The sequence below is a fragment of the Malaclemys terrapin genome, chromosome 16 (assembly GCF_027887155.1).
Source record: "Malaclemys terrapin pileata isolate rMalTer1 chromosome 16, rMalTer1.hap1, whole genome shotgun sequence".
Lineage (NCBI taxonomy): Eukaryota > Metazoa > Chordata > Testudines > Emydidae > Malaclemys > Malaclemys terrapin.
In genome coordinates this window covers 22068880-22573881 of record NC_071520.1, presented here as the reverse complement: position 1 = coordinate 22573881, position 505002 = coordinate 22068880, and the positions used below count along the sequence as shown (strand labels likewise).

The 505002-nt window shown below is 43.6% G+C and overlaps 1 protein-coding gene and 1 long non-coding RNA gene across 3 annotated transcripts; one reads left to right on the top strand and one right to left on the bottom strand.

Annotated features, from left to right (window-relative positions):
• Positions 1 to 30469: 30469 nt before the first annotated feature.
• On the bottom strand, positions 30470 to 447183 carry TMEM132D (transmembrane protein 132D). 2 transcript variants are annotated; one of them, XM_054005982.1, is made up of 9 exons: positions 446313 to 447183; positions 339768 to 340656; positions 272962 to 273108; positions 175281 to 175464; positions 92793 to 92936; positions 40748 to 40953; positions 39731 to 40004; positions 36522 to 36713; positions 30470 to 33313 (listed from the first exon to the last, which is right to left on the bottom strand). In XM_054005982.1, the coding sequence occupies exons 1-9, from the start codon at positions 446380 to 446382 to the stop codon at positions 32129 to 32131; spliced, it is 3291 nt and encodes a 1096-aa protein (XP_053861957.1). In that variant the 5' UTR covers positions 446383 to 447183; the 3' UTR covers positions 30470 to 32128. The 2 variants fall into 2 exon arrangements, with proteins under 2 accessions (XP_053861957.1, XP_053861958.1); XM_054005983.1 differs by lacking the exon at positions 339768 to 340656 and having other exon boundaries at positions 446313 to 446389.
• Positions 144800 to 154771, top strand: LOC128824465 (uncharacterized). Its single transcript, XR_008442477.1, has 3 exons — positions 144800 to 144884; positions 148425 to 148482; positions 154658 to 154771. It is a non-coding gene; the product is annotated as an uncharacterized LOC128824465 (long non-coding RNA).
• Positions 447184 to 505002: the final 57819 nt, after the last annotated feature.

Genomic DNA, 505002 nt, shown 5'->3' with positions numbered 1-505002 from the left:
TCCCCCCCCGCAGAGCGCTGCACCGCCGAACCTCCCAGCCCCCCGCAGAGCACCGCACCCCCCAACCCCCCGTGGAGCGCCGCCAACCCCCCCCATACCCCTAAGGAGCGCTGAATATCCCCCCCACGGAGCGCCGCCAACCCCCCTCCCCCCGCAGAGTGCCAAACAGCCCCCCCCGTGGAGCGCTGCGCCGCCGAACCCCCACACTGAACCCCCCAGCCCTCTGCCGAACTCCCCCGCCGAGCGCCGCCGAACCCCCCCAGTCAATCATTAATTGATTAAAAATGGTTAAAATGATAGGTCTCAACATTTAATTGAAAACTGGAAATTATCATTGAGCAGCTATGGGGGTCCACAAGGATCGGTTTTTGGCCCGATGCTAACATTTTTAATCCATGACTTGGAAACAAACATATAATAATTACTGATAAAGTTTGCAGATGACACAAAGATTGGGTGAGTGGTAGATAATTAAGAGGACAGATCGCTGATAGAAAACAGTATGGATTGCTTGGTAAACTGAGCACAGGCAAACAATATGCATTTCAGTCTGGCTAAGTATAAGGCCATACAAAGAATACAAAGGAGCAAAGAATGTAGGCCATCCTAAAAGGATGGCCAACTCTATTCTGGGAAGCAGTGCCATTGAAAAAGACATGGGCATCATGGTAGATAATTAGCTGAACATGAGTTCCCGGTGTGGCCAAAGGGCTACTGCAATCCTTGGATGTATGAATGGGAATTCTTGAGTAAGAGTAGAAAGTAATAGTAATGCTACCTCTGTATTTGGCACTGGTGCGACTGCTGCTGGAATACTGAGTCCCCAGTTGAAGAAGGATGTTGATAAATTGGAGAGGGTTCAGAGAAGAGCCATGAGAATGAGTCAAGGACTGAAAAAAACATTCCTTATAGTGAAAGACTTACGCTAAATAGACTCAGCTCCTTATCAGAGAGAAAGCTTAGGGGGTGACTTGGTAGTCTATAAGTCCCTACATGTGGAACAGAAATTTCATGAGCACTCTCTTCAGTCTGCCAGGAAAAAGGTATAACAAGATCCACTGGCTGTAGGTTGGAATTAGAGCAATTCAGACAGGAAATAAGGTGCAAATTGTTAATAGTAAGAATAATTCCTCATTGTAACAACTTTGGACCACTCCATTGTGGTGGATTCGCCATTAGTGGCAGTTTTTAAAATCAGACTGGATGGTTTATTAGAGAGATGTAGTTTAACCAGTGCTATTGGACTTGAAGCAGGAACTAATACAGGGAAGTCCTATGGCCTGGAGGAATTCAGACTAGATGATCACAATGGGCCCATGAAATCAATTATATAAATCTCTCTCTGGGGGCAGTTTGCCACCACGTAGATGCTGAGAAATATGTCAGCATGAGTTCTGAGTTTAATGGCCACCAGCCACCACATATTGATTAACAGATTTTAAACCTGCAAATGAATCTTGACCTATCAGTTACTCCTGGCCACTTTTATTTCAGACTGTAGGCCCAACATTGCTGTGGGCTGTGCCATTGCCAGTCATTGGCGACGTAGCTCTGCAGGCCACAGTCTCTCTTTTAGCCAGTCCCCCACTTCTTCCACAGGAAGTTAACTCCTGAAGGAAGAATTTAAGAGGAAACTCTTCCAGGGAACCACAAGGAGGTATATGCTCAGGTGGTATAAATGGACATCCTTCCACTGACTTCCAGTCTCCCAGAACCAGCTCTCACAGGACTTCCCTGTCTGTATTTCCTTGATCCTCCACCTGCACTACTGTGACCTATTATACACTGTTTTCCGCTCCTTCCTACAACACACGTCTTTTGACAAATACGCAGAAGCATGGTCATTAAAACAAAAATGCGGGCTGGAGTTCAGCTCCACCGCTAAGTACTGAGCTAATGGTGTGATGATTAGAAAACTTGTTTTAAATGCAACACAGTTAATTGCCAAATATCAAGCAACTTTATGCCTTGACAAATTGTACCTGAATATGCCATTTGCAGTATTTCCAGCAAAAAATGTGTTCAAGTAAGAAATTCTGTTACACCCACAAAACGTAATTAACATGCAATTTTTCATGCAGTATTTAATCTATACATATGAAAAATGCATCCGGGAACAGAGCAATACACTCATTTACATGTGATAACCGTGCAGAAAGAATGAAAACAAACAACCCTGCTGAAACATATGTATTAAAAACTAACCCAAGTTGTACTGACAACAGCACTTTGGCCTATTTTATACAATCATCCAGTGACACTGTTCAGTGATCACTGGCATTCAATTTAGATGCCATTCATCACCTAACTTTTCTTGGGAGCAATAAAACCATGTCTAGCTAAGATTAGGAAGCTAAGGGCTACAGTATTTACAAGGGGCTATTTTTCAGTCACAATAAATGTGTATTTATACACCCGACTCCATATATGTTTTGCACTTTATCCAGCCTTTTATCCAAGGATTACAAATACTCATTAAGCCTCATAATCCCCCTGTGAGGTAAATATTAGACCCATTTGACAGATGGATAAACTAGGGCACAATGGACTTTTCATGCGACCTTAATTAATTTTAAAAAAGCCAAACAAATTTTACATGCAACATTAATCACTTTTGACCCGAGGCCTTCTTTCCTTCTACTCCCATCCTTATGACAGACTCTTGGCTTCCTCTTTCCAAAGCCATTTCCTTTACCCTGTGAAGTCCTGCAACTGAGGCCAGCCTCAATTTAATAACAGCTATGGCTCCAAAATGATTTGCTCCAATTCCTGTCGCAGGAAAACTCACACTGAGTATTATCCCTGTGGCTGGTACTGTATTTCAGGACCTCAATATGTACAGTTAATTAATCCAATTAGGTACACCCCAGGAGGCACTATGACTCAGACAATTCTTTCCCTGCTCCCTTGCTCCCAGGGGTTAGTAATTTACTTTTGGCCTATACCAGTAATCAATTACTGCTCTCCCCTCCCCTCCAACATTGGCTCAGATACTTTGGCCAGCAAATGGAGGACGTAGATCTAATCCTCTACCTAGTCTCAACTCCACTTCTGGGGAGGGAGCAAGCAGGTGAGTAGCCCCACTTACCCCTGGGTGTAAAGTCCCAATAGCCTGCATAAGATCTTACTCAGAATTTGAATTGTGCGGCCTCGGCGCCATCTAATAGTTCTAGCAGCTTCAGCACCAGAATACGAAATGGTTCTTAAAACAGCAATATCGCCCTGATAGAATTGGGGAAATTCTTTACATACAGCTCCTTAAGGGTTTAAAGAGAGCAAAAGTCGATCTTTCCTGTTCAGACATGGCTCATTACAGTAATGTGCAAGGAGTTAAAAGCCAAACAAAATAAAATGGTCTCTCCCACGGAACCAGAGTATTAAAAGGGCTGTGAGGAACCGCAGCACTTTCTGTAAGTGTTTTAATACACGAGGGCTCTTTGGGGAGACAGGCTTCAACTATAATTGATGTCTCATGGCACTTAGAGAGTTAACATTTTACATTTGGCCTTCCAAAGTGGCAAAAGTTAACAATTCTGCTGAGCAGTTGTCAGTTTATCAGAGATGCCAAATGTCTGTAAGACTCGTACATGTTAAATCTGACATTTTGCAGTAGGCTGGATGGCTCAGTGGATTAATCACAGCCCTTTGGGATGCCACTTTCAATCCAAAATTGACCAGAGTGATTTAAAATCTTAATGGATGGCTCAGAGCTACCAAATTAGCCAAAGGTAGTTACTTTCTGATCTCAAGGAGACAAGCTCTTTTCTCTTGCTATTAAGCTAGTTCAAACATCAGAGCTTGAAAAAAAAAATCAGAGGAAGATGTTAAACTCTATTTTAAGACTTAAAAGCTCTTGGTGCTTCTTCTTCAAATGTAATTTGCCATCAGCTTAACCTGAAGATCAAGTGAACTAAAAAATGTTGCAATTAGACCCTTTCTGCTAATTGAATGTGAAAATTTGATCAATCTTTGCCCTCTTTTCCATGGCTTAATCTTACCTGATGCTATCTTTTCTGTTGTGTAGTGGGGCTTGTAGCTTGTTCTCTGTCCCTTTCTCGCTCTCTTTTTAATCTTTTGGTCAAGAGCAGTTCTTCAGGAAAATAAAGAAACATTTTTGTCAGAGGCTTGTCCTAAGGGATGGGTGCTTCCAGGTGGAAATCAATCATTTAATGGCTCAGTGGGATCTGAGCATTTTTTTCATTAAGTTGTCCAGAGTAATTTCATCACCCGGAATTTATTCCACTTCCGTCTTCTGCTCTGTCTGGTTGGTCCGAGTCTAGTTGCTTTAATATCGAAAGTTTAGACTCTAACCACGAGTGGCTTTCTGCTGCCCATTGCAGGAGACCGCTTGCTGTATCGGTCTGAGGATGTAGCCCAAGTATTCATAGTTACCGGAGGCACATGTGGTTCTTCCCAGAATTGTCCAGAGTTAAGGCCCCAAGGCTGAAGACATGTAACTTCACATTAAAATGGGATGCTAACGTATGTAAAGTTATGCAGGGGCTTAAACGTTTGCAGAACCGGGGCCTAAAATTTTAAGGATGTTAATGTAAGAGATAACAATCCATTAAAGTTATCACGGCTTTTACTCCTTTTGAGTGGCACCTTCTAGCCCACAGTCATTTAAGTCAACGAGACCCGGGAGTCAGGTAAGGTTCAGTGTAAGGGCTTCACATTCTGGCCCACAATTTGTAACGGGGCTTAAAACAAGCTTGCGTTGGCTGAGCATCGGCTGTCGTTTAACTCTTTAAGGACTGTATGGAAGATCAGCTAGGAAAAATGTCCCTTGTGCCACATGCTAAGAAACCTGTGGGCAAGTTTAAGAACAGTTTTCTGATCTATCTGAATGTTACCAATAGGTGACCTACATATTCAGCATGCTCCAATACCATGTCAACCCTCTCGCTGACATCCTGAGGACCTGGGATAGCCCCTTTCCAAGCAGGGTTACGAACCTGACACAAGTCAGCTTGGTGATTACATTTACTGTTTTATGCTGATTATAATGGTTAGTGGTTTAGTCTTGGAAGGTGCTAAAAGGTAGCCAGGGCGTAATATTAGTCCCTTGTTACCGCCTGCATCCTCCCGCTTTGCTGTTACAACATGTGTGTCCTGCAACAGTCATTTGTCCGAATGAAACACCAGGAAGTATTTAGGATTGCACTGCAGGAAGGCTCCCAGCCATAGCTGCCAAGGTAAAGCCTTCGGCACTGCAAGATTTCTTGCCTTTTTACTTATTCTTTGCTCAAGCCTTTTCAAAACAGAACCACTACTGCCACTACGGCAGTGTGACAAGGGGAAAGCTGTGGGCGGTAGAGTCAGATAAAAAGAAGTTGCAGCCAGGGCTGCCCAGAGGGGGTGGGGCAATTTGCCCCAGGCCCCGGACCCCGCAGGGGCCCCTATGAAAATATAGTATTCTATAGTATTGCAACTTTTTTTTACGGAAGGGGCCCCTGAAATTGCTTTGCCCCGGGCCCCCTGAATCCTCTGGGCAGCCCTGGTTGCAGCCTGTAAAGAGTTAACAGGTCCCTGTCTGGTCATACGGCCGTTCAGCAGAGTATAAAATGAAGGGAAGCTGGGTCACTAACAGGAGAGGTCTGTCTTCTCCACTCCTACCTGCCTGAATCAGGGAAAGCCTCGGGGAATTATTGCCCCGTGTTTTTCAGTCGATTTGCTTTTGTTTTGTGGATAATAAAACAAGCCCGGAGGAAATGGCCTTAAGAGGACTGATGCTTGGAGCTTTACTTCCCTTCCCCAGCTGGTGAAACTACCTGTCCGTTTACAAGCAGGTTTTACAGTGGTACTGCTTGTTTGTCTGGCTATCCAACCCTCCAGAGACTGCTGTTTCTGTGGCTCTGGGAGGGCCGTAGCAACAAAGAACGTGGCCCCCTCCGAACGGTGGCCCCCTCCGAACATATGTCCGGGCGGGGCCCCTTACAATGCAGAAACTGGAATGCGGTTTTTATTTTGCCACTTTTAGGGACCCCCTTCCTTGCGGGGCCCCCTCCGGTTGGAGGGTACGGAGGGTGCTCGCTACGCCTCTGGGCTCTGGAATTCTCCCAGGATCCCGCAGTGGATGACTAATAGCAAAATAGCCACTAAATCCTCTTCAGCAGCCACAGCGGCTATGGAGGCCAGCCCAAGTGAAGAGCCCCGCAGTAAAGCATCTGAAGTAAGCATCTGTGTGGCCTCTGATGAGCAGAAGGCCTCTGTGATGGATCAGGGGACAGATGAAACTCAGCCACAGAGGGAGGTGCAGCTACTCGAGAGGCAGACTGAAGAGACAGGGCCTGATTCTCCTCTCACATTGGTGTCACTCCATTGACTTCACCCGAGTTACTCCAGATTTACACCAGCGTAACTCTGATCAGAATGTAGCCCACAGAGAAAAATAACCAAAGACAAAATCTCTGGGTTATGCTGACCGGTCTGAAAGTACTGAGTGGGGATGCTACAGTGAATTTCTTTATCAAACGGTCACTTAATCTTCTGCAGCTAGATTTTGGTCACTGTGTTCTGGTAGCCAGAGTACCAAAGTAAATACATCGCTGTCCTCCAAGATTACTCAGCCCCATTATTCAAAGGGCCACTCTTGAGCTTCTGCAGCTTAAAAAACAAGCTGAAGGAAAATGTCGTGCTCAGGAAAGATGCTGGCTTGGCACCCCTGGAGAGTATACACCAGCTTTACCCCACATTATCACGCTAACTTGCCTCAGCCCTGTCTGAGGTTCGCCTCTCCATTGGAGAAGGTAATTGGCACTCCAGAGACACTCAGGCTGGAGCTCTCTGTTCTCACCAGCAGCAAAGTTGCCAGTTAGTGCTAACTAAGGTGGTAGAGTTTTCTGTGCGATATGGATGCCTGTCCGATAGGAACTGGACTGAGACTACCATCTCCTTGCCTACAGGCCACTGGGGAGCTTGACAGATGGTAGGGATTTGACCCTATCGGCATTTTAACAGGTCTACGGAAGCGACAATCTAAATGCAGCAAGCCACGCTCCACCCCATCATGTGCACTGCCAACATTTTTAAAGCTAATCCCCATTTTAACTAGAAAAGCTGCCCATTGGCCTCTTGGAGACAACATATTATGAATAGCAGCTGCTAAGTCTAATGGGAAATGCATTCCCATTTCCTGTTTGAAAATCGCAACCCCAAGCACCGAAGAGTTAACTGAAATGGCAAGATGCATTCATTAAAACCCATGCAATTCTAAGTCTACGTGAGGCACAGCTACCCTCTGCAGAGTGGACAGGGGGGTGGTTCCAGAAAGGCCACTAGGTTGTTACGCTAGAACAAACTGACTCTTGAGGAGCACAGCCAAAGTGGCAAATTGCCATGGACAAACTTCTGAGGCAGGAGTTGTGAGAAAGAGAGAGGGATGAAGGGGCAGACACCCTCCAGCGGAGGTGGGCAGGAATGGATTCCTAGCACATTCAGTACGTTGGGTGATGAATACGCTTAATATTAATGGTGCTGGATGTATCACAAATCTCTGGGAGGAAGAAATCCTCCTGCCTATCATGGCACAAAGTTTAGACCAGGACTTAGAAAGTTGAAGCTTGGAATCAGCCTGGGGATGAACACTCCATGAAGCTGTAGGTTTAGAGCAGTGTTTCTCAAACTGGGGTTGCCACTTGTGTAGGGAAAGCCCCTGGCGGGCCGGGCCAGTTTGTTTACCTGCCCCGTCTGCAGGTCCGGCTGATCGTGGCTCCCACTGGCTGCGGTTCGCCACTCCAGGCCAATGGGGGCTGCTGGAAGCGGCGCGGGCCGAGGGACATAATGGCCGCCACTTCCAGCAGATCCCATTGGCCTGGAGCGACGAACCACGGCTGGGTAAACAAACCGGCCCGGCCCGCCGGGGGCTTTCCCCGCACAAGCGGCGACCCCAGTTTGAGAAACACTGGTTTAGAGTCAGGAACTGATTGCCTAGAGCCCCAGGTGAACATCACTACTTTATTGCCTGGAGGTAGGGATGGGAGGGGTTACACAATACACAGTACCAGAAACCTTTCAGACAAGCAACTGGTTGAGAAGCCACAAGAAATGACTGCCGCTGAAGTAAGAAACCTCTCTCTATTATGTTATGAACCACATGGGAAAGCAGAGTTTTCCCTTTGCATTTTTGTGTGTGCGTACACCCGTCACAATGAAGTATCTAGGTGCAAGGTTTCAAAGGAAAGCTCTGTGATTTTTACTGCTGCCTTGAGGTGATGGCAGAAATATTAATTTAATCAGGCTACCTATGTTAAAAATGACAAAGCAGTATTTAACCAGCCCAGAAATCTGCTCCGAGCCTCTATTAATATTGACCGTGCAACTGTATAATCCACGGGTGCAACCATTTTAATGGCAACTCCAAGGTGAAACAGGCTGCGATGCCGTGCATCAAGGTGCTGTTGGAAAATTACTGCTGCAGCCAAAGACACAGAGTACAGCAGGAAATGTCCACAGCTATTTGTAGGGAAGGTGGAGTCTGTATTTTTTCTGTGGGTTTTTGCTTCTTTGATTTTTCCATTTTTAAAAATACACTAAAAAAGAAAAAAAAAATGGAAAAACCCCAGTGCTTTTTGATAGAATCTGCAAAAAGAACAGGAGTACTTGTGGCATCTTAGAGACTAACACATTTATTAATAAATTTATTGAAATTTATTTATAATTGTGTTAGTCTCTAAGGTGCCACAAGTACTCCTGTTCTTTTTGCGGATACAGACTAACACGGCTGCTACTCTGAAACCTTTGATAGAAATCTGTCATTTTTTCTAGGGATTTTGTTTGTCCAGTTAAGTTAATAAAATATTAAACAGGAAACAGAGAGGGTTCCCTTTAGTTGAAGAGAAATGTGGAAATCTGCTGTTGCCTGCATCTCTGAGCCTCCAGCCTCGACATGTGTCACCACTGTGACAGATTGGCTGGTTCCTGCTTTGGTATTTCATATTTATTTTTTATCCAGAGAGATATTCTAGATATGGGCCCCGATACTGCAAAGACTTATGCGTGGTGCTTAACTTTGTGCATTGTGAGCAGTGGCACAAGGGCACTCGCAGGGTGTAAGGTTGAGTGGGTGTGGAAGTCTTTGCAGGATCAGGGCCATGATTATGTTTTTGCACTGGCTCGAGTGACTAGAAACCATTTCCTGTTCCACTGTAGCCTTCACAACAGTGGGTACTGCATTTGGGGACTTACATCCATACCCATTTATGTTAGACGCTCTCAGGCACCACAGAAGTGATGTAAGATTTATTTAGGAAAGAAGAAAATAAAGACGTAGCGGTGAAACAGCTATTGGACTCTCTCTCATAAGCTGTTAAGTAACACGGGCACTGTTTTCTCTGTAGCATCTTCTGAATGTTGCCTGCAAATGCCTCACTCTCCCTGTTCCTATCTATTTTTAGCACAACTAAAAGTCCCCCAACGGAACATAATTATCTCAGCCAGAGATGTCAGGATTGCTCAGAGCTGAAGTAGGTGTCTCCCTGCTCAAAATATTAAAATCGCTATGTGTGTTAAAAGCAGGGCTGGCTCCAGGCACCAGCTTACCAAGCGGGTGCTTGGGGTGGCCACTTCGGAGAGGGGCGGCACGACCAGCTGTTCGGCAGCAATTTGGCGGACGGTCCCTCACTCCTGCTCGGAGCGAAGGACCTCCCGCCGAATTGTCGCCGCAGATCACGATCGCTGCTTTTGTTTTTTGTTTTTTGTTTTTTTTATTAGGCTGCTTGTGGCGGCCAAAACCCTGGAGCCGGCCCTGGTTAAAAGCAAAGTTACCGCACAGAGTTTTTATACAGAAATTTGAGAATTCTGTTGAACTAGTGGGAGAGATTTCTGCACTGTCTCTATTGTGGAACAGAATAAGTCACATGAACCCACTAGACTTTAACTTTCAATCCTTAGGACTGAGCAAAATAAATCAGTTTTAAATAAAGCCCCGTTGCTTCACCCCTTGGAGGGGACGCGGCTAAAAGTGCCTATTAGCGCTAATGCAATAACATTAAAAAACAAGCAGTTCACCCTAGGACACAGAATCAGCCTACAATCATCCCCACTGGTTTGGAGCTACCATTAGGAAGCCCACACGTAGGCACTCACCCTCTTTGATGTTATTCATGAAAGTCCAAGGATTCTCATGCAAAGCTTATTTGAAATTGCATTAGCAGGAGGCATTAGAGCTCCAGGCCATTGATTCTGACATCACTTAAAAAGGGCAGGTAACAGCTGGGCCACCCCGGGAGGAGTGAAAAAGACAAGTCGGTCCATGACCCTGACCCCAAACATGTTGCTGTGGCATTCTGTTAAGTCATCTGTCTCCCAGAGTTTGGATTGCACACACTGCAGGGGAATGTTTACCTTAAAAAGAAATTCCCTTTGCATAGCGTGTTTCCTGGCAGTTGTAAAATTCATCATGATTAGGTTTATATCCAAGCGTATGTAGATATTAAAACCAAATCTGTATTTACAGCCTAAATTATCTGATAGGCTCCCACTTAAAAAGCCACTAACTTTTCAAAGGTGACAATTCTTACAGTAATGCCTCAGTTTTGGAAGGAAGGCATGGCCCAGTGGAGACCCTGGGGGCGAGGAATTCCAGGCTCACTAGTTTACGGCAAGTTGCTTTGGCCAAAAAGTTTCAAAGGTGCCCAATTTGAGCGAGCTAGGGCTCAATTTTCAGATGTGCAGCACCTCTGACCGCCCACCGACTCTAACAAGACTTGTGGATAGAAATGTAGGACCCCGATAGATCATCTAGTCCAGTCCTCTGCACTGAGGCAAGACTAAGTATTATGCTCAACCTCTCTCAAAACCAGACCCTATGTTTTGTAAAGGGACCGCTCAGCGCAACAAAAATAATACTTTACTCACAGGACAGAAGGGTGTGGGAGCCTGCTGCTTTATTCAACTGCATCACAACAAACAGAGTGGGGGCAAGGTGGAAACTCCCCTTAACAAAACAGGAAGTAAGAAAGGAGAGGATTATGGCTCCTCCTCTAATAGTCTGGGTAAACCAATTAACACCATGACGACCCCTTTACTACATCATGAGTCTCAAGTTGGTCATCCAAAATTAGTGACCACCTTGTGGGTCTTAATTTCTCCACCTCTTCCATAAGGGTAAAGATACACACTTCTCTACAAGGACCTTTGGAGATGAGAAGAGCTAGAGTGATACGTACCACTATTGTATTAGTATTTACTTCTAATAACATCAACCACCAGGGTACCCACTGAAATAAATCAAAGGGTCAGTTTCTGTTCCTGGATTCACATATGCAACCCCATGGATTTTGGCTGGGTTGCAAGGTCTAACGGAGGATAAAATTAGGTCCAGTACAATGGCTGCAGGTACCCATTATTCTGTGAAACTCGTTAATTCTCTAAAGCAGCTAAGTGTTCATTGTATTTCAAGAGGCGCATTAGTATGAGGAAAAAAAACACCATGTTGCGCTGGATAATATGCCCCGTTATTTTGCTAACACAATAGAGGAACCCATAGTTCTCTTGGCACTGATGCTAAATGAATGGTAAGTTCACGTTATCTGAAAGAAAAAGTAAAAATAAGTGCTAACAATGAGAATAAATCAGACCACAAGATTATTTGCAAGTCTCTGGTAAAAATGTTTTAATCAACTAACTCAGCTGTAACCACAGGGAACTGCTTCAGAGGTTAAGATTGCAGTTCAGTATTCTAGTGAGAAAACATACGGAATTATTCAAAACATGCAATTTCATTCCTATTTCTTGGCTCAGATCAAAAGCTGAAGATGACGGGCACGGTTTTTGTCTTCCTTCCCCACGTGTGCTATTTCCAACAAAATAAAAGTTAATAGAATAGTCACAGTCAGACAAACAAGCTACTTAGCAAGGAAATACATTGCTAGGTAAGCCTATGGCCAGACTGTGATGTCCAGAATAACCCATTTAAAGGGAGGATGGCACTCAGGAGAGCTGGGTTCAATTCCTCACTTGGCCACATACTTCCTCCGTGAGCTTGGACAAGTCAGTGAATCTCTCTGTGTCTATTTCATGGTGGCGTTGTGAGGATAAATTAATCAACAAGTGTGAGGTGCTCAGATGCTATGTTTAAAAGCCACAGAAAAGCCCATAAAATAAATGCTCCAGATTTCCACAGGTGACAATGAGATCAGAATCTCTCTTAAATCTGTAAGGACCTAATCCAGTTCCCTCTGAAGTAAAAGGGAGGCTTTCCATTTATTTTGATGGGTGCTGGATTGGACCTTAAAGTGGGGAGATGAGTAATTTGAGTAACTCAGCTCTGGTTAGGCCCCAGCTGGAGTACTGTGTCCAGTTCTGGGCACGTTAGCAAAGATGGGGACAAATTTGAGAGAGCAACAAAAATGATAAAAGGTTTAGAAAACCTGACCTGTAAGGAAATGTTAAAAAAGATGGACATGTTTAATCTAGAGAAGAGAAGACTAAGTGGGACCTGATAAGCATCTTCAAATATGTTAAGGGCTGTTATACAGAGGATGGTGATCAATTGTTCCCCATGTCCATTGAAGGTAGGACAAGAAGTAATTGGCTTAATCTGCAGCAAGGGAGATTTAGGTTAGAGATTAGGAAAAACTTCCTAACTATAACGGAACTGAAGTTCTTAAATAGGCTTCCAAGGGAAGTTGTGAAATCCCCATCATTGTGGGATTTTCAGAACAGGTTGGACAAACACCTGTCAGGGATGGTCTAGCCGTATTTGATCCTGTCACAGCACAGCGGGCTGGACTTGACAACGTCAAGGTCTCTTGCAACCCGGTATTCTATGTACATTTTGAGCCAGAGTCTGATCTCCCTCACACCAGTGTAAATCAGGAGTAATTGACTGACGGCAAAGGAGTTACACCAGTTTAACAGCCGTGAGAGATCGGAATCAGGCCCTCAGCCTGCCTCGGACACAGAAGAGTTCTCATTCACCCTTGTCAAGTGAAGATTTCCTGTTACTTTTTGCATGTTATTGAAGAGTTCCTGATCTCGGTAATAGATTCACAGAGTCAAGGCCAGATGGGACCACTGTGATAACTATTCCTATATAGAGAGAACTTCTGTGGAGCCCTGATCAGTTTGTGACTTCAGGTAGGGAAACATTGTTGTCTATAACTGTAACAAATCAGGCTGTGCTGAACATCATGTGGGCCATCTACTTTCTGGTAAGACAAACAATTGCCTCCCCATGTGAAGATTATGGTAGAGAGAAATACAGCTGTTTTTATATCAGAGCCACCAGATTGGTTCTCTCTTCTCCCGCCCCGCCTCAACATGTATTAAAGCAACCAACCCAAATCTAAGCAGGTACTTAGCAGGTCAAATTACCACCTGGACTTGAGTATGTCTTTGGAGACTGGGAATCCAAGCAGCACTCCCCTTCCTAGACCATCTCCATGGGTCAACTTTATTCCTGAACGTACAAACCCTTATACAGGTAGCAAGCTTCACCCCTGTGCAGAGGGTGAGCACAAGTCCTAAGTCTCACTTGATGACTTGTGCTGCTCCGTTACATAGGAGTGAATGTCATCCGTGCCTTTACTCATGCAAGTAATCTCATTGAGTTTAATGAGAGTCCAAGTTAGCCGCATGAGTAATGGTTGCCAATGAGGCCTGGCTGCGATAATTCCCTGTTGTATCCCTCTGCTGCCACTTTAGTATATTAAACCAGCATTGCAGCCAGGCCGGACCATCACTCACTTTCATCCGACAGCTTGAGAAGCTTCAGAATCATGCTCAAGAAACATCAAAGGCAAATGAGACGGTGACACAGAGCAGTGGAAAGCAACAGGTGAAAATCATTGCTTCATCGTATGTCGCCTTGGCACCAGACGCAAAAGCAGCCGTGAGTGTATCAGACTGCTCCAAACACACAGCAAGAGAGAATGGAATGTCACAGTTAGGGGGACAAAATACCATCCCTGCAAAAATGATCAAAGTTATGATGGCTTCGTTTGTGGCTGGAATTCCAGCAGCACCTGCAGATCCTAACCAGATCAGGGCCCTGTTGTGCTAGGTGCCGTACAAACACACACAGCAAGAGACAACCTCCGCCCCCAAAGAATTCACAAGCTAAACAGCCAAGACAAAGGGTGGGGAAGCAGAGAAACAGAAATGACTTGCTATGGGTCATACAGCAGATAGGGAGAAGGGAACCCAGGTCTCCTGAATCCCAGTTCAGTGCCCTCTCCACATTGCCTGTCAGCAGGCTGGAATGCAAAATAACGGGGCAAAATGTTGACCAACTGAGCCCTAGGCACCTTGTCAGAAGGTTGTTCCCCCTTATTGTGTGCCGTATATATCTGATTAACAGGTTCTGAAACCCAGGCTCTTCCAGTGATTAGCGCGACAGATAGTTTAGATTGATGAGCCGCGGCAATTTTGGATGGCTTCGGAGGGGATGAAAACAAACATTTCGGGGATAATCATCAGTCCCAGAATAGTTTCCTTTGTCATTTCTCCTGGAAGCTCGGTCCACTCCGAGCTCTCCCTCAGCCCAGAAACAGAGCAGCCAGTGACAGCTAAAACACCACAGTGCCATCTAGCTCAGTGAAAGCGCACAGGGCCGGCTTAAAGAAAACCCCAACCATCTCGCTGCCTGACAAATAAAACTCCCTGCCTGGTCGAGAAGGGGGATAATTAACAACGTGCTTTCCAAGCGAGGTTGCCACTAATGACCACTTTCCAGAAAGTTGACCCAGCCTCTCGCCGAAACGCAATCAATGAATCAACGCACGGGGCTCTGAAATCAACCGTGCTCTGCGCTGAGGGGCAAACGGAGCCTAAACAGGCAAATAATCGCACTGCCCTTTCAATACACATAAAATTTATGGTCACTGCAATATTTCAGCAGACGCGCTTTTTGAAGGAGGAACGGTCCGCAGAGCAATTAGAATGAAAAAGAGTTCGGGCTGCCTTTCGCTCGGCAGCTCACTTCTCTGTCACCGAGGAAAATTTATGCTGCTGCAGAAAGCCTGCATTAAAGGGCTGGAAGGAGGGAGATTGCCCTCCAGCTCTCTGGATCTTGCAATGGTCAGAAGTTTCTCTAAGGTGCCAACAAATTATGTATTAAAATGACAAGCCGTTATGAACACAATTAGGAATAATAATGAATACCAATAATAATAAAAGCCTTCTCTTTCCCCCTACCACTGCAGCTGTTTCTTTCCTCTCTCCTGCACAGTGGTAGCTGTAGATCGTGTTTTCCACAGGGGAACTCCCCACAGCATTTTGCTTTAAGCCACTAGTCTTGGCTTGCACTATGGTTTCTTTACCCCTCCAGCTTAAGAATAGGCCTCTCGCTCCAGTTCCAGTGATTAAACTGATTTAAGGAATTAAGCATCTGAATAGCCTGGTCTCCCGCTCTGCCTGGCTTCCTTCCCTGTTTCGGAGGAGGCAGAGATTCCACTTTCCCTTCTAAGTGGGTTCTACAACTAGTTACCGCTAGTTTTGTATTAACACCAGACAAGTATCCCCCAGTCACACAAATATCGTGGTTTGGCTCCTTTTGGGGACAGAGGCAGGTGAGACAACTAGAGTTAGGCCCAAGCCTCAGTTTGGATCATATTAGGGGGAGACAAGATAATTTAGGCCTCAATCCCGCAAACATTTACACATAACGTTAGCCATGTGTCTAGCTTCATCACTCCACACTTATTTAAAATAAAGAATGTGGTTAAGTTTTGCAGGATCAGGGCCTAATCTGTATTGAATGTCCTTGCTAAGACTACCAACAAACGGGAGCTACCATCAAATGCAATGGTGATTTAATTTTTTTTTTTAATTCAGACAATTGCTCACTAAGGACTAAGTCTACCAGCTCAGTTCTCCTGATCCACAACTACCAACCTAGAATGGCTTTGAACTGGTGACCTAATGGGGAAAGGCTCATTAACCCATCACCAGTCTCCTAAACCATCCAAGCTCTTTCGTCTATCACAGCCGCCATTGCTCTATTAATGGAATCAAGGCAAACATGACACCAACATTTTCTGTAGCAAACATTGTCATTTTTTGCACAGCTTTGTTTCAGGAAAGTTTAGGGGTGGGTTTTTTTGCACCAAAAACAGCACCTAGGGGGACAGTACCCTCTTTCAGCTCAGGTACGTTTTAACATAGCTGACTGCTCCATCCCAGACGGAATAGTTCTGCTCACAGTTAATCACAGCTACAATTCTGGCTATTGTGTTCTATGATGCCATCCCCGGAAACATGAGAGTTTTGCAGCGTCCAGGATCAGCACACGGTCCCGCAAACTGACCACATTATAAACTTCAGTCAAGCAGAAACACAGCAAGCAAGCACAACAACAAACGAATGATACCTGCACCACAGCGCCCTCTAGTGAGGAAGCAGTTATACTGGTATAAATGTGCTAGATAAGTTTATTCCCATATGGGAAGGGGAATAGGCTATACTGGGATAAGGCAGTTTATACTGATACAACCGTGTCCACACTAGGGGTTGCACTGCTATAATGGCACCAGTAAAAGATTACACCACTATCCAATAGAGTGATATCAGTACAAGAACTGTATTAGGACCAGTCCTTGTTTGAGCAAGATGTTGCTTGGTGGGATTGGCTTTAATGACACTTTATATTAAGAACCCTCCCCAATATCACACCCAAGAAGTGCAGTCCCTTGGATGCTTTGCTGGCACGTCTTCACGGTGCACTGCCCTCGATCTTGGCTTGGAATTCCACATCTATAAAGGGCCAGCAGAAGATGTCATGTCTTTCACCTATCAGAAATAAGTGTTGTGATAGATGGAAGTCCATTACTTTCAATAATGTTTCGGGCTGTGGGGATTGCTATGTGTTCAACTCTGTTGCAGACTGGGAGAAGAACACAGGTAATCTTGTAATGCTGCTTAAAACTCATCCCAACTGTGAGCTTTCAGGCTCTCTTACATGGCACCATTTTAAAAGAGGCTCAGAATGTTATTAGGGAAGAAAGAGGAAGAACAGCAGTGAAAAGCAAGCACAGGGAAAAGAAAGGTGTTTTCACTTTCCTGGCTCCATTTAAAAACAAAAATTGATTCGAAAGTCAGCCCTGCCCATTGGAAAATATAACTGCAGAATAAGAGGGCCAGCTCTTCCCTTCAGAGCGATTTGCAGAGCTCACCTGGGGCAAAAGCACCTGGACATTCCCAGAGTGGTAAGAAATTCAATAGCACCAAGAAACCAGTGGTCTCCAAATAAACAAAGGAGACTGCATTACTTTAGCCTTTCCCCAGCTCACGCGCACTTGGAACATTAGTCTCATGCATCATCTGTTTTTTTCCCTCTTACCTCTATAATAATATTTAAAGGGGAGCCAGAATGCATCTTTCTGTACTGCTGGTAAAAATAGGAGTTGATTTGACCTGTTCTCTCCTGCATACCCACACACTGTATGTATACCCATAAGTTGTTTCCTTGTCAAAGACTTAATTGCCTGAGATATTTAGTATGCACAGCTATTGCTTACAAATGAGATGTTTCATGCTGCTCGCACTCTTTTAGAGGGGGAAAAAATATCCATGATTGATAAATCAAGGTGAACAATTCTCTACCCCCATCCCTTTTACAGGAAAGCAGCCTATTTCTCCCTCCCTCCCCCCCATCATTGTTATATTATCTGTGTGAGCCAGGCATTGGCAAGGAGAGAAAAAAAATTGACAGGACATTCTGAAAGAATTTAATGAAGTGGCTCCAAATATTGTATCAAAATAAATGAAGTGAATAATGCAAGAGCTCATTCCAGGTCCCTTCTACAACAATAACTATTGTGCAAGCAGCACATTCGAGGCGATGGAGATGAATGGATGAATACGAAGGTGCCACTCCGGCACATTACAGAGCGGGGAACAATGGCAGCCTGAATTGCTATATTTAATTTCAGTAATTCTTGGAGTCCGGCAGCACTGGAAGAAAACAGAAGGAGGTAAAGAGGGAGGGAGGGGAATGACTCTCGGCCTTTCTGATCTCAATGGACTATTTGCCTTCCGATGACATGAGGTACGAGAGGAAAAGGGCCCGTTTTGTGTCTGCACGTTTTAACTCTGCTGTGAACCTGCTATGCATTTTGAACAGTTCATTGAAGGCTGTCAGCGGGGAGAACTGGGCTCCAGCCAACAGGAAGAAACTCACTTGATAAAGTCATCACTTCCATTTACGAGTTATCTGCCTTCCACTGAAGAATACAAAGTGAAATGTAACAGAGATGGCCTCCCACCGGAGCGTGGGGATCTGGGTATTGGGCACTTACCAGGGCCGGCTCAGGGTTTTTTGCTGCCCCAAGCGGTGAAGAAAAAAAAAAAAAAAAGCCGCGATCGGCGGCACTTCGGCGGCAGCTCAACCGCGCTGCTTCATTCCTTGGCGGCAATTCAATGGCGGGTCTTTCGCTCTGAGACGGACTGAGGGACCCGCTGCCGAATTGCCGCTGAAGACCCGGACGTGCCGCCCCTTCCCATTGGCTGCCCCAAGCACCTGCTTGGCTCGCTGGTGCCTGGAGCCGACCCTGGCCCTTACAAAGCTTAGATTGAGAACTTGGGAGCCAGTTCAGCCCTAGTAGTAGGTAGAATTGGCTAATCTCTCTGCTGACTAGGCCTATTCAGGTGGATCCCCCAGGCCTGTCCAGAGCTTCTTGCAGCATTGGGTGCTTAGGCCTCAACCAGGGCTCTGCATGGGCCTAAGGGGCCATGCTAGGCCCTGATTCCGCTTGTGCATAGTCTTATTGATATCACTGGGGCGGGATCTGCCCAGATTGAGGCCTTGGGTTAGACATGGAGCTGGGTTAAATTTTCCAAATGTTGACATAAAACGAGTTAGCGGCTTTTCCACTGGTGCCGTTTGGATGGGATCATTTCACTGGAGATAACCTCTGCGCCACTAGGACCTGACATTTCTCTTTTGCTACTCGTTTGGAAAACACCCAAGGGACATTGGCAGGGTGTATTTACTTGGGCTGTTTGTACACAAAGGACTCTCCACAGCGGCCTCCCAGCTCTGGGAACTGAGTCTGCTGACTAACCGCTGCAGAACCAGCAGGGCCGGCACTGGAGCACAAACCTTTGGTTTCAGCTTGTTTCAGTTTCCTACAGGCATGTCATGAAGGTCGGCGCTTGTGTTGTGGGCACTGGCAAGCTGCGTGCCAGCCATGCCTACTCCCATTTCATGGATGAGTGCAGGAACTGGGACATTCCCTCCATTGCCACGGTCCCATAGGAGCGGGTCTCTGTTTGCTTTTGGGAACCGCTGATCATTGCCCCGATGTATTCTTGCTGACCACACCCCTCGGGGGAGTGGAATCTGTGTCATTTAATTCTCCCCCGTGCCCCAAGCTTTGCAGATGTCTACCCTGGAGCATATTGCTGCTTCCCAGTATCAACCAGCCTGGCGGCTAAAAAATCCACCCACTGGGGCGCCCTTCTAAGCTCTCCCTTATACTCGGAGGGTGGCAAGAGAGGGAAGGAGGCCACTGAAAGGGAGCGCAGAAATCTAAGGCAAAGGCGACTCATTCTCCCTTCTGTCCACTTCTCTTTGCGCACTTTCCCTTTCCCCTCCTCTCCTCCTTTTACCCCCTGTCCCTACCATTCTCTCCTGAGCCACTGATGAGTACTTAAAGGAGAAGGTGCCTATGTGAACACATGCACAGTCACCAGTATTTGCACCCCTTTATGCCAACCGAGGCTCTGGCTCAGACACACCATGTTGATTTTTAGAGAGGGAGCTGAACCTAAATCCCATGACAAACACCCCTGAAACTTTGGAAGTTGGCTTTGAAACCTGGACCTAACTCCAAATATTGGGCCCCTCCTCTCATGAACCAACTCTGAGGCAAATGCTCCCAGATCTCCAAGCAGTTTGAAATCAGGAGCAGAATTTGACAAGCCCATCTCTAACAGTAACCAGCTGTGACCGCACAGAGAGTTCTGAGTCCTGGTGTGGAATCAGCTGCAGAAACTGGTGCATTCTGACGGTTACTTTTGCTTGTAAACTTTCCTTCTTCCCCCCTGCTCTAATTTTCTCCCCCAGAGTATCCTCATCACATGCCTCAGAGCCTGAGGTTTATAGCCAGAAAACAAAAGCAAACTCTCACTACACTCTGCATCAGTGTCACCCCATGGACTGGCCAGCAGGGCCTTCTCCTCTTCCTTGGAGGCAGACCCCCTCCCGTAGTCAGCCCCAGTCAATCAAGTGTTTCCTAACCCAACTGCATTTTGCTGCTAGCTTTACTCACAAATTCCTTCTCTGCACAGATCAGGCTAAGAACCTTAATATTCCTGCAAATTCAGAAAGGGGATTTCCAACAAGCATTAGGAAAATTAAACTTCTCAAGAGCTGTCTCAATCTGACAAGCTATTTCTAGCTCTTCAAAGTACAATAAGTGAAAATATTAAAAGGGGAGGTGGGGGCGATTATAATAAGCGGAATGATGAATAAGAGTAGAAACCAGGGCATCTTATGTCTCTATATTGTTGTTAAGGCTCCCCGCCTGCACAGGACGCAACATTGTAATCTCCCACCCTTCACCCCCATCCAAAGCAGTAGGATGGTACCAATATAGTGCGGCATCCCCCTCTGAGATCTCTGTGTTGCTACAGCATTAAACATGCCTGAGTGCTAACCCTCCCTGGTAACAGACTGGGAGGCTGTGATTAGAACAGTAACTTTTCACAAAGGACATTTAATCTATAGATATAAATCACTGGGGAAAGTCCATTGTTCTGTTCAGAAGTGAACTCAATAGAACCAAGCAGAAACACGTAACCAGCTAAACAGCACAGAACCCTCCGAAGCCAAGAAACAAGACAGAGATTCAACTGAAATGTGGACTGGTCTGGCCCGTACCTGAGACTGCAAGGCTAATAACAAGGTGATTTTTTCAGGTCTGGCATTTGTATTCTGGCCAGGACAAGGAACAGAGACTCTGCAGTACACAGGCCCAACTCTCCCTTTCATTACCTCAACAGGGACACCTACAAAATAACCCTGTGCCACGTGCAGCACCAAACCCAATGTTTGTTTTCATATCCACGTGAGGCAGGGCAGGCAGACAAAAAACCTGCACCCACAGCCCATCTTGTTGCATTTGTCTCTCCAGCCTCCTGAACCCTTCTTTTCTTTCTCCCCTATGGTTTTAAAAGTCTTACCTGCAGCAGAACAGAATCGCTTCCTGCCTCCAGACTCTTCATCACTGAATTCAAAATGGAGGACAGGCTATTTATAAAGTGGGTGACTGATGTAGGCGGGGCTATGGAATGGGGGGGTGGAGCTAAACTTCATATATAAGGCTATGGCTCAGAGGGAGATTAGTCTGGGGGTTAGCTTTAGAAGAGGAAAGATTTAGACTGTGGTTAGCACTGGTTGCTGAAAGCCCCTTTATCTTTTGGTAATGTGCAGCTCTGGAGATTTGAAATTCCACCTGTTTCCAGCCCTGTGATTAGTACTGAGTAATTACTGATCTGCTTAGCTAGCACGCTTGTTCCTTCACTCTGCCTTTGCCCTCCTAACAGGTTCTCCTTTCCCTCATTCTCTTTTATGAATCTTATCATTCAATCTCCTAGGTTACTCTCTTGAGTAAGCTCCCTTTCATGTAGCTACTCAGTGATTGCCAACTTGCACTGCATGGTCTTATAGAAGAGTATGACACTGACTCCATACAGTACCAGGGGAAAGCAAACATTTAGAGCAGCCAATTAAAATCCCATTAATCACAGAGGGACTGCGTTACCTCACCGCCATGCTGTGATAAATCTATCCGAATGTGGACTTGCAGCCTAGAGAAAATGCCTCTTCAGCTGTATGAACTGGTCTTGCAAATGACATTTTATTGAGTGCTGCTCTAAAGCCATATTCCAGATTGTGTAGACAGCAAGGTACGGTGCTAAATCTAATCAATGCTTGGGATCTTTCAATAACACAAAATATTTTGAGTCAAGTCATGGCAGCTTAATATTATTTGTTTAAGGAAAGGACACAAAAGGGGCTGGTTTGACCTTGGGAGCCCGACCGACAGAACAGAAGGAATGCCAAACGCTAAGAGGAAAGCTATTGATTAGGTCTGAGTGGGATGAATGATGAAAGAAAGCTGTAAGATGGTATAAATGGCAGAGAAGAATAGAGTGATTTTGGATTTCTGGCATGAAGATAAAAGGACAGTGGGTGCCCACAGTCAGCTAGACAGAGGGAATCCATAGAGAAATGCAGGCATGGTAAAAGAGACTTTCTCCCCTTCTTGGCCTTTAATTTCCATGATGCAAACTGCCAAAGCTATGTAATCCCTCCCCTGCTCCCTGCACTACATCCGCTACCATTAAATATGCTCAGCATATTTAGGAAAATGGGTAACACAGTGACCTTTGAAAAGCACAGGACTTCTCTCTCTCTCTCTCTCTCTCTCTCTCTTTTTTGGGTCAGAGAAATCAGTCAGGGCTTGATTCTCCTCAGACTTACCCCGGTGCCAATCTGGATTAACCCCACTGAAATCAACCAGGGACCAAGGGTGGAGGTGAAGAGAGTCATACCCTTCGATTACAAATCGCTCCCCACCCTCATCCCAAACTACCTGTTTTAGGAGCAGAAGCTTCTATTACTTGTATTTCAGTAGAACCTACACGCTTCAGCTGAGATCAGGGCCCTATTGTACTAGATGCTGAACAAACTCATAGCAAGAGACAGTCTCTGCTCTGGAAAGCAGACAACCTAAATAGAGAAGGTAGTAGGGGAAAGAGAGACGCAGAAGTGATGTTCCCACATCACCCAGCAGCTCAGTGGCAGAACTAGGAATAGAGAGGTCTCCCGAGTCTCAGGCCAGTGCTGTATCCACCGACACTGTTTCTCTTCTAACCCTCTGGAGTACAGGTAATAGAGAGGACTTCTGTTCCTTACTGGTATTATAAGGCTCCCTCCCTTCCTGCCCCTGCCTGCCCCACACATAAAAACAGGGCGATAATACTAAATATCTGTCAATTCTGGGCTGGCTTCTCAGATGGAATCTATATATCAGTACATCCAGCCCTGGCCAGGCGTCAGTTCAGATGGTCTTTAGAATTTGCTATAGCTCCCAATGGAAAGCTCTCCTCTGCACTTTGATTGCAGGCCATCTACAGCAGTGCTACATGGAAACTACCATACTGTAGCACCCTTAGGACTGGCCTGTGCAGGGATAAATGTGCAAAGTAGGTTTGAGCTTTGACGTACTTAGCACAGAATCAGTGTGGAAAGAAGGCAAAGGGGGGTTAAAACACCTTTAGGATCTCCTGGGCCTATGGCTGGCTGGTGGTGAGAATGGCAAATTTGATCAGTTTTTATATCATTGATGCAGTCGCTGACGGTAGAAAGCTCTTGTTTAATTAAAAATTCTGAATGAAAATAAGGAAAGAGGAGCCCCCGACTTCAACCGAAAGCTATATTATTCAGACATTGCTATGGATAGTTGAAGCACTATTGTGTGCTAGGAAAGCTTTGGGTGCAGAATAACTAATATTCGCACTTTGTCGTTCTGCAGGTAACAAGATAATTCGCTTATTTCAATCAAAGCAAGAGACGCAGTCTGGGTTGCTTCAAAGGAAGCACTGAGTGAGGGTGTCTTTGCTTCCACCAACAGAGTGAGCAAAAGAAAGGCGGAGGGGAAAGCAGATGAGTTCTGCTAGGTGGTGGAATGAAAGATGTCTCCATGCTGGAGCATATCCCCTCCGGGCTCAGAGAGCAGTTTTAAGAGGCCTGTCGTATGTAATCTAGCAGCCGTCTTTAAAATGCAAAGGGAATTTCTTAGTGAGAGCTGGCAGTACACACACACAGAGCTGCAGCATTGCTTCCCCAACCATTAATATTATATACATGGACTACTTAATTTGCTCTTTCACACAGAGTGGTATGCAGGCAACCTGCATAACGAAGGACTTGTTGACAAAGTTCCCAGCTCAGATATGGGAAAAAACGGTAAAAAGGGCCCAGTATCCAGGACGTTCCCTTTCACTCTTGGCAGACTCAGTCCATTTAATTCCATATTTATGTGCACTGAAAATTCTTTCTATTTCTATCCTGTACAGGTTCGTATAGTGCCCTCATTACCCCCAGAGCTGAGTACTTTTTGAACTTCCACACTTGATATCTTTCAGCCAAATGATAAAGCATTCCTCACCAAACTCCTATGCAGAGGCATTGTTTAGTATTATCCTCATTTTACATATGGGGAAACTGAGGCACATAGAGGCTAAGGCACTAATTCAGCAATATACTTAAGAGCATGCCCAACCTTAAGTAGGTGAGCAGTTCTATTAAAATTGGGGTCAGTATAATTTGCCAAAGGTCCAAACAGTGACTCGGTGATTGAGTTGGAAACAGAACACAAGTCCTGACTCCCGGTTTCCTCCTTTAGCTGTGCTTGTGTTTTTGTCTCAAAGAATCCTAGAGTATTTTACACTTACCTTGGAGTAGAATTCACTAATGTGCAGAACACGGCAGGTATTTAAAAGATATGGCCACAGTGCACATTCTACACAAAAGGAAAAAGAATTCTCTTTCCCACTGACGGGAATTTAGGAGAGAATGTAATTACCCAGGATGACATTATATTCTCGTAATAGGCACCAAAATTTAATTTCACTGTAATCCTGAGGGTGTGAATTGGGCACAATACAGAGCATAACTGATTTTATAAGGTATGCATTGTATACGAGAGGCAAATTCAATCCCTAAATCTGATTGTTACCGAGTGCTTATATCTAGACTTGGAAGGATTTAATTTTTATCGGTCAATGTCGGTAAACAGCAATTTCACCATACACACACAAACCAATGAAAAAATATTTCTACTGATGATCATAGAAATTTACAGATAGGCAAAGTAAGAAAAATGCTGCTTGAGAACTTATTAGAGTATTTACCTTGTTTATTATGACGTGATATTGACAATTTGTGATTTTGAAGTTATAAAGATTTAACTTTTTGAATCTCAACATCAACAGTCATTAACTAATTATCGTCATTAAGTAATTGTCTGACCCCCTCCCCCACAATTTCTTGCAATTGTGAAAATGTAAATGGATAAAAATATAAAAAAGCTTAAAACCCATTAAGTACAACTGTGAAAATGTAAATCAATAAAAATGCGTAAGACTAAACATCTATATTATCCGTCGAAATTATAAAAAAATAAAAAATTGAATTCACCGTGTGTCTATATCGGTATATGTGTAAATAGTTGACAGATGAGGTGCCAGTAGGTGGCGCTCAAGAATATGTGGCATAGTTCCTGGATTCAGTAGAACCAATAAAACTTTTTGCACGTGGCTTTACATCAGCCAGAGGTAGGGTGACCAGACAGCAAATGTGAAAAATCGGGATAGGGGGTGGAGAGTAATAGGAGCCTATATAAAAAAAAGACCCCAAAATCGGGACTGTCCCTATAAAATCAGGGCATCTGGTCACTCCAGCCAGAGGCATTTTTCAGGGACAGTGTGTTTGGAGGCAATACCCTTCTGTTTCACATGCAATTTTTGAGTGACACTATTGGCCTTTCAGAGATTCAGAGATTCCAAGGCCAGAAGGGACCATTGTGACCATCTAGTCTGACCTCCTGTATCACACAGGCCAGAGAACTTCCCCAACCGAATTCCTTTTAAAAATCCTTTAAAACAATCTAATCTTGATTTAAAAATGGCCAGTGACAGAAAATCCACCATGACCCTGGGTAAATTGTTCCAGTGGTTAATTACCCTCACGGATAGAAATCTACGCCTTATTTCCTCCCTAGCATCACTGGGCTTTGCCAGATCAATACATGACTAATTCAAACCACCAGCCCTTCCTGAGACACATGCAAAGACTCACTTTGGTGTATTAGGAGGCATAATCATTCCATCAACACTTACGAAAGGGCTGGTTCGCCACAAGGAACTCCTGCAGACCAGAGGGTCTGGAGAAGTTGAACATACACAGTGCTGAACTGAAGTGCCGCCAGCCTCCTCATTCACCACAGAATTTAACTGACATCTCATCCACGACCTACACGAGGAGTGAAAGTCGTTCCTGGAGTTACTTAGTGCAGGACTGCAGATGGAGTTAATTCTTTTTTTTTTTTAAAAGTCTGCTACCCACAGAGAACTCTGAACCAAGCCCTTTAGTGTCATCTTCTCAGACCTTCAAGTTCACTGAGGCACTAAGGCAGCTTATTCTTACCAACTAAGGGCTGGTCTACACTGGGGGGGATCGATCCAAGATACGCAACTTCAGCTATGCGAATAGCGTAGCTGAAGTCAAAGGATCTTGGATCGAATTACCTGGGGTCCACACGGTGCGGGATCGACGGCCGCGGCTCCCCCGTCGACTGCGCTACCGCCGCTCGCTCTGGTGGAGTTCCGGAGTCGACGGTGAGCGCGTTCGGGGATCGATATATCGCGTCTTAACGAGACGCGATATATCGATCCCAGATAAATCGATTGCTACCCACTGATACGGCGGGTAGTGAAGACGTACCCTTAGTATGTGGAAGCTGCTGAAGAAGAAACCTTAGCAAGGAAGGAGAGAGGCAGAAAAGCAGCAGCTTACCTGATTTATAGCACAATTGAACTGTTAATCTTCCCTGTGCTAATGCAGAAAGCCTCAAAAGCCACGCCAAACCAAGCAGTTTCAGACGCGTTTCCTTTAGTTTCAAAAACATAAAATTTAAAATCACCAAATGCTGTAATAAAGGGGAAAACCCCTTACAGGCTAGATTGATAGAAAACCCCTTACAGACTTACTTACATTAATGAGCAATGAATCATTGGCATCTCTAGGGCTACTTATATGATCAAGCGCTTGCTAGCAGGAATAAGGCTGGTGCCATCTAGCCCTTGTTGAACCTCATCAGGTTTCTTTTGACCCAATCCCCCAATTTGTCTAGATCACTCTGTATCCTATTCCTACCCTCCAGTGTATCTACCTCTCCCCTCAGCTTAGTGTCATCCGCGAACTTGCAGAGGATGTAATCCATCTCAGCATCTAGCTCATTAATGAAGATGTTGAACAAAACTGGCCCCAGAACCGACCCCCTATGGAGGGGAACAGGACCAGTCCTGTTCATTTCCAAGCAGTATTCTCCTGGACTGACTGAAAGATTATTCTTCATGCTGGAAACTATCTCCCCTCCCCATCTTCTCAGCTCTCTGACTTCTGTACCCATAATGCCACATGAGGGCCTAACACCATCACCATGTGACAATTGGAGAACTGAAGCACAAAGGACTTACCCTGCTACAGCTGGGAACTGAATCTGCATCTTCTGAGTGCTGTGCATAGCTCAGTGGTTTGAGCATTAGCCTGCTAAACCCAGGGTTGTGAGCTCAATCCTTGAGGGGGCCACTTAAGGATGGGGGTCAAAATCAGTACTTGGTCCTGCTAGTGAAGGCAGGGGGCTGGACTCAATGACCTTTCAGGGTCCCTTCCAGCTCTATGAGATAGGTATATCTCCATATATATATATTTAAAAAAACCCTTCCTCTTCCAACAACTACAAGATAGGATAACACTGGTTCTTCTCCTATTGGAGCAAAACTTCAACGATTTTCTTTTAGCCATTGAGCAAAGGAGACAGGAGCACAAGGAAATATTATGGTTGTGAGCATCTAATATTTAGTTTAAATTAGCATGTACAACTGAAGTGAAGCATTTGGTTTCCTGGCAAGTTGCTAGCGAGGCCTTTGACTTCCTGGGCAATCAGCTTTTAATGAAACACTGGTAAATGCTGTTGTGGGCATTGGCCACCAGGAGTGCTGCTCTGCTGAGCCACTTTTCTCTTCCCCTGAGAAACAGTAGAGCTCACCTGGTGATGTAGCTTGAGTGCCACTGTCTTGGGTATCCAGTCACGAGATCCTGAACAAGCAAATGTTCCTGAACTTCACCCACATTGCAAGGAGGATGCAGCACCATAGCCGCCCGGCACGTCAGCTCCAAACACTTGTCAGGGAAGGGAGCTAGTCATTCCTCTCCTGAGCTATTTCAAAAGAGACGTTCTCTGGATAAGCTCCATTTGAGCGGATGCTCCTGCCAAGGTGGCGTGTTGTTGCCACTGTGGTTAAGAGCGCTGCTGGGAGGATGTGAGGAGATGACTGTGCGGAATGAGGAGCCAAATAGCATAATTAATTAACAGTTATGGTAATCAGGAAAGCAAAAATGATAAATAATCCCCCCCCCTTCACTCCACCAGGCTGCTGCTGCAGCTTTGTTTGGAAATGCAAGATGTGAAGCCAAGTGAGCTTACAGCAAAGCGCTCCCGCGTTCAGCCTGCGAATAGGAGCGAGAGGAACAAAGTGTGCGAGAATTCAGCTGCAACCAACAACTTTGTGGCTGAGGCAAAACGTCCCCAGCAGTGTGTATTCAGCACTCACCTACTGCAAGGAGGCAGCTATGGGTCCTCAGCTACTTTATTATTATTATTCTTTGGAGCCCGTCATGGACCAGAACTCCATTGTGCTAGACGCTGTACAAACACACAACAAAAAGATGGCCCTGGTCTGTACTTAAAAATGAAATACTGTAACACTGACAAATCCTGGTCATCGGCGGGCGGGATTGAACCTGGGACCTCAATGCATGAGCGTCTACTGCATGAGCTAAAAGCCACATGGCCCTCAGCTAAGGCTGGAGCAGACTCATTAATCTCTAAGTCAGGGATTCTCAAACTGGGGGTTGGGACCCCTCAGGGGGTCCCGAGGTTATTACATGGGGGGGTCGCAAGCTGTCAGCCTCCACCCAAATTTGCCTCCAGCATTTAGAATGGTGTTAAATATGTAAAGAAGTGTTTTTAATTTAAAAGGGGAGGAGGGGCAGGTCGCACACAGAGGCTTGCTATGTGAAATGGGTCACCAATATAAACGTTTGGGCTGGTCCACACTCAACCCCACTTCGAACTAAGATACGCAACTTCAGCTACGTGAATAACGAAGTATCTTAGTTTGAACTTACCGCGGGTCCACACGCGGCAGGCAGGCTCCCCCGTCGACTCCGCGTACTCCTCTCGCGGAGCAGGAGTACCGGCGTCGACGGCGAGCACTTCAGGGATCGATTTATCGCGTCTAGACAAGACGCGATAAATCGATCCCAGAAGATCGATTGCTTACCGCCGGACCCAGAGGTAAGTATAGACGTACCTTTAGTGTAGATGGAGCCTACACATGTAAGGAAATCTCACCAACTGCTCCAAACTCGACTTCGCTGATGACTACAAGTTGCTCTGCTCTGTGTCACAGAAGCTGGTTATCCAGTTTGGATAGCCACCGTTCTCTCTCAAGTGTCAATGCTTAAGACAGTGATTTGCTTTTGACAGTGACTGATTCAGGACATGGTTCCACAGGAATGCAGTGTGTTCAGTGTTCGGCAACAGGGTAATTCATCTCACCTGAGAACTACATTTCTTGCAAGAGGGTCCTCTGGTCCGATACTAATGGGATGGCTTTCACTCCCCTCCGCATGCAGTCAGATCAATTGCTCGGCTGCTGGAGTTTTGGCTGCAATACGGCCCCACAAAGCAGCACATCCCAAACCCTCCAGCTCACCCTGTCTTTGCTATAGCCAGGGAACTTGTAACTACATGCAAGTAAGTGAACATTGATCCAGCCTGCCTCAAGGGCTTCCAGGTGGGACGTTCCAGCACAGGGAGCTTTGTATAATTTATTTGTAAGACATATTACCCTTTGCTCAAGTCTTTCCAGATCTGGGTCTAATGGACTTATTGTAGTGCTACGGTTGGCCCACGAGGACCACCTGTACTTGACTCGTTTTGCCTTGATCCTCTGAGCCCATGTTGCTCATGAGTGGGGAAGCTTCTGTAGAGCTTCAGAAAAGTGTGTATTGAGCACGTGGCAAATCTTAGGGTACTGCTTTGTCTCCATCTCTAACGGAGCGAAAACTGAACCCTCAGATGTGTCCACTTGTGTGCTTCAAAAATACAGGTCTTGATTTATTATGCCATTACACAGCAAGAGGCCTCATTAACCTGACCTGTATAGAGACACTCCCCATGACATTCTAGGCCTACACTATGTCCGATAATATTATTCTCCACATTTTCCCGGTATGTTTGCTTCATCTCTAGATATGCCAGGTTACTCTTCTAAAGTTGTCCTCAAAGGAGTGTTTATAAATAGAAACAAGGGCCAATATCTGTAGCTCTCTTTCTGGCCGTCCCAAAATGAACACGACCCACATTTCATGCAGTAGGCTTTCCAGACAGAACTATACATGAGTGTTATTTGCAAAGAGTTTCAAATCTTGAAAGGGTGACTTGGTGCAAAATGCACTTAATCCTAATGAGTCGGCGTTGTTGTTTTATCTTCCCCCCACACAAAGCGCCACATTACCAGATGGAAAAGTTTGTAATTGGATTGTGCTGAGATCCTTAAATCTGCATGTTCCTTTAATCCAAGAACAGTTGTATACATTGTTGACACTCTCTTTTACGGTAAATGAGTGCAAGGAGATAGAGGAGCTCAGAGTAGAAAAAAGATGAAGCCCACCGAAATGCAAATTTTATTCGCAGTTGGTATGTTTATAAATATATATTACATTCTTACAATCTACAATACATTCTAAATACAGTTGGATTCAATCAAGGCTTTTGTGGGTAGGGTGGGGTATTAAATTGGACAACCTAGGTTTGGTGGCTGTGAGAGACTTTGTAGTCAACTAAAGGCATGGGCTCAGTCTGCAAAACAAATGGAGATGGGGGGGGGGGGCAAATCAAACCATAGTTTCTTGGCACTTTGCCACTGGTGATTAATTCTGGACCAGACAGATGACTCCAGTTTTAGGGCAGGAGGGCATTTCAGATTCAAAGGGCAATTACTGGAATTCTACTATATATACATATAAGAGGAATGAGAAAAGACAATCATCACTGCTGGGTGAAACAAATATTATTTACCAAGCTTAGCATTTCAGCTATTAGGGTGTATAGTGCTCCTCCATGGCCTTCTTGCTGCCATATAAATACGCGCAGCAGTCGGTCTGAAGAAGTATGATCAAAACGGAAACGAACAACCTAGCCTCAAAAGGGGAAGGAGAACAAAGAGCCAGACACTGTTGGTTTCCGAATTCAGCACAACTTATACCTACCCAAGAGAGAGTGGCCAACTTTGGTAAATTACAACAGGTAAAGCAAGTACCAAATTAGTTCCAATGGCTCCGTGCTTGGCAGAACTGCACTGTGGATAAATAAATGTGGATCTCAGGGAAGGGGAAAGCCACCAAACTTCCAAAGCAGATCAATGCTAATAAGTGCCCCCAGGATATCAAATGAGAGTGCTCCAGGAAAATGCTTGGGGAATACAAATTTAAATAGGAAAACCAGATAGAGTGGACTTCTTTAAAAGACCTTGGATCTCTCAAACCTTTCCAAAGCAAACTTGGCTTTATATGAGCAGTATGTTGATTATAGATTATACCTTCTCCTATTTTACAAATTAAGAAATACTGAAAATTGGCCAGCAAAGTTTATTATCTCAGCATCTACTGAAAAAGAGAGCTTTCCGTTATAATTGTACGTGTATCCATTCTCAGTGCTTGGGAGATGATCATGCGGGTCTGTAAACAACTCAGTCACTCCCCCTCCACCAACCCCCTAGATTCTTTGGAAACTCATAACTCTGCAACTGAGGTTGCTGTGCTGCTCACACTGCAGTTGTCTGTCAGCTTTAAATTAACGTTCTCAGCTGGATGTCCTCTGCTTGTGTCTTGAATGACAAGCTTCCTTTCGTTGATCCGTTTATTCCGAGCCCGATTTTCGCTTTTAACCACAGCCTGTGATATTGAACATTAGAACTGGGTGAGCTGTGTAATATCCAAACTGTGTTGGAGTTTGTTATTTTTATTGATTTCCCAGGAAAGCGCAGAGAATGAGATCTTATTATTTTGCTAAGGTTTATTTTTCCATGTTGCCATGCATCAGAAACCGCACACACATTTTGTTCCAGTCTCCAAGCCCATTAGAAGACTTGAACTGTATGAGCTGTCCAGTATCTCTGCTTTCTTAGCTGGTTTTGGGTTGCTTCTGGGGCTCCACTGAGGTATTATCCACCACTTGACTCTCATTTGCCAACACATTTTTTGCCCCAAGACCCAAAATTAAAGGCAGAAAGGTGAGTGAAAACCAAAAAGGTCCATAGCATCTTATTACACACTCTCATGTAATCTCTCCATATAGTTTCTTAGCTCTTTGCACTCCCCAAGGTCCATATCCTGGCACACCCATTTAATATCGTCCTCACTACTCATCAGGATGGAATTGACGGTCGGGCACCCATCATCAGAGGAGATGGTGGTAAAGGTGGTGAATTTGACTCGTTTCCGCTTGGAGGTAGGAGAGGCGGTCGGTTCACTTTTCTGTTCTTTCCCTTCAATGAATGTGGAGTCTGATGACCTGAAGACTTGGCCATTAACGTTTTTTTGGGCATTTGTGTTGAGGAGATATTTGCTCTCCTCAAAGTCCACCCCTCTGTCAATGGCAGTGATGCACTCATCTTGTTGGGATGAGAAGTTAATGTGATTCTCCAGAAGCTCTGTCCTGTTGCTCAACCCAACCCAGTCATGAGAGTGGCTCATGCCTTCCTGCTCTTCAAAAGGGACCTGCTTGTGCCTGTACTTCAAAGCAAAGGTGACACAGTTGATAAGAAAGACGAGGATTGCCAGGCAAAAGACTCCCAACAAAGCATACATTCCTATCTCCAGATCACTGAGTCCTCTGGGTGACTGCACAAGGTCATTCTCTTCCAAGTCCCCATTGCTTCTTGGCAAGTCCACCTGTGCAGGGAAACTGGTGAAGTCTATTGGAATGTTCTGCAGATGGCTGTCGTCATCCAGAAGGCTTTCTCTGTCCTCTTTTTTACTTAAAATAGACCTGTCCGTGGTAGTTCCTTTACCTTCCATTCGGCCCACTGAGGAGCTACTGTAATATTGCCCATCTGGCCTCGCTCTGTCCTGCAAGGTGGTTTTCTGACGCCTGTCGCTTGCATGGTTTTCCAGGTGAACACCGGCCCCGCTTTGCTTGCTCTCACTGATATTAGGGTTGGCGTCGCTCTGTCCAAACTTGACTTTAATGCTCCCACTCCCAACAGCCAAGATGCTCTTCCTTTTGGATTTCTGGCATGGTTCACTGATCACCATCTCCACCTTCACCAGTGTCCCCTGGCCTTCAGTCTCAGCAGCGATCACGGGCCACTTGAATTTAGGGTCATGGTGAACGGAGACCACCTTTTCATCTAGAGAGGTAGCGATCAAGGAGAAGTCTTTGATGTCGTAAATATCCAGGGGCATGACAGCTCCATCGCTGAACTGGACCCAGCAGCTGATGGTTGCTTCCTGTAATATATAAAACACACACACACACACACACACAGAATAATCAGCAAGGGAAACATACTGTCTCCCCACCAATCCCCTCCTCCCCCCAAACCATTTATAAGCAGGACAGAAATACGGCTGAGCAAGAAAATTAATTCCTCACTGAGACGCATAAAAAATACTAGTTTTAAACACCCATTGGTAATAAGCTTTGTTTTCCCAGGAGATGCTAAAAGGGAGCTGTGTTCTCTGAGATCCATGGAGTCTACTTCAGCATGATAATAAATTGCACGTCAAAAGGCATTACCGGCTACTGACTTCATTTACTGCAGTTATATATTTAAATGAAAAAATATTTATTACATTATTTCTAAACTGCTTAAGATACAAAATCTCCTCTTATTATACGTAACATATGTTAAAAGCACCTAACCTAGCAAATAAAGCAACAGTGACTCTGGCTCTTCGAGCTTCGTTTTTGCCTTTTAGCATAAAAATGTTTTTGCACAAGCTGGGTCAGTGGGGGTTGTTGTCGTTTAAGCAAAACGCTCAAGATAAATGTCATGCTTGCTGACAATGTAAAGCAAGACAATACTCTCCTTCGTTTAGATTAGAATTATGATGTCCTGATCTCACATCCTCTAAAGTCAACAGACACATTGTTATTGAATTCAACAGGGGCAGGGTTGAGCCCGAATTCTGCGTCTTATACACACAACAGATTTTCACACGCGTTTAATGATTTTGGGACCCTCCATTTTTGGTTGCCAACTTGAGGGGGTCTCATCTTCAGAGGGCAGGTGCTCAGCACATTCTGAAAATCAGGCCCTTTAAGGTGTCTCAAGTTGGCAACCAAAAGTAGAGACACTCAAAATTGTTAGTAGCTTCTAAAAAGCTTGGCCATGCATACACCCACTCCAGCTATTCAGTTGGTGTAAATCAGTATAGCTCCATTGGAGTCTATTTCCACTATCTACATCTAACTATTTTATATGTATTTAAAGAGTAGATCACAGACCTGAAGAATAAAACAACCAACCAAAAAAACAGGCTGTTTTTACATCCTAACTCAATGCACATGCGGAGAGTAAACCTTTTTCTTTGTTTTTTAACATCCTGTTTACCAGTGGTTCTCCCGTACAGGTCACAGGAGATAGCCTATACTGTAATAGGATTCTCTGCTGTTTTAACTAAGGGTCTGATTCTGAAATCCTTACTCAGGAAAAACTCCCAGCATCCTCAATGGGAGCTTTGCCTGTGTCCTTATTTCAGGACCAGGCCCTAAGACTTTGCTGGCTCTGTCATAAATCCTGGCTTTGTGTTTATTAATCTTCAGATGTTTCTTGAAGGCCACACGGAATTTATGGCATCAACTCTCATCCTCCCTCTGTGCTGCTTAAACCAGCATAATCATTTCATAATTTCACATTGCTCTCCTTATTGGGAACGTGCTTTGAAATATAATGTGCTAAGCAAGGGGAGTAATTGGGCACCGATCAAAACTCGTACAGCCCTGCCAGGGTGAACATTTTCCTTTCTGGTTTGTTACATTTTCACCAGCATTTTGAGTGTGCCACTGCACCCAGAAGAGGGATTCAAAAAGACTTGATTTCTTGGAACTGAAATGTCAGAGCAGTGTAGCATGCTGGGGCTAAATGCCATCAAACCCAGCTTCTGAGCTGATTTCAAGGTAGAGTGTTTAGCTCCACATGTCAGCAATGGATTAGCTCATTGGCTCTGTTTCTAGCTGCATGGCATCATCTTCTGAGCTCTTGGAAGTCTATGGGAACCTGATTTTTATTGCGCTAAAAAGACAGCAGCCCTCTGTTACTTCTCATCCACCAGCTCAAGGATAAGGCCCTGTGATGAATTAGAGTCTCTCACCAGTTGGCCAGAATTCAAATGTATTTACCCTTATCATTTGCCTTTAAAGCACAAAATGTGTTTAAACATAAAGGGCCCAATTCGTCCTGTGTCACTCCATGGTCTTCCCTTGTGTAAACCCATTGATGACGTTGATATAAAAAATAAGTAATTTCAAATGCAGACAACAGTGTAAGAAAGAACAAAGATCAGTCAGTCACTGATGGCAAATTTGTTAAACGATTCAATGTTTTCAGACTCAATGAGCTGTCTGAATGTGGACAGCGCAGGACTGCTGAGTGCCAGTGCATGTGTGCACCATGTGATTCAAGCACTCAGGTCCCCAGCAAAGCGGTTTCAAAGTGAGGGTGGGAGAGAGAGCAGCGCACTGGCTGAGCATCACACGGGATCGGAGTTTGAGTCCGGCATTCCTGGGACCCGCAAGAGTTCACAGCACAGACAGGAGGAAGTGTCTGGTGTTGCTCATAGGGGAAGGCTCAAGCAAATGCCGGAACAAAGCTGATGGCCCCTGGTGGGAGCATTACCCGACTGTCCTCAGAAACAGGGGCTTTTGAAGGGATGGGAATGAGCAGAAGGGAAGTGAGAGACCTTGTGGCCCCTGACAAAGGAGACAAGGGGTGACTGAAAAATCAGCCCTTGCTTAAGAAACCTCCATAACATGGGTCAGTAAGAACGGGAGGTTCTCAGGGGCATTTTGAAATACTCGTAGCAAGTAACTAAAGATGGAGGTGGCTGGCATTATAGCAAGTCCAGCCCCATCTGTTAGCGGTTTACAGCACAAGAGACCCTGCTCTGTTCTCATTTGCACCAGTGTCAACCTGGAATAATTCCACCACCACCAGCAGTTACTCCAGTATGAATGAGAGAAACTGGATCACAATAGTTTACTGTGGGGAAATACAGCGCTCTTTCCTTTTTTAATCTCCAGACTGGTGCATACATAGATGTCCGCCCCGGCCGGAGCTTGAGGGGCGGTGTGTTCATTTGGATGGAATAAATGGGGCCAGAGACCCCAACAGCGGGATGGGCGGGTTATGCTGTTTATTTATGGCAAGTGACTGGGTCGTCTGTGGGGCTTTGCGTTATTTATGGGCTGTGAACCAAAGAGACGGAGAGGGTTTGTTTGTTGGCACTTGGATTTTTGTTTTACAGGCATATTGCCTTTTTTTTATGGGAACGTTGTTTTTCTATTAAGGCGCCTGGTGACCTTCAGATGTAGGTGCCTATAAATTACAATGTTTTGCTAGAATATTATTAATAAAAGGCCACCTGATCCCATCAGCTTAGCTGGTGGGAAATACTGAGGAGATTGGGGCTCAGAAGTGGCACTGGGTCCTTGTACCTGCTTTGGTGACTGAAGAAGTTCCTGTGCTACTGCTGTAGCAAAGATGGCTTTATTACTTCCTGGGCTGAGCTGCAGGGAGAGCGACAATCCTGTTACCAGCTGGACTCCGAGGTCTGTTATGGTCACCTTCTCGTCCAGAACTGTCACGGTCTTCTCAGCCAAGATGGCGTCCGAAAGAGGGGACAGGATCTGAAAAGAGAAATCGCTATTAGCGCTGGATGTTCTTGGATAGCACCCAGCACAACGGCACCCCAATGGGCCCTCCGGTGCTATTGTAATGCAAAGAAATAATCAATTGTACTATTCATTAGTGCACAGATTTAATATTAGGGCTATCTTTATACATTAATAATAAATGATAGGTTAATCAATTGTCATAAACTGATATAGAGTCCAACAAGTAAATAGGCTGCTTACGAACACATACAACACCTTTTACTAATGCACTTATAACTGCTATTCACATCTGTAACATGCTTAGAACATCTATTAATCATTTATTAATAGAGTTGGGAGATATTTTTTCAGCAAGTAGTACATTCGCTTAAAAATGCACATTTTGAGTCACCGAAATTATTTGTGAATTCAGGTCAAACTCAGGGAACAGTTTCGGCTAGAAAAAAAAAAATTTCCCCCGGAAATGACAAAATGTTTTGTTTTGACATTTTCAAAACGAACCATTTGGAATTTCATTCCCAAATGACATTTGCAATGTTTCGTTCAACTAAACACATTCTGGGGGTTCAGTTTCTGTGATAAAACCAGTTTCAGTTACAAAGTAATCGATTTGTTTCCAGGTTTTTCAGTTCAGACACCACACTGAAAAATCAGTTGTTCACTCAGCTCTCTTTATTAACCCTTTCTAAGTTCATTATAAATGTAACTGTAATAGTATGTGCAATTAAATTGGTAATAATTAAAAAAGTATGGGTGGGTGGGGGGGTAGAGGTAGGAAAACCTTTTACTAAGATTCTAAATATCACCAGACAATTTGTAAACAATTAGTAGAATGAGTTTCATTCCAAATTCTTGCCCTGCGGAACTAAAGGATAAGAGCACACTGCAGAAAACGGTTGTGACAATGGGACAGAAACATAGAAAGGAGGTTTGTTCTGACTAAAGGGATCTGAATACACTGAGCAGGAGAAGTTGCCAGACTGAGACACCACTAACCACAGACTTGTATTTAGAACGGGGCTTAGTTTAATGATGCTTGTGCGGTGGGCTACACTTTGCCAAACAGGTTCTTTAAACATACCGAGCTATCAGTTTCTTTCCCTTTGAATTCCCTTTTCAGAGTCACTCGAGATATTTATGTGCCCTTGTAGTGAGAACGGCAAGTCCCAGAGTCTCGGAGGCCTATAAAAAAGACCTTTTTATTGAGGCTCCCAAGCGAAGCAGCCCCAGAAGCCCATTTCCCCAGGACCGACAATCAGTGCGGTCAACACTTGAGATGCAGCTATCTAAGGGTCTGTCCTGAAATTCTGGGGTCATGAACATACCTGAAGATGAGGCAATTATCTTCCTTTTAGCCCCAATGCCTGCTGATAGGTTGTCTAGTTAGGAGTACGTATGGGAGATTTATCCTTTCAGTTCTGGGACCTCGCTTCCCAATCCAGTGAATAGGTTACCAGAACAGGTGTTAGCAGAACTAGCTTCTGTTTTTTGGCTTTGCCACTGACTCTCTGTGTGACCTTGGGTAAGTCATTTAACCTCTCTATGGCTCAGTCTCGCCATCTGTAAAATGTAGTTAATGGTCCAAATTCTCAGCTAGCGTTAATTGGCATAGGTCCACTGAAGTCAATGGAGCCACGCCAATTTACACCAACAGAGAATTTGGCCCAATGACACTTATTCTCATCCTTTCTAAAGCACCTAGAGACGCTTGGCTAGAAAGCACTATCTGAGCACTGATTGCTATTATTGCTTTGTGGGTGTCCCTGTCCCTGTAATGTTTATATTCTGTAACACGACTTGAATATCAATAATTTCAATCCCAGGCTTTCATATTTCATATTTCCATCCTAATTCTTCAACCTGCCCTAGTTAATATCAGCTTTAGTGCCTTGCTTTGTCAATTTAGGCCCTGACAATATTAAGTTATTTCACCAGCTGCCTCCCTTGTGATATCTGCAGTTGTGGATCTGGTATCAAAAAAGTATTAGTCAAATATAGGCAGAAATGGGTTCTGATGTTACATGGAATGGGATAAAATTACTGAAGCCTGAAACTCACATGCTTCAGGACATAGGTTGATCAATAGCTGGGAAGAGAAAGTAACCTGTCCCATCTCCCCACCCAGTAGAGTATTGCACCAGTGAGTGTATTAGGTAGGTTTTTACACTTTCCGCTGAAACATATGGTCTTTGCTTCTGTTGCAGAACGGACACTGTGCTAGATGCATGATCAGTGGTCAATGGCTACATTCCTGTGTGTTCAAATGCTAGTTTTTATGTGTGACTGTATGGCTGGTGAAAGCCCTTGAGACCGAAATCCTCTCATTAGCCGCAGAATAGACACAGCTTGGACACTGTCCATGCAACCTTCCCTACTCATGTGCCTCAACCCTGACTCAAAGGTTCACCATCTCAGGGGGAGAGGGTCATTCAGCCTTCAATCCCATTCAGTCCATGGCTTCTCCACTAAGACTGCCAACAAGGAGGCATATTTGTGCCAGTCATGGTGTTTTTGATGATGTGGGCACAGTGCCCACTGCCCAGTGGACGACTCAGACCACCACTCAGTTTTGACATAGGCTGCCAAATAGGCATCGGATGGCAGAAGCTTTCAGATACTAGCAGCCCAGGCCAGATTCAAAGCCAGGACCCAGCGTAACAGTGAAAAAACTTTGTAGACTCTTCCCGATACCCCAATTCCTGTCTTCCTATCTAAGAGAGTCCCTGGAAGCCCCAACCCCTGTGGGGGGAGGAGGGAAGGGAGGTGTGGTGGTATATCCAGTTATAAAGATAAGAACAACTTGTAAAATTCAGATCTGGATCCAGGTTTAGATTTCATCCTCTGTCCCGCCCCACGTCTGAGGGTGTTGGATCTGGGAGAGATTGGTTTGACTCCATTTCTATGCTCCTATTCCTAATGAAGGGACTCCCCTGATGATGCTTGCCAAGTGCTGTTCTCAGGAGGGCAGGGTAAAGCCTTGTACACCAAGGCGAAGGAGGAGGGGGAGCCCAGCAGCCAGTTTTCCCTACCTGAATTGTCGTCATTCCAAGTTCTTGTCCAATCAAAACCTGTCCGCCTTGCAGCTTAGCGATTCTGGGCTCCTCCACCTGCATGAAGTCACTCACCAGCTCTGTGATATCCACCTGCCAGTCAGAGCCTAGCAAATAGCTCAGCTGGCCACCTGGGTCAGAGGGCTCGGCTACAAACTGTGTGAGGACTCGCACCATGGTGTGCTGGTACTGCAGGGTGCAGCCTCTGCCCTTCCGCTCGTCCTCTTCTTCGTCGTCGCTGTCTCGGGCTGGTCTGGGGAAACAGCAGCATAAAAAGAAAATCAAGCAACCCAAGGAAGGAAGGCGAGGCTGTGTGCCCGGCTGCAACAGCTTGTTAAGCACTGATAGGAGCATCCAAACAGGGAGCTGGGGAGCTCCTCAGCTCTTTCCTCTCTCTTGCCCGGCCCACCCAGGCTATGTCCAATCCTCCAGCTTCTTCCTCTAGGACATTTCTGACAGAAGTCATAGTCCCTATGGCCTCCCTGCCAGGGAATCGAACCCCAGTCTCCCATGTGACAGGTAGGGATACTTACCACTATACTAACAAGGATGTACCTATTGTAATATACATATGGACTATATAAGTGATGCAAACACAATTAGTAATTATTATGCTTAATAAATAGTTATTAATCATAAATTAAGCAATGGCATCCCATTTACCAGGCCTCAGACCAGACAGATCTGGTCTTTGCTGATGTCTTGTAGTATTGCATAAGTGAAAACACCGACCCTGCCTCACCCGGCCAACAAGCTATTTCCATTTAAGCCACTAGTGCTATGAAAGGAAATTGATTTTCAGCGCAGATCCATGCAATCTGTGGTTCCTGTTGCCCTAATAAGTACAATGCGACAGCTGATTGAATAAACGTCTGGTGACCTTCAGGTTTACACCGGAATTGCATTAAGGCCAAATGAGTGTGTGCAGATCCGCTGGCCATGTCAGCTCCTTGGCATGTGAACAACCCAGATTGAACATTCGCTAATGAAACCTACCTCTTATTAGAGATGATAGGGACCCTCCACCCCTTGATCTGGTTTAGCTCTGTGTCAGAAATCTCTATCTGCAGTGGGAGGCGAGGAACCCAGACTGTCATTTCCAGTGGGGCAGTCAGATGCTGGTAAGTAAAATTAACGATGACATTCACTTTGCCTTTCATTTCCTTCCCGTTGACAAAGACGTAGTCACATCTGTCAGAAACCTGTAAAAGGGAAAGGAGGAAAAAATTAATGAGTCTCTGTACAAAATTATAAAGCTCACCCCGTGCTGAGTGAGTGGGAGGGAGGGAGAGATAAGATTCGGTTTGAACTAGTTCCAAACTCTGAGGACAACTAGCAACAACAAGAAAGGTGCCTGGTTTGCCATTAGCAGACTGCATAATTTAGGAATACTTGCGAGCAAACAGGCTTTTCCTGCTATAAATATTTCCAATGGGAGCTATCATAAAAGAACAGCTCCATTCAGTTCTCAGCCCCCCCATTAGGACCTCTGGCTCTGGTTCTGAACTTGTTCTGGCTCTGATGGAAGTCCACTGAGTCATGGTCCCAGCCCCCCAGTAAGTCAGACAGATGGTATTAAGTTCCCTCTCCTCCTGTTTGGTGTGATTCTAAGGAAATGTGATGTAAACATGAGGAAAATCAGATGGGTAGGTGCCTGCACAGGATATTCAATAGGAGGCATATTTCCCTGATCAATTCTGAAATGATGTCCTGGAGTGGTGGTGGTGGTTGCTGTATTGCAGGAAGTAGCATTAAAGATTCCCTCTGAATCAGTACTGGACCAACACCGACACATGGCATTAGGGGTGCTGTGCTTCTGGAGGTGCCACCTTTCAGAAAAGACACAAAGCTGAGGTCCTCACCATGTTTGTGAGAGCATTCTGTGCATTTCTGTGGAATGGTGTGAACAGCTTCTGGACATTCTATGCTTCCTCTGTGGCTTCCCTCCTCCTGTCCTGGTCTTCTTCTCACTATCTCTGCTACTTCTTAAACACCCCCAGCTCCTTTGGTCCCGTCACCCTTCCCTCTTCTTGCACCGCATTTCTCCCTTCTTCTATTGCTTCCCAGCCTTCCATAGTTTAGATGAACTCTGGGCTCTGTTCAAGTGATGCTAACCTACTGTTGTTTTCCCTAGTGTCCTGCATCATACAGAATCCAAGTGACTTGTAGGTTATTCTAGGATGGTCCAACCCTGCTATCTTGGACTTCAGTGGGAGTTTTGCATGAGTAAGGACTACAGGACCTAGTCCCTAATGAGGGACAGTAGAGAAATGGAGCAGGACGCTCACAATCCAAACAAACCCAACATTCTGGGGATGGTGGAGCTGTCATTATAAGAAGGCTATGTTTGGAGGCCTTGAAACATTTTTTCCCCAGTTTCATAGGGATAAGAATACATTTTGAGGACAGTACCACAGAATAAAACAAGCATATGCAAAGCAAACAGAAAATGGTATTTTGTTGTTCAACTGAGACAGAGGGAGTTTTCTAATCCATCCATATCTGGAGGCATGTATTCATTGTGTCAATAGGGCTCCATTTATCATTGTGAGGTCTTAAATCTCTCTTGATACAAAAAGCACTCAAATCGGATTGAAAAAAGTTTTACTGAAACAAGTCCAGACAGGTTTATTATAATTTACTGCACGGGCGGTTCCTTGAAAGACTACACATGCTGAGGATTATTTGATATTAGCATTTCCCCTCAACCTCTCCCTAATAAAGAGCACTTGATTTTTGCATTTTAAAAAGCTGAATGAAATAGTGCCTTCATTAATGTACAGCATGAAAGGTAGGAGGAGGTGTGTGTGTAGGGTTACCATATTTTGTGCCTCCAAAAGGAGGACACTCCACGGGGCCCTGGCCCCGCCCCCAGCCCCGCCCCCTCCCCCTCCCCCTCCCCAACTCCGCCCCCTCCCCAAAGTCTCCGCCCCCTCCCCTGCTTCCCGCGAACATTTGATTCGCGGGAAGCCTGGGCAGGTAAGGGGGGGTGTGGGGGGAGGAGGTGCGGCCCAGGCTGGCCCCCCCGGTGGCTCCAGCCTGGGTCGGCTCGGGCCCTGGGGTGCCGGCCCTGGCCCCCGGCCGACCACCCCCGGCCCGCCCAGCACTGCCGGCCGGCCCCCGGCGGCCCAGCACACCCCCCGGCTCCCGGCCCCGGCGGCCCAGCGCACCCCCCGGATCCCGGCCCCGCGGCCCAGCGCACCCCCCCGGCGGCCCGGCTCCCGGCCCGACCCCCCGGCCCAACGCACCCCCCCGGCTCCCGGCCCCACGGCCCAACGCACCCTCCCCCCGGCGGCCCGGCTCCCGGCCCGACCCCCCGGCTCCCGGCCCCGCGGCCCAACGCACCCCCCCTGGCGGCCCGGCTCCCGGCCCCGCGGACCCCCGTGGCCCAGCGCACCCCCCCGGCGGCCCGGCTCCCGGCCCGACCCCCCAGCTCCCGGCCCCACGGCCCAACGCACCCCCCCCCCGGCGGCCCGGCTCCCGGCCCCGCGGCCCAACGCACCCCCCCCGGCGGCCCGGCCCCGCGGCCCAACGCACCCCCCCCCGGCGGCCCGGCCCCGCGGCCCGACCCCCCAGCTCCCGGCCCCGCGGCCCAACGCACCCCCCCGGCGGCCCGACCCCGCTGCCCAGCGCACCCCCCCGGCGGCCCGGCTCCCGGCCCGACCCCCCGGCTCCCGGCCCCGCGGCCCAGCGCACCCCCTCGGCGGCCCGACCCCTCGGCCCCGGCCCGGCTCCCGGCCCGGCCCGGCACCGCGCGCCCGGCCCCGCGACCCCGGCCCAGCCCTCCCTCCCGATTTTCCCGGACATGCCCGGCTTTTGGGGGATTTCCCCCCGGACGGGGATTTGAGCCCCCAAAAGCCGGACATGTCCGGGAAAATCCGGACGTATGGTAACCCTATGTGTGTGTGTGTTGTATGATAAAAGTTATTAGTTTCATCAAGAGATGGGGGAGAACCAGACTTCATTCTGAACCACTTTTGAACTCTGGCAGTTCAAATGAAATGGAACTCCTGTCTAAACCACCCCTGGTCTGGTAAACCCAAACCTGAAGCCCAATGTCCTCATACTTGACACTTGTGGCAAAGACAGAATTGGGCAATGACTCTCTCTTCAATTTCTGTTCCCTCCTTCCCACCAGCAAGCCAGTTCAGTAACCGACTGGATCCTCTATTTGTACCATTTCTTCCTCTGGAAGAAGAAATGTTTGCTCAACCATCTGCAGAAGATGCCTTTACTTCTTCAAACATGACCCAGAATTCCTTGGCTGCAGCGGTGTGCCGAAAGAGGTGTGGTAGGTAATAGTATGAAGGATTCTCGGAGGCCAAAGCCTTGCTGCAGCCAACAGCAGAAACAGAAACCTCCTGTCCCTTTGGAGAATGAACCAGATGGGTAGAAACTCTAACTGGAGAACAAGAGTGTGGGAGGTTTCAGAGTAGCAGCCGTGTTAGTCTGTATCCGCAAAAAGAACAGGAGTACTTGTGGCATCTTAGAGACTAACAAATTTATTTGAGCATAAGCTTTCATGGGCTACAGCCCACTTCATCGGATGCATAGAATGGAACATATAGCAAGGAGATATATATACATACAGAGAACATGAAAAGGTGGGGGTTGTCCTACCCACTCTAAGAGGCTAATTAATTAAGATGAGCTATAATCAGCAGGAGAAAAAAACCTATTGAAGTGATAATCAAGATAGCCCGTTTCAGACACGTTGACAACAAGGTGTGAGGATACTTAACATGGGGAAATAGATTCAATGTGTGTAATGGCTCAGCCATTCCCAGCCTCTGTTCAAAGAGTGTGGGACTGGCTAGCTGATCAGTGTCCAAGGCAGTCACTGTGCTCTTGCAAAAATAATACCCTAGGCAACCACCTACTTAGCTTATCTCTTGGGCTGCCCTGACTTGCCATATGGATTGATATCGAAAGATTCTACGTTAGCGAAACTAGGATCTACCAAGAAAGAGATGGTCATGTGTGTCTACAGCTGATCTCAGCAGAAGACATATCGTCCGTCCGAAAGCTCAGGGTGGGAGCATAAACCAAGCCTGCCTCAATACTGTGAGTCTGACAAGGGTCGGACACAATGTCCTTTCCAAGCCATTTCTGACAACACTTTATTCATAATAACCTGTAGCCCTGGCTATCAATACTGCTGAGAGTTACTAAATCTCACTCAAGCGCTTTGGCAGCTATTGCAGGACTCTAGGTGAGCCGACAAGACCTGTTCATTACAGCTAGTTAAAATATATGAGTAAATGTACATGTCAAATAATTTATTAACTACCACTTTACAGTGCTGATGATCTGAAGGAATGATCTATTAAAACCCTGAACTCTTTTCACAATCCATTACCAGCCAGACCTTCTTTTCCATTATGTGGATATATTTAATATTTCTGACTCCTGAATGCATAATCTTGCACTTATCTGAATTTAATGCCGTTTTCTACTTTTCTGTTTAAATGCTGAGTGACTTTAAATGTTATTTAAATATCACTAGCTTTTGTGGCACAATTTACATCCTTGGTATTTTGTTTTTCAATACAAAGGGCTTAATAGCAAAACCATTTCCACATTTTTTTGTCCCCGCCCTTTAGCTGCATGGATGGATTCTTGTGTGTGTAGGGTAGATTCCATCCCCAGGGCACTGGAAGAGAGCAGTCCTTCCACTTGGATCTGTACAAGGGGCACAGTGCTGCCCTACAGGTATTGTGCTCACATGAATTGCATCATTCTTCCCCAGGAGCACCGCCAGCTTTTTTGCCGCCCTAGGCGGCGGAAGGTCCCGCCCCCAAAATGCCGCCCCCAACAGAGGCGGCGGAAGGTCATGCCCCCGAAATCCCTCCCCCGACAGAGGCGGCAGAAGGTCCCGCCCCCGAAATACTGCTGACAACCGGGGCGGCTGAAGATCCGGCCGCTGCGGTCGCCGCCCCCCCAATTTTTTCACCTAATGGGTTGCGCCAGCCCTGTTCTTCCCACCTGTATTCTCCAATGTCCTGTCTGCCAGACAGGAGGGCACAGGACCCTCAGGCAGCGACTGGTACTCCTGCTCCATCTCTCACCTCACGTTACCTTGCATCTGCAGGAGAGGATCTTCCATTCCCCACTAGCACTGCGCGTTCCTCCTAATCCTTCTGTGTGTTTTAAGTGATGCTCTGACACTGAAAATCTCTGGTGTGCTAATGAGCTTCAGCTGCTACTTGCTGGTTCGCTCTTTTCCTTGGGAGGCCCGCGAGGAGAAAAATTAGACAAAGCCTCAAAGCTCTTGTTTACACCTGAGTCATTGCAGATCAAAGTTCAAGCCGAGGTGGCTCCGAGGAAAATAATCAGCCAGGGAGCTGAATGCCTCAGATACTTAGCTTGCCTCTGCACACTGAAGCCCGGATACCGACTGCAATGAATGGCCTGTAAATGGGGAGTTTCCTTTCTCAAACTTGAGGCCAATGTATTAGCTTACAACTCCAGTGCCTCACTTACAATTAGCTATACTAAGCAATCACGCAGCCTTAACTAGTTAACTCCATGCCTTGGGGAGGTAATTAATCAAGTATCTTCGTTTCCCAGAGGGGGAAGCTGAGGCAGAGAGGCTAAGTCTCCCGCAAGGACAGAGCTGGGACTAGACCCTCAAGCGGCTCCTGGGTATAAGTAACTTCTGACGCTGATCTGAGCGTGACAGCCGGGGTGAGGTTCTGTGCTGGACTTCTAGGAGCTGCACCTTAGAACTTGCAGCCCAGGAGGCCTAAGTTACAGCAGCCTCCCTGAGTTGTCCTGTGTGTGGCAGCATTGCCCAGAATCTCGGTCGCCTCAGCATGCCTCTCCCACCCCCAGCTCTGCCCCTGCCATGCCCCAGCACTGAGGAGCTTGAGGAGGTCCCTGGGAGCAGCCTTACAGTGCCTGCACCAGGGGAATCCTCCGCAGCAGGATATAGGGCTTTGAGGGCATTTTTATGCCTCTCTGGCCCTTTTATGCGACATAAAGGAACCGAAGTGGGGGTGAGAATCTCTCCCTTTTAATGGAGTTATTCCTGATTTACACAGGGTGAGAGGAGAATCAGGCTGCCAGATTTTAAATTCATTAATGGTCATGCAATGGAGAGAGAAAATAAAGCTGGCAGGAAAACAGACTTCAATTCTGGCTTCCCCAGGGTTATCATAAACAGGGAGCAAACCAAAATCCCAATACTACTGCAAGAATGATTAAAGAGATGCCTTGATCTTGTCTGTTAAGATTATAATGTATAAAAACAAACAGATGCAGGCGGGCAGGGAGAGATTGAGCGGTTCGGTTACCCAATCTCTCCCGTTTACTGCTCTGTAAATGAAGAGAGCAATAATTATTTGATCATTCAATTCCCAGCCAGTCCTTTGGATGAATAAACACAATGGTTCAGTTGCAGTTTGTTCACAATGCCAACAGAGCAGCACCAAGACATGGTACAACATATACTTCATTTTCATAAATCAGGCCAGGGCATTCAGAAACAGGTCATCATTAAAAAAGGCAGATTATCTTTGCCTTGTTTTACTTCAGACATGTCCAAACCATTCATCTTAAAGCAGAAAGAGAAAATTCAGCAGAAGAGAGAAAAAGGATATAGGTTTTCCAAAAACCAGGCAGTTTCTCTGTCAGTCTGTTTCCTTCTTGCAAATAGCTGGTTTGATGGGTCTCAGTTGAGCACCCTCAGGTAGCAAGTGTAAAAAATCGGGACAGGGGGTGTTCTTCACCCTTCACCATCTGAGACAGAAATAGGGAAGCTCCAAGTTTATTAAGCTCGTGAGTGCAGTGAATGAGGTGTGTGTGTGTATGTGTGTGTGTGTGTGAGAGAGTGTGTGTGTGTGTAAGCAAACTTCTCCCTGTAGGAGTGCTGTGGGGGATCAGCCCAGAATAAGTTTATTTACCTCAGACAATTTCCAGAGAACTAGTAAGCACATTTTAAAAGGTAGATGCCTCATAAATATCTCTATATTAAATAAGAATCTGTCTATGACATGTGAAATACAAAAGCCCCTTTTCATCAGTCAAGAAGGGTAGGACTGGAACCCTGTACATGTAGGTGTGCACAAATTCACCCTGAAATCAATCTCATGTTTTCCACACAGACCTGATGATTTATTTCCCTTCAGTCTAGCTTCTGATGTTTGATCTCTCAGGGCTGGCGATGCTCTGTCCCCCTAGAAATTAAACAAGCCGGGAGGGGACGGTGGAGGTGGATTCCCTTTTCTTTTGCTGCTAATGTGCTGTTGTCATAGCCCTCTCTGGGCTCTGGCCACTGCTAATGCCAGGACATAATAATGCCATTAAATCATTACAGTGCTGCTCTCTCGCTAGAGCTTTTTGGACCATCGTATCACAATAGGTTTCCAGACAAATGTGCTGAGCTGTCCTCCATTTAATTTACAGAGGATACAGTTAGCTCCCATAAGACCCTCCAGATAATCTCTCAACATGGGGAAGCTTTTATCTCCCGAGGGGACAGTCTCTTAAATGGCATTTGTAACAGTGAACTTGGAAGTACAGAGAAGTGCCTGGGGTTTGGTCTGGCTCCTGCAACTCCCCTCTTTCTCTTATGCTGGTGAACAGCTAGAAAAGCTTCCCCTGAGCCACATACATCTAATCTCAGTCAACCACAGCAGCAGAGGTTAGAGGCTGCTTGTCACCAGCACAATACAGGGCGATAACAGTGGAATTATGAAGTAGGTATGTGGCCATGTCATGAATGCACTAAACAAAAGATTTAAGGCAAATTGGGTGTGGTGTGGGGATCAATCATCCTACAAAATTTGTAGGGTGAGATTTTCAAATTGGCCTAACTCTAAACTCTGACGTTAATGGCAGAACTTACATCGACTTCAGTGGGAATAGAAGCATGGAGTGCTTTCAAAAATCCCACCAATTAACTACTCATTCTTCTTGAGACAAATGCCAATCTCCCAGACAGAGCTGTGCATAATGTAGCCCAAGACTATGCACCCAACTCACTTGGTGTCATTGCAAACTTGAAAGCGTTGCTGCTCTAGCAAACTGAGGAGTTTTTCCCTGGAAAGCAAATATGGACTTGAAAGGGTGGATTCTTTGCTGTGCCGAGACACCTTACTTTTCTCTGTTAAAGTGTCTGATTGTGTTGTTTAAAAAGAAACCAACTTGTCGCTCCAAAGCAGCACATGGACATTCCAAGCTCTTCAGTTTTGATTGCAAGCGAAATAGTTACAAAGCTTCCTTATTATTTTTTCATAAGATAGAACACAGAAATGGGAATTTATTTCTTCCTCTTGTGGATGCTATTGGATTCTGGAGAGTTCACCCTCTTATCTGAGCAAGCGAACACAAAGCCTTTGGCATCCCTGTTCAGCAGAAGTCATCAACAGAAGCCAGACACTCCTGCAACCAGGCAGCGATTCTCCACGCGCTTCTCACTCTAATTTCTTACATCTGATTCTGTGCTGATTTGCATCTGTGTCATCGTGTAACGCTGTGCAAAGGGCCCGTGAAGGAGGTGTGAAACGCTACTACCACTGTAAGAGAGGAATTCTGACTTGGTAGCATTCTACACCCACTGTCTACAGGTATAAAGGCCTCTGCGAAGTTCTGGGCAGTGAAGAATCGTGATAGTTGGCCCCACTGCCTGTCCTAACAACACCGCTCTGCTTTTCTCATACTTATTAGAAACTGTCTGGGGTAAATGTTACCTTGGAGGGCTAATTCACCAGCTAGTCAGACCTGCCTTTGTTAGTTTACTGGGCTGAATGGATTCCTCAGGTCTGGAAAGAAGGCAGGAAGAATAGTGCATTTTGTATTACGCAATGGAAGTGTACCACATTTCTTTCTTAGCCCACAGCAACACCAGAGATGGAAGCACTTCCCCACCTCGTTAGCATCATTGAGCCCACATGTGATATTGATTACAAATCCTTACAGGAAACCGTTTTTCCCCCCCCGCAGTAATTCTGTTGGCTCTTTTACAAAGAGGCACCTAATAAGTCTATGAAAATGAGACGCACATAGGTCAATTATGAATACTCTGGATTAGGGCATCTTGAGGGACAGACGATTAGGAAAGCTAGTCTTCACTGTTCCCAATTGACAGCTTATATTTCAGGAATGCACCATGCGCTGGGCTTCTAATCTTAATGCATGGCAATGTAGGGCAGTAATCCTTCCCCGTGCAAGCACCGCTCTCCTTATATTGTACATTTCAAATACATAACTGCCACCTTGGCAGGCTTACCAGATATTTGCTGATTTAGGATGGCGCATATTGCTTAGCCCACAAGCATAAGCAGTAGTAGTTAGCAAGATAAATTATATTAATGAGTCCTGCTGGAATCAGTGCTGTCACTTAGAAGAATAGGAGAGTTTTCCAGCCTTTCTATAATGAGGAAAAAGCGATTGACCAGGAAAATAACAAATGGAACTCATCTGAGCTTTGAAAGACTCCAGGAGGCACCTAAGCTTTGTGTCAAGGTGCAAAAGGAGGAAACCATTATCATCCCTATTCTGTAAGACATTGGCAAGTGCCGCGGGGAATGTGGCATCACCTTTAACCACAGATACTTAGCAGACAGCGGAAGAATGAGATACACGATTGTGAAGTCTGGGAACTGACCTCAGCCTGAAACTACACAAGACAGGGACAAGTGACTGACAGTAGCAGGGTGGCAAGACAGGAGGTAAAGTTGACCCAAGACCACTGTGTAGCTAGAAAATACACCCTTCCTGGTTTTGAATCCAATCAGAACCAAAACCATAGGAGATCAGAATCTAATAGTAAAAATCTATTGGTGGTAGCACATTGCCTGACCACACCAAAGGATGCTGGAATCAGGAATAATTACTGAACCTCTGCTCCTTGAGTACAGCATTTCCCTGTGTAGTAGAGAAGAGAACTTTTTTATTTTAGAGGGAAAGGGGTAGGAAACAGAAGTTGCATCAATTTTAGACCAGATTCTATTACCCTCACTCACCCTTGAGTAGAGCTTTCTCCCATAAGTAGACCCATTGACTCCTGTGCTATTTGCAGAGGGAGGTGCTACTCAACATACAGTGTCTCGGTCTCCTCAACTATCAGTACCTGTGTGTCAGTGGCACTAACATCCTAAGCTGTGCTGTTCCACAGCTGGAGCAAAAAATACACAGCCTGGCTTGAAGCTCAGCTATTTAACTCCAGCCAAATCCTAAATCTGATGTTGCCTTGAAGTCTGTCAAAATGTATTTACTCTGGGGGGTGGGGAGGGAATGTGAACGTCTACACTTTGTGCAGGCTGCTTTGCCTCATCTCAAGCAATTGATCACGTCATAAGTGTCAGCAAAAAATGCAAGAGCCTTTCTGTGTTTTCTTTCCCTGAAGTAGTGCTCTGAAATAAGAAGGAAACAAAATGGGCTCATGTCAGATTGGCATTTCTGACCTAGTCAACCTTTGCTACCATGTGGCAGTCAATCAAGGGAAACCAGTTTCCATTCCAGGGGAACCAGCTGCTCAGCATGAAAGCTGATATTGAAATGAAAAGAATAGGCTCCTTCTGGTTACATGGAAAGCAGAGGAGACAGCAAATATATGTAAATTACGAGGACCGTTAGATTATAGGCTATTGATGTCCAGCCATTGGTAGGTGCACCAGAATGGAGTAAGAAATACGTACATTCATTGATAATTGTACTCTGGGTTTTTGTATCACCTTCCATCAAAGGATCTCACAACAAGAGCTAGATGCAAATTTTCCATCAAAACTGTTTTTTGATGGAAAGTAGTATTTTTTGAAAAATAATTTTTTTGTGAAAGGCATCTGCTTTCCAGGAAAAGGTTTGATATATATATATATTTTTTTGGTCAAAAAGAATGAACGCCTCACACTGAAAATATTTAGATTTGGAAATGCTGATCCAGTACCACATGGGCGTTGTAGTTCAGATGCCTCACGTCCCTGTTCTCTGTTATGAATGGAACTCCCCACATGAACTATATCTCCCATGTTGCACCACACTCAGGGACTCTTATGATGCACCTGTCCATTAGGGGAGACTGAGGTGGATCAGAGGACATGGAGGCCAGAGATTCTAGCCTATACAGGAGGATGGAAACTCGAGGCACCTCAACTACAACTCGCATGAGTCACTGCAGCAGCATTTCCAAATGTAAATATTTTGGTTTTCAAATGTCAAAACTTGTTTTGGTCTGGTTCTACTCACAATGCTTTGCAAGCATTCCTTGTGACTCTACCCCATGTAGGAGGGCATGATCATTATTCCTCTTTTACAGGTGGGAAGCTGGGGCAAAGTGAAGTGACACAACTTGCCCAAGGTCCTGTGAATCCTCTGTGGCAGAACAAAACCAAAAGGTGCTCAACCCCTTGCAGGAGCATTTCTGCATCCTACAGAAGGATGATGTGACGTGAGTTCTGACAGGCAAGGATCCACTGGTGATGGTGCATATCAATACTAATGACACTGTGCTGTGGGATATCGCACAGATTATAGATGACTTCAGAGAACTCAGAACATGTGATGTCCCACGTCTTGAATCCAGGCCTGGGAGTGCCCATCCATCTGCTGCATAGTGACTTCCACCCAATGTTTGCTGAAACCCACTGGGCTGATAAAGATAGTAGGAGTACAGCCCTGGCTGACTGAAGGACTGCCCAGGTTTCACTGATTGGTCCAACTATGGTATGTAAACCAGAGGGAGGCACAGGAAGTTGTCTGACCAACAAGATGATTTTCTGTTGTGGCTGCACTGGACCCTGCCTGTGCCTGCTTCTTGCACCCAACCGTGCTCCTAATTTCTGCTCTGCTCCTGGCTTCTACCTCATCCCTGCTTTCACTCCTGTTCCCACTGTGCTCTTGCTCCATGCTTGATCCTTGCCTGACCTCCAGTTCCTGCCCTTATCTCGCTTCCACATCAGTTATCAGTCCTGCCTCTGACTCTGGCTTGACCCTTGTCTCTGGCATTTGGTATCTGCCCTCGGCTCCGACCCTCAGCTTTGATTCCTGAGTCTGACTCTGGTTTGACTCCTGGCTCTGGTAATTGGCATTTGATTCTGGTGCTGACCCTTGGCTTTGTTCCCTAACCTGGATGCCTCCTCTCACACTAGACCTGATTCTTGCTCTGCCTACATCCTGGTCCATAACAGAACGGTACTGAAGGAGAAGAATGCTTAAGTGATCTTCTTGGAGTTCCTTCCTGTCCCACAAGCAAAGGAAGACAGAAGATACTGGAAGTGAACCACTGGATAGGTAAGTGGTGTAAAGCAAAAAGTTTTGATTTTGTGGAACACTGGTCTACCTTCTATTGGGAGAGGGGGCTATAAAATTTGGATGGCCTTCATCTCAGTAGATGGGGAGCCAATCTTCTCAAGTACAGGCTGGCTAGAGCGGGCGTGTTTCTAATGGGGTCCAACAGGGATTGGTTCTTGGCCCTGTGCTCTTTAACGGATGTCAATGATTTGGAGGAAAACGTAAAATCATCACTGATAAAGTTTGCAGATGGCACGAAGATTGGGCGATTGATAAATAATGAAGAGGACAGATCATGAATGCAGAGTGATCTGGATTGCTTGGTAACCTGGGCACAAGTAAACAATATTGTTATAATATGGCCAAATGTAAAGTGATACATCTAGGAACAAAGAATGTGGAACTCTATCCTGGGAAGCAGAGACTCTGAAAAGAACTTCGGGGTCATGGTGGATAATCAGCTGATCATGAGCTCCCATTTCAACACTGTGGCCGAAAAGGCTAATGTGATCTTTGGATGTATAAACATGGGAATCTTGAGTAGCAATTGGAGTAAAATATTACCTCCGTATTTTACGCTGCTACTGAAATACCGTGTCCAGTTCTGGTCTCAACAATTCAAGAAGGATGTTGAGAGAAGGTTCAGAGATGAGCTGGGAGAATGATTAAAGAATTGGACAACATGCCTTATACTGGTAGACTCAAGAAGCTCAGTCTATTTAGCCTAACAAAGAGAAGGGGTGACTTGATCACTTTTATAAGTACCTACATGGGGAACAAAAACTTGATAATGCAGGGCTTTGGAACTGTGCTCCGGCTCCGCTCCAGCTCCAGGTAAAAACCTGCAGCTCCACTGCTCCGGAGCTGCTTCGCAATCCAGCTCCGGGCTCCGCTCCAAAGCCCTGTGATAATGGACTCTTCAGTCTAACAGACAAGGGTATAATAAGATCCAATAGCTAAAAGCTGAAGCTAGAAAAATTCAGACTGGAAATAAGGAGCTAATTTTTAGCCGTGAGTATAATTAATCATTGGAACAACTTACTAAGGTTTGTGGTAGATTCTCCATTACTGGCAATTTTTATAACAACATTGGATGTTTTTCTAAAAGATATGCTCTAATTCAAACAAGAATCCTTCCAGGGAAGTTCTATAGCCTGTGTTATATAGGAGGTGAGACTAGATGATCACAGTGATACCTTCTAGCCCACTCTATGTATCTATTAAATGTTTTCTCCAATTTGAAAAGGTTCTGCACAGTAGCTCCCTATTATGTGACCCCATCACATCGTGCAGCGGTGCAAGTAGGCCGATACGCTCCGGTACGCCGTACCAGCAAGCTATTTATAGCTGGTACAGCATATGGGAAGGACACAGCAGCAGCAGGGCCGCCCGGGGGTGGGGGGGCAAGTGGAGCAATTTGCCCCAGGTCCCAGGTCCCGGGCCCCGTGAGCCCTGGCCCGGTGGCAGTCTGGGTCTTCGGCGGCATTTCGGCAGCGGCGGGGGGCCCTTCATTGCTGCCAAAGATGCGGAGCGACTGAAGGGCCCCCCGCCGCTGAAATGCCGCCGAAGACCCGGACCGCCGCCAGGTGAGTACAAGCACCGCAGCTCCCCTGCTTTGCCCCAGGCCCCCTGAATCCTCTGAGTGGCCCTGAGCAGCACTGCCTCCAGAGGAGAGCTGTGTCTCCGTCTGTGTACCACAGCAGCAGCCCCGCTGGAGGAGAGAGCTGAGGGGCGGGGATGGGAGTTCTGCTCCTTTCCCCGCTGGGAGGGGCATCAGCAGCAGGGAAAGGAGCAGAACACCGGCAGCTCCTCCGGCGGCTGTACTGCCCCCACCCAGCCTCGCCCCCCCTGTCCTCCGGCAGGGCTGCTGCTATAGTACACAGAGGGAGGACGGAGACGCGGCTCTGTGGAAGGGCAGGGGGCGGGGCTAGGGGCTCTGCTCCTTTCCCCGCTGTGGTTCCCGGGAGTGCCCTGCCCCGAAGTCTTCAGCACAGCAGGAGGAGGATAGAGCCGCCCCCCAGGTAACATGGGATGGATGTGGGGAGGGGATGGGCAGAGCACGGGGTGGCGGCGGGATGGTGAAGAGTCACATGGAGGGTCATGTGGGGAGGTCATGTGCCCCCTCCCCTTAGTTGGTTCTCTCCCCTTCTTCCCCACCCCCCGTACCGGTAAGAAATGGACTTTACTTGCACCACTGATATTGTGTTCCAATCCCAGCTAACAGCACCACTGCTTTAGAAAAAGTTCAACCACCCTAAGGATTTGAGCGGAGATAAAAGATGGCTCTCTGGTAGCTTTCCTAATGTGCTAATGCACCTTGAGCGCATTTTAGGGAATATTGATTAGGAAAACACTGCTTCCAATTAATTCCTAAGGAAATCTTATTTTGTTCCGCAGCTTTGTGGCAAACATTAATACGTTATCCCCAGCAAAATATACCTGAGTGAAATATGAAGTAACACATATTAAAAGGACTTACAATTCTGGGCAAACATCCAGTTCTCGCCGCATGCTGCCTCCCCTGTGAATGTTATGGATCAGCCACAATGTCTGAAGTCTATAGGTCTAAACTAACTGAAAGCCCCCTGGTTAAAAATCTCTCCTGGGGAATCACCTCCTTATTTTTAACCTAGATCAAGAATATTTCATTTCTGCAGATTTTTTCCCTTCAATTTTATTTGTTGCATGCATTTTTACTACTGACATGACCCAAAATTCACCCCTATGTAGAGGGTTAGCAAAGGCTTATGCATCTTCAGGGACTTAAGTTATACATAATGTGTGTACTGGCCCACTGCACACAAGTGAATTTTGCCAAAGGAGATGATCCTAAGTTAGACAGGATGGGACATACGGGCACGCAGGAGTGCACACTCCCCTCATGGATAGTTTAGTACTTGTTTATGAGCTACCTGCAGCCTCTAAAAAGAGCTTCCTTCACGTCGCCTGAAGCTAAACAATTGTCTCTCACAATAGACAGTAACCAGCTGTGGTACAGTTCTGATGTTCAGTGGTCCCCACCTCTCGGTACTGCAGCTATAGCGTTGTGGAGGAAGTTCTAATCTGTGAAGGATTTTGAAACTTGGCTTCATTCCAAATCAAAGTGAAAATGAAAAATTTCAGAATTCTGCCTAACGGAGAATTTTGAAAGAAAAAATTGCTTTAAGTCAATCAAAATGTTCTCTTTTGACAAAGTCATTTGGTTTCAATTTTGTCTTTTTTACAAATTCTGTGTTATTAAAAGTATAATACCACCCAGAATAAAAAATTGAAATGAAGCATTGTTTAAAAATGAAAAATCAAAATGTTCTGTTCCAAAAATGTAGGAACCAGATGTTCTGACATATTCAGAACAAAATGTTCCACACTGTTGTTACTCTCCTCCCCACCACCTTACCCCAGTTTTCTTCTGAAACAAAACTGCAGTGAAATCAACCTGATTTTGTGATGCTATTTGATTTGGGACAGAACTGCATATTCTGATATAATAGGGTTCTATTGAAGTTTCTCTGACCAATTCCAGCTTGAACCGAAGTAACAAGTCACAACAATCCACCACAGTGAAACTCTGTTTAACTACAGTCCAGCAATACATATCACTATAGGTCACATTCTAAACTCGGTTACATTTATGAAAATCAGGGGTATTGCCACTGAAGGCCATAAAGCTGCTCTCACTTGCAGGGAAGGAGCATGAGCCTGAACCTGTGGCTAAGGCACTAAATGATTACGCAGAAAACCTGGGTTCAATTTCCAGCTCTGCCTCAGACTTCCTAGATGACCTGGGGCAAGTCACCTAATCTCAGGGTGACCAGATGTCCCGTTTTTAAAGGGACAGTCCCGTTTTTGGGGACTTTTTCTTATATGGGCACCTATTACCTCCCACTCCCTGTCCAGTTTTTTCACAGTTGCTATCTGGTCACCCTACCTAATCTCTCTGTATTGCGTTTGTCAAATAATATTCCCTTCATCCACATGGAATGCTGTGAAGATTGTTTTATAAATAATGAGGGGGTGATAGGGACTTGATAGATCAATTACCTCAGATTTAATTGTTATCAGAATACAGTTCTCCATCTTTTCAGTCTGCAGCAGGGAACAGGAGACATAACCAGACTGAAGGCCTGACGTGGTCCTATCTGAAGACGAATAGGATGAAACTCTATTCCTGACATTCAGGAAACAGCAAAGAGAAATCAAATGGCTTCATTCATTCTGACTGCTGTCCACCCTACCCACAACCACCACTCCTGATTTGCTGCTGGCTACCTTGCTGTTCCTGCATTCCAGCTGGAAAGGAAAGGGTGCAACTTCCTGTCCACCCGAGGCTCTTGTTATGAAATGAGCCAGATGATACGGGTTTGTACCAGCACAACATGGCCAAAACAATGAGCTCATTTTGGAATCCACTTCTCCGAACCAGCAAGCCACTGAAACGTAGGCGCTATGACATATAAGTGCCAAGAAAAGTCAACCACAGTCTTACGCGTAATCAGAACTGCCATCTTGTCCCCTAGTATTTAAGACTGCAGAAGTCACAATAATTTGTAATGTGTAAATCCTGATTGTCTTTATGATAATTATGCTCCATACCCTTTTCAGATTCCGCTTTGAAAACCACAAGCACTCTCTGGGCTATGATTTGGTAATCTGGGGTTGGCATAGGGGGGGAACAACATCATTTCCTTCAATACCGATAGTTTTTAATCCTGAAATGAGTGTTATTTTCCCCCCATGTGAAGATTAAGAGGAGGAATAATGTACAGTGAGAGGAAGTGCTTTTGATTTTTGGATCTTGAAAAGAGGGAAACAGAGGTGGCCTCTTTGTCTCCAGATAATAAATGCTTTCGCTTCCAAGTGAAATAGAACTGGTGAAAAATGCAATGGCTTAGACTGACTAAACACAAACAGGGAAAACTGTGGCCAGACATACAGACTAACCCCCGCTGTAATGGGGAGATTCAAGCCTTCTTTAGTTTCCTAATACAGGCTCCATTGTCTAACAAAAGTTGTGTTGGGGAGTGGAAGGACTCACCCTGCCTTGTGTAACCTGTGTTAAGGCCGACCATATTGCATAAGAAACATGGGGGTATGCAGGGGCTGGGAGCAACTGGATGGAGTCTGGCTGGCCAGATATGGATGTGGGGACATGCACCCATAAAGGGGTGTTGCAAATTACTTCTACAGCATCCCAGTGTATCTGGAGAGGCTCAGGAGGCATTATAACTCTCTGAAGCACTAGGCTACTAAGCACATCAGTGCGCTTCCCCTTACTATGGGCCATGTGCTAAAAGCACCGCCTAGCTCAGAAGCAATAACTGGTTTCAGGTCTTGCCCAGGATCATATGCGTGGATCACGCTGAGCCAAAGTATTTGAAGACTAGTAACATGACCGCAGTTACAATGGTTTTGTGTATAATCATAATAAAACAGGTGCCACACACAGGATATTTCAGACTTCCCTGGTCTTAGGCAGATTAGTGCACATTTAAAATTTCATGCTGACCCATCCTATTCCATGAGCACTCCATTAGGTGATTTGGTTGATGGCCATAAAAACATTTTCGCTCTATTCATGTAATTCACGAATGATCTAAAAAGATTTTTACCATACTATTTGCTCGTTTTATCGTACTTTGTACTGTACTGCACGGCCACACTTTTCTGGGGGTCACAGTGATCATACATTGCACGTGAGCCAACAATGTGGTGCAGTTTAAAAAAAAAGGCAAATATGATTCTGGGGTATATTAACAGGTGTGTTGTCTGTAAGACACGGGAGGTGACTGTCCCACTCTTCTCTACACTGGTGAGGCCTCAGCTGGAGTACAGTGTCCAGTTCTGGGCACCACACTTCAAGAAAGATGTGGACAAACTGGAAAGAATCCAGAGGACAGCAACAAAAACGATGAAAAGTTTAGAAAACCTGACCTGTGGGGAAAGGTTTAAAAAAACCCCTGGGCATGTTCAGACCGGGAAAGCAGACTCAGAAGGGAACCGGATAGCCTTTAAATATGTTAAGGGCTGTTGTAAAGACGAAATGATGAATTGTTCTCCAGGCCCACTGAAGGGAGGATAAGAAGAATTGGCTTGATTTTCAGCAAGGGAGATTTAGATTCAATATTAGGAAGAAGTTTCTAACTACAAGGATAGTTACACTCTGGATTAGGCTTCCAAGGTTGTGGAATCCCAATTATTGGAGGTTTTTGAGAACTGGGTGGACAAACACCTGCTAGGGATGGTCTAGGGTTACTTGGTTCCTTCCTTAGCACAGGGGGCTGGACTAGATGACCTCTCAAGGCCCCTGTATTTCTATTATTCTATATGAGGTAGCAAATCTGTATTAGGCTGGATTTACTGGGCATGTGATTTATGCCCTACTAGAGTTACTTTCCCATAGCTGTACAAAGTACAGTGTGTGTTATTCTCACTTGCCTGTAGAACGATAAAAACAAAGCTAGAAGATCAATACCAAAAGAAATCATATGTTCACTGAGGTTTGCTCATCCCATAAAAAGCAAAAACTCTTTGTAAGGAAAAATTCCCTTTTCCTGCTCATGAAATTTTTCATCTGTAGCTCCAATAGGGAGAGTGGAGCTCAGGCGAGATCCCATTCTCATTAACACTCTACAGCAGGCCTTGCTGGGCTTAGGGGAGACATGGCTGGGAGTGGTCTGGAGAAGACCAATCTGTTTGTCTCAGTGGAGTGTCTGAAGGAAACGATTCAGTGCCATGGCTGTCCGTCAATACTCAGAGACCAGTATTCATAAAGAGCCAACTCTTGCCCTTCCTCTGCAGGTGGGGAAACTCCTCTGATTGCACAACCGGTGCAGTTCCACTGTGGAAGGGTGGTGGTGGCAGAATGTGCAAGGGGTCACGCACGGAGGTGCATTTTCTCCCTGTGTGGCACCAGGCTACTGGTGGCTCGGAGTAGGTCTGAGGGTGCATAGGCGCTGACTCCATGGGTGCTCTGGGGCTGAAGCACCCACAGGAAAAAAAACGGTGGGTGCTGAGCACCCACCAGCAGCCCCCTTACCGGAACCTCCCCTTCCCGCCAGCGCCTCCTGTGGGCCCCACAGATCAGCGCCTCCCCCACAGCTGTTTTGTGGTGTCAGGAGGCACTGGGGGGGGAAGGGGAGGAGCGAGGGTGCAGCATGCTCAGGGGAGGGGGTAGAACTGGGAAAGGAAGGGGCAGGGTGGGGGTGGGAAGAAGCAGGGCGGGGGTGGGACCTTGGGGGAAGGGATGGAGTGGGGGTGGGGCTTGGGCAGAGTCGAGGGGGAGCAGATTAGAAACTCGGCGCCTATCTGAGGGTGAGACCACAGCTCTTCTGCTCCTGGAAAAGAAAGGAAGCCACAAGGGCACTCTAGCCATTGCATTACAACCGTCTCTGGGTAACAGCTTAGCAGCTGCTTCTGCAGCCTTTGGGGAAAATTCCTCTTCCCCTGAACTGTTGTATTAATTTCAATGGAATAAATGGGTTAACATGACCCTGGAACTGTCCACCATTAAACAGTTTTAAACAAAGTTTGGGGTTTAGCACACAGAGACCTCAGCGTGCTTAGTACCATGGCAAACACCATGACCAGCCCTGTGGAACCTTTACTTAAAGATACAGAAAAAGAAGGAAAAATGGTCAAGCCTTTGAAATGCGAAGTGTTAAGTAAGGCTTTCATTTTAACAACATCCTTTGTTCTCGTTCCCTTTAGCTGTAGAATGTCTTTAGAGAGACCCTTCCACCGCACTCCCGCCTTGTCTAATAGTCTCTTAGATAGTAATATAACTGCCCTTTGGGGTAAAAGAGAAGAAGTTAACTGAGATGGGCTGGAGCTGCTGCTGTTGCTAAATTCTGATCCCCTTTCCTAGAAGGCAAAACAAAACGAAGTCACACAGGAAGAGAGAGAAAAGAACAGCAAAGATAGAAAAAGCAACTTTTGTCTCTGGTGCTGACTTTCCCTTGCAATCTCACTGCTGGTAAAGCACACAGTCTTATTAGCCGCTCCAAGATCTGGCAAACTTGTACCAGCACTGGGTTGTTTAGGGCATTGTTTTTGCTTGCCTTTCTGATCACAGGCTTACAGTAGTATTGCAAAATACACAGTCTTCGCTAGCTAAGCCAGACTTGTATTAGACAGAAGGAAAAGGGAGAGGGATAGGAAAAAGGTGAAATAAGGCAGGGGGAGAAAAAGGACAGGTCGACGGGGGGGGGGGGGGGGGGGGGGGAAACAAAGTTTAATATCCCAGGTGGCATTTGGGATTCAATCAGAGCTGGTGGAGTTGATGTCATCTGGGTCCCTGTCTTTGGTCCAGTCTGGTCAGCACATCTCTCAGGACTAGGACAACAAAGACCCAGCAGTGTTATGGTAGATCTTGGAGTCCTAGGAGATGGTGGGGGTAGCAGCTTTTGAAGCTTGCTCTTTCCCCTTCTTTTAATCAGCACTTGTTGTTCTCGAGCTTTCTTTTCCCTCCTATTCTGCCCCTAAAATCTTTTCTTTTAAGGACCAGAAAAGGGAGCAATGGGTGACCGGTTAGACCTAATTTCCACACCAGTATTAGTCCATCAATTTCCAGTCCCAGCTTCTCTTGTTTACCAGACATGCTCTTAACACGGTCCTTGAGTTATATCAACAGGCCTTTTCGTTTGGACCAGTTCAGTCTTTCCACCTCCATTTTGCACTTTTTCCCATCAACATTCGTTGTTACGTGTTATTGTGACATTTTGTGAACTTTCACTCACTCCTTACAGTTAAACTCACAATTGGGGTAAATGTGTGGGCCCAAATATTGCTACAGCCCTGACATGCATCGGTCCAGTGCCTAGGCTGACCCTTGAGCTGGGCTCAGGATTGGTCCCGAGTGAACAAATCTACGGATTTCATCTCCTTTCTCGTGCTAAGTGTAGCAAGGATTCATGCCTCAGTGTGTTCATCTTCTCTGCCTTTGTGGGATCCCACCCTCATGCTTCTCTGTGGGCCAGCAAGTGGCTGTTCCCTGGCTATGTTGGCTTCTACACTGTGCAGGTCACTCTCCCTTGACATCCGCATCAGTCCAGATGAGAACTTTTCCTCCTGATGGTGTTTCATTATTATATTACCGTCACACCGAAAGGCCCCAGTAGCGATTGGGAACCCACTGTGCCAGATGCTGTACAAACACTTAGGAGAGACAACCCCTTCCCTGAAGAGTTTACAATATATAAACATGACAGACAAAGGGAAACTGAGTCAGTGAGAGATTAAGTGACTTGCCTAAGGCTCTGCAGGGTATTTGTGATAGATATAAACCCGGACCTCCTGAGTCCTAGTCTCGCGCTTTGGTCATAAGACCATCCTTCCTCTTGTTACAGCTTGCCCATCTTTGATTAGACAGACATACCGAACCTCTGGTAACTACTCTATTCCTACGTCCCAGAATTTGTTACCCTCTTGGCACTCCCAGAGCAAGTACCACAGTTTGGCACTTGGCATGCTTAGCATTGCTACCTTTATTTACTTCTGAGCTTCTGAGCTTTAACTCTCATGGTAACTTAATTTGTTGGGTGATATCTACAGTGAATCCTGCCCCTGTTAACCACAGCAATAGTGGTACACATCATCTGGTTCCTTACAGTCTTTGTGTAGTACAGTATTTCCAATGGATTTCCCATGCCGGCATTGAGGTCACATATATTACAATTATGTTAACAAGCCTGTCTTTCTAAAGAACAGACTATTTTTCTTCTCATTTCCCTGAGACACGTTTTCCCATCTAGCCTTAGCAGGCTATGTTGATGGATTGTACCAGCCACAAACAATAATTCTGTTCCTTGAGCAAATTCAAATCAGCATTCTAATAGTTGTGGATAGCTCAGAATAATGCATAACGTTTAGAAAAATCGTCTAGGGATATGTTGAAGACACCTGACCATATATATGCTCACTATACCCAGCTCTGTCCTTGGGGGAAGAGCTGGAGGAAGGCTCCATCTATCCATTCTCTAAACAATTTCAACACTGTATTCATTTGACTGAGGAACAAAGCAAGGGCCCCACCAGCAATGGTCCATCTAGTGCTGTATCCCAGTTCTGACACTTGGCTGTGTTGGATGCTTCTGAAGAAGACCCAGAAGTGAACTCTCCTTAATGAAGCCAACACACTACTTGGGCCATATTTTGAGGGCTTACATGGGACATAACTGGGTGCATGTGTAATTCACTAGTTAGTGTGTATTATAGGTCCTCCTTGGTGCCTGATCCACAGAGAACAGGAGTCTTTTGTTGCCTTTGCTCTTTAACTCAAACTGTAGCAGCTTATGCTCCTAGTTCAGGAAGTCCATGGTTCACTCCCCATAGTCTGTCAGCTAAAATGACAGCTGTCACAGACCTTGTGCAAGCCCTTTAAACAACCCCACAGAGGAAAGTTTCTTCCTGACTCCCTTGCTGGCCAGTTTATGCCCTGAAGCATTAGCACTGATAACTTTTCTACCTGTTCTCTATCTAGAATAACTGGAAATGCTATTCTAAGGCTTATTTGTTTGTTTCACTTACTGCTAAAGATCAACCTTTGAATTGTGATTCATGTCTGTCTGGAACTAATTTCATTATTACCATGTTAAAAGACAACCCCAGTGAAATCCTCTTTTAAAAAGGCCTTCAGCACTGAATGCAATCAAATGCAAAACTTAATTAAAAATCCCAAACAATCAAATGAGACGAAAGAACACATGCCCATTATTGCTGCATTAAGCAGGGCTGCTGCGACACTTGCTGTTGATGTGGTCCAGCTAAAAGTAGAGGAAAAACAGTCAGGCCAACATAAAAATCTATTTCCCTTTTCAGCTTGAAAGGAAAGAGAAATGTAAATCCTCACTGATGTTTCTGGATTTCCAAACTGTTAGAAAAAGACACCCAGCTGATGCATCACACAGCTCCTTGAAATCATTCATCTCTCATCTCAGTCACTGCATCATGCACTGGAAGCACTGCCATTTTTTTTTTTTTGGACAAGATGCTCATTTTTCCAGCTTCCAAGAAATCTCTAGACAGGGAGTGTCAGCTCTAATTATCCCATCGGTGCTGCAGTGACAGGGGGCTGCTGAGGACTCAGCAGTGACACTTCTACATCTGGAGAGGGAATATGAAGCTCTGCTGATGGACTTATTGAAAGCAGCGTGACAGGGAGGATTGTGCAGCGGTTAGGGCGTTAGCCTGGGCCTGGGGAAGATCCTCTGGAGACTTCCTGTGTCACCTTGGGCAAGTCTCTTAAGTCTCTCTAGCACCTCAAAGGGGTTTTGTCAGGCCAAATCCCTTAAAGATTGTGAGGTGCTCAGATACAATGGAAATGGAGGTAGGTTGACCAGATGAGAGACATGAAATATTGGGACATGGGGAGGGGCGGGGGATCACCAGCAGAGCAAAAAAAAAAACCCCGAGAGCCGGCGGCGGAGGAAAAAAAAAAAAAAAGCCCCCACCGGCAGCTCCCCACCCGCCACCGCACCAGCTCACCTCTGCCTTGTCCTGCTTCTCCCCCCTCCCAGCGCTTGTGCCACCATACAGCTGATGCGCACAAGCCTGGGAGGGAGGGGGGAGGAGGAGGAATACAGCAGCTTGGGGAAGAGGCGGGGCCAGGATGGTGATTTGGGGAGGGATCCAATGGGGCAGGGAGGGGGCGGAGTCAGGGTGGGGCCGGGGTTGAGTTGGGGGTGGGGGGGAGCATGAGCCTCCTCCGCCTGTGCGAGTGCAAAATATCGGGACAATTCGCGTCCCGACCAAACATCGATCGGGATGCGGGACAAACAAGTAAATATTGGGACAGTCCTGCTAAAATCGGGACATCTGGTCACCCTAAATGGAGGCCAGACAAATGCCAGCTTGCTCACCACACACGTACACTAGAGACAGGGCTGCCTAGAGAAACCAGTCTGAGCAAGTGGTGACGTTGTGAACAGAGAAGATGCAATGTTTCTGTCCAAGGATCTGATCTGAAGTCCAGTCCCTTCATTAACGGCGGTTGGCTTTGAACAGACCCTAAAGTCCCAGCACAGCAGCACTCCTGCTGTCTATGCGGAAGTCTCCTGCTCTTTTAACTTGCTTTCCAAGAATATACACGTTTTAACTAGGGACACCACTGAAAAACTATCTGACCTAAGCCAAGTATAAAGCCAGACCTCCAAGGAATAAATGGTACTTACAGGAGAAGAGGGACGGGGGAGACGTGAGCAAAAAGAAGCTGCAGGGAGATGAGAAGGACAAGATGAAAGGACAGGAGAGAGTCTGAAATCCCCTGTGCTCTCAGACTCCACTGCCCCATGAGCTGAGACCAACAGTCTACTCCTGAACATAGGTCATCCCTCACCTGGTGCTTAATAGAACAGTGGCCAAATATTGCTGAAATAATCTATGTAACCTATCCATTCTTCTGAGCAACTGTGTGGTCCAAAAGGCACATGGGGCACTGACCATGTGATGAAACGATTATTCAAGTCTCCAGCATGGATAGCATCTAGCCAGTCCTGCTAAATCAGACTTTTAGGAAGTCACAGCAACAAGGACAGGATGATTTCTGCCTGGGTAATAAAATGTTTTCAAAGGTAATCTTCCAGATTAATTCCACTCCCTGGTACGGTGTTGGCACAGGGGAAAAGGAGTTCTGCTGTGTCTGCCGGAAGCATGGATTCAATTATATCACTTAGAGGGTAGAAAAAGGAGACAATCTGTTGTGAAAATATATAATAAGGGACTCAGGCATCCCAATGTAGGGACGATGGGCTAACATCTTCCAGAGACTGGATGCTGCAAGAGAAATTCACAAAGAAGTTCTCAAAGAGACCTAGGAAGTAAGGTCAAAAATCACCTTGCAGAGGAGTGTGTAACCTAATGTGTAAACACAGTCGCTAGCACACAAACTACCCAGGAAAGCTCAGAATCAGCAGATCTGGACAGGCTAAGGTGCTAGCCAGCACATGTTTTCCAACTCACAGTCACTGTTAAAGTAACTTCGAGACTTGCAAGGGGCTTAGCAGCAAGGTGTTAAAAACAAAAGCTTGGGAATTCAGCCCTATGCGACAGCAGCAGTGGTTAGAGTTGGGAGCTACTTTCCAGGAGTACATTATTGAAAGCAATAACACTTCACAGTGGTAGCAATCGAACGGAAATCTAACTGATGACCCTGATTCTCTGCACTTAGCTAGCGCTGGAATGGTAGGCTGCACTCTTAATTAGAGCAGGTAATGGGGCTGTTTGGGGACAATTGTACGTAACTGTATCACCTTTCTTCAGAAGAAAAAAAATGGGGCCTGAATGCGAGTCCCTCTCCCCCACCCTCAGTTTCTCACCTGGGTAGTTCCACTGAAGTCAGTTCCTCTATTTGCATGAAGAAGAGCTGATCACTGTGAGGAAGGGGTTCACCGTCTGGCCCCCAGACAGTAATCTGGCTATTTTCGGTGAACCCACCAAAAGATCTGCCTGCTCCTTGCTGCACACAGATGTGCTCAGCCTACTAATTTCTGACAATTGCCAGAAGGGGGTGCCCATCCGCACTCTTGTCTGTGTTCTATGCACCCTATCCACAGCCCCTTAAGAAAGGCAGTGAGTAGGATGCTGACCCCTTGGCCCCTGGGGATAATTTTTTTTTTAAATCAGGAGGGAGACAAACTGCTCAAAACTCAGCAGTGACAGCGCGTACATGTGCTGCCTGTGTTTGCGGGGGGAGGGTGGGACTGTAGAAAGGGACTAACCCCTGGGATTCCCAGGCACCCTGCTCTGACAAATAAAAGCGCTGCCTCTTCCAGGCAGAAGTGAAAACATCAATAAAGCTCTAACATGCCTCCTGCCATCAGCACATGCGGCCGCTGCTGCTGCTAGTTCTCATGCCTCGTTATACACTGCAAACCAAGCACCTTGCTGTAGCGCCGAGCTCCATCATCTCTCTGCAGAGAGCGAGATTCCAAAGCCAGGATGTCCTAATTCATGACCCAGGGTCATTATTTTGACAAATTAGTTAGATCTCACTCATTCTACAGGGATGACTGAATTAATCAGCCTGCATCTGTCTCTCCCTCACCACCCAAAAAAGGCCTGTAAAATGATCAGCATATTTCATTGAACCACCTTTTAAAAATTTATGACAGTTTGAGCTCAGTCACTTTTAGGCATCAGATTCAGGTACCTGACACCTGACCTACACTTTTTTCTGGTACCAGCCAAGGTACGGTACCCCAAAGAAGTTTGGTAGTCTCGCTGGGTAACAAGGGAACCGAATACCTCATCATGTTTGCATTACAGATGTAAGAATTACCAACTGAGTAAATGGGTCTCCTGGTGAAGTGGAAAATATATTTTGGAGACTGACTGTAAAACCTGTCCCCACACTCTTCCATATTCATAACAAAGCCAAGTCTCTATTGCTCCATTGGTCTTCTAGATAGGAACTTAAGAGACACTCTGAAACTTACAACGCTCACCTGCCCACATAATGCCCTGCAATGAACCTGCGTCTTTGGAGCATCATTACGTATGCCGTTAGAGTGCAATTAAATATGCAGTTAGCAAACAAGGCAAATGCTATTTCCTACTTATTCCTACTCACTTCTTTCCCTGGCAGATGTGACAAAATGCTAAATATATTACATTCACCTACATTAATAGGAATGGTGCTGATAACTCAAGTAGCTTCTACGAACTATTCAGACGTGTCAGACAAGCCTGTGCCTGCAAACTGATTACGTTTCACTAAATCATGAAAATACATTATTAGAACATCCTTTAAAAAATGGGTTTAAACGTATCCTACCTTTTTTGCACAGTCAACTAAGGGTCTGATCCAGTGCCCATTAAAATCAATGGAAGGATTCCCATCAGCTTCGATTGGGCTCTAAATCATTGTACTGCATCACTATTTGATCAGTAGTTCAGCTTAGTCTGATAATAATAATAATAATAATAATGATGATGATACTAAATATTTTACACTAAGTAGTTCCTTTCATCTGATGATGTCAAAGTACTTTGCAAATAAAGAAATCATACAACAAAACTAGTCACTTATACTGTGACCCTCACTGTGATATTTCAGTGCCTATGAACTGTTCCCATCCCTGTCATATTTCAGTTGTTATGAACTGAACCTTGCACCACCCTTTATAATACAGGCATTAGCACCTTAATTTTACAGATGAAGTAATGGAGGAACAGAGAATTGAAGGACTTTATCCAAAATCACAGAGTGAGTCAGTGCCAGAGTTGGGAATAGAATCCTGTTCTCGTTACACCAAGACCTGTGCCCAATTCGCTGGACCATGAAGAGATGGAGTATTGTTATCTCTTTTTTAAGAACAGGCAAACCAAGGCAGAACTAAGGTCACAGCCAGGACAGAACCCAGGAGCTGCTACTTAATCCCTTGTTCTAACAGCGAGACAAGCTTGTTTTTCACAGCCCAGTGACGAAGGAACATTTAAACCATATTGTCTAGTGCATAGTGCACTGGACTGGGATTCAGAAGATCTACTTTTTAGTCCCAGCTCAGCCACTGCCCAGCTGTGTGACCTTGGGCAAGTCACTTCCCTGCTTTATGCCTCTGTGCCCCCCCATAGCCATTGTCTCTTTAGAGTGTAAGAGGGCAGAGGATTGTCTCCTATTATTAGGGATCCCTGCACCCATTCAACTCCCTATTATGTGTTCATACAGCACCTGAAATACTGTAATGCAGATACCACCAATAAACGGTGCCGGCAACAAAGAATAATGGAATCATCAAGTGCCCACACTTGTTACAGCACAGAAAGAAATTACAGCACTGACTTCAGTATTCGGTCTCGGATAGCCATGGGGGCGGGGGGGGGGGGGTGGCATTAGCAAAGCAGAAACAGCTCTTCAAACATACTCAGGGTTAGTTTAAGGTTAGAAAAATACATCAGCTTTTCGTTACCATAAACCTGGGACACTACAGGCTAAACGGTGCTCTTGCTTTACAACCTGTCAGCCCCACTGCAGCTAATGGGGTTACGTGGAGAGAGTCAGTCATGGCACCATTTGGCCTTGAAGTTAAAAGCATTTGGTTTTGCGGCTAATCTGAGTCTACAGTTCCTCTGCGCTTCTTTTCACTGTATGGAAATGACACAGGGAACACACTTGAATGGGGAAACTTCATGCATAGGCTTCAGCAGGAGCAGGGGTATGGTGGCGGATAATTTCAAAGTGTTCTGTCAGATTTTAGCTGTGCATTGCCCAGTGACTCTAATGGGAGTCATGCAGCTCCGATCTGCTGAATGCTTTCACAGTGTTCCCATCGTGACAGACGCTAAACACATTAATTGATTGATTGATTGATTGATTGCTAAGCAAGAGATAGATCCTGCACACAACTGCATGAAAATCCTGAAGCATCAACATGGCTGGAAATGCTAGGGCAGGGGCGGGCAAACTTTTTGGCCTGAGGGCCGCATCGGGTTTTGGAAATTGTATGGAGGCCCTGTTAGTGGAGGCTGTGCCTCCCCAGACAGCAAGGCGTGGCCCGGCCCCTGCCCCCTATCCCCCACCCCGCTTCTTGCCCCCTGACAGCCTCCCCCCCAGGACTCCTGCCCCATCCAACCCCCACCCCGTTCCCTGATGGGCCCCCAGGATCCCTGCCCCATCCATCCCCCCTGCTCCCTGTCCCCTAACCGACCCTGGAACCCCCACCCCTGACTGCCCCCCGCCACCGCATCCAACTCCCGCTCCTTCCTGACTGCCCCCTGGGATCCCTGCACCCATTCAACTCCCTGTTCCCTGCCCTCTGACCACCGCAACCCCTATCCACATCCCCGACCAGCACCCCGAACTCCCCTGCCCTCTATTCAACCCCTCCTGCTCCCTGACTGTGCTGCCTGGAGCACTGGTGGCTGGCGGCGCTACAGCCACATCACCTGGCCGGAGCCAGCCACGCCACCGTGCAGCTGCAGAGCACTGGGTCAGGCCTGGCTCTGCAGCTGCGCTGCCTGGCCATCCAGAGCATTGCGCCGGCGGCGCGGTGTGCTGAGGATGCGGGGAAGGGGGAACAGCAGGGGAGGGGCCGGGGGCTAGCCTCCCGGGCCAAGAGCTCAGGGGTCGGGCAGGAGGGTCCCGCGGGCCGCCGTAGTTTGCCCACCTTGTGCTAGAGGGAACTGGGCGGAAAAGGGCTTTATTCTGCAGTGCATTAGCCAGTCAGACTGGTGTTTCATAGAATCATAGAATTTGAGTGTAGGGGAGTCCTAGCTACGTTCATAGAATCAAATTCCTGAGTACACACGCCCACGCAGGAGCAAATAATGACTGTACAGAGCCAGCAGCATATAACAGGATGGCAAACCACGTCAAACTACATTTCACGCTATTGCCACCTTTAAGCAATGATCTTTGCTCAGCTGTTGACCAATCATAGCCTTGAAAATCCCCTCAATAACTACAGAAGCAAAGGGAAGGAGTGTTGTTCACTGGGTAGACCAAGGTAGGGTGAGCCAGGATTTCTGTGTGCTCATCGAGTCTACTCTCTGCAAGGCATCGATTAATTCTTCCCGTGCTGCATTTTACCCATGATATCATACTGCTACCGCTATGGAGATGTGCTGTGAGGCTTAAGTAATATTTGTAAAGCTCTTTGAGATCCTTGCATGACAAAAACAATATAAGTGCACTACAGCATTGCTCCTGAAACATTGATGGAGGTTTTCAGCTGAATCTGGGCTGCTAAATTGGCTAATGTGCTAATTAGCCAACACACTCCCCTAGTTTTGCACATCACGGCTGGGATTTCCAAAGCCACCAGTGGGACTCAGATGCCCACTTCCAAAACAATGGGGATTCGGCATGTGAATTGCCTAGACAACTTTGAGAATCCCATCCTATAAATCCAGATTTTCATGGGGAACTCTGATTCACTTATTGTGCCAGTGTAAATCAGGAGCCAAATGGCATAAAAGTCTGAGAGGGGAGAGGTCCTTTAGCCCACCCTGGTTTAGATGACACTCCAAGACAGCATGGAAGAAGAGTTTCTCTATTCAAAGAAGCAGATGCACCTGGTCAGGACACAATCCGCACACATCACTGGGTGGTGCAAATTGGTGGAATTTTACAGGATTTATTATTGTTAATATGCCTTGGAGCCCAGACATAGATTCTAAGTCTGGAAAGGACCACTATGATCATCTAGTATGAGCTGCGTAGCATAAGCCCCGGCACTTCCCTGAAATAATTCATGGACCAAGAGCCCATTGTGCCAGACTCTGTCCAAACACAGAACCAAAAGTCTAAATCCAGGCCATTTTTATACCATACATGTTGAATATACTGCTTGATACTGAATCATTCTGAAGTATGCTACTCTAATTCAGCCTCCGCCAGAAAGGAGAGCTCAGACTGAAAGACATGAATATGGAGAGCCTTCCAGTATCCTGCTACCAAGTGACACACTGAACCGTGGGGCTTGACTCTCTTTTCACTGCCGCTGGTTTTACACCAGTGTCATTCCAGATGGAGTTACTGCTGATTTACACAGCCATGAGACAGATCAGCGTCAGGCCCTATGAATCAACCAGGGAGATGTTACTTGTTTTGCCAAGAGTCATGTTTCCAGAAAGGTTGGCACATTTCCAGCTAATCAGCAATGCTTCACGCCTCTATAAATCCTGGAGGTACAGCTTTCAGGAGTCGGGGGAGCAGAGCTGGCAAGAATACTGATATTCAGGATGCTGGTGCTCATTGGCTCTGGTCACTGTCAGAGTTTTGAGGTGCTTACATATTATTGAATCACTTGGGTCCAGGTCTGTTTCACCCAGTCTTTTGCTTTCCAAAAAAATGCACTCTTGCTAATGGCAAAAATGGGGGTGATGGGTTACTGGGAAGTAGAGCTGGGTTGTTTTTCCCCCCAGAAAAATAGTTTACTGGCTGAAAAATGCAGTTTTGGGTTGACCAACAGTATTAGCAAATTTGACATAAATCTGGTGAATAGTTTCAGACCAAAAATTTGGAGGGTGCTGGATTCCCCCGGGGACTTAGGTACCCTTCATAAAGAAATGGGTGGTCCTGCCTTTATAACCACCAGCTCAGTTGTTAGGGCTCTTGGCGGGAAAGCAGAAGACAGTTTTAAATCGCCACACAGGATCTAGGACTTGAACTCTGGTCTCCGTCCCTAACTCAGTGCTTTAGCCATCAGGCTATCTGCCATTCGGGGGGAGCCGAGTGTCTTTCTATCTCTTCAGTTGAAGCTGTTCCACTTTGTATGAAACCCTTGAATAGTGATTCGAGCAGAGAGACTGACTCTCTAGCTTGGTGGTTAGAGCACAAACCAGGGATATGGGAGCCCCACGTTTACATTCTTGTTGTTCTAGTGATTATTTACACAAAGTGGAACAGTTTTAAGAGGAGAAATTGAGGTTGGTTCATAAGGGGGCAGATCTGGGTTCAAGAATCTGCCCTAAAGAGGGATTTGAACCTAGGTCTCCCATACCCCAAGCAAGTGCTCTAACCTTGGGCTACTGTGCATAAGGGGCAGTTGTACCACCAACACCTCCTCATCTACTAGTTTTGGGACTCCAGCTCTTCATTTCCCTTTCTCTTATTTACAAAAGGTGATCATGCCCAGGAACAAAACAAAATGTTTCATTTTGTGTCAAACACAACATTTCATCCGACCCAAAATGAAATTTTTGTTAACTTTTTTTTATTAGCCAAAAGTCCTGAAAAATTTCAGTTTTAATTGAATCAGACAATTTCCCCCCCAGTTTCCTGGTGTTATTTGTTGAGCTTTACTGTGAAGGGAGTGAAGTCAAGGACTCTGATTAGGGGTAGGGTTCAAGGATGCTATGTAAAGGTGCAGAGCTATTTTGCTGACTCTCTCTGGCAGCGAGATCAGGAAGGTTTTATTACCACAACTCAGGAGTACGGAAGGTATAGAGCAAAGGAGAGCTAATGGGAGGGACACAAGCTCATACAAGAAGAAACCTTCGGATTAGCCAGCTCAGGAGTGTGCTCAGGCGCAACACCTATTCAGAGGAGCCTGCAAGGACCTATGTCAGTGCAGCCCATCACATGCCTGTGACTTTTCACAGATATTTTCTTCTATGGAGGCCATGCGGCCAACAGCAGCAACACACACTATAGTATTATATGGTGCCAAACATGCCCAGCTTAATCAGTCTTTCGCACATTCTTTATGCTTATCCGCGAGTCCACCCGCGGCAGCTTGGAAGCTGTGTCATGTGCTCTTGGTTTTCAGGCAAGGTGAACATTGGACAGCTCTATTTGCATACAAAGTTCCTTGGAAAAAATGTACATACTAATGTCAAGCTCTTGGCGGCGGGAGCTGGCGGTAGCCCAGTGTGGTTTCAGCTTTCACACCCAACAGTAGGCTAAGTAGACAGCTCATGACAAAAGCTGCCTACTCGTACAATTATACCAAATACAGGCAGGTACGACAAATCCATCCCTCATAAACTTACCCCCAGTATTTAAAACAGACCAGAGCCTAACCCGATTCAGTATCCTCATGCTCATCAGTGACAAATTTGGGCACCACCATAGATAGGCAACAGGGAGCAAATACGTTAGGCCTGGTTTCAACTCCAAAACACAACACACATTTGCTGTGTCCCTGTGGTCACGGCCCTTAACTTCTTTGCACCTCAGTTTCCCCATCGGTAAAACGGGGCTACACGTGCATGCCGACATTTGAGATTTATTGATGAAAAAGTGCCATGCATGTGCAAAGGATTGTCATTGAGTCCATTTTACAGATAGGAACAATAAGATGCAGAACAGGTAAATACTTGCTTGGGCAACGTTTAGTGTAATGGGTTAAGCATAGTCCTACAACCCGGTACCCATTCTGCTCTCTGCTAATTATTTGCTGTGTGATCTTGGGCAAGTTGCTTCACCTCTCTGTTTCCCCATCAGTACAATGGCAGGTACCTACCTCAGGAAGGTACCACCAGGGCAATTAGGAATGTTCATAGGATTCTTTGAAGAAAGAGATGGGAGATTCTCAGGAGATACAGCACAAGTATTTGCTATAGAATCAAAAGTTGAGTGTAGAGGGTGTGCTGCCCTGATCAGCAACCCTGGGCTAACTTCCGGCTTTCCGTACCTAAGCCACATAAGTGTGTGCGCGCGCATGTATGTTTGTGTGTGTGGGAGGTGCAGCAACCCAGAGGAGGTTCCCTGATCCATTCTGCTTGTGAAAGGCAGAACCAAGCTGAATGGATGGAAGGGACATGGAAGCTGTATTTCCAACTGCATTTCTTATGACGGCTCCAGAATCTCTCAGTGTCCCCCAACACACACATTCATGTGCGACCAGGCTTGCTCGGGGGGCTGCTTCCAGTCTGGTTGGCCTCAACCCCTTGGGGCCAAGAAGCAACAACAAGAGTTACCGGGGACCCTGCCTAATGCTCAGCGGAGCCCTGGGTCTGGATCCTTGTGCCTCTTCCCACAGGACACACACACACACACACACGGCAGATTTTAGCTCCAGGTTCACAATTACAGCAGAGAGGCCAGGGCTGGAATAGACACGAAGAGTGAAGCCATCCCTTTGCAGAGATAAATGCTCCCTCTACATAAGCAGTGAGCTATGGTGGTGGGCAAGCACGGGGGGAAGCCGCTGCCCGTGCCCCACCTGTTCTGTGTTGAGAGGACATTAGCCCCCGGAGCTGCCACCCCAGCCCATTCCACCATGATTAAATGCACTGCAGCTCTGGTAACAAGCTGCTGTGGTCACATCATTAGCTGGGTTCTTCGGATTACGTTTTTAATGGGATAATTTACCACTCCTACATCCATTTGGAATCTCCAGACAAAGGCTTATGTGCAGAGAATGTTTTCCAGCTGGTGAACGTGACTTTTTCTCCCTCAGGCATTTTCCTGATAGACTGTATGTGTAAGTTTGAAAGCAGGATGTTCCTGAATGGTATGTTATTTCTCATGCAATTTTAAACAGGGTTTATCTAGTTTGAGTAGATTTGGCTTTTTCGGTCGAAAGTTGCGTGGCCCGAGGGATTCTTCACCAGACGAGCGGATGATCTTTTTAACACCTTCAGTTTCTGACTTTCATATCTTGCATTAAAGCAATCTCCTGTTCATGATTTATATTTATGCCAATGCCCAATTCTATTATAACCCTTCCTTCTGCTTTCTCAATTTCCTCTATTATTCTTTTTTGGCTCAAAAATATCATTTCAGTAGCTAAGTCATAGGCTGTCACTTCATATTTATGAACAGCAACATAAATGTGCATTATTACTTTGTTTTTATGAAAGTTCATAATGACTAATGCATTGATTGAATCTCCAGAAAGAAGCTTTATGTTTGACTTTGTGATCCTCCCCTCAAAAAAATATCTTTATATAATTACAAAATTTACATATTGAATAGGTCATGATATTTCTTCATCTCCTCCCCCACCCTCCAGAGGACTTCAAAAACTCTTATGGGGTTAGGTGAGAATGTACTAGAAACTTCTTGGCACTTTCTGAATATTTCAGGCTACATTTTTTCTAAAAGGGGGAAAAATACTTCCAACGAACGGAGGGTTTGTTTTAACTGGAAGGAAAGCCCCAGGCTAGATAGATTACCAGAACAGGCAACTAGGTGGTAAGAGGTAGCACTAGTGTCCCATTCCCTGGAAATATTGGGTTTAATTCTGCTACCTTTTTCACCCATGTCACTCAGTTATTTTCATCAGGGTTTTGTCTTGACTTACAATTATAATGATGTGGGCAGAATCGGCTCAGCAGTGTGTTTATGAGTTTCTTTCCTGTCTTCTTATTTTCCTGTGCTGAGGAAGCAGAAGCCCATCCATTTATACTGGGTTTATAGTGGACTCAATTCTGATCCCACTGCTCTGGTCCCTTTTCATTACTCTCATGGTGCAAAGTGTACAGAAGACAGCTAGGTTATCCCACCATAGGGCCCCGCTGACATAGACCTGGCACAGCTTTCAATGCCATCCTTTGATGAAAGGGGCATGCTGGGGACATTCCCAAGAGGAGAGGTCGAGGCCAGAATGTTCTGTGCTCCAGCAATGCCTGGTGGATGGATGGTTCTTTGGGGCCATAGCCAACTAAATATAATTTAAAGCGGCCCTGGAGCTGCTGTAAACTGCCAGCAGCCAAACTGGCCTCCAACTAGTCCAGGATTGAGAAGCCACAAATGTCTTCCTCATTCCATGCTATGTTCCGCAAATACTGCAGAGACTGAGACCACTGAATCTAAAAGGCTTTGAGAGCTGAAAATTTCATGCTATCCCTGTAATAAGCTGTGAAGTCAGCAGGGCATCTTGACCACAGCATGACTGGTTGGAGAATGAGAATTGTTCTGTTTTCGTGGCAGTGGACACCCCAGATCCTGCTCAGTGTAGATTTCATCTTGACCATGATGCTGAAGTAACCTCTTCCATTGGGATTTTCCAAAGACTATAAAGAAGTTGGGGACACAACCCCCACTGAATTTTAATGGGATTTGGGAGTCTAATGACAGTGGGACTTTGGAAATCCTAACCCAGGCTCACTAATAAACCTCATGTTGTTTTTCTAATTCACCCCTGGACCCTTTTTATTAAATACAATGAAAAGTAAATCCCAAGTCAAACTCAGTCCATCTCTGGGCTGCCATCATCTCGCCATTGCATTCAATTTGTCCTCCTCATTTTATTTTGCTTGTGGATTTTGCCAATATACTTCCCATGACCCACACGCTAAACCAGGGGTGCTGGAACAATTTGCATAGTGGGGTGCTGAGAGCCATTGAACCAAACTGGAAACCCTGTATATGATGGAAACCACTTCAAGCCAGGGTGTGTGGCAGCACCCCTAGTTCCAGCACCTATGCGCTGAACCCTCATTATAACAAATCTAGGGAACTCCACTGCAAATCAAGGAGCAGTTTAGGGCCCCCCCATCATCATCATCCAGGTGTTTAACACTAACATCTGGCAGAGGTTGTTTATTAAACTTAATTATTTAAACCTTGAGAAGTTTCTGAGTAGTAAAGCACCACTGATCTTTTGCAAGACAGATGACTTATCCATTACTCAACAATGACAGAAGCTGGAAAGAGACCAGTATCCTTCTGCTTTGGATAAAACACGCCTGCAGCGTAACAACAGAATGCTTCCTATGCTGTGGAGCAAAGGAAATCCTCTTCTGGCTAAAGTGCCTCAAGTAACATCTTCATTCATGGCTCCTAATAAAGTCTGAATTGTTCCTTTTCCATGATTTTTTGGACACATTTTATGACAGTTAGTTTCCAAACCCTCTGGTTGTTTTATTGCCTTCACAGCAAAAAAAAATTAAATAAAACAAACAAACAAAAACCCTATTGGTAATTAGCTTTGCTGGCGGACAACAGATCCAAGCACTAAATAGTGCAGGTGTGAGGAATCGAATACTCTATTACAGCCTCACCACAGTGTGAGTCCCCAAAGAGGCGCATATCAGTGACTGGAGCCCAGTCAAATTTAGTTAAAAGAAAAGGAAAACAGAGATGCGATTAGACACAAATGCCATTTAGCCTCGCAGCAAAAGAGGCAATTTGGAAAGTTTCTCGTCAAGTGTCTACAGAAATTAGCATAAGGACATGCAAATATGTTGCCAGATAGAACCGCTCCTTCTCCCTTCCCCAGCAGATAAAGTTGCTGTGCAAAATGATCACGACAAAACCCACCTCGCCCTTGGGAAAACTTGACTGCTTTCGGGCTTTGTTACAAGCTTGAAACTCAGCTCAGCCTCATCAAAATGTTCACAAAACTTTCAAAGAAGCCCAGGCCGATTTATGGCTTTGATGCTAAATCAGGTGAAACTTGGTGGCCCTGGCTGTGTTTTGCTTTGAACTTTTGGGTTGGCATGCTACTAAACCATCCAGTGTTGGTGCAGTTCTTCTCTCTAAGGGTACGTCTACACTACCCGCCAGATCGGTGGGTAGTGATTGATCTATCGGGGATCGATTTATCACTTGTAGTGTGGACACGATAAATCGATCCCCGATCGCTCTCCCATCGACTGCTGAACTCCAGCTCAGCGAGAGGCAGAAGCAAAGTCGACGGGGGAGCCGCGGCCGTCGATCCCGCACTGCGAGGACGCGAAGTAAGTAATTCTAAGTCGATCTAAGATACGTCAACTTCAGCTACGCTATTCTCGTAGCTGAAGTTGCGTATCTTAGATTGATCTCCCTCCCCTCCCAGTGTAGACCAGGCCTAAGGGCTGTGCTCTCGCGCTGTATCTATCCTGTTGTAACAGCAGAAACTTCATTGCCTTTAGTGGGTTTACTCCAGATTTATCCTGCTGTAAATGAGATCAGAATCTGGCTCGATGGTCAAATGTTGTATACAGCTACAACTCTCAGCGGGGAGGACCCTTCCTTCCAATGACTAGAGTAAACTGTATGCGGCTATCTGAGGCTAGAGTTCTCTATTTTAGTGGCACTCAAGTACAATTAATATAATGTTTACAGACAGCTTGGCACACATACTTTGTGCCTTTAGATACCTAGTGACCAGGGCAAATTATAAGTTCTCCTACTACCAGAGGTTTGTGCCTCTCTCTCATTGGCTTGTGGTAGTATAAAATATAGTCACTGCATTACATCTTGCACCAAGGTTGAGTTTTTGTGTATCAGCTTCAGCTCTGTCAGTGTCCTTTCATAATCAAAGAGATCTGAAATCACACACATTACGGTGCTTTTTAGATACACATAAAAGCCCAAACTAGTTGATGAAGGCATCTAAATCCATAACTCTAAATAAAGACCCCAAATTTACTTTAATCAAAAGGCTTTTTTGAGTGCCATACTAAATAGCTGCTTACAAAGAAATTATCTTATTTTTTAACATTAGATTAAAGGGATCATACATGTTGGGATGGGGAAGGCAGCCTTTTATAATACCCACCAGCTCCAAATATATCACTGAATGGTGACCAGAGCTGAGCAGCCAAAGGACATAGTTAGCATCCTGTAACCAATTTAACAAGGTGAGCCTGCAGCCGAGAGGCTGAAACAAGGGAATCCCTTCACCTATGCTATGGGCAATTAGTGTGGAAATTAAAGAATAGAACTAATGCCTGCAATGAGAAACACCTAACTATATACCGCACAGGCAACTTCTTAGCAATTTTATAAAAGGAGAGAGGGAAAATCCTCTCACACAAATACAACAGAGGAACAAGGATGTTGTTATAGATAATCATAATTATTATTTGTAACCATTTGGATTTACATAGCACCTTTTATCCAAGGATCTCAAAGCACTTTGCAAACATTTGTTAATTAAAGCTCTCCACACCCTTTGAGGTAAAGAAGCAATGCCAAACCCAGTTTACAAATGAACTAAGCTGAGACAGAGAGGGTAAATGACTTGCCAAATGTCTCATAGTGAGTCAGTGCAGAGCAGAGAAAACAACCCAGGAGTCCTGAATCCCAGTCTCCTGTTCTAAAATATTTCTCACCTGCTAGCTATAACAAAACAAGCCAACAACAGACGTCCTCAATATAGTGGTTGTGGGGAACCTTGGAAGAAGAACTCTTACCAAATACCGCCCTTGAATGGAAGCCTGAAAATGCAAGAGGAAGACCGCGAATAACATGGAAACTAATAGTTCTGAACGACATCAAGCACCTCAACATGAAATGGGAAGATCTGGAGAGAAGGGCAGTTGACAGGCTAGGATGGCAAATGTGGGTAGCCCAATGTGCAGCAAAGCCCGGGATGGACTAAGATCTAAGGTAAGGGGGACTTTGAGAAGAGCACATTCTGCATTTGATTATTTCATTGCAAAAGGGAGAATCCACTTTTCACAGGGATACATTTTCTCTACCCAAACTGGCCCTTATTTTACATGCCTAAATGGTAACTGTGCTCTTTTGGAAAAGTAGCCCTAGGATAATAGCTACTTATGCTATACATAAAGATAATGTGGTTAAGAGGCAGGTGTCTGTATACAATACGTACGCAGGAATTCTATATTCACTTCATCTCAGTAGCAAAATACTGGCTCACCAACTGGTTTTGCCAGTGTAATAACATCCCTGCAGTAAAACGTCTTACTATCTGGTACCGTTTAAAAGCTGCCCTAGGAGGCCAATACAAGAAGGGTGAAAGGGGAAGCATGTTGAAACTAGAAGCGTGGAGAGGGCAGGATCAAAAAGACACAGAGAGAAAGATTTTAGAAAAATCAGGCACAGAAGAAGGCAGCGGCTGCCAGTCGGGTAGCAGGACAGCATTACAGAAGAACAGCGGGAGGTGAAGCTGAACAAGGATGACGGATGGGGGGGTGGGGGGGGGGAGGAAGCCAATGTGGCCTGTGCTAGGCAGGAAAGCACTAACTGAATGTTGGCAATGATACCATTATTAGGCTATTGAAGAGAAAAGTCCATTTTAAGCAGATGCCCACACCCACATAATCTCTCTGGAACACCTACACACTTGTGCAGGGCCTGACAGAAACAGAGACACGTGTCCCTGTGCACTCATCATGCACTTTATGAGAACTTTCTTCTGCGGGATTTCCACTTGAATTTAGTATCACCGCATCCGTGCTCGAATTCCAAAATGCCCATCTGTGGAAATGATCTAAGCAGTCATTCTGCCTCCAGAGCAGAGATCCCTTGCTCAGCTTTGTCTAAGGAGTTAATAGTGGTTAAGGTATTCAATGCTGGGCATCTCCGTGCCCATATGTTACAAGCTCTCCATGTGCTGATATTCTCCCTGCTTCGTACCGGTCTCCATGCACTTGTTTTCCCACCAACCCTGGAAAATAATCCTTGGCTTGGTAATTAGTGAGCATGATTAGCTGCCCATTAGGGAATCGAGAAAGGATTTGAATGCATGAGTTTCAGAGATCTGAACAGTGTCTCTTGCCAGAGGAAGCTCCTTTAGCCAGGTGTCTGACATACAAACAATGACCTATCTGTTAAGTCTGAGGCAAACAGGGTCAGGACCTTACCTGAACGATTTAAAAAGTAATTAAAAGTGTCCAGAAAGGGCAAGGAGGGTACCAAGGCTTCAGTCAGCAGATCTAAGTGAACATTTTCACACACAATCTTTGCCCTTGGCAGATGTGAAGGAAAGAGCTCTAAAATGTCTAAATCTGTACTCATCCACTAGTGTTTTGTGAAAGGGAGCATCAGGTTGTGCTGTGATTAAGGTCAATTTAGCGGGGCTGCTTCAAAAGAATAGTGAGCTCCAGCCTAATTTGTTTCTGAGATAGTCAAATATAACACATAGTAATAATACTTTGCACTTCAGTGGAGCCTTTCATCTGAGCATCTTTACACAGCTGGGTACGCATTGCCATTGGAGCTGGGTGGAACTTTTCTCACAGAACATTCTTCTATCAGATAATGAGATGAGTCAAAAATGAAATGGTCAGACGGGTCACGGAACCCTGCTTGGCAGGCAGGTTTCAAACCTCCTCGGTAGCCTGCCTGAAGGACTGTCCCCGGGTCAGGGACTCCAGGTTTTCCAGGGTCCATGGCGCCAGAGCAGCCTGCCATACATATCACTCAGGCTTTCAGGCTCCCTGACATGGAGTTGGGAGTCTGGCACATTTGGAAGCCCCAGTTCTACCCAGGGTTCTCAGGGTTTAGACCCCTGGCTCTGCAGCAGGGAGTCTGGAAGTCCTGGGAGCTCTCAATTCTTCCACGCTTCTTGTTGCAGAGCTGGGAGACAGGAAGCCCTGGAAGCCCCGATTCCCACACTCCCAGCTCAGCTGTGACTCCAAGGCTTCTAGGCTCTCTGCTCCGCATCAGCCCTAGAAGCCCTGGGAGCCACAACTGAGCAGGTGGCCTTGAAGCTTGGGCTTGGACTCCCATGTGGAATTTCATTTAGAAATTTTCAAAAAGAAACATTTTCATTATTGCAAAATGACATTTTGGGGGAATTTCCACTTTTTGCTCTGAAATGGAACTAATGTTTTTCAAAATTTCAGCATTTCCCTGAGAATGGACATTCCAACTTTTGACCTGCTCTAACTGTTATCCACATCTTACTAGAGCACGGGCAACTGAAATGGTTGAAGCACAGTTGGGATTAGAACTCAGGTGTCCTAAGGTTCAGGGCCATGGTTTAACTATTGGACTATGCTGCCTCCCCTTCATCAATTAAGGAGAAGAGAGGGTGGATTGTGGGCTAGAGTTGTGCACAGTTCTTGAGGCTTGGGTTCAATTAGGTCCTTCCTATGCACCCCACCCCATTTCCTTGGCTCCCTTTCCTTCAGTATATCCCTATATCTCCAACCAGCCCTTAGCTTCTCCCATTGTCTCTGTGGGCTTCAACACTCTCCCACAAGCCCTGTATCTAATTTTCAGGTTGACAGATGTGGTTTCAGGACCTAGACTCTCCAGAAGCTTCTCTGCTAAGTTACAGGCAATGGGCCAAACCCTCAGCTGCTATTAATTGGCACAGAACCACTGGAGTCAGTGGAGCTATGCAGATTTACACAACCTGAAGATCTGGTCATGTATGTTTATATTGCAACAATATCAGAGCTTCTGTAGCGAACACAACACCTGGACAGTCCTATAGATGATAAACAAAAGATACAAAGCTTGGTAGATACATCGCACCCACTATGTCCAGAAAAAAATCCTAAACTGGGTTGAGAAGACAGTAATTTATCTGCCATATTGTAACATTTTACTGCATGGTAATAAAACAGCATTAAGAGTCTTGAATCCTCATTGGCAGGATGACTTGGAGCCTGCACTGAGCACTATAAATACGACCTCTTTAAAAAGAAGGTGATAGACGCTGTTTTTACAAATCACAGTAACCGGAGAACGTGATGACTTTTAAGAGCGGGGGAGAGTGTTTTAAGAGCACGGCGTACGGCTCTCATCTTACGATTCTTTAATGCAAGTTCCTACTTTGGAGAGCTGTCCTGTTGGATTCCCTGTGCCTGATTCACCTTCACTTATAGCAGCACAACTCCATTAACTTCAGTGTGTCTACTTCTGATCTACCCCCGTGTAAGAAAGAAGAAAATTAGGCTCCATTTGTGTTTCTGCTCATCCCGCCCACCCATTTTTTCGCTCTGTCATTTTCTCTGAGAGGGCAATCAACCTTTGGATTTATCTTTTCCAGGAAGTACTGGAAGAATCCTCCATCATTACTGGGATGCAGTACATTCTGGGTGAAAGAGCCAGACACCCAACACTCATTTGGAAGTCAAGGCACTTTTGAAAATCCCATCCCGTATGGACATCTATGTTTTCTCATAGACCATATGATATTTAAACATGGTGATCTACCTGTCAATCTAATCTGCCTGCCTGGGCACTTATATGACCCTCAAAATCTGAGCATCTTCATTTGTGGGATCTATAGATTGACTAGCTCCGTGCCATATTACTGGGGGATTTTATGTTGTTTTACTTTCTTCTGGAGGGATTGGAAATCAGACAATCATATTCCATGTGGTGGATTTCCAGCAATGATAGGGGAGATGGTAAGAGGTGATCCTTGGTACTTTCCAAATGTATAATGTCATTATGTTAATGACCTCATGCTACCATGGAAATGCCTGGTCAAAAGTAAATACAACTTACTTCCCTTGAAGGAATTGGGGATGGGTTGATCTATTAGAGCTCCTTTCCCCAATTCACACACTTTGCCTCCTCAGTCTTCTAACTCTAGAAAGGCATCCAGTTTCTACCTTACTAACTGACACTGGGACTGAACCGCCTTTTCCAAAATCTCAGAATGCAGCCACTCTCTTCAAAGGAAGAAATTCCCAATTAAGTAACAGTAAAGAGACAATGCCTGGCTGACTGCAAACTAGGTCATTTCCTGCTTCTTACAACCACAAATGACCATGACCTGCCTTTCTGCATCTCACCATAAACAATTTGGATCACCTACTAATGAGACGTGAAACTGGGTTTATTGTCTCTTGTGCTCTTTTTATTTGCTCCCTGCCCCGTTAGTCAGTCTGGAAGGAATTCCTTACCGAGACCCTAGTGAGAGATGTTCATTTGGATACCCTGAAGGAGCTTGTCTTACTCTTTATCAGGCTCATTCTTTACTATTATTAAATAGAAATATCAATGGACAGAGGAGGTTATTTCCCCCAATGCATTGGACATACAGTCTCTGCCAAGTAGGCACAAAGGGCCAAATTCACTGATGCCCTATGTGGAGGCAACTCCCTCAACATCACTGGAAGTCTCATGCCAGCAATGAATTTGACCTATGTACTATCATAGCTACAGCTCCACTTTCATCCTATATTCCATGTTTTTCATGATTCTAAAAAAAACATAGCCATGATTATTGCCACATAGAGACTTCTGTGTGTGGGTGATTGCAAAAGGTCAACCAACTCTACTGAGAGCCAAGGTAAACCGTGACCCTTCTTGCAATGAGCACTGATGACTTTCAGTGAGTGTTTCAGTTCATTCCAAGGGAGCCACGGGGTGGGGTGATAAGGCAAATTCTGCTTTCAGTACATATTTTTGCCTTTCCTGATTAGGGATCTATTTTTGCTCCCTCTAAAAATGGCATCAAGTCGGACCACACTAGTTATTCTTGTGACTTTTATTTTTATCATATTTTCATGAGCTTTGCTCTTTCCCCTCTGATCACTATAGCTAACTATAAAACAGAATTTCTATCCCACTTCTATTTTCATCCTGAGTTGGGATAAAAAGATGAACATTCAAAACTTTTCATGGAAGTTTAGAAACATTTTCATTAAGGAATATTGAAACTGGGTTGAGATCATAGTTATTTATTTCAATTCTTTTGATCAAAATAAATGTTTAGACACCCCTGAATTGAAACTTTTCATTTCCATTTGCTGATCCGCACTGTAAAGTTTTGTTTCAAGATGAGCTGATGTTAATAAGATTGCATCATGGAAGCTCAGCCACAGTGAGACACCACAGTGCATCATGGGAGATGTAGTCCAGTCAAGGACCAGAGCCTAAAGGGGAGAACGGAGGCATGAGGAACCCAGAACTGAGACTTCATGAACACTCAGATGGACACCGAGATTAATATCCAGCTGACCCAAAAGGAAATGTTTCATTTTGATTTTCCCAACAGAAAATTCTGCTGAGGCCAATCTTTCCCACAGAAAATTTTTATTTAATGAAACCCCATTTTCTAACACAAAAATTTTTCATTTGAAGTATTCTGAAAACCTCTACTGATCACTCATACTTTTTTTTTTAATTGCAGTATCACCAACTCCAACCATTCAAAAACCATGAGGCAGGCCCCCAAAATCACGAGATTGTCTTAAAAATCATGAGATTTAAATGAAAAATAATGCTTTTATTCAGCTTCTGATTTTTTGCAACTTTAGGATACTCTTACTTCATGTTTTCAAGTTTTTATCTGCCACCATGAGGGCTAAAAAATTACTTTTGAAACAGGAAAGCTTGGAATTCTCACCCAATCACATGTCTCTAAGAACTGGAGATTTAACACCAACTATAATGACACAATAAAATCGTGAGCATTGGCAACACTCCAACTGTCAAGGTCAAACTGCAGCCCCACTCACAATCATGGGCCTGATTATCTTCTCCCATTGGTTTTAAACTAGTGTCACTTCACGGATTTTCACAGAGGTGAATTTTCTCCTCTATTACCTAGATGTAAGAAAGAGGAGAAGCAGTTGCTAAACGTTTAATGTTTTAAAACACTGCCTGAGTTAGGCTTTTTAAAAGGCTTGGATACTTTAGTTCTGGTGGGAGCAGCATGTAATGTGTGGCACTTCACTAGAGAGAGGTAATTTTTGCCACTAACAAGACCACACTGTGTTTTAGTGCAGGATTTATTACTCTGCAATAAGACTTTACAAAATGTCAGAGGCATTACTGTCCTTTCAGCACCACTCTGAGTGGCTGGAACAAAATCACCTTATATTCCTTACCCCAGAAGCAGGCTGATTATTCATATCTGAACAGTTTGGGCCTTGTTTCTGCAGAGGTGATTTGATAATAAAGTAAGCAATGCTCTTGGGATGAAATTCACTACTCCACTATCCACCCACAGGCTGAGAGATCAGAATTTGGGCAGAATAGATGCCGGCACTGGGAAATCCACCCCTTAGCCATGGACCTGCAGGGTGACCCTTTGCTTGTGCAACTGGCAGGAAGCCTACCTCATCATAGCACAGTGAGCTGCAGATAGACCCTGTGCTGCCTCTTCATCTGGACCAAACTCTCATAGGTCTTACCAGGTACAGAAGGCCTCGTGCACCTGAGCTCATTTCACCTGTAATTCCTTCTGTTGTTATGAGTGTGGCTCCAACATGCACTAGGGTTTTAGAGCTACTTTCCTTTTCATATCTTTATCTGGTTTCAATAAGCAAACAATTTTTCTCCTTCTTGTAGCAACCTTTTATGTACTTGAAATCTGTTATCATGCCCCCTCTCAGTCTTCTTTTCTCCGGCCTAAACAAACCCAATTTTTTCAGTCTTTCCTCACAGGTCATGTTTTCTAGACCTTGAATCATTTTTGTTGCTCTTCTGTGGACTTTCTCCAATTTGTCCACCTCTTTCCTGAAATGTGGTGCCCAGAACTAGACACAATAAATTAGCAAACAGTTGAGGCCTAATCAGCACGGAGTAGAGTGAAAGAATTACTCCTCATGTCTTGATTATGTAAGCAGGGCCTGAATGAATGTTACCCTGGGAGGGGGAGAGACTTTGGGTGTGTTTATGTAAATACAGTTTGCTCCTGCTCTGGTTAGATATTCAGGAGATAGAGTGGTGTCAAAGTAATCAGTTTTGGCTGCCACACTCAGACTCTGTGTTTGCAAGTGGGGAAGAATTGCCTCTCAGAGGCGCCAAAGGGTGGTGTATAATTTTCCCAGGTTACTGGGTGGGGGCTCAAGCCGGTTCTGTGTTGTATTGATGGAAAGGAACCTCTACATATTGAACCCGGCCCTGGTTGCTTCTGGCTCTGCCTGGCAGAAGGGTTACAATTATAACACTCCTGCTAATACCTCCCAGAATAATGTTTGCTTTTTTTGAAATAGTGTTACACTGTTCCCTCCCATTTAGCTTGTGATCCACTATGACCACCAGATCCTCTTCCGCTGTACTCCTTCCTAGGCAGTCATTTCCCATTTTGTATGTGTGCAACCGATTGTACTTCCTAAGTAGAGTACTTTGCCTTTGTCTTTATTGAATTTCATCCTATTTACTTTAGACCAAAATACTTGCTTCTCTTTTGAGGCATGTTCCAGATTTATCGTTTTTACAGAAGATGGAAAATGTAAAGCATTGTACGAGCGCTAAATGAATGGTGAAACGGTGAAAACCTAATCCCAGGGGAATGGTGAAAACCTAATCCCAGGCTCCTCACTTTTTTAAATCGCACCCAGTCCAAATTGAAGTGAATTAAATGCTGGTGGAATTTGCTAGATTGATAGTTCTGGATTGGGAAGCCCCCACGATAGCCCTGGATCAGTTACAGAACAGACAATGGCAGTGCAACCTTGCCCACCCCACCCCTGTGTCTCAGCCTCAGGGGCCATCGCTAGTGGTCTCTATTCCCATTCAGTTCCTGGTCTCTTGCTAAGAGTGGAAGTTGCAAGGATGATTTCTGGGATACAGACACTTGCTCAAGGATAATTATTTCGTTATTTATATAGCCCCAAAGATTTGCTTGGGTGTTTTAAAGATAAATACAAGGATGAGGACCCTGCCGTGAATAGGAAGAACTGAACTGAACCAACCACTTACTTATTTCGAAGTCTGTCTCATAAGCAACAATTTTCAGTCACTGGGCTACATTCTAGGTCATTGTGAGCCACTACCAGTCCCCTGAGTTATTCCACCCCACAGCTCCCCGGTGCTTTGCATTAATGACCCATTAAAACCTGCCACCTTGGATAGACGCTGTGGGTATGTGTCTCTGTGGATATGTCTACACTGCAATAAACCACTAGTGGCTCGCCTGTGTCAGCTGACTCAGGGTCACGGGGTTATAAAAATGCAGCGTAGACATTTGAGCCTGGGCTCAGGGACCTTCCCCGCTTGCGGGGTCCCAGAGCCCATGCTCCATCCCAAGCTTCAATGTCTACAGTACACTGCAATTTCATAGGCTGCAGCTCAAGTGCTGTGAACCTGAGTCAGTTGACACAGGCCAGCCAGGGGTGTTTTATTGCAGTGTAGCTATACCTTGTGTTTCCCTGGGCCTCTACGGAAAAACTGGACTCTTCTAAGATTTCAGCTGTGATGCTGCTACTAGTGCAGCACTCTAATCTCAATGGGTCCCGTTGCACTTTCCAGACAACGCAAATGTGTCCACTAACTTACTAGGATTCAGATGAAATTAAAGATGAAAAGGACCTAGGTCTTGTCTACCCCTCTGCCAATGTAGGATTGTATGCTGGGATGCTGCATTTATTTCTTTTTCTAAACACTGGGAACTACTGTAGTGTGGTTGGCAAATGTTAACTATTTAATAAGGATCACTGTGTATTCTACATTTCCCTGTCCAGTCTAAGTTTTAAATGGCACAGGAGATATGGTGGCTTCACACTCACCCACCTATTCTTAGCCATGTTGCCTTTTTATTAACACTTTAAAGTGCAAACACATTCTTTATAAATATCACCATACACAGGAAGAGGGGCCAGATCTTCAGCTGATCTAAACTGATGTAACATCACTGATTTCATTTACATAAGCTAAGGATTTGGTCCATGATCTCCAGAATGGCTCAGCAATACGTCAACAAATTTGTAATTTTTCTTTCTGAACCTACATTAAACAAATCCATTTCTTAAATCAATAGCAGATTTACCAGACTCAGAAGGATCCTGCAGAAGCAGGAAAAAAAGAGCATTAAGAGAGACAGAAAGGCGTGTGCAATCAGAAGCCACCAGCATGATGGCTGGGTTTGCAAGTGTTAAGATAAATGGAAACCCTGTGTAGACTTTAAAAAGGAAACATATAACATGCTGGACTTTCAAATTGCTTGGCCTCATCTTCTGTACAAGGCATTATTGTGAAGATGAAGTGGCCTAAGACAAGTAGAATAGGCGTAAATGTTACAATTAGAGGTAAGCGATGTTTTTCAGCCAAAACCTTTTTCACTGAAAGGTACAGACTTGGCCAGCTGAAACATTTTCTGACGTTGCGCTGAATTTGACAAAATGTTTCAGTTGAAAAAACCCTGACTATTTAAAAAAAATTTTTTTTGAATGAAAACATTTAGATTTCTCCATTCAAAATGACTTTTTACTGTTAAATTTACTGCAATTTAATTAAAATAATTTTTAAAAAGTAAAAAACTTCAAAATTGAAATGAAATGTTTCATTACAGGGTGAATGAAATGTTTTGACGTAATCAAAATACAAAATTTTGTTTGACCTGAAACAAAAGATGTTCAGTTTTTCGGTGCTGTGAAATTTTTTTGTTTGGGTCGATATGACACAATATTTCCCCCGGATTTTTCGGAACTCCCAGCAAACTGAAAAATCAGTTATTTGTACAACTCTAGTTACAATCCCCTGACAGAAAAGTTGAAATATAGCTAACAAAAGTCACTTTTCACCATCTACAGCTCTATGCATTTCAAGCTTTTCAGTTACCTGTTACTTCCCTCCTTAACTTGGAGGTAAACTTGAAGCTCTCAGCAGGTTGCTCCTCTGACAGTAACATTGGATTACCTGCACTGGTCTTAAGGGCGCACGTCAAGGAATATTAAGCAAAGCCTTCAGTTGCTGGTGTGCACCACTGGAACAAAATGGAGCTTTCAGTCTCACTTCAATGCTACAAGATGTCCACTAGGAAAGACAGATCAGCTAATGGGGCCCAGAGACGATAGATTTGGAGCTAAACATTTCCTGCTGGTGTTTGCATCCTAATTAAAATGGGAAAATGCGTAGCTGGGAGAGCACAATGTTCTTGTCAACCTTCGACTGAGGAAAATTTCACACAGGGCCAGATCCTCAATTTGTGTAAATTGGCACAGCTCCACTGAAGTCAATGGAACGAGGCTGATTTATACCAGCTCAGGGAGAGGCCTATAGTGATTAAGGCCCATTGGCTGATTAAGGGTTAGGTTTAAAAATATTTAAAAAACAACAACTTTGGATTCACAAAAGAATTTGCTTTTAGCTGGCCTGGTTTAACTCTAATTTTTGGCTGTCTGTCTCATTTTCTCCTCTAGAGAAGCCTATCTTTAAGGACAGCCAGCTGAGAGTGTCTGAGGTGATAATGGCAAACTCCAGACAAACCCATGTTGTTGTCATTCTCTTATTAGGTTTCTTGTACCCACCTCACACCATTGTCTCTCTCCAGCACTATCTATCGTTGTCTTCCCTTGTTCATTAACATATACCAACCAAATGGGATATGCCGGGTTTCTTAAAAACTTTTAGTATTCATAGTTGTATTACTCCACACTGAATAAACCAAATGGCCATTTCACTCCTGCAGAAAGCTGATGGTGAAATCTACAACCTTTTATAGCACATCACTATGTATTACAGAATATGCATAATGAGGCTTGTGCACCCATGAAAGAAAAATATATGGCCCAATCTGACTATCTCCTGTGAAGTGCTTAATCCCCATTGAAGCCAGAAGAGTAACTGTTCTAGAGATGGGCTTGTAGTCAACAGGAGTTGAGGGTACTCGGCACCTTTCATGATCAAGGCCTCTATGACTGAGATGTCCACTACATAGATTTACAGATTTGAAGACTATTAGGATCATCTAATTTTATCTTCAAAAGCCAGATCTGAACCTTTCGTCTTGAGGCAATCATAAGAACATAAGAACGGCCATACTTGGTCAGACCAAAGGTCCATGTAGCTCGGTATCCTGTCTTCCAACAGTGGCCAATTGCTAGATGCCCCAGAGGGAATGAACAGAACAGGTCATCATCAAGTGATCCATGTCCTGTCACCCATTCCCAGCCTCTGGTAAACAGAGGCTAGGGACACCATCGCTGGCCATCCTGGCTAATACCCATGGATGGATCTATCCTCCATGAATTTATCTAGTTCTTTTTTTAAAAATCATTTCTAGCACTAACAATGTGCTGGCAGGTTAAGTGAGTGAAAATTTAAAAAGAAAAGGAATGGAGAATGAATTCACGCTGCTTTTATTCTGAAGTAGAGCACCTGTGAGTGCTGAGCGCTGGGAACTGAAATCAGGAAAAGTTGAACTCCAGGGGTCACATGGTGCCCTCAGCTCAGAGGTGAAAATTTGACTGGGACACGCATGCCACCTGGCTTGAAGGGATGTAGAAAGTGCTGAGTTTATTAGCTGCATTTTTTTCTTACACATTTGGGGCCTGATCCTGAAAACCATGTGACACACATGCCCAAAGGTTTGCAGGACCAGTCCCCTGAGGCAGAAAGTCCTGGAAGTCAGGTTACCATACTTAGAGATCACTGGCAAAAGAAACCGGATCATGCTTCAGCATATTTCTCTCATGAAGACATCCTATACATTGGGTAATTTCTCATGTGTAGGTGTTTGTGTTTTATTTGTCACAATTTTTTCTTCTTTTTCTTTCTTCTTCCAAATCACACCTATGAGTGGGAGGCACATCACTTGCAAAACAATTTTCCTCCCATCACATGGAGGTTCATTTTCATTTTACGGTCCTCAGCAGAATAAGGCTCATAGCACTTGCTATCTCTTGGCGCATTTCTCAAGGCTTTTTCCATTTTAATACATCTGTTTACTTTCCCTTCAAGCAGAGGAGCTGGAATGACCAAGAAATCAAATGAACTTCAGCTGGAGGCAAGGGGCCAGAGAAAATGTGAACGGTAATATGAGTTACACAGCACAAGCAACTCTGAGCCTGAGCCTACGCTGGTGTAACTTTCTCATTGGGTACAGCTCCACTTCCAGTCCCTTGGTGGGTATGTCTACACTGCAGCTGGGAGTGAGCTGCACAACCCAGGGAGACGGACTTGCACTGGTGGGCTTGTGTTAATGCACTAAACGTAGCTATCTGGACGCCGCAGGGGAAGCTTGAACTGAGCTGAGCGTGGACCCAGGGAATAAAGTGGACTTGAGCTGGGTGAATAGCCCAAGCCTCTGCCAGCGCAAGCCTAATTACAAGAGGTCCATCGTCTGGGCTGGGAGACAGCTCCCAGCTGCAGTGTGGACACACCCACTGCGGGATTGGAAGAGAGGGATGAAACCAGAGAAAACAGCTAATAAGAGGATAGGGGGTGTAAGTTACACTTACGAATACACAAACTTTCTTTCACTGTCTTCTGGCCGTTCAGTGACCAATTTTGCTGTCAGTTACCCCAGTGTAGCCCCATTGATTGATTCAACTCCATTGAACTGAGAGCAGAATTTAGCCCTTGCACTTTTACCATGCTGGAATGCCATTAACCCCAGCCGAGCTACTCCAGATTTACACCACGGGGAGAGAACGGCAAGTTACGCAAATACAAAGTCCTTAGGTAAGAGTCTCCCCTGCATCAGACTTTGTGCTAACTTTACCCTGAAGCCAGCATAGCCAGCCAGGACAGAGTCATCCCAGCATAGATGAATCATCTGTGGGTGTAGAGCTAAGATAGACTTACAGGTGCAGGGGTGTGGTCAGGACCCTGCTGTGCCCTATCAATCACTGGCCTCCTATCTGTTTTTTTATTTCTGACAAACACACCCTAAGATGCCGGGTGGAGTTTTGGGGTTTTCAGTGTGTTTTAATAGGTCTAGTGCACCAGTCTATACATTACAATGTTGATGATAATTCTTTGTCTTTTAATGGAAAGATAGTCAGGAAAGGATTAAACTAGCCACACAGAACAGACCCTGGCAGGTCAGAGAACACTATGGCAGCGTTTCTTGCAGGGATGTGGCCTTCCCTTAATTAAATGATAGATTCTCACCTTAATTACGTCTTCGTCAGACGATCTGCACTCCACGGATTCTAGAAGATCAGTCACGGTCCCATCCTCCTCCACTGAGACTACTTTGACAGGGACAGCCACAGTTTTCCCAGTGAGAATTGCTGTGTTCAGGATCTCAGCTTCCTAAAAGATGAAACAACAAAGCCTTGGTTCAGATGCTTCCTCCTCGCCCACCTTTCTGTCACCAAACACCAGCTCTCCTCTTCTTCGCCTAGCCTTTCAAAAATGAAACTTGTGTTAATTTTCAATTGACCTCCCAAGAATTGCTGGCACAGAGGATGGGACAAGTGTACAGTAAGTTGCACCAAGTGGAAGGTAACACATAGGGCTGGTCTACACTACGGGGGGGGGGTAGATCGATCTAAGTTACGCAACTTCAGCTATGTGAATAATGTAGCTGAAGTTGATGTACTTAGATCTACTTGCTGCGGTGTGTCGATGGGAGACGCTCTCCCGTTGATTCCCCTTGCACTTCTTGTTGAGGTGGAGTACTGGAGTCAACGCTACAGTGATCGGCGTTCGATTTATCAAGTCTATACTAGATACGATAAATCGACTCCTGCTGGATTGACCGCTGCCCATCAATCTGGCGGATAGTGTAGACAAGCCTTTAGGAGTGAAATCCTTACCCCATTCAAGACAATGGGATTGACTTCCGTGGGGCCAGGATGTCTATTTACATGTGTCTGATCTCCCCTTATAGAACTCAATAGCAATGCTCAGAACACTGTAGCAATGCAGCACTGTATGATATTAGTCAGGTGTGGTGTTTTAACGAGACCTGTTTTTAAGGGTCTAGCCAGCCTGATGGGGGTAGAAAGCACAAAATTATTCTCTTGGGGATGGCTGAGGAGCAGGCTCGGGTACCCTGATCTTTAAAATAGTCTGAGCCAGCAATATATGGAGGAGGTGATGTGTCTGGTCTGACTTGGATGAGTGCTAGATCCCATCACTCAGAATGCCCTCTTCTTTAACCCAGTGTTCATTATTAATAATTACTGATATTTATTATTTCTATTATAGTAGCACCAGGTCCGACCTGAGACTGGGGACCCATTGTGCTAGTGTTGTTCACAGAATGAGAGACAATTCCTGAGAACGGACAGTTTAAACAGATACAAGAAACGGAGCGGCAGTGACTTTCCTCAGATCACACACCTGGCCAGTGGCAGAGCCAGGAATAGCTTCCAGGTCCAGTGCTCTATCCACTAAACGCAGCTGCCGCTCATACAGCTGCAAATGTATGGCAGAAACTCTGTGCTTCAAGAGTTTCCCTGATTCTGTACAGCGAAGTTCTGGGGCCAAACTCTCTTCTATCGGCAGAGCTGTTAGGGTATTCCCCCTTCCCTGATTGCCACTCAATGAATATCAGTCAGGTATTAGAGGATGACATCCAGAGGAGATTCCACACAGTAGGAGGATGCATGTGCCCAGTATTTAGCAGTGGGTACTTTAGGAGACCTCATCATGCTGATCTCAGTTAACGGCCCTGCTAGTCACCTGAAAGTACCCATGTTTTAAGCCTTGACCTTTAACCATTGGAGCCCTGCTCCAGACTGTATTCTGTAGCCATTGATGTTTTACGAAAACATCAGCGAAAACAGTGCTCACATAGTTAGAGGAAGGATGGTGCAGTGGTAAAGGCTTTAGTCTAGAACCTAGGAAATCCAGGATCAATTTCCTGCTTTGCCAAAGACTTCCTCTCTGTGCCGCAGTTTTCCATCTGTGAAATAGGGACAATAGTACTTCCGAACCTCATCGGGGTGTTGTGAGGATAAATACACTAAGGACTGTGTGGTGCTCCGATACTGTGGTAATTGGGGCCGTATAAACACAGGCAATGAGCCTCAGTCTCCACTGCTCTCTACTTCGTATAGTTGGTTATGCCACTGCAGAGTGAGTTTAAAATGCAACCACTCAGATCTGGTGTAAGTGACCACAAAGAGAGCAGGGCATTGGAGAATCAGAACCAGTGTGTCTTGTTCTTAGAGCTTGGGATGGTGAGGCTGATAACTACCCTGACTCTGCCACTGATTTGCCATATGACCTTGGGCGAGTTGCTTCATCTGTTTGTGTCTCAATCTCCCCTCTGTATAATGGGGATAATACATATATCAAAGAGTAAAGCTGTCTGAAAAGTGCTTTGAGCTCTTTACTGAGATGAGCTCTATAAGTGAATAGTATTACTATTATATCACTATTGCCACATTTATTTCAAAAGGAATATTACCCGCTAGCTGCATTACTTATACATTTTAAGGATTGTGGTTCAGATTCTATGACTACATTTTGACTCAGAAACACAGTACGAAATTGGGCTCTCGGTTACCCTGGTGTAACTTCATTGTCTTCTCTGCAGTTATCCTTGATTTACACTAAGGGAAACAGAGAGAACAATTTGGCTCCTGCATTCTTCCATTCCTAATTACAAGGCTCTGCTCATTCCTGGAAAGGTTTTAAGCTTTTCAAAACCAGACCTCTGCATCAAGGAATATCCCATAGAACAAGAGCTCCTTGATTTCAACTGGTTCTTATGAACTAAAGGCTTCCAAAGCCCCCCCAAGTACTAACTTCTCATTATCTAAATAGCTCACGCCATGGGTTCTGAGCCTGACCTGATTTCACTTGTGGAAGGAAACAAAGTAAGATTGAAACCACGTAGTCAGAAGACAACGACTCCCCCTGCTGTCTCTCGGGGTAGAGAGAGGGGAAGCATCGATCTCTCTCATCTAAAGGCTGGGGATAAAAAAAAGGGGCTCTTCACACTATTTAAAGGAACAGACACTTTATTTGGGATCAAAGCAGTATCTAAAGAAGGAAAAAAACTCCTCGTCTTTTGATAGCTGCCTTGCCAGAGACTGCCCCTGCAAACCTCATGATCTTTAAGGGGAGCGGGAAATAGAATTTTACAAAAGGAATGGTAAAGAAGAAAGGTCCCTTTATCCCCCAACCAGTCCCCAAACCCTTCAGATAGTCTGAAATTACAAGTCACACAAAGGTAAATGACTCTAAGGACAGCCAGCCTGCAGCATGAGGCCCATTAGTCTTGGGCATGTGGTTGCTCTCAGAACAGAACATATTTTTCTGGCAACCAGGATCTTCAGGAGGTTTGAACTAAATTTTCAGATGATTTAATTTTTTTCTTTAATCTGAGGCATCACAGAGAGTCTCCTGCACACCGTATAGACAGGGAGGCTTCTCCTAACAAGTAGCCCCACCGAAGCCAATGGAACAGCTACTAGGCACAGATAGGAGTTGTAGAACCAAGACCGTAGGCCCTGTTTCTGCAGTCCCTTGTGCATGTGCTTCATTTCAACAGGACTACTCATGGTAATAAAGCTACGTTGGCAGGATCCAGGCCTTAGTATTAAGCTGGATCTGATATGTGAGTGGCCTGATCTCTCTCGTCTGTACCGTATAGTGCAGGCCCTTGCTGGAACTCCATATAGGGGAGGAGAGTTTATAATGAGCTTTTGCAAACAATCTGACTAATGAGATAAAATGAAAAGTTGCCCCCAGTGTGACAGGGTCAGGCCAGATGGCTACAGGAGAGTGATAGAAGGTGGCCAAACTGAGGGCTGCCATGAATCCCTGAGGCGAGCAAATCCACTAGTAAGCACACGACCCACCAAGGCAGAGGAGGAACTTTGTCACATTAGTTAACAGCTAGTGGAGGGCGAACCTCAAAATGTTCATGAGTTTGCTCTGAGAAGCAGCTAGCAGTTCTAAAGCTTATCGGAACCATATCTGACTCTCTTTGGTCTGCAAAGAATAGTTTGGAATATGATGAACACAGACAGCATCATAATATTTCTGGTACTTCTTACACTCAAGTGAGCTAGAAAAACATGGGAGCACCCTTGTGTTATGGATTTCACCAGATAGGTACTGGCAAAGGAATGTAAAAATGAAAAACAGCATAAAAAAAGTTAATCTAATGCACTGGTAGTTTAGATTTGGACTGAGTTTGGGGTAGAGTTTCAAGTATTAGTGTTACCATTTAATAACCAATTAATAACCCAGAGACATTGGCAGAGCATGAACTGCTGGCTGGGGGAGGCTAACCCCGCCCCTTCCACCCAAGCTCCCGCCCCTTCCACGCCTCTCCCCCCCCAAACCAAAGCCCAGAGCCCCCCACCGTGGCCACCAGTCCATCCCCGGGCTAGCGCCCCCAACCCTGGAACACTGGGCTGGCAGCGTGGCCCCAACCTGCCCCCCGCAGCCCCAGAGCGCCAGCCACAGCACCCCCCAGCCCCCGAGTACTAGGAGGGCAGGCAGCACAGCCCCAGTCCCAGAGCGCCCCCAGCCCCACAGGACCTCCCCAAACAGCCACGGCACAGGGGAAGAGCAGGAGAGGGGGCCATGGGAGGGGCCATGCCTGGCTGTTTGGGTAGACCCTCCCCCAGCCTGTGATACCCGCCGCCCATGCCCAGAGACAACCAGCTGGATCTGTCCCATGGTGCTAGGTGTTGTACAAATGCGGGCGGACCTGGTCCCTACTCCAACTGCATCCTTACAGTTTAAAGGCTACAATCCAGCAGACACGGATGCATGTGCTTAATTTCATACACGTGAATAGTCTCATTGCCATCAGTGAAACTACTCAAAGGCATAAAAATAAGTGTTTGTGGGATAAGAACCGAAACAAAGTTGGTTCTTGCTTTGTTTAGAGACTGTCTTTACCCCAAACTCAGGATCCAATCACTCAGATTTCAAGGGATTCAAAATCTGGATCCTGATCCAAACTCTAGATCCAGCTCAAAATTGGCCTGCTTGTCCATTCCTAAAAACATAGGCTGCATGATGCCAAATGCCTATCAGCTTGACACAATATATTACAACATTGCCACTTTTTAAAGGACCACAAAAGTCTTCTCGGAAACTTTGCAAACTTTTTAAAGAAAGATTTCCTAGAGCTTATAGAAACCCCTAACGTTCTAAAATAAGATCATGATTTCCCATCAGCAAGCATCAAAGCACTTGGTGTATGCCAAGTAGACAAATCCATTTGATACTTCCAGAGAGGCGCAAAGTGAAGCGAGCAATATTCAGAATCTGTTTGCAGCAGCCAAAACTTATTATGTCTACACAGTTTTCAGCAACTCTACCTGTATTCACTTGGAGAATTTCTTCTTTAGATATCTGATCTGCATTTCTCATTTGAATGTAGAAGTGTAAAATGAATTTACAACAATTTAAAGAGCAGGGGCCATGAAAAATGTTTCTTCAGCCATTTGTTTAATGGCTAGAAAAGGCTTAATGTTTCCATGGTGAAAATAAATAAAAAACTTATTTCATTCCAAGGAAACAAACATGATACTTATTTAGCCTAAACAGAGTTTTATAATTCAAATTCCCAACATGTAAGCAATAAATCTAAAACAGTTACAAATTTAAAAGTGATATTTTCTGCTGCTAAAATGATACTGGAATCTTTTGAAGAAATATTATATTCTTTGTCCATAGCCATCATGGATTATAGGAGACTTGATGCCAGAGGAATACAACTAGGAATACTTACGGGCTTTGAAAGGCTTTAGCCTAATATTCTGTCCAGTAAAAATTGATTCCCGGAGCAGCTGTAAAAAGCCGCTGATCTTTTATTTTGGTGCACATCTCTATAATTCAGGAACACCAAAACCCAATAATAATCAAATAAAATGATGATAGACTACGAACGGATTTCTCTCCCCATAATGGGAGTGGGCATATCTAGTAAGATTCATATCAAACAACTGAGGTTATAAACTCCTCCAGAAGAAACACATTGAGAAGCTTCACACAGCAACTATCTTTTTAACCAGAAAGGCAAATGTGAATGCCTATTAGTTGCCCATCTTTAACTGGTAGTGCCCCTGCAACTTAATTTCCCTTAGGATGCCGTTTGCCCTATAATTCCTACACTGAAAGAAAGGAATAATGTCTTTGTAAATCTTGTGATTCTTCCCCCTCCTCCCAATAGCTCTTCCTCTACCCCACGGTTATATCTGAATGGTCGTCTTCATATGACTACCTGAATAAACAAGCAGACGACTGACTCATGCTTAATGTCTGAAGTTCTGCATTGGATTTATAATAGGGCCACTTTGTTTCATATTAAAGTACAAAGTGGTGATCGTCGCTGTTCCCTTCGCACTTCAACGGGATTAAAGAATTTATTTTAGTAGCCTTTCCCCCTTGCCCTTACAAGCCACACAATACCATAAGCAACCGTGAACAAGGCACCAGTTTGTTTTTCAAAGACCTACAGGCATGTTTCCTCAAAATAACTTGAGCTGATTTGCAGCACATAGCCTTTAGCTCTGAGGACGAGCAGCAAAATACAAGGAAGCTTGAAATATGAGCTCTGGAAATGGTGTTTTAAATATATAGATTCCGATTTCTGATTTCAATGGAGTTACTCTGGATTTACATCTGAGCACAGAAACTGGCTCTTGATTTTCAGAGGCGGAGGACGGAATCAGAATTCTAAATGACATACGGATTTTTTAAAGAGCTTTCAGTTATTTCACAAGAGAAATTAGTATGTGGGATGCATATGAATAAACATATTAATGTTCAATACATCTGCTGTGGTTCATTTCTTTATACAAACAAAGGAAAGAAACATTAACTGGTCATTGAAATACTATAACCCATTGCCAGAGTGCCAGATCTCAATACACACATTTGTTTAAACTAAAGGAAACTATGCAGACTTGACACCTGTTTTGTGACACACATATGTTCCTTACTGTTTTCAGGAGGTATCTCAGTCTTTGGGTTTAATGTCAACAGACTGTAAAAGGGAAGAGAATAACAGTTATCAAAACCTCTTAAGGTCAAGTACATGCCACCAAATGAGAATGAATAGCTCGTCTTAAAACTGTCTTACTTGGCACTCACTAGTACCCTCCGTTTTCCTCATAGATTTTCCATGTATCAGTCTCCAGAGCATTAATCTGGGTGTCACCCAGAATCCCATTGCTGTTTATTTAAATGAGGTCTAGCTTCTCCTTCTCTTCTGCTGGAAGCCATCTTAGCTGTATCACAGAATCCATGCCTCAGTCATGCATAACTAATTTAAAATCTTATTTAGCATCAAGTCTCAGAATTAAGAAGCTAAGTGACAGCTGTTTAATTAACTCCTTAAGCTGATTAGACAGCATTACAGAAATCCCCCCAAGGAAGAGTTTATAACTGTCAAGAGAACCGAAGGCCATGTTAATGCTTCTGTTTAAATTTAGTAAGCTTCTAAACCAATAAACTATAAATGCTTGACATCCTCAAGGATGTGGTCAAATTCAGTTTTTTTCCTTATGTTAACCACTACAAGGATGGGCAACAAAAACAACAACATATCAGAGATTTGCCAAGCAAGAAAGCTAAAGGGGGGAAATATAAAGCAAACAGCAGTGTCCCTATGAAACGGTTCATGTTTATTAATTCCTAACACCTGATATTTGATTATATCGGATTAGTCCGCGGTCCTGGAGTGAAGCTGAGACCATATCTAAAGCGTAGAGTCATCTCGCAGCTCCTTGTTGTGAGGACAAAGATGTAATTCATTGGTTTATAGCTTGACGACATCTTTGAACTGTATGATTAAGGCAGATGAAGTGGGAGTTTTAAAGCCAGGGACAGAGGCTAGTTGCATGACAGAGCGGCACAGATGGGACATTCCCAAGCAACTTGCTTGGCTGAAACACACTATCCCCAACTGCAAGCTTTCAAAAATCATGAGTCAGGATCCCCCAGAATCATGAGCTTGACTTAAAAATCATGAGTCAAAAAACCATCCTTCTCCCCCCACCCACTCAAAAAAACCCCATCACAGTTTGGGTTCTTTTTATTTGCTTTCTGGTTCCTGAGTCTGCAGGGTGCACACAGATCGTATTTTCCAGCTTTCCTCAGCAACCATCAGAACTAGAGACTGGCTTAAAAAAACCACATTGTGCAAACTTCACAATCACACTTCTGTTTGACACACGTGCACATATCAGTGTAAACAGTGACAATGAAGTTTACTGAATCTGAACTACACCTCTACCTCGATATAACGCTGTCCTCGGGAGCCAAAAAATCTTACCGCATTATAGGTGAAACCGCGTTATATCGAACTTGCTTTGATCCACCGAGTGCGCCACCCCCCCGCCCCGGAGCACTGCTTTACCGCGTTATATTCGAATTCGTGTTATATCGGGTCGCGTTATATCAGGGTAGAGGTGTATATTAAATGGAGGGAGGGGATTGTCCCTCTTTTATTCAGTTTCCTTACTTTGTTCATTTGTCAGCATGTGATGTATAATCAGTTTCACTGTTTCCCGTGTATGGACAAGATGGGTTTCTGTTCCGAAAAGCTTCCTTATTCTACAGAGCCCTCAGCACCAGCTTAAGTTTAAGCATGTGATCAACGTGAAGCCCACTCTTAAGTGCTTTCCTGAATAAGGATGAATTTAAGCACGTGCTTAACTGCCTTCCTGAACTGGGGCCTTAGTCATCTCGCTCTGCTGACGGTGTGGGACTTTCACACAGTAATAAGGGATAGAAACATATTTTTAAATAGGAAAATGTGATTGTGAAAGCACAAAAATTCATGAAAGGAGTAAGGGAACAGAAGCAATAACTGAAACAACTTAATCACCTCTCTCTCTCTCTCTCTCTCTCTCTCAAAAAAAGAGACTATATTTCTAGATGCTGGGGTCCTTTTAAAAATAAACAAAAAAAAATCCCATTCTCTACCAGGACAGGCAGTTCGCTTCTTTCCCCATCCTCTGTACCTGTGAAAATACTCCCCAAAACAGTCAGGAGAAAGTAACAATAACATGACATCACTCCACAGTGCCTTCTATCCAGGGAGTCCAAAGCACTTTATAAATTAACTAAGCCTCACAACACTGCTGGTAGATTGCCCTCCAATGTCCTGGATCATGGGGAGTGCTGGTAGCTAGATTATTGCCACATGACTGAGGTGTTGTCACTTGTGATCTCCAAGGTCTGTCAGAAAATTACAATATGAGAAACCTGCTCTGGGTGGCAAGATGACTTTGCCATCTGGGATGCCTCTCCTGCGTATGTGGCATGCATCTTGCTTGAAATTTCTTGGGAGCATGTTAGGGTGAGGTCTCAATTACTTTTTAGAAATGAAGCAACAATTGGAGATCCAAGCTAGTGCAAAGCAGAGAGGTGGCTGCAGATCCCTTAAATATTGTACAGGCATGGTAGTTTCTCCAGTAGGCTATCTGTTTTATCTCACTGATCTAGCCTATTCTGGATCCAGCTTCTCCTTTCTCCACAATCCAAACAGCAGTGAAATATTCTGATGTAAGAACTAACCCTTAACGTTAAGAAGGACAACACACACTCTCTCTCTCGCCCCAAAATGTCATTTGAAAATAATTTGCATAATTAAAAATTTCTTTTAAAAAACTCAATTTTTAAATAAAAGATGTTTTAATATATTCCTTAAAATCTAATCTTGAATGAAATTCTTAAACATAATATAGCTCAAAACTTAATAAGCTCTTATTTAATAATACATATGTGGATGCAACATTATTACCCACCAGAGCCAATGTAAAATGTACATGAAGTAATTAAATTATATTCCCATTTTATTAAAGATCCCATATACTTGTAATAGGCTTAAAAATCCACTTAATTTAAACAGTGTCTCAGTAAGGAGCAATGACATACATTGGATACGTGTTTGCCAGAGGCTGGGAATGGGCGACAGGGGTTGGATCACTTGATGATTACCTGTTCTGCTGATTCCCTCTGCGGCACCTGACACTGGTCACTGTCAGAAGACAGGATACTGGGCTAGATGGACCTTTGGTCTGACCCAGTATGGCCGTTCTTATGTAAGATACCATGAGTATCCATATTAGGATGCTGTAAATAGGCGCATAGTGAGTGATGACATCCATAATCTCAGTCATCTATCTACTATCTTCCTACTTAATCATCTGTGGGTTTTCTATAGGGCCCATCTCCACAGTGTCTATGACATAGAGGTGTCAAATAATGTATAGTGTCTCACTGTTTCCTTGTACTCTCCCGTCTATCTGTCTGTATCCATTTGTTATCCTTTGTCTTATATTTCGATTGTAACCTCTTTTGGTCACAGAGTGTCTCTCTGTTCTGTGTTTGTACAACACCTAATATAATGGGGTCCTCACTGATGATTAGAGCTCCTAGGCTATGGTAATAATAATTAGCTTATTAATTTTAAAAACCTGATTCTTCCCATGAAACAACTCCAGTCTTGGTATTTCAACCCATAAAACCTCCCATGTGGTAAGCTATTAAGGAACTAAAATGAAACCACAAAACTCAATCTCAAAAATCCAGAGAGAGCAAAATATTTCACTTTGAAGCTCAATTAAACTTTTATGGGTCAAAAAAGTTTCACATGAAACCCAGCTGGTTTCATTTCCAAAAATAGCTGAGTTTTGCTATAAAAAGTTCACACAGCTCACACATTACCCTGCTACCACGGTGGCTCAACAGCGACATAAGGTCAAAATCACTCTTGGTGTAGGCACTGGCATCTCCACCAACGCCAGGATCTGTGCCCACTCACCCCAACAGGGAATTTGGCTCACATCGCGAGAGGCAACAACTTGCCCATGAAGGCCAAAATCGAGATGAAACATTAAAAAAGTGCTTCCAAAAGTTCTTGGACTGCATTTGCACAAAGCTGAATATTGTAGATTTTATTGTACTTTTTGAATTAATAGAGAACATAAATTAGTGTAACAAATGAAACAGATGTCGAATTTCTAGAGGGGATTCATTAATACCATAATTTTTGTCAATAACAATATATACTCAAATTTGTTTTTTTTTAAATGTTGGGTCAAATGCTGTGTAACTTCTTGGGAAGAAATGTAAAGCTAATAACTGACAATTGCACCTACGGGTAGCCAGTCAAACCACCTGATTCTGTCCAAACATGACATGTCCCAGAGCTGAGAACATCAGCACTTCTGGGCCTGTTTATAAGGGAGATTCTCCAGGGTACTACTGTAGGGAATGAGTGGGCAGCTTTGGTGAAGACAATCAGTGAAACTCAGGCAGTTGGATACTTAAAAGTACAGCTGTCAAATTTTCCACTTAAAAACAGATAGCAGTCAACGACTGGATTTTGCTCAAGGGAAGAAGTCAACACATGAATGCCACCAAAACAGCTGCCCCTCCTACCTCTTATGGCACCCTTGGTATGCAGAGAACATTCCTGACATGAAATTATTTTTAACCTCTGTGAGGAAGCTGACCTCTGGAAAGCACCATGAACGACTTATTCTTTCAAGGATAAGATACAGGAACTTTCATCTCTGAATACTGGATACAATTTACCACAGTCAAATTACAGTTTAATCAAAAGGACAAACAAATATCTAAGATCCTATGAGGAACAAATCTTTGGAAATATCTCAGATCAACAAATAGACTGATAGTTTTATGTGTGGCCAACATGGAGTTTGAAGAGGTAAAGCTGGATTTTAAAAAGGGGCAGAGCCTTTAATATTATGACCAATAATACCTTTGGGGAAATAAGAACCAGGCTAAGAGTCATTTCATACTTCAAGGCATAAGCTGTTAACGACAAGGGCCAGGAAGGAATGAAATGCACCTCATCCTGATGCAGTAGGCAAGTGCTAAGTACCTATTTTGGTGAAGCAAAGGTGTGTTTCAATATGGCACATGCTATATTCAAGTGTTTCTATGCATGATCAATGAATATCATAGCATAACACCCAGGAGTTCTGGCAGCTCATTGTGTAGCTCAGAAATGAAAAGGCCAATTAAGGCTCAATGCACAGAATATCCAGCTGTATTTTTATATGATTCATTCCATTTCGTTAAAGTGTGGCTCTAATCTGTTAAAACTGGATTGTGGCTTCCATGTTCATTGTGACTCACAGACTCCAGATCAAATTTGCTCTGCTTACAGGTGGAAATAACATTTTTCTAACTGGTTTCAGAGTAGCAGCCGTGTTAGTCTGTATCCTCAAAAAAGAACAGGAGTACTTGTGGCACCTTAGAGACTAACAAATTTTTCTAACTGTTGGCCCTGCAAACTCACCCAAGTGTCTTAAATTCTAGCAGTTTTTTTCTGGCTTGTGCATCATCATCAGTAACACAAATTCTGCCTAAATTACACCTGCATTGCCGCAGTATCTTCAAAGGGATTGCACAGGTGCAGTTCATGGCAGAATACAGTCCTGTAATTCTCAGGGATGCACAAGCCAGAATAGAATTTACCTCTCTCTCTCACAGCAGAAAATGGCTCAGCACATTGTATCCTTTCCCCCGAACCTTTGCCTGTCTTTTCTGTGTAGCTTGTAAATTCTTTGGAGCATGGGCTATCTCTTACTCTATACTTGTACAGTGCCTAGCACAGAATTCAGTTGGGATCTCTAGGCATGACTTCAATACAAATAAAAGTACTTGGAGTAAAACGTATTATTCTTTTCCTTAGGTTAAGAGATACAGGTCTGAAATACACACAGGGAGCAAAACCTGTAAGTAAGCACGAGACTATTTTGATACAGTTATTTTGCAGAATGGAACTAAACTATTTCAAGCTTCTACTCTTTGTTGAAGAATCCTTGCAGCAGGTACCATGCAAATTGTACCTGGAATCTGATGGAGAGTGCTGAGCTCAATAATGCAGGGCCAGTTTGGAACATTGGCAGTAAGCTACAGAGTGGTATAATATCTGCTTCAGAGCCAGGTGATTGTGCAGTCAAATTCTCAAGATTTCTGTTGGGGGTTTTAAAAAGTTAGTTTAAAAAAAATTTTTACATTTCTCCCACATTTAAAATGGCCCATATCCCCTTCATGTTTTGACTTTTAACTTCTTGAAATTGGACTCATGGCAAGTCATAGGCTGGTGATCCAGTGGTTGTCAGCGATAAGAAAGAGAGGATGACACCAGAAAACTGTCGTGTAGCTTGGCTGCTTATCAAAGTCAGACAACTATGCAAGCTCTGAAGTCTCTGGTTTGTCAGACTCTGATTCTTCTGAGAAATCACTAATTAATTTACAGGCTCCAAACTCTAATTCCATGAAGCTCTGTATGCATATTTGATGTTGGTCTCTAGACAGAGTACTTTAGCTGATAATCAAGAGTGCTCACTCTTAAAAAAAAAAACTTGGTTAGGTTTTCCTCTTTGCTTTTTCCTAAGCAAAGCTTTTATACATCGCTACGGGGGGAGAAATGCATGTCTGATTGTCAAAGGAAGCCGACCTTTCAGAAGAGCAAAGCTAAGAGATCTGGCCTAAGGTACACAAATATACTACTGTATCTGATGCTGCTGAATTGCTGAGACTGGTAGGGACACGTCATGCAAAATTAGCTAAGCCCAATCAAAATTTCACACATGGAGCCAGGATATCAGCTCCTGGATTGATGTGCTAGCATGCAGGTTCTTTTGATTCTTGGGCCCATAGTTAAGAAATCTAATGTAAAGGTTGGTGCCCTAGGGGTCTGGTACTCTTATGAGGAAGAAGATGGGATAGTGTTTAGGGATTTCCAGCAACAAAATGAAAGCTTTAGGATATCACTTCAAGGGAAAGATCTCATCCAGTCCCTGGAAATGCAATTTAGCAGAGTAAATATTTGCAGCTATACACTGCAGAGTCTAGCAGAGCCAGAAAGTCTGGGATCAAACTGAATGGCACAGATTTGCTTTGATGGAGGGAGAATTTAAAACTGCCCAAATCACTGACTCTGCCTAACATGTCCTCTTTTTTTCCTTTTCCCTTTGCTTGGCTGCTGAACTTAGTGGGCTCCACCCTGAATCTTGCTTTAGCGCGTCTGTGTCTCTCTTGCATAGCTAGCTCCTGCGCCAACCCCATTGCAGTCACTGGTGTCGGGGGCATACCAGGATGCACAGTAGCACCATGTTGAACTTCAGCCATTCCCACCTGGCAGACAGCTCCTTGGGGGCCTAGCCCTGGGAATCAGGAAGCTGCAAAGTGCTCTGAGCACAGCTGAGAACTGAGGCTGCAGTTCGAGTGATAAGGCTGCCCTGCTAAATTGTGCTAATGTCTATAGCCCATTATCCACTCTTCCCTCCCCATCCCCAATCCTACTCCTCTGCCTTTGCTTTGACCGGTAGTGGTCAGTAATATAGACAAAGAACTCATTAAAGCAAACCCGGTCGGACCGTGCAGACTTTATATCTTAAGCACCCATTGCCATGGTACAAACATTGACAAGAGCATTTCCTCAAATCCTGCACATCACTGGGAAACTGGGCTCCAGCACAAAGTGTCCCCAAATTCAGGACAAGTGGAATTCGGCTAGGTATGTAAACAGGCAGTGCCCAAGGAAATTCAAGTCTTTATTCTATGAGTGTTCAGGGCCGGTGCTACCATTAAGGCAAATGAGGCGGTTGCCTAGGGTGCCAAGATTTGGGGGCACCAAAAAGCGGTGCCCCCAATTTTTTTTTTTTAGTGTTCCTGGGCTGGGCTGCCGGCGGCGCGCTGACACGTGCAGCTCAGACTCCCTCTCCCAGCACAGCGGCCACTCCACTTCTCCCGCCTCCCAGGCTTGCGGCACCAATCAGCTGTTTGGCGCCACAAGCCTGGGAGGGGAGGAGAATTAGAGCGGGGGCGGCGTGCTCAGGAAGGAGGCGGAGCAGAGGTGAGCTGGGGTGGGGAGCTGCCACACAGCTTCCCTGGGGGGGGAAAGCTGCCGCGGGAGGGGAGGGGGGGCGCCTCAGGGCAGAAGGGGGGGGAAGTTGCTGCGGGGGGGGGCGTCTCAGGGTGGAGTGGGAGGCAGGGAGCTGACGCAGGACTGGGGGGGGGCACGCAAGGTGGAAGTTTCGCCTAGGACGTGAAACTTCCTTGCACCGGCCCTGTGAGTGTTTAGCTCTTTCCTGTTTTTATCAGCAAATGGATTCACACCTAAAAAACAACTTCCGTACAGTCTTTCGGAGTGTGATGAAGTGTCTGCTGCGCTCTGCCTGGGTTTTTTATGAGGGATTTCATTTGTGATTTAAAACATTGCATGTCCCTCCCTGCAGTGAGCCATTCAATTACTTTCAGATACCAAACCAGGGCCAGCTGTTTGCCTTGGTGACTCATGTTTCCTTTGTCTGTTACTTGTTTGCACTGAGCCACTTGAAGGCTGACTTAAATGGGCAGAGAGGCATTGGTTAACCACTTCAGTGCTACCTCATTTCCAGGGGCATCTGCGTAGAACACACCTCCTCTGCCTCTGGGTATGCCAGGCACTAACATTAATAAACATGTTGGACTGTTTTGTGCCTTTCATTTGACATTCTCCATAAGTAAAGCACAAGCTTCTTGTCTTTGCCCATAAGAACCTTGATGAATTGGTCCCACCCTACCTAGCTGCTTTCCAGTTCATCAACACTTCCTCCCCTCCACCAACTTTCCCAACGTTTAATACCTACCAGTCAGCTTTCCCCACCAACCTATCCCCGTTTTCTCCCACACTACCCTGCCTGGCTAGCTACCATCTTATCTGCCCTCAAAACCCTCTTTAAAGTTCATGATGCCTACAGGATGCTGCTGATTGAGAATAGTTAGGCAGTTGGTCTGCCACGACTCAAGGTCATTGTGCTAAAACAAACTTGTTTTACTTCCCCACCTCCTCATTTGTCTGTTTCATTCTACTGTATTCTGTTTTAACCTAGACTGTAAACTCTTTGGGGCAGAAGATGTCTTTTGGATAAGCGTGTGTGCAGTGAGGCACCAAAGGGCTCTAATTCTTGACTGAAGTCATTAGGCACAACTGTACTACAAATACATATATTTGCCCCTTCTTCTGATACTACTGTCGTCCCTCTGCTGAGCAGCAGCAGATGTTCAGGGCCTTGCAGGATAGCTTCCCAGTGGAAGAGAAATCAGTGATGTGGAGACTGGGTGCATTATAGGTGTACCTGTCCTGGAACAAAGGTAGTCACAAACAGCATGCAAGCAATCCTCTCTTCCAGGACACTCAGCCTAGCACCAATCCCTGTGTCACAGTTACAGGGTGAGCTGTGCCTTTGATCCCTTTTTGTCCCTCAGGAGTCCACCACTCAGATGACAGACCTGGCTTCCTTCACCACTCTCAAGGGCGGATCCATGTGGTTGAACTACTCTTGGACTGGATCTGTGGGTGGCAGCCCTCTGTTTCCCAACTGTGTTAACGTGACAGGATCACCTGTGTTGGGCACCTCTATCTCCTTTCCCTCTGAGAGCTTGGGACAGCAGCCGTTTATGGTGCCTCAGACACCACTTCTTCAAATCAAATAATTATTTATTCATCCACAGGTATGTAGCATGCAGAGCACAGGGTAAAAACAAAAAAGACCTTCATGCATACTTCCCCTTACCTAAACCTGAATTTTTTCTTTCAAGATTTGGTAAATTCCATTCAGAGCAGTTACCTCCATCTCTGGGCTGGGAGAAGCAGACAGTAGGATGCTCTCTGTCTCTCCCTGTCAGAGACTCATTTTCAGTCACTTGCTGACAACTCCCTTCCTTTTCTAGACCCAGGGTCCTTTGTTGGTTTTAGTATCTCCTTTGATTCTACGCTCAGGCCTGGGAAGGGTAAACCCTGCTAGCCTGGATGGATCCAGGCAGGGGCATCCCCCACTAATAGCTCCCCTCCCTTGTTCCCTTAGGGAGCCTTATCTCTATCATTATTTGTTTCCTGTTTGTTTCCCCTCCCCATCCGCCTCCTTTGGTTTAACTCTGCACAATCAGGCAGGATATCAAACAGGTACACTGAGATGCATGTGATATTTATTAAAAATATATATACATAACTCCCTCATTCACCACAACCTGGACCTGAGAAGGCAAGCAGCAAACTTTCCTGCATCTCCTGCATAGCTCCCCTTTTCCCAAAAAACTATGCCTAATCTAAAACTACCACCACCACAGCATGTCTCCCCAAGGTCAAGTCTTGCTTGCATACTAAGAAAATGAGCTATTCATAACAGAATCACCTGGTGATGCCAACCACAACAACAGTAATAGTGATGACCCATTTTCAAATATGACTTGATCCTCATAACACCTTGGAGAGGCTGGTGTTATCCTCTGCACTTCCCAGAAGGGAAATTTGAGGCCCACAGAGGTTAAGTGACTTGCCCAAGTGCAAACAGCGAGCCAGTGGCCAAGCTGGGAAGAAAACCCAAGAGTCCTGATTGTCCGTTCCATATTCTTGTATCAAAACTCTCTGATGTCAACAAAACTTCCATAGCCAACACAAGCAGCACAGTGGAAAGACCAGAAGCAAATGATTTAATAACACTGAAGCACAAGCACATTTAGAGGCATGAAATCTGTCTCAGCATGGTCACAAATGTAGGCTCCTAGGCCAGTGCCAGGGGACAATGATTAAACTAGTTCTACATATTTCAAATGGGGAAGCAATTGAGTCATTTTGCTGGAAACAAGAGAACTCCTGCTCTCCATGCTGCCATCAGTGTCCTTAGCATGCTGATGTGCCATGAGGCTGCTCATTTCAAGTGCTCCCGTAAGAACTAACCTTCAAGCCCTAATACCAAATTCTGAATTAGGACTTTCTTCCTACTGCCAAGCAGCCAGATCTAAATCCCAACCAGCACGGGATCCTACAATGGAAACTGGCCTCAAAGACAAAGTTCATTCATGACCAGATTCATAGCAGGGCAGCAGGGAAGCCTGCAGCGAACTGGCTCTGCTGGGCTTGTAATTAGCACTTCACTCAATTAACTTTTTACAGAGATACAAAAATAAATGAGAGTGACAAAGAGCAAAAATGTAATAGTCCAGTAGGATTAGGCTTGCTAGAATTTGATTTTTTTTAAAATATCATTTTGATGGATCGTATCAATGTTTATTTTTAAGCATTTTAAAATAAGTTCATTAATTACATTTTCACAGTTGGGCAAAATTATGTATTTTAAGCTTTTTCTATGATCAATTATAAATTTTCACAGTTGTGGGGAATTATGGGGGGTCAGACAATAATCATTTAATGACAGTAGAGGTTGCGATTAAAAAAGTCAAAGCTTTATGTTTGTGTTTTAATGATTATGTCAAAATATACAAAGTAAATATCCGTAAATCAAACTCTACTAAGTTCTCAAGCAGCATTTTATTTACTTTGCCTCTCTGATGGAAATATTTTATCATTGGTTCTTGTGTGTACAGTGAAATCAATGTTTACCGACATTCACTGATAAAAATCTAATCACACCAAGCCTAAGTATAATATATTGAGCCAAGCCTGTTCTTGGACACATATGCATGAATTCAGTGAAGGCCACCACACATCCGAGGGCAGAATTTTTTTTGCCCAATATGTTTCCTCTCTAGATACAAAAAGATCAGTGACAGTGACACTTTAAGGCACACCTCATTGTGAAGTTCCAGTGAAACGACTATGGGTTACTTTGGCAGTTAGGAGTCTAAGTCTAATTGGAAATCAATTGAACTTAGGCTCCTAAGGTCCAGATTTTTAAAGGTATTTAGGTGCTCAATTCCCACTGAAATCAATGGGAATTAGCTGCTTAAATAACTTTAAAAATCTGGTCCTATGTCACTTGATTTCAATGGGACTCGGACACCTAACATGCTTAGCAGCTTTTGAAAATCCCATTAGTCACCTATTTACATCTTAAGGTGCCTAAGTACCTTTGAAAATCTGGCCCTAAGTCACATGAAAATGGGACAGATTCCTAAGTGACTTAGATACTTTTGAAAATATTACCTATAATCACATCGCTAGACAATGGGGGCCTGCTCCAACTCCCATTGACTTCAGTGAGACTCCAATCAGACCCTAGATGTTGCTGCATGTTAAACATGCCTTCCCTGTGCTGTTTCTTATAATTAGACACAGCCTAAAGAGATAAGTAGAATAGAAATGAATCCAGTTGGAATGCTAGAGTATTGAAGAGAGACTACAAGATGATATTAAAATAGAAAGGTGGCAACCCAAAGTAGGCCTTCAGGCAAGGGGATGAACTAACAGTGACGCTATGGATGACTGCACTACTTTTGGAAGCAAGAGCCAAAGGTTGTCTGTGTCGTGCGCACAATAGTTCAGGACAGGGTAGGTATATGTTTATCTCCAGAAGCTTGAGTGCTTATCCAAGCCCACTAAAGTCAACGAGTGTCTCTCCATTGCTTTCAGGGGGCTTTGGCTCATGCCCTACGTTTCACCTCTGCAATGTGCTGCTTTATTTGTGACATTTTGTTCTCACAGAAGCCTTTGCTTAGAAAAAGTAAATAGTTCTTTATGTTTTTTTCTCTCCTGTAGAGATAGAAAGGATGCAAAAGATTGATGAATGTACGATGTTTTACCTGCTGTGAAACAAAGTCAAGAATCATCGAAAACCACTGCATTGAACTGGTATGGGCCTTTACTGGACAGAGTCAGAACTGTTTCAGTGTGTGTGTGTCATAGGTCCTGTATTACTAAACATCCAGCAGAGGCTCTTTTTTAGTTTCCTGTGCTAGGAAGAGTTCTAGTCCATCTACGGCCCTGAAATTTCCTAGTGCTCAAGGTGCAATGTAGAGTGACACCTGGGAATTCAGATATGAACAGGGATTTGTTACAATATTAAAAGAAGAGGGGAGAACTATGGAAATGGGGATATTGCATTCAGGGTCAAATCAGCCCAATTCCATGAAAACCGTTTTGTGCATGAGTTAAGCTCTAGTTGGTATAATATTAAAGATGTAATTACACGTTTCTCAAGAGATGGACGGTTAGACCAGAATCCAATTTAGGTAATTGCATCCTGCATAGCTAAAATTCCAATGCAATTTCAATTGGGTATTGGGTTCTCCTGCATTCCTCTCCTAAACAGTTGTGTAGGAGAAATGGGTGCTTTCTCCAGTAAAGAAGTTGCCACATTGTGCACTGAAGTCTCAGTGGTCGGTGAAGTGTTTTCTCTAGAGGGAAACAGTGTACAGTATTTAAGATCCATTGGGATGAAAGGCATTGTGTAATCATACATTACTACAATGAATTGGGCAGTGTGTATGTGTACCATTGCCCTCTTCTGGATAGAGTCAGAACTGGTCCACGTTGTGTTATAATCCTTAAGGGAGAATCTCCTTTAGTTCAAGCATTTGTGCTTTTGGAGCAGGTTATGGGTACATCGTCACTGTTGTCATGAAGTTCCTCGTGGTCATACTGAGCAACTAGGCTACAATTTTGAATTTCTTAGAAGGCCAAGGATTTTATAGAATATTATCGTCATTAGAATGGACATACTTTTCTGTTAGTCTTTGGGATAGGAGTTGATTAACAGCACTCCTAGCTGCTCCTAGATCATGGACTCAAATTAAAATTATTTACTATGACAGGTTTTCCAAAGAGAAGACTATGGATCTCCTTAGAGCCATATCCTCAACTGATGTAAATGAGGCTAGCTTCACTTCAATTCCACAGCTGGTGTACACCAGCTGAGGACTTGCCTGTCACATTTGTTTTCTAAGCGCTCTATTGTGCCCTTTAATGTACAGTCTATAGTAAGGAGCAGTGTGGGATTTTACATGCAGATGTAGAGTTTATGGGGACTTAGGAGGGTGGAGGGGGAAGATGGGGAACCCAATGGCCTCTGCTTTGAGCATTTAGCCTCAGAAGATTTGTGGCAAATTGCTTTTTCTTCGCCAATCTGCACTGATATGGATTTACATGAGTAGTTAAAAAATAATACCAGTTGGGAAATAAATTCCTTCACAGCACCACAGAAAAGCAATAAACTAAAGAAGCAGTTAGACAGACAAGAATGATCAGAAATGTTTTACAATGAAAAAAAATATTAACAATGAAGAAGAAGAGCTGTTGGACGTTTGTAAATCTAGCTGTGGCAGACTGAAAACAGAGAATCCAAAAAGCCATTAGAAAAAAGACATGAAGGATCTTGTAATAATATCCCGGGGAACATGCATACTACAGATTCAATGCCTTTAAGACTATATTGTATGTTCTGCAACAATTGTTTAATGTCTAATCCTTCTGGAATGATTGCACAGAACTTATGTTAATGTCAACTCAATGTGCTCAAGAAAATAAATCTGAGCTTCACATCAAATTACTTACTTTGTAGCCGGAACATTTGACATATTTCCATAATCTGACGTATAGGGAGAATTGCATACAAGGTTTTACCTGAGGACAGTGCAAGATTATTAGCTTCCTTCTCCTTCTTTGCTAAAGTGAGGTCTTTACTGTATTTCTGGCTGGTCTTCTCCAAACCCACAAAAAGCAGAGCCAAGGAATGACAGAAGCCGTGTATATCAAGGTGATTGATTTATTTGTCTAGGTTCCATTAGGCAGTTCCTCTAGGGTTTTATTAATTGCTATCAATAATAACCAACTGGGATTTGGGTTGAGTACTATATTACTCACTTTCTGCTATTACCAGCGTGCTATGGAATGATACTGCTCTGGAGTATTAACTGTACAGGAGAGAGGAATCTCTTTTATACAGTTGTTACTAAACGTTTAGTACTTCTCAGCCTCTTGGACACTTATGGACACATCCTGGCTGACCCTGTGGAAGGGTCTGATCTAACACCCACTGAATTCAGCAGAAAGGCTACTCATGGCTTTACATCAGATTACAAGAGCACTAGGAAGGGGACACAGGAGGCAGACATCTGTCCCCGGGGAGGCGTGTCAGGGCATGGTGTGGAGAGATCCATTTCCCCTAGCAGGGCAGTGCTGCAGGGAGCACTGACTAGATTTAGAAGAACATACGAGTCATATAGGATATGTCTACACAGCAAAAAAGTGAGTCTCACTGCCCAGGTCAACTGACTCAGGCTTGCAGGGCTGGTGCTATGGGGCTTAAAAGAGCAGTGTAGACATTCCTACTCAGGCTGGAAACTGAGCTCTGAAACCCTCCCCCCTCACCCTATTGCTTCTACTTTCATTTATACTCCCTCAGACAGCAGGCAACTTGATAAATGGTTGCGGTGGGGATGTGTGACAAGCTTATTTATAGGCTCAAAAAACCAAACAAACCCCCCAACATATTCAGTTACAACTTGGAGGCCCTGCAGCCAATGGCTGTGTAAAACTATCATCCTTCCTCAATAAAGCAACTGCTCTGCTCAGTGAGGGCTTGATCTCAAAGCCCACTGAAGTCGATGGAAAGGCTCTGACTGACTTTCAGTGCATTTGGATCAGGCTCTAAAGGACTAGGATGTTATCACGTACTGGTGATTACATTGTAATCACTCCCCCCACATCCCTTTATTCACAACTTTCTTTATCCTGAATTATATTTTGTGCCTTTGAAAAAACCTTCCTCAACCTCAGTCCACCAGTTGCAAAATGGGAATAGTACTATTTCCTTTGTCTCTCTTGCCTCTTTAGTTCGTAAGCTCTTGGAAGCAAGGGGTATCTTTTATTGCGTGCTTATACTGTGCCTAATACAACAGAGCCCTAGCCCCACCTTGAGGCTAACAATACTACCAATAATTAGCCATCAATCACAGGAATCCAGGAAATCTGACATGAACACGTCTTAATATATCATGAAGCATCAGGCACACACTCCTTGATTGTTAAGCTTGACAATCCCTATTTAATATTTAGGAGGCATCTTCCTCTTCTGACGGTGCTTCATTCACACACATATTATTTTAGTGTGGGTTGTGATAACTGATACAACTTTTAACTGATCTTGCTAGAAACGATTACCTTTTTACTCTAATCATGTCTTAAAATGGAGATCATGTTTAAAACTCTCCTTCATAGATTTGGTCACCTTTTGTCTGATTTTCTGGGAAATCCTTTTATAGGCTGATATACCTCAAACAATTATATTGGTTAATGGAATGGATTCTGGCATTAGTGAAAAAATATAAAACCTCAATATGAAATATTAAATTATTCTTGATTAATTCTTTTATGGTCTTGGGCTTACAACTGATCTAATACCTCACAGATAATTACTTCTATTATTATTCTGTCTTTTGATTTTTAATTAACTGTTCAAAGTTTCTCATTCCAACTTAATGTTACCTTTCTACAAACAGTCAACTCTCTACTTTGACATTCAGTTAACATTTCACTAATGTTTAGATCTCAATACCTGACTTGCAAACCTTCCAAAACTGTGTGATCATATAGAGGATAGCACGCACTTACTCTAATAATTATCTAATTTTTAAAATTCTTTGCTTCAACATCCTTAGCAGTGGCATTTGCTGAGTAACCCCCATACTCTGACTGAACTGTTCCCTACCTATCCTAACTCTTCCTATTCTTCTGATACCCCGTTGCTGGTCATGTCCGTAATCAGACACCCCATTTTCAATGACCTCAGTGGGATCACTTACATGCTTAAAATTAAGCACATAGATGTTCGAAGGACGGGGATTTCAGCTTGTAAGCTCCTTGGGACAAGGATCAAGTCTTTCATCTCTTTTCTAGAAGTATCTAGAATGACCTAGGACACTTCGGGGTGCTGTTGAGATAATGAATTGTACTAATAATGAGCAGTAGGTGTATAATGTGTATACTGACTCATCTTCTTTTCCTTCTAGAAATGCATGTTTAAATTTAACATGTCAATATCTATGAAAAATAGTAAATAAAATTATTTAGCAATAGAGAGAGAGAGAGCATAGTCTAATGTTTTGGTAGCCGTCTAGTCGTTAGAGCAAGGGACTACAAGACGGTATGACATCTGTGCTAGTCTTTGTTGTGCTATTGACTTGTAGTGTGATCTTGGGCAAATCACGTAGGCCAAAATTTTCAAACCTAAATCCATATTTATGCATCTTAACACAGACTTGATGAGTACCCACACATTCCATTACAGTTCAAGGCAAGTGAGGTGAACTGACTGGAAGTTTTAGGGACTCCGCACTTTAGAATATCAGGACCCTCACAGTTAGGAACCTGAATATGGATTTAGGTGTCAATCTTTAAACACGAATGTTTGAATATGTTAGCTTTGCTTTCACCTCCTTGTGCCTGAGCGTACCTATCTGCAGAGTGAGATGATAATAATAATACTTACAAACCTCCCTGAGGTGATGTGAGGCTTAAAAGTATTGTGTGAAAAGCACGGTGAGAATTTTGGCTGAAAGGTGCTATGTATTGCAAAGTGCAATCATTGTTTCATAAGATATTAAATTGTGACAAAGAGCGGGAGTTTTACATTTTATAAGCTCCTCCACATGCACACATTTAAGTCTCCTGTACATTATTCATGATCATCCTCATGTAATGGCAGCTGAGTGGGGCTGGGTGCCACCGTCATTCACGAAGCAGTCAAAGGCCATTGCTGTAGAGTGACACCAACACCTTCCTGAATCTTGGAGCCAACCACGCTTCCTCTACTGTGCTCCCAGTTCCTTCAGACTCAGAAGCAAGGAATGGAACTGAGTCTTGAACTCTGATCCACCACATGGGACTGTACAACCAGGGGTAGCGTCACATGAGACACCTGTATCAGTTTCCTCCAGTCCATTGTAGACTATGATCTTGGATTGATACCAGCTCCACAGAGCAGTTTTTCTGAGACACTCTGATATCTCTCTCAGCCAGAAGCTAAGTGCAGTTCTGCTTTCCTGCAGAATCTACCACTGTTCTCTTTAGGGGTTTCAATTCTTACCATGAATAATCATTTGCTTCAACTCCCAATGTGTCAGCACCGATCTATTACTGAAAGGCAACCTAGGCTTTATGAAAATTGTTGATCAAGCGAATTGCAACCAAATAATGTGGCTTTTCAGTGCTTAAAATTAATACATTTTCATAAAGGTGGGTTTTAATGGGGTGTTGTATTCGGCACTCTGAAAACCAGTTTTATCTGTTTGTGAATGTTGGCTGTAAGAAACAAAGCCACCCCGTGGGTATTGCAGTCTGGCTCATTATACCAGGCTCTGCTTGGTCTGGAAGGTTTTTCAAAAGCTTTTAAAATAGCTTGCTATCGTCCAGCAATGGAAGTCATTGATGGCGAGATGTGAAGGAACTGGGAGTCTGCTGATGCTACACATTTAGATTTTGTTAAAGCTGAATTTTTTAAAATTGATACACACTGTTAAGGTTCTCCAGGATATTTCTGAGATATGAGACACGTAACATATCTCAAGCTGGTAAGTGTCAGGATAGCTTAAGGTGGGGCAGGACAACTACTATAGGACATGTAAGGGGAGGAAGGATGGTCTAGTGCATTGGACTATATCTCAGGAAAACTGGATTCAATTCCTGGCTCAGCTACAGATGCCCTTGAACAAGTCACTTAAGGCCAGATTTTAAAGATATTTAGGCATTGCAACACCTAAGACTCATTTTCAAATGTGCCTATGTTTGAAAACGAGCCAGAGGCTCCTACGTCACTTAAGTGTTGCAATGCTGAATGGTATCATGACTAAATGCCTTTAAAAATCTGGCTCTTAATCTACCCAGAGTCTCATTCCACCACCTGCGAAATGGGGATAATACTTCCCTGCCTCACCAGGGTATTTGTGAGGATCCGTTAATAACTGTGAGCTGTTGAGATTCTACAATGATGAAGGCTATATAAATACTACAATAGATCAGTGTGAAAACTAGAAATGGATGGGGCAGGTGGTGTTCAGCTCCAGGCAAAGCTAAAATCATCTGTTGGCTCTTCAGCAATGTACACAGATGAGTAAAGCCATGGGAGTAATTCAGAAAGGCTGTATAGCTTAAGGCTACTCTTCCACCAGAGCCGAGGTAGTTCTAGTAAGTTTCACAAGAGATTCGATGGTTTCAGATCAGAGACAGCTAGCCCCTTTGGTCAGCTTTTTATCAAAGGTCAGAAGGTTTTTTGCTTTCGGCAACTTGGGGATGTTCCAGGTGTCTAGAGCTTTACTTCTGTCCTAACTGGGCCCTCAGATTCTTCCCTGTATGTGTGAATAGCAGAAGCAAACAGCAAAACAGCTTGACCTGTGTAACACTGTATTTTTACATTCCTTGCTTCAAAATACAATAAAACACAGCCTATGAAAAAACTGAGTTGCACTCAATAAAAGTATGGAAACAATCTTTGGCATTTGCATTTAATAAGCATATTCTAAGACAAAATTATTTATACTCAGATTTGTGCACAAATCAACCAATGATCGTGTCAGCTCCTTGTTCTTTGGAACAGTTGATTAGATGCTCTGGGTGCCCAGCTTACCATCGAACACTTTTTTCCTCGCTGTTCTCACTCCTCAGCAGTACAGCAATTTTCAGACCACTTCCAGCCAATGACGAAAACAAAACAAACAGGCCACTTCATCAACAGCATCAGAAATTGCAATCAAAGGAGCAACACTTTAAATATGATTTACTCTGTATGCGCATGATCAGTTGGTTCTCTCTGTGCCCTCAGGCACTTTTCCAAGTGTGGGTGGTTGTGTAAACACCACACAAGTGAATGGACACATTTCTGGTTTGTAATGACTGATAGCATGACAGGCAATGGATCTAAAGAAAAAGCAACGATGCTGTCAAAGATACCCTCCCCAGACCAAAGTGAAAGCAGCAGTCAATGTCAGGAGTTGATTTACGATGAGCTGATGTAATCTCCTTTAATTAAGTCAGCAGGTCAAAGTATTTACAGTCTTGCAGTGCTGGCAACATACTGACAGGACCTCATATCAGATCCGAGTGACAGTCCAGCTAAAGTAGTCAACGTGCTCTCAGAGCCACTCAGAGGGAAGGTATGTTTGTATTGGAAATGAACTTCCCTGGAACTTTGTTGATGGTGAATTCTGATATAGTGAAACTCTGATTGTAGTGAAGTAGAATGGAGCTCCCAAAGCTTTTCAATACACTGCACCGTGCCAAAACAACAATTCCAGTGGTAGCTGAGCCACGCCAGAGGTCAGGTGTCACAATTCACTTGTGACTCTTGGGCCAGAATCATGGGAGGATTGTTTCATGAGGAGCTTGGCGACTCACAGGACAGGGGTGGATTAAACCTTCATGATTCATAATTAAGACAGAAAGCCATGATTCTGAAATCTATGCTGGGAAAGGAAGGAAGATAAGCCTAAAAGGTGTGTGACAAAGTCATGTCATACTTCAAGGCAAGAAGCAGCCACTACCATAAAAACAAACAGGGTGTAAGAATGTGTTATGTGACTAGCCTGCAAAACAATAATAGTATGCCCATCTGTAGCACCTTCCCCCACGGATCTCAAGCAATCCACAAACATTGAGTCCCACCCCGCCCGTGTGTTTTCATTTTACAGATGAGGAAAATGAGGCACAAAGACATTCAGTGATTTGCCCAAGATTATACAGGAAGAAATTGACAGCGGGAGGAAGCGCACCCAGGAGTCCTGATTTCCAGTCCCATATTGTTACCGCTAGACCAGGAGGTCCCAACATGGAGGACCATGAACAGGTGTCCAGGGTGACCACCCGCTCTTCCCATATTGTTAAATGGAAGAGGGGTCTTAGCTAGATGAAAGGGGGATTTCAGTATGGAACAGGTGGAGAACCATTGGCCTAGACAACTCTCTGTTTTTCTACCTTTGATTTTCAGGACAGAATAGAAATATCAGGAGTTAATCCTTCATCTTTACTGCAGTCATAGGTGGGACTATCCTTGATTTCTTTTCCAGCAGGTCTCAGTTTCATGGCTGTCAATGTGCTGCAGGAAGGTAAGGTCACCTGCTCCTCACTTTTGCTTTCTGTAATGATTTAGCATGTGTGATTGTGTTGGGAAGGTAAGTGTTGTCAAACACATCATTACTGTTAGTCATTATTAACCCAATGCAAGAGGTGCGGTGCAAAATCTCAAATTCTGATTCTTTTCTCGTTACCGCAGTTACACCTGACTAGACGGAGACCTCTGAACTCTACCTTCAAGATCTGAGTTAACGATAACTGACAAAAGACTAAAATAATCTCAAAAGATGAAATGACAATATAATGAAGAGGGCAAGGGTAAACATTCTCACTGTAAATACTTAAGAGCTTGATACCACATGACATTGCTCTATGAATCCCTCACCTTGGTCCTGCCTATTCAAACTCCAGTGGTTTTCAGTTCTTGATCACAGTGATATAATAAGCTATAATTGCATACTCATAAGTTCTGCATTTGATCACCTGGAGCACAACTATTACTGACAATATGAACAGTGCATTCCAAATAGCTTTATTCTGATTTTATTTTTTGGTCAAGTGAATAGTTCTGATATGCATCTCAAGTCAAGACACTTCCCCCCCGCTGCCCAATATCACAGAACAAGCAGAGAACCTACATCATTCCATTAAGCAAAAAAAGCCGCAAAATGCTGAGTGCCGGTACTTACATCCCCCAAATTTTGCCATGTGTCAAAATATTAGAGTGACTTTTAATACACCGCAGATAATTGGAATTGTGGCTCAACACACACAGTTCTGTTAAGCACTTGAAAAGTGGTGAGAGGGATTCATTGACGTGACTCACCGCTCAGGTGTTCCACTGACAGGATAAACCATTGCTGCTCTATCTGACAAGAGCTTTAAAGGTATGGTCATTAAAGTTAAAAAGAATAAGACATACAAAAACAATGCCATAAAGAACAGCCTGAACTAGTACTTTTACCCCAAAGCAGCAGTTTTAAAATAACATTTGAACAAGAGAAAGAAGGGAAGAAGAAGCTACTTCATGTTTTGCTGGTCTTGTTTGATACTGTCAGGAAAAAAACCACAGACATACTGTCTGTCATCAAAATAGTGGAGGATGTTTGATGTTACGTTTAGCTCTCTAGGTTTCTAGCACAGCTGTTGCTCTGCCAGTTAGCTTGTAAAGCAGTGAAAGCCCTTCTTACGCGATCTCCCATCTAGGGGAGTCTTATTCTAAAGATAAGATGCCCAATATGGACTTTCTGAGCTGATAATGTGGAACTTTCAGAACTACAGCTATCACACAGGAAAGGATGGCTTTCACTGTTCAGAAAATGTATTTGGCTCATAATGGTCTGAAAAAAATATATTCCACTGGCAACTGAGGGCCTGATTCTACTGTTTATCCCAGTTCTAGACTATTTGTAACTCACATTCACAGCATATGGCTGTCTGCCCCTAGTGCCTAGACTGTGTATAGATGTTTGTAGTCTTCTACAGCCTCTGACCGAACTGGGTTCTATATTCACAGGTAACCTGAGCAGAGGCATCATTATATTCTGTTCACTTTAGTGGAATTATTTCTGATTTACACCAGGTAGATCAGAATCTACCCCAGTTAGTAGGTTTTGGAGACAACTTCAGATGTGCATTGTGAAATCTTGCCCCTTAACTGATAGGGTGGCATGCTGAATCTTTAACAAAGATGTCATTCTCCAAAATGTTCATTACACCTTGGAGTTAAATACACGCTAACTAAAAGCAAGAAGAACCCGGCATTTGAATCAGGCTGAGTATCTTCCCCATCTCCATTGCTCAGCTTTCACTTTCTTGTCTCATGACATAACCATTAATGCTCCAGTCATCATAGAGTTTTTAATGGTAGACAACAGCTGAATTTCTAATGTTAAAAACAAAAAAACCGACCACCAACCCCAAGCATTACCTTTCAAAGGTGCTGTAGTATGGAAAAGATTTCCAGTGTCTGAAACAAATTCTCAAAAGGAGACTGTTTAGAAGATGCATAGTATGAGTCTGTATTAAGGTTATTATTATTATTTTAATTTACAAGGGCTGAACAAAAACAAGGCATGTACCAAAAAGGTGCATTTTCCTCCCCGTTCTTTTTCTTCTGCATTTTGCCCTCCCCTCTCTACATCCCCCTTTTCCCAGATCTCCCTTTCTCTCAACCAAACTACACCCAGGGCACTGGTGCTCTCCCAAACTAAATTCATTTTCACGTTAAAAACCAAACCGGGATCTGGCTCTGGTCTCTCTTGTGCTGGTTTGACAGCAGTGTGGCTCCACTGATCTCAGTGGGATCACTCCTGATTTCTACCAGGGGGAAGTGAGCTCAGAGTCAGACCCAGAAGTTCAGTATTCTGTACAGGCTCACATTCCATTACAGAGCAGTCCTTTTACTACAGTCCTTACAGGGCAAACACGGACACAATGCATCACTAAAGCCGACTCGTTCAATCTAAACCTGGTATGTTAATTTTTTTTAGATAGCTTTCAAGGACATTTACTATAAATCTGTAAAAAGAGAGCTACTTACAGGCTTGGGATTTACAGAATGTGCTGCCTATTTGTATTCTGTCTTTTGTCAATAGCATTAAGATTTGCAGTTTGCACTGAATTATCCACTGACCTAAATCCTTGCAAGCTATCAAAATCTGTTTCCTAGATAAAGTCATGCTGGAGTTTGATACATTTATCAGTGCCAGGCACACAGCAATGCTTACAAGCATGGCTATTTTTCAAGTCTTCTCCAGAGCCAGACAAAAGGGAGGTACAAATGAATTACAACCCATTGACACCAATGGTTTTAAATAATTATCAACCGCTTATTGTCTGGAAACACAATGGCACAATTCCTGCCTCCCAATTTCCCCCAAACTCCCAAATATAATGACACACTATTTATTTACGTAATGTAAAGCACCTGAGTATTCCACTGACAGGTCCAAAATGATTTATTGTCCTTACATTATGCTAAATGCTCTGGATAGATCATACCTCATTATACAAAATAGAATCCATTACCATTCCGCTGAATGAGACTTGATGGGAGAGAGGCAGGGGGCTTGCTAATTGTCACAATAGCTTCATGATGACATATTCCCTCAGCAGCTGGACTGACATATCTGACAAAGGGATACTCTCCCTTCCTTCTGTCCTCTCTTAAGGCAGGGCTCTCCTCCTGTTGAAGCTACTGGGAGTTTAATGGGAGCCAGAAAAGGCAGAATTTCCATTTATATAGTGCCTTTCTAGCCCAACGTGCTCTGCAAACTATAGTCCTGATCCTGCAGCCCTTTCTCAGGCAAAACTCCTATCAAGCCAGTGAGCGTCCTGCCTGTAAGGACCATGGCATTAGGGCGAAACAAACAGATCAGATAGGCACCTGCATTCAGGAATCATGTCCTCACCATTTTCCAACTGCAAATGAGCAACAACTTCCAGGCCATCCCAATGGACTAACCTCTGGTTCAGGCTGCTCACCTATACTGACTTCAGTGCAGGGGTGTATGCGCGATTGCCACCATCTCAGCCAACGCACTGGGGACCGCCAGAGCTAAACTGCTTGAGCTAGTACAACTTGAGCTAAAACGCCAGGCTTCCTAGTGTGCCTGTAACAGACTCATATCCTCTGCGGATCAGGCACAGAGGGGGACCAGCAGCACAACTCACCAGTGGGTTACACATGGGTGTCACTGAGGGCAAAATTTGGCCCACTACGTGAGACTGAGCAGGGGAAGACGAAGTTATTCAGCCAGGATCGTAGCTTATTGAATACAACAGTGTGTGCCTCCCCCCAGTCCTGCATACAATCAACTCTTTCTGATAGCGACATCGAAACTCTGCCTAAGGCCTAGAGTAATGCCTCCTCCTGGTCTCCAAACCTTCTTCTATACTCTGCCTGAAATTCAGTGCTGTGACTGCATCAGTGGAGCAACAGAGTCAGATGAAGATTTCTGGCTGGGGATTAGGCACTGAGGGTAATTCTCTTCTTTCCGCCGGGAACCGTGGAAGGCAGTATCAGGGTATTCTGAACCACCAACAGCTCCAGCTTGCACGGCAAAGGGGGAATCAAAATGAAAAAGGAACCTCCCTGCTGGGATACGAAGTGGCTCCTCGTCTACGTTCCTGCTTCTGGGCGGATACAATCTGTATTGTGAAAGGCTCCGGCCATCTGAGACACTGGCAATGTCCATCTGGTAGCAGCGCAGGCACTGCTGAGCAGACAGAGCATTGTTAAAGCCTTCAGCAGACACAGCCTATTAAAGAAAAACCCTTAACTCTCCATTCAGGCTTCCCAAGAGAAATCAGACTGAAGGTTGCTGGGTATCCTGGGATTTCTGGGTAGGACCTAATGTTTCTAGGGAGGTCAAGGGGCAAATCTTCAAGTCATAAAAATATCCATCTCTCAGCTGCCTCGGGGAAGGGTTGTCACTTGGGCAGAGGGAGCAGAGAGCGGGAAGGAAGAGATTTCACTGCACAAAATCCCATTGTGAGTATGTCAGAGTTTTAAAGCGCTTGCGAGAGAATCCGGTTGGCATTTGGAAGCATTCTAGAGTGCAAAGCTTGCCTTAAGCTAGGCTTAGGTTGCACAAGTGCTTTCCTTCAAATTCATTATTATTATTATGAAACACACACTATAATCATAATAAATGACTATGGCATTAAAGCAGAGGGTATGGCCTCATCTTGAGTGCTGTTTTCTCTAATTCTCTGATTACGGGATATGGAGGGCTTTGCCAGCTTGGAAAGCATGTTAGAATGGATGGAATTCACAAGTACCTCCATGACCCCTTTTACTCCTAACCCAAAACAATTACTTTACAACCCAGTTGCTAAAATAAGGTTAAGATTAGGACTTAAATGCTGAGGCATAAGGAAGGCAAAGTTGGGATGCCATTCCATGGAGTAGCGGTTAGAACCGGGCATGAGTGGTAAGTATTAGGATGCCTGGATTCCATTCTTGGCTCTGTGCTCTTCAAACAGTTTCCAAAGATTTCTTTTTCTTCCTGCAAGTACCAGAGATAACTAAATACAGCCTGCTTGCCTAAGATCTTCATTTTCTTTTTGAATAAAGACTAAGACTAAGCTTGATAAGTTTATGGAGGGGATGGTATGATGGGATAGCCTAATTTTGGCAATTAATTGATGGTTGACTATTAGCGGTAAATATGCCCAATGGCCTGTGATGGAATGTTAGATGGGGTGGGATCTGAGTTACTACAGAGAATTCTTTCCTGGGTGTCTATCTCGTGAGTCTTGCCCACACTCAGGGTTTAGCTGATCAGCATATTTGGGGTTGGGAAGGAATTTTCCTCCAGGGCAGATTGGCAGAGGCCTTGGGGGGGGTTTCACCTTCCTCTGCAGCGTTGGGGACAGGTCACTTGCTGGAGGATTCTCTGCACCTTGAAGTCTTTAAATCACAATTTGAGGACTTCAATAACTCAGACATAGGTTAGGGGGTTGATACAGGAGTGGGTGGGTGAGATTCTGTGGCCTGCGTTGTGCAGGAGGTCAGACTAGACTATCATAATGGTCCCATCTGACCTTAAAGTCTATGATTCTATGAATCTTGGAGGTTGTCTAAAACAAATATCAGCCACTGCCCCATAAAAAAATGCCTGTAAATACAATTACAAAACAGTCCAACAAACCACGATGTTCCATAAAGCCAAACTAAAGTAAATGGCTTAGGAAAATTCAGAAGCTGATCTTTGTAATGAAATATGGACCAGATCCCAGCTAGTGTACACTGGAGCAGCTCCACCAGGCTGTCCTGATTTATATTAGTTGAGGCTCTGGCCCCATTTGACTGCAGAACAGACAATTATTATATAATATACAGAGACACAAAATCTTGCTTGGACTAGAAAATGAGTCCTTCAGCACCAGAAACTTAGATCTCTGCTGCTCAAGCTAAAAGACAGCTCCTTCACCTGTTGGTAGTAGTAGGCTCCTTATCTTAGGCGAGGCATTACAGGGACACATCTTTCACTTAGACACACACATAAAAGCTGGCACATTACCCCTACATGATGCCATGCAAAGCTTATAATTTTAGTCAAGCGTCTGCCTGGCCTTGGGCTAAATGTCAGGTGGGATTTTTCCCCACACACACTTAGTTGGATAGAGTTGGATAGGGAGATGTCAATTACAGCTGCCCTCTGTGAACAGATCTGGCTAATGTTAGTGTGTTCCATGTGTCCAGATGTCACATTAATTGTGTACTTTACTGAGGGCCAGATTCCACCATTCTTACACACGTTAAAATCATTGGAGCTCTTTGACGGGTTCCATACCAAAGGGAAGCAAAACAGTATAAATAATCTAAACAAACAATATGAAAGACAGACAGAAATAGATGGGTACAAGAAGAGAAAGCTGCAGAAGTAGGATTGTAAATACATAGTTCCTTTATTACTCTAAGGCTGTTACAGTCCCCGGATGCAGTCAAATTATTTTTGTTACCCTGCAGTGTGCACATCACTCTTTCATAAGAGGCTGTTTCAATGAATGATGTCTCCCGATTACTGAAAAGGATTTTAGTTTTCAGTAGTTATGGCTTAGTCAAGAGGTTGGCAAAGAAGCACTTGAGACCCTGGTCCAACATCTCACTCAAAACTGGTCGATCAGATTTAAATCGTGTTGTTCTTTAAATATATTGTAACATATATCTAGATATACTAATTTCCACAGTGCACCGATGACCTCTGAGTGACGCAATTCCTGAAAGAGGCCAATATATTAAACACTAAGGTTTATTAAATGAAAATGCTGACAGACCTTTATATCTACACTGAGATGTGCTGATCTAATGAGAGCAAGAGTGGTCAGGTGGGCAGAGTGTTCCTGCTAAGATCAGGTCTTGAGCAGCAAATGTGTCTTTTGAAATTGTTTTTACACAACCTCTGCAGGGCCAGGCTGTGAACTACAGAGCAAAAAAGTCTGTTCATGTTTACATTATCAGCCAAACCTTTTGTGCCTAGGATTTTTAAATACATAATGAGCAGATTTGTTTCTTTTATGACCAAGTGTGTTTGTGCAGGGAGCGAGGTACGGGCAACAGTCTTGGTGGTTTTGTGTGAATTGTACGCCATCCTCAACGATTACTTGCCTGCCCTGCTTTTCTTCTCAGATTTTGTCCCTTTAAGCCCCGGTTCAGCAAAGCATGTGCTTAGCTTCGAGCACATGAATTGTCCCATTGAAGTCAATGTGCTTGAAGTTAAGCCAGCGTTTAGTGCTTTACTGAATCAGTGCCTGAGTCTCTGTTCTGTGCCACATTTCTAATGGATGTTGTACCTTTTTGCCAAAGCTGAACTCACAAGTGGCACTACAGGGCTCTCTCATCCAAATAACATCCAGTCTGTTATCTATTCTTCTACTATTCCCAGGCACTTACAGTTAGGTGCAGATGCAAATTTTGGAGGCCACAGCTGAAAACTTGGCAGTGAGAGAAAGAGGTGCACAAGATGGTACTGCACTTTGTAGTCTTACGGGGTACTACTTTCATACAATGAAACTGCTCTGGGGTGTTTTCTCTGCTGCATTATGCACAACTTCAGAACACGATTTGACATCCAGTTTTACACTTGAACTTATTTATAGTGTCTATTGCAAGGCAGGGGTTCCACTCTCTGTTGATCTTCAAGTTCCCCATGATTACCCAGGGCCTCCTCATGGATCCAAAACAGACTCTTGTTTTCTAATACACATTTTCCCTTGGCAGATTGCACAAGTACTATACTTGGTACTGTTTTCTTTTCGAGCAACGACTGAATCTCTCTCTTCCCCATCCCCTCCCCACACTTGCTTTAGAACCTAATCCATTAAGTCAACAGAAAGACCCTCACTGATTTCAATGGGCTTTGGACCAGACCCTTGGTTCAGGAAATACAATGCAGGGTTCTTCATTCCCCAAGCTGAGTACTGAATGCATCCACTCTGCAACATGAATGGGATACAGTGAATTCAAATCCAAACCCTGAGACAGAGCCATATATTTCCAAAGTATTGCATGGGGTGTAGAAATGTGATTCCCATTAAAGAGACTGGGGACACATCTGGCTAAAATCCTCCCTTGATGCCATCTGTTGCAGCTGCACCATTGAAATAGTTAGCCTGAACTGTAACAGGTGCTATGTTGTTTGAAAGAGCTAATCCACTTAGAAGTACTTGAAGATACACATCCAAACAACCCAATGAAACTATCAGCTAAACAAAAGCTGTTGCTGGCTGCAGTAGGCATGCCCTTCCTGGCAGGGCCAGCTCCAGGGTTTTGGCCGCCCTAAGCAGCCAAAAAAAAAAAAAAAGCCGCGATCACAATTGCGATCGCGATCTGCGGCGGCAATTCGGCGGAAGGTCCTTCGCTCCGAGCAGGAGTGAGGGATTGTCCGCCGAATTGCCGCCGAATAGCTGGACCTGCCGCCCCTCTCTGGAGTCGCCGCCCCAAGCACCTGCTTGCCAAGCTGGTGCCTGGAGCCGGCCCTGCTTCCTGGCCTTTTCACTTTCTTTCGACTACACATCATTGTCACGCTGATTAACTTTTGAGGACCCCATCCATAGCTCACTGCTAAATAAAGGAGAGCTAGAGCAGATCCTCTTTTGATTACAGCAAGCAATCAACTGGTCCAGGGATGACCTCTTGGCGTGAATTAAAGTTAACTTGTCCTGGGACTTTCACGGCTTGTTTGCTGGGCTGAACATTCAAAGCAAAATGAAAACATTGAAAACGTTGGGAAGTCAAGCTTTGCAGGCACAAGGAAATGTATGCGTTGTTGTAGTTTTACTTTTGTTTCGCTGGTGCCAGCCCCGGAGGAATCTGAAGGAGAAAGGGCTTTGCTTAAGAACCTCATCTGAAGAGAGGTTTTAACAGGAGCTGGCCAACATTTTGCAACAAATAGTCTACTCGACAAAAAAATGCAGTGTCAGTCGACGCAAAGCTATTTAGGAATTTGATACGAATAGTGTCAGCCAACGGAAGAAGAATGATGCCCACGCTATAACTTTTAACCCAGTGGTGAGGTCACTTACCTGGGATGCAGGAAATCCTGATTCAAATCCCCAATCTGGAGCAGGGCCTTGAATCCAGGTCTCCTCCTCGCCACCAGGTGATGGGTCATTCCAGAGAGGGGCTCTCTCCTGTTGAAACTATACCACTTTGTATAAATAATTAAATATTAATTGGCACAGGGACCAGATCCCAGGTGAGTGCCCTCACCACTGGCCTAAAAGTGAAAGCAAGCACCCCCTCACCCTCTTCCTGATGTTTTGTGAATCTACCTCTTTAAAAATGCCTGGAAATAAAATATTTTGGGTCTAATGAAACATGTGGTTTGATACAAAACAGACCTTTTTGAGTAGCCATTTTTTTGAATGTTCAGATTCAGTTCAGGTCAAACACATTTTTTTCCCAACTTTTCAGAACCGCGAATGAACTGAAAAAAAATCACTGATTCGCCCAGCTCTAGTTTTAACTTATCTCTGGACATTGAACTAGGTTTGGCCATGATTTATGCCAGTTTTGCCAGGAGCATAGGCAGCAAAAAGCATGTCAGGGGCTGGGAACAACCTCTCCTCCACCAGCAAGCCCACAGCACCCTCAAAATACATGGGGGCACTGCCTGAAGAGGATGGCGTGGCCAGCACAGCCAGGGTTTGTGATAATTTTGGGCCCAGTCTCCCCTGTTGACTTTTCTTTAGAGTCCCTGGTGGGAACTAAAGCTGCTTTCCCCTAATAAAACTGCTGAAAGGTGGTGGCTCTGGAAGCATCACCTGACCTCTTGTGATTGTGAAGTCCTCTCTGAGCACAGCAGACATCGCTGACCCGGGGAGGTGCCACTCTTTGTATCACGTAGAGTGAACGAGGCCCTTTAAGTTAGTCTGAATGAAGTCTTCCTCCACCCATGCTTGATATTCTCCACTCTACCTCTGTCTCACCTTTGCACGGGCTCACAGGCAGGCAGCAGGCTTTGCTGGTCCTAGGAAGCACTCTCAATGGAGCTGCACTACAGTGTCTTCTCATCACTATGTTAATTCTAATGTCAGCTTTCCAGGTGCTACAGATTTAGTTTATCTTTGAAGAAAGGAAAATTTTACACCCCCACCCCCACCCCCACTTATTTCCATGCACACGTTCCAGTGGCAATTTGTTATATTTGTAATTTACTTTCCACGGCACCAACAAAATAAATATTGCAGTAGCAAGTAGCCTTTCCTGGAACAGAGAGAGATTTAGGAGGGCTCTGTTGTGTTACTTCCTGTTTTGTCCTTGGGAATAGAGTGAATGCATTCTTCGTGGCAGATTGATTCATGTTGGAGGGAGGTCCACCGTTTGGCCATAATTCTGCATTAAGGGGAAATGGGTTCAGGAATTAGCCCGGGATGCTGCTGAATCATTGTCAACGAAAGCAGCAATCAGAATGGTTGCTGGCAAGAATTTGCAATAGCAATTCGACAGGTACATATTTCTTGTTTATACCAAAGGAGCTTCCGTAGCAGGAAACTATTCCTCAGTGATGGACTTGAATAATATACAGGCTCCCACCCAGGAAAAAGAGGAATTGTTTAGGGGTCTGCAAAAGGCTATAACTAGATGCATTAGGATGACAGTGAGCCATGGAAAATTTAGATTGAACACCAGGAAACAGTTAACATTGATGGTCTCTTGGACTGAAGAATCCCAGTGGAAGTGGTGAATTCCCAAGCACCTCAGTCATGTAAGGATGGCCAGGACACTGAAGACTATACTGAATGGAACAAGCTGCCTTAAGGCTCTGATCCAGCATGTGATTAAGGTATTTTGGTTTTGGCTGGATCAGGGCTCGATGGCCTGATTCAAGCCCCACTGTAGTCAATGGGAGCCTTTCCAGCGATTTCAGTGGCTTTGGATTGGGTCCTAAATGAATTTTTCCATTTCTGTTTCAGATTCTTCTGTGACCGCACAGCAAAAACGAAGGATACATTATCAATATTTTTCAGGTGCCTAAAGTTAGATAAAATTGCACAACTATAAACTCTGAAGTTAGCACTTAATGGGAGAAAAGTCAGTCAAAAAACAAATGTTGTATTTCTAAACCCTGGCAAGCCTGTGAATAGCAGCTGCTTGGTACAGCTTTTTCACACCCTGTCCTTTGCATAAATTGCACAGATGTAAATATGGTCTAATTTATCAAGCACACCCATCCCCAAACTGCATGACTTCATAAAGGACATGTTAGAGAGATGTTCAGTCATCAGCTAATTTCATCATATTTGAAGTTAACTACGTTAATGTATCTTGAATTAATTTTCTTAGTGTTAAAGTGCAAACTGGGCTAATAAAAGTGACACATTGGCTTTTTCCAGAGAATGATGTTCAGCTTATGAGGAATGGCAGCATAAATGAAAATTAGCCTCAAGACAATGTTAATTATGTTTTATCCATTAGTAGGAGGGTAATTGAACCACTCATTTTCACAGCAAAGAAAACCCTGCTGGCTTCATAAAGGGAAACTATTGTATTTAATGTGCTAATTAAAGTCTAACAATGTAACAATATGGAAGAGAAAGAAAAGCAAAATGGAGGCAATATATTATATATCTATACAATACAACGATGACCATTTTAGCCATCTTTAAGCATTATCATCCTCTTGCTGGGTTAGGAGGGACTTCAGAGGACATGCGACAACAAAAAATTAAGATGATGAGTCACTTCTGTGCTGGGCCACAGAATCTACAAGCCAGGAACTGGTCTGTTGAGTCCCAGGGCAGGTATATAAGCCTCACAGGAGGAACAGCAGCTCAATTTGCTCAACATCACTTATGGGCTTGAAACTCTCTCCTGCCTGATGGTGGCGACAGACTCCCCAAGCCTTAACCTGTTCTAGCCCTGCTCTCACTCCAGCCCTGTTCCTAGGTCTGCTCCAGCCCTGCTCTTCCCCCCATCCTGTCCCTAGTCCTGCTTCAACCCCGCTCTGGACTCCTGATTCTGGCTCTGACCACTGGCTCCGCCCACTAAGCCCGACTGGCACGGCTCCAACTACCCCATCATGGTTTCTGACAGTAAATAATGTTCCTTGAAGTAATTAAGATCTTCTGACATGAATACGCTATATCCTCAAAAACACATTCATGCTAGGACTAAATAAGGCTAGTTGTAATTTTAGCTTTGATTTAAAATAAATATAATTAGCAATATTGTAATTTTTATCAAAGCTATCCACATCAAGGGCTCTATGCCAAGTATTTAAACATTTTCACTCATTTTCATCAGGTCTTTTATATGGTTGAAAGGCTGCTTATTGCTTGTTCTTCAGCCACAATGACACAAAAAACACCCAGTAGCATGTGGGTAAAGTCTGGCTTATCCCTTGGGCCTGGTCTACACTGGGGGGGGGGGGGGGGGTCGACCTAAGATATGCAATTTCAGCTACGAGAATAGCGTAGCTGAAGTCGACGTATCTTAGTTCGACTTAGAATTACTTACTTTGCGTCCTCACGGCGCGGGGTCGATTGCCGCGGCTCCCCTGTCGACTTTGCTTCCGCCTCTCACCGAGCTGGAGTTCAGCAGTCGATGGGAGAGCGATCGGGGATCGATTTATCGCATCTACACTACACGCGATAAATCGATCTCCGATAGATCAATTGCTACCCGCTGATCCGGCGGGTAGTGTAGACATACCCTTGAATGTGGATTTCAAAAATGAGCACAGAAAGCCAAATTTATCCATGATGGAACTCCATTAAAGCCACTGGGAATTTGGCTCAAAGAATCTGTATTTTTTACTATACAAATCTTAGTTATACTTTATATTAAGGTTTAATTTATAAATGGTTTATAAAGAGTTAATACATAAACAATGGATGTTTTAAGCATGTTATTAACTTGAGTAGTATTTGTTACAGATTGCTTTAATGATAGTTATAAGTCATTATTATAAGCCACCTATTGCCTCGTTGTTTATAATAATTGATTAACTCTTTATTAAAACATCTATTAATCATTTATAACTCCTTGTAAGCTATCTATAAATATTACCTGTAAAGTATGACCCAAATCTTAAACCTCTAGAAAGGGCTTGAAATAGTTATTCTATACATGTAAATGCCCGGATTTTAGACTTTGACATAGTGAGACCGTTCATGGCCTGAAGCAAAGACTATGTGTACTGCAGGGCAAAGCTGGGAATGGCCTCTTTCCAATGGTATAAAGCTCCAGTTTCTAGCCTTGATGGGTCACAGGATAAAAGGTTGAACTTTTTGCTGGTCCAGGACTATTGGCTGTCCATCCTGGACCTCAGCTCAGTGCAATATTGGAGGAGGGGAAATATTTTTGTAGTGGATTGATCTAAGAATAAAGGAAAGTCAGAAGCTGCTCAGAGGTTTGGAATGTCAGAGTAAGTTTCATGCAAGACTGACTAGGGGAGAATGGGCAGATAAGGTTTTCCAGGGACCACGATAAAAGCAATTTACCACATGTATATCACCACAGCCATACACACACACACACACACACCCCCTATGATATCTGGAAAGAGTGTTCTGAAGCTTAATTCATTATTATATTTATGAAACGGGTTAAAATCTTCAGATGAAATACATTAGGGAAGTGCAAAGTATTATCATTACAATAAGGCATACACTCATGATCTTCATATACAGAAATGAGGAGGAAAAAAAACTTTTTTTTTTTTGCCTGTGAGGAACTGCTGTGTAGAAATCCACTAAACAAAGGTCCATGACATTAGTGTCAGGAAGTGGATTGTTCAAATAAAAATGTAACTGTGAAATACAATTCTGCAATCTATTCTGTCAGCATTCGGGGACCTTGCACTAACCACACTTCATGGCCTGCGCTGGATTCTCCGTTGGTGTAAAAGTAGAGATGGCTGCTAGGTATTGATGGAAAACATGTGTTTGCCTGGAACAATTGTTCAAGAACCATCATGTCCATCTTTACATAATTAATTTCCCCTGTAATGTTGCTAAAGTCAACGATTTCTCTGTAAGCACAGCCAGCCCCTGACTGGTAAAATCTGCTTCAGCACAAATGCCAAGAGGCATTTCCATGAGCAATGCATGCCAGGCAGCCAGCTCCACCAATTCAGAAAAAGGTGCTTTCCTGGGGCAAGATCCAGCTCCCACTGAAATCAATAGGCATCTGTCCATCGAAGTCAACAGGAATTGGATCAGGCCCTGGAACCGGCCATAAGCATAACATGTGGTCACAGTACCAGTCAACTAAGGGAAAGTAGGAGTATTCTGCCTCTAGCTAGCTCCTAGCTCAGCTTTGTGATGCAAGTTTAGAAGATCATGAAGCCAAAAATAGAGAGAGAAAAACAAACAAAAAGATTGCAAAAATAAATAAATAAATAAAATTCAGCCTCTCAGAATTCTCTGAATTTTTAAAAAGATTCTTTTATTATGAAAATGAAATGACTTAAATTTTCCCTCATTACTGTTTTCCCAGGGGGGGAAAAAAAGCTTTTTATTTCTATGTGGCTGAAGCTGTCATTTGCATTTAAATGAAGATATCTGAAGAACAGGAGTTAGAAAGTTACTTTTTCCCCCTCCTTGTGCGCAATGAGATTTCATTTCATTTTGTTATTCTCCTCTAAGACAAACCTGGCTCCACTTTCTGCTTCATTAAATAGTCAATCACAAGCCGCTTTCCAAAAATGCTCAGAGAGAAGCTAGACTCTGATTATTTTCAGTCAAGGTTTTGAATGGACTAACAATATATTTTTAGTATCCCCTAAAAAAAAACTGCTCTAGTGCCTGTCTCTCTGCTATATAACATGGAATGTTTCAGTTGACTTCTCAAATGACACTTTTAAACAATCTATATTCTTAAAACTCCATAGTTTGGGTTATTTCCCCCCCATCAGAAATGGATTTATTTAAGCTGAATAGTTTACAAGCAGCACTAACATGCACACATCTGAAAGTAAAAATATTTATTCCAGTGTTAGCTGTGCTAAGGAACCAAGATACAGAGCTTGATCTTGCAGCACTGAAATCTATGGGAGTGGTGCCCTTGATTTAAACGGGACTAGGAGCAGGCCTTGGGGTGAAATATACCACCCGACCGAGGACCACCATGAGCTGAATGCACCAAATCCTTTTTAAGCTCTGTTTGATGGACTTAAGTGTGGCTTTGTTTTGTTCAGGCCTTTTGCTGGCCTTCTGCACAGGGGTGACTTTCACGTTAGTGACTAACAGGTAAGCGTTCAAGAAGGCAAAGGGATCTAGGACTGCCTTTTGAAATCTTAAATCTTACACTGGCACTTAGTTTTAAAATGTGACTATTCTGCTGGGGAAAAGCACCCACCGAGGAAGAAATCTGAAACTAGGAAACCAGTCAAAAGTAGATAGAAGGGCATGTGTGCTGGTAATTAGGAAATTCATGAGCAAAGCAAGGAATGACAGTTTGCAGTAACAGCACTGTCGGCTAAGAACTTACATCTTGCAAGCTAAGCAGGACTAGGCCTAGTCATGATTAGATGGGCGATATTTCATTTCTCTTTCCTTTAGGTGCACCAAAAAGGGGAAGATAGGTGAGCAAAAAGGTGCTCTAAGGTCACCAATTATAAATGGTGTGTCTTATATAATAGGTTAGAGTTTATTAAGAGCGCGGATGGCATAAAACAACAACAAGATTTGGTTTTCAATACGCAAAGGGGCAAGAAAATACAATGGCCTATATTGTCAATGAGGAAAAAAAAAAGGCCTCATATAAAAGCAAGGGCAGCTCCAGGCACCATTGCAGCAAGCGCATGCCTGGGGCGGCAAGCTGCAGGGGGCGACATGCCGGTCGCCGTGAGGGCGGCAGTCAGGCAGCCTTCGGCAGCGCGCCTGCGGGAGGTCCGCCGGTCCCGCAGCTTCAGCAGCAAGTACGCCGAAGGTGCAGGACCAGCAGATCACCTGCAGGCATGCCGCCGAAGGCCGCCTGACTGCCGTGCTTGGGGCAGCAAAAAACATAGAGCCGCCCCTGTATAAAAGCAGCCACCATTGTCCCCACATAGGAAAAGAAGAACAGGATCTCTCCTTTACCTGGCCACCTTACAAAGCAAAGAGTTTGTTTGAAATTGGCAGTAAAACAGGCAGCAGTTGCTGATTGAAACATTCATCAAACATCTAACAAGACTGCATGTGTTTCTGGACGGGGTCACCACCAGACTGCACTGGTGGGAGTCAGTAGTTTTAAAAAAAAAAATTGATCTTTAGTTTACCAGCTATCTCTGACTGATTTGTTTCACTGAAATATCAGTAAAAAGCAACAGAGGGTCCTATCAGGACCCTCTGTTGCTTTTTACAGATTCAGACTAACACGGCTACCACTCTGATACTTGACACCATGAAATATCAGGTGATTTTTCATTAGCTGTGTGGAGCATAATACTCAAATGCAGAGACCAAGGGAGACAGGAGGTTGGTGCTCAAATTATATCTAGAATAATGTAGTTTAAAAAAAAAAGACATTTGCTTTCATTTAGAGTATGCTTCTATTAAGAGCTAGATTGCCTGCAACACATACCTATGGAATGAATCACTGGAGATTCATGTGAATTTTAATTTTCCATAGACACAACTGTTAGTGTTGCTATATTTTTAATGCAGTTGTATCCGTTATCTGTTAAATACAGAGTGAACAAAATAAAAAAGGTGATTCTCTCCTCTCTTTTGTTTTATTATGCTGTACTTTATTTAAATGATATTCAAGAGAGAGACTTTTAGACTAAGTAGTAAAACAATCTAACTCAGAGACATAACCTTCTTGTGGAGCAATATAAAAACATTTGCATTAACTGCACCAATGTTGCTGTAAAGGGAACAGAACAGAAGAAATAAAGTTAGGAGGGAAGCAACAGGAATTATGGAAAAGAAAGGAAACACTAAGGATCAAATTCTACCCTCAAATGTATGCATGCAGCTCCCATCAAAGTCAATGGGAATTGTGTGTGCATATTCAAGGGCAGAATTTGGTTGAAAGGGATGAATTTTCAAAGGTTGCTGCATTTGCTGGCTCAAAACCCAGCATTTTCACTTGTCAGTTTGCATTTGTATTTGCAAAATGGGTAATGCAAGTCTGACATGGGCACTTCAGTGTGCAATTACCTGTTGTGAAAGCACAACTGTAGGATTTTGTTGGTGCAGTCTTGCTTCATCCTCAGAAAAGATGGCCTATTTAAGATGGAGGGAAAAAAAGAGAACTCCATTGATATATTGAAGAAATGGATCCCGCATGCTCTGAATCTCCCTATGACACCTCCTATGGCTCTGGTCAAGAAATGCATCCCACATGCTTTCCCAACTCCCCCTCCTCCCTGAAATGGAGGCACAAGAAGAAGCATTTAAGTGGCAGGAATGGGGACATTAGCTATTTTCATGGTTATAGTTCCTGTCCTTTTGGAATCTCTATCATATGTGTATGTGTGCGTGCACATGCGCATACAGACCCGCACAAACACACGTGTGTATATGGTGAAGATTCAAGAGGGCAGGAACCATGTATAGGTGTGTGTCTGAGCCCATGCACATATGGCAAGAAGTCAAATGGCAAAATGACTTGGACTGGCTGGACTAAAGGCCAGTTTGGTATGCTGGCCAAGTTCTTAACGGCCAAACAATCCCTCAATCTCACATCTCCCCTTGGTCAGCAATGTATTACTCTTGAGCCATCAGCCTAATGACATTATGCATGTACTTTTTTTCTCTCTCCTTTTTTAAGTAAGCTCAAGGCCTCACATGGAGAAACAGTTTCCTCAAGACAATTCTGGGTTAGGATTTTTTTTAGCCCCCACTTTTTTCTTTTTGCAGATGCTTTCGGAAAACACGAAATAGTCGTGCTCCTCTGGCTTGCATTTCTGTCCCAAAAATAATTAAAAACAACCTACCCAAGCATTTTGGGAGATAAATTCATGTTTTCAGATGAGGTACCAATGGCACAAAACAGAATAAACAGATACTTTCAAGAGATTAAAAAACCCCAACCTTGTGGTCCTTTTAAATCAAGTTTTTCTACTGCTAACACATGTGGGATCCGCTAATTATACAACTGAAATATTTTTCCATACTGAAAGCACATTTTATCCATTTCCTAAATTGGAAAGATAAAGACACCGGAAAAGCTTGTGGTCATTATAGCTCATCCAGATGTCCTTAAGAGCATTTTTCATCAGATTCAGTGATGCTTGTTGAAGATAAGTTAACCACGGTTATAAAAATCAAGCTATCCAATCCTCTCAAAGTGCTAAAGGAAATACCACTTGTGGATAGATAAAATCCTGAACATATTTATATCTTCCACAGTAAATGCTAAATGCCATAATTTCTAAATGCTCCTCCCTTACCTTGAAAATCTGAATCCCACAAAAATCAACTGGGTTTAAAATAAAATTAATTTGACAGAGTAGAATGCCTGTTAAGTAGACTCCTGCATAGCAAGAACTATAAAGGAGGTTCACAAAACAATTACTGGGGGTTTTAAAATGTAATTGTGAGCCAAGGTTCCCTTATATCAGAGAGAGTTGAATAAGAGAAAGAGGCTAATACAGATGGGGGGAATGCACAGCCTTTATAACATCTCCTATTTTGCTAAGGTCAGAGTACTCACACAGATCCCATTAACCTCTAAGACAAAGCAATATGCCAAACACTTATTCTAGAAAAGAAGAAAATTCACAGTTTTAAAAATTAAGAGTGTGCTACTTGGAGGGCTTGGTAGCCTGTGAGAGACATTGGTGGCTCATTGTCTAGTTCCCCAAAAACAGATTTCTGAAAATCACCACCATGAAAACTGTCACCTTTTGGGCCCAGTGCTGGTCTCCCTGAAGTCAACAGCAAAACCCTCATTGACTTCAACAGGAGGTAGAGTCAAGCTCCTATATTTGCAGTCTCTCTACAGTGGTTGAGGCCTGAGCCATGGATGGACTGCTCTCTTACACCTTGATCTGGTCAGCAATGTATTGGTGATCTTGATCTTCAAGATAGATTTGAGGCATTCCGGTGTGGTAGCATGAGAGAAACTGATATCATGCTGCCTGTGCAGTACCTGTTCTGCAGCTAAGTGAGAATTTCTGTTTCCAGGTCCCTTGTCCATGCATGCATCCATCCAGGTAGAGTCCATCTGGGTAGCAACCACTGAATCCTTGGACTTCTTGGAGCAGCAGGCGTTGACCGGGGTTCTCTGCTCAGGGTCCCCTTCTGGTTCCCTTGGTTTGATCCTAGGACCTGCACCCCATCCCTGATTTTCTTTATACTTTGTCCCCTGTACTCCGGTAAGTCCTGGATCCTGTAGCCCCTCCCTCATCAGAGGAGGTGGGTCTTCTGTTGCTTTGGCGGACTCAGCCCTCCAGTGCCATGATTTAAATAGAACACCATCTTTCATCAGCACTAAATCCATTTGAAACATTTTCAGAACCAAAACTCATTTAAAAATGTGAAAATGGGCTGTGCTATTTCACATATCTGGAAGAGACCGGAGTTCATTCTTTCTAAGCAAAATTCTGTTTTTAAGGCAAATGAAGAACAGCAACATAATTTCTTGTTGCTTCGCAAGCCCTCCCCACCTAACTTTGGACAAGCTTTGATCAGCACATAATGTGAATTAGCAGAAGGACAATAATTACTTGTATTCAAACTGACTCATACCAATCCATTATCCAGCTATTCATCCTGATGATGTACAAATAGACAGAGAATGATAACAGCATTAAAAGGCTTCCCCCACCATCACATTCCAAGGTGCAACCTAGTCCAGTGAGTGTCATCACCTGCCTGGCAACCCTGGATGCCTCACAATGCTTTGTTGTTGCAGCTCACAACCTGGGCCACTCACAAGCAGCATGCAGCAGACATCTTGAGTGTCTGTGTATAACCACAGCCCTGGTCCAACAGCTCTGACCCCAGCAGCCTGTCAGCAAAACACCAGCCTTGGTTACTATTTGCAGGGTGACCCCAACACACTTCAAGTTGTGAATTTCCCCAAAAATGTGTGTTCTGCACCATCCAGTCCTCTCCCGGGTAGTCCAGATTGTAAAGGTCTGTTGCCCCTGTAAAGGGTCAATATCCGACAGATTGCTACTTTAACTGGAGTTACCAAATAAGTAACCAAATCAGTTTAAACACAACACTGGATTAGTTTAGATTAAAAATAAATCAAGCTTATTTAACTACAGCTAATTAGGCTGCGAACAGAGGAGCGTTAGGCTGAAGGTAGGTAATTAGAGAGACGCTCACTTGTGAGTGACAGGCAGGGTTCCCCTGTCAGCCACTACGGGAGTGGCACTGTGAGACAGAAGACTACCTGAGACTGCTTGATACACTCCCCCCTGGAAGGGGAAACCACAATAGTGACCTGGCTGGAGGGCTGAGTCATGAAGAGGACGCTGTGGTTCCTGGAGTTAGAGAAGGGCTGCAGAAGAGAAACTGCCGGGGTGTAACTGATGGAAGCAGTATTGGCCTGACTGAGCTAATCCTCAGAACCCCAAGGTGGTGGTGCTGTCCGGTAATGAGTAGAACAACCCCATCACATCCAGATCAGGATGTCTCTCCAAAGTCAAAGGGCTGGTTCCTGTATCTTCTTAGGTGTGTGTGTGTGTGTGAGAGAGAGAGAGAGACAGAGATAGTTTGGGGTTTTCTGCCCCTTTTATAGTCCAATTAAGCTTTGAAGAGAATTGGCACAAAAAAAAGATTATTCAAACAGTAAAGGTGGCGACAGACACTGGTGGTGAAGGAAGCTCCATGTTCTCTCTTCTCACCTGTGTTTGCTGAAACACAAATATGCTTTGTCTCCTGCCATCTCTTCTCCCTGCTGTCTCATGGACCCTATATACTACTTATATGTAAATTGAGGCAAACACACACTTCTTCATTCAGGATACTTCTGCCTGGGCAGGGCTGTGTGCTTTTGAATGTGTGTTAAAAACAGCACACAGGGGGATTTCTTGACTCTACATATAATGTTGCTACATACATTTCACCATGATATTATTGACCAGAGAGTTACTATTTTTCAAACGATGCATATTTTGTATAAAGTTCATTACAATAGCATGTGCTTTGTCACACCCACCCGACTCAAAACAGACTCTCTAGTACAAAAGGAACTCAAAACAAAGCACCACAAAATTCAGCCTAAGTCTTCTCCACAGGCTTGGTTGCTCCCAGAGTTCCTCTTGAGGGCTGTTCAGTCCACACCCTAGTCCTCTTAGGCCATTCTGTGTGGAGAGCCAGTCCTGCCTCTTTTATATCTGGCTGAGGTAACAGGTCACTTGCAACAGTGAGTCAACAAAACACACTTAACATTTTCTGTCAGGATCATCACCAGCTCACAGGGATGGATTTTCAGGCAAACACAGCTAACTTGTTACAATTCATTTTTCCAATTTATATAACGTACAGGCTGCAATTTAAAAAGAAACACTCACCTGCATTTATGGAAAGGTCACCCAAGGGCATGATCAGATCTTTCCACAGATATAAAATAAAGAACTAGGGCATCATTTGCATTGTATAAACACTGGAGAAACAACATTGGCTTCCATGGAGTTACTCCTGATTTACACCAATGTAACTTGATTAACCAAGGTGAATCAAGACTGGAGTCTGTCTCGAGGATGGAGAGACTGGCAAAAGGCAGGGGCTTAGATCTCATCTGGACACCTTTATTAATAAACATGTTTGTTTTAATTTCGTTCCAGTGCATTCCACAATGCAAGGCTTTTCTGTAATGCTATGTGAACAGCTTAGAGTAGCCCAGCTGCAAATAATTTGTGTGGCCACAAAGAATTCTACCCACACTGTAGTAGGACATCCATGGGTTTCTTCTTACAGAAACAATTATTTCTGCATAGCACTATTTAACAGCATAAGCAAGCTCAGAGAAAATCCACTCCTTCATTTATTTTCCATTGTCCTCCCTTGAGCATCAACCAAATGGCAGTAAGTGCACGTAAGGAAATAATAGAAGAGGAATAAAATGAAGTGACCGAACAAATGATGTTCTGTGGCCACAATGGGATATATCTTGCATTAAATAAAGCCAATAAGAGCCCCTCAACAACCAGTTATTTTCTTTCACAATCCTAGAGGATGTAGTGACATGTTTGACTACTTAGATTAGATGCAACTGGACCATTATGTGTTTTTCCACAACCAATCTTTCCAAGATCAACATGTAGAGTTGTATGTTAATTGTTCACAATGAAATATGAAACTAGGCCCCAAATCAAAACTGCCAATCCAAATAACCCCATACTTTAGGGCAATTTCACTCTGGATCTGAGCTTTTGCGGGTTTTGCCCAGCTCTACCCAAAAACCACCTGACGCTTGTCTGGTTTCGTTTTTTTTATAAACTCAAACCTCAGCCTTTGTCCCTCAAAATCTGTGCAGATCTTACAAGTGGGCTCAGGCCCGGACTGGCATAAACCTGGGTCCTTTAATGAACTAGTCTAAACATCGTGTGAAATTTGCATCTCATGTGCTTCAGAGGTGAACATGGGAAACTGGGCAATTTCAGCTTTGGGCTTGGGGTGCTTCCCAGTCTGAAATTCTGTGCGGAGGTCAGCTCAGGGCCACAAAACCTAGGCAGAGTGCAAAAAGGGAAATGCCCATATGATCCCTAGAAAGTTATTAATTGTATTACAGCAGCACCTAAGAGTGCCAGTCAGGAACGGGACCCCATTCTGCACAGCACTGTACAGTGTCCTTTCCCTGAAGAGCTTCCAACTGCAGCTAGCTGGGAAGAGCTTCCATTCACCCCCAGAAGTTTTTGAAGACAATTCATCTTCAGCTAAATGGTGACTTTTCATTGTAAAATTGAAAACATTCACCTGAAAAATGAAAATTTTGATTTGGAGATGCCATCTTGGTAATTGGCCTGTGCCTCATATCCCCATTCTTCTCTATAGGCCAGGCAACCTGGCTGGACTGTCTTTCCCATAATGCACCATGATCTCCACTCTTTCTGTCCTGCCACAGTGTATCACAGCGGTCCCATGGACACCGTGCATTCAGCCCCAAACTGGAAACTCTTCAATTTTGGGTTGTTCCGTTTTCTACGAAAGTTTCCTGTTTTCCACAGAAAGCAGATTTTTGGTGGAAAGTTTCAGTTGCTCAAAAACCCAATTTTGCATACAAAAAAAAAAAAACCCAGTTCTGACAGAAGATTTTTGACCAGACCTACAACCTCAACAGGAAAGAAACAAAGGGCAATAGAGGAAACGGAGATGCAGAGAGGTGAAAGGACTTGCTCAAGTATTCACAGTAGATGAAGCAGCAGAGCCGGAATTTAATCCTAGGTCTCCTGACTCCCAGTCCAGCACCTTATTCACTAGACCAGACCCTGCCAGCCCTCTGTTACCCAGGGAAAGTGCAGGATGGGCTTACTCCCAACACATGGGCCCTCATTCCTGTGGGACACAGAAGCTACTGTTATATGGCCTTTCCCTTCCCCATTAATGGTCTTGTCACACTCACCTGAGTCAGGGGCCTGGAGATGGTGCTCATGGGACATGACTCTCGGAAGAGGGGGTGCAACAACAAAAAAGTTTGGAAAGCTCTGCACTAGACCATGGTAGGAGCAGAACTTGATCATTTCTGAGAGCTTTTGAAAATCTCACCACCTATCATCAAATTTTGCACGGCTCTGCCAACATCCATAGGAAAAATAGTTAAAGAGCCAAGAGATGCTCATAGAGTGTGAAGGAGTATGTCTACTGCATCAGATGGCATCTCTTGCATCAAGGAGTCTGTACTATAATACAATTAAAATACTACCATGACCCAAAGTAAGCACCAATAGAAACTGCTGAGATGTATGAAAGGTCAAGAAGGTAATGTCTCTTGTACACCCATTCAGTACCAAAAGCACTGGCTTACTCCATTACATTTAGGTGACCAGACAGCAAATGTGAAAAATCGGGACAGGGGGTGGGAGGTAATAGGAGCCTATATAAGAAAAAGACCCCAAAATCAGGACTGTTTCTATAAAATCAGGACATCTGGTCACCCTAATTACATTCCTCTAAACACATTTGATTATGGGATACAAGTGAAAAACTTTTCTGTGAATATGTTCCACTAAACACCACTTAACTAATCCTCTAAAACAATGTTTTACCTCTTATTGTTGCTTTGGGTATTCGTTTCCTTATTAGTAACAGTGCAAGATTAATATATAACTGCAAGTAACCTATGAAACATTCACACATATATTGCCACCACCCAGAGCGACATGATAATGCACTTTGGCAGGTCTCACATGCCACCCAATAGAGGGCAGTAAGAAGACAGAGATAAGGTTAGAGTGATTATTTTGTTCAGAGATTTATCACACATATTTCTTGAACTTGTTATTCAATTCTCCCCCCTTTTTTTCAGCATTTATTAAGCTGCTTCTGTTGGAGGTTTCCAGATCACTCCACAAAGTTCATTGGATTAAACTCCACAACAATCTTGTGAGGCAGGAATGGAAAACTATGATTCCCACTTCAGAGTGAGGATTCCGAATGACAGCAAGGTAAGTTTACTTTAGAAATACCTATACGTAGATGGAATTACCTAAGCTCATGGAGCAAGCCAGCATCCAAGTGGGGACTTGCACCTTCTTCTTTTGACTCCTGACCTTATGCCAGAACCATTGTGGCCCAATGTCTCCATGTCAATACCCCTCCTCCCCCTTCTAAAAAATCTGGCTGATTGATCTGCCTGAAGGTATGATGACCATCTGTTTCCAAGTAACTTCCCAAAATTGAAATGTTCCATTCTTATACCATTCATGGCATGTGATTTTTAACTGAAATTTCACATGTAATACATTATTTCTCCAATGTGCTTGGCATTGTTGTGACTACATATAAATATAATATTTAGTGTCTTTATGGGGAAGTTTGTCCTTTGTCTCAGAATGCTCTTAAGAGATTGCCTTTACAAAAAGATAGATATCATAGTATTAAACTAAGTACCTATTGACATGCCTCATGAGTGCATGCTATAGGGAAGATGTCCTGAACATCATGGTGCAGTAAGTTGTTGACCTCTGTTTAGAAGATTCACATTTACTATTCACTGTCAAAAATCAGTAGCAAGAAGTTTTATAGATTGAGCAATTAAGATCTACTCAATGAAGTCCCCATTGGAAAACTAACCATAAACTATTACAAATTCACTGAATTGTAATGGGCACGCAGCAAACTGGATAATCTAGAATGTAACAAGAAATACTTTAGATTCTAAATTAGTATAAAAAGAAAACCAGCAACTACATCACCAACTGCTGTATGTAGCAGATGAGACATATAAGCATATTCCCAGACAGGACTGTATCAAAACCATCTAATGAACAAAGGGATTTCCTTGGCCAGTCAGACATTGCAGATGCTATAACTAGGGCTGGTTTATGAAAAAATTAAGGTGGTTGTTATTAATTACTTGTATTACCATATTACCTAGGAGCTCTGGCCAAGGACCAAGACCCTATTGTGTTAGGATCTGTACAAACACCGAACAAAAAGATCCCAGAGGTTGCCAAATTTGTTTGTTCTGCAATGCAATGGAAGAGACCTTTTGAAATTTTTGATGAAAAAAACAGGAGACAAACCCACACTGTGGAAATCAAGAGTCCAGTAGCTAGAGCACATATGTGGGATGTGAGAGACCCCAGTTAAAGTCTATGCTCTGAAGCAGAGCTGGGTGGCTATTCGGGGGTGTGATCTACCTCTTGAGGCAAAAAATCAGTTTGTATGAATCAGCATTTTCTGATGAAAAATGTTTAATCAAAAAATTCCCAACTGGCTCTAGTTATAACCAGCTGTTTTACATGGACACACTGAAATATTTAAAGTCATGGTATACAAAGGGGATTTGCTGGAACTATGAAAGCAGGGGAAAACATTTCTCTGTAGCCACAGGCAGAAATTACTAAGGGATTTTTAAGCTCTCCTGGTATATATGTGCCGACAGAGGGCATGGGTCTCTGGACTGTGTTTTGCCCCAAAGGTATTTACTACAGTGATGAAATCAGGTCACCCTGCAGGTAAGAGTGCTGACATTTTAGGTCGCAGCCTGTTTGCTGCAGTAGGAATGCAAGCTCCATGTAGCAACTTCAGTGCTCCTGATAAGTGGTAAATACAGAAAAATCCATTTTCAATCCTCCTTTAGGTCTAGAGTTTCTGGAGTTCACAACAGATGCTATGAGCCAAATTCTGCATTGATATCCCCATACAATTCCATTAAGGGTTAGAAGAGGACAAGCCAGTGCAGAAATCTATCTATGGCTTTAACCCTGGATACCTTCTGGTCTAATAGAGCTGGGCAGAATTTTTTTACCAACACTTTTTTCCCAGCAAAAAATGCAGATTTGGGTCAACTGAAACATTTTGTGAATTCGTGTCAATTTCAGCAAATTGTTTGGATTAAAGATAATCTGAAAAAGTTGGAATGTTTCATTCTGACACCATATAACAGAGTATAGCGACCTTGGTCTCAATTTACTTCCCTGGATTCAGGAAATTTTATACAGGATTTTTTCTGCACTTTCTTAACTAAATCCATGAGTATTTATTCTCCTGATTTGTTAATCTCAATGTTTGTTCTCTAGAGCAGGTGGTGAATTTTCCAACAAAACATTTTTTTCATTGGCAAATGCTGATTTTTTTAAACCAAAACTGTTTGCAGGAAAGGGCAGATTTTGACGGATCTCCCACTCTTGAGAAAGTTTTGAAACCATCAAGACATCCTGTACTGACTTTTTTGAAAGGATTTGTTTTTCAGCGAGAAGTTTTTTAAAAGGTTAAAACTGAAACAAAATGTTTTGAAATTATTGAAGTGAAATGTTACAATTGACCTGATATAACTTTTTGTGTGTCAGATTATTATAGTTTGCAAAAAATGTCAAGATTTCAACTTTTTGTCCCAATTTGATATAGGAATTTTTTTCAAAATCTCAAATTCTCACAGGATGGGAAAACCATTTCCTGCCCAACTCTAGTGTTCTCTTTTGGTTTTGTACATGACAGAGACAGTTGTTCAGATGTGTGTATCTCTGCATGTCTTTACATTGGGAATGTAAAGTTGTTGTTGGGAATGTTAATAGGTTTCTTTTCCACCCAGATGTCCTAGCTTTTTGTTGGTACCTGGTGTCAAATCAGTGAAGATTTCTCTATAAGGAATTCCAGTAACATTTGGTGTTATAGTGGCTCACAAACTGAATATGAGTCAACAATGTGATGAAGTTGCAAAATAGGCTAACATCAGTCTGGGGTGGATAAACAGGAGTGTCATATATAAGACACAGGAGATAATTGTCCCGTTCCACTTGGCAATATTGAAGCACCATTGAGGCTGGAGAACTGTGTCCAGTTCTGGGCATCCCACTTTAAGAATGATAAAGACGAATTGGAGAGAGTCCAGAGGAGAGCAATAAAATCATGATAGGTTTAGAAAACCTGATCTATGAGGAAAGGTTAAGAAAACTGGGCATCGTTGGTCTCAAGAAAAGACAATTGAGGGGGGAACCAGATAATAGTATTCAAATATGCTAAAGGTGATCAATTGTTCTCCAAGCGCATTGAAAGTAGAACAAGAAGTAATTGGCTGAATCTGCAAGAGAGATTTAGGTTATATAGGAAAAACTTTCTAACTATAAAGATAGTTAAGCAGTGAAACAGGCTTCTAAGGAAGGTTGGACAAATATCTGGAAGGGATGGTCTAGGGTATACTTGGTCCTGCCTCAGCTCAGGGTTCTGGACTAGATGACCTCCCAAGTTCCCTTTCAGCCTTACATGTCTATGATTCTATGAAAATTTAGCCCCACCCACCTGTCATTGTTCTAAGGGCAAGGTGAAACTTGTATGTAAAAAACATAGTGCCTTTATTGCACTTAAACAAAGAATTGCCTGTTTTTAAATCAAAGGCTATCTACTGTACAGATCTCACCCCACAAAATTTGAGATTTTACATATGGAATTACAATTAACAGGATTCCTTTTACAAGCATTTGACTTTTACAAAGCTCCACTATTTTTCCATATATTGTCCTTTTACAATATTTTTACTGCAGGTTTGGAGCATGTGACAGACCCACAATCTATTTTCAAGAAGACCGATTTGCATGCAAGGTACAGAGAGGTTTAAATACTTTCTTCCACACTGTTTGGGGCTGACAGGTTTAGGAAAAATAAGTTTAAAATTGCAGAAAAAAGCCACTTTGAACTATAGCTACTGCATTTCCAGAGTAGTAATTCTGCAGAATTCTACTCCAGGGTAGTGATTCTGTTATTTTATGATAGAGCTACTAGTAAGTGGTATGAAAAGGAATCAGAATCTTCCCTTCCCCACCCCCCCAACACATTTACATTTCATATATGCCTACAATTTAGTCTCTTTAAATGTCAACTTTTAAAATCCAACTATTTCCTATTTCTGATGTTTTTTCCTATCCTCCTCTTGTTAGAAATGACATCAGTGAATATTAAACAGTAAGGCCTTGTCTACACTACGAGAGTAGTTCGATTTTACTTAAATCGAATTTTTGGAATCGATATTGCAAAGTCGAACGTGTGTGTCCACACTAAGGACAGTAATTCGACTTTGTGAGTCCACACTAACGGGGAAAGCGTCGACATTGGAAGTGGTGCACTGTGGTCAGCTATCCCACAGTTCCCGGAGTCCCCGCTGCCCATTGGAATTCTGGGTGGAGCCGCAAATGCCTTCTGGGTAAAAAAAATGTGTCCAGGGTGCTTTTGGGTAACTGTCGTTATCCCTCCATCACTCCCGCCCTCCCTCCCTGAAAGCGCCGGCGGGAAATCAGTTCGCGCACTTTTCTAGTCAGTGACAGCGCGGACGCCACAGCACTGCGAGCATGGAGCCTGCTGCAACCATCACTGCAGTTGTGGCCGCTCTCAACGCCTCGCAACTTATCATACACCTTTCCCTGAGGCAGATGCAGAAAAGTCAGGCGAGGAGGCTACGTCAACACGGTGATGGCTTGAAGTCTGAGAGTAGCACAGACCTCTCAGAAAGCAGGGGACCCAGCGCCGAGAACATCACGGTGGCAATGGGTCATGTTGATGCCGTGGAAAGGAGATTCTGGGCACGGGAAACAAGCACTGAGTGGTGGAACCGCATAGTGCTGCAGGTCTGGGATGAATCCCAGTGGCTGCGAAACTTTCGCATGCGGAAGGGAACTTTCCTGGAACTTTGTGAGTTGCTGTCCCCTGCCCTGAAGCGCAATGACACCCGGATGCGAGCAGCCCTGACTGTCCAGAAGCGAGTGGCCATAGCCCTGTGGAAGCTTGCAACGCCAGACAGCTACCGGTCAGTCGCGAACCAGTTTGGGGTGGGCAAATCTACCGTGGGGGTTGTTGTGATGCAAGTAGCCAAGGCAATCGTTGATGTACTGCTGCCAAAGGTAGTGACCCTGGGAAACGTGGAGGCGATCATAGATGGCTTCGCAGCGATGGGATTCCCAAACTGCGGTGGGGCCATAGATGGAACTCACATCCCTATCCTGGCACCGGAACACCAGGCCAGCCAGTACATTAACAGAAAGGGCTACTTTTCCATGGTGCTGCAAGTACTGGTGGACCACAGGGGACGTTTTACCAACATCTACGTGGGATGGCCGGGCAAGGTTCATGACGCTCGTGTTTTCAGGAACTCTGGTCTGTTTAGACGGCTGCAGCAAGGTATTTACTTCCCGGACCACAAAATAACTCTTGGGGATGTGGAGATGCCTATAGTCATCCTCGGGGACCCAGCCTACCCGCTAATGCCCTGGCTCATGAAGCCCTATACTGGCGCCCTGGACACTGAAAAAGAACTCTTCAACTACCGGCTGAGCAAGTGCAGAATGGTGGTGGAGTGTGCTTTTGGACGTCTCAAGGTTGAGATGGAGAAGCTTACTGACTCGCTGTGATCTCAGCGAAACCAATATCCCCATTGTTATTGCAGCTTGCTGTGTGCTCCACAATCTCTGTGAGAGCAAGGGGGAGACCTTTATGGCGGGGTCGGAGGTTGAGGAAAATAGCCTGGCTGCTGATTACTCACAGCCAGACATCCGGGCGATTAGAAGAGACCAGCGGGAAGCGCTGTGCATCCGGAAGGCTTTGAAAGCAAAGTTCCTGAGTGAGCAGGGTAACCTGTGACTTTAAAGTTTGTGTATTGAGAAGCTAAACCTGCCCCCGTTTCTTTACCCAGTTAATGTTGACTATCCTATCCAGTTACATACCCCCTTCACCCCACTTCCAACACACGTTTCAAAATAAAAATAGTTCTACTTTGTTAAAGCACACCGTTTTCTTTAATACTGTATTCGCGGGAATTTTTTAAAACTGGGACGCAGACTGTGGTGCGGAGCGGGTGTACTGTAGTGGCGCGAATGCAGCTTCTAAACTCAAGGATTGACAGGCTCCGCTGCGGTGGGATGGTTGTTTCAACGGAGCCTGTCACCCCTCCTGATAGGGACTGTGTGTATGGGGGGGTCTATGTGACTTTGTGGCAGGGGGAGGACGGTTACAGATCCCCTGCTGTGTGGCTCTGTGATCCTGCCTAAGGACCGCCGCTTAAGATCTGTAACTGCCCTCCCCTGCCACAAAGTCACAGAGCAACCCACCCCCCACCACATAACATGAAAACAACCTCCCAGACTAACCAGGGTAACTAGTCACTGCATCACTGCACTATGTATGTGCCCTGCTGCTGTGCCTGCCCCCGACTATATACCCTGCCAAAGGTGACTGTCCTGTCGAATTACCAACCCCCTATCCCCCCCTCCTCCAAAAGAACATGATGGAAACAGTAGTTAACAGAAACGTATTTTTTATTATCAACCAAACATGGAACTGGGAAAGTGAAACTTGGACGGGGGCTTGTGTCAGGCGGGAAGGAAAGAACTTGTCAAATTTTGGGGAATGAGAGCCTTCTGCTGCTCGAGCTCTCTGCAGGGGTGGAGTGAGAGTTAGCAGGGACTCTGCCGCCTCTCCTTCTGTGCACTTTGGGTGAGGGGAGTATGGGACTTGGTGGTGGGGGAGGGCGGTTAGAGATGGACTGCAGCGGGGCTCTGTCCTCCTGCCTCCGTTCCTGCAGAACATCCACAAGGCGCCGGAGCGTGTCCGTTTGCTCCCTCATTAGTCCAAGCAGGGTTTGAGTCGCCTGCTGGTCTTCCTGACGCCACCTCTCCTCCCGATCCATGTTGGCTTGGTGCATTCGGGTCAAGTTCTCCCGCCACTGGGTCTGCTGTGCTGCCTGGGCTCTGGAGCAGGCTATAAGCTCCGAGAACATGTCCTCCCGTGTCCTCTTCTTCTTATGCCTAATCCGCGCTAGCCTCTGGGAGTGTGATGACAGGCTAGGTTGTGAGACAGTCGCAGATGGGGCTGTGGGAATGGGAAAAAGGGAGTGAATTCCTCAGAAAGATAAATGTAGTTGTGAACAAAGAACATAGTCTTTCTCTGTGAACAAGACCATGCACAGCACCTATCACATGCGCACTCAGCACAAGGTCGAATTCTCGGCCTTCGCATTCAGTGCCTGGGGTCTTCTACAGCACATTTGAGAAGCCTCTCAGGAGAACGGAATTTCTGTTGCAGGCAGACATGGTAAGCCGTAGACTTGTGGCAGCTTAAAACTTTAATATTAGCAATGGCCTCATTTCACATTGAAATCAATGTCGGTCCCTGCTGCCAGCAATTCGGCAAGCAGGAAGTCTGCTCCTGTCCCACACCCTCGCGGCTGTCCCCGGGAACGATCCCTTTCGGCTGCCCCTCTCCCGCCTCCACCGCGTGGCTGCAAACCAGCGGTTACAGTTCTGTAAAGGAACGGCAAAGCAGTCCCAACACTAACATTCCCCTACCTCATTCAAAGCAGGTCATCATGAGCGACATCACCCTCATGAGGATCTCTGACAGCGAGAAAGAGCGAATGCTCCGGGAAAGCCTGCAAAGACCAGGGCCGTATGCCGCCATGCTGTGCAGAGCAATGATTCCAGAGTACTTGCTTGTCTCGTGGCGTGGCAACGTGTCCTACTACGGAGGACCCAATAAGGCCGCTCTCCCCAAGAACCTAATGCAGCGGATTTCCAATTACCTCCAGGAGAGCTTCCTCGAGATGTCACAGGAGGATTTCTGCTCCATCCCCGGACATATAGACCGCATTTTACTGTAGCTGCTGTAGCAGTGACTAACCAGTAGAGCGGCTTGGGCAGGACAATCATGCAAAACCGGACATTGCTAGATTTTTTTTCAATAGTTGCACTGCCCATGACTGAACCGTTAAGCTAATCAAACTAATCATGAGAAACCCATTTTTTAAATTGTTAATATTCCTGTTCTGTTACAAATAAATGTTTAGATTTTTACAACACTTACTGGCTGATCCTTCCCCAGATTCTGTGTCCGGGGTAACGGCTGGGGAGGGTTGGTAGGGGATCTCTGTAAGGGTGATGAAGAGATCCTGGCTGTCGGGGAAATCAGCGTTGTGAGCGCTGTCGACTGCCTCGTCCTCCTCATCTCCTTCCTCATCTTCCCCGTCCGCTAACATGTCCGAGGATCCAGCCGTGGACACTATCCCATCCTCAGAGTCCACGGTCACTGGTGGGGTAGTGGTGGCGGCCGCACCGAGGATGGAATGCAGTGCCTCGTAGAAACGGGATGTCTGGGGATGGGATCCGGAGCGTCCGTTTGCCTCTTTGGTCTTCTGGTAGCCTTGTCTCAGCTCCTTGATTTTCACGCGGCACTGCGTTACATCCCGGCTGTATCCTCTCTCTGCCATGTCTTTAGAGATCTTCTCGTAGATCTTTGCATTCCGTCTTTTGGATCGCAGCTCGGAAAGCACGGACTCATCGCCCCACACAGTGATGAGATCCAAGACTTCCCGATCAGTCCATGCTGGGGCCCTCTTTCTATTCTGAGATTGCACGGCCATCACTGCTGGAGAGCTCTGCATCGTTGCCAGTGCTGCTGAGCTCGCCACGATGTCCAGACAGGAAATGAGATTCAAACTGGCCAGACAGGAAAAGGAATTCAAATTCAAATTTTCCCGGGGCTTTTCCTGTGTGGCAGTTCAGAGCATCCGAGCTCGTACTGCTGTCCAGAGCGTCAACAGAGTGGTGCACTGTGGGATAGCTCCCGGAGCTATTAGCGTCGATTTCCATCCACACCTAGCCTAATTCGACATGGCCATGTCGAATTTAGCGCTACTCCCCTCGTCGGGGAGGAGTACAGAAGTCGAATTAAAGAGACCTCTATGTCGAACTAAATACCTTCGCGGTGTGGACGGGTGCAGGGTTAATTCGATGTAACGGCGCTAACTTCGACATAAACGCCTAGTGTAGACCAGGCCTAAGATGGGTGCACTGAAATCTTGAGATTTCCACTCTTACATTTCCCTCCTTGGCTCCTTCAAGGTCTCAAACCCTCTGAAAGAAATGACTCCTTACAAGCCCCCTTGTCTTGCTTTTGCTAAACACAAGCACTAGTTAGGGATACTTTGGTTCCATTTGATTTACTCTCAGGCAAACCTTCTGTCCTTGTTCCAAGGTGATGGGACCAGTCTGCTATGGTTTGTTTGCTCACACCGTTCCCACCTATCTACTTACTACTCACCTTAACATACCCCACTGCACAGTCCATCAGTCTCTTCTTCATCTCTTAGGACTAGATTGTCTCTCTATCCGTGACATGAGCTGCACTGGGATTCAGATACACCTCTGGATCACAATCACTTCCTCTGCTTCCGTCCTGCCTATCTGAGCAGCCAATTACTAACCTCTTGCCTCTCCTTGTACATACATGCAGTAAGACACAGTCCCCATCTGCAGACACCGGGGGGCAGATTCTCTGGTTTGCAAAGTTCACCACAGCGCCGAGTGAAACTAAAACGGCAGAATTTACCCCTGGAGAATCCCCTCTGGATAAAAGCAATCTCTGCCAGGGTTCTGCTGGCAAAGGCAGCTGAACCCCCTCCGGTGCCAGAATCTCATGTCCTGGTATGGTGGGCGGGAAGGGAGGCGGCATGGCCATGGCAGAACAAGGTACACTACATCCAATTCTCCACTGGCACAAGATCTCTGAGGAACCTTATGTCAAAGGCATAAGAGAGTTGCACAGGGACAGCTTAATAACTTAAATCAAGGCCTTGCTTCTGAGTATCAGGGTTCTATCACTTGCTCCCTGACTGTTCCTGAGTGGAGTTCAGATGCAGGGGACAAATGAACCCAGGGAGATAAAAGTGAGTTGCCCAAAGTCACAAAGAAACCTGTGGGTAAACAGGAAATTAAACTCATCTTCTGAATTCTAGGCCAATGCTCCATCCACCACATCAATCTGCCTCATCCTCTGTTTTGCTTCCTGCATCTGATGCTATCTGACAATGAAGAAGAAGCTCTTTTAATGCGAATGGCTGCCAATTAAAAGAAGGTTGGAAAAGTCAGAGAATAATTCACCTAATTGACTACTTTTATTACTGCTTGTAATCTAGATGAAATCAAATTAATTCTACATGAAGAATGACTATTCTTTAGTGAAGTGTAATTCCAGATCTCTGGGGCTTCATTTTACCAGTTGTCAAATTATCCAATTACACATTTGTAAAAATCCATTTTGGGGAGATTTTCATGGCTTGTAAATAAATAATTTCCAAAGCTTTAATCCTTGACAAAATTCAAGCAGTACCTCGAAATCACAAAAACGAAAAAACAATTCATGTTAGAAAGTTGAAGAAATGGATGCTGGCTTGTTTTAAGCAGCACCACAAAATCTGTGGAGCTACTTCAGAGGGAGGATGACTTGGGTTTTGTTTCGTGGGAAGGGCTGTCTCTCCCCCGTTCAATATTTTGGAGAGTTTGCTTCTTTCTTTTTTATTGCTATATTTTATTCAAACCACTAATCTGCAGGGAATCAATTAAGGAAGCATTCCTTTCATTTATGCCAAAAGGCATAAACTACTGTCAGGAGCACAGTTGCCAATGTTCATGTGGTAAATACGCACCCTGACTTTCACAATAAACCCAAACTCAAGCTAAACGAATTTTAAAACAAGGCCTAAACAAGCCAATCCCTAAGAACCCCAACACTCTGTGTGATTAGATCCCCCTGGCGTGCAGTCTGGGACTGGGGTGGGCCCACTGTGCACACCTGACTCTCTCTCCCCTTGCCCCTGCTTGCCCCCGCTTGCTGGAAGCCGATAAAAAAAAAAAAAAAGGAGCAACAAGCTACAAGCCAAACAAGCAACAAGCCACAATCCAAAAACTAGCCAACAAGCAACTCACAAGCCAATTAAGCCAAAAACAAGCCCAATTTCTGTGTTTTTTCCCGCAGGTTTGGTATGTCTGGTCAGAAGAGCTCCAACAACCAACAAGGGGGATGGGGAGGACAATTACAATTCAAGGGCCAGTGGCCTCTCTCAACATAAAACTGATGGGTCCTGGATGTGGTTCAACAAGAGTATGTTGTACCACAACAAATAAAGTGGAAAACTAGCAGGATAAAACCTGTTTGGAGACTTTTATTATCTAACATCTGCAGGTCTTCTCAGGTGGGCCACCTCACAATCCAACAATGCAGAGTTCCAGAAAAATAAGAAAACTTTCTAGTAGGCAGTGTAGCCTAGTGGCTAGGACACTGGACTGGGACTCAGGTTCCTAAGTTCAATTCGTGGCTCTAGCCTGCTGGGTGACCTTGGGCAAGTCACATGCCTCCCTTTGCCTCAGTTTCCCCATTTGTAAAATTGGGATAATAATACCACACACCTTTGTAAAGTGCTTTGAGATCTCGGTATGAAAATTACAATAGATGAGCTAAACATTATTATCCAAAAAGTCCCTTATGAGTTAGCCTATGGAACTGTTTAAAACTGAGGAACTTTTTCTCTGTGTGTATGTGTAACCCACTGGTTAGTGGGTGTTACAGGTCCCCTCCTCTGTCCCCTCCTCTGTGCCCAAGAAGATATGAGGCTGCTACTGGGAGACTTTAGCTCAAGGTATAGCTGCTAAACCTTTTAGCTCCCGGATTCCCTGGTTCAATCCCTGGTGTATCAGTCAAGATGTCAGCTCTCATTTGTATTCTTATCTTAGGCCTTGATGCCACAAAGGCTTATGTTCATGCTTAACTTTCTGCACTGCAACCTACTCATAGTGTGTAAAGTTAAACCCATGTGAGACTGGGGGCATTAGAAATTATTATTTATATTTCAACAGTACCCCGAGGCCCCAGTCAGGATCAGCCCCTCATTATGCTATGTGCTGCACAGAAATATAGGGGGGGAAACAGTCCCTGTCCCAAAGATCTTCTGATTTTATTTGAGACAAGAGACAAGAAGTGGGTGAAACAAACAGAAAATGTGGCTATGTAGATGAGTTATGCATAAAATTAAATGGTTCTAAGTCATTAGGTTCCTCTGAAAAGCCCTAACTTTTTTTTTTTTTAATTATAAGCAACAGTAAATAAAGAAACAGACCAGTTACTAGTAGCTCCATTCTCAGTTGGTAATTTCTCATGGGCACCATGGTAGAAGTGGATCTTAAGGAGGGAATCTGAAGGAAGAGAGGGTAGGGGCCTTATGGATTCATTTGGAGAGGAGGAGGGCCTTCCACGCATACAGGAAGAAATGGACAAAAGTAGTGGTCAAGCCAAGAGAAATGGAAAATCTGACCCAGGAGCTGGATTTGGGAGGTTCCAGATGCAGAAGAACTCAGAACGATAATACAGGAGCATCTGAATGCTAAGTTTAGCTTACTGAATACGAGCAATGGCATTTATTTGAATCACAGCTTGTAAAGGGGATATTTTCCTCAATTGCATATCAGTGTCTGCTTTTTTAGATCCATCAGTTCCACGACAAACTCAACTGCCCTTTTCATGCTTACCTGCTCATCCAAAAAATCTGCCTCACAATGATGCCGATGAATATAGCTTTCAGGAACAAAAGGCAAATTGTTCTTTGCTACACATATTTGCAGACTTTGATTTTTTTTTTTTTTTTTTTTTTGCCAATCGCAGAATCACTTTAAAATAAATTGTTTCTCATTATGAAGCAATTTGGTATTTAACTCCCAACAACTGATTATAATAAATTCATTAGTTCAGTGTCTTCATTGGTAAGTTATTCAACTGGGTACCCAGCGTATTTCCACAGAGGTCTCTTGTACTTTTCAATTAGTTATTTGGTATGAAATGATCTGCTGTGTAAATTGCTCAAGTGCTGTTAAGAAAGATACACTCATGAGCAACAGAAAAATGTTATAATTAGTATGCATGTAAAGGGATGCTATCAAGTCAATTTAAATATGAAATTCAGGCTTCACAAAACTTTGATTTTACCAAACCTAAGTTTGAAAAAATTAGATAACTTCCCGTCATTTAATTTTTTAATTCCAATGAAAATCAGGTCGTGTTCGTAATTAAGCATTTCATTGTAATTTTTGCAACCCTAATATGGCAGTGTTGAGCCACACACTTACATAAGAGCAGGAAGTGAAACTGATGCGAAACAAAAGTGACACTGATTGTAGTAACCTATTTTCTATACACCCAATCTGCCTGCAGTTCAATAACACTAAGCAAACAGCAAACCTGGGGAAAAGTGAATTGATTTTTAAAAATTCTTTCAATATTGATCACCATGACTTGTTAATAATTGTTTTTAATCCCCGGCATCAAATATAAAGATAAGGTCCAAGATTTTTAACAGTGACTAGTGATTTTGGGGGCCCATCTTGAGAGACCTTAAAAGGGCCTGATTTTCAGGAAGTGCTGAGTCCCTGCCCTCTGAAAATCAGGCCTTTTGCACTGCCTCAAGTTGGGCACCTAACAGTACTAGTTGTTTGTGAAAATCTTGGCCGTGGGAGCCAGATTTACCTCTGTCATAAACATACAGCTAAGGGTAGCATAAAATCCCTCCTTTACTTGTAAGGGGTTAAGAACCTCAAATAACCTGGTTGGCACCTGACCAAAAGGACCAATAAGGGAAGAAGATACTTTCAAAATCTGCGGAGGGAGGTTTTGTTTGTGCTCTCTTTGTTGTTCTCTCTCAGACAGAGAGGGACCAGGGCAGGAAAAACCATCTCCTAAAACCCTACCTGAAATAAGCGTCCAAGATTACAAAAATTGTAAGTAATAGCAAGGAAATGCATTAGCTTATCTTTTGTTTTAGCTTGTGAATTTTCCCTATGCTAAGAGGAAGGTTTATTCCTGTTTTTTGTAACTTTGAAGTTTTACCTAGAGGGGAATCCTCTGTGTTTTAAATCTTATTATTCTGTAAAATTACCTTCCGTCCTGATTTTACAGAGGTGCTGCTTTTTGTTTTTTCTTTATAATAAAGTTCTGCTTTTAAGAACCTGATTGGTTTTAAGTGTCCTAAAAACCCAAGGGTCTGGTCTGTGCTCACCTTGTTTACCTATTTGGTTGGTATATTATTCTCAAGCCTCCCCTGGAAAGGGAGTGACAGGGCTTGGGAGGATATTTTGGGGAAACAGGAACTCCAAGTGGTCCTTTTCCTGAATCTTTGTCTAACTCACTTGGTGGTGGCAGCAGTACCGTCCAAGGACAAGGAAGGATTTGTGCCTTGGGGAAGTTTTTAACCTAAACTGGTAGAAATAAGCGTAGGGAGTCTTTCATGCAGGTCCCCACATCTGTACTCCAGAGCTCAGAGTGGGGAGGGAACCCTGACAATCTCTGTATTACTTAAGTTTTATAGCTGTGTTACTCTACTAAAACCAATGGATTTACAGCTGTGTGAGACTGGAGTAACACAGGGGTGATCTGCCCATGATTTTAAAGTTAAGTATCTGCTAAATAAGGAGTGAGTTTAGGGTACTACTTGCTCCAGCCTCAGAATCCCAGCCACCATAATACTTCCCTGGCCTTAAGCAGTCTGCACCTTGAAAGCAACACAGCAAGCCTGGCAGGGCTAAGGAATTGGGTTGAAACAAAAGCAATCTGAGTGCTTCTAATCAGACAGAACGTATGTAACTCTCGCTTATGAAAGAACAGCCGCTGTTATGCAAAGCCATTTTTCTTCGGCTTTAATTTATAAGAAAAATAAACCCGTGTTTGCTCCTGCTTTTCAAGGAAGACCCAATTTTCAATGCTCCACATCAAATTGCTGTGCTGTCAGCAGCTTTGCCAGCAGCCAGTCCAAGCGCCCATTACTCAATTCCCTATTCAGGCAAAAACTGGGTGCCTGTTGCCATATATCATTACTGGTGATTACAGTATTAGTCAGCTGGCAACTGAAGCTCCCAAATACAAAAACGAGATTTCCAAGCTCCTATGTTAAAGCCTGCAAATAACAACAACAACAAAATCTTTTTCTGTTGTGCTACAGTAATCAGAAGGAGAAAATGGAATTCTATTAAACTGGAATTGTGCTTTCTAAATGGCTTTCGTTGCTTGGGAATTTGTGTTGCTAATTGTTTGCCCTTGTTTTGTGGTTTAACAAGTAATTAATGTGGTTGTCTCTTCATTGCTTATTCAACAGGTCAGCTAAGTGGCTAATTGCAGAAGTACAATAGCTATTAATTTTTCTAGTGGTAAATGCACCATGGTCCCTACCCCAAAAGGAAAAAAAAATCTAAAGAATATTTTTGTTTGCTGTGGCAAAAAGCAATCACCTTTTGTTGCCTTATGCTAAATGCATGCGTTACATTTTCAATTCGGTATTTCTATGCAAAACAAAGCGCTGCACTAGCTACCCACACCTTTGTCTATTTGTTGGCATTTTTAGAATAGAAGCCCTTCAGGGCAAGGGCAGCGTCTAGCACGTGAATAATAATAACAGACAGGCAATGATTCCAAAACAAGTTTAAAAGGCAATTTTACTCTGAAAAGCAACTGTGAAAAATTGTCACTTTCTTACTTTACTAGAACTACTCCCTGTGTGCAGTGATATAGGAACTACCATACTGGTAGGGTGACCAGACAGCAAATGTCAAAAATCAGAACGTGGGTGGGGGGGTAATAGGAGCTTATATAAGAAAAAGACCCAAAAATCAGGACTGTCCCTATAAAATCGGGACATCTGGTCACCCTACATACTGGACTGAACCAACCAGCCATTTGGTCCAGTATCCTGTCCCCAGTAGGCGCCAGTACCAGATGCTTCAGAGGAAGGTACAAGTAATGGATAATTATGTAATAATTTGCATATGGTAAACATTTCTCTTAGCCCCAGATAGTTAGAGGTTCCATTATTCTCTGAAACATAAAGGTTTATATATCCCATCTTACTTGGTATCTGTTTACATTACTGACTCAAATATTTACTTACAATATTTTGCTCCTTTTAGCTCTGCAGATTCATTACATCTGTGAGAGTGAGAGCAGTATGCTGATCTGACTCATGCATCATACATAGACATGGACAGTGGGTGGAACCCGCCCTCCCCCCAATCCCACCCCTTTCACCCAGGGCCTCGCTAGGGTTGCCAACCCTCTAGGATTGGCCTGGAGTCTCCAGGAATTAAAGATTAATCTTTAATTAAAGATTAAGTCATGGGAGGAAACCTCCAGGAATATGTTCAATCAAACTGGCAACTCTAGGCCTCGCCCCCCCTCCCCCACATGCCGGAGCCCCAAGCTGCCTCCCTGCACTCAGAGGAGCCCCAGGCCGGCCTGAGCTGCCAAGAGCCCTGGGCTAGCCCCAACTGCTGAATTGGAAATGCACCACGTCTCCCCTCCCAAGACCCCTGGCTGATGAACCCGGGAAGCTGAGTAGTAGACGTCACCTCCTCCGCCACCCCGGAACCTGCATGGCACATAATAATAAGCAAAAACTTCCTCCGTTGGAAGTCCAGCCCACTCCCAGCTCTCACAAACCGCAAAAACCCCCAACCCGGCATCCAGCATCAGCAGTGGCTTAGCCTCCCTTGGCCTATTATACCCGCTGCCTATGTGCACAGAACTGTAAACAAAAGCCCAGATCCACAAAGGGACTTGGGTGTTGCAATGCAAAGCATCACAGTGCCTAAATTTTAGATGCCTAGAAAAATCAACAGAACAACACACAATCCACAAAACCTGAGTTAGACTTGTAGGCTCCTCTACAATGAATAGGGAAAGAGAACCATCTTTAGAATGCAATCCATACAACCTAAGCTGAGACCTGCCTTAATCCGCTGATGGGAGGTGCTGACAAGAGGGTGTGTCCTAAGCCCCTTGCTCAGAGATAGGTGCCTATATCTGCTAGCACTCAACAAGCCAAGGGAAGGTGGATTCTCCACTGCTTAACTCGTGTGTTAAACTGTGACACTCCACACAACACGAGGAAGAGGCTCTCTCTTATAATCTTTAGCCGAGTGACGCACTCACTCAGGATGCGGGAGACATCCTGTGAAAGTCCCCCCTCTGCTTGATGAGGGAAAGGGATTTAAACAGGGATCTGCCATTTCTCACGAGAGCGCTCTAACCACTGGGCTATGAGATATTCAGAGGTCAGGCTCCTTCCATCCTGCCTAGTGAAGTTGTTTAATATATAATAAATAATTGAACAGTTAAATATTAAGTGGGCCAGAGAGGAGCTCCTGTTTTCCTCCTAGTTTGTGGATCACTCTGGGGCTTAGGTAGGACATAGGCACCTGGACACCTAGAGAGAACAGTGCTCAAAAGGCAGAAAGATGGGCACCTAGGGAGCTTTTACTCCAAAAAAGTAAGCACCAAGTGAGTTTAGGCACCTACAGGACTAGGCAGCTAAACCTGAGTTTTTTGGATTGTAGTGGGACTTAGAGTATGGATAAGGAGCCCAAGGACCTTTGCTGTTCTTGGCCTAAGTTCTGAATTATCCTTATTGTTGATGTCTGAACCAGAAAAAAAAAAATCCAACTTGACTTCAAGATCCCAGGGGAGACTGCAGGGCTGGCATTTAGTAGAAAAATATATATCACTGTCAGATAGGCAGATTTCATCTGTAAGTCAATGATAGCCTTTTTTTAAAAAGTCACTTTTCAGACTAGGCTCAAATTTTAATGAAGCCTTTAGAAATCTGCAGAGTATAGTATATTCCAGACCCTTCAAGAAGCTATCAGTTAGGGACTAGAAAGTTCTCCACTACTGTAGGAAATCATTTCCAGGCAGTTTTTCTTAAAGGTGATCATCAAATGGATTTAAAAAAAGTAAAAGTTCAACAACTTTCAGAGACTAGACGGCTCAGGTGGCCTGTATGGCCTTCTCCTTTTAGGCTGCCAGCTCAAATCTAGGCCATTAGTGATCAATAGTTATTACCACTTGTACTCAACAATTCGCTAGTCTATGTCAAATGTACCAATGGAATTTCACATTCCAGCTCCAGAGCAGACAACAACTCACCTCACCAAAGCCATCCTGATCGTGTGGTTAAGACATGTGATTGGGACTCAGGAGATCTGCATTCAGTTCCGTTCTCGAGAGTACGACCATGGATACGTCATTAGGGTCTGAGCCAAAGCCTATCAAAATCAGTGGGAGTCTTTCCATCGATTTTAGAGGGCATTGGATCAGACCCTGGATCTCTCTCTATCTCATTTTCCCATCTGCAACATAGGATGATGATGATGATACTTCCTCTTTCTCCCCCTTTGTCGATCTTGTCTATTTAGACTGCTCGTCAGGGCAGGGATCATCTCGTATGTGATGGTGCAGCCCAGCATAATGGGGCCCTGACCTTAGCTGGGGCTTCCCGTTGTTAATACAACACAAAGAATAACAACAGCAATCTGACCCCGTTTTGACAGTGGGCAGCTTGTGTTGGTCACGGAGGCTGAACTGCCCTCTCAGCCCTGGATGATAAGGCCAAGGAGGTGAAATAGGAAGGTAGGGAAGCTTACGGTGTCAGTGCCTATCCTGTATGTGTTATCTATATAGTGTATAAATAAAGGACTCTGGGCTCCTGGGCTCTCAAAACAGGCACCTATGCTCAGGGCCACCCAAAGGATTCAGGGGGCCTGGGGCAAAGCAATATTGGAGGCCCCTTCCATAAAAAAAAGTTGCAATACTATAGAATGCTATATTCTCGTGGGGGGCCCTGCGGGGCCCAGGGCCTGGGGCAAATTGCCCCACTTGCCCCCTCCCCCCCCCCCCCCCCCCCGGGCAGCCCTGCCTACGCTGATACTTTGGGTAAGTCAATTAATCTGTCTAGGCAAAACCCTGGCACAATTACAGTTGATGACAAAGCTCCTGTTGACTTCAGTGGGGTCAGAATTTCGCCCTCTATGTCTCAATTCCCCATCTGTAAAATGCAGATGATGTATACTCCTTTTGTCTGTACAGACTACATTCTTCAGAGCAGGGACTGCCTCTTATCACGTATTTGTACAGCACCTGGCATAATGGGGCCCCGATCTCAGGCGGGACAGGTAGACACCACTGGGATACAAATAAAATAATAAATAAATAATAATAAATGGAATGTTCCAAATAAGCATGTTTAAGAGGCCATTAGCACATTATTAGTTTGAAGCAGCCCTGGAGTGTATTAGCCACAGTGTGGACTGCTGGCATCTGTAATTATACGGAATTACTTTAGCGTTGAGACTCCTATAGAAGAGATACTTTCTCTGTGATAAGCACATTTTGATTAAGTTTGGTTTTGCTCTATCAATCCAGATTCGTATATTAATGGAATGTAGAAATGGGTTTTTTTCTACTGACGTTTGCTATAAGTCAAAACAACAGGACATCGGGATGAAGTCGAAAGATTAAGTATCTCACGGTACAATATCAGACTTACATTTGTTCTTTTGGCTCCAAGAGATTTAACAGCTTAAATGTCACTGCCTGCCAGACAAAATGGATATGATGACAAAAGAACATGACCATCTCCGGAAATGATAAATAGGTAGCCCAGGTTTATATTTTTATGTTGCTAAATAAGTGTCAGGTGAAACTTCTGTGGCGAGGCAGCCACTTGCAAAATCAAAGGAGACTCCAGAACAGTTTAAAGAACAAAAAACTTATTTTAAAAAATAAAGCTTACGACATGCTCCAACTGACAGAAACTCTGTGCTCAGCAGCTACAGAGAACCTTCACTTTCCCCAGGTTTTTTTATATAGCTGCCCTTCTAAAGAAATACTATAGTAGTGGTTTAAATTACTACAAAAATCAATGGAATTACACCAGCCCTAAAAGTTTAAAAACTGGTCTGCTTGAGGCTGTTACATGGAAAATAGCAGTGGTTTTACAGTGGTGTTTCATATCACCAGGTGACTGATTTTGCCATTTAAAATCTTTACCTTCTAAAATTTTGAGTTGGTGCAACTACCCTTTGGTCCTATGCCAGCGAGCTTGATTAAGGTTCTGATTCAGGAAAGACCTTAAGCACATGTTAAATTCAACCCCATTCAGGAAAGCATTTAATCATGTGTTTAAATGTTTTCCTGAATAAGGGTGCTTGCCTGAGTTGGAGCCCAGATATGTAAAATCGGATTCCTCTACTTCTTTATGTTTTGTTTGCTACAAATTAGCAAACTGGACTCCGAAAAGTGCCTCTCTTTTTAGACTGTCATAAATCAAGAGTCTCCATGTCTGATTTACTTCAAATTCAGTAGGCAACATTCTACTTCTGCTCCAGACCTACCTGCCAGTTTTGAGGCTGGTATTTCATTGTTTCTGGATTTTAAAAGAGGGGTCAAAATCAGATGAATAATGGACATTCAGCAGCTGCTGCTACTTCATACCTCACCATACAAACACTCTAAATATGGCTAGTTTGGAGAAAAGAACATGAGGGTTGTAACTGGAGATATTGCCCCTGCCAGGCAGACTGCAATAGTTGTTTCATTGTTAATTAAGTTTCCTCCCCACCTCAGTTTCAAGTCGTTAGTAATGAGGTTAATTTTAAGTTCACACTAACTGAACTTTAATCAAATTTAGGAGCTGCCCTGGTGCATTCAGTGAAAGGGAAAGAAAGCGTATCAAAGGACATGTAGGCATTTAACAACAAGGAGCTGAGATTGATAAAGCTCAAATGAACAAAAAGTTCTGCTAGTCTCTAGAAAAGATGAAAGCTGTTCATTTGGCTCTAGTGCCAGGTAGGCTGCTTTGTTTGCCAATGAGTTTAATTATTGAGATGGCTCTGGGCAGGAACAAAACTAAATGATCAACTCTGAAATGTTAATAGCATGATCAATATGAGGTAAACCAGGGCTACATGGCCACTGTTCTACCTAGGTTGAACCAATCTGAGATTCTTGCCGTAGAAAGTAGGGGCATTTGCACTGCTCCCTAGCTAAGCAGATCGTACAAGGAGCTCTGTTACATGCGGCTCTGACATGAGGGATAGTGAATCTTCAAGGAAGTGATGACATTTGATATCCAAGACAGTCTATGGAACTGTTTCCCCTTCCTTTGCCAGCATTCTATGCCCAATGGAAGAGTCATCATTTAGGCAGGGCTGGTGACACTGCCTACTAAGGTTACCCGACACGAGACTCCGTTTTCAGCTGCTTATAACTTTGTGACTAACCATTTGGGCTGAAATTTTCCACGCCGGTTATACGCCTCAGATCGATTTTTTTTTTTAATTTCAGCCAAAATGATTCAGCTATTTCTGAGAATAAGACTAGAGGGAAAAGATTTTTTTTTTAACATGGGCAAAACAACGTGTGGCCTTTTTTTTGAAAAGCTCTATCTTCTCCGTGGCTTGGAGCAGGAACATGAAATTTGGCAAGGGAGAGGCCTTTATGTCAGGGATGAGCTGTTTGCCATTCCCATGACAATCCACCTACATCTGGCCAAGTTATAAACCTTGTAGAAAAGTTTACAGTTCACACATGCTCAGTAGAGACGTACTCGATTTTAGCAGCTAAAGTCTCCAAAGATTCCAACCTCACTTGATCTGTCAGGAATTTTTAGCTGGAACAGAGCTTAGTGAAATGTTTAATGAAAACAGTTCAGGTTCAATGAGTTTTTGTTGATTCGCAGATAGCATTCCATTTCGCTGACTCGCGGGCTGGTTCCCTGCCCGCTCACCTGGTGGGGACCGCTGTGGCAGCCTTGCAGATTGGGGGTCCTGGCTTTCCATGCTCTCTATGGCAGAGCTGGGAACCTGAGAGCCTGGCTCTAGCTCATGGGCTTTTCTGCAGTATTTGAGTGCTTCACAAACATTAAAGAATTTATCTTCACAACACCCCGGTGAGATGAGGGGGTATTAGCCTTGTTTTACAGATGGGGATCGGAGGTACAGAGAGACTACTGTCACTAATCTTGGGTGCCCAATTTGAGATGCCTAGGATCTGACTTATCAGAATAGTTAACATTATACAGCAATTTATATATGTTCAAAGCACAGCTCCCCTGCCTTCTTTTACAGACGTGAGAGGTCAGCACTTGCAAATCAGAAACCAGGTCTCACGTCAGATTCCCAGACAGGGTCTGTTGTAACATGAGATGAGAATCATGGTATTATAGAATTCTCCAGCAAAGATATAGTTCTCTATTCACTGTCACTGAAAAAAAGCTCATAGCGCTCTGTTTCACGCAGCACAGCCTGAACCCCCAGATACATATCAACGTGACAGGCTGCAGAACCACTAGAAACCCTGATCCCCAGAATTAGAGTCCCCCTCTAACCTCACCTGGATCTTGCCGGATTATAAACACATCAGCACGACCAGCCAGTACAATGTAAACACTCCGTACCTAATCTCCACTATGTCTCTAAAACATCAGCTTCTGGGAGTGGTTGATGGCCTGAGACTCCTGTAGCTTTTGTTGTACCACCACCAGGGATGGCTCTGGTTCTTTCTGACGCCCACTCGGACCAGAGCATTAGTCTTTCTGCAACATCCTATGAACTAATTAGTAATTGTTTGTTGTCTGACAATCTCCAGGTGAAGGCACTTGTCACAGATTTACAAGGTCTCTGCTATGCCCCAGCATTTAAATAGTCCCCTGGGTGTAACCCCTTTATTGTGCTAGACCCCAAGGATCCACACTTTTATGCTCAATGTATAGCAGTACAAAGCAAGTAGGGAAACTGAGGCATACATATGGCTCATAAAAATATTACCATGGTTCCCACGTTCACCACAGCACTGGGTTCTAATTTAGTTGAATCCCAGGACCATTTAGTCCAAGGACACACCTTTAAACCATAATACCATGGGCATCAGGGCAGCTACATTTGTCTTATTGATCCAACTGGACTCCATAATTGACTGTGCTGATGTATAGGTCTATAGGATTTGTGCAGCACAGTGGCAGGTCTAACAAGCTACCTGGCCAGGAAAAGCCCCCCAAAGCAGAACTAACTGGAAAAGACCCGCTAAACGATCAAGACATTTGTGAAGGGAAACTAACCAACATGCTGACATTTTTGTGCAATGTGAGTAGAGTGAAACAGAGGGTACATCTGTACTGCAGTCAGAGGCGGGACTGCAGCACTTGTACACATACCCAACTAGCTTTGATCTAAATAGCTTGGATAACAAGAGCGGTGAAGCTTTGGCAGCACGGGCTAGCCCCACTCGAGTACATGCACAGGATCCCAGGTGGGCTTGTACAGCGGGTGCTGCCCCATGCTGCTGCGGCTTCACTCTTACTGTTATTCAAGCGAGCCACCTTGAGTAGTGTTTGGTTAGCACCAATCAACTGGCTATTCTAGTTAGGACAGGGGTTCTCAGCCTTGAGACAATGACCCACAGGGAGATCACAAAAAGGGATCAGAGGGGCATCACTTCCCTGCCCTCCCCAGATTGCTAAATATGAGTGAGGTGCTAGCTAGATGCACTGAGAAGGGGTCCCAGTATTGAGAAGGTTTGGGGAATACACTGAGGCAGTCAGGTGATTTGGGTATTTCAATCCCAGTTCAATTCCAAAACGGATTTGTTTTACTTGTTATGATTAATCAATCATTTTGACTCATTCATTTACCAGCACGTTAATCTTGCCCTCTGCCTATGTCCAATAGAGATGAACTTGCATGTATACAGAGGGCTTCAGCGGTATTTGCATCTCTCACTCTACTCCGAATCACTGAGGTTCAACAAAAGGCAAATGTCATAATTACAAAATAGCTGGTGGGATGTTTTAAAAAAGAAATGGAACAGTAAATATTGTGTAGTTGATTATTTAACAAAACAGATGGAATAGGGTAAAAAAAAAAAAACCCCAAATAAAAACGGTGAGGCTGATTCTTTATGGTGACAATAAAAGATAATGCTGTATCTGGAAAATCCAGGAGTCGAGTCCCTCCGGCTGTCATGGTACATCATCAGCCCGCAGCTCAGCAAACCTCTGGGTGAGGTGTTATTCTACCGAGGAAGATTCGGATGATGATTTCAGGTAACAAATGAATGGCACTAACACCACTTTAACTTCACATTTCCAAGGATTTTAAAGGAATTGACAAGGTCCATGATTATACGGATGGATCATTACCAGCATATTTGAAGAGACTGAACGGGTGTGCAGAGATGAAGCTCGAGCTTATTAACTGTATCTAAGGAACTGGACTTGAACTGCTGAGGAGTTGTTTTGGGGTTCTGTTTTTTTTTTTTTTTTTAAACCACAGATTCGGATGCTGTGTGGAAACCCAGTGGCCTCTCCATCTGTTATCGTGGAATAAAATACTTCTGTAGGGCCAGTAAAAAGGGGACACATCCCGAACACTACTCTCCCTCATTCCCTCACCCACACAACATCCCCTGACAACAGAACCACAAGCAGAGAGGGAAAGGATTTATGGGGGGAGGCCACGTAGGGAGTTCACAACCAGCAGACGTAGTGCATTGTAGCTCGGCAGGTGCTCTCTGAACGGAATTATGCCATGGTATTTGTCAGTGGGTGGGCCAGGGGTGGAAGTTTGACAACTAAAAAGATCCTCTCATCCCTCCCCATTGGAGGGAGGGGTACAGTGGGGACGTGGAGCTACTGTAGCATTAGGATGGGGCTGCAAAGTAGTTCTACCACCACTCTACAATCTGAGAGGTGAGGGAGTGGCAGAGAAAGATCCCCTCTTTACATTAAGTGATACATTAAGTGATGAGTTGCATTTACACTGCTATAAAATAATATTGGGTATGGATAACTACTCACTGGGCCACAGTGATTACTGACGAGTTGCCCTGCGGAACTGAGAGCAGAATCTGGCCCAAACTTCTTTAACTGATGTGTGGCCATAATAATCCATCTAAGGGAAGGAATATTCACCTCATTCTCCGGGCTCTGTGGGATGTCCCCTTTCATGTAAATGAGACATTGCATTTCTGTGAGGTCTGTAAGATGCACTGCAAGGCAACTGTGGAGACAGGCCATGTACTGTTTGTAACCTGTAGCACCCAGGATAAGCATCTCTGCCTACGTTTCATCAGCTTAATGGGATGAGCAGTGCATCCCCAGTGCCAGAACAGGTGGTCACCATAATCTGACTACCTATCCAGATGTCGTAAGTGACTTATCTGGGCGTAACAGGGCTTTATTATTAGTAAATGTGACTTGCAAGCACGTGTTTATGAGTTATGGACTAAGGCTGTCTGGTCTCCAGCACATCAGTGTTTGTTGTCAACATTGATTTTGGGGATCACTGGATCATCAGCACCTGAAAGGTGCTTTAGTTAGCTCTTATCTTTGGATTTGAGTCATCCTCAGATAAAAGAGAAAGCAGAACCCGCGGCCAGTCAGAGGAGGCCAACAAAGCTACTCGGTTTCATAAGCCAAATGCAATGGTTTTGGGGACAGGATTACTCAGGGGATTGGTGGTGCAGTTTTTCACCTGTGGGTCACTGGTTCAAATCCATCCCAGATCAATAGTGACCGAAAATCTGGAGGCTGTTTGGTAGCCTCCCTTAAAGCGCCATCTCCAAAGCCCCTTGAAAGAAATGGAAAGACTCTCATTAACTTGAATGGACTTTGGATCAGTCCCAAAATGTCTCACTGCAGTCCCTAATAAACGTGCCTCCACATTGCAATTGGCACTAATTGGCCCCTGGGTTGGCAGTCTCAGCAGAGATTGACTGAATGGTCAGGGACAATGCACTACGCTCCCAGCTCTTAGAGAGGCTCCCTGCAGATTGTGATGATAGAAGAACATTGGTGGGACAGCATGGGGAAATGGCACTGCCGTCTCCTATGCCACACCTGTCTGGCTAGAGGATTTCAGTCTGCACGGCACCTTTCAGCAGCACTAACGTCCCATTTTAAAAAGCCGATTAAAAGGGCATTGTTCCCCACACATTCCAACTTCCAAATGAGGGTGCAAATTAACATTCCAATGCAAGGTAAGGCTCGGGCAACGCACGCTGAATAAAACAAGTCTTCGGCCGTGCTACTTCTTATCCCACTAGCAAGAGCATGCTTGGCTCTCACGCATAACTTACCTAAATGGATTTTGTCACACTTTAAAATTAGAAAGGGCTTAGTTAGTAAAGTGTCAGAAGGGGCTGTTTTTTATGGTACCCACACATCCATAATATGCATGGCACAGCTTCTCTCATCAGTATCCTAGAGCCCTGTTATGCTTGTTGTGGAATAGTCCTGCCGGAGTTCCAAAAGTTAAAATGCTGGCTTCTTGTAGAAAACTGCACCCAGTATTGGGGAAAGGTAAGGTTGTTGTAGCAACGGTCCTAATCATTTTAATGGAGATAGGAAATTTCCAATAAATTTTAATGTTGATACGACCCAGGATAGAATCTATAGTCAGATGCATTAATCAGAAAGTAATTATCTTTTCCCTTAGAGATTTCTAACTTAAAAAATACAGTTCAGCAAATTGACTGTTACGGAATCACAAATCCATGACAGTAATCAAAAAAGAAATTGCAGAATAGAAAAGGGTTGTAGGGTATTAAGTGATAGTCTATTTAAAAAAAAGTATAAAATTTTAAGATGTAAAAGTGTTCTTTTGAAGATTAGCTTCTAATCACCAGGTTCAATTGCACTGCATTTTGGTATTTACAAACATGAAATTACATGCTCCATAAATAATGAAAGCCCAACAATGCTAACCTGAGCTAGTCCCAACTCACAGAAATATATGAGCAGTTTAACAGTTTTGCTTTCATTGCTGTTCTCCCTGAACAGCAGACTTTGGCTAATATGGTTTTTATTAAAAAAAAAAATTGTTATTTCCGTCCCTGCGCCCCTCCCTCCCCCCAAAAAACCCCCAACCTGGCTCTGACAAGGTCACAGGGAAATCTGAAGTGCCAGACTACAAAGAGTTACACATATTGAAAGGTTTACACCTGAACCACCATTAACTAAGTGCAGAGTGAGGTACTACAGAGGTTTGCAGATTTGTGATACCCTTGGGATTCTTCACGAACACTGCAGATAATACAAAGAAGGTTAACTCTATCCTCAGTTTTGTCAGTAACCATGAGACCGCTGCCATATATCTATGCTTCCTCTCAAGAGGGGTAGCCATGTTAGTCTGGATCTGTAAAAAGCGACAAAGAGTCCTGTGGCACTTTATAGACTAACAGACTATCAGGACTGGCTCTAGCTTTTTTGCGCCCCAAGCAAAAAAAATGGCAGCCGCAGGGAGTGCATGGAGGGAGGTCAAGGTGGCTTGCAGGGGAATGAAGGGCGGCGCCCGCACATTCTCTCCACCTATGGGCAGCCAGGCGCTGCAGCCCGCTCGCAGCCGGGTGAGAGGGGCTCCCCCCTCCAGCCTTGGGGTGCCTCTCCTGCTGGCTCAGCTGGGTTCAGAGCAGCGCGGGAGGCAGAGCCCGGTGCAGGCGGCAGGGAGTGGCACGTCCCGGGGAGCCCAGTGAGCGCCGGGGATCGCTAGTTCCTGCGTCCCCAGGCCAGGGTCCGTGCCCCTGCATGGCTGGGGTGGGACTGGTGGAGCACGGGGAGCTAGATGGGGGCTCCGGAGCTGCGGACCGGGTTCCCAAAGAAAAACAAAAAAAACAAAAAAAAACACGGCAGGGCAGCTGGAATATGCTGCCCCAAGATTGGCTGGAATGCCGCCTCTTACAATGTGCCACCCCAGGCATATGCTTTCTCGTCTGGTGCCTAGAGCCGGCCCTGCAGACTATACCTGCCTTGGAAATTTCCACTACATGCATCTGACGAAGTGAGTATTCACCCACGAAAGCTCATGCTTTTTGTCACTTTATGCTTCCTCTGTCACCCTTTACCCCAAACACCTGTTGCCTTGCAAAATGTCATTTGCTGCTAACTTTGTAGACTTCATAATGAAGTGAATATGCAATTCTAGACTTATTGACAACACATTGTCCCGTTTATCTGTCGAGTGACGACAGAGTACTGGTTGTTTTGCACCAACTACAAGGAACATGGTTGTTTCTTTTTTTAAAGATTTGGTTGACCAAAAAAATAGGATCAACTCTACCCAGCTATGTTTTGGGTTATGGATATACATAGGCAGAAATAGTGTTTTCCTCTGCTGGCACTGCTAGGAAGGCAACACATTCTTTCATCCAGACATGGTGCATACCCACCCCCCAATAATACAGATTATATAAAATAGATCAGATCTAGGGTTTCAGCTCTGAATACCTCCGAACTTTGTGGAAGTTCAGATCTGGATCCAACTTCCCTCAAGCCTGCCTCAGTTATCAACAAACTGGCAGAGCTCACCTGCTACTTGACAGTGAGAACTAGCATATGAAAACATTCCTGCAAAGCAATGCGTTTATAAAAAACATGGCTAGAATGTGATAGGTGACCACAATCCCAGATGGAAGCAGCTGTTTCAACTATGATATCTACTGCAGCACTGGAAACTAGAGCCGTTTAAAAAAAAATGTGTGTGAGAGAGAGAAGTGAAATACTATTTGGTGAAATAAAACATCAGAATGACATCTGAGTTGTTCTAAAGTTGGTAAATTACAATAATAGCCTATATCAGCTATGTGTAGTTCTGACATGCACAACACCACCCTCAACCTTCACTAATGGCATCATAATTAACTGGCTGTCACTAGGCAACAATCCAAGTTCGTTTTATTTTTAAACACTTCATGATTGATTTTTATTTTTCTTTCAGTGCTAAATAATAACACGTGTCAATATTTTCTAATTGATGATCTAGGAGCAGACACTGGGCAATCAAATCTTAGATGATTATACTTCATCCCTGACAGTAAGGTAATTTAAGGGGGGAGGAACCACACACTATACTGTTTCCAGTGTGACTCTGGAGCATCCAAGTGTCTTCTTAGATGAGATCAAGGTCAAAGAACTACACGTTTTTTGAAGCATCTTCTCTGTATAGTGATTATGGAGTTATCCTTGTGAGCAGGGTGATGGAAAATAGATATTTGGTTTTACATAGTGTTTTTCATTCTCCAAGTACTTCACAGTTCTTTGGAAAGTGACACATTGTGACTGGTTGCCCCTCACATACATCAGAGCCACCGTTCGAAAGCAATACAAGCTTCCAGTTCAGGAAGAGGCTTAAGCATGGGCTTAGATTTAAATGGTGACAATGGGAGTATACGTGTGCTTAAAGGTAGGCAGGTCCATAAGTACCTTGCTGAATTTGGTGCCCAAGGACACCCTTGTGTGCTCTGATAGTTAGAATACTGGGGATGCCATGACCATCCACTCAATCCCTGCTCTCCTTGAGGTTAACAGCAAAACTCTATTCAAAGGGAGCAGGATTAGACCCTCTGCAGGCAACTGTGGAAGCCTTTATGCACACACTCAGCAATAAATGAGACAGCTTTGGAGTCAGAAGCAGTTTTACTGAGATACTCGTGTAGAACATCTAGGTACACACTCATGTAGACACAGGATAGACTTTACTTGGTTATATTTTTAATAAGTTAATGAAGCAGCTTGACTTTCAGCCTTGAGAGAGAGTGAAATAACCTTTCACACAGTATCCCAGATGCGGTGACCGTTCTGCACATTCTTCTCATTTTATTTATGAAGCCTGGCCCATCTTGAGGAAATGTGAGCTTGAGACGTGTGAATGGGTAAAGAATTACATTAGTATTTTGTAACTCAAAGGACAAAGGGTCATAGGTTATGACCTGGAAGACAACAGGTCCCAACAGTCAAGAGTCTTAGCTGTTCACCTAAACACAAGGGTTTGAGATCATCTGAGTAGAATAATCCCTTCCTGCTAGTCTCTAATTTTACTTATCTGGGAAGGAGACAAACTCGTGACTAAGAAAACATACCTTAAAAGGAGAACACCTACTTGTGTGATGGTACACAAGCCATTGCCTGGTTTCCCAAATGGCAGCTCCTGACTGACTATGAAGCATCCAAGACCAGCAAGCTAAAGAGCAGATACTTTTTCTAAGGAACTTTATTCTTTTTGTCTCCTTAACAGGACATTTGAACACCTATGCAGGGATGTGTACCAGGAAAGACCTATCCCAGTCTTTTGGGGGGGAGGGGGTGTCCATTAATAGTAATAGCAAGTGCGTATATATGCAGAGTATAAGGTACCATTAGGAATGGATTAACCTATGTTTAAAGCAAATCTTATCATAGATCTCTAAGAATCACTTGGGATACATAAAAAAATTGCATCTTAGCCTATTCTTTCCACAAGGGAAAGTTAAAGCTGCTAAATAAACCCCATAGAGATTGCAAGTTTAATAAGTAATTTAATCATTTGTGTTATGTTAGCTTTGTGATTTGATTACTGGTGCATTCATGCAATAACTTGACCAATTGTTGGTCTTAAGTTGAACGTTTCGTAGTTATCCAATTTGAAATTGTATTACTGTTAACAGTTTGATTTGACTAACTCAATTTGTATTGTAATATCAATATTAATTATATTCTTAATACTTTAGGGAAATAAAATAAATTATCTCACTTTGTAGTTGTTAGTGCTCTTGAATGAAAATTGTAATTGGTTTTCTCTGATCAGCTAGCAACAAGGTAAGGACATTGGACTCAAGTCCTAAGAAAAACCTCATCATTGGAGTGGAGCTCTTCCCTACCCTTTTGCACAGAATGTACGTACCTTTGCTGCCATTGTTGTAAACAACATTCAGACCTCGCAAAGTAATGGGTAGTTCCTTACCATGGCCAAAGGCAGGACTCCCACAAGATCCTTCTGGCTTATGTAGATCTTGGAGACTCCCAGATCAGATGTCGTATCCCCAGGATATTCAACCTGCCACGTGATAAGCTGGGTCCCAGGTTGATCACTTAGGTCTTCAATTTCAAAATCAATCTGCATGATCTCTGAGGAAGGACTGCTGGCCCTGGAAAAAAAGAGAGAGATGCCTTAATTCAGGTGAGTGACAAATCAGCAATATAATTGCATCTATACTAATAAATCATTGGATTATTGCTCTTCCTAAGAGAGGACTTATGGGACATAGGAATTAGAAATAAATTAATTATTTGCATGTATTATCCCGGGATCTTAGTGCACTTTACATACATTCTCTAGGCCTCGCACCTGCAAAATTGGTAGCTAAGTACTATCTGTGCTTTACAGATAGGGAAATGGAGACAGAGAGAGGTTAAGCGTTGAGGTTAAAGTCATAGAGTGGGTTAGTGGCAGATCCAGGAATGCCTGACTCCAAAACTCTGTGTTCCAACCATCAGATTATATTTCCCCTTTGTTAAAAGCAACATGCAAAAGGAATAACCTAGAGGCAGTTGCCCACTGAGATGTGAGACTATTGTAGCTCCTTCCTTCGAAGCAGCTTGTGTCCTTTAAAAAGGGGAGAATGGAGGAATCTGGAGGCTATTTCTGGCTCTGCCCCGTCTCACTGTGACACCCTGGGCAAACACCTTAAACTCTCTGATATTCAGTTTCCTCCATCTGTAAAATGGGGACAATAGTGCTTACAGCTTTACTTCCTCAGGGTATTACAAGGCTGGCTTGATGTTGACAAAGCATTCTGGGATATTTGGGTAAAAGGCAGTAGAGAACTACAATGTTTTATCGGTGATATCCCTGGATCACCTGCATTAGAGTGTCTGATATATCACAATTACAGGGCTGTTTATTTGTATAATGTATCTTTTGTACACCGTGTTACAAAATCCATTAGAGAGCAAATGAATCACAACCAAAAGGGTAAATGGAGGCTGTACAGGAGAGATTTAAAGCGGGGAACTGATCAGGGGCTCAGAGGATTAGATCCTGTAAACCTTGTGATAAAATCAGCTACTGCATAGGAAACAGTGCGGTAAAGATTCTATGGACCACTTGCTTTTATAAAGAAGCCCAAAAACCTCAGGATGTACAGTGAAGTTCCCTAGCACTGCAACATTTTGAGGGATATTGAAGCTGACAGTGATTTTACTCCTCAGCCACTGAAGGCCATTTAGTGGTCTTTAATGCAGGTATGTAGGGGTGAATGTTGAAGGTTGAATCTACTTCTATGCAGGGATGAGACCCGAAGGCTTGAGCGGAAGGAAGGAATGTCACTGTTACAGACACAGTTACACAGCCGCTCGAGCAACCCTGTCTCAGAGGGCACAACTGGAAGAGAGAGAAAACAGCAAGCGGCTGATGGGAAAACTTTTAAACCTTGCAATCTTCCCTGGTTGCTGTAGGAAGAGAGTTAAAACTAGTCATCTCTTTGATCAGAACCAGTTGTGACAAGAGCCCCAATTCAGGACTGCTCCCAAAATGCCCAGGGTTTTTATCATTTCAGCTCTGTTCAATTCCTTGTCTAAAGCCACTGCTTGGAGATTTTAATCTGCAGACCGCTGAAAGTCTGGACTCTAATGGATGTATTGAGTCATTGCTGTCACACAGAGAATTTAAAAAAGGAGCCTTTGCATCAGTTCCACACTTGCAGAATTAATGTCGCTGAATGATTTTACATTTTATTCAATTCCTCATCACTTTATGTCAAACCCAGGAGAGTGCAATTTGCAAACTAATACTGAATGCAACAATATTCTACCCTGACCTTAGTGGGACCAGAAAACTGCTTTATGCAGCTGCAGCAATTGAAACTCAGTTAGCCTTACAGTATAAACAGGAACAGACCATGCATTACCCATAAATGCACGATACTGATCTCCCTTTGTACAATACATGCCAACTCTACTTCTGTTAAAGAAACAAATTTAATCATTGTACGGGCGCATCCTGGTTCCGAGCTCTCTTTCTGGTTGCCTTTTTTTAATCTTTTACTGCACCGGTGGCCACTGCGCTGTAGAATTGGTGCTGTCACAGGCAGTGTCTCCTGTCAGTCATGGACATAATGTGCTACTGGGGAGGTTGGCATTGCAGAGGAGAAGGCATGTGTAGGCTAGTGGCAGTTGCAAGGAGAGGATTTAACAAAAAGAAAGAATCAATGAAAACTTTTCAAGACATGGAGGGGACTAGAAGGCAAGAGGGAGAAGTGAAAGGCAGAGGAAGCGAGGGAAAGATGAAGGAGAAGAGAAGGGAATTGGATGATAGGATAACAGAAAAATGGGAGAGGCTAGAGAAGAACAGAGGAGTTTCCATTCTCCTCCCCACCCCTCCACACACACCTTTTTGACTCCTTTAAAAAAATTTTCTCTTCACACTCTGTACTCTTACTTCCCTCTTCCTGCCTCTATGCCATCCTTCTCCTCCTTAACTCCGGGTATGTCTACACTATGAAATTAGTTTGATTTTATAGAAGTCGATCTTTAGAAATCTATTTTATACAGTCGATTGTGTATGTCCCCACTAAACGCATTAAGTTGGCAGAGTGCGCCCTCAGTACCGTGGCTAGCATTGACTCACGGAACAGTGCACTGTGGGCAGCTATCCCACAGTCTCCGCTGCCCATTGGAATTCTGGGTTAAGCTCCCAATGCCTGATGGGGCAAAAACATTGTCGCGGGTGGTTTTGGGTACATGTCGTCAGTCTCCCTTCCTCTGTGAAAGCAACTGCAGACAATAATTTCGTGCCTTTTTACTGGGTTACCTGTGTAGACGCCATAGCACGGCAAGCATGGAGCCCGCTCAGTTCACCGCTGCTGTTGTGAGCATTGTAAACACCTCACGCATTATACTGTAGTATGTGCAGAACCTGGCTAAGAGACGGCAGCACGAGGACGATTGTGAGGAGGACATGGACACAGACGCTCCTGAAAGCACGGGATGTGGCAATTGGGACATCATGGAGGCAGTGGGGCTGGTTGATACAGTGGAACACCGATTCTGGGCTGGCAAACAAGCACAGATTGGTGGACCGCATAGTGTTGCAGGTATGGGATGATTCCCAGTGGCTGCGAAACTTTCGCATGCGTAAGGCCACTTTCCTGGAACTCTGTGAGTTGCTTTCCCCCACCCTGAAGCGCAGGAATACCAAGATGAGAGCTGTCCTGACAGTTGAGAAGCGAGTGGCGATAGCCCTGTGGAAGTTCCTGACTGCTACTGGTTAGTCGGGAATCAATTTGGAGTGGGCAAATCTACTGTGGGGACTGGTGTGATTCAAGTAATCAATGCAATCACTGACCTTCTGCTATCAAGGGTAGTGACCCTGGGAAATGTGGAGGTCATAGAAGATGGCTTTGCTGCAATGGGGTTCCCTAACTGTGGTGGGGCGATAGACGGAACGCATATCCCTATCGTGGCACCGGACCACCTTGCCAACCAGTACATGAGCCACAAGGGGCACTTCTCAATGGTGCTGCAAGCACTGGTGGATCACAAGGGACGTTTCACCAATATCAACGTGGGATGGCCGGCCCGGGAAAGGTGCATGACGCTCGCATCTTTAGGAATTTCGGGCTGTTTGAACAGCTGCAAGAAGGGACTTACTTCCCAGACCAGAAAAGTACTGTGGGGGATATTGAAATGCCAATAGTTATCCTTGGAAACCCAGCCTACCCTTTGCTCCCATGGCTCATGAAGCCATTCACAGGCAGCCTGGACAGTAGTAAGGAGCAGTTCAACTACAGGCTAAGCAAGTGCAGAATGGTGATAGAATGTGCCTTTGGACGTTTAAAAGCTCACTGGCGCTGTTTGCTGACTAGGTTAGACCTCAGCGCAACCAATATTCCCATTGTTATTGCTGCTTGCTGTGTGCTCCATAATATCTGTGAGAGTAAGGGGGAGACGTTTATGGCAGGGTGAGAGGTTGAGGCAAATTGCCTGGCGGCCAATTTTGAGCAGCCAGACACCAGGGTGATTAGAAGAGCACAGCTAGGCGCGCTGCACATCAGAGAGGCTTTGAAAACCAGTTTCATGACTGGCCAGGCTACCATGTGAGAGTTGTGTGTGTTTCTCCTTGATGCAAACCCGCCCCCTTTGTTGATTTTAATTCCCTGTAAGCCAACCACCCTCCCCTCTTGGGTCACAGCTGGCAAAGAAAATAAAGTCACTATTGTTTTGAAACCAGGCATTCTTTCTTTATTAATTAAAAAAAAAGTGAGATAACTGACAAGGTAGCCCGGGTGGGGTGGGGTGTGGGAGAAGGGAAGGACAAGGCCACATTGCTTATTGTAGCCACACTACAAATCAAAACTGTTTGAATGACAGCCTTCTGTTGCTTGGGCCATCCTCTGGAGTGGAGTGGCAGGGTGCCTGGAGCCTCCTGCCCCCGCGTTCTTGGTAGTCTGGGTGAGGAGGATATGGAATTTGTGTGTCCCTGTTGTAGCCTCTGTCCATCATGCCCTGTGCGATTTTGGAATATATATTAGCATTTCTTCTTTTTGATCCGAGTTCTGCCTGCACAGATTCTTCTCCCCATATAGCAATCAGATCCAGTGTTTCCCTTTCGGTCTGCGCTGGAGCTCGTTTGCGGTTCTGGGGGGACTGCATGGTCACCTGTGCTGCTGAGCTCGCCACACTGACCGAACAGGAAATGAAATTCAAAATTTCCCAGAGCTTTTCCTGTGTACCTGGCTAGTGCATCGGAGTTGAAAGTGCTGTCCAGAGCGGTCACATTGGAGCACTCTGGGATAGCTCCCAGAGGCCAATAACATCAAATTGCATTTGCACTACCCCAAATTCGACCCAGCAAGGTCGATTTTAGCGCTACTCCCCTCGGCGGGGAGGAGTACAGAAGTCAATTTTAAAAGCCCTTTATGTCAATGGAACTGGGTTGGTTGTGTAGATGCATTCATTATAAAATCGACATAATGCGGCTAAATTCGACCTAACCCCGTAGTGTAGACCAGGGCTCAGACACTTATCGAGCAGGGTCCTTAACCGTCTGCCTAGCTTTAGTCCCACTGACATCAATGGGATCAAGTGCTAACAGTTAGGCTTGTGCTTTTGTACTTCGTTAAATCGGGCCTCAATTTTTACCCATCAGGCAAAACTCTCCCTGCAGTCACTGGGAGTTAAACCTGAACAAAGACTAGGTAAAAAAGATCAATAAGGAAATTAAGGTGTTGCACATTTTGTGGACTGGCAAAGATTTCCTCTTTTAGACTGTAAGATTTTTGAGGTAAGGGGTCATTTATAATATTCATTTTCAGCACCTACCCCAATGGAATCCAACTGAGTTGAGGCCTTTAGGTGCTACCACAATACGAATATTAAATAAAAAACAACAACAAGAGGAAAGGCCCCTTCATTAGGAAGCATCTTCTCTGCACGTTTTCCCTTAAATGCTACTGCAGGCCAAAGTAAAATGAAATGATTTTCATACCCTCTGTGATATTCTCAACTGTCAAAGAACAAGGACGACAACATAGCAATGCCTGTGGAAATGGGACACACTGTTAGCCCTACAGCTGGCCAAAAATGTTTTTTTCTCCCCACTGAATATTCATATTTCCACTGAAAAATTGGAATACTTAAATATTTTGTCCCCAAACCAAAATATATCTATTAGGAACGCTGCCACAGTATCTCATGGGAGCTGTAGTTTGGGATTCTTCATATTCCTAGTTTCTTCTGTAGGCTGGGCTCCTTGGTTGGACTATATCACCATGGTCTCCCCTTGAGAGTTTTAATCTTTCATGAAAAACTACAATTTAATAAAAAAAAAATAATTTTCCATTGAAAAACAGTTTCAACCTCACCTAGTTAGCAAGAGAGGGCTCTTTTCCTTACACGTTTATGACAGATCAAGAAGTTTTTTAGCAATCAATAAGGATCTCAACATTGATACAAAAAATGTACAGAAAAATGTAAAGGGTTCTATGACCCATGCTCAGATCAAGCCTAAACCCACCAAGACAGGAACTTTTGCTTAATTAGTTAACTTGAAATTTTAACTTTACTCTTCACCGCTATGAATATCTTTGCACATATAATTCTGATGAAGCATCTTCCAGTAGTAAAACGGCCAAACTGAAAAATAATTAGCAGTTGTAAATCCTCTATAGAGAAATAAGCCAAACATTCTACCCTGTGAATAAGAACAGGGGGGGGGAAGGTCACATCTGCCTTAGAGCTAACAGAAGTTCCCAGCGGCTTTGTGAAGAGGGTGGGGTGTCTCTCTGGTTAGTGCAAGACAAAAAGGCAACATATTAATTCCAATCAGAAAAAGCAGCCAACTGTCCAAGCGTCAGTGTGAGTTTATCTGAATTGCTAATGTGTTTTTCTTTCATTTCCTACAAACCAGTGAAATACCACTCAGGACTTCTGAAAGCACAGTTTAAAATGTAAGTGGTGAAACCTGCACAAACAAATGGGATCATCATAAAAAGTGTTTTGGTCACACTGAAAATACTCATGACTTGTTTAGTCAAGGTATAGTTGGATTTTAATATAGGATTGGAGCTTGTTTGGTATCTATAATATTTTGATCTTTCATGCATTCTTGGAGTCTTAAAATTCTAGTTGTCCTGCATGGAATTTCCTGCACTATGAAGAATTCCATTGAATATCATTGTGCCTGTCTACACAAAAATTTTAAGTCATGTTAGAGCAGGGGTGGGCAAACTGAGGGCCGCATCGGTTTCCAAAATTGTATGGCGGGCCGGTTAGGGGAGGTTGTGCCTCTCCAAACAGTCAGGCATGGCCTGGCCCCCGCCCCCATCCGACCCCTCCTGCTTCTCACCCCCGGATGGCCCCCTTGGACTCCTGTCCCATCCAACCCCCCCTGTTCCCTGTCCCCTGACAGCTCCTGGAACCCCCGTCCCTGACTGCCCCCCGCCACCCAATCCAACCCCAGCTCTCATTCCTGACTGCCTCCCAGTACCCCTGCCCCATCCAACCACCTCTTCTCCCTGACCACCCCAGGAACTCCTACCCCTGACTGTCCCCCATCGCCCCATCCAACGCCCCCCCCTCCTTCCTGACTGCCCCCTGGGAACTCCTGCCCCAATTCAACCCTCTGTTCCCTGCCCTCTGACCGCCCCCACCCCTATTCCCACCCCCTGACCACCACCCCGGACTCCCCTGCCCTCTAGCCAACTCCCCCGCTCCCTCCCCCCCTTACCGCGCTGCCTGGCGCTACAGCCGTGCCACCCGGAGCCAGCCACACCACCACGCAGCACAGAGCACTGGGTCAGGCCAGGATCTGCAGCTGCGCTGCCCCAGGAGCTCGCCACCCCGCCGCCCAGAGCATTGCGCCGGCGGCAGAGCAAGCTGAGGCTGCAGGGAAGGGGGAACAGCAGGGGAGGGGCCAGGGGCGAGCCTCCCGGGCCAGGAGCTCAGGGGCCGGGCCGGATGTGGCCTGCAGGCCGTAGTTTGCCCACCTCTGTGTTAGAGCATCATGTTTGTTAACACAACTCCTTATGGTTGCGTTCTAATAGACCTTAATTTTCCAATGAAGAAAAGTCTATTGAGTAGCCAGCCACTGGCACTTTAACCGCTCCACTGTCTAACCCTCCTCAGAACAGGCCTAGACAATATGATGGTGAAATCGCCATCGCACATGCGCTATATGTCTCCAGTAGTGCTGTGGCACCATTGCCACCATGTGTGCAGCTACTCTAGTGGTAGCAACAGTGGGAAATTTTAGGATTAAAAATCCTGGTATGGAAAAGGCCAGAGTGTTCACTCTGGCAGGTCAAGCTGTGTTGAAAACTGAGCTGAAGCAATGCTTGAAGCTAATGTGGACGGTCCCTTTCTGTGTGGTTCTGATCTGAATGTGTAGCTGGCACTGTGGGGCTCCCACATTCATTGTCTCTTGGTGACTCCATAGCAGGCCCGTTAGATTTGCAAGAAAGGGCAACTTTTGTGACTGTCACTATGGAGAAGTCACTCTTGGATAGGAAAGGACAAGGTGTACTCTTATAGGTTCCTATCCTGGCCCAAATAAATTACCGTATATTACAGAGTAGTTAAGGGGCAAATGAGCTGGGAGATAAAGAGGCTTTATCTGGAGCTAAGCTAATTCTACTGATGAGAGACACAAGCCGGACAAGAATCCAACTCCCTCACCCATAGTCGTGTTAGCTCTATTATTATCATTTGTATTATAGTAGTGCCAAGAAGTCACAACTGAGATAAGGGGAGGGGAGGGGGTGAAGGAAGCATCCTTATCCCCATTTTACACGTGAAAAATTGAGCAAAGAAAGTGATTTTGCCCAAGGTTACAAAGGGTGTCTGCAGCAGAGCCAGGAAGTGATCCCAGATCTCCTGAGTGCCAGTCGCGTGCTTTAACCACAAGCCAAAATGACTTCCCTGCTTGGCATTGCTAGCAGGAGTAAAAAGGTCTTGCTGCCACTAAAGTTAACAGGCACGACCGAACACTGGGTGGAGATCTGGTGTGTAACAAGGTGCCAACATTATTACCGTGACTTTTCTTGCCATAGCTCATTTCCCAGCCCAATGTGGATAGGGTCAAGTACTTGAATGCCTGAGGGGAGAATCTTTCCCTTCTGTCTGTGAGTCTCTCCACACTTGCTTCCCTTTGGTTTAGCAGTCTGTCTCCTCCCCTGAAGTCCTCTTCCAGCATAGGGTCACACCTATGCTCCTACAGAGCAGCATATTCCTAGCAGGGCCAGGACTGTGGGATCTTTGGTATTTTCAAAGTGCTACTGGGAATGTGCTACTGAACAGGCTCCTTTGCTGTTGGGTACACTCCGGGTGGGGTGGGCTAGAGAAGGCAGGAAGAAAAGAAGGAGAAAGTAACAAAGGGAAAGAGAGACAGACAAACTGTATGGCATGACGAGAGGGACACATATGGCAGAGGAAGGAAGGGAGACCAGAAATGAACCTTAAGGAGCAGAGAATTGTAGCTAAGAAGGAGAAGGATGGTGATATAGAGACACAAGGGAGAGAGGTGTGTGTGTGTGTATGTTTGTAACAAAGAAGCCCCACAAAATCCAGGGAAGTGGAAGAAACAGGGTTGCAGAGAAAGGGGAGCTACTGTTAATTTAGACAGTAGCCAGAAAAAGAAAAAGACTGAAATATTCCTCTGACTAGTAGAACCCCACTATTCCACCTCTCTTCAAAAGAGTTTGGGGAGGAGATCCCAGTAATAACCTTACTTTTTACATTGAGCAGACGATGATCTCACTGTCCTGACAAATACCCACAACTCTGGTTTCAGAAGGTGGCATTTCCTTTACATATATTTCCTCTCAGAACCTTTTCATAAGATGCAAACTGTTGTGTCCGGGCCAGGCATTTGCATTCTCTCCATGGAAGCAAGAGAGATAGAGATCACATCTCTTCTGCATAAAGAGGTATTTGCAATGCAAGAAACTCCTTCTGCTTGGTGCGTTTGATGGAGCCCTAGATGTTAATGTGTGTAGGAAACGCAAGTCAAAAAGTGTGGGGTCAGCTGCCAAGGAGACTATAACACTTGGGCAATTTAGATGCATGTATTTGGGGGAATAAAAAGCATATAAGGAGGGACGGAAGCCATGTTTAGTGATGGATAAGTTATCTGTATCTTTCTAAGGTGCCTATCACCACAGTACGGAGGCAGGAGGACCGCCAACTTTTTTGCCGCCCTAGGTGGCGGAAGGTCCCGCCCCCGAAATGCCGCCCCTGACAGAGGCGGCGGAAGGTCCCGCCCCCGAAATACCGATGATGACCGGGGCGGCCGAAGATCCAGCCGCTGTGGTCGCCGCCCCCCAAATGTTAGCGCCCTAAGCGACCGCCTAATGGGTTGTGCCGGCCCTGTACAGAGGCATCAAACATATATTTAAGATATATTATTTTAGCTGTTCTCCAAACTCCTTTGGATTCAGCCAACCAGGATTTTAAAGTCTTTGTGAGGGATGATGCTGGGTGTCAATTTCACATCCACGATTAATCTGAAACGCGACATCTCTGAATTATCCTGTGTAGGTCTTTCCTAAAGCAAGATGCACACAGTCATGTCTGTTTCAAGGAAGATGAGATCTCAGCGGTACAGCACAGAAAGCCAATGGGGGGAAAACTTTTCATTAATGATACAAAAGCTTCAAATGATTGATCTCTCTGGGGCTGGTGACTTCATTGGGGCTATGCTGCCATCCTCAAGGGTTCAAAAATGATGTTAGCCCCCCCCCCAAAATGAGGAGATTGGCAATCCTGTGATTTACAAAAATTAAAAAAAATGTGGGGCTCTTTTTATTTGCTTTCTGAGCCTTTTGAGAGCACTCACTTTACACAGTCAAGCTTTTCTTTGCAACCATAAGGGACAGACACTGTCTGGTTAAATGAAAGCTGTGATTCTCATGTAATCTCTTGATTTCAGCAGCTGGGGTATTGCAAGATATTGCAAGACTGTGATGAAGTCTCAAGAATTAGCAGCTCTGATGTTGACTTCAACCAACCAACCTTCTACATTTCTAATCAGGTGGGGTAATGTGGTCTGAACTCAGCCATGGCCTTGAACCCCCAGAGAGTACGCAGCGTACATAAATGCAATGGACCAGGAGACAGGGCTAAAGGTTTTTTTTCCACTACAGTTGACCCTATAACGTGCTTGGTCTCATAAACAACCAGCAGTGCAGCTAACCCCCAGGCTCCTTTGATAAGGTTGGAATATTAAAATGTAACCAATCAAAACTATTATCAGCTGTCTCAAGGTAGCCCCAAAGGTCTCAACCCAGATTGTGATCCCAGAGTCAGCTTCTGCTCCCAAAAGGGAACAATCCAAATAGACAGCAGAAAGGAAAGACTATTATTCCCATTATACATGGTTAATTGAGGTCCAGAGAGATTAAGACTTTCCCAAGGTGTCACAGGAAGTCCAGAAACCAGCATCCCCTGAATCCCAGTCCAGTTCATCAAGCAAAAGACCATCATTCACCACTGATATACACGGATCAGGTGAGACATACAGTAATAAATTAAAACTTAATTTTAACCAGTGTAATTTTAGCATTAAATATGCAGCAATGGGTGGGCTGAAAGGTCATTTTTCTTTAGGAGTCAGCCTATGACATGAGACAACCAGCAAGAAAAATTGCAAAAGAATGAGCCTGCTAATCATGAAATGGTGGTGCTTAAAAAAATTAGACCTATCTCAATAAGGCATGATGTCAGCAGAGCTGGTCGAATAATATTTGCTGAATAATTTTTTGATTAACTCTGTGCTATTTTTAAATGAATTATTCAACAGATAATTTTCCAGCTGTAGATGTCACTTTGCCCAACTAACGCAAACCAGTCATTTGATTTTTTTTCTTCAAAAGTGAGCAAAAATGTGCAACATCTTGAATTTAACATTAAATATAAAGCACAAACTCCCCATCGAGTTGGCATTTCAGTTTAGAGAGCCCTGTCAATGCTCCGAACTTCTCTCGACATAATAAATCCAGTAGTTATTTGCCACATTATGCAAAGGAAATGATACATCAACACAGAATTCATTGCAACCAATCTAATAATAATCCAATACATTATTCAGCATGACACTCAGTAAACGTCCAGCACTTTTGAAGTAGCCCAATCAAGAAGCAATGGCGGGAAAAACTGCAGGGGTAAGAAGGTGTTTTTACTGGGAACTGAAAGTCCAATAAAACACTGCAGGTGTGCTTTCTCAGGCTGTCTCTCTTCCGCCTTCCCCGCCCCCCTTCACTTTTATTGTTTTAAATCATTAAATATGTCGTCTAATATACAATACGGCAGAACAGAGAGAATCAGAGCGAGGCAATCCATATATACAGCCATACAGGATTTGTGACTGGGTTGTCAGGATGGAACCCCCTTGTCCCTTCTGGGCACAACTCATCCAGCTGTGGGTCTCTGCTGGTGTGTTTTGTCCCAATGAGGTCCAGCATAGTGGTGATTTGGGCTTCTTGCCTAAACACCCTTCAGTCCTACCCCTTTCAGGCTGTTTAAGGGTCAAAGGTAATCAGGAACAAAAATAAACACAATTCAAAACCAGAGTCCTCCCACAAACCCTCAATGGGGCCCTACCCTTCTACTTAGTCTGTGCTTCTGCTGATTTCCTTCCCGGGATCTGGTCGCCCCTCCCAGGAGGGTTGGTCTGGCTGGCTGGCGAGTTCTGTCTCAGTGCTGCAGCCAGACTCTCTCCCGCCAAGAGAAGCAGAGCGCCATCTTCCCTCCTGCTCCGCCCTCAACTGGGAGAGGCCCTCTCCTGTCATCTGCTCTCTCCAGGCCTGATGTTGCAGATGCAGTGGGGCGGGGCCAACTGGGCCCACAAACTTTCCCTAACTTTTGTTGCCAGTGAGGACCCTGTCAGCTTCCTTAACCTCCCTGCTGCCATTGTTGGGACACTCTGCCTCATCATATGGTCTGTGTTATTTATCTCAGAGCAGCCTCTGAAGGGCCCAACTGAGACTGGGGCTCCATTGTGCTAGGCCCTGTACGTACATAGAGGATATGTCTACACTGCAGTTGGAAGTATGTTTCCCAGCTCGGGTAGACCGACATGCTAGCTTGACTAAAGATAGCTGAGTCATCAAAGATAGCACAGCTTGAGCTAGCCGCCTGATAACAAGCATGCCTGGACCCCCGAGTACGTACGTGGGTGGCTAGCATGAACCACTAGCCTGTGCTATCTCTGGCTACACTGCTGTTTTTAGTGTGCTAGCCCAAGCAGAGCTAGTGCGTCTGTCTGCCTGAGCTGGGAAGCATGCTTCCAGCTGCAGTGTAGATGTATACCTAGTAAGAGCCCAACCTTGCCCTAATGAGCTTATAATTTAAGCAGATAAAACAGACAAAAAAGAGGAGAAAGTAGGTACACTCTTCATTTTACATATGGAGAATTGAAATAGAGAGAGATAAAGGCACCAGTGAAATGAACACATAAGTACATGCTTAAGCGCTTTGCTTACTCAAATCCTAAGTGACTTGCCGAAGTCCCACAGGAAGTCTATGGCAGGGCACGGAATTGAACCCAGATCTCCTGAGTCCCAATGCCTCAATCACAATATTGTCCTTCCTCGTTATCAAATTTCCTAAATAAAGTCATAGCTGCTTCTTTGGTATGACAATTTCTTAAAAACAGAGGTGACATTACACTAAGGCCTGGTCTACACTAGGCGTTTATGTCGAAGTTAGCGCCGTTACATCGAATTAACCCTGCACCCGTCCACACCGCGAAGGTATTTAGTTCGACATAGAGGTCTCTTTAATTCGACTTCTGTACTCCTCCCCGACGAGGGGAGTAGCGCTAAATTCGACATGGCCATGTCGAATTAGGCTAGGTGTGGATGGAAATCGACGCTAATAGTTCCGGGAGCTATCCCACAGTGCACCACTCTGTTGACGCTCTGGACAGCAGTACGAGCTCGGATGCTCTGAACAGCCACACAGGAAAAGCCCCGGGAAAATTTGAATTTGAATTCCTTTTCCTGTCTGGCCAGTTTGAATCTCATTTCCTGTCTGGACATTGTGGCGAGCTCAGCAGCACTGGCAATGATGCAGAGCTCTCCAGCAGTGATGGCCGTGCAATCTCAGAATAGAAAGAGGGCCCCAGCATGGACTGATCGGGAAGTCTTGGATCTCATCGCTGTGTGGGGCGATGAGTCCGTGCTTTCCGAGCTGCGCTCCAAGAAACGGAATGCAAAGATCTACGAGAAGATCTCTAAAGACATGTCAGAGAGAGGATACAGCCGGGATGCAACGCAGTGCCGCGTGAAAATCAAGGAGTTGAGACAAGGCTACCAGAAGACCAAAGAGGCAAACGGACGCTCCGGATCCCATCCCCAGACATCCCGTTTCTACGAGGCACTGCATTCCATCCTAGGTGCGGCCGCCACCACTACGCCACCAGTGACTCTGAGGATGGGATATTGTCCACGGCCGGATCCTTGGACATGTTAGCGGACGGGGAAGATGAGGAAGGAGAAGAGGAGGACGAGGCAGTCGACAGCGCTCACAACGCTGATTTCCCCGACAGCCAGGATCTCTTCATCACCCTTACAGAGATCCCCTACCAACCGTCCCCAGCCGTTACCCCAGACACAGAATCTGGGGAAGGATCAGCCAGTAAGTGTTGTAAACATCTAAACATTTATTTTTAACAGAACAGGAATATTAACAATTAAAAAAATGGGTTTCTCATGATTAGTTTGCCCTAGGCGCTTAACGGTTCAGTCATGGGCAGTGCAACTATTGAAAAAAAATCTAGCAATGTCCAGTTTTGCATGATTGTCCTGCCCAAGCCGCTCTACTGTTTAGTCACTGCTACAGCAGCTAGAGTAAAATGCGGTCTATATGTCCGGGGATGGAGCAGAAATCCTCCTGTGACATCTCGAGGAAGCTCTCCTGGAGGTAATTGGAAATCCGTTGCATTAGGTTCCTGGGGAGAGTGGCCTTATTGGGTCCTCCGTAGTACGACACGTTGCCGCGCCACAAGACAAGCAAGTACTCGGGAATCATTGCTCTGCACAGCAGGGCGGCATACGGCCCTGGTCTTTGGAGGCTTTCCCGGAGCATTCTCTCTTTCTCGCTGTCAGAGATCCTCATGAGGGTGATGTCGCTCATGGTGACCTGCTTTGAATGAGGTAGGGGAATGTTAGTGTTGGGACTGCTTTACCGTTCCTTTACAGAACTGTAACCGCTGGTTTGCAGCCACGCGGTGGAGGCAGGAGAGGGGCAGCCGAAAGGGATCGTTCCCGGGGACAGCCGCGAGGGTGTGGGACAGGAGCAGAGTTCCTGCTTGCCGGATTGCTGGCAGCAGGGACCGACATTGATTTCAATGTGAAATGAGGCCATTGCTAATATTAAAGTTTTAAGCTGCCACAAGTCTACGGCTTACCATGTCTGCCTGCAACAGAAATTCCGTTGTGCTGCCCCGCTTCTCAAATGTGCTGTGCAAGACCCCAGGCACTGAATGCGAAGGCCGAGAATTCGACCTTGTGCTGAGTGCGCATGTGATAGGTGCTGTGCATGGTCTTGTTCACAGAGAAAGACTATGTTCTTTGTTCACAACTACATTTATCTTTCTGAGGAATTCACTCCCTTTTTCCCATTCCCACAGCCCCATCTGCGACTGTCTCACAACCTAGCCTGGCATCACACTCCCAGAGGCTAGCGAGGATTAGGCATAGGAAGAAGAGGACACGGGAGGACATGTTCTCAGAGCTTATGGCCTGCTCCCGAGCCCAGGCAGGACAGCAGACCCAGTGGCGGGAGAACTTGTCCCAAATGCACCAAGCAAACATGGATCGGGAGGAGAGGTGGCGGCAGGAAGACCAGCAGGCGACTCAAACCCTGCTTGGACTACTGAGGGAGCAAACAGACACGCTCCGGCGCCTTGTGGATGTTCTGCAGGAGGACAGAGCCCCACTGCAGTCCATCTCTAACCGCCCTCCCCCGCCACCAAGTCCCATACCCCCCTCACCCAAAGTGCACAGAAGGAGAGGCGGCAGAGTCCATGCAAACTCTCACTCCACCCCTGCAGAGAGCTCTAGTAGCAGAAGGCTCTCATTCCCCAAAATTTGACAAGTTCTTTCCTTCCCGCCTGACACAAGCCCCCGTCCAAGTTTCACCTCCCAGTTCCATGTGTAGTTGATAATAAAAAATACGTTTCTGTTAACTAATGTTTCCATCATGTTCTTTTGGAGGAGGGGGGGAAAGGGGGATGGTAATTGGACAGGACAGTCACCTTTGGCAGGGTACATAGGCGGGGGCAGGTACAGCAGCAGGGCACATACACAGTGCAGTGACTAGTTGCCCTGGTCAGTCTGGGAGGTGGTTTTCATGTTCTGTAGTGGGGGGTGGGTTGCTCTGTGACTTTGTGGCGGGGGAGGGCAGTTACAGATCTTAAGCGGTGGTCCTTATGCAGGATCACAGAGCCACGCAGCAGGAGATCTGTAACCGTCCTCCCCCTGCCACAAAGTCACATAGCCCCCCCATACACACAGTCCCGATCAGGAGGGGTGACAGGCTCCGTTGAAAGAACCAGCCCACCACAGCGGAGCCTGTCAATCCTTGAGTTTAGAAGCTTTCTTTGCGTCACTACACTACACCCGCTCCGCACCACAATCTGCGTCCCAGTTTTAAAAAGGAAACGTGTGTTGGAAGGGGGGGAGAAGGGGGTATGTAACTGGAGAGGATAGTCAACATTAACTGGGTAAAGAAACGGGGGCAGGTTCGGCTTCTCTGTACACAAACTTTATAGTCACAGGTTACCCTGCTCACTCAGGAACCTATCTTTCAAAGCCTCCTGGATGCACAGCGCGTCCCGCTGGTCTCTTCTAATCGCCCGGCTGTCTGGCTGTGCGTAATCAGAAGCCAGGCTATTTGCCTCAACCTCCCACCCCGCCATAAAGGTCTCCCCCTTGCTCTCACAGAGATTGTGGAGCACACAGCAAGCTGCTATAACAATGGGGATATTGGTTTCGCTGAGATCACAGCGAGTCAGCAAGCTTCTCCATCTCCCCTTGAGACGGCCAAAAGCACACTCCACCACCATTCTGCACTTGGTCAGCCGGTAGTTGAAGAGTTCCTTTTCACTGTCCAGGGCGCCAGTATAGGGCTTCATGAGCCAGGGCATTAGCGGGTAGGCTGGGTCCCCGAGGATGACTATAGGCATCTCCACATCCCCAACAGTTATTTTGTGGTCCGGGAAGAAAATACCTTGCTGCAGCCATCTAAACAGACCAGAGTTCCTGAAAACACGAGCGTCATGAACCTTGCCCGGCCATCCGACGTAGATGTTGGTAAAACGTCCCCTGTGGTCCACCAGTGCTTGCAGCACCATGGAAAAGTAGCCCTTTCTGTTAATGTACTGGCTGGCCTGGTGGTCCGGTGCCAGGATAGGGATGTGAGTTCCATCTATGGCCCCACCGCAGTTTGGGAATCCCATCGCTGCGAAGCCATCTATGATCGCCTCCACGTTTCCCAGGGTCACTACCTTTGGCAGCAGTACATCAACGATTGCCTTGGCTACTTGCATCACAACAACCCCCACGGTAGATTTGCCCACCCCAAACTGGTTCGCGACTGACCGGTAGCTGTCTGGCGTTGCAAGCTTCCAGAGGGCTATGGCCACTCGCTTCTGGACAGTCAGGGCTGCTCGCATCCGGGTGTCATTGCACTTCAGGGCAGGGGACAGCAACTCACAAAGTTCCAGGAAAGTTCCCTTCCGCATGCGAAAGTTTCGCAGCCACTGGGATTCATCCCAGACCTGCAGCACTATGCGGTCCCACCACTCAGTGCTTGTTTCCCGTGCCCAGAATCGCCGTTCCACGGCATCAACATGACCCATTGCCACCGTGATGTCCTCAGCGCTGGGTCCCCTGCTTTCTGAGAGGTCTGTGCTACTCTCAGACTTCAGGCCATCACCGCGGTGACGTAGCCTCCTCGCCTGACTTATCTGCATCTGCCTCAGGGAAAGGTGTATGATAAGCTGCGAGGTGTTGAGAGCGGCCACAACTGCAGCGATGGTCGCAGTGTGCTCCATGCTCGCAGTGCTGTGGCGTCCGCGCTGTCACTGACTAGAAAAGTGCGCGAACTGATTTCCCGCCGGCGCTTTCAGGGAGGGAGGGCGGGAGTGATGGACGGATGACGACAGTTACCCAAAAGCACCCTGGACACATTTTTTTTACCCAGAAGGCATTTGCGGCTACACCCAGAATTCCAATGGGCAGCGGGGACTCCGGGAACTGTGGGATAGCTGCCCACAGTGCACAGCTTCCAATGTCGACGCTTTCCCCGTTAGTGTGGACTCACAAAGTCGAATTACTGTCCTTAGTGTGGACACACACGTTCGACTTTGCAATATCGATTCCAAAAATTCGATGCAAGTAAAATCGAACTACTCTCGTAGTGTAGACAAGGCCTTAGGCTCAAGGGGCTTGGTTCACTGCTGGGTTCATCTAAATGAAAGCCATTGCACGGAAAAGGGCTGAATTGTGCCGGCATAACACTGGATTCACACAGTGTGGAAAGAGGCCCAAGGTTTCTGCATGCAAGCAGAAAATGCAGGGCCCAACCTGCAAACATTTACTACTGAGAGCAATCCCAGCATACTGCAGGATAATTCACAGCAGTTAGTCTGTGCTCGACAGTAAATGCCTGCACAGTCAGGCACATAACTAACGAATCACAAACGTTGGCCCTGGATCCTGAAAATACTTTTGCACATCAATACCTGGAGTAGTCCTGTGAGTAAATTTACCCATGTGCATAGATATTTGTGGATTGGGCCACCAAATTCAAATTGTCTTATTAATTAGCCATTTACCTCCAAGACAGCTAACCATAGGGTGGGACTCATCTGGACTACGCAGGAAAAGTCTTATTGACTTCAATAGGAATTTTGCTTGAGTAAGGACTGCTGGACCGTGATGCTAAGACCATGACCGCTCAGTGAGCTCCACTTGGCAGGTCTGACGGGGTGCTATTGAAGTCTATGGGCTGCATGTGGTTGCAGGTGTCACCCCACAAAGAGCACATAGTATGCTTGGGACCCAACTTCTTAGTGCATTGATCCATTACTCTTTCCAGACCAGCTAGTTCTGTTATCTTTATGCAGAAGCACGAGATATCCAACCAGTCATTGACTTCCAGTGCTTCAGACGTGGTTCTTTGCAGAAGGAAATGCCCGCACTGTATATATTAGCCTTTGTATTGGCTTTTATAGCACCCCCCCATATCCAACAGTGTCTGATGTTGGGATATTTTAGGGTTAAGTATAACAATAAGCTGCTAACGTGCTGACATGGTATTAGGGGACAAAGGCATATGTAGGCAATAATCTAATACATACGCTGCAAATTCTTCAGTATTTCTTTGTCTAAAATATAAGTTGCCAGATTCTTCCCTTCTCTGTTGCTCATAAAGATTGATAAGGATGCGGCTGCAGAAGTTGCAGGAGAAATGCCCTTTGTGTAAAAGAAGGTAAAAGGAATGTTATCTGCCCCTCCCTCCCTTTCCCAGCTACATAAACCAGCCCTGCCTTAGGGCCCCTTCCCCTCTCTCCCCTGAGAACTGTTCACGGCCCCTTCCTCCCTCCCCTGAGATCTGCTGATGAGGAAGATTTATGGCAACGAAGTGTTGCAAAGGAATGTATCTTCAAGGTAAAAGTATGTGTAATGCTATGAGTAATTGATAGAGGTGGGTTTACTACAGGGGTGAAAGTAACTTACAGGACTTAGCGGCACTGCCGGAGTCCTGAGGGGGCGTGGCCTCATCCATAAGAGGCGTGACCTCAACCAGAAGAGGCGGGGCCTCTCAAGATTTAAAGGCCCTGGGGCTCCGGCTGTGGCTGGGAGCCCCAGGGCCTTTAAATCAACCTGGGGCTCCCAGCTGCAGAGATGGCTGGGAGCCCCCAGGGCTCAGGGGCAAATTAAAGGGCCCTTTAAATCCCCCCCGCAGCTCTGGCAGTCGGCTCCCTGAAGCGGCAGGAGCTCTGGGCCCTTTAAATCCTGGCCCCAGCCCGGCTGCCGGAGCTGTGGGCGGGATTTAAAGGGCTCTGGGCTCCCCACTGCAGCGGGAGCTCCGAGCCTTTTAAACCCGGGCCCCAGTCTGGGCGCTGAGCTGCGGGGGGGAATGGGGGGGATTTAAAGGGCTCTGGGCTCCCCGCAGTGGCAGGGGGCTCCGAGTCCTTTAAATCCCCGTCACGGAAGCCAGGGCGGTCCGGTACGCCCTACCGGCTTACTTTCACCTGTGGTTTACTAACAAAATGGGTGTTTTTATTCCTTAATAAGGGTTTTGGGGGTGTTGTGACGATGTAGGTGTGTATATACTAACTTAGACAAAAAGAATGTGCTGTAACTAATTCAGTGCTTACTGGACAATTGGGTCCAGGAGAACAAGTATCGCAATAAAGAAGCCTGTATTCATATCTGCCTCTGGATCAACCTGCTCTTTCTTCTAACATCTAACATAGTGTTTTTCACAAGGCACTGATAGCGTGATTACCGTCTAAAGCACAGAACATCCCGCTTCCCCACTCTCCGCACATTCTTACCCTTTAAGATGAGGTACTCTCGGTCAACCTCTTGAAACACACACACACACAGATGAATTATCTAGGGTTATCACTGATCATTTTTACTCTTCCATTTACAATAAAAGTAAGGGGAATTAAAAAAAAGTGACTTTGAATAAGGCGTCACCAATTTGAAAAGGCTGAGAAACAGTGGTCTAAGGCATATCAGTCTTTAGGCTGAGTCTCTGTGTGGTGTAAGGTTTTTCCAGGCTATGTTACTATTTCTGCATTCTCATAACACATGCAACATTGTGTTACTTGATGCTCCATAACTCCAACATCACTCACTCGCTTTGATGCCTACCTTGGCCGTTTTACTTTGGAATCCAATATAACGAATTACAGTCTTAAATCCAGAATGGAAGATCCAATATGTTAACACATAGCCTATTCCACACCTCCAAGGTGAGATCCATAACACATTCCTTTTTATACCTTGCTTATTAGCGTCCAGACTGGCTCCTGAGCAAATGAAATTATATATGGGAGCAGAGCTACATTTCACAAGACTCAAGGCCATGATATATTTCAGAATTAGGAGCTCTTCTGCAGTCTGCCAGAGTGTAGCCAATAAATGAGAGATTACTGTCCTCTGTGGAAGAACCTCCTCTGCTGTGAATTATTCAACAAATATTTCTGTGAAGTGAAGAAAATTGCAAAAATATAACATTATTTTAATCTAACCTCCCCCCCCAACACACACACCACAATTTTTCCCTTATCCAAACATACAGCATTTTTCTGCTGACTCTAAAAATGAAAAAGAGAAGCTCTCTGTTTTCAGGAAGCTGTGTGCATTGGTGGGATGAAATATTTATCGACAAGACCCTTCCCATATCTGATTTCCTGTCCATTTGTAAAGCAATAACTTCAAACAGAAATTTAAGAGACCATCCTCTAAACTGAGTTTTTCCTCCTTTTTGAGAAGCACTATTGAAAAATGGATCCAAGTGGTTTGAAACTTCGGCTACTGCTTTCCAAAGGAGGGTGATCTTTGGGATCCTTTCTGTGCTCTTTTGGAAATACTCGGATAGCCTGGTAATGGATCCAGTTGCACAATCTGCATGTAAGGAGGGACTCAGTCTCCCAGGTGGGAAACAGATCACCTGCCTCTGTTCTCCACTTCCTCCGGATTTTAAATGGGGGTGGGGGGCATTCTCCACAAGTTGCATGGAGGGTGTGGGTGGAGCAGGGAAGGAGATGATAGGCGAGTGTGCATCACTTCCCACCTGCCCTGAGAAGCTAAGGGCAAAACTGTAATAAAACCTCAGTCATTCCCTTTATAGTCAGGCACCTTCTTTACAGGGGTCCCTGTGGCACTTACTGGCTGCAGCTCCAAAGGAAAGAAAGGCAGAGACCCAGAGCCAGCATGGAGTCACGGGGGCTTTATGTGGATACCCCAGCCTCTCATTGTTTTTGAGAGGTGGCAAACTCCGCCGCCAACAGAGCAAATGGGGAGAACTACCCCAGGAGAACTCTATGAAAGGTTCCTTCCCATTAAGTGTCCCCAGGACAGGCTCAGAATGCATTAGCACACACTGAGGAGTGCCATATGCACTGACACCCACGCACACAACACATGCAGACACAAGCATGGAGACTTCTCCAGTCCCATTTACGAGAAGGAGAATTCCAGACTTGACTGCAACTAAGTAACTGTGGGTTAGCTAGATGTCCATGAGCCTTCCACTCTACTGTGCTGCAGGGGGAGTGATTTTGCAAACCACTATGCCCAAGGTTAATGGAAAGAAATCATTAAGGTGTGTGATGAGAGCTGGAGCTTTGTAAATTCTCTGTGGCCATCCTCGCCAAAAATAGATTCTTAAGTTGAAAATAAAGGATCTGAGGGAGTGCTAAGAAAGGTATGTGACAGGGACTGCGATGCTGAATAGCTTTTACTTAAAGCTGGAAATTAAATGATAGGGCTCTCACCATGATTTGCCAGCCTATTTTCAAGACTGTCTGGCCTGCAGCAAAACCAATAGCAGCCGATCGCCAGTTCTAAATGGAAAACTGCCACCTCTATTTTCCATTCATTCAGTTGCAGAATTCCATTTGCTAACTACAAAGGATTGGTGAGCTTTAGCACAACCGAGTAGTTTAAAATGTAGCCATCTATTTCAATGTCATTAACATCCACTGCGTTTTCACTAGGAAAGGAGACCTTAGTGGAAAAAAAGCACACATCACTAACAGCAGAGGGGATTAAAGACTCAGTTGAGAAATAAATGTTTGAAATCAAGGAAATTCTACAATGATTTGGGAAATTATATATTCAGATCTGGTGTAAATTGGCAGCGTTCCATTGACTTTAATGGAGCTGTGGTAATTTATACCAGCTGAGGCTCTCACCCTTATGTACAGATACATCTGTATACACACCCACACGCACAAATACACATGTATTTGTGGGTATTGCATCTATAATCAATAATACATCTTATATTCAGATATGACACACACATATCAGAGAAAGTATACCTCACACAAAAATTAGGGAAGTGGTAAATAATGAAGAGGACAGGTCACTAATCCAGAGTGATCTAGATCACTTGTAAACTGGGCGGAAGCCAACAATACGTATTTTAATTCGGCTCAATGTAAATGTATAAATCTGGGAACAACGAACATAGGCCATACTTATAGGATGGGGCACTCTCCTTGGAAGCAGTGACTTTGAAAAAGATTTGGGGGTAGTCAAGGTTCCCTCCCCACTCTGAACTTTAGGGTACAGATGTGGGGACCCACATGAAAGACCCCCTAAGCTTATTTCTACCAGCTTAGGTTAAATTTTAATACTCTGCCACCACCAAGTCCTTTAACAAGAAACAGGGAAAGGACCACTTGGAATTCCTCTTCCCCCAAAATATCCCCCCAAGTCCCTACACCCCTTTCCCTGAGAAGGCTTGGTAATCCCCTCACCAGTTAGTCCTGGTGAACACAGATCCAAACCCTTGGATCTTAAAACAATGAAAAATCAATCAGGTTCTTCAAAGAAGAATTTTATTAAAAGAAAAGGTAAAATTTATCTCTGTAAAATCAGGATGGAAAATAACTTTACAGGGTAATCAGATTCAAAGAGCCCAGAGGAACCCCCTCTAGCCTTAGGTTCAAAGTTACAGCAAACAGAGGTAAACCCTCTAGCAAAGGAAACATTTACAAGTTGAGAAAACAAAGATAAAACTAACACGCCTTGCCTGGCTGTTTACTTACAAGTTTGAAATATGAGAGACTTGTGCAGAAAGATTTGGGGAACATGGATTGATGTTCAGTCCCTCTTAGTCCCAAGAGCGAACACACCCAAAAACAAAGAGCACACAAACAAAAGCCTCCCCCCTCCCCAAGATTTGAAAGTATCTTGTCCCCTTATTGGTCCTTTGGGTCAGGTGTCAGCCAGATTACCTGAGCTTCTTAACCTTTTAATAGGTAAAAGGATTTTGGTGCCTCTGGCCAGGAGGGATTTTAGAGTATTGTATACAGGAGGGTTGTTACCCTTCCCTTTCTAGTTATGACAGGGGTCGTGGTGGATCATCAGCTGAACATGAGCTCCCAGTGTGACGCTGTGGCCAAAAGAGCTATTACGATCCTGGGATGCATAAACAGGGGAACCTCGAGTAGAAGTAGAGAGGTTATCGTACCTCTGTATTTGCCACTGGTGAGACCTTTGCTGGAATCCTGTGTCCGGTTTGGGAGCTCACAATCCAAGAAGAATTTTGATAAATTGGAGAGGGTTCAGGAAGAGCCACGAGAACGATGAAAGGATTAGAACACATTCCTTATGTTGCTAAGCTAAATAGGCTTGAGCATCTTGAGTCTAACGAAGAGACGGTTAAGGAGTGACTTGATTATAGTCTAAGTACCTACATGGGGAACACATATTTAATAATGGGCTCTTCCATCTAGCACAGTGTTTCCCAAACTGGGGTTCGTGAACCGCTGGGCATTCGCGAAATGTTACGGGGGTTCTCGGGAAAAAAATCCCTAATGGCAGACAGAGCTGACCCTAGGGACCCGGGGCAGCACGGGGCCAGCAGCCCAGAGCCCCTGGACTTCCAAGAGCTAAGCAGTTCAAAGCAAACATCTCTATCACGCTGAGGAGATTTAACCTTCAAGACTCCTTCTAAGAAATGGAAAGGGAGGTGGGTATTTTTTGCTGTTTTTAAAAGTAAATACTCAGCTAGTATTGTTTTTTAAATTATTATGAAGAACAAGTTTAAGCTTTGTTGTAACGTGCGCTGTTTGCCTGGACTGCTCAAGACCTGAATGCTTGTGTAGGAGGAACTCTGAGTTGGCTTCTTAAATACCTTCACACTGTTTCACATCTGATACTACTTGATGAAGCATAGGAGCCTTGTCTTATAACAGGTTTATTCAAAGTGATACAAGCTACAAAAGTGAGATCTTGGAAGAGTGTTGCCGTTTTCATAATGTAATAAAAATACTTTAATGATAACTAATTAATAAATAGTGTGTAATAAGCATGTCATAAAAACAAATTTTATATTTCCAAGATCACTGCTTTCATAATTTATACTCAGGTAAAGGAGAAAATCCCTGGAAATATTCATTTTTAGGAGGGGGTTCATGAGACTTGACATTTTAGTGAAAGGGGTTCACAGGTTGTTAAAGTTTGGGAACCACTGATCTAGCAGAGAAAGGTATTACACGATCCAGTGTCTGGAAGTTGAAGCGAGACAAATTCAGTCTAGAAATAAGGTGTCATTTTTTTAATGGCAAGAATAATTAATCAATGGAACCATTTACCAAGGGTTGTGGTGGATTCTTCATCACTGACCATTTTAAAATTCAGATGAGATATTTTTCTAAAAGATCTGCCCTAGGAATTATTTTGGGGAAGTTCTATGGCCTGGGCTATACAGGAGGTCTGACTAAATGGCCATCATGGTCTCTTCTGGCCTTAGAATCTATGAAAGAAAGAGAGAGAAAATGGAGCTTTATGGAAAGCTAACCTTGAGGACTAAAGGTCTCTATTTATCCACAGATCAGATACTCCTGGACCCAGAGTACAGTATGCTTTGTCTTACTCCCTCCTCAACATTTCTCAACCCTGATCTGAAGTGATCAATAGCAGGCATGAGAGGATGGTTCAGCCTCTTGCCCATTCAGTGCTGGTGTAACTCCTGAAACTGCCAAAAAAGGATGCCAGTTGGTCCCCATTGTGTGATGGGGTTTTCAAGCTATCCCTGGAACTGTACTGAGACCTTTCAACTCATTTCACAGAACAAACCAAACACGAATGCTCGTTTTTATTAAGATGGCTTAAAGTGCTAGTAGAATGCCATTTTGGGGACAGGTTTCAGAGTAGCAGCCGTGTTAGTCTGTATCCGCAGAAGTGGGCTGTAGTCCACGAAAGCTTATGCTCTAATAAATTTGTTAGTCTCTAAGGTGCCACAAGTACTCCTGTTCTTCATTTTGGGGACAGTTTTGAATGCTCCATTAGCAGGAAGGTCATAGAATCAGAGAGTTTCAGGCCACATCATCTTGTCTGACCTGCGCATTGCAGGCCACTAAACCCCACCCAGTTATCCCTGCACTGAGTCCTATAACCTGAATTACACTAATGTATTCCATCCCTCAAGAAACTAAATTGTTGTGTGCCACAGGCAGAGATTAGGAGGGACTGAGGTAAACCAATGCCTGAGGCCCCTGGAGTGGCAGGGAATGATTTGGTAAAATATATCCAGATGAACCTAGCAAGCAACCTGCACCCCCGTGCTGCTGAGGAAGATCTTATTCTTAATGAAAGTTATAGTATAAAATAATAGACTACTTTTTTAGAAGAATTAATTATTTTTGGGAAATAGTTGTTTTTCAGGCCCCACCTGCTGATCCAGGGCAGTTCATTTTCACGTCCGAACTAACAACTCCTGTCCTGACCGAGTGGCTGTGATGATGCCAGACATCATTTCCATCCTACTGTGCAACACCTAGGCTGTGGTGCAACAGTGTGGCCTTGTTAATTTCTCAAGCAAAACTCCCAACCAATAGCAGCGCTGCTTGAGGAAGGGATGAGTGGAGAGCAATGAACACAGCCTGTAATCAGCAATCAACCAGCAATATTCAGCTCATTACTTTGCAGATCCAGTGATGAGCACTGTATTTCCAAAGTAACTTGAACAACTCTTCAATATCAGGTACGGAGAATTTTTTTTTTTTTTTAATACCAAGAAATGTTGTCGACAATAGAGACAGAAATGGTGACACAACAAACAAGGAGAGAAATTTGGGTGTGGCTAACAGCTGGAGAAATTGTACAAAAGCTAATAAAGGTTAACACAATTTTTAAAGAGAATCAGAAAACACCAAGTTAACCAGTGGACTTTGATCCCAACATTCACAATGTCCACTGTTGTTCTCTCCCTTCCCCTGCTCCAGCCATTCTATAGGTTCTGAGGACTCTAGCAGACCTTTCTTTCCTCAGTAAACACTTTGGGATATGCTGACTGCCAGGATGAAATCTTATAGACAGGATGAGGATACAGGTCTGCAGTACAGTCCTGGGCCCTGTCACATCAAATCACAGAGTCTACAGTACTTTCTGTGTTGAAAATTGTGTGGGTTCCAGGGCACCTAATACTCATGTTTGCATTTGTGTCTGTTATTCCACTAAATCAACCAGTGTTATTCTTTCTGGATCTCAACTGCTGTCAGGTTTGTCAGCACTTTGCTTTTCTCCACATGGGGCTAGATCTTCAGCTGCCCCTGAGCCCTGCTTAGACAGCTAGGAAAGAGAGAGTTGACAAAGGTGGCTGTACACCATCTTTGCATTCCTCTAATCCCAGGGCCTACTGGGAGTCAGTTCAGCATAATTTAGAGCAGCCCCAAGGCAAAGTATGCCCACTTCCTCCTGCAACATACCCTCTATACTTGGTTCAGTTTCCATATTCTTGCAATCTTTGGTTACTCTACTGGGAATACCAACAAAGAAATCAATTAGTGATAGTGGTTTCTGTGCCATGAGAAAGCATTCATTAGGATCTGTACTAAGGCCAGCAAACTAATTTCAGAGCAGTCTGTCAAACAGTCTCCAGCTAAAGGCAACATGAAGGATAGAGTAGGATGATTTATGCACGTGCACCAAGCAAGTTCAGCCACCAGATGGGGGACTCTCTTAGCTGGTGAGGTCCACTTTAATGTCTGGCCACCAGCTGTCAGGCAAGCTGAACAGTCTCATCACAGTCTTGCTCATGCAGATGTTCCGGAGGCTGGCACCTCACATCATCTGCTGTTAGTGCCCCCTGAGCAATTCCAGGTGATGGCGTACATTTCCCACTCTGGATCTTCACATGCCAAGAAGAGGAAGCTATTTCAAAGCCCAAAATCTGGAACCACTGACGCATAAAGATACTAAACACTACCATCTGCTCTGTGGGCCTACAGTCCAGCAGTAGGATCCCGTTAGGATGACATGAGTGTAGAACCCCAGCTCATCCTGCATTATTATGTTGAAAGAGTACTGGAAGCACACAGGGGATTCAAGGCAGGTACGAAAGCAAGGATTTGCTCCAGTAAATGGGTTTGCTCAATGAGACCTGCATACTTATTAGTTAAGAAAAGCTTGTTTCCAACTAATACAGTGGAGAGATAGCCAAGGACCAGTTTCTCCATGTGACAGGTAATTCACTCTTCTAGCTGAGTTGAGCTGACCTCAGCATGAGAATGAGGAGGGAGTGGCAAACTTGTACCTCTTGGTTTCAGGCACTGCTGGGGACCAGCACAGTCCCAACTTAAGAGAGAGTAGCCCTCAGGGCTGGAGCACAAAACACCGAGACTTTGTGCAGAATAGCCTGAGCACAACATGCTCCAGCCACACTCACCCCATGCCACTGCCACAGGGACATTCTGCTACTGAAAGGAAAGTTACGTTGAGTTTTAAAACCTGATTAGATTCAGCAAAGCTGCATCAGATATAGCAGACCCACACTGCCAGTGTGTGATGGGGCAGATAACGCTCACCCTGCCAGTGTGGGTCCTAGCTAGGGCCTGTGGACACCCTCTCCCTGTTACACCCGCAGTCATTGTCAAGAATGGAGAGGGGCCTTAAAAGGAAGATGCCCAGCTCAGTCAGAGGCTGATCAGGAAGGAGAGCACAGCTCTGCTTCTTCTTCACCAAGGGATACTTGGTTCCAGCCAAGAGCGCGAGACACTTGCCACCTGAGTGAGCCTCCCAGTGGATGGGACGACTGGACCCAGCAAAACTAACAAAAAAGGACGGGTCACACAAAGACAAGCCCTGAGTAGAAGGGTGGGGTCCTGCTGACGAATTCTTGGATGACCCTAGATTTGAATTAACACAATTTTTCTTTTATTTTGGACTCTTAATACTCCCGAAGGGGTAGGACACAAGTGCACCATAGCAGGAGGGTTAAGGCATCACGGCTCTGGATCTGTGAGGGGTGGTGTCTAACCATCAGGGACCAAGAGCTGGGCAAATTGCGTCCTGCCAGGCCACTTTGGCAACCCCGCTACCAATGTGGTGGAGAATGTGGGCATTGACCTAGTTAGGTCAAGACTTAAGAAAAACTCCATAAGAAAATGCTTCCTCAGCTGCACCAACACAGAGCAATTATTGAAATGGATGGTGGAACAGAATGCTCAACACCAGCGGCGGCATCTCCTACAGCAGATGGTCCCCAGCAGCAACAGCTGATCTGAGATTTAGTTGTTCAGCAGCAACAATAACAGTTGTGCAGCAGGTCATGACCATATTGCAGCCTCTCACAACAACTGGGCCTTCCAGCATGAATCCAGCAGGGGCCCGGGTAGTGGTCAGATTAACAAAGATGGGATCTGAAGACAGTCCAGAGGCCTTTCTTGAGACTTGGAAGGCAGCAGCACAGTGATTGTCCCCATACCTGCCCAAGATGGCACAAGCTGTCTATCATGGGAGTATGCACAAGTCAAAATGTCCGTTTTAAACTCTTTAGATATCTCTGAGGAAGTGCTCTGCCAGAGATTTTGGGAGGAGTGATATCCTCCGGGCATCTGGCCCTACAGAAACTGCTAGACTGGTGTTGGTGGTTGGCTCAGACCCAAGAGAAAAACATTGAAGCAGTGGAAATGATTCTGCCTGAACAATTTACTCAGATACTCCCTGCCAGGGGAAGGAACTTGGTCTTATGCTACCAGCCTCAGGCAACGGCAAAGCCATCAAACTAATGGAGATCTATACTGTGACTAGGACAGCTGAAGTGACATCCAGAGAGGGACCCATGGGACCAAGGTAAACAGAAACTGGCCTGAGGGCAGGGGGCGACATTCTGAAGAACCCTGCCAGGATTGTCCCTCACTAGGATTTAAGAGGCCCATGAAGCCGTACGGGTCATGTACAACTCAGATCAAGGAACTGAACTTCCACAAGCTGACAATGTTATGCTGTATCTCCTCACCCTTTGTGAGGAGCTAGAAATCTTAGGCACCTTGAGAAAATTTCCTACATGGACAGAGTGCCCAACAACCAACCTACAGTAAGAGGGCCCATCTCCAAGAGTTCAAACCCAGATATTGGGTATTCTTGTTGCTCCCTAGTTCGGACTCAAAACTGTTGGCTCACTGCCAGGACCCCTAAAATTCATTTTCCAGGCATGATTATGAAATCAGGCAGTTGGACAAAAAGACCACAAAAATGTATCATGTTAATCTCCTAAAGCCCAGGATGGTCTATTTATAGCCCCCTACACTCCAGAATTAGAGTAGGGCCTCAAATAGCCAGCATCTCAGGCCCTGGGACAGTCTGTATTAGAGACATTCTCACACTGCAACAGAAGGTCCAAGCTCAACAGCTGATAGCCACCTTCTCAGTGGTATTTTCTTCCCAGCCTGGGAGAACTCACCTCACCTCCCACCACATCTAAACTGAGCCTGGACACCGTGTCAGGGAGACCGAGAAGCTGCCATGGCTTCACCGTTATTGTTATTTAAGTTAGCTAGATCTAAGCTCGCTTGGTTATGTCTATACATGCTGAAGTCAGACCTGTGATTGCAGTGAAGATATACCCTATATTCTAGGAAGATGCTTTCATGGAGACAACCACCAAACCTATGTAATCAGAGTGCTTACCAGTGGCACAAACTGTTGCTTCTACTTATGAGAGTCTCAGTACTTAAAAATCTTTATAATTGACAATGGGAAGCTGTACATCCAGCCCTTTAAAAGGAAATATTGATCCCATTGAGCTGGAGGCAGGGGAAAGGGGACCCTAATTATTATCACCAGGAAAGCAGTAATGCCAGAAATCATTATTGGTTTCAATGGGTTCATAAATCATTCTCATAACAGTGAGGCGCGGTAAGTGACAATCAATTTTCACTCCAAGGCATCAGAAAATTTGCCACCCTTATTGAAATTTGTGAACCAGATTTCCTTTCGTGAATAGCATAGCTTGAAAGGAAGCTGACAATGAGACTTGAGGTGAAGAAGTCATGCTTCAGAACACAAGCAGGTTTTCATGGCAGCTCCCATACATATTGGAGCGCTGGAAATTATTGACTCTCCTTTGTTTAGCGCTCTTAACTGCTATTGTGTTGTAGTCTCAGAGTCCAATCTTGTGACAGGGTCTTAATTGAATCTACAGTGTCTTTCTTTCCCAGGCTAACATCAAACCACTGACAGTAAGTACAGTACTGCAATGTTAAACCCTCAAGGGTGCACCAACGGGCACCAAACAAAGACTAGCGCAAAGTAAACTTAAAAATCTCTCTCGGGGCTGGATTTCCATGAGGTTTGAGCCACGTCACAATATTTAAGACATCAAAACTAGCTGCTTCTTGGGACATGAATGGAAAAATCAAAGGGCAGCTGCTGTGTCTGGGAACATTTATTATGGAAAGCAAGGGGATAACGATGGCAAAATTACTACTACAGTATGTGAATGTAAGTTGAGTATTTGGGACAGATTCTCCTCTTCCTTAACCCATGCTGCGTGAACTATAGTGCATTCAGTTCCGGATCCTGCAATATCAGAATGAAGTATAGATACTGGGGGTGGGGGGTGGGGTGGGGAGGGATTTGGATAACAGTGACAAGAACTAAGTAGTGGAGGGATTGTCTTATAAAGAAAGAGTGGAAGAATTAACAGCTTGATTTCAGAGGTCGCTAAGTAGCCAATACTTCCACTGAAATCAATGGGAACAGCAAGCAGGTATTCAACAGCTCTGGGGAAAAAAATCAAGCCATAGATATCTTGGTTTGAATATCAGGTGAAGGGCGCAGGGAGTGATATAATTATCCCCAAGATTTTAAACTTCAAGGAGGGAAGAGAATTGCTGAAGGTGGTAGAAGAGAGTATAATTAAGAGCAGTGGGATGGAATTAAGGAAATGTGAATTTTGGCTGAGTACAAAGCAGATAGACAGGTAGTGGGAGAGCTTCCCAAGGGTAATGGTAGAAGCCATCATCGGAATGGTATAAAATCAGACTGTATAGAGCACCAGACAGGAGACTCCATGCAGTGGCAATAAGGTGGGCCTAACAGGTCTTTTCCATTTTAACTTTTAGGATTCTGTGGCTCTCATGCGCTTCGTTGAGGCCTCAGTTCAGAAATCCATCCCTATTCAGCAAAGGACGTAAGCACCATCGGACCCAAACACATTCTATAAGTTGAGCACATCCTTAAATGCTTTGCTCGATTATCAGCATGCCTAGGAGCTCCATGGGGGCAATCACACTTCCCTACTTCACAGGGGTGCTGTGAGAATAAATACATCGAAGACCTGGTGAGCTTTGAAATCTACTTGATGAAAGGTGCTATACAACAGGTAGGCATTATTTAATGGAATGAATACATCTAGGAGAAAAGTTACAATGGGAGAGATAGTTCTTCCTCTCTCTCTCTAAACTACAGGAAAAACAACCTCGATAGGGAGTATAGGACCAAACAAACAGGATCCTACATTCACAATGCTGTGAATTATTCTAATTCTACCACAAGCCATATAGGATAGTGACAACCCAATGTTCAGAACATTATTGTGCACAAACAAGGCTTCCTGCTCATGGCTGAACCTCCTAGCACAGTATTGAGGCTGATTACTTGGATTGGCCTCATTTGTCTTGCTACCCTGAGAGTAGAGGCTGATCTGGACTCTTCTCCAGCTCATACAGCTTCCCATGAGTTCATCTGAAATTCAGGAAGGACCAATAAATAAATAAAAACATTAAAATAAAATAAATAAAAATGCAGCCATGACTTCCTCCATAGAAACATGCAGCAAGGATTGGTTTGAAAATAGAAATGTACTGCATTCTCACAACATGGCAAAAGGACAGGAATAGCAGCAACCAAAAAAAAAAAAAAGGTCTCTACATCTTATCTCCACATTTAATAATTTAGAACTCTTATTGTTTGTTCAGAAGACTAGCAGTATCTTCTTCTGCATATTTTATGGATGTGTAAAACGAAGAGCCACAAACCAGCGTCCAAATTGCTGGCGGATGCTTTACTAACCCTCCTGAGTAAAACATCCATGATTATGAAACGACCAAAGGACTGACACCAAGTTCTTGCATAATTGGCTAAATGAGGATAAACATACTGTATGGAGAGAAAATGAACTGGGGGGGTGGGGGGAATCATAAATCATGTCCACTGGAGAAGTATACCTAGGGACTTGGGATTATATAATGGAAACTCTCTTCCTATACTAGCTAGGTCTGACAATGACAACATCTGCACCATAGTTTTTCTATCTACCACATAATAAAAATGTAGAGGGCCAGATTCTCAGCTGGTATAAAGCAGCATACCTCCATGAATGCTATGTTGCTCTAAATCACCTCAGGTTCTAGTTTAAGACGCCAAGCCAGAATCATTATCAGTGCTGAGCCTTAATAGTATTTATTAGGATCTTTGCCCAAACAGTTGGGTGTTTGGATATAATAGGGCCAGGGGCAGAACCAGCTGAAACAGTGTGGTCAACATAAGGCATTGGACTGTGTAGCAAAGAGGTGTGGCCGCTCTTGGAGATCGACAGCGAGGGCCAACCAGACACACGTTGGTGGGGGGAACCAGGGAGGCCACGCTCACCACGCTGGAAGCAGAGGGGCAGGACAGGAACGGGAAGTGTAAAAGGCAGGCCCTGTAGCTCAGTTGGCCTGGAGCTGCAAGAGAAGACAGATGCGTCCCGCTTGCTGCTGGAGCCCGAAGAGGACCCTGGCTGTACCGAGGTCGGGCGAGTGCTTCCCAGGCCACCAGCTCACAGAGACACCAACGAGCTGCCAGGGCTGCCACCTGAGGACTGGCCAGAGCTCCCAGAGCCGCTGGCCGACCGAGACACTGACAAGCTATTTGGGCTGCCACTGGCCACCTACCCGGGGGAGACAGAGGACAACTACAATGTAGAGGTACCAAACCCTGGGGATGTAGAAAGTAGCCCAGGGAAACTAGACAACAGTCTGATTGAGTGCTGGACCGATACAGGAGGCCCGTGTCGATCTACCATCTGCCAAACTAGGACACTAGACTGAGTTTGGTGTTCACCCCGGCCCGAGCCCTAGACTGTGTTTGGTGCTCACCCCTGCCTGAAGGCCTGGCTCCTAGACTCTTACCTGCTGTACCCTACCTGAGGGCTGGAGCTCTGTACTGCTTGGGGCCCCACCCTGCCTAAGGGCCTGGGCCCCTAAACTGTTCACTGCTCTACCCTGCTTGAAGGTTTGAGCCCTAGAGACAGCTAATTTCCGCCTTGTACAGATTGCCGTTCCAGGTGCATGACAGCAAAGAGGCATGGACGCCCTCAGAGACTGACAGCGAGAGAGACAACCTACATGCACGCCTACATGCTTACATATGTGAAGTCATAAGAACTGGGTTCATTTCCTGGCTCTACCAGTAGGTGCGGGGAGTGACCTTGGGCAAGCCACTTCACCTTCCTGTGTCTTAGTTTCCCCGTATGATCAATGGAGATCATGATGGTTAACTCCTTTGTAAAGGGTTTTGAGATCTGTGGATGAAAAGTGCCGTGTAAGAGGCAGGAGGGAAGAACCTTGGTCCAAACTGCTCCCAGTTCTGGATCCATGAGACAAAACCTTGGTCACTGAGTTTGCAAAACCAAAACCCATCCTCTAGTATTAGTGGAATGGAATGGTTTAAAATGCTTCCAGCTGAGACTGAAGTTGGCATTGCCCTTCATCCTCAAGAAAGCTACATTCCCAATATGGTGGGTAAAGGAAAAACTGTAAGTGGAGGTCCCAAATATGAGTTCCTCAAAGACTGACCATTTCCATTCTAGTTAGGGGTTTCCACTCATTTCTACCAAACATCCTGATTTCCCACATGTCCCCTGCAACATGGCTGTCTTGAGGATCTTTAGCATGGAGACCTTAGCCCTCAGTCAGCCTGGGCAACTGATGGAACATTTCTAATCTTCTAATCAGAGACAGGGCAGAACCCATTCAGATTTGCGGGCTGGTTAGATCCAGCTTCTAATTCTGAGCAAGGTAGTAGACTTCCACTGTTCACTTGCGAGGAAGAAAAAAGGAAAGCAGCATTCAGTGATTCCATTTTTCTAGGTGAATGGAGATGTATGTTGTATATATAAAGAATGAAAGTTCAGCAGCCTAAAATTTTGTAACTTGATAAGGTTAGTACACATCAGCAATGCCAGTCCCTCCTGAGACACTGCAACAGGGAGAAATTCTCAGCTGGGCTCCACATTCCTACACAATCCAAAGCACCCAGTCCAGCCATGCTGTAAGCGGTGCTAGCTTTATAAAGATATAGATCATTCTGATCTGGCTGAAGCAAACCCAGCACGGAGCCTGTGCCAAACTGACGTTGTTTTCTTCTTTCAGTTAGAATACATCACACAGGGGAAGCACATCATAATATACAGTGACACACGTAGAGGAGACAGAGCAGGAGAAAGTTTTCAAAGTATTTCAGCTCTTCTTTAGGAAACATAAATACAGGACACTGAATTCAGTCACAACTCAGACTGGAATGTTCGACAATACAATCCACTCTCTGCAACTGAAATATTTATGCAGGCATAATTATCATATAAGATTAATATTTAAATGAAGGGCAATTTGTTTTCATTCTTCTTTCTTTTTTTAAGAAACAGAGCTGTAAACGGAATGAAGTTCTCAAAGTGGATCTTTACCATTTATTAACAGCCTGGAATGATGGGCTATTGAGCAAACTGGGCATTTTCCAGAGCAATTGCTGGTGGGGGAGGGGAAATCCTAGCCCCTGAGCTCTGGATTTTGCAGCCATTACTGTCAATTATACACCCCACTGTGGGAGCAAAAGGAATCTCTATCCATGCCAGCTGCAGCTTCATCCCCCTGAATTTTGCATTGGCGATTGCTGCTACAAATGCTGAAGGAGAGAAAAACCCATATCAAGTTGAGTCATAATGAAGTGATTGAAATTCTAGCCTAATGTTTGGGGACATTTTGAGTAACAGTAATAACAATAATAGTCAGAACAATATTTAGCTCATCTGTAGCATCTTGCACCTTAAAGTGCTTTATAAAGGGACACAATTATCATTCCCCCATTTTGCACATAGCGAAACTCGAGCGAGGTGCAAGGACTTGTCCAAGGGCACGCAGCAGATTAGCAGCAGAGCGGGGAATAGAAATTGGGGTGAAATGCTGGCCCATTGAAGTCAATAGGAGTTTTGCCATTGGCTTCAGTGGGGTTAAGATTTCATCCCTGCCCATTGTCCTATCCACTGGGCCACTCCCAGCCAACTCTAGGTGCATTGTTGCTGTAATGAAAGAGGGGATTTGGTGCCCCTTCAATCAATCCCAGTTCTAAATGCACTGTTGTCCTCTGCACCGTTTTCAGCAGTCATTTGCAGAGAGCACAATGCCCAGCAAAGAGCATCTCTCTCTGTCTTTCCTTCTTCTCTGTATTTCTTTCCTTCCTCTCTTAATAGCACAGTTGCCTAACTATGTGTTTGCACTCACAGACCTGTGCCAGGCTGCACAAGCAAATGCAGGCCTCTGAGCATGCCCACTATGTTCTTGGCAAAGAAGGGGCCAGATGGAAATCAGTGGAGTGATGCCAACATAACACCGGAATAACGGTGGTGAATCATGCCCAAGGCCTATATTTCCTTTCCCCTTTCTCCTCTCTGTTTTTCTCTCTTCTTTCTCACTTCCTTTTCTGTTGGAAGCCTTCATAAAGCTACACAGCAAGCTTCTGTCAAATTAGGGCTCTGGATAATAAGCACCACGTGGCTGAAGCGGAGCTTCCAAATGCTGCAGGGCTCAAACTATGTTCCCGAGGTGTTCCTAAGCTCCACAGGAACAGAGCGGCAAAGGAGCTCCCGGCCCCACCTGCCGAGTTTAGTAGTTCCATGGTGAGATATAGCCCTGCACTGGTTGTTCTCCATTTGACTGAAGTTCCCCGGTAGTCTCAGTTACCCAGAGCGGTAGAGGAACGAAGCTCGTGTGAGGCATAGGAGCATCACAAGCGTGACTCTTCCATCGGAACCGCCCCAACTGTCTGTCGGTTAATGGGAGTTTGGAAATGTCAGATTTGTACTGAACTGGGATTTGTACTGTTGGTAGCACTAATTGTTCTGCTGCCATTCTGGGTAGCCCTAGGTTATATACAGTTTCATGCTAATTGGTGTTTTTCATAAAGCCCCAGCTCTTGGAGACATGTGATAGGTGAGAATCGTAGCTTTTTTTTTTTTTTTAAAGTAAGATTCTTGCCCTCAGGCTTGCAGACAAAAGCTTGAAAGTGGTGAATGTACCCTAAAGACTCTCAAACCTGAAGGCAAATTTTGTTCAAAGACAACAAAGCACGTTATAAACATTAATTACCTTGTCAGTAAAGTAGTATTATCCCTAGATGGAGGAACTGATGTACACCGAGGGTAACTATTCTATTTCTGTTCTATATAGGTTCTTATTCTGTCCTCATCTCTACAGTATCTGTGTGCCTTCCAGTAGTGCATTAAGTCATAGGACTGATATCTCTCATCATTGTTCATTCTCTCTCATCCACTTCCCCGGGGGAGCATTGTGTGTGCACAGTCTGTTTTGGTAGGGTTTGTTTTTGAATGCACATGCTGGTCTGTGTTTATATTTGAGAAGGCAGGTTGAAGAACTTATGCCTTCCACTTGGAGTGGAAATAGGTGAGGTTTGTGATCGTCATTTGTTCCTGGAGGAGTTCATTCCATGTTCTGGGACTGGATCCCAGGAAAGCTCTGTCTCCTGCACAGACGAGCTTTGCCCACATGGTAGAAAGTTCCATTGTGCTGGACGAGTGAAGCGATCAACCACAGTCTTCTTCATCCCAGAGCATTAGGTGATCTCTACATACCATGGGTCCAGACCATTGAATATCTTGAAGATAAGGACTGAGACCTTGAACTTGACTCAACATTCTATGGTAATCCAGTGTAGAGAGTGGAGGACAAGTCTGATATGCTCATGGTCGCTGACTTTGCCAAAGGTTTTGAATAAAATCATGTGAAACTGCACATTCCATTCAGTTTCCATGTAAAACTGTATGTTGGCTGGAGTTTGCTCAGAAAACTTGCAAACCTTTCGGCAAACATGGGCTGGATGCCCAAATCATGCAAGATGCAGATCCCTTTCCACTCCCAGTGGAGTTAATGGGAGTTACGGGTCCTCAGCACCTCAGAGAAATGAGCATTTGTTATGAGCTGGACTTTTAAGTGAATACTGCTCTAAATTATCTGATACACTAACACTAAAGACTTCAGGGTGACTGTTGCACAAAGTGGCTTAGAAGATCAGCCCCCCAGTTACTGCTACTTTATGTCTCTACTCTGCCATACAAGGTGTAAATGATCAAGTAATTGATAACAGCTCATCAAGAGAACAATATCTTTTTCCTAAATGAGGGATGGAAAGCTTTATTCATACAGCTGACTGTTCTATCTGCCATGGCCAGCAACGAGCAAAGCAGCACATAAGGAATGGAACTGACCTGCTGCAGTTCCACCACTGTTTGGAGAATTCAGTTCCTATTTGCAGAGCGCTCTCAATGAGGCATACAGGACAGCAGATGAGGAGACCAATTTCCTTTCCTCACTGTTTAAAATTTCAAGAGCTGTGCTTGGGAACCACCAGAGTTACAGTGCACAGCATTAAAAAGACATTGAGAGTAAACGGAGAGGAAAGCCCTTTTGTAACTTGAGTAACTGTATTCCATTAGATTCCCCTAGCAAAGGCATGCATACAAATAACTAAGAAAAACAACAAAACAAATGTAATGTCTGGCTTCCAAAATTGGCTTGGGATTGAGGATTTTTTATGTTTTGACTCAGGCAGATCTGATGTGACTGAAGCTTTCAACATATTCATAAATGATCTGGAAAAAGGGGTAAACAGAGAGGTGGCAAAATTTCCAGATGATACAAAACTACTCAAGATAATTAAGTCCAAAGCTGACTATGAAGAGTTGCAAAGGGTTCTCACAAAACTGTGTGACTGGGCAACAAAATGGCAGATGAAATTCAATGTTGACAAATGCAAAGTAATGCATATTGGAAAACATAATCCCTACTATACATACAAAATGACAGGGTCTAAATTAGCTGTGACCACTCAAGAAAGAGATCTTGGAGTCATTGTGGATAGTTCTCTGAAAACATCTACTCAGTGTGAAGTGGCAGTCAAAGAAACTAACAGAATGTTAGGAACCATTAGGAAAGGGATAGATAATAAGACAGTAAATATCAAAATGTCACTATATAAATCCATGGTATGCCCACACCTTGAATACCGCATGTAGTTCTAGTTGTACCGTCTCAAAAAAGACATATTAGAAATGAAAAAGGTACAGAGATGGATAACAAAAATGAGGAGAGATTAAAAAGACTGGGACTGTTTATCCTGGAAAAGAGACGACTAACGAGGGATATGATAGAGGTGTATAAAATTATGAATGGTGTGGAGAAAGTGAATAAGAAACTGTTATTTACCCCTTCCCATAACACAAGTACCAGGGGTCACCTGATGAATTAATAGGCAGTAGGTTTAAAACAAACAAGAGGAAATACTTCACACAACACAGTCAACCTGTGGAACTCATTGCCAGGGGATGTCGTGAAGCAAAAACTATAACTGGATTCAAAAAAGAATTAGACATGTTCATGGTCAATCAATTGCTATTAGCCAAGATAGACAGGGATGTAACCCTGTGCTCTGGGTGCCCCTCGGCCTCTGACTGCAGATGGTGGATCTGGATGATAGTGATTGGATCATTTGACAATTGGCCCTGTTTGGTTCGTTCTCTCTGAAGCACCTGGCATTGGCCACTGTTGGAAGACAGGATATTGAGCTATCTGAACCATCGGTCTGACCCAGTATGGCCATTCCTATATTCATATGTTTCCTTTTTGTAGCCTCCCATTGAAATCTGTGTGTTTTCAGGACATCACATTTCTTCTGTGATTGTTCACCACTGGTTGTATGAAGCTCCATTAATTTAGGATCCATTAACCAATGTAAGGAACAGAATGGAGAAGCTTACAATAGGTTGTCCGTTATCTGCACATTCGATCTGTTGGAAAGATGAAGCTAAGCGATACAGGTCAATTTTTAAAAAAAGTGTTCCCCAAAAGGAAACATTCAAGATTTAGCAAAGCTTGAGGAGCTACATGATACAGTGACTTACTTTACTCTTGGGAATAAATTCAAATCGAGCCTTAGGACACAAGTGGAGATGCATGTGGAGATCTCATCCTACCATCAACCACCATTAGAGAGGGCATGTTTAGTGATCAGTCCAAAAGGGACCCCAAGCTGGAGCAGCAGGAATGTAGAGGTGCATGATGGAGTCGGGATCTAGAACATCTCCAGGTCCCTCACTTTCAAGAGTGTTAAGTACACTCAAATTTTTAAGAAAATGACTTGAGAAGATCATAAATGTATGCTCTTTTGGGCAGTTTGGCAAACTGTTGCGAAACCACCACACAGTCTTCTTTGTATTTGCCCCATCGGTACTCCCACAGAATAATGACTGAGGTTTCCCTTCTCTTCTCTTTAAATGCAGATCCCACAGGTTTTCCATGAAGTTCTCTTCACACACCCGTGATCGCTTCATGAAACTTCAAACACTGTAGCTTTGGGGGTGGGATGCACAGAAAGGGGAACAAAACTCAAATGGGGTTTTGTAGGTTCATCTGTATATTGGACAAAACTGTGAGATTAAGGACATCTCCTTTCTACATCTGAGGAAACAGAGGTACAGACAGTTTAATTGTTTTTTCCCCCCAACGACACATACAGAGTGTGTGTCACAGCCATGAACAGTACCCAGTTCTCCTGAGTCCATGTCCATGTCCCATTCTTTGGCCATAAAATGATCCTTCCTCCCTTATTCAGCATTTAGCCTGTGCTCAGAATTTACAATTATGCCAGTGCCTAAAGCTAAAGATAAGAGTTTAAGGCTAGGCCCTAAACTGGTGGAAATTAGCATAGCTCAGTTGAAGTCAATGGAGTGATGCCAATTTACACCACGGGAAATAAATGAATCAGTTAAATAACCCATGTTTCTATATTCTGGCTCAGAATATACAAAAAAAGAGCAAAGAGGTCTGCAGGGCAGAAGAAAGATGCAGAATTTTGCCCCTAATGGGTTTGATCAAACAGGAGTCCAGATCAAGCAGGAAAGTGTTCTGCTGATGTTGTGGCCAACATTAAGAGTGTGTAAAAAGGAACAGGGAGGCTGTATGTCTCTGCAAGGAGCTTGTATGCACTCCCAAGCATTAGGAGTCCCAAGTTTTCTGACCCAGATGTAGGACATCAGGAGGTTGGAGTGACTGGAGAAGAATGCTGCTGGGGCTATAGATGAAATACTTGGAGAAGTTCTGAACAAGGGATCTCTAAAAAGCTGGCTCTTATTCTACTTTCAGTACAAACAGTGCAGCAGCTCAGTGAAGGAACTTAGCACTTGTATCATCAGAACCAGTGGTAGACTAGTGAAAACATTATTCATATTAGATATGTGCACATCTGCATAGGGGTGAAAGCACAAGACAGAGATTGCATGAGCAGAGGAGAGCATGAGGAACTCTTATGATCAAACACCACTTACCAATTTTACAACTTTTTACACTATTTATTTTAAAGATTAATTTGGAGAAACTTGAGTCTAGCACCATGAGAGGTGCAGGAAGCATTAGCTAAGTGTTGCACTGTCACCACTTAGCTGAATACCAAATATTCTTTGGGAAAAACTGAAGAGAATGTAGTATTGCCAACACCATGCTTTCAAAACCATGAGTCGGGCCCTCAAAAAATCAAGAGATTAAATATATATTTTATAGGTACTTTTTATTTGCCATCTGGTTTCTGAGTCTTTAGGATGCTCGTGTCACATTTTCAAGTATTTCCGCTACAACCATGATTGCTGGAAACTTACCTTTAAAAAAAATAGAAAGAAAACTCAAATCTTCTCAAAGGTACATGATTCCACAAGCTGGAGCACCCAGTACAACCTGACTCATGATGAAATCACAAGACTTGGCAACACGCCTGTTTTATACCAGCCAATTCTCAGCCTGTAGGTCACCCACTGGGTCCTGTCACCAACCCCTCCAGTGGAGTGAGAACAAATTGGTGGAGTGGGTCTCCTTCAGATATAAGACATAGGTACCTCCATGGAGAACTCTCTACTTGTGTGTCAGTGCCTCCTTCTCCCTTTTATAGCATGTGAGGAAGTAAACTACAGTCCCAAAGCCTGCAAATAGCCCTGGTGCCCCTGGATTGTCCTGGAACAGCAGAAGCCAAGGAAGTCAAGAGCAACATCTCTCAGAACTGTGGTGTGGAGTGTAGAGGGGAAAGAGCCCTTTTAAAAGAGGGATAAAATTATATATAGTGGTTCTGTGATAGTCTCTAGTATCTAGGAGGAGCTGAACTGGATTAAGCAATCATGTTTCATTTTGGTACTAGGCTAGATTGCAACTCAAATTCTACAAGGGAAATACTTCATCTGCCAAATTACTCCATCTGCCAAAGTGTTTTTGTCTTTAACTTCTGTAGTATTGTACCTCAGGATAGGATTCAACCAAGCCTTTGCACTATGCGCTTCAGCCTTTCGCTGCACTCAAAGGCACACACACATTATATCTAGTGAATCTGATTAAATATCTAATCTGCTACAGATTACAAGGCTTCTAATTTTAACTGATTAGGGATTTGGAGGAGTTGTACTGGTAGAGGTTTGAGAAGTAGCCCTATTTCTTGACAGTGCAGGCACATGCTTTTAGCCAGTACTTGAAAGACTAGGCAACCTGTTGGCTCAAGCTAGAGATCTGGATGCTAGAGGAAATATGGACATACCGGAGCAGTACTATTGGAGCTGTACTTGGATAGTCTGCATGGGAAAGCGCAGATTGGGTGTGCTGACACCAGTTGTCCTCTTCGGCTCAGACCACCTAGAGGTTTGATTTCCTGGAGACCAATCCAGAAAAGATCCCACCACAACCACAGCCCCACTCTAGAACTGAAGGTCAGTCACCAGAATTTACTGAAGGGCCATCACAGTAAAGAGCAAAAGGACTGTGGAGTCCAAGGGAGGGACCAAAATGGGGAAGGCTGCTCACCAGTAATTGAGGAGGGAAACCCCCAGATGATATCATCTGAGGACAGTCTGGCAGACTGAGGCCTATAGAAAAAAAGTCCTGTCCCTTTATAGAATGTGTCTACCTTGCATGTGATAAGGAGATATGTGAAATATTGTTGCGGTCACAAGAGACAGCCCCTTCCTTTCCTCCTTGCGATAGGTTTTACTATGCCAGTCGAATTAGAGAGGGGTGTGGCAGAAAATCCAATGTTGCTATCGCTCATGAATTTATTATAAGACATGTGATACTTGATGTTTTCTTAAAAGACCTAGCTCCTGGAATCATAAGATGACATAAGAATCTGAATGTTTTTTTTAAAATGAAGTTTCTAGCCACCAGAGTTGCAGAGGAAAGCCTGAAAAGGTGGTCTCTAAAAGCTAAAAATCCAGAAGGCAAATGAAGAGACATCACATTTGTTACTTTAAAAAAACAAACAAACCACAAAACACGATTTTTATGCTAATTTCATGATTTTGGGCAGCCTGACTCATAATATTTGAACACTTGGGATTGGCAATTCCACAGGTGGAGGGAACTCGGGGTCTGTTGAAATATTGGCATAGGAGGGCTTGGCGAAGACTAGCTACTGCAGGCAGCAGAACTCATCCATATTCCTATGTGGCCTGGAGACATAGTCCAGGACTGTTATGTCACTGTGAGATAAAGAGACTGAGGGGGTGACTGAGCAGGAGTATCCAACTCTTCACCAGGTCATTTATGCTCCTGCCCTCTCACCTATACAGGGATATATACACATTCCTTCTCACACACCATGTGAGCATGGTCCCTTCAAACCAGGTTTTAGTCCCACTTTTGTAAAATAAAGTTAAACTTCATGAACCCAGACTAACCTGAGCTGTAAAGTTCTAGCTCACAGCAGCTCTCAGTGTGTGCACACACACGGCACTACCGCAGCGTGGGTGGCTGTCAGTCACATGGAGCCTCCTAGACAGCTGTTGCCACTGATGAATATAAGTCTTTTCAAGGGCAGCAGCAGTTCCCTGACGTTACGACATTGTCCCCCCTGCACACACACACCCCGACTCCTGACATAACCTTTAACCTAGTGCTACTTCACATTGTCCCATGAATGTGCTCCAGCCCCAAGTTGGAAAAAAGGTACTGAAGAAATGTCAGCCTCTGTGACTAGCCAGTCTTTGGCCTCTCTTCTGAGACTGCCAAGAAGCATAAAGTTGACACCTTTCCTCTAGGGCCTAGTCAGTGCGTATGGAACCCACGCGCCTTCTGGGTATGGTGGTGTGTCCCATCTAGTGGCACCGTGACCCCTTAGAGAGAGAGAGAGAAAAGGAGTCTGCTCTACAGCCTTAGCAGGGTTGGTGCAAGGAAGTTTCGCCTAAGGCGCGAAACTTCCAGATTGTGCCCCCCCAGCCCTGCGGCAGCTCTCCGCCCCCCTTTCACCCTGAGGTGCCCCACCCCACGGCAGCTCCTGCCCTGCCCTGAGGTGCCCACCCAGCGACAGCTCCCCCCCCCGGCCTGGGGAGTCGTGCAGCAGCTCCCCCTCCCCACCCTGAGGCACCCCCCCCCCCGTGGCAGCTCCCCACCCCCTGGCCCGGGGATCCGTGCGGCAGCTCTGACGCAGGGATTCCCCTGGGCTGCCAGCGGCGTGCTGACCCAGGGGAACCCCTGGGCTGCCTGCCGGCGGCTCACACTACCTCTCCCTCCCAGCGCAGCGGCCGCTGTAAAATAAATAAATAAATAGAAATTGGGGGCACTGCTTTTTGGCACCCCCAAATCTTGGTGCCCTAGGCAACCGTCTACTTGGCCTAAATGGTAGCACCGGCCCTGAGCCTTAGCTAACAGCCAGCTGGCTTTTAGCTCATGTGGTAGAGACTCGTGCACTAAGCTCTGAAAGTCCCCGATTCTATCCTGCCTGCTGATGACTGGGGTCTGTTGGCATTACACTTACATAGAACTACTTTCCCTTATAGATTTCAAAGCACATTGGAATATGGATGAATATCCCCATTTTAAGTGGCAACAGAGACAAAGAATTACCATGGTGCCTCCTCCAAACTCTTCCCTTTTGCAACCTGTGTTCCTCCCTTCAAGCTCCATGCAGTGACTACCTCCTTGGCACAAGGCGTGTTTAGAAAGCACCTAGCCCATTGTCATTCTTTGTTTGCTGGGGCAACAGCAATCACTGGAACTGGATTTAAAATAGTGACCTTAAGGTGACTGTCTCCAAATGCCTTTACCACTCTCCTAAGGCATCTGGTCCCATATCCAGTTTAAATTGTTTATTTAAACACATATTCAAACTTCACTTTATGATAATGCTACCAGTCCATCCATGAAAAATGCTGTTGATGTTTTAAACTCCATTATTAATTGTCCTTATTTTGCTTTTCTATTTTTCTCTTGTAAATTATACATTTTTCACTGGATTTGCAAAGGAAAAATAAAAGAAAAAAACCTTCACATTTACCTGAAATTTAAACCACACTCAGGTATAAGAGAAACTATTTTGTTTCAGTCTTACGGCTGGAATTTTGTGCTTCTACCTTCTCAAGGGCCACTTCAAAACTCTTTGGAAAGGGCGGTTTAATCCCTTTCAGAGCTCCTGGCATGAGCAGATGAAGGAGTTAAAATTGAGTGCCTTTGAAACACTGAGCTTGTGGGTTCACAGCAGGGAGTCTCCTGCAGGCCTTGAGGTCCCATGCCTGCTACATGTTGATCTGTGTTCAGCCTTGTACTTAGTTTTCTGCTGTTCCTTGGGAAAAAAAGGGGATGGGGCGGGAGACTTGGAATTTACAGGAAATATATATACTGCACTTTGCTTGGAGGATGTGTCAAGGGAGAAAAATAAATGCCTTTTGACAATTGCTAGTCATTTTGTGCCCACAGCAAAACACCATGAGAGCTATGTTTTCCTTCCCTGAATGCACAGAGCACATGGTGGATGAATCACTCCAGCAAATTATCCTTTCAGTAATTTGTGGCAGCAAATTGCCACTGACATCACAAAAACAAAGTGTAACCTTCTGATTTTATTAACATATAGTGGAATGTTGCTTAGACACACTCTGCTAAACGGCATATTTTAAGCTGTACAACCTACCTGGTGTCCTCGCCTTTCAGCAAAGATTGAAGAGCAAACACACAACTGAAGTCTGATATTATTATTCCCTTATTGTTACAAGATACGCTACTCTTAATTTACTAATATACCATGGAGCATCATAAACCATATGAATTAAACTGCACAGAGTATATCTTGAGACATTAGCCTTGCTTATTTTACCTGGGTTTGCTCTGTTACTCTGTAATTTGCAAAATGCATGCATTTGCAATGGTTCCGTTTTTTTAGTGGGAGTGAGGATCTCCTGTTTAAAAAAATCCACAGGTAGACACTCACTTGTGCTTTATGAATGTGACCAAATTATGTTCCATGGAGTTCTACAATATGATCTATGGCATAGAGCTTATGTCCCATGAAGACTACAATCTTCTGGTTGAATCAAGATGAAGCATTGCATGCTGGGGCCTGTCATCTACATAGGCCACACCTCCATATTAAATATTAGGGAAATTGGAATTTGATCCATACGATATAAAAGCATTAAGGTTAGCTGCAATATCATGCCCTCTAGTCAACAGGTCCTGCCATTGGTAAAGCCCATATTTACATGTCTGTTCTTAAAAGCTGGTCATTCTGAATACAGCAGTTAGATATGGGGTTTTGTTTGATTTATGTTCAGCATATTTTCAGTGGGATTGAAATCAAAGTAAAAACGCCTGGTCTCTAAAGGTGACCAGATTTTCAAAATAAATGACAGCCTGCCGTGCTATATCTACGCCTTTAAAAGGTGTCTGTTAGTCTGAGCAAGGGTGAAGAATGAGCTGAATATGAGGGAAAAAATGTAACGACAATGAGCAAAGTAGCCTCTCTCAAGGAAAGGGAAATATCTGCCTACCCCAAGGCATGCTCTAGGGCTGTGTATTTTTCTAGCAGACTCTTCAAAGTTGGAAACTGGGCCCACATTGAGAAATTAACAGCAATGTCTCTCATCTGGGGTTTTCCAAGGTGGCTTCCACCTCCCTTCCATTCTACGAGACATTGCCCTTTATAAAGAGACTGTCGCTAACTGGCCTGCTTTTATGTGGAATTAACAACTTCAGGACAAATATTTTTTTTCTGTCCTGTTTCTTTAACCCAGGGACCATTTCACACAAAGGGACAAGAGCAGTGTGGCTTAAATCTTGAGTGACAATTAAGCAGCATTAGAGCATCCGTGTGTGCAGAAGGAATGTGGATTCCTTTAGAAATGATCCTATTATGTTTTGAAACCACCTTATGGGAAAGGATTACTCCCCCCTCAAGGGTGAAGCACTAGATCAATCCCCCTGCTGCCTCTTTTGAAATAAAATAACTCCACATGTGGCACGTTTCATGCAGTGGAACTATTTCCCCCCACCCTGCCAGGAAAGCAACGTGAGGATCCTAAATATATTTCAAAGGCAGCCTAGGGGAGACATTCTACCCAAGAGCCTATACACATTCCTGGCATCAAGATCTTGACTAATAACAAAAGGACACCCCCCCTTCCAATCTCCCCCTAAATAAAACCCACAGTACATTCCTTTAAGAGACTCAAGTGGACAGAGAAAACCCTGGGGAAAAAAGCAGAACCAATGGGATATGAAAATAATTAAAGCACAACATTTTCCCTTTTAAATATCCGACTTGAACCCCCTTTACACAGACGGGCTTTTAAAGACTTTATGTGTAACAATGACATGGTTAGGAGAGCAGCTCATTCTGTACCATCAGTTCCTGCTGTCAAGATAGCACCAACCAGAGTCATTAAACAGCAAATTAGTAAGGGACGCAGCCCTGTAAATTACATTCTCATCTTCCATCCGATACAGAGCTCTACTTTAATATCTAAGTAGGATAATTGCAACCCAAGGTGCTTTTCTTGTGCTGAGATACAAAACCAACTAGCGGCTGGCTGCCAGGCTTAGCGTTAGAAGGGTTTTATTTTTAAATATTTCCATTGGGCAGGTGCTTCATGTTCCTTCCCAGAATCAAAAATAAAGGACCAGCTGAGCTACATTTAAAACTTTGGATAGTATAATAATGTAAATTAGGAGAGTGACTTTTTAATGACATTTTTATACAGGCAAAAGCTCAAGTGTGGACAAAGTTATACTGGCAGAAAAGTGCTTTTGCCAGACTATTTATTTCACTTGGGGAACTGGTAAAAGCTCTCCCAGCGAAATCACTCTTTTGCTGGTGTAGGTTGCATCTACAGCAGGAGGATTTGCCAATATAGCAACACCAGCAAACCTTTTCTAGTGTAGACTTGGCCTAAGCGGGTAACATGAAATACAGCGCCTAAGGTCAAGGACGGATTAAGGAGGAAAAGAAAAAGTGAGGGCAAATGGATACGAAGGGGCATTTGTTGAGACTTCTTCAACTGCCAGGACAAAACAAGAATTGTCAAGAGCCTGAAGGTCTACACTGATTTTGTTGTTGTTGGGAATGCCAGTGAGCAGATCTGGCTTCTAGTCCAGTCTCTGGCGCGGACTTGCATTTCACTTTGGACAAATTATTTACACCCAAATTCTGCTGTCAGTTACTATTCAGCAAAGCCCAAATTCAGCAAAGCTTTTTAAGCACCTGCTTACTTTAAGCATGTGAGTAATCCCATCCCTGTTCAGCAAAGTACTTAAACACATGCTTAACTTAATCCATGTGTTTAAGACCACCCCTGTTCAGCAAAATACTTAAGCATGTGCTCCATGGTAAGTAAATGCTTAAACTGTGATGTGTTTTAAAGATAAACATGATCTTAAGAGCTTTGTGGAACTGGGACCTAAATCCAGAGTAAGTCTACTGAACTCAATGAAGAAGATTAAGTGAATTTGACCCTTAATCTTTCTGCATTTCAGTCTCTCCTATCTGCAAAATGAGACAATGTTTGATATATGCCTCTCAATGAATTAAGGACACAACACCTTTAATATTTGTAAAAAAATGTTGAGCGATCATCCTCGGATCGAAGGTGCTAAGTAGCACAAACATTTATCATCATTGGTAGTCTTACAAGTCCTATCCTGTATTACAATGATATTCTGTTGCGTTTGAATTAATAGTCTTTACCACAGTCTGCCCGCATGTCAGACTGAGATTAATTCAGCAGAGTTCAATTGAAACTGTAGAAGAGAAGAGAGAGAAACAAAGCCCTAGAGAACCTTCTCCATAGCATTAGAAGACAGAACAGACAGGCTCCAGAGCACATCCACTTCCAAAAAACGCTGAAGGACATCAAGTTACAATCACCACATCATCATTTCTGAAAGCGCCTATTGACTGATCTACCCAGAGGGCAGCACACTATTTGTGGAAGCACCTGGGTTTTCAAAATTAGCCATTTCACATATCACATAACCAGCAAACCTTAAATGAGTACAGTTATGGCTACACTCCTACAGCAACACTACACGAGGGGGAACTAGGCCTCCTCTGTTTTCAGCTGTGGTAGAAAAGCAAAGGTCATGGAAGATTGTGCTACACAGAGGTGCTTACAAGGCATTGACTTCAGTGATTTGCATCAGGCCCATAGACCTTTCAGCACTGATAGTCATTGCACACCACATGAATATCATCAGTACAGCGACTGCATTACAGAAGTGTTCCGTCTGCTGTTGTATTTGTGTTATTTTTGAAAACTGTCTGCTTAGTAGTCTGCAAAATACAGGCACTATATTTTGATTGCCTATCACTGGCAAATGATAATTGGTCAAATTCATCCCTGGTGTAACTCTGCTGAAGCTAACACAGTGACGCCAACGGTCAACATGGCGGCCTGGTATCTTACATTTAAATAGAAACTTTTCATCCCTGAAGACTCAGCAAGATTCACCTGTAAGCCATTGATAAATATGGATTCCCAAAGAGCTAATTTCACAGGGTTACTTTTCAGAGCAGAACTCGACTTTAACGTGAGGGACCACAGTGTAGGGTTAAAGCCAGGAAACAGTGAATCAAGAATTGTGGGTTCTATTCCCAGCTGAGCTGCTGAACTTCTTTGTGATCTCAGCCAATGAATATAATAATGCAAGTCTAATGCAACCTTGACAACATAGTGTATTACACAATACACAAAGGCATGATGATCCAGTGGTCCTGCGTTGATGATGGCTGGTCAAATGGGTAGCAGGTGATTCTGTGATTCAGAAGCCCTGAGTTCAGGGCAGGGGGGAAATAGCTCAGTGGTTTGCCCATTGGCCTTCTCACCCAGGGTTGTGAGTTCAATCCTTGAGGGGAGCACTTAGGGATCTGGGGCAAAAATCAGTACTTGGTCCTGCTAGTGAAGACAGGGGGCTAGAATCGATGACCTTTCAGGGTCCCTTCCAGTTCTATGAGATAGGTATACTTCCATATATTAGTTCCCAGCTCTTCTGTGATGTTGGGCAAGACACCGAATCTCTCTGTGCCTCTGTTCCCCATCTGTAAAATGTGGATAATAGCCCTGCCTCACGAGGGTTTTATGAGGATAAAGGTTATGTGGTGGTCAGGTAGTATGGGAATGGGCACCTCAGACAGAAAGGCACTCTCAACTGGGGGGAAACTCACAGCTTGACAGAGGGGTGGAGTGCACTAAAAAAATCCAGAGGTGCAGATGATTGATTTATGTATTTACTCACTTCTTCTGGGCATTGTAGAAAAGGTCAGGTATAAAGAAGAGCTCAAAGGAGAGGCTGTGATAGGGAGGGAGTTTAATGTGATGTAGAAAAAAAATACACAGAGAGGACATGGGGAGAAGAAACCAAGTGGCACAAGTCACCTAACTGCTGTGTGCATTAAGATAGAGAAGGGTCCAGTCCAGAGTCCTGGTTCACTTCTTGCTGTCAGGCGGTGTGGTGTCTAGTAAGCTAGGGCGCTAGACTATGAATCAAGAAGACCTGGGTTCTATTCCTAGCCCTGCCACCGAACTATTGTGTGATCTTGCCCACGTCTCTTTACCTCTTTGCGCTAATGTTTCCACTCCCACCCTTTGCTTTGTAATCTCTTTGAGACGGGAACAACAACTTACTAAGTTTGTACAGTGCCCAGCACAGTGAGGCCCTCACCAGCAACCTCTAGGTGCTACTGTAACATAAATAATAACGATCATATTCACGTGGGGAAATTAGGCTCTGAAGTTTGCAACTTACAGCCATGTTTGGAATATTTTTGTATGTCTTTGTTAGCCATTCCCTTGCATGTTACTTACTGTTGGTGCTGTGGTGATCTGCCCTTCTTTACTTGCTGTCAGCTTTCAATCTTCTTTAGGATTAATAAAGATATACAGATGAGCTTCTTATCTTTTATAGGAATTATGTTTATAATAAACAACAATGTTTTGATCTAGACTGACTGTACAAGAAAAGCCAAACAAGAAACACTGAGGGAATAATGAGAAGGGTGAGGGCTAAGGGCAGATGGCTGGCCAAACATGTTTTAATTTGTAGTTTGAATTTGAGAGCTTATGTTCATTATGAGCGACATTTTTTAGATTTCAGATGTTGATGCCTGAGGGTCTGAGCAGCTGGAGGGGAAGTTCATAAGAGGCCTTGGGGCAGACTTACAAAGGTATTTTAGACCTAAAATTGCAGATAGGTGCCTAGTTGGGATTTACAGAAGTACCTAAGCACGTTAGGCCCTTAACTCCTATTGATTTGTGCTTACAACATGAATTAACTGTGGGACAACTACTGCCAGTTGTTGACTTTTTCACGGTGACTATTGGGTACCCATGGCATTTGGTAGCAAAGCAGAAAGGTAACTGTCCATTCTACAGGTAGCTCTGGTGCAAGTGACTGGAAACTTGTACTCGTAACTGGGCACAGCCTTACTAGAAAGATCGAGAGAATGGACTCTCTGCTTCAGAGAAGAGCTACACGTGTGATCGAGAGGCTAGAGGGGTGGTTTAGGAGGAAGGAGTCAGGGTTTGCTCTGGCAAAGCACTTAACTTACCATATGTAAATGGTGTGCAAAGTAAACAAAGACTATGTAAATAGTCCCACTACTCGTGTTTAAAGTAAAGTGGATGCTTAAGTGCTTTCTTAGATCGGGGCCCCTGCACTCAGCCCCTTGCAGGATTGGGCCCTCAAAGAACTAAATACATAACTCGTGGCTAAAAGGTGACACGGTGGAGACATAAGGGAGGAAACATTGTACGTTTCTCTAGTAATTTGAAGGTTGTACACTCTAAGGCTGAAAAGGAATTATTTAGGGTAGGGCATGGGATATGGCTAGGAGTAAATGGCAGAACTAAGAAAAAGGAAACATTAGGCTGAATATCACACACAACTTTCTTACAATGAAAGCTATTAGCTTGCAGAACAATCTTTCAAGGAAGTTATAGAAATGCCAAGTAGTAATTTCCATATTAGACTGGATAATGTACTAGAAAAATGAATTGTAAGGGGGGGAAAAATCTATACTGGTAAGGAAATGGACTGAGGGACCTGACATTCCTGACTGATGGCCAGTAGTTACTTAAAGGTTACGCTGTTTCTCCATACAGTCGCTGCATTCCCAAAAGAGCATCATTCTTCAAAAGTTCCAAGGCATTAACTCGTGCAGGTGAAAGAAACATTCCTATAACAATCCCCTCTCCCTCTAGATTCTTTGACTCGTTAGACAATGATGAACGTGTTTGTGTGAAGCCAAAAAGTATAAATTCACAAACGAGCCTGCAAAAATAACCAACAACTGTGAAATGCGTAAACCAGTGACGAATTTGTGAAACTGAGCAAAATGAGGTGAACATTTTACACAGCAGAAAAGAATCGCAAAGTGCTGCAAAGTCTTCAGAATCACTGCAAAATACATTTATAGTCAAGAAATAAATCACTCAAAAGTTTGCTGTCCCTGGTTTATAGAGTTACATATGTCAGAACTGCAAAGAGTTTACAACCTCTACTAAAACGCTAACTAAAATTAAGCAGTTGAAGAACAAGAACATTCCCGTTTTCCATGGAAAATGTGCTGTGGCCACTAATATTTGTAATATTTCATGAAACGCAGCAAAGATAGGTATCGTAGAATTTCAGCAGCACAGCACACACCATAGCCCTGTTCTCAATTAGACGCCTGTTCATCCTTCATTGTGCATGCTCAGCTCCCATTGGCACTCATTGGAGTTCCACGCGCACCGGGGGACAGGGATGGCCCTTCATTACTAAAGGAGGGACATTTTCCTGAAACACCTTGACCTTTGCTGGCCCTAAGTCTCAGTGTTTTATAGTACAACACTTTGGATTACATCATTAACCCTTGCAGTTGCTTTCACGCAGAACCCCTGGACCTCTGTTCTCACCCTCAATCCTATCTCCAGGGCCGTGGAGGGGTATTACAGGCTGGGTGCTCACCCTCCCCTCTGCAGTGCTCACCCTTGCGTCAATACTGGCATCGCTCTGCATACTCTCTGGCAGCCTGGTGTAGAGCGGCAGGTGTGTGCCTGCCTCAGTTTCCCCTTATGAGTTATCAATAAGCTTGAAAGGTGTGACCCAGAACACCCAGGTATTCACCCTCCATACATTACTGTGAAAATCTTTGTTCAAAATACATTTTATGAGGTATCATTTAAAAACTAATAACTCGCTGGTCAACAATAGCATGATCTATGTAGCACCACTGTATGCAAAGTAATGAATTGCGCCTGTATGATACTAGCTAACTAGGATAAATTAGCCAGTCTTCCGGCTGCTCTAACCTTAGGGTAGTACACACCTGATCTGCAAATGAGGGAGTGGTTACCATATCCCTGACAGTCCTGCACCAAGCTGGGCCTTGTTTTCCAACTCAAGTACATAACAGGCCTGAGCTACTGAAGTCAGTGGCAAGATTCCTGTTGACTTCAATGGGGCTTTGGATCAAGCCCCTTTTGAGCACTGCCAACATAATAGCTGGTAGAAGGTGGGAGGGCAGAACCTTATGATACCCTTATGGGAATGGAAGCTCTCACACACATGTCCACTGGTGGTGTCCTTTGTGTCACTGCAGCGTCAGCCCTGAATTCCTGCCCTCTGCAGGCCTCCCACGTAGAGCTGGTCAAAGAACTGATTTTTTGGTTCACTGGCAAGTTCTGAACAATCAGAAAAAAATCATTTTGGGTCAGTATTTTTTTAAATTTGTAGGTGAATTGAAAAAAATGTGTTTCAGGTCAAACAAAATGTTTTGCTCAAGCCAAAATGAAATGTTTCACTGAGGGCATGTTTACAAAAGCAAAGGAAATGAAGATTCACAAAGACAGAGGAGAAGGTAGTGGAGGTGCCCGCCTTCTGACCATTGGCCCAGTGGTTAGGACACTCACGTGGGAGACTTCTCTCCCATCCCAGGTGAATGTCCTAACCCTCAGGCCGTTGGCTATTCTAGGGTAGGGCTCTCTCAATCTCTCCCGTTAAAGCTCTTCCACTTTGTAGTGGAGCAGAGATTTGAATCTAGGTCTTCCACATCCCAGCTGAGTGCCCTAACCACTGGCCTAACAGTTAATGGGGCAGGATGAGGCCTGGGCATCAGTACCAGCACCATTCTTGGGATGGGCATCTAATACCTTCTGTGAATATAGCCACAATAACTGAAACAAACTCTGTGGACATTTCCAAAGGAGAGTGTTTCGGTATTTCCCTTTTGTTTTGTTTTGACTGAAACAATTTGCTGAAACCAACATAAATTTTTGTCCAACTCTGCTGCCATGCACCCTATGGTTCAACTTTGCAGCTCTCAGTAAAGTTTGTTCCCTGTTTATCATCACAGCCACACACTCACTCACTCCCCAAATCCCCAAATGTTAAGTCAGGGAAATGTGAAAAACCAAACACAGGCAAGTAATGGAACCCATGGCTCTGTGACCAAAGTCCTTCGGTGACCATTAGACGGGATGCTGGAAAGCACAGAGCAGCCTGCTGGATTTTCTGTTTTGAAACTACTGAGTGAATGGGGATCTGTACCAAAGCTCCATGCTGAAACAGCACAAAGTTGACAATATTCAGCATCCATCTACAGCAGCTTCTCCTCCAAGGCTTTGAAATGTATTGGAAGGGAGCCAAAGATTTCCTACTCTGAATGCAAAGCGCTCATCAGCCGATATAAAAAAGCTGTTTCCTTGAAATCCCTGACTAAAGCTGGGCTCCGTACTCAGCTTGAAAGGGTGGGAAAAGCCCAGCAGAGACATACATGTGCGGAGTACTCGATCTGTATTAAATCTCTTCAAGTACAATAGCCACAGATGCAGCATGCGTTTGAATGAGAGACACTGGGGGACCAAAGTTATGCGGTGACAATAATAGATTGTAAACCACAAAGCGCAGTATGTCAATGCACGCAGGGGAACTTCTGGGGCGCAGCAGCAGGGTCCATGTGGACAGTTAGCACACATCATGCTGAAGCGCTGTAGATTTAATACCCAGCTTCCCATGCAGAAAGTATGCATGTACATATGCCCTAAGCTGTGCTGGGCCTTAGGTCCCATCTGTAAAAATGAGGGTAATAGCACTTGCCTACCCCAGAGGTATTGAAGGTTATGAGCTCTCAGATACTGTAGCGTGGGGGCCATGTAAACACCCAAGGTAGATTCTTCATACAATTTAGAGCTGGGGCCTGGGAATCAGGACTCCAGAATTCACATGCTGTCTGTTAATGACATGCTAAGTCACTTTGGCTATGTCCACACTGCAATTAAACATCTGCAGCTGGCCCCATATCACCTGACCTGCAGGGCTATACCATTGTGGTGTAGACATGTGGGCTTGGGCTAGAGCCCCAATTTCGCTCCTACAATTTTATAGCCCTGCGGCTTGAATCCCACGAGCCAAAGTCAGTTGACACAGGGCCAGCCGCAGCTGTTTAATGGCAGGGTAGACATACCCTTTGCTGCCTCACTATACCCCTGGGAAGTAGGGAAGTATTAGTAAACTCGTTTTATAGATCACTAAACAGAGAGAGAGAAGCTTTTTTGCTCCATGTTTACCAAGAACTGAAATATTAGAATAAACGGTGCTATATAGGTGGGAAAAATACTATTATACCAAATCTGTATGTTTGTTGGTGATCGGTTTGTAATGTTTTCAGTACCGAATGGCAGACTTCCTTTAAGAAACCTGTATTAACTATTGTTTCAAAAACAAGGGTGGCATTGGGGGGAGGGGGGTTTACACTGACAAATCAGGGTACCATACTGAAACATCATGATAATTAGTCATACATACTGTACATTTATATATCGCCGCAACAGTATTTGAACCCAGTACTCTGGGCTTCAACTTCCCAGCTCCCTGAAATGGTAAATAAAAAAAGGCAGCTTCTCTCAGGGAGTGAGCGGGCAGGACATCGAGCACTCTTTTGTTTCTTGTACTGCACCCGTCTAGTGAAGCGTGCATTTTAATTTGGTCTGACACTTGGATATATTTTTAAATCTGATTTTTGCATCCCTTATGCACAACTCAGTTAATTTCCAAGCTGGGAGATGTGCTGCAGGGTGCTAATTCTAAGGAACAGAGTCAGTTTCTCTATATACTCCACACATATGCAAAAAATTATTTGGCAGAAGTTTGGTATAACCTTTATACCCGAGTTGTTCATAAGGGATGTCCAAAGGAAATTCGAGATCAATAGCAGAGTAGAATAAGAAAGCAATGGCCCGGTGGATGGAGAGGGGACTTCAAATGCAAGATTTGCCAGTTCTTTAACCTTTACCAATGTCAATATTTGCCAAAAAGTATATATTTTAATGGCAAGATTTTCAAGGTTACTTCTCTGACCACTGCATACTCATTCAAGCTATATAAATTTTGTGCATTTGGACACTTGTTATGACGTGATCTAGAAATGACTACAGGAAATATGAAAGCAGGAAATATCCTAGTCCGAAGGAAGAGACTGCTGAACATTTGGTCTTAATCTTTCTGTGACTTGATTTACTCATGATAAGCAATATTTACCACCACGTTCTTTTAAAGGGGATGCTACAAGGCATAATTTATCCACCCTAGTAAAGCACTTGAGAAAACCTGGATGGAAAGTACTACAGAAGAGCAAAGATTAATATTATCCTGGGAGGAACAATCCCATCTTGGCTACAATATTGTCAAACTGTCTGTACTATCTCGATTATTACTTCAGAAGTTGTTTTTTTTTTCCTCTTACTTAATTGGCCTCTCAGAGTTGGTAAGACAACTCCCACCTGTTTATGCTCTCTGTATGTGTGTGTATATATCTCCTCAATATTTATTCCACTCTATATGCATCCGAAGAAGTGGGCTGTAGTCCATGAAAGCTTATGCTCTAATAAATTTGTTAGTCTCTAAGGTGCCACAAGTACTCCTGTTCTTTTTGCGGATACAGACTATCACGGCTGCTACTCTGAATATTATAGGAGATGATCTAAGTGGTCTTTTCCACCTCCAATTTACCTGGAAACTAGGGACAAAGGCATTTTTCTGCTCTAGATTCCCGTATCAGTGTTGTTCTTCCATTCATGTGTGAAAGCTACCATGTTGGCAGACATCAGGGATTGAACCAAAGGCCTTTAAAAGGAAAGCCTAAGGCCTGGTCCCCACTAACCCCCCACTTCAGACTAAGGTACACAAATTCAGCTACGTTAATAACGTAGCTGAATTCGAAGTACCTTAGTCTGAACTTACCACGGGTCCGGACGCGGCAGGCAGGCTCCCCCGTCGATGCCGCGTACTCCTCTCGCTGAGCTGGAGTACCGGCGTCGACGGTGAGCACTTCCGGGATCCATCCGAGATCGATTTATCGCGTCTAGACAAGACGCGATAAATCGATCCCAGAACATCGATTGCCTGCCGCCGGACCCGGAGGTAAGTGTAGACATACCCTAAGTCTCTACAGCTCGGTAGGTGAGGACTGTAATAGACTCACATTCTCTGTGGATCAGGCCCAGATGGGCATATGTGAGACATACTAACCAGTGGATGACACATGGAACTCCCATACCATGCATCAACCCCAGGGAAATCCACATACAGAAATAGATCAGAATATCTAAGTCAAGATACAAGAAGAATTTTGTCTTTGGATTGTTATTTGGGGAACATTTTACAGTCTGCCTTCACATCTGTCCTCTCCCAATAAAACATTCTGCTCAACTTGGCCTTTACACTCTTCCCATTTCTGGGCACTCAACTCGAGTCAATGATAGGCAATGAAAATATTACCGGAATTAGCGTTTCATATGTTACAGTGGTGGCAAAAGCTGAGTGTTAGCAATTAAATGTAGGACATTAAAAAGTGCTGTCAACAGTTTCTTTCTTTCCCCCTCTATCTCTAAAGATTTCATTTCTTCACCATCCCCACTCCTGTTGCTTTAAGGAGGAAAAATGCTGTGGAAGTGATTTCAGTATTCGAAGTGTCAATAGGGTCTGCCAAGCTTTAATCAACTCGCCTGTCTGTTAGGCTAGACGGGCATAAACTTTATGAAATAAACACCTAAGTTATTGAGCTTACTGTTAAAATACTGCAAATACCCCCAGTGTGTCGAATGCAGCATTATTTAACTATCAGTTTGAATCTAAAATATGCTAATCCACAGAGATGGAAAACTACTGTTGTCAGGCATTTCAGCGTGCGGCTGTGACCTTCATGAATGTGAACTCTTCTGCCTGCTCACTTTTTAAACAATCCTGGAAAAGATTTTTGGGGGGAGGGAGCTTGACATTCATACTCAGAAAGTTTCTATGTTCACTAATCCAAAACCAGTTGTGGGTAACCTACCAAGCTCTAACCTCTGAGAAATCTATCAGATCACAACTTGAAACCAATGGATCCCCTGTTACCATGATTGCAAAGCTCTTATTACCTCAGAGAGAGGCTGGACTACTGTGGCAGCGTAAAATGATAAATCTACATCCAGCTGAGAACACTGGAACCTGGTAAGAAATAGGGAAGGAATTCACTTCTCTTTGGTTGCCCTGCACAACCACCTCTGGAGCAGCTGTAGAAGAGAAGATTAATGTGCATGGAAATGAGGGAAATAGATTTTAGCTTGTGCATGGTCAAGATTTTGAAACAGGACTAGTGATTTTGGGTGGCCAATTCCAGATACCTTAAAGGGACCTGATTCTCACTAGGCAAAGTGCTCAGAACTTTTTGAATATCAGACCCTTTAAATCACTAGATCCAGGATCAGTAAGCAAGAATCAGGGTGGGGTCAGGAGGCAAGAGTTAGAATCAGGTCAGGTGTCAGAGACTGGAGATCAGACAGCAAGGTGTGGTCTGGAATCACAGATGGCCAGAAGTCTGCATGGTTGCCCAAACACCGCTGTGGGACTCCCTCCAGGGTAAAAAAGTGCACATGGGCCAATCAGCGAGCCACAGGGTGCTATCACTTTGGACACTTTGGGGGTACTCCTTTTGGCACTTAATCTTCACAGTACTGCTTGGATGAGGCTATACATGCCTGCTGTTATTGATGTAGGACTGTCAGTTATCCCAGGCTCTGTAAACCTGAGTTCTAGTCCCACAGATCCTTACAGAAAGATGTAATTGCATTGAAAAACATACCAGGTTAGTCTGACAGGATCTATTTTCTATAAACTCATGTTGTTTGTTATAATTATATTACTCTCCTTTAATTCTGTATTAATCAAGTCCTGTATCAACCACTCCCTTATCTTCCCTGGGATCAATGTCAGACTGACAGGCCTATAATTACCCGGATCATCCTGTTTAATCTTTTTAAATATTGGTACATTAACATTCTTCCAGTCTTTTAGAACTTCCCCAGTGTTCCAAGACTTATTGAAAATCAACATTCATAGTCCAATGAGCTCCTCAACCAGCTCTTTTAAAACTCTTGAATGCAAGTTATCTGAACCTGCCAATTTTAAAATGTCTGACTTTAGTAGCTGCTGTATAACTTCCTCCTGAGATACTAGTAGAATAGAAAGAGTATTATCATAATCATATGATATGACTATATCATACCCCAAATATAGAACTAAAATACTTATTGAACAGTTCTGAATTTATTGAACATAGCTTTTATGTATTAATATTGATAATTCTACCATTTAATATAGTAGTGGACTAGTACCATTATTAGGATTCTATTTATTCCTAATATATTTTAAAAACTGCTTATTGTCCTTAATTCTGCTGTCCATTGATTTCTCCTTGTGTCCCTTTGCTTCCTTTATCAATTTTCTACAATCCTTTTCTTCTGATGTATATTCATTGTTATCAACTTCCCCTTTCTTCCATTTGTTATATTGTATTTTTTTTATAACAGCCTTCACTTCCCCTCTAAACCACATCAGTTTTTTAACCAATATGGCCTTTTCCCTCAATTGTGAAATTGCAGCTTTTTGGGCATCTAGTGAAGTATTCTAAAACAATTCTCAATTATCACCAGGGATCCTAGAAATCCATTTGCTATGGAAAAACATGGAAAAGCACAGAATTTAAGTTTTTACAGAGAATTTTTGGTTTTTACATTTTTGAAAAATAAAAACATATTAATGATTCATTATTAATAGTTAATAGTTAACATATTAACTAAATTTTACTGAAAGTACCCAGTGTCACTTATTCAATGTGTGCAACCTCCCCCTCTTGTGGTTGATTTTTGAATGTACTTTAAATTTACAGTGGAACACTATTTATTGTATCTAATTGGGACCGGGGCAGATTGAATAATCAAAAATTGGGATAATTAGGAGAATTGGCAAAGAGCTTTCCATCCCTTATTTTAAGATGGGACTGGGGGGAAGCTTGGGAGGTCAGTTGCCCAGAGATGACAGCCTGAGCCCTAGACACCCGGGGCTGCCAGAGCCCCAGCCATTGTCAGCCCTGGGCAGCTGGTGGTTTGGTTAATGCAAAGAGCCGGATAAATGAGGTTCTACTGTATAACAATCAAATATTGTGTTCAACTGATACCTTTGTATATTGTGGCTAGGGAAGTTAAAGTTCAGCTTTCATTTAATTGCAGAAAAATGCAGATTTTTGTTTTTTCATAGGAGATTTTTTTTTTTTAATAACGGAAAACTAGTATCCCTGATCATTGTTCAGCTAGGAGAAAGAATTTAATCGAAAAATGTGATCTGGCTCATAACTGTTTTCAGTTTTGTGAAATTGGCCCTTTTGAAGCACCAAGTATACATAATACTGATGTGGACTTTATTCCGTGTGAGCCTCATAAGTGTGATCAAATAATGATTATTTGTACCTATGTTACCTTCTTAAAGAGGCCCTGAAGTCTACCCTATGGAATTTATAACTGACAGTCAACCTTGACTAAATTAATGCAAATGTGAACTGGCAAACACTGCATCTGAATTTGAACAGGAAAACTATAGCTCTCATACAAGCGGCGACGATGATGGGAATAGCAAGAGTACTATGGGAAAAAGAAGGTGCACTGGCAGATCTGAGTGGGGAACCTAGGAGTGCAATTGCAAAAGTTGTAGTAGGTTCAGATTTAGAGATCTGTATTGGGGGCTCGGGGCTCGATTCAGCAAAGCATTTAAGAACATACTAAAATCCATCCCTCTAACAGATTAATTTTAAGAAAGTAGCATTGTTTAACTTCTAGCAAGTGTTTCAATCCATTGAAGTCTATAGCATTTAAGTATTTGCTTGAATACTTTTTGCTGGGCCTGGAATATAATGGATGCTGCAGGTCAACAACTTGCAGGGCATCTAGCTGCAGTACAGTTGCCTCTAACTGATAATCAGTTGCTCTCCTTCATGAGAAGCCATATTGACATATAAACTTACATTAAAAAAAAATAGGACATTTTCACACAACAGATTGAGCATTCCAAAGTTGCAGAATGTTGTAAACTCTGCAAGTTCTCCATAATTATGAACCATATAAAACCCAGATAAGTGTGCAGTCCAATGTCTAAAACTTCCTTTAAAACAAAATCAGGTCTGTATTTTTGGCTAACTGCACCAGTTTGTGATACTCTGTGAAGCATATTCTCTCCTATTTCGTTAGAGCCTACTGTAGCTTTATCTGTTGCCTACAAAAAGAATATTAGTTACACTCACTAATTTCTTTCCTCCTCTCAGAGTGTAGCAAGAGTAACCAAGTGGAGGTTAAGTATATACATATTAATGAAATGCAAATAAATAAATAAAAGGTTTCAGTGCTTACCTGAAGTAATATTGTTTTCTATCCAAATCCTCATAAAATGTTACAAAATTAGAAAGCAGTTGGTGGGACTTTAAACTTATGTAAAACAAAACAAGGGGGATGGGGGAAAGACAGAAGCTGTGAATGACCCCAAAAATGGCAGAGGAGCAAAATAAATGATGCAGTTTGAGACCAGGCTCTTTGAAGTCAATTTAAAAGGATGAAATGCCATCTCTCAGCCTGGAGAATTCTTACTAGCTACTCATTTCCTGCAAGCAGGAATCATGATGAATGACTCCTCCACACCATCCATTTGGCCCAGTTTTACAGCACAGCTCAGAAAATTTATTGGATTTTGCCTGTAAAAGAGACAGCATATAATAACCCTTGTCTAGGAAGGATAAATAACATGCTGAGTATGGAGAGAAAAGCATCTATCTGTTAATTGTGAGGCACGCTGAAAAGCTGACATGGGTATGATGGATTGGTGACAAAAATACTTCAAACTTGCTTCCAGCATGATCCATTCAGCAGGGGTGTCCATTTCCAAACAGGAAGTCTCCCCTGTCATTTTTCATATTTACAGCACAGTTCTGGTTAGCACTCTTAGCCATGCTTTTACTGTGTAATGATCTTTACTACAGTTGATGTTCCCTGTCCTCTTCAACAGGCCCAGGACGTAGCAGCTAGATCTTCTCAGGCAATCCAAGTCTGCTGTGCAGTCGTTGCCCTGGTTCTGCCATATGCATCGACATGTTCAGTTTTGTTTATACCTGGTGTAACTCCACGGGTGATAATGATACTTCTCATTTATATAGGACTTTTCATCAATAGATCAAAAACCACTTTATATAGATGGGTACCAGAGGAGAGCATATAATGGTGTTTGTATAAAAGAATCAAGACTAATCCAGTGTCCTGGCTGACATTCCTCCTCAGGGAAACAGATTCCAATATATCCAAAACCTTGTACCAAGTCTTGCCAAGTTCATATGGTCTGTCATATGTGCTTACACAGTCGCTGCATTCTTCGCTCATTACATCAGTATCCAATTCATTGTTTGGGACTCCCTTTGAGATGTAGTGGGCATGAAAGTCTCAGTCTTTTTTCGTTGTTCCTCATGTTTTATAGATGCATAGAATTTAAGGTCAGAAGAAATCATTAGATCATCTAGTCTAACCTCCTCCTTAGTACAGGCACTGAACTGTACTTCACTCCCAACAGGCTTTGAGATCTTCTGCTTCAGTTCAACCCTTTTTTTAAAACATATTAAGACCATAGAAGATCTGATCAGCACAGAACCGCCTACGGCCATTTTTCAGCATTAGCTCTCTTGTTATTATTATTATTTGTATTAAATTATAATAATTCATAGAGGTAGGATCCAGCCGACATCAGAGCCTCACTGTTCTATGCATTATGCATATACACAGTAGAAGGCAATCCCTTCTCCAGAGAGTTTACACGTTAAACATAAAAAGACAGAAAAAGGGTGGAAGAAAGTAATTATTAGTGGAGAAAAACCGAGGCACTAAGAGCCTAAATGACTTGCCCAGGTCACACAGGAAATCAGTGCATGAGCGAAGAATGAAACCCAGGTCTTCTAAGCACTAGTCCAGTGTTTTAACCACAAGACCATTCCTCCTCTGTCATCACAATCCTGCCCCCAACCCCAGGGATATAAAGACATATTCTGAGCATCCCAAATACTACTCATAGTGTTATTCAGTGTATTGCTTTAGAAATTCTCTTACAGCTGAGCTCTGATTTTCCATTTGTTTTTATGGTTAAGCATGTGGGGATGTTCAAAGCAACAGATCCTATAAATTATACTATATAAATTCTAATGACCTTAATTGAATTCCATGGTTTGGGATTTTATCCAGCTCCTTCAGCACAACTGCCCACAGATGAGAGCCCAACACTTACTTCTTCATTGGATTCCCTAGCCTTGCCTGTCACTGACAAAGGGCACTAGGAAGGCAAAGCCATTGGAAATAACGTAATGCCCTTACTGACTTACAGACGTTACTGGTGTGGTCTACAGATAGAGAGTAACTGTAATGGTAGAAAAACCGAGGGGGCCTGCTTTATGGGAGACCATGTACAGCCTCGCATCTCTTGATTACAACAGCACCAACGTAACCATGGAAAAAATGAATAGACCCAGGCCTCATGAGCAGAACCAAGATTCCTTACAGGCCAGGAAGAGAAATCAATCGCAGTTCTCACAGCTTGTCCTCTCAATCTGGAAAAAGACGATTCTGGAGTTCCCCCATGGCAACGTAATATAGTACTTGGCTCTAAATACTAGCATTTTACAATAATACTGTGGCAATAATACAAACTGCATAGCAGAAATGAGTGTGGGGTCTAGTATTTTCATTTAGAATGTGATCATTTATTTGTATTTTATGTTTTATATTGGATTTCTTAATGCTTCAGGGGGCCATGATTTCTGGGACTTGGATGATGCAAAATCTAATATTTCAGAGGTATTTCAACTCCAGGATGGAAGAAATACTGTTTAAAAGTTTTATTTCAGCCCAACAATAAATCCCTGAGGCAACCCTCCAACTCCTCTTCTTCCCCCAGCAAGAAAAACAAGCACTAACATGGAAATACTTGGTCAGGTCCTCACTGAACCCCAAAGCACAACCCTGTCCCTTTACATGACAGCTTTCCTACACCAGAGAGGCAGCTTAGTCCCTTCCATTTCACTATCCGGTAGCCAAAAGGCTGAGAAACTGCCACTGGTCTCTCCCAAAAAAGAGAGAGAACCTGAGGGTGAACTTCTGACTGCCCAAGTGACAGGTACATCACAACAGATCAACATGTTCTTCGTATTATGTTACAAACTGATGTTTTAGGGCAAGCTATGGTATTTTATGGTAGCTGAGTCTGAACCCAAAACCCCATGCTGGCTCGAGAACAGGAGAAAGGGAGGGGAATACCCCAGATTAGGTCCATTAGAGAGCCTCCTATGCATACAGCAACATGACAAGTTGAGTGCCTGCAGATACAGCACATCTACCATAAGACCTCGCAAAAGCTCCTGTAATTTTGGGCAGGCAGAAAATGAGCACCGTGCTCACAGAAAGATGTAACAGTGCTTCAGATACATTCATTAAATATTGCTTTTCCAGGGAGATTTTAAAATCGCATCGGGAGAGACAGAACTTCAAAATGAAACAACTGCAACCAAATTGGTACTCACAACTTTCCAAACATACAAGATACGTCATCCAGTAGGCTTTAGCGAAGAGCAGTGGGAATTTTTATAGGTTTTAAATTAGCCCCTGGAGCCTGCTCATGTTGTCCTTTACATTTAATTAAAAGCACACTCTGACTTACAGTAAATAAATGAATGTTCAAACTATACATAGAAAGGCATTTTCCAAAGGGCTCTGTGCATTGGTCTAATTCTCCTGTCATTGAAGTCAATAGTAAAATTCCCATTGATTTCAGTGGGAGCAGAACTGGAAAATTTGGAAAATCCGAGTCACAGTGATGACTACAGCTGGGAAGCAACTGAATTTTTCATTTCATGGAAAATTCACTTTTTTGTTAACATTCTGAAATAGAATGAAAACAACAACAAAAAATCTAAATTTACCACAAAACAAAATTCCATGTTTTTTTTGCCTTGGTTGATCAAAATGTTTTGTTTCAATTTTGACTTGTTAATAATGTTATGATTATATAATAGAAACATTTTTATAATTGAAATGAAAAAGTAGAAATGGAATGTTTTGCCCCCACTGGAATACTGTTTCTCAATTTTTCTTTCGGCATTAAATCTTGTCAAAATTGACATGTTCTGCTTTTGATGAATCAAAATTTCCAGCCAGTTCTAGTGATGACTTTTCACACAAAGCTCACACATCTCAAATTAAAATGCACACGAGATGCTATAATAATTATGCATTCAACATTCTTTGGGCATCATATAACTAAATAATAGTTACTTTGCCACTTCCCCAAGTCATTTTGGTTTATGTATCAATATGTGCAGCATTGATATTCAGAAGCGCCGCCAGCTTTTCTGCCGCCCTAGGCGGCGGAAGGTCCCGCCCCCGAAATGCTGCCCCCCACAGAGGCAGCAGAAGATCCCGCCGCCGAAATACCGCTGCAGTCGCCGCTCCCCAAACTGTAGCGCCCTAGGCGACCGCCTCGGTCGCCTAATGGGTTGCGCCGGCCCATGATATTGGGCTACTCCAAAGCCTAATGAACTCAATGAGATTCTTTCAGTCAGATTTGAATAAGGCCCATAGTGAATTCATTTCAGTTGAAAATAATGAAATAAGTTTAGGATATGTGATTAAATTCATACACCAAGCTGAGAACATAAATGTGTTGGTTGTTTCGTGCTGGGTACCTTTTTCTGTTTTCATATCAGGTTAATCAGAAAAATGAAAGATACAACTTTACTGATCCGGAGAACATGTATGTAGCAAAATTGAGCAGCTGTTACTAAGTCTACAGTGCTAATTAAAAAAAAATTCCAGTATCAAGACTCTCAAACTACTGTGGGATGTAAGCTTGACCAAAGATAAACCCAATTAATTGAACAATAGCACTAATTATTCATCTTTGTGAAATGGAAAATGCCTGCATGCACAATAATCTTTAGCAATTAAATGTCTCAATTCCTACTAACTGCTAACTGAAATGAAATAATTCCTTTGGTCCCGTTGCTGTTCTTAAATTAATTACAAAACTATCTACAATTAAAGGGAGGCTAAAGCAGGAAAGAATTAGCAGACACAATGCAAACACTCCACTGAACGACAAAGAGACACAAAAAGGTACGTGCACTTTTTCAGCTGTTGCAAACTAGAGGACGACATGCTAAAGTCGTGCATGCAGAATCTGGCCCCCAACTTTGCAGCAGGAATAGTCCTGATGCCAGTGCAAGGGCAGAGAAATGCAGGATGGGATCTGTGACATAAAAAAGCACTTGCTATTAAATTATTCCGGACAAATGAAGAGTCTCAGGGAATCCTCTATCAGTCTGACTCTAGGGAGTAAAAATAACAGGCTAGTCAAGCCAGTCCATTAGTGAGCCTCCCACACAGAACATGACAGAAAAACGCTGCGTTGGCTGCTCAGATGCATTAACAGCTATCAAAACTTCCTGTATTTTTGGCACAGACAGCAAATGAGCACGGAACCTCTGGTATAAAAGTATAATTGTGTCCCTCTCTCTTGCATTGCAAAGATGTTATTTTTAATAAAACAGAATTCAACCTGCAAAGTTTTGAGGGCCTATTTCTTCATCTGTGTGCCCAGAATTCAGATTGGTATTAATGTGTTTCATACATCAACCATCCTGGGCAGCAACAAAATGAACTCATTTGCTAATTAATAATTTCCACCTCAGGCCCTTTTTGGTTGAGCAATGAGAGAAGATGAAGGTTTCAAGGCAGATGAGAGTATTAAACTGAAAAGGTTTCAGAGTGGTAGCCATGTTAGTCTGTATCAGCAAAAAGAACAAGGAGTACTTGTGGCACCTTAGAGTCTAACAAATGTATTTGGGCATAAGCTTTCATGGGCTAAAACCCACTTCATCGGATGCAGGGAGGCTCAGGCAGGTCCTGGTGTCTCTAGGACTGCAGCTGGAGCTCTGGGATCCTCTCACTCTCCAGGGTCCTAGAGACACCAGGACCTGCCTGAGCCCAGAAGTCTACACAGCAATGAAACTACCCTGTAGCCTGAGCCCGAGTTAGTTCACATGGGCCAGCCACAGATGTCTAGCTGCTGTATAGATATACCCTAGGAGGCCCTCCGCAGGAGGTAGAAAACATAGTCACCCTTGGATTGCACTTAAATATTTGTCAGCTGTGGAAGGCCTATTAACCCCTGCAAATCACAGGCTAGACACTTCTCTCAAAGTGTCATTGTGCTTCCAAACTCTGACCCTAAAACATGACTTGTGTGTACATCAGTCTTCGGAATATGATTATTTGAGACAGAAAAATCATAGTAGTGATTTCCAATCCCAACTCCCACATTAGCATGCATTATTGCTAATAAGATGCAAAAGATGTTGATAAAAATGTCACCAATATATCATTCCTGTATTTATCTGGGAACAATTAGCTCCTTCCTCTGTCCTGTCCCTTTCAGACTGAACCAACATTTCCCCAGTAAAACTTCAGCCACTAGATTTCTCTGTTTTCCAAATGGCTGAATAACACACTTGAATCAAATTACATTATAACAATAAGTACAGGATTTCACCACCCCATTTGTGGCTATCCTGGTGGTGCAGCCTTTTTCACTCACCTAGCACTTTCATCCGAGAATTTCAAAATGTGTTACAAGCACTAATTAAATTAAGCCTCACAACACCCTTTTCAGCTACGTGTTATTGTTATCACCATTTTACAGATGGGTAAACTGAGGCCTAGAGAGATTATCTGACTTGCCCAAGATCACACACCAAGTCCAGAGCAGAGCCAAGCATTGATCCCAGTCTCTTGCTTCTAACCACCAGACAATACTTCCTTTACTATAATCTACTGCACTGCTTATACACATCTGTTCTGACCAGGCGTTTTCTCTCTAAATACAGGCGTAGCAGCATTAGAGACTTGGCTGGGCCATGTCAAGTACATACCCACTAGTGTCAGGTCACCTCCTGCTGACCTGTGTTAACTTCAAGGCCTTAAGAATATAATTTTTTAGTATAGATACATATCTCCTTAAATGGTCATGACGACCAGTGGGCTACTGGCTCTCGGTAGAAACCTCACATGCCATCCTTTCGTGAGCTATTATGCATGTATCTGACCCAGGGATCCCTGAAAAACCCTATGCACCGGCTTGTGCACTCTGCCAGCTGGTATCAAGAGCTCCCTGGGTCACACATGGGATCTATTTCAGCCATGACGATATTTGGTCAATTGTGCTATAAATAAAGCTATGCCAATCATATATGGCAACTGCACAAATATAGTGAAAATATTTTTAGCTTAACCAACCCCCCCCCTTTTTTTTTTTGAGGAGGAAGAAATAATTGTGTTCAGCCAACTCTCTGAGGGCAAGCATAAACATGGCTGTGGGTTTTGTTTTCCTTTAAAACGATCTGTCTTCAGTGACTGATGCAATGGACACAGGATATGACACTGATTGCCACCCAAGAGCATCTCAATGGATTCAGCATCCTTCAGGGACTGAGCGCTTGAAATATGTGGAATACACCATGGACCACAGCTCTTCTGTTACCATCTCATACTTTTGTCATTCCCTGTCCCCATCAATAAAAGAAGACACAGAACAGTGGAAACTGTAACAAACCAAATTTCAGATATTTAGTTAAATGAACTAAAAAAAGCCTTTGGAATAAAACCCAGTTTCTTTGCTTGTGAAAAACCCAGAGATCAAAGGATTTCCCCTTTCTCCCACCCTCTTTAATGTATTAATTGGGGTTGTATTCTCTCAAGCACTTACTGAAATGTAGAGAGGAAAAAATATTGACTATACGATTTTGAAGAGGGATGGGGTTTTTGTGTACTGTATGCGAATCAACCTGGAATCTATGGAGAAGAAGTGATGGGGCCGATCAATCTTTATTCTGAGACATTCAACATTTGCATCTTCAGATCTCTTTATAGACAGCTCATGAAATGATGATATTGATCACAATGCTCAAATTTGTAGTTTTGACAATAAATGCAATTTGTTTCGAGAGGGGGAATAGCTATATAAGATGGATTCATTTGGGTTATTAACTTTCTAAAATAACTTTTCTAGGCAATCATGTGAAAGGCGAGACAGAACTTTTGTACTTTTGAAGATCTGACTTTTTAATTATTATTTTTTTGAACAGAGGGACCAAGGCATTTTTTCACACTGAAAAGTTTACAGTTTGTTGTACAGAAACAAAGGAAGGCCTGCCAGGTGTGCTTCCATGCCGAGGAGAATGGTTATGCTCCCTCTCAAATGACCAGTATTAGGCCATGACATAGCATAAGTAGAACAGGGAGATTCTCAGTGCTTTCAGTTCATAGTGGGTCACAAACATATTTTTTCCAGTGTCGGTTCACATGGATTCATATCATATCAAGTTTCCAGTTTGAACAAAGGACTTCAAAGAGATACACCCCTAGGGAAGCCACACCTCTGAGAAGAGAGGGGAAGCAGTGAAGTCTGCTGGATAGAGTACTAAGTGGAGGAGTGGGGAGATTCATTCAAAGCAATGGGATTTCTGCCTTTGACTTCAGTGGGGCCAGGATTTTCACCCAACTCTGCCACTGACCTGCTGTGTGTTCTTGGGAAATCACTTCCCCTCCCTGTGCCTCTGGTCCCCTTCCCAACCTTAGTCAGTTGTGAGTTTAAATTGCAAGCTCTCAGAGACAGATATCAATACTCACTATGTGTGTAGACAGTGCTCAGCACAACAGGCCACAACCCTTCCCAGGACTCTGGGTAATAAAAGGTAACAGCAACAAACATTAATGGAATCACCAGGTGTACATGCCATATTGAGTAGCTATGTGAATTTATTATTATTTACTATCATCCTCTGTCACCCCTTCCCTTCTTTGTCTATGACCATCCCTTGCTGTGCTCTCTAAGGGATGGGATAGAGTTCTTTACTTGTTTTTATTATCATTATTGTTATTTGTTTATTTGAATTACAGTAAGGCCCACGGGCCCTAAGCGGGATCAGGGCTCCTTTGTGCTAGGAGCTGTACACCTATGATAATAAGGTGACAAGGTGCCTAGAACACTTTGGGGGCACTTAAATAACCAATAAAATAATACTAATAATAACAACATTGAGCTGAAATCAAAGAGTTTTGCATGGCCCTAAGCCAGAACCATGCAAATCCTAGAGTAATATATGGCTTCTACCCAAAACCCAGCTCTGTCTGGACCAATCAGCTCTGGATCACTAACCTTCAGGTGGGCCTGTACCAGATTTCAGGCTGAGAATGTTTCACCCACTTTCAGTTACATTATAGCAAAAAAATGTACTCAGCTCTAAAACAAGACTTGCCTGTATTTCACAGGGGGATGGTAGCCTGTCAACACCATAGCAACACTATGTCCATGTTATTCCTTGAAGCCATGTCAGGTGGAAGGTAACCTTTAAAAAGCTTCTTGTAGAGAGACAGTACAATGTAGATTGAGGTGCACTGGCAGAGGTGGTAAGGGGCTTTTGCACAACACCCGCCCACTCTACTGTCGCTCTACCCACATATTCTTAAGATCTTAATTCTGGGACCAGTAAATGCAGATGGAGCCAAATCTTGACGCCTTCACTCATTCAAAACCTTTCAAAGGTGAGTCTCAATGTTTGAGGATGTGATTCTGCAAGAACAAAAAACTGCCCCTGTAATTCACTGTGGGGGCAAATACTGCCAGTCACCAAAGGCACAAAACTGCCCCACAAAGAGTAGGCGGAGTTAATGTTCAGTTCCGAATCAGCCCCTAATTTCAAACTATGTGATTTTTAGGGGCATTATTTGATTTTTTTCTGCAGTGATTCAAATTATTAGATAATCTGTTATAAATTCTCCTGGACTTGCCTGACATAAGTAACTGGATATGTGGGTTTGCTCCGGGGAAACAGTCTCCAAATTGCAAAGTACAGTTAAAACACTAAAACACCGGTAAAGTAAACATTGCTTATGCTAGCAATAATGAGTATTGTGTAATAGCTAAAAAACCCCACTTCTGGTATAAACCCAGAAAATTGTGTGTGTGTGTGTGGGGGGGGAGGTTCGCCTAGATTTTGTTTCACATCTAAATTTCCTGTAGTAATACATATTTTTTATATATTTTGTACCAGTTTTTATAATGTAATTAAAATAAAAGCAAAATTAAAATTACAAAAGGATGCTCTAAAAGCAAAACAAACTTATAATGTAAAATTACACCCTGGTAAACTATGCCAAAAAAAGTAAGCTGCATTCCTAGTTCATACTTTAAGCTTAGCATTAACAGAGATCCAAATAATTGCAACTACTGTAGTCTTCAATATATGTTGCTAAATAGTAATCTTCAAAAAATCACAGAACCCCAAAATATAATACCAATAAAACAATTGTTAATATACATATAACAAAAGCAGAGGAATGTAGGCCTGGCTTGACCTAAATAATTGGACATAGGTAAAGCCTCATTTTAAGGAGACAAGATTAGGAAGGTAAATGGATCAGCAAGCTGAAAACAATGTCTGTTAAATTTCCTACTGTCTTGTCCATGTGCTGTCATATTATATAGACCATACTCCTCATTTATGCCTTTGTATCTTATCACTTATTTCCTTTGCCTATGCCTGTATCTTAAAGGTAAGGGCACAATTCTGGTCCATTTGGAGTCAGAAGTGTATCTTCCACTAACTAAAATGGTGGCAGGATTGAGCCCTCTATGATAATCATAGTCTTTGGTGACCCGAGTTTGGTAACATGTACTGAGTATACTTTGATGCACATGGATAATAGATATAGGATTTCTAAGATGTCTTCTTTATTAGGACTGTATACATATTATTGCACATATATGCAGCGTGTTATTTAGGGACAACTTCCTACTCTGTTTCCTGTTTGTTTTACAGAATAAACGACAAGAAGATTCAAAGAGTGGACCAATCCTTTGGGGACACTAAGTGCTTAGTGTGAAGTATTGAGCATCTTACCTCCCAGTGAAGATAATGGGAACTAAGGGCACTTATGTTTAACACCATGCAGACGTGCTCACTGACTCACAAATCAGCCTTTTACATTGCTACTTTCTTTTACCTCTACAGAGAAGAAACACACCGATCCTTCCATACACACACACAATGTTAAACATTGCTTGAACACTGCTGGTGGAAAGCCTAATGCTTTAAATCTCTACCATTTTTAGCTTTTTCTTATCGATATTACTTGATAGACCTGCCCTGCACTCCCCTTCTCCAATAACATTCTCCTTTAAAGTAATTGCAGTTATTAACAGAACACTCAGCCCTGGACTTAGCTTTACTGCCTTAGTTTGGTGACAATTAAGGAAGAGAAATATTTAACAGAATAAATTAAAACCTATCGTGCTAGATTGTTTGAAGTGGCCTTTAATCTTCTGGACTGTTAAAAAAGTGCAGCTGGTTATTTCATTTGGAGATCAGTGGAGATCAGACCAAAGCAATTCCCCTCCCTTCTTTTTCTTCTCCTTTTGTGAGAGAATTTTGACAGCCTGGAGAAATATTGTCTATCTTGGTTCCAGCCACTGCCCCAAAGGTGTAATGCAGTAGATGAGTTCAAAGCAGCTTGTTTCACTGCTAATTTCAGAGGGCAAGTACTGCTTCTTGTTCCCCTCACTTAACAGACAAATTGACCTTCTCATTCTAGACCAGAAGATTTCTGAAAAACTCACACACTAAAAAAAGCTGCTTTTCCATTGGCATAACATTCAGGTGTTCACTCTCCAAAACCTCAGGATCTAAACTTGCCCCAGAACTTTCTACAAAAATGTATTAAAATCTATCCCATGGCCAGATGTTCAAGTAATGATCATTAAGATTTTTTCCCCTAGGAAGATGGTTGCTCAAATTGCCGCTCGCCCTGGTGGAGTTCCGGAGTCGACGGGAGCGCATTCGGGGATCGATGTATCGTGTCTAGATGAAACGCGATATATCAATCCCCGATAGATTGATCACTACCCGCCAATCCGGTGGTAGTCTGGACGTACCCTGTATCTCCTTTCACTAGAAGATTAGTGCCTCATCATCATAGCTTGTCTATGAGGTTCATACCTTACACTGAGGATCAGCGGCACTTCTCTCCTGCACTATTAGCAGTGTGGGATTTCTTTACTCTTCCTTTCTGGCTTAACCTTGTCACCTAAACTACTTGGCAAGTTAACTTTTTGGCAGTGCTCTTGCAAAACTTTCTCTTGGCCTGTCATCTTTTCTTTGTCCTGAAAAGAGTAGAGGTCAGAGACACAAGTAGGGTGACCAGACAGCAAGTGTGAAAAATCGGGACGGGGGTTGGGGCTAATAGAAGCCTATATAAGAAAAAAGACCCAAAAATCGGGACTATCCCTATAAAATCAGGACATCTGGTCATCCTAGACACAAGTCCCTTTTGTGAGCTCATCTGTACAAAGAAGGTAACCAGTGAGGACAGACTCAAATTTATATGGCCCAGCTCTGCCATTGTCTATTGGACGACCTTGGGTACCACTCCGTGCATCAGTTTCCCCATGTGTAAAATGGGGATAATGACACTGACCTCCTTTCCAAAGGGTTATGACTCTGAGATCTACCGATGAAAAGCGCTATAGAAGGTCCCGGCAAAGATTGAAAGTGAGGAAGACGACAATAGCCTTTAGGTCTGTCATTGGCTTTCCCAGCTTTTGGTACACACACAACACTGAATTTCCTACCTGTCCAAGGTAAAGACTTACCCAAAGGCTAAACAGGCCAATCAAACCCCTCATCTAAATAGACATGCTGTCCTGTGCAACTAACGGTTTTGGGAAATCCCCTAATCTAGCACAGGATCTGCACAGGCTGCAGGGACGATTCCTAAGCAGAAGGAAAAGGCTTGTTTTCTGTTTCTCAAACAAGTGAAGGTTCAAGCTTTGACTAACCACCACATTCACCCACACTCTGGAAGCTATTTTAACCCTTGCTGCTAGGATATTAGGGCCTAGTTACTATGCTGACTGGATCTGTATAAGCACAATTACATCCAAAGCTATATTGAAAGAATACTAAGGTTGTGAGGTCAAAAGTTAAGGAATGCCAGAATTAGGGTTGCCTATGAAATCTTAATTCAGCCACCTTGTTTGCATGCACTGTGATGCAGTCTTTATTTAAATGATCACATACTATTTTTTCCATGGGATCACAGCCCTAACTAACCCCTTGCATCTCTTTCCTCCATCTACCCCCGTATCTTGTCTTATCCCCTCGGCATTTGAGTCAGGTGGTTTTCTGCTCCACGCTGCTATGGAGCCAGAAGACTCGCTCTGCTCTCAGAGTACCCCGGTACCACCATGGCCCCCAGCAACCAAAAGGAGCAATTGCAGGGAATGTCTTGCTAGGACCTCGCCACTCTGGGCTGTTGTGAGGGTGGTGCAGAAACAGTCCAGGCAGCACATAGGAGCTGCGAGGGGATGGAGCATGCTCAGTGAACATGGAATTTTCAGAGAATTTAGCTGCCAAACTCTAACAAGTTTTGATTGGACATGTCTGAACTGAGATTTTTCAAAGGCTCATAACTGGGCCAAATTTGGGTGGACTTTAACAGGAACAGCAAAAGGCCCATCCCTGACCACAAACAATTATTCATGGCAGACGCCGTATCTGTATTCTGCACTTATGTTCTGAAAATCCACACCGGCGGTACACAACGTCTACAATGGGTGCCTGGTCGTTGAAGGGGACATGGGCCTAGCCGCACTGTGACACACTTAATTCACCTCCCCAGGTGGAGACAATGAACACTGTCATCTGACAGGCAGGCCACGTGGCTAAATCAGATTTTTTGGCACAGAAAGCTGGGGAAAGCAGGTAAGACTCCAGGTAGAAAGTCCTGGTTGTTGCTGCCCGACAGAGAGCAGGGAGAGACTCCAAGAGCAAGAGGGCTGCCTGTGCTGTTCTATACAGAAAGACTCTCCCTAATTTCCAGGCAGAAGGCCTAGGGGTGCAAGCCTGTAGGGAGCCGAAGTGCTAGATAAAAGCCTCAGCAGGGTCAGGACTCAGAACCCTGCTCTGAGGGTTGTGAGCCATCTCGGAAGGCTGGATGTTCTTTTGTTTCCTCGTGAACTCTGTTAATAAATCCCGACCCCAAGAAGGGATGTCACTCAAGACATGAAAGCCTAAGTTGAAATTATTGGGAACACTAAAGCAGTGGCTAGCCGGAAGCCAGATTGGGTAGACAGCACTGCTACACTTAGTTTCTGTACCTAAATAAACACCTGAATTATCACTAGTGGTTCATTAGTACATCTGTTTGTTTGGTTATAGATCGAGATTACGGTTGTGGTTGATGCAAGAAACAGAAGAACCATTAATTTTCATAAACAAGGTTAATCCTTTAAAATTCAGAGTAGGAGATATTTTTTACTATAGTGCTATGTAAATAGAATGAGGAAGCCAAACGCAGAGGCCCAAGGCAAAAAGCAAAATATGGCTTTTACAATAACCATTTTAAATGCCCACAACTTCAAAGGGCTAATTCCCTGGGCTGCATTTTTAAAACTGTGCATTTATCCCAATGTGCGAGAGATAGCTAAAATCCTGATCATTTGCTGCTTAGTGCCTGTGCAAACAAGACCTATTTTCATGTGGACAATGAGAACAAAATCTTGGGTTTGGATAAATAGTAATTTTTCATCAGGATGTTGTAATTCTTTCAGAGATTCCGAAAAACCTGAAATCAATGTTGATTTTATATGTTAATTAAATGTATGAAATAAGAGCAGAACACACACATACCTCTTTCATATAAAGTTGCACAGCATCCTTAATTCTGCCATTTCCTAATTTTTGAGTGTTTGACTGTGTGACCTTAATAATCTTTTAATGTAGTATAACGTGTGTATAGGTGGATAGGTATGTGGACATACATAGGTAGATGCCCCTACACACACACACACACACACACACACACACACACACACACAGAGTGTATAACATCTGTAATAAATTTCAATATATTATTTTCTGATCTTTTATGTGCCTTTCACCTGCCTGCATTCACCTCACACAAAGGGCTCTGCGTGTGGCTGTAAGAAGCAAATTAATTGCTTTCAGCAATTAACAGGAAGATGCATCTCAGAGGAAACATGTCATAATCAGTCAGTTTCCAGGTACAATATTTGCCACCTAAAGCATTCTTAATTGGATTGAAAATTACACGGGTTAATTATTTTCCTTCCTAATTTTTAGCAGCTTCAAAACTAAATGTAAGAGTCAGATAATCTGGAAATGAAGAAGTTCTCACTCCACACTTGACATTCTTTTGTTCACAGGATAGCAAATGTGTTTTGCATTTATGCATTAAATACAATCCTGTTTGCAAAGCTACTGACCACTCAGAGGCTTATGTACTACGTGGAAGATGCAGTACACTACTAGTCACAGTTATATACAGTGATCAGAATATTTTCAGGGAGTGATTATAGGCAATGAGAGTTGCAAGTGCTCTGTGCCTCTAAAACTAGGCCATTTTAAATAAGATATCTAATTATGAGTTTAGGTGGCTAACTTTAGGAATACAAGTTTGAAAACATTGGTTTATGGACTAGATTGTCAAAAATTAGTGCTCCAATTGTGTTTGCAAAATATTCTAACAAATCACCTGCTACAGACAACAGACATGGTCATCAGGGATCGAATAAAGACTCCGAAACACAGGACTCTACCTCTCATATGTACTGATGGTCAGAAAAATTCCAACAAAACATTTTTTCATTAGAATGTGCAGATTTGTCAAAATCTAACCATGTCGTGGAGATGATTCAATTTTGACGAAGTTCTAATGGAACCCAGGCACAGTTCCAATGGAATCCTGTGTGCCAGGCAGGTTTGAAACCTGCCTGGTTTCCTGCCAGCTTGCGCATTCAGGTCATCAGTAGCCTGCTTGCCAGACTGCTACAGAGTCAGGGATTCCAGGGCCCATGGCAGCCCACCAGGCTGACTGAACTAGAGCAGGAATTCCATTCCCTATATGCAGAATTTCGAAACTTCTTGTTTTCATTCCAAATGGGAACAAAATCCAAATCCTCTGAATCACTATTAGCGATCGTTGTTTGCCCTCAGGACCAGCAACTACGTGCTTAAAGCCTGATCCTGTGAAGTCAATGAGATGTTTTCCATGGTCTTCAGTGGGCTTCGGTTCAAATCGTATTGGCCTCATTCGGGGAGGCATTTTGAAATCATTGAGAGGTACAAATTCCGAGTGTCTCTCGGGATCCACCCTATACCTGCTACACTGGAACGCTCATGTGCAAAGATATAAGTAAATGCGCAGAACCTGCCTCCTAAACACAGTCAAAATGTGCAAATGCAGCTATCAGTAGGTGCTCAGCCAAGTACCCATGTGTATATACAAATGTATGTTCCTTGTGCAATTACTTGTTTCTAGAGGTGTTCCTATAGATAGATATATCGATACATCTCTACCCCAATATAATGCGACCCGATATAACACGAATTCGGATATAATGCGGGAAAGTAGTGCTCCGGGGGGCAGGAACGCGGGGAGGGACTGCACACTCCGGTGGATCAAAGCAAGTTTGATATTACGCGGTTTCACCTATAACACAGTAAGATTTTTTGGCTCCCGAGGACAGCGTTATATTGGGGTAGAGTTGTATATAGATATAACTATAGATATATAGATATTGGAGCATAGGCCCTCATCCTTCAAGCACTTATGCATGTGGTTAATTTTGATTTCTATGCACTACTCATTTTAGTAAAGGACATGTGTAAGTGTCTGCAGCTTTGGGTCCTTATGACAATCTGTCCTTCTCCGTTGCTCTCTTGACTCAGAGCGGGTCAAAATATGGATGCGGGGTTGTGGAAAAACGTGACTTTTCATAAATTAAATTAAAACTCCAAACCCAAATGTTTTTGGCCCAAATCTGAAAATGTTACAGTGGGTTTGTTGGTTTTTTAATGAAAAGTCAAAAATTTCTGCAGAAAGCAGATATGTCTTGCAACCTCCCCGCCCCCCCCGACACACACACTTAGTTAAAAACCCAATTTTCCATTGAAAAACAGTTGCAATGAAAAATTTCCAACCAGCCCTATTCAGGAAGAGTTGCTACCTTTATTCAGGTTGAATCTTTTTCGGTTTCTTTTTTACTCTCTTCTTTATCTTTTTTTCCTTCAATGTATTCTATTGTCAGCTTTTTCCTCATGAGAGTTGGGTATGTCTACACTGCAAGTGAAGGTGTGATTGAGTACAGATATACATACCCATGCTAGCTTTAATTAGGCTAGGATGAGTAACAATCATAGCACAGACATTGTGGCACAGGTTTCAGTACGTGATAGCTACCCAAGTACAAGCGCACCCAGAACCCTAGTTATGCACCTGGGTTTCTAGACTGTATTGCCACTACTATTGTTAGCCATGCCTACCCTTACTTACAGTCACACCTTCGCTAGCAGTATAAATATACCCTTCTAGGTCATTATCTCCTCTTGTCTGAGGGTAAACTGTACCTCTGAGCTCCACCACCCAAGCTACTGTCTACAACTCAGACTTTTATTTTGCATGAGTGAATTGTGTGCATCTGTCATATTACGATCTTGTGGGTCATGGGTTGTCATTTATTACACAGTGCCTTTTAATCCAGTCATCGGTTGCAATCCCCACTTGCAAAAAACCAAACCAAACCCAATCAAACCAGTCATTGTGAAAACAATGTGACATTTCTGGGGAAAAAAAAAAAGTTAAATATGGGGGCTGAGCAGCAATCTAAAAGGGTCGAGCAGCAAGCGAAATGCTGGCGACGAGAGAGACGAGACGTGTATTTAAACTACGAACACGTTAATAGGACAAGTTGCAAATCGAGAACAAGAGCCCTGATTGAGAGAGACAACGGCTGCTGGGAGGAAACAGCAATACTATGGTACAGCGACCTGTAGAATTAAATAAGGATCATGACAGGCAACACAAAAGGGCTTCTCAGGATTGATGTGAAATTCACAGTCTCACCGATGGCTCATGCAGTCCTGCAGCAGGCAGCAGATGTCCAAATGTCAGTGGAACGTGAAGAGCACTGTAAGAACGGTTGTGATGGGGAGCAGCCTAGAAGAGTGGGATATTTGTTTGCATTGCCTTAGAGACCTCAGTTCTAATGGCTGGCGCAGGATTGTTGGGGGCAGGTCTTGAGGACTGACCCAATCCCAAAATGATATTAAAATACCCACTAAAAATCAGTAAAAGCAGCAAAGAGTCCTGTGGCACCTTATAGACTAACAGACTAACATCTGTTAGTCTATAAGCAGGACCCTTTGCTGCTTTTACAGATCCAGACTAACACGGCTCCCCCTCTGATACTTAAAAATCAGTAGAAACTAGCTCTTGTCGTCAGCAGACAATGTGCTTTACAAAGGAAGTCTGTATCATTGCCCTCTGTTTACAGATGGGGAAACCAAGGCACAGAGCTGATGTGGCCCTCAGTCACTCACCACACCAATGGCAGAGCCAGGAACAGAACCCAGGTCCTGCCAGTGCTCCATCTATTGGGGCACATTGTCCTCCTTATTATGAGAGCTGTCATTGGTTAGTCCTGTTCTGGGTTCGCTTCGGGTGTCACAAGATTCCCTATAAAAAGCGGCAGCAGCCACAGTCCGCTCCTTGCTGCTCTGTCTCTTCCCACCACACTCACCATTCTTCCCATGCACAGACTAGGCCTTCTTCACCGTAGTTGCTGTGTCACAAATCATTGGGCCATATCCTGAGCTGGTGTAAACGGTCAAAACGCCATTGAAGTCAACAGGAAAAAATGCTTTTAGCTGATATATAGTAATATTTTTCTTTAGATTTATTATTCATGAGTACTTGGGCATAGTGACTGCTGGAGTGACACACACCATATGTTGTATTATCAAACATAGGTTAGACAGTAGGATATCGCTAAGGATAGTTAAGTACTGGAATAGGTTATCAAGGGAGGTTGTGGGATCCCTGTCACTGGAGGTTTTTAAGAACAGGTTAGAAAACACCTGTCAGGCCTGGTCTAGGTCCTGCCTCAGTGAAGGGGGGCTGAACTAGATGACCTCTTGAGGTCCCTTCCAGCTCTGCATTTCTATGGCTCTACATGTGAAAATACAAGATGAGTGGGGAAATCAGGTAAGATGAGGGGGTAGGGTTGACTTAAGACCTTGTCTACACTACCGCTTAAGTAGACATAAGTTACATCCCTCGGGGGAGTAAAAAACCCACTCCCCTGAGTGACATAACTTACATAGACCTAATGCGCTGTCTACACCGCGTTATGTCAGTGGGAGATGTTCTCCCGTTGACATAGCTTCCGCCTCTCTTCGAGGTGGATTAATAAGGTCGATGGGAGAGTGCTCTCCTGTCAACTTAACGCACCATCACCAGACCCGCTAAATCGATACCCCTGCATCAATTGCAGCAGCACCGATTTAGCCCAGTAGTGAAGACAAGCCCTAAGATACTGGGTAGCACCAGGCTATGGAACATTTTGAACCCCAGTCTTGAGGATGAAAAAAAAGAATGGTCCAGTGGTTACAGTATAAGGCTAGGACATGGAAAACCTGGCTTCAGTTCTCTACTCTACAACAGATTTCCTGTGTGACCTTGCACTTCTTCTCTTTGTGCCTCCTTTTCTCATCTGTAAAATGGGCATAATAGCACTGCCCTACCTCCCAGGGGAGCTCAGAGGGTAAGTTTGTTAGAGACTATACGGTGTAAGATAGACTGACCGTTTGGAATTGGTCTTAGAGATGGTTTAGCAAGCCAGTGACGGAGACAGAGGATGGACGTGATATAGCCTCGTTTCCTATAGCATGAGACTCATCTGGCTTCCCGAGAGCAAGGATTTCATGAAGCCCCCCAGTGGTTAGGGAATTATAATAGTTAATATAGTAAGTGTCTAAGGTGCCATTCAATAATAATGAGGGTGTCAAGCGGAAGTAAGTACAAAGTCTTACAACATCCCTGAGACAAAGTCAGCCAGTTTTACAAGTAAGAAAGGGTGCAGGCAGTGATATTAAGTTTTGTTCATGGTACATTTCAATATTATGTTTATTGAATCAGTGCTTGCGAGAGGTGCCAGGGAAATAGCACTGAGACTGAGAACAGCTTCAACACAGGTAGCAGCTGTGCAAGCATCCCCCGTTCCCTCCCAACCACCACTTAGTTCATGCACCCCAGCCATGGCACAGAGGGAACACCTCTAGCGGGAGGGAAAGTGTCAATAGGATACCTAAGTCCTCATTCAGTCCTTGGCCTTTCTGACATTGCCAACATGGGTACAGAATTGCAGTGGTGTGTTTTTGTCATGTAGGCATCTACCCACGAGAAACTGAATCCCAGCAACAAATCCCCATTAGATGTTAAATTTCAGTCACTATCAGCCTGAACTGGGCTGGAATCAAAGACCTAGAAGTCTATCACCTGAGCCATAAGCTCCCAGTGGCCAGGGGCTTTAAAGTCCATCTCAGAAAATACACCTATCATGCAAGATGATATTTCACTTCTTATATGGAGAAGCACGAGGCCCTATGGAGCATCGAGTAGCAATGAAATACAATCCTAATAATGATTCCAGTAGCTTACCATAGAATCAAACAGTAAGCTGGTCTCCTGGGCGCCCTCACTTTACAAAGTATGTAGGTTGTTTGGTTTCTGTTCCCCCTCCTCCTTCTTAATGCTCCTCCCCACATCCTCTGTGAAAATGTAATTTTGTATAAATTATTGTGTAGCACCTTTTCTCTGCATTCCCATGCTCAATTTTTGGCAGAGCATCATACATAAAGAACAAAATTCATAAAACTGCACAATGAGGCTGGAATTCAATATAAAAGATCCAGACCTTAAGAAAAGGTGCAAATTGAAAGCAGGCTCCATAGAACACAGGAAAACTCATATTTCAAATGACACCTAAAGCTGGAATGCATTCTCAGAAGGCTATGGGGCGGCGGGGAGGGGAGCAAGAACTGCTTGTTTTTATAGAAAACCGGAAAGAGGGGTGGAGTGTGTGTTTATCACACACTCCAGCTACGCAACCCCCACATACTCACTGGGGTCACAGGGACAGTTCTGCCTGGTAGCTGCACACCCAAATCGAGTCTTAAGATTTCTCTTCTTTTGTAGCTGAATCATTTATGGATAACAGGCATCCCTTGCAACCGGCCAGCCAGCCTGTTGTCCCAGTGAAGTAGGTCTTTCCCTAGGAACTCCCATATTGGATCATATAGTCCAGTAGCCAGTTTCCAACGCTGGCCAGTACCAGATACTTCAGAGGAAGGAGCAAGAAGCCCTGCAGGAGGTAGTTATGGAATAACCTGCCCACAAAGAAAGTTTCTCCTTAGGAAAGAGGGGAAAGACGTGGTTAGGGTGCTACCCAAATCCCAGGTGCTAGACTCAGACTTCGGAGATCCCCCTTCATTTCCCTGCCCTGCTGCAGATCTCTTGCGCAACCTTCCGGAGGCACTTAGGGCTAGATTCCAAAAAGGACATAGGTGTCTAACCTCTACTTTAGGAGCCTAACTCCCAGAATCAGGCCCCACTGGGATTCACAAAACTCCTGCACAGCTGCTGCTGAACCCGGGAGGCACCTAAACTCGCTCAGCATCGAAATGTTTGCAGTAAAATGTCCTCGGGGCACCTCTGTTTCTGCCTCTGGCTATGTGCACTGAAGCTCCACACCAGGCATCCAGACACCTAAGCCTCAGAGTGATGCAGGACCCAGGGAAAGATGGGTATTTCACTACCTAACCCTCCTGATGCAGTAGCCACACTCAGAACCCACCGACCACACGGGGCCCCATAGACAAGCTTACACGAGGAGGAGGAGGATGACCTCCCCATAACTTTTAGCCCAGTGGTTAGGGTTGTCACCTGAGAAGTGAGAGACCCCTGGTTTATTCCCTCTCTCCACCTGAGAGAAAGAAGGGATCTGCCACCTCTTAGGAGAGTGCTCTAACCACGGGGCTATATGGAATAGTCTGATCAGGGGCTTCCTCAAGCTCTCCTGTTGAAGCTGTTCCACTTAGATAATTACAAAAAAAAAAAAAAAAAAAAAGCATTGGAGCAGTGGGTTTAGATCCTAAGTCTGCCACCTCCCAGGTAAACGCTCTAATCACTAGTCTACATTGTCATTCTTTGCTTCTTTCATTTTATTTACAGTAGAGCAGCTTCAACAGGAGATGCTGAGAGAGACTCACACCAGATTAGCCCTAGTGGCTGGGACACCTGAGAGGTGGCAGATCCCTGTTCAAACTCCTTCTTCCCCTTATGTGGAGGGGGGCACTTGAACTAGTGATCTCCCCAGCCACTGGGCTAAACGTTTTGAGGCAGGTTTTCCTCTTTGAAACAGCACAAGCACCTAACCCAGAGGTGGGCAAACTATGGCCCGTAGGCCACATCCGGCCTGTGGAACCGTCCTGCCCAGCCTCCGAGCTCCTGACCCAGGAGGGGTAGGAGTTCCTGGGGCAGTCAGGGGACAGGGAGAAGGGATGGTTGGATAGGGCAGGGGTTCCGGGGTGGGAGGGGGCCGTCAGGAATGAGAGGAGGGGTTGGATGGGGCGGCAGGGGTCCAGGGGCAGTCAGGGGACAGGGTTGGGTGGGTGGGTGGGGCAGGGGTCCCAGACGGGCCATCAGGGAACAGGGGGGTGGATGGGGCAGGAGTCCCGGCGGGGTGGGCAGATAGGAGGTAGGGGCTGGGCCAGGACTCCTCCCCTAACCGGCCCTCCATACAATATACGAAACCCGATGTGGCTCTCAGGCCAAAAAGTTTGCCCGTCCCTGACCTAACCCCAGGAGAATCCCATTTACGGTGATCTTTCCCCACGCATAGACGCCTAACGCAGGCTTTGTGAATCCCAGTGATTTTCTAGGTGCCAAAAAGTGAGGTGTGGCAATGCTCAGCATTACCCTACCTAGGTTTCTTTGTGAATCTAGCCCTGAGTTTCTCCCAGCCTCAGTTTACCATATGTAAAATGGGGATAATAGCAGTTCCCTATCTCACAGGGATGCTGGGAGGAGAAATATATTAAAGGTTGTTAGGTGCTCAGATTCTGTGGTAATGAGCATATAAGTTCCTAAGATAAATAGAGAAAATTTCTCTCTAACCTCATTAACTAGAGATTGGGGGATGCCTGAATCATGAGGGTTTCCAAAAGCATCTATTTTAAATCCTCAGTACTACAATTCTGGATGTTCCCCTTATCCATAAAACTATCCATTAAGAGATGAAGCCATTAAAGATAATCAGTATGACATAAATAACAATATTCATTGCATTTCATCTTTGTACCTGTGGTTAGAATTTAGATAGGAATCATTAAAAAGTCTAAATACATATTAGACTATGCTACATACTGACACTAGCCTTCCAATTTGTGCACTGCTGTATGCTGACCGAGAAGGGGAAATTAACTTCCAATGACTTTCTTGCCACAAACTGGGATTCCCTCTCACCCTACCCCACCACATGTAGCCCTGTTCCTAACCTTAACTCATGCTTTAAAAAACTCTGTCACCTGCCCACTTCTAACTGACAGAGTAATTAAAATGATTTCTCAGGGGATATCCTCCAAGGGAAAGAAAACACACAGCAAAATTGGAGATAATTGCTCATGACATCGAATCTTTAGATTTAACATTAGATTTTCCACAGGTTGAAGACTGCTCTCTCTCTTTTCCGTAAGTAGTAAACTCCTCCTGTCCCACTAGAATTGTGAGTAAGGGATCTGGGGCTATCCATGTCTTAGAGGACACAGTTTTAACTATCACAGACACAAAGAGAGTGCATGGTGATGATGAGTCTTGAAGGTTCCTGAGGAAAATCTCCCTCCCCCCACACACATTAAAATTATATTTATTGCATTGGACAACACCTGGATAAAAACAAGGAAGTTAAATATGTATGAACGTGTCCAAATGGTTGGAAATGTCTTTTGTTACTTGCACACAGCAGAAAAATACGGTAGAGGAGAATTTTTGCATGTGCACCCCAGCCGCGTGGGCCCGTGATTGGAGCAGGCGACTGGGAGGCAGCACTCTCTGATCTATTGCCATCTCTTTCACTGACCCAATGTCTGACCTTAGGCAAGTTACTTAGGGTTCAGTTGTGTTCCTCAAATACATTATTCCAGTGGTTCTCAGACTTCATTGCACCACAACCTGCTTCTGACAACAAAAATTACTACATGGTCGGGTGCTGAAGCCTAAGTCCACCTGAGCCCCACCCCAAGCCGAAGTCCAAGGGTTTCAGTCTCAGGCAGGGAGCCTGTAATCTTGAGCCCCGATTTCCAGGGCTGAAGCCCTTGGGCTTCAGCTTCGGCCCCAGGTGATGGGGCTTGGGCCTCAGCTTTGGCCCCAGACCCTAGCAAGTCTAAGCCAGCCCTGGTGATCCCATTAAAACGGGGTCGTGACCCACTTTGGGGTCCCAACCCACAGTTTGAGAACTGCTGCATTATTCACTTGGCTTACCCATTTTACAGGAGCATTTGAGGCTTAGTAACTTGTGGCATGACCCTCTGATGAAGGGGATAAAAAAACACGAAGTATTAGTATTATTCACTGATTTTACATGTGCTGACCATTTAGGATGACTGAAAAATCATGGTGAGGATCCTAAGTGACAAGCTCTGGCATTCGAGCCCAGTCATACAATCACCCTGCTACTGCGCTAACTTTATGAAGGAGTTAAACTCCGGTCTTCAGAGGACACAAGTCAGATCACCAACATCTTGTGCCACAGAGAACTTTGTGTGCCATGAGAACTCCTTAAAATGTATTAAAATGACCCAGGCAATCTTAATTCTGCCTCCATGTATGATTTGCAATACAATCTTCAATTATATGATCATACACTATTTTTTCCTGCTCAGGTCATCAGCAGAGTTTCAACCCACGACCTTTCACAGTCACACCATAGAGTTCTACCTCTTGAGCTAAATCAGTAACTGACAAGGATGGTGATGACATTAGTGTTCGCATTCTTAAATTCTTAGTTGATTTTTTGAATAAGGTATTGTACTAGGTTTGTTATATACTTAACAGCATGTACCTGTTTTCCTTTTCTTTGGGGGCAGAGAGATATGTAATGTTTGTATCCTTGGTTTCTGTTCTTTCTTTCATACAAAAAAAATCAATACAATTTAATTTAAAAATATATAGATGATTTTTTTCTGATAAAAAAAATTCTACTTCTGATCTCCTCTTTTTCAGATGAGATAGGACAGGAAATTAAATTCATCTTTTCTTACAAGCACTGCACACTTTGCCTGAAGCCAAAATTCTTTCTGTTCAAAGTCCCACCCCAGGGTCACTGCTGAAATGAGGTCAGGAGAGGTCATCCTGATGCTAGTGTTTGTGAAACATGGAACGGGTCCAAACTGAACTAAGCAGACTCTCTCTCAGGTTGCCTTCCGCTGTGACATTTTATGTGGTGTGAAAATGTTTTTCAGAGGGGCTTGACGTACAGCTATGGAGAGGGAGTGCTGGTTTCTAGCAATGGAGACGGTAGAGAATCAGCAAACTGCAGTCTGGCGCATAACTGCTCAGGGCTTTATCAGGCCAACATCAAGATTGCCATTCTTTCCAACAGTTCCACTGGCTTATTGACTGTCACGGACTGTCACAGCAACACATTCAACACTCCATGCATTTGAAGAAGTGAGGCTTTTTACCCACGAAAGCTTATGCCCAAATAAATCTGTTAGTCTTTAAGGTGCCACCGGACTCCTTGTTGTTTTTGTGGATACAGACTAACACGGCTACCCCCTGATACTTGACATTCAACTAGAGTGCCAGACTGGAAAGAGAAGTCAGCTTCTAGAGCAAATCGGGCCTCATCCAAAACCCACTGATCTCCATGGGAGTCTTTTATCATTTGACTGGGCCTTGGATCAAGCTCATCGGTTGCGTAGCTGCCTGCACACCTGCAGTGAGTAGTGGAATATGGTAACCTTGGATTTTTTCTCTCTAGGAGATGTAGCAAGGCCGGCATAAAGGAGACATTGGGCCTGCTTCTGAGTTACTCCAGTCATGCACTTGGGACAGGGACACAAGATATGGGACAATACTGGCTTTAAACCCACATATTCTGGGTCTGCAGAAAGGACTCAGGGCTGCACCTACTTATACTTGGCTTCCGACTGCCCCATAAGGGCCCAGGGCAGTGGAGAACGGCTGTATTGCAGTGAATTCTGGTTATAACCCAAAAACCCCTGCAGCTGTCCACTATGCTGCGGGCTGAAAGCTCACTAGCTGGGAGGCTCTTCCATGAGGGATGTTCTCATCCACTCTCTTGCCGCCCAACCCTCCCACCCACCCTACGTTCCCTTTATGTTACCAAGGTTGTGTAAAAAGGCTTTAGCAGAATGGAGACACAAGCTCATTGTCCTAAACTGTTTGATATCGTCGCTGTGAACTGCTAAGTTATGTATGTTGCACCCCAGAGGTGTTCGCCATTTTTTAATGATTAGAGGTGCGATAAACCCCTACCACCGAAGTAATTCTTGTATACCATCATTTGCAAACCGTTCGGAGATTGGAAGGTGCTATACAAACGTAAGTTATTACAAATAATTCATTTGAAAAGAGCAATACTCCACTGAACCAGGGAAAGAATCCTTTTTCTTGCAGAATGCTGCAAGAGATTATGTCAACAATTCAACATTAATTGTCATTTATTTCTTATTTTTAATAATATTATGCTCACAAAGAAACCCTGCTATGTTCCCTTCCTATGGAGCACCTTAAAGTTCAGCAAAGATTAAAAGAAATCTTCATCTTTGTAATGACAGCTGAAGTGCCCTGTGGTACCTTCTTTATCTAAATGTCATGGCTATAGAAACAAGGTCCACCTCCAAGATGCCAAGAGCCTAGCTACATGCCTTTGAAGTGTTTGCTTGGACTCTTTGTTTTTTAAATGAAAGAGCCTCATTCAAACAAACAGGTGAAAAAGTCCCCCAATAGTGTCTTTGTCTAAGATTTGTTGGTTAATATTTCATCTCTTCCTCTTTGATTTGCTGCAAGAAGATGAGTACAATTCACATTAGCACTGGTGAGACATACTTAAGGAAAAGATGGTTTCCTGATGAATAAAATAGGGCTTTTGTTATGAAAATTAGAGAAAAGAGGTTAATGGGGAGAAGAGTGAAGCAGTGAGGTCAAATTCTGTATCGGTTACAGTGACATAAATCCCCTGCAGAGACTGGAGTTACTCCAATTTACACTGGTATAACTGACATGTGAATCCACTAAGGAGCTACTAATCAATATTTTGAAGTCTTAATACAAGTTTTAAGCAAGAAATTGAGGCTTTGCAACTGTTCTGACTAATCTCTCTCGAAACACTGAGAGCTTAAATGTCATTTTTGAGGAGAGACCTATATGGTACTTTCAGGGCACCAAAACAATTAATTAATTAAACACTTAGATGGCTGGAACAGCATAGAATTTTTTTTTTTTTTTTTTTTTTTTTTGAAAACTAACTGATGTGCATTGTGGACCTCAAAAGTTGCCAGACAAGGGGCATTTACAACTGATGAAAAAAAAACCAAAAAAAACCAGGGAGATTTAGATCACTCCTCCTCCTAAATGCCTGGGAAGAGAGAATCAAACTGAACTTTGATATTTCAGAATGAAATTAACATATAATCTCTCCCTGATTTAGTTAATACAGTCCAGATCCTAATGGTGGCTTAGACCAAGATTTTCAAAGATGAATAGTAATTTTACGTGGCTTAATTCTGGAGTGCTGAATTTAAGATACCTTAAAGATGCCTGATTTTCAAAGGGCAGGTGGTTAATGCTGTATGAAAATACTCCTTTAAGGTGTCTTTGAGCCCCCCAAAATCAAGGCACGTAAAATTACTAGTCACTTGAAAATCTCATTAGTTATTTGATTAAATTGACATTTTCTATTTAATATTTTATTTCAAACAATTTTAAAAAATTAAATATAACAAAACAAATTGCACACACAGCCGTCAACAAGGGACACTACAGTTGCTGCTTTCCTGGTTAATGTCAGCAGACCTCAGCAGAGGAAAGGTTATAAGTACAATGCTAAATCAACCAAAGCTAGAACATAAACGGAGTGTACAAAATTAAACAAGCCTTGAATTATGTGCTATAGCACACCCTGAATGCTGGACAACCAAGTGGAGTGAAATCCCAAAGGTTCAGGAGAGTTTTACTCCCCAAAAAGATGACAGTAAAAATATCAGAGTAAAACGGAATAGGCATAACTGGGGTACCAATCAAGAAGTGGTGTTGGAGTAACTGGGTGCCCAGACTATTTAGCATTAAAGATAATCTGCAATGTCTTCAGTTGCATTTGTATGCAAAAAACAAGCCAGTGCCTCGACCAAGTGTTATGTACTGTATCTCGCCCCACTCAGGAGGTAGCTAACTTTTACAACTGACTGGAGCTTCCAAGTAGACTGCTAGGGCAGTGCAGAGCAGAACACATTCCTGCAGTCTAGCCTACAGAGGACTAATTGTGGTGATTGTCACAAGGTCCTCATCAGAACAGTCACAGCTTCTATGTCACTCATCAGCAGCCAGTCACACTCCAGTGGGCCTTATTCTTAGGGTTGCCAGACATCCGGTTTTCAACCAGAATGCTCAGTCAAAAAGGGACTCTGGTGGCTCCAATCAGCTGTAAAAGTCCAGTTGGCCACAGTGGCTGGCTCTGTGCAGCTTCCGGAAGGGGCCGGCATGTCCCTCCAGCTCCTAGGTGCAGGGGCAGCCAGGAGGCACCGGCCCGAGTGCCGGCTCCACAGCTCCCATTGGCTGGGAACTGCGGCCGATGGGAGCTGTGGGGGTGGTGCTAGCAATTGGGGGCAGCGCGCGGAGCCTCCTGGCTGCCTCTGCGCCTAGGAGCCAAAGGGACATGCTGGCCGCTTCTGGGAGCTGCCTGAGGTAAGCACCGACCGGAGCCCTCACCCCTCACCCTCTCCTGCACCCCAACCTCCTGTCCCAGCCCTGAGCCCCCTCCAACACCCAAACTCCCTCCCAGAGCCCGCACCCCACACTCCCTCCTCCTGCCCCCTCCCGCACCCTGAACCCCTCATCCCCAGCCCCACACCTGAGTCCGCACCCCTAGACAGAGCCCTCACCCCCTCCTGCACCCTAACCCCCTGCCCAGAGCCCCCTCCCACACTCTGAAACCCTCAGCCCCACCCCCAGCCTGGAGCCCCCTCCTGGCACCCCAATCCCTCATCCCTGGCCCCACCCCAGAGCCTGCGCCCCCAGCTGGAGCCCTCACGACTCTCCCGTGCCCCAACCTCCTGCCCCAGCCCAGTCAAAATGAGCGAGTGAGCGTGAGAGTGACCCACGGAGGGAAGGCAAATGGAGTAAGTGGGGGCGGGACCTCAAAGAAGGGGAGGGGCCTCAGAGAAGGGGCGAGACAAGGCTTTTCTTTTTTTTTGCAATCAGAAAGTTGGCAACCCGACTTATTCTGCTCTCAGCTACTCAATCACTGCAAGCCCAGAGCAGAACAAAGGAGGCTTAGCGGTGAAGTGACTCAAGATCTTGGGTCCAGATAAATAGAGTAAAACCAAGTGCCAGTGAGTCCCCCAAGCATGGAGAATCAGAAGGAAAAACAAGGAAGGCAAGACTGGAGGATTTTGTAAAGCACCAACGAGATCAGCTGGGGCACAAGCTGAAAATATGTTCAGAAAATCCGGGCAGTAGAGCAAAGAGGCCAGAGATTACCCTGCACCATTGCCCTGCCCCTTGTGTAGCCATTTACATCAGTGCAGAGTGCCGCAAAACACTACAAACCAGAGCTAGAGCTGATTCTGCACTGGTGAAAATGACGTACACAAGCTGCTGGACAATGGCTCGTGGAGCAGGTGGACATAAGCTTAGGGCAGTAGGATAAGATGAATCCATGGGGAGCTTTGAAAAAGAGGCAGGCGAGTCTGACGTGGAAAACTACGTTACCAAAAGAATGCAAAGTGAAGCAGATCTCTCTGAACATAACACACACAGGTGGGGCTTTTCCTCTGGAGAACAAAAAATGCTCTTAGGTTGTCATACAATTTCCTAGGTATAAACCAAAAACCTCCCGTTGCTTGTAGAACTATTGCAATGATATACGAGGTATATTTAGTCCAAAAGCCCATAAGGCTTATATTACTATTTTCTCACTGGAATTTCAAGTCCAGTTATTTACATCAAGAGCAACTAGAACGTATGGGATGGGACACATACCATGGGGTGTTTTTCTTTTATTTTTGTTTTGGTAATTCTACTGAACGGAGCATTTTATCTCCCCTAGTGTTAATATATATTTGGTGGGTAAAACTATGGGAAAAAGGAGCTTGCAGGGAAAAAAATATTACTGGTGATCTACAACGCTGGACCACATTTACGAAGCATTTTGATGAACACCAGCAACCCATGTGATATAATTATTGTTGCTATTAGACTGTTATTTATATCAAATTTGTTGCTTTTGTAGTTCCAGTGGAGAAAGCCGTACAGTATTTTAGGATTACAGCACTCTAGAGATCTTATCACACCTAATGGCAGCTGCAACAAGTACAGGAACGAGGCAGTAACTCACCGCAGTTATAACACCAAAACTAGATGTTAAATAATTTAATGTGAGGTTCCATACTTGATTTGAAAATGAGAAATGCGGGATACTAAACATCCCAGACTGCATGTAATAAAAATGAAGTGTGGGTACATCAAAGAGACTGTTATCATATGCTCCCTTTTCTCTTATCCCCAGATAATATTTAGTTTATCTCATACTCTTTGGATAACTGTGGAGAAAATTGAAGTACCTTAGATTAGGATGCATCTTCATGGAAAATGAGACACACAGGGTCAAATTCTGCCATCAGCCAAAGAGGAATGGCCATTGACTGTTATTGTAATAGGATTAACATATACATATTATCACACATTGGCTTCAGTGTAGGGTGACCAGATGTCCTGTTTTTAAAGGGACAGTCCTGGTTTTGGGGACTTTTTCTTATATAGGCGCCTATTACCCCCCACCCCCGTCCCGTTTTTTCCACAATTGCTATCTGGTAACCCTACCTCAGTGGGAGTCACCCATATGTAGCTGAAAGCCGAATTTGGCCCATAGACTCCTTTAATAATTGGCCAGATTTCTGACTACAGTCTGTTATAGCAGTGTAAATCCAGAACTCCTAGGGTGCAGGATTATGCACCAAAAGCATGAGTGGTAAAAAAATCATAAGAAACGCCATCTTGGCAAACTCTCTTTCGCAGCAATAAGCACAAAGTACTAGAAATCTCAGGACAAAGCGAGGCCACACTACATTTTCACTGAATTTGGGGACTAAGAAGATTTGCCTAGTTTGGATCCAGACTTTGGGGTTCTTCTCCAAGACTTTCCAAGTTTGCCCATCCCTATTTTCGACCTGGGTGGATACTTCTTTGCGTATGGAAAAAATATACTGAATTCTCCAATATACATTCAATTGTCAAAATATAGTATTCATTGATTTAAACCAGGGGTTCTCAAACTTCAATGCACCGCGAGCCCCTTCTGACAACAAAAATTACTACAGGACCCCAGGAGGGGGGACCGAAGCCTGAGCCCACCCCCCGGGGGTGCAAAGCCAAAGCCCCACCTTCCCAGGCTAGGGGCCAAAGCCAAAGCCCAAGGGCTTCAGCCTCAGGCAGGGGGCCTGTAACCTGCGCTCTGCTGCCTGGGGCTGAAGTCCTCAGGCTTGGACTTTGGCCCCGAGCCCCAGCAAGCCAACCAAGCGACTTACTTTGGGGTCCTCATCCACAGTTTGAGAACCGCTGATTTAAATAGAAATAGGGTCGCTTAATAGCTTTACTGTCATCTATTTCAGGTACCTATGGCGCCCGCTTCTGTAGTATCTGAGCATCACACAATCTTTAATGTATTTATCCTCATAGGGAGGATAGGTAGGGAGTTGCTGTCTTCCCCATTTTACAGATGGGGAACTGAGGCACAGAGAGATTAAGTGAGTGGTCCAAGGTCACATGGGCCTGTCCTTACCATTACCTAGATCGGAGGAAATAAACTCATCCAGACAGTACCGTGATATCCCATTCAATCATACCCATTTATTTTTGTTTTATTCTATCTGACTTTCTATAGTCACGAAAACTCTGGACTTCGTTTTACTTTTGAAAACTTCTTTTTGTCACTATGCTGGTTAATATGTAAATGAAATTTAAAATATTAGGAATGCCTTATTCAGCATGTTGATTTCCTTATTAAATATCACTCATGTCTGTTTTGCCACTCACTCTTAGGAGTAAAATCAAGCATTATAATGGGGAGGAAGAGAGCTCTTATTGGCAAATAATTCCTCTTTGCATGTTTAACGGTGCTAAATATGCAGAATGGATAACAGTTAAATATTGAACTCTGTTATCAAGTTGTTTGCTTCTGGAGTTCTTTTAGAAATTCTTCAGACTCTATTTACATATTGTTTAATTACTCTTAAAAATCAGAGATCTGATCACATGAATGCAAAGGTGGCAATGTTAATTAACTTGAGATTCAATGCTTTTGTGATCCTGATCATTTTACATGGATCAGGAAATAGTGTTAATAAAGCTAACTTACTGTGACAGGTGTAATTTCACGGACTAAGGAGATACTTGTGCAAGTGACTAACTTAACCGGGATGCCTGAACATTTCTTTATATAAGTTTTGAAATATATCACTCATTTTGTTTCAAGAGGTTTTGGCACTAAAAGCTTATCATAACAGGATTAACATATAAATATTATCACAGCCAGCAGGATGTTTTTGAATGAATATTAACAGCAAATATTATGAGTCTGTGTCAGAATAACTAATTAAGCACAGCTGTCAAATATCATTTGACGTTTTCAGTGCCCTGTTTATTACAGGCTGGTGACAACGTTCCAGATTTATGGAGACACAACCATAAGGTCCCCCCTCCTCGAATCTTCACATTCACCCTCATACAATTGTAAATTTAAAACAAACTAAATCATGACGTCTATGATTAGTAGATGAGTTTAATACCTGTAACATCTGTACAGTCCTTACCTCTATTTAAATTCCCTCCATTTCCACCTAAACCACACACAAAAAAAGCTTATAGAAATAACTTTCTCTTTGAATGAATCAGTGACTCAGAGATGCTTTTAACTTGGGAAACACTTAAAATTGATTGAAGCATCAAGTTGTGCCACCTTCGGTTTCTCTTTTGGGTTTCTGTTTCATTATTCATCATATATTATCTGCCCATACAAACATGAAGAACTCTGTGTCTGAGCACATAGTGGGCTGCAAAAACTTTTTACAGTTTAGAGTTGCCCTATAGCAACTTGAAGCTAAGCATTTCTGCTTCCCTAAACATGGCTGCCAGAAGAAGAAAGAATGCTTGGAACTCAGGAGACCTGAATCCAAATCTCTGCTCCACCACAGACTTCCAGTCTGACCTGTTGCAGCAATGTAAATCCAGAACTCCTTCAGTGATGAAAGATTATGCCCCAAAAGCACAAGTGGCAAAACTATCTCGCTCAACAATGAGCACAAAGTACTAGAAATCTCAGGGCAGTGTTCCATTGAGGTCTGTATTATAGTATCTGTGTTGCAGGGAAGGGAAGGGAAGTTTTAGCCACCACACAAGAAATTAAGTTTAACACGGAAGCTTTAATTAGCTGTAAAGTTGTGGTCCAGACATTAGGTAATAATTTGATTTCAGTATTAAGATACTTAACCATTTAAATGATAGATCTGATAAATTTGGTAAAATTCTTTAGTTAAAAACAAGTGGACAATCGTCTTCTTAGAATCCGCTTTACAATTTATAAGAATTGATTATTTTTAGCATCCATTTGATCACTCAGCTAATTTGAAGGTGTAATTCTAATCCAATACTGAGACTAATTTGATCTTGATTTGATTGTTGTAATGCTCCATTTTTAGTTGAGTAGTAGTAGTAGCTTAGCTTTGGTGATATGTTTTCTTGATTTTGTAAGTGTTTTAATTAAATTCAAAATGAGTTACATTTCTTACAATAAGCAACATGGGTCCAGAACCTTTGAGGACCTGGCATGGAAACCACCCAGTCAATCTAAAAGCCTGACTAGGGAGGGATAGCTCAGTGGTTTGCGCATCGGCCTGCTAAACCCAAGGTTGTGAGCTCAATCCTTGAGGGGCCACTTAGGGATCTAGGGCAAAATCAGTACTTGGTCCTGCTAGTGAAGGCAGGGGGCTGGACTCAATGACCTTTCAAGGTCCCTTCCGGTTCTAGGAGATAGGATATCTCCATTAATTTATTATTTTTATAATTAATCTTTGTTCTCACCTGCCTTAGCTAACTAAGGCCCCAAACCAGCAATGAACTCTACATGGGCAGAGACTTGATAATAATGGTGCTCTGCTGGGATACAGGGGTCTGCTCATGCAGAGCTTACTGCAGGACTGGAGCCGAAATCACATTACTACCATATTTGCAGTACTACTAAGTCATTCCCTATAGTCAGCATGTGGAAGGATAGGGAACATACTTCAATTGCTGGTTAACCTTATGTAATGATCTAATGGAAACTGGCACATTTTAAGGGCAGTCACTGAATGCTTCGGCTTAGGAGAATATTGAAATGGAATATGTAGCCAAAATGTGTTCCACCCTTGATATCACACTACATTTTACCATTACTGAAAGAGGAGCAGGGAAATGCTGCGCCGCACTGCAGAACACAACCACAAAAAATGGAAGGGTAGATGGTGTTAGATAATTGCTTTGGGCCTGATCCAAAGCCCACTCTCATTGACTTCGGTGAGCTTTGACTCAGGACTTTTAATAATCTTTCTCTTCTTTTATTGAGGAAAAGGCTGTGACCTTGGGCATATATATAGATTCCTTCCCTAGCCACTAAAATTCAGCCAGCTATGAGATGATATATGGTTTAGGGGAGGAAGTGGAGGATACCATATCGAGGGGGATTTTGAAATTGAATTCTAGTGTGTGTGTGTGGGAAACAGATTTATGTCTGGAAAGTAAAGGAAGTCCCCCTTCCCCTCCTTTCTATATTCCAGAGCCACTGAGGGTACGTCTATACTTACCCGCTGGTTCGGCGGCAAGCAATCGATCTTCTGGGATCGATTTATCGCGTCTTGTCTAGACGCGATAAATCAATCCCGTAAGTGCTCGCCGTCGACACCGGTAATCCTGCTCTGTGAGAGGAGTAGGCAGAGTCGACAGGGGAGCCTGCCTGCCGCGTGTCGACCCGCGGTAAGTACCTTTAAATTCGAACTAAGATACTTCGACTTCAGCTACGTTATTCACATAGCTGAAGTTGCGTATCTTAGTTCGAACTGGGGGCTTAGTGTGGCCCAGCCCTTAGTTACCTCTAGATACACAGGAAAGAGGTTTTCAATTAAAAGGGGCCAAATCTTGCACCCTGTGCAAACCCAGTACATTTCAATGCAGGTAAATCACTGCAGAATTTGACCTCCCTCTTCATGATGCCAGTTTAATAGTAACAATAATTAATATAACAAATCTTTAGCCAGTTAGCTCGTTACCAACATGCTCTCCCCTCCCCATGCTTTCCCAGGAACAGTGAATTAAATGAAACCAAAAGGTATCAACCATTTATTCTTAAAAACACTCAACTGTGATTAGAAACTGGAACAACTGCTAATCAAATATTGTTTTTGGAGTCAGTGTCCTACCTAAGTTATTACATCATGTGAATTTAAGATCTGAATGTCACTTCTCTAAATGTGGATTAAAAATTCACTAACAAGAACATGGGTTGAAGCCTGGTATGTGTTCCTTAGTTCCTTCTCAAAAGCTAAGGATACATATTGAAGACTGTAATTAACAAGCCACTAATATAATGCCTGACCTGTTTGGAAGCAAATAATTTTAAAAGACTAAACAACCTGGCTGAACTAAATTCAGAGAGACGAGGCAAGTCCTTTTAAACACTGTTAAATGAAGATTCCTTGGTAGTTTTCATTTCATTTAGGCACTCAAAATAGATTTAGAGTACATACGGTCCAGTAAACAGAGCATTATATACTAAAGACAGCATTAGTTTTTCCATTGATACATTTACTATGTGTATTTAGAAACTATAATGAAAGTTTTATTAATACCACAGCAAAGCAGATACATCTGCTTTTTAAAAAGCAAAATTATCTCATTTATAAAATGTACAACTATTGGAAATGACCCACCTGTTTTCCGAGGTAGCAGATTTCCTCTGACAAACGATGACAGCTGGTGCATATTTCCCAGTATAATCCACGCTCTCTCTAATGTCCCATAAGTACGGGCTGCTGGCTCTTACACTGAAAATATTCACACCTTTCTTCACCTTTGCCCTAAGAGGAACAAGAGGATATGTCAACAATTAGATACAGAATTTCATTTCCGAGCTGTTACATGGATCTTCATTTTTTTCTCATTACTGGTCCTCTGGAGATGCTACAGCTCATTACAGATGGACCACATTGGTAGGAGGTAAAGGTATAATGGAATTAAACCTCCCCATAGTTTAAAGGAACAGTGTCAAGATAATAATGTTATTGATATAATGGTAAATAGATCTGTGTTCACATTTTCTTCCCATAATACATTAGATCGCTAAAACCAGAAGAATTTTAAAGTTCTACTAGACTTTTTCACCATTTATACTACTTGATGATATTTATACTACTTTCTCCATGTCATTTTGACAGTGAAACTAGGCTACTCAATTATACTTTTGGCCCTCATTGGTTCTACAGGCCCTGATCCTGCAAACTCTTAGGCACGTGCTTATCTTTACACACATGGGTTGTCCGGTTTCAATGGGACTACTTACATGCTACAAAGTTAAGTAAGTACACAAAATTATGCATGTACTTGTTTGCAAGATTGTGGCTTGTTTGCAAGATGGTGATGGGAGTGGTTAAGACTAGAAAGACTAGGCTAGAAAGAGAGACCGAGACACACTTCCTTGTTCTCATGCACTAGCCCAAAGCAGCTGATTTGAGGTTACCAGTGCTGCAGCGAAAATAATTAATTTAGTAATCGGTTTTCTTTCTTTTGCTTTTTAATTTCTGATTTTGTAACCCCTAATTCTCTCTCCTTTCCCCCTGCCCACAAAAACATCTAAATGGGTGCACTAAGCCACATTGGCATTGTCCCTTTTTACTCCAGCTTTATTTCATGCTGGTGAATTGGGAGTTTCCAGTGATGTTATATTTTAGCTTTCAAAGATTTTTTTTTAAATAAAAAACATTGTGGTCAAATATCCCAACACACGAGATGTCACGAGATGCCAGTTTAATTACATTTGCTAAAAATCTCATATGCAAAATGCATTCAGCACGCTGGCAAGTCCTTCATTAAGAAAACAAAAAGAATGTGAGGGATACTTTTTGCAAGCATGGAGGTGTCACTAATGGTAGAAAGCATGACTGGCTCTGCCGCTCTACAAGATTTCCTATGGAATCTTTTAAGAACAGATTAAAAAAGGACATGGGATTCCTTCTAAAAAGTGGATGCTATAGGTGTTATCTATTTTATTCTTCTGATAGCACAATGGTAGCTATTACTATTTAGCAATTTCCTTAGCTCATCAGTAGGAATTATGATGTGAAGACCAGATAATTTGTGCTCAGAGTCTCCTATGCCAATTTCACAATATGCTGCACCATACGCAGGATGCAATGTCCATTCATTTCCCAGTTATAAAGATCCCTCAGGAAGACGGACCAATGGCCTGATCACAGCTTGAGAAATTAACTTGCAGTCCTGGCAGGTTTACTAGAGAGAGTGGGCCAGAGAAAGAAAAACAAAGAAGGTGGATGGAAACTGATGCCAGTCTTCAACTCCAGCTAGTCTCAATGACTGTAGTGATGGGAAATTTCTGTAGCTGCTCTGCCTACTTTCTGTCCCACAGGTGAGAACTAACGTAAGGCCCAAATGTCGTGCATGATCTGGGCCTAAATGATTTCATTGAGCATTGTGGGCGCTCAGCACCTCTCAGGATCAGGCAGCTCTGACTACGAATTCACACATTCACACTGCCATACGCACGCCTGGTGCAGCTTTCCAGCGTGGTCACTTAAAGAGTACTGCTAATTATAGCATGCCAGTGTGGGATTAGGACACTCTGTGAAGGCACGCGTACTGGAAAACTGGTCTGTATCATTGCTGCCCCACTCCTAGCATAGTCATTGACACCAGTACCAAATGGGTATGAATCTATATAAGGCACCTATATGTGCACATACACCCCATTACCATAGTGAGGCAAGGAAGTGCTGTTTACCCCATTTTGCATTTGGGAAACTAATGCACAGAAATGCTAAATAACTTGTCTGAGGTCACACAGAAACTCTGTGGTGGTGCAGGGGTTTGAACCCAGGTCTCCCACATCCTAGGCTAGTACCTTAACTATTGGCCAGACCATCTTTCCTCTCTAGCACAATAGTAGCATTTTACATCCACTGTTCACTGGTGTAACTGACCACCCAAAATGCATGCAAACAGAAAATCAGGTACAATATGTGTGTGTGTGTGTGTGTGTGTGTGTGTGTGTGTGTGTGTGTGTGTGTGTGTGTGTGTGTGTGTGTGAGAGAGAGAGAGAATGTATATATGTACACACACAAATAAAACACACAGACATTTCTCTGTGAATTATGAGTGTGTCTCACAGTTAGTGTACAAAGAAAGGATATTTGATTGACTCTAGGTCTAGGACAAATACGTTTTTATTCATGTAATTAGAGAAACTAGTTAGAATTAAAGAAAATGCAACTGCAGAACCAAACCTTTCAGCATCAGGAAGTGTGGAACAAAATGTCTTTGCAATCTGAATGTGCCACCGAGCCCCTTTATATCACCTTAGTAGTGTAAATTGTCCTCTGCACTGCCAAAACTGTGCAAAGATACCTTAGTGTAAATGAAAATCGGACCCAATGTCTCAGTTCTGCTAAAGAAGTGTCCACAAACTTAGAAGGAATCTTCTGTTTCCATATGAAAACAATTTTAAAAGTAACAAAAAATACAGATGCAACCACTATCTCTCTCCTTTGTTATCTTCTAGCTGCATTTCTTTAAGAGATGGTGTGGTGTAGCAAAGCAGCAGGATGGACACACAAACATACAGATGACGTGAGCTCCTTTACCCTTGACATTCACTTTTGATGTTTCAAAACAAACACAGGTTCTTGCATGCCTTCCCGGAGTAATTGCAGTCTAAGGATGAGAATTTCTTTAAAAGGGTTTTGATAAGGTCTAATTTAGTCATCTATTACAAGCCCTAAACCTTTAATTTTACTGAAAACAATAATAGAACTAGATTGCTGTTTTCTACAGAATTAGAGGTTACTAGCTCTTTTTAGTGCAGTCAGTTATACATGCTCCTGTAATTACCACCGAAGCTTTGACTCCAACAAAAGTCAGTTTCATTCATTTTCTCAGGGGTGTCTTAGTATTTTGTTTGCCAATATTGCACCGCAGAATTCTCTTCACCCAATTTACCTTGGCACTCACACTTAATTACAAAGGAGTGACCTGGAAGAGATTGGGTTAATGTCAACAAAAGGTACGTTGTTTGTCAACAGACAGACCTAAAACTGAAGGTACTTGAAGTTTTTATATGACTGTTGTCAGGCTTCAATTTACTTCTTCCAAATCTTTGTTTTTTATTTGTGACTGACTCCCCTGGTTACAAGGCAAACTGTGTTTTAGACCCCTTTGCAGCCCTTCTTGAGTGCACCCCACAGGCACCAATTCCTGCCTCTCTCTCAGGGGAAAAAACCCATACTTCAACCACTTTGAGACTGGACCTCTGGGTTGCAGCCCCCTGTAATACAACAGGCCCAAAAGTATTTGACACCTGCAAGAAAACTTCTCTCTGGGAGCCTGTGACCCACTGTGGTTGATATGACCCCAAAACAACTTCTTCAAAAACAAACATATTGTTTATTTCACCCACAGATATATAAAAAGCAGAGAAACGGTCAAAACAACAAAGCTTATGCCCATCTGTTCTCACCTACACTTTATCCCTTCCTTGAAGTTTTTGGTAAGTTCCATTCAACCCAGGCCCCCTACTTCTGGGCTGGGAAAAACACACTGCGCTGCCACATTCTCTCACGATGGTGTGTCTAAACTGCTTTGTTAACCTGGATGATTGGCAACTGGGTCTAGCCCAGGTGTGAGCATCCCCACTGCAAAGCTCAGCCCATGTTACTGTGTCATCTCTGTTTCTGCACTCACCAGGTGCATCTGGGGGCGTTTCCTATAGTTCTTTGAGCTGAGATGCTCTAGGATATTTTCCAAGTCCATTGCGGGACAACTTGTCTGTCTGTCAGAGGAAATCATGGGATGGCATTGGAGCACTATCAGCACTCAAGAAATTTTGCCTGCATCCTCATTGCAAAATAGATAGCTTACAGCCTGAGTTAAAATGGCGACCAGAGGTTTGTCTGTGTGGATGGTAGGTGAGCTTTTGCCAATACCTGGGAAAAAGCCCAGATGAACTGTGCAGTGAAGATGAACCCTCTGTCAGAGACTCACCTCTAACAGCTGCTGCCAACTCCCCACTCCTTCCTCTCTAAGCAGGAGCCTTAAACAGTTTAGTGTCCCTTTGATCTCTGGCTGTGACCTTGGAAAAATAAGCCTCTTAACCTGGCTAGAAATAGGCAGGTAGGTATTTCCCCCCTTGTTCTCTTAAGGATACTTGACAGTTTCCTTGGTATTTTATCTCATTATTTCATTTCCTGTTTGTTTACCCCTAACATCTTCCTTTGATTTAACTCCATGCATACGGGCAGAATAAGATCAAGCAATTAAACTGAGGTCAATATGATCTATTTTAAAAACAGTACAGATATCTCCTTCATTCTCCACATTGACTCACAGTTCTCAGCATGTCGAGCAGAGGACAGAGTTAGGGACCACATGACAAGCACTTTTAGTCACTCACTGCAGACTTCAGAAGCTTAGTCTACACTACAGAGTTAGGTCACTGTAAAGCAGCTTATGTCGACCTAATTATGTCAGTGTCTACACTACAGCCTTGCTCCCGGTGATGTAAGTGCCCAACTACTCTGACATCATAACTCCACCTCCACGAGAGGCATAGGGCTTATGTTGGTGTAGTTAGGGCAACGCAGAGTATGTATAGACACTGCGGTAGTTACACTGGCTGTTGGCTGTCATTCCTGTCAATTTCATGGCTCCATGCTGGAACCGTGAAATTGACAAGAAAGTCAGGCTGTCATGGGGGGGATGGGGGAAGGGCTCCAGCTAGAGTCCAGCTGCCCCCTGGGCTACCCGCTCCCAGCCCAACTGCTGCCCAAGCTCCCTGCTCCGAACTGGGCTGTGACCCGGCTCCCAGCTCCCCACTGCTACCTAGAGGCTCCCCAGGGAGAGCGCTGGTACTGCCCAGAGGCTCCTGGCTCTCTCTCTCCCGTCCCCCCACCCCCCAGGCTCTTGGCTCCCCACTCCTCACCGTTTAAAAAAAAATGATTGAAAAACCAATATATTTCTGTGAAAAATTAACAAATAAGAGGTTTTTCAAAATTCCTTATGTAATTAGCATTTTCCAACTAGCTTTAATATGTGAAAATGGAAACAACTGCACAACAGGTTTTACTAATATACGGGCGGGGGGGGGGGAGGTGGAATCGAGAGAGAGAGAGAGAGACTGTGAGCCTGATCGACCAGCCAAAGAAATCCCCTGCTCCTCAGCTCTGCATGTTATAACCATTCAGTGAAGAAAAGTGTCTACCATCTATCCATATATTTTTCTATGGTTTGCATCATTGTTTGCTTTATATACACTGCAGCATGTTATTTACTCCTGGTCTGCAGCTATGAGACCTCGGTGGAGCTTACCATCTTCTTCACAAATTAGTCCACATAAGCAATGCACTTGGGAGAATTCACCCACTGAAAACCTGTCAGTGCTCTGGCAGGGTGCAAGGCAAGAGAGGAAGGTGGTACAGAGGGAACTCTCTGAATTGATACATCACACCTGAAACCAAACACGTTTTCCTAAGCACATAAAGACAGTGATTTCCCAATTCCATCTCATGACCCACTAAACACCATGTTTACTCCAGTGATAAAAAGAGGCTTCAAATCATGCAATTAAAATGCAGGAGCTGCCCCTTTTCATTTATCAAAGTGTCTGTCTTAACATCTCCCAGTTTTCTTTGTAGTTTACAACCAGTTAGCACTTAGCTTTCAGCCGGTGTCATTACCGCAAGCTGGTAATGGCTGTGAAATTGTTACTTAAGTGTTGTATAAAATGGAACAGCTGGCTGGTGAAAAATAACAGTGGTACAGCATGAGTGCTGCGAAGTGCCCTGGTACAATGTCAACCCAGCATTGGGTCTGGAACACCAAGGGGAAGCAAAAAAAGAGAATTCACTCTCCACGACCAGTAAAGGGAGATCAACGACATGTTGTGCTTAAAGGAATGGCAGATATTCTGACTCTGGCCAGGACTGTCCTGTCCATGACCCCTGAAGGGATTCTGCCTGCAACACGCCAATATCATACTACTGCTCGCTCTCCTCCCCCTGCAAAAAAACCCACCAAAACATTTCTAAAAAAAAGATGTTTCAAATCCGTGAAATTGATTCTGGTTTTCGATTACTGCAGGTGCTCTAGGGAAAGCCGTAGAAAACTTTCCCAGGAAAGTTTCCCCATTTAGAAAGAGCTTATGCTTCCACGAGCTATCACCTCGTTCAGCATGGCTGTTACAGTGCAATGGACAAATGTGTGTCGGGGTGGGTAGGGTGCGGGTAGATTTTCAAAAGCACAAGGTACCCAACTCCCACTAACTTGCAGTGGGTGCCTACTAGCCCTTTGTGCCTTTGGAAAGGTGATGGGTTGCCGGTTTCTTTAAAGTCTCTAAACACACACTAAGGTTTCTCAACAGTCCCGTGAACCCATCCCTGGGTAGTCATAACCATTTAATAAAGGATTCGAGGGGTCTGGTTTTTTGTCTGTTGTACTTTTTATTGCTCAGACGGTTCCAGGATGTCGTACCGAACTGTCCAAAGCAGTATCTGACTCCAAGAGGTGACACTCGTTGTGTCCCTGGCATTCCCCTCCTGCGCAGTGACAGCTGGAGGCACGAGGGTGAGAGGCCTTTACCAGTCCATTCAGGTTTTTAACGCCCAGCAGTCTGAATGGCCAAGCCAGTGGACGATATCAGTTTGAATGGTCCATTGGAAGCACCCAACAGGCTAGATGTGAATGGGAAAAGGGTGGGGATTTTGACCCAGCTAAAAGGGCTGTGTTAGCAAACTGAAAGCTTCGGATAGTCACAGTTGAGAGTGGAGGAAAGTAGCAACTTGAGCTACCAGCTAAATGCCCCCTGGAAGCCACCTTGAGAGCATTCGGGGTCTAACACCTGCCAAGTGACATACTAAATGACTTACTGCAGGATGGTGGCCATGGGGGAGTTGCTTAGAGTGGGGGAGAAGATGCTGAGAGGGCTGCTAGTACTAGCCTTTTTTTCCCTTTCAAATAGTATCATTTCTTGCTCTAGCCCTGAACGATCCTAGAGATGGAAAAGCCCTAGCTAGTCTATCCCGCCCACTAAAGCAGGGTGACTCTTACTATAGATTTTTTTTGGTGCTCTATTAAGTCTCCATTTAAAGAGGCTGTGTGGTCTGCAGCAGCAAATCTCAGATTTTGGCCCCTGGGCCATCAAGTGCTCAGCAGAGCCCGCCTAGGTATAATGCTAATTAAACAGCTTGAGAACCAAGCAGCGAGGGACGGGATACAACATGGGGAGGGTGGAGCACGAGATGGACGCTCTCTTACAAAGCCGTTCACATAACAAGATATCCGGAGAAACACTGCTCTACTGGCTAAGCATAGGGAACACTGCTAATAACAGGGAGGTAAGTGCAGCTCCATATCTAATGCAGTTTGTAAGGCATCATCATACCCAAGCACACGCAGGGAACCAGATGAAATCATCCTCTCCATTATGCATCCAGTAGAGGTCAAATGCATGTCGCCCTGATGAAGTCATCGTATCCCAGTGCATGCCACTATGACATCTGCATGCTCACATTTCATACCCTGCATTTTTCTGGGAGGCATCTCTTCTTCCCCAGCACTTGATTCTGAAGGTTGCGGAGCAATTCTCAGAATCAGGCCCCAGGGATCTTTTCAGGCACATGAGCAGAGATATACTTATTCCTTGCCATAATTCTTCACACCCTCTCCAGTTATCCCTGTGCTCTTGTTTCACCCCAACAGGTCCAGAGATGATTTAAAATCAAGGTGAAAAACATAGCTTATGAATGCTGCCTTCACTCGACTCTTGAGCAGTTTACCCAGCAATAAACAATTTCTTATCTTGCACTGGATGTGCTAGCACCTACGGATGCTTGTACATAAAGGACTTATTCAAATGCATTATAATGTGTTTAACCTGAAACAGATTGCCTGGAGACCACTCATGAAAATATGTGTCTTTACATCAGCACCACTTAAACAATCAGAAAGAGTTTCTCTAGTTGGATTTTTTTATTTTACAGTAACAGAGCTGAGACCACACCATCGAGCAAGACCTCTGGCTAACAAGAAACCTAGCAAACAATTAGATAGCGTTGAGATGGAAAAGAGTGCCAAACAGACAGCGTAGGTGGGTCCGGGACAAAGCCAAGTGAAAGGTTCACAATGAAATCAGAAACAAGAGGGAAAGTGATGGGGTGCAGGTTCCTTTAAAGTCTCTAAACACACACTAAAGGTTTCTCAAAAGTCTCGTGAACCCCTCCTTGGGGTGGGGGGGAACTTCTTTATCTGCTTTCAGGTGCTGCTCCTAATAGTTAAAGCCTTCAAAGGACTAGGGCCTACCTAGGTAAAGGACCACCTGTTCCCTCACCATGACTACTAGGTCTAGGGGTGAGCCTCTCTGAATCTGGGATATTCCCGAAGGGTGGCCATCTACCACAGAAGGCGTCTTTGAACACCTCTCTCTTTGCACAAGCCTTTTCCTAATATTGATGGCAGCAGACTAGACTGGCTGTATTTCTACCATAGACAGAACTGATCAAATTATCCAGTGCAAATCAATAATGCAATGAGAAGTGGTTGAAAGTGTGTCGTTCTCTTGGTATTTGTACTTTTAATTACATGTATAACATCTAAACAATACGGTGATGGGATCTTTCTACCTTCTTAAGGATACATTCTGCCTGATTTACCCCCATGATTTTGCTTGTGTGGAGCTAATTCAGAGCAGAACATGGTCCTCACACAGATGTATGCCTTTGCATAGAAATCATGCAAAAACGTGTCTTCCAGGTAGAGCGCCACCATTTTCAGTGAGTTTCACATTGAGATTTTGGATTTATTTGCATTTTAAAGATGGCCCTTAAAAAGCACAAAAGCTGTGTGGGTCAGGATAGATGCAGGATAGATGAGCCTCTGAGAAGTGAAACCCCAAAGAGAGGATTTTCTTATTAGGAACTGCCCTTCATATTTGAGGGTCTTTCCATAGGAATGCAGGGCTGCCTCCATGCAGCACGCCTTTGAACAAATAAAACTGGAATGTCCCAAACACAATGGAAGCTACAGCACTTCTGAAAACCAGGTCACTTTTTGGACAGAGCCTTAATAAGGATCTAGGAGCCTAATGGTAGGAACCCAGATTGGAAAGTTTTGGCCTTTAATTTTAGATCAGCTTTGGCTCAGTAAAAATAGTGGGATTTGGCCTTCAGGACTGAGTTACAATGAGTTGGCTTTTTCAGAGTTGATTCCCCCCTTTCCCCCCAGGATACTTCATGTACAAATCAGTGTTGCTAGTTGTTTTCAGAGAAGATGACACAAAGTTTCTCCAGGTTACACTAATAGCTTTGTTGATTGAAAATCCACAGCAGAAGAGAATCAGGAATCCCTTATAGATACTGATGGAGTTAGAATAATTTATGGAGAGCGGTCTAGCACAACATAAGCTATTTAAAGCTGTATAATATACCCACAAACTCTTATTAAGGTCTGTGGTTTTCAGCCCTGTGAGACAGAACCAGCTATCATTATGCACCACCATGAAAGCAGATTAAAATTAAATCAATCTGTTTATCTATGGGCTTGCAATGCAGCTTTCTCAAAACCTAACATATTCTCTATCTAATTAACATTTCAGGAGGAAAAACCATTCCACCCAGACACTTGAACAACCCCATTCAAATTGGGATATTAGAAAAAATAAGTCCCAAGAGGTTTTATAATCAAATTTAATTAGCAAAAGGGCACAAGACCAATTTAGGCCTCAGAAAATGAACTGTGCATGCCATGAGTTAAATAAAATAGATGTCTTTGGAATGTATGTCTCTTGAGTTGGGCAAAAACTGTCTGTCTTACTTGTGGCTCTGTGTTTGCATGTGTTTGGGGGCTTAGATTTTATTTTTGTAGTGTTCAGTCAGAAAATTAATATGAAAAGCATGTTTTGAAAGATGAAAATTAGACTGTAAAACCCAAATACCCCTGGAGGATTAAAAGGCGGGGGGGGAAGAATACAAGTTGATTCAAAACAGGTAAATATCATAAGGTTTGCTACTCTGACTTCCATTCACTTACTAGATAAACCCTTACAAACTTGGCCCCAGTTCTCAGTGGAAATTAAGGGTTCTCAGAAGCTTGCAGGACAAGGACCTTCAGGTTCCCATTGTTGATAAATGTTTGCCCTGATGAACAAGTGTGTTGCTTTATGATGTTGTGATGTAATCTCAGGACTCATCGCCACGCTGCAGTGTCGCCACATCCTGGCATGATATACCAAGACAAGATCACCATGCCGTCACATGATATCATGATACAACATCAGTGTGTCCCAAAACTGTCTTCATGAACCTTAAAAGGTTCTGAAAATCCACACAAGGTGCTCCTGATGGTGGAACTACTGCTAATGTGCCATTTATCTATGCTATAAGGCTACTCCAGGTGGTTGTATGGAAACTGACATTATCTCCAAATTTAAACAGGTTTGATCCCTCTACTCTCAATCCACACACAAGGTGTTATTATCCGAAACTCACGCGCGTTCTAGGTTCTCCTTTATTCTTAATTAACAACAAATGTGAGCCTTAATCTGAGCTGCCTTCTGAACTGGCTGTTCCAAGGGCTTTTCTTTGCAGCACGTCTTGTCTCTTTCCCCAGTTTTCCTTTGTCTTAGCAAAGCTCTCAACTTCTTATATTCCTGAGCTAGAGCTAATGAGACCAACGTGATCTAACCGTGTGAGTCATGAGAATAGCTCTGCCATCCCATCAGGGTCCTGGCAGCTGACAGGTAGGGACACCAAATATGAGGAGGAAAGGCAGGAGACTGTTTTGCTTCTGCTGTCTCACTGCGTAGCAATATGGCTGTTGGTAGCATCCTCCTGCTGCCTTCTTCGTGTTAACTGTACTTGAGGCAAGCTGGATGGCAGAGCAGTGAGGAACAGGGAAATAGCAGCATTATACCTACAAGTGTCACATTACAGACATAGCTGCTACAAGCAAGCAAAACCTCATTCCTGGAATTAGCTAAGATACTGCTATTAGCAGTGCGGGTGTTATAAACTAGGGACACTCTAATGAGGTTTTATTTCATTAAAGGACAAAACCATGACCCTGCCAATAGACATGTATCAGCTGGAATTAGGAGGCAAGCACTCAGGTGTTTCAGAGAAGTGACTGTCTTCGTGCTGTTGGTAGTTAGGGGACAGACTGCAGAGGAAATTGATCTTCTGTTTATCCAAAGGCCACTCATAAATGCAGTGCCCGTAATGGTGACTCACTATCACCTGTCACATCTGCATGCCACTTTTTCAACCAGCAGCAGATAATTGGACAATTCAGTGTGACAGCAAAATATGTGTGTGTTCAAAGGAACGGAGGAGTGTGTTTATTTATAAAAACAGGAGCCAGAGATGAACAGGGCTGCCTGCTGGTCTAGAGGAAGTTAGGGACCCTGTGGTTTGCTTCTGACTATGGCCAAAAAGAGAAATTTAAAAACATACGTGTATGCAAAAATATGATGCAAATTCTTAACTAGTTTTTTTGCTAAGGTTGTTGTAAAAGAAAAAAGTGGAGTAGCTGCAAAAGCTGTTTACCATCCTGTGTAGCAAACTCATTCAGCCTGCAGCCACTTGGAATTTTAATAAAACCCCATTCAGATTTAGGAAGGGTTGGGAATAACAACAATACCTCAAACTGTACTTTCATGCATAGATCTCAAAGCACTTTACAACAAACAAACCAGCAGCTGCAATGTAGACTGTGGACTGGGCAGTGAGTGTAGAGTGAAGCGTTCAGCTCTTTTTACAGCTGGGGAAACTGAAGCCCAAACAGTTGAAGTGACTAGCCCAAGTTCTCATAGCAAGCCAGTGGCAGAGTTGGTCCCCTGAGTCCCAGTCCAGTGCACTATCCCCGGAACACACCTTCTCCAAAGGTATTGCATAATTATCTGGGTCAGAGGCTTCTGTTCAAGGTTCCATTTACCATGGGAAATCAGGTAGAGACACTGCCTTTAATTGTCAGCATTTAGCAGATTTCATCTTACTGACTTAACTCTTATTGACCGGATTTACACTCACTACCCAGCTCCCCACTCCTAAAATCTGTGGTGCAGCTACTGTTTGTTTGGTGTTTGGTTTTCTGTTTTTTTTAAACCTGCCCCCCATTACAGCAGACCCTCTGCCTTCCCTTGATCAGAATGAACTAACTCTATACAGACTGCTACTAAAAGACAGCAAGAGGTTTAAGTCTCAGGCTACAATAACAACAACATTTTGCATTGATATAGCACCTTTTATCTCAAAGAACCCCAGGGCATTTTATAAAAATTCAAATGAATTTGCTAACGTGTATAACTCTGCTCTCTACTGGATAGAATCTGAATTGCTCAATTATGGGTCATAGGCCTAAAAGTCCTACAGTTAATGATGCAGCTCAAGTGATAGGGGCCAGTGCTTTGGGAGCAGAAGAAGGTGAAATCTATCCCTGTCGTCCAGCATAGTGACATCTCGGAAATGTGTATGTGGCCACAGTCACACTCTTGACATACAGATCAATGCGGTGAGGGGATATAAAAAAACTGCTTTACTAAGAAGCTTAATTTAAATTTCAGCAGGCTAGTCCTGTGCTATTCCAGGTTTTCATCCACAACTCCTTACAGCAGGGTCTGGAACGACTCAACGAATGAAACAGAAGTGTGACCTCAACAGAAGAAATGTAGACTGATTACTGAAAATGGGTCAACACTGTTCCCTAGCAACTTCTGAGCACTGCAGATAATAAAGCATGTTGTGGGCAGTGCATACACCACACATACCTATACAAGCATCCCTTCGCCCACCACTGAAATGCAGCCACCTCTAGGGAGGAATATAGCAGATATTTAACAGAGAGAAGCAACATTACACTTTAGCTAATCCCAAAAAGGGAGGAAGAATACTGTATCCAGTTGAAACAACATTTCTATTAGCCTTTTACTTCCAATAGGCCCTTATCTCCTACACCTCTACCTCAATATAATGCAACCTGATATAACACGAATTCGGATATAACGCAGTAAAGCAGTGCTCTGGGGGGGCGGGGCTGCGCACTCCAGTGGATCAAAGCAAGTTCAATATAATGCGGTTTCACCTATAACGCAGTAAGATTTTTTGGCTCCCAAGGACAGCGTTATATTGAGGTAGAGGTGTACATTTGTCCTCTATTCAATGACAAGTATGTGAGATACTTAGGCTAGACACAGCATAAGGAAGAAGAAGAAACACAACTTAATCCTTGCAGCAAATACAAAGCCTGATTCTGCAAATCCTTACTCACATGAGTAGTTCTATTGGATTTACATGAAGCTGCTTGAAGGCTTTCAGGATCAAGACCGTAATGCTGAACATGTGAAACCAAGTATGCAGAACAGAGATTCCAGAGTGGAGAAGAAAAAACACCTGGATCACTCCAAAGGATTTTGATTATCATAAAGCAGGTATTCACTTAGCAATTCCAATAGGAATTGTTGTTCTATATATAGCATATATATATACTGGAGTACTTTACCATTCTTTCTGTCATCTGTTCTAGTAGTCCTAAAAGCAACATTTCCTAGCTAACAGCAGGAAGGAGTTCTGCCATAGGCCAACCCTAACAGCTCAATGCAGCCACTGATGCCGAAGGGAGAGCAGTTAATTAATACAATAATGACACAGTCCAACATTATTCTCTGTCCCTAATCTAGGGTACAAACAGGAAGAGGAGGAAAAGTCACATGGCGTGTCCTGTAGCTACTCACAGCACTTAGTGTCAGTTCCTGTCGTAGCAGAGTTAAAAGAGCTACAAGAGATGGCTCAGGTGGTCCAGAGAAGCAGAAATGCAGATATAACTTGGGGCCCTGCTTGGAATTATATAAAATCTTGGTTGTTGATTGCTTCCCAAGTTAAAACCATTTTGCAGGGACATAAAGGTAGCTGGTAATTTTCTCCATATATAAAAATCCCCAAGAGTAACAATATTAATAATTGCATCCTCCTCTCATTTCCTCTCAAAATTTCATGCAATGTTCCTTGGACTATCTCATCCTATTTGTGCATTTCAATCTCTGAAAGAGAGATGAGAATGAGAGTTAAGTGTCTCTCATCACAGCATAAAATAATCCAACATATTAGACTACACTACCTCATCTGCTAACGAACCCAATGTGAACTTACAATGCATGTTAGCAGCCCAGGAATCAGTGTGGGAATTTGTCACACGTGGCTTAGCCGTGCCTGCATATTAGATGCAAGTGATCAAATGTTATAAATTTCATAAAACATAGTCTGGAATCATAAGATATTGACTGAGCCAGAATTATATTGGCTATATGATTTTTCTTTCGTACATGGGACTACAAAGTCTTTTTAATAAATGGACTGCAATGACCCTTGGTTCTGCAGAGAGATTGATCTTTAAAAACTGCAAAAGCTCTTTTGTGCCACTGTTAAAAGCTCAGCGTGCTGACGTGACAGAAATTGTTTCATATGAAGATATTATTTCTAAGATTAATGGCAACACCGGTGACTTTTTCCTCTGATCTAAAGGAAAATACATCTGTGGTAGTAGTAGGTGCAGGAGATCACTAACGAGGTTTAGGGTGATCAGGAGTAGGGACCCTGTGCTTTGCTTTTCTAAAGAACTTTGTATCTTGCTTGTCTATACTTTGTTATTCTTCTTTTTTGTTGTTTTTCTTAATCGTGGTTTAAAAAGAGACATTTCTGTTAAAATGTATGGGGATGTGACCAGTGAAAATTGTAGGTTGCTACAATGATAAAGAAGGTATTGTTAGCGTAGTTCGTACAGATTCACAGATTTTTAAGGCCAGAAGGACCACTTTGATCATCTAGTCTGGCCTCCTCATAACGCAGGCCATAGAACTCTCCCAAAACAATTCCTGTTTGACCTAGAGCATCCAATTCTGTCAGTGATCAACGGTTGGTAAATTGTTCCAATGATCAATTACTCAATGTTAAAAATGTACACCCTTATTCCAGTCTGAATTCGTCTAGCTTCCACTTCCAGCCATTGGAAACTGTTATACTTGTTTAACTTCTTGAAGCTACAGAAGGCACCAATGTGAGGTCTTTGTGCCCGGGACCAGGTTTTTGTTCTGTGTTTGGACAGCGCCTAGCGCAGTGGGGTCCTGGCCTACAACTAGGGCTCACCGGCATGACTGCAATACAAATTAATAATAATAAATCATCATTATAATTTGGGACAAGGACATCAGCATCACAGATGATTGAAAGTTGGGGTTGCCTCTTGTGGGGGAAGGAAGTACCCATAATTTCCAAACTGGTGAACTGAATGGTGAGAAAGAACATTGCACATCAGAACATTGCTCCATCAAGACTGGTAACTTGCCTTGAGCGGTGGCTACCTGCTAATGCTGCAGCAAAAAGGGACCTTCCCTGCCCAACCTCAATAATGTACATAGGCCCCAAAATGTCAAAAGTAGCCACTGATTTTCAGTGCTTCAGTTCATTTTGCCCTGACATGAGACAGTGTACACCTGATTTCCCAAGGTGTTGAGTACGTACACCTCCCATTGACATCAGCTGGAAACGTGGCTGCTCGGTCCTTCTGAAACAGTGTCTAAAGTCAGGCATCCAAAAATTGGATCAGTGACCACTTCTGACAATCTGAAGTGGGAAGGGGGATGTTTGACACCAGTAGGCACTAGCTCCTGAGAAGGAAATCTTCAGACTAGAAGCTGCTGTGACAAAAAGCGTGGAGAAATAGTAGCCATATCACCTGGGCTCAAAACATTGAAAAGGGGGAATTAGAAACGCCAGGGAGGGATACAACAAATGGAACAGTGTGAAGGTCAAGGGGCAAAAGAGGGGTAATTGTGATGGGGCCCCTCAGGGGACAGAGGAGACCCAGAGACATAGCCTAAACCATCGTCTGATTGGAAACTGAAATGGCTTTCGCCTCTTTCTTCAGTCTATATGAAATGTGAGTTGCAGACTGACGAATCCCCATGCTCCTATTAGATGGTAAGGATTTTACAACACAGCATAACGCTACTGTTCAGCGTGGGATATCCATCTGTTTGTACTAAGAAGGAAATTAATAGTCTACCTAGGGATTAAGTTATTGCTCAGATCCAGTAAAACCCCAGCCCCTGCTGGATGTACATAGTTTGCCTTACATCTCCACTGATCAATTAACTCCTCTGCTATGCCGAGTGGCACTATGGGACCCAGAATGGTTTGTGGGGGGGAGGGCTTTGCTGTTGATAGTGGGTGTTTTTGACACACACAATATCAAAATCAACCTGGGCACTTCTTTGGCACCGAGCTCTCTTTGCCAACATGCAGCAATCCAGGTACTCACACGGCCATTACCTTGTACTGCAGATTGCTACGGGGCTAGCTTGTGACTTGGACTAAACACCCGTGTGGGGCAATACGACGGAGTAAGAGCCACCCACTTCTTTTAGACACCTTGGATCTGGGCACTTTCCTTCCTCGCTGGCTAGCTGAGCCAGCATGGCATAACGTACAACGAGGACAGGCCAGGTGCAGATTACTCTTAGAGGAGCAGCACAGAACTCACAGTCCCGAAGGATAGGTGGCTAAAGTGGCTGTAAGCCACCTGCCTGCTCTTCTGATAACGGGCTGCTCCAGGGACCATAGCACTCCCCTGCATAATTTGGGCAGCCCCGGAGCCTAAGTTATAGCTGCCTCCCGGGACTACCCTATACCAGGGCTTCAAGGGGTTCCTGAACTGGCAAACTTCTCTCTCAGCCAGATCTGAGACTTTTAGAGCCCCTTCATCCAGCACGAAGGGCCAGGTGAGGTGGGATCACAACCACAGTACTCAGTATGTTAATGAATTTTGTCATGTGGTAGCAACAACTACTTTTGGATTTTTTTTTTTAAGAAATCCCTAATTTAGGGACAGGATTAAAGCTACTATTATTGTCTAAGAAACTGTCCAGCTAAAATCCTGAACCAGCACAAAGTGTACAGATGTTCACAGGGTGTAGTATATGGCCCCTTTCTGAGCCCAGCCTTCTCCTGAAGCGCTGCCAAAGGGACAGAAATCAGTAAGTGCCGTAAGACAGCAAGACAGTTCTGTTCCTTGTGCAGGCGCATAAGCCAAGCCGTAACGCACCCCTCAGGTATTCCAGTGAAATGGCTGGGGGAATGGAGGTTGGCACTAGGGTTGCCAACTTTGGTTGGGCATATTCCTGGTGGTTTCATCACACGACATAATCTTTAATTAAAGAGTAATCTTTAATTCTTGGAGACTCCAGGACAATCCTGGAGGTCTGGCAACTCTAGCTGGCACAACGCTGGCTTTTTGCTAGGGCACCGGGGTTAAGATTCCTGATCTTTCAGGAAAAACAACAACAAAGAACCCCCCAATAAGATTTTTAACACCTTGTGGTCAGATGTTAACCTTTGTTAAACAGATTATTTTGAAAGACTCTGCAACACAACAGCCCCTGAGATTGTTCTGGGACACTGGCTCAGTGCTGGCTCTACAGGGAAGTACCATCACCTACGGAATCACACACGTTGCTGGGAGGTTTTCATTGCAAGCATTGAGCCGGCCCCTTGCTGCTTAGCCTGTGAGATGAAGGTAGCATGTCTGCAAGCCACTATTAGAAGGGAAAGTAAAGTCTCTCGACCCACCCATCAGCCCAGGATGTTTTTGATGCCAATTGGCGTGCTGGAGGGGAAAGGCCCTCAAATGATTGGTGTGGAAAGCCTGTACTTCCAGATGTATCTCCCCCACACACACAAACACACATCCTGAGTCTGTTGCTCTGCACCGATGGGTCCCTTTTACACCTCTGCAAAGTGGGTGTAAAAAGTCACCATTTCGAGTTGGAGGCATTTGGCACCCAATCAGCCGGGGTGGAAGTGATGAACCAAGGTGCAGGGCAACCGGGAAATGTATTCTACTGCATTGGAATTAACAGCCCACTAGCCATTTCACACACAGGATCTCAATACAAAGGTCCCTTTGAAGAATGGTTCCAAGCCCACAATAAAGGCAGCACGGCATGTGTCACACCCGGTCCCCACTGATTTCTATAAGTGCCGTTCAAGCCAGACAATTTGAGGCAGAGAGACTAATTAAGCAATGGCCCCTGCTGGCACAGGCCCTACTGTGAGAAAACAGACTGAAACGTGACTCCTGTGCTGCGAGCCAACATCAAGATCGATTATTTCACAGCTGCAAACCCACCCAGGTGGGGGAGAGGGGCCAGGACTTGTGAAATGGGTTTAGCTGTTTTCTGAACTATCTGAAATCATCCCTGAATGGTGCCTTCTGTGGTCAGAGGACGGCAGTGGCTGAAGGAGCAGTGGGTCTCTCACGCCTCGAGATGCCTTCCCTGAGCAAGGTGGCATAGGAGCAGTGTGATGGCAAGAAAACCTGGGCCATAGTCCATAGTCCAGGCTGTACCTGCTGTGTGAATAAAAATGCCAGTCAAGCCCCCGCTCCGGATATCTTGGCAAGAGACCCGATGGGAGGTCTGGATGCTGTGATGAACATTCCGTGAGAGGCACAAGACCTAGCTCTGTGTGAGCTCCACGCCTAACAGCATACCTGGGACAGGAGCGTGGTGGGGTATGGGTTGGGGTGGGGGTTCCCCTGCTAATTATCCTCTCCTCTCCTCTCTCCCGCAGGTAAGACACTGAGTAGGCTGCTTCAGCCACTGGGCTACAGTAACATCCACTGTGTGGACGGGATCGTTCCTCCACATTGTCGGCTGAGGATCTACCCTGGCAAGGGACCCAGACTCACTGGTCTCTGGATTTGCGGCTGACAGAGAATTTCAGCCCCCAGGGCTGTCAATCCAGCACCTTCCTGCAACACTAAAACCCACTTATAAGTTTCCTACTTAACACTACGGCTACGGATTTCCAATGTATTGCTATTTACCTTCAAGTAAGAAAAAACAGCCGGTCACCTCTCTGTGGTGCAAAGAATGTCACTCTCAGTGCGGGGGGGGGGGCGGGGGAGGGGGAAGGGATGGAAAAAGAAGCATAATATATTTTATTAAAAAACTCTTTCCTGTTGGCTGGAATGTTGGCTGCTGATAACAACCTGATGAAAAATGTCTCTGTCTCTTTTCTGACACGTCGCTTTTCCTTCTCATATATAAAGCAAACTTAGAAAAATAGATGCCGGGGGGTAAATATCTCAGTAATCCCAGTTGCAAGATCAGTCACAATTTAAGGATTATAGTCCACCAGGAGTTTATTAGACTCATGGGGAAACTTGTAATTCAACTGTATCTCATTGAAGTTAAAGCCGTCGTATGGTGCCATGGGATGCACTCCTTCTATCCGTTTAATTGCACAGTATCGGGTACCGTTTGCTTGAAATATTGAACACATCACTGGGAGGAGCTCCATGATGCACAGGGGCTAGATTTGAGAAGAGAGCTCAGATTACCCACGGGTGTGTCCCTTTCTGTGCCCAAACCACAGAGGATGTGAATCTCTAGCCTTCAAGCTGGGTCTTTAGCTCAAGAGGTAGAGGTGCTTGCTTTTTATTCTGGAGGTCCCTTGTTCCATTCCTGGCAGTGGTCAAGATAGCAGCCTTCCCACATGTACTCTCAGTTTGGCATGCGACATTGATCTTAGGAAACCATCCTCTCTAGAAGAGGTGGAAGATAACTATTCTAGGGGGGGGACAATAGGCCTATAAACAGCCCTAAAGTTTGGCAAATATCATTAGGTTTTGCTGAATAAACTACTTTCTCTCCCCAAAGGTATATGCATGGAGTCAAGGGGTTACTGCTGGAGGAGATTTTACTAAAATGATTCACAAAAATACAAGCAAACGATTTCATAGGACAGCCCATTGTGAAGGATAATTTGAAGAACTTCCCTCTAGGAGACTCTGTGTTTCTGACAGGACTGCCAATTTACATATTCATGCATGTACTGGAGCACTGTAAGATAGTACATTCATTAACTTTCCCTACACCGGGCTCTAAACAAATGGACTGAAGGGAAGAAGAAGAGCCAAGGACAGCATCGGAGAGCATCAAATCTGAGTAATACATTTAACACGTTTTATCCATTTTCGCTGGTGTGCAATAACTATGGTATATAACGTTAGAATGAATTATCTGGTGTCAAATGTTCATTAAGTTTGTCCTTGAGGAATCACAGAGCAGGGTCAATCTATGTTTAAAACTTACTGGAGCGAGGTTTAGAAAAGTGGGTCACTCTCGTTGCTGCTCAGCGTAGTGACATATAAATGGAGGCATTACCATATCTGCAAGCAACCCAGCAAGTCATCTGTTGTGCAGACGGAAGAGCTAACAGCTTCTTCCCAAACCTCCTTATAATTTGACTATGAGATGATCCGAAGTCCTGAGTTTTCTCAATGTGCTGATCAAGGGTTTGATTAAAACAAAAAAAATAAATGAGAGAGCTAAGGTGGGTGAGGGAATATCTTTTATTGGACCGACTTCTGTTAATGAAAGAGACCAGCTTTCTGTGTAGCTCGAAATCTTCTTTTTCACCAACACAGCAGATATTACCCACCTTGGCTCTCTAATATCCTGTGCCCAACACAGCTGTAACAAACACTGTAACACACACTGCTGGCACAGGAATACACATTATTATCTAGTTAAAAGTACAGCCTGTTAAATGAAGCAGAAAAAGAGTGATAAAATAGAAATGTATAGTAAAAATCTCATTGAGACACAGGAAAGGATAAAAAAGAGTCTATTAAGTCCCACGACTTCGTAGAATTTACAGTAGGTGACCTTCAGAATCTCTTTCAAAGTCACTGAGCGGCTATTCATTAGTTTAGTAAACTAATAACATAGCTATATAGGACTTTTCATCTTCAAACATTAATTAATTCTCACAACACTTCAGAGAAGTAGGTATTATTACCCCCATGTTACAGAAGAGGAAACTTCAGGAAGTTTTTTTTTTAATAACTTGAGCCCAAGGCTACAATGGAGTCAGTGGAAGACCTGAGAATTCAGGATTTTCTGGGTCGCAGCCCAGTGCTCAAACCATTAGGTCATATGACATACACTGTACATGGAATTTAAAGAGCTCTTCAGTGCCAACTCTCCAAATTGCTGTCCCTGTGCAAATTGCCTGACTCGCCTCTGCACGGTCTGCTTGGAGTGACACTGGGTATAAACTGGTTCCGAATTAATTCAAGCACGATATCGGAAGTGTTCCTCTTGCTTTACATAATGTAAAATTATTTGGATACCAAACAAGCTCTGAGGTCAGTTAGGGTAAGTTACTTCAGAACTTTCTTCCAAAGTTCAAAAGGGAAATTTCATTAAACCAGTAGCACTGAGAGAGAAGATTTATCAGCCTCAGGTGGGTGCATAAAAGGTGGATGGACCAACCTTTTGACTTGTACAGGCAGAAGTTGGCTACACTCGAGCTACTGCTTTGCTGTTTAATCATGGCAAAATGTTCTGCTAATGGCATCTTAGTAAAGCAATTCTACTTCACAGGAACCAGATTACAAGGAGATTTGCTGTGCTACCCTAATGCCATAAATTCCTGTTACTTTCTTCTTGGGAGAAAAAAAGAAAAGTTAGGACCAGGTGACTGTATACCCTGGTATTCCAAATGTGTTAATATTACCGTGGCAAAAAAGTGGCATTGACTAGATTCTTTATTGCTTCACTGAAATATACATAGTATGTGGGGAAATGGCTGAAGATGGTTAACCTGCAATGCTCTAAGCAGAGAAATGACTGTATCAGAGTTAAAAAGAAGGAGCCATTTGCACTGAGAGTTGGACCTGCTTTAATTTCAAGTTTGAAAAAAGGTCAACAAAGCCTTGAAATTAGGAGACAATTATTGTGTCAGTGGATTACACAGTACAAGTTAGACCCCTGCATATTAATGATTTTCTGGCTGCTAAAGAATAGGACTGGGACTCAGGGAATCTGGGTTATGTTCCTGGTTTCACCACAGAAATTTTCTGTGACCTTGGGCAAGTCACTCAATGATCAAACGTGCCTACTCATTTCGGGCACCCAGATTTCACCCAGGGGAAAAGCCTGGCCCCATTGAAGTCAATGGAAAAATTCCCATTGCTTCAATGCAGACATGATTTCCCCCTTGAGGTCTGATTTCTAGAGATGATCAACTCCCAAAGCTCTCATTGCCTTCGAGAGGTGCAGGTGCACAGCTCTTCTGACAATCTGGCCCTAGGTGTCTCAGGTTGGGCTCTCAAAACACTGAAGCAACCATGATGAAAATTTGAAAATGTAACTTTGGAACTCTCCATTCTTCAGCTTCTCCATCGACAAAATACTTTTCTACCTCACAGGGATGTTGTGGGCCTTAATTTCTCATAATAACAGAAGAGCTGATAATAAATAATACTACTACTTAGCATTCATACAGCACTTTTCACGTTCAAAGCACTTTAAAGACATTATCTAATTTATGCTCAAAACAGCCCCTCTCTTGATGTCTGCAAAGTGCTTTAGATGCTCAGAAAGAAGGTGTCATGTAAGTACAAAGTATTATTATTATTCATGCATTTGAGCGCTAAGAGCTACCAGCCTCTCACAGATTTTCCTACAACAACATCCTACAACAGTAAGGCAACTTCTATTTATTGTAATTTCACAAAGTACATAATAATATTTAACAATGCTGCACAACACGATACCCTAAAAGAAAGCCTTGATGGTCTGCCTCAATGGTTTAACCCCTCTGAGTTCACTCAGTTGGAATAAAGGTTTCCTAGAGAACACAATGGAAACGGGCTCATTTTTGCTTATCAGGCCAGGACAATGCTTTTTAATGACAGCTGTCAAACAGATTTCCTACTATGTGAACAATAATATACCGTCGTTTCAAAAAAGGGCTGGATGGACTAATATACTTGTTTGAAAGCTCTCAGATAAAAAATGATTGGAACAATAATCTAGGTTCTGTGGACAGTCCAATGAAAGTGTTTGCTCAATGCACCACTGTGGTCAAAAAAAGGAAACAGGATGCTAGGCTGTATTAAGAAAGGGCTAGAGAATAATAGTGAACGTATTATAATCCCAATATTATTTGGATTGTGAGGTCATTGCAGCCAGAGCTGTCTTTTTGCTCTGGGTTTGTACAGTGCCTAGCACAATAGAGTTCATGCCTGGGGTCTTAGGCACTACTACGATGAAAATACAATAAAATAATAATAATAAATAACCTGGCAGCACACCCTCCCCTGGGCTATTGTGTTCATGTCTGGTCATCCTCTCTCTCTCTCTCTCTCTGAGGATATAGCAGACCAGAGCAACAAAAAGAAGCTGTGGTTTGCAAAGGCTTCCATCCATGTGAGCACAAATTAAAAAGATAGAACCTATATAGTTTAGAGAAGAGATGAATAGGAACTGACATGCTAGAGCTATATAAATTAATGAAAGATACAGAGAAGATCATGTGGGTGCTCCCATTTACCCTTTCTGATAATAAATGAACAAGGGGACATAGAACGGAATTAAAAGGCAGCAAATTTAAAATAGACACAAAGAAAAGCAGCCTCCCCGCCACCCCGAATTAACCTGTGGAACTCAATGCCCTAACATTTTATTAAAGGAAAGAGCTTAGCAGGATTTAAACAAAATGAAACATTTATATAAATGATGATATCTGCAGTTCTACTAACAAAACCAAAGATGTACAAGGGATACAACCTGGACGCTTCAGGACACAATCACTAACTGAGTGGCGGTAGGCTGAAGCTTCCCCCCGGGTATGTTTTCACACAGCTGTCCATTATCAGACTTTTATATACTCCCCCTGCAGAGTCTGATACCAGCAACTATCAAGGGTGGGACGATGGACCATTGGTGGGGACTGGTAGGGTAATTCCTATGTACCCATATCCCCCACTATCTAGCAAGTCTGACATTTTACTCAAAAGGAAGGAGAAAATTGCAAGTGCTGTGTATACTGTAATCAGGGAAAATATGGAAATGTAGGAAGAAAATGAAACATTTGCTAGACATGAGCAGAAGAGGTTTCACACCTCCATCCGAACTGGATGAGGAAAATGATGAAGTGATTTAGAAAGTCCTAAGACCCAGGTGCTTCTCAGTCTGTGGATTGACTAGATGATAGCCCAGCAATTTATCCCCACCATCTTCTACAACACCACAGGACATCACCGGTCAGTCAAAACACTGGACTTCCTGAAAAAAGATTTCTGATCATCAGTGTCCAAGACAAATGTTGACAAGCAAACTTTCTTCAGAATGTAATATTTCCATAGCAATGTTAAATTGCCTCCTGGCCCCTTCAAGTCCATGAACAACAAACAGGAAGAGGGTTTATGGATTGAAACTGTTACCCTTTTAAGGCTGTCATGGACATTACTATGGAAAGTCAGTTAAATGTTTTAAGTCACTACATCAATACTCCATTAGCCAACCCACAGAACAGAAGTTGTGTTTCTAATTACTTTGGTTGGGGGGGGGCATTCTCCTGTTTTAAGAAAAAAACATTATCAATACTAATGGCTCAGCCCATGGGATTAACACTGAAGAAGACTATTGCTTTAGGTCATTGTTGTAGAGCAGTATTCTTAAACATCTCAGGTCAGCTTTCTTCTGTAGAACAGGACAAAATGCCATTTTCTTCACAATCAGATCATTCTGAAAAAATGTGTCAATTTCAATTAAAATTCCTGCAAAAATATTTCAAAGGTTTGGGTTTTTTTGTTTTTGAGAAAATGTTGAAATTTCACTTAGAATTTTTTTTTCATTTTTATACTATTTGTACATTATTTCATGATGTCAGCAGTAGTCGCAGTGCATAGAATATGCTACTAGACTACGCACTGCTACTGACATAGACTATTTCAACTATTACATTATGTCATATTATATTTTATTTTGAAAAACATTACGGGCAGTGGCTGCTTAGTGCTGATTGACACATCTTACGTTCTTTCCTAGATCAAAGAGCCTCCTGTTTATGTAGTAATAAAACAGTTTGAAACGTTGACATCTTGGCACAAACTGTTTCATGTTAAAATGTCCCGTGGACAGGAAATTCCACGTTTCATCCAGCCCCACCTTTCTGTTGTATTATTAGTCCATATATCTCATCATTACATCACCTAGATCACAATAAACGATGTATACCCCATAATCCAGACCACTGATTATATGAACCATGCAACAAACAAAGGTTCTGATCCTGCACACACTTATGAATACCAAAAAAATATATATTATTATTTGCATGTGACCCTGCATTCTGGACTCAATCTAATCTGCCCTTATATAGTCCATAAGACCCAGAAACATTGGAATGAGACTATCTAGAGAAATAGCTGGCTGATTTTCAGGGCTGATGGCTAACCTATCAGGGACCTTGACTCTGGGCCGCACACCAGTAGATTGCCATTACCCCAGCAGCACAAAATGGTCCTAAAACTAGCAGGTCCAGACTCTGAAGGATATCCTAAGGGCATAGAACTATGGTAGCTACTCCTATACCACCCTCCATCCCCGTGGCCAACAAAGGCAGCATGGCAGGAGAAAAAGGAGCCTGGCTGGGACGACCGTGCTCCACAGAGATTCCCACCTGTCAAAACAGCCTGGTGGGGCTGTTGGCAGCTGGTGCATGCTAGAGCAGCCCTGAAGCTGCTGTAGCTTCTATCAGGGGAGGAGTCCAAATGTAGAGTTGCACCAGGATCTGAGACATGCAAAGGGGCCGCTCTGTGCAGCTTTTGCTCAGCTGCACTGAATACTCCGTGGCTGCAGCTGAGGAACTGGGACTTCCTCCAAAGCCCGCTGAAGTCACTGGGAATCCTTCCATGGATTTCCATGGGCTTTGGCACAGGCCTGTACATTTTTTTTTTAACCCACGGATGACATCATATATTGCAAAGCTATTTTAAGTCACATGACCTTGCCTTCCTCCCTGAGATTGTGTTTGGAAATCAAAGGTTATAATATACATATTTGCGCCTATTCTGCACATTCAATTATTTATTAAGTCTCTTTCACATTTCAAGATTCCTAGACAGATAGTTAAAAATATGTGAAATGATTTATTCAGGGTTGGGAGCACTTACAGAATCCATAATAAATCTCAAAATGAGACACATTTTTTTTGCCAGAATGTACATTACTTACACCAGCAGTTGAGACATCTATAAAAACTTCTGAACAAGTTTAATAAATCTTTTCAAAAACAGATGTGCATAATTGATCTCATACATTTCCCATGGAAATAGGAGGCACTATTCATTTTTAAACCCTGAGAGATACTGGTTCCATTTGATTTCCTTGGGCATTAAGCTTCCCAAAATTCATTCATCTAAATAAAAACGTTGCACTTTGATTTGCATTTGCCTAACCATTCTTCCTACTCTCAACTCGCCTCATAAATGTGCCAATCTGTCCTTGTCATTTCTGCAATTCCCCCTTCCTAAGAATATTTCTGGCATTACTGGGTCTTCAGAACTACAAGCTATTATAAGGCCTTTGTATTTAATGAAAATGCTCTTGATCTGCATCTGGTTTTGTGCTCTAGAGGAAACAATCTGTTTTAATATCATTACCCAACCTCCTGAAGACTTCTGTGGTGTTACTGTAACTTTAAAGACGTAAGATCTACTTAGTTACTAATTATTTCTACTAAAGATAAACAGAACTTTTGACAGTACAAGTTATTCTATAACTTACATAACAGTGAAAAGAGAGGGTATCCAATGTACATAAGGGAATACATACAAGATGAAGGAACATAGATTATGAGCTGTAATGAGCAGGCGTCCGGTTATTCTAAGAGTTATATCAGATCACCTCATTCGAGTCATCTTTCCTTAAGCAGTACAGCCCTATTTAAAATAAATATTCCCTATCATCAAACTGAGAAAGTCTGGTCTGGAGTTCTGTCTGAACTCGACTGTTCAGATCACTCATTAAATAGTAACAGAACATTAAAAATGTCTGTGCAGAATTAAGTTCAGCTTTAATGCAGAAACAGAAGAGCAGACACTACGTACAGAACGCCATTCGGGATTCTCTGGAAGTCTGAAGTCCAATTTCTTTGTATTAGGGATCAAGTTGAGCATCTATATTGCTGTGACATAGTTACTGCTATTAGTTATTGTTTATATTGTGTTGCACCTAAGAACTGCAATCAAGTGTGAATAAAATTGTCAAAGTGCCCTAGTGACTTAGAAACCTACATTCTACTGGCTTTCAATGGGACCAGGTTCCTAAGTGTCTATGTCCCTTTTGAAAATTTTATCCCAACTAAAAAGAGGTATTCAGTTATTATTACTATTACTTATTTGAAAAAGACAGGCTGTCATACAGAAAATGGCTCCGATTCATTATTCAGCGAAGCATGTAAGCATGTGCTTAAATCCCACTGAATTCCATGGGATTTAGATACTTGCTTAAAGTGAAGCATGTGTGTAACTGACGAACTGGGGCCTAAATTGGGTATCATCTGCAAATAAATACTGGCAGTCTGATCTCCAGTGCAAAATGATTCACGGCTTGCAGTTCTTTCTTGATATCATCCAAAGACAATGAGCACCCAGAAAGATGCCAGACCTGACCATACTGGCATATGTGGTAAAGGTTTCAAAACTGCCTACGTGACTTAGGAGCTTTTGACAATTTTACCTATAGTATTTTTTAATGCAATGTAAACACAATGTATCCTGGTGGCAAACATCCCTTTTTGACACCAGCTGCATTCTGCTCTAAAGACTTCCATTTGCAGAGAAAGCTTAAGTGTTTGGAACAGAATGAGGTCTCATTCTCAATCTCTGCCTGGGTACAACATCATTTTTGTCTTTTTGTGACTGAATTAAAGTTGGAAACAATCAGGTTTTTCCTCACTTAATAACTTTAGTTATCAGCTTCAAAGGAGAGCCTCCTGATCATGACAAGTACCTGAAAGAAAGTGTTTTTTAGGCCGACTGGAATATCCACTGTCAAATGTCTTTTCTCATTGTTTACATCCATTCTCTGACTTCACGCCAACTTTTCCCTTTGAGCCGCATAGACTTAGTGGGTGCTTGCTGAGTTTTGTATGGCAGCTGGCCAGGTTTTAATTCCACCAATCAACTTATAACATACTCTTCAAAGATTAAATCATTGTATCCCAGGAGCATTACGCTAGATCACTGTCCCCAGTCCCCAGACCGTATGTTGGCGGAGCCAACGGAGGAGTCCAACAGCTGAACAGCTTGTTTCGGTTTCGTCCGGTGAAATATTGATTGCTGAAAAAAAAAGACACAGCACTACAAGGTGAGCAAAACAATAGCCTGCAAATCCCAAGACTTTAGATTATAATCATTGGCAAGGAAGAGGAAAGTGTCTCGTAAGGAGCTTGAATGCAACCTCCTTTACTCTTAGACTGGACAAATAAGAATCTGAACTGCTGTTTTCTTAATACCCACCAGACTTTACTGGACCAGGTGAGTTTACAACGAGCAATAAAACACAGACTTTCAAAGCATGAACATGGGCTGATATATACAGCAGAGTGAAAAATAAACACACTGCTTTAAAACCACTGCATAATTCTGTCAAGTGCATGGTTAAGTTATGATTTTATTTCAGAAAGATTGTCTGAGTGAAGAAATGATGGATGAAGTGCCAGGGCCACTCATAAATAAGAAGGTTCTGATCGAAATTGGGCTGGTTATTGATTACATGGTGCTACTTGGATTTAGTGAGATCTAAACACTTATAACAAAATTTTTTTTTTTAAACATTACAGGTCACTTTTGGCATTTGTTAGGTGCCCAGTTGGGCTGGCTCACAAAAGTTCACTGCATATTCTGGGGTTTTGTTTGTTTGTTGCCATGCAACTCATTTTCAAGGAGCAGAGAAAATCAAATATGACTACAGATGTGGAAATATTCACTCTTGGCTTTAGAAAGAAGCAGAAAAAAAATGATGCTATTGAATTATGCTAATTCGTCTACGGAAATCTACAAAAAATTGCCAAGATAACCTGCCACAAGCAAGGAAAAACTGGTAAAAATGTAATTTTTTCATAACCTTCCGTACTGCCAAAGAAACAGTGAAATTTTGTTCCACTGATCACACAGTCCTGGAGTGATCATTCCACCATATGCATCAATAAATGTTTTCCAAAAGCCACGTGCTACTGAGATTTGCCCCAGCACAAACTGCTCTGCAGGGCATTCGTTCATTTGTAAGGTTCCTACTGGAAGTGATGCCTTGTGTGTCTTCAAACCTAGGAAAGCATTTCACACCTTTCAGAATGCCTCTCGGATGCAGGTAAAGAACATTCCAGCCTGCAGTAGCGCCTATAAGAGCCAATTAAACCTATCTATTTCTAGTGCACTCTTGGCTGTAACATCCAAATGTCGAGTACAACAATAGAAAGAAGTGTCATTGCTGTCTGCGAGTGAACTAACTTGGCACTAAGGGCCAGATTTACCAAGGTATTTAGTATCAGAGGGGTAGCCGTGTTTGTCTGGATCTGTAAAAAGCGACAGAGTCCTGTGGCACCTTACAGACTAACAGACGTATTGGAGCATAAGCTTTCCTGGGTGAATATCCACTTCGTCCACTTCTAAGTGGGTATTCACCCACGAAAGCTTATGCTCCAATACGTCTGTTGGTCTAGAAGGTGCCACAGGACACTCTGTCACTTTTTACAAGGTTTTTTGGTGTCTAAAGATGCCCGGAAGTGCCTAGTGGGGTTTACAAGAGCTCCTAAAGCAGGACAGGCATGCAGATCCCAATGAGAGCTAGGCATCTAAATCACTTAGCCACTTTGGTAAAACACAGTTACCAGCATTTTTAGGCACATAAATACCTCTGTAAATCTGGCCCTCAAGTGTCAGCTTTGCTATCAGAGAGTTGAGGGTCACACAACGGGTCCCAAGCGTAGCTCCACCGATTGTTACTTCCTGAGTGCCAATAACAACGTCTAGCTCAAGCTGCAAGCTTCAGCTCGGTGGCCTGTACCCAGACTACTACAGCCAATGAAAGAGACTTGTTCGTCAAGCGTGGTTTGGGAGAATACAGCCCACACCAGCCACGGACTGCCGCTGTCCCCGGAATGCTTCCCTTCTACAGAAAAGCTCTGGGTGACCTGTCAGAAAACTTGTGTAACTTTAGTATCGTTCTTAATGGAGACACATACTGTGTTGTATTTATTCCCTAACTCCATCTCAAACACTTACAATATAACCTTTCTAAACAGCTTCACCCTCAGCATTCCCAACGAATACTGTTAGAGAAAGACCAGATGGCCCATTTCTAGTTTGTTCGGTGGTGTCTTTTTCCTTTTTATCCTTGTTATCAAATGTGATGTTAAACCACCTTCGCAAAGCTACATTCCTTGTTTTACGTACAGGCTCGTGGGCTGAGACTCCGACAGTCTTGTCGTCTCCACATGAACCAAGCAGCTGGTGCTCTGAAAAGTTTTGCCTCTCTGGAAGAAACTATTAAAATACCATTGATTCCACTATATAAATTGGGCTGTAGGTGGATCAAATGCAAAATTTGTATGTTAAGGCTCTGATGTATCCGAAGCATCATATGCTATTCAGTATTCATAGGCCTGTAGAAATGATTGAATTTGCTTGCGTTTCTTTGCAGACATGCACCGTAATAGCAGGATAAGTTACACAGAAACCCATCATAGGCCTGCAATACAACATTTTTCTGTGTGTAATATATATTTATTACGGTACACAACTATGTAGGAAAGCAGACAGATAACAGATAATTACAAGGCTTCGCAGGCCAATTAGGTTAAGTACCCATGGAAGTATATTCATCTGACGTTACATTTGCATTCTGATGGCAGACAAGAGAAAATGGACATTGATTCTATTGGTTTCCTTAGAGGGCAAAATGGAAACACAAGTCTAAGAGGCTCTATTTCATCAGTAAGTGAAGAAAGCATTCAAGACTCTTCCCATTTATTGCTGGACATATCGCCAAAAATCTCCCTGTGCGTGCAATTCTTCAAATAGCCAGGAGGCGGTAAGGCAAGGCAGCATGGTCCAGGGAATAAGGGAAAGGACTGGGACTCAGCAGACCTGGGTCCTATGCCCAGCTCTGCCATTGACTCATAGGATGTTGGGCAATTCAATCACTTAACTTCCCCTTGCTTCAGTTTATCCATCTGTAAAATGGGATAATGCTTTTGTAAAATGCTTTGAAACTACAGGAAAAAAAGGCTATGTCAGTACAAAGTACTATTATTTATATATATATATGATGTGTCTGACGAAGTGGGTATTCACTCACAAAAGCTTATGCTCCAATACGTCTGTTAGTCTATAAGGGGCCACAGAACTCTATTATTAGATCTGTTTTTATTTAGCCTTGTAAGCTCATGTTTATCGATTTAAGCCTGAAGATAATCACGTATTATTATTTTCTACTGTTTTTAAGCTTTGCTGACACATTAAACAATATATTTACATAGGTTCTTCTATCTAAGTTCTTAAACTGTGACTGTCATCATGGTATCTAGGGGCCAAAATATTCCTTGCCAGCATCTATTTGCATCTATTGCATATATTCTCTCTCTCTCTCTAGCCAAATCTTATCAAGACAGGAAACATCTCATCTTTGGCATATGTTGAAAGTTACTGGTACCTGCTTTTCACATGCTATTACACTGAGCTGTGGCATGAGTATTCCCAGGGTATAGAAACTTTTGTTGTGAATAAATTACCAAATGCTCTTCAGAAAAATGACAATCATACACAAATTGTGGCAGTGGTGATAATGCACTAGTGTGCTCACATTACATTTAAAGCTGGTTATTTCAAGCTTGAATAAAATGCATCTGCAGAGCAGACAGGCTTTTGTTTTATTCTAGCTGTCTTTTCCAGCTCTGTAAACACCAGCTTAGCTACTAGGAAAAGTTAAATTTATTAAAACCACAAGATGAGAAGCTTGCTATACATATACTGGGCCGGGGCAGTTTATTTACTTGCTGACGTGGCAGGTACGGCTGATCGCAGCCCCCACTCACCGCGGTTCGCTGTCCCGGCCCAATGGGGGCGGCGAGAAGCGGCGCGGGCGAGCGATTATCTTCCTTATAACGTTACATTCAAAAGTGTGAGCAGGTGTTAAAGCCTGCACATCTTGTCAAGACCTTCCCCACCTCCTCATGGTACTGGGCATTCCCAGGGGAAATCTCTGGCTAACAGGGCTCTAGCAACTATATTCTTTCCACTAAGTTGCAGAAGAGAGCCCCACGTTCCACTGCATCCTAAGTGCTCATCCTTTTATCTCCCAAGGACAAACAGGAACCGGCTGCTAACATTCCCACTCTACTCGCTGCACAGATGTGCAGGTTAAACCGCAGAAATCTGCCTGAGGCCATTCACTGTATAACTCTGCAGAGGGACACACAAAACCTAAGGCCAGTCCTGTTTATATGGAGGTCATGGATCTGATCCTTTTTCCACTTGCTCCCAATGTAATGTTTTATCCCAATGTAACCACCATTGACTTCAGCAGAGTTATTTCTGATTTGCACAAGCAAGAGGTACCTCTTGCCATCTGGTCCCTTATGTCTGTTCTTTCCTGTAGGCAATCCTGATGGGCCAGCTCCTCCGCTGATATAAATCAGCATAGCTCCATTGACTTCACAAATGTGAGTCCATTGATTCTAGGGAAATGGACAGAGCAGTAAACCGGGACTTAGAAAAGATGAGTTTTCTATTCCCAACTCAGCCACTAGCCTGCTGGGTAACCTTGGGCAAGTCACTTTGCTGCTCTGTGCCTCAATTTCCCCATATGTAAAATGGGGATAATGATACTGCCTTTGTAAAAGCTTTGAGATCTACAGCTGACAAACCACTATGTAAGAGCTCAGTATTATTAATGATTATATTATTAACTTCAATGGAGTCAGACTGATTTGCACCAAGTCAAAACACCGCCATTTTTCATGGCCTATATCCAAAAGGCAGTTTGAATGAAAGTACCAACTAGAAAAACAATGATAAAAAAGAACATTAAATAAATGTCAAAAAGAGGAGGAAATCAGCTTTAAGTAGCCTGCTCTACAGTCATGTTATGTGAAGCTCTGATTAGTATTTTTCGAAAAAGGCAGCACTTAGTCCCACATTGTAAGTGCCTGAGAATATTTAGTACAAAAGCTCTGCAAACCTGCTCCTACTGAAATTATTCTGAACCGCTGGAGTCATAATTACACTGCCATAATGGGGGAGGGGGAGTGACAACTCTAATAACGAAATACCTGTTGTAAATTGCATTATGAAAGCAGTAATTCCCTCTGAAGTAGGCATTATCATGTCTTACTGCCCACATCAGATCATTATGGTACCTTTGCTATCCCAGTGGAACCTTCGCTTAGTAAATGAATGTTTTGGGAGGATAGTGCCAACTCGGTACTTATTACTTAATTGAATATGGAAACATTTAGCCCATTAGCAAACATTTAAAAGTGACTTATTTCAAAGATGTTAATTTATCTTGGGGAATCCCGCTCTCCCTCCCCTTCTTCCCTCTTTTAATTCTTTCACTCCAGTGTAATCATCCTCATTTTAACTCAATTAGCTTTAGAAAAGGAAAAGTTTTCATGGTGGCAACCATCTGCAAAGCTATGGTAGATGGCATGTCACCTTAAACCATTACTATTAAGGTTTTAAAAACCCCTTCTGGTCTGGCATTTGAAGCCTGGTTTTCAGAAGAGTTGAGCACCCAAAACTCCGCTCTAAATCAATTGAAGCAGCACAGTATTGCCAAACGATTTCAAAAACTATGAAATAGGCCCCAGTAAATCATGAGATTGGTTTCAAAATCATGAGATTTTCAACATGATACATTTGAAATGGGTTTTATTTGCCCTATGGTCTATGAGTCTTTTGGATTCACGTTTTTTTCTGCAAACACAAGGGCGAGAAACTGGCTTTGTTTAACTGAAAGCGGAAATCCTCCCATAATCCCAAGACTCCAGAAGTTGGGGATTTAAGAAAAACACATTATCATGAGACCTGCAGAAAATCATGAGAGTTGGCAACACTTGGGTGCTCTGCACCTCCTAAAAATCAGCTCCTAAGCACGCATGGTGGAAGCAATGCTTTTGTTACTGTTTCTGCAAACAATGTTGCAGATCTGCACTGACACAAGTGAGTCAATATGAGGCGCTAGTGTTTTGGGGTCTGTTTGTGCTCTAGAAATGCAAAGTGTTTCCCAGAACTCCCAAAGAGCACAGTTCCTGAGTTTTTGTTTTAGACAGCATACAGCAAGGGCTCTCATTATAGGCACCATTGATGACCAGCACAGATCACCACAGCCTGGTTTTGGCCCCTTTAGAGTACAGGGATGTTTAAGGACTACTTTTGTGCCTGCCCCATGTGTGGGGCTATTAAGAGTTGAGTCCTATATGCTTTGGTATAAAGAAAGAGGTTGATGAGTGCTGTACTGTATCAGCCATCTGCGTATTAAAACAGGTCCTCAGAGTCTATCGTTCACTCTCACGTGCTCTCCCAAACCAAACACGTCCTCCTAAATCCCCTGGGTCCAGTGCACCGAGAGAGGGAGAGGCGAGAAGGGACTTTGCCCACCTAACTCTGAATTTCACTGATCTCTCTCCTGAGTAGCAAATTGCTATTAGGGATGTAATATGCACAACGTCGTTGCAAATGTTCTATGATTTCTAGACATCAGTGATTCTGTAAAATAGACGTATTCTAGCTGAACAATAGAATCATAGAACCATAGGTTTAGAGTTGCCAACTTTGTAATATTTAAAAACTAGACACTCCAGCAGGAATGCCACAACCTCCCCTGCCCCACCTCTCGCCCTGGAAGCCTCACTCCAGCCCCACCTCTTCCCCCAGAGGCTCTGCCCCTGCCATGTCTCATCTCTGTGAGGCCCTGCTCCATCCCCTTGAGACTCCACCCGGGCCCCTCCCCTGCCCCTAAGCCCGACCCCTGCTTGACCTCTTCCCCCAAGGCCCTGCCCCCCATTTGCTCCTCTTTCCCCCCTCCCCCATCCCTCACTGCTTTCCCCCTCTCCTCCTATTCCCCACCCCCACCCCGCTGGGGCTGAGAGCTGCAGCTGCCCTGAAGGAGGCAAGAAGGAGGTGGCCCCAGCTGAGTAGGGGATGTTGCCTCCTCGTCTCCCCCATCTGCAGTAACCAGACTTTGGGTGTCCGCTCAGTAGATCTGACTGGACACTATCAGGTCCCCTTTTTGACTGGACTTTCCGGTTGAAAACCAGACACTTGTCAACCTTAGATTAAAAGGGACTGCAAGGGTTAACTAGTCTAACCCACTGCCAAGACACGGGAATTGTGTCTAAAACATCCAACACAGATGGCTCTCCAGCCTCCTTTTGAAAACCAGCAGTGAATAGTTCAAACACTGGATTTCTCCTTCTTATGGGGCCTGATTCTGCCAGCCTTACTCAATTTGAATAGTGCATTACTCAGTGAGGAGCCAATTGACTTCAATTGCTCATTTGCCATTTTGGCCTTGAGGCTGGGCATCTTGTCTTTTTTCTCTCTTCCTTCCTCCTCCCCCTCAACTCACTTCGGCTCCCTTAGAGTACTGAGTCCAGCACTCGCCTGGATGTTATGAACTCTGGATAACAAGGGCTTCATTCTGCATCTCAGGCATGGCTGTTAAAGGTGAGAAATAATGCTGACAGCTTCAGTAAGAGCAGACAATTTTATCACCGGAAGAGTTTTTAGGCAAAGCAAAGAAAAACTGCCAGGAATATATGAAAAGGGAGAAAGTATAAGAACAGCTTTTGCAGGAACTCTGTTACAAGCCGATATTGTTCCCTGAACCTGCTTTCATGTTTGTTCCCTTTATTGTTGTCCCTTAGAAATGCATATACCCGTAGCTTAGCTATTTTTTTCTTCCACTAAAACAGTGGAAGACCTTGTTAAAAATTAGCCCACGAACTATAGTGTTGATGTTGGAATTTGACAGTCTCCTCCCACATTTGAACGTGGCCACAAACAGTGGTTTCAACTCATATCGATTGACGTTATTCTTAGCGGTTTTGAAGATTGGTCCTGCCTACAAACTGGCAAAGCAATTAACGTGTCTGCCAAAGTTACACCATAGACAAACATCAGAGGGGTTGCCGTGTTAGTCTGGATCTGTAAAAAGCAACAAAGAGTCCTGTGGCACCTTATAGACCAGGGGTCGGCAACCTTTCAGGGGTCGGCAACCTTTCAGAAGTGGTGTGCCGAGTCTTCATTTATTCACTCTAATTTAAGGTTTTGCGGGCCAGTAATACATTTTAACATTTTTAGAAGGTCTCTTTCTATAAGTCTATAATATATAACTAAACTATTGTTGTATGTAAAGTAAATAAGGTTTTTAAAATGTTTAAGAAGCTTCATTTAAAATTAAATTAAAATGCAGAGCCCCCCGGACCAGTGGCCAGGACCCGGGCAGTGTGAGCGCTACTGAAAATCAGCTTGTGTGCTGCTTTCGGCACGCGTGCCATAGGTTGCCTACCCCTGTTACAGACTAACAGACGTATTGGAGCATAAGCTTTCGTGGGTGAATACTCACTTCGTCAGACGCATGTGGGTATTCACCCACGAAAGCTTGTGCGCCAATACGTCTGTTAGTCTATAAGGTGCCACAGGACTCTTTGTTGCTTTTTACCATAGACAAACTCTCTGGCACTTTGGAAAGGCTAATCTAGCAGGATTTAAAAACAGAGAAGTCTGATTCAAAGCCCCCACTGAAATCACATTGAAGACTGTCCTTGACTTCAGTGGGCTTTGGATCATACCACAAAATACAGGAGCTGTGTTTTGAACTACAAGATTTAGGAAATATTAGGAAGTTTTATCATCATTTTTATTTTTATGACAGTAATGAGGCCCCTATCCAGAACAAGGATCACGCTTGGTGCTATACCAACTATAGTGTTGTGATCTTTCACGATTTCATTTTGAACCTTTTAATCCTTGGAATTTTTCTTAAAGCTACAGGTCCAGGAGTCTCCCGAATATGTGAGAATCTCAGCTTTCATTTAAAGAAAACAAAGTACGTTTCTAGCCTTTATGTTTGCAGAGGAGAGCTTGAAAACATGAACCCTACAGGTTCAAACATCAGAAAGCTGTTCTTTTTGCTCATATTGTACCAGTTCTGTTGCACTTCAAAGGCCATGAATCTCACTCGCTTTTGATGTGTGAAGAATTACTGCTGCTGTTTTGAAGAATGTAGATAATTACAGTTGGGCGAATAATTTATTTTTTTTATTATTTTTTTTTTGGTTTGGTGGCTGAATAGAAAAATAAAAAAAATATTATTTTCAGGTCAACCCCAAATGACAATTTTTTGGATTTTCTTGCCCAAACAAAAAAACCCAAAACATTTTGAGTTCAACAATATGTTTTATTTGATCTGAAATGAGGGGATTTTAACTCTTCTTTTCTGTTTGTTTGTTTTCAGGGGATTTTAACTCTTTTGTAGGTTGTTTTTTTAGTTACAGTTAGCTCACTTTCTAAACAAACATCATTTTGAAATGTATAGTTGAAACATATAATGTATAAAATGTCAAAATATTTTGACCTTTTCCTAAAATTTCATCCCTTTTTTTCAGCTGAAACTATTTGCTGAATTCAACCCAAATTCACAACAGTTTCGCTCAACCCAAAACTGCATTTTTGGTTAGTAAACTATTCACCAAATAAATACATAAATAAATAAATTCACCCAGCTATATATACAAAATAAATCCCATAGCTGAACATAAACACAGTTTACATTTATGTAGTAAAGATGTTTAAATATATGACAAGTACCATTATCAAATATATAATTGCACATATATAATAAATCCTATAGTTAAACCATAAAGTTTCCAAAGATACCCTACAAGAAAGTATGTGTTGTATTAAGCTTTCAAGTGTGTTATCAATTTAGTCAAAGATCCACAGATCTCTAGTTTCAGGGTATATACATTTTTAATTTCTTAGGGGCACCATTTCCTGTGTTGAAATGCCCAGTGGTATTTATGTTCTTCAGCACTTTTAAATTAACTGCTAGAGAGTTCTCTCATGTCAGACCTGCTACAATGATTGTTACAGTGATCGTTACTGTATGTAATGGGAATATCTACCATGGGCTATTATTATTGGTACTCTCTGTGGCAGGGGTGAACCAATCAGCCAGCATGTGCATCAATTTCATCTCTCTAACCATGCCCTCATCTATTCTCTTAGGATTCCCAAGCAGGGGGAAGGGAGTGTTGATATGACAACCAGCAAAAAGAAATGGAAAATGCATGGCAAAGCCGTACATTGGAAAGAACCATTGAAACATAAAGAGGATGGAGATGTGTAAAGCCAATAAAACAGGACAAGATGCAATTAGTAGGATGAGTTGGAACGAGACTCACTTGAAACGGTAAGGTTGTCCAGTGATGTGCTGTCCAGGACTGTTAATCATGATCACAGAATGAGTTGGTATTGCTATGCAGAAACTCAGTCACTGATTGGGAGGAGAAATTCATACCAATGGATGAGCTCAGCGTACTACTCTGAGAGTTTGTTTTGTACTGAGGTGTCCATACCACTTACTCATCAGCCCGGGTATCTATTCTATTCCATATATGTTCCCATACCTCACTCTTCACCATAGTACATGAGGAGATGAAAATGAATAATTTTAAAGCAAAGTGCGCGAAGATAGGAGAAACCGTAGAAGATTCTCCTGGATTATGTCCTCATTCTTACAAACTATTTCAATGCTTGGATTTATATAGACTTCTTGGCATGAGGAGAGTATTGGGCTAACATCAGTCAGGTGATAAAAATAATAATATAAATCTTCTGATGGACAATTAGTAACACCTCTTTGTCAAGACAAGAAAAAAAAAACAATTCTTCTTTTGTCCTTCACAAGCTCTGACGTGGCTTCACTGCTGAAAAGAAGAGATACCACGGATGGCAGACTGATGAAAAACTGATGAAAAGTCTACGAAAATGATACATTTTTCATTTTGTCAAACTTTTCATCGGGAAAATAAAATCTCTACTTACAAGGCTGGGAAGCAAATAATTCATTGTTCTTGGAAGCTATGGAAAATAAAACAAGTTGAGAACATCTTAGAGAAAGGCATCAGTCTCAGAAGTCAAATAAAGCAAAGCTGGAAAGACCAGCAGTAACACAGAAAGTAGCCATAGTAAATGTTAACAGTTTAGCTGACTAACAAACTGTGATTGCAAATGAGCTCTGCCAGGGGGCAGGGGGTGAGGTAAGAGGGGAGAAATAAACATATAGTTGACTTGGAGGAGTTAATGACCTGGATGAGTGGAGAAAGGCATCTTTGATGGCAGCAGTCGTTCCAGGAAGACTGCAGCAGGAAGGTATCCGGAGAGCACTGCTTGCATTATGGCTGGCAATAGAGTGAAGAAGGAAAGTGAGAGAGAGAAGCTGGCTGAGAAAGCAGAGACAGATGGAAAGGGAGGCGAGCTGCAGGAGACAGAGCAGGCAGATGAAGAGATGAAAAGCCTCTGGTGTGCATCTGAGCATGTGTAAATTGTCACTGACTACACATAGGCTGGGGTATTTCAGATGAGGAAAGAACTTCACCATATCATGCCAACAGTGAAGGAAACAAAGAGTGCGGCTGAGGACTGAAATGCTACTACACCGATTTTGAGGCTCTTGAGTTCAATCTGACCGAAGGACTGCTCTTTGGCAGAGAATCTCTGAGCACCATATAGGCTACTTGGATAGGCGAGCTGTCAAGAGCCAACATGGCTAATAAGGAGGATGCAGATGATCTGAGCAGCAACCACATCTTCACACGGACTGAGGGGGCACTGGATGAGTTTTGCAATTTTTTGTGGGCACATAACTGAGTTTGGATAGAAGATGTCTATGAACAGATGAAACGGGATGAGGTAACTAGACAGATTAATAGGCTACTCCATAAAATACACCAGGGGAGAAAGGGCTGTGTATGGATTTTATGGGGCTATGTCAGAACTGCTTCTAAAAAAGTAAGAGTCTACCTGGGCTGAAACTTGCCATATATCCTTCTCCTCAACATTGCAACATAGTATTTCATGAAGGAGAGGGAGGAAAGTGAGGACAATGACGGACGCATATATATGAATGGTAATAGTTCATCTGGGTCTGACAAAAGCCTATGAAATATATCCCTCATACAGCAATTCTCAATCTCGAGCTACCAACAAGCTACGTACTGACAGAGCACCACTCTCCCAAGAGCTAACATTACACCTGTAACATGACAAAAACACACTGAGAGAAAGAGAAAGGACATCCCAACAGGAGCTTGCAGTGATGGCAGAGAGATGGACGTGGGTCATGCAGCAAAGTGATCGTGATAGGAGATGGAAGTTGAAAGGATGCACTGCCTTACCATGAAGTGTGTTTGCTCAGTCATGGACTGCTAGCCACTGGAGGGAGGATATCATGGGATATCACATGAAAGTATAGTAATCTAGTGATCAACAAGGGCACTTTTCACATGCATAGTACCAGCAAAGAGCTCACAAAGGAGAGCAAATCTGAAGAGTGAAGAGTAGCTAGTATGTAGTCAGACTTTCATATGTAAATACATGTATAATGAATGATTAATGAGAACCTAGGAATCGCCAGACCTATCAGTGGTCCCAGTATCCCAACTCCAGCTGTGGTCAGTAAGATGCTTGAGAGGAAGACGCAAGAAACTACAGAAGGGACAGATAATGATAAGCCCATAGGGGAAGTTTCTTGATGAACAAATCCCCTCTCATCCTTCCTTGTCAATGTCATTGTTTGACTACTGTGTGGCGTTACATGGACTAACAAACCTCGAAGGGCCATTGGAGTTAGTGGGGGTGTTTGCATTGATTTCAGTGGGCTCTGCATCAGGCCTTAATTTAGAAGCAACCATCCTACTACGTGAATCTGAAAGTACAGCAGGGCCAGACACTCCAGCCTGGTGATATAGCCTTCTGGATCCCCAAGATGCACACGCTTACTCAGGCCCCCGCTGAGCTGTGTGAAGCTGCCAGTGACACGTTTATTCTCTAGGACAGGAGAGGAGGAGGAGGAGGAGAGGTGGCCCCCTGCTAGAGCTGCCTCCATTACCAAGCCCAAGAGAGACTTTGCCTGGTGATGATATACAGTCCCTTGCTCCTGATGGCAAGGCCTTTCATGAAACAAATGCAGCATTAGGGAGATCACAAGTGCTGCAGAAAACTGGCTGCTCGGTGTATTATCTCAAAAAAACCAATGTTTGATGCTTCTTTATCTATGTTAACACAGCTTAAAGTCAGGCTGCTCCTAGCACTATGCCCTCACTCGGGCCTTTCTTCCTGCTGGCTTCACTTTATTGGTCGGTTGGGGATTTAAGTACATCACTGTGACATCTCCCGCTATTAGGTGGAAGTGTGATGGATGACAGGAGCAGCACCTGCAAACAAGGCTTCTCACACGTTGTCAGTGCCAATCTCACTTACCATCTGTCTTCCATTTATCTAGCACAGACCTGACAGACCCTCTCTCATATTGTTTCATTTTCTCACCGCAGAGGAACCTCTCATATTTTCTCTGCAAAGAACTGAGACGCTGTATGGGACGGAACAGAAACAAAAAACCCACCCCCGCCAAAGACATTGATTCCAGAGGTTTAACTCGGATAACCCCCAAATCTCTCCATAGTCTTAAAAACTCAAACCCACCTTTGCCAGCCATCACCCAGTTAAGCTGATTTCTGCTGATGCGCCCCTTCTATCTAAGTTAATGAGAACTATATTGAAAAATACTTCTCCCCTCCCCAAACCTCCCAGTGTCTCTGCACTGCAGAAGGAACAATAATTCTGAGCTTAGTGGATCAGCTGCAAGGCCCTTCAAGTCAATGTAATCTAAAAATCGCTAGCGTGCACAGTGTTTTTACATATATTGCTTGGACTATATTGAGGCATTCGTCTCATCAATCATTTCAAGCCTGAAATAACACATCTACGGAACAAGGAAAATGTGTTCTTGATGTGTATGTCAGAGTCTAATTACTTTACATTTTTACTTTATCAAGGGAATTTTCTAGTTACACACAGAGATGGGCCTTTTTCACTCAGGTTGCTTAAAACATCCCCACTTAAAGAGACAGCGTCAAGATAAATGTGTGGGCCCAGCTTCTGCACGGATATCAAGAGGGTTACACTGGTGTAACGGACAGCATGAGCAGGGGAAGCTCTCCCCTCCGAGTCAGCATTGAACTAGACTAGACTTTTGAGCACTAGCTCTAGCACTAACAAGACTTTTGAGAACATTGCATATTGGAGATGCAGTTTTTCATATAAAACCAAAGTCCTGATTACTTGTATTCAGAAAAGCTCCCTTCTGACAAGTGTTGAGCGCCCTCAACTCTCGTGGACGGCAGTGGGAGAAGACAGCACTCAGCACTAAGTAGAAGCAGGTGATTAGGTTGAACAGAGGCTGCCAGGAGCAACCTGTGGAGTTCTAGCCATTGCTAATATGCTGTTTTGTTTTTTCCCTCCTTGGAAGAGACATTAACCCCCAAGCCATTTTCACAATGCTTATGGCTCAAGCACCTTACCATGTTTTGAGGTTGCACAGAGAAAGGGCAAGACGTTAAAAGAAAAGCTGGGACAGGCTGCGGCACTGATCCACATAAGCCATGTAAACCAGACACTTTCCTGCTCTAGCATCTCACGCTCAGCTCAGACCAACAGTTACAGTTCAGTGTGTCCAGACAAGACATGCTCAGTCTTCATTTGTCAGGCGCTCTCTCCCATTACTCAGAGCCCGAGGGAGTTCTAATTTATTAAGTTAAGCAGGGACAGCAATTAAATATCCCGAGAAAGTTATCTGTCAAAACTTGTTGGCTATTTTCCCCATGATTTCCATATCCGCTGACATCTCTACTGATCACCAGCCAACTACGCTGCAATTACTCCATCACGTGACTTTTTTTGGTTGTTTTTTTTACAATAGTCCTGGGATCTTAGGCATGCTGGCTGGAAAGGTCCCGTTTCAAGGCAAGCTATGCAGACACCTGTAAATGCTGATGTGGACATAGCCAAGGATCTGGTTGTAAGTGTTAAATATAGCTTATGAATACCAGATGATCTCATTCCTGCTTCAGACAGCAAGCTCGGGAATGGCATGTGAACACACACAAAAAAGGGACTCACCTCTGGTGTAAGAAACATACAGGGTCAGCTTTCAATGGAGCCACACTGATTTTCACCAGCTAATGATCTGGCTAATAGGGTGAAATTCATCCTGGGGCAAGGACCCCTCCGCACAGGTTGCTGTGCAAGGCAGTCTGCCATGTGAGTGTCCATACTTCCTCCTGTGCACTGGCCCACAAAGGCTGGCATGGAAGGCCACTTTGGGGTCAGGCTGTGGGGGCCAGGCCACACATCTGCATTCAAGCAGCTCCAGTGCCCTGAATACCCCCTACAATGGGCATCGAGAAGATGCAGTTGCTATCGCAGGCCACAGGCTGGGGGTTGGGGCTGGACTCCGAGTCCCTGCAGTCTACCCACATAAACCTATGGGTGAGCAGATGAATTTCACCCAAAAAGCATAGGAGAGGCCTGGACTTTATTAGCTAGTTTTCCCTTGAACAAAGAGAAGAACAAACCGGATCGTTTTATGACTTACCTAAGGAAATAAACCCTCAATGCAATAAAGACACGATAAGAATGGACACTAATTGTTCCCTGCTGTTCCCGTTCTGAATGCTCTACCAAAGGAGGCCTCTCATCAGAGAAGTGCAAGGTAAAGAGAGACACAGCTCACGCATGCACAGCCTAGGACTACCATGACACAGCCATTCAGGCTCCTGGGAGCGCTCTTACACACAGCTGCAGCCTGTGCTGGAATCAGTTGAAACCAAACAACAGTGGAAATCATTTCACCAGCTAAATGGACTGTCCAAAAGAGAGACGGGTGCAGTTGTTCTCCTTGCCGCGGTTCTCCTATTTGTCAGTAGGATCCAAAGGTATCACTCATACCATTTTGAAGTTTACTTACAGACTAGAGTCCAACGCACAACACTCGTACCTGCATGAATGTAAGCTTAGCTTGTAAACTCTTTGAGGCAGACACATAGAGTGCTGGGCTCCACCTACGGCTCCGCCTTTGAAATGCAAAAAAAAAAAAAAAAACCCCCGGCAAACCCCCCACCAGGCAAGCCCAGGACCACCCCAACCACAAGGCAACTCCGCTACCCACACGTTCGACAGGCACTTATAGGGACTCAAACCCTCTCACATACACGCGCCGTGTGCTTGCGTGGCGGTGGGCAGACAGCGCCTGTCTTTTCCACAGTTTTGATCTGTTATCGCTTAACCTGTGGAAGTGGGATCACGGCAGCGTCTTTAGCTGGACACAGAAACTTGTAACATTAGATATCCCAGTGCATCGGGATAATAATGCAAACCTTTAGACCCACGTAAAAAAATCCAGCAGATTAAATTATTTTTCTGGCAACTGGCAAATCCATATTGGCCAGGTGGTAACCCTAGCTACTCTGGTCATTGCAACTCTAATTCGTTAATCTAGAATAGAGCTCATTAAGAAGAGCGGGGCCTAAGTGATGGATGGGGATTGGTTGAGGAGAACAAAGAGGCTAATTAGCCCATTAGACAGATGAGACAAAAGGCACAAGAAGGAAGTGAGAAGACAGGAAACAGAAGAGCAAGTGAGCTTTCCTCAGCCCATTCTCATCCATCAATTAGCTATCTGGCTCCCACCCTACCCAGAAGCTGAAGGCTCCATAGGACTGCAGGTGGACGGCTGCAAGGAGCGTAAAAGAGTGGTGGAAATGAACATTGTAAATAAACTGCAGGGCCTGTTTTACCAGCAGACATTTGTGGGTTCCAAAAGAAGCAGGAGCAAATGCCAGAGGCAGGGAATGTCTTTTTGTTCTAAGTTTGTACAGCGCCTAGCACCATGAGGTCCTGGGTTCATGACTGCAGCTTTTAGGTACTACCACAATACAAACAAACAAAGAACTGGTTGTAAAGACTACTCATGTGAGTAATGGTTTGCTTGATCAGGCCCTCAATTTTTCCCTCCTCGGTCAATCTGCCTATCAGGCCAGGAGCGCTGCCAGCTTTTTGGCCGCCCTATGCGGCGGAAGGTCCCGCCCCCGAAATACCGCCACCGACTGAGGCGGCCGAAGATCCGGCCGCTGCGGTCGCCGCCCCCCAAATGTTAGTGCCCTAGGCGACCGCCTAGGTCGCCTAATGTGTTGCGCCGGCCCTGTCTCAGGCCAAAGGAAATTAACCACCCCCGTTACCATAAGCACTCATATGAAGAAGTGTTTTTCTTTTTAACAATCTGCCAACACAAAATAATGTAACAGATTAAGCACCCTGCGAGCCAGGGATTCCAGAGCGCTCTTCCTGGCTCCATCACTGACAAGGGTTGTGGCCTTTGGCAAGTCACTTCACTTCCTATGTCTCCATTTTGCCCAACTATAAAATGGGGGAAATTATATCTACTTACCTACTTCATAGAGGAGCTGTGAAGACTAATTAATTAATATCTGCACAGTACCTTCAACATACAGAGTGAAATTCAGCCTGAAACCCACCTTATTTTAAGAGCGAGGCACAGGCTTTTAACTGGCCTGCCGTACAGGGTGAATTTTACTCATGCAGCACTAAAGTGCTATGTGCAATATTATCGCCACCATAAATTTATTATAATGGAACATTAAAAAGCTTATCAGCTGGGCCAGTTTCTCAGATGCTTATGCAGAACTTCCACTTAATTCACTGTTTTGCATGCCCAATGCATGCACATACCGTGAAACCTGACTAAAGTACCAGCCCAAAGGACCATCGCAAATAATTTGCATTGTTAAAGACCACCTTTCCTAAAAGGTCACACCAAGCCCTGTTGGACACAGAGACCTCTGGGATACTTTAAGAGGGTTGCTTAAGCCCATGGGATTGCTCTGTGAAGGTGCAGGGGTGCACGCGTGTGTTTGTCGGTTCTGAATGCTCATTTGGAGTGTAGCTTTAGTCTAACAGAATGAGGCCATAGCTCACTGTAGCACAGAGCGAAGTGTCACTCACACCACACTGCTGGACCCTCCCTCCTCTTCTCTCTCTGGAGAACAGAGCAGATTTTAAATATTTGAAACCTGCCAAGCCTCTTCCTCCAGCATCAGCTGTGATGCTCTGGCTGTCTCTCGTGCTTCTCCGAGGACACAGGGCCAGATTTTTAGTGGGTGTAAACCAGGTTGGCTCCGGGGAAGTTAGTGGCACTATGCCAACTTACCCGCACTGGGAATCTGGCCCATTGTCACGTTCAGTGACTAGCATACAAGTGCATTAAAGAGAGAGGCGGCTTCCAGAATACGTCTGTCAGCTCATCTCCTTGCACAGGGGCCAGATTCTCCGGGCTGCTAAGACTGCCGAACAGCCAGTGGAGAAGTCCCTTTACATAGGGGAAGGCTTTGCTGGTGAAAAGCAATCAGAGGTGTCTCCTCTGCCTCCTAGGCCCGCCATCCTGCCACCTTCGGTGGAAGGGGAGAAAGGGGGCACCAGGAATGTTCCATGTGGGGGGAAGGGGTGGAATGAAAGAGTGTCTGGTGACAGAGTATTTGCACGTTCCCAGTTTAATAGCCCCCTTTAGTTACCCTGGACCAGAGCCTCAGCTGCTGTAAATAGGCATTGACTTTAATAGTCGTTTAAATCGTTTGAAGATCTGGCTCAAAGTGCTTTCAAAAATGAACAATTCACTTCTCTTAACTATAAATTCCCTGTCTTGTTCACTGCAAGGTTTCGGGCTTTCATTTTAAACCTTCACCTGTCAGAGGCTTCTGTCTATGAAGGGTAAAAAGTGATTAGCTCAGCATGACTGCTCCATCCTCTGCCGTTCCCCAGAGTCTAGTGCGATCATCATCCCCACTACTCGGAGCAGCTAATTACAGCGCGACAGACAACAGAGCACAGAGCGCGGCAAAACAAACATCCACTCCAAGCTGCCGAGTGCAAGGTGTCTGCACATCAGAATGGCATGAATCATGATGCGGCTTGCCAGCTTAGCCAAGCAACCGCATGCACCAGGGCTGTGCTCTAGCTACTGAGTGTACAAGCTGGGAAGGCATGGATCAGAATTATTCCACCCGCCTCCACTTTGGGTGGCAGATAAATCAATTCCATTGGAGCTGAAAGCGAAAGCTACCTAAAAGCCAAACAAACAAACAAGCCCCAACTTGCTCCTATAGCTGCGCATTTGGTTAAAGACCTGCGCTGAATCTTGTTTGATAGGCCAGAGAGCCATCTTGATTTTGGCTAACTCCTCCCACAAAAAGAAAAAAAATAAGGAGCAATGTGCACTAGATTTCCAAGCGGAGTCATTCAAGCACTGGTTCGCATTGCTGTTTTTCCTTAATACTTCATAGACCTGGTGTGTGCTAGTGTAATATCTATAGACCCCGATTGTCGGCAGACAGGATAGAACCTGGGATCTCTGAAGCATAGTGTATGAGCCTCTACTGCATGAGCTAAAAGCTCTTAGCCAATGCTGTAGCCGACTCATCAATCGCTAGATGATCTAGATGCCACTAGAGTGGGACAGAGGGCCACACCAAGCAGGCATGGGTTACACTAGGATTTTAGCCATCAGTGTAGCTGCTCCCCTACCACTGACACAATTTACACAAGGGCAACCTGATTTGCACTAGTCCATCTCAATCCTGCTTGATGTAACCTGCACCACTGTGAATCATATCATGCTGCTGTAAATTATGTCTACACTAGAGCCCCGTCTACATGTGGGGCGGAGGGGGAAAGAAGGAGCTTTTTCAGTTAAGTTGGCTCAACAACAATCGCTTCATGTGATTGCACAGCCCCCTGAACACCCATTTCAACAAGCTCAGAACCTTTACAGCCCGAACGGGAGCATAGACCACAACGCAACAAGCTCATGTGGTATTAAAGGTGTTCAGCTGAGTCTACACAGCTGTGAAGGGGCCTAACTTGAGCACCTTTTCCCCCATGTATAGACAGACCAGAGGGGTTAGCACTGGTGCAGCTACCTCAGTGCCTGAAACGCCAGTGTAGGTGGCAGGGTTCGCATTTTTTACTGCAGTTTTATGACTCAAATAATAATACCTACCTATTTTCATCTGTAAGTGTTTTACAAAGGAGGTCAGTATCATTATCCCTATTTTACAGATGGGGAAACTGAGGCTCCCAGCTGCAAAGTGACAATCCAGGCTTCCCGAGTCCCAGTTCAGTACTCCATCCACTAAGCATGCTGCCTCTAGCTCCAGGAGTGGGATCCTTGAGAAGAAGAATAGTGAAATCTGTTCTGTGCCTTTTTTTGTTTGTTGTTGCTAGACCATGATTCTTCTCATGTTGGGCCTGAGCCTGAAAACCCTTTCTCATGCAAGTAGCCCCATTGAAACTAATAGGATTACCGGTGAGAATAAGGACTACTCATGGGAAGAAGGATTGGCAGAACAGGGCCTATATAAAATAAACGGCCATCAGCTTTTTTGAGAGCTCAGTTGCATATGCCCAGAAGCCCTTATTGGCATGTGCCAGGTAAACAGGACAGCTGGTGAGCCAATCATACAAAACACGTTCGCATCCAAGTTGAACAGAAAAGTTACATCTCTTTATAATGTCTAAAGCAGGTGAAGAGAAGAGAGGAGATGTTTGCCATAAAGCTAATCAGTTGTTCAGCTTATGCAGCATAGAAAAAGACAGGATGTCACCACAGTGTAACACGGTAGTGGCATGATACCTTTTGAACTAATGTATTTTAAACCAGCCTGTTTCATCACAGTTCTGCTGCCCCGAGGCATTTCAGTGTCAGGGATGGATTCCTCTAGGATGCCGAGAGTCCTTTGCACCAATACAATCATGACTGCAATTTACAAGGAGAGTTTAAGAGATTTTTTTTTTTATAAACGTAACATTTGAACACTCACTTTTCTCAGGCTCATTAAACAATTATACAAAGGAATGTGATTGACCCAGGCAGGATGGGGCGGAAATGGAGAGAGGGCACAGAGGTAGAGGCAATGCGTTCAATCCATAGTGTCCTTAAGCATGGCAGTTTCTACAGTGCCTACTGTGAACAGATTAGAGCGACACAAAACTCAGTCATTCCCACTCAGAGGGGATTTCTGTGAACATCTCTCGTTTGGTTCATGTGAGTTAATGTTCCTTACCCTCAGGTGGGTGACAGGGCCGGCTCCAGGCACCAGCCGACCAAGCACGTGCTTGGGGCGGCACCTTGGGCCGGGGCGGCGCTCAGGTTTTTATTAATTTATTTATTGGGCGGGGACTGGCGCGGCGCAGCGCTGGGGGGGGCGGGGGCTGGCACTTGGAGGAGGGGCGGGGGGTGGCGCGGCGTGGCGCTGGGGGGCCGGGGGCTGGCGCTCGGAGGAGGGGTGGGGGCTGGCGCGGCGTGGCGTGGCGCGGCGCTGGAGGGGCGGGGGCTGGCGCTCGGAGGAGGGGCGGGGGTTGGCGCAGCGCGGCGCTGGGGGGGCGGGAGCTGGCGCTCAGAGGAGGGGCGGGGGCTGGCGCGGCGCGGCGCTGGGGGGGCTGGCGCTCGGAGGAGGGGTGGGAGTTGGAGCGGTGCTCGGGAGGGGGCGTGGCTTTGCGTGGCGTGGCGTTCTGGGGGGCGGGGATTCAGGCGGCGTGGTGCTGGGGGGGGCGGGGATTTCGGCAGCACTCTTCTTTTTTGCGTGGGGCGGCAAAAAAGTTAGAGCCGGCCCTGGTTGGTGAGATAAGACATAAGGGCAGTTAAGCAGGGAAAAAGAGTTGCGAAGGACCTTGAAGACAGAAGAAGGGCTGTCTTTGTGTTCTGTGTTTGTACAGTGCCTAGCACAATGGGGTCCATGACTATGGCTCCTAGATGCTACAGTAATATAAATAATTAAGAAGATGGCAAAGGGGTAGCCAGTGAACAGGTTCAAAGGGGGGGTAACATGGGTAAATCAACGGATGAAGGAGGTGATTTTAGGAGCTGAACTCCATATGAATCAGAGCGAGGGATGGGGTTGAAGAGATCAAACTATGATTCTCTCCAGTGTTACAGCAGAGGTACAAATTTAGGACTGGGATACCAGGAAATAGCGACATAATCTATGGCCCAAAGAGAAACCCTTCCCATTATGTGGGTGGTAACCTTCTTTATCACTCTTTATTGCCTGATTGTCTCTTGTAGTAAAATATGATTTAGTTCAGTGCTAAGAATAAAATTTGATTTAGCTCAGCATTAGAAGAGAGCACAAGCAGCTTGAAAAAATGTCAGTGCTGTTTAAATTTTCTTGCTGTATAAATTGAGTGCTAATGATCTTGACTCAGCTACCCTCATGTATTTATGCAACCTCTTTCATGTTTGCTACTTATTATTGATTGACTGTTAGATGACATGGCAAATAAAAGAAGTCCGCATAACCTAACCCCTGGAGGCCTTTTAAAGAAGCACTTTAACGATGATCAAAGTGCACTGCTTAGTCACTAATATGATTTCACGTTGGTCACTGCACTCCTATCATTTTCATTAGCTTCATCTTCAATGATAATTATAGATAAAGCAGAATTTGAGCTTCTCCCCCAATCCCCCCCCAAATCTTTGTAAAGAATGGAGTCCGCAACTGACCAATCCCTGGGCTTGGTTCTGGGAATGTAAAAACACCACCAGACTGATGTGTTTTTGCAAAACCAAAACCAATACCACTGGAGTTTGCCCAATTATGGACATGGGACAAATGGAAACCTTTTCTTCAAGCCTCATGGCTTTACCAAGATTCACTACATCTAGCAATCTCTATCTTTCTGAGGAATTACATCACCTGGTACCATTAGCTATCAGGTTTTCACAGGAAAGTGAAGGCAAAAAGTGCAGCCTTTCAGACAGTGAGACTTTGACAGTGAAAATGCAGTATCTTTAGAGTCCTGAAAGATATTTATAGGTGGATTAGGACACTGCAGGGCAGATTATCAAATGGTGTAAATCCAGATGGTTCTGTTTCAATGGCACCACACTGGATTTGCACCAGCTAAAGATCTAGGCCAGTATCTCTCATCTGGGAGGGATAGCTCAGTGGTTTGAGTATTGGCCTGCTAAACCCAGGGTTGTGAATTCAATCCTTGAGGGGACCATTTAGGGATCTGGGGCAAAAATCTGTCAGGGGATTGGTCCTGCTTTGAGCAGTGGGTTGGACTAGATGACCTCCTGAGGTTCCTTCCAACCCTGATATTCTATGATCTCCCACAAGCGAGAGGTAGGGAAAAAATACAGTAATCAAAGATCTAAAGCTGTAAGCATGAACAGAAGTCAAGAAATAAAGGCAGCAACATGTCATTCCAAAGCCTTTTCCATGTGATCTCTCTCAATCTCTTCCACTTAATAAGCAGTTTATCCTATCTAACAATATTTATTGAGAAAACGTATACAAGGCAAACAATCCCGCTCTAGAAAGAAGATCCTGTGAAATGTTCAGGAAATTATTTCAGGAAGATCCCACTTATCAGAGACTGACATATTTATCTATATAATACAGGAAGAAATCAAACCAAGAGAGTAATCAAAATTATCACCATATGAATGAGCTATTAAACTAACATAGATTCATAGATTTCAAAGCCAGAAGGGAGTATTGTGATCATAGAGGCTGACCACCGATATATTACAGGCCACAGAACTTCCCCAAAATAATTCCTAGAGCAGATCTTTTAGAAAAACATCCAATCAATTTCAGAATTGTCAGTGAAAGAGAATCCACCATGAGTCTTGGTAAGTCGTTCCAATGTTTAATGCTCTCACCTTTAAAAATTTACACCTTCGTTTCACTCTAGCTTCAACTTCCAAGCACTGAATCATGTTATCTCTCTCTCTGATAGATTGAAGAGCCCATTGTTAATATTTGTTCCCCATGTGGGTATTTATAGACTATGATCAGGTCACCCCTTAACCTGCTCTTTGTTAAACTAAATAGATTGCACTCCTTGTTTCAATCACTATAAAATATACCTGTGGGCTTTGATGGATTATAATAGTCCTTTGCACTTAGAGGACCTTCTATAGAAAGATCTCAAAATACTTGACAAATCTTGATAAATGTCAGTATCACAATCCAGTGAGGTGAGCATTATTGTTTCCAGGGAGCAGTTGGGGAACACTGAGGTACAGAGCGGATACAGCTAATGTTTTTCAAACTTGGGTACCAAACATTTAGGCATCTAAAAAAAAAGTACCTTGACTTCAGAGGTGATGAGCACCCACAACTTCCATTGACTTCACTGCGCACTGCAGATGTTCAGCACTTTTGAAAAGTGCACCTGATATATTTAAGTACTTAAATTTACAGGATTAAAGTTTGAAAATGTTGGCCTAAGTAACTTGCCCAATGTCCCACAGTGAAGTCTATAGCAGAACCAGAAATAGAACCAGATCTCCTGGCTCCCAATCACATCGCTGAATTACAGGGCACTCTTTCCTCCACTGAATTTCATGTTTCCTCCATTCTAGCCACATCTCTCGTCCATATTAGTTAACATACACATATACAGATTGGTAAACTCTGCCTTCTTCCTCTAATAGCACAGATACCTAGTTTTCTCTCTTAGAACTCCATAAAAAACATCCAAATCTCTGGAAACAGAATCCTGGTGAAAAAAAGTTCTCTTTTAAATTTGTTCCATTCCCATTTCCCCTCTGCATCAAGAAATACCAGATTTGTTAAGCCAAATAAGTACAGTGAAACAAGACAGAATACAGCTGTGTGGGGGATGGAAGTTCATTTTCACAAAAGATTCTGAGACTTTGCTTAGTTCCAAATAGGAACAACAACTCAAAAATCTGAAATTCTCCACAAAGGAAAATTCCCTCAACAAAGTTTGTTTTGGATAGCTCAAAACCTTCCATTTAGGCAAAATCTAAATGTTTCATTTTGATTTTGACTTTTTCAAGTTGGTGGTATGTGATCACATTTAAATACAATCCAAAATAAAAAATCCAAAATGGAAAAGTCATTTCAAAATGGAAAAATTGAAATGTTTCATCCCAAAAATGTCAAAACGGGACATTTCAACGTTGTCAGAGCTTCTCTGCACACACTTTTTTTTTTCCCCTTCAAAACAAATTTTGGCAAAATTGACCTGATTTTGTGAAGGAAAATATGGAACTGCATATTCCCACTGAATATGGTTCCATCCAAGTTTCTCCAACCTGCTCTAGACAAACATGAATATTAACAAAACAAGATTCATAGATTTTAAGTCCAGAAGGACTATTATAACCATCTAGTCTGACCTCCTGCATAAGACAGGTCATAGCATTTCATCCAGTGATTACTGCAGCAAGCTTCTAGCTGATCTAGAACATAAGAGCCACAGTTCATTCAATTCAACGCAACTGACTTTTCCATTTATATCATCATCTCCTAAATATGCTGCAAGACTATCACCATGTAAAATGAGTTGCTATCTTGGTAGACTGGAAAAAAAGCATGTACTTGGGCTGGTGAGAGGTGAAAACTCCCCGGGAGGAGGTGGAGGGGGGGGAAGGTTTGCTTCCAAATGTACCAGTAAATATCTCACATTTAAACAATTATCCTGGGAGAGAAAAATACAATTGAGAGACTTCACACTTTGAGTGTTTATCTCAACACACTTCAACAAATGCTTTCAATTTTTTAATCCTGGCATTGCTTTGTTTAGAACAATAGAATCTCCATACTGGAGCACACAAGTCTAGGCTTCACAAATGGCCTGTTTCTCCATACTGTAATGTACAAAGGAGAAAGTTACTGCATCCTTCAGGGGAATGACCTCTCTTTATTCCCAGCCTCTAACTGCAGGTACCTCTGGCAGGGCTGATGAAGTGAGGAAAGAACAGTGGAGGTGGATTTAGTCAAGTAACCAAGGGAGACAGTTGTTCCCGTACATTTTAACCAGCAGAGAAACAGACACCCAACAATGCAATGACGTAACACAAATTTACTTTTTAATTTAAATAAACACAGCATGATATTTTGGAAAACTGGAGTAGCTACAGCACCAGGTGTTGTTTGAATTCTTGCCTTCCATGATGTTTTCATGCTAATGCCTCTGACACTTGTAGCAAAGCTTGTGCATTTTACTTCTTGTGAAATCCACCATGAAAATGTTATGGTCCGATCAGAGGACCCTAAGAGAAAGAAGATGATGCAACAAGATGGCATTTTTCAACAGTATTATTAAATGGGGCTACGGTTTCTTTCTGCTTTATGCTGTCGTTCAGCACAAACCTTCTGCTGCTATCCGTGTATGAAACGGTGACAATTATATGAAGTTATACCCAGATCATGATGGAATCGCAGGAGGTTCCTGGAGCTACAGAGTTCCCCCTAAACCACTTTCTCATCACACACAGTGCACCACAAAACTCAGTGTTCTACATGGCTCTTCCAAATGCTCTGTTAAAATACAACAGGAACCACAAGTAACACTCACATTCAAAAGAAAAAAGGGAACAAAACAGGCTATGGAAACATGGCATCCCATCACTTACAGCGTTGGGTAGGTAATACTTCTGTACTTCACTGTACAGATAGCATCAGCATTTATATAACACTTCTAATCTTCAAAGCATTAATAATATTAGCTATGGGAAAGATCAGTGTAGAGAGGTTAAGCGACTTGACCAAGGCCATAGAGGGAGAGCAGAGATAAGAACTCAGTTGCTTGTGACTCCTGATTTAGTGCTTAGCCACTAGTCCTAGTTCACAGGCCAAACCAAAGCCCTAGTTCATACTTCTGAGTCATTGTTACACTTTATGCCTTTCCCTCCCACCCAGCCACTCCTGCCCACAGCCTCCCCACACTTTCAAGGGAATTTTAACCTTTCCAGCACATAAAAAACATAGCAAAGAGTCCTGTGGCACCTTATAGACTAACAGCTTTCGTGGGTGAATACCACTTCTTCGGATGCATGCATTTCACCCATGAAAGCTCATGCTCTTATGCGTCTGTTAGTCTATAAGGTGCCACAGGACTCTTTGCTGCTTTTACAGGTCCAGACTAACACGGCTACCCCTTTGATATAAAAAACATAGTGTACTCTTTATGGGCCATTTCTTTAACAAAATCAATGTTGGCTACCCAGAAATGTCATGTTTAACTATTTTAAACCCCCTGCTGTGTGAAAAGTAATTGCTATGGGAAATAAGGAGGATACCTTTCTGTCTGTATTTAGCAGATGTATCCCCTAGAGTCAGTTTCTTCCGTCAGTCCAAATCACACCCAAGAAACTTCCTAAACCTTAACATAGTTCTTTTGAACCAAACTTTATTGAGACAGAATTAGTAGTTTTTGACTTGTGATTGCTTTCCCTGGATGTTTTCTCTCATTTTTGACCTGTACATCCTATATATTCCATCTGTTCAAGCCTTGATTTCCAGTCCACTGGAGCAAAAGCAATGGTAAAAACATTTTTTGCCAGCCGCCCTTGGCCTTGCATTTTGAATACGGATGCCAAGTCCTGTTGCCACTCAAGACAGATTTAAAAAAGCAGAACAAAAAATGCAATCGTCGCATATTGTTGTTTGCAGTGTTGTTGGTCATAGGATATTAGACAGACAAGATAGGTGAGGTAAAATCTTTTATTGGACCAACTTCTGTTGGTGAAAGAGAGAAGTTTTGAGCTATATGGAACTCCTTTTCAGGTCTGGAAAGGTAGTTAGAGTGTCACAGCTAAATACAACGTGGAACAGATTGTTTAGCACAAGTAGTTAACATATTCTAAGGGACAACAGATACCGAACCTGCAGACACATTGCCACTGCTCCAGTGATCAATATCCCTGACAGCACACCTTTCAAGGTCCATGGGTCCTATACATGCCCATCATACCAACATGTGATGTACCACATCCAGAGCACTAAATGCCCCAATAACAATGATGTGTGTGAAACCAGTCACTATGTTCTTGAATGAACTCACACAGAAAAATGCTCAAAGACAAATAACCATATCACCCCGGGGCATATACTTTTCACAAAACGATCACTCCATATCTGACCTTTCAGTTTTTGTCCTCAAAATAAATCTACATAATAATACCTTCAAAAGGCAAGCCTAGGAGCTTCAATGCATAACTTTGCTAGACACTAAAAAACATGGTCTTAATAAAGCCATTGGATTTATGGCTTATTACAACAATCTGTAACCAACTAACCCCTCTTCTTTGTCATATGACTGCAGGGGTGTTAACAAACCACTTCACCTTGAATCGTCCCTGAGAAGAACTCTGTGTAGCTCAAAAGCTTGTCTTTTTCACCATCAGAAGTTGGTCCAATTAAAGATACTATCTCACCCACCTTATCTTCTCATATCTCAGCTAGCTCCACAGAAGGGGGGAAATGTCTGTTCCAACAATGTATATATTTCCTTTATTACAGAATGCAATATCATGTTATGATTAGAGGAGGAGCCCAATGTGATAGAGCAGCAGACAGATGCAGTGCCCTGCATTATGATTTGTACTATAGTCGTGCAAAGAGACCCTATTGCACTGGGTGCTGTACACACACATAACAGCCCCTGCCTTGATGAGTTTACAATCCAAGCAGACATCACAGATCATTAATGGGAGGAAGGATTTATTGTTATCCCCATTTTACAGATGGGGAACTGAGGTACAGCGACTGAGGCATTGGCAACACTACACATGCTTTACTGGTGTAGCTACACCTCCACCCCAATATAACATGACCTGATATAGCGCTCGGGGGGGAGGGGGGGCTGCGCACTCCGGTGCATCAAAGCAAGTTCGATATAACGCGGTTTCACCTATAACATGGTAAGAAGTTTTGGCTCCCGAGGACAGCGTTATATCGAGGTAGAGGTGTATATACCGGCAGAGCCTTCTAGCGTAGATGTAGCTTGTGATGACAGAAGGTGTTTTTTGTCAGCATAGTTACACCACCTCCTCGAATGACATCCTCCTATGCTGACAAAACCACTCTTCTGTCGCCATAGTTACGACTACACCGGGGGTTTTGATAGCATAGCTATGTTGCTAGTGGGTAGGTTTTTGTCCACCCCTGACCAAAATAGCTATACTGACAAAACTCTGTAGCACACACCTGGCCTAACTGACTTGCTGTCTGGGCCCGGGGCCTTAAACCCAGGTCTGTAGGGGTGCTGGTAGTCCTCACCCTCCTCCAATCCTTCACTCAGCATCTCACAGAGAGCAGCTGGGACCAGGGCTCATGAAGTCAGACCCAGGCACAAGCCCCATCCCTACACTCTGATTCGGAGAGCTCCAAGGCTCCTAATTGGGCCTGAGCCCCTATTTAAGCCAGAAGAGGCAAGAGGAAGTTGTGTGAACAACTGAGCTCCATCCTGCCACAGACTGATGTTTTCCTGTTCCTGCCCTCTGATACCGTCACCCAATCCTGATCTCAGTAACCTGACTCTACCTGCTCCTGATACCTGTCTCTATATCCTGGCCTTCCGGTCAGATTCGGTCTGATTCCTGGTGTTAAAACCTGCTCTGATTCCTAGTAATTGGCTCCTGGATCCTTGGCCACCTATGCTCTGGCCCTGACACTTGCCCAAGGTTACACAGGAAACCTGTGGTACAGTTGGGTACTGAACCTAAATCCCTGAGTCTAAGTCCACTGCCTGAACCACAAGAGCATCCTCCTTGGAACTTATTGCATTAAAGCTGGATTCACCATCTTTGTGCTGGCCAGCAAAGGGATGTTTTGCCCTGGCCACCCCCTTCCCCACAAAGTCACGACTAATTCTTTCTCACTAGTCTCCCTCCCTTGGCACAGGAGTAGCCCAAGGATTCTGGGGCGGGTTAGTGACATTCTCTGAAATACATCCCTGTCATTGATTTTACATACCAATCGTTTCGTGTGTGGATGCACAATTGATTGTTAGGTCCCCGCAGCCTCCAGCTGCACAAGTGGATCCCAGCTGCTTGTTTCATTCAATCCCAGCAATTGGGTTTTATCGTTTTAGATAGTCACCGCTGCCTTTGCAAAAAAGAACTAGGGATTTCTCTCCCCCCTCCCCCGAAAACTGAGATTTTCCTTTATATTCCTAGTTCCCCCCAAATAAGCAGAGTAGGATACAGCCATGGGTTTTTTAAGGCATAACCCCAGCTCGAGTAGCCAACTCTAGAAAATCTCACTGGTTACAACATGGGATCTTGAAACACATACATCCGCTACGCCGAGTTACCTTTCCACTCGACAAAATCTGACGCCATGACGAGCTTTGTTATGCAGCCCTGCATTTTTCTGATTCCCATATTAGACGACAGCCACATGATTTCATTCAGAACAGTGACAAAAATTCTCACACCTTGTTCCTCCTCCCTCTCTGCTAACAACTCTTGTTTGTTCACATTGCGAGGCTCAGGGGTATATTTTCAGTTCAGCCATCTGCACCCATCTCTTGTTACTGTTAATGGAGTTATAAAACAAAACCGAATTTGGTATTATAGGGCGCCTACCATACACGAGACACTCTACCAAGTAACACTTAATTGTGCACTTTGTCACGGTGAACAGAAATGCAGCAACCATTTTATGCAAACAACAAATAGTCACAGCTTTGACAGCGAGGGAGAAGGGTGGGACAGCCCCTACCACTGCTAGCAAAACTTTGGCCATAAGTGGGTCTCGGCTGAGAAGGGGAACTTGCCCAGGGCTTTCCCTTCACTGGCTGCTTTCCCCTGTCGAGGCGTACAGGGCAAGCCGACCGGTGTACCATACACTCTGCTTGGACAGAGCTACTGAGACTGGATGTCTCCTTCTTCCAGCAAGCAGATACTACAACTGCAGGGTAGAGGAGTATTGAAAAAGGCAAAGGAGATGCCCAGCACCCCTGGAATGGGGTGCAGTAATAGGGCCTCAATAGCTTTTCACTTTTTGTTGCTGAGGCTGTAACCACCTTCATTAAAAAAATTCCAAGTATGTAATATCCTAAATCCATCTCTTTGGAGAGATCTTTGGCCAGAACGATCTTCTACTCTTTTTTCATGGCATTAAGAGAACTGTAATTTGCACCTGCACAGAAAGGCACCTTGATTAAATAGATCATCTGGAGAAACCATTTGGCAACCCCACCCCTCTCTTGTAATACACTGTGTATCATCACTGTGGAAGAGTCCCAGAGTTGTTGCCAGTGGAGTGGGGTGGTTTAGACCCCAGTAACACTGTGAGCCTGAGAATTAACAGCTGACCCACACCTACAAATTATGTGCAACTGACCAAAAAGAACATCTTTCCCCCCAAACGTAGCTCTGGTTCTGGTTCATGGATGTGGTTGGCTGCCATATTCTGAACACAAGTATTGCCAATCCCAACAATCAGGAAGTTGGCTTAAAAATAACAAATATCTTTATCTGCTTTCTGATTACTGAGCCAATCATGTTTCATGTTTTTCCACATCAGCACTGATGGCTAGAACCTGACTTTTCCTTTTTAAATGAAAGATGAAATTCTAAAATGATCACATGACTCTGGGAGCTGGGACTGCAAGAAAAAACCCCCCACCAAATATCTTAAGACTTGCAATAAAAAAAAGCAACAGAGGGTCCTGTGGCACCTTTAAGACTAACAGAAGTATTGGAGCATAAGCTTTCGTGGGTGAATGCCCACTTCATCAGACGCAAGGTCTTCATCAGGTCTTGCGTCTGATGAAGTGGGCATTCACCCATGAAAGCTTATGCTCCAATACTTCTGTTAGTCTTAAAGGTGCCACAGGACCCTCTGTTGCTTTTTACAGATTCAGACTAACACGGCTAGTCCTCTGATACTTGCAATAAAAAAAAAAAAAAAAAAAAAATCACCTGAGTTGGTGACACGGGAGAATTAGAACTCTATTGTGGTCTGGCTACAGTCCTTAAGCCAGATCCATTATTTATCTTGTTCTTCAAGTAACAGTGTTACAAGTTATAAAAGGAAATATATTGTTAGAAAGTAGAAAGTAGAAAGGGAACAGTGCATGCTGCATGAGCGGGTGGGTCCATTTTCATGGAAATTAACATGCCATTATGTGCATACAATCAATGGATCTTAACTTGGGTCCTTGTTAACAGTCTCATAAAACGTTTCCTAATTTTTTGTTCCATCTTCCAAAGAAGCCATATATGCACATGAGTGGCCAACCTTGCACCACTGCATTTTAATTGAAAGGGAGAGAGAACAGCTGCACTGTTTTGTAGAAACTTTTTTTTTTAATTAAAAGTTTTTGAAAACTTAATTTTCACAGATCGTCAACTAATTTCAAGATGGGTAAACACTAACCATGTCATTTGGGTTTCATCAAAACACAGTGCTTGAGCAATAAACAGAACTGTTGGGCCATGCAATTCTGTCAGGGGGACTTTCATTGTTACAGGAACACTGTTGTTCAGAACCATGAATCAAACTCTGGGCTTGTGTAGATGACCAGTTAGTGCATGGCAAGCCGGAGTGTAAATCTACAGCGTACCAGCACGCTGTGCTGTCCATGTAGACCCTGCTACTGCACGCCAAAACCTCCCTAATGCACTTTGATCTACTGGGGAGTAGGTCAGAGTGCACTAGGGGACTTTTAGTGCCCGGCAGCAGGGTTGACATGGACAGTTAGTCCAAGGCAAGCTAGTGCACTGTAGACTTACACCCCAGCTTGCCACACGCTCACTGTTCATCGAGATAAGCCTTCCGAATCATAGCAGACTTTCTCTCTGGATTTATACTGGTGTAACTGAGCACAGGATTCGGTCACCTATGACAGTGTTTCTCAAGGCCGGTCTGCCGCTTATTCAGGGAAAGCCCCTGGCGGGCCAGCCCGGTTTGTTTACCTGCCGTGTCCGCAGGTTCGGCTGATCACGGCTCCCAGTGGCTGCAGTTCGCCACTCCAGGCCAACGGGGGCTGCGGGAAGCTGCGGCCAACACATCCCTCGTCCCGCCCCATTTCCCGCAGCCCCCATTGGCCAGGAGCGGCGAACCGCGACCAGTGGGAGACGTGATCGGCCGAACCTGCGGACGCGGCAGGTAAACAAATGGCCCGGCCCGCCAGGGGCTATCCTTGAACAAGCGGCGGACGGACTTCGAGAAACACTGGTCTATGTTATTTAAAATTGTAAATATATTTATATTTATTTATTTATTTGTCTTCTTTGTGTTCCTAATAATTTATTAAAGCTATCAGAATTTTTTAAAATAATCAACCAACGTGCTTTTCACTATTTAACCTGCATCTTTCTATTCTGCACTTCACTCAGTTTGGATAACCTTGTTTCTAGTCTGTTTCATTTCCTCATTCTTATGCACTAATCTGACAGTGCAGCCTATAGCTCTCAAGTGTAGCAGGATCTGCTTTTCAATCTCCGTAAGGGACAGGAATGCTGCATCCCTCTGGGCCTCTTCCATGCTGATTGAGAATAGTTTGGCAATGGGCCAGGCACCAGCTGAATTCTGAGATACAGCAGGTGGGATTATGGCAGTCGAACCCCCTTCCTTTCACAATTCCTCTGGCCTCCAGGATACATCTGAAGAAGTGGGTTTTTTACCCACGAAAGCTTAGGCCTAAATAAATCTGTTACTCTTTAAGGTGCCACCGGACACCTTGTTGTTTTTGTGGCTACAGGCTAACACGGCTACCCCCTGATACTTAACAGCCTTAACACTGACATTTGTGCCTTCATGTTTCCAGAATGGGCAGGAGCCCTTTCTGAAGCTCACCCATTTGTATCTCTGTGAACCACGACAGATTTCAAAATTTCAGTGATTTGAAAACAATTACTTTTGAGGAAAAGGCCATGATGGTTTCTATTACTCGCACACAGCACTGTGCATTCTGAAATCAGAATAGGCTGCTAGACTGCAAATTACCAGTACTGTAACTGGCAAAGTGCAAGGCAGGGTCATGCAATATAATGGTATATTAGACTGACATGTCAGGTCCTATTTTATTATAGGAAAATCTTACTTCAGTCACAGGGCAGGGTTTGAGAGAGATTGAAATTGCCCTGCCATTAATGTCTTTTAACTCATAGATCCTTGGCATTTAGAATACCACCAAAATGAATGCTAAGAGGTCGTCTATGTATGCCTGCACTTATTCTACTGCAGCCTTGTATGCAAATCTTCGATAGCACCACAAATGTTCGAGACGGAAGAGACCTATTGAACCATGCCACCCACCTCCTGGGGACCAGCGGAGGATTGTTTTTAGCTGCAGTGTCCAGTCTAGTTTTAAACAGCCCAGGAGACTAGGCTTCCCCCACGATTACACAGCCTAACACAGCTCAATATCAGGAAGATGTTCATAATATGCAGCCTAAATTTACCATGGGTTTTGGAGCACTCCATCTCACAGTGGGACCTTAGCGTGTCTGAACACTCAGGGTAGATTTTCAAAGCCGCATGAGGAAACCGAATGCCCTATAGGGCAGACCCAATCCAAAAGGAATTGGACACCAAAGCCACAGACAGCTTTGTAAATCTTTGCCTCCGTTTCTCCCCTCACCTCCCCAAAATTACATTACAAATAGAAAAATGCCTATGCTAAATATTGTTACGCTGCTCCAGTAGGTAACCACAGATGGTGAAATTCACCCCTGTGCAGAGGGCCAGCACCAAGCACTATTCCCCACTCAACAACTGGGGTTACACTAGTCTTTGACACGGGGTGACTCTCCCCGGAAGTACTGAATAGACCTCAACATTTGTCCTTTCTTAGCACTGGTTGCTTGCTGACCTATGCCACAAGACATATACAAACAGCAGCTCCCCAGACTCTGAGTTAGCTACGTGTATTTCACGGAGGGGCAAAGGGGGAACTTAGATACTACAGTGATGACAGAGGAATTAAAAAAATAAATTAGAGCTATGGTAGCTAAATCAGAGACAGACAGGCAGAGATGCTTCAGAAACACATTTGACAACTTTGCTACAACAGCAAGCCTTTCTTATAAAGTAGCACTAGCTGGAAAAACTTCAACAGGCCATTTTTCAAAGGAAATACAGTTCCATCGAAAGTGAAACACTTCATGAAATCAGCATGATTTTGGCCAAATTTTTTTTTTTCCCCCACAAAATTCTAATAATGCCAAAATGTCCCATTTTGATATTTTTATTTTGAAATGATTTTTCTTTTTCTAATTTTGTATTTTATATATTATAAAATAAAACACAAAACCAAGCATTTCAAGCAATGCTAACAATTTTTTCCCCAGAATTCTGAAGTTTTTGCATTTCATTCATATGAAAAACGAAGCCAGATTTCAAATTCCTTTATGAATTGTCATCCTCCGGCCAGCTCTACTTTTTAATGATCACAGTTAATTAGCACATAAGTGCTTCAATATCAACTTTTTAGGCCCTAAAGTCTCAATGTAAACACAATTAAGAAAAGTGGTTGTATTTAGTCTCCTTTAGACTGAAAAGGTCTATAATCTTTATAATTAAACCAACTTTCAAGCATTGTAGTAATTTCCATGCATGTCTGAAATCATATTCTCCTAAGATCACAAGTACACAAATAACTAGAGATGACTGGGTAATAAATTACTGACTGTAAAGAATACAAACTCCCTGTCTGTTAACAGCTCACAGATTAGTTATCTGCCCAAAATCCAGACTGCTTCCTTTCTGACTCAAGGGCGGGGGGGAGGAGTAGGGGGGTGTGGCGGGGCGATTGCCCCACACCCAGAGAGGGTGGGCTGCAGCAGGTCTAGGCGCCTGCGCAGCCGCCCAACCAATCAGGGAAGGGCTTACAGAGGGCCAATCAGAAGGCAGGTTGGGGCCAGCCAATCAGGGCCCGCCTCAGCCATATAAAAGACTGCCCAGAGCAGGAGCAGTCAGTCTGGCCCAGGCCTTCAGAGGGGAAGGTCTGTCTCCAGAGCTGGGAGTCCAGCACCACGGACAGCGCAGTGCAGGCCAGCCTGAGAGAAGGCCCTACTCCATAGCCTGCTAGGCGGCAGGCCTGGGAGGAGGAGACCTAGCGTACAGAAGGGCTGTTGGGGAAGCGGTCCAGAGGGATAGTTAGAGGAGTAAGGAGTAGGAAGACAGTGAGACTGTCGCTCGAGGGCCTCTGGACCGGGACTCAGAGTAGTGGGCGGGCCTGAGTCCCCTTTTCCCCCTTTGTTTGTTGTGCTATCCCGCGCACGGCCGCAGGGAGCGGCCGGTCAGAACCACACCAGATCCTGGATGGCAAGGATCGGACTTGAGGGTGTGGGACTGTTGTTTAACACACACACACACCCCCCCGGAAGGGGGTGTGATTGGACAAAGGGACACTGTCGGAGGGCAGTGCTCCGGAAGAGGATGCCGACGTCGGGAGCAACGCAAGGCCGTGCACCCCACGGAGGCGAGACGACAGGTGGAACGCCACCCAAACAGGGCGCTCTACTGGCGTAAAACTAATTCCCCGAAGCGGCCAGGAGGAGGCGCCACAGCGGTGAGCTACCGACCCTGTCACAGGGGGAAATGATGTTTTCAACAGATGCTAGGTACTGTAAGGAGCTACTGCATGTCCTAGTCCAAGGGTTCTCAAACAGGGGGTTGGGATCCCTCAGGGGGTCGCAAGGTTATTACATGGGGGGTCATGAGCTGTCAGCCTCTACCCCAAACCCCACTTTGCAGCCACCATTTATAATGGTGTTAAATATATAAAAAAGTGTTTTTAATTTATAAGGAGGGGTTGTACTCAGAGTCTTGCTGTCTGAAAGGGGTCAGCAGTATAAAAGTTTGAGAACCACTGTCCTAGTCACACTTACCAAACCAGCTTTAACCAGCATATCCAAAGCAAAAAGCAATTTTACCGTCAGTGTTAGACAGCAGAAGCCACCTAGCTCACCCAATCCGTATCTTGCACGCTTCGAGAAGGAAAATAATCTCATTTGGTGGCAGAAAAATAACACGCCCTGTCCTCCACTTGCACCAGTTTTACACCGGCGCTACTCCATTGACTTCAGTGGAATTAAACCTGCATACTGAATGAAGAATCAGGCCCAATATTTCCTCACTTTGGGAGAGCGGGATCCATTTCAGCCTTGGGCTGGTTTATAATTCAGATTTCTAAGAAGCTGAGGTGGCTTTAGCCAGAGAATTTGGGGTTCAAGTTAATACAACTGGCAGAGAATGGAGGTTTCTTTTTACCTCAAGTCAGAGCACTAGGGCTTTGGAAACTGTTTTTGTCTCTACCGAGCAGAGAAGCTGCTCACTGTGAAGTGTCTGCCTAAGATATTTATTGCAGTGGACAGTAAACTGCTTGCCAAGAGGGCGGTATCTTCTCATATGGAGGCACAGTGCTTGAATGGTCCCTGAATCTGTTTGCTGTAGCTCATCTCTACAGCATGCCCAGAAAGACACATCACAGAGCACAATCTTAGCTATTCAGTCTCAGAAGTCTAGACAATAGACTATGACATTTACTTCCAACACTCAGAGAAGTGACGTCACTCATTGGTAGGGAATAATAGACAAAAATTAGCCCTGTGCACCTCTCTTCCATGGCAGTACAAGCTATTGGTATAAAGAGAGTGACAAGCTTGAAACTAGAGAATCCACTGGGGAGAAAGTCACTTGCACGTAGTGTGAATTTACTGTCCACTGAAGCCTTCTGGTTAATCTCCTGATGCACTGTAAGCACTCCAAGCTTGCTACAGTATGGCCTGAAATCCTGGGCTGCCAAAGAAGCAACCAAGTACAACAGAGCGGTGGTGCACTGCAAGGTACAGTTTTCATTAAAAACTAAGGAACTTCTCACTTGGGTTGAGGAAAAAAAAATATTTTATTTATTTTAATCATGGGATGTTTGGGATTCCTAAAAAGAAAATATTAAACAACCTAATAGGGTTTGCAGGCCAGGCAGGGTGCGGGGCATGTAGTCATTTTAACAAGAGGCTCTAATGACAGAGCAAGTTATGTCTAGGACAGTGATACTCAGACCTCAATGATTCAGGAGCCAAATTAGCGATCAACATTACCCAAAAGAGCCACCATAGTGTGAATTCATTGTTTCATTTACTAGTTATTTATTTTTTCCTCACAGCAAAATGACTGACCAAGTATTCTACAATTGGCTGATAACCTACTTAAAGCATCCTGATTGGTTAATTATTAAATCACACCGCGGTTTAATGTCATGTGCTGCAAAGAGCCGCAGGAGACAAAGCAAGCCTCAGTCTGAGTATCACTGCTCTAGGAACTCTGCAAGATCCAGGTTAGGGGGAAATTTGCCGTTTCTCCTACTGACAAGTAAATGGCTCTCGAATGTCCCATTTGCACTACTCAGAAGTTGCTCAAAGGCAGCTGGCCTCTTGTTCACAGACTGTTCCTCACCCAGGTCACTCTATATTTGACTGGATAATAGAAAAGGAAGAAGGCAACATTTGCTAGATTGAATCGAACAAGCAACACGGTTTAAATCTCATCTATAAAGCAGGAATTGTTGGTAGATTTCCATCAATTTACCCTTGCGAAAGTGACTTCGAGTACAACAAAAGCCAACAGCAGCAACAACAAAAAACCCTGCCATCTGATTTTCAGTTTAACAGAGGAATTTAGAAAGAACTTACCTCAGTGTGAACAGGTCCTCCGTTGAATTTTTATTAATAGACACAAGGAAAGTCAAAATATCACCTTGTTTGACAGTCTTTGGTATATATTGGATTGCAATATTGTTATCCAACCTCATTTCACTTAAGGAAGGGCCACTATATGTCTGGTAAAGGAAAACACTTCCAATTCTCTGCAAAGGAGGTACTGATTCATCAATATCGTTGCCTCCCAGTCTGATCCCATTACTTTTCCTTACGTCCTCCTTAGTGCACTCCCCGGTCTCGTCCCCCGGCTGGATGGTGTAGTAAAGTTCCACAGGGCTCCCTTCAGACTGATCTGTCGCTTTCTTGCGGCCGGCCACCACCGTGGGGGGGTTAAACCAGCTCGGCAGGAGTTCCAGCTCGGCCATGCACAATCCCAGATCCCCCTTCAGCCGGCAGCTGCCTCGGACTTCCCTCGTCTCGCGGAAGGCAAACACCCGCAGGCAAGGCAGCCTCTCCGTGGTACTGTAGTCATCCCAGTCCCTGCCCACAACATAGAACAGGATCTGGACTTTGGGCTTGCTCAGGTAAATTTTGTCGCTCATGATATAGGCTTTGAGTTTCCAATTAAAGGAAAACTTGTTGGTGGATCCAAATGGATTTGAAGACAACATTAGGTCCTGCGGCACTATTTGTTCAACAAAAAAGGGTCCATAGCTGGCATTTAATACAGGTGGCCTCTTGGATTTATAGATTAGGAAGGACTCCACCCGGGATTGCAAACTAGAGTTCCTCATGATATCCTGGTTGGCTTCCTTAAGAAAGAAGGAAACGTCCGCATTGTGGATATGATAGCTCACAGGCAGATAAGTTGGCAGCAAAGAAAATCTCTGTATACTCTCCAGGATGCCTCGACTCTCGGTCACTGTTGAAAGGAAAGGAGAGTTTAGAAGTTCAAAATGCTAGAGAAAATTTGGAAACATTCCGCATCAGGATGCGATCTGATGCAATCTGAGCCCGTGTCACAACATGACTCTTGTGGAGTATTTGGAAAGCAAGTAAGTGACCTGCTTTCATTTTTGTTTCAGTGTTCTTGGCCAGCTCAATTATATCAGGCACATAGAAATATCTTAAAATTATTCCCCAAATTGTTGGCTAAAGAGTTAGTGGGACTATACAATAGCGATGCTTAGATATCCCGGCCAAGACTAGACCCTGTTATGCAAGGCATGGTACATACACATGGTAAGAGACAATCCCTACAAGAGGTTACAGACTAAATAGTCAAGGCAAACAAAGGGGAAGCAAAACCAGAGAGATTAAGAGATTTTCCAAAGGTCAAACAGCATGCTAGAGGCAGAGGTGGGAATAGGCCAGGGTTCTGGAGACCCATCCAGGTGTCCTGTCTACTGGATCACACGAGCTCTCTTACTTGTTACATACATGTACTTAATTTTTAAATATTTGTGTGAATTTAGTCCAACCTGGCACCTCTGGGACTGAAGCCCTTTATTTATGCCTGCCGGATTAGCGTTTGGCCTCTAGTGCCCATCGCTGCAGAACCTAAGGATGGGAATTCCCAAAGCATTTTGCACTGGCTTAACTCTGCTCATCTAGGAGCCAGTGGGAGTATTACAAGCACTCTCACTACAAAGTGCCTTAAGGCTATCCTAAAGGGACCTTCCCTTGGGCATCATTAAGCCAAGGTCCTAGTATTGATAATGGCTACAGAAACTTTAGCCTCTAGGAAGCAGACGTGAATCCATCCCGGGCTGGTCGTGACCAGTTGTATGGCCTATAAGGGTATGTTTATGTAGCATTTTGGAGCGAGACTCCCAGCCCAGGTTGACAGACTTGGGCTAGCAGGCTTGCGATAGCGATCTACAAAAAATAGCTCTACAGACAGCGCTTTGAAGTTGCAGCTTGGGCTGGAGCTCATGCTCTGAAGTTTAAAGAGGGGGCTGGGCTTCAGAGCCCAAGATCCAGCTAGAACCGCAATTTCAAAGCACTGTCTAAAGAGCTATTTGTACAGCACTAGCCCTCGTCCATCAACCCATGTTGGGAGGCTCTCTGTATACACACCCTGAAATGCATTCTTTATCCAGGTCCTGATGGACAACTATCCATGTCACAGAGAGCACCACAACTGGCATCCTCCTTGCCAGTTCTAGCAGAGAGTATTAGAAATGAATGGGCCTGGAGACTCAAATAGCCTCTCATTCCTAAGGATATGGGTGGGGGGCCACACAGAGCTGTTGCCATGAGTGGGGCAAATGGAGGCCAATAGTACAAATGGAGGCAGACACACACAACCCCCGGCACATGATCACATGCTGGAGGGGGTTACAGAGACTCCCTGAAATAGATGGGGATTGGAGGGTGGCACACAGGGAATGGAGAAGGGTCAGGGCTCCTGGCGTATGCAATTTGCTCAGCCTACGGATGCAACAAAGTGTGTAACCCTTTAGTGAATTTAACCCTCATAATGCCCCTGGGAGGTAGGGGAGTGCAATTATATTCATTTTACAGACAGGGAGCAGAGACACTAAATGACATGCCCAAGGTGTCACAGGCAATCTGTGGCAAAGCAGGGAACTAAAGCTGGATCTTCAGAGGCCCAGGTTAGCACCCTGACCACTCGGCCAGTCCTTCCTCCGCTACAGAGTTTGGGGTCAAAGTACTCAATAAATGTCAGCCGTTATAATGGCTAAAAAGAGTGAGCACCCTAGAACTGTTCCCCTGAATGATACCATGAGGGGCAAAACAACCCACACTCACAGGAATTTGAAAAACTTCACTGGCAAAATCCCACAGAGTGCACCGTGAGGATAAAAGTCTTTCTATAATGGTGCGGTCACATTCTTGTGTACTTTGCTGCCAGCAGAGTTTATGACATCCCTTTGTGCTGTTTATGTTTGCGTTAAAGGCCTGCATAATTAAACACTAAAAGGTTGAGAAAAGATCAGCACTGCTGATACAACCCGTGTAAACAGCATTATGGCTTAGAGCCACCAGAAAGTCTCTGCAGATCATAGGCCTACTTTGACAAGGAAAGACACTGGAATTCTGAATTGCCTCTCCAAACATCTCCTCACTGATGCCCTGAGGGGTTGGAAGACCTGGCAGCCTACCATTTCAACTATGCATTAAAAGTAGTACCCAGAACTCTGCTAGGCTAGCGACCCTGATTTCAAAGTTCTACAGCCCTGGCCCCCATAAAATGTAGCTATACTATTGTACTCTGTCGTGGTTTGGACCATTAGTATAGAATACCAGAGACATTTGTTTTTATACAGGGACACAGCAGTGCTGCTGTCCCCAATTCTTGGGGTGTCATAGTTTAAAAAGCCAGAAGAGGCCACTGTGGTCATCTATTCTGACCTTCTGCATACAACAGGTCATAGGACTTCCCTGAATTAATTCCTGTTTGAACTAGAGCATATCTTTGGAGGGGAAAGGGGGGAGATGGTAAGTTGTTCCAATGATTAATTATCCTGACTGTTAAAAATGTACACCTTTTATTTCTAGTCTGATTTTGTCTAGTTTCAACTTCCATGTCTAGAATCAACTTCCATGAATGACCTTGAACAATGACTCTGCAGTCAGCGCACATGCCTATCGGTGCTGTAGCTGTCACACTAGTTAAAGAAGCGTTTATAGGGGCTCCCAGTGACCAGTAGTGAGCACCAGAGTCTTTTGTATAAAGCATGTGGGTTGCTATGTATTTGACTCTGCAAGCATTCAAAATTCTCATGTCGGGTATCACCCAAAAATCATGAAATTTTAAAAAATAAATAAATCTAGAGTCTTTATTTGCCTTCAGGTTTTAATGGTTCACATTTTTAAGCTTTTCTCTATAAACTTGACGGCTCGAAACTTACTTTTTTTTTTTTAAACAGAGGAAGTTGAGATTCTCGTGTAATCTAGGGTTACCATTCGTCCGGATTCCCCCGGACATGTCCGGCTTTTTAAGCTAGAAATAGCGTCCGGGGGGAATTTGTAAATGTCCGGACTTCCCCCCCCATTCAGAGCACGCGCGGCTAAAAGTGCTGCCGGCCGGACGGTGTCACTTACATGGGGCTCAGACACTCAGCCAGAGAGGGCTCCTCCTCCTCCCTCCCTCCCTCCCTGCATCGCAGATTGGCTCCGGCAGTCTGGAGCTCCTCCCCCGCTGCTGCCCAGCAGCTCAGGCAGTTTCTGAGCAAGTTCACCAGACATTAGGTGAAGAAAGGCCAACAACAAGGGGGGCAGGGGGTCGGAGAAGGGGCAGGGAGGTTCTGGAGGGGGCAGTCAAGAGATGGGGGGGTCGGGGGTTCGGGGGGGGCTTTCTGGGGGTGGGGGTGTGGATAAGGTTTTGGGCAGTCAGGGTACAGGTAGGGGGTAGGGTCCTGGGGGGCATTTGGGGGGAGGTCTTAGGAGGGGGCAGTTAGGGGACAAGGAACAGGTAGGGGGTGGAGTTCTGGAGGGCAGTTAGGAGCAGGAGTCCCAGGAGGGGGCAGTCAGGGGACAAGGGGGGGGTTGGGAGTTCTGGGGGGGGGCTGTCAGGGGGCAGGAGTGCGGAGAGGGATCGGAGCAGTCAGGGGACAGGGAGCAGAGGGGTTTAGATGGGTTGGGAGTTCTGGGGGGGCTGTCAGGGGGTGGGGAGTGGTTGGATGGAGCATGGGAGTCCCAGGGGTCTGTCTGGGGGTGGGGGTGTGGATAAGGGTTGGGGCAATCAGGGTACAGGTAGGGGGTAGAGTCCTAGGGGGCCAGTTAGGATGGGGGGAGGGTCTCAGGAGGGGGCAGTCAGGGGACAAGAGGCAGGGAGGCTTAGGTAGGGGATGGAGTCCTGGGGGGCAGTTAGGGGAAGGGGTCCCAGGAGGGGGCAGTCAGGGGACAAGGAGTGGGGGGAGGGTTGGAGGTTCTGAGGGGGGGGAGTGGGAGGGGCAGGGGCGGGGCTCCTCCCGTCCTCTTTTTTGATTGCTGGATTATGGTAACCCTAGTGTAATCACATGACTCCAGGACCTGGGAATTTAAAAAACCCAACACCAAATAGCACAAGACTTGTGATTAAAAATCACAAGAGTTGGCAGCATTGCTCTCTGGGACTAATTCTCTTCCCACTTACACTACTGTAAATCTAGAGTAACCTCCCTGAAGTCAATAGGCCTGAGTCTGATCTCTCTCACACTGATGCAACTCCACTGACTTTAATGGTGCCGCTTCCAGATTTACACTGGTGCAAGTGATATTACCATCTGGCCTAATGGAGTTCCAACCATTGTCAAACCACGCTATGTGAGAAGAATAATTCATGCTACATCCACAATGCAGAATCGCTACACAAAACTCACGTGATCTTTAACCCTAGAGTGAAATTCACCCCCTAACACCATGCCTAAGCATGTCCCACTTAAATCTCTCTTTTAGGGATTATGTGGTTCTTAAGCGGTTAGTAAGCTTTGGTGTGGCTTTCTGCACAGAGGTGAATATCACCTCTAGAGATACACTGTCATATTGTGGGGATGTATCTAGCAGGGACCAGCAGGAGTCAGTCCAGTGTCCGGTACTATTCCATTTTTTCATTAATGACTTGGATAATAGAGTAGAGAATATGCTTACAAAACGTGCAGATGACAGCAAGCTGGGAGGGGTTGCGAGCACTTTGGAAGATAGGATTGGAATTCAAAATGACCTTGGCAAATTGGAGAATTGGTCTGAATTCAACAAAATGAAATTCAATAAAGATAAGAGCAAAGTATTTAAGTTGGGAAGGAAAAATCAAATATACAACTTCAAAATGTAGAATAACTGGCTAGATGGTTATAAGTCAACAATGTGATGAAGTTGTGACAAAACTAATATCATTCTGGGGTGTATTAATAGAAGCTCTGTATGTTCGACACGGGAGATAATTGTACTGCTCTGTTCGGTACTGGAGAGGCCTCAGCTGGAGTACTGTGTCCAGTTCTGGACACCACACTTTAAGAAAGATGGGGACAAATCAGAGAGTCCAGAGAAGAGCAACAAAAATGATGAAAGATTAGAAAACCTGACCTATAAGGCAGGGCTGCCCCGGGGGGAGGAGGGGGCAAGTGGGGCAATTTGCCACAGGGGCCCCCACAAGAATATAGTATTCTATAGTATTGCACTTTTTTTATGGAAGGGGCCCCTGAAATTGCTTTGCCCCAGGCCCCCTGAATCCTCTGGGCAGCCCTGCTATAAGGAAAGGTTAAAAAACAGGGCATGTTTAGTCTGAGAAAAGAATACTGCAGGGTGGGGGTAACCTGATAACAGTCTTTAAATGTGTTAAGGGCTGTTATAAAGAGGAACGTGATCAATTGTTCTCCGCTCCACTAAAGTTAGGACAAGAAGTAATGGGCTTAATCTTCAGCAAGGAGGATTTAGGTTAGAGATTAGGAAAAAATTCTAGTTAAACTCTGGAACAAGCTTCCAAGGGAGGTTGTGGAATCCCCATCACTGGACAGGTTTTTAAGAACAGGTTGGACAAACACCTGTCGGGGATGCTCTAGGTTTACTGGGTCCTGCCTAAGTGCAGGGGGCTGGATTTGATGATTTCTTGAGGTCTCTTTCAGCCCTATATTTCTATTATTCGATGATTGAGCCTCATAATCATTTACATTAAAACCCCCTTATAGCTCTCTGGCAATGAAAAGAGGCCTTACAGTGAATGTAAATAGAATTTACACTCATTTTAAAGCCCTTTTTACATTGCCGGACTTGTATAAAGAGACTTTAGTGTAAATGACAATCAGGGCCTATAGCAGAGGTAGGCGACCTACGGCACGGGTGCCGACGGCGGCACGCGAGCTGATTTTCAGTGGCGCTCGCACTGCCCGGGTCCTGGCCACCGGTCCGGGGGCTCTGCATTTTAATTTAATTTTCAGTGAAGCTCCTTAAACATTTTAAAAAACTTATTTACTTTACATACAACAATAGTTTAGTTATATAATATAGACTTATAGAGAGAGACCTTCTAAAAATGTTAAAGTGTATGACTGGCACGCGAAACCTTAAATGAGAGTGAATAAATGAAGACTCGGCACACCACTTCTGAAAGGTTGCCGACCCCTGACCTATAGTATTTACTTGCTGTTGCTTAACCCTACCTGATCCAAGAACTACATTAATGCCACTGAACAAATGTATGCTGTGTGCCATTGGGCACTAAGAGAACATTTTCAATGACACGGAGCTTCTCTTACTGCCAGATATCTATCTTAACTGTGCTGTCGAGCAATTACCTGAGGCAGGCTATCATATTAAGGAATAAGCTCACCATCCTTTCTAGGAACTGTCAGTTCTGAAGAGCAAAGACACACACTGTTAAACAATAATACGAGTCACAAATACTGTCCAACTTTTCCTGTTTGAACATCTGACCTTCGTACTCAAGGACGCACACCCTAATTGGGCCATAAATTGCATATTCTTCTGAGGCAACCTCAGATCCTTATACTTATTCACAAGAGCAACAAGGGGTCAACATGGATGTCATTCAAAGAGAACCAATTTCCAAAGCTTTATTCCACAAATGCTTTATTACTCTTCACTTGGCTTGCAATCTGACCTAAATATTTATTGTCTGGACAAGTATTGAGTTGACCTGAACTGATGTTAGTTACTCTGAGCCACCAAAATACCAATTACATTCAGCAATTCACTGCAAAAGGCTAAAACAGGCTCATTATCCTGAAGCCCCCGGGGAAGGAGTTATTAGTACCAAGAACACAGATTCCACATCAGAAATGTCCAACAGCTGCAACTTGGAAAACGCCTCCCAACATGAAAAATGAACAGGACACAAATGCAGTGGGAACGTTTTGCATTTTATTAAGAAAAAAAATCGATATGGTGGTAGTATCATGGCAGTGAAATTATAGTTATGGCTGACGAGCATTTCCAGTCTAGATGCCGCAGAACCCACCTCTGCAGGGGTGCCCTCAGTGCAATAGCTGTTAGCAACAGGGCCTGTGGGTGTGACGCCATGTGGATCTGCCGGCCACTGACCTGATGGTGGGCAACAGGAGGATCGCAAAGGCCAGGGAGGCTACTGAAGTCATGACTGTCTGATGTCACATCACATGTTATGAGAGAATCATAAAGAGACGGTCTTGTGATTAAGGCACTGGCCTGGGACTCACGAGATCTGAGAGTTCATTTCCTGGTGCTGCCATAGATTCCTTGGGTAAGTTAGTTACTTAACCTCTCTGTGCCACCGCTCCCAATCTATAAAATGGGGATAATGCTTCCTTTCTCCCCACTTTTGTCTGTCTTGTCTGTTTAGATTGCAGGCACTTCAGAAAAGGGTTGTATCTTACTATGTGTTTGTGCAGCACCAAGCCTTGATCTCAGCCGAAGCCTCTAGGGCCTAATGTAATACCAACAAACCGTAATTAGTGAGAGAATCCTGTAAATGCATATGAGGTAATTTAGTACCTGATTTTCTAGCAACAATGGACCGTTCTAGATGACCACATTATGGGCTGTTACACAATAAAAAACGAGGAGAAGAGTCTAATACATTATTATGTTTACACAGAATAAACATAGTGGGTGGTAATAGATACCACTTTATCCTCACTAATTCAGGAGTGAGTATACTTTATGAGAGACAATATTTCCTGCATATATTGAAAGTAATGAACAAAATACTAGTTGGCCAATCCCCCAACATCCCTGTCAAGTAGGTAACATGATTTCTATTTTACTGATGAGGAAACTGAGGCAGAGATGTTAAGTGATTTGCATATAGTCACAGACAGAAGCACCGTCTGAGCTGGCATTAGAACTCAACAGTCCCTCGTCCTGCACTAGGATTGCTCAGTCCTGAGTGCATGTGTTCCTGGGTCAATGTGTGGACGGAAACTATACCTCCCTGTATATCTGTCTCACTCACACTCTTTCCGCAGCCTCAAGGGAATTTTGCACAGATCAGTGCACAATTCTGTTCTGACAGGAAATTGTGGGGATGCCATCTAAATAAAAGCGATATTCACATTTAGTGAATAGACGGCTGCAATATTTCGATCCAGAGTCTGAACACTCTAGTCCAGGAGTGTTTGGCGACAGGGCCTTGATTCAGGCCTGTCTCCGATGTACACACCTACCCAAAACGGAATCATTAAAACATGTTCCAGAGACCCCACCATGGCTTTTTCATAATTCCAGCGCTGTGAGCAGTGCCGGTGTCTGTCTTAATGAGCCTGGTTGCCAGTTTTACAGTGACTTCCCAGCAGGGAAGTGAAGGCTGTTGACATGGTTTGTGACACAGAAAGTGCTAATCAGCAGAAATAATCAGCCTGGGAGAAGCTGGCAACTATCACTGTAGTTTTAAAGCAGGTTTTATTCTTTATTAGAAGAAATTGTGTAGAAAAGATGTTGGTATTTTTCATGTTAATCCAAAGTTATAATTAACAAAAAGCATTTGCCTGATACATTATGGAGCCTGCCTCAACCCTGCTCTGAATGTCTCCAGATACTCTCATGAGTTCAATGGCTGAGCAGCACTTCCGGTTTGATAAAACAGGTCACCAGCCTAGCTTCTCGTTTCATCATTCATCATTTCCGTTATGTTTAATGGTATTTTATGATCTGTGCCCAGCAGCTGGGATCATGCACTTTCCAGCCTTGCCCGTGCACACCTAGGCAGGAGACGCCCTGCTGCAAGGAGCCGGGCTCGCTCTTTGCTCAGCCAATGTTGTTTGGGGGGCCGGCAGGGCTTGGGACTGCACCTCGCACAGCACTGCCAATGCATGGGGAAAGGAGGAGGGGGCCCACAAGAGGGGAATGGGGGGGGGGGGGAGTGCTCAGCCTTTGCAGAGTCTTCACTAGGAAAAAAAGGGTTTGTTCTGAACTCAAATGAGCTAACATGAGATTAAATCGTAGTGAGGACAAGGGCAGCTTGTAGCTTTAGCAGGTGGATTTAAGCTCTAGGATCCCCAACATTTGACTGGCTAATTCATGCAAAAACTACAAAAGCAAAGAGCCTCCCTAGGGAGAGGGGAAATTGCTGGGTGAGGAGAATAACTGGGAGCCAAGGGTGGGCGAATGATCAGCTGGGAGGTGTGAACTAAGGGGAAAGGAGTGTCAAATGGAAGAGGAAACGGGGCCAGGAACAGGAGGTTGTGTGAAAGGAGAGCTGAGGCAATACTTACCATTCTAGAATCCCTCTCCCCCACTACTGCCCCCCCCCACATCAAAGAATGAAATTCAAGCCCTATTTAAAACAACAACAACAACGCAGAGATAAGTTTTGCCTGACAAGCTATGACACTTCACTGAGTACAACACCATCACATACCATCCTGTAAACAGCAGCAGTGCTAAAGGACCGGGGGTCCTATGATCCCTCTGCAAGCAGAGCTCCCACCAATGTCTGGGCTGGAATGGAGGGAGGTTGGGGGAGACCTTTACTTGCTGGTAATGAGATGAAGAGTAAATTGCAGTTTCCCTTCAAGTGGTAGCACAGACACTCCCCACCCCTGTCTTCATGTCTTTTAATCTTCATCTGTCTCTCTCCACTCACTGAGTGAACAAGCAAAGCTATTACAGACCCTTTGCCAGGTAATCCCCAATATGATCTCAGACAACATTACCTGGCTTTGCAGCCAAACTAGTTCCTATGCCTAAAAGCTAAGGGGAAGGTTTCACCGCTGTCCTGCCCTGATGAGAAATCTGTTCAGCAGCTCTACTCCTTAAACCCCCAGCCCATCAGACCGTTTTGGGTGCTCCTAACATTTTGCTCGTTTTGCGCTCCTCCTAACAGCCTGATGAAGAACCATTCAACACAGCCAAGCACCGAGGATGCAACTTGGAGCGAGCACGTGAGTGAATGCTCAGAGTGTTCAATTTTTATTCCTCTCTCATTCCAATCACAACTCTCCTCCCCTCCCCTCCGCAGGCAGAATGTGGAACTTCATTATGTTATTTTATATTAAAGCTAGCAGAGTGTCTCACCTCATAATTTTTTAAAATTGTTTAGTTTAATGTCTAATTAGCTGAGGGATTAAAAATCTCTCTCCCCTTCCATAGGACAATGCTTTTTCAGAGGCTGTAAATCAGAGGCTATTTTGGCTAGAAGAGCAACAGCAATGAAAGAGGGGAAGGGGACAGACTATTAAAAACACGATGCAGCTGGGTCCGCTGGTTTCAAGGTGGTTGGGCAGCAGCAGACTGGTCCCACTCACTGCTTCTCCCTACCAGCCAGCCAGGGATGTGTACTGAATACAAATCAGCTTGGGCTGAAAGCTGACAGCAGCTTTGCAAACAGCCAAAGGCCAAAAATTCAAACCCTTCTACACTTTATCTGAGGAGAGTTCTAATCAGCACAAACAACAACTATCTCCCAACACCTAGCCTGAGCTCTGTACTGCCATCTGGGTTTGACCATGAGAATTTAACAAGGATTCTAAAGTATCGCAAATTAAAACAAAGAGAACCTGAACCGCAACCTTGATTGTTTTCATACAAACTAGGCAGGTTTCCGCAAAGGAGCTTGTTGTAGAAACCAGGGTTGCGTGTGTCATATGGACGGTCACAGAAAATTAAGGCCCAGGGTAAAGTGGGATTTTTAAAAGCTCACAGAGGAAGCCATAAGCACCGTGTATGGCAAGGGAGATCAGAAATGAGAGTCAACCTCCTGTTTGCATGAGAATGCCTGGGGCTGCATGCAACAGTGCTCTGAAAACAATCCTGATTCGTTTCACTTGCTTCGTCCACCAGGAACAGGGCAGTGAGCCAAGGCTGGTATGAACCAATCCGGAGGAGCGAAGCCACCTGAATAATCTAGAGAATCATCTCCGAGTTGAACGTGGTGTTTCTCCTTGTTCGGTGCTGAATCAAGTCAGTGGTGACGGTGACTGATGTGCAATTTAAAGGCATAATAACATCAGGACAAATGCAACTCATCTTCCATATCCTCACTATTAACTGATCATTTGCATGCAGCTGTGCTGAACTCAACCAAACAGTGACTGAAGCAAACATTGTCTTTGATTTGCTCTGCAGGAGTTCAAAATTTCATATGGGGGGCGAACCCCACCCCAAATCTTAGTGCAAGTCTTGCTTAAAACAATTTCACCTGTTTTTTTTTTTTTGTATTGCAACCATGTGAAACTATATATTTTGCATGTAAAGCCATAAAATCACCCCTGAATTTTTCAGAACTGGGCCCAGTTTTGCTTCCATAGCTAAAAAACCTCAGCAAATCTTTCTGTGAACCTGGTCTGAGAAGCTCAGTTTGGTTGCAAAATATATATTGTCTAAAGCATCTGTTATCTTAGTAACAAGGAGGAGTCCGGTGGCACCTTAAAGACTAACAGATTTATTTGGGCATAAGCTTTCGTGGGTAAAAACCACTTCTTCAGATTGGACTCCTTGTTGTTTTTGTGGATACAGACTAACACAGCTACCCCCTGATACTTGTTATCTTAGTATTTACTTAGGGCATCTCAGCTGATTATAGATGAGCTCTTTTGAATTCAGTAGCTCCAAAGTTAAATGATCTTTTCATTGCCATAGGAGAGAACTAACTTCAAGATTCCAATGTGCAATACTGAAATCCATACCTCTCCAAATGATGCATACCAGGTCAATAAGGCACCTGAGTTGAACTGACTAGCTTTGTCAAACTGTAGGATCAATTTTCTTGGCCCCATAAGCAGCGAAGGAATTTATTTTTAAATAGCGACACATGCCAAAGACTCTGGCAGGCTACGTCTGTGAGAGCACATTTTGCTTCCACTCGACCTTACATTCCTTTTGCTGGTACTTGTAGCGGCTCATCATACATTGTTGCAAACTCTGGGTCACAAATCTGGAAGGGATGTCGCCAGGCATTGAAGTCACTAGCTTGGGAGATGCTAAGGTGAAGAGGAAGCAAGCTGTGCTCTCACAGACGTAGCCTGCCAGAGTCTTTTGCCTGCATCTATTTTTTCCCCCCTCTCCACTACCCCCAGATAACCCTTCTTAGGTTTTACACCAGCCCAGTGCATGCTGGGACAGGCCACTGGCAGTTTTGTTAAGTGCTGTATGGATGCCCAAGCATCACAGACAGGATCAAGGAAGTAGGGCCGGCTCCAGCATTTCTGACGCCCCAAGCCAAAAAAAAAAAAAAAAAGCCGCGATCACGATCAGCGACGGCAACTGGGAAAAAAAAGGCAGCAGTTCAGTGGCAGGTCCTTCGCTCCTAGAGGGAGTGAGGGACCTGCCGCCCCCGAATTGCCGCAGGTGCCGCCCCTCTCCTTCGGCTGCCCAAAGCACCTGCTTTTTAAGCTGGTGCCTGGAGCCAGCCCTGCAAGGAAGCACATAGTTTATGTGTCTCACTATTGAGTCTCAGAGCAGACCCTCAGCTGCTGTAAATCGTCACAGTTCCACTGAAGTCAGCAGTATTCTGACAATTTATACCAGCTGAGGATCTGCCCTTCAGTGTTTTGCTTTAAGGAGACGATCCCCCTCCCAGTAAACTGGAACACGACAATACAGGCCAATTCCCAACACTGTACTTAAAACTGGAGCTACTATTTTTGAAACCCTTAGATCTTAGCCTGTACATGGTCACCCATGCTGTGGATGGATTGTTGAGGATTTCCCTCAATGGGCATGCCATAGGAGGATCGTTTTCTCTTTTCCGCTCGCTAACTCTGCCCATGACTGACATTGTTTTAAAAAATAGTTGTCACTGGTGGGAGAAGCAAAAGTCTTCGTAAGCCACTGAATATGCAAACTGGTAACTTGATAAATCTTCAGAAGAGGCAGCAGATTCGGTCTCCTTTTGCACAGCACACACTTATGCATATGACATATCCCTGAATGTCCCACCACACACATGCTGCACCTGCCTCTCAGGAAGTTCAGACAGCTTCTCCGCTAGAGCTACACTGGAGTACAACAGTAATACTCTGCAGTCTGGCCAAGACACTGAGAGCTTGATTCCTTTCACACCGTGAAATAGTAGCTCTTGGACAACTGCAAAACAGCTGTTCGTAGCTCGGTTTTACTTCAAAATTATTGATCGTCACTTCAGAAAAAGAGAAGAAATCTACCAGATCTCTGATTTAGTCCCGGGACTGTCACACCCTGGGGGCATTCCTTTCCTTACAGTTGTTTTATATTAATAATAAACAACAACAATAATCTTTCAACTGGTTGCATAATGTGAATCTTTACAACTCAGTTGTCATTACTTTGGGTTGTGTAGGGAGCACCATTTTAAATCTATTTGTGCAGCAGGAAGATAGGAGTAGTGCCAGGCCCTCAGTGAGTTTGTGCTGATAATGTAACTGACAGATAGGGCAGTTTCTTGCAATATCCTTGAAAAACATTACTGAATAAAGTTTAACTATCTTTGAAGTCCATGCTATTGAATGCAAACTTTATGTATTATTGTGGGATTTGATGTAACTTCTCGGGGGGGAGGGGTAGACAAGGCCAATATAAACCTTGGAAAGTGTTAGGAGCATCAAAGGGCTATTTTAAATCATGTGCCAGACAAGAAGGAAGTTATGAGACAAACAAAGTTAAGTGGGTTTCCTAGGAAATACTGGTGGGGAGGAGGTTGATGAATGGCAATTCCCACCTCTAGACCCAACCTTTTGAAGCTATGCCTTAAGGAGAGAGCCACTGTCTGCTGATCACCTCTTTCATGAGCACAAGATCCAAGGCCCAAGCAGTATGAAGGAAAGAATGAACTATTCATTTTTGTTCTTGTTCTGAGCAAAAATTGTTATGAACTTGTAACTACAGGAAAAAACTCCTGTGTGGGGCTTGAAGGGGGGTCTGATCACCTGACAGAGTGATTGTTGGATTTGGGATTGATCTCTGGTCAGCTTTTTACCATGCGTGTAGGTTCTTTTTAATGTTTTCTCTGTAATGCTTTCACCTTAAGAATAAATGTGCTTGCTTAGAAAGGGCTGTGTGGTAACTGATAACTGTAGGTAGTAAAACTGCTTGTGGCCTCTTAGGAGAAAGCAAAGCACAGATCCTGGCCTGGTTAGGTAGTCTAGCTTGATGGGGAATAACACGGTGTAGGCAGGGAATTGTGCACCATGGCAAAAAACACTTAAGAGGGAGAGAGACAAGAGTTACTGCCCAAGAGAGATGATGGCTGGTAGCCAGGAGCCTAAAAGTGGGTGACCTGCTGTCCCACAGATGGGGAATACAAGTGCAGTTGCCAGGAACTGTGACAGTAACATCTGGAATTTGGTATTTGTCTGTGCTCAGGAGCTCTCAGGGGGTTCTGTGGGATCAGGCTGAACCGGGGTTCTAGCTTGCTTGTGCAGTTCCAGTTGAGCTCTCTTCAATTCTGTCTCAACTTTTGCACTCATGGGTTCTGTCTGGCAATGGAAGCAGAAGTTCCAACATCTCCTGGAGAAGCTGTCTTTTTCCATCATATTTCATCGTTAGGGCTGGAAGTGAGTCTCACAAGGAAGCCTCTTCTTGCAAGATTTCAAACCTAGTTTGCAAACTCAGGACAGTTCAGACAAACAACATAATTTCTGTGTGCTTTGCCCCCAGCAAGATGCACTCCCCAGGGCCAGGGGCAGCTGTACAGGAGAAGGTTTCATGCCCAGAGGAAGGCATGGGTAGTACTGCTGTCATGCTCCCACAGGGGTTCTATTGGGATCCGAATCAGTCCATCTCTCAGTCAGTCTGGCTTTGAACCTTCACAGGCCTGTCCTCACTTTGGTGGCTTCACCAGCTGGCTCCTGTACCCCCAGAGGAGCAGGAGCTGAGGGTGGCTTGTGCCACACTGCCCTCACTCCAGATGGACTTACTGCCTTTTCATTGAGGACTTAGAGGCAAGACCTTGTGTCATTCTGTCAGTCTGCGTGCCGTTCTGAACTTCTGGAACCCTAAGGATGAATTATCTACTCGGCCACTGGATGTTGTTGAATGTGGACAGTGGTATGTAATCGTATTACACAGATCTGTGACAAACCTTTGGGCAGAGCCCTTTGTCATTCAAGCTCCCGATTTTTTCTGCCCAGAAGAACCAGATGGGTGGTTGACAACTTCCCTGCTCTGATTTAAGTATTCATTATTGCAGACATTAGGCAGAAGCAGACAAGGCTGGAGCACTGATGTTGACTTACTCAATTACCTGTTCTGTCTGTTCTGTAGCAACCTTTGCTTAAAACAACGAGTATTGTATTTTAAAGCTTTTCATTAAGTGTTATGCTCCACTGAGAACAACTTTATTACACAGTGACAGGCTGAGGGGAGGTTTTGATCTCAGACAGAAAGGAAAGCAGAGAAGCCTATGTGGCAGTTAGATGTCTTTAAAAGCATGCAGGCTGTACACTGGCTGCTTTTTATGGTGGCACTCAAAGGCCAGTGGCCAGATGTGAGCTGCCATATCCTCATCAAGAAGGAGCAGCGTGGGGAGGAAAAGGAGCCGGTATTTACAGCACCACTCAATGTGAGACAGGCCACAGAACAGACTAAGTGCTCAGATAACATCGGAGGTCAATGAATGAAATCCACAAGAAGAAACAAACTGTACTGTGTAATCAAAGACCTTCAAACTCAGACAGGATCTTACCGCAGATAAAAATACTACACCCTGGCCTTTGAAGCAGCACTCACCCAATGGCACGGCTAATCTGTTCACTGACCTAGAGTCAAAGAAACTATTTTAAATGACTCAGCACCACACACAGGAACATACATGTATCTGCCCCAGAGGAGGTGTCAGCATTGTAAATTGTATCTGGGAGTTATTCTCTGCCAGGAAATCTCACCTAAAACTACAAGACTACATTTCTGCTGGGTTATGATACGTTATGGGTATGTCCAGGCGCATCCCATCCCTAGACTGCTTGGAAGCCATTCAGCACCGCTGGCTTTGTTCCTTTGTTAGTATTTCACTGCATCATGAGCTCTGGGAACTTAAAGATACACATTATTATCTGTCATACAACAGCACCCAGAAGTCCCAACTGAGATCAGGCCCAATTGTGTTAGGAGCTGTATGTACACATAGTAAGAGACAGTCCTTGCCTCCAGGAACCTACAGTTTAATATTGTTTGCCGCGTTGTTGTAGCTGAGTTGGAACCAGGATATGAGACACACAAGATGGGTGAGGCAATATTTGTTATTGAACCAGCTTCTATTGGTGAAAGAAACAAGCTTTCAAGCTCCACTGAGCTCTTTTTTCACCAACAGAAGTTGGTCCAATAAAAGATATTACCTCCCCCACCTTGTCTCTCAATAGGCTAAATAGACAAGACAGGTGGAAGAAAGGGTTATTATTCCTGGTTTGCAGATTGACACTGGAGAAGGGAAGTGATTTGCCCAAGGCCACACAGCTAGTCTGCAAGAAAGCTGGGACCCGAACCCAGATCTCTCCAGTCCCAGGATTCATTTTTCTCTCAGCTCTCTCCGCTTTCAACACATGCCTTCCAAGAAGCCTTTTCCACAATAAGTCTCCTGCTGAAACTTGAAGTGGGGGATTATTTGCCATTTTCTTTGGTCTGCTTAGGCCACGTTGTGCAGCATAAACCAGCAGATAATTCATCTTTGATGCAACTCCACTGCCTCTCTAGCACAAGGCCTGATCCTACACAGCGCTGAGCAGCCTCTCCGCACCTCAAAGGAGCAGTGCAATAGGGAAGCTCTTACCTCTATCTTGCGCTTGACCCATTTCTTACAGCTACCCTTCCGGAATGCCAGAAAACGGTCCCCTTCCACAGAGAACATTACATCTGAAAACGTGCAAAGATCACGTTACCCTTTGCACTGCCACATAACATGCAAGGCTGAGATGAGAGTCGGCCTGCTATTATCACAGTTCACATCAGAGCATTGATTTCCTGTCACCCTGCACCTTCCTTGCTGGGAAGAGAAGAGGCAACGATGTAGGATTGCTTACGTGTATCTGTCAGACCAATACAGAAATTAAAAGCCAAGGAGTGACCTTTTATGACAGAGGGAGTCCCCCATTTCTGCTCATACTGCTGTAACGGCACAGGAGAACCATTTCTACAAAGCCAGTGCACTGTGTGTCCCCATCAATAATCACTGTTAAGAAGGGAGCACCATCCAATTAAATTAAGGAGTTAAGTGTGCATGAAGCACTGGTCAGAATAGATCAGTAGTTGTCAAAAGGGGAGGAGGAATTAAACACTGGAACCCTAAAATCTACGCATTTATTTTGCACTGATGTAAAAAGAAAAAGGGAAGAGAGAAAGAGAAACAGAAAGCAATATGGCTTCAAAGCCAAAAGTAACCAATTAAAATAAAAAAAAGTCCTTCCTTCATTAGCATGTCAGCCTGCTAACCTTGCTTAGGTTTACAAGATTGCTTGAAACTGTTTCATCCTAGGGAAATTATCATTCTTTTCTGATAGCAGGGCTGCTCCCAACCTGTCAGCCTCCCCCTTCCACCAAGTTCATTACAAGTCGTTTTCCAATTCTGCATATCTTTCTGGAGCTTGTTACAGAGCAAGGAACAATTACTTGCACATCAAGGGGATGAGAAAATGTGGAGGAGCTCCTTTGTAGTGAGGCAAATCCTCATTTCTCATAAGAGAGTTATGAAGAAGTTAGAATATTGTTAGAGGGTGTAACGTGTAATAAGAGACAGTAGGAAAATAAATGCTGTATAAAGAAGGTAGGTTAAACTCAGTACAAATGTATGTCTGCAGCCTTATAGTCTTTACAGAGAGGACTACGCAACTATAAACTGTTCTTTCTTTGAAAAATATCTCGTACTGTTAATGCAGAAACGAAGGTTTATATAGGCAGGGGAGGAAATAGTTTCTAAGTGCTCGATGCTGCAAGGCACGGAGCATCCTGATTCCTGATCCAATGAAGTACTTAGGCATGCGTTGAACTCAGTGAAACTGCCCGTGTGCTTACAGTTAGGGACACGCTTAAGTGCTTTGTTGGAATGGCATCAGGGGCTCAGAACCTGCAGGATCAAGCGCTATAAGAAGAAATGCATATGCAACACTGGGATTCCCTCTGAGACCTTTCCACTCTGCTCATCCAGATCTGGGAGAATACTTCATCCAGCGCTGTGGGATCCAAAACACTCAGTCCAGCTCCAGATCATCACTCAGGTTACTTGACTGTAATAGCTCTTTGCCCTCACTGGCCAATCCTAGACACAGGGGATTTAGGTACATGGTGATGCCACAATTTCCAATTCATGTCCTACACCACATAGTTTATATACATCTTTCCTAGCTACTAAAATCTATACTCATACAGACCAATCACTTTCCAGAGTGCGTACGGACCAATAAAGCAAGCTTATAGTTCAGGGTGTTTCTGCCTACTTTCACATTTCCTTCATAATTGTAAGAATATGGTTCTCCTTCTTCCATGGGCTCATCCACCATACCCACAATAGTCTAGTTAGTTTTGACTCCCTTATTTACTATAAGCAGATTCACAATAGTTAATTGTTTTGCCAATTACTTGTTCAGGCATGTCTTGTCTTGTCTTAACTTGGGCCTGCTCATGTCAGCTAACCCAGCCCTACAACATCCCGGTCATCAAACCCATTTGGCTTCTGCATTAGCAATCCTGGAGATTTTTGCGCACACTGTCATCTTACAGTTTTATTTACCAACGTCCTCTTTGTGGAGCTGGAAAAGAAGTTTCCGTGAACTGAATGGGGAAGGGAGACAGCCTTCTAGTGAGAAACAGGGAGGATTGACGGGACAAAATTCACTCCAGCAAGGCCTGCAATAGGGCTGTACAGACGGGAGATGATTCAGACGGATCATCCGCATTGTGGGGAGGGAAGCTTGCTGCATTCCCAACACACCATGGAGACCTGGCTCCAAATAGATGCGTAGTGTATATTAAATGAGGAGAAGGAGAGGGATCTGCAAAGAGCGACCTCCAGCTCAGCTAAAATTAATGCACGTCCTAGGGGTGCTGCTGCTTCTTGGCCCACCTCAGAGAACGGCCACATGCAGACGCAAGGACTCTCGCCTGAGCTTTGCCTGCAGTATTGTGCAGGACACACAGTAAAGCTGGGTGATGGACGTAAGAGAGAATCTGAACTTGGTATACTCTAGTATGTCTTGTCCCAGGGCATATACTGTTGAGTCTGGGCTTGGCTGACATGATAACAATCACAGTCGTGATATAAATGAAGTTCTGACACTGGCCCAAAACTGCTGTGTGTTCTAGACTCTCTGATAACAGAGCATAGGGGAGGCTTTATTTGAGTTTATTGAACTACCTAATTAAAAAATGAACTAGGAAGAGAGGGTTTACAGCATCAGATAAAGCCATTGGTCCATAAAATGCAGTATCCTGTCACCAGCATTGGCCAATACCCAATGCTTCAAGAGAAGGCCAGAAAACTAAAACCCATCATATACCTATTATTTGTACTACACTGCACATGAGGGAGAATTCCCCCGACTCCCACAGGTGACAGGTTTCTGACTGGAAGCATGAGATTTAGTTAACTGTATCTAATGAAGGATTTCTAATTTGCCCTTGTCTGCAATAAACACAGGCATGCATAATTCAGCATATATAACCGCAAGTAGTATTAAAGGTCATCAACTCATCTAGTACTTCTCAAAATCTAGCTACTGTATTTGACTTGATGGTTCTCTAAGTGCTCGCCTTGACACACACTGAGGGATGCAGATTCTGCTCTCAATTATAGCTGTATTAATCCAGAGTAAATCCAGAGTGGGTTTACACTGGATTTATGCCCTTTGATGTAAAATAAATAAATAAATAAATTAAATAAAAAAATAGACTGAAGCCTATTTACTCTATCAGCCAGACAGGCCACTTTGCCAACAGAGTTCCAGTGTCCAGGCATCAGTTGGCTGACACCACAGTATTTTAGTTCAATAGTCCTGACTTACTGAAGTTTCAAAGGAGAACATGGGTGAGGTAATATCTTTTATTGGACCAACTTCTATTGGTAAGATGAACAAGCTTTTGAGCTAACACAGAGGTCTTGTTCAGGTCTCTGTGTAAGTGTGAAAGCTTTTCTCTTTCACCAACAGAAGCTGGTCCAATAAATGAAGTTTCAAGGAACTTTCTACGACTTAAATCACTGATGACAGGATGCATTACTCATCAGTATTCCTTTGGAGAGAGACAGACACTTCAGACGTCACTTTATTATTCACATTGACAGAAAGAAAAAAATCATTTCAATAAAAGGGCCACAGTGAAATGCACTCATCCTTATAGCACTGAGCAATACAGAAATGATCAGAGACTGATCACATAACAAAGGAAAGATCCCCATCTGAAAAGTTGGCAATGCATAATTACAGTATTCAGATAAAAGGATATGGTGATGTTTCACATAAGTTCTGATGGCAGCCTGAACATGAAAAGGGAACACAAATGATGGGCATGCAAAAAGATTAAGGCAGAAAAAAATAAACAATCCCATTAATAATTGATGCAATTCTTTAACCAACCGCATAAAGATAATTTAGTTGGGGTTGGTCCTGCTTTGAGCAGGGGGTTGACTAGATGACCTCCTTCCAACCCTAATCTTCTATGATTCTATAGGAGATTTACCTTTATGACACAACACTGGAGTATTGCACAGAATGGGCACATGACACCCTACTCATGAGGGCCATATAAGCAGATCTGGATGTATTTTTTCCGAGCAAATAGTAAATTCACTGAAAATGCATTTGTCAGGGCACCAAAACTTTTCATGACAGTGGATTGAATTTGGCAAATCCTATCGGCCAAAAAACAAAAAACAAACAAAAAAAACCCCCCACACACACCACTGGAAAACAAAAGTTTCAGAAATGTCAAAACATTATTTTGAAAATCATCAAAATGAACCATTTTTGAAAGATTTCAACATTTTGTTTCAAAGTATTTCTATTCACCATTCAGAATTTTTAATTTTTTAGGTTTTAACATTTTGTTGAAAAAAAATGAAAAAAATCAGTTCTAGTTCGAAATGACCAATTTCATTTTTTATTTTTCAGTTCAAATACTGAACCAAAAATCAATTATTTGTTCAGCTGCACATACAAGTACCTAGACAGAGAATATCAATACTAGAAACTCTACAAGGTGTCCAAAATATCCCTAAGATTGTCTGCAAAAGAATCGGGACCTTTCCCCCTCTGTTTGTGAGAAGGATGGAGTGGCAAATGTTACATGGAGGACAAACCTCAAGAGCAGCCCAGGCTTGAAGAAAACTTCATGACTTTAAAAGCTGAATTTTTCTCTCTGAGTACGTTGGAGTCAGTACTACCTGAAGCAAAACTATGATTAATAACCAAGATGGGGGCGGGAGATAGATGGAGGAAACTATTTCAGTAGTCCGGTGTAAATAGTCAAAAATAATAACAAAGATGTTAGTACACCTTTAAAAAGGGAAGAGATGATGGATGAGAACACTAGTGGTCCAGAATCTAAATTATTGTTAAATGCATTTATTCCTAACTTGGAATAACTATTCAATGTGTATTTCATAAGTGTTTTATAGAAGTGTTGGTTAAATTTCAAATGAAAATGTACATATTGGATAGCTCTATGTTTAGTTTTACTGTTTGTGGTTTATTTCTTAATACCTAAGGTGTCTAGAGGCCTTTCATCAACATGTTGTCTTTGATCCAAATGGATTTTTCTCTCCTGTCTATTTATCAATATGCATGTATTGATACTGCACATGAAATTATTACAGAAAGAGGTTTAAAACCCCGGAAAATCAATACAGCAGTGGCTCAGTAGCGTGCTAAGTCAATTCAGAGCTGCATCAACAAAGGCAGCTGCTCCAGCAATGGTTCCAAAACATTTGGGGTGTTTTGTTTGTTTAATTTCTTTTCTTTTCATTTTCCCAGAGGATCAAAGGCCCTAGGATTCTTATTTGGCATAGCCTCATGGGACAAGTAGTCATCTGACCTCTAGGTGAATCTGAAGCAATAGTCAGAAACAAATGAGGCATGTTAAACATTCAAAGCCAAATCCTGATGTCTTCATTCAGGCAAAATTCCCACGGACTTCAATGTAAAGACTTCAGGATTTGCCCCTTTAGTTCCTACACAGAGATACAGAGACTGCTGATGCCTGGAGTTTTGCGGTTAGGATGAAAAAAAAAATTAACTTTAGGTATGCAGTTAACATCACTGACCCAACAGAACCAGAAGGCCAGTTTCTGCCTCAGAGCTCTTAGAGTAAGAACCATTTGTAAAGGCTCAAATCCTGATCCCATTCAAGTCCCTGGCAAAACCATTACTTACTTCAAGGGACCAAAATCAGGCTGATCAAAGCCCAGTAAAGTCAATGTGAGTCTTTCCATAGGCTTTGGATCTGAATTATGGTCTAAAATTCATGCAGAATAATATTCAGTGGGGAGGAGGCACTTGTCAATGGGACGCAAAGTGCTGTACAGAAGCATTTTTGGCAACTGATTGATTGTTCTCGACCTACAGGCTGGGTGATGGTGGTGGTGGTGGTGGTTGTTGTTGTTGAATTCTTGTTAATCTGCATCATGCCTCCATCTTGCTACGGGGCTTATGCATAACAATGCATTTGTTCAGTATTGATCTGATATAGTTACAGCCACTAACAAGATAGAATAACTTCCCTGGTCATTTTTAAACATCCTCAATTTAATTAGCATCAGCATGCAGTCATATTCTACAGACTTCTAGGGAAACCAATGAGATTTTGGTTGCAGCTAAATCTCTGCCTACCTCCAGTTCATTCTTTTTTCAAATAATTCAGCCTAGAAACACAGAGACTGTGCTGCCATCCAACTGAGCTGGGTGAAGGGCAGGACACTGCATGTGGGTTGTATGTCTCGGAGAATCTCCTTCCAGTGGTCTGCATGAGGTAGATGCACAGAGCAGTTGTGATTACGGGAGTGAACTGGGACTCAGGAAATCTGTGTTCATTTCCTACTTCTGCACAGACTCCCTGTAAGACCTTCAGGGAGCCATTTAATCTCTGTCTGCCTCAGCTCCCCATCTGTAAAATGGGGATTAAGATACTTCCTTTGTCTTGTCTATTTAGACTGTAAACTCTTTGGGGCAAGTACTATCTCTTATTACATGTTAATGCACAGCCTAGCAGAATGGGGCCCAGGTCTCCAATGATGCTACTATATTCATAATAATGGCTAGGATTCTCAAAAAGGCCTAAGGAGTTAGACACATAACTACCCTTGCAAATCAGTGAGATTTGGGTATCTAACTCCCATAAACACCTTTGCAAATTCCATCCAATAACAATATATTTCAGAATTCCAATTTTCCTACTGGAAGTCAGTGATGAACAAGTTGTCAGTATAGTGCTAAGCAAGAGGTATCTGTAATCATGGAGCCAGATCCTGGGAGGTGCTTAGGAATCACAACACCCACTAAAGCCAATGAGAGTTGCAGGTGCTCAGCACTTCTCTCAGCATTTTGCCCAGGACATGTGACCTGGTTTGAAAACAGCAATCAAGCTTTTGCACTTACACAACATCTTTCACCTGAGAATGTGCTTTACAAAGATGACGTTAGTACTGGAAGCATTATTGTGTCCATTTTACAGATAGACAAATTGAGGCAGAGACAGAGCGTTGCATGAACACCCAAGGTAAATGAAAGAACGATGAACAGAATCAAGGTGTCCTAGTTGTTCTAACTATTATATTATACTTCACTAATGCACTAATCATTATACCGCATTAACCATTAGATTGCCCATCTCTTCGTTGCTCTGGTTTAGCTCTGTTCAAATAAAGATCTCCTTTTCTCTCTTATTTTCTACCACCCCAACTTCCTAGCAGAACTGCCAAGCGCCACCTCTCCCAATATGCTGTCTGTTAGTATAGAAACCCATGCCTACGCCAGAGACTGACTGCACTCCTCAATCAGCTCAGGGATACTGGTTATCGATCCTCAATCTTCCAGCACACGTGCTCTTCCCACCACACGAGCTTGACAAGAAAAGTAGTTGCAAGTACATACACGTGATCATTCCAAATCTGCCAACAACCACAGAAATGGCTTGACAACTTTTCTGCTTATAGAACATTGCAGTCACCTAATGGAGATGGGTATGAGCTCTCTGAGCATTTTGCCTTTTTGCAGCTAAATCCTGAGGTTGTAAAAAGAATTTCCCTTATTGATGTCAAATTTTTCATTTTGTCTGAATGTTTATCTTCAGCCCTGAAACACTCCTGACGCTTTTCATCTGTTTGTCAGTTGAGAAGGGACCTGAGGCTCTCTTGGAAAAGGAATTCACCTCAAAACAGGCACACAGACTTCACAAGACCATACCTGGCAGCTGCTGCCAAAGCCCCTTTTATTTTGGCTGGTGAGTAAAGCGGAGACCTTGGCAATTCTTCACTATTTCAGCTACATTCACTCTGTGGGGTGGAAGATGGGTTGGGAATAGTCAGCTGTCTAGGTTAGCTCTCTCTAACACCTTGATGCAATGCCTCTGCTCACTGTGTATATACACTGGTGGAAAACTGGACATGCACTGGGTTTTTCTAAAGAAAGTTTGCAGTTGTTGTAGGGTGAGAGCAAATTGCTGCTGGTGGATGCACAGCTACGCATCGTTCCCTCCACTCATCCTGCCAGCTCCATCTTCCCAAATGGCATTGTCCATGCCCCACCGTTTGAGGCACTAAAGTGGAGGACCTCCCAGCAGTTTCATATCCTTTCTGGCTCACAGGCATACAGGGTGGGTAATGGAGGAAAGGCACAAGGGATGGAATCTCACTGAAGTCAATGGCAAAACTCCTATTGACTACAGTGTGTGGGGGGGTGTCTGGATTTCACCCCAGGTGTACAGCTATTTCTGTGATCCCAACAAATTATTTTCTATTGTGTTCCATATAGGCAGAGGTGAAAGTAAGTCGGTCCGGTCCAGCATACCGGCAAGAGCTGGTACACAGCCAACTACCGGCAGGGGACAGCTTCCCCGGGCCGATAATTTAAAACGGCCCTGGGCTCCAGGCAGTGGCCAAAGCCCCTGCCCTTCAAATCGCCGGCAGAGCCCCGCTGCCAGAGCCCTGGGGTAGTGGCAGCGGCTGGGAGCCCCGGGGCGGCAGCAGCTGGGAGCCCCAGGGCTCCAGCAGCGATTTAAAGGCCCAGGGCTCCTGGCCGCCACTACTGCAGCCGGAGCCCTGGGCCCTTTAAATAACAGAAATACAGTATCACTGAAATCACGCGAGACTGTGAGAGCGGCTGTGAGAGCGCAAAGCCTTCCCTTGTAGGAGATGCTACTGCTGTATTCCGCCGCACACCGCACTACAGTACTTTGGTTGCCGTACGCTACGCAATATTTTCCACAACTCGAAAATTTTATTTATGCCTTATGGAACTTTTTGCGTAAGGTTGAATTTGCGTAAGTCGGGTCTTGCGTAACCCGGGGAGCGTCTGTAACGGACATCCGTCATGTGTGTTCACATCCTGAAGTTGTACAGTGGAGTGTTTTTGTTTGACAGGGATTCTTAAAAAAATACATACTGCTCTGTGTTTGTCAGGGAACGCAAGGCCTAGGAAATGTTCCTTGCATTTGATGCAAAAGATGATGAGTTTCGTGATGGTGCTTAGTTTCCATCGGAGTTCATTTCACAGTCTTGGACTAGCCCCAACGAAAGCTCTGTCTCCTGCACAGACAACTCTTACTCCGATGGTAGAAAAAGACTCATTGTGACAGAGGAGTGAAGTTGGCAACACCGTTTTCATGCTGCAATGCTAGGCCCAGTTTATTGAGTCCCTTGAAGGTATGGATGAAGACCTTGAAATTGACTTAATAATTGCATAGCCTTTTAATGGAGGGATGGGTAAAAAGGAGTGAGACTCTTTCAACAGTGGGGACTTTATTTATTTAGGACCAGATACTCAAAGGTATAGGCACCTAAAGATAGGAGCCTAGTGAGATTTACAAAAGTGCCTAAGCCAGTTAGGCATCTAACTCCCATTGGTTCTCATGCCTAAACTGCTTAGATGTTTTTATAAGTTCCAGTAGGGGCTTATCTGCCTCTCTAAGCAACTAAATATCCTTGAAATCTGACCTTTAGTTACTCAGGGCTATGGCTGAATTTGTTGACATTAGTTCACCTTGTGATCTGTCCCCTTGCTATACAATTAAATCTCTTGTGTTTTTATATATACACTCAAAGGTAATTTTATCACAAATCTCATGATATTCAGTGTTTTGCTTAAAGCCCCAGCTCCAGGAGTCATGTTATTTTTTAGAATCTCAGGTGGGTTTTTTTTGTTTTTTTTATTTTAAGTATGTTTCTACATTCATGGTTGTGGAGGAAAGTTTGAAAAATATGACCCAAGTATAACCTACAGGCTCAGAAAGCTGAAGGCAAAGAAAAAAGAACCCAAAATGTATTTTAAAATCATGAGTTTTTTTTTTTTTTAAAAGACTTCATGATTTTTGAGGCCCAACTAATTAATTTTTGAACATTCAGGGCTGACCATAAGGATTCTGTTTATTAAGGTGAATTCCACTGACCAAGAATGACCTCCTGTGTTTAACACACAGAGAAGAGACTCTTTCTTCCTGCAGAATGTGAAGAGATTTAAAGGAGACCAAGGACATAGACACATTTTATAGAGAGTTTAAAAAAAACCAAAATCAAACCTCCCAGTGATTAGATCAGTCGGGGCTCATGAGTTCTGTTCTTATTTCTGTCACCGGCCTATTGCATTACCTTGGAAGTTTATTCCAGGCAAGAAATTAGTATCACTGAAAGAAGGGAAGATGGGAGTGGAAAGGATTTCATTTGAATTCTTTTGACTTAATAATGAAGTATCCCTTTAAAGATCAAGAGACTAGTGTAAAATGCCATAGCTCCACTAGGATCTGCCCCAAACTGTCTAGAATTGCCACCTCTCTCACTCTCCTCCTTGTGGACCAGCTGAAACTGCTTCAGAAGCTTAGTTTATACAGATATAGATGCTCCAGTGTTTGCTATTTTATATGCACTGAAAAATAGACAGATAAACTAGACTGCATTTTTTTCTGCATCAGGAAGAGTCTCCAATGTTTTCTTTAGTGCCTCCCTGGGAGTTTTTTCAGACAGTTTTGAGTCAGTCTCGCACCTCCTTGCAGATTTTCAAAGGTCATATTAAAATCTGTTCCAGCTAAATACCTTGTTTTCTTGAAGTCTGAGCCTAGAAATTGGAATGTTACACCTCAGTGTCACTAATCAAAACTCCCAAGGGGATAACAGCATCATAAGATTCTGGCTATTTAATTGCAGGGAAGTTCTTCCCCGAGACTATGGAGGATGCTTGAAATTCAGCAGCAATCAAGTGGAGGGTCTTTCTTTCCGACCCTGAAATTATCTTGGATACTTAAAGCTTCCTGCTACTTAACAGACACACAGTTTTGCATTCCAGTGCTGGTGAGAAGCTTCAAACAAAGATTTTAAACGTACGGATGGAAAACATCCAGTAAAAAATCCAAACCACCAAATACAATAGAAACGTACTTTCTGAAATGCAGATATTCCCCCTCATAGGAGAGCACAAGTCCAACCGACAGTCACAACTAGCCTTGCTACTGAACACCTGGGACACAATTATAGCCATCAGTGCCGGCCCCATCCGAAGTGACTGAAATGATTTATATTTCATGGGAGATAGAATCAGAGGGCACGGTTCCTTTCACCTCTGTTTTTCTATCCCTCTCTTCCTTCCCGCCCTCTCCTATGCCCCTAATTTAGCTGCTCAAGTTGATACGTAGTTAGGAATATGTATTTTTCACAATAAAATAATTCCACATCCAGAATAATTAAAATCTATTGCTTTAGCACTTTCCTTCCTTGACACAAAGCAGACTCATCTCTAACCCTTGCTCACACAGATATATCCCTGAGGGTTTATGCCCTCTGGTTTCTTTCAGTCTTTTTTAAAGGTCATGCTCTGACATTTTGCACAGTGTTGGAAGTCATTGTCTTCCTTTCTATATGTGTCTCTCTCCATCTAAGCACTATTTCTTGTTAGTCACAGGGCCCAAGGCAACAAATCACTTCTTTATAACAAGACTGGATCTGGTAACTGCAATTGGAGGCTGATTAAAAATAAGTCCGTGCAACTCAGCTGAAGTAAAGTCAAACACACAAGGATTACAGAGAAATAATCAGTCACCTGTAATGACAAAAGACTCTTTTCATACTTAAATTGCAATTTCTTAGACCAGATTCAATCTATCCCCATTTATAAACAAATATATGGCCCACTACCATAATTCATTGCCTTTATAGGAAAGGAATATCAACTATTATAAAAGCCCCATTTAAACTTTCAAAACATCACCATTCCCCCTGTCCCTCCCTCTTCTCCCTCAAAAAAAAACAACCCCAAACCACCATATTCTAGTTATTTGAATCAGGGAAAGCAGCTTTTATTTACTGCATCGTCCCTTCAAAACTATTGCAACTGATAAATGATGGGTCAGACATCATTAAAGTACCTGGCTTGTCCCTAATTCTAACTCAGACTGGGGCTTGTCAGGCCTCTGGCATGACTTAGCAAAGCCCCAAGGCTGCTCTAAACTGTGCCAGTTTGTAATGAGACAAGGTGGGAGAGAGAATAGCTTTTATTGGACCAACTTCTGATGGTGAGAGAGACAAGCTTTGAGCTTACAAAAGATACTACCTCACTCACCTTGTATCACACAGTGCACCCCAGCCATGCCTCCTCCTGCCACACCCTTGGACAATGAGCCACTGACCCTACATCAAGCAGAGAACCCCAATGTTGTGGGGTTATTGTCCAGAGGTCATCTACGGTCTTTCTTAGGCCAGGTAAGCTGTTAAGGGGCCACAGCATCATACAGAATTGGACCGTTTTTTCTTACAGAATTTCATCTTAACAAGTTTTAACACTGTCATATTAGAAGCTTCATTTATTTTGGTGGAGGGGAGGGTTGTGGAGAGACTATTCTTGGAAAGTTTTCCAGCTATAAATAGGAAGTGAATTAAACCTGCCAATTAGCCTAATTGGTGTGAAGGCTGATTGAGACTGGAGTATGAGAGGTTTCACATTATTTAAAGGGGAGAGGGGGAGACTACAGACCTTGGAAGAGGTAGTTGGGACGGGGAGGACAGAGACAGGAGATGCAGATCAGGGAGTTAAGAAACAGACAGATGCAATTTTATTGCTTTCTTTGAATGTCAGAACTGAGGTACCGGCACAGCACCAGCCCCCCCGACTATGACTCAGGGTCGGGACTGTCCTGCTGAGCAAGTCAGTGTTTAAATACTAAACAACTCTAACAACAGGGAGTTATTTTGGATAAAAGCCACATGGGTTGGGGATTAAGGCTTTGAGGGGTGCAACATAAGGTATGTTTTCGGGGCTGTTTTGGTGAAAAGCAGACGCCTTGTGACCTCCAAAAATCTTTGTCCATGGCTCAGAGTTATGGCCAAACAAAAGCATTGTCTCACACTGCCCGTCTCCTGACTGAAGAATTGTAGGAGGGACCTGGAACTTCTGCACGATGAACATTTGGGAGGCGATCTAGGGCGTTTTTAGATATTGTTTTGGCATCTTTTATGTCATTGTCAATACAGCAGTGACTCTGTTTATGTAAGAGACCCTAAATACTGAGCCGCCCGTGGACAAATCCAGTCAGTGAGGCAGGGGAAATGGGTCTAGCTTTTGGGGTGGGATGAAGTTGCCCCATGCAAAAGATCCGACCAGCTAGCAACCCAAAGAGCAACATGTAAAAAGAAAAAAAGGAAGCCAGGCCCAGATCCTGCAACCCTTATTCGTGCAAGTAGCCTCCATTTAAGGCCCCTTAGTGAGCATCCCAGAAATGGGGATGAGAGAAATGGCTCAAATACAAATAAAACAATTACGTTTATAGACAGAGAGCAAGATAGAGAGCAATTACGCTCTCTTTTCCCCCACAGGCCCTGAACTGTAACAATCACGATTTCATTTCAAGACCCATCAGACCATCCTAACCTTTTTGCTACTAGCTGAAGCCCTGATATGAATTACAAATATATACGGTCTCATAAGGACGCAAGGGGTGAAATCCCAACCAGCATGAGCCTTCCACTTTCAGCCAAAGGAGCAGAGGCCTCTGTGAACTGCAGCAGCTCTGACACTGGTCAGTGCTTTAATAACTTGTGTGGATAGACAATAGGGACTACAGGGTTTTTTGGGGGGAAATATTTATGCTGCAGCATTATTTTAATGGCATGAGGCCTCCAAATGTCAAGGAAGCAGGTGTCATTAAATATAGATCTATTAGTCTTTAGTAAGCATTGTTTACCATTGTCTATCATTCAGACCAACTGAAATTCAGCACTGTGGGAATGGTCTGCATGTGTGTGTATATTATATAGAAACACACCATCATAAATGTACTACTACACTCAGAAATTACATACAGCATCAAATCAAAGTCTACAGTATCAGTTTACGGTATATATATATATATAAAAAAAAATCCAACCCCTGCACTTGAATTCTATGTTTTCTACATAATCAGCAAGTTGATTATCGTTAGTATAAAGGATAAAAGCTAAAGTGGAGCATGGTTCCTTTAATTATTTAGTTACTAACATTACAGGTGCTCCCGCCTTTGACTCCAATGAGAACAAGATTGGGCCCAGAGTTGGTTCTGATCTCATTTCATAGAATCATAGAAGATTAGGGTTGGAAGGGACCTCAGGAGGTCATCTAGTCCAACCCCCAGCTCAAAGCAGGACCAATCGCCAACTAAATCATCCCAGCCAGGGCTTTGTCAAGCCGGGCCTTAAAAACCTCTAAAACTGGAGATTCCACCACCTCCCTAGGTAACCCATTCCAGTGCTTCACCACCCTCCTAGTGAAAAAGTTTTTCCTAATACTAATACATTACACTAATGTAAACCAGAAGTAACTTCACTGACATCAGTGAAGTTAAACTGGTTTAAGAGAGACCAGAATTGGATCCATGGAGCCCAAAGTCAGAGAAAACAGAACCTTGGAGTTCACAATCTCCCTGTGAATTTTATAGGCGTTCAGTTCAAATCCACAGATCTAAACCATCTTTGTCCTTTTGGTTCTGATCTCAGTACAGTCAAAGATGGCAAAAGTGTTATATGATCATCTCGGATCTTATGTCTCAAGAGAAGTTGGTGAAATTTCATCTCAGTAAAACCAAAACTAAGTGTGGTCACACCTGAAAACATGACCAAATGTAATCCAGATTCAGAACTGAACACTGCCCCGTCGGGACGGCCCTCACTCAAATGAACTCTCCTAATTAGCATTCCTGCATTCACAAGATGTTACTGATCTCAACAGAACTAATGGCTGGAGATCCAGCATGCAATCAAAGTTACTAACCGTGGGGGCTTTTTGTCATGCATAACTTTTCATGACTACAATCCAGCCCAATTCACAGCGGCCCCACAGGCACTGCTTACTGATTTCAGCCATTTATTGTGCAAATCAATTACTTGATCATTGTGCGGCTGTCTCAGATAAAATGTATGCAAAGTTGTTACCCTTTGATTGTTTTTCGAAGTTTGAATTTGTTGGTCTCTGCCTATTTCCCAGTGGGCAGGCAGTAGCTCTAACTGGCACCTTCTTAGCACGCTCAACTGTGGCCAACAACTGCATTACTCAGAGAGAGAAACCTGTATGGTCCCTCCTTGTCAATAGTGAGGGTCATTGGTGAACAGCGTGAGAGCTAGGAGGGCCACTACCTCTATTGTTCATGTTTTGTTGATAACTGGGGAAGATTTAATTACATTCCACCCAAAATAAGGCCACGTGCCCTAATGCCTATCAGGATGGGAATAGGAATGAACTGAAAAGGAAACAGAATAATAAATAATAATAATAATTATAACGAGAGACTGCTGAGCTGGAATTGATATGCAAACTAGACACAATCAACTCAGGATTGAATAAGGACTGGGAATGGCTGAGCCATTACAAACATTGAATCTATCTCCCCTTGTAAGTATTCTCGCACGTCTTATCAAACTGTCTGTACTGGGCTAGCTTGATTATCACTTCAAAAGGTTTTTTTCCTCTTACTTAATTGGCCTCTCAGAGTTGGTAAGACAACTCCCACCTGTTTATGCTCTCTGTATGTGTGTATATATATATCTCCTCAATATTTATTCCACTCTGTATGCATCCGAAGAAGTGGGCTGTAGTCCACGAAAGCTTATGCTCTAATAAATTTGTTAGTCTCTAAGGTGCCACAAGTACTCCTGTTCTTTTTGCAGATACAGACTAACACGGCTGCTACTCTGAAACTAATAATCTCTCTCTCTCTCTCTCTCTCTCTCGCACACACACACCCTTCCTTCTACCTGTCTACATACCAACAAGACAAAACTCAAATGAAAACAAGGCAATGCAATTTATTTGGGGGGAAGAGGGGGCAATGTGTGTGTTTCAGCAGTTTCTCGCCAACAGCACTTTAACCTGCATCAATCTTCCTTTATCACTGTAAGGTTCAATTCTGCAATGGGTTTGGGAGGAGCTGTGCATGATGGAATAGCCCTCTCTCCTCATGCCACTTTCTTACTGCTTCAGGAGTGAGCACCAAACTAGTAGCTAACCACATTCATATGAATAATGCTACTTTTTCACTTCCAGGTGCTGACTGGGTAATAACTAATCAGCCCAATCCAAATTATTGGCTGGAAAACAATACATTCAACAGATCTTCTCTCTGTGACTGTCATCTAAATAGGAACTAGCCACAGAAAGGATTTTAATGTGTACAACAGATTTGTTAACAAAGAAACTGTGGTGGGTATATTTTACCCAAAAGATGGCTCAAGCATGAAATCTGATCCGTTCCATTTTCAGGGGTGCAGTCTCCTATTGACACAGGTGCCCTCAGAGGAGAATTTACAGTGCCCATTATTTTCTAAACTAGGAAGCAGTGAGAAATGACCGTGCAAGAAAAGATGCTGTAAAAGACTTCACTTAGTCTAATAATTTGTGGGAGTAAAACTCCAGCTTAAACATCAAAAGCCAACTTCAAAGTCCAATTGAAATAGGATCTGTAAAATGATAGCACATAACCCCAGAAGCTGCTCTGCCCACTTAGACAAATAATGACTGGAATTCTTACACAGTCATTACATGGTACCATTTATCTTGCTTAGTGTCTCTGAGTAATGGAGAGGACACAGACGCTGACAGAGTACAGCAGATTCATTGCCATGACCATTGAGAAGGGGAGTAGAGAACAAACACAACGCTTTTCATCTCACCCTGACAGAATGGCCCGGGAATAAGTAAAAAGTGATCGATATTGTCCTGGGAATACGGCTGCTGGCTTGCTGAGCAGTAAGCACACATACCACGTTGGGCTGGAAATGCAGCTTTTCAGTAGTATCCGACTCTGCCACCCACACTCACACCAAGTAATACTTTACTTCCCGAGTAGTTCCACTGAAGTCTTGAGAAGTCAGGCTCTTCTCAAGGTGAGTGGGGGTCCTTCATGGATCAGCTGCATTTCCCTTTTCTTTTACAGGATTGCTTTCTTTTTTGCCCGTGCTGATGTAAGTTGCTGGATGGACTTCAGTCCTCTCTTTACCTCCACAGCTGGGACATCACAGGCAAGCGCAGTGAAAGCTTCCCAACATAGACCTGCCAATACATCTCTACCCTGACCTGGAGGGCAGCCTATAAGGGTTGGAGGATGACTCAATCCCTCTGCCTTTTCAGTCTATGGCATCTCTGACAAGACTACTACTCCTAACTAGGTGTAGCAGTGGCATTGTATGGCCTATTTTTAGACACTTGCAAATTATTATTATTGATGCGTTATATTATTGATGCGGAGAGTCACAAGTGTGCAGAGCAGTTTGTAGAGAATGAAAACACAGGCCTTGCCCAAGGAATTTACAATCTAGATTAATTACAGCCTGATGATGTTCGGCGCAAAGACATCAGGCAATGTCACCAAGGGAAATATCCAGATGAAAATCGGTCAGGAAGCAGCCCTGGAATTAAAGGGCAAACCCAGAGGTCTTTACTCCATTTCACAGTGCCCTCATCAGGGAACTTTTCATTGAGGTCAACAGGAGTTTGCAGTCTTGCAACCCTTACTTACATGAAGACAATCGGAGTTGCCAGTAAAATAAAGGGCAAGATCTGCAGCCTCTGGGCCTGAATGCAGAATACAGTGCAATGATGCAGTGAATCCAAACCTCTGATTATAAAAAATGAATCCATATAACAGGGAGGGAGGTGCTTGGAGCTTGCACAGAGACGCAGATTATTTCTGCTGATTCAAACTGGCATTGGAAACAAGTAGTTCCAAATCATGAGTATAAAAGGGTTTGAACTTCCATCTGAGGTAGAGAGACAGAGAGGTCCAGCAGGGAAAAACTCTAGGAAAAGCCAAACTCAGGAGAAAGCTTAGGATGAGGCGTACATTGTCCCTGTTAAAGTTAACAATAAATTGAAACCCTAGGAAGCAGGTAAGTTTGGATCAGCTGCAAGGTGTACATAATGTGTTAGGAAAGCGTGGATGCAAATTTGCTTACAGACCAGCTATCGGACTTCCCACTTTTAGAGGAAATAGAATAGCCTACACTCATCAATTCAGAGCTGGGAGTATATACAATGTGTCGAATGAATGAAGCCATTGCAGCCTTGAAAGTGATGGGACTGCAGTTTTCTTTAATGATCCACTAAAGGTATGTCTACACCGTACTTAAAACGCACGGCTGGCCTGTGTCAGCAGACTCAGGCTAAGAGGCTCGGGCTTAGGGATTGTTGAATTGCAGTGTTGACACTTGGGCTTGGGCTGGAGCTTGGCGAAGTGAGCTGACATGGGCCAGCCGCAGGTGTTTAATTGAAGTGTAGACATATCCTAAGAGGCTAATAAAGGCTGGTAAACAACATACCGGATGGGGATACTCGCTCAGACTGCTTGAAACAGGACAAATTACTCTGGTGGCTGTGTGGTGTACTTAGGAAGTTTGAGTCTCTGTCACAGATTCTGCTGTTGCTAGCATTCCACAGTAGACATGAAAGCCAAGAATACAGGCAGCAATAGAAGGAGCATATGTAAAAGGCAATATATCTAGATAAATGTACTATCTAAATGCAAGAGGAATTCAAGAGATGAAAAGGATAAAAAAATCCCATCAGCCAGCACCTAGTGACAATCTGTCAAAGGTGCTCTAACTTCATTATCACCTCTATCGTGCAATCCTCCTATGGTCCAGCCATGAATGTAGCACAAGAATATTTTAAATAGGTTACATAAAACAGGCACTTGGCATGGAGCCCTTGTTTTATCATCCAAATAGCCTTTTATGTTACAGTTGGTTCCCCTGTACCTCCTGGTTTTAACAAACCTGTCGATAATAAATGAAAATGTTATACTACTTGGTAAGTTAACCAAAATGCCAACATCTAGCTAATGAGCCTTATAATTGAGTTGTAATGAATTTTACATTTGTGCTCTGTGATTTGAATGGTGTAACGGGTACTAGAAAGAGATTTAAGAAGGATTGTTTTCTGATTTTAACTCTTTGATTTCCCAAAAAAAAAAAAAAAAAAAAAAAACCCACAGTTTAGGGCTTTCCCCACCTCCCCCAATCTTTACTCCTATGAGCAATCAATTGAAGTCAATTAGATAACTCACATGAGTAAGGCTGCAGGATCAGCTGCTAAAGATGTGAGGTAGGAGAAATCTGAAATTCTTGTTCTTGCATATTATTGCGCAGCCCAAGCCTGTGCATGAAAAAGACTTCTCTCAGAAAACAGACTATTTCAACAATATTGTGTAGCATGGTAGCTCTTAAGAGAATATATCATCAACTTTTTAAAGTAATGTATTTCCACTGATTGGGATACCCTCATATAAGCCTGAAAAATAAAGTCCCCTTCCCCCAAACTTGTATTTCTCTCATGCATCTGATCGATATTACTTTCTTTGTATTTCCAGTGCAAAAATCAATTAAAATGTGTCACTGGTCACCCAAATTACATGGCATATTTCTTTAGATCCCCTAACTGGCTGGGAAACTTTTTTCAAACCGGAAGAACAAATAAATTGTGAACTATATTTTCAGTTGTAGCCTCATTTGAGATAAAGTTTGTGACATTTCAGGCCTTGAAAACATTTTTGTGAATGCCCAGAAGCCATATGAATACTTCTGAACTACAAACAATGACCTCAAGAATAACAGTGAACCAAGGCTTCTGCATGTACAGTACTTGCAAAATCCCTTTGCGTATTTTTACCAGCCATCACCTGAGGCCAGATTTTCAAAGAAGCTTAGAGCCAGTTTTCCAAGGGCTCACCACACACAATTACAGCCAAGTTTTCCAAAGAGCTCAATTTGCAACTAGGCACCTAAATGAAGGCCAGATTTTCAAAAGTGCTCAGCACGTACAGCTAGATTTTCAAAAAACCTCACTACGTTGGGTGCTGAGCTCTTTTGAAAATCTAGCTCCAAACACCAAACCAAAAAATTAAAAAATCAAGCCCCCTCCACACCCCCAGCATTTGTTTAGAATCTAGAGCACATTGCCCTGTGATTACATTTTTACATTCGGTCATTTTTAAACCTACTAACCTAACCTACTTGATCACATCCCTTTCAAGTTCTGACTGCTCACAGGTGGCTTGCCAAAGTAAACAAATTCACTGGCAGCACATAAGCTCCTGAGGAAGTGGATTAATATTGTGGTGCTCTCATTCATACAAATCAGAATGTCAAGCATCTTTATATACATCTCCCACCCTTTCCTCACCCCCCTTTTCTTCCCACAAAGCGTCCTGCATTAAAGACAACTGGGGACTCCAGCTGTGCAAAGCTTGGTGGTTTCACTTCTCAGCATTCCATGTAAATATCTGCTTTCATTTCAAACTGGGGGGGGGGGGGTCAGATTCCCAAAGTTTTGGGTTCAGAAACTCAGTCAAAACTTGGCTAAGTTTCAGCTGGTTTTCCTTTGGAACCACGTGAAAGCGAAATACACTTGGTTTGGATGCAAACAGTTAAATAGGCCTCCGTTCACTCAAAAGGTCTGGGAGTCCTTCAAGGAACAGGGCCTACTCCAAAGCTCACTTGAACCCACAGAAAGTCTCCCACTCACTTCAACGGGCTTGGGATCAAATGCTTGGTCTGGGGTTTCAGTTAGTTACAAAACTCAAAGCCAGGTGAATCTTAGATGGTTTATGGTTGTGTGGGTAGTTTTCACAACTCTGCTACAGACATAGCTGCTCTCAAAGACCTCACCACTACCATCTTGTCAGGGCTAAATGAAGTTGCTGGCCTGCTAGGGTAAGAGGTTACCTGGCATCTACCTGTCCTAAGGATTACTGCCTATTTGTGCTGACTCCATCACAGACATTTAAAGAAAAAAAAAAAATCAAGAAAAATATTACCTAGAGGTAGACACAGCAGATGCTGGAAGGAGAGAGAGGGGTATTATTGTCAGAGCCTTGTATCCTCATCCAACCCGTGATGCACAAACATGGTCCGCAGATATCTGCATCCGCCAGTTAGGGGCTCAGGTATACCAATATCTGCAGGTTTGCAGGGTTCTAGTTATGGTTTATTATTTGTATTACAGTAGCATATAGAGGACCCGACCAGATCAAGCCCCCATTGTGCTAGGCACTGTACAAACACACTGTAAAAGCCCGCCTCTGTTCCAAAGAGTTTCCAGTCTAAACAGAAGAGACATACAAAGGGTGGGACAGAAAACAGAGGCATAGGGAGGGAAGTGACTTGCCCGAGGTCACACAACAGATCAGTGACAAAGCCAGGAAAAGTCTGAAAAAGAGTCAACCATCTATATGCACAACAGGATAATACACCTCTACCTCAATATAACGCGACTCGATAGAACACGAATTCAGATATAACGCGGTAAAGCAGTGCTCCGGGGGAGGGGGGTGGGGCTGCACACTCCGGTGGATCAAAGCAAGTTCGATATAACGCGGTTTCACCTATAACACAGTAAGATTTTTTGGCTCCCGAGGACAGCGTTATATCGGGGTAGAGGCGTATAGTCTCCTAGGCCCATCAATCCTTGACCTCTCTGCTGAGCTTTCCAGGAATGGGGACACTTAGTGTTCACTGTGATAGCTCCCACATCTGGTTGTGACAGGCCTGTGGCAGTCAACCCACTTCTCAAAAAACCAATGAAGAGCCATGAAATTTCAGCCACCACCATTTGGGGCTGGATTTGAACCAGTGATCTACAGTACATGTAAAAGGTTTCCGATACCATTACAAATCCCACAGGCTACCCACCTCACAATACTTCATGTGTACTCCCACTCAGCACATGTGACAGGTTCCGCCCTCCCCTTATGCCTGATATACAGAAGCTACGTGTCTCACCTCGAGAGGCTGGCTCAAGTTGCAGAGGCTCGTGCCTTTAGGTGTAGAGGTACCCAGTTTAATCCCTGGTGTCAGCCAAGATGTTGGCCCTTACCCTTCAGTCCTACCTCACTGTTCTGCTGGTTCCTCCCCTCACAGAGGAGCTCTGTCAATTTAAATAATAACTGGGGGTAACTTCAACAAAGTCTACGGAGATACACTGGTTTAACAAGAATAAATGAGAGGCGAGTCAGAACCAGCAGTTTTTAATCACAGGCATATTGTGGGCTTTCATCTGAAACAAGGACTTTGCCTTTGTGTTCTGTAAGGAAAGAGTCGTGACTCATTGTCTGGATTCTGGCTGTGACTGTAATTTTATACCACTGTAATACTCCCATGCTGGGGATCAGGTGGTCGAGTGACTTGCAAACCCTCCCTCCCCAACTCTCCCAGTAAGTGTAATAAATTAAAAACAAAACCTCTCATCTGACAGTATTTTTATATTACCAAATGTTCCATCCCTGCAGTTATGAATAGAGTACAATTGGCATTACTCAGCTCTCCTATTTTATACAAGCCGGATGCTTGTACAACCTGGCAGCCTTTTAGCTCAATCATATAAATGTCTTAATACTCTGCATTGATCTGGAATCAACACAGTTGCCGACACGTGGATAAAAAGCATCTGGAGAATTTGTTGGTTGTTATTTCAAGCTGTTTATTATTCCTTGAGGACTCATATGAACACTCAGAACTATCATGCCTGCATTAATAGTGCTCTCCTACACTGCTGGGTACAGTAACACTGTACATTAAAGATGCTTTAGAAAATTGTTTGTGAGTTGCTATTGCACTGGGATTCCTTTGTATGCTCTCCAGCTTTGCACTGAACAAATATTGGAAACCCGCATGCTGGGAAGGAGGAAATTTGAACTTCTCAAACTGGCCCCTGGCATACAGTAAAAAAAAAAATAAAGTGGTGACATTCAGGGAGTTATAGTCTGAATATTGGATTCAGCACTTCTATTATTAATAAAGATGCATTGGAGTATAGGCAGTGCTGTGCCCTAAGAATCAGGTTCAAGAGTAACTTTGGAACACAGGGTCTTATGGGCCCAGTGGAGAAGCAGGTCATGCTGTGGAAAGGATGTTCTTGGTAACCAGATGAAGGTAGATAAGAGACGTACCTCCATCTAGCCAGACTGCAACCCCTCCTGGGCATCTGCATGGAGAAGCACAGCTTAAGGAAAGGGTGTATTGAGAAAGGCGGTTACTAAAGATAAGGAAGAGGCAGAATGGGATATAAAAGAGGTCACACTCCAAGAGGAGGTGAGAACGTGCAGCTAACTGGAGCGGTGATTAGAGCAGAGGACAGGGAGTTGGGGAGCATAGGGTTTATTCCCCAAACTGCCAATGATTTGCTCTGTGACTTTGGACAAGTAATTTCACTTTTTTTGCCTCAGTTTGCATATCTGTGAAATGGGGATAATGAGGTGTATTCCAGATCACTATTTTCACACTGGTATAACTCCACTTATTTTGTTTAATGAAGGACTCAGCTGTTGTAGCCCAAATGACTTCAGTGGGAGGGCAAGCAAGCTATTCACTCCCCTAAGTGAAATCTGAGGAACTGGAAAATAGAGCATCTAGACCTAACATACCAGCCAGCCACCCAGTCGGAGGGTAAAAATACCACCAGACTCTTCTGCTACCCATAAGGCAACACCAAATAAATAGTAGCAGGGCTTTGGAGCTGTGCTCCGGCTCCGCTCCAGCTCCAGGCAAAAACCTGCAGCTCCACTGCTCCGGAGCTGCTCCATGCTCCAGCTCCACTCTCCGCTCCAAAGCCCTGAGTGGGGTAAGCCATGTCCTGTTGGGAGGAGAGGAGTCTGTCACCATTGTCTAAGAGGGAGCACACTGGCTACTGATAGCAATCCAATTCCCCCAATTTTAGGCATTTCAATCCTAACATGGTCTAATATTAGCCCCATCACTATAGATCATGCTCAGATGGAGCAAAGAGGGAAACCTGCTGTGCTGTAGTTTTACAAGGGAAATCACAAGTGCAGTGTGCCTCAGTCCAATCCTAACAGCGGCTTGTGTGTTTATATAGGGGAGTTTAGAGCACTGTACAAACTTCAGCTACTTAATTCTCACAATACCCTTAAAGGGTATGTAAGCAAATAACTCCATCACTACTGTACAGGGGGTTAGCCAGAGAGGCAATTTGCCCAGGGTTAACCAGCCAGTCAGTGACAGAGTTGGGATCAGAACACCAGGCTCTTTCCTCCAGATCAGGCTTCCTCCCAAGTCGAATTTTGTGAGAACCTCCCAAAGAGGATTTGAAAGCTTTGCACCTCTAACAGAGATCCCTCTGGGAAAAAACAGGGTAGACTGCAATCTTCATGGGTTGTAAATACAGCCCATTACAAGCAACCACATAAAGTGTGTCAGGCAGCAACAGCTTCTTGTCATGCTCTTTCATGGTTATTGCAGCAGAACTACTAAAATACAGTCATTATGATCGTACTGTGAAACATTAAAGATGCTTCCTTATGTTTTATTTTTAAAATACATTACTGCATTGATGCCTTCAGAACTTAAAGAACGCAGCAATTTGTTGCTTTCTTAGCCCAACATCCCCAAGTACCCTTGAAAACGCCCTAATTCAAGTCATGTGGGAGGAGTACCGACATGAGCTCAGGTCTGCAAGCCTTTTGATAGCTTCCAAACTGCTCCACTTTGGACAGAGATCTCCAGTATAGTTCTAAATAAAGCAAAATCTAGATTGTACCCCATTAGGCCATATCTTCCTTAGATATATCCGACCATTTCTTCTACATTCCTGGTAAATGCTTTGCATCACATTTGATGCATATTACAGGTGAAAGCCTGGACCCACTGAGGTCAATGGGAGTTTTGCCTCTGATCTCAAGGGGGACAGGATTTCACTCTGCATGCATCATAGACACTCGCCAACTTTTCCATGGTGTGGGCTGTAGGTCAGTTTTGTCACATGGATCTCTCTCCTCTCTCATTCATGAATGTCTGAGCCACCTCTCTTCCCCCAATTTGTGATCATATAACATAACTGTGGCAAAAGTAATATTAGGAAAACATTCAATGTATTTTAACCTATTTAAAATTAAATTAAGCAACTAGAAATATGGAGGAGAGCTAGTGCCGTTTCACTTACATGGAACACAGTTTGAGAACCACTGATATACTTGTATCATGTTTCATATAAACTTCCAATTAACTTATTTTTTAAACCACCTATAAAAAGCAAAATCTCTAAGTCCCATCACCACTCCCCCATGATAATTTAATGATTATACTTTTCACACTTAGTTGTGTTGAACATAACAGTGTTACAGTTCAGAGTCTATTTATCAAAAATTACAATTGACTTGATCAAAGAGTATGAACTGAATTCAGCCAGCTTAATAAAAAAAGCTACAGGCGCAAGCTAGAAAGAAGCATTCTAGTTCTCCCTGGTTCCACAAGACTCTGCCCACCAGAGCACCTCAGCCATCTGTAGGGTTACAAGAGTTAACTGGTCAGAATGAACTCTCATTAGCTGATAATATCCTGTGGGCAGGACACGGATAGCTATACAAATTAACACTTTCGAGAGTATTCCATAGACAGCGCCCATAGGAAGATGTGATACAATATAAAAAACAAACACTACAAAGCACATGAAAGAAAACCAACTGGTGCCAGAGAGGATTTCATTTTTTCCCCTATATGTTCGTGTCTCCATGTATCTACCTCTCGCTCTCTTTTTTTTGTTTAAGTTAATTCTGCTCTTTTTCTTTCTGTCTTTCACTGTGAACTAGCAGCCTTAGCCACAGTCACTGATCCACACTGAGGAGACAAAGATACTCAGAATCAGCTTGTGTGTCAGTAACTCCGATGTCTGAGCAACCGCTATGCTGTATTAGTTCTCATACCTATAGTGTATCCTTTCATGACTCATCCCTACAGGTGCCTCCTTATTCAGTCAGTGCGTTTTCCATAGATCCCAGGGTTTGCGTAAGCCCCAAAGACAAGAGAGGCAAAGGCCAACCATCTTCATTGTAAATCAGCTTCTTTCTCATCAAATACCTCCCACTTGTACCATTCGGGACACATGCAGCCTTGATGAAAATAAATGCTTTGGATGGCCAAAAAAAAAAGTCAACACTAAAACAACCAGTAATAAAATAAAAAGGTGAGGGAAAATATACTACTGAGGTCTGCAAGTTTGACTCATTTATGTCTTGTGTGCAGTCTAATTATACTTCTCCTTCAATTAGATCATAAACTAAGATACCTGGCTCCAGAGCGAGGGTTCATAAACCGACCCTGAGTCACGGTACATTCTTCATCCAGGCTAGGGAAAATGACCACACGGTTAGCAATGAGGTGTTTTAGCCCCAGGGTAAGTCTGTAAGAAAGGGACTAATACGGCTTTCCACAACTCATGCTAGGAATGCTAAGCCTCACAGGAACACAGCCATGAAAGGACCCTATACTGATCTTATAGAGTCTAAAGCATGGGGTCTTTTTGCAGTCTGGCAAATTAAAAAATAAAAAAAATATAGAAATAGTATGTTTTGGAATATGCCCAATATCTCCAGAGCTTGGAATGAAATCAGTTTAAAAATTCACAGTGACAGCTACACAATATCTGAAATGGAAGACATTTATTACCAAAGTCTGGGTAATACACTGGGATCTAATATCACACATTCTATAAGAAACATGAGCCCCAAATCATATAATATATCCTTCAAGCCACACAGCTGCATCCTGTAAATTATGATTGTCAAAAGCAAGAAAAGATTATTGCCTGGTACTGGGTGACATTTGGAGTTTTCTTTCATCACTTCATCAGACCTAAGGTTCATGATTCAAACTAGTTTATTGCATTCAGCTAAGGCAAGTGAATGTAAGTGTATCTGGCTAGCCCTCAAAGATATTGCAGAGATTTGCACACTTAGAGATAAATTGTTCCAGTTGTGTCAGAGAAAAGCAACATGGGATATATTATTACCCTTTTACTGTTTAGCTACCATTACTTCTGCTGAAGTTACCTCTACTAGTTCAGTGCAAAGCACCTCAGACTGTTTGTCAATTCATTTGGTAAACTCATGCTCTAGACACGTGCAAGAATCCCATTTATTAGCATTCAGATTTGTTGACTTTATCTTTGAAAATGTGCCCTGCTCAGTTGTTACCTTCTCATGCTTTGGTTTCCCCAGTCAAACAAAGTTGAAACCTAAAGAACACAACGTGTTGGGTTTCTTAACCCAGTATCTCCCAAGTACCCTTGAAAATATTCTATTTAAGTGATGAGGAAAGAGAACTGACATGTGTTCAGGTCTGTCATGCTATCAATAGCTTCCAAACCACTCCACTTTGGACAGAGACCTTCAGTGTTGTCCAAAATAAGGCAAAAATCCAGTGTGTATCCCTTAAGGCAGCATATCCTTAGAAACACATAACCATTTCATCTATTTGGATATACACTGCTAGGGTCAGGGCCAGCTCCAGGCACCAGCCGACCAAGCACATGCTTGGGGCGGCACCCTAGAAGGGGCGGCCAACATTGGGGTGGTGGGGGGCGCGCGCGGTGTTGTTTGTTTTTGTTCGGCGGGGTGGTGCTTGAAGGGGTTTTTTTGGGTTTTTTTTTTTTGTTTTGTTTTGGCTGGGCAGCGTGGGGGGTGTTTCAGCGGTGCAGCGCAGCGCTGGCAGGGGTTTGGGTGGCGCAGCGCGGCACTCGGGGGTTTGGCCAGCATGGCGCTCCGGGGGTTTGGGTGGTCCAGCCCGGCGCTGGGGCGGGGGTTTGGGCGGCACAGCGCACCGGTGGTTTGGGCGGCGTAGCGCTCGGGGGGGCAGGGGTTTGGGAGGCCAGGCCCGGCCCAGCCCAGCGCTCCACTCTGGGGGTTTGGCCGGCCCAGCGCAGGCTCAGGGGGAGTTGGGGGGTTGGCCGGCCCGGCACTCAGGGGGCGGGGGTTTGGCTGGCCAGTGCGGCACTCAGGGGGGGGCGGCGGGGGTTTGGCCGGTGCAGCGCTCGGGGTGGTTGGGCGGCCCGGTGCGGTGCGGCGCTGAGGGGGGGGGTGCGTGTTATGGTGGGGAGGCGCTCTTCTTTTTGGCCTGGGGCAGCAAAAAAGTTAGAGCCGGCCCTGGCTAGGGTGGAGAGGTTAAAACTGGAAAACAATTGTAACCACTTCAAATCTGTGTAATACCACAGCAGATAAAATAATCTGATGTGCTCAAGCTAACAGTGCTATGACCTAGTCAGGAGGATTCAGGAGGTTTCACAGGAAGGCATCCAGGGCTCAGTCTCTTTAAGTTACTTCCCGTCTTGGTTCACTACTGAGCCCATGAGGGTGTATTTTCTGTTGAACTTTTGTCTTCCACACAATGTTACAAGTACACTCCATCCAATGCATGCATTGCATACAGTGCACAATACTGCATAATATTGCAGGCATTTCAGTAAGGAGCAGTGGCTAGCTAAATAATCCGTGTCTCTAGCAGAAGTGCTAATCAAATTTCCTGCACTCACAGCTGCATCATCGGCTGTACTGAAACAGCAAAACTATCTTGAAAATACAGTGATTGCCTTTACAAGCTACCACACAGATACATGGCATATTTTATAAGGAGTAAACTACAAAAAGTAATAAAAGCACTACATGAAACTTTTCTTTGCTGGATTTGCTGTAAACAGCCGGAATCAAAATGCCTAAGACCAAGCAGCATAAGACTTCGTTCAAAAGAACTCAGCATGTTTGGTTTGGACATCAGTGATAATTACAGATGGGTCTAAACTGCAAAATTCAGAACTGGATCAGGGTTCTGATTTCAGTCCCTACCCTTAGCCTTTAAATTAGGAGTTCTGGAGTGTTTGGATCATAGGTTTTGGTCTGGGCCCATTTCTATTGATTCAATATTCCCTTATGATTCTTCTCTATCTATTATACCAAATCAGATCTCATTAATACCATTTTACCATGAGTGGACATTAATGTATGTTTGATTACAAAGGAATACATTTGAATTATGTATTAAATCTACACACAATTATCTACACCATAAAGAACTTGCTTTAACTACTAGAAAATAGCCTCTCCTTTTATCTTTGGGGTTAGCCTAGCTGATGCAACTCCTGGTTCCCAGGTTTTCCAAAGAAATAAGTGCAAAAGTAGTTGTATTTTACTTTATACTTTTAGGCCTATCTTCTAGCCATTTTGCCCTAGCCAATCTAATGAAGGAATTTCAAACCCAGCCAAAACACTATGGTATTCAGGTACCGATTCAAAAAAATTAATCTCTGGCATCCCTGTTTCATAACATGTTCCCATTTCACTCTCCATTGGAGTTGCTGTACCTGTAAAGTGTATCATATCCATTTCTTTAATTTCAATGCACCGTTTAATGCTGCCTGGCAAGACACAACTAAATTAACTTACCAAATTAACCTCATCTGTCTGAAGGAGCAGCTACAGACAAGAGCAAGAAAAACAACAGTTCAGTCTCATTACAGACATAAAAGTAAACATTATTCCTACATGCTCTACTCCAGAAATCCGGACCCGAAAGACATATTGATCCAAAATAAAATAAAAAACCAACAAATGCAAAAAAAAAAAAAAAAAAAAAAAAAAAAAAAAAAAAAAAAAGGGAAGACATCAGAGCCTCTGTTTTTCAACTGTTTTTGAAGCATTTAAATCGCGGCTGGTAAACGAACGTTGACTGTATATGATATAGGCAAAATTCTGGAAAACCGAAGAATGGGCCCCACAAAGTAGAGTGCATGTATGCTGCATAACCAGCCTTCATTTGCATCCATATTCTGAATGGCATCAGCACCTGCCTCTGTAGCTCTTGCGCGCACACACAAACACACACGCTGTTCATGTGGGATGAAATTAAACCACTGTGCACATAGCCAGAAGAATGAATTCACATGATGGCCTTAAATAGGACATAACGGTGCACAGAACTTGCACCGTCACCTCTGCAATTTCTCCTGTAAAAAGTAGGAATAACCTGCCAGGTATTGTGTGGAGGGAAAAAGGTTCTGTTGTCGGGGCATACAGGCACAAATGTGGGAACCACAGCCCCTTGACTTCTATCTCCCCCTTAAAACCACCTCTTCAAGTAATCTACCCATTCTCCTTCTTCTCACTAATAATCCTTATCCCCTTCCTCTGTGGCCTAGTGAATTGACCTCTGGACTGGGACTTGGGAAACCTGGGTTCCATTTGCGGCTCTGTCACTGGCCTGATTGGTGACTTTGGGCAAGTCACTTCACCCTTGCATTAGCTTCCCCATCTGTAAAGTGGAGATAAATGATCCTGACCCCCTTTCGAGTGCACTTTGAGATCTACTGATGAAAAACACTATAGAAGAGTTAAGTATTATTATTATTTAGATTGCAAGTTCCTAGGGGCAGGGGAGTGCCTTATCTATGTTTGCAAAACACTGACTAAATTAACAGTGCAACATAGATGGTATCATTAATAACAATAATTAATATTTACCTAGGAGACCTCAGCTCAGATGCAACATCTGATTTTCAAAAAAGGTCCTGTTATTTTACTTACATCCCAGCTGGATTGACTCAAGGGCAAAAATGCCAAAAGACTTGCTCAAATTCTCACAGTGAGGGAATGCCTCAATTAAGATTAAAACTCAGGATTCCCCTTTACTGTAATCTTTGACATTGTGATTAGCCCCACAAGATGAATACAATGCATGAGCACTATTCTGTTTACGTTGTGTCTTTGTCACTTTACATAATATATATGATATGAAGAAATAACACTAGTACAAGTAACAGGGTTTACTGAATACATACAACATGCAATCCTCGCTACATATTCATATGGCTACTCTGGTTGGGTTCTAACAGCTTCTTAAACACAGAACTCAGTGAGCACCAGCTGGAGGGCTAACCAGCTATTTAAAGGAACACTACACAACCTGTATACACGACAACTTCTATTGGGTCTACCCTACATTTAGGATTTTTAATTTGTTCTACCTCACTCAGAGGGTAGAAATCAAGGATTTTTAAGGCTAACTACAAAAATATTTCTGGGAAAGAAAGGTCAACCTTAATATGAAAGCTGAAGCCTAAAAATACCTGAGCATTTTTTATATTTTATTGCAATTTCAAACTGATCCTTTAGAAGTTGTAAGGCACTAAATAAATCCTTTATGTCTGTGTCCCCAGCTCTTATCTAGTCCTCCAACTAAGAGCACTTTCTGAAGAAAGTGTACTAGGCCTACAATCTACCGGACCAGTAGTCAGGAAGAAATAGGCTTGAGAGTATCCAGTACAGAGTCTTTTGCTGAAATGACTAGAACAGCTTACAAGATCTCACCCTTTTGACCCTGCAAGGCTCCAGTACCCTTGGCGTGTTTAATGTCTTATCCTGACTTTCTCTGGACCAAATTCTTACCTGGTGTAACGTCACTGAAGTCTGTGGAGCTACCCCAGCAGAAAGTCAGGCTCCTTAAACCTACTCTAATCTAAGGCCGCAGCAGGGATGACATCAGATACTAGAGTGATGACCATGGCCCAGAGTGGAGACTTGCAAGCTTATTACATGGAAAATCTCAAGATGAATTTAAAATGCTTTATCAGCCTTGGTCACTAGTTGACTTGTCAAGCAAAAAACTCCACACATACCTTCTTATTTCAGACAGGCAAGTTCCTGTATTTCCACTCTTCCCCCTCAAACTGCTGACATCATGCAGCAAGGTATTTAGGCTCTGAAGATCGTTTGGCAAGGGGAAGATGTGCAAGTTGCATCTGAAATTATCACCAACTCCTGCCGGAAGTCAGTCAGACTGCTACTGGATGGATAGAATTGTCCCCGCTCTTGTTTGGGGTGCACCATACCAGAAGAAAAAAGCGTTGCCATAGTCTGCAGGACAACTACCGGCCATTAATTGGTAGAGGTTTTATATTTATTTCCACTTTCATTGTATTTTTACAACAAGCCATATGATCGTGGAAACGCCCATTGATTTAACAGTAAGCCTACAAAGACAAGGCTTACTTAATGGTAACTGTGTATTGGAACACACATTAAGGGAGAGAAGACAAGTTGCTGCAATCCTTTAGAATTAGCATAAGAAATATTCCAGGAACAGGAATGATTCTACCATGAAGATTTCTTTTTTTAAAGACTGTGCCTCATTATGGAGAAAAATGTCTTTTTCAGACTGAGATTTAAAAGCAAAATACAGCCACTGCACAAATATTGCACATTTCTATTTTAATCACAGATAGTAAAGCTGAACTCACCCATTATCTCTGTCTCAGCAATTCTATTCTCAGGAGAAGGGAAGCAGCTGGGATTAGCAGAGTTTTACACTGCTAGTCTCCTAACCTGAAGAGAAGTAGGTGTCAAAAGGACAAATCGTTTATCCCCAATTTTGGCTTGACGTACTTTAACTTGTTGGAATGCTGTGAAAATACCCCTAAAATTAAGATACTGGCCTGTGGTGAAACCATCAAATGTCTATGGGGCTGTGTGAAATCTGGTCCTTATTCTGGGTCCATATCTTGCAGTTAAGACACATCTGTACAAATGTCTGAGTTTACCATTTGGCAGGGTTTTTTTTAGGACTCGCTGCTATTTGCTGAAAAAAAATGTGGGGAAAACCCCAGAATTGTCATTATTTATACAAAAGTTACACAAAAACAATGGCATTTGCTCTCTTGTTGGTTCTGCACTAGTAACCTAATAAGTATAGATGATACAGATACCCGAAAAGAGAAATTATACAAAAGTTAATTAATATATAAATATATATGTTCACTTTCTCCTTCATTATTAACAATGCAGGACTTACACTATAGGTAAATTCATCCCACATAAGACTTCACCAACATTGACAGAGTTATACTGGTGGTGAACCAGGCTCAATGTTTTCCAACCAGAAAAGGAAAAAAATAAAATTATAAGATCAGAAATGTCACTTTCAAACATAAGAAAATCAACTGAAACTATGGCCTTGCCCACACAAGTATAGTTCTACCAGTATACCTACACTGGCAAAACTCTCTAACATGGACACAGTAATAGCACTAGAAAAGTGCTTCTACCAGTATAGTTTATGCTGGTTTGACCAGCATAAGTTATACTGATATAGCTGGGCTTATTCCAGCCGTAGGCCTGGTCCACACTAACCTCCCACTTCGGACTAAGGTACACAAATTCAGCTACGTTAATAACGTAGCTGAATTCGAAGTACCTTAGTCCGAACTTACCGCGAGTCCAGACGCGGCAGGCAGGCTCCCCCGTCGATGCCGCGTACACCTCTCACTGAGCTGGAGTACCGGCGTCGACGGCAAGCATTTCCAGGATCGATCCCAGAAGATCGATCACTTACATCCGGACCAGGAAGTAAGTATAAACGTACCGTAAGTGTGTCTACAGTAGGGCTTTTACTGACCTAGCTAAGGCAGTTAAAACAACCACAACACAGTCTTCATAGTTCTGCTGGTAAAATGTAAAGTGTAAACCAGGGCGCCTATGAAAAGTACTTGCCCATATCCCTTTAAATTTTTAAAAAATAACAGTGTTGTGAATGATCTTGGCACAAGGTGAATAAGAGCCTCTTAAGCGACAGCAATCTTTTACAGAAGCACTCTCATTCTCAAGCACGCTGGTCCCTGGAAGGCAATCAAATCATTTGCTTCATAACCCCAAACTCTGGGGTTTTTTGTGGTTTTTTTTTTGTTCCAGGGGGAAATAGTTAACATCAGGTACAAAGGCACACTTCAAAATGTCAGCTTCCCATTCATGCTGTACGCTCTGCTTTCCTCTGTGCAAACACAATGTGCTCACTGCTTTGGGGAGAGACAAGGTCAAAACTTTCAAATACCTGCCCAAAGTCTTACTTTGATAGTGCACTTATCTGTGTTGTAAGATTATTGCATGAACTTTCTCGATACAGTTCAATTTTGTGAAAAAAATATACCCCAAATACTCTTATTAATCAAGTGAAATATTTCATTACACTTCTCTCATGTGACTCACTCATATTTGAGCTGGGATATAGGTGTGATCTAAATATATATATAAAGATTGAAATCATGACAGCAGCAATAGTTAGAGATACAAGGGCCAGATCATCAGCTGGGTGTGACTCAACATGGAGCTTCATTGACTCCACTAATATGAGTCCACTGACTCCAATGGAGGTAGGCTGATTTACATTAGCCGAGGATCTAGCACCCCCAAGAAATATTGGTCACCATAGAGAGGGAATGTCTATTCTGAGTAAACCTAAATATTGTTTATTATTTTTATTGGCTTTTAAGTGTACGGATATCTTTTTAAATGTTCTCTACTTGAATGCCACCCACAATCCAAGAACAGCTGAAGGTTTCTGCTAAAAAGATCACAAATGAAATAGTTAATGGTGTTAACATTTCGACCTGTACTATTAGTCTCCAGAGTTGACGTCCTACTGAAGAGAATGTGGCTAGTTCACAGCTCTCTGAATTATTCTTTTGGTCTGTCTTCCCACAGACTCAGGAACATAAATGTATTAACTCACATGGTTACCATCACAATCATAATGACTAGTAACTTTTTTTTTTTAATGGAAGCTTGAAATTCTCCAGTAGCTGATGGGATCCACATTGAAGCTTTGGTGTGGAACTCTGGCCAATGCTGGCATAATCAGACCTCTGGTGATTTTTTTGTTTTTTTTACTTGCAAACTGCAGTAAATCTAGAATAATTGAGACACCATAAACATGGGACTCTCATCATGCTGGTCCATCATTGCTAATCCGAAGACTTGGCAAGACTGCAAAGTCTCACAGGATCCCATTGCATGTAGGGTATGGCCATGCCTTTTACTTAGGTACCAAGTCTATTACAGAATGTATTTTCCAATCTTTGATTGTAGGTCATTGATTATAATCTTTGGCCTTGCAGATGGAAATGCTGGGATGCCACATAAATGATTTCAGCTGACAGAAAGGAATGATTTTATCTAAGAGAAGAATGATACCTGGAGGGAGACATGTCTGGACAGCGCTGGGACGAGGGGCAGGGATACCTCTGTATCAATTCCCCAACCCAAGTGGAGTTGTACATATGGAGGCGGAGTGCCTTGCTCCATGGCAACCTCCCTTTTCTTAGTGTCCTTGCAGCACTCCCGCTGAGGAGCCAGCAATCCATGGAAGAGGGTTAGTTTCCCAGAGCTGAAGAAGAGCTCTATGTAAGCGTGAAAGCTTGTCTCGCTCACCAACAGAAGTTGGTCCAATAAAAGATATTACCTCCCATACCTTGTCTCTAATATTCTGTGACCAACATGGCTACAACAACACTGCATATGATTCAGCAAGAGGAAAGTTAATGAGATCTGGAGCTGTATTAACTTTTACATGGGCCTCTCAAAACCCATGAACACCTCATGTCCCTTAAAGAGGTTCCCAAGGGCAAGTGACTTGGGGAAGTATGACAATCAGGGTCCAGTCACCCCAAGAAGAGTACAGAAGTTTTAAACAAAAGTGAGCGGTTGAATCAACTGATTGCATACTGTGTTACAGGCGAGTCTCATCTTACGCTGGGGTTACGTTCCGCTGTCAGCGCGTAAAGCGAAAATCACGTATAGTCAAAATTACATTGAGTGTAATGGCGGGTGGAATCACCTGCACTACCGGTACAGTATTTAAATTGCTATTTTTCTCTCTTTTTTGAGAAGGGGGGTTTACCAACCGTGCAAAGCTGAATTCGCGCATGTTAAATGCACGTAAGATGAGACTCGCCTGTATTGTATTAGAAAATGTACCAAGTGAGAACTTTCATGAAAGCTTCTAATGCTCTAGACCTGTTGGTCATTATGAGATAGGTATACAGACTGTGGTTATGAATCTGTGTATTTATGTATATAGAAAACTGTGCTCAGAACCTCTACCACAATTTCAACTACACCTTACAGCAAGGAAGGGCATCTCCCAAGACAGGGTGTTTGAACAAAACTGGCTCCAAGTAACAACCTATTGTTCAACCAGGAAGAGACAATGGGGAACAATTAAGAATTAATGGAAAGACACTAGGACATCAAGCTAAGAGGAGATTTCCACACTCTGAACATTAGTCACCATGGACTGAGAGGGGGGAAAATAAAAAAAGAGGGGAAAGCCTTTTAAAAGCAGGTTTGTGTTTGAGGTTTTTAATCCAGAAATGGAGGGCCAGTCACTTGGTGGGTGCTGTCTGTGAAATGCTGGGCCCTCTCTACAACTATGAGGTACACTGGGAAACTGTTCAAAGGCAACAGATAGCTTGTATTAGAATAGGTAGCTTGTATTAGTACAGGGATTTTATCTAATATGGAAGTTCAAATGTTTATTTTCTGTGCAACTTTTATATATTTGCTTGAAGTGCTATTTCAGCTGTAAATCTGTGGTTTTTCTATTACATAAAACTTTTTGTTTATTTCTACCCCAAGCAGGCTACAAAAGTTTGCAGGATTGGGCCATACTAGGTAACTACACATACACTCCTGTTGTGCTGCATAAGGAAAGGCCAAATCATGTTGTTGCTTCTTCAGTTGTATCTTTTCATTACAAATAGGGTGACCAGATGTCCCGATTTTATAGGGACAGTCCCGATTTTGGGGTCTTTTTCTTATATAGGATCCTATTACCCCCCATCCCCTGTCCCGATTTTTCACACTTGCTGTCTGGTCACTCTAATTACAAACCAAAAGGCCTTAGTCTTGGAGTTCTTGGCCCCATGACCACGTACTTACACACATAGTCCTGTTGCTATCAAAGGGACTACTAGTTATTCACAAGCATGAGTAAAGGATCCACAAGCCGGCCCAAATGAAGCTGTTGACTGCTGACTGGGTGAAGCGATACTGGGTTCCCCATTAGTCAGCCAGACACACCTTTTCAGATTGCCTGGTTTATGATGGCACACGCTCTTCAATACACTCAAGCACAAATTACACCCTGGTTAATCACCTGATCAGTGACCTTTGTTGTTGTTGTTTTGTGCTCTGGGCAGGCCACACTACCAGCTTTTTTTGACATATATCTCATTAAAGCCAATAAGCAGCATGCCAAAGTAAACTTAATTTGCTGTGCCTTTAAATCTAGCCTTGAGATACTAGGGTGACCAGGTGTCCATTTTTCGACCAGAACACCTGGTCAAAAATGGACCCTGGCAGCTCCAGTCAGCATCGCCGACCGAGCGGTTAAAGGTCCAGTCAGCGGTGCTGCAGTGCTAAGGCAGGCTAGTCCCTACCTGTCCTGGCTTTGCGCTGCACCCCGGAAGAGGCCAGCAGGTCCAGCTCCTAGGCAGGGGGGCCACGGGGCTCCGCGTGCTGCCCCCGTCCCAAGCACTGGCTCCACACTTCCACTGGCTGGTTCCTGGCCAATGGGAGCTGGGGAGGGGGGGCAGTACCTGCCAGTGAGAGCAGCGCGAGGAGTCGCGAGGAGTCTTCTGTTCCTACCCCCCGCCTACTAGCACCGGACCTGCTGGCCACTTCCAGGGTACGTGCAACGCAGTGTCAGGACAGACTGGCAGCTGACCAGGAGTTGCCCGAGGTAAGCCCGTGCCCCAACCCCCTGCCCCAGCCCTGAGCCACCTCCACCCCCAGAGCCCTTTCTGCACCTCAAACCCCTCATCCCTGGCCCCAGCCCAGAGCCCACACCCCCAGACCAGAGCCTGTATCCCCCTCCTACTCCAACCCCCTGCCCCAACCCTGAGCCCTCCCAAACCTGGAGCCCCCTCCTGCACCTCAAACCCCTCATCCCCAGCCCCAGCCCAGAGCCTGCACCCCCAGCCCAGAGCCCTAACCCCCCCTTCACCCCAACCCCTTGCCCCAGCCCAGAGTTCCCTCCCATACCCTGAACCCCTCATTCCCAGCCCCACCCAGAGCCCTCACCCCCAGCTCAGTGAAAGTGAGTGAGGATAGGGAAGAGCGAGTCACCGAGGGAGGGGGAACATAGTGAGTGGGGGCGGTACCTCGGGGAAGGGGTGGGGCTAGGGTGTTCAGTTTTGTGCAATTAGGAAGTTGGCAACCCTATGAGAGACACTTCAGGAATCAGAGGCTGTGCAAGCCCATTGGGGGCCCTAAGCAGGAATATTTTGGGCCCCACACACAATACAAAATAAAAAGCGAATAGGTGACACCTTTGAGCTGCTTGGGGCCCTAAGCAATTGCTTAGTCTGCTTATGCCTAGTACTAGCACTGACAGGAACAATCACCACGAAGTCTTAACTACTTGCAAAAAGTTGGCTAAAGAAATGCTGCCTCCTTAACAGAGTATGCAAGATTTTGTTTGTTTGTTTGTTTGTTAGCCCCATAACTTCAATTAAACTAGATTTGCAGCCAGCAGATGTATAATCATTGCTAAGTTAGGGGTTATTTTTCTTTCAAATGTATATATAAACTGAGAAAGCACATCCATAAAAAATAAGATATGTAAAAGCTGCTTTCTTACATCAACTAAGTGATTAAGAAGGTAATCTCACAGAAATGTCCCAGCATTTGTTTATATTAATGTTAATAACTTGCTAACTAATGATAAATGTATGATAATTTATTCTAAGTGAAATGAAGTGTGCCCTTAAGCCAGACTCTGCAAATGAAAGCTTCTGCTCACACAGGTTTGGAGCATGAACATTAATAACTACATTTCTTCACTGCAGTGAAAATGATTGCATGAAAATGATATGCAAAGGAAAATCATGGTGGCAAGAAAACAAAGCCGGCACAGGGGTGTCTACAAGCTGTGACTTTAAAGTTCTTTTCAATTTTCCCTTACGGTACTTGTTGACCATCGGTCTCGTGCCGGTATTTAGCCTTAGATGGAGTTTACCACAAGCTTTGGGCTGCATTCCCAAGCAACCCAACTCCAAGACCACCCGGTCCCGGCACGCTGGGGACCGCTACCAGCCTCACACCGTCCATGGGACCTCTTAACGGTTTCACGCCCTCTTGAACTCACAAGCTGTGACGTTTCCTGCGGAACCTTTCCCAATATACTAGGGTCTGGAAATGTAGTGTAGGATCAAAATGGTCTCCTAGGGTTGCCAACCCTCCAGGATTGGCCTGGAGTCTCCCGGAATCAGCATTCATCTCCCGGTGACTACTGAAAGCAATCCAGAAGATTTTAATAGGCTATTACAAGAAAATGACATTATGTCATGTTGGGGGGAAAAATCTCCCGGAATAGCTTCAGTCAGAGTTGGCAACCCTATGTTCTCCCTCACCAAGGAGGGACAATTTTCAACTTCCCTTCTAAAAGTCTTTAGTCCTGCAAGATCTCACATGGTGCACAAGGTTGTTTCTCTCCAATGCAAATAGGAACGAAGGCTACATGTGGAGTCAAGGGAGGTTAATAGCTACACAAGTTCCTCCTCACTGAGTGGTAGGCAGTAAGTCTCAAGCATGATCCTTCATTTGCAACGGACTGCAAGGGCACAGAATGGGCCTGTTTGGGTAGTCATGGGCCAAAACACACCCCTAATCTTCTCTTTGGGATGACTTCTTCCTATTGTTATTAGTATTTCTATTAAGGAAATGCCTAGAGGCCCCAACCAAGATGTGACTACATAGTGAGAAAATATCCCTGCCTCAGCTTAATTCAAACTGGGTGCCCACCACTCCCCCCTCTGTCCCACACACTTTTTACTTTGCATGCAACACTCTGGATCTGTACCCATGCAGGTTCAAGCCCAAAATAAATAAAACAGATGGTGGTTAAAGAATGTCAAGTTTTGAACAGCATCGTGTTTGGGATCCATTCTACAATTGTACTACAGGTGTATGTGTGCGGGGAGAGGGGGAATTCCCTTATGTCTCAGTGCGACACCAGGGAGGGCCTTCAAGGAACATACTCCCAACAACAGTGTCAGAGCCCCTTCCCTTTTTCACAAATGCCATAGGCTCGATCGCTACTTTAAGTCTTCTGGAAAACGTGAACCAAGGGCAACCATCAGTAAATTCCAGAACATCTCCCGCACCATGTAATCACTTGAGGCCAAGTTATGACACCCTTCATGACAAAATAGCACCTTGCCCCCTTGAACAACTAAAGTCAATGGGATCATGCATGAAATAAGATGCTATTCCACATAGAGATGTCAGAATCTGGCCCTTATGCTGCACTCAGGTGCAATTCCCATTGCAGGCTGAATACAGATCAGGAGAAGTTTATAATTCTTACTTATAAGGCTCCATTTAACAAAAGGTATGGTTCACTCAGGTTTGATTTTTCATGTTCCAATGGAGGTGTGTGAAATACTTGAAACAAAATACAAAACTCAGAAACAGGAATTTCTTGTGTTTCTTTTAGAGTAGCAGCCGTGTTAGTCTGTATCCGCAAAAAGAACAGGAGTACTTGTGGCACCTTAGAGACTAACAAATTTATTAGAGCATAAGCTTTCGTGGGCTACTGCCCACTTCTTCAGATGCATATAGAGTGGAACATATATTGAGGAGATATATATACACACATACAGAGAGCATGAACAGGTGGGAGTTGTCTTACCAACTCTGAGAGGCCAATTAAATAAGAGAAAAAATTTTTTTGAAGTGATAATCAAGATAGCCCAGTACAGACAGTTTGATAAGTGTGAGAATACTTACAAGGGGAGATAGATTCAATGTTTGTAATGGCTCAGCCATTCCCAGTCCTTATTCAATCCTGAGTTGATTGTATCTAGTTTGCATATCAATTCCAGCTCAGCAGTCTCTCGTTGGAGTCTGTTTTTGAAGTTTTTCTGTTGTAAGATAGCCACCTGCAGGTCTGTCATTGAATGGCCAGACAGGTTAAAGTGTTCTCCCACTGGTTTTTGAGTATTATGATTCCTGATGTCAGATTTGTGTCCATTAATTCTTTTGCGGAGAGACTGTCCGGTTTGGCCAATGTACATGGCAGAGGGGCATTGCTGGCACATGATGGCATATATCACATTGGTAGATGTGCAGGTGAACGAGCCCCTGATGGTATGGCTGATGTGATTAGGTCCTATGATGATGTCACTTGAATAGATATGTGGACAGAGTTGGCATCGGGCTTTGTTACAAGGATAGGTTCCTGGGTCAGTGTTTTTGTTCAGTGATGTGTCGTTGCTAGTGAGTATTTGCTTTAGGTTGGGGGGTTGTCTGTAAGCGAGGACCAGTCTGTCTCCCAAGATCTGTGAGAGTAAAGGATCATCTTTCAGGATAGGTTGTAGATTTCTGATGATGTGCTGGAGAGGTTTTAGTTGGGGGCTGAAGGTGACAGCTAGTGGTGTTCTGTTATTTTCTTTGTTGGACCTGTCTTGTAGGAGGTGACTTCTGGGTACTCTTCTGGCTCTGTCAATCTGTTTTTTCACTTCAGCAGGTGGGTATTGTAGTTTTAAGAATGCTTGATAGAGATCTTGTAGGTGCTTGTCTCTATCTGAGGGATTGGAGCAAATGTGGTTATATCTTAGAGCTTGGCTGTAGACAATGGATCGTGTGGTGTGTCCTGGAGGGAAGCTGGAGGCATGTAGGTAAGTGTAGCGGTCAGTAGGTTTCCGGTATAGGATGGTATTTATGTGACCATCGCTTATTAGCACAGTAGTGTCCAGGAAATGGACCGTTTGTGTGGATTGATCTAGGCGGAGGTTGATGGTGGGATGGAAATTATTGAAATCATGGTGGAATTCCTCAAGGGCTTCTTTGACATCAGGAATCATAATACTCAAAAACCAGTGGGAGAACACTTTAACCTGTCTGGCCACTCAATGACAGACCTGTGGGTGGCTATATTACAACAGAAAAACTTCAAAAACAGACTCCAACGAGAGACTGCTGAGCTGGAATTGATATGCAAACTAGATACAATCAACTCAGGATTGAATAAGGACTGGGAATGGCTGAGCCATTACAAACATTGAATCTATCTCCCCTTGTAAGTATTCTCACACTTCTTATCAAACTGTCTGTACTGGGCTATCTTGATTATCACTTCAAAAAAAATTTTCTCTTACTTAATTGACCTCTCAGAGTTGGTAAGACAACTCCCACCTGTTCATGCTCTCTGTATGTGTGTATATATATCTCCTCAATATATGTTCCACTCTATATGCATCCGAAGAAGTGGGCAGTAGCCCACGAAAGCTTATGCTCTAATAAATTTGTTAGTCTCTAAGGTGCCACAAGTACTCCTGTTCTTCTTGTGTTTCTTGACAGGTTTGGAAAGGAGTGGGATTGGGTCTGCAAAAAAAAAAAAAATTAAACAATTTTTCCCCTTGTGGAAGCTTATTTTTGCATAACACAGGAGAGCAGACAATGAAGAGAATTTGTGCCATTTCTGAGCAAAGACAGACTATCACTGAAAATATTTTCAACATGGAAAATTAGTCATTTCCCCCAAAAAATACCATGGAACAAAATCACCCACACAATGGAATGGCAAACAATTTCAAGGCAGACTTCCATGAAAGAAAAATGGTGAACTTTGCACAGTTGTAGTTTTTTTGACTTCGTCATTACAGAGCATAAGTGGTCATCAGACCCTGAAATTTTCTGCTGAGCAGGTGGATCTTGTAGTCTGGGTTTTGGAAGCACAATATTCCTTTCAGACAAGTACAAAGGTTTTGACAAACTCATGTCTTCCTTGGTAGTTCAAATAATTTTGTACCCACTGAGCTATATAGGGATGTGCAGCATTTAAATTGCCTTGTAAGTGATTTGAAATCTATGATATTCACCAACTTCTTTTATGATCTGGCTTGCCACTGCCTTTACTAGTGCTTTTCCTTTGGAAAGACGGGGTTATGCAATTTTTGCTTATATTATGCAATATTCTGCTCTAGGGAAGGTGAAAAGTAAGATCCAAATAGGGCCCAAGCACTGTGAATAGCTATCAGGTCTCAGTTTTTGCCCCTGTATATGTTCTATGTCATTCCCAGACCTTTCGACTCTACCTCCTGCAGTATCCTTTGGAAACACACTCACAACTCCACCATGCTACATGTTCAATTAACTATTTTGTTTGGATCGTGGAACTTTCTGCTTTTTCTTTCGAGCCCAATCCTGCTCCCATTAAAGTCAGTGGCAGCACTCCCACTGACTCCAAAGGGAGCAGGAGCAGACTCTAGTTGACAATAGATTTCCAACGTCATATCAAAAATGAGAGTAGATTTTGGTTCCTTTTTTTGTCTTCCATCCCCGCCTCCAGATAAAATACAAGTAATCAGTGTGAGAATTAGAGATACAGCCCTTCTAACATCCACCAGGAGATGTAAATCACCCACCAGAAGATTTACTCCAGCTGCTTAGACAAGCTCTAGTGCGGCCTCATCAGGAAAGAGCTCCATTAATAACCAAACTTATAGAATTCTTTGCAAAGAATTGTCTTCTTACTGGGTGTAATTAATTCCTTGACCGCCACAGAAGGACGCTCTGAGTGAAAACACATCCTTAGACTAATGATTATGCTAATCCTGTAAAGAGAAAAGCTGTGTTGTCAATTAATCAAAGTACCGAGCTTCACAGCTCAAGTTCTGAGTTGGACTAAACTATCTATATGGAGAGAGCAAGACACACACACATACTCTAAGTAAAGGGTGAGGCCATTGGATTTTTTCCTCTCTCTCTTCTCTGCATCTGAAGGTAGGTCTACACAGCAATCATGGCGTGTACCTGCAGCTTGTGTAGACAAACCCAAGTTAATCTAGCTAGCCTAGGCACTGGAGCAATGAGGCTGCCACAGCACGGGCTTCACCATGGGCTAGCATATCAGTAATTACCCATGTTTCCAGATGGATTTTGTACAGTCTACCCTGACATCCATACTGCCGTGGCTTCACTGCTCTGGTACCCAAGCTAGCTAGATTAAAGCTAGCTCAGGTACGTCTATTCAAGCTGTAATCACACCCCTTGAATGCAGTATAGACATAACCAGAATTAAATTATACTAGTGGAGGGTCCATCACCTGAGACACTTAAAAACCTGCTGGACGCATGACTAGAACATGTATTGTAAGAATACCACCTGCACCGGCAGCGGGCATGGACTAGATGATTTACCTGGTTCTTCATCTCCTACTTCTATGAAAAAAAAGTAGCGTGGACTCCCATGAGCGAACTTACAAGAGACTAGCCACCTTCATTTGATGAGGGGTTCTTCGTCCCCTCGCACATATTGAAATTAGAGCTGTGGAAATGATTTTTTTTGGTTCGCTGGCAGTGCTGAAAAAAAAATCTTTTGGGTCAATCTGAAACCATTTGTTTTTTAATTTTTGATGCACTGAAAAGTCAAAAATAAGTTCATTTCAGGTAAAACAAAACATTTTGTTTTGATTTCTGGGTTTTTTTTAAACACTTTTTTCTATTTTGAATACCATTTTGAACCAAAAAGTCATTTTGAATTAGAAAAAACAAAAAACTTTTTGATTTGTTTGGAATTTGTTTTTATGGTTTTTTTCGACCAAAACAATTTGGCAAATGTCAGGAAACTTTTTGATCGACCTGAATCTGCTTTTTCAGCCAAAACTTTTTGCCCACCTCCAATTTAGACTCCTTCATTCCCAAACATTCTCCCCATATACAAAGACACACATTTGCATCCCCCACCTTCACCCCCAAAGTCTAAAGTCAATTGTGCTGGTCTCTAACAGAGAACCACTATATTCTCAGATAGAAACAAGCAGCGCAAAGCATGCCTTCCCCACCAGATGCTAAGGATGGTGCGTCTCCACATGACAGAGGCAGGAGTATAGCACAAAAGGCCATTTTTCATTCTCTTGGGAGCAGAGCAGCTCTGTTTCCTAAAGCACAAAGGCGAGAGTTTTGTTCCTCAGAGGCCTGTTATTTTAACACAATCTTAAATCTCTCTGTCTAGCAGAGTTTTAACCATGTGCCATACAGGGCATGCCTGCCTTGGAAAGCTACGAGCAAAATCCTGGTTACAATCAGGAACATGCTAAAGCAAGGAAAGGCAGAGCCAAGCGGGGATCCTGGAGCATAACTATTATGTTTTGATCATAGTTCTTCCAAATCCCATGTTATTCAGTCAGCACTGGCCCTTCATAGCTCAGGGAATTCTGGGACAGGAATTTCAGTTCAGTACCCCTATCACTGCAAGAGAGAAGCGTGGGTGGTTGTGTGGAAGCCCCCAGACTGGCCACAATATGGAAGTAAAATAATGCCACCGGGAGTGGGGGTGGAGGGGAAAAGAGTGTTTCAATGCTATTGTGTGACCATTATTTGTGAGCAGTTGGGAAGGCAGAGAACTAGATTATGGAGAGGCTATGGACAGAAGAAACAGGATAGCAAGAGACTGGCTTGTGTGCGTATGAATTTCAGCTAACTAGCAGGGCTGCCCGGGGGGGGGGGGGGGGCAAGTGGGGCAATTTGCCCCGGGCCCCACAGGGGCCCCCACGAGCATTTTCGGCGGGTCTTTGGCGGCAAGTCCTTCAGTGCCGCCGAACAAACCCAGAGCAAGTGAAGGACCCACTGCCGAAGACCCGGAGCTTCTTCCGTTCCGGGTCTTCGGCGGCAATTCGGTGGTGAGGGCTCCTTCCACTCCGGGTCTTTGGCGGCAATTCGGTGGTGAGGGCTCCTTCCACTCCGGGTCTTTGGCGGCAATTTGGCGACGGGTCCTTCACTTGCTCCGGGACCTCCCGCCAAAGTGCCCTGAAGATCCAGAGTGGAAGGACCCCCACCAACGACGACCCCAGCCCCCCTGAATCCTCTGGGCGGCCCGGCTAACTAGCTACACCTTGGGCTCATAGTCCGTACCAAGCTCGAGTCTCCTGCCATGGCAATGAAGAACACTGCCTAAAGATGCTTTGTCTAATGAGGCTGTAGCATGGTACTTAGCTCTGGAGCTGCAACGTTCTCAGCCCAGCAGCTGAAGTCGACGTGTAGCAGCTGAGGGAGGGCAGCCCCCTGCTTCCATGTGCTCCTGCTACTGCCATGAGGTGGCGAGAGGCAGGAGACAGGCCCTAAAGAAAAAGCAAATATAATGAAGTGTTTAACTCTCTCCCTCCACAAAAGGAAGCGTGGAATAAACACTCCGACAGATAGGCAAGTGGAGAGCCAGAGGCTCGAGGCAGTGAGAGAGCAGAGCAGCTGTGACAAACTGCATCTGAGAACCACTGGCTGGCCCATGTGTTTAACAGGGATGATCACCTCTGCTCTATGACACTGGGCCACCATGGCTTTATTGGTTTTTAACAATGTCCCCTAGCTGGTCTCATGCATCCAACCAAATCCACAAGTCAATTCAAATCTCCAGTTATTAACATGTGTCACTAACAAACCCTCAAAACCCAGACTCTTTGGGCACGTAAATGTAAAAAGAAAAATGGGGAGGGGGAAGGACTGGAAACAACTGACAAAATAGGTGTTAGCCCTAAAGCAGAAATACCGGATTAGGCTTATTAAGCACAATATTTTTCTCTTAATCAAACTAATTTCAAACTCCAAAGCCCCCCATCTTGCATGAATATGGCACTTCCCGGATTACTCAAATTCTCCTCTGGGTCTCTGCTGGAGAAGACATTTCCTATATGAATATTCAGCTTCCTAGCTCTCTGTCTCAGATACCAACTAAGGAGTTGTTTCTGTAAAAACACTGATTGAGTTAGAACATTCTATGAAAACCGACAGCCAGGAACTGCACAGCAAACAGGACTTACCCAATAACCTTCAAGCTACAAAGTATAAAGGGACAGCGGTGGTGGGGGTGGACAGCATCAAACTTCCAGAACTCACACAATAAATGAACACTTAATTCAGAATTTAGGGTAAAATCCAAACTGTCTTTAATTGATGTTAACCTGATGAGTTTTGTGCCACTGAACCAAATTCATTCCTGTAGTGAGGGACTGGTTTCAAAGGAGTCACACCAGGGATGAAGGTTTCAGCTTCTGCTTCCATCTATGCCTCCGTTCACTAAATGCAAAAGAGCCTTCATTCTGAATTTAGAGTCAGCACTTCAACACAAGAGCCATTCAAGGGCTTACTGTCTGGTGTGGACCACTGCCGCCTACTGGAGGGAATGTGAGTAGACACCAGACTATGTCATTCTCTAATAGCGGCTCACATAAGATATAAGCCCTAATATTACTACACCAAACAGAGAGTCTTCTGAGCTCACGTGATACCAACCTGTAACTTTAGAGTCAAAGGGTGAAATCCTGCACCCACTGGAATCAATATCAAAATTCCCATTCATTTCAGAAGGGGCAGGATTTCACCCAAAATCTATCCCCCATGTTGCATGTGTGCAGCTTGGACAGTCAAGTGGTAATTTGTTTGCAGCCACATGACTGACCCGCTAGTAACCAACCAGCAAAGAGTTTCTAATAAGCACAACTACAAGGGATAGTTACCGGAGGTTCTGCTTCAGCTCATGTGACTCAGCCCCATGTTATTTTGAAGATGAAAGTTGTGAGTTCTTTTTCCCCACACTGCATCTATGTGCTTAGCTGGCCACCATGACACATACCCAGCCACAGCTCATTACAATTCCCACGCTCGCCTGCCACTGTTCCCTGTTGCATTTCTTTTTCCTGGATCTGCTTTAGCTAAGGTTGTTTGCTGAATTCTCCTTTCTGCTTTGAATTTCTCTGATTGGCATTTTAATATCTGATGATAAGCGAACAGCCTATGTGGTCCCAGACTCTACGAGCCACCTGAGACTCTACAGCCAACCTTGCTATGTTTGATATTTGGGACAAGTGGCTGTTTATTCATATTGTGTATTTCTTGGCCTTTAGTGTTTTCATTTCACAGTTTTGCAAACCAAACACCCACTCTCAATTCTGAGTGGGTTGCCACATGCCTTGTACCTTACACAAGCCAAGGTTCTACTACCCTGATAGATGGAGCCAAGCTTCTGCTAATTATTATTTCTATTCCAGTAGCATGTAGAATTCTCTAGAAGGATCAGAGGTGAAGTGACTTGCCCAAGGTCACACAGCTAGTCATGGCAGAGCCAGGAATAGAACTCATGTCTCTTGATTCCCATTCCAGTGCCCTAGCTACTAGATCAAACTGTCTCCCACTTGAAGAATTGGGCTTTTTGGTCCTTGAACATAAATCTAGATAGTTGTATCCTCTCTAGTGGAATCAAAGGCAAAAATAGAATTGAAAAGTTAGTGTTTATTCTGGACATTTCACCATTACTTCAAACAGACTGGGAGAGCCATATCTTTAATTTTAAATAAAAATTATTAAGAGAAAGTAATAAATAATACTAATAACAAATAGAATTTCACTGGGTCATTTCCAGGTCTGGGTCTGCTCTTCCTCCATTCTAGTATCTGCAATTCGCCAACCGAGGTAAGTTAAACACTTCACTTCTACATATCTCCTCCATCCTGTATGTGACAAGGAAAACAAATATTTCTGTCTGTTCTTTCAAGAATCTGATCTTGGAAACAATTATGCCTGATCTAAATGAACATAGTGCCCTTCTTATGCTATGCATCTTCTGTAGATTCCTTTCAGCACTTCTGCGGACCAATGCAGCAGTAGAAGCAGAGCACATCCCCTTTGGCAGTCTTGTCATTTCCTATTTTTCTAGGACACCTCCACAAAAGACGCCTCTAATTTTAGGTATTTACATCAGCACCTGAACCTCCCTTCATCTGACACCTGGATGGGGCTCCCTCAACATCACTCATCCTTCCTGCCTTCCTCTAGAAAATGCTCCCAGCTTGGGGAACACAGGAATTAATTCAGTTCTCATGCCTAGTAGCCGGTCCTAGATAACTATCTACAAGGTCAGGCTGCTTACTCTAGGTGCATTTGATTCTCTCGTATTCACTGCTCACCTCAGACAATTGTTGACAAAAAAGGGGAGAGGATGCAAAGGATTCAGTACTACTGTACCTTCTCCCGCTGGCACTGTAACTGGATTCCATCACAGCCCATTCAGGTTTCTCATATAAAGGCATTAATGTAATCTACAATTTGCTATATAGGTTAATAGCTGATTTCTCCTCCCTATGCACATGTGACTCCCATTAACAGTAATAAATCATAAGACAAAGAAAAATGCCCTCCTAAAACTTTAGAGATGAATTACTGTCCTCAGAAGCTTCCTTTGTTAGCAGTGCATCTATGTGTGCCCTTTTCTAAAATACTGTGTCTAGAGACCAACAATTATTACACTTAAACCAACAGCAAACTCAAAGACTTAAGCAGCCAAGCAAAATTACCTTGTAGCTATAGCCATTGACAAACTAATTAAAGGCACCATTAATAAATCTATCCTGATTGATTTCAACATTTCTAAAGGAAAAAGAAACCTCATGAAAGAAAAATCTATTCACAGCTTAGAAGACAGTAGAATTTGCTTGAAGGGTAGTCTGGTGAACAGCAGAAACACTTACATTACCTATGCCCAATATTAACTCACATACACAACAACTTGTCAAGTCCAAGGGTGTCTCAAAGTGCACTGAAGTAAGAAATGAAAGAGTCAGCCCTTTTGCTCAGTATTCTCAATAGCACTTGTCATGGGAGCAAGGATAACTTAGGTGAGTAAGGATGCAATTTTTTCCAGTATACTCTTATGGATATGTATGGATAACAAACACTTTATATCATTTCTAGAGCTGTCTGGAAACTGAAGTTTCTATTCTGTCTAAACTTCAGACAGCTCAATATTTGTTTTCATTTCAAATCAGAACCAAAAAAAAAAAAAATAAAAAATTTATAAAATTCCCATGAAACAAAATTCTGAAAAAATTTGATTCGGAATCACCAAAATATTTTGTTTCAATAATGTTAAATTGTTTAGTTTGGGTAAAATACAAACACTGTTTCAATAATGTAGAAACATAATAGTCATTCAATATACATTTTATATGTAATACAATATATAAATATAATTATAATATTAATATTTTGTATAATACAAAAGTATAAATGAAATAATCAAAACAAAGTTGAAACAAACATTTTTACCCAATAAAAATGAAACACTTTGACATTACTGAAACAAAACTTACATTGATCCTGCTTTGAGCAAGGTTAAGCCCAATGGACCCAATCCAACATCCTGTAAAGTTAACCGGAGTCTTTCCATTGACTTTAACAGTCATTAGATCAAGACCAATATCAAGCACTTTAGGGCATTCTGTAAAAAAGTCCTGGATGATACCATATGGAAAGAATTCTATAGAGACAAGTTTGCTCACAGTTCAGATGTTTTCTCTATTTATCTCCTCCTTAGCATGAAATCAGGATTAGTTTCTGTTTTCAGTTCCTGTTGCCTCTGGAAGTCACACAAGTTCTGTTTGTGACATCATAACCATTTTCATAGAAACCCAATGTAATGACCTAAACAAAACCATGAGACTCTAAAGGTGATCTGCAAATGATTTTTTTTTAAACTTGACTTGTGCCTTTTTTAATTACTTTATGATGTAGAAAGGTGGCCTGAAGGCTTTAAAAAATTCTCTGCTTTTTTCTTATTATTCAACTTCAAAAATATCAGAAAGGTGTCTGGTCTTTCCCACTTTTGCTGGAAAGCTTATTGGATATCTTAGAGGATGTACTTTAATTCTCACACCTTAATTTAAGAGGCAAAACTAACAAAAGGTCCCTTTTTTCAAAATATTTAATCATTGATGTGAAATAGGTGTTAGGAAAAAACACAAAAACAAAACAAAAACAAAAACCCCAAGAATGGCACCCTCACTGTACTGAAGTCGATGGGAGTTTTGTATTCACCCTCAAAGATTAAATAGCCCCTTTTCCATACTTCAATGATCAAATTTCACATCTTGGCTCTTGTGGAGCCATCAATTCTTCAGTCACTGGAGAGTCTTCCAGGCTACCCATGATTTGAATTTCCAATATAAATCACAAGCAGAAAAAAAAATCCTCACATTTTATTTGGGGGGGGGGGGGGATTCATTTTTTTCTTTATGGCTGCCTATATTTTGCCATCCTCCATTTTTTGAGCACACCAAAAGGCTTTGCCAATTGTACAGGTATTTGCCATATATTCAGTGGCGGATTTAGAGTTAGTGGGGCCCTGTGCGCAGCTTCATTTTCGGGGACCCCCCACCCCCCCTCAGGACCCAGACAAGAAAAAGAACATTCTCTCTTATCTCCCCCCCATTTTTCATTCTTTTTTTCCTTCATCCTCCTCCTCTATTATAAAGTAATGTGAAGTAAATGAAAATAAAGTTAGGTACCTTGATTGGGGCAGAGGGTTGGAGTGCAGGAGGGAGGGCAGGCTCTGGGCTGGGGCCGGGGGTTGGGGTGTGGGAGGAGGGGTGAGAGCTCTGGAAGGAAGTTTGGGTGTGGGGTGCAGGCTCTGGGCTGGGGCAGGGGGTAGGGGTGCAGGAGAAGGGCAGTGCTTACCTTGGGCGGCACGGCTCACAAAGTGACCAGCATACACACCCCTCCAGCAGCGGCTCCTAGGCGGGGGGCAGGGGGGTCTCCATGCACCGCTGACCACAGGTGCCACCCCCACCGCTCCCATTGGCTGCAGTTCCCAGCCAGTGGGACCTGTGAAGTTGGCGCTTGGGGCGGGAGCAGAGCGTGGACACACACACACACACACACACACACACACACACACACACGCCAGCAGCCGGCCACTTCCGGGAGTGGCATGGGGCCACCAACCACGGCATGCAGACAGCCTGCCTGCCGGAGCCCTGCTGCGCCACCGGCCGGGACTCAGGGGCAGGTTGTCAGATATTTGCCCTGCATTTTGGGGGGGGCCCCTGTTGTTGGGGGCCACGTGCCACCACATGGATTGTTTCATGGTAAATCCGCTCCTGCATATATTTACAAATTGTATAAAATACCCATTGTAAAAATATCTGATTTTCTGTGGAATAATTAATATGATTCTGACCAAGACATTCCTAGACACAATAAATACAGTGGGGGAACCCTCCCTGGTTTACATGGGAAGATTCACTTTTTGCACATGTGCGCGTGCGCGCACACACACACACACACACACACACACACAAAAGAGACAGAACATAAGATTGGGTATTCTAATGTAAAAGCTGTTTTGAGGTCACTTTTAAAGTGAGCAGCTGGAAGAGATGCTGCACGTAAAGAAAAGATCCTGCAAATACTCCTCACCATAAGAAATAAAAACAGGGAATGAGTAATACAGACAATGTGCTGTGAAAGCTGATTTGTCTCTAACTAGAATGGTTTTCCTCCTGTTTAAATGAAGGAAACAAATTTTGTTCTCAGTTACAGTGGAGAAAATCCACAGAAATACCACCAGAGTTACTCTGCTTTTACATCAGTGTAACCAATGGCAGAATTTAGCCAGGACTCTTCAAAGTTAGATGATAAATACACTCCATGAGTGCTATCAGCCCACCCAACAACCCCTTCAAAAAGGCAGATCCCATCTAATCAGTGGAGAACTATGACAGTGGAGCTAAATGACAATTAGTAGAGTGTTAATAAGACTTTATAAATGCCTGGTTCATTAAATGCTCCCATAATTCCCTAGGGTACTCTGGGGATAAAAGCAGATTGTGACACAGACTGAAACGTTAAACCCCGGCAATATTCAATTTTGGGATTTAGGAAAATGAAAAGCATGTGCAAAAATGTTTTTAAAAAGTGGTTCTCATCCCTTCATTTATGTTTTAACTTGAAATATAATAGTTGATTTTGCCTCTTGTCCATCTTATAGTAAATGGCCTATAACATCATATTAATTCTTGAACTATTTTGTCCTACTCAAAGCACGTGAAATATTCATAAAATGGTCTCATGCCACCTGCAAATGAGAACGTCAAGTCAGATTTACAGTTCAGAGAGGCAGAACTCCAAAAGCTTTGAGAAAGGCTAATTTAATACATCTGTCATATACAATTACACAGTAAAATGTAATCCAAAACATCTACTTTTTTCTCTTTGGACGTAAAAGAGCCAATTGCCTAGGCTCAAAATTAAACAGCTGTCTCACAAAACCAAGATATTAACCGCCAAGGTTTTTATGAACCAATAAAATTTGATCATTCAGTGCACTTCTCAGTAACAGTTGCTTTCTCCATTATATATATTGCTACAATGGATTGTTGAGAATAAACCAGCACAATGAATCAGTATTAAAGGCAGTGGGTGGGCTCTTATTAATACAAGGATGCAGATGTCCCCTTTTTTTACTATGGATTATTCACTACAAAAAAATATTTTTTTTTCTTTTTTGTTAAATAGATATATGATGCAGGAAATAGGCACTCGGTTGCCATGGGGATGGGCACAATATAAGAACCTGGATAGAACAGAACTACTCTGGTGAATTTAGTGATCTCACCTTAAATGAAAATTAAATCACAGCTGTGAACTCAATCATTACAATCATTTATGGGTGTCCGATTCTGATGTTACCAAAATGTACCCACAGTCCTGTTACCCTTAGAAACCCAATTGAGATGGCCTTTAAGACACAAGGGGTGAAATCCTGGGCCTATTGAAGTAACCGGGAGTTTTATCATGGACTTCAGCGGGGCTAAGATAACACCAAGGTCACATGGTGCAGACTCTATTCTATTCTCTCCATGATTTACTGAAACATCTCTTCAGAATTATCACTAATTCAGAAATGTGTGCGCTCACAGCTCATACAGGCAGGGGATGAGTCAACTAAGCCCCAACAGTGCTGGATCAGAGAGCTTTCCATTGTAGAAGGCTACAAGAGACAGACAAGTCTTTATGTGAGGACAGTCATACAAAATATAGTTTTCAAACAGCTTATAAAGCATCCGCAGAGATCGTGTTTTCTATAGGTTTTACAATAGTTTCACAATTATTTAATGGCTTAAATCTTATCCATCCCTACCAAACCAGCTCCGAATAAAACAAGAGGCCCCCATTCTTTCCAACAAATCTTTTTTCAGGCTTCTGGTATATCATGATTACACTTTTTAAAATACAATGTTTGCTCATCTCTGTTCCTCACGATTTACATTCAAGCTGTACTGAAGCAAAAAGAATTGGAAATCCCACAAGAATGGACCAGATTCTGACACAAGCATTGAAGAGTAAATACAGAGTAACTCCACTGAAGTCAGTGTCTGGTTATTAAGTCTTTTCCTATTATACCTCAAGCCTGCTTTCCAGATCAAAGAGTTTGAGAGTGCTCTGGATAAGCATCTGGATTTCTAGATATTTATTCTGAACACATCAACCTTCCGGACATTTTAAGAAGACAGCACTTTGTATCTTCAAAAGTGTTACACAAATATTAAGTCGTTGATCCTCACAACACGCCCTGAATGACTCCAGGCTGCAGAGTGAAAGCCTGTGTTCCACATACCACTGCAAGGCAAGAAGTGATGAGGAAGATAGGGAGTGCAAGGGAACTTGATAGTGCATTAATAAAAGTGCGGCTCCAAAGCCACCCTGTTACTCCGGCCTAATAGTAGGAGTGAAGCCTAAGGGGGGAATGCATGACTCATTAGCATCCTGAAGACTGGGCTGAAGCCTGTCTCCTGAGACCACGCCCATTCTCTGTTTACACCCCATCCTTTTTTACTGAGCACACTAGTAAGGGAATGTGTACACAAGAGGCTGGAGATATATTACTGTTCCTCTACTGCATGCTCTGTTCCCAAAACAATGAGGCTCAGATTCCATTGTTTGAACCCCTCCATGGCATTGGTGTGGGAGTTGGGAATGTTGAGATTTCTCAAGGCGTCAGACCTATGAAAATAGGAATGATTGAGTAACACATACATCATTAATTTAGCTCAGCAAAAGCATGCATGTAGGTAGCAGTTAAAAGTAAAGACAGCATATATATATGTACATAGAATAAGCTCTAACCCAAGCTTCAACCACACCAAACCAAAATGAGCTCTGAACTGTGTCCTTGGAACAGGGATACTACAGATCATAAAATCCCCTCAATTCAGAACGCTACAAATAAGAGGTCAGGATAGGGGAAAGCACTGAATTCACTTACACTTGCTTACTCTTAGGACATATTAGGCCACAAGGAATTTGGTTTACATAAGCAATGACCATAAAAGGAAACTTTCCCTGGAGACTTTAACTAAAATGGGCACAGCACCTTAGATGATGTTTCCACTGATTAGCCAAGCTGTCCAAACCAATAGCGGTTTGACAGTGAAATCATACATGCAACTTCTCAGCCTTCCAGGAGCAACATATAGTTAGATTTGCACCACACTGCCCAAAGGGCTTTGATATCAGAAATCACTCTGGAAAGTGAAAGGCCCACCTGCTAAGCCATCTGTTCAGGAATGACATTTCTATGGCCCAGACTCCTTTATTGCGGGGCTGATTTTGAATCTTTGGGCCCAGTTCCCCTCTCACTCACAGCAGCATAAATCTGGAGTAACTGTTGAAGTCAACTATATTACGTTACACAAGCATGGGAGCAGAACCAGCTCCCTCTGCTGCCCCCTTCCCCCCCCCCCCGCCCAGTTCTAATAGGCTAATGACTAGTTCCATTCAGAGGAACCTAAGACATAGGACTGGAAGGGATCTCTTGGGTAATCAAGTCTGGTCCCCTGCCATGGCAGGTAACCCCACCATATAATCCCATTCATAAATGTACCTTGAAACTAATTAGGTTGTTTTCCAGAACACACAATTCCTTAAACTTTTTCATATTAGTCTTTGTTCTTCTCCAGTAATGGTAAGGTGTATAGGAAAGGTCCCTTCACCTTATAGCTTAAAGAAAGTTGCTCATCACTTCCAAATGCCTAGAGATTTTCCAAAATGCTGTGAAATTACCTTACAGACTAGCAGGGGGTTCTAAAACTGGTACCTGCACAATACTCTAAAGACAATTTACAGTACGTATGGCAATTTGTCTTAACATCTTACCCCTTAACACAGGATGATCAAGCCATTAAATGAAAAGCAAAATTTGAAGCTATTAGACACATCTCCACATCTCCTTACATGTATGGTGTAAGAGGTAACTCTAGCATAATGGGGCAGCATCAGATTTCTCTAGATTTCCTAAAGGTTAATAGTAACAATGAACGGGCCTTAAGGTAGGTAGTTAGTCTAGAAATCAGAACTGAAGCTACTGGGCCTGATTCTCAGCTCACTTACACTGGTTTAAATCAGGAGTAATTCCAATAAAGCCAAAAGAGTTGCACCCAGTGTAAATGAAAAAAGATAATCTGTCCCAATTATCTCAAATACGTGATGCACACTGACTTCAACGGCCAGCGGATCAGACTCTCAGGGAGCAAAATGTGTGTAAGGGTACGTCTATACTTACCTCCGGGTTTGGCGGTAAGCAATCTATCTTCCGGGATCGATTTATCGCATCTTGTCTAGACGCGATAAATCGGTCCCGGAAGTGCTCGCCGTCGACGCCGGTACTCCTGCTCCACGAGAGGAGTACGCAGAGTCGACGGGGGAGCCTGCCTGCCGCGTGTGGACCCACGGTAAGTACCTTGTAGTTTGAACTAAGGTACTTTGACTTCAGCTACGTTATTCACGTAGCTGAAATTGCGTATCTTAGTTCAAACTGGGGGGTTAGTGTGGATCAGCCCTAACTTACCTATTGAAAGGACAGAGTTGAAGCAAGAAAAGCAGCCATCATGAGGCTGTAACATGTAGCAGATCCTAGAAAATGTCAGAAGCCATACTGGCTCTTGAAGGAACAAGTAAAATAAGAGATGTGCAATATCTTTGGCTGCACCAAAGTAGAATCAAGGTATTTGGGCCAAATATGAACCTTCCACCAAAAAAAATTATAGTGTGGCCCTCCTGAAAGCTTGTGCATTGTGATTGGACCATTTCATGGTTTCCCCATGACCTAGTTTTCCTAACCAAAGTTATCAAAAGATTAGATTTTCAGGCCAAATTCCCTTGGGAAGAAAAACAAATCTCTTAAAATACTTATAAAGACTTCTTGTGGATTAAAAGTTGTAGAAATAATCAGTGGGTTGGAAATACCTCTCCTGCCTTTCTCCACAATAGTGTCTAATTAGATTGAATGCCTTTTTATTTCAGTCAGTGCAGAGAATTTCTGAAATCCCAGTTTAATCAAGCCTGAGTCCCGTTGCTCCTCGGAGATATCTTTTTTGTCAAAGCCACAAACTTCAGCCAAGGTTGTATTAATTCTACTCTGTTCATTTTCTCCCCCCCCCCCTTTTATTAATTTCTTTTTTTCTGCATTAATAATCAGCAGGTTCCAACAGCATTTTAATGTCTCACAGATTTTTTATTAAAACCCACAATTTCTGACATTGTATTTTAAATTCTCCTTTTTTGTCAAGGCCTGTCAAATATGTTCAAGGGTTTAAGAAAACATAGGCATTGGGAGGATTCTGTAAAAGGACTGGAGGAGCTACCACAGTTGCTTCATTCTGCAACCCACGTCTAATATCAGAAGGCCTTTGCCTTTTCTGTTTAAGAAAGTTTTGGTTTTAGAAGGGTAGAAAAAAAATTTGACAATGGTTAGGCAATTGATGTACTGTGTCCATTGCTTATCATGCTGACCAGTTTACTTCTGCTCCCAGCTGTCTGCTGTGTCTATCTGTTGTCTCTCATATTTAGATTGTAAGCTCTTCAAAGACCATCTCTTTGTTATTAAACTAGCTAGAGACATAAAAGGTGACAAGAAAACATTCTACAGATACATTAGAAGCAAAAGGAAGACCAAAGACAGAGTAGGCTCATGACTCAAGGAGGTGGGGTGGGGGTGAGGGGGGGAGAACAGAAAATATGCAAATGGCAGAAGTGATAAATGATTTTTTTGTTTCAGTTTTCACCAAGGAGTTTAGTAGCAATTGGACATCTAACTTAATGAATGTCAGTGGAAATGAGGTAGGATCAGAGGCTAAAATAGGGAAAGAACAAGTTAAAAATTACTTAGACACGTAAGATGTTTTCAAGTCACCAGGGCCTGATGAAATACTACAATACTCAGGCCTGGTCTACACTACGAGTTTAGGTCGACTTTAGCAGCGTTAAATCGAATTAAGCCTGGACACGTCCACACGACGAAGCCCTTTCTTTCGACTTAAAGGGCCCTTTAAACCAGTTTCTTTACTCCACCTCCAATGAGGGGATTAACGCTAAAACCGGCCTTTGCGGGTCAGATTTGGGGTAGTGTGGCCGGAATTCGACGTTATTGGCCTCCGGGAGCTTTCCCACAGTGCTTCATTGTGACTGCTCTGGACAGCACTCTCAACTCAGATGCACTGACCAGGTAGACAGGAAAAGCCCCGCGAACTTTTGAATTTCATTTCCTCTTTGCCCAGCGTGGAGAGCACAGGTGACCACGCAGAGCTCATCAGCACAGGTAACCATGATGGAGTCCCAGGATCGCAAAAGAGCTCCAGCATGGACAGAACGGGAGGCACAGGATATGCTCGCCATATGGGGAGGTGAATCAGTGCTAGCTGAACTCTGTAGCAGTAAACGAAATGGAAAAATATTAGAAAAAGTCTCAAAGGCCATGAAGGACACAGGCCATAACAGGGACGCACAGCAGTGCCGTGTGAAAATTAAGGCGCTAAGGCAAGCCTACCACAAAGCCAGAGAGGCAAACGGAAGATGTGGGGCAGAGCCGCAAACATGCCGCTTCTACGTGGAGCTGCATGCCATTCTAGGGGGTGCAGCCACCACTACCCCAACCATGTGCTTTGACTCCGTCAATGGAGAAACACGCAACAAGGAAGCGGGTTCGGGGTACACGGAAGATGATGATGATGATGATGAAGACAATGAAGATAGCTCACAGCAAGGAAGCGGAGAAACCGGTTTCCCCAACAGCCAGGATATGTTTATTACCCTGGACCTGGAACCAGTAACCCCCGAACTCAACCAAGGCATGCTCCCAGATGCTGAGGGCACACAAGGGACCTCTGGTGAGTGTACCTTTGTAAATATTACACATGGTTTAAAAGCAAGCATGTTTAATGATTAATGATTAATTTGCCCTGACAATCACGGCCAGTACAGCTACTGTAAAAGTCTGTTAACGTGTATGGGGATGGAGCAGAAATCCTCCAGGGACATCTCCAGAAAGCTCTCCCTCATGTACTCCCAAAGCCTTTGCAAAAGGTTTCTGGGGAGGGCTGCCTTATCCCGTCCGCCATGGTAGGACACTTTACCACGCCAGGCCAGTAGCACGTAGTCTGCAATCATTGCATAACAAAGCATGGCAGCGTATAGTCCCGGTGTTTGCTGGCATGCAGACAACATCCATTCCTTATCTCGCTTTGTTATCCTCAGGAGAGTGATATCATTCACGGTCACCTGGTTGAAATGGGGTGATTTTATTAAGGGGACATTCAAAGGTGCCCGTTCCTGCTCGGCTGAACAGAAATGTTCCCTGCTGTTAGCCACGTGGTGGGGGAGAGGGGTGAAGTGATCATCCCAGAGAATTGTGTGTGTGTGGGGGGGGGGGAGCGGTAGTTGGGTTTGTGCTGCATGTTAACCCGGAAACCCCAGCCCCTCCTTTTACATTGCAAACCCATTTTAAATGGCCAACCCAATGGGTCCTTGGTATGTTTGAAACCATTCCCACATGTTATGAAGGTTAAAAAAGCCAAATGACTGTGGCTTACCATGGCTGCCTGCAAGCCGAATTCTGTTGCCTGGCACTGCGTGAGTGATCTCTCACACCAAACCGGCAGGCCCTCAATATAAGAGGTGCTCGAAGGGGGGAAGGGAGGGTGGTTAGTTTACAGGGAAGTAGAGTGAACGGGGACGGTGTGGGGGAGGAAGGGTTCATCAAGGAGAAACAAACAGAAGTTTCACCCCGTAGCCTGGCCAGTCACAAAACTGGTTTTCAAAGCTTCTCTGATGCGCACCGCACCCTGCTGTACTCTTCTAACCGCCCTGGTGTCTGTCTGCGCGTAATCAGCGGCCAGGCGATTTGCCTCAACCTCCCACCCCGCCATAAATGTCTCCCCCTTACTCTCACAGATATTGTGGAGCGCACAGCAAGCAGCAATAACAATGGGGATATTGGTTTCACTGAGGTCTATCCAAGTCAGTAAAAGCCAGCGTGCTTTTAAACATCCAAATGCACATTCCACCACCATTCGGCACATGCTCAGCTTATAGTAGAACAGGTCCTGACTACTGTCCAGGGTGCCTGTGTACGGCTTCATGAGCCATGGCATTAAGGGGTAGGCTGGGTCCCCAAGGATAACGATAGGCATTTCAACATCCTCAACGGTCATTTTCTGGTCCAGGAAGAAAGTCCCTTCCTCCAGTTTTCGAAACAGACCAGAGTTCCTGAAGACGCGAGCATCATGTACCTTTTCCGGCCATCCCATGTTGATGTTGGTGAAACGTCCCTTGTGATCCACCAGGGCTTGCAGCAGCATTGAAAAGTACCCCTTGCGGTTTATGTACTCGGTGGCTTGTTGCTCCGGTGCCGAGATAGGGATATGGGTTCCGTCTATCGCCCCACCACAGTTTGGGAATCCCATTGCAGCAAAGCCATCCACTATGACCTGCACGTTTCCCAGAGTCACTACCCTTGATATCACCAGGTCTTTGATTGCTCTGGCAACGTGGATCACAGCAGCCCCCACAGTAGATTTGCCCACTCCAAATTCATTCCCGACTGACCGGTAGCTGTCTGGCATTGCAAGCTTCCACAGGGCTATCGCCACTCGCTTCTCAACTGTGAGGGCTGCTCTCATCCTAGTATTTTGGCGCTTCAGGGCAGGGGAAAGCAAACCTTGTGTCAAACCACAAAGGAAAGTCACAAAGTTCCATGAAAGTGCCCTTACGCATGCGAAAGTTTCGCAGCCACTGAGAATCGTCCCACACCTGCAACACGATGCGGTCCCACCAGTCTGTGCTTGTTTCCCGGGCCCAAAATCGGCGTTCCATGCCATGAACCTGTCCCAGTAACACCATGTTTTGCACATTGCTGGGGCCCGTACTTTGTGAGAGGTCTATGTCCATGTTAATTTCCTCATCACTCTCGTCGCTGCGCTGCGATCGCCTCCTTGGCTGGTCCTGGTTTTGCTTTGGCATGTCCTGGTTCTGCATATACTCCAGGACAATGCGCGTGGTGTTCATAGTGCTCATAATTGCCGCGGCGATCTGAGCGGGCTCCATGATCCCAGTGCTATGGCGTCTGGTCTGAAAAAAGGTGCGAAACTGACGGAGGGAGGGAGTGGCAATTGACGACATGGCATACGGGTACAGGGAATTAAAATCAACAAAGGTGGCTGTGCCTCAGGGAGAAACACAAACAACTGTCACACAGAATGCCCCCCCCCAAAGATTGAACTCAAAACCCTGGGTTTAGCAGTCCGTTGATTTCATGGAGGGAGGGGGAAGCAAATGAATACAGAACAAATCTGGTCCATCTGTTTTTTACATCTTAAGCTGGCAGAAGACAGTGCAGCATGACTGATAGCCATCGGCATCTTCTGGGTGCTTGGCAGAAGATGCTGTACTACGACTGCTAGGCATCATCGTCAAGACGGTTCAATAGGACTGTCGGCAAGACTGAGTCTCCAGGAGACAAAGCATGTCTGCCCAGGTGCCTCTGATTGAACTGGAATACGACGATGACGGATACCAGTCGTAATACACCATCTACTGCCAAAAGGCAAGGGGCTGCTGCTGTGTAGTAATGCAGCCCCACGTCTGCCTCTGCCAGCACCCAGATAGCCGATGACGGCTACCAGTCATACTGCACCGTCTACTGCCAAAAGGCAATTAGCTGCTGCTGTGTAGCAATGCAGTACCACGTCTGCCGGCACCCAGATGACATATGGTGACGGTGAGCTGAGCTGAACGGGCTCCGTGCTTGCCGTGGTATGTTGTCTGCACAGGTAGCCCAGGTAAAAAGGCGCGAATCGATTGTCTGCCGTTGCTCTGACGGAGGGGGAGGGGCCTGACGACATGTACCCAGAACCCCCCGCGACGCTGTTTTGTATCATCAGGCATTGGGATCTCAACCCAGAATTCCAATGGGCGGCGGAGACTGCGGGAACTGTGGGATAGCTACCCACAGTGCAACACTCCAGAAGTCGATGCTAGCCTCGGTACTGTGGACGCAGTCCGCCGACTTCATGCACTTAGAGCATTTTATGTGGGGACACACACAATCGACTGTATAAAACCTATATCTATAAAACTGGCTTCTATAAATTCGACCTAATTTCATAGTGTAGACATACCCTCAAGGAGCTGACTGAGGAGATATCTGAGCCATTAGCGATTATCTTTGAAAAGACTGGAGAGATTCCAGATGACTGGAAAGGGGTAAATATAGTGCCAATCTATAAAATGGGGAATAAGGACAACCAAACAGCTTAACTTCACAACTCGGGAAGATAATGGAACAAATAATTAAGCAATCAATTTGCAAAAATCTAGAAGGTGACAAGTAATAGTCGGCATGGATTTGTCAAGAACAAATCATTTCAAGCCAACCTAATAGCTTTCTTTGACAGGGTAACAAGCCTGGTGGATAGGGAGGAAGCAGTAGATGTGGTGTTTCTTGATGTCAGTAAGGCTTTTGATACGGTCTTGCATGACCTTCTCATAAACAAACTAGGAAAATACAACCTAGATGGAGCTACTATAAGATGGGTGCACAGCTGGTTGGAAAACTATTCCCAGAGAGTAATCAGCAGTGATTCACAGTTAAAATGGAAGGGCATATTGAGTGGGGTTCCACGGGGATTAGTTCTGAGTCTGGTTCTGTTCAATAGCTTCATCAATGATTTAGATAATGGCAGAGAGCGTACACTTATAAAGTTTGAGGCTGATACCAAGCTAGGAGGGGTTGCAAGTGCATTGGAGGATAGGATTAAAATTCAAAATGATCTGGACAAACTGGAGAAATAGTCTGAAGTAAATAGGATGAAATTCAATAAGGACAAATGCAAAGTACTCCACTTAGGAAGATACAATCTTTTGCACACATATAAAATGGGAAATGACTGCCTAGGAAGGAGTACTGCAGAAAGGGATCTAGGGGTCATATTGAATCACAAGCTAAATATGAGTCAACAGTGTAACACTGTTGCAAAAAAAGCAAACATCATTCTGGGATGTATTAGCAGGAGTGTTGTAAGCAAGACATAAGAATTCTTCTGCTCTACTCCATGCTGATTAGGCCTCAACTGGACTATTGTGTCCTGTTCTGGGTGCCACATTTTAGGATAGATGTGGACAAATTTGAGAAAGTTCAGAGAAGAGCAACAAAAATGATTAAAGCCTAGAAAACATGACCTATGAGGAAAGACTGAAAAAATTGGGTTTGTTTAATCTGGAGAAGAGAAGACAGAGGGGACATAACAGTTTTCAAGTACATAAAAGGTTGTTACAAGGAAGAGGAAGAAAAATTGTTCTCTTTAACCTCTGATCATAGGACAAGAAGCAATGGGCTTAAATTTCAGCAAGGGTGGTTTAGGTTGGACATTAGGAAAAACTTCTTAACCGTCAGGGTGGTTAAGCACTGGAATAAATTGCCTAGGGAGCTTGTGGAATCTCCGTCATTGTCCAACCTGCTCTTAAAAATCTCCAAACACCTGTCAGGGATGGTCTAGATAATCCTTATAATAATAATATCCAGGAGAGAGTACAGTACATACATAACACAAGAGGAGGAATAGACATGACTGGAAAACCTGTTGTGAAGATAATCTTACAGACGTGAACTGAATACAAACAAATTGAAAGCTGCTCGGAAATCCAATAGAAATGAATACAGAATGAGATCAGTTCAACTGGTATTTGTAACCATCCTATGGACTTCGCTGACAGGGTTATCATTCTCTGAGCAGTTCAACAGGATGGTCCAGAAATCCTTGAAGAAAAAGTTATTTTCCATCACATCCTCTAATATGGTTCTGAAATAATGGCACCTCAGTCAGGATTCTGGCACGCACCCCTCTCCTCACGCTCAGAGTTTTTTTTAGAACGTTGTCCCGTAGAGCTCCAATAGTAGCCATAAAATGTTTCTGTATCAAACCTGATTTTAGGGCTACAGTGCGCCAGTTTGGTACAGGTGAAGGAGGAGGAACAAATTGCATTTATCTCCCCTTACTCGGTGCTTTCGCACAGGAACTGTATATGACCACGCAGGGGAGAACAAGCGCTGCTCCCTGCTAGGTCTCCAATGGGAACTAGCTATTGAAAGGGCGATATCGTGGCCCCATGTCTTCTCCACACCAGCTAGAATCACCAGGCATGGAATTCAGACATCAGCCAGGGGTCTCCTGCTATAGTATAGCCCCCACTGCTGGCTCCCCTCACCTCCAATTGTGAGCCCCAGAAACTAGCCAGGAGCCTGAATCCTTTATAAACCAGGCCAAACTTCCAGAAACATTTCTGATTCTTTCCCACATCAGAGAGATGTAACCTTTTCCAGTGTAAGTTATTATTGATCCCTTGGGTCTAATGTACTGACCAGTCAGTCAATTTAAATCTTTCAGCAGCTTTATACTTTTCCAGAATTAACCTTTCAAAACAAGAGCTGCCCCCAATAAAAGCCAGTCTGCTGAAACTTCTTGAGCTTAATTAGTGCATCTTGCCTCCCCACGACACACAGGAGTGAGAACTGGAAGAGCTGCAGATTAGCAAATCCCCGGCCCGCTCCCATCGAGGGGGTTACTATGCAAGAAGCCGCCACTCATGTTATCCCAGCAGTACCACTCCCGTGGGTCTTTCTGCAGCCATGGAGAAGAAGTCAGAATTTGTCTCTTAGTGTACAATCCAAGGGTCAGCTATGACATTTACACCAGTATAAACCCACTGCAGTCCACAGTCCACAGTCCACATTCTGGTCTTATATACGCAGGTTTAATCCCACTCAAGCCAACAGAGCTGCGAGTACTTATGCCCTGGCTGAATTTGACCTGGTGAGGTGTAAGAGATTATAATCTGACCAAAAGGTGTTAAATAAAGCATCCATCCATCTCCAGCTCTTAAAGTCTTCAAATCAAAGACAGGATTCCTTTCTGGAAGATGTGCTTGAGTCAAACCCAAGTTATTAGACTCAATAGCTGGATGAACTTCTCTGGCCTGTGTTATACAGGAGTATGGACTCGATCTAATAAAGTCAATGAAGTCAGGAGTCTGACACCCAGGCCTGAGCCCAGACCACACAGCCACAAGAGCATACCCAGACGTATACCCAGACCCACTCCTATACACACATATAGGTGTGAAGACACACTGTGGAAATGTGATGTCCCCAAAATAGGTAGCTAAGGAAACCTTCTCTCAATATTTGCGGTTTCTCCAATTTTCTGAAAGCAAAAATGAAAAAGAAAATAAATAATCATAATAAAAAGGCTTTGTCATGCTAGTTATGAAGCCTGTTAGACAAGCAGTATCCCAGGGAGAATCGGCTTTTAACACATTAGCTACTAGATACTCCAAGGGAAATCACACGGGAAATAAACATTGAATTATTCCCACCTTTTAAGTCATGTCTCAATAGCTAATGGCTCTGTGAAAATTTACGATCACCTCACCTGCCTGAATCCTCTGGGGATGTTTAAAAAAAATTAGCAATCTGTGGATTTCCAAGCAAGAGAAAAAGACATTTCTAACAACTTCAGCATATGCCGGTTTCCAAATGTGGCTGATTTAGTCACCTTTCGGGCATGTAAAAGGGGACCATGGGAACCCACACTTGCTTGGGTGCATCTAAATGCAGAAATGGGGCATCCTATTAAGAAAACCGGGCATTTTGTGTACAACCAGCTCTGAATCAAAATGACAAAGACTCCTTTTAGAAAGCTGATGTGGACTCTGCACTGCACATAAGATTTTTTCCAGGGCTTTGGAGCTGTGCTCCGGCTCCGCTCCAGCTCCAGGCAAAAACCTGCAGCTCCACTGCTTCGGAGCTGCTCCGCGCTCCAGCTCCAGACTCCGCTCCAAAGCCCTGATTTTTTTCTCTAGCTGTATTCTGGGTTGACTAGAATGTATCTGAACTCCCATTTAATATCAATCAGCTGCTTAATCCTGAGAGCAGATCCTGATCCAACCCTCCATGGGCACTGAAAGCCCTGAATACTGCCAAACTGGTTTGATTCTGCTGTGGAAAGGCGTCTCAGGATTCAGGCAGCCTTTGCAGAATGTTGACAGTAATGCTGATAATAGCCCACCTTAATCGATTAGTCTAATTAGAGTTGGTATGGCAACCCCCATTTTTTCATGTTCTCTGTATATATCTTCCTACTGTATTTTCCAGTGCCTGCATCTGATGAAGTGGACTTTAGCCCATGAAAGCTTATGCTCAAATAAATTTGTTAGTCTCTAAGGTGCCACTTGTTCTTTTTGCAGAATGTCTGCTTCTGAGGACTTCCTGGACTCTAGCTAACAGATCGCAGAAGAGGAAGGCTGAGCCAATATACTCATAACGTCACCGATCTGTTTTCCCTGGAGTATATTCTTGTGCCCTCCCGTTTTAAATGACTCAAGTGATGTGGTGTCCACCATTTCTCTTGGGGGATTATTCCATAGCCTTATAGATGTCAGTGTTAGTATTAAAATAAAGGGAGATATTTCCTAGCTGGTGCCTCTAACTATGAGAAATTTCTTGTTAAGATGCTGGATGTGATGCTTCATGTTTATTCCACTTTATGCTTTCCAAACAAAGGCAACTTTGTTTATTCTCCACTATGTTTTATTTTCCCCTCTCTGAAATTCTGAACCTGAAAGACCAACTTGTGAGAGGAAGGGGGCACTGAGAAGGAATTTCAATGCCTTCAAAACAGTCAGTCAATATGGGTATTCAAATTATCTGAATTTCTAACAAAGAAGCTGAGGCCTCAAAATTCATCTTGTAAAGGATGCTAACGGCTTTCAATGAAAGTAACAAATCCCTTTGTTTTGGGAGGGATCCGAACCAGTATTGGTAGCAAAGCCTGATTGTTCTAACAATGCACCTAGTAGGCAGACAGAGGCATTCCGTTTGCTAGTGAGCAGATGAAACCTGAGACAACAAATCTAGTCTGAGGGATGTGTCCCTCCGTATTTCATGTATTGATTGTATATATACTGTTGATCAGAGAGATTCTGTAGATGGGGGAGGTTGGCTGGCACAGCCCCCAATCATAGCTCATTAGCCTCTGTATTGACTTGAAAAAACACTGCACTTCAAAGGGATGACAGACTAATGGCTAATGCACTAGCCCATCCATTCTTTATTGAATTCATGTTGTTAATGCTTTGCTCCACCTTTTCCAAAGGAAGGAAACATTTGCAGCATCAATGACCCATTGTGCTATGGTTTACACCAGGACTGAGGCCAACAGCCACAAGGAGATAGAGGCACTGGAGACAATCAAAAGCCACACAAGGGCTAAACAACAAGACTTGTGACATTTCATACACATCAAATAATGTTTTAACCCTTGGTGCTATTAATAACTCAAAATTGGCCACACCACGTTATCCTACAATAATTCCTATTCCCAATATGGGACGATAATATTCAGCCCATTTATACCATCCTGTATCATTACTGGGGCTTTTCTACCAAGTAAAGTGCTGCTCGGCGTGAGTAAGGGTGGTAGAATCTGGCCCTGAGTTAGCAAAACACTCCCATTTTATTGTAATGACTTTTTTGGGCTGAGTAAGGACAAGAGAACTGGGCCTTATGAGTTAACCAAGAGGGATGAGGGATGCACTGTTTCGAGTGTAAGGAATTGCAAAGGAAATCAGGAACAAAGCACGTAATTGGTTTGTGTGCTGCTGAGCTATACTGGTTGCAATTATGTAATCTATGGGTGAAATCCTGGCCCCATGAAGTCAATGGCAAAACTCCCGTTGACTTCAGTGGGGCCAGAATTTCATCCTACATACGTTTTAGGGCTTTATACTAGAATCACAATGATGCCATCAGAGCATCTCCTAGTTCAACTGTGAGGCCTCAAGCAAACATCATCAAGTCGCCATCTCCTCTAAGACCTCTGCTTGGGGTCAAGGATTTTGGGGAAGGTGAGAGCAGCAGCAGTTGTAAATATTATTCTGGTTATGGTGGAAATTTGTTCTACACCAGACCCCTGCGTTGGCGAACAATGCCTTGTCTCCAGCTTTCCAAAAGCATTTGCAATCCACATTGCCCCAGAAGAGCACAACTGTCTTGGTGGTTGAGAGATGGAAATGTGGACTCTGATATAGCTGGGGCCTGATCTGTAAGTAGCTCTGAATTTCAAGACCAAGGCCTTAAGCAGTCAGCAGACGCTGACCCTGTGCCTTTTCGGTAATAAAACACAGAAAATCTAAATTAAAATTAAAAACATGCTATTGCCACTGGAAACAGCAGCACAATTTTAGCCAGCTTACAAGTTTGCCATATGCTGCCCTTCTAAACTGCCTACTGATTTTTGTCTCCTACATTTCTAGCATCTGAAATATGGCTTGAAAGGTGGGTTCTAAAGCTCGATTTGTTTCCTTGACAGCCCATTACCTTTCCTGAAAGATCAAACCAAAGGGACAAACACGGAATAAGAAAATCACGAGAGGAGCCACAGCTCAATTCTCTACCTTCAGAGAACTGAGTAAACATAATGTATATAGGATCAACTTGTACCTATTCCCCACACCCACTTCAGGATGTATGTAACTCCCAGTGAAGTCAATTGAGGCCAGATTTTCAAAAAAAGCTCAGAGCCATTAGTACCTTTTGCCATAATGCTAATATTACCTGTAATACATTAGTGACTAGAGGTCCTCCATAAGCAGGCCCCATTGTGCTAGGAGCTGTACAATTGCTGTACAAAGATGCTCAGAGACAGATGTTAAAGTGCTTAGGACCCGCAACAAGAGCCAGAGTCTCAAAGAAGTTCAGCACTCAGTCTCACCCCAGTTTTGCGGTTCACCTAGGCCACAAACGGGGTTGAGTCAACATCTGCTTCTAACCCTGTATGTCTTCTAGCTGCCAGAATTCTGACCCCAACAGCCTGCCAGCAGCCCACAAGCCTCATCCTCTCTTTGCCCAACTTATTTACTCCTTGCAGACTGACTTTATTACCCTTTTGGCCACAAATTCACCCCCAAACCATCCTACTTCAGGGACCAGTCCCCCTCACGGCACCCTCCCAAAAAACGTATTAGGTTCACTGCCTCTGCAGACACATTTTAACATTTCAACTTGTCAGCTTATTAGAAGCTTTGCTGAACTTACACAGCACTAATGAATATAATGAAAGCAAAACAAGTTTATTAACAAAAGAGCTTGGATTAAGTGATACCAAGGAAAAAAAAAAGAGATCAAGGTAGAGATGCTCACAAGCAAATACAAGTGAAAATACACATCCAAAAGTCTAAAATTAATCTAGCAAGACACACTCTTTGTTCAAGATTGTTTCTCTCACCCACAGCCTTCTTTCCAGCTTTGGACTGGCCGGCCTGGCCAGGACCCATCACAGAGATCAAATTGCTTGTTTTCTTTGTCCCCTTAAAGTGAAAAATAAAGATGGAGTCTATCTCTATCCCTTATATTCCCAAAGGAATTGTCTTTCTCCTAAAAGTTAGGACGGTCTCCTGGGGATTCAGTTCCCTGTATCTCTCTAGGGTGCAGGAGGCATGTTAATTCTGTCTCTCAAGTTCATTCTCAGGATAACCACCTCTGGTTTAGCTCGATGGCTTTGTTTACTGCTAATAGATAAATTTCACCTAGGACAAACCTGTTTAGCACTTTTACCTAAGCTAGGCCGTCTGGCCTTAAACATATGCTAGTAACATTACATAGAGAGACTTTATAACTTCACATATAACATCGTTACAGATATTTCCCAGTGACATTATTGACCGGTGTGAATAATATCAAATGATACCTCACAAGGCATATTTTGCACAAATACTATTGCAGTAGTGTTACAGGGGTGCTTAAGATCACACAGAGCAGCTCCCACCGTGACCCTCATGAGCAGATCTAATGTGCTAAGCTGTTCTGAAAATCTGGCCCCCAATTCTGGTGCCTAAAATGGGGGCTGAGCGCCTATGAAAATGTAGCCCTGGGTGTTACATAGAGCGAAGAATGGAGACCCCTTAAATAGGCTCCATGAATGTAAGTTTGTTAACATACAAAAAAACAGAATGTCAACCAGCATAAGAACATGTAGTGACTTCACATATGCTGTAAATGTTATATGTAGGGCCCCACCAACTTCACAGCCATGAAAAATGCGTCATGGACTGTGAAATCTGGTCTTTTGTGTGCTTTTACCCTACCCTATACAGATTTCACGGGGGAGACGGCGCGTCTCAAATTGGGGGTCCTGATCCAAAAGGGAGTTGCGGGGGGGGAGGGGTCACAAGGTTATTTTAGGTGGATCACAGTATTGCCACCCTTATTTCTGCACGGTCTTCAGAGCTGGGCAACCGGAGAGCGGTGGCTGTTGGCCAGGTGCCCAGCTCTGAAGGCAGCGCCCCACCAGCATCAGCGCAGAGGTAAGGGTGGCAATACCATACTATGCCACCTTTAGTTCTGCGCTGCTGCCTTCAGAGCTGGGTGGCTGGAGAGTGGCGGCTGCTGATTGAGGGCCCAGCTCTGAAGTAAGGGTGGCAATACCATACCAGGCCATCCTGACTTCTGTGCTTTCCAGCTGCCCAGCTCTGAAGGCAGCACTGCCACCAGCAGCAGCATAGAAGTAAGGGGTAGCAATACTGCAACCCCCCCTACAATAACCTTGTGATTCCCCCACACACACACACACAACTCCTTTTTGGGTCAGGATCCCTACAATTACAACACTGTGAAATTTCAGATTTAAATAGCTAAACACATGACATTTATGATTTTTAAAATCCCACGGCTGTGAAATTGACCAAAATGGACTATGAATGTGGTAGGGCCCTAGTTATATGTTTAATGTTTTATTTTCCTTTTGCAGCTCTAAGAGTCAATACAAGAAAAGGCTACCGTGAAAAGCGACTCCAAAGCAAAAAGCCTTAAGCAATTCTTTGGAGGACTCCACAATGGCTGACACTTTCAATGCATTAGGTATCTTTCGGCCCACAGAGATCACATTTAGCCAGTAAACCTGCCCTTTCAATTCACTTGAAGCTGTTACTTCAATCTATTCCATCTGTGCTCTCTGCACCTTTCATTTCCAATAGGTTCAGCCTAATTCAGAGCAGTCAGGGAGGTTGACAAGCAGTACCTTTCTTTCGCATCCTTGGGGCTACCCGCTGACATCTTTAAAAGAATTTAGAAATAAATCTAATACTGCTTCTTTCACACAACAAAATTATTTATTTGAATTCCACCAAGAGAGCTCACAGGTATAAACAAGGGATAGCTCCGGGGCTCAAAAGCACTTTAGAAAGCCATTTGCCCCATGCAGGTCTAACCATTCCATTGTAATAAAATAAAACATTATAAATTGACACAGGCTGGATTTAAAGCCTGATGCCTTAAAAAGAAGTGAGATGGACTTAGTTTTAAAAAAAAAAAAAATCACAGGAACCCTGACGCTGATTAGCAAATGTTTGTAAATGCTTTGCATCTTGACACACACAAACTGCACACAGTGGTACATGTAATGGGTTCACATTTCCCAGGTGGCATCTAGTTACTAACCCATAAGGGCTGGGAGTTGGGGGGAGAGGGAGAGGAGGACAGGAAGCCTGAGCCAGATCTTATGAGATATTAAGGCCTTTATCAATTCAGCCACAGCACCAGTTCACTGGGGGTGTGGGAGGGAATAAAAGCATGAAGTGCCTGAGAACTGTGAACTGCCTGGGCAATAGGCAGATGTGAGACATCTCATACAATAGTGTTCTGTGTTGCTTAGTACAAATTTGAGAGACAGAGAGACAAGAGCTGGCTCTCTGGAACACTCCGGCATGGCCCCACGCCAGGGCTATAAAAGGGGGATGTTCTGCTTCTTTTGGAAACAGTTTTAGCCGTAGCCACTGGTGTCAGTGGATAATGACCCCAGCCACGTGACTGGGTCCAGGAAATAAAGTGAAATTTCTTCCTAGCACTCCTGTGTCTCTCACCTTCATTACAACGGTGATATCCCCATAGGCACTGCCTCAGACCTGAGCTATCCATTAAATTACTTAGCAGGACTGAAGGGGAAAATAAACATTCCCAACCAATTACAACACCCATCATACAGGCAAGCTGCGTCCTACTAGAATAACTCCTCCCAATGGGCCCAGTATCGTAGCTGCCCTCTACACCACTAAAGTTCATCAATTGTCACTAATATTCATTGACATCAGTGGAAGTTCCACACAAAGAATAGCCAAAGAATCAGGGTGTGTGGTGTGTGTGTGTGTGTGGGGGGGGGGGGGGAGTGTCTCTGTGTGTGTGTGTATATATATTATACATACACACACAAATACTACATCCAATCCTAAAATTTGTCTTACCCTATCCCCAAAACATGCCTCAACTTTTTGGTGAAAAACTGAAAACCAGAGCTTTTTGGCCAAAAAACAAATTTTTTTGCCTGAAAACTGACCATTTTGATTCTGAAATGCTGCCGCAGGCCACATGCCCTTATTTGCCTATATGGGCTAGATTCCCCAGGCAGACTATATTTCACACAATGCACCACAATATCCTCTCAGACTGGCTGCAATGGTGCTTCACAGGAGTCCCAGGCCCTGGTGCCTGTATTCACTATAGGTTTGTCATATCTTTGTCCATTTTGCATGACATGCTCTAATTTTGTCATTCACATTGGTCACCATTAAGTCTTCACAACTGTACTTTTTGCTTAAGTTACCATTTAATAAAGGGAATGGGGATGATATCACGGTAATGTTAGTGACTTGCAAACAGCAACTGTAAATATTCTAAGTGATCGTTGCAAGGCTATTTTATTCCCCTTTGTCTCCTTTGCATGTCATTACCAAGGATCATTACACATCTGATTTCTATAATAATGATGATTTATATTTGAAGACTGGATGCCTCAGGGGAATGGGAATGAGATACTGAGTCTTTCCTGTCTAGGACCACAGTTTGAACTCGGCCCAGACAGGGAGGATTAGAAACTGCTTCCTTCTGACTGGTGTGGTGACCTATAGAATCAGAGACATATAGGACTGGAAAGCACCTAGAGAGGTCATCTAGTCCGGTCCCCGGCATTCAAGGGGATATGTAATAACTAGACAATTCCTGACAGGAGTTTGTCTAACCTGGTCTTATAAACCTCCAATGATGGAGATTCCACAACCTCCCTAGCCAATTTGTTACGGTGCTTAACTACCCTGACAGTTAGGAATTTTTTCCTAATGTGTGAAATGAGTTTTGTTCTCAGTCCAGGTCTAAGTGAATAAGAGTCCACGGCACAAAAACCACCCCTCAAAATGGTGAGACCCTTCTTAGCCACTAGATAACTTCACTCTCCAAAGCAGTAGCTAGCACTACACTACTACAACACTTTTAAAATTGTATACAACTTCTATTATGCTCATTCAAACCCTGCCCAGTTTTCCTCTTTAGATAGTCCTTGTCCTGAAAGGTTTAGAGAGTCTCTTACTCTTTACAGTGCTTGGCACAATGAGGTCCTGATGTCAGCTGGGCTCTGTAGAAGATAGTACACCTCTACCCCGATATAACGCGACCCGATATAACACGAATTTGGATATAACACGAGAAAGCAGCATCCTGGGGGGGGGGGCGGGGCTGCGCACTCTGGCGGATCAAAGCAAGTTCGATAGAACGCGGTTTGACTAATAACACGGTAAGATTTTTTGGCTCCTGAGGACAGCGTTATATCGGGGTAGAGGTGTATATTACAATGACTAACCATAACTCAGTCCTAATTCAAGCAAAACACTCACTGGCACCGGTGGTTCTTTTACTTAAGTAAAGAATAAAGGACATACTTTCTCCTCAGGTTACACTAGAGTAACTCATTGACCTTATATAGAGTTGAACTCTTATAACTGGGGAGAGGCTATAAGTAAGCAGTGACTGAGTAAAGACTTCAGGATTTGGTTTTATATTTATCATTTCAATGTATCAGATTAAAAAGCATCAATATTGTATCATTGCTTCCATGTGCTCCCTTATCTGTCTGTCTCCAGCAGCTGTCTCTTGCCTTGTACTTAGATTATAAACCCCTTGAGGCCAGGATTGTCTTTTTGTTCTGTGTTTTTACAGTGCCTAACAAAGGTGCTACCTCATCACAAATAATTAATAAAATAATAAAAAATAACAATAATAAAAACTTATGGTTCAGGAACTGTTTCATCACTGCAAGATCAACAGTTTCCATGAATGGAAGCACTGCATCTGAAATACCCCCTCAATACATTTTTCATCCCTCTTACTATGTCAAAGTCTCACTGTAGTGCATTGTAATGCACCACTATTGCATCACTGCAACATTCGGAGGCCACTAATCCAGAACAGGAGGCAAGATCCATTGCGTGCACTGCACAATTTGCTTCCATTGAGGAGGAAGCAAATATCTTTTTAATATCACTGTTTGCCAGCTGGTCAAGGAAGGGCATTAAAGACATCTGTAAAATGCTTTAGCTATCATGAAGCAAGAGGAGGAGTGCCAAGAAGTGCCTTTGGCAATGAGCAAGGGGTGTGTCTTGGGCCTGGTCTACACTGGGGGGGGAGGGGAAATCGATCTAAGATATGCAACTTCAGCTACAAGAATAGTGTAGCTGAAGTCGATGTATCTTAGATCAAATTAAAATTACTTACTTCGCATCCTCGCGGCACACTGCGGCTCCCCCGTCGACTTTGCTTCCGCCTCTCGCTGAGCTGGAGTTCAGCAGTCGACGGGACAGCGATCGGGGATCGATTTATCGCATCTACACTACACGCGATAAATCGATCCCCGATACATCGATCACTACCTGCCGATCCGGCGGGTAGTGTAGACGTACCCTTGGTGTCTTCTTGGTATGTAGGTCTCAGATAAATGATGTCATTTGCTCACAACCCAACAGAATATGTGTTCTTTTGAAAGAGCAAGATGCATCTCAGATTTTCAAATTCCAAACCACCAAAGGTGACAGAACACCCCATTGCATGTACACAATGGTCTTTAGCAGGTAACTTGAACACAGCTCTCAGAGATAGAGAACACCATGAAATTAATGAGCTTCACCCAGGCAATGTTCTGTCTCTCAAAGTATAAAACAATTCAACTCTCTATGAATGGGTGAAATACAACACAGGAGCCAAATTTTTAATATGCTGCGCTGCTTTGTGGAATTAATATGTCCATTCACAAGACAAATTAAAAGAGCCAAAATCCTTCTACCCATATTCTTTTGGGCGGGTAGGTGGATAAGAAGTTCTACACAATGTTCATAAACTGCAACAACACGTGTTTTTAGATAGAACCTTCACATCCTCACTCTATTTTTCTCCTTCCATATAATCATGTACATTACATTCCGCTGGATTACTTTTTCCCTGTTTTTTGAGGTGTGACTACAATAGGGTATAGTAGTTTTTTCTAGAGACATCCTTAACTTCATCGAACTTTTATTCCTACTACACACTTTAAAAGAAAACCTCACCCAATCAGATCAGCCCAGCAGTCAAAATGTTTAACAAGACCAGAAGCACATCTTTCAATGAGCACACTGGCAAATGGACTTAGCAATTTTGAGACCATTACTAGTTTTCTGAGCATCTTGCCCTTTTTTTATTTTTACGTGCCTTTATTTGTAACAAGCAAGCCCAAAGCATTCACTTTAATAGAAATCTGATATTTAAAAGTTAAACATCCTGTTTAAATATTACATCTTGAGATGTTTGTTAAAGCAGGACTACAGCAAGATGGAAAGTTTATCCAGGATCCCCATACGATCACAAATTTGGTCCTGTTTGGTTTCATTACGCAAGATGGCTCACTGGCTCAGAAACACTAATTGTAATTAAAAATATACAAAGCAGCTAATTTTCAACTAGTGTGTTCATGTTAAAAAATGTATCTAGGTCCTTTGTAATTACAAACTCAGCAACTTATTCATTAAAGGAAATGATACATTATAGCATTCTACAGTATTGGCCCCAAACGCTGTATGAACGTTATTATACCTGGTCACATTCTGGAACATCGCTGTAGAATTTTTGTTGGGAGTTTTCTTTGCTCCATGATCTGCACTGGCTCCCAATAAGCTTCCAGGCAGAAGTCAAGGTGATGATTTGAACCCGGTTCCCCTCTCTCTCCTCCCTGTGAGCTACTGACACAGTTGAGTTCAGTAGAAGTGCTTGAGGTGGAGCCCGCTCGATTGAAAGGGAGCTGCTGACAGATTGTTCTCTGGGAGAGGTCTGCGGTTTTGGGAGTCACTCCCCAGCTTGGTCCGCCAGGCCAAGATCTGTTCACATTCTGATAAACTGTCAACCTCATCTTGCCTCTTCTTTTCTAAAGCAACTGAGAAGGGAGTAGGTTGAGGTGAATGCCTTTGTGGGCAATTCTTTAGTATTATCTGTACGTTTTGATCTATGGGAAAGGTGACTACAATTTCACTGTATAAATTAGAAGTAATAATAAAATAATATCATCATTATCACAAATGTCCTCTCTATAGGGCATTCTGCACTTATACTGGTTTCTCTCTTTCCTGGGCCCTGATATATAGATATCTCAAAGCAGATGCATTATTCTGGTTGGGATTGTTAGAAGGGAAAGTGTGACTATATGCCAGGAGGGAGAAAATCAAACAAACAGATGTTTCCACAGTCATTATTGCACTATAACTCTGATTTAATGCCACTCAAATAAAAGGCATAAATAAAAGGCAAGCAAAGAGGCAGTTGACTCCCATATTATTTTTTTAAAACTACTGTAACAGTAGAAATTGAGTCTGGCTTTTCAGAAACAGCAGGAGTAATCTCAGCACAGACTCTAGGCATAAACCTTATTTAGCATCTCACCCATTACACAAATGAAGCATAAATATAAAAAAGGACAGGCTCAGATTCACTAGTCAAAACATCAGGCTAGAGCGTATGAAAATACAGCTATTTAATTTCTCAGGGGGTTATAGAAATATTTGCTTTGGGTTTGCTCTAACCTGAGCTTGTGTAGTCCTCAAGTTTCACTTTGAGTTCTGGACCTCAATAAAGATAATAGATTTAATTCAAAGCTGGTGATGCCCACAAATTTCACAGGATTCTAACCATAAGCCAGGGGCACTTGAACCTGGGTGCAGTTTTGCTGAAATGGTTCACAAACCTTCAAGCAAGCTAGTCCAAGTATGTAACAAAAGCTGGAAATAGGAAAAGTTGCACAGGATTTCAAGACGCCAAAAGGGACCACTCTGATATTGACTGTTGCTGCCAAACTAATGAACGGACAGGCTGCTGCTCCTCTTGCAGAGAAGGAATGTTTCCAACTATTCCACAAACAAAACTGTCACGTGTGCTTTCTAGAAGGTGAAGATACCAAATGGACCTATGAACAAAAGGGGGTCTAAAGCTAAAGAGTACTGGGTGTGCACATTTGGGAGAGAATGTATTGCAGAGCGTTCCATTTGCTGAAGAGTCTCAGAAGCCCATAGAAAGGTCTCCCTATCCTACTGGTCTATTCACATGAAACAGCATGCAATATTCACTGTAATAGCATGGAAGATTGTGTTTTGAGCATACAGCAACAGTGATTCACCAGTAAAGAGGCAGATGATGACCGAGGAAAATACCCTGCAGTGACTTCTTGCATAAATACCTTCATTGAAACAGGGTCCGGAATTGCATATCCTGGCTGCATAGGAAGCAGTGTAGTCCTCTGGAAAGGGTACAAAAACTGCTGTGTTACCCTGGGCAAGTCATTTGGGCTTAAATGTTCATAAGTGTCTACTAATTTTGAGTCCAGCTCGAAATGGCAGGATTTGGCGTTTCATTTTCTTTTAGCAAGACCACCTTAATGCCACTACCGAACCACTTGTCTCTCTTGACATGTAGGAGATTAAATAAAAAAAAATAAAAAATAAAACAGACACTTGAAGGGATAAAAAGGGAGCAAAGGAGTTCATAAAACTGTGCTGTCCGCATAAAGACAATCTCTCAAGTAAAAGGTCTGTTCCATTATTAATAGAAACATTCAAAATTAAGTGGGTTTCTTTAATAGTTCAGTAGCATGGATTATCACAGGGCGAAAAATAAAGACTTCTTTATAACAGATCTATTTTTAAGCAACTCACTATTACTGTTTGGGTTACTGTTTAGATGGTTTATTGACAGTACACTGCTGGATGGGCTGTGAGCTAAGCTCCTGGAATCTTTTAATCACTCTGTTGCATTTCATTATATGTTTATGTTGACCCTTTTTTCCCCCGTTAGTGCAGTGCCCACAGGCCTCTCTGTAGTTAACATAGTCAGGTGTTCAGTGCAGGGATCCACATGTTGGGATACTGTGTTCGGATTCCTAGCACTGCTGTTATTATTAATTATTTGTAGGGCAGTAGTGCCTAGAGACCTCAATGGAGATCAGGGCTCCACTGGACAAGGTACTGTATAAATACAAAGGAAGAGATGGACTGAAAGCTGTTCCGAGCAGGGACTAAGTAGACAAGGCAGACAAAGGGTGAGAAGGGAATGGACACAAAAGAGGCAAAATGACTTAACCAGAGTCACTCAGCAGCACTGTCAGGAATAGAACCTCAGTCTCCTGTGCTCCAGCCCCATGTCCTATCAATGAACCACACTGTCTCTTTAAGCTTGCTGTCTATTCTTGGGTAATAATATAAACCATACTTCCCACTTACGTGGCACATAATCACCTTTGTAAAACGCATGATAAAATATCATTCTCCCTATTTTACAGATGAGGAAACTGAGGCACAGACAGCTAAAGTGATCTCCAAAGGTCATAGAGCAAGTCAATAGCAGAGCCGGGACTATAACCGAGGTGTCCTAACTCCTAATCCAGGGCACTTTTCAATAGACCACCCTTCTTCACACTCTTACCTCACTGTGTTTCAGTTCCCCTCTCTGTACTGTAGTGTGCCCATCCGTAAAACCGAGGTAATAATTACCTGCCTCAGTTTTACAGATGGGGACATTATTGTTTAAGACCAATTGCCTCACAGAAGTGCAGCCATTAATTCATTTTTGTAAATGTCTTTGTAATACTTTGATAAAAGCAGTATACATCTGCAAAATATTATTACTAATGAGCCATTCCGAACGATTCATATTTGCTTAGTTTAATATATACTAAGGAGAGCTGTTTCCCCCTCTAAAATATCAGACAATACAGTATGCCGCCTATAATACTGAGAAGCAAATGTTGGTGCATAGAGTTGTTTTTAATCTGGAGCAGACTCCTTGGGCGGTAGTGCAGCCTGGCTCAGTGGAAACCCATTAGATTACTTTAGTGGGCAGATGGTGTCAAAGAGTCAGAAGTACGTAACAGCCTCCTGCTGTGCCCGTGTTCAGTATGCAAGAAATCATCTCGTATCAGACAACTGCTCCAGGGGACACAGTGAAGCACAAAGGAGAGAGCAGGACACAGCTAGAGTCACGAGCCCTTACAAGTGCTTGCCCCAAGATGTCAGCAACCTACCCCGACTAACAGAACCCTAACTGGTAAATGACGGAGGCAGTGAGGCAATGGTAAACGAGATGTGATCTGCTTTTGTGCCGCAGGGGAACATCTTCAAATGTGCGGGACACCTCTTTACACATATTAACCCTCAATGTGCCTCTGGGAGCTGGAGCAGTATAATTCACCCTTTCACTGATGTAGAAACTGCTGTTTCGAGAAGCTAAGACCAACTTTTCAAAAGCATCCACTAATTTTGGGTGCCTGCGGCGAGAAAGCTGGGACCTGGATTTTCGATAGTGGACCTAGGACTAAACTCCAGGCACACACACCCTGCGTCCTTGTGCTCAGCTTTTAGCCACAAAGTCATGCTTCTCTCTAATTCCTACCCACAGTCAGACGGTAAACAGACAAGGATCAGAACTGTAGGCAGAGCCTACAAGTGCCTAATGATGAAGTCGATTTAGTTGGGGTTGGTCCTGCTTTGAGCAGGGGGTTGGACTAGATGACCTCCTGAGCTCTCTCTTCCAACCCTAATCTTCTGTGATTCTAAGTCTAGTTAGTCACAATCCAGAGTCACATGCATTTGTCTATAATGTGGACCCACTGACACAGTGTTAGTACCTTCTGAAACACTCCTTTTGTGTATGTCCATGTGACACTATTCTCCTCTACTTACGCTAGGATGAATTATTCGAATGTCATCATATGAGCCAGATGCTCTATGGAGGCTTCATAAGGCAGGACATTTTGCTATACGGTAATCAGTAAGGTGCTGCTAAAGCGTGGGGTTTAAAACCACATAAAACTAAAAAGGTCCTAGACAGTTTCACACACTTGAGATAAAACTGTAGCAGTCTTTTCCCCACCCCCACACCTACCACTCCCTTTTTCTTACAGTGTCATGAAGCATTGTAATAAAGTGGCTGTTGAGAATGTGTACCGCTGCTTTCTACTGGACAGACTTAGAATTGCTCAGTTCTGTGTCACAGGCCCTTTATTGCTAACCATGTAAGGAAATTCTTCTTCGGTTCAGGTGTCAAGGGCCTGTACTTCTGAAGCTGGAGGATGTAACAGCTGCGCATTTGCTCACAAGTGGCCTAAAAAACAGAGCCCATCATGGTATGCTACAACAAAATCAAATCTCCATTTTGATTTTTTTTTTTTTTAAATGTTTTTCCAGTCAGATGTCGGGGCAAAAACCTGCCGTGACAAAACATTTCTGTGGCTTAGGGTTACCATACGTCTGTTTTTTCCCGGCCATGTCCGGCTTTTTGGTAATCAAACCCCCATCCGGGGGGAATTGCCAAAAAGCCGAACACGTCCGGGAAAAATACCGGCCGGGCACTTCCCCTGCCGGGCTCCAGCTGCTCTGCTCCGGGGGCGCAGGGTCCAGAGGCAAGGGGGCTGCCCAAAGCCAGAGCGCTTGGGCAGCTCGGCTCTTAAACAGAGCTGAAGAGTCAGGGGAGGAGCAGAGCAGCTGGAGCCCGGCTGGGGAAGTGCCCGGCCGGGGGCGCAGGGTCCAGAGGCATGGGGGCTGTCCGAAGCCCGAGCGCTACCGGCTTCACGGTTTGCCGGGCAGCCTCCAGACCCTGCGCCCCCGGCTGGGCGCTTCCCGTCCCGGGCTCCAGCTATACTGGGGAAGCGCCGGCCAGGGGCGCAGGGTCTGGGGGCTGCCCGGCAAACCATGAAGCCGGTAGCACTGGGGCAGGCCTTTTCGTGTGGCTGGGAAGGAGGAGGGGGAGTTAGGGCTGGGACTTTGGGGAAAGGGCGGGGAATGGGCGGAGTTGGGGTGGGGAAGGGGCGGAGTTGGGGTGGGGAAGGGGCGGGGCCAGAGCCCCGTGGAGTGTCCTCTTTTTTTATCTTTTAAATATGGCAACCCTACTGTGGCTAAAATAGCAAATTAAAAGCTTGGCCCTGCAGCTGCAAGTCAAATGGAAGTTTTGCCTGAGTAAAGACTTCAGGATTGGCCCTGTGGTTTTTGACCAGAACAGCAACATAAGATTTATGGATCATCTCTCTAGCCTCTGTGTTTTAACTGGATAAGCTAGAGGGGAATCTCCATGAATGGGTAGCTGTACGAGGGCTGACATGCAGAAGAGCGGTTCTGATTTCATCTAGTAGAGGGCAGTGGTGTGCAAGCACACACACACACACACACACACACACACACACCAGTTTATTACAACCCTGCTCACAACTTTTTTACTTTTTCCACATGATTTTACAGTCATATTTGTCCCTGCTGTAAACACCAAAAAATAACTAACCATTATGTACAACCTAATTAAAGGAAACCAAGCAAGATTCTTATTACAGTTAGACCAGAGATGCAGAACTTAAAAGGATAAATACAGAGATTTCATTTGTGGGTTGCTGGGCTCTACAATACACCCAAATCACTGTCATTAGTCTACAGTGAAGACAAATGGAATTACTCACCAAACCCAGCTGTGTATGGAGACCAGCGTCCCCCATCAGCCCAGGGCCTCTGATAATTGGGCTGACTGAGAGCTGAATGGCATTACTGCTACTGAATGGCATTGTTTTATTATTGTTGTTTATTCTTGGGTGATTATTATTGAAACTACTGGCTGTGCAGTTTATTTCGGTTTAATTGTACCTTGGGATTTTTCTTCTTGTGTATTTTCCTTTTATAAAGGACTACTGTACCTACCGCAGTGGGAATGTGCTTTATAAATCTAAATAAAAAGAAAAATAGGGATATTAAGCACCACAGAGAGTAGCTCTGAGATCCGTTAGCAGCAGGCAAGACCGAGCTCGCTGATTCAAAGGATTTCTTTGGCATACAATGGACATGAGAACTCATCTGTGTGATTATCTGGACATCTGCTTTGTTTCTCAGCCAGTGGCCTGCACACTGCCTGCCCAATTGTCTCCCTACCTTGACAACACGCAGCTCAAAAGGCACACGTTACAGCCGCCTGAGGCAGCTAGATAGGGTGACCAGATGTCCCCATTTTATAATGACAGTCCCGATTTTGGGGGCTTTTTCTTCTATAGGTACCTATTACCCCCCACCTCCTGTCCCGATTTTTCACACTTGCTATCTGGTCATCCTACAGATGGATAGGACACTTTTCCTTGCACTGCTTTCTAGCATGCACTGGGATTGGTACAGAGAGTGCTGGTTTCCTTTCCATGGCTCTCCTTGGCCCCCAACTATCATTTCCACTAAACTGAGCACCCATCTTTACACAAAGCTGGTTTGATACACTGCTCTTCTTGCAGAGCCAGTAGCACCCTGCAGCTTTCCACTGCCCATTCACATCTGAGAGTCTAGATGGGTCAGTTTTAAATATGGTTTCCGCTGCATGCTTTGAAAGACTGTAATGCAGAACAAGGAGTAATGGTCTGAAGTTGCAGTGGGAAAGGTTTAGGTTGGATATTAAGAAAATCTTTTTCACTAGGAGGGTGGTGAAGCATTGGAATGGGTTACCTAGGGAGGGTAGGAATCTCCTTCCTTAGAGGTTTTTAAGATCAGACTTGACAAAGCCCTGGCTGGGATGATTTAGTTGGTGTTGGTCCTGCTTTGAGCAGGGGTTGGACTAGATGACCTCGTGAGGTCCCTTCCAACCCTGATATTCTATTATTCTATGAATACACCAATCTGGGACGGCTCAATGGATCAGTGAAGGAGTGTCACTCAGTATGATACCGTATTGTCACAAACCTTTCTCCTTTAATGGAGCACAACAAATAAAGTCTAGGTGAAGAGTGATCTCCATCAGACTAATCTTATGTGGCCTGTATATGAAATGACACTTAACTGGTGTTGGCTCAATTCCCAGGTGTTTGCACCACTGGAAACACTATGAAAATTGGCACTGGCTGACACCTTTTTTCAGAAGTCTTAGCCAGGAGGCCAAGAAATGAGGGTCTGAAGTAAAACCCAATGAAGGAGTCTTGGCATTAACTTCAATGGGTTTTGTATCAGGCCCATTGTAGATATGGAGATTGACCTGCCCTCTTAAATCTTAGAGCTGGTGGGAAAGATGAAGAGAGATTGACTACCAATCCATCAACTTCCTGGGGCTGTCAGACTAGCTCCTTTCATGAGAATTAAATTCACTCAATAAAGGGCGAAAGCAAGACTATAAAAATAGATGAACCCCCCTTCTGCTGTTTATCTGCTTTTTCATAGAGGAAAAAATAGGTTGGCTTCCTCAAATATGTAATTTTTAACCCTGCTCATGATAATCAGTGCTAGTTAAGTGTCACCAAACTGCTTAAAATCCACTTAATTTTGAATTACTATTAATAATATAGCAAGAGACATTACGCAGAATGATGAAAAATCAAGTAATTAAATGTAACACTTCATAAACTAAACCTGCGATGAATCTTAGCTGCCTCTTCAGTCTCTCTGCAATCAATCTGTCTGCAGTTGTGTTTATGCGTCCTAGGACCGAGTGATAGACGGCCACCAGACTTGGCATCTACGACAACCTCAGGAGGTTGACTTAATGTGACTGCAGCATGAAAAAAATCTGATTATCTTTTGATTCTCTCTTTTATTAAATAAAAATGATCTTTATTGAATAAAGCTGCTTTTGTTAATATCTAAAACACTGGTTGGTGTCATAGAGCCTGCTGGTCCCATGGAACTAATAAAAGAAAAAGCAGAAGTAAAATTGAGAACATTACAGGAGAAAAATTGCATTAAGTGAGTATTGTGGCTGGCAAATAAAACACCGGCTTTTCTGTGGAACTATTTAGTTTCATTTCAATTTATTATTTTTGTTCTGTTCGTGCTGAGATGAAAAAAAAAAGCAGCAAAGAGCTTCTCCCAGATGCACATCATGTCAAGGTGCAAACAATGACCAAGGGGTTAATGTTACTCCCCACCCTGGCATAATATCCCGAAGGACTATACATGAGCTGCAGGTGGGACAGTGAGAGAATGCCTGTTTCACCAAACTGGCTTGAACCTCAGGGTAGGGCTGCTGTTACTTTTTGGGGGGCTTAAGCAAATTTGTTTTGATTTCTGGCTATAGACAACAGCACTTGAGGAAAAACCCTTGCTGATTGCATCTGTGGTTTGTTTCTGCTGAGTCATTCCACCAGCTCGCGCGCGCGCGCTCTCTCTCTCTCTCTCTCTCTCTCTCACACACACACACACACACACGATGGGGAGGGAAGACAGTTTTCAACATATGGTAAATTAGCCATAAATACCAATTTAAAGTTATGCAGCTACATCAACAGATACATTTTTGACAACCAGCTCCCAAAAGTGTTGTTATTACTATTGTGACATTAACAGAAAGAATATTTGTTTCCTTATCAAAAACAACAAGCTTGTGTTACCAAAACAAAACACAGACTGTGAAATGTTGACTAGACCTACTAATTGTGAAATTCAACCCTGCTCTCTTGTCTGAAGATACCAGAAAGAGTTAAAAGAAAAAGAGAAACATTATTTTTAAATCAAATTCAGGATTCTTTAATTACAACCACAACCAGCAAATTCAGAACAATTATCCCTTACCAATAAAATAAATCCTGTAATGTTTCAGAGTAATGCTCCAAAAGAAGTTGTATTGAAACATGTGTGCATACACTTTATATTTCCATTTTCAATATTTTTATTCACAATAAACTCCCCATTCTCAGAGCTCCCATTGACATCACTCGGAAATATGCCCATGGAGCTCTTTCAGAAATGGCTCACAACTTAGTGGAAAATGGGAATGTAAAAGAAACATAAGCAAAAGAGCTCAAGCCTGTATTCTTTGTGCACTCATTATTCCCACTGAAAACAAGATGCAGGAGTGAGTACCAAGGTAGTTAACTTCCTGTACAATTATGACCCACCTCTCATGCAGACTAATTGCAGTAACTGGGTATTTCTTATGAGCTGTCGACCATATTCTGATATCTGTGTAATCCCATGGAAGTCAACGGAGTTGAGCAGATGTAACCAAGGCTAAAGTTTTGCCCTATACGTACAAAAAAAAAAAAAAAAAAAAAAAAAAGGAGGGGGGGGATTATGTGATGTAACTGACACTATTGGGAGGGTCCAAAGAACAATAAAATACAACATTAATAATTTAAAACAAAAACAGGAGAACATTTGTTGTATCCAAATAGCCATCTGCTTCTATCAGATGTTTATATCTAAAACAGTCCAATCAAATAGTATTGTTTTTGCTCCTTGGGGGATTCTTTTTCCTTTCCTAAATTAGGAGATTGGCATCACTGCAAGTGGAATTCCATCTCTCAAACCTGTGGGGAACACCTTTAGGAAAGTAATTCTATCTAACTAGTCTGCCATGCCCCTACATTTTATAACAAATGGTCTTCAGCACCTGGGGGAAACAGAAAATCAAAACAGAAGCTTTATGGCCAAAGAAGAAATTGCCTTGGAAAATGATCTCACAGGAATATGTCTGCCCCTCAGATGATGGAGGAGAAGGACAAGAGATGCTTAGGACAATGCAGGAGGGCAAAAGACCACTTTGACATTCTCTTGCTGGCACCATTTTGCTCATCTCAATTTGGGGCTGTTGTTTAAAGCAGTGGTTCTCAACCAGGGGTACGCAGAGATCTTCCAGGGGTACATCAACTCATCTAGATATTTGCCTGGTTTTTACAACAGGCTACATAAAAACCACTAGCAAAGTCAGTACAAACTAAAATGTCATACAGACAAAATGAGAAAGTAAGCAATTGTTTAGTAATAGTGTGCTGTGGCATATTTTTATGTCTGATTTTGTAGGCAAGTAGTTTTTAAGTGAGTGAAACTGGCGTATGCAAGACAAATCAGACTCCTGAAAGCGGTACAGCAGTCTGGAAAGGTTGAGGACCACTGGTTTAAAATGAAGGATCTCCAACATTTGACAGAGGGTTTTATTGGCCAAATGTGCATGCGTAATGCCTCTCAGCTCCATAGCTGCTGGAACTAGCAGTGCGGGGGGTGCTACCGCACCCCCTGGATTGAAGTGGTTTCCATTTATATTCAGGGTTTACAGTTTGGTTCAATGGCTCTCAACACCCCCACTATGAAAACTGTTCCAACACCCGTGCTCAGCTCCCATTGGAAAAATCTTAAGAGTGCTCAGCACCGCTCAGGTAATGTTCAGTTCATTGCAGGACTGGGCCCTAAAGAGATATTTGCTGTTAGAGGAGTTATGAAAGGCCCCATCCTAACCCCATTGAAACCAATGAGAGTTTTGTCCTTTAAACAAGCAATTGTTTAGCATTAAAAACCATGGACAAATGTCCCTGTGGTTCAGCCTGTTTATTTTTGGTTACAACAGATTCAGAACTTCACTACTGAAAATCTCTGAAGAAGTTTTCTATAGTTGGAGACGGATTCTGTTCCCATTGATATCAATGGCAAAACTAACTGACTGGGAGCAGGATTTGGGACCATAACTGGAATTGTATAGCCACACACCGTACATATTTAGGTACACACATCGCATCAGCATTCGCAAGTAGTTCTGCTGAGAATGCTGAACTCATTACAGAAAACATGACAACATTTCACCTCTTGAGCTTGAACTAATTTCCCCCTTCACAGGATAAAAGCAAAGCAAAACCCATAAATGATGCTTTTCAAGTCTTGGAAACGTGTAGTAAGGAAGCCTTGTTGCCATGCTTCAAAGTAATCAGCAACAGACCTATATACACAATAGGCAACTGATTGCTTTTGCATGTTAAAAAAAAATCTCTCTCACACTTACTAAAACTTTGCCATAATGTCATAAATGAAAGAAGCATTTCTATTAGCAACAACAAAGCATCAAACAAAGAATTATGCCCTGTAGCAATAATCAAGACTGATTATTTTTTCAGTTTCCTTCTGTTAGGGAGATCAACCTTTTGCACAGTGTCTTCTAATTCATATTGTAAGTCTCTAGAAACCTCTGGTCTTTCTGATTATTCTAAGACACCATAATAAGATCTGAGTCTGTTACCAGATATGAAAATAGCTATGTACCTGGAATATTTTTTCTAAATCACAACACAATACACAGACCCAGCAACCATACAACAGCATGTTATCAACTCTAAAATGCAAAATAAGCAATACCAGTGATTCTAGAAGTACTAGTAGGATCAGGTGTACGTAATTCAAAAGGTACTAGACTTAATGAGACTTCACAGTTTGTATCAGAAACCTCAGGTTGTAGTTTTTGCATTAGTAGATTTATTTAACAAAATAGCCTTACCAAATTCAATTTTCTGCCCAGATTTATCTTTCAAAATAGTGCTGGGTGGTTTAATAGTTAAAAATAAAATCTCAGATGTATATTATAATTTCTGATCCAACCAGCAAACCATCAATTTCAAGCAAATAAATTCTGTAGATCTCAAATACCACTTTTATTTCAAGGTTGCAATGAGTTTCAATCAAATGCAAATCCTCTGTTAATCCAGTGTTAAGGTTGCAAATAGAAATACACCCCAAAATACAGGAAATGAAAAAGTTTATATTCTCACTGCAGTGTTTATTGACTAAAAATACCAACGTTGCTTGTAGTAAAATACACATTTGGCAGCCTAACTAGAGATCAAAAGCTATAGATTTGTAAAGGTGAATGACGTAATCTTAAGCAAGAATCATAATCTTTCTATTCCCTGACTTTAGTGAGTTTTCATTTGCAACTTTAAAGTTGCACTCATATAGTGGTTTGCATTTAAAGTATTTTGGGTTGTTTTGGGAGTTCTTAAATTTGTTTTAAAGATAGAAGAGGGAAAAGGAAAATCCTTACCTGTGCAACTGTGGAAATACAGAACTGTGGTCTGTGCACAAATTTTTTCTCCAGTCAATAGGTTTTAAATTCATCCAATCTTTAGATACACAAATAATATTAAGTCTGGCACTATACAACTGCACTATAATCGTGCTGCAACTTTGAAGTGCCACTGGCAATTATGTAACAAAAAACCTTTTTAAAAAAATACTTCACTGCACATAGACAAAACTCCTTTAACATATTTTTACAAAGAAATTACAGGTATAAACTCATATGACCACTATTCCTCACTGAGGACTGGCAGCCTGTACATTCTAAAGCAGTAACATTCGAGCCAGTTTTTAGCTATTCAGGCACAAACAAGTCCTTAATATCTTCCTAGCAGAAAACGTATTTATCCTCCCCCTCCCCACCCCCCATTTTGATAACTCAAGAATTAATTAAAAGATTTTCTTCATGCATTGAAAAAATAAATTGATCTATGGGCTGAGACCAAGCATCAGAAGCTTAAGAGTAAAAGGAGAAATTTTGATTGCAAGAAAGTTGTGAGTGGGTGGGGCGGTATGTGACTTGGCCTTGTAAACCTTTTTGTAACTTTATTCCAGGGCAACACAGAGGGAGGTCACTGGCTCAGGAAGGATATCAAAAAATTCCAACTCAAGTCAACATAATGAAATTCTAAAATCACTAATAGGAGAACTCAGAATAATTAACATCTCCTGGGAATTGCAACCGACCTATATTTCTATTGAAAGGGTGGCATGTTAGTTAATATCATGTGTTCTAATAAAAGATTATCAGACTGATACAGGGGCTTTCATCTGAATTATTACATGGGCCATCAAGCTAGGGAACTTAAACTCAAACTCGGGTACTCCTGAAGAATTTAAAAAACCCAGATAACTAAAAATCTTTGTAGTCCACATCAGAGGTTGTCCACCAGCACTGTATACATGAACACAGATATAGCAGACAGGTCACCAATGTAGATCTGAAAGGATGGGAATTTTTTTAGGTTGGCTTTGACAATTAACACTCGATTTCTTTTCAGAATGTTTTCTTGTGTTTGCCTAACACAAAGATCCTCTTTCCCCTCCCCTCCCAAGATGTGTCAGCCATAAATCCTACAGAAGAGGACAATAGCCAAGGCACCCCGAGAGGCTGCTGGACGTAAAGAAAAGAAGAAAGAAATTGTTCCTTACCTTTGGAAAAAACTGCTGCCAGGCTGAGGAGGAAGGGTGACAGGAGCTGCCACATTTTGCACATCCTCATGCTTGGGTCTGCAGGGAACTTAGGGTTCTATTTCACACACTTTGGAATCAAAATAAACCCCAATCAGCTGGAGAGGTGGCATGGTCAGAAAAGGTCACCTGGAGAGCGCAGAAGGCATTCCCTTCGCGGAGATGAACTGTTTCTTCAGTTTCGTCTTTTAACCCTCCCTTCCCCCAGAACGGCCGGGGCTAGTAAACCAAATCCACCCACCAACAGCCGGCTGCGATACATTAAGACAAAACTCTCCCGATGGAGCTAGATCTTCAGTCCTGAGCCCCGATCGTCTAAAAAGTAAACAGCTCCCCCGCTCCTCTCCCTCCGCACACATCCAAATAAAAACAGCAGCACCGGAATCTCCAGGCAAACGACCTCACACGCTAGCACAGGGCGCTATTGGGGGGGACCCACACACACTTCCCCTTCCACTCTTAGCAGGAGCCTCCCCCACCATGCTCAGGAGAGCGGCTTTATTGTATAAACCCGGCCCCCACCTCCCCATTGGGAAAGCACGTTCCTTCGCGGCGCGGCGCTAAAGTTTCCCTGGAGGTGGGGATGCTGATCTGCCCAGAAGCCAGGCAGGCACCGAGGGAGGCAGGCTGGGGTTTAGTTCTCTCTCTTTTCTCATTCACTTGTTTAACTCTCCTCTCCTCGCTGCTATCGAGTCTCTAATGCTTTCGGGGAGGCTGGAAGGAGCAGCGGCGGCCGAGGGGGAGCTGGAGACTTAACGGATGCCGCAGAAGTTGATCTACACTCAGGGTGCTGGTCCCCGGCTCCCAGCTCCTCCTCCTCTGGTCCCGACCCGCCAAGTCCATTGTAGTGTTTTGTTTGTTTTAAGCCAGCGGGTTTCGCGAAAGAATCAAAGAGGAGGAGGCACCATACACAAATAAATAAATAAAAACTCAAAGAGCCCAGCCTCTAACTAGACAGCCGGACTCACCAATCCACGTGCAGAAGGCAGGGGCTGGGTGGAGCTACTGAGCCCATCCCCCTGGGTACCCGGACAATCACAGCACAGGTGGGCGGAGCACCACCAGCACTCACTCAGCCAGGACCCTTCTAGGGCATCGCAGGGGCTGGGGGGCGCTGGCTGGCTGGTTAGCAAGCACCGGGGCGAACCAAGGGAGATTTTTATTTCCTGCAGTGACTGAGATGATATATAGGTACATTGCTTTCCGCCCCCCCCTCTGGCAATCTTGTAATTATTGCACTTTAGTGTAGAGAGAAAAAGGAAAAGTTGAAGCCTGCCAGAGTTTGGCCCCAGCCCTCACAAAATCCTACTGGTTGAATGCATAACAGGTCTAGCTGCTCCTGTTGTACCAAACAACCAAACCAAACTGATAGAGCCTGTCGCAGAAGCACCACACACAAAAAATCCAGACTTTGCCTTAAAAATCCAGACTCTGGGGCCCCCACGTGAAATCCGGCACCTGGACCCACAGCCCCACAAAAATTCAGATCTAGAATCTGGTTTCTGCAAGATTTTGGCTCCAGAATCAGTAATTGTACTTTTGAAATAGGACATAGGTGTTGCTTTTACTACCACCAAAATCTGGATCCTGGCTGGTAGAAGAAACTGCAAAACACTCTAATTTGGCAGGTGTATATTACCATGTTTGGTTTGGCGATTTTGCAGCTATACTGAACACTGTACAAATGACACTGACACAGCAACAATATTAGCTATACTTATTCTACATAATTTTAATAATGTGTTAGAAATAATTCTCTGATCTAAAATGTTCCATAAATTACTAACTGTACAAATTGTTAAGTCTGTAGCTACATTTTTTCACCCCCTTTGGTCAAGGATAATAATCAGGTCATTATTTCTTTAGCAGATGGAACAGCAGCAAAATCAAAACACAAAAGCTCAAACTAAAAATATTGCAAGGGCTGGCAGGCTGTGTGTGCTCTGATGGAGTAGGAACTCGATGAAAGATGTATGGCTTTTCTTGTCATATTAAAATCCCCATCACTGTAGCTTTAAAATGGGTTTATCAAAATAAAACTTCTTCTAACTCTGGGACTTGCTGTGTTACACTTTCTATTTGCTAAGAAATAGCTATATGATCAACCATGCAATAGGGAGAGGTTGCATTTCATGTGTGTGCATTTAAAAGTTCATTTTGGTTTTAGAGGTATTACCAGTTTCAGAGATGGTGACAGGTTTCAGAGTGCTAGCCGTGTTAGTCTGTATCATCATTCAGTTTCAGAGAGATTTCCTAAACCCTTGGACTTCAAATGGCAAATACCTCTACAACTGGTATTATATCTAAAACTGAATTGAACTTTCTAAGTGCATCCACTATAGGAGGAGAGGTAAAAAAGGCTACTGACTATATCATCATCGATATCTGTATATAGATATATATCTACCAGGTTGCTCAAGATGGATGAATTCTTGTAACCAAAGTCTCCCATATGGTTGTATGGTAACAGTCTGATTTGAGTGTTCAGTGACAAAACACAGGTGGACCCAGCCAGATTCAAATGGCCAAATTCAAGAGTACTGCAGAAACATGTACCAGGAAATGCTGGGATCCAGACATAGGTGCTGGAACTGCAGCAGCCCCTGGCTTGAAGTGGTTTCCATTATATACAGGGTTTACAGTTTGGTTCAATGGCTCTCAACACCCCCACTATACAAATTGTTCCCACACTCCTGGATCTAGATTATGCTGGTGGATTAGGTGGAGTTGAATAGATAATACATTTAGGCAGTACAAGTATGTGTGTTCTGGGAGACTGGAGAATGTCACCAAAAATGTGTTGCATCCAGCAGGATACAGGTTTACATATTTTTTTTAAAATATATATTTTTGCAGCTGTCAGGGACCATAGTGTGTTGGGAGCCAGATTTGTTACATGTTTGTTTGATTGATTGTTTGATTGATTAATTGAGTGTGCTATTGTACTGGGGCACATTCAAGGCCAGATTATTAAAGTGCAGTAGCAGCTGCTAAATACATTCTCCATTTAGTCAGTGGAATCTGGGCCCAAACTGGCAGGAACCAGGTCCAGATTTTTGCAGCACTATTGTACCAGAATGCATCAGGGTCTGTTGTTGTTTTTTTTTTTTTAATGTGCAACAGAAGTGGTAAGGTTTGGTCATCATTTAGGCAGGGCCGGGCCCAGGATCCTTGTCTTGGTTTGATATGTGTAAATCCACCCTGAGAAATAGAAACCACAAAGAGAACGGGATACAGCAAGGCCTGCCCTGCTCCACCCTCCAAAATGTGGCACATAATAGTCTTTTGGAGGGGGGAAGGGGACGCTATGATGGACTTGGAAACTAGTGTATTAACCTTTCTGTCACCAAATATTTATAGGAATTTGTTTTTGGATATAGCTCTTCCACCCCCATCTGGTCAGGCAATAACTATAATGAAAGATAAACTGGCAGCAGAACATCCAACATAGGCCCTGATATTAAAGAAGCAACTGGGGAGGGGATGTAAATTTAATGCTACATTATATTTTTGCAAGTTTTTCACCCTTAAAAAATCTAGGGGAAAATTCACCCCTGGTGTAACTATTGAAATCAGATCAATCACAGCGGGGATGAATTTTTGTCCCCAGATACATCCATGTAATCCCAGTGAGTTCAATGCAGTTTCAATGGTGGAAATGAGGGCAAGAATGTAGCCCCGAGTTGCTTTGCTAGTCACACATATATCACAGCAGTCCTACAGATCTGGAGTTTAAATAGGAGAAAGGAATAAAGAAATAGCAGGAGAGGAAGATTCAGATAATTCTTGTTTAAAATGAACAAAAACACTGATAAACAGATGCTCAACTCTTGAGATCTTCTTCTGGTGAATTTCCACCTAGAATCTAAGATGGAAAAAACCTGTTCACTGGTTTAACCCTATTTGTCAGCCACTGCAGGACTGTCTTCTGTAATGCTATCCTCTTTACAAATAAATTTCAACTGATTCTTTGATGTAGGTCTAAACTTGTGTTTACTAGATGGTTTTTTAACTGTTTTTTTCCCCCTCACTCACTCTCTCTCTCTCTGTTTAAGAAGCTCTTGGACTTCTGCTCCTTCAACCACTCCCTCTGACTGTTTCATTTGATTTTCCAGTGTCAATGTGGAGTCTGGTGAACATCCCCAGCCTATGATGCTACATGGTGACCAATCAGTTTCAGCTCAGAATTTGGCCTTGGGGCAGAAATAAAAATAATTTTCCACTGGACTCTATTATTTTCCCTGACTGTTTTAAAAATCTTTCTAAAAATATCACTAACGATTAAATGTTGCACATTAACACCACTATTCACAACAGAGCACGCTATAGACATTTAACTTCACAGTGCAGACAAGACTGTGTTCTGCCACCAGCCCAGCTTTTCACTGTCCTGTTGAGGTCCCTGTCAGTCAGCTCCAGGTCTCTTTCCTTCTCATAGCTGCTCTCCCCAGTTTGTTTGTGGTTACCTCATAAAGGGTGTGGAGTCATAGGTGTAAGTAGTATTATACCCACTTCACAGATAAGCAAATTGAGTCTGCAAATCCTTACATAAACAAAACTCTTCACTGTCATCAGTGGGGAGTTTTGCCCATGTGAAAACTGCATGATTGGGCCATAGGAATCTTCCCAAGGCTACACAGCAGGCCCAGAAGTCTGGATTCTAGTTATGACCATTTGACACTACCCCTTTAGCAATATAATCTCTATTCCCTGAAACTAATGCTGTGGTAAGTGACAAGAGCCTTTGCTGGAAGCTGCCCAGGGAGAATTGCATCCATTCATACTAGAAGAACTAGTTAATAATGAGAAAACATCTTCCTATTTTATAAGCAATATATTATTTTGGCAAGTATATCTAATCTTCTCCGGGTAATTAACACAACTAATTATGGAGGAAGCACTGCCTCCAGGAAAACACGAGTGAGCCTGGAGAGACCTGCCAGGCCTGCATCTCCACAACCTATGGCTTTTGTAAAGCTTCAAAGCTGAATAATCTGCTTCCAACAAATTAATAAAAAGAAATCTTCTTTACTCTGAGGCTTCTTGTTTCATTTTCAGTGTGATATATCAACTGGTAAATCTAATCTGCTTTAGGTAATTAACACTAATTGTCCACGCTTTACTGGTTTGGCTTTTCTAGAGGCAGCAGTTCTCTCTCAATGATGGACGTGATTTGAAGTGTAGTTGGGGAGATGTCCACCTGGCACAGCAGGAAGTTAATACCTGGGAGAACTGGAAAAGGGCTTTGAATGTTCCCTTTCCCCACCAACATCCCACCCTACTCCCAAGAGTGGAACATTTTTCCCTGGTAGTGGCAATTTTACAAGTGAGGATAAATACATGTGCTGTGAGCCGCTACTCACTTTTGGGAGCCATTTTGAGTCCTACTCGGGCTTTCTAGAGACCTGGGAGATAGGGGTCTTTTAGCTAAGTTCTTTTTAACTTCATAGCCCTCTTCTTCAAAAACTGGAGACTGTTATCCCGTCCCACTAAATCCCTAGGGTGAAAGTCTGGTCCAGTTGAAGTCAGTGGGAGTTTACCATGGACTTCAAGAGGGCCAGGATTTGACCACTGCTGGAAGGTTGTCCAATGTCTCTTCAAGGGTCCTTGAAATGGGTAATCTGGCCTTTGTTACCATATTACACCAGGCACCACGCACAGCAAGGAGACCTAGCTCATCTAGATTCATACATTTTAAGGCCAGACCTCCTAGCGAGTTTGTATACAAGGTTCTATGTCTTGAACAGTGGTGGCAGAGCAGAAAGAGCCTTTAAGGGCAAAGAGCGTGGAAGGGAGCACGTTATACTGGGACGCCCACAAAACACTTGCCAATGCTTCATAGATTCCAAAGTCAGAAGGGACCATTGGCAGCTGGTTTGCTGTGACTGCTGCTTATAATACTGAGCATAATGGTTTGGCTGTTACTTTGTGCTCCCATCATTTCTTTACGATAGCAACCTCTTGTCTCTCATTTTATACTTCGATTATAAGGCAGGCACTCCCTTTTTGTTATGTGTATGTACATAGGGTCCCTGATCCAGGACTAGGTAGTACCACAATACAAAGAAGGATGTCAAAAGCAGGAGGCAGCAGAAAGAAACAGATAGTGGAAGAAGCATAGAAAGGAGAAAGGTAGGAGTTGCCTTATTATTATTTTGTATTAATGTTTGGATCCTATTCCCTTTAAAGTCGGAAGGAGTTTAACTATTGACTTCCATGAGAGCAGGATCAAGCACCGAAGTTTTGTCCTTTTGTTTTAAACATGATTCTGCCTCATCTGCTTGACTTTACCATATTCATTTTCTTTTCCCTACATCTTGTTTTGCTTCAAACCGCTTCTCTTGTATAAGAAAAGTAGATTTGGTTCAAACTGTAGGCCAGACTAGAATAAAAATCTATTTGACAGCTTGTAATTCTGCTGTCAGTGGTAATACCCGTTGGAATGCCTATCTCTTTAATGATCAAAAGCTAACCCTTTAGTGGTGAATAGGATTCCTATCAGGCTACTTTATGTTGCTGGGCTTGCTGTCATTTCACAATAGCTGGAAAAGTAGAGGATGTCAGTCAGTGGGTTTTTACCCTAGTCTCCTTGTTCCCAAGAAAGATTTATAGAAACAGCGTACTTAGTTCCAAGAGTTTTAAAGTAGTAAACAAATAATTTTATCAAAACACCACTTGTGCTGTTTTCATCTATAATCAGCATCACTTTAATAGGCAAAACATATACAAGAGGGCATTTCCTTTGAATTAAATACACACTGATATGTCAATCTGCTTTTTTTGATAGCAGAATTGTAAGACATATATTGCACCTTTACCAGCGCAGTGCCTGGGTTTTTATAGACCAAATCTTGTGAGATGCAGAGGCCGGAACTGAGTGGAAGATGTGGATGTTCAGAGATTTGTAGGATAGACCCTAAATTAGTTATGGGAAAATTCAGCCTAAATGGCTAGAAGTTTGGCATGTTCTAAGCAACTGAAAACAAGGTCTTATAATAGAAAGTGTCAAGCAACCTTAACTATAGGGGGTGCTATTAACTCCAACCATAATAAAATTAACTAAAAGAAGAAAAGCATGCATCATCAGAAAATTAATGGCTACAAATGAAATCCCATGATCCTGATTAAGATGAACTCTTGCCACTATGGGCAATAAGTACTACAACTAGCACTTGCCAAGTTAAAACAGCTGAAATAAATGTAAGTTGCTGGAATGTGTACAAAGCTTTAACATATAATGATGTCCTCTCTGAAACTTGATTACATTCTGAATGGTGTAATTTTGAAACTGACAAAGAGTGGGTTTTTGGAGCAGATTACATGATATATTAGAGATATTGCCTTGAAAATTGTAAACGGTAATGTGAGCCAAATTTAAATGTTACCTTACACTTTACAACTCACTAACTTTTTTAGGGGGAAAACTTATTTTAAATTTTATATAGTGGCTGTGGAATTTACTTTGCCCCTGGGTACCCAGTGTATTCCTTCCATGGTACCTATTTACTTATACAGCCAATAAAAAGGAAAATTCTCTCGCTTGTTTTTGTTGCACCATTGATCCTTATTAAAATGCTGGCATTTCTTCCTCATTTTACAAGAGATGGGACCCAAATCAAAATTCCGAACACCCAAACTTTTGGGGAGAAAAGGTAGGTGAGGTAATGTATTTTATTGGACCAACTTCTATGAGGGAGAGAGAGACAAGCTTTCAAGCTACACAAACTTTTGGGGCATTTCCAATCTGAACCAGAATCTGAATCCAAATTTTACAGACAGTCCTTATCGTTATACTGGGCTGAACCAAAGCCTTCCACCAGAACGTCCCTAGTAATGAGGTATTCAAAAACAATCTAGATCAGGCTTCCTGCTTTGCCCTTGAGCCCATTCCGAGTCTCTTTCATACCAGCTGAGAATTGGGGTATTTCCTCTAATTTTCTTGATCCATGAGCATTTATTCATCATTTAGGTCTTCTAGTGTGGCTGTCACGTCCCTGATCTCAGGGGGAGGAAATGCTGAGAAGTATAATGATTTTTATATAATGGATAAAAGTGACCTCTTCTAAGCTTAACCCACTGGTTATTTTTTAATTGAAAGTGGTAAAGGTTATGGAACATGGTAATTGATGATTAAATTATTATCACAAAATACTGAGAGTCGGAGCCCAATCCTCAGCTACTGTAAATCTGCCTTTCAGGACTAACTGAATTCTAAAAAACTGGGGGCCTTAATCCTGCAATCCCCCGCCCGTGGGCACAGGCTGTATTAACTGTCATGCAGTGAGCAGTATGCCTGATAGTAATCATTTTCAGTACTGGGCTCTAGTTTAGCACAAAATACACAAAGAAATCAGATACAGACAAACAAGAATTCTAGAAGGATGAAAAGAACGGCAGTTCTGAGTCGGTTGCATTCTTTCATAAACTTAGCTTTGTAACCACATATGGTGTCTACTTGTGTGCATACATTAGGCAGGGCCTAAAACAGTTGTGTGCTTTGCAGTGCAAATATTATTAAACTGTAATGCAACAGACTGTTACCATGACAAAAGCGACCACATTTTTCATGCTTCTGTTAACAGTGGAGTTTTACTGACCCCTAGTGCTATGTTATTCCACAAAGCTCAATAAAACGTGTAAGCCTGGGTAGTTTTGGAGGTATCTTCCAGAGAGTAAACAAGAGTCAAGAACTACCTGTGCGGCCACTTGCATTTTGTTTGCCAGAAGGGAGAATAGAACTCCTGGCAATGGAGCAGTACCACAAATAAAAAGATTTTGCCCATGATAAACGTGCTCTTTGCCAGCCCGTCAGCAATTGTAAGGAAGACCATATTAAAAAGGCGCAGTCGAGTAATTTCAAATTTTTTGCATGGAAATTGCTATTCTCAGAAGATGCCCAAAATTGACAGCTTCCGAGACAGAAGTCCTCATATATCTGCTGAACAGGAAGAAAGTGGACCTCAGCAGTGCTACTGGAAGCGCTACTTCTCATGTTTGAGGCTAGTCCCCAAGCCTTCTTGCTCCGTGGCTTTTCTACAGATACAACTATAATTTCTATTACAGTCGTGCCTAGGAACCTCAATCAAAGATCAAACCCCCATTGGGCTGGATACTTTAACAGCAAGTAACAGAGAAACAGTCTTTGTCCTAGAGAACAGAATTTAGCATAAAAGCCGAAGTCTCAGCTCGCTCACTGACAAGGAGTAGTTGATCGTAGGCATCATGGCTGAGAGAGGCTTAAAGCGACTAGACGGAGCCTAGGAACTCATTTCCACGAGGCACCCACACTGTTTGGTGCTGTTGGAAAGGGAACAGCCCCCTGGGATTTTTCGACGAAGCAAATGCTAAACCCACTAAGCAAATGGTATTTTGTAGGACACACAGACATGTTTTCTGTTTCCTTTCCTGGCTCTGCATGAGCTATTCAGCCATCAATCAAGGATGCTGGTGCACAGATAAAAAATATTCTGGCATATTAAAATGCTACATATCTTGCAGTTAACTTAAATCTAAACAAAACAACAACTCGTCACACTTTATACTAAGGTTCCATTTATAAGGGGTGAATAAATGATTAATAGATGTGTTAATGAATGGTTAATTCTATACCAGTGTCCAACAGATCAATTAGTTGCTTATAATTATCTGTAACACCTGCTAGTGATATGTTTATAAACATTTATAACACATACTACTCATGTACCTGTAACATGCTTACAGTGCCTTTTAATCATTTATTTGCCTTTTAGAAACCATTTATAAATAGAACCTTAATATAAAAGCATGACCAAAAATGAGTAGTTATACAGGGCTAAATTCAGACCTGGTGTAAGCAGTTACAAGGAGTTCCATCTTAAGTCTGAAGTTGGCCCTTTTTCTTTTCAATAGCATAAATGCTAGTAATAGTAACAATGAGAATGTTGTGTACAAACCAAGGGGAGAAAAGTCTCCTTTAGAATATGAAAGACTTATGAGGCTTTTACAATTGAAAAGGGAGCAACAAAGAACTTTTAAAAATTAGGTAACTGCTTTTTTTTTTTTTTTTGCTTTACTTGTATATGATGTCTAGAGAAGGCCTAAACACACTCCTTTAACCTTGATATATCAGGTATGTACATTCCAGACATACCTGGTTTTGCTGCAGGATTTGTTGAACATCTCAGAGCCCTTACACCTTAATTTAAGTGATGGGAGTGGTTAATGTTTAGCAAAGGCTTCCCTTCTCCAAAGTGTGAATTAGTTGAAGTTAAATAAGTGTTAATAACAACAAAACATTTAAACAGTGACCAAAAAAAAAATCCTTCATCCATTTCAATTCTCGTGATGTTGTTCTTTCATTAATTCTCCACCCATCAGAGAGATTTCCAGGCTGGAAAGGACCTGAATCTCTAATGTTAAACGAGCAGGAAAAATAAATAATATGTACACACAACTTTCAGGCCTTTTGTTATACATCCATCGAGAAGCAGAAAGGGTAAAAGCCATGTTCTGTTTCTTTGTGGGCCACCTTTAAGGTGGGCTGAATGTGAATGCTATAAACCAGATGAAACCAGGCAGAAGGGGCCATCACCTAAGGCAGCAAAACTTTCCGTAACTGTGTAGCTGGCTGTGGGGCAGTACAGGTGGACATTATTATTTGCTAATTTGCCTTAGGCAGCTGAAGCCTCCCTTGTGAAAAGCCTCAACATTCTCTCTTTGAATCAGTGAAAGCTTTTCCCCCCCTCCAGCCTTTGGCCCTTTCTAAAACCTCCTGCAGAGATAGTAGGGAAAAGGAAAACTAGATTAAAATATCTATATCCTCTGAGTGGAAGCAGGACTCTTCAAAAAAAAAAAATTCTCAATGGCTTTTAAAGTATAGGAATTAATTCTCACAACCAATAGTTCTAAATCAAAGTAATCCTCATACATGTGATTAAAATACTGAAATGTCCCACTCCACAGCCGTGACATGTAAGTAGCTCTGACCCACAGATTAGGCAAGCCAGGCAGAATCAATTTCTGTTCTTGATTTCAAAGTATCTCTCTGGTAACTGTGGTGTTTGTTTTTCTATCAAGCCTTAAAATCGCAACTGCAGCACTGGGCAAACAATTAACAACAGAGTCAGGAAAATGGGTTGTCAGGAACGCCGGACATGACAGCACATGTAGCATTTGCAAAAAGTCTTTCTGCTCCCTCTGCTGGATTTGTCCTGGACTGATGGATTCTCCAGACTGAGAACTAATGGAACCAGAAGGGAGAGCTGGAGGAACAGAGCATGTGCACACATACACAGCCATAGTGCAACAGCTATATGTACCACTGGAATCAATGGAAGTCTTGCCATTGACTCCAATGGGAACAGGATCAGGCCCTACATTTGGAGGTTCATTTGTTTTGCTTTTTATTATCATAGTTTAAATTTCTGAATAATATATATTCTCCCTTAGAAATGTCTTTACTTTGGGTGTTTCTATTGTGCCCATTGCCACAGTATTTATGTGCCATGGGATTTTATGAGGACATACACAAACTTTGGTCTTATTAACTGGGACAAGAGTCTTTTTGCACTGGTTCAGAATGTTATGTGAGCACATTCAGGGTAGGAAGAAAGGGGGTCTGGCAATGGGGGACGGAGCCTTTCACCATTTAGGTCTAAATCCAATCCAGCTCAATGACTGAGAGCTGTTTTTCTTCAATGGCTATTTGGTGGTCTAAGTGAAATGAGTTTGGTGTGCTCAGTGCACTTTGAAGCAGCACTCTTGTTGTGAGCATCGGAAGAGAAGACAAAGACTGACCAGGCATGGAGACTGAACTCACCAATGGTTCCTCCAGATCAGGGGTTGAGGCACTTCAATGGGGCAGGATGGAGGAAGTTTGCGCTTTTGCCTCTGCTGAACATTTTCTGTGGACCAGTTAAAAATTCCAGCTTCTCTGACTGTTAGTGAGACACCTCTCATGAGCTCTAAAGCTCATACACGTGTGAGGATGGGGGAGAGAGAAGGAGAAATACAGGTACATGAAGCTTTCAGAGACAGGATAGTATAGGGCTAAGCCATGACAGTGTGGATAAACCATGTCCCTATGATTAGGGCCCTACCAAATTCACGGCCATGGAAAACATGTCACGGACTGTGAAATCTGGCCTCCCCCCATGATACATGACTATTGTAGGGGGGCCGTGGTATTGCCACCCTTACTTCTGCACTGCCTTCAGAGCTGGGTGGTGGGAGAGCTACGGCTGCTGGTCAGGCACCCAGCTCTGAAGGCACCACCACTGCCAGCAACAGCCCAAAAGTAAAGGAGGCAATACCATACCATGCCATGCCACCCTCATTTCCATGCTGCTGCTGACGGCAGCGCTGCCTTCACAGCTGGGCTCCCTGCCAGCAGCTGCCACTCTCTGTCCACCCATCTCTGAAGGTGGTGCAGAACTAAGGGTGGCAATACTACGACACTCCTTCAGTAGCCTTGCAAACCTCCCCCCACAACCCCCTTTTGGGTCAGGACCCCCATGGTTACAACACCATGAAATTTCAGATTTAAATATCTAAAACTGTGAAATTTAAGATTTTTAAAATCCTATGACTGTGAAATTTATCAAAATGGACCATGAATATGGTAGGGCCCTATGCATAAGCTACACCACACACATCTTTTGGTCCTGATTCTGATCACATAAGTAGCGTAACTCCATTGACTTCATTCAAGTCATTCCTGATTTACATGGAAGAGTTTAAGATCACAATCTGGCACATTGTTTTTGTTGAGAGTTCCCTTGTTTTCTTGGGCTGAGACTTTCGAAGCCTAATGGGCCATAGATATTCAGATCCCCAAGGTGGTTTTGAAAATCTCCACCTTACCAGCTTTTTAAGGAAAATATATGGCATGATGCAGAAGTTGTGCATGGAACCTTCTGCCATGTAAATCTCTGCTCATTCCCCACTGTACACCTTTCCCTCCATGTACGTACAGCTTAGATTTCATCATGCAATTTTAGAGCCTGTTACAATTAGAGATGAGCTAACCCAATACAAATATAGTCAAAAAATAATACTCTGTAACTTATAGGAGCTTTCATCCAAGGATCCCACAGAATATTTGAACTATTAATTAAGCCCCATGGCATCCTGAGAGGTATGTTTTATTGCACATATTCACAGGTGGAGAGAGTGAGGCACAAAGTATAAGGAAACATATTTGCATGTGCACTTTAATTTTGCCTAATTTTCTGATCAACATTGGCCACCCAGGTGCCTCACATTCAGAGCACCCAAAAATCCATTTGAAGCCTCTGGATCCTGCAGATCCTCGGAACCTCTGAAAATCAGGCCATAGGGGTGTCAAAATGGGCACCCAAAATTAGAGGACACATTTGAAAATGCTGGCCAAAGTGACTTTGCCCTGATTAGTCAGCAGTGGAACTGGAAATAGAAGCTAGAATTCATGACTCCCAGTCCTGTGCTCTAACAATCCTCAGATTAACCTCTGTTCTCTCATGGAACGTGCTAATATCAGCAATATTACACCATCAGAATTCACGCATTGTGGCAGCTGCTGCTGCCGCCGCCCTGATTCAGGACGTCTCCACTGTGGCTTCTGATGCTCTGTCCCACCAGAAACCCTGAGGGCAGGCAGACGAGGTATTATTACTACCACCAACCTCCCTTGAGCAAATCTCCCTGAGTCCTGGAGGTGGGGATTAGCACAAAGCAGTCTAAGGCCAGGTCTACACTAACCCCCTAATTCGAACTAAGGTACGCAACTTCAGCTACGTGAATAACGTAGCTGAAGTTCGAAGTACCTTAGTTCGAACTTACCTCGGTCCACACGCGGCAGGCAGGCTCCCCTGTCGACTCCACGGTACTCCTCTCGTCTAGCTGGAGTACCGCAGTCGACGGCGAGCACTTCCGGGTTCGACTTATCGCGTCCAGACAAGACACGATAAGTCGAACCTAGAAGTTCGATCGCTCGCCGCCAAACTACCAGGTAAGTGTAGACCTACCCTAATTTACACCTCCCTGAAGGTGAAGCTGACCCTTGTGCAGAGGGACAGCAAAAGGCCAAAATTCACCCTGCGTGAGCAGTAGCAACTCAGTTACCAGGAGGAGATGACAAGACCTAGAATATGAGAGATTGGTAATCCCTATCAAAGGTGGGCTGATTAATAAGAAAATTAAATGAAGATGGTTGATTAGGTAATAATTGTACTAATATCACCTGGAAAATACTCATTTAGGGATCTTATTGTTTTCAATTAGTCACAAGGAGAAAGGAACAAACTTTGAGTGGAGGGAAGTTAGAGATAAATGTTGAACATATTTCAACTACAGTCAGTCATGCTCAATTTTTTCTTTTTAATACAACACTCCTCTTGTCTTATCACAGATGGGAGAACATATGGCAGAAAGTCTTTACAGTATATCTGGAACAGCTTCCAAATTGTAATAGATTTCACGTTGAAAGTCTGGAATTGGTACATGGGGGAAAGCGGGCAAAGATGTTTTTAATGTTTTAACCTATTGGCGTAAATGTTGCTACTTTCATAGTTGAGGATGGTGGTGGAGGAGGATGTTTGTGCATCGAGGAGGGGCAGAAGGGGGTGGGTGACTAAATCAGCTCAGTGAATGGGCAGAAAGAGAGCAAGGAACCTTGAAAATAATGTTCTGCCAAATGGAGATAAAATTACATGCAAAATTGGAAAGCTGAAGAAGTGAAACCTTCAGTGAAGTTACAGCAGCAGAGTTGAAAGGAAAGGTAAATGGCCACATGATAAGGTGTGGGCATGGAGTCCTTGTTTTGGGTGGTTTGGATCAAACCCAGGTTTACACAGACCATCTTATGGTGCTACATGAAATGAGCTGGCGGGTGTTGGTCCAGTTCACTGCAGACAGGTATCCAGGGCTGCCACTGTTGCTAATGAGCAGTCACCATCCCCACCAATTAGCAGAGCCTGTCTGTTTGCTGTATCTAATTTGTGAACAAAAATAGTACTGCACGCTGGCAATTTACTACAGCCAGCAGGGGGGAAATCCATGCTGCCCTTCCCTCACACAGCTAGTGGAACTAGTGGTATCCTGTGTACATGTTGTGGAGGGGCAGACGGACTTGGGGAGGTATACCAGAGAGGAGAGTGACCCTTTGTGATTGATTAGATTAATGGAGATATCCTATCTCCTAGAACTGGAAGGGACCTTGAAAGGTCATTGAGTCCAGCCCCCTGCCTTCACTAGCAAGACCAAGTACTGATTTTGCCCCAGATCCCTAAGTGGCCCCTCAAGGATTGAACTCACAACCCTGGGTTTAGCAGGCCAATGCTCAAACCACTGAGCTCTCCCTCCCCCAGGGATGCTAGACAGGGTGCTAATTACCCACCTCTACATTGTGGTATTTTTCAGCAGTCAATAGAGTGAAAGATTTCCCAACAGTGCTACTATCAGTTCAGCCGCACCAGTGGGGAGCCTCAGTGTATAACAAAGCTCTAGTGGCTGGTGGAATTTTTACCACTTTGTTAGTTAAATTACTTGTCACCAGTTGGCTGCTGGCACTTGTGACTTTTTCTCCCTCTTTGTTGACAACAGCAACAACAAAAAGGAAGAATTTGTTTAGGTTGAACAAACTAACCTTAAAATTTGGCAAATTGATACCTTGACTATTATTTGGTTTCTCCACTATATTTAGGGGGAAATTTTCAATATTGGCGCTTTTTTTTTTCCATTGGAAAACATGAAATGAAATATTTAATTTCTGGTCAATCATAATTGAAATATATCAGTTAGTTGAACCAAGCTGATAGGTGCCCTCTGGTGCATCATGGGAGATGTAGTCCAGACAGAAAGCCAAGCCCATACAGGAGAATGTGAGGAAGAGGTACCTAAACTTCAGCTTCCCTGAGGCACTATGGCAGCTCCAGAGGATACAAATTAATGATGATGACACCCACCCACCCAAAAAAATTGTTTAAATTCAGCTGGACAAAACAAAGTGGTTTAATTTAGGCTGACATGATACCAAATATTTTGTTTAGATTATCCCAAAGGGAAAAACAAATATTCAGCCAAATCAAAATTCTTCTGCACAAAATTTCTTTTTTGAGGAAACTGCATTTTCTAAAACAAAAAAATTAAAAAAAAAACCTGCTGACTATTTCTACTGCATATCATTCAACAGATGTCTTAGTACAGATAATTTGCTGTCCATGTGATTAGTGGCTTTCCCAGTACCATCACATGGGCCCGTCAGCATTCTGCATACTCCTACTGGGATGTCTTTGTATGGAAATTTGCCTCCCGGGGTACTGCATTTCCTGTCATTGAGCTGCGCAATGCTAGTGTTATTGCATCCTTGAATATTTTGTCCCCTAGATTAGGCCTATGCTATCATGAGCTGCACTGCCACTCAAGGTATTATCATGCTTTTACAAACAGAGGGTTGAAAGCTGTATCATTTTCTTTCTCTTCTAACTACATGCAACAATAAATGAGGATTACAGTTTTATTCTCATTGAAGGGTTCTGACGATAACAGCCTGAAAGGGATCTTTGAGTAATTTAGTCACCAAACCCTGAAGAGTAAATTTATTTATTTTGACATATACAACGGCACCGATCCAGAACTCTAGCCTCTCCATTATCTCGCCAGTTACAACCTGCATAAAATGAGTAATGGGTGCACTGCATCTGTGCCTTGTTCAGTAATGGTGCACTTAAACTTTCAGAACTGTGGCATTTTATTAAACATCATTTCAGGCTCTGAGAGTCTGCATGGATTACACTGAGCTAAAAGCACCTGGGTAAAGTATAAGAAAAATACAGAGCAGAGACGAATTGAGCACTGACATCTCCTGTGCCCCAGTAGAGAGAGTCATCGCTGATGGAAACTGCTTGAGAGATCCACTGAATCAGTGCATCTCTTGGATGTCAGCAGCCCAGCCTCTTGTGGGTCATGTCAGGTGGCTCCAGGCTTGTGCTACTATGACAGATCACCACCACATGTGGGGCGCTTCTGCTGCCAAGGGTCCACAACCCAGGTTCTATGAGCATATACTGAACCTTACCTTTAGTCTACTGATCCCTTGGCTCCTGGAATGTCCTTTCAACAGAAGCTAGATCCTGAAATGCCCACTTCATGCTGATGTGTGGGGTATTAACTCCCTGGAAATGACCAGTAAAGCTGTAACATGGGCACAAAAACACAAACACCTACTAAACTGAATTTAAATAGCTGTAAATGTGATGGGTCCAATTCTACTCTCAGAGACATAAGCAAAACACCTATTGAGGGCAGATTTTCAGTTCACAGAGCACCAAAGTGACTGGGACATTAATGGCGAGCTTTTCCTGGGGTTAATGAGTAGATATGGACACTTTCAGTAGAGTCAATAGTCCCAAGAAATGTGCTGCGTGTTGGTCATTATTATGATATGCACTTAGTAATCATGCTTTCTATTTTTATGGCATCTTCCATCTGAGGATCTCAGAGTGCATTACAAACATGAATTAATTCTCTTTGTCACACCCTAAAAAGGAGGGAAAGATTCTTTAAAGAGACAGGGAAACTGAGGCATACAGCAAGATTAAACCCAAAAAGCACAGTGTGTTTGTGGCACAGCTTGGAATAAAGATTAGATTTGCTGGTAACTCAAATTGTGGTTTAACAGCAAAACTATTGAGTTACTTTTCACCCTTCCCACATAGCTTTAGATGCCAAAAAATGTGAAAATGGGATGCACTGACCTCGTTGGAACACTTTCCCCCAGCGCCACCCCATTTTCTTCCAGCAAAATCAACCCCGTTTCACAGAGCATTTTAATTTTGATGGAACTGTATGTTCTGACAGAATAAAGAACCATCAGAGTTTCTCCAACTAGCTCTAATATCCAGCCAACTTCTGTAACCAGGAAATGCCAATTGAGGCAAGAATGCATATGGATAGGGAAAATGGCAACACCAAACTATGGCAAGAGGTAAAATTTTCAAAAGCACCTAAATGACTCAGGCACTAAGTCTCTTTAAAAGTCACTAAGCACTTTGGAAAAATGTACAGTGGGCATTTTGTATGCAGTGTTGTTGTAGCCACGTTTGTCTCAGACCTGAAAAAGAGGTCTGTGTAGGCTCAAAAGCTTCTCTCTCTTACCAACAGAAGTCCAATAAAAGATATTACCTCACCCTCCTTGTCTATCTAATACTGTAGATATTTTATCAAAGCTTAAGTATGATAAGGTTATCAATGATTAGACAAGAGGATAAGGAATTGGGACTCCTAGATGTATTCCTGGCTCTGCCCCTGACTGGCAATGTGATCATAGACAAGACAACTAACCACTTTTTTTTTTAACCCAGTCTGTAAAATGGGCTTAACTACCTGGCAGGTGTCTGGCAAGTCTAAATCAATTAATATTGACAGAGTGTTCTAAGATATTAAGTTGAAATGAGTTACAGAATATAAAAGGTCGCATATTATTACTTCTAATTAACGCAATACTATTAGAAATTCACCAGTCTAGTTCCTTATAATCATAATATTACATATGAATATGAAAAATGTTACAGATGAAAACAAGCAATTAAAAACATAATTTCACAGTCTGGAGCATTTCTTGGTGTTAAGCCCAACAACTCCTGCAAGATTAATCTTAATTTCAAGTACTGCCAGAAACATGGCTCATTCAGATTTCTGTTTTGCATAGCCAAGAGGACACTAGCTTCTCTCTTTCAAATAAATCTTACTCTCTACTCCTTAAAACAAGCCACTTAATTTAGGGCCCACCCCTGCATTTCTTACTCTCCACCAAAATCAAGTCAGGAGTTGGGGTTAGCAAGGAATGCAGGATGAAGCCCTTCGATTTGACTCTTTAAAGATATTCACAGAGTTGGTTCCTAGGGAAGGCCTCTAGCTTGCAGACACTTATGTAACTGCCATAAGTCACCCCCATTGATTTCAAAGCTAAGCACGTGGGTATGTGTTTGCAGAATCAGGGCCTAAGTCTGTAGCTGCAGCTCAGTTTTGATCCCTATTTTTCAATGTAAATCATTCCATGAGTCTCTTGTGATGGGCTTTATTACTGTTTATTTTAGCAAAGCACAGAGTTGCCTTTGTGAGGAGCGAGTGGAATTCCAGAAATCAAAATACACATTACTACATTGACTTTAGCCAGCGTAGTGGAAGGCTGATGTATTTCATTATACCGGCACAGCTCAACTTATCTAAAGCCACTGCCAATTGCATAGAAGGGATTATGATGATTTGTAATTAATACTTCTGGGATTTTCAGGAATCTGCTAAAAAGACTTAAATTAAGTGACTTAGACTTGGCTTAGCAGCTCTGTGAATAGAGCCCTGGGGAGTATTACACAGAAGACTAGGATTTGGGAACAAACCTCCTTTGCTTTGTCAGCAAGGTCAGCTGGAATGCCCTCTGCCTTCAGGACAGGCAACATATATCAGGCTGTAGCAAATCTCATTTTGGAGAGCAATTGTTCAGCATCATTGGAGAGTATAATATTCTCACTGCTGTCTGACTTGAACAACGCAGATGTGCTAACACAGTGCAATTAACAGGCCCAGTTGCCAGAAGTGCTGGGTTCCTATTGACTCCTTCTGGAGTTCTGGTTGCCTGGCCCCCCTCAAATTGGGTCTTTAAATACAACAGGAGAAAAACTAAAACACTTACAAATAAACCTGTCTGTGACCAGGTAGGCTGTAGCACTCCCTTAAAGAACAAAGGAGCATCCTGCCTTTATCACAACCCCACCAAACCAGTGGCCAATAGAGGTGGTCCGGGGTTATAGCCTGGCAGTAGCGTCGGAGTGATTTTGGGGAGTGCTACCCTACGCAGAGTGTAACTGGGAGAAGCTGAGCCTAGTCAGTCAGGTAATTAGTTACAACTGAGCATCGTTAGTAAGGTGCAGGTAATCAGGCACAGAGGAACCTGGTTAATCCGTGAAGTAGACAGGAACAGCTGAGCCTAGTTAGAAAAAACATGGGGAGTTTGTTGACTAAAAGGCAGGAGAGTGAGTTCTTGAGCCTTCCGAAATACTGTAGAGTGATGACTGCCAAACTGTAGAGAGATTGTGGTTAGAGGTGCTTTGAGCTGCACTATCTCCTGCTGGAGCTCACAGTTGGGCTGGAGAGAGAGAGAGAATCTGTGGTAATAACTTTATAGCCCAGTGGTTAGGTGCCCCCCCAAGAGGTAGGAGATGCTGGGTCCAGTTACAATGGGGACCAGGCATCTGAAGAAGTGAGGTTCTTTTACCCACGAAAGCTTATGCCCAAATTAATCTGTTAGTCTTTAAGGTGCCACCGGACTCCTTGTTTTTGTGGATACAGACTAACATGGCTGCCCCCTACCAGGAACAACACTGATCTACAAAGCTGAGTGAGGTGCCTAGACTCCTTATATAATGAATAGGGAGCAACAGGCACCTAAGGAAGTGAGCCACAAAGTCAGCACACTAGGCTGGGAGTTACCTATGCTAGCCAATGGGAGATGCTAATCGCAAGGGTGTGTTCTCAGCCCTGCACCTCTCTTAGAAATAGGCACCTAACTCCAGGGAGGCACCTAGCTCTGCTTAGCAATTCATGAACAGGAGTCTGTCTCCTGGCTGGAGTCAGGTGGCTTAGGTGCTTAATCTGCTTCTTGAGGGAATGAGTTATGAGCCCGCCTCACTCCACACAAAAAAGCTGGAGAAAAAGCCCCCATTGTAACATTGAGCCCAACAGTTAGAGCACTCAGACGGGATGCGGGAGACCCAGCTTCAAGTTCTCTCTCTCTGCCACAGGAGGAGAAAGGATTTGAACAGACGGGCCTCCCACCTTTCAGGAGATTCTGCAACCACTGAGTTAGGGATATTCTGATGTGGGGTTACCACCATCTCTCCGGTTTGAAGCTGTTCCACTGTGGCTAAATAATGAAAGCATGTTTGGAGCAGGGGGAGACTGGACCCAGCATCTCCTACCTCTTAGGTGGGCACCCTAACCACTGGCCATGCATCTGAAGAAGTGAGGGTTTTTTTACCCAAGAAAGCTTATGCCCAAATAAATCTGTTAGTCTTTAAGGTGCCACCGGACTCCTTGTTGTTTTTGTTGTTCCTATGGTTTTCTGAGCACCTAAAAGTTAGGCATCATGATGCACCTAAGTCCCTTAGTGGATCCCAACCCTAGTATCTAGCTTTTGTCACTTGGAAAATTTTAACTCTGACTTTACCTGGCACAGGTCCTGTGGTTCTGTTTCCAAATCACAAGAGTAATTCCACCATAGAAAAGGTGAGGAAAACAAACTGGGTTTGTCGTATAATTAGGTGGCTCTGGTATGTTATGTATATATGTGTGATAATCCATACAGTATTGGACTATGATGATCGTTACACAAAATCCTATAGTTGACAAACCCTGGTATAAATTTCAAACCATTATATATATTTCTATATATTTACATTAACTTTACATGATACTTCACCACTATGTATTATCACCCACAGCAATTACAGCTTTGCTTCCAGTGCAAGCTATTAAAGAGTCAGCATTTGCAACCACAGATGACTCCCAAGTGTAAGGGGAATCTGTTTTCTCTATGGTGACTGCTAGTAAAAGCTGATTTTGTGATGACAACCACTGTTCTTGAAAGGTGGAAAAGCAATCTATCTATCTATCTATCTATCTATCTCTATCTAATCTCCTTAGCAGTGGGGAAGCCCAAATAAACAAAATATGTGGTGCTGTTGGAAATCTTTATAGCATTATTCCTTCATGCATTGTCTGTAAACATGGTACATCTAGATCAGAGGTGGGCAAACTATGGCCTGCGGGCCACATCTGGCCCACGGGACTGTCCTGCCCGGCCCCTGAGCTCATGGCCGGGGAGGCTAGCCCCTGGCCACGCCCCTACTGGTCCCCCCCCCCACCCCCTGCAGCTACACCTCTGGCTGGGTGGCGCGGCTGCCAGAGCGGCATTGGAAGGGGGTCAGGGGGTTGGGCAAAGGGTCCCGGGGGGCAGTCAGGGGACAGGGGGCGGGTGGATGGGATGGAGGTTCGGGGGGGGGCGGCCAGGGGATGGAGAACAGGGGGGTTGGATAGGAGTGGGAGTCCTGGGGGGCCTATTAGGAGGTGGGGTGTGTGGATAGGGGTTGGGGCAGTCAGGGGACAGGGAGCAGGGGGGTGGATACGGGGTGGGGTCCTGGGGGGCAGTTGGGTCAGGGGTCTTGGGAGGGGGCAGTCAGGGGACAAGGGGGGGAGGTTGGATGGGTCGGGGGTTCTGAGTGGGACAGTCAGGGGGCAGGAAGTAGGACGGGGTGGGGGCTAAGCTGTTTGGGGAGGCACAGACTTCCCTACACGGCCCTCCATACAGTTTTGCAACCCCGATGTGGCCCTTGGGCCAAAAAGTTTACCCACCCCTGATCTAGATAGATGGATTTACAACACATCAGTGATGGGAATCAAGCTGTGTAAAATCCAGGTGAGTTATCCACAAGAGGGAAAATCATAAGATTTCCTTTGGTTAGGGCTGACCATATAAAACTTGCTAGTAGCTTGGTTTTGCTCTGGAAGTAGCAATACAGTCTATTCTTAATTAATGAAAATACAATATGTACCGCATCACCTGTCAATACATATTCCCCCTTATCAAAAAGTTTGCCTTTTGGAAGAGCATGGAGCTGGCTTGTTAAAGCAAAGTTCCTGTTATGCAATGGGAGACTATAACAGACATGAGAGGATTAAATATTAAACCAGAGTATGGTAGAGCCTTGTAAATAGTCTGATCACAAGAGTGCACAATATGTCACTTAAATAGACTTGGAAGGATTAGATTATTATCAGCAAATGTTGGTAAACATCAATCCTACACACACAAACTGACAAAAAATATTTCCATTGATGATAATCAAAACGTACAGATAGGCAAAGTAAAATGAAGTACTGCTTGAGTTTGATTTACTTTGTATATTTTTACATGTGATGTTGACGATTTGTGTTGTAACAGCTATAAAGCTTTTTACCTTTTGAAAATCAACTTCTACTGTAATTAAATTATTATTTTCTGACAGCTGCTCCCGCATCATTTCCCTCAACTGTGAAAATTTAAATAAATTCAAAATGGGGAAAAAATGCTTAAAACCCAATTTTGTGAACTGTGAAAATTTAAACTCACTAAAAATAGGAAAAACTGCTTAAAAACAAACATCTATATTATCCCTCAAGATGATAAAAAAAATAAAAAAAATTGAATTCTGCCAAGCCTATATTTAAACAATGTCATATTCTGTTTTCTTAAAGTCACTGCAGCTAATGATGGAAATTAAAGTTGCTGCAGACCTGGATAAAGTGGATTATTATCCTGCCTCAAAAAATGAAATAAAATAAAGATACTATAAATAATTAACATACAAATCTGCTCTCTCTAGTTGCAGAGCTGAAAATAAAGGCACTGTTTGTCATTTAAGGACACAAATGACACGCAACATGCACATTAAGCAGCTAAGCCATACGATTAAGTAAATGCCATTAATAAATAATTTAAAGTGCTTTGCCTGATGTCTTAGATAAACAACACTTGCATTATCAGAATTTCAGAACCTTCATATTAGCAAGAGGAAAATGTATCACTACAGAAAGGGAGGGGGGATTTTCCTGTGATTGAGGCACTAGACTGGGACTCTGGAGATCTGGGTTCAATTCCTGGCTCTGCTGTAGACTCCTTAGGCAAGTCACTTAATCTCTTCATGCTGCAGTTCCCTATCTGTGATACTTTTTTTTTTATGCTATGAGGATAATTTCCTTAATGTTTGCAAAGTGCTCACATACTGTGGTGATGTGGGGCATATCCGTACCTGTATGCAATTTTAATAACAGATGGATGAAGATGAAAGGTGGGAAAACTAAGGGAAAGAGGAGTTCAGGAGAGCTGGCAGTTTCCCAAGGAGACAATATTAAAGGCACACTGCAAACTGTCCTGTGGTGAAGGAAAGACAGTAAGAGGCCAGAATAGCTCCATCGGGAGCTCTTTAATGACCTGAAAATCAAAAAGGAATCCTACAAAAAATGGAAACATGGATGAATTGCTAAGGAGGAGTACAAAAGTAGAGCACAACCATGTAAGGATAAAATCAGAAAGGCTAAGGCAGAAAATGAGTTACAAATTGCAAGGGACATAAAAGGCAATAAGAATAGGTTGTTTAAATATATTAGGAGCAAAATGAAGGGAAGGTCCTCTATGTAGCTGGGAAGGAGAGCTAATTATTGATGACATCAAGAAGGATGATGTGTGTAATGCCTATTTTGTTTCAGTCTGCACTGAAAAGGTTAATGGTTGACCAGATACTCAAAACAATTAATATTAACAACAAGGGGGAAGGAACCCAAGCCAAAATAGGGAAAATAGGTTAAAGAATAGTGAGGTAAGTTAAGTTAGCAAGGCCTGATGAATTTCATCTTAGCCTACTTAAGGAAGTAGCTGAAGCAAACTCAGAACCATTAGCAACACATGAGAATGGGTGAGGTCCCAGAGGACTGGAGAAGGGCAAACATGGTACATTTCTTTAAAAAGGGGAACAAAGAGGACCCAGGGAATTATAGATCAGTCAGCCTAACTTTGATTTCTGGAAAGATACTGGAACAAATTATTAAAACAATCAATTTGTAAGCACCTATAGGATAATAGGGTTATAAGGAATAGCCAGCATGGTTTTGTCATAAACAAATCATGCCAAACCAACCTATTTTCATTCTTTTATGGGGTTACTGGTCTAGTGGCTAGAGGAGTAGCCATCTCTTGATTTTAGTAAAGGCTTTCGCTACAATCCCACATGATATTCTCATAAACAAACCAGAGAAATGTGTCTAGATGAAATTACTGTAAATTGGGTACACAACTGGTTGAAAAAACATACTCAAAGAGTAGTTATCAATGGTTCACGGTCAAAGTGGGAGGGTGTATCTAGTGAGGCACAATAGAAGGGTCTGTCCTGAATCTGGTACTATTCAGCATTTTCATTAATACCTGGGATAATGGAGTGGAGAGTATGCTTATAAAATCTTCAGATGACTCCAAGCTGGGAAGGGTTGCAAGAACTTTGAAGGACACAATTAGAATTGAAAACAACCTTAAAAAATTAGAGAACGGTCTGAAATCAACAGAATGAAATTCCACGAAGACAATAGCAAAGTACTACACTTGGAAAGGAAAAATGAAATGCACAACTGCAAAATAACTGGCTAGGTGGTAGTACTGCTGAAAAGGATCCCAATGGATCACAAATTGAGTATAAGTCAACAATGTAATGCAGTTGAGAAAAGGGCTAATATCATTCTAGGGTTTATTAACAAGAGTGATGTATGTAAGACATGAGAGTGATTGCCCCAGTCTACTCAGCACCGGTGAGGCCCCAGTTGGAGTATTGTGTCCAATTCTGGACACCACACTTTAGGAAAGATGGAAACAAATTGGAGAGAGTCCAGAGAAGAGCAACAAAATAAAAGGTTTAGAAAACCCAAACCTATGAGGAAATGTTGAAAAACAGGGCATATTTAGTCTTGAGAAAAGAAGACTGAGGGGGGAACCTGACAACACTTCAAATATATTAAGGGCTGTTATAAAGAGGATTGTTCTCCATGTCCACTAAAGGTAGGAGAAGTAATGAGCTTAATCTGCAGCAACGGAGATTTAGGTTAGAGATTAGGAAAAACTTTCTAACTATGAGGGTAGTTAAGCTCTGAAATAGGCTTCCAAGGGACATTGTGGAATCCCCATCCTTGGAAGTTTTTAAGAACAAGTTGGATAACACCGGTCAAGAATGGTCTTTCTGTACTTGGACTTGCCTCAGTGCGGTGGGCTGGATTTGATGACTTCCTGAGTCCCTGCCAGCCCTACATTCCTATGATTCTATTACAATTTGTTTTTCATAGTTTCTAATTTCTTATGAAGATCATTTTAGGTTACTTTAAAAGGTGCAGGTGAGTTGGAATGTACGGAGAACTTGCACAACTGGGCCACACACACACACATTTTATATATATATATATATATATATATATATATAGGATTTTGAAGTTAAACACAAGGCTATAATGAAGGAGGCCTTAGCTTATTTAGTTCACTTTTAATGGTGTGGTGACATGTTCCAACATGGCCATTTCTTTCCCTTCACACTGGGAAGGCTCCTGTAAAAAGAATGCAATTCTGAAGACAAAAATGGACATCACTTTTCAATTCAGTTTTTCATTTGTGTTTGAAAACTTTAATTGCACGGATGGATTCAAACTATGATTTTAAACAAAGTTACTGGGGGCCTATCTTGTAGTCCTTGCACAGGCAAACCTCCCTCTGGCTACAGTGGGAGGTTATCGAAATAACGACTGTAGGGTCAGGTTGCAAGTTTGAACCTGTAGCACCCTTAAACTAATTATTTCCTTGATTGGGGATAGCAGTACAGTAATATGGCTTTGACAATGTCTGCAGGGCATGATTTCTTCTAGCAGGGCTTTGAAAAGCCTCTTGATAAATTTTCAGCCCATGGGGGGGAGGGGGAGGGGTTGGTCGGTCAGGGCCGGCTCTAACTTTTTTGCTGCCCCAGGCAAAAAAGAAGAGCGCCGCCCCGCCCCCCCTCCCCCAGCACCGGGCCAGGCCGCCCAAACCCCCGCCCCAGCGCTGTGCCGGGCCGCCTAAGTCCCCGCCCTCCCCCCCCGAGCGCCCCGCCGGGCCGCCCAAACCCCCAGAGCATTGGGCCAGGCCCCCCAAAACCCCAGAGCGCCTCACCGGGCCGCCCAAACACCCGCCCCCCAGGAGCGCCTCGCCGCGCCAGCCAAACCCCCTCCTCCCCCCCCCCCCCGGAGCGGAGCGCCAGGCCGGGACGGGCTGGCCAAACCCCTGCCCCCGCGCCGCCGCGCCACGCCCCCCACCCCCCCTCCCCGCGCCGCCGAAGCCCCCACTCCCCCAGTGCTGTGCCGCCGAAATACCTCCGCGCTGCCCGGCCAAAACAAAAAACAAAAACAAAAAAGAAAAACCCTTGATCGCCCCCCGCCACCCCAACATTGGCCACCCCTTCTGAGGTGCCGCCCCAAGCATGTGCTTGGTTGGCTGGTGCCTAGAGCCGGCCCTGGGTTTGGTCCAGAAAATAAATGGACTAGCATCTCAGAGACTCATAAGGGTCTCTTTCTACTACTGCTGCTGAGAGTAGAGGTCTTGCAGTCAGGGCAGGAGGGGCTTGTGGTGGTATCCTTCTCTGTTGTGACTTCCCAGTGCATGTTCTACTATCCCACACAAAATGGCAGAAGAGAAGGGAGACCAAAAAACAAGGAAGGAGTCCTCCTTGCCCCTCATTTCCCCCATATTTAAGGCCAAATTCTGATTCTTTTTTAAAAGGTATCTTTTAGTGGAATTTTTTCTTCAGTACTTCAGTGCACACAGACAGAGGAGTAAAGGCACAGAAGTAAGCTGAACTGCATGTAGTCATCCTGGTAGGAGCTGCAGAATGGGAAACCGAAAGAACAACAGGACCAAAGGCCTAGTAGCCAGAGAACTCTTTCAACCTACGTGTATTGAAACCCCTACTCTAGGGTCAGTCCCTGCATGATTATCTTGTACAGGCAGGCCCTTCCGTTTCCAGAGCTTTCTTGTCTAGAGCCAGGTCAGTTTATAAGTTGAGGCAACTCCTCTGTAGCAACCTCCATGGAACCTCCAGGGAGAAATACAGGTTGCAGGAGGGAAGATTCTGGAGGAGGCACCAGGAAGTCAGTCTATGTGCACATGTCTAAAACATAGCTGCAGTTGCAGCACCTATGTAAATAGTTCTCTTGATAAAGAGCCAGTTTAGTTTAGAAACATGGACTCCCGTCATATATTGCCCAACATGTGGTACATGAAACACTATCCATCTTCCCTTACCCTCTCATCCAGAGTGCTTAAGAGTTGGACAATGGTCCACTGTATCAGCATTTTGCCATCAAAGAGCTAAATATTACAACATAGCCCAGAGACTTTGTTTGTCCTTTCATAATTCTTGAACAAATGGGAGGGGAAAGTAATGGTATGTTCTCTCCCATCAAAAAGGGGGGTATTACTCTGAGACAAAATGCCAAACTATATCCCCCTCCCCACACAAAATGTAGAGGTAAGTTCTGTGAGTGAAATTCTCAAAGGGACTTAAGCATTGCAACACCATGCATCACAGCACTAGGAAAAAAAAAATCACGGAAACAACACTGTTAGGCACCAAGACTACCTATACAATGAATGGGGAGATATAAGCACCTACGAATGCGATCTGCAAAGCCAGCATGCTGTCATGGAGTGAGATGCAGTCAATCAGACCTAGTGGTCAGAGCAAGAGCCAGGGGTCAGAGTCAAAGTCAGGAACCATCAAGGATCAAGGCTGGAGGCCATAGCCAGGAGTATGGCCTAGAAGCAGAGAACTCAGACAGAACCTGCCCATTGTAGTAGACAGGCAAAGAATCACCTAATTGTTCAGACAACTTCCCTGCCTTAAATAATGAGTCTGAGCCAATCAGAGATGCTGGATGTCCCCTCCAGTCAAGAGATTTGTGGTCAGTGCCTCTGATGAGCTACGGTCACCTGCCTATACTCCCTGGTGATACCAGTGAACTGCCAGGTGGTGGCTGCAGTCTGAGGACTGGGGACCCACAGACAGGTGTTTGATCCCACACACGGGCTAGGCAGCAAGCTGCCTAACCTAGCCAATGGGAGATGAATAGAAGTGTGTGCTAAGCCCTGCCTCTCTCTCATAGATTGGCACCTAAGTCCAGGCTGCAAGGAGGTGCCTAGCTCTGCTAGTGATCCACAAACCGGGGTAAGATAGGCATTTGGCTGCTCCAGTCACATGCGGGCTCAAAACAAAAGTGCCAGGAGGGAGGAGGACCTCCCTTATAACTTTAGCCTGGTAGATAATGGATACCATAAGGCTGCAGTATGCATGCCTAGAGGCAAAAACATAGGCACCAAGTGCATATAGGTGCCTTTGGGGTTAAGTGGCAGCTGAGTGGGAGTTTTGTGGATCACAATGGTGCCTGAAAACGGGATTTAGATGCCTTAAAACAGGACTTAGCCACCTAAGTACCTTTGTGGATTCCATCCTATCCCTCTAAAAACAAAACAAAACAAACAAACAAAAAAAACAAATGGTGGCACAGGGATGTGCTTCTCCCCAGTCACAGTGATGGTGAGCTCCACATTCCCTCCCTCTTTAAAAAGGCCATTGGTTACAAGTGGAGGCTGCAGTATAACTGCCCTGCCCCCCCCCATAGCAGCACTATCTAGACTGCTTGGTTTCAAGTGACATTTCAAAAAAAACCACCCAAGAGAGAGTTCAACACATTTTTTTAAAAATTAATTGTTTTTCAATGTCAGGAGTAAACAATATTAAGGTTTAAATGTGAGTGTTCAGTGTTTGTTTGTTTGTTTTTTTTGGTAAGTTATGGTTGCACCGTTAATAACCAGTTGGGACTGGCTTGACACATGCTGCTCCTCTTTATATGCTGCTAATCAAATCACCCCCTTCACTTGTTACTCACACTTGATAAGAGTCCTGTCTTATTACAGCTCCTGTTTCTTCATTAGCTCCATTCAACCAACCTCTTGAGAGTTGTAAAACCAAAGCTTATGGTCTATTCGCTAATTGAATCAAAGTGAAACCAGAGTGCGTTCTGCATACAGAAAGCCCAGAAAGGGCCTTGGTACTTCCAAAGTAAAGCAAATTAGAGCACTCAAGGGTTTAGCTGCATGTGAGGGCTTAGAATATAGATCTGATTATCAACTCAATGGTTGGTGATTTAGGCAATTGGGGGTGAGTGCCTCCAATTAACATTATGGAGAAAGGCACATGTAATAAAAATGAGTATCCTCTGAAAGGCCTTTTGTTTCTCCTATGGAATACCTACTAGTATCCCAGTGCATAACTTCTCCAAGAGGAATTCTTCAAGGGAAGCAAAGAATAGCCTTACCAAACAATGCCCCCTTCCCACTAAGAGTGGGGGCTGTTTAATTTCTTGATTTCAGGCAGCACTGCAGACCCACTCTTAAACAAACCCCTGAATACTCTGCAGCTGAAACACCAGGGACACCTGTATAGCTTAGCCTACAGAAGGAAAGCATCAAAGTGGTAATAACAAGAGTAACCTCACTGTAGTCAGTTTTTTTAATAAAACACCACCAAATGATTACAATCAAACATATCTGGGGGATTTGAATGTTGCTTATCAGGTCACATGAATGTTCAGGGACAGATTTTTCCCTGACAAAATGCAGCCCATTTGCCCCCTTTTAAGTTAGTGGTGTTGCATAGATCTAAACAAAGAGAGAATTTGACCTGTAGCACATACCTGGGTGGAGATGTGATCTCATTGGATAAACTAATTCTAGAATAGAGGATGAAAAATCCTATAGCCCTGCTGGACTGGAAAGGAAATAATGTGTATAAAGCAGCTAATTATAGATGGAGTGTGTTTTCCCTTCAAGCAGATTGGTGCTGTTTTTAATTTACAGAACCAATAAGATTTGACCTAAAGTAGCAATAAGGACAGTGCTGGGACAGTAGTCTATATGCTTGAAAAAAACTCTTGGCCTACATTCCTAAGGAATGTTTTCTTTGCTGAAAACAAACGATTCCCTTTCAATCATTTAGCTGATTTGTTAATTGACCAGGTACTCAGCAGAGAAACTGAGAGGAAGGAGGGGTACAATCATGGAAGGCTGCAGTTAATCCAAGTAGCAGGTGCTTTTTTTTCCCAGTGATTAGTCAGGTCTGTGAAGCTGGGAGACGAGGTAATGACTTTTGTTGAATAACTTTTGGCTGTGGTGGAGGGGAAGGGAGTGAACTAGAATCCGGTTTAATAAGATTTTAAGCAGCAATTTTCCCTAGATTATTAGAGGATCCTGTGTATTGCAAGACTTGGATAGAAGCTGGTTTAAATGCTATTTGGTAGTATAAGAGAATGAGTTAGAAGAGAATGAGTGCATTGGTGGATTTAGAACATATCTTATATTATATGAAAGACAGGGATTCTTGGTCCTTGTTTCTGGTCTAATATGATTAATATCTTAATAGGTTAAATGCACCATCCTCTGGGTAATCTGATGCCATGATTTGGTTTTGGTGTCAAGTTTCACACTTTGTTCTACTCCCAGTAAATAACTAGGGGTATTTTAAACAAGGTAGAGAAGCTTATATGAAGTACATGCATGTTAAAAAGACTTTCTTGGCTCAAAATTATTATGGAGCCAGATTCAAACTGCATAGGGCTCATCAGGCAATGAACAGAACTTTACACAGTGAGTCAGAAAACCTTTGAAGGACCTTAGATCTTGCACCACAGTCCATTTGTCCTTCAGTGTATTCAGGAAGCAGAAATAATGTAAGTACACAGAAACTAACAATTGGTTAAATATTGCAACTCCCATTACAGGTATCATTCACCTTCCCCATCCACTTCATACACAGCAAAGATGGAAAATGCGGATGACTTCTCTAACCTTTATTTCTGCTTCTCTGAATTATAGTTCATTACTACCTTGAGGCTAAAGAGCTATTAATGGAATAAATTTGTTTCCATTGCAGAGTCTTATTTTATATAAAGAAAGCCCACTCAGCAAACTTTGCAAGAAGCCTGTCTCAGATCTGCTATTGCGCTAATTGGCTTTATCCATTGCTGCATGCCTCAGTTTCCAGTTACTATCGGAAACAAATACAGGAAGCCTCACAACAAAATCTAAAAACACTCAATGACTGTTTGCTGCATCTTGAAGACTCAACATGAATTAATTAATACTCAGAAGTGTCCTTGCCATGCAGGTTGTCAATCAACCACTTAAAAACATCAATATCAGAGGTTATTAACTACAGATCCAGCAGAATATTGCAGAAAATGTTCTGATCAGTGGGGTAGGAGTACCACCTACTTACAGGGAGTTTTGAACATGCCCTTAGCCCTAATCCTGCTCCCTCTTTTATAGGGATATTGAGACCTGCTTGTGATGGGACCACTGGGGTTCAGTTGTACACAGAAGACAGGATTTCAGGAGTGACTGTAGAGTGTAGAATCTCCTGGAGGCTGCAGTGCCTAGCTCTGTACAAGTGCCCCATGCAGCTATGCAAAGCAGCGCTTTAGGAATAGAAGGGAATGGATGGGGCAGGGCTGTATGAATCCACGGACTTTTGATCCATTGGGGCCAGTGGATTCCCCACAAGGTTATTTGGATGCCAAGGTGATGGATGCTTTAGAAATGCCCGTGCATCATTCTGTTGATCTTGAGATGGGGTGGGGAAGTGCATAGGTTTCAGAGGCCCTGAAGCCCTGAGGTTGTAATAGTGGCTGCAAAGCAGCCCTGCAGCTGGACTGCAGCCTGAGGTGGGCAGGGGGAGCATTGCCCCAGTGTCCAGCCCAGCTCCTCAGGCTGGGCAGAGGGAGCAGCGGGATTTGTCTGTTAATTAACTAGCATATATGGGGGTAAGGAAGACTGGTGTCTCTCACTTAAAAATGTTGACCTAGCGCTGCCACTGTCTGACACACGTTAGCGATTGGTTCAGAGCTGGCTTGGTAACACTCATGAGAGAAAAGTAGCAGTGATAAGAAAAGTGCTTCTGTGCTGCTTCAACAGGCAAGACAGGACTATACAAGGTCGGGCAGGAGGAGAGAGCGATCCGCTCCTGTGATAGCTAGCCAGAGATTCAGTTCGGGGAGGGGGAAAAAAAAGCCTGAAAAACAAACACAGAACCTGCACGACTCATCTGAACCACACGTGTCTGTCTGCTACCCGGGGGAAAATAATTCATCATGACAAAAACAAACATCCATTTTAAACTTGCTCCGCAATGAGGATGTTCGTATTTGCATAATGATGGTTATTTGAATATGATGAGAATTTGCCTGAGTGAATCTCAAGCTCAAACACATTCAGATGTGATACAGTCTGTACAATTTTCTCAAGGATTTCAATTTACTACTATTTATCTAATGAAAGAAAAATAAATATTGGCTGTAACATCCCATTATGCTCAAGAGCTGGTTTTAAATTACACTTGAATAAAATAACTGAATATGGGCTGTTTGGATTTCCTTACAGTTCTTATTGGGGAACGGGAAAGCTTTCCCAAAATGGTGACTTATATCGTCCCTTTCAGCGCAATAATCTGACTCCAGAGGTAATTCTAACAGAGAAGGGCTGATCCTCTAACTCAGGAGGGAATAAATCAGAACTAACTCAAATGGAGTTTCATCAACAATAGGAAAGGGTTCTTCTATCTAGCAGGAAAAGTTGTAAGAGCATCCAATGGCTGGAAGGTGCAGTTTGACAAATTTAAGATGGAAATCAGTGACAAATTTTAACAGTGAGGGAAATTGACCACTGGAACAACTGAGCAAGTAATGTTGTGACTTCTCCATCACTTGGGATGTTTAAACCAAGACTGGATGTTTTTCTAAAAGATACAGACTCTCCCTGGTTACACAATCCCGATTTACGGAAATCTGGATTTACAGAAAACGTTCCGTAAATTCCGTAAGCTTTTTTTTTTTTTTATGCATAATTGTCGGAGATACGTTCCTGAATTATGCAAAATCTGACTTACGCAAGGCCTTCCAAAACGGAACGCTTGTGTAAGTCAGGGAGCTTCTGTATGCTGTAGTTTTGGCCTAATGCAAGAATTGTTGGATGAGGTTCTAAGGCCTCTGTTATGCAAATAGTCAGATTAGATTATCAAATTGTCCCTTCTGGTTTTAATCTATGAATCCATGGAAACTGGGGTGAGAGGAGAATCGTTCTCTGTGTTCTCAAACAAAAAACACAGTTCTGAACGTCCTCAGCCTTTGGACCCTGATCTGGATCTGAACTTTCTGAATGGCTCCTATATAACATGCTGAACCAAAACCCCAGTTGTGAACTCTCCTAAAGCTTTGGTGAAGCATGGAGTCAGAGCTGAAGTTTTTAGTTCAAATCCCTCTTTTAATTAACACAGACTGGGGCCTAAATTTATCAACATGTCAGAACCCAGCCCCTTTCCCTTCACCACCACCACTAAAAAAAAGGCTGCACCCTCATTGTATGCGCAAAGCAGGACATAGACAAATGCCTTATTAACGTAGTGCATTGTAATTTTACATATTATCTATTATAATAATATCCCTTTTAATGTATAATATTATATAAAATAGAATAATATTCCTAATCTAATTTTAGATGTTAATATAGCATCTATCAATGGATATATGACCAGATCCTCAGCTGGTATAAATCAACATACTGGCACTGAAGTCAATAGAGAGATGCTGATTTACACCAGCTGAGTATCTGGTCTATGGAATTTGCACCTGTTCTCAAGCAGAGAGAGCCAAACAGCAGCCAGTTCACTCAACAAAGAGAGACGGACAAGCAGTCTGAACTGCTTCTGTCACATCACAAACTGTGGATTTTTGGAACCCCGTGCTCCATGTTCCTAAACTCAGTAACTGAATCCTGGTGCTCCAAGGACATTGCCTTAAGCAGCCTCTGCCCACAAATATAATATATTCAGGCCTTTAACCTTCTGAAATAAAGATCAGACTCTATCTCCTTACTCACACAAAGAATTTTCTTCAGTCTAAAACATGAAGGCAGAAGTTTTTACTGCTTTTTATTGGCTACCAGCACAAACTCAAACATCACAGACTGTGCTAGTGTGTGTATGTTTGTATACTAAAACTGCATACTTTGCCCCAGGACACTCTCTGTATTTTCCTCAGGACACTTGTGTGCCACCTCTCTCATATCGGAGAAGGAAGATGCATGCTAGACTAAAAAGAACCACGTGTGGCCCTGGAGTTGCTGACTGAGTATTGCTAATGCAGGCTCTTACCAATCAGTAACACAAAATCAGCTATTGAGTGGCATATAAAGAAGCAGATAAACAATACAAGGTGCCTATAGCGTGAGTCAAATAGATGAGGCTAATTTAAGAATGTTAGTTATAAACAGTGCCTTTCATTCCCACAACATTTTGAAGTGCCTTAGAAAGTAATGAGAGAAAGCTCCCAATACACAGACGCAACGGTCATTACGCTCTCAATAATAGCTCACATGCTGACTTGGGTAATAAAACCTGTCTTTGAAAGGGGGAATATTGGTCAGTGGACTGGAGCGAAATCCCTTTTATTTTTGAAAGGTGTCACAGAAGCACCTGATATTGGAATGGATGATCATAATGGTGCTTCTGATCTTAAAATCTACAAAAAAAGCCTTCACTTTCTCTTAGGCTGCCCTTGAAGATGGGCAGTGGAAACTTCCATTGATTTTAAATGTCACAGCTGAAGAACAGACATCTCTAAGAGTACAGCTCCACTGCAAAGAAAGTGAGACCGTGTAGAATAGAACCACTAGTCTTCCTGGTTTGGGGTTTTGTTTGTTTGTTTTGTTTTGTTTTGTTTTTTCATGGTTTAACAGAAGACAAGCTTCCTTCACTATTTTATGGAGGATTTTTTTCTGATATAATGTTGCCCCTCTTTTCCAAATGACAGCTTGTGCGTAGTTGCTTCCTATCTGTCCTGGCCGTGCGTGAAAGCTATTGTTAGAAAAGTCTCCATATGGAAAGCTCTGCAAAGTCAGAGTGTATGCAGAGGTTATATCATCAACATTGGTTCTTGGAAAAATATACAGGAAATTGGGACCGCTAGATCTGGATTTAAGGGCTGTCAAAAATCAAAGCACAGAGGAAAACACACCTCAGATTGCTACCTTCTCTACAAAACATCGTGCATTAGGCAATCTATATAGTATACATTTAGAGTTGGAGGTATTTTTGATCTGTTCATGGGCACTACAAATAAATGACAAGAGCTGAATGTAGACCTTGGATATGGAAAGTGAAGGTTGGAATGAAGAGACCACTAAACCTGTTCTAAAAGAACAGCAAAACCAAGGGAGGCAAAAGAAATATAGTTCATCAGAGAGAGAGATGAAGAATTAATTAGCAGTGCCAGTCCTAGGGTCAATCCCCCCAGCTTCCTGCTAACGGGAAAAGTATAGGGAAGCTTATGATTCCATGGGGTGACTATGCTTAGCGTGACCAGATGTCCCGATTTTATAGGGACAGTCCTGATTTTGGGGTCTTTTTCTTATATAGGCTCCTATTACCCCCCCACCCCCTGTCTCAATTTTTCACATTTCCTGTCTGGTCACCCTAACTGTGCCTGAATCAAGAGCCAGCTCAAAGGCCAAGCTGATGATCATTCAACAGAAAGAGAATGAGAGACAAATCTCTACTTGCACAGAGTGGCCCAGATTTTCAAAAGTGTGCACTCACAGGCAAGCGCACATGGGAAACTGGAGTTGCACATGGAGTTACCTTACAAGACAAGTCCTATATGTAATCCACCCTCAAACACTCAGCTAGAGTCTGGCAATTCTAGATGCTAGGGCATCCTTACGAAGGGAGCTACTTTCTGATTGCATGGCTGCTGGATAAAGGCCTTGCTAAACATTCAAAGCATTCAGAGTCTGCTCTGTACTCTAGATGATCTGTCGATGTGATAGATTATTTTCTTTATATCTGCATTAGAAACAAGTAGGGAGAAATTCTGTAGAAGTTTAGTTCAGTGGGAGTAGGATCAGCCTTAAAGTCAATGATGTCTTTGGAAATTAGTTTGTTGTCTAATTCAACCTAGAATCATTTAATTATTCTAAAGGTGGCTTGTACAAGAGGGCTACATTCTTGGAAAAAACACTTTGGTGAGACAAATGAATTACTTGAAGCTGTGGTCTTGGATTCAGATATGTTTCAGAAAGTCTTGGCTCCTTTCTTTAGTACTTTTTTTTTTAATGCTAACCTGGTTCATCAAGATCTGTAAACAGACTATTCATTAGTGTGGTCACAATTCTAAACCCCATCCATGCTTCAGGGAATTAATTTGTAGACTGTAGTATGATCATATGATCTACCAAATCGCTCAGTACTATATAAAGCCTCTTAGCCAACTCAAGCATATTTTAAAAATGAAGACAAACTTCTTAATATCTAATGACTCAATACTCTGATCTATATGCTTAAGCAGAGCACATTGGCTTTCTCCAGCACAGTGCTCAGAGTTCATGTCTCTGTTGGCAATTAAATCTCAGGAAGAGATTTTGATCAGTTTCTACAGTTCAGTAATGCCGTTATTAGGGCCATTAGCCTTGCTGTTACCTCACGAGAAGTTGAAGGAAACATAATTTCACTCACCCTGGATAAATCGTTTCATTAAAATTAAGAAGAATCTTTCCACCACCAACGCTGTACGAGACAAAATGACTCACTCAAAAGAGTGAAGCCTAGAGAAGGGAGTTGGGAGGGTTTTTGAAGATACCACCTCAGTTAGGGTGACAATACCAAGATTAACTGCAGCAGTAACGTGAACCAGGGTAGCACAACTTAAATGACTTATCGAAGGGCAAGATAGACCAAGAGGCTTTCAGCCAATCTGGTAAAGGCCCTGTGATGGCTTTCTCCTCCCCTTCTCCCCCCTTTTCCCTCCCCCCCATGTATGAGGGACCAGTACTTAAAGGTATGATAATATCTGACCCACCGGGGTAGGAACTCATACTACAAACCATTTTAGAGCAGGGAAATTTATAGTGATATATACACTTGTTTTGTTGTGTCATGAGCTACTCAACTTAGAAATTACATTATCTGGATGACACTCTTGAATGTTTGGTGTGTCCTGTGCGTGAAGCATCTAAGTTTGTAACTCAGCCAATCTGCCCCTGGTTTAGCTTGACGGCCACTAAAGATTCCAGAAGTTGGCACCATCAAAAAGGTATTTCAGTTTTATAAATTCAAAAGTTATTTTATTTTTTTCTAAACCCAGAATGACACACAATGTCCTGACATCGTGAAAGTGTACAAGTGTTCAGCCTCTCATGTTTAACTCAGAACTCAACAAATACTCAGCAAGCTCTTGAATTGTTTTCTCACATGCTCACATAACTCCGAAAGAGCTGATCTAGGTTTTACTCATCCTTGAAGGGCTAAGGCCAAGCATGGAAAATTTTAACCCCAAAAGAATATATTAGAGAAAGTTATAAGCAACGGAAAACATGGGGGATGAGGTGGCAGGATGAATGCAGGAGAGAGGCTGGAATGGAAACTGGAATTCATTGTTAAATGCAATATTAGCTACCTACATTAGTTATAATGAAAAATAAAGAATCAAAATCTGAGTGTGCCTTTGATAGGCATTTCAGGTGCTCCGCTCCTCCAGAGATTTGCCATGAATCCAGATCCTGCTGCTGCCGAAATCAATGGGAGTTTTGCCTTTTAAGCAGAATTGGACCATACAGGAGAAAAATCATTGCAATAATACAGTGTTCCAGTAGGAGAAAAACTATTTGTCTTATTATTATTAATTGTATTATCGTAGAATTTAGGAGCCCCAGATGAGGACTAGGACCCCATTGTGCTAGGCACTGTACAAACACAGAACAAAAAGATGGTCCCTGCCCCACTGAACTTACAATCTAAGTATAAGACAAGAAACAACAGATAGATACCGACAGACATGAGAGCACAAGGAAATAATTTCTCTTTCTCTGTCTCTCTCTTTGGATTTTCTATAATGATACTAGAAGTTTCTTACGCACATCTCTCAACTTAAATGCATAAAAAGTCCCACTCACTTCAGTGTGACTATTTACATTCTTATATTTAGGCACATGCTTAAGAATTTTGCTGAGTCTGGACCCTTACATTCAAAAAGGGCCCAGTTCAACCAAAGGCAACTTAGTAAATTCAATAAAGTTACCAAAATAATAAACATTCCTTAATCTTTCTTCTGACTTATAATATGCTTGAATTAATTTGTTATTAACATACTTGTCATGGTCAGTGGATACATAGTTCCTTCTTGAATCTTCATTGATTGTTTCTATTTGATTAATGCATCTGCAGTAGAAAATTCCTGAAACTGCTGTATAATAACTTATAAGAGATGGCGGCGGTTTTGAAATAGCTGATCCAATCACTTATTCCTGGGTGTTACTAAATCCCCATGAATAAACATTACACAATGTAGTTGTTACCTGAGATAATTATAACAGCTTATATTTATATGATATAGCATCTCTCATCACACAGGATTGCAAAGCAATTAATAGACTGAAATTCAAACTAGATTCAAGGATCACTTTGCTTACTATTCAAATGTAACCAGTTCTGGAGTGGAACATGGTAGGTGTTTAACGGCAACCTTACAAAGCTGTTTGATACAGGAAATAAAGAGTATGTTACCCAGTTGAAAATACAGAGGGAATTTAGATAGCACAATTACCTAGGTTGGAATTTGGTCTGGACATCACAGTTAATACACCCTTATGCTTGTTAAAGGTGAGGTGGGTTCTTTATGGAACACAAATGGGCAAAGTGCAGGATGGAAGTGGGCTGAAGATTGCAATTACAGCTGAGTGAATTTTGTTGACCAAATTTTTTTTTCCAGCAAAAAATGCAGATTTGCTGACACTGAAACATTACATAAATCTGTCGGTTTTGCTGAATTGTTTGTGTCAAATAGCTCTCTCTCAAAAAACTCCCAATCTTTTTGACATTTTCTACACACAATGTTCTGATTTCTTTGATTCAAAATGACCCTTTGTTTAGAAATGTCTTTGTTTTATTTTTAAAAAATTAAAAAGCATTAAAAAAAAAACCCTAAAGCTAAACAAAATGTTTTGTTTAACCCCCCAAAATTGTTCTTATTTTACTTGTCGATTCACAAAGAATTTTTTAAAAATTGTTTTGGTTCAGCCTAAATCCAACTATTTTATTGTTTTATTTTGCGGAATTGCCAGGGAATCAAAAAATCTGTTGTTTGAACAGCTCTGTGATGGGTGGTTAAGGAGCAACCCCAAGCCCAGGTGACCATGCCCAGCTGTGCCTGCAGGGTATGCTCCAGCTAGAGGTGGAACTTAAAAGAGAGCCAGAAGGAGCCTGACCAAGCAGAGAGAAGGACTGGTCCTGAGAGTTCCTGGGAAAGGGCGCAGCAGAAACCTCCTGGTAAGGAAGAGCCTTCCTGCTGAAGCCAGAAGGGCTGAAGGTTCAATTTGTACTTTTCTTTCTTATTACTTTGCAAAAGATTGCAAGACTTTGACAAGAGAGTGGGTGGTAGAACGTGGCCCAGAGAGGCAGTCTTAAGGCACTCATGGGTGCTGGACATTTCGTAACCCTGAAAGAACCCTGGGCCAGAGCCCAGTGGAGTGGGACGGTCTGGGCTCCCCTACCACCACCACCACCCACACCCATTAAGGACATGAAAACCCTCACCTTCCAGCCTTCCACCCTGGAGGGAAAGAAGGAAATGATAAATACCTCTTGAAACCCCCAGCTAGGATCAGACACTTGTGGGGTCAGTAGCCAAACCCCATATCTTCCTAGAAACCCCATCATGCTGGGGCGAGCTAAGACTGAGTGATAACTGACCAGAGGGTTGACCAGACTGAGTGGTAGCCAGACCAGTCTGACCCCCAATAAAAGACAGACCGACAACAGGTGGCCCGGAGAGAAAAGAGTAGAGATGTGGCAGCCAGGGACTTAACTCTGTAACCACCAGGCAACACCACCAGTGAACAATGCTCATCACAAACTATTGTTGCAATATTATCTTTATGACTTATAACTTATTTGAATTCTGAAATTTTGAATCTCAACATTTTACATTTATAAAAGGGGGGAGGAATCCAAAAAACCAATTTGCAACCATGTTTCATCCAGCTCTGACAAAGAGCTGCTAATGGAAATTGGGCCCAAATATACAATTTTCAAGCAACCTATCCAACAGCCATAATAGCTATGGTCCTTTCCTTTTTGCTGAATATACCGTAGATGGATTTCTTAGCCGTCAGTGCAAGCGTATGCCATAGTAAAGAAATGAATATAAAATTCAAACAAAATTCCGAAAGGGCCCAGAAAACAAATTTGAACATAACAGCAAATCACGTTTCATCCACTGTTTTGTTTGTTTCCTTCATTTAGGCTCCAGTTCAGCAAAACATCTCTATACAGCAAAATAGGCATAATAGCAAAGCACTTACGTTTATGTTTACGTATCATTAACTATGACATCAGCACGCACTTTGGTACTTTGTTGAACAGAGATGGGTTTAAGCTCAGGCTTAAGTACTTTGCTAAAGTGGGGCCTTACTTATTATACAGAATATATGACTAGGGCTAGGTAAGATCACACGACCCGCTGAGACCATTTATTCCTCTCACAAGATTATAGAAACCTTTGTTCCACTAAGGGGTCTATAAGATTGGGGGCTACCTTTGTTTTCAGGGGCCAACATTCGTTCCTGTGCGAGAGTGACATAAGAATGAAGTTTCTGGCATGTTCACCTTGTGGGGTACTGTTGGGACTTTTTCAATACAATATTTATTTATCTTCCCTCTTAATCTACTCTGTCCCCCTAAGTGTAGCCTAATATTTCACACAAAAAGTTGGTAGGAAGAGGATTAGAAGGAATTTGTTCTGCATTAAAACCTGGTTGCAGGATCTTGTTATTACTTTTAAATAGAAGGCTTAAACTGAACGGAGATTTAAATGAAAGTGTGCATGGAACAAAACCAAAATCAGGTAAAGACTCATTTGATGTGATTCTGTTTCATCAAACACATTGAGATGACAGAATGAAATGAGAAACATTTACCTGTAGACCCTCAGGGTCATGTTCACAATGGTTAAAATGCACATCAAATGTGTGCTTTGGTGCATTTAAGACCAAAGATTATAGTTCTGATTGAGAAAGACATCCTGAAGAAATTGTCCTCCAGCAAGGCTTAGCACCTGACACAGGTCATTAATCAGACAGGCAGATAAATCAGCATTTCATTAATCCCCTCCTCTGGTGAGCATCTGGCAAGAGAGACTTGCACATCATAGGCCTGACTTTCAAAGGTACTCAGTACCCATAGCTCCCATTAGCTCCAACTAGAGTTCTGGGTGCTTAGCACTAATGAAAATCAGGTCTATTGAGACCAGGTAGCATTTCAGTGCTATTTGATAAAGATAAGTAAGGAGATCTCAATCCCAGTCAGCTGCCTTGCAGTATGTGAGCCAGACCCTCAGCTGATCTAGGTCTGTGCAGCTATGTAGATATCAACGGAGCTATACTTGTCTACAGCAGCTGAGCATCTGGTCCTGGGTCTCCCTTTGGGTATAATTCTCAACTGCTTATGTAGGGAAAACTCCTACTGAATTCAATGTGTGTTTTACCTCCTTCAGAACTGCTTCATCAGACCCTTTGTGTATTTCCATTTTCATTCATGCTGAATTATTTCCTCAAATAGAAAGTAGCTTTGCCTTTATGTGCTTTCCCATGGCTAGACGGCGTCTTTTAAAGGTTCAGCTAGTTGATCCAGGATTGGGGCTCCTAGGTGCTACTGCAATACAAATAATCTAGAAAAAGCAGCAAGGGAATGCACTAATTTTGGTTGCAGCTGACACATGGTTTTTGACATTTCACGCCAAGGCAACATTGCATCACCTTGAGGTGATGGGCCACCAGCAAATAGATAAAGCAGGAACAGAGTAGAAAAGGCATTTATATCCCTCAACAGCCCTGAAGCTAATCAAATTAAAATATGTGCCCGTGGCGTGTATGGAGCTGTTTATCCCTAGTGCTCTGCTCCACCATTTCTATATATGCTGCCATTAGAGTTGGCCAGAAGAGGACAATTCTGTTTCATGACAACTTTTGAGGTTTCCAAATTTGTTCCACTGTGCAGAAAACCAAAATGTTTCAAACATTTTTGCAAAATGGAAGTGTGTTGGAACATCTGTTTTCAGATAAAAAAGGTTGGGTTTTCAATTTGGGGGTCTCCCTCTCTGTTTGATCAGAAGTGACCAGAGAGCCCTGGACCTCAGAAAACTTTTGTCAAAATTGATATGTCTCCACAAAACATTTCAGCGTTGATAAAACAACATATTTTGATGAAAATACATTTAGTCAGAAATGTTCCAACAAGCTCTAGCTGTCATTTAGACTTGATCAGGTTGGTGTATCTATATAGAAGTTGGGGAAGGTAAGGTGCATGTGTCCAAAAGGATGGTCTAGTGGACAGAGCGCTGGGACTTGGACTCAGGAGACATGAATTCTATTTCTTACTCAGCCACAAGCTTGTATAACTTTGGACAAGTCACTTATTCTACCCTGTGTTTAAGTTTCCCATCTGTGAAATGGGGATAGTACTTCTGTAACTCACAGTATGTTGTGAGGCTAAAATGCATTAATGCTTGTGATGTGCTCAGGTACCATTATGACAAGGGCCATGTAAATGTCCAAACGGGGAAGTTCTATGGCCTGTATTATACAGGAGGTCAGACAAGATGATCACAGTGGTCCCATCTGGTGGTGGACTGTATATCTAGTATTGGACTCTATGAATCCATACGTAGATAGATGATATTCCCTGGAAAATGTTGAAATACCAGGTGCAATGCTAACAGTTTAGTCTCCTGTAATACTTTGATCTAATGTCCGTTATTAGGTTCAGTATGTGGGTGCTGGGTGGTGTTGGTGGCTTGTGACACACAGGAGGGCAGACTAGATGATCTGATGGTCCCTTTGGGCATTAAAATCTATGATTCTATTACTCTAATCACCTGAGTTTTAGGAAATCCTGGGAGAGAGGTTTTGTACATGTACACATGTGAACTTACTTGCTCTTTAAATATATGTTTCCAGTCATAGACTATTCTCTATTACATTTAGGCATTGAAACCACCCCAAACACATTCACATGCTTCCCATCTGACAAGTATAATAAAACATAAAGCATGCCAAAAGCTAGCACAAAAAACCAAAAGCAGCCAAGCAACTCCCTTGCCTCATCTGCCTTCTACAATCAGGCCCCTGTAGTCTTCTAAGCAATCATAGGCAGTGATATGTGAATCAAACATTAATGTGCATTTCATTGGAGTATTCTGGCACCAGATTTTCTAAAGGACAACTTTTTTGAACCTTACCATATCTCCCCAGTTTTCTATTCATCATCTTTTCCAAAATTCATTTTCACTTCTTTCATTTTCTCCCATCTTGTGTTCTCTGTCCCTCAATGTTTCAGTGTCTCAGAACTTTCCATTTTCCCGGTGATTTAACTCTTCCCCTTCATCCATTTAATATTCTCCATTCTTCTCCTCTGAGGCCAGCTCACTTAGAACCCTCCCCAACCCCTGTCTCTTCTAGTCCTGTCTCCCAGCCAGAGATGAGAGAAGCTCTAGAGAGAGAGGGTAACCAGCATTGTGACACATCTTCCTTTAGGGGGCAGATGGCAAACTCCCAGCTGAGACATCTCTTCTTCCACATCAGGAGCTGCTGTTGTGTCTCCAAGCGATGGGAAGAATGGGAGGTCGCAAGAACTTCTGAAATAGCTGCTTCTATTTCAGATCACCCAGTCTGGCGAGAGTCCTCCTTTCACCAAATGGAGTGAAAAGGAAGTAGTACAACATGGGACTGAGAGAGAACTGGGAGGGTGGGGGGTCTTCCTTTTGATGTTAGCAGAGGAAAGGTTACTACTGAATTCAATTGCACAGCTTTTGGTCTCCTAGGAGGTCATAGTCCTACTAGTTCCCCAGTCATCAAGCCTGATATTTCTAATGTGAAAACAATTACTCAATTACAATCAAACTACCACCAAACTGTGAGGGAGAGAGTTGTTTGTTTGTTTTGGTTTTTTTGAATGGAACACCACACACACGCACACACACACAATTCTTGGGCTATATTTATACATCATACAGAAACAAAAAAGGGTGAGTGGACATGCTTACTTTCCTCTCTTTAACCTCAAGATGATCCTTCTTCCCCTAGACTTGTTTGCTGGTGGGCTAATGCTATTTTGTAAAGGTTTCTACCAAATCCTTTCCTCCCTGGCCTGCAGCAGAACTGCTGTGGTCCATCATGTTGATTTTGCATGGGTCCTTCCATTGTAAAGATGAAGATACAAGCCAAATTGAGCTCCATGTATTTTTCTAAGTGTGACAGTGTTAACACAGAGTGGGGGGGGAAGCAATACTTGCCAGAAGATTTTCTGAGGATGTTTTAAATATTTTAAGTCATTATTTTTAGTAATGATCAATCAAATGAGTGCCCAGCTCTTCAAAATCTTCAGTAGACAGGGTCAGGGAGCAGAAAATGTCCAGTCCTGTCGTAGTCTCTGTCATTTTCACTTTTTGAGAGAAATGACTATTCCTCATTGAGAACAAGAGGTAGGATGACAGGTCAAGACACCTTTGTAGAAAGATGCTACCTCCGAGCAGCAGTGTTTTAGAGCAAAGCCTGATAATTAATTCTGCTATCAGAGCATCTGTCACACCATCAAGGATTCACCGAACTCCTACATGTGGAGCTAGCAAGACTGTTAACAAGACACCTCATGCTTTCCCAGATGTTCACTTTATGGGGTTCCATCATTAGGCAGAATGAATTTTGTGCTTATTAGCACAAAACAGAGCAATCAGCCGAAAACCTCAGCGCCATCTGGAGTGTAGTCCATATCTCTCTGTTGAGCCAGATGGGAATAGTTCAGACCAAATAGGAGTTTTCAGTTTGCACAGGCTGGTATATAATGTGCCTAAAGCAGGTTTGACATTATGTCTTGTTTTATTATTTAAAAACTATTTTTGTAAGATGGGTCAGTGTTCTTCATTTAGACATACTATGTTTATCTATGGCAAGAGAACTACAGCATGTCTGCCCTAATAGAGCCACATTAGTAACCAGGAACACAGCTCTTTCCAGTTTTGCCTAGAGCATATTTTTAAAGTTGTAAGCAAACAACAATTTCCTACCTCTTTAGCAAATTAAATTTTCAAAGCACATTATGCACCCAAAAATGAAGTTTTGATTATCCACGTTGTTAGCCTTTAGCATGTGCATGTGTCAAAATCAATGTGTCAAGAAATATTTATTAATCATCTAAAGTGATTTGTTCTGCACACGAGAAGACTTGTGATTAAATGTTGTAGCTGCCACAATTGAGTAGGAGATGATCACTATGCTATTTGTTTCCGTGGCAGGAAAAGTTGAGCGCTGATCTCCAGAGGAATAACATTAACATCATGCTTCTTAAGCTTAACGATGTTCTTGGTTAGTGGTTAGTAATGGTTTCAGAGTTGACAGGTAGGCTGGGAGAATAAAGGTTTTAAACTAATACTAACTGAAAGAATCTGCCTCTTCGGACAAACTATGCTAACTTCATGGGAGATTTTAAATGTTTAATACTGGCCTTGCCTAAAGCAGTAGGGGGAAGAGAGAAGTCTTTTTTAACATCAATAGAAAAGTGGAAGAAGCCTAGTGACCCTGCATAAGCGTGGTCTGAATTCCATGGTGCCCTGTAGGTCTAGAGAAAGCTCATAATGGTGAGAATTAGGTGCACAGTAGTAAGGAGAAGAGGGGTAGTTTTGGCTTCTTCCTGGAAAGGCACCAATTCATCAAGGTGGACAAGAGCTGCTACAGTTAGACCTAGACTGGGACAGGTTTTCCCATCCCAGGAGATTTTTGAAATATGAAAAAAACTTCCCATCCTGAATCAGAATGAAAAGTCAAAAATCTCAAAAAATTTTTGACTCGACAATCTTGGGGGGGGGGAAAAAATCAGTTCAGGTCTATCAAAACACCTTGCTTTGATAATTTTGAAACATTTTGATTTTTACTATTTTGTATTTAAAACTTTTTTTTACTATGCTTAGCTTAAATTTCAAAACAAAATGTCATTTTGACCCAGAAAACCAGAATTTTTCATTCTGAAAATGTCAAAACAAAACGTTTCAACAAGTTAGAAACTTTTTTTAAAATGTCAAGTAACAAAATTCATTAAAACAAACCCTTTCCCTACAGAGTTTTGGTTTTAACAAATTGGCATTTACAGATGGAAAAACATTTCATTGGAAAATTTCCAACCAGCTATAGGGACTATATTGGTTACCTCACTCAATCAAAAGATAGCAATAAGAGAACCTCAAAAGTCTATGAGATTTGGTTGAGTCTGAACCCAATGTGATTTAAAAAATTGTGTGATGATCTCAGAAGAACAGATTCTCTTACAAATTTTCTGGTGTTTGTGCTGTATTTCTGGCCTGAATGGAAGCAGAAAAGAAAGGCAGCTGGTATCTTGGTTATGCTTCCAGTCCTGACAAGAATCTCATTGCCATGAGAAAAGAAGCTATAAGTAATTATTTGTTGATCAGTGGCAATCAAATGCATAGTCCACCTGAGTCAAATTTGCACAGAAATGAACTTCACTCTAACTTTTGAACTGACTGCTTTTGTTCACAGGCCTTAGGTAAAAAGTCATGTTTTCTTTAATGAGGAATCCCTATCAACTCATCTTGGTGAATGTCAGTAAGATCATTATAAGCCAAAGTCCCTTACCTACTAGGGCAGTGTTTCTCAAACTGGGGTCACCGCTTGTGTAGGGAAAGCCCCTGGCGGGCCGGGCCGGTTTGTTTACCTGCCCCGTCTGCAGGTCCAGCCGATCGCGGCTCCCACTGGCCGCGGTTCGCCGCTGCAGGCCAATGGGAGCTGCTGGAAGCGGCGCAGGCTGAGGGACGTACTGGCCGCCTGAATATTGAAACACCTTAGGCTAAATTCATCCCTGGTATAACTCTGCTGAGCTCAGAAGCTTGGAAAGCAGAGCTGCCACTGGATAGAGGGAGCAGGAAGTTTCACTGATCTGCATGATCCTGTCACATATGTTTCCACTCTGGGTAGAAACCTTCTGGCCGATGAAAACGTTGCCATAACACGCATGGGTTTTCACTTAGTAGCGCTTGTCAGATGACATCCTGCATCCCGCCACTCTGATTCTGTGCTTCAGAGTTTGCTTTCACATGGAAAAAAATATAGCAACTGCTCACCATATTTTTGGGAACTGCAGCCTGCTGATAATGTTGCCTGAAAGGCATTAAGTTGATCAGGCACTCAGGCAGAATGGCAATCAGACTGAATTCTGCATGCAACCATGGAGCTGGTGTATGGTTTGAAACAAAGCAAGGTTTATTGCCTTATTGATTGAAAAACAATTGCTGAACTAAAACCATATTCTATACTAAAAATGCATTGCCATCCTGCCCCTTGTCTCGAACCTTTCCTTTTCCTGCTGGCTGTGCTGCTTTAACTGTTTTCTTGTGCGGACAAATGGCAGGAAATAAAAGATGGGATTTTGAGGGTGGGGGGGAAGAAGCATTCCTGAAGGCTACACCTCCTTTTGCTTGCAGATAAGTACTGTAGTTCCCCCTGCTTATACATTTCTTTTATCCCTGAAAAGAGGGTTGATTCTGACACCAGATGCCCTCACCATACGTAGAGACCAAATCCTAGTGTACCTTGGATGGAGCAGAACCAAGGCTGAGTTTGGCCCCCACTGATTCTTTGGCTGTGGGTTGAGAAGAAAGATGGTCTTGTGGTTCTGGCACTGGCCTGAGTCTCAGAAGATTTGCATTCAATTCCCTGTTCTACTATAGACTTCTTGTGTAATCTGGGGCAAGTCACTTATGGCTTCACTGCAGATTAACTGGTGAGGTTTTGCACCAATCTAGCTCTGGATCACATGAACATCTCTCACCCCAGTGTGGTAGGTAGTGAGCTGGGAAGTCAGGGAACTGACTATAAATGTTCGAGAATTTCCATTTTGGAAGGTCCATTTCCATGGGAAATTTTGCATTTACAGCTTTCTGTTCTAATTTAGAACAAATTCTTTTTGGAAAAGAGACATTTCTTGCACGATGAAAATTCCAGTTCTGCACAGATCTAGTGAAGACATTCCCTTAGAGGGAAATTTTCAAATATTCCTGAGTGACTTAGGAGCCCACGTTTCATTTTCAGAAATGACAAGAATTTAGGAGCCTAAGATATATTGAAAGTCTGAGACAAAAGCTCCTACATGCCTAAGACTATGTCTATGCCACAGACATTACAGCAGGGGTTCTCAAACTGGGGGTCAAGACCCCTCAGGGGGTCACGAGGTTATTACATGAGGGGTCGCAAGTGGTCAGCCTCCACCCCAGACCCTGCTTTGCCTCCAGCATTTATAATGGTGTTAAATATATAAAAAAGTATTTTTAATGTATAAGGGGCGTCACACTCAGAGGCTTGCTGTGTGAAAGGGGTCACCAGTACAAAAGTCTGAGAACCCCTGCACTACAGAGACACAGTTACGATGCTGCAGGTGTGCAGTTGCAGCACCATAGCGTAGACACTTAGGCCTGGTCTACACTACAAAGTTACTTTGATGTAAGTTGCCTTGCATCGACCTACTTGTGCGTGTGTCTACACTCAGATTTGTCTCCCATCGATGTAAGTGCCTCATTATGGCAACTCAGTAATACCACCTCCCTGAATCGCATTGAGCCATGGTTGATGGACTGTGCGATGGTCGACACTGCGTGACCTGTGTTGACCCTAACAGTCCTCCAGCAGCTGTCCCACAATGCATAGCTGACCATTTCGGTCACAGTTGTGAACTTCACTGCCAAGGGCTCGTGGAGACCAGAAGCCACTCTTTCCCCCCCCCCCTTTAAAATCCCCCGTATTTTTGAAATGCCTTTTCTCAATTGCCCAGAGCGATGGGATATAGAAACCCCGCACTGAAGAACAAGGGGTTAAGAAGCTGCTCCGGGCTTGGCCAGCTCTACGCCACCACCCCTGCATGACATGCACAGGCTGAAGGAGGAGTTAAAAGGGAAGCCGAATAGCTCGCTTGTGGGCAGACCAGGGAAGAGAACAGATCTTCAACCCTCCAATCCTGAGGGAAAGCAGGAACTTCCCCAGCAACTACTGCCTGATGGTCCCTCCCTGAGGGAAGGGAGGGCCTGATCCTGATACATGCTGAGAGGGAGTCATTCCTTGCTCTCTCTTACTAACTCAGTTTATTTGTGTGAACTCCAGTTGCTTTTTGTTTATGGACTATCCTGGAAGGGGAGAAACTTTGAAGTGACCTGGCCAGAAGTCCAAGTTACAGGAAGAGGCAGGCCACTGGAGAGGAGGAGCAACCAGTGGCAGTAGACCCCAGCAGAAAGAGAGAGCTGCCACACCACGCCTGGGCACAAGGAAGTGCCAGCAGTGAACTGACCCCTTCACACCAGCTTGGCAAGCACACCTTGCAGCTCTCCCTTATTGTGTACAACTGCCCAGCCAACCATGCCAGCTACACACTCCAGATGTACCCCTGGCCTGGAGTAGACAGGAGGTACTGTATTCACTGCCAAGGTGGGTTGGTGCCAAAATAGGGATATGCATGTCAGCTCTCGCCCACCACAGTTTGGGAATCTCATTTTTTTTTTTCCTTTTCCAAATCTGAGGTGATACGTCTGATTTAGAAAATATCAAGGTATTTAATGAAGAGGGGGATAAAAATGGAAGAAAGGGATATTACTGCACAAAGGAAAGTGGAATGGCCTTATCCTTTTGGGTTATAATTCACAGAAGCAGCTCCAGGAGTGGAAAGCTTCAGCTCTTTTCTGTTAGCCCTGCCCCAGAAGGGGCGGGGCCACATGGCTAGCCACCCCAAAAGGGGCGGGGCTCATGCGCTGCCTATGGCAGGAGCCAGCTTCAGCTTGCCGAGGAAGAGTAAAATGAAACCACGTGCTCTGTAGTGTGAGCATCTGCTGTGACAGACTCATTGTGAGGGATATCCCTCATCCCAATAGGCTTAATCATTGTTTGTTTATTTGTATTGCCTGGGGGCCCTTGTTGTATTGCATCAGGACCCACTGTGTTAGGGGCTGTACAGACACAAAACAAAACGATAGTCCCTGCCCCAAAGCGTTTACAATCTAAGAATGACTCTGGCTCTTTATGGTCTCCATGTTTTCATTCCCCATTCGATTCATATGGCACTTGATAGTTGCCATTCTGGGCTACTATCTACTATTCTTAGGTCTGTTATAAACCTAATCCCTGTGAACTCTATCATTCGAATCGGTTTGTCAAATAATACCCTTCCCCTTGCAGACAAAGAAGGCTCTAGGTACAGGGGGGTTCCTCTGGCATGGGGGAATGGGAAAGAAGGATTCTTAGAATGCAACCAGCGGGGGAGGACCCACTTCAGCACAACTTGCCCGCATGCACATGGGTTTGGGGGCAGGGTAGGCCAGTGGATCCACAAGTACATGGATCTATCAGCCACATCTACTACTGCATGTATGGGATGGTTGCCCTGCATGGTTGTTGCTCCTGTAGGGGCCTTGGAGCAGCTCTGCAGCCATTTATGGCCTGGGTGGTGTAAGGATTCATTTCCTTCTCCCAGCTAGCCATGGAGAATCCCTGCAGCAAGAGTCAAGTTTTACAACAGGAATACAATTTGGCCTTTAATACACAACAGCAAAACTAAACTTAACGCTGATCTAGCACCTTTCACGCAAGGATCTCAGTGTTCTTTAGCGAAGTCTCACTGCCCTGAAAGGTAGGTCATTGACAGTGACACACTTCTTGCAGAAATGATGCATGCGTGTTATTTTTCACGTTTTCTGCACACCTTGGGCTAGATCCCCAGTTGGTATAAATCAGGTCCACTGAAAGGTCTGGACGTACTAGAGTTCTTATTCTTCCTGATCCTGCCAGAGATAGGATGACAACCTGAGCACTTTACTATTGAGTTAGAGGGGTTTGTTCACATTGCAACTATCTTAAAATAACTCGTGCATTATACAAAAAGGAAATAAATGTTTTACTCATTTTATATAATTTTTAGTGCTTGATTGAGGCTCTAATATCCCCGGCTCTGTTAAAGTAACTAGCTGGCATTACTCATACCCTTCATTACCAAATAAGATCTAAACATCCTGTCTCACACCTATCCTTTCTTGACTCAGTTCAGATTGCTGCTCCCAGTATTGTCAATCCAGCTGCCTACACCCACTCTCCAGGTGTCATCCACAACAGAGGTGTTGCCAGAACACCGATCTAGTGGAATTCAGGAGAACCTTTTCTGCAAATTGAGAACTTCTGCTTAACACCACCCACTAACCCAGCTTCTCTGTCCTTGTGTTGAAATCCACATTGCAATACGCATTTGGCTTCAGATTATCAGCCTGGGGAATTCTCCGGGGACATGGCTGTACAGACTGAACTGGGAGACTTTAGCAGCTTCAGTGTGGTGAAATTTTTATGAAAGCCTCAGGGCAAAATATTGTACGTTATGCTAATCACTCACCTCAAAAGGCTAGAGTTTTGGGGGGTGGGAGAGGGTGAAGGGGAGGGTGATGCTAACTTTGTTACCTGTGTCCTAGAAATGAAACACATTCCCCTTTTTCTTATTTTTTTCAATTAAAAAAACCCTAAGCCCATACATTAACTGTAAATAAAGACTTAATCTTTCCATTGGGATACCATTTTTGTCAACTGTTATGACCATTAATAAAATTTCTTCTATATATAAATAAAATGTGGAGAGGTGACATGGCCCAGTGGATAGGGTACTGGACTAGAAGTCAGGACACCTGGGTTCTGCTTCTGGCTCTGCCACCGATTTTGTATGTGGCCATTAACAAGTTGCTTCACCTCTCCATGCCTCATTTCCCCCTCCCATCCTTTGTCAACCATGTCTGTTTAGATAATAGGATTCTCAGGGCAAGGACTGGTTCTTGCTGTGTGTCTGTACAGTGCCTAACACAATGGGCCCCAATATCCGTTGGCGAAGCCTCAGAAAAATCTGGTAGCAACATAAAAATTCAATTTATGAGTTCCATATGTGTGAGGAGGGCCTCGAAAGCATGTCACTGGCACGCCCCCAAATCCTAAATCAGCTCTGGTCACTGTCGTAGCATATAGCGCATGAGCCATCTCAAACAACAGGCGCTAATAATAGAATATCAGGGTTGGAAGGGACCTCAGGAGGTCATCTAGTCCAACCCCCTGCTCAAAGCAGGACCAATCCCCAACTAAATCATCCCAGCCAGGGCTGTGTCAACCCTGGCCTTAAAAACCTCTAAGGAAGGAGATTCCACCACCTCCTTAGGTAACCTATTCCAGTGCTTCACCACCCTCCTAGTGAAAAAGTTTTTCCTAATATGCAACCTAAACCTCCCCCACTGCAACTTGAGACTATTGCTCCTTGTTCTGTCATCTGGTACCACTAAGAACAGTCTAGATTCAGCCTCTTTGGAACCTCATTTCAGGTAGTTGAAAGCAGCTATCAAATCCCCCCTCATTCTTCTCTCCTGCAGACTAAACAATCCCAGTTCCCTCAGCCTCTCCTCATAAGTGATGTGCTCCAGCCCCCTAATCATTTTTGTTGCCCTCCGCTGGACTCTTTCCAATTTTTCCACATCCTTCTTGTAGTGTGGGACCCAAAACTGGACACAGTACTCCAGATGAGGCCTCACCAATGCCGAATAGAGGAGAATGATCACGTCCCTTGATCTGCTGGCAATGCTCCTACTTATACAGCCCAAAATGCCGTTAGCTTTCTTGGCAACAAGGGCACACTCTTGACTCATATCCAGCTTCTCGTCCACTGTAACCCCTAGGTCCTTTTCTGCAGAACTGCTACTTAGCCACTTGGTCCCTAGTCTGTAGCAGTGCATGGGATTCTTCCGTCCTAAGTGCAGGACTCTGCACTTGTCCTTGTTGAACCTCATCAGATTTCTTTTGGTCCAATCCTCTAATTTGTCTAGGTCCCTCTGTATCCTATCTCTACCCTCCAGCATATCTACCACTCCTCCCAGGCTAGTGTCATCTGCAAACTTGCTTAAGGTGTAATGCATGCCATTCTCCAGATGATTAATGAAGATATTGAACAAAACCGGCCACAGGACCAATGCTTGGGGCACTCTGCTTGATACCGGCTGCCAACTAGACTTGGAGCCATTGATCACTACCCATTGAGCCCGATGATCTAGCCAGCTTTCTATCTCCCTTATAGTCCATTCATCCAGCACATACTACTTTAGCTTGCTGGCAAGAATACTGTGGGAGACCATATCAAAAGCTTTGCTAAAGTCAAGGAATAACATGTCCAATGCTTTCCCCTCATCCACAGAGCCAGTTATCTCTTCATAGAAGGCAATTAGGTTAGTCTGGCATGACTTGCCCTTGGTGAATCCATGCTGACTGTTCCTGATCACTTTCCTCTCCTCTAAGTGCTTCAAAATTGAGTCCTTGAGGACCTGCTCTGTGATTTTTCCAGGGACTGAGGTGAGACTACCTGGCCTGTAGTTCCCCAGATCCTCCTCCTTCCCTTTTTTAAAGATGGGCACTACATTAGACTTTTTCCAGTCATCCAGGACCTCCCCTGATCGCCATGAGATTTCAGAGATAAAAGCCAATGGCTCTGCAATCACATCCGCCAACTCCTTTAGCACCCTCGGATGCATTGCATCTGGCCCTATGGACTTGTGCTAGTCCAGCTTTTCTAAATAGTTCTGAACCACTTCTTTCTCCACAGAGGGCTGGTCACCTCTTCCCCATACTGTGCTGCCCAGTGCAGTAGTCTGGGAGCTGACCTTGTTCGTGAAAACAGAGGAGAACAGCAACAAGATGGCTTCCACCTTTTGTCTGTTCCCAGCCACTATGTTCTTTTGGGAACCCTCACTACAGCACAGGGACAGCTAGGGGATGAATCACATGACTGCAAGCAAATATCACAGAAATAGATTGTTAGTACGTGACTCTTGGCATCCCCTCTTTGCCCGTATTTGCTGGCAGATATAACAGCAAGTTTAGGGGGGAAATCCTCCAAAGTTGCATAATGTTTAATTAATTATCTTAGTGTGTAGGTGTTGGCTTCACTGATTTTTTTCATCACAATTCATTTATGAAACTCAATCTTTTCAGATGACAGCCCCTGCTTGAAATGCTTGTTACAATCAAGACATGGAGATCTCATTTGTAGCAAAATGGTTCACTAGGACTTCACTAGGCAGCAGAAAAAGGGGCCCCTATCAATTCCACATTTCATCTGCCAAGGCTTATATCTCTATGAGCTCTCCTAGCCTTTTTACACATGGTTTTCAAGGTGCTGTGTGAGCGCGTGCGCAACGTTTCTTTAAATCTGAGTCAGAAAGCCAGGAAGGAGGAGTTGGAAACATTTCCAGGTAGAAGATCTGAAGCAAAGAGAAAGACTAACTGCTTTAGGTATAATACTATATTCTTTATTGTAGGTGGGGCTGGTGGAACTGCTAATTATTAAGGTTGCCTCACATTTCCCAGGATTACACCCTGTTTTCAGTTCCTTAACCTTTGCCAAACGTTAACCATTTGGGCTGAAATTTTCCATGCCAGGTGTCTGCCTCAGGCTGAATTTTGTGAGGAAAATTTCAACCAAAACAGTTCAGGCATATCCAAGGATGATACTAAGGGAAAATTCCTTGTTTTGTTCATGTGAAAAAATTCTGGCAACCTTTTCTTTGAACAGCTCTAGCACCCCATGCCTTGGATCCGGGAATTGAAATTTGTCAGGGGAGTGGCCGTTGTGTCAGGGATGTGCCTTTTGCCATCTCTATGAAACTCCACCAAAATCTGGCCGAGATAATGACCAAGAAAGGTCATATGGCAGGGGAAGTACTGAAAGCGGGTGCCTAGGTTTATTTTGACTGCATGGGCTGTATGTCACAAAAATGCTGACCTACTCTGATTTCCAAGACTTTCTAATGAGATCTTGGATCCTTTCAGCGCCCGTTGGAAAGCACTAATGGAACAACAGCTCTCACCAAGGGTATGTCTACATTTCAAGACGGGGATGTCATTCCCAGCTCGAGGAGACATAACCAAGCTAGCTTTGATTGAGCCAGAGTGCTAAAAATAGAAATGTAGCCATGAGCAGCAGGTGGGGTTAGTTGCCATGAGTATATACCCATCCAAAAACATAGGCATGTCTTGGGGATGGCTAGCCCTTCCTGCCATGGCAGCTATCCTCTATTTTTAACTCACTAGCTTGATCAGAGCTAGCATCAGTATACTCCTCAAAGTGCGAATTACACCTGCATTTTGAAGTGTTGCCAGACCCTGAGGGAGCAAGCTCTGCATGGCTTACTCCCACTGATTTCTTCCCAGGCAGTTTTGCCTGAGTAAATAGTTTAGGATTTTGTCTGAAAAGAAACAAGAGTGCTGTTCTGTGGTGGATCCAGTTATGGATGGGTCCTTGTGGGTACAAATCTCCTCATTTCTGTCAGGGGGGAGTCGTGCCTTTCACATGCCCTGTAAAGATACTGTCTGCTTGAACTCCATGTAGGTGGGGTTTTGTGCCCGTCAGGGTGTGTAGCAAGTGGTGGGAAGGTGGGAGCAAGTGAGCTGCCATTCTCTATGGCACTGGTCATTGCTCTTCTCCTCCTGGATTTCCATGTTGAAATTTGATCAGAAGGTAATGTAGGTCAAAGCCACTTCTACAGCTGCAATTGGAGGTCGGCTCCTGACTTAGCAAGGAAAGATGAAGAAAATGAATGGTTCCAGGAAAACTCAGCAAGATGAACCTCAAAGGATTTTTGTCCTGAGATCTCTGGACTTTGTCTTGTGCACCTTGGATTTGTTCCAAAGCACACACTCATCAGTGAGAGAGTCTTTTCATTGACTTTAATGGGCTCTGGATCAGGCCCCTTCTATAGCAGCAGTCTGCATTAAGCCAGTGTGGAATTTGGTATGTACAGGAAATGCAGGATCACCCTTTACTTTACCTTCTTCCTATGCTGATAGCATAGACAAGGATTTTCCATTCCCATTAATAGAAGGTATTTCATATTTAGATAAGGGTTAATTTTTTCAAAGTGGTAAAATATTTGCTTCCCCTCATTGCCTAGAGTTAATTTCCACACAACACCAGACATGTTGTGTTTAATAACTTATTGCATACGTGAGTATATTTCAAACAGATTTATCAACTCTAACATAATTTCATAGCCTAGCACTTACACTCCACAGCTGCATTTTGCAACCCCAAGAAAAGAGACTAAAATTAAACGGAAGTTTTTTATGGCAAAGTGTTTTGGTGCAATCATTTGAGATGGTAGCTCACAGAGGAGAGTTTTTGTCACTACGGGTGCTCTCCAGTAACTTTCATTCCCGGTGCAGGGGACAGAAGAGGAACATGTATGGACAATACAGTTAATATAGACCGGGCAGGGAAAATAAGCCAAATGAGTATTCCAATTGCACACTGTGTACGCTACTATAAATTGTTGAAGGCCAAATGTTGTTCAGTTTACTCATGCAAATAGTTTCTGGAAGTCAGTGGCATTCCTCAAGGGATTTGGCTCTGAGTGACCAGCCAATCAAACTGCTTGATCATCTGAAAAGTCCTTCCTCTTTGATTCCTTTTCGTTCAGTGGAACATGATTTTTCATGGCCTGCTGGAAGGACAGACCTTCCGAATTAAATCCTTGTTAATCCACATGACCTGAACAATGCAGGAGGCAGCAAATGCGAGCTTCTACAAATTGCCCTGCCAGGTACCTGAAACAGGAGAGAACTACCTCAAGGTAGTTCAGACTCTGGGCCAAATCAGGCCTTGGCCCTTCCACTGAGTCAGACACAGAGGCCAGTTATTGCAGCTTATGAAGGCAATTTGTGAGATCTGGACACCTGTCCATTAAGAATTGGACGGGGACCACCAAACTCATTTTATACAGACTGTTACAAAGCACTCGCTATTGACTTTATGCCAATGCTTTGAACCCAGCTAAAGGCAAAACTCTATCTCATTACGAATCGTGTGGGTTATGCAGCATCCCTTAGTCTTCTGATTTCAGAGTCTGCCTTCTGTTACATGTCTGAATGGTGTATAGTATCATAGAGCACTCTATTGTGAGTAAGTGTCGGGGCCCGAAAAGAGAGAAGACTGGGAATTCTACTATTGGCTGGGAATACATCAGCTGCATGATAAACTATAAGCAAAAGCCTTCCTCATAGATTCTGGACCCAATCCTGCAGCTTTAACTCAGGTAGGATTCTTATTGCAATTAAAGGTGATCACACTGTGCTGAGTGGCAGCAGTATTTAACCCTAAGATAAATGGATATGGTGTGAGTTTTCTTGATAAAGGACTGCAGTGGGCCCCTCTGTCCACTTATTCTCATTAAGGAGCAATTTGCGGGGGGGGGGGGTAACAAGATATATGAAAATAAATCTTATAACTGAATTGTTCATGTCACAGCCTTGTTACAAGACAAGTTTATTGAACTGCTAATTGAAATAAAGCCCCTTGTTTAGGAAAATAGATTAAGGCAATATACTGTATAACATTAAAATAACTTTGAATGAAATATGTTCTGTTAGTAGAAGTTCATCTCAAAGACATCAGAGTTCTGTATTTTAACTGCCTTAGCTGGAATAGGGGTAATAGAAAGGGTAAATTGTCTTCCAAAGCATTATTTTATTCATGGCAAGATAATTGATTGAATTCCATGTATCGGACTTCCTTCATACTAACAACAAATTACTCTTTACAATGAAGATAATGTCAATAATGGGTTAGCAGGACAGAATTGGAATTCCAGCATCTTGGGGATATATTTCATATTTATGTCCAGAAGTGAAAGAGAAGTTCTCGGTGAAATAACAAGCACGTGTGTGGGGGGGGGGCGGGGGGGGAGTTGTTTTTTGCTGTCTTTTTGGCACCCTCATTTTCATTATTGCAGGTGAAACCTTCACACTCATCTGATTTAGTAAAAATGAAGATATTTATTACTCATTAAAGACCAAGACCATTTGCAAATCATATTTTATTTATACTGTAGGGTATGA

Excerpts from the sequence above, each read along its gene's own strand:
- TMEM132D (XM_054005982.1), bottom strand. The coding sequence starts at position 446,382 with ATGAGGATGTGCAAAATGTGGCAGCTCCTGTCACCCTTCCTCCTCAGC. Across the intron at positions 273,109-339,767 it reads GAGGACCTGTTCACACTGAG|GGCAAAGGTGAAGAAAGGTG; the intron begins GTAAGTTCTTTC and ends TGTTCCTCTTAG. Across the intron at positions 40,954-92,792 it reads CTGACGAAGACGTAATTAAG|GTTTCTGACAGATGTGACTA; the intron begins GTGAGAATCTAT and ends TCCCTTTTACAG.